The sequence below is a fragment of the Copidosoma floridanum genome, unplaced genomic scaffold (assembly GCF_036245765.1).
Source record: "Copidosoma floridanum isolate Cflo_tuat_1 unplaced genomic scaffold, Cflo_Japanese_pri ptg000013l, whole genome shotgun sequence".
Taxonomy (NCBI): domain Eukaryota; kingdom Metazoa; phylum Arthropoda; class Insecta; order Hymenoptera; family Encyrtidae; genus Copidosoma; species Copidosoma floridanum.
In genome coordinates, this window is record NW_028321890.1 from 23,607,026 (window position 1) to 24,130,893 (window position 523,868).

Here is a 523,868-nt window from a genome sequence, read left to right on the forward strand (position 1 = left end):
ATAAGTAATGTTATGGCTCCATTTACTTTAAGTAGTAATAATTATTTTGATCAGCGCCATCTAGCGGTATTTTTTTTTTCGCCAAAAGTGGCCTCTAAAATTCTGAAACCGAGCATTAGCGCTTAGAGCCATTTAGCCAGTTATAAGCCAGCCGCAACTCATATAATAGTTATAAAATGAAAAAATAACAGTATATGTGTTTTTGGCGGCAGGTTAACAATTTATTTTTACCAAAAAATTGACCTCCTATGTGTTTATACTTTGGAAGACAAATTTACGAGTATAAGATAAATTGTTAACCTGCCGCCAAAAACACATATATCGTTATTTTTTTATTTTATAACTACCAGATGAGTTGCGGCTGGTTTATAATTGGCTAAATGGCTCTAAGCGCTAATGCTGCGGGTCAAAAGTTTAGGGCCACTTTTTAGTTCAGAAAACCGCAACGCTAGATGGCGCTGATCCATATAATTATTACAACTTACAGTAGAGCCATGTAATTTAGTATAAACCAGCCGCAACTACTGCGGTAGGTAGAAGATAAAAAGATAAAATTTTCTATGCTATTTGCGGCAAGTTTACAATATATATTTTACTTGAAAATCGACCCATTAAAGTATAAATATTCTGCTTATCTCATATGGCTTATAAAATCAACGATTCTTACAAAATCACAATACTTTAGACCTTTTACCATTAACTCATTGAAGCACAGCCCTTTAACTTTATAGTTCCAATAAATAGTAAACTTATATAACATATGTCCAAAGCAAAATTTGTTTTACAGAAATCTTGAATAACGATCAAACATATTATACGTAAATTAATTAGTCTAAAAGAGACAACTGAAAAAAAGGCCTAATAAAGAATTACTGTCACGCGAAGAGTTTCCTAAAAATGGAGCATTGGATCTCACCTAATCAAATAAGGTTTTGTTCTTTGTTTATTTATAATACTTACAATTTACTTCTCTGTAATAAATGTATTTTTTATTTAGTGAGATCCAATGCTCCATTCTTAGGAGACTCTTCGTGTGACTGTGCTCCTTCCACACTTAGACCTTTTTTTCAGTTTTTTCTTTTAGAGTATTTAATTTACGTATATATTTGATCGTTATTCAAGATTTCTGTGACACAAATTTTGCTATGGACATATTATATAAGTTTACTGTTTATTGGAACCACAAGGATCTTTACGTTTTATTATTGATTCATCTTCTTTGAAGACGTAAGAATTTGCATAAAAATCTAAAATCGTGCAAAATAGAGTTGGCTACATTATGGAGTCAGAAAATAAGGAAAATTTGCTGGAGGAGCTTGTACTAGAAGATGAGGCAGATGAAGAGTTGGACTCAGTGTAAGTTATTAAAAAAAACAATTATTTGTTTAGATCGATACATAGTTGGAGATTACTTTTGCAGTATGAGAACACCTGAAGAATTGGAGAAGATACTTATGTTGGCAAATATTCCTAGTTCTGAAATAGCTACGATAATTCAAACCTTGTATTCTTCTATACCCTTGGACTCGCAAAATAGTGATTATTTGGTAATGGAAGTTGACAATAACGTTTTAAAGGCAATAAAAAATGGAGAAAGGTTTGTATTTCGTTCATTAAATTATTAAATTAAATGTTGAATGAAATTTTTTTTCTGAAAGATTTTTTAAATTAATGTTATTACGTTTAGTTTATCGTTTAGAGGAGAGGAAAATGAGCCAGCAGTTTTTTGTACTAATAACAGAACATATGAAGTCAAAGAAGCTGAAACATCAAACACGTGTTTAGTAGTGCCTGGTCTAAAATGCTTGGATCAAGTAAACATAGAAGGTGCGGAAACAAAAATTGTTGAAAAAAAAGAAATCACTCTTTCTTATCAGAAGTACTTAGAGGTATGTGCTTGATAATCAAATGATATTACAACATTAATGGACTATTAATTTCATCTTATGTTCAGTTAAAACAATGCAGCCCAAAATTGAATAAATTGCAAATCATTTTGGAACCGTCGTCATTCAAAGGATTAGAATATGAAAAGTTGTTAGATCCATCGTGTTTTTATGACTGGCAAAAACTGCGAAATGAAATACAAGCCAGTGATGAAGAAATAAAAGAATCACTTGCAGATTATTTAATAGCTGAGTTGGATGGTAACTATTCCTATGGTAAAATGTTATAAATAAAAATTTTTCAATTGCTTTTTTTATGATTTCACAGGTTATTACCGTTTGATATCTTTTGAATTTGAAGCCAGAGCTTTAGGATTTATGCTAGATTTAATAGAAGAAAATTCTTGGGAACCAGATGAAGTAGACAAAGACGCTTCCTACGAATCTTTGGACGAAATGATCCCTAAGCCGGTTTTTGAAGTTCTTTTTAAAAACTACGCAGAGCCAACTAAAACAAAAGAAGACGGAACCCAATTGTATCGGTATGTAATGACTCTTTAAAGTCTCATAATTTTTATTAAGCGTAAAGTAGACTTAACACGATATTTGGTACAGCTATAACGAAGCAAAGTCATGTAAGCTCTTGGCTCATGTGTTACTTTCCGCTTCTCGTGTGAACAAGTATGATGATTTTATGAAAGCTTGGAAGATAGGAGTTCCTGAAAATCTTGAGCCAAAAGAAGAATACTTGTATGGCGTGGCAATAGTGAGGTATAATAAACAAGCCATGAGAAAAGAAGTGGTTTTTTATCCTGAGTCGTCTTTGCCTGATGATCTTAATAAAAGATTAGACAAGTTATTCAACGTCAAAGAAAAATGGACGTTTCCGGAAATTGCTCCTTATTTATCGTTAGTTCATAAAACACAGTTGTATTTTCAGAAAAATTACTTTTATATTTACTTTTCATTTATTTTTCTATAGGAAATTCGAAACGAAAAATCAAAACGTCGATGCCATTTTAACGAAGTATACGAGGTCGTCTACATCCATGGGTGTTAAATATTACAGTGCTAAACACGGAAAATAAAAGAAAATATTAGCATTCTGGATATTGTTTTTATCAATAATGAAAATCCGTCCGTGTGACATGAATGGTAGCAAAATAAACGTGTCATCCAGTGGCTCTAGATTCGAGGTTTGATATACATTGTGTCATACATGTTAATCGATGCAAAGAAGGCTAAAACCCCTTGCATGGTAAAAATAATTATAATTTTAAGCAACCAAAATCTCCTATTTTATAAAGAATTTATATACATTTTGAACATAATAAGTAAGCAAAAATAAAAATTATTTAACTAGATATTTCAAACTTTGCAAGAAGACAATATTATTTACTTAAAAATGATTGAGAATTATTTGCAGAATGTAAAAGTTGTATAGGTAGTCATTCTCTTTAAGCTTTGGCAAATTGAGTCTGTAAAATTTAAAAAATTATAATATAGAAATTTCTTGGAATGGATGTTAATAACGGGTCGATGTACTTAAAATCATGATTTTAATTTATTTACCGATATATAATCATAATAAATGTCATAATAATACATCATTACATTTACACAAATTTACACATATCTTTAAATAAGGTGACGTTTAAGTTTGTAACAAAAATAAAAAAAAGGTAATTGATAGCAATAAACTATTTAAATTTTATAAATGACATATATTGTTTCCTGCAAGACATAAATCATACGAAATCTACAATTGCATATTACGATATCAACGCTAGCGTCTTGAATAGTTAGCAGCACATTGTACTTTACCGACTTATTTCTTTCGAAATTTCATAGTTTACTGCAATGCATAAGTAACTATAACTTTTTAGTATATTCAAGCATTATGTAGTTCATCATTTTTTTATCCACGTAAATTATTCTCATGTCTCTCTCGATATCGGCAAAAATATTGTTTTTCTTATAATTAGCCAGTGTAACAAAAAGCGTCTCGATAATTGCGTGTGAATTACACGTAGATAATAATACTATTACTTTCTCAAAATGGTAGGGGTCGATTGGGGGAAACTCGTAAAGAATGTATGCTGCTTTTATGTGCATATGAAAATGTGCGCGACTCGATAGGAACTGATGAAATATTGAATATCCACCAAATACACATGAGTGTATTAATTTATTTTTTAAAAACATCCACTTCATAGTTTGTAAAAAACATTCCGTATAAACGTCACAAGCCAGTATAAATTTTTTAACTTTTAGTCAAAGTAGAAAGAACATTCAGTATGTATGATTATACTTATATCTTTACACAGCATTTAATTGTTTTTCAATGTCATTTATCATTTATTTACGATCATACCCGTAAAGTAAAGACATTGGACTATCGCATCTAGAAACCTATCGTTTTTTAAAAACAGTATATTTGCTGCGTAACTATATATATATCATTGTCGATTCTATACGTAAACTTGCCGATAACCAAATGATGGAGTATGTGTCATCAAGACTATATGAATGTATACCAGTTGGCGTGCGGTAATAAATTATTTACGATACAAATGAACAATTTACATCTATAATGCAATATTAATATCGTCAAGCAAATGTATAAAAATCTAGTAAAGAAAATGATAATGAAATTTTGTTAATACCAAAATCAAGAGAAAATGAAGAATGTTTTTAAATTAAAAAAAAACATACAAATAACGCTCTTTAACTTCATAAATTGTCGTCTCACGTTACCGTCATCATATGTATATTTGTAATTTACGTAACAAATATCGTAATGGTAAATCTAAAGCTTTGGAGTCTTACGGTCGATATTAATAGTATATATATATATCCGTGACTTAAACTATATTTATCGACATGATATTCCTAAATTCCTATAATAGCTAGTGAATACTGTTTTATATATACATCGTACATATGTATATATAAGTATATACTTGCTACATTATTATTATTTTTTTTTATTAAAGAAAAAACACACTTGCCACTTTCGTAGCAAAGAGAAAGTTTATAAATTGATTAAAGAGCAAATACACATTTGCTTCTATAGCAAGGAAGAAAGGTGCGATGGGTAACTTTTCGCTCGAGTCCTAATTATATTATATGTACAATATTTCTTTAATGTTGTCCTGTTGCACTATTTTAACATTGAACGGACATTAAAGTGATATCGATTGTTTCCGGCGTAAAACTACAAATCAACAGAACATAACAAGAACAACAACAACAAAAAAAGAGGCCAACAAATAATTTTGACAATCGCCCTCAATTGATAAAGAAACAAAAAAAAATCTAACGCAAGTAAACACCTCATCGTTAGCTGTCGTTCGACTGGAGCTCTTTGCCAATTTTGTTGTTGAACATCGAGCTCTGAGTGATGTCCGTGGATAGAGAAGACTGGTGTTGATGGATGATCGGTGCCTTCGTCTGGACAATACTGCAGGTAACCGGCACTGGTGGCAAATTCATCAAGTTTCCACAGGGGCTACTCGAGAGCGAGGGTCGCTTCCGCTCGAGGCTGTTGGTCACCATTTGTCGTCTGGTCGTCGAATTGCGCTCGAGACTGTTAACCATGTGGTGCCGCCGCTCCAGGCTCGACATCCCGTTACCGTCAAGCTGTCCCTAATAACAAACAGAAAATACGTACATTCTCGCTTCGAATATACATACAAGTAAGAAGCAGGGGGAGGAGATAATTACACACTACACTCACCTGTGATCCACGATCAACGGATTGGCCCATTCGGTGCAGGAGGTCGCCGCTCTGGCTCTGCCGGAAACCAGGATTGCTCTGCCGTTCGCTGGAATGACTTCGCCTGAGCTGCTCGCCGGACTGGCTCGAGCGCATGCGGTACTCCTGTGCCAAGCCCCTCGAGTTTGTCATTTCGTTGTGCCTCTGGCATATTTGGCTATCTACGTAAGGGAAGCGGATCCTAATCGAATCTATCACGTCGAGCAAATTTTTCGCGTCCATCGCCAGGATATGAGCGGCAGATAGCATACCCCTGGAAGTAGAACAAAGGAAGATTTTGGGTACCCATACCGATTTTTTGGAGACACAATAAATAAATAAATAAATAAATAAATAAAAGTTGCATTCTTACTTGCGATACTCGGCGTCGAGAGTCGTGGCACTGTAGTTCTGGGCAAGCTTCATCGCGGTAACGAGCTCAGCCATGTCCTTGCTGAGCACCTTGTGCGCCATCTCTACCTCCCGGTGAGCATTGGCGGGCAGTATTTCCACGAGCGCGTCGACCGACGAGAGGAGCTCGCGTAGCTCGATACCCACGCGGCGCACCAGATCGAGGTACTGGTCGGCCCTGCTTTGCTGAACGCCCTGGGACAGTGCCATCACGGCACGTACTACGCTGGTCGTGCAGTCGTACACCTTGTCGTTCGTTCGATCGAGATCGGCAGTGGGCGTCGGCTCCATTTTCTGTCGGCATTATTGAGCAAACGAGCTATTCAATGCGGGTGATTGCCAAATAAATGTATGATTTACAATAGTACACAAGCCGAGGAGTTTACCTTGACTACGATGATTTTGTCGGAGCCCTTATCGGACCCCAGCGACCCCGTGCTCGTCGTGGTGTGAGTCTCGTGGTTCGGCGATTGTGTGATCGATCGCGGGATCGGCGGACTCGCGCTCTCGTCGCCGCTCGTTGCTATCGACAGGCGTTTCTGCAAAATGAGCGTATCAATCACGCTTTGTAAATCAAATACTTATTTAATAACACACGCGCAAACACTCACCTCTTCTCTGGCTAGCCACCGGCTGTCCTCTTCCGACTGACGCTGCTGTTCGAGCAAACGTTTTTCCAAAAACTGCTTCACGTCTTCGACTCGAGGATTGAAATCGGCAGTGGTCTCAAACATCTGGGACTGTGCGTTTCTCTGTTAATGGAAATAATGTACATTTGAAACAATCGATATATGTGAATCCTTATACGGTATATCGATTAAGTGTTTATATAGCGTGTGCAAAAATTCTATCGCTAGTAAAAAAAATATATATATATTTCGAAGTAAAATCAAACAAGGTACATAAATTATCTTACGATTGTGTTTTTGTGTATGTACAAACGTTGGTGTGATAATTGCGTACACGTTTTGTAAGATCATGTCCTAACTAAGTTTATTAATCAAACATTGGTGCATGCAAGTGTATAAACACGAAAATATGACGTGTTACTAAAAATAAAATACAGATAATCCTAATACGGTGCATCTATGATCCACTAGTATAAAAAAACTTCATGCGCTATGATGCGTGTCCAACGCTTTGATAATCAATCGTATATCCAAAACAAAAAAGAAAAATCATACACCTTTGTACAATGGTGGAGGTAAAATTTAAAAATCTCGATAACAAATTCATGAAAAATAACTAAAATTTCCAAAAAAGTCACACAAGCAAAGGCATGGTAAAATTTCAAACTTGAAAACAAAATAACGGTGCTCCAACTATAATTGCAATAAAAAAAAAAAACAACAACAATCAAATCTACGATATCCAGCTGCACAGTGAAGTGTTTGTATTGAAAAAAATATAAGTTAATAATGAACAGACAACCAAGTGCGACTGTTTCTTCCATATTTATCTAAAACGAGTAAATCGTCACTGATCATCTTCTCATCTGAATCAAAGACTCAATTCACCGATTTTAGACAAACACAGGGCGCAAGGCTATATCCCCAAAAGAAACCACAGCACAAAATACCTCGCGAACAAAGAGGCGGGGGGAAAAAAATTCCATCAAACAGCTAGTGCTACCACAAAAAAAAAAAAATAACCATCCGACTATTACAACAATCGGTAGATGCATGATCAAAGGATCTTCCAAACGATAAATATATAAAAAAAAAAAAAGGCTACAACACCACAGCGCAATAACAACAGCACATGTGTATAATAGAGAAGACGATCAGCGCAGAGTTCGCATTCTCGGGATTCGAGGCAAACCTGCTCGTGCAGCATAATCATCATAATCTCGTCGCCACCGACAGGCACATCCCCGCTGCTCGGCCCAATTAGACCAGTGCTCGCAGCGGCGGCGGCGGTATCCTCCACCAAATTCCCGTCACACAATCTTCCAGCACCCGCACCCCCAGGGACAATCGTTGCATTAACGGGTACGGCGTTGGCCGTGTATACCTTGCCCACCTGGGGCATCGCGACCTGCCTGGTCTGGGCCGCGTAGTGCGTCTGTACAGCCGGATGGTGATAGCTCGTGCACTGCTGCTGGGCCTGTTGGAGTTTCTGGGCCTGCACCACCGAGGTGGGCGTCGCGTGGACCGTGTAGATCGGCGCTGCCGGCGATGACGACATCGCCGAGGAGCTGCGCTGATAGTTTTGCGAGTAGTGCGAATAATTGCTCGGCGACGACGACACGTTCGAGTATATCTGTTGGTGCTGATGCTGGTAGTTTTGGGCGTAGATCACCTGAGCCTGGCTGCTGTTGTTGTTGTTGTTGCTGCTTATGACGGGAGCACAGTAGCCTGGAGCTATGACATTGGGGGCACGCATGGCTTGCATGTAAGAAGCGACACCGGCCGCCGGGGCGCTGAGCACCGGCTCGGCCATCGTAGCGGCCGTCTGAGCGCGGAACTTGAGCACGGGACCGTATATGTTTTCGGCACTGGTAATGGAGGACGTCATGACCGATGGATAGCCGGATGACTGATTGGCACCGACAGAGTTTTGGTTTGGGCCGATAAAGGAGGAAGCGCCATTCTGGGGAAACGAGCTCGAGGAGGAAGACTGGGCTACTGAGTCGGTGGGCGGTATGCTCGGTGGCCCGTAGTTCTGGAGTAGCAGTTCGGGGGCACAGGCCTCGGCAAAGTTGCCGACAAGACTGGGGCTCTGGCTTAGGTTGCCGACTATGACTGAGCTTTGGCTGAAGCCAGCCACAGGACCATAGATCTCGACACCCGCGGCTGACGAGGCGCAGGACGACGCTGCCGCGGAGGAAAACTTTTGCACCGGTGAGTAGAGATCCGCGATTTTCGCGCTAGATGAGTACAAGCTCTGCTGGGATTGTTTGCGAGTTACATTTGGGGACTGCATGGACTCGGACACGCTTAGGTTCGACAGGAAGGAGGATATGGTGTCGGACGACTCGATCGAGTCAAGGTTCGACTCAGACTGAGAGTTGGACTCGGAAGCCTGTTGATTAGAGTTGTTGGAGGAAGAAGCACTGGACTGTAGGCTCTCAATGGGGTCGGCAAAGGGGAGGTCCGCGACTACAGCGGTGGTCAAGGTCTTGTCCTCGTCTTGGAACTGTACAGCCAGGGAGTTGAAGGGGGTCGCGGGGGTCGTGTATACCGAGGGACATACCCCTCGTGCCTGGCTCTCCTTCATCAATTGGGCGAGCACCTCTGGATTCTGGGCGACGATGTAGGTGGAGACCGGAGCCGTCAGTTCGGACTGGTCAGGCGTCGTGTTGGAGCCCTGACGGCTCACAGGGGGCTTTGAAGCTGGTTGCACGTCGTCTCCTCCGACTGCGATTTTGAGAATTTTTTTGCCAATCATCCCGAATTAAGTATTTATTTTCGATAAAACAAATAAAAGTACTCTCACCCCACGACATGGCTTGAACTCTGCGAGTCTCTCGGCGTACGTTCTCCTGCTGCTGGTGCCTTTCTTCGATGAGAATTTCACTGGAGAATAAACGAAATGTATTATAGATAGACTGGAAATATAAATGACCCAGTAGCCCAACAATGTCTAGGACACTCACTGTAAATTTTCTCGAATATCCTTGAAAGTTGGCCTCTTGCTCGGCTCGTAGCTCCAGCACTGCGACATCAGCGAGTAAAGCCGAGGTGGGCAGTTGCTCGGCAGAGCCAATCTCTCTCCGTTTTCCAATTTACCGATGACCTCGTTGTTTTTCACCCCTTGGAAAGGTTTCACGCCGTACATCAATATTTCCCACATGCAAACACCTTTATTCGTAAAACAAAAGCAACGTCGTTGATCATTACTTTGTTCATTGCAACTTGGGCTGAAGAAAAATAAAAAAAAAAAAAAGGCGTACCAAACATCCACACGTCCGACGAAGTGGTAAACCTGCGGAAGTTGATGCTCTCGGGCGCCATCCATTTGATGGGCAGCTTACACTTGCTGGCCGTATAGTAGTTTTGGTCCTCGACCCATCGGCTCAAGCCAAAGTCCGCGAGCTTGACGCAATTGTTCGCCGAGACAAGGACGTTGCGCGCGGCTATGTCGCGATGCACGAATTTTTTGCTCTCGAGGTAGGACAGGGCAGTGCTTAGTTGGAACGTGTAGAGGATGAGGGCGGCGAGGTCGAGCTTGTGCTTGTTGGATTGCAGGTAGGCGCGCATCTCGCCCAATTTGGCGAGCTCCATGACCAGCCAGATCGGGGCCTCCGAGCACACGCCGATCAGACGGATTATGTGCGGGTGCTCGAACTGCTGCATTATATCTGCCAATGATTTCGGTATGATGTGTTTTAATGCTATCATTTAGAGCTTTGTTTTTTTTTTATTAATAATACATTTTAATGCTGGATATTTATGCATGTCCATTTTTTTAATAAGTTATTAGGCTGAGAAAGAGTAAAGGGACTACGAGTTAAAAATAAAAATGTTATATTAAAAAAAAACTACGTTATATTAAAAATAAAATGTTACTTTGTAATGCAAACGATAAAATACTTACATGCTTCTTCGAGAAATTTTTCAGAAGTTGCAAGATCTGCGTCGACTTTGCAAGTTTTTACAGCAACCGGTATTATCTGGCCATCTCGTGCCTTGTAGGAGCCTTTGTGGACGTTTCCAAACTGTCCTTCTCCAATGATTTCTCCTAGTTCTACTTGATTCCTGACTATTTCGTAATCACGCGCTGAAAGTTGATAAAACAATCACAAATTATTTTGCGATTCAATCGTTTGATAATTTTGATTCATTCAAAAAAAAAAAATAAATAAAAAAATAATACAAAAATATGAAAACTTACTAGCTGGAGTTGAATAATCTCCCTCTTCATCGACAATCTCCGCATAATCTTCAGACAACATAGTTCCAGTCTTTCCAGCGCCATTATTTTCTAGACTTTCTGTGTTTTCGTGCTTATTTTTTGGTTGATGAGCATCTGAAAAATATAACGAATTGTAAGAAAAAGAAGTATAAATCGGTAAATATAAATGTTACAAAAATCAAACTAAAAGGACTACAAACCTTTACAAGGACAGGGATAGTTTTTCCAAGAAGCAGCTTGAAGTGTAAATAATTGGTTTTAGTGGTGTTACGACGTATAAAGATTTTCGAGATTTTATTGGGAGGTATGAAGAATTAGTATGGATTTTAGATTGTCAAGTTAATTTTTTTAATCTAAAAAGCAAGTAAATTATTGGTTATTTCCAGGACGACGCAATATACGCTTCAGTGACGTTAAACGTAATTATGACTCATAGAAAGTAATAGCTTGTTTTTTCCAAGTTTTTTCGTGCAATAAAATAATAACCTTTTCTATTCCACAAGGAAGTATTGCTGTCAGTCGCCAGTCTGCAGTATCCGTCGATTAAATCTGCGAGACTTTCAGCCTGATCGAGACTCGAGCAAGTAATACTGAGGGTTTCGGTCGTGCCCGCCACTCGGAGTTTTATGCAAGCTTTCGCGTGCTCCTTGCAGTCCGACACGAGCGTCTGAATCGACTGGATTTGCGTGAATTCCGCCATCCTCGTCGGCTGGATGAATTTTGTTTTTTTTTTAAATAAATTGTTGCCCTTACGAATATCTTTGAAAGATTGAAACCACACTCACCACCGTCCCACCGCGATGAGCCATGTACGATATTCCGAGATCCGGGCCGATGACTAGTTCCACGGGAATAGACCAACTAGTCTGAAAAAAATAAAACAAAATAAAAACCACGCTTCAACAACAAGAGCACCAGTGACCGGACAATCGGAAAACCAATACTCACTCCCAAAGCGCATATGAACCTCTCCTGGTCGAACCTGTAGTGCGAGCGGAGCAGTTCGAAAAATTTGTACATACACTCGAGCTCCGAGAGAGCGGCCACCTTTTTGAAATGCTGTTGTATGAGCTTTCGCAGTGCTTTTGGCTTCATGCTGTTTAATATCGAGCGAGGCAAAAATTTGTGCAGACCAACCTGTGTCACATCGAGTTGTTTTTTTATTGTTACTATCTTTTTTTTCATAAAAAAAATAAATAAAAAAACACCCCTCACCTCTCTCTCCAAGTATTCTAAATTGCTCTTTTTGTCGAGAGCTATTTGGGGCATGTCTTTGAAAAAATATCTAATTTCGAGGCAGCACAGTTGCACGGCTACGTCTTGATCGAGCATCGAGTGATTTGCCGTCAGATAATCGTTCCTCACCTGCAGAGTGTCACACGTACAAAGTTTCCTCTCGATTGTCAAACGTTGAATTCAAACACGTACAATATGATGTGTAAAACCTTACCTGATCGTAGTAATAGTAAAACGTGACTTTGTCCTTTTCGTAAAGGTCGTTTAGATTCTGGGGTAAATATCGCACCCTCAACTCGTACCTCCATTCGCTGTGCGGGTGTTTCTTTTCGTATTTTTCTTGCACCTTGGAATTATGAAATAAAGCGCCATATATAATTGACGTAATAACACGTTAAGTGTTCTTTTCTGCCGTATATATTACCTGGTGCATCGTCGTGTCCTGGTGCAACCAGTAACTCTCGCTCGAGCTCGTGTGGTGTAATCTCATGGCGTAAAGATTCCTGTAATGCCTCGTCCCCGCCGCCAGTCGGCTCGTGACCAATGATATGATACCCTTGACGTCGATGGCATCGCCAAACTTGACCACGTTAAAACCACCTATTCATACGGTAACGCAACCATCGCTCGTTTTTACTTTATTATTACTTTTTGAAATCAGTGTTTCATCTTTAACGCAACGAAAGATTCAACAAAATAAAGTATCGAGTGCAAAAAAACACCCCTTTTCGTTGCCATGTGCCAAATTAGTCAGATTTCCAGACACCTTTATCAAAGAAAAATGAAAAAAAAAAAAAAAAAAAAAAAAAAAACTCGTACTGACCGTTCGGCAAATGGACCTTGAGGGTCGCTTTGTCCATTGGGGTGGGCGAGCCATGGGGTGGTGTATTCCTACCGCCCAGTACCCCACCGAGGCCGCCGCCGCTGCCATCGCTCCCAGCGCTCATTCCCTCATGGCTGTAACATCAACGCGTAAACAATGAATTAACGAGGAGCTTTTTTTTTTTTTTTCTTCTTATTTTATCATCATATAAACATATCATGTTGTACATTTGTACGAATAATCATCAGGTATTTGTACGAGTAAATTGAAATTTGATAATATCACGTGCCAATAACCATGAGGCTATATTTCACTTAAACCAATGTAATTTAATGTACAAAAAAAAACAAAAAAAAACGAACAGTCCAACGGTTCTCGATAAAGTGATGGGGAAGCGAACCGCCGCGTCGCAGCTGTCGGACTTGCTGTATTCCACCGAGTTTTTTCCCTCCTCCTCCTCTTCCACTCCATTACGGCGGAAAAAGTAAAACAAGTGCCAAAGTGCCCTCGAACAAAACCCACACACGTTTGCTCCGCGAAAGAAAAAAATTCATTCGAGAGAGGAAAAGAAGGAAGCCAAAATTCGCTCCTACCGTTCACTCGGCGGTAATCGTGACACTGGCGTTTTTTCTCTCGATGTACCCACATGTAAGACCAAGGACGTGGGTGTATGCATATATATGCACGAAACTTTGCGCGTGACGTCGGGCGCGATGATCTATACTCGTGAAATATATTATCAGTATATATACTTGTATGCAATATTGCAACGTACAAGACACGCGCTCGAAATCTCTTTAGACTGTATAGGTGAGAATATGTGTAAGCGTGACCGTTCGATCAAAGTCGCCTTGCCTTCCCTACGTATATACATAATATATACATGTATGTTCTTCGGTGCTTGGCTTATAAACCTCCTTCTCTCGAAGCTCGAGCACTTTGGCTGCTGAACAATGCAAAATTCACGACGACGAAGCAACATCAGGGTTAAGCAACGTTATACGGTGTAATTGTAATTGTTTCCATCACACACACGTACTCGTACAGCTGAGATTTTATTTATTTATTTTTTTCCTAGTATTTCTGGAATCGCAAATTGTGGGGGTCATTACACAACACGTAGTAAATACGCGGCGAGGACGAAGACAGCGATAATAGCAAAAACGCGGCTTACTGCATTTGTCTGTTACTACTTACTCGAAAAACTGGAGTAAGTAGTAACAGACAAGTGCAGTAAGACGCTAAAAATTGCTGTGTACGTAACTACTGAAGATTGAAAAAAATATTCGGAGCGTTCTCGACGACACAAAATTACGTTTCTTGGCTCGATGGGGAAACAAAAATGAAGCGATTCGGTGACTTGGGTTTATTTTGACCATGTGATTTGCGGATATCACGTAGACGTGATGATCCGCGCGTGAAAAAAATCAATATTTAAGCTGAAATTTTTTAAAAATATGTACAATGTTACCGTATCGGCGTCGAAAGACATTGAAGTGATGGATTACGTTCCTCATTGCACGACAAAGGTTCCGTCGGTTCTTTGTGAGTAAACGGATCAACGACTCTCTTTTGTTCGTAGCGCACGTAAGTATAAAGGATTTTATTAACGTCGTTGAAGTTGATTCGAGTTCAATTACAATATGAAGTTCACCGCTGGTATATTGATTACCGAAGCGAATCAAGAGATAAATAAGGATGATAGTGGACCTAATTACATTTTATAATCACTACAAAATTAGCATCGCCGTTTAATGTCAGTGAAATATGTGTATACCCATCAGTGGTGTTGCTCAATTAAATTTATGGATGTGAAGAAAAAGTTTTGGAATTATGTTAATCAATCGACAAGGTCCGTTCGATACGAGTGTGTAATTGAGAGGGGCATAAAAAAAAAAAAAAAAAAGAAAAGAAAAACAGAGATCGGACGAGTTTAAATGTCCAGCAAACGATGACACATCGGGGACACATGCTTCGCTCTCGGTTATCGAACCTGTATAACACAACTGACTCATGCGACTGCATTATTTCTCTTTCGCTCTCTTGATCCTCGCTCCTCAACTTGCATCAATTAAATGTGTTTTTTCATATATTTTATCAACATGTATATGCATTCCCTTATTGGTCCAATGTACACGTGTACCTATGTGAATCACGTGTTAAATAATAATACGACTTATTTGAGAAATGACATCACTTAAAGGTATTTCTTGGATTTTTCCATGTGTATCGTACGTAGATTTTAATGAAACAGGAATGTAACTCTACAAGTTTTACAAATGCCAGTAGTAAACGTAAATGGCACCTGTACTTTTTTCCACTTGTCAAAGTGTATACGGTAGAGTACATTAAATTCCCCCAAAAAAGTAAAATTCTTGTGATTTACGCAAAAACACGTATGGGTATGTCTTTCATAATTTATATTTGCGTAAACTCTCAAGTTTGCTAATAAAATTACGTACGGAAGCTCACTTTGTGCTTAAATTTATGTAGTAAGTATACAAAACTCTATAAACCGTAAAGATAAAAATCAAACGTAAAATGTGAGGCAATTTAAACGAATAATAACTTTAATTAATGGCTACCGTAAGATATAAATAGTAAAAAAAAAAAAAAATATTTATACTGCATAGTCAAATACCAGAAGCTTGTTCACATCATATCTGCGTACGCGACGCATGTTTGGAATCCGAGGAGGTGAAAGTTGGCTATATGTTTATATACACACACCAGAGTCATAACGAGGATTTCTTCGGTTATTACTCATCACTATTCATTAAAAATTGTAGACCTTTGGCTCACCTACGATCGCACAGTAAATAATGTAAAAAAAAAAAAAAAAAAAAAAAAAAAGAAATTGGTATATATGATTTATCCATGAAACTATTTACAACCAAATAAACTTTTTACGCATCAAATTAAGGTAATTGACGTGAGTTTATTCGATTGAAAAAATAAGAAATTTTAAATATACCTATGCAAAAAGCTGGAAACAGATGGGACTCTACGTTAGACAATGTGGGGTATATTTAAGAAAATACAGTTCACCCGCTTTATCCTTCTCTCTGGGCGCAGGCACGCATTAGCGTACAAGATAATGGAGTTACGTAGCGTTGTTTCAATACGAGTAGAGTATACATATAGGTGCTACTAATAAGGTGGGCGTTGAATTAACGCGCGTGAAGGGCATCGATCTCCGCGCGCCGTGTTTGCCGGCAAGAGGCCGGCGCGCGTTTAAATACAATTGCTTTTATACTCAAGTCTGCGAACAGTGCGTATATCTCTCTCGCGTGCATTTGCGTAATTAATACACGGAGCGAGCAGTGCTATGTGCGCTTGCGCGTATAGTACTTATAAATAAAGAGACCAATGTTTGTCCATTTATATACAAATGTGGTATAGTTTATCACTCCACGTGGCGTGGAGGCTAATTGGTTGCCATTTTTCGCAAGGAAGGGAGTAATTAATGTTCCGAAGGCTCGCTTCTACAGAGTGATTACAAGCGTGGGAATCGTGGGGTTCGTCTGATTTACAAAAATGTCAAACGATCTTACTTTGTGACTCGTTTCTATTGTTGGGGAATCGCATGATTATCCGTCATTTGTTTCGGAGGATGCTCGTGCTTTTCGACCGAAAAATCATTATTTTCGCATCCCTCGCAACTGATGATACAATATTTCTTAGAGTGCAAACCAAATCGATACGAATGGAGTACCTCATTAAACTTATATCATCCACACCACATTATTTGACCCTTAAAACAAATGAAACTCCATACATGCATTGGACACAATAAGCATAAGATCCAAGCAGTATTTTTAGCATCGGTTCAATAACTTTTGTCGTTTGCCGCGGCCTGAATTGAATCCATTGTCGTGCACATTTGTCAGCAAACCAGCTGGCGACACTTAACAAATTAATACATCAGCCCTGGCATGAAAAACACACTTTGTCCACACATCGATCACTTCTTATCTATGTTATAGATGAGACATCATCGAAACATCGAAAAAAGTCGACGCTAGGAAATTTTAATAGTGGAATGAAAAAAAAAAAAAAAAAAAAAAAAAAAGGTTTCTGCAACCAACATACACGTAGACGTATAAAAACAAAGTGAACAATGAAAATCAGCGCTACCTATTCAATGCGAACGCGCACATCTAATTTCTCAATAAAAATAAACCACATACGCTTGCACAAGCCAAACGACTACTTAAGCGACGACATCGAAGACGCCTGTGACGGCGCGCATTTACATTCATGCAGCTCCATTATACCACAGGTGTATATATATATGTATCATACATGCGTGGTATATGTATACCATCTTGGGGCCGATGCACCAACCGCTTGAGCATTGCATCTCGAATGCAAAGTACTGCGGATGGAATACCACTCGATCGTTACGTACACACACATGCTATCGTTGTAAGTATGCGCTTAACCATCGCTGCACGCGCGCGAGCTTTTTATTTTTCGCACCGGCACCACCACGCTTGTTCTTTCCGGTGGTGCTCGCACTCGCGCGAACCAAAGAGAGAAACGATACTGGTGCAGGATGTGGATAATAGAGGATATGCTCGATGGAAAAAAAAAACAACCTCAGGACTCCTCCTCGTCACCCTTTGGGGAAAACTATACATAAGGACGTCGTTTCGTTGTGTCTTTGTCATTGTGAGTATATAATTATACGCTGGATAATGACACTCCTTGAAAACGATTGCTTTTTTTTATTATTATTTCATCGGTAAAAGGGCTGATCGGGTTTGACCTTTAGAAAGCCGCGTTATTGTGCATCAGGTGTGCTTGAGAGAGAGAGAGAGGCTCAAAAGTAGGCGCAATGGTAAGTGTCGATTTGAAAAATGAATACGCTTTAGAAATCGATGGGCCGAGACTTATGGCCGCTTTCCTCTGCTGTTATTTTCAGCAAACGTTTTCAACACGTGTTTCGGCATTGTTCGCCGTACCTGCACCGTGTATGTACATACAATCGAAACACAAACTTTCTAAGTTTACGTATCTCTGTACGTCGATTTTTGACACAGTACTTACTGTATACGTTGCAGTTCACCTCGTCATTCGGTGTGTCATTTATTTTCATCCGATGATGAAAAAAAGGTTTTTACGTGAGTCACAGTGAACAAGGGGGCAGGTTTTAACGGAAGGAGTGAAATGAAATAATCAATCTCATGAAGAGGGTTCGGTGAGATAAATATATGGTCATATGTTGAGTCTCCGCTACCTCATACCTATATGGTACAAGCGTTTTGTTAATAGGATATGCGTGTATACAATTGTTCTTTCTCTTTGTTTCACGTACATGATTTGTTTTTTTTTTTTTTTTTTTTTTTTTTTTCATCTTACTGATAAAGGAAATATATGGAATGGATTTTAGGTCGGAAGTCTGGTGAACTTTGTCTTTTACAACATGAGAATTTATTTCATTTCTATCACCCTAACTTTGAAAAATCTCGCGTATACTTTCATGTGAGTAATTTAAAAAAAGTGGAAGTGTGTATGTAGCCAGTACAATGATACCAATACTTCGTTGCGCTCAGTATAGGTGTAGGAACCGCGTAACGTGAAAAATCGTCGTTCTTACCGATGTTTCGATCAATGATAAATACGCGTTTTCTAAACTTGTTCGAGGATACAGACAGATACGAGGATTCGGTAAGCGATATACTGCGTGCGTTAAGTATATACACGACTCAAAACTTTAATGAAAAAAAAAAGAAACTCCGTTTTTACTCGCTTGATGTGCGCAAATAAATAATAACACATTTAAATAAGTTTCCCATGCTGTAATTCTATATCTGTGCTACAGAAGTACTGTTGCAGCTGCTAATGGTGTAATTTTTCACCTCGGATTATATATACCAACAAGATTTCACTCCACGGAAGTGTATAACCTTAACAGCTTGTACGTATGTGTGTGTATAGATCCAGGAGTTTTAGTTCCAGTCGCATAAGTTATACTCTGCATGAAGATCATTATCGCGTAGCTTATAATTGCCTGGATCATCTATAGAAGCGCGAGAGCCGGAAAATTACTTTGTCTATTCCACGATTCTAGCTTATTTTTTTATTCATTTAATGCGCAAACTCGGCAAATCATACCTATAACCGATCAACCTTTTTTTTTTAATTTTTTTTTTTTTTTATCAAAGCATCACGTGGATTTTTTGCACCAATATACAATTACACGTTTCGAGATAATATAGCCTTCATCGACCCCCCATTAGAGATCCAATCGATCAATCAGTTGACTTTTAATTTAAAAAAAAAGCAGCCTTGCCTCCCTCAAATGGATGCCCATTAAAACGCCTCGATGCACTCATTGGACATATTTCCATACGTTACGTAAAAAAAAAACACACACACACAGCAACAAGTGTAGACAGGATACAAACCCCCCAACACAATTAAAACCGATAAATATACCGAAAAAAAAAGTTGGCCTATACCTCGAATTCAATTAGCCGCAGTACGAGCGGAGAGCCACGCAAGAGATGAAAAAAAAGAGAAAAAAAAAAGTATACACAGATAACGAGGATCACCGTTATAATGCCGCTATACTTACATGCTGCTACCCGTGTTCCTCGGAGCAGCGAAACACAATACATCCCGCGGAAGAAAAGCTGCAGTCCACTTAGGGACCAATTAGCGTATACCGTATTACATGCACACACACGTATAGGTATATACCTCACGGCTATATGCACGGCAAAAGAGAGAGGGTATATTAGGGCGCAGACATCGGCAGGGGGCCGAGGTTTAATTTAACGAGAAGACGACGCTCGTGAGGCACCGATCGTGGCGAAACGCGAATTTTTCCGAATAGCATTAAAGCCACACTGCGACACGTGTACGCACGAGTACCCAATACGTTGCACAAAAGACTCGCCAGCCAGGCATACACATCAACAGGGAAGCACCTGTGCACTAAACATATATACATATATATATATACATGCCTGATAATAAACGCTGTAATACCCTTTCACCGTGAGACTTTCTCTCTGTCCTCCCAATCTCTTCTTTTTGGTCTCGAGGCAAAAAAGAAAAAAGAAAAAAAAAGGCTCATCGGCATGTCGATCGGTAATACCGGCTAATCGGCGAACAAATGGCGTACACGACTACCGATGAACGACCGATCGTATGTAGTATAGGAACGCGTGGATAAATTTACAGACCTCCTCCTCCTCCTCCTCCTCCTCTTGGCGCGTATCTGCATGCGCGAGGATGTGGGCGCACGCGGCTCCTCCGGGGATTTCTTATCGATTCGCGCGTGTCGATTTGATGATATACACGGGCCTGTCTTGATGGGCCCTCGACTACGGTGCGCTGGGTGGTCGTAACGGAGTTACATTGTTGGGGAAATCATAATTAACGGCTGAGCCGAATTGTATCCCGATTTCTTGCCGATCAACGAGTGTGTATAAATTAAGCATTGGTGTTTGCTCGTCCCATCGTTTTTACATATTTTTTTTTTCTTTTTTCCTTCAAATCGTATATTTTAATGCGCCGTAAATTTTTATGACGGGCGAGCGAAAACGACTTGGGGGTTTTTCAACTTATTCCATCGACGTCGACGATATTTGTGAGCGATAAGCATGTGGACGAATTTGTAATACATCAAGCCTTGATGTCTCGAGCCTCACTTTGCCATCATATGATTATTCATGCGAGAGTCCTGGGCACGTTGATATTCATTCTAAGCTATTTTCTGGCCATACACGTTAATTTATCACCGAGTGGTTTCACAACATCTGACTTTGTGAATTTTAGGGAAATTCGTTTCGGTTCATTAAGGATTGATGTACTACTCTGGGATGGACTTTATCGGACGATAATGACGATGGCGATTGATTTTTTTCATCAGGGAGCCATGAAAATCAACGAGTCTCCGCTACTATAATTACTACTGCTAACGATGAATACAAATTAATGTCCAAACACCATTGTTTAAAAAAGAAAGAAAAAGAGAAAAAAGCCTTTCGTACCCATGGACAAATAACACATCGATCAAACAATCGAGGCCAATCGTTGACAAAAATAATCAATACACCCGACAACAATTTCTATCCGCGCACGAGGGAGAAAATCTCCGGCTTCGCACTCGATAAATCAAGGCACCTCTATATGTTATACATGAGAATATACATATACACCTGCGTATATCTATTCAGCTCGCGTGTGAAAGAGAAACGCCTAATCGATCCATCGGTACACGCGTACACAGGGTGTATATATATACCTGAGACGCCAGAAGCCAAACATCTTCTCCGATCCTTTTTTTTTTTTTTTTTTTTTTTTTTTTTTTTTTTTTTTCCTTCAAGACGGCGGGCGAGGGAGATGAAAAACGAAAAAATAAAGTACCTCGGAAGAGAGAGGAAGAAAGAACCGCGAAGGGGAGGGGGATCCGTGCACGAGTATACACGCGTGGATTACCTGGGGCGGGCAACCCGATGGAACTTCCAGGTGCCGAGCGTGTCGGCGCTGTAATAATCGTCGCAGCCGCCGAGGGAGCACAGGAGGCCCCTGCTGCTGCGAGCCCACTGCCAGCCCATCAGCTCACCTCCCGGCTTTTTGCCGCGCAACGACTCGGCTCGCTGCTGTTGCGGCTGCCGTGCCTTTTTCACGAAATTATCCCTATTTTGCTGCTGCTGATGCCGGGGTAGGGGCGGAGGCGACGCCGTGGGCCACGACATTCCGTTTGGCTTGCGCTCCACGAGCTCCAGCATCTTCTCCTCTGACTCTTTTTTCTCTTCCGTCTTCTCTCCGAATACAATGGGACAAAAAGAACGCGATGATGATTTGCTTTGGAGAATCGGGGCTCGTCTCCGCTGGGGTTTAACACTTCACTTTTCTTCGAGTTACGATCACTACACGCTATGCTCATTTAGCCTTGGCTTCGTTGTTTCGTTCGTCAATGTGTTTTACACCTCCTTGCCGGCACAGCCACGCGAAAGATGAGACGTTGCGAACTGCAATTGATCGCCGCGTTTTGGGTTTTTTGTTTGATGCGAATCAATGACAATTGACACGCAAAATTGATAAAAACGTATAGGGTGGTGGTGGTGTAAATCATTTAAGTCGCATCCCTCGAACGATCATCTTGATCCATTGAAAAACTACCGTGTGAGAGTTTGAAAGAGCCCAGGATCCCCGGGTAAAAAGTTCCGAGGGAAGGAGGGGTAGGAAAGCTCCTCTTGGGAGGCTTCGCGGAAGAGCCGTCGCGGTGGGCCTCTCGATTCACCCGAGGTTAAATTAGCTGCAATCTTCTCGTGCAGTGGGTGAAGGTACACGGTGAGAGAGAAAGAAAGAAACGGCGTACTTTCATCAGTTTCAGCTTAAAAGCTCAGCTGCCGGAGAAGGGGAGATTGGCGCTCTTTTCGGCGCCGAGATGCTGCTGTGCGATGCGATTCGTGCGAATGAGAGGAAGCTCCTTTATATTATACGGGCGTGCGTGCGCGGGGCCTTTTTTTTGCGGGAGCGGATTTCGATAGGCGCCGCTTTGGACCGAACCTTAAACGCCGATGCCGATCAAGAGATGCGGCGAATGAATTTTTTTTGTTGCAGCTCAATGGCACTTTCTTTTTTTTTTGTACCAATAGATTTTCGGAAAATAAAGTGTGAAATTGATAAAAAAAACGCATCAAAGTTAATTATCTGTCGTGCTAATTTTGTGCAACAGTACAATTCACGGCTGCACTGTCAAAGGCATCGAGGTGAGTTCACTCACCCTTCCGTCATCTGCGTAAATGCACCGTGGACGACTTCGTGGGGAAAAAAAATCAGAATGACGCGAACGAGTGTCGATAAAACACTTGCTTCGCGTACGTGCAACGTAAAAACGAGTCCCGGTCGAGTAGCCGCGATCATTCGACTCTTCTTCGCCCATTCCAGCCGAATCATCGCGCGAAAGAGCCAACTCCGTGAAAGCAAATTTTCCCTGATTCGTCACGGCTGGATCGTAAAGCACTGCGATTGTCATTCAAAGCGCGAGCCTCGAAATTACGACGGATGGAAGGAAAAAAAAAAAAAAAAAAAAAAAAAAAAAAAATAGAAGTCCGGCGCACGCACAACGCCTCGCGTTCATTAAGCCACGAGCCGCATCGACACACGGACTCGAAAAACAAACGCGCGTATTCTCCGATCGGTAAGACCCGGTTTCTCGGGCGTAAATCTCTCGCGCTGCACTGCATAAACGTCGCTACGTACGTGCATGTAAATCGAGAATGTATATAGGTGAATAAACCGCGGTTGCAGCGGGAACAGAGAGACAGCCGAAGGGAATCGAGAGACGCTTGGGAGCGATCTGAATTTGAAATGGGTGAATAGTGAATTTTTTTTTTTTTTCCATTTTCAACTATGGGAGATGAGCGCTTGTTTGTGAATCGATGAAACAAAGAGACACATACACGTGGTATTTATACCTACGCATTAATTTCAATCGATTTCAATCGCATACGATAAAACTTTTCATGAATTTCAAACGAATCGCAACGTAGGCAACTGCTTCAAGTCGAAGGTATCGTTGAAAAAGTTTCAACGAGATCGCGGACCCGTGAAATTTTAATTAAACCGGTCAAGGGCCATCCAAGGGAGCCAATGCCTATATAATTACACAGAAAAATGAAATTGCCGCAGCTGCAAGCAGTACTTTTTGTTATCGCGGGAATTTTCGAAACTTCGCGGGCGATGAACTTTTGAATACTCGACAAAGACATTCCACGGGGTGTATAATATAATATATGTTTTATGCGTCCCGCAATTTACAAGAGCATCTTATCTCTGTAGTGTCGAGCCACGTGCTGAGATTCTAAAACAAATGTTAAAACGCATATCCATGTAGGTACAGCCACTCGCTCCAGTAAGTGTCCGGATCGCAATGAGGTTGGTAAGTATTTTTTTACTCGTTGACATATTAATTGAAAAAAAAAAAAAAAAAAAAAAAAAAAACCACCCTTATCGTCATTACCGCGCGAACAACACGGCACAGCTTCCAAGCGCTATACAGTTGTATATGTTAGGGCGTATAAATAACCCCGTGCTATCTTTCTCCGCGAGCAAAGTGTGAGCTACGTGATTTATAGACGCGAGCGGCGAGATAAGGCGTTTGCATCCGTTACGGGAGACAATTTTTACGTACAGTTCCATTGTGTCGAGAGATTTCAGCTGAAAGAGCGCCGATAACCACGCGCGTTGCAAACGATGCTCTACTGTTGTTGTTGTTTTTCAAGGTTTCGTCTTTTACAATTTCACTTTCGATTCGATTGAGAATAAGAATGCTCGAGTCTACTTTAAACATATAGTTATAGACTCATCTGTTTTTATAAATTTTACTATTAATAAGGTAGGGGGGGGGTGGAGGCGGTTTCTTTTTTTTGTTATTACACACCAGGTATTTTAAGACGGTTAATCATGCCGGAGACAAAGCAGTAAAATATCGGACAGAGCCCCGAGACCGTCGCGGACTGCAGCTCATACTAAAATTTAATAATCGATATCGGCATATCTCGATCAATCAAACGATTCGCAACATCTCACCCATAAAAAACAAGTATAGATCAAGTTTCACGTTAAAATTCACCAAAAAACAATGCGATCCGTATACTTGCACTTTCACCAACTAAAACACCAATCGGCACTTTCAAAAAAAAAAAAAAAAAAAAGAAAAAAGAAAAAAAAAGAAAAAACTATTAAAATAAAAAGAATAAAATCGAAAATCGAAAGCACACAAGTAAGTATACTTAATATACGACAGCCCGGGAGCAGCTGCCGGCGGCTACGGCCGTCAGGACTGCACTGATCGGCTCGAGCCGCAGACAACCTGCTATTCTCTCGCCTGTACACTCGGTGCTTGTATATATGTATATACGTATGTTTAAGTTTATAAGCGCTCCTCTCGCGCATTCGTGTATGTCTAATATATATAGTAGCGGCGAGCGAGCGTGGCTGTTGTGTATTTATATATGTATATATAAAACACACGACGAGTAGCTCGTCAGACCATCGCCGCGTATCTTGGCAGCCTTATTTTTCGTCCCGTGCTCGCGTGATGCCTGCGCCCATTATAAATGTATATATTATAAGCAAACGCGTCTCTCTCGCGCTTCCCTCCCCCGCAACCGTAGCTCGTACATATATATATATGATACACATGTTTTAATAACGCGAGTGGGGTAAACGTACTCGCGTTTATACGAGCGAATGAGTATCCTACGTACACGCAACCACACATTATATACCTTTGCACACGAGTGCTGTGAATTTTGCAAATTTCGTCAGAGGTTCCATTGTCCTCGCTTCAACTACTATTCATATCCGCAGGTGGCAATAATCCTGGGATTTGGGCACACTTGCGGTGGGAATTAAGCTTTTTCAGGGGGGAGCAGAGCTTTTTTTTTGTTTGTTCGGCGCGAAACGAGGGTCTTTGTATTTATCAAGCAACTCACTCGACTTCATTGGAGCTTATCTACGCTCGCAGCCAACCAGATACACACATACATGTACAAGCTCTTATTGTTGAAAGCAATCGTTCGTTTGAACAAAGCTTTTTTTCGAGTGGTGTTCAAAGTTCATTACTTAATTTTCACAGATTAATTTACTATTTTAGATATGGCGAGAGAAAAAAAAAAAAAAAAAAAACAACGCTGCTCTTTCGAGCTATTGTTCTAGTGTTCTGTAATGAATATAATATTTATACCAATATGTATACCTAACCGAGGTCGAACTCGTTACCACCTCGGCAAAGAGTTTTATCACCTATTCTTTGAACGAAACTAAAGTGTGCACGCCAGAGTCGCTCGTTCATTTGTTTATTACACTGTCGCAAAATTACAAAACCTACGCATACCATATAGGTACAGGTACTTTACGACTTTTTGACAGGCGGATACCCAATACTCCTCATCCCTATCCCATGCTCGACTCAATATATATATATATATACGTTATAAATTGGATGCCAAAACCACAGCTTGGAATGACACAGCATCGCGATCTGTAGAGTTAGAAGTTATAGCCATGGCTTGCAAATTGAGACGACAAGGCAACTCTGTGTGTATGTGTGTGTATGTGTTGAAACGGAAACTTGCACAATCAATATACACAACATCGAGCGGTGAGTGAAACGAGTCGCGCCTCGTTTGATATAATGACATCGAGGCACTTAATGCTCGGGGAGTGCACATATTATACTTATGCACTATCGAATTCCTGCAGTTGCACTTATCGCTGGTTGTGATTTTTTGCCTTGCCCCCGTCCCCCCTTTTTATTTTCCCAAATGATTGCCGACTGGGAAACATGACGAATAGGTTGTACGTGCAACGCGAGAGGCATGCAGGTGCTATTTCTCGCGATCGTGAGCTTTTTTCGGAAAAACGTACGTAGAATCGCATCGGTGCCGAAATTTTCGTTATTACTATACTCTTGTTCCCTTCATTGATGGACGTATTTTATTTTTAGATTCGAAACTCGAAGAAACTCTAGGTATAGGTATATCTCTCACCCGACCCTACATAGGTACAGGGCACGCACGTAGATCAATCGGGCTTGACAATACACAGATGTACGCTACGTGTACATTGTATTTTTATCAACCCTCGCGATAGGCGGCAAGTAAAAATAGTTGCGTCCGAAGCCGAAACGCGCGAGTGAACACCTCGATATTGCTTTTTGCGCGCCGAGTTTCCAGCCTCTCTCTCGCGGAGCTCGATCGGCGCGCAGTCCATTCAGTCGAGAAGGCGAGGAAAAAGAAGTCGGAGCGGTCGTGCAAGGCAAGGGAGGCAATTGTACACACGCGGGGAGATGCTGCGACAGGCGGTAATTTTGGTCACGTACTGCGGGCCACTGGCGCTACTGTTGTCGGGGGACGGGACGTTGGCCGACCCGGTGATTTCCGAGCAGCCCAAGAGGCAGGAAAACGAGGCTTTTTGGCTGACGAAGGAGGAGCCGATGCGCGAGGACCTGCTCGCCGTGCAGGCGGTCATTGTCAAAGACGAGGAGATCGAAGCCGATGGCCACCACTGCCAGACCGGCCGGGACACGCGTTACTCGTGAGAGATCCAAATGCCTCTTTTTTTTTTTTTTGCGTCTTTTGTCGTTTCCGTTCTTTTACTCGTTGGTGCGCGTGTGCGACTGATCTTTTGTCACGTTTCCTCGGTTTCGATGATAATTCGCTTTGTGCCAGCCGTGTGAATGAAAAGTTGCGGGTTTTTTTGCACAAAAAAAGTCACGCAGCGAGCAAAGAAATATCTGGAAATACCAAAAGGCCGAGCATATATATATGTATATATATTATAAATAATTTATGTGTGTTTATGATAATCGCCAACAGAAGCAGCCGGTACCTCATGTGCTCGGGTTCCATACTGTCGAGCACCTTCATCCTGACTTCCGCCTCCTGCATTCACGAAATTACCTACGTCAGGTGGGTCAGTCTACGTTATACGTGTATAAGTTGCGCAACCCGTTACGGCCGATTTCCCGTAAACGTACAAAAGCCCCCCCTCCCCTCCACGTACACGATAATATCATTTCGTTTTTCCATGCGCAGCGCTGTCTCTTTTGTGGCACGTGCTTTTTTTCTCGCACTCCGTACGTGTATGTTATCTCTCGCGCCATCAGTTCCATTGGAACGCTATACTTTCGATCCGATGTTAATTTTCACTTTAGATCGCGGCTTTATATATATATACCTCCCGTAGACAATGACGGATGATTGTTCATGACGATAATATAGCGTATACACTTGTATTTAAAATGTGTATAATCTTACGTCATCGGGGACACAGACACAACATCCGAGCACCGCTGGCTGTGCTGATCGCGCCGTTCTCGGACGATTCGCAGGTCATCAAGATCGTCGACTACTACATCCATCCGAACCACGTGGTGGATCCCAGGAACGAGAGCCACCCGCGCCACAACCTCGTGGTGGCGAAGCTCGAGTGCAGGTCTGGACATCGTCAGAGATTTTTTAATTGTATCCAAGGAAGAAAAAAAATTATATTTTGAATACGTAAATTTTAGCATTTCGAGCGTGAATTTTAAGAAGATCGAGCTGCCGGACAAGCCCCTGGACAAGGAGTGCATCAACGACAACTGCCACATGGCCGTAATCAAGCGAAGGGGTCAGGTGAGACGCTTCGAAAAACTATACATACCGATCTTTGTGGAACGTGGTACACCTATCCTACCTAACGATCTTTCAGTCTTACTTCGCCATGTACCAGACCAGTGCGAAATTCACCCAAAACTCAAAGAGGAAACGCAAACGAGCCAGCATCGCGGGCGAAACAAAGAGAGCGTCGTCGTCGGGCTCTCCGGTTCTCGGAAGAAGAAGGGGATTGGGGACCAACACGGCTTTCAGGAGTGAGTGCGCCGAACAATGAACAGCAAGTAAGATAGCCCGACTTGTATGCGCCTCTTGGTTTCAGATCGCGGGAGGACCAAGTCGATCTCGGTGCGGGAGAGCACCGGAGTGCACGGCTGCGCCCAAACTGGCACGCCCGTCATATCCAACGGAACCGTCCAGGTGAGCTATTAGCTGCTCGTAGTTTGACCTTTGGTCTTCTCTGTATTGAACATCATTGATTCCAGGCAGCCCTGGTGGTGTCGGCCTGCGACGACCGGCACTCGGACACGCCGTGGCGTTACACCGACCTGTTCGACAACGTCGACTGGCTGACCGAGATGTCGGACACGACGGACACCACGAGCGCGACTCCACCGACCTCGACAGGCCCAGCCACGGGGTCTTGCAGCACCTGCATCTACAACATCATCATCGCGTACAACCCCAACGACAACGTCGACCACAACAACAACAGCGATAACAACAACTGCAGTAGCGGTAGCGCGTGCGTCAAGAGCATGCCGGACATCAACGTACCCGGACTCGACCTGGCCAAGTGCAAGAAGAACGACACGGCCGAGGAGCCCACCACCACGAGCCCCGGGCCACCCGAGCTCCCCCAGGCGTCCAAGGAGGCCTACTTCAAGGCCATCAACAAGATGTACCGCAACTCCAGCGACGACGACGTCAACGTGGACGTGGCAACGACGGAAGCCAGCTCGGAGGTGCCGGTGATGCAGTCCCAGTACTCCGCGTACACGCCCAAGCGAGAGAGCCCGAACTCGAGCTCACCGCTGACGAGCGACTACGTCGACCGAGTGGACGTGACCACCGAGTCGGCCTCGATGGGGAACAACGAAGGGGCCAAAAGTACGGAAAGGTCCACCGAGAGCACCGAGGCCTTCGAAGCACCAGATGGTCCCGACTTGGACGTGGGACTGGGCGGCCCGGCAGGGGACCAGTTCAACCACGGTCCCAGCGAGCACAGGGTCAGCATCGGGGAGTACTTCCACGACAACAGGTACGAGGAGGCGGGCCTGCCCGGCGAGTACGTCGAGCTCTACAAGAGATTCAAGGCCGAGAAGCGACGCTCGAATCGCCAGTGACCCAAAATGGCTTTATGATTGTAATGCTCTCGAATAAAAGATCCAAATCACACAAGTACACGTGGAGTCGTTTTTTTTTTTTTTTGTTGTTTTGTTTTGCTTGCATGAAAAGAAAATAAGCTTGCGGTGTAACGACAAGCGGCTCTTTTATCGAGAATCGGCGGGGATTGGTCAACAAAACAAACGAGCGTCATTCCGCGTGATTCAATCCAGCCGCGGTTGTACAATAACGCACTCGCCGGAGCTTTCATTTCCAGGGAGAGAGGGAAGGGGGGAAAGAAACGCAGAATCATTCGCGAGCCGCGCATTCGATTTCGTAAACATACCGGTCTTACTCACGCGTACTGAGCCGCGCTCGATCGAAAACACATCTCGGGCGCGCGGCACTCGAGTTTTCCTTTTTTTTTCTCTCTCTCCTTTCCCCTCTGCTGGAGCTCGTGGAGCGTGCAGCGATTAGCCGCAGATCCCAATTGAGCGAGCCGATAGCGGAAGCGCGCTAGGAGGTCTTTCGCGTGGTGCCCGGGCAGCCATGCGGACACTCGAGGTGCTGCTGTTGCTCGTCACCGGCTCGATTGGCAACTACCATGGAGAATCGGGTTCAAGGTCGAGGAGCGACTTCCGCCCGGTGGCGTCTGCTTGGGAGTACATTGCCGACCACGGGAGCGAGGCCCTCGTCTCCGGGGGGAGACGGAGGAGGGAGAGGCCCTGGGTGGACGGCGACGTCGACAGGTCGGACAACTTTCTGAAGATGCATGCCTTCCTCGTCAGGGACGAGGTCATACCCCCGTGCTTCGAGCAGGCCGACAAGTACTCGTAAGTCGTATTTATATATACGCGAGACGAGAAAATAATATACACACAATATGACCATTTGCAGAAAGAGGAGGTACTTTATGTGCAGCGGGATCGTACTGAATGAGCGACGCGTCCTAACGTCCGCGACGTGCATCAACCGAGCCCAAATATACGAGTGAGTATGGTCAAAAAGCCCTTCCCTCACTCTTTTTTTTTATCTCTCGTTTGACGACCCGGTCCATGTGCAGATACCACGTGAACGCGGAGCTGGCCGTGCTGATTGGATCGTTGGACGAAGCGAACAGCTACGTCATCAAGATCGAGGATTTCAGGATCCACCCGCGATACGTCCCTGATCCGTCATCGGCGAACCACGCCAAGAACAACATTGCCATTCTGATGCTCTCTTGCTCGTACGTGTCGTTGTTTTGTTGTTTTATCCTTCATTTGGACGGACCCACCAAATATGGGTTTGATCGAATCGATATTTCGTTTGACCAGGATACCAAGGAAATCCCTCTTCGTCCCGAGTCTCCCGAGCGACGTGTACGGCGACATTGGCCACGTGTGCTGTTCGATCGGGTGCAGGTTGTTCACGGTCGTCGAAAACATGAATGTACGTCTCGTAGCGATCAATTGTTGGGTGTCCCATTGATAACAGGTTAATGACCCCTGGTTTTATCCATCCGCAGAACGAGTTGACGGTGGAGCCGATGAACGTGAAGCACCTGCCGTCGCCTTCGCACGAAAAAAACGATGCCAACGCCAAGGAATTCTTCTCAAAGTACTTCCATAAAAAAATCGCGAACCCGCGAGTCGACAGAGCTGTTGCTCGGGGATCGTCACTTTTTGATGTGTCGTCCGAGACTGCCGTTGTGGGCCCTTCGGCAACGAAATTCGTGCACAAGCTGTACCCTCGGCAATTGGATGATGCAACCACTCAAGCTTCGGTGGACAGTCAGAATGATACAACGACCAAAGGGTCGGACTCGTCGGATGGCGCGACGACGACGAGAGTGGAGGAGCCCCAGAAGACGCAAGACGTGGCAGCGACGACGGTAGGAACGCACGTGGGGCAAAATTCGGAAGCAATGACCGAGGCGAGTTCGCATGATTCGAGCGTCGATCACCCGAAGAAGTCGATCGATTGGGACGAGATAAATCTAAACCTCAAGTATGGAAACATGACAGATCCGAATAAGGCGAAGCTCAGGAATCTGGTTAAGCACTCGATGATCGACATCATGTCCAAGATCTTGAACTCTATGACCGATCAGGTGACAAACATCCAGAGCACCTTTCAGGACATCAAGCGAATCGTCAAGAAAAACATCACCGCGAACAACGCGACCGAAATCATCTTGGGCTACTCGGCGAATCAAATATTAAAGAGTTCGCTAGAGGGATTGGACATTTCGAGCTTTGATTTCAAGGTGCCGTGTATAAGTGACAAAAAGTTTTTTTTATTTTTTTTTTTTATTTAGGTAGCAAGTGTTTCTTTTTTTTTCAGGATGCCCAAGTTATGCCTATCAGCGACGTTGACCCTGAATTCATAAAGAAGTACGTGTTTTGTCCTCCTCTGGGTTCACCGATAGTAGCCAATGACACAGTGGTGAGGATGTAAAATGTATATACTTGGATAAAAATAAACATTGTTCATTCCATCTTTTTATTTTCATAGGTTGGATTGGTCGCGTACACGTGCGATGATTTGCAACGTTGGGTTCAGTGGCAGTACGTCGATGTCAGTCGTAATCTAGATTTCATTCAAGCAGCGATGGAAAGTGATCTGCAGTAATGGACGGTTCGTCGTAGTTTATGGTAATTGAATTATTATTAAAAAAAAAAAAAATATCGTGCTGTATCCGTTTGATGTAGACATATTTTATTACAAACTTTGAAAGTACGTATACTTATTGATTGTTTTTAAATACGCATTAAAAACCCTTTTTATTTTAAAAAGAATAACAAACAATTGCGATGAATTTTTCATCGAAAATGAATTCGTACGAAATTCTGTGATCCGATAACTGCGTGTGTATACGTATATATAAATGGATGCTTTGTAAAACAATGAGGCAAGCAAGCGACGTCATTAATGGCTGTTGTCGCGCGCGCCCCTAGAGACACAAGAGCGATCGAAGCCAAACGCGTGCCGGTAGACGACAGCACTTATTATGTTCACCTACCTATACAAGTACACACGATATACTTATGGGTTCACCATGGAAACACCAGCACCTATCGACAAAACAATCCAATGGAATTCGCCAGGTATGTAAAATATACCATCATCGATCTGTTAATTTTTTTTTTCAAACCCCCCCCCAGCAGCGACTTAGCATGTATATATAAATACCCTTTTCGCAATAAATGCAATAATCGTAAATTTACCCAACGTTAAACAAAGATATACTCACTCGGTCTCGAGGTACTGGAACACCCGGTAGACGGGTCGGCGATACATGAAGAGGTGACCCTCGACGCGCTCCACCATCATCCTAATGGCACTTCATTCGCCTATATACTCAACACACGAGCACTAAACTCTTGATGACAAGAAAGTCATTGGATGAACAATAGTATGTGTACACCGTGACGATGTGTTGATAAATTTTTACGTACACGTAACGATATGCCCTTGTCAATGAAAGTTGTAATTTTCAATTGGCAACGCGAAACTTTGCCATTTTGTTGTACTAGCACGATAAACAAGATAAGGTATAATATATATATCCCGGGAAAACAGAAGAAGCAACCGACTACCTTTTCTCGAACGACACACACGCGCACCACACAAAGACAGAGAGGGATGCAGAGCGGTCACTGCTCCCCGCACTTCCGACGCTGTACCTCTGGCCTCCTCATCCGTGAAAAATCGTGCAGGTGTATGCAATATAATAATACACCCGTTCCTCTTCTGCTTGGCACCCTCTCTGCCGTGCGTATCGGCCGGTGCATTAGCCGGAAGATCGATCGATTGGAAACCCCTTGTCCTCCCCCTCGCGGAAAAACGGCGGCGGGCTATTTATTTCGGACCGCGGTCGGCCATTTTTCCCGGCACTATACGTGCCTTGAATTAAACTCGCGGTGTCTCCAGCTCTACTTACCTATACGAAAATAAAACAAGAGAGTAATGACAGGTAGGTACTTTTACATATGGTTCGACGATGGGTGAACTCCCATCCGCCCGCTTTCACTGCGTTGCTCACCGATGGAATTCAAAGCGCAAGAAGGCGATTGGTCTTTCAATGACTTTGCTCGTTAACTCATCGACATGCACGCTCTTAACCACACGAAAGTCTCGAAGGAGCACCCCCTCTGATCTCGGGGGCGCTTTGCTCTCGAAAGAGGCCGGAGACGCTGGCGCACGAGGAGCCCCTCGAGACGAGTGCGTTGGATAGTTAACGAGAGAAGAAAGCACGAGTTTCTGGCACACTCCCCGCGTGTCACTATAGTATCACCGTGGTATAGAAAATTACGTTTACGCGCTGCGCAGATGGTCCAGGGGTGGAGGTCAGAGACAAGGTCGGGGCCGCCCAAAACTATTGAGAAGTAACTACAAACGGACAGAGTGAGTGAGAGAGAGAGCAGGATGTTTGTCGCGGTGAGCTTGCGCTTCGCCGCGTTAGACGGACGCCGTGGACGGACTGTGGGGACGACGGGAGGTCGGGACGAAGGAGCAGCCGGCCGGTCTGGCTGGTGCTCCTTTTCCTCGGCCGGGGGTGCGATCTACCGCACGGGACAGAAAGAGAGGGAGCGCGCCCGCAGCCACCTGGCAACGCCGCTGGCGCACGCGCGTGCCGATATATTATACATATACACACACGGGGGTTGCTGGTGATGCAGCGACGACGCTTGCGCTGCTCTGGGCGCGGCATCCCCTCCGACCCACCCACCCCCAAATCCTGTGTACATGTATGTACATGCGGAATCTTTCTCTCCAAGTTATATTACGTGAGGGGGGAGGGGTTGGTACACGTTGCGCGGGTGTAGGTGTCTCGGTGGCGGTGAGAAAGCTCCGAGGGTGATTGCGGTGCAGGCTGCGACGAGATGGTTGTTTCGAAGTGTGTTGGTGGGTGGGTGGTTGTACGTATACGCTGGGTCGGCATCGATCGGCTGCGAGAGAGACTCGCCATGGGTATTCAGACGGTGATTTAATGGAAGCTGTTGTGCGCGTGGATGCACATCTGGAAGTTTCGATGAGACCTTATGTATACTTATTATACTGATAAAATGGTAAGGGTAGGGTAGAGGTAGGGGGAGAATATTTTTGCGGCTGAGATGAAAATTTTATGTGGTGCGAAATCGATGCCCTTTGTTGACTGTGTATGCATTTCACGGGTTGTGATGAAAGTTGGCGTGGCTACAAAATCAGTAGTAGTAAAGAATTTAGTCAGACGTGAGCTTTATTTAAAAAAAAAAAAAAAACTTTTCACAGCGCTTTCATTTAGTTTACGAGTTTTGAGAGCTTTCCTCGTTAAACGCGAAGCATCTGTCAAACGAGAGAGAAAGAATAATTTTATTGGCTCGACACGAGCTTGCGAACGTAGGGCGTTTGTTACCTCGTACTTTGAGCTTCCAACGTCGACGCAAAGACGAAAGGATGTTGTGTATAGCCTCGAGAACAACTTTTGCGCCTTAATTAAGAAAAAAAACAACTCCCACCACCAGTTAATTTTACTAAATTTTCAAACCGATATATCGTCACGAGGCAAGCTTCTTCCCAAGCGAACCAAAACTACGCTCGGGTTATTTTTTCGAGCGATTCAGAGGTAATTTGGAAAATTTGTGGAAAAATCTTTTTTTCGTCCCTTACGTTTTCCTCTTTAACGCTGTCCTAAATTTAACGAGGTCGGCCCAAAGCGATTTCATCGGGGCAGACGGTGACTCAAGCGAGATGAGAGCTTCCACAGTGGGGTCGGGGGATAACTAGGGCTGGCGGAGAGTTGTCGCGTGTGTGGTAGGTGCCTACAGTTCACATGTATTGTAAGAGAAAAGTCGAAACGCGTTACCAAGCTCGAAGGGAAAGGGGCGTATTGGCGAAAATTCGAGGCATTAGTATATTTAAGATCGACGAGTACTTACGCGTGTGACGTAAAACCACGAAATAAAATGGTGAGCTTTCGAAGGCCGCACTGTGTGCACTTTTTTCTCTCGAGGCGAACGAGAATGAGCTTTTGCGTTTGATAGCTCTCGTACAAAAGCGCACTTGACACACATTGTGCGGGATTTAGCGCGCACAACTGGCTACCCGCAAGAGAGCACTGCTTGTTTGCTTCGTTAAAATTGTTTAATCTACGGTAAATAAATACCAAAGGTTCGACAAACAAAAGTCTTACAGGTGTGTATGATATGAGGCTCGCTGGCAGGGGTATTCAAAAGGTGTTGGAGGGAAGAAACACCACACTCGCGAAGAATATTGCACAACTTCCGTGAAAGGTTGAGTCGTATATACCCACGAAAAGTCGCTCGACCACGTAACCCACAAACAAAAGAGAGACGCCCTTGCGCGGATACATACATATATAGAACCCAGGGAGAGAGAGAGAGAGAGAGAGAGAGCCCTTCATGTATATAGAATAAAGGCACATAACACAACACGCAGGCCAATGCGTGGACTCACTGGGAGAGAAAACGATTCCTCCCCCCACAGCCACATCCGTCTTTCCCGCTCTTTGTCCGAGACACACCGCGCGTCCTGCCCCCCCCCCCCCCAACCCCGACATCCAGCTCCTTTTTATGTATAATACATGTACACGCGTATAATTATATTATCAGCATGCGCGAGCTGTGCGCTTCCGGTCACTGCGTACACATGTGTACGTGTGGGTACAACACATACTCGGAGATAACGCGGATGAAAAAAAAAGCGCGTGTACGAGCGCTGGCGCACGACTTTTAATTGGGGTACTCTTTGGTGCACGCGCATGCACGCCTTGTATTTATGCACGCGATGGTAATTGTGTGCTGCCTTTTTTTTTTTCTTCTCGCGCGCTTCGTTTCGCTCCCTGGGCTTGCGATGCGTGCGTATAGGGTATTGTACAGGGTGTCCCTCTGTGCCCAAGATTCGCTAGGAGGAAAATATACGTACTCTAATCGGGGGACAACAACATTTTACGCAATCGATCACTGTGGGCATTCGTAAAGCTCTATGTTGTCGCCTCGTGTGACGATCGCCATTATCTTGTTAAGCGCGTGTACGTAATACATGCCACGACAAAGGAGATGAAGGAAAAAAGGAAGCCATGGAGATAACGAAGCGCGTGCCGAAGACAACGGAAGAGCCGAGCCGAATGTTAATATATCGCGCACCGCGTGCCCGCGTCAAAAAGAGAGAAAAAAAAAAGTAATACTACCATATAGCGGTGAGCCATCATCTGTCGCGCGTAAAAAAAAGTATGCGCATGATACTTCCACAGCTGTCGGTCGGCCGATAAAACTCGAGGGAAAAACATTGCGTTTAAAAAAGAACAGCGAAATTACTTACCAGCGCATACGAGTACACATTATAGTTTATACTTTCTTCGGAGTCGCAATTACTTACGACGCTATGTGTATATACATGTAAATATACCTGCATATGTAACGCACAGCTCGTGCATAACCGATGCGGCCAGCGTTGCAAACGTATTCAGCACACAGGACAGTCACGATGTCACGATACAGGCAGGACATCCGTCCTCCTCCTTCTCCTTTACCACCGTAATAGTTGGTGTGTTTAGTATAGCTATAGCTGCACTTGGTATATGGATCGCGTACGTTCATTGCAATGAAGTCAAATAGGCATATTGCGTTTGATTCGAAGCATCTCAATGATCATTAGGTGTCTTATTTTTTGCGACTGTAGCTGTGGTATTGTTTTTTTTTGCTTTGTACTGCAGGACACGATATCACATTTGCTTTTGCGATCACGAGCCCATGTCACGCATTGAATTTAATTCGACCAGGTGCGATGAAAAGTAAATTTCGCAACCTCCGGGCTCACAATTGTCTATTACGAGTACAAGGCACGTCATGTTTATTTATACACACGCGACGCAAATTTTATTAGTCCATGGAAACCCACAATTTTTCCGCATTCATTATCTCGGCAGGAAATACGTGTATAGGTATATATTATATCCGTATATGTATAGAGTAATTTTCTGAACACAAGTTTCGTTTGGTTGTTGGTTATGATTCATCGGCGGGCCGAATGGAAACAACAAAATAATAATTAAATTTTGATGCTCGGGGTGGTAAAATTTTACCATCTCCTTTTACGATTTTCCAGCTCGACGTATACAGGTACACGCGTACGGTTAACTGAAAATTCCTCTCCACGCAGATATAAGCTTTTCATTACGAGCAATTATACTCGAGAGAGCGAGTGAACGAGCGGTGCCCATCGGCCATTGGTTCGACAATAATTTATTACTTATTTCTCCCCTCGTATCGGCCTTTTGGTATATACATGTATATGTATTTTGGATCCAGGTGGTAAAAGGTGGTAGGTGTACGGTTAGTTACTCGTTAACTCCGTAGCGCTGTATATAATACGTGCACCTTTGCCATATCTCCCAAGTTTGATGGTCTTGTGCGCGTATATTATCTTTACACGGGCAAAGTGAATAATTTGATGCGTAAAGATTAAATATCATCGCGAGAAGAGCTGCGCGAGTTTTTACGCTGTATGCAGTTATTTCATGGCTGTATACTCTCGGATGGGCTGTGGAAATCGTTATATCACCCACTGAGTACGCACAATCGGGGTTTCGTTCGTACTGTGATCATCCCATTGAATTTGAGAAGCTCCAAAGATGAAAATCGACGGTCACGATGATTTTACAACGCATGCTATGTTACTTATACATCCAACAAAGGGATTCCCAAGACGAGACCGTTTGAAAGTTGTCCTTCACGTCCAACGAAGGATCGCACTCTCGACTTTCCACTCGAAAATAGCCCTTGGGATCTATTTTTATCCGTCGACTCTCCAAATGCTCTTAAATACACTTGTAAAATTACATTGGACATTGATCCACGAAAATCTCAGTTGCCTGTTACTTTGGACACGTATAGATGTGAAAGGATAGAGGTTTATGATGCAAAGGCGCAATGACGGATCACGCATAGTATTTTTTGTGAGTGAGATCGGCAATTCCGAGCCGGAAAGTAGTTTACATCGAGCGCACCAAGCAAGTGCTTAGCTAAGTGCTAATTATGCAGATGGAAGAGAACCTATGTACAAGGATGGTCGATCGGAACGCAGCCTCCATTCCTAAAGCGTTATCACCCATTTCCTCTGCCTCGCCGTATTCTCCTGTGGCTTTCCTCCATTGTCACTATACCATTCCCCCCTCGTGCAACCTCATTTGATCAATTGCGTGATTATACGAATGGACCATGCAACCATCCCGTCGTTCTCACATTTTCAAAAAATAATTATTGAATCATCGGACCACGACTCTCGTCTTCGTACTACTTACGTCAACGGCTTTTGTTAACGAAGAACCAAATATCATTAGTGCCCATGAAACTTGCCAGTACACGTAAATAACAAATTTTCCGCAACCACTAGTACGTAGGTACACCAACTCCTCGTCTCATTTGCTCGCATTTCAGCTTTGCACGGATGAAAGTACCACCAGATTATTCCGAGAGAAAAGAGAGAGAGAGAGAGAGAGATAATGGAAGGAATTTAAACCGATGCCGCTTGCGCGACGGCTCCACCTGCGAAATAGGATTCGCGCGTAATCTCTCGACTATGCCGAGCACGAAGTTAATTCCCACGCAGTCTGATCCCACTGCTTCTAGATGCCTCGGGACTCGGCGAAACATTTCCAAAATCCGTACAGCTAACCAATTGCCAAACTGTTTAACCAGAGCACGTGTCCGTGGATATCTTGATCAATGTCTTGGGTATGGACTGACTGTTGATTCAAGAATATGAGGTGGCAAAGTTTTTGTTTCCCGAAGACCAATTCGATTGGGATCGTGTCGGTCTCGTGATGCGCTTATCAGGGAGGAAACGTGGCGGAGGAGCCGTGATGTTTTCGAAACCACTGACGAGCCGCAGACGGGAAGGAAGGTTATTTCCTCCGAGCCGAGGGGGGAAAAGAAGAAGCCTTGGAGGAAAAAAACGTGGGCCCTTCCTGTCGACTTCTTCTCCTCCTCCTCGGTGCTTTTCTTCTGCTTCTGTATCCGCAGGATCCGTGCAAATGTAATAAGACCTATCTCGAAGTGTCGTGAAATTGAAGAAGAAGACAAAGTCCTCCTGATGAAGTTTACCAAAGAGGGTGTGTTTTTTTCCAAATGACGATTTTTGTTCTGTCGTTGATGAGCTTGAGGTCCTATTTGTGATAGTAGCTCGGGTGAGTGAGTTCTACAATTACTTTTGAAATTTTTATTGTACGAGTATATATTCGATGGTTCGTCTACACGAGGATTCGAGATAAGGCAAGAGTTCTGATTAGCTATGCGTTTGCGTATTCAATAAATTTTCTCACATCGATCGATAAAAACGTCGTAAATTCTCGACCTTATAAATTTATTTCGTATTTTGGTGATCGTAAAAAGCGTTCAATCAACTATTTGGAGTTATTGCTGCAATAACTTTTTTTTTATCTATCATACGGCAGTGCAATTAATTTGTTTTGTTTTTTTGGTAGCGTACATCGCGTTATATTGTTTCCGGCTGATAAATCACTGATATGCAAATGCGAAATGAAATAAAGGTACGAATAAAAAAACCAAATTTTTACATTTCAGGCACGACTGTTACGCGTTTTACTCCAGAGGATATATTATGCTTGGAAAACACATAGATTATAATATGGTGTTGCCATTTCTTTTTTTTTTCAACATCATTCCCTCGATGAAATACTTTTTATTGTCATTTACATTTTGACATTTTCGCTTCCAGGATACCTAAATTATTGTCCTTTCATCCGAAATTCGTCTTCGATCAAAGAAAACGAGCCTCAATAACTCAAGTGTCCCGTAAGAGAGAGAGAGAGAGACACTCATACACACGTTCGCAAAATTAACAGCCGGAAGAGCAAGCAACCTCGACTCCTCGTAAGCAGTCCGAAAAAGGACGCGCGGAACGGACGCTCCATCGCTCTCCCCCTCCGGCTCCTTATATTAATGCGGCTACGTCACGCGACCTCCAGCCACCACCTCTCTCTTCCTTCTGTCTTTTGCTCTCTCGCTCCTTAGTATTTCCTAACCGTTACATATTAAGATGATGTATAATATAAGAGCGCTTTAGATTTTCTATATGCGCAATAAAGCGGGTTCTCCGCTCGAGAGAGAGATTATTGAAAAAGGCGTGGCGCGTCCTGCGGCACTTTTCGGGTTTTATCGCGTTTATCCCCCTCCCTCCGCGCTAACTTGTCGATCACTTTGCACCAGGAATTTAATGTCTTTCATTTAGTATAGCCATACACACCCACGCGATATATACGGAATACGGATGCTGTTGGAACCTTGAGCCAAATTATTATTTTTGAGAAAACCAGTGCTGCGTGTTTGTAATTTTATCGCGTTTATAAAATGCCTATACGCAGCAAAGTTTTTAATTACCTAACGAGAAAGTACCCACGGGACAAAAAACAAGCGAAACAAGCAGTTGAAGCACCGTTTCTTGAAAGAAAAAAAAAAAAAGGGTCAAGAATAAGACAGTAGCATCAGTTATTGTTTTTTTTTTTTGTTCTGCTGGAAGAAGCCGCAAAAAAGGAGGAAGGCCGAGGGTGGAAGAAAAACACAGAGCTACACAGCTCGCTCGTATTTCGTCCGCGGTGCCCTTTACGCTTCATTACGCCTATTTTTTCTGCATACTAAAGTACTTATGATGTAAGAAAAAAAAAAAAAAAAAAAAAACGAGGCCACTCCGCTTGAAAAACTTTATTTTAGACGACGCGCTGTATAGAGTCTCGACGAGACAATGCTGCGATGAGGAAAAAAAAAAAAAAAAAAAAAAAAAAAAAAAAAAAAAAAAAAAAAAAACAGTTGGCTTTGTTGTCGTTTGTTTCCGCTTCGAGGGAAAAATCTTTCATAATCACAACACGTCACTCAGTGAAAAACAACTTGTCATTAAAACTCGGCTCTTTCTCCGGCCTCCAGATCATACAAGTATATCCACAGAGCAACGAGCCGACAGACAGAGAGGCGCGTTTGATCGACCAATCAATCACATCGCTTATCACCTCAATTTACACACGCTCTCTCTACATGTGCGGTCTGTCGGAGAAGGCGATAGAGAACGCAACTCTGCGGATATACAGTATCGCACTCGAGTGCCATTTCATAGAATCAACTCTTGCTCCCGAGCTCTGCTGCCGGGAGATTACCTTTAATCAATATAAATTGGACCGCTGTACGTATATATACATCGGACCCATAGCTTATATATTCTCTCGGAGATTGGAAATCAGTATGAGACTGTTGTTATATGTATACGTATACAGTTGGATTTGCAACTGTTTTCCGTGGTGGTAATGAGCAAAGATAATTAGCGCGCAGCCATGTATCATCATCATCATTAATATTCTCGACAGCTGTACAATGGCAAGTAAAAATATATATAAGCCACGATCAAAGGCACATCGTCGGGCAAATCAACGAAGAAGGAGCCGTTTTTCTCACACTCCAGGGCAGCCTAAGCACGGCTAATCGCGGAGAACGGGCTTCTTTTTGTCCCATCGTGGATTTTCTTGGGTATGAAGCTCGTGGGATGCGGTGAGGAGGAAATTGCGAGTCGTGGGAAGAGTTGAATGACACTCAATGCCACGCAGGCGATAACGAAGTAACCGAGAACTCTCTTTCGAGCTACAGTGGATATTAAAGGGCAAGAGTCACCAACAACTCATCCAATGAGGTGCCGTGAATATAATATTTAACCGCGATACCGTTCGTTTTATTGACAGCTAAAAATTACTCGGTTGTGATGTATTACACTCTTCATGTCGTATCAGCAGCGTGCCTTTTGTCTCGAGGCTACAGGGGATGGTGATAATGATGATTCATATGGCACGGGTCATCGAAATGAGTCTTTGAGCGAAGCGCGATGATGCAACCGACAAATTAATCACATTGTTGTTTTACAAGTATACGCGAAACGTAACGAATGCTCAAACAACATGTAAATACCTTGGCATACCGTCGATGTAGAGTTGGATCAGTTTTTTCGATCTGTTGAGGACACATAGGTGCGTGAATGACAGACCTCTTTCTACCATATTAATACGTCGAATAAAATGATTGATCCTCGAGCAGTGTTGGTTCAAATAACTGTACATACATACGACTCGCGAAAACTCGTAAAAGTAAGCGTTCAGTAGAACTAACAAAGTGGCGCGTCAAACTCAAGCGAGGCACATCGTCCATTAGAACCGATCGTGACTATAAATAGGTATAAGGTACACTACTGTAACACTATTGCACTCGCAGAACAATAGGCAAATACGGGTAAATAGACCTCTTAATGGTCATGAGCTGTACCCTCTTCTTTTTTTTTTTTTCTTTCTTACACGCTCAACTAATTAAATTTCATCGTTTCAAGGCCGTAGACACACACGATCCCTCCTTACATACCTACGGCTCATTCTCGCGAAAGAGGCACTTTTCGCGAAATACTTACAAGTCAGACTCGGCAGGTGTATATGAGCATAAAGTGTTGGTGAGCGTGTACGTGCTCAGTGAGAGAGACAAAGAGAGAGGGGAGGGGGAGAAAAATGCTACTTTGGATTCATGCGCATGCATCGCGTATACTGGTGTGCTCCTCCGCGATTGTTGGGTGATGTATATATACATTTTATACCATGCATCGCGCGCCCCGTTCAAACGGAAGACCCGATATGGCTCGATGTACACCGGAGACTCCCAGCTCTCGGGTTTTTTTTACCCTTCCACTTACTGTACCATTTTATAATGCATGAGTGTCCGTTCGCAGGGGTGATTTACAAGGATAATTTCCGCGCTAGACGACTTTAATATACGTGATACTTCAAAATTCGATTAGGTACCTTATACACACTGAAGGTACTGTACCATGGCTGTCTGTTTCAATATTACGTGTGAACGTATATAGAGGCAAGCGTGCACGCGAGAGAGTATAGGTCGTGCAAGTATTGGAAGTCGTGCACGAGGCGTTGAGCTCAACTCGTTCGACGGAAGGAATTTCCACGGCGCGCGTAGAAGTCTCCACCTACATATATATTATATTATTATATGCTTAAAAAAATGTGCATTCAGTAATGCATGTAGACGGGACATTTTATTTCGAGCGTGAAATTTAAGAATCAAAAGGGGGGTGGGAGAAATTAAAATAGAGCAACGATACTTGTACACAGCATCTCCCTGTTTTTTCTCGCGTCAGCTGGTTGATAAGTTCTTTGACACTCACTTTCTTTTTTTTTTTTTCTCTTTTATCGGAGTGACCTACATAACAAGCGACAGTGGACCATCAATGGCCTCGAGAGCAATAATCATTAAACGATAAAAACTAAGATTTCGATAAACAACATGCATTAAAAACGTGCAGTGTATGCACCTTTGAAATATTAGCAAATAAACAGTCCCACCAGTCGTTTGGCTGCAAGTGGGTGTGCAAAAACACCGACGACAGCACATCAGAGAGTAAGAGCACTCAGTCCATCGGGAAGAAGAATAAACTATATAGGAGCAAAGCCGCGAACGAGTTGAAAAGCAAGCGCGAGATAAAGAGCAAGGGATTTCAAGACAAAACGATTGCTCTGTGCTTCTGTTTGTTTACTGAGTTACTTGTGTACTTACAGAGCTGCGGTCGCACGAGTGCGCGTGTGGTAGGCGTATTCTTCCACGCGTGAAGGAAGGTTGAATTGCGGGTGGTTCGGAGCAAATGATCCGTGACCCAACGATGGTATTTTTTTTTCCTTCTCGTTTTTGATTTTTACGATGCTGACCTCGGAATTTCATCGATTGACAAACATACATATGTATACATTTGTATACCTCGAACGCGAAACACCCAAATTAAAGATTCAACCAAGAGAAAACATCTCCTTCTAGCCAAAGCGCCGATAAATAAAACATTTGAAGTTGGCGAAGTTTGATGGCGTATAAATATATACTCCGCGGGACGAGTGGATGACAACTCCCCGTGCACAGCTAATACGTGTGTATGAGCAGTAGAAGCGGTGCTTTTTATAAATGACGTGGTTGGGGGCACGACGAACAGCCTTCCGGGGGTACATGTACCCAAGAGCGTGAGAAAGCCCAGTCGGATTTGATGCTATACCTTGATGTATGTATAACAGTTTGGCTCGGGATGGGATCAAACGGCCATTTCGCGAATAACTGGGATTGTTTCGGGGGACGGTGGAGCAAAAAATTGGCGAGGATTAATTTTTTTTTTTTTACTTTCGTCAGAGGTCCATGGGAACTTTTGGTATTACAGGGGCATATGGTTGCGCGGATTTTCATGGGGGGGCCTTTGTATAGGTTGTACAAAAAACACATCGTTAACTATATCATAGAATTCGTAGTGAAAAAAAAAGTTGTCGAACCAATTTACAAGAGATTTTTAAACATTACTTTTAACTTGACGCACCGATTGAGTGGACAGTTTTCAGTGTCCTTTTGTCACACGAAAGTTTCAAGGTGAATGTCGATGGTTATGTATAAACTGGAAGTATTGAACCAAAGGGTAAGCATTTTTTATTGACAGCCCCTCATTTGACCGACTGCGTATATATTTATAATCAAACCTTGTATCATTTGAATATTGCGTTATACGGATGGTAATAGAATGGATCATTAGGACATACTAGATCTTAATTATTACAAATTTAAAACTCATTAGTATTATTAGTAAGTATTTTACTCGACATTTTTCAAAACGCCCACTCGTAAATTCGCAGTGAATGTTGTGCCCGTACGGTTTTTCCATTGAATTGAATAATTCATAACGCAATATCGATTGATCCGTCGTAGCCGATGTCTCCGATTCCAATGAATAAGCGTAAAAATATCGACGTTTTCGTACGAAACCCGGCCGTTTCCGTGCGTCTCTCTTTCCTACGACGATCCTTATACTACACGTTTTATGCTAATCTCACGCGTGGGTCCTTCAACAATGACACCAAAATGAAAAAGAAGGAAAGGAAGGAAAAAATTAATCGATTGTAGAATCAAATTTCATTTCCGTTTGCCGTTCGCAGAGTCGTAACTTGGATAAAAGATGTCGTGGCTCGTTTCTCCTCGAATCTTAATATATTATACATTAAATAGGAATAAATATCTCTTCCCCGCACCAATAGGAAGTAAATAGTAATAAATTTGGTCAAAAAATTTAACAACCTCATTATCGTATCATTCGTTGCCACGGAAAAACACAAGCAACGAGTCGAAAATAATAACCCAAACATATATATTATCAACGCCAGGTGGCCTCAACAAACTTGCAAGCTGTCACTTGTCATTCAACAAAACATTGTTAAAAACAATCTGTTCGAACTCCAATGCATAATATAATATATGGACGCCCATACATCATCAGCAGCAACCTCGCACCGGTAGGTCCAGCTTACGTAATAAGCCAGTAGGTATCTTCCACCCGTGCCCATAAGAGCATACATACGTATTCGCGTTCACATCGTGTATATAGAATCAATGATCGTGCCATCCGGTCGTGCCTCGGATTCCCGTTAGTTCGCGCGCGTCAATCAGCACTCGCGTGCACGTATGCGAGTATCTCGCAGCACGCAGCTGCAGACTCTCTCTCTTTCTTGACGCACGAGGAGCAATCACTATTTTCTCCTTTTACTTATACATTTGATCCCTCCCCCCCTGGGTAGGCTTATCTCTCGTATGGACGTGTCCTTCTTCTTTTCCATCGGGGGAGACGGCGGCAGATTACGCTCTTGGTATAGGTGCGATGAATTTTACGAGGCGTATGGGTATACTAGATCGCGTTGCACACGACGTCAAACTCGATTTGTCCGCGGTCCAAGAGGAGCATGGCAGAGTCGTTGCTTCGCGAAACCAGCTCCGATCTCCGATGCAATTATGCGGACTTTAAGCCGATTTTCCAAGCTATGACCGATTTTGTGGTCGCGTGGGTCCAGTTTGTGTATTATATATATTATGTGTAATGGTGATCGGCACGTGTTGCCGGAGATAAATTACAGCGCGTGTGAAGCGAGACTAGTCGACTGGATGATTTACAATCTGGTTACTAGTTTATTTGATTTTGAGAGTGTGAAAAGGGGGACATGTTGACGTTAACCGTTGTGTAAAATGCGTTCTCGTGAGAAAAACGTACATGAGCCTTTTTTTTCTGTTGAATGAGTGCAAAAATCCAAAAAGTCAACAAAACTATAATGAGATCGTAGGAGTTTTGTTGGCATTGGGTTCTCTACATCTATACGTGTATAAAAATACCCTCGAACGAAATCAATAATGCCGATCCTTGTATGACGAATGGCAATCAATTAATTTATGACTGTCGCTTCTTCAGCGGCACAAAAGAAATTTTTGTTTACCCTTCCCAAATGTAAGTCCACACACGACGATTACGTCAAGGATGCTGTGGACAATATACACAATACATCGTGTACGCAACAGTGTCGATGACTCGGCGCGATACATCTCTCCCTGCGCATATTGCACGCGTACAATTGACAATGGGTGCCCGTATACAATGTATAACCCTTTCATCATGTGCTCTCTCGTTGTGCAGGGATGTGTCAGGGATCTCTCTTATACAGTGGACCATCATCAGCTGCTTGGATGCATCAATAAGTATTATAGCGTGGCAACCTAAGAGCGAAAGAGTTCATTTTCCGCTCAAGAGAGACGAAAGCAAATGCGTTTTTATTCGTGAAATATATATTAATTATCCACGTGTCCCTAGTTCTACACGAACCACATATACTTTTATGGGCTAGTATATAATACGCGCATACGCGAACGCGGAAAGTTAATGTCGGACGTACGCTGGCCGGCTTTGGTGTGGAGTCGTTATATTACACAAAGTCGCGGCATATCGGCCAAGTTTGCGAGTATAGGTACCTATACCACGTGGAGAGCACCGGCATGTGCAGCGTCTATGTAATATGCCCCGCGTTGAAGAGAACGACATATATACATCCGATGAGAATCCCTCCACAACTGTCAACTAAATAAATCTGTACCTTACATCTCTTTCTGGTCACAGAAGCTATCCCACCAATTTGGCTCTCTACATTTTTCAACTTTTTGCTACACGGTAGGCAGTACTCACAAATGTTGCAAGCGAGATATCGTCGTGCGGCATCGACAGCTCGAGAGGCTGTATTTTTTTTTTTTTTTTTTTTTTTTTTCATATAGTAGGCAGTAGGAAAATTTCTCCGATTCGGACGATGCGAAAGGTTACGCTAACGAGGTCTCTGCGCGTCGAAGGAGAAACCGGGAGCGTGTTATCGTGCGGGGAAAATTTATTATTATATACACGCGACAAGTCCCGAGGACACGGTGGATGCGAGCGAGCCGATATCTCCGCGGTGACAGCTTTGCGTGACTATGGAGGGGAAAAAAGTGCGCGGGTGCGATTGGACGTGGTTTCTTGATTATATGAAAAGTAACGTAGCTACGTTGAAAGGAGGCAAAAAAAATGGGTTTTCCAAACGAGTAAAATGTACCTGTTGCGTGGGAAATCGGTAGCGTATGGACGCGAATTGAGAAAGGGAGAAAGATCGAACAAATGTACATCATTAAAGTATACGTATATTATTCCCGGCGGAAGGGGTAATAAAGATGTTAATTTATTTCAGTGGGTTGCCCAACGACATACATGATATTACGACCACGTCATGGCTGAGAGCGAAAAAAGCATCAGCAAAGCACACAACAGGGGGGAACATGGAAAAACCCACCGTGCCTCGTATACAACACGTACACGGTGGTGCTGAAGTTTGTAAGGTCAACGGCAGACCGAAAAAAAAAGAGTTATCAAATGGAGCATGGACCGTAAAAAAAAAAAAAAAAAGTGATACTAGATTGGCCCATTGAAACTTGCACACTCGAGCTCTGCGCTTGCAATATGTAACTTATGCGATTGTAAGCTGCACATCCAACCTACGCCACAACTTTCACAAATATACGTGTAGATGCGTTTGCGTATGGTGTACACAGGTGTATGTATGTATTATGCTCTTGAGAGATACGTACATGCATTTCCATATTCCAATATCGAGCGTATAGGTGACCTTATGTCACATATACGCAACTATGTACGTGATGGACATTAGCCATCCTACATTTCCGGCCGCGTATACATATAATTTGCCACTGTAAATAAAATAGACTAGTATCGCGGTACAGGTGGCAAATACCTCCGTGATTATTAGTGTGGATCAACGATGTGCTCATTATACGGCAAAGGCATGTATACGAAATACACTCTAGCGACAGTGTATATACCTATCATGCAGATGAGCTTCCTGGCTCGTTCGTCTGTATCAAAAACACGCCAAGTAGGTATACCTATAGCGACATGATTTACGGCGCATTAGCGATTGATACGAGGCTGACATGTACTTAAACGCGTGTAGCAAAATCAAAACTTAGCCTTATTAATTTTGCGTTCCCGCAACATACGTATATGCATCATCTAGTACTATATGTCTTGAAATCTCGACAATCGGGGAAAAAGAGTCGTTTAGCCTCACTGGAAAAAAATATTTCCCAACGGGGGATGAAGTCCCGCGACATTAAAATCCCAGACGGCGAGTCTGACCGCGGTGCGAGCGCTCATAAGAGAGTTGGGCTGCAATGTTTTCGGCGAAGGTAAAAATACCCCGAGTATTTTCGGAGAGCCCACGCCGGTACGATATGGTGTGTGTACATGCATGCGGATGGTCCCTCCCGTGCTTTGGCGCATTTTCTGTGTTGGGTGTATGCGCAGCTCTCGCACGGGACACTGCACCGATGAAACTTTGTTCGCCGCGCGCTTTGAATTCCATTTTTAGCCATACACGACTACGTTCAAGTCCTATAGGTGCTGTATGATTTTTCTCCCATTTTCGGATGCCATAAGCGAGTGTTTCCCCTATTATTTCGGCCGTCCTTCGAATTCCTCGGTCGCGGGGGAGGGGACGAGCATTATACGGTGATAATTTACAAGTCTACGTGTACCGCACCGAGTTGGATTTCGGAATGTCACTTTGGTGAGGTTTACGAGTTATTTCGGCCGAGCGAGTGCGACGACAATTTTATCACTCGCGTCTGTCTGTCCCGGTCAATTAAAATCTATAAGTAACAAGTATTTGTCCGCCTCTGGGCGCGGATTGCGCAATCCCGCGGGCTTTTATCGCCAAGTGGTTTTTCTCTCCTGCGATTTGGTCACTCAAGTGGTGCCATTATTACTACTAATCGGTCGACCGGTGATAAGAATTTACTGGGAGTACTTTTTCGCGCGCACTCGTCGGTTTTCTCAAGTGAAAAAAAAGTATTAAATATTGTGCCATATTTTATTAATTTTTTTTTTAACCCTCACAGATTATAATGTTGAACGTCATCCTTGAATCTTTGAATTGATAATCAGTATAGTGAACAATAGCACTCTCGTGAAGTGCGACATTGAGACGATTAGATAATACTTACATTTCAAACCGAGCATTTACAATTACTTTTTGCATCGAAGTATCCAAGAAACTTTCAATCAACGACCCACCGACGCTCGAAAATTTCAGCAGTCCTCGCGCTGTAGGTCCGCACCGATGACAGTCGGAGCCAATAATCCATATGTACCGACTGGCAACGCCATTATCGTTATGGAGACGACAATCGAATCGAATAAAAAGGGAAAAAATCGCTTATCGCTCCAAAAAGGACAAACAATTAAAAAGATCCGCGATGGAAACCACGCGTGTACATATTGTATGTGCAGTATACGTACGTCTCAAAACTAGAGGAGCACCTCTCGGATGATTGGTCGAACGAGCCGGCTCTCCTGTTCCTCTTCGTACACGGAGCTAGTACGAGATACATGTGAAACACCACTCCTGAGGCTCGAACATTTTTTGTACCTATTACCGGGTTGTCGCATTCATCGTCCCTTGCGTACGTATTATCCAGAACTGACCGCGAACACACGGTACAAGTATACAGGGAACACGCCGAGGTACCTTGCCCCACCGAGATTGTATGCGTGAATCGATTAAGAATCTAATATGTATAAAAAAATGTTGGGGAGGGGACAAGGAGTCCAATCGAGTGGACAGCGATGCGAGTTGGCTTGCGGCGAGTCGGCAACTGTCAGGGCTGGGAAGCTGCTCTGCTGTCGCTCGGTCTATCGTTCGTTCGTTCGTATATACCTACCTCCTATACATCCTCTGCGCAGACACAGTAGACCATCATAGCCGATATATACATATTATAACGATGTGGGCAGTCGCGCTCGCTCGCTCACGCGTTTTAAAACTCGACTCGCGCCCACTGACTCTATACTTCTTTTTTTCTAAATTTTATATGCAAGTGCAAGTACACGTACCTCATACTTTTGCTCATTTTTTCTTTTCTCAACTAGTTTTGTGTGTTATTAAATAACAATTGAAAAATGTACACCAAATCTCATAGCTCATTGTGGGTACGAAAAGAATATTAAATTCATCGACAATTGTGCTTTTGCTCTTTTAGTGTTGTTATCTACTCGAGAAAAGAAATCAGTTAAAACAGAAGCTTTAATTTACTTCTGGCGACAATAATTGTCAGAGGTTACGAGTGATACGAGTGACGATTTTATCAAAGATCAGATTCAGACTTGCAAACATGTTCACAGCATATCCATAGCCTTCGACTTGAACAATAGTTTTGTCTGTATACCCACTACTTGGATGGTGTAAACAGCAAATGGATTTTTCAAAATTCTATTTCCCTTGGGTTAATAATTGTTTAAATATTTCGTTGTACATAAATTCATATCAACACACGCCGCGGTGTACTTGAAGATCTCCTCCTCCCACGTACCATATCTCTGTTTCGTTGGACTCGGTACAGCAGTGTATGCATCTATACGTGGTGTCCCCCTGGGAGCGTCTATTATGGATGCGACACAGTATAATAATATATACACACAAATGTGTGCTACCAGCGTAAGTTATATCTCTATATCTTTGCCCCCGCCTATGACTGCACTCTCTCTCTCTGTCTCTCTCTCTATATCTCTTGCACGCTCTTGCATACTGCAGAATTCAACTAAAGAAACTGGTTGGCCCCTTTGCCTTCCTTGCAGTATCTTTACTATGACTTTTTTCCTCTTCTCTCCAACACTGATAGATGACGTTATTTAATTCATGCGAGTTTCGGATAAAAATATTTTATTGCGCTCGTGTTATGAAACGCGCATTGATAATGACGAATAAAATAGGTACTGGTTACGTATACATTCAATTGTGTTATCAGTGCACAGGATGGAAAGGAAAATATTTCCATGGAATACGAGTCTATAAGATGCTAAGATTGCGGGGGCCTGTTAATTATTATAATTAGTCGAGATCTGAAATAAATATGGGTGCTGTTATCGGAGTCGTATCCAACCGACACAAATGCATATATATCTTATCCGGGTCGTAAAACATTACTTTTGCCATTATACTTGCCGATTGATATAATTAGGGGAAGCATTTATGGACACTTTTCTAAAAAAAAAAAAAAAATGAAATACGTATAAAAATCGTTTTACGACTTATCAACGAGTCGCTCGAGAGATTTTATGCGCTACGTAAGATATTTAGGAAACAGTTTATTGCGTCGCGAGTTTGATAACTCGCCGGGACAACGTTGAATTGATTTTATTAACAGCTTCGGGAATTAATATGCCACATTAAATTCAATCAAGTGGAACTGAATCGGTGAAATTTTACTCCAAAGAGAAAATTCCGGAATATCATTTCGCAACAGCTCGTCCGACGAATAATACCCAAGTTCGCGCATAAACCCCACCGGACGCCACGGAACAACATCATTATCGCGCGAAAAGAAGTTGAATGAATTATCGTCACGATAGTGGGGGTATACATTTATGTATACCAGGAAACATCGTAAAGAGACAAAATGAGCTTTAAAACACTGACCAAGCTACTTCACGTGGTGTACATCAAGCACTCGGACTCGTTCTTATCTCGTTGCATGCACAGATTTCTAGAAAAACTAAAATCATATCACCCCATGAGCCAAGTGCTCCATCCGTTGACGCAAATAACAATATTGTCCCGAATTACGAGCTAACAATGTTTCAACTAATCCTAAAGTGGACAATTAGTTTTATCAGACCAAATATACATTCAGGGATTAAGCATATGTGTATGTGCATCGCATGAGAAAGAGACGTATGTAGGTACATATGCGCGCAAAATGCGCTTCATAATTCATCTTTCCTACCGATTTCGTCTTTTTGTTTGCATTGCGTTCCCAAGTGCTCTTTTAACCAATGGACTCGGTGATGGCCACGACGCACATGCTCGTATTATTACATTAGCTTTGTGCGATAATTGGCACATGTGCAAGGAATTAATCACTAATTTTTTTTTTTTTTTTTTTGAGGGGGGATGCAGTTCGAGGTACTGCAGCACATACATAATTTGAAGATATTCGTTGAAAAGTGCAATAGAAAAACCACCGCCAAAACGTATTAAACATGTCGCGCACGCAATGGCACTGATGTGCCATTTTTGGCCCTCCATCTGCAATTAGCAAAATTATACGACGATAAATAATAAATAATAAGTAGCAACTGTACTCAGCGAGAGGCCATTACTCTCGCCGTCTTTTTGTGTTTCTTTTATAAAACTTCGTGGGTGTCGACTCCCATGTTTATAAATATGACTCAAGGCACGGGTTAATATGTTGCCCCGAGATGAGCACTCGTGAGCCGCATATAACACAACACACAAGAAAGAGAGTAGAAAATATACCTACCAACGTAAAGGGACCACTTGTATGTGTCTGTGTGTTTGCGACGAGGGAGCGATTCCAAGCACGTAGCGATTGTCGTTGTAGCAGAGACGCTGCATATTACGAGGCGCAGAAAGTGAGAAGACAAAAAAAAAAAAAAAAAATGAGAGTCGGTCTCGGTGACAATGAGATGAAAGAGCTCTCTTTCTTATTCTCTCGTGGTGGCAGCAATGATTACCATCGTGGTATGTATAAGCCCCGCGCCATATACGGCTCGCATGATTCAATTAGACTTTGCTCTTTTGCCCCGTTATTGTTATTGTCTCTTTAGAATCGTTTTGGTTCTTTTTTCACGTCATCTCCTCACATCCCTTTCTTTCTGTGGTACTGTGTACCCCATTGACCTCACTTGTCTAATAATTATACATATTTTATGCACAGTGTGTATGTAGGCACATAGGCAGGGTTTTTCATTATTGTTCGTCATTGAATGATTGTATAGGTATGGAGGATGATGTTTGTTACATCTAGCTAAGAGACATTTGTTAATTTTATTTGTGCTCAAGGCACTGGTTCATCAATTTAAGATTTTTATGGAAAAAGTACCATATTTCATTTAGGCAGATATTACCATGATGGTACCTTGAACGAGGGACTAGCACTTTTTTCTAATCGTTTCTAACGTTTTAGAAAGAGCCACAGGCTCCGATATGCGCAAATATATTAGTAAACAATTATATCAACTTATGGATGAGACATAAAATGAGGAATCAAGTAAATTTGTCATATCTATACTCTCGATGTTAAAATTCATTGATGCACTTAATATTAATTTAAACTTACGTGTATACTTAAGGTTCTGCAAGGACACTCACCTGAAACAGAAAAAGAGGAAAACTTTTTATTTGTCGGTTCACTTGTTTTTAGTTCGAAAGTGCGGAACTTTAATCCATGTATTCATGACCCACCACCGCGCACTATTTTCTCCTCGGAGGAAAAAAAAAAATGTATTAATCAACCCAATGGTTCTATGAATAAAAATACGGCGACCCACTTATAAACATACAGGCTGAGCGTGCGACATCGCCATTCGCACTCATCCCAATAAACTGGAGGAAGAAGGAAAAAAAACTGGGTCATCGATCGTTATCGCTCATCTCTCATCCAGTACCGGACAAAAAAAAAAAAAAAAAAAGACCAGCTAGTTTGGCCTACTTCGGGGCCCATCGCACCTCGATAGGTACACCTCTTGACCGTGTCTCACACCCACACCAAACAAAACACCTTGTGATCTCCATATACGTACACACAAGTGCTTATACGTACTAAAATTGCGAGCAAGTAAGTACATCGAGGGGCATATTGTACGTACACACCCGGCTTTGCGGTCATTTACTCCCATTGCACCTTCTCCTCCCGCTCTTTGGCGTAGGTACATGCACCTGTTACACAGGGTGCACATTGGTAATACGTATACGTATGCCACGAAATATCGTACCCGCGTGTTTTCCCCTCGCACACGGGGTGTTGGGTTACACTCGTTATTCTACACCGTATATGCACACACGCACACGTGTTGCCTTTACGGTATGGACAGGGAGATTGGCCTTGGCTTTCTCGGGCGTGTGAGCAGACATATAGGGAGTACAGATGCGGCTACCATTTTTTTTGTTCGCGCTTACAATTTTTGTTACTTCTGTACTTAAGTACAGCTACTGCACGCATATACGAACATTACCCTATAGTCTCTCCTGCACTGGTCGCATACATATATGGGCACGTTTCATCGATCGTTCGCGGTTAGAGGTGCTGCAAGAGAATAAGATGAAGACATATTAATATACGTACAAGTATACTTTTTGTAACCCTTCGCGCAAGTGCTGTACGTGTGTATCTGTATTGCTCAGACCGAGAGCTTAATGTCTAATTGAGGGTCGTTGTAGTCTTCATTTGATTATACTATATTATGCTCGTTGAGCCGATAGTGACGTGAAATTTTTTTCGTCTCGTTGAGGACACTTTGTATGAAAATCATTAACTTATACCAAGAAAGTGCAAACAGTACAACTACAAGCAATTAAATTTAAAAATAAATAAAAAGTATTATCGATTTTTTTTTTTTTTTTCTGGAGTACATAATATTAAAATGACATTAAAAGATATTTTTTGATTTGAAATTCCAAAGATAACAATCTTAATTTAACTTTTAAATAAAAATATTTGTCATCATTTTTTTTCAATCACTCTTTTACAGTGACCAACTGTAATGATATATAAATATAGGTTGCTTCGGTTGCTAGATAATCAGTCTCTGAAAATAAGATGATGTTTGTCAGCCAAAAATGTTTGCAACTATTTTGATCCATTTAATATTAATGGTGACATGAAGTATGGCTCTTGATTAATTAAATCGGTTTTCACACCAACTAAACTAGCATCACCAGCTAGGTAATTTTTTAAGCGTATATCTACAAGAGCAAGAAGAAAAATTGAAAAGAACCCCAGTGATGTTTGTGAGAACCCTGCAGCTTTCTAGAATAAAAAAAAAAAAAAAAATGGCCCCATGTACTTATAATTCTTTATTTCTTTCTCCCTTTGTCAACGTATGTTTCATCGCCCATACGTCATCGAATCAATGATTCGTGCACCCACGTGTATATGAGCAATTCTACAAAATAAGTCCTGAAAAATGGTCCACAAAGATTGATAAATTTTTTGTTAAGGTTGACAATAATATGGTGTGTACCTTAATAATAAAAAAATTCAAGATAGACAAGCCATTAGCGCCATTAGAGAGGTAAGTATAAAAAATAAAAGTGACAAGAATAAATAAAATTTAATTTGTAAGTTGCATTTATATCCTCTATTATTTCCAAAAAAATTACTACATCGGACTAAATTTATTTTTGGTTCAGAAATTATTCTCGCATGCGTAAAGGCTCGTGTAAGATAGAAACGATCATCCTAAAGTTATCTTTAGAAAACAATTAAAAAAAAAAAAAAAGGAAAAAAAACTATAAACAAATGAAAATAAATGAATTCAAGTAATAAGAGAAAAATCGATTTCGTTTAGTCGTAACTAATGTACTACTACTGTTCAATTTCTCGACAGTGAGCCGCACACTAGCTCTCGTAGTTTTGTTGTACGAGTATAGGTATACACGTACAAAGCAGTCATAAAACGTAAAAGGGAATAGAAGAAGCGCACCAGTGTGAATGGACGCTCTTGGTACTTCTGACCTTTTCTTTCCCCTGTACACTTGTTTTTTCTTCCAGAACGTCGTTGTCCCCCTTGACATTGGCCTGCGGTGCGTCAGCAGAAAAGGCGAGAAAAGAATGCAAGCCCATATACCAGCGAGCTAGGGAACATGGGGGAAAAAGTCAGGAAGAGGCGGATGGAGAGAGAAAAGGGAAAGACGGACAGATAGACAAGAAGGTCAACTGCACAATGGATATGCGCATCAGCTCTCATCGCATGTGCACTTACTCGCTTTGCGTTACTTCTGTCTCAACGACTTCACGCACGCGGCGACCCGAAGGGAGGACAGACCTAATGCCGGAGAACCGATTTAACTCTGAGCCTCTCTGTTAACGTTTAGAGCGAGTTTGTGTATCATAGTATAAATATACTCGTGTGTATACAGAGGCAGAAACCTTATTGTGAACGAGGGGAACAAGTCGACTTTCACGATTCTCCGTTCCACTGATTATTGCAAATGGTCTGGAAAAAGAAGAATAGAAAGGTAAGGGTCTCCGCGGTCTTCGAGTTTTCAAGGTCGTTTCTCGGAATGTTACGGATGAGGGCATTTTATCCGGATTACCCGATCGTATCGGACGAGCATAATACGATTATCTCGCGTGAATCATCGAAAAAGAAAAACGTGTGTAGGTACGTTGCACACTTACCGCTGCTGATGAGTAACCGAACAAGAGTGACCATTGCACATCGCGCAAACTTTTGCGTCAACGGCATCCATTGATATAACGTTGGCTTGAGCCACGAGGAGTCAATTAGTCGATATATTGTCAGATCGGCACACCGATATTATAGTTTAGGTCCACAAGCGGTTCGTGTTCTAAAGTATACGTGTGTACTTATAATATGAGCGTAGCCCAAAGGGGACAGATCTCTCTTTCGGGAATGTTTTCGAGTATAATATATATTATATGCGCTAGAGCTATTGTACAGGTATATACTCAATTATACAATAGAGAGGGACACATTCCGGCGTATAGATTTACGATAAGAATAATGTAGAGATTCATGAGTTACGACGACGACCGGCAATTTGTCCTGTTTTCCATTTATAGTTGAAGACGACAGCGAGCGGGAGGGAGAAGTCATTTATTTTATCGCACCTGCCGTCGCCGTATATGAATATATACCTACGGACGCGATACGGGATCGGCAGTTCTTGGTTTTCAATTTACACGTTATACAGTCTATTGCAGGTTGCAGTCGAGGGATGACAAAAAAAAATTAAAGGCATATATACGTGGAACAAACAACAATAAGTGATGATATGTGTAAGAGTTCTTCTATATATACCGCACATACGGGCAATTACAAGTCTCTCGTTTCTATATCTCACGAGTAAGCATGTGCGCGGAGGTAAACGCCCAGCTTTAATTGCCGTGGTAAAACCGCTGATATCATCATAATCATTATGATCGTTCGTCCTGTGTAAAAGAATCAGCCGCGCGTTATAATAGACCGCCAAAGTGCACCTGTTTATTTTTTAGCGCACCGCAACCGGAAGAGTACCGATATTAAAGACTCCCGAGCCAAGTTGCAGCGCCAAAGAAAGGCAGCTAATACGATGGATCCAAAGTATCTATACGTGTAGAAAGACTTTGTGCTCTCCATTAGGGGAGGGGGGGGGGCGAATTAGTAAAAACGCTACTGTACAGTTATCAACGGGCCGGGAGCGCCGTCAATGGCTCACTCTTGCATGCCTTACTGTTATTAATCGCATTACTTACACGTGTAGCTTCGAGCTAGCCGTCGTTGAGAGCTTTCATCCTACTTTTATTGTTATTATCAATCGTGCGGAGAAAATTTGTCGGAGCTCCTCTATGGTTTGTGGTTAACTTGATTTTGCTCGTTAAATCGAATGGTCTCGATTTGTTAAAATAACTCTATTATCGCGAATGCGTTTGCTGTCCCGTGTCAATGGTGCTATGTATATTATTTTACTTTTCAACGTATACGTATGCATATATACCTATACCTTCATGATTTACGCGCAAGAATGACGTTTATCGCGGGTCTTAAAATTTATCTCGAAGAACCTTCGTGCAAATAATGAACAAGATACTTACGACAGATAATGACGGCCGCGGGTGCACTCCAGGGATGGACTTTTTCCCATTGGATTGTAACTCGAGGCACTTTAATGATGGACTAACGCGATACATCACCCGTAAGATCGACCATTGAAAGTATAATATACGTAGTGTGTATAATATATTATCGTTCACTTGCTAATTTGCATCGCCGCTCGAAACTAACTGTGTACAGTTACGATGTATAGATCAAATATATGAATATATATATCACGGATTGTCACTTTGAGATTGCGCTAGCGCGCGAGTGTATAGGTATTCCGGGAACTGGTTGGCTTAATTGAAATTTCTAATGGTGGTGTGCGCCACGAGTATACTATCGTTGATTGAAAATTCGATTTCTCGATTATTCTTAACTCGCGGATCTTTATTTTTGAATAGTTGAGAGATATACTTGTACACCGGCTGTTCAGGTGTCTCTTTCTTTTTCTTTTTTTTCTTTTTTTTTTTTTTTTTGATTCAACGAAGGTTGTGCGAAATTTATGGAAAATGTGCTACTTCGATGTGAATTTTAATTGGATCGAAGTACTTTATGTATCGATAACGTGATAAATTTTTTTTTCTTTTTTTTTTTATAGCCCGTGAGTGAATTTATTGCCCGATGTTTAGAAACTGGTGCTGAGAAATGTGCAACTTTTCTTTGAGAAACCGCAAATGGGAAGCAGCAACGATTTCATCGGTAATCCGATCAATCGATGTCGCGCTGTGATTTTATGAGCATAGAAAAAACTATCGAGCGATGTATGCGGTGTTCTCATGTTTCTTAGGGAAAATCACTCGGTGTAACGATAACACGTGCGAATTTTAATAATCAACGCCAAGCGTTGGATAAATGCTACATGAGCACAGTGGATTCGATGAAAAAGCCATCCATCAGATTTATCGATTCATTGACACTTCGATTCCAAGCGGGCGTAAAGTATATACAGTTGCGTATACTGATGGGTACACCATAAAAGTTTAATTTTCAACCGTACGAATATCTCGCTCGGTTGCACGCATGAAGTTGCTGTACAGATAATACGAGCATCATCAGGAAAGTGATAAGATAAGGGGAGTATCTACCGAGAGCAAACCATCGGAGGATCTCCTCCACTCGACGCTTCCTGCTCTCTTTGCGTGCTTCTATAATGCTTACTTCTCCTGCTCGCACTGCCTTTTTATCCCATCTTGTATAGCATACGCCACTGGTAAGAGTTGCGTCAAAAGGTCTCATCAAAATTACTCAAGTTTACTCGACTTTTTGAGAGGCCACGAGGGTACACCTTTATATTTAAAAGCCCTTACTGAATGGTTGCGTGCATTTTGTTTTTTTTTGCAGTTCAATGCTGTCAAACGGAAACTTGCACACCTAATTTTGTAAATTAGGTGACGAGGAAAAAAACAACACATATACACATAGGAATTGCAATTTACTTTGCGATTCTTCATGTCAAAATTAATAAAGTCATGTAACAGAGAAAAAGCGCAATTTTAATAAGAAGCGTTATTACGCTGTTATACGTTAAAAAAAAAAAAAAAAAAGATGTCTTTAGATTACACTTCCTCGTGTCGACGATATAAAAATAATAGACAATGCCACGGCCGTAATTTCACGTCGCGTCTGACAGTAAAAAAAATTCTACCGTGTTCTCTCAAGGATCGACAAATAAGCCGAGAGTCGCACCAAATGCTCGCTTCGTATCGGTTTTCATAAATCTAGACGCTCGTCGTGGGTGTACACCCCCCCCCCCCCAAATGAAGCAATTACGGCGGTCGCGTGAATTTTCACGGAAAACCATCATCTCCATTAGAAAGACTTTAATCAGCTACGGGATTGTCGCAGCCGGGAAATTACATTTATTAAGAAATTCCTTGCAAAGTACATGCACTGCGTTGCTGGAATAATGCATTCGCGTGAAGGCTCCTGGTTATCTTTCTCTATCTACCTATATGTCTGTTCCAAGACCTGCGCGCACAATAAGCACAGGTTCCTACATGTATATATACACACACGTAAGTAAGAGGGATTAAAATAAGCGCATGTACACGTACACCTGTCACGCGTTACGAGATCTATATACCGCAGCGTAGGAGCGAGAGTTCCGTCTTTGTATATGTATATATATACCTGCTCGTCCTTACGGTACACGTTACGAGGAGGAGGACGCGGAGACGTTCACGACACTTAATTAAAGCGAGCTCTCGCGTGACCGGAAACACCGTGCCCTGCGGCCTCGGAAGTGAAGGAGAGACATAATGTAAGAGCAAGTGGAGAAAAAAGGGAGAAAGAGCCACAGGAAGTATACAAGACGGCAATGCTACTTTGCGAGCTCGAGATCCTTTTTTTTTTTTTTTTTCACGCTATGGCAATGGTTGATGTGCGATTAAAAGTGCGCCTTTGATCTCGCGAAGATGTCCTCGAGTTCTAAGTGAGTTGTCGGGAACACTCGTCATTTTGGCGTTTAACTGCAGGCTTATTATGTCGAATGAGCTCTACCAGGTTGTACTAATCCAAGTACCACATGGCCCAAGTGCAAATATGTACACCTGCAGTTCAGCAGTTCTCAACAACATATAGGTATTACGTTATTGCAGATATGTAAACGAAAGGAGGGTATGGCCCATTGATAGCAAACAACAAATACTTTCTTTTATATGAGAAGCAATTTTTTTTTTTTTTCACTCCATTAGCATAGCTAGATACAACTTATTGGTAGAGCCTATGAGATACGGTTGATGCGCGCAAGGTTATACCGAATGATTGCCATATTATATATATACTAGGTCGCGCGTGACTGCTTACTTGTATATTTATCAAATTTCATCGCACGAATAATTCATATAAAGTATAAATCAACGCGTGGCTTAAGAATGAAAAATGCCTCACACGAGTTCCCTAATTCCATCTCGAGGCTTAGCTCACTCGTTTTTGTTGGAGTTGGGGGGGGGAGGTGTGCAGGGGACGCGGATCAAGGAGAAGATGACGAACAGGAAGGCTGACTCGCTGACGACTTACTTTGAATTTTGCATTAATTCGAGCTCGTGTGTTTTGTGGGTATCCATCATTCAATAGATAATACACTCACATAGTCGACGATGAGAGTAGGGAAGCCACTGCACGGATACATTCTCGCAATCACATAAAAATCAGTATAAAAGCTGACTCTTGAAAACATTATAGCATTTTGAAGAATACTTACCTTGACAAAACACTCGAGGATGACGCGCGAGGTCAGGAGAGATTCAAGCAGTTTGGCTAGCGTAAATATGTTTTATTTTTTTTTTTTTTTTTTTTTTTATATTATAGTGCTCTACGTCCGGCTCCTTTTTAATAAGGGCACTACTATGGGCACTTAGCACTTGGGAGAAGGAAGGGAAGAGGGATGGGAGGCCTCCCATCACTGGGAGGGGGGTAGGGGGAATTAGGCAAATTTGCTGCGAGAAGGTCGCCTAAACCCTCCTCGAGGAGCATTGCGTGGTGAAAAAGCACATGTGAAAGACACAGAGGTACTTTGCCCGTAAAAGTCGCACTGGCCGGGAATTGAACCACGGTCTCCCGCGTGCCAATCCACGACCTAGCCGACCGAGCCACCGCGCGCTCTTATATATGTTTTATCCTTAATAGCGAAGCGCAAAAATACCGCGCACTTGTCGCTTACATTTTCTCACAAGTCACGATGAAAAACAAAAAAAAAAACGCTGATCATCGCGCGCCACGAAGGAATGCCATTACCTCGGCGAAAAATCCAAGTTGGCCGAGACGAGCTTTCTGCGGTGGCGCGAAATTTTTCGCTACCCGAGGTATGCGTTTGCCGCGGGTGCAAGTTTTATGTACGAACTTGTTTTAAATACTTATCTTGCAAAAGAGGCGCTCTTTGAAAATATTTAGCCAATCGTATTAGCAAACACCTGGCGTTTCGTTAAGCCGGCCGGGGAAACGGGCTTCGTTTAGCTAATTACCGACGATGCTGCCTGAGGCTTGCACGGCTTTAAAAAAAAAAAAAGGAAAAAAGTTCGCAAATAGTTCTACATGATCCCGCATTAAATGACTACTTAATTTGATTTAAATTCGTTTGCCCTTCAATACGATGAGTTATAAACAAAGGAACGCCTGTTGTGCTTAAAGGGAAAATAAAAGAAAAAAGCTCGAAACACTTGCAAGGTTCGTCTTTGTAATTAGTCTTAGCAACACATATATATATATATTATATACCACGCCGGCCGTGTGCGAGACAAAAGACTCGGGGGCGGGAGCGATGCGTAAGCGCCTCTCCGTACTTACTCCTCAAGGGCCAAAAGTTTCTTTCTCTCCAACACGACGCATTCGTTGGTATATAGGTATACGTGTATTCATACGTAATACGTATAGCTTTTTGTTTTCTTTCTAAATGCAACGCGCAGTTCGGCTTTCGCGAGCAAAAGAGAGAGAGAGGAGATGCTATCGATTCCTCGACCGGCTCTCGGGGCTTATCCGGCGTATCGGGTTCCTCTTGGAGTCAATCGGCAGAGGTATCTCTTTCTCTTGCGCAGAGTGCGGCTCTCGCTCCCGGACTATCAATGACTCTTGGCTGGCTTTGTCGTTTGACAGGTGTTTTTGCCCGATATCCCATGGGACGTGATTGGAAATTTTCATTCGCACGTTCGCGGCTTGATTTTGGCACAAAAGTTGGATTATTGGTAACACCTACTTTTTTTTTTTTTTTTTTCAATTTGGCAATGGAAAAATTGTTTAAATGTATTTGACGTAAGGAAAACGTGTACATACCTGGTGTTTGTTCACGTGAAACGGCCTTGCATTCAACTGTATTCATACTATACATACAAATATAATAATCGCGAAACAATAGCCTTATCATTAGCGAGTACAGCAGAGATTGCGAATACGAGAAGATAAAAGCTTATCTCACGTATACGTCATGCCTATGATGGGCTTTTCGTGTGAGTTAAATATTGTCGAGCTCTACCTAATTGTGTCATTTTAATTTATCCTCTTATTTATATATTTCTTAGTGAAGAATTATATATATTGAAAACTAATCATGTATAATAACACAGAGCGTCGAGCCCCAAAGGGTATAAGTAGCTAGTTATCAAGCGCTACAAATAATTCACTTTTTCATTTGAATATTTATTAGGATGATCGCACATGTAGGTCATCTACATAAATAATAATCTCAATAAGAAAAAAACAAAAAAACCAAGTTCTTACAGCACTTTGTATAAAATCATATACTGGGTTGAAGGTTGATCCGACAAATTGTGTTTAGCAAGCTAATCAACGTCCAACTCGAATTCCGTACTTACTTGTAAAACAACAACTTGTGTGATAGTAAAAAAAAAAAAAAAAAGCATTCTACACAAACATCCAGCTGTACTATGAAAAAAAATCATCAATCATTCACGAGGCGTCTATGAGCTTATGAAACTCGCTTATCCCATTAATCAAGGCCCATCGTTTGGACAGAAAAAAAAATTCGCTAGCTAGGAGCAAACACTTAGAAAGGGAGAGAGAGGAAGCCGGACGGCGAATCGACCGAGTTTTCTCGCTTCCGAGCTCCCTTCGTTCCTACCTATATACTTTGCTGTCAAACTTACATATACATCAGTAGTGGCAGGCTCTCACAGAGATGCATGGAGCTGTGCGCTGATAGCAGACGCACAATGACGAGGGGGATGATACGGTTGAAGGGGGATGGAGGGGCCAAAAAGGTCTGATGCTGGGAGGGTGAAAGAGACCGGGTAGACACGCGCATGTGTATCAGATGCTGCTGCTAGAAAAGCGAGGGGCTATGCTGGGTATTGAGGTAGACGGAGAACGTGGTTTTTGTGCCGCCTTTCGTTTGAGTTTTCTGCTTTTCTCATTTTTTTTTTTTTTTTGTTTCATTTTAAGCGAAAAATATGCGCCGTTTTGATGAAAGCAGCTTGAAAACCCGCGAGTCTCGACTCTGCTACTTAGTAGTTGAAAGGAAATGTGGTATCTTTTTTATTATTTCAGGTCGTATTTTACCAGTGTATGATTATTAGATACTTTTCACATTTTTACATTTAGCCAATGAGATTTATTTTTCAAAGACGATCCAGACGATAACATCTAGGTGAAAAAAATCGCTAAAATTACACTGGTATTAAGTAACAAAAACAAAATTGCCAGATCTATCCGTCGTCCAATAATCAAGTCCACTCGAAAACCAACAGGGTGTCCACACCTCCCCTCCCCGGGCATGAAGTAGGGGATGCTGTATCAACCCTCCCCCTGCAAACATCCATCAGCAAACAGGGAGAGAACAAAGAGTGAATGCAAAACTCAGGAGGCTCATAAGATTATAGTATGCAAGCTCGCAAGATTAGCCTGCAACTGTACATTAAGTATTTGTACACCTACTCTGATAAAAAATAAAAATCGAGAAGCCGGCAGGCATATAATGTACATATGTACATACAGTACTCGGTGTACACGTAATAATACCTAGGTGTGCAAACGCTACAGAGGAGAGTCGGCCGATTCAACTTTCGCTCTCTTTCTATCTCCGTCTCGGGGCCGCTGTGTCTGCAGCTGATGCTGTGCGCCTCATCTCTCGCAACAGCGAGAGGCCGAGAACATGACACACCACACGCGCGAGAACCGTCTCACTCGCTCGTTTTGGCTCTACCAACTTATAAGTATATTTTATGTACAGAAGAAGACGTACGAAATGTAATGTGTATGTCTTTTGCTGTGTAACGCTCGCGAGTCAAAGGCTCGAGGCTATTAAATCAATCTCTCTAGCTTTGGAGCTGGGCTGTTTTTTTCCCAGGAAAAAATCAAAAGGAACACGAATATCGAGTGGACACTATACTTACGTTTTGCACGGCCGATCGGAGTCGAGTTTCTCTCAGCTATTGCCCTGGCTATAGCTCTTCTTCTTCTTTTGTCAATATTTTTTTCTCCAGGAACTCCGGCTATTTCTGCTCCTCCTCCTCTGTATAATATACACACAGCCACGCACACAGGTACACTCTATAACAATATATGTATGCACTTTACCACGATCGCGAGCTTTCGATTATCGGAGCACTTTGCCCCCGCACTCCGATCTGTATGATTTGCTGTTATCGTTATTGCAGAAGATAATTTAAGGAACGAGCAGTCAACCGGCTCTAAGGCAGCTGCATCTCATGCCAGTCCCCTCCGAATCCTCCGATATTAATTAGCACTCACTACATCTGTACGTATGTATGTGTTATAGGCGCATAAAAGGTACAAACGTGTGTATACGCAAGCAGGTACTTATAGCAAATACCATTGCACGGACTTCGATCTTCGATGGGAAGCTGGTGATCACCGCGATCAGTTGTAGTAAACACTACTGGGCGCCATGCTACTGCTGCGAGACCCCCCGGGCTCACACTCACATACACACCTACTTCTCTATAGCTCCACTGGCGTTTTGGAGCTCGGCAGTAGATATAGACATATAGACTGCTCATTTCTACACACAAACACACACATACTGCGCTGAAGTTCAAGATACCGATACGAGCGTGGGTGTCTATATCTGCTAACGTGTGGCCTAGCCCTATTTTGAATTTCGCGCGCTTGATTTGTTATACCGATTAGTTTCTGCATTACCATCGGGTGATACTCTGCATCGCGGAGTGTACCGACCGATTGAGTATAGTTTACAAATCGGCCGCAGGACTGGGGGGCAGCACTTATCAGTACCGGCATAGTCGCAATCTTCTTATCCATGTACACTAGCAGACAGATTTTTCACAAAATGACAACACAATCCGACAACGAAACGATCATGCTCGAAAGTAAATAAGAGTTTGTTTATTAAATATATCGTCTAAATAGACACTAAGGTAACCAAATAGTATTCATACTAAGTTAGCTTTCTATCGCAAAGTTAAACTATTGAATTGAATATTATCATTTTTGCATGTTTACCACTTGGATGATCATTTATATGTTAATTTAATTAGTTAATTTTACCTAGTTCATAATGACCCTACAATGGACTCGACCACTCCTCAGAAACTTGACAAGGAGACATTTTCACACAACAAAGGGCAGATATTTGTTTTACGAAACTTATGATAAGGATGGCTACAGCAAAAAGCCACAAGAACAGCTTGAATGGGAAAAATTGTCATGGATAGACAAAATTAAGTTTGAGTTATCTCTTCAAAAAGAATATGTCAAAGAATTTGTCACTGATTATAAACTGGAATTCAACGAAGGTCCAAGGATTATAATGCCAGAACATCATGTAGATGTTTTTTGGAGATTTACTGGAAAGAAGGATGAAATGAAGCATTGGCTTGTTAGTTGTGATAGTGACCACAAAGAGGGACATTCAACTGCAAAGTGAGTGCATTGACACATTTCACAAAAAAAAAATTACACTGCACACATGTTTGTCTCTCAAGAGACCTTACAAGTATGTGCCTAACTTTTTTCTATCAAATTTTTAATAACATTAAGATATTACATTTTTTAGATTAGAATACACCCGTGATAATAAAGGATTGTTTCACGGATTTATAGACACTAAAGTTCCACATGACGGATATCTTAAGCGCACAGGTTGGGCTAACATAAGAATGGCTCCAAAAAAAACTTTCCTTACAAGAAGTGAAGCACATGACTTTGATCCCTATACTCATATAGTATTTCGCGTACGTGGTGATGGAAGAGTATACGCCGTCAACCTACACTATAAAAATATATATGATGTCTGTATGTACGATACTTTTCATTATTTTATTTGGACCAGGGGTGGTCCATACTGGCAGTATGTGAAAATACCATTTTCTAGATTTGTCTTTGCTTACAAAGGCAGAGTTCAAGTGACACATAAACCTGTGCCAAAGGAGCTTATAAGCTCTGTTAGCTTAACGTTAGCTGATAACATTACTGGACCTTTTAAATTAGAAATTGACTACATTGGTGTACAGTATGATCCTAATCATGAAGAAGAATCAGCTTATGAAACGTACTCGTTTGATAATCACTTATTCTGGTGAATACATGCAGTAATAATGTAAATAAAAGTCATTCAATGAATCATACCTTTAAAACAAGTTTAATAAATATGTACATATAAAACTTTTTACAATTACTCACTCCTTTTCCTTAATTATATTAGCTGTGAGTGTTATGCTTTTTTGACAGCATTTTATATGTATTTTTTGATATAATGTAACTAACGCCACCAGCAATGGTAGTAAAAGCTGTAAGATAACACAGACCCTGCAAAAGTGGGTGATCCACAAAATTAAAAACAGGTGCAGCCAACGTCCCAGCAACTAGCATTAATTGGACTCCTGTGTTGATCTTACTTATCATTGTTGGGGCTAATTGCACTGTTGCATGTGTAGCATCAAAATATCTAGTCAAAGTTTTCTGAAAAATCAATAAAAATAATTAGCTCCATTTTTTAAGAAATTATCGTGCAGATTTATAAACAATATTTAGAGACATAAAAATTTTAAAAACCAAACTCACTGGTGGTGGCAAGGAGCGATATCTAATGTAAGAAGCAGCAGCTACCAAAGTAACATCTCTTACAATAACAAGACACGTTAGCCACACAGGTATGAGACCAACCCACGTTAAAGATAAAAACATTGTTCCAACTAAGAGTTTATCAGCCACTGGGTCAAGAAAACTACCAAGCTTAGAAGCTTGTGACGTCCATGTGCGTGCTATCCAACCATCAGCCAAATCAGACAGTCCAGCAAGTCCCAGTAGCCCTAAGGCTAACTTTAAATATTTTTAAAGTCATGAGAAAAGAGTAATAAAGCCAGATTTCATTTTGATTTAATTCGAAAAATTAAATTACTTGGTAGTCTTGAATTACTATGAGATAGCCTAGACCCGGCGTTGTCAGTATTCTCCCGATGCACAAAAAATTTGGTATCGTGTAGATGTTTTCCCTTTCGATGATTTCTTCCACCTTTTGCTTCGTCTGCTTGAAATCTTGAATCAGACGTGCCCTGATTTCTTTTCTCCTGGCTCTTTTTTGCCTTTTAATCTCTTGCCTCCTGTTGTACGCATCGTCATTATTTACACTGTATAGTCTTGGAACAATCTGTTGTACACATTTTTCCAACGTGTACCTATTAATTACTCTACACCTCGAGAGTTGCTGCAGCATAAAGTAACTCATAATTACACAATCCTGAAAACAAGTAGACGCTTGAATTTTTAGATTTTAGATTTATGATGACAATCGAATATAATTGATACAAATCAACATGGATGAAAATAACTTCAACGAGTGTGTGGGTCACGTGTAAATGTCACTCGCCTTTAAGAAAGAAAATGATAATTTGGCGTGATTGTTCAAAGGTCATCATTCACGAGAGGTTAATTTTCTTACACGCGTCAAAATATACTTACTAGATTGGAGGTTACGAGTAGCAGTACAAAAATTTAATAACAACTAATAAAACAATCAAGTCAAACAGGTCGATCCTTAATACTCTTGGTAGGATCATCTTTTTCACGAAACCTTCATTACTTTCTGTAAATACAACAAACTCGCACTTACGTACGAAAACATGCTTGCATATGTAAAAGTGTATACAAAAATATATATTCTGTAAAGGGTGGACTTATATATAGATATAGTCCTGTGGTAATTAATTAAAAGCATCAGTATAACTACGTCAGTATAACTAAGTATTACAGTTCCATTCGAGTATATTCATATTACTTATTGGTGGATTCCGTATTCGTTTCAGGCGACCAATAATTCCATGCCAGTGAAACGATATATATTATATACTTGGGCTGACCATTCGGTTGCTTATACTACTAGCATTGCAATTTTTAGCTTTTGATAAATCTTGTGTAAGGTAAGTATCTATTCTAGAACACAAAATTGAATTGCTAGATAGAGCGTCTTTGAAAAGGACACGGATAAACGTGCACTTGATCGATTAATTTAAATGGAAATACCGCGGTTAACGCTAGCACACAATAAATTATTCAATTAGTAAGTATAAGGTGTATAATTTCATTAATTGCTTGACGGTCGATGTTTGACACTCACACTTAACGTGTGTGCCGTAATTTGCACCGCTAATCATGATAATGGACCTTTGGTATGTACGTATTGTTATTGTATCATCGGCTAACGCGGAATGTCCTTTGCACGTGTATAAGGTGTGTACAGCGGGGGAGGAAAACCCACGCGTTTTATCAAATAAAAAATATGACTATTTTGACTTGGTTTACAAAAAAAAAAAAAAAAGTACATTGCGAAACGAGATGCATCACGCACCATAAAATGCATACATCGATCTCGAGGTGCACAAAACCCCATAAATGCTCCGAGTACATATTTATATTCATGTATACATTTAAATGCACAAACCAAAAAGTAAATAAAAAAAAGGTCCATAGCCTTGTGGAAAAAATACCTGCGGTTTTCCTGCATCAAAACGCACTCGCGGAGCACGGCATACCATCACCAGCAAGGGCATAAAGTCGCGGCTCTCTCCTTCACCCCTCGATATCCAAAGGCAACCCCGTCAAGGTAACGTGCGCGCACCCACGAAATGCATGGTAGTACCTACATATACAAGGGGAGGATGCGCACCGAGCAACGGTGACTGTGTCCATATTATATACCCATGTACACATTAGACACGCATATACGTGTATGTATGTATACGTGGCCACCCCCTCGGCTAGCCATTGAGAGGAGCAATAAGTACATGAGCTGCGACGACGCGCGCACGCAGTGCCCATCAAGCTGTGGGTCGCGTGGCCCACCGAGCCGAGAATTCCGACAGTTCGACTCCGCGATTGTTATCACGAGCTTATTTATCGTCGCGGACACGCGACAACGCTTAACTCGAAGATCCCTCCCTCCCTCCCTCTGTCTCTTTGTTGGTACTCGCGAGTGAAAATCAGAAAAATGCATCGTACGCGTGCGACCAAAAACTACACGAGTGCATCGGTGGGCAATTAAACAAGACGCGGAGGCGACAGGTGGAGGAGGAGTTGGATGCGATGCGCTCGGGGGCCAGCGAGGAGGAGGACGAGCTGGCGAGCCTCTAAGCTGCCTCCCGAAAGCCGGCCACGAGCATGACTCTTGCCGGATCAGACCATTCGCTTGCGGGTAAGTCCATTCGCTTCTTCCCTCCCTCCCCCCCTTCCTCGAGGGGCTTTTTTTCTACCCTCACCATCATCCTGGCTGACGGTGCTTATCACGTGGAGCTCCCATGGGGTGGTCACGATCATAATTATATGTTCGACAAAAAAGGGAACTCGGACAACGCACAGCGTCATTTCACGGTCACAAGGGGGCTATGGCTCGAATTTTCCAGAAGCGCGGATGCACCAGCCAAGGGGTGGCGCGGTCAAGGGGGTTGTCTTGTTTTCCCTCCATATCTTACCTCTCCCCCCCCTCTGTCTCTTTCTACGGATACGAGCTCTCCTCGTGGCGTATACATGTATGTACTTACGACTATCAAGCCGTACAAGTGTGTGTGTGTGTGTCTCTATGCACCTACCCCCGTTGCGTTGCGATAATACGCGTGACCTTAAACTCGTTCGGCGCGCATGTAGAACTTGTGGGGGTTATTTTTCCCTCCCCCCCTCCCTCTTTGGGTGGTGAGGGGAAGGGTTGTTGTCTGTCTTACTCTCCCTTTTTTTTTTTTTTTTTTTTTTTTTTTTCAATTACGTATGGCTGCGATAAAGTGTATACAAATAAGCGACAGACAGAGGCCACGACGCGAGTTGCATTACACGATACGAGGTATATATAGGTACATGTATATATGCACCCATGTACATACATCCACGTAGCGACGCCAGAACGAGCCGCATTGCGCAATACCTCGGCACACGCCGGATTGTGTTGTTGTTGTTGTTTTTTTTTCTTTTTTTTTCTTTCTCATCCTTCAGGTCTCGAGCGTGTCCGAGGGGGGTGGGTTGACCCGAACATGATTTTTTTAGTTTTTTATTTTTTCCTTGGAAAGTGTCCCTTGGTTTTTCCAGGGATTGCTCGTTTCGCCGAGTTATTGCAACATTCACGAAGCCACATGGAATAGCGCACTTTTACCAAAGTCTTGGTACTACGCGACTTTTGTGCTTTTTTAGCCTTGGGTATTGATTTATGTGATTAATCATTGAAAGCGTGATAAATTTGTTCAAGCACGAAGGGTCCATTGGGATTCAACGGATGTCACTGCGTGTAGAAATTATTCATCCAACGTGAGATGTATTTTGATGAATTTTTAATGGGAAAAAAAAAAAAGAAAAAAAAAATATATAGCGGTCGCGTTTGGAGCGTGTATCTTCGACGCGTCCGGTATAGAGTGGACTCGCGGTTTTCTCATTATTATTCCGACGAGGACGTTCGCGAAGGTGACATTGTTAGCGAATTTCATTCGTTTACTGGTATTATTATTTAACAATACTACATAAAAAAAAAAAAAAAAAAAAAAAAATGTTTGTCCAGGTTTTTATACTTTAGAAACTTGCTTTTACTCGCAAATTGATGTTTAAAACTCCTTTTTTTAAACGATAAATTGATCATCGATTGTTTGCAACGTAGTCATTGTTACAATCGAATGATAACAAAATCTATAGTCAGAGCTCCAATTTATTGGAACTTGGTTTTATATTATTTTGACGATCGATGAGTTGTTATTGTTACTTCGTAACCATAAAATAAACATCATCACGACACAGTTAAAAAAAAAAAAAAAAAAAAGTCCGTAAACAACTTCTACCATATACATATTATTAAAACAAACCCCCGTCAGATGTAAAAAGTATTGTGGCGTGTTGGAGCAATTGGGAGTACCTAATAATCCACGTGTTGTGTGCTTTTATTTATGGTTTCTGCGTTACGAATAAGTCAACGATCGAGTACAGCATAGAGCGGGTAAAAAACAATTATCTCGATATTTGTATCAACGCGTGGCCTAAGAAAAAAAAAAAAACAAGTTCGCGCATAAACCCGTAAAACTGTCTTTACAGTGGAAACGACAGCGTTTCTGGGTGCCTGCCTCGGCTTCGTCGTCCTACTTCTGGTCGTGGCACTGTACTTGTCCCGCAAGTGGTACTACACGCCGCCAGCTACGACGGCCACGCTCTTCGGTGGTGTCTGCGTGCCACTTTGCGAGTCCAGCAACGACGGTTCAGCCACCCACGGTCAGAACATTGGTAAGTCATTGCCGAGATTTTACTTTATTTGTTTGTCTATATTTTTTTTATTATTTGTTTTTTCTTCTTCTTTTTGACTGAATAATTGAAAATACGCGATGGTTCATCGACACAGGAAAGAACTATCCGTTTTCGGATCTAGAGACGAGCTCGGACTCGGAGGAGGACGCGTTGCGTCGGCTAAATTGCCGAAACCATCCGCCAGCGGATACTCTGACCATACAAGCCGAGGACGAGTTACCATCCAGTATTTCAGGTATATTTTATACCCTATAAGTACACGCTTTACGAAAATATTTACAATCACTCAACTAAGTGTATATGCGTGCGTGTGTGTGCGTGCGTGTGCGTGCGATACTAAATGAGTTACGCGAAAGACATTATTACACGGTGCCCAAATATTTGCTTATGTTGCTTACTGTCCCGACCCCTCAAACATACATACATCGGGAAAAATAATGTGGTTGATGTATCCACACGCAGATTCTGCATCAGTCAGTAACAACAATGCGATCAACAATGACAGCAACAATAACAACAGTGGTAGCAACACTCCCAACAGCCACCATTTCATCGAGGATCAAGCCACTGATGAACAACAGGTAACCGACGACAAGACCCTATATATTATGTATATGATGAAACGAGTCAATCGTTGTCGAATTGAACGTATTAACATGATATTTCAGTGCATAGTCGAGGTGGGCTCAACCACGGTGATCCTCGACAACCAAGAACATGAGGCGACGACAATCGACGAGAGCGCCGCCACGACACCGACGGACGCCATCACCTCGTTGGCGGTAGCGAGCGAGGAAACAGCCAGCCTCGAGGTCGCCTTCCTCTACGACGCGCCGATGCGAGAGATGACGGTACGTCCATACACGGACATCCCATGGAAAGAAAGAAAGAAAGAAAATAAAATAAAATTCGCTCCTCCACTTGTGCGCGCAGGTGCACGTACTCCAGGGCCGCAACTACCCAGCGGGCATAGGCGGTAGCCAAGTGCGCCTGGTGCTGTTGCCCTCGAAGAAGCAGCGCCGCAAGACCCGCTGCCGGCAGGGCGGCTCGCCCCAGTACATGGAGAGCTTCCTCCTGCCGCGCGTCAACCCCGAGGACGTGAACGCCATGGGGGTGCGAGTGCGGGTGTACATGTTCGGGGGCCGAATGCGCCGGGAGCGGCTACTGGGGGAGGCGCGCGTCTCCTTCGACCGGATCAACCTGCGGCTCGAGACGACCCTCTGGCTGAGCCTGCAACCACCGCCGTCTGCCTCCGACTGGGGTGGCACGACCGCGAGCCTGACGCGCAGCGACTCGACGGGCTCCCAGCAATCGGTCCAGTCGTACGCCCTGCCGACCACGCCGCCCTACGGTAGCAGCATGAAGGGCGGCAGCATTGCCGAGATCCTCGTCGGGCTGACTTACAACGGGGTCACGGGCCGACTGTCGGTCGAGATAATCAAGGGCTCGCACTTTCGCAGCGGCACCGGCACGGACGTCAAGCCGCCCGACACCTACGTCAAGCTCGCCCTCGTCGACACCAACAACCACGAGATGGGCCGGGCCAAGACGAGTCTCAGGCGCGCCCAGCCCAACCCCCTCTACAAGGAGACCTTTATCTTTCAGGTGACGATTATTTGATCACACACACTCTCCCCCCCCCCCCAAGTGTACGCTTATAATCCAACGACACGCCATCACGATATACCTACCTATACAACAATTTTCAAAGGGAGCATGTATTTTTGCTATTTACATCTAGTATGAAAATCCACGGGTATAACTATTTGGCTGATATATAATATAAATGAGTATAAATGTAACAATTCGAGGGTAATGAACAGTTGCTCGCGAATGTGTCGCTTTTTACACCTTGGCCCATCGGAATGGATGAAGCTCATCTACAACAACAAAAAACTATCCGTTGATATAAGGGGTATATAATATGTGACATGGTGTTTGTTGTCCAGGTGGCCCTGTTCCAGTTGGGCGAGGTCACGCTCTACCTGTCGGTGTACAACAGGAAGCGCACGGCCATGGGCAAGAAGGGCCGGGAGATGATAGGCTGGCTGTGCCTGGGCCTCCAGTGCTCCGGGGCCGAGGAGCTCCAGCACTGGAACGACATGCGCGCGGCCGGCCAGCCGACCCAGATCCAACGCTGGCACTCGCTGCTCCGGCCCTGAACGGAAGCCGGCGCGAGAAGGGCCTAGAGCTCCTTCGCTACCGGGACAGTCGAGAAGCAGTGCGACAACAACCAAATGGCGATGCACACGCGTAACACCAAATGGAAGTGGAAAAACAACCGATCCAGCCCTCGTGGAGTGCGCGAGGCGCCTCGACGATTCGCCACTCGATCCCAACAATTGGGTCTGACCTGGTGTTTTTTAGGGGGAGGCGACGACGAATGACTCCGTCGCACACCGACCCGGTGGATCATGACGGTGACGATGCGATCGCGGATGTTATCGTCCTCGCGACAGATTTTTCCTTCCCCCCACTCCCCTCGCGACTGACGATTTGGCGAACGAATATCATGTATGGTGCAACTTTACGCATAAAATATATATACATATAAACCCGTGCATGTATATATATATATATAAATTGCCAATAACTGCCCTGTGATCTGCATAATATATGTGAAGACGGTGGCTGTATCTACTACTATACCCATCATTTACAAGGTGGACGCGAACTGTACGGACCTGAATGAGATTCAGGGCTGATCATATATATATATTTTACACGTACATCATGCCGATCTCAACATTTGACTATACATACCGGCTGATGAATTTTTTTTAAAATTTATTTATTTTTTTTTTTATTGTCATGACTATACTCTACGAGTACCTCTCATTTATTACGTGATGTAAGGTGAATATGATGCACACGAACGAGAACCTTATCGTTTTCTTTGGTAAAACCACGTGTTGGGCGTATTTCATAACTTTTGGAAGCGAGCGAATTTTTTGTGTTTTTTTTTTTCGTAAGAGCGTCATGCGCTTTACGATTACATTATTATGATAACCGTGTGCACTCGTGTACATTTTGCACTTTACCTCAAAGGTGACGTGGGAGATGTTATTGTATTATTATACGGTATGCCTACTGCACTTGGAAAAAGAAGAGAGAGAGAGAGGGAGAGAAAGCGATTTTAGATCCTACGAATAATAAAAAGCGGAGGGTTCATCGGTTTGGACACGAGAGTCGCGTGTTTTTTTGTCAATGCGGTGCGAGCCTGAGGCGCGGCCGTTTTTTAACACATCTCTGCATGTATTGCGCATATTGTAGATATTATGCGCGTGGCCTCTTGGTCCGTTGTACCACGGACGAGGGGCCTTTTTTTTGCGAGACGTCGCTAAAAACAACAACAATTACCTTTGATACGCCGACAGTTAAGTAAATTATCGATGGTTTAGAAAAACAAAGAAAAAAAAAAAAAAATGAATGAAAACATCAATTCCTTGTCGGGGAGCGCGAAGCGACGCTATTTTTAATACGAGACGCGGCGCGCTCTTCACCTAAACTTATTATCAATAAGTAGGTTACACATAGAGTTGTAAGACGCAACCGAATTTTTTCGAAAGCACACGCATAGGTACACACAATTACAAAACAAACAACTTTTTTCGTCGACGCGAATTTTTCGCGAATAAACGTCGGGTTAGGTATTTGTTATACGATGGAGTTTAGAAGAGGGGACATAGGCATATTTATTTGTCGGCTAAACGAGTGGGGTTATATGTATTTAATGCGACTCGTTGGTAAAAATTTGTATGACGAAGAATAGGAGATGACAAGCGTTCAATGTGCGCTTGGTTTTTTTGAATATATTATTCTAATGATACTGAACGAAAAAAAAAAAATAAATAAATAAATAAAAAATTTGCGATCTCTTATGAGAGATGAGAGAAATAAATACAATACGTTGTCTAATCGACGTAATTTTTACCCATTTTCAGCTGTGTAACGTGCGATGTACCGTGTCTGCAACATAGACTATATTTCCTTAGGAGAAAAAAAAAAAACAACGCGGTCTTTCAACTATCCTCGATAATTATCATTACCATTGTTCGTTTATTAGAATATGCATACTTGCCGGCTCAAAGCCCTTTTTCACATATAGATTACGACACTCGATGACCCATTGCAGCTGAATTAGGCGTGTAGTTGTGATATACCGATTGAAAAAGTCTCTCATCATTTAATTATTTGTGCCTTTCGTCCCTCGAGCTGCAGACACGATGTGCCACACAAGAATATATTTGTTCATCACATTGTATGCAAAACATTTTTCAAAGAATAACTCGACTAAACGTTTTATGGCATGTGACGTTTTTTTCACAATCGGAACGGTTTGAGGCGTGGATGATGATCGTTTTGCCGATCCTTTTTACGACTCAAATGAGCATATAGGTGCAAAAGTGAGCACCCGAAATATGTATATAATTATATACAAATACCAGTGAGGAAGCTGGAGTAAGTTTATTGGAAACGATGAAACATGAAACAAACAAAAAGGAAATACATAAGATTTTTAGAGTAAGGATAAACGAAAAGGAGACGAAAAAAAAAAAAAAGAAAAACATGTAGATTTTACATTCCGATGACGCACAATACGAAACTTGCATGAGCACCTTGTAAATGCAGTTGTGATTTTAGAGGAGAAGAATATTCATAATATTAATAAATACAATAACGTCGTTGAGGTATACAAACTGTAAGGGATTAAATTAAAATTTTAAAGAGAACATATATGTAACGGAAATATTTAAAGAACAATGATACATAAGCATAAATTAAAACTGATAAGCAAACGTTGGTAGACAAAGTGAAAAAAAAAAAACAAAAAAAAAAAAACAAAAAAAAAAACATTAATATCAATATTGTATGACGATAGTTTTTGAAATTAAAAATTGTAACGGGGTGCAATGACTACACATATTTTTTACGTTTACGATTGGTTGATTCTTGTTTTCTGAATGAAAATTTTTTTGTTTACCATCTTAAAATCGCTTTTTTTAGTCGAAAGAAATGCATATTTATAAAAATTTACAACTTTCATATGCTACTAATGAAACTATTTAAGAAATTCCATTTTTGAATTAAAAACAAACTCGCAGCCTGTGGGAATGGGGAAGCGATTCAGAGGACGATGTCATTTTAATGTTAAATCGAGGGGCATCCTATTATACTATTGCGACGAACAAAAGAGCCTTGTAAAGTAATTTGTTATTTGATCAAAACCCAAACAGAGTTTAAGGAGTGACGTAGAGCATAGTCGTTTGATTAGAAAAACCAATTGAAGATTCATTACCGCCCCTGTTAGAGCCAATTTTTTCCAATCCACGATCAAACCGTTCCGTTTGTAATACTTTACGTACCTACATTTGTATTAAAATAAAAAAAAATGCTAATGATTTAAAAATCTCAATGTAAACAATTAGGTTTGAGAATAGTTCTATGTTGTTCACACGGATATTTTTTTCCTTTTATTCAATATCTTTTTAAGGGTTCTTACGGCACAAACAAACACACACACACACACCCACACCCACACACAAACTAACTTGGTGAAGTATTTTTTCGTGATTATGGGAATATGGGTAACATAAGAAGATACGCGAATGTTTTTTCCTAGTAAATTATCGAGTGAGAAAACTAAACACGCGCATGTGTTAAGTACATACACATTCATGTAATACTTTTCGACATATTTCGTCCATTCTATATTTTACGAAGTCTGTGTTTTCTATTACAGAAATAACGCGCACATAGGATCTTAAGAGGTTTACAATCAATTTGACTATTATGTAATGGTGCAAGCTATAAGTATACGGTGTTTTTTATTGCGTTGCTTTTAACACGCGATAGCCATTAATATTTACAATTTAAATTTTATTTCCACTGTTAAATCTTGAGATGTCATATTTTATATTCGTTGTTTTCAACTATATTATATATTCTTATGCGATAAGAGAAAAGAGAAACACTATATACATATATATTTGGAAAACTTTGACAATTTGTACAATGACGAATAGGAGAAGGATGCAGAAAGGAGTTAACGCAAAAGTTGGCGGAGAAACAAAAAAAAGTTACAACAAATGCATTCCGCTGGATTTGCTATTGTCACTTGGTGTGTGTACCTGTACTGGCCGGATTTTTTGTCCACGAGCGGTTTTATCTAACAAGCACCCACCCATCCCCACTTGCATTATCGGCAAAACACATCTCATTCAAGTTTGAACGTCTACTGCACAAAGTAGTTTAATCCTTTAAACAATGTTATTTCGTAATCTAAGTGAAAAAAAAAAAAAAAAAAAAAATTCAATAAAATATTCGTGGGTGGTGTTTTATAAAATATTACTGAATGACATAAAAATCTATGAATAGTTGTTACTACTTGCGCTAAATAAACACATGCTGATCAGTAAAAAAGAAAATTTTTTTGTTTTACCCTTTTCCATAATATTTTCAAATCATTTATAAACCATAGATTTCCGTATTAGAATAATTATTTATGAAACATATTATACAACTTATTTAAATATACCTAGATTTGTGTTTTTGACTCAATACACATATTTCTCCAAAAGTTCTTGTTTCTTTCTCATCAGTAACACCTCTTGGATCTCTTTTTGGCTGAGGACATGCATTTGATTTGTTTCCATTTCCTCGTCCACTTCTGGAACTTGTGTCTCTTTACCGTTCTTTTCACTTTTCCACTTTTCAATCAATATTTCACGATACTCCTGTTCAGCTTCCAGCTCTAGAGGCACAAGAATGCCGTCATCATCATCTCTGTACCCATAGTAATCTGCATCAATGTCTTTCATTAACTCTGCGCGAGTTTTTCTTGGTGGTGGTGGAGGTTCTTGCTCAAACAATTCTCTGACTCCAGGTAAATCTTTGGCAGCTCCAAAATATTTGTATCCTCTATTTCCTGGTACCTATTATACACAGTACATTTTAGTTGGCTATCATTCACTTCTTCAACTACGCTACTAAAAAGTTAGAATACATACTTCTCTTCCTTCGTGATCCAACATACGTGGACCAGTTCGTGAGTAATCTGGACCACCAAGCTCTTTAATCTGTACCTCCCAGTGTCGCTTTTCTCTGAGCAGTTTGTTGATTTCATCGTTCAAGTCTCTAATGCGAAACTCACCCAGACCAGCATTTTGTATCTGAGCCACTTTTTTGGCTATTTCTCTGATTATTTGGTTTCTCCACTTTTCAGCTCTCCTAAGATCTTTGCATTCCGAGGCTAGGTAAGGTCTCCTCTCTTGCTCTTTTTTCCCTTCGTTGCAGTGTGCAGCTCTCCATCGAGCCAAAGTGGTCCTGTAAAAAAATAATCAAACATTGATTGATCAACGTAACTGGAGTTTAATTGAAATAATACGCGGTACATAATGTTACACTTACATTGCCTTCTCTGCATTACGTGCCTATGGACAAAAAATGTTTATTAGAAACATATTTCATGTTTATACAAGAATAAGGTCTCAATTTTTGAATTAAAGGTATGTTTTTTATTAAAACTGTTTTTTCTTTCAATCGGCATAAACACGAAAATAACAGATAAGTTTGAGCATTAATAAGTTATTCAACTTACCATTTTGTATTAATTATTTTCTCAGCTAATTTAAAAAGTAAGCTTCACAACGTTTTCGTCCTGTACAGATTGTAAACACACTAACACGAACACTTATTTTCTTAAATACAGAGATTTACAAGTTTAACAGTAAAAAACTTAGGTTATAAATAATCTCCCCCCGTGCGCTGAGTCCTCGGTAAACCTATATCTATCACTCGTATATATATATCCCCTCATTTTTAATTTAGAAAGAAATTCCCTAGCATAGTAAGTTTTCATAGTGGAATTTCTTTTAAAAGAAATATGGTTCTTTTTTAGTTTGGAATCAGCCTCGCTAGATGGCGCTTATCGTAAATTAAAAATAAAAATAATAAAGATGTATTTTTTCAACTATACAGTTGTATTTTTATATAAATTAATTAAATAATTATTAAAATATCATCACGAATACAATATTCTTGAGATGTTATATAATAATAAAACATACAAAAGCGAGAGCCGCTGACTTTTGGTTGATTCCGTAGTGGGGGGCAGAGAGGGGTACGAACGCACGATGCGTCCATCTTCGAAGTAATAAGTAAACAAAAAAAACGTGAAGGTGAAAACACTCCTTTAGTTAGCTATCCCACTTCCAAAGCTTTTTAATTGCTGATGCATATACAGTGATTTATACGGGTTTTTGGCGCTGTCAGCTGTCATAGAGGCCAAATTGAGTTGTATACGTATATGTATAAAAATGAAACCCTCATGTCCCTCATGCACTCTTGATGCATTTTATCAAAAAGACACTGCGGAAGCGAAAAAACTAACAGCCGAATACTTAAAAGAGTAAAAGAGACGACATGAATAAACATATTAACAAGTTAAGGAATTAAAAAGGGAGAGAAAGAGAGATTAATCGAGTGAGTCGAAATGGAAGATGGAAGTGCATAAATATAGTGCATAGAGCATACACATGCGTGCAAACTGCAGAGGTATGAGTAAGTATATTACATTATTAGTACAGTGCGTGGAGGAGAGGGCGAGGGGACGTACCGTACTTCCGTACGTACCCCTAGCTGTAGTGTAGCTTATACATTACCTTATACACATTGCAGTATTTGATTTGCCCTTTTCCATATACCTAATGTACACGTACGTATATACTTATGTAGTGTACATGCATAGTTATGTACAAAGTCTATAAAGTACTGAAAGTACAAACAAAAGTGTGTGTTTATTAAGTACCTACTAATTAAGCCTACTACCTAGGTCTAGGTAGTCCAAGTACACATCCCGTTGGTATTACATGTATAAACCCAAGTCGTAGCAACGTAGCAAATCTGTACAGTATGTAGGTACATGGAACATTGTCTTCTAGGTACAACGAAGTAAAACAGTGTGGTCTGATGTGGTGTGCATAACGGGAAGCTGGATCTACTTAGATCTTTTGCCTCGCAGCCAAGGAAGTTGTTAAACTATCTCTGACCGGTGTCTTATTTTCCTTCTCTTACGTCGTTACGGACACATAATAAAATACCCATTCCTCGCACCGATTGCTTAGTGCATGCGAACTGACAGGTGTTGTGACAACGGCCTTGGTCGTCATCGTCGAATATTTTAACACAAACAACCTAAGTTAATAACTACAATAGTGTGAAATCTATAATAGATAAGCAGTATTTGTGTAGAGAGAGGACAAGACCCGACCCATCATCAATAACGTCGACGACGGCAACATAAACTCGTCGTCTCCGCCGCCGGATGTGGTATAGCAGAATAATAGCAGAAGTGAAGTAACGCTGAAGAGGAGGAGGAGGAGAGTAATTAAATAAAGAGCAGCAAACGAGCGAAGAAGAGCATTAATGTTAGACATCTCGACAGATCCCGAGGAAATAAGTTACGGAGCGTCACCGGCACGTCGCGATCCGGGTGTGCTATCCTTTTCGGAGCAGGTCTCCAAAGGGATCGTTTCTCTGTCGCCCCACGCTTCACAGGGTTAGGTGTGCTATTAAATTTTCTCTCACTATCTCTCCTCATTTATTTTATTCTATTTTTATTTACTTATTTTTTTAACAATATGAACAAATTATCAAATGACAAGTGTATAAAATAGAGTATGTGCTTTTAGTTGAGTGATGTGGTGTGGCACGACTTGACAATCATAATATAGTTACCAATCTCGAGGTGGTTTCTATTTGTTTATTTTTGTGAAATTCGGTTAATAATTTGCATAAGTAGATTGCTTTGCGTGATCGTAAATTAGTAACTGCGTAAGTAATATATGTTATAGAGAGAACGAAATGCGTGCAAGCATTATCAGCAATAGAGATGATTAGAGGCGTGTTTTTTTTTTTGGTGTTACTGTTGTCATCGGTGCTATTCGACCTTCTGCGCTTTTTCACATTAGACGATTAGACACTGCACATAAACAAAAATTCGCTCTGCATATTATATTTAACATGGTTGTTGCATGCGTGTCGATGGAAATCTTTTTCTATCTCACACTCCGTTTCGATGTTAGCGCGCGACATCGCATATTTTCTCGCACACATGATACTTACAATTATACGATTACATACGTATAAAGTATACACACGGTATGGCAGCGCTTAGATAGTAGCAAATAAAATTTCCGATAACTCTTTTTATCCTAATACTTACGTGTTGGGCCTGTGACTATGACGCTACCTTCTTTCTCTGTCACTCTATCTCTCGTTAGTCTTTAAGTATATATATTTGCTTCAAAGCTTATTTTTTAACGCGAGTGTAGATTTTTTTTTTTTGTTTTTTTCTTCGTTGGAACTACGTCAGCTGACACTTGTAAAAGCTTCACTATATATTATCTTCTTCAATTAATCAGTACTGGAATCACTTGCGTCTCTTTCTCTCTTTACTTTTCTGTATATCTGGTGTGCAATAGAGCTTTTTTTAAAGCTATGGTGCTTATAAGTTAGGTTAGATACTAATAAGTAATCTTTTTTTTTTTCTTTTTTTTTTAAGTATGACTCTGTAGTTTGTGAACATAATGTGTTTTATAAGTCCATCAGCTTTTGGCACGTCGTTATTTTATGATGGCCAATCGTTTTTAGTTTGCATGTTTTGATTAATGCTTTGGGCAGTGTAGATGCAGCATATAGTTTAAAAACACGCATGGCTTATCGGTAATGAAATAAATGGAAATTCATTTAGTTTTTATTATTACGCAAGTACTGGATGTTTGAGTAAAAAACTATTGCATTGCAAAATTTTTTCTAGCGTATGCCATTCAAGTATGTAGGAAAAACGATTCATACACTTTTCTTTCTAAAATGTAGTAACCAGAAAATATATTAATTACACATTAACTGCATTTATTAAATTTTTGTTACAATTGATGTAAGTTTTTTATCAAAATGTATGATTGTACTGAACCGATATTTTTTTACAGTATTACAGGTGATTCCCAAGAAATTGGAGTGTATCTGATGCACTCCTCAGTTACCTTACAGTGTGTAGTAAGATGGCTGCACAGGTGGATGGTGGAGGGAAGGATGATTTGAAAACACAGTTTATCACAAGGGAGGGCACTTACAAGCTCATGACCCTGTCGGAGTACTCAAGGCCAAATAGGGTAGGATATACCAACAGCCAGGGAAGCGCCTCCGTCAGGGTTTCTTTCGTCACGCTTCCCGATCCTGCTGATCCCACTGGTACCCAGGGATTTGGCGACCGAATGTGTTTCAATTTTGGCAAAGAACTTTATGTTTATGTCTATAGGGGAGTTAAAAAGGTATTGTTAATTATTTTTTTCTCTAGGATAGATCCTTAAAAACTCATCAATTAAAATTAAATTATCCGTTTAAGGCTGTGGATTTAAACAAACCAGTGGATAAAAAATTATACAAGGGATGTAATCCTACATGTCATAATTTTAATCAAACCACAGCAACTGCCGAAAGTGTACAATTATTAGTTGGATTTTCAACTGGACTAATACAGTTGATAGATCCCATTAAAAAAGAATGCGGTAAATTGTATAATGAAGAGGTAAGGCATGCATAACGAATGATTTTAATTTTCCTACGGCATGTATAGGAATCGATGATAGTTTATTTGAGTTGATCATTCAAAATACTTTTTTAATGTACGAATGTAATTGATTTAAAACAAACAATGTAAATTCATACGACATAAGTATTTGAAAGCCAACAGAATTAAGACTGCTCAAACTTTATAGATCTGAATTGAATGCAATTATAACTCAATTAAGCTTATTCAACAAGGTTACATAACAGACTAAATGGTCTGTCTGCACTAAGTGCTTGATTAATAAAATTCTTAGAACAGCAATGTCACTCTATTTTTAAAACGGTCATGTAGTTAAGAATTAAAATTTAATGAGCATCTCAAATTCGTATATGTATATTATCACAGTTGTTGAAAATTAAATTTTTCCGTGTGTTTCAGAGGCTAATCGACAAAACGAAAGTAACTTGTATAAAGTGGGTCCCAGGCTCGAGCAATTTGTTTTTAGTATCTCACAGCTCGGGACAGTTGTATCTTTATAATGAAGAGCTCATGTGTGGCACAACGCCGCCGCACTATCAGCCGTTCAAGTCCGGGGATAGTTACGCAATACACACCTGCAAAACTAAATCCACGAGAAATCCGCTGTACCGGTGGGTGATAGGAGCAGAAGGCTGCTGTATAAATGAATTCGCTTTTAGTCCGGATGGCTCGAACCTGGCGGTCGTCTCGCAAGACGGATTCCTACGAGTATTTCATTACGACACAATGGAACTGGCGGGTTTGGCGCGTAGCTACTTTGGTGGTTTCCTGTGCGTTTGCTGGTCACCCGACGGCAGGTACGTTGTCGTGGGCGGTGAGGATGATCTCGTGACAATCTGGAGCTATCACGAAAAACGAGTGGTTGCCCGAGGCCAAGGCCATCATAGCTGGGTGAGCGTCGTCGCCTTCGATCCATACACCACATCCTATAGCGAGCACGATCCCGACTTCAGTGGCTCCGACGACGAAATGTCCTTGCCGCACAACCACAATCACATACACGAGAGGCCCAAGAGGTTGTCGATGACCTCGCACTCGAATCGCAATTCCTGCAGCTCGGAGTTAAGGGTGTCCGGCGGCACGTGCTACAGGCTAGGCAGCGTCTCGCAGGACACCCAACTTTGTCTGTGGGACATTACGGAAGATGTGCTGCGGCAACCCGTGTGCCCAAAGAGCCGAGCTTCGGTGTCGGCGGCTGGTTCGGGCGTGTTTAGTTCGTCGGGGACGTTTAGTAGCGGTAACGGTGCCATGTCCAATCACCACATTGGCAACAGCAAGCATGCCAATTCGAACAACATCGGTTTAAAGGAAAACTCGAACAGCGGCAACGGTGGAAGTAATAACGAAAGCGGTGCCGGCAGCAATAGTTCGAGCGCTACTGTTTCGACGGTAAATTCGCTGACCCAGAGGCTAGCTGGCGGTCTTGGTTTTGGCGAGCGCAAGGGCGAAAACCACAAAAGGAACTTCAGCCTGACGATACGAAGCAGTGGAATGGTGGGTGGTGGTGGTGGTGGTGGTGGTAATAGCGGTAACGGTGGTAACAACAATACGAGTAACGCCGTACAAAACAGTGTTATGGACAAAAGTAACATGGGAAGTAGTAGTACGAACGGGAGTAACTTGAACAGTGTCGGTGGTAGTTTAAGCTCAAGTAAAAAAGTTGGTTCTGTATTGGACGATCCGATGAAGCTGATAGGGACGGCCTGGTGTCCTAGGTTTGACGAGTGTCCTGTGTTGGAGCCACTAGTGTGCAAAAAGCTTGCCCACGAAAGACTGACTGAATTAGTGTTTAGGGAAGATTGCTTTGTTACAGCGTGTCAGGATGGATACGTGTATACTTGGGCGCGACCCGGACACATGGTAGGTCACCTCACCATAAGCAATACCTTGCACAGACCACACAACCACAGTCACTCATCCTATCCCACTAGTTCGGTTAGGCTCAACGAACTCTGATGCATCGTCATAATCCTTCATGTTACCAGTTTATCATCACGTAGAATTTTTTTGTTTTTCTTGTCTTTTGTATCTTCACGAGATTCCGAACTTTTGATACTTTGAAATAGATATTTTACGTTTAATTATGCTTCATTATCTTTGTTATTGTGTTTGAATAATTTTTTTTTTTAGAAATGCCTTGCTTCAAAAGATATTTTACTGTAAGATTTATATGATACTCGGTTTTTCAACTGTCATCTGATAAAAAGTAATGTTTTCGAAAATTCTAGTTATTAATAATTAAAATGCATGTTAAGCTTCTGTTAGTACAAATCATTTTTTTTTTTTTTTGTTATGATATTATGGATATATTTTAATAAATTAAATTATTAAAATTATGTGCAATATGTATATTCATACTCTGACTATTATTATTTTTATTATTTTCATCAAAAGCATGACGAGTTTTGAATTTCTAAATTTTCTAAAATAAGTCACGAAAACTTTAAATAACTTCAAAAATCACGTTGTGATATCTTTGACGCTGATGACAATCCATCGGTATTATTTGATTTAATCGTAAGGTATTTAAATTCTTATGCAGTTATTGAATACAACTTTGTGACCTTTTTTAATTCTTATTAAAAAATACTTAAAACAATAAAAAATACACAATGAAAAAACAATTCATATGTCACACATGCAAAAAATTCATTTGTTTTACATATTTATATTTATGCACTCCTTAATTGTATTTAATATTACATTTTCCTTTAAAATTAAAAAAATAAAAATTCACAATTAGCTTGTTATTGTTTGCATTATTATTTTAAAGAACTTTTATTAACTGACGTAAGGCAAAAAAATTTATTTCAAAGTAGTAAAAGTAAATAATTTTATACACAAACTATAAAAATTGTAAATATTTAACTATGTAGGAATTGCGTTAGAGCGCTTGTATTCCTTATTAAAATATTGTAGAAATGATTGTATCAATTTAGCGATCTCTTTGTTATTGTTAGCACCAAAACTCTTGACGAGTTAATAAACTATTGCAAAATAAGAAAAAGAAATCCAGAAATTAATTAAGTTAAGTGAAAGAGAGTATTAATTTTATTATTTAAACAAAAATGTGTTTATAATGCTTTCATCAAATTATTATAGTTTGTTTTAGTAATGCTTCAGAAAGTTTATTTGCAATAAAACTTATTTTTATCGTAAAGCAAATTTTGAGGTATCGTTTTTGTGCCATTTAACTATGAATCAAATATTAATTAAGAGCGGACTTACTCTTTACAATATATTTTGACACTCAAACTGTTTTCGTATTGTATCTGCAAAGTCCTGTAACTGAAAAAGAATTACATACCAAATTAATTATATATAGATAAGATTTTTTTGTAGTTAAACTAGATTTCTTTATACAAAAGAATGACTATAGCGAAGTTTCATTTAATTCGTTTCTCTAGCGAATATTTGAAAACAATACATTTAGGACTCATTACTGTTCTACAATGGATTATGTCACGTAAAATTGTTTCTGTAAACAATCTTTATCCTTGGAAAAAAAAATTAAAAAACATTTTGAGACAATTAAAAAATAACAATGCATATGCATTTTATAAATACTAAAAAATTCTGTAGAATTGAAATAATAGGGCAGGCCCCTTGACGTTTTTTTTTCTTCATTACACCTTTGGTATAATCGATTGTAAAAAGAAAGCAATAAAATTATGATATGGTTTCAACTAAGATCAACAAGACACATAATCTTCTATTGCAAGCGATTATTTGTTTTTGTTTGTACAATAAAGTAATACATTGAATGAAAAACATTTTTGCTTGCTTCCTGCTTGAATTTTTAGTAAATGCGACGCACCTGATTGCCGCTCATATTTTTTATCATGTATGTTGACTATTATTTTTTAATTTCTATTATTAGCGACTTATTTTTTCCAAAACAATTTTTTTTTTTTTCGAATTAGGAATACTACATTTTGTGATTTCGAAATAATGCTTGTGCTTTTTATTACAAAAGCTAGTTCATACAAAAAAATTAAATGATTGCTTTGGCTGATGCAAGAGACTTTGGATGAAAACAAACCTCGTTGTGGCATGGTACGTATAATTTTTGATTTTTCACATCGACCCTTAGATGTGTAAAACACTCAAGTGTTGATTCCTAAAAGTTTTCAAATTTTATACATTTGCAAGACGCAATATATTTTCACAGTTTATCCTGATAGTTTTTTTTTTTTTTGCTTGATTTTTTATCAACAAACTTATAATTTTTCAAGTCTCTTGTAAGTTTGATGAGTACGAATGCACGCTGCAGTTGTTCGAAAAAACAAATCAACAAATTTGTATTTGTATTAGTTTAAAATTGTTTCAATTGTTTTATCACAAAGAGATATTCATGTACACACTCACTCATTCTCCATTACAATAAGATCCTACTTTAAAATATTGATAAAATTTTTCGTTTGATCAACAGCCCGGGATGAACCAAGTCGGTACTACCCTCCGCGTTGTAAGTCCGACCGAGAGCAGTAGCACCATAGTATAGCGGCGATCCTCCAGCTCCTCGACTTTGGTGCACTAGCGTGCGTCTCATCATCACCAATCGTTATTTGTACCATTTAAAAAAAAAAAAAAAAAAAAAAAAATCATACAAATGCAAAATATAAAATCGAGTTTGGGGGGAATTCGTTTCACTAGAGACACAGATGTTGTTAAAAAAAAAAAAAATTAAATAATAAAATAACGGATGACGACAACGATAAAAAGGTCGATCGTCCTATCGAGACTGATCAAACACTGGGGTAGAACCACGATGTTGAGATTTATTCTAAATGCTTTTATATCGAGTCATCGAAGGAAATAATAAGTGAAACATAAAAAAAAATGGTATTTCTCAATTTTATGTAAAAGTGCGAATGGCTCAGTGACGAGATTTACAGTAATACAAACGAAAAAGAAAAACTATTCCAAGGAGATTATTTGTTCTTCTAATGCGATTATGTCATTCCAATAAAGTTTATGCTGAGTAAATTATAATAATTTCAAACTAATAATTTCCACCTCACAAATTAATGATGATTGCACTTCGAATTTTTTCTTCTCGATTAATTTACGTTACATAAAATATATACCAGAGATGTTGACTCTACTTTTGTTCTTTTTTATTTTATATGTGTGTGTATTGCATTAAATACCAATATAATTTTTTAAAACGGCAGTACCATCAGTTTTTAAATAAAACGGTCCAAGAATCAGGAGCCTCCATTTATAGGATAGCTTTTTTCTCCATGAATATATATATATATTTTTTTTATCATGTTTGTGAGAGAATACATTCAAAGAGAGAAGCTTTCAAAATGACGGTGGCGGGAGAATGGTGTCGTGGTGTGTGCGAGTAACCGTCATCCGTCATTGCCGGCGTTCTCAACACTGACAGAAATAAAACAAAGATTCTTGCTCCGAAACACACGTTTCCAAACAAAAAAATCTGTCATAATGTAACAATTTAAAAATGAGTTTTTTTGAAAAAACGTGTAATATTTTATTTTTTACGAACTTTATTGTCACGATACATGCATCGTTGATTGGAGACGCTACTCTGAAAGATTTGGGAGAGAAGCAGTTTCTTACAGTTAAATGTAAGACAGGCATTTGTTTGCTTGCTTTATCGCTGATTTACAATTTGTTCATATATTTTTTATGAAATTTATTTTCGAAAGCTAAAGCAGTTCTTCCTTATCACGGATTATGTTGGCACAACGTATTGAAAGTGATTCAAAATAATTGCGACAAGTTGAATGACAATGAGCACTCGCTCTTGGCTTTAAGTTTAGCTAACTGTTTTTTAGAAGATTCTGGCCATGATACCTACACGTGTCACTTGAAAGATGATGAAGCAGAGAGAAGGTTGGTCAAAACTATTTATTTTTTTACTTATGTTCTCCAAATTATATAACAGTACAAATAAACAATGATGATCTGCAGAAAATGTATCAACGAAATGTCGGACAGGGCCTTCAGCGCATATAACAAATTTTATATTTATGCATCTCATATGTGTTTTTTTTTAAATCACGAAGTCTGGCAAGCAGAAACTCAGTCTACAATTAAACAGTTGGTGTATCATAATTAGTTTTTTATCAACTAATTTTCTCTCGATATTAATTTTCGACGAATGCTCTTATACAGTTTGTACGAAGCATCATCACTCATGAAAGAACAATTATCAGAAGCTTCGCAGATGCAAGGCGTTATGTTAGAGAGTCAAAAAGAAGGACTTAAAATACAAAACAAACTCTTGGACAATGGCAAGAAATTGGAAAATGTTATACAAAGTTCAACTGCATCAGTGACAAGTATGGTTTCAAACTTCAAGTAGGTTTTTTTTTTTTTTTTTTTTTTAACGTTATAGATTACAAAAACAAATAGAATGCCTTGATGTTTAATGCATTTTGCAGAGAATCTGTGAAAGACCAAAAAGAACTTCTTTTTCAAATATTTGCTTACTTGAAGACATTTCAAAATTGGATTATTAGTGAAGTCTCGTGGTTTCAGTCGATAATTTATTATACTGTCAGCTGCATAGTATCTGCGCTGTTTACAGCATCAAAAAAAACCACAAATGCACGCATAGTTTTATTTGTAACACTGAGCTTTAATGTAATCATAGAGAGAATCTTTGTACAGTATTACAACAACATTCCAGACATAATGAGCGATGATAAAATAGATTTAATATACAGTATTTGGTTTGTCAGAAAAATTTGTATATGTGTATGTATATTCAGTCTACTTTATAATTATTTTTCCTACAAGGACGAGCAGATTGAAAATTTTAAAGCTTTAAAAAGGATTGAAGATCGTTTGGACTCCTTGCATAATGTTTCACTTGTTACTGAAACTCCCGCAATCAGTAAGTTGCATCTGCCAAAACTAATTTGGGTTCATATGTAGTTTATGTGTATAATATATACATATTTCTATTTATTTGGTGCTTTTTTTCAGGATACTCTAAAAGAATAGCTTTGAAACGGTTGAAAAATAGTTTAGAAGTATCAACGGAATCCACGGAAAATTCGTTGGAACCTAAGTCTAAATAAACTATTTTTATTAAAAATTGTACATAAAATATATAGGCAATGTTAATAAAAATTTAACTTCATTTAAATTTCACATTTTATAACATATGTACAGTTTTATAAAAAAAAAACTGTTAGTACAAGTTAGTTTTACACCTGATTGGTAAAGTATTTTTTGATTTGGAATTTTACAAATAATAAAAATATTTCTTATTTTTAAAACAATAATATTAAAATACCATTTCTTCGGAATCTTGTTCTATAATTTTTTTATCACTTATTGTTTCATTATAACCACTCCTTTCACTGCTATCAAAACTTTTTTCTTGTTTATTATTATTTGCTGCTTCATGTAGCTTACCATAATCCACACCTTCGTCTTTATTTTCATGGTTTTGCTCTTGTTTTTCATGGTTTTTCTTATTACTTTCTTCGTTTTCATCATCCATTTTATCATCTCTTTCATCATCAAACCTGAGTTCCATTTCACAATCACTTTCACCAGAAAGCATATCAGGTGTTTCTTCATCTTCACCAATTTCAGATACCACGACTTTGCTTGATGCAATTGTACTAGTGTCTACTTGACATTTTTTTTCATTTACGTCTTGATTCGTGTTTTTCAATTCTTGAATGATCTCAATTTCTTTATTGCATCTATTCTGACTGATATCCATTTTATAACTTTCATTGGTAAAACTTATACTGTCTTTAACTTTTTCAGATTTATCATGATTAAGTGAGTCTTTTGTAGATTCAGTAACGTTAATGTTATCATTCTTCTCTATTACTATATCATTTTTCTGAATTTCTTCAGCTACTGTACAGTTTTTTTCATCATTTTCACGATTTTTCATTTCTTCCTCTTCAACATTGGTTGTACTTTTTGCTATAATTTTGGTTTCTTGTTTTTTTTTCGATGGTTTAAATGACGAGCGCACAATTGTATCACGTAATAATTTTTCACTGGGTTTTTTTACTACTGTAGACTGACTAGATAGATGATTTTTTGCGCTTTCCTCTTCATCACTTTCATCCGTAGTTACATCGAAGACTGTACCCTTACCAAGCATTTTTCTTAACTGATTATTTTCTATCCTAAGTTCTCGATTTTTAACTTTGATCTTATTAACTTTTTCCAAAAACATCATGTATAAACTTGTTTCCATTTGTTCTTTCAAAAGTATGCATTTATTCAATTGGTATTTAAGGTCTTCTGTCAACTTTTCCAGGCTTGCCACTCGTTTTACAACTTCAGATGTTTTTTTTCGTTCTTCTGTCGAACTGTCTATATAAATGAAAAATACGTCTAGGACGTAATCTTTGTCAGTACTTTGTTGAACATTTACTTCTCCACGCAACCACGCCTTTTTCTTCCACATAAACTTATTTTCTTTTAAATCAAAGTCTATGTTTTGCCTAGCACCTGACATGATTTCTTTTGTTTCATGTACATAATCTTCTAGTCTTTGGTTGAAACATTCCGCGTATGAACTGAGGTTACTCATGGCCATCTAAAATTATGATTAATTTCAAAAATGTTGAATAAATACACAAGAGAAAGTACAACATAGTACACAAAATAACAAGAAATACTTAGTTTTACCTCGCCAACCATAACAGACTTATCTTCTCTTATAATGAAAAATTGAATGCTGTGCTCGGTCCACTGCGTCAAAATCGTGAGCTTTTCCTCCTCCTTGGATTTATTCTTCGCTCTGAAAGCTCTGACGTCCAACATGCTGCTTTTATGTTAGTTTTTTTGGCACCAACAGTAAGTAAGACTCGAGCTGTTCCGTTAAATACAATTGGATATCAACTTTTACCAGGCATACTTAACACTTAGCACGTCGAAAAAACTTAAACCATAGAGATTTGTAAGCTCAATTGAGACTTTTTTTTTCAATATCAAGTAGGGTATCTGTCGTACCGGTGCTTGTCAAGACACGTTTTTATGGTTATGGGCATCATTTACAGTTCTGTTTAAAAACACCCTTGCGCAAGCCAAAAACAATACCTAAACCTAACGAATTGTATCGATTTCGAAGTTCACATTATACCGAACTTCGATCTAAGATGGCAACCAGCATGTGAACTTCGATATTTACACATTCATTGGACAACATAAGTTACGTTGGTCGTGGTAATGCCGCATGGTAAAAGATAAATTGTACACTTGCCGCAAATAGCACTGACAATGTCAACTTGTTATTTTCTATTTATACGATTAGTTGCGGCTGGTTTATAATTGACTAAATGGCTCTACTACAAGTATTAGTAGTAATTATTTGGATCAGCGCCATCTAGCGGTATTTTTTTTTTCGCCAAAAGTGGCCTCTAAAATTCTGAAACCGAGCATTAGCGCTTAGAGCCATTTAGGCAATTATAAACCAGCCGCAACTCATTATGTAGCTATGAAATACAAAAATAACGATATGTGTGTTTTTGGCGGCAAGTTAACAATTTATCTTATACTCGAAAATTTATCTTTGAAAGTATAAACACATAGAAGGTCAATTTTTTGGTGAAAAATAAATTGTTAACCTGCCGCCAAAAACACATGTATCGTTATTTTGTCATTTTATACCTACAAAATGAGTTGCGGCTGGTTTACAATTGGCTAAATGGCTCTAAGCGCTAATGCTCGGTTTCAGAATTTTAGAGGCCACTTTTGGCGAAAAAAAAAATACCGCTAGATGGCGCTGATCAAAATAATTATTACTACTTAAAGTAAATAGAGCCATATCATTACTTATAAACCAGCCGCAACTAATGTAATAGATGAAAAATAAAAAGTTGACATGATTGATGCTGTTTGCGGCAAGTTTACAATCTAATTTTTACCTGCGAATCGACCTCCAAAACCATAAATGTTTTACTTATCTTATTCGGCTTATAAAATCGACTACTTAGTAGTGATCACTACAAGTACTACTATTTTACTATACTACTATTAATGATTTTTGTTTATACAAGGGTGTCTTATGTAGGGGGGGGGAGCAAGGATCAAGATGACAATTGGATTGCACACACGTTTAATTGATTGACAAGAGATATCTTACGTTGTATTTAACCTGTTGTTATTATCTATAAGTAACGTGTTTGAATAAAGCAAATATAATATACAGTGTTTTTGCGTAGCTCTGAGAAAAATTATGTTGATGGGTATATCCCTGCATGCCATAGCAAACGTTTACTTCAAACTAAACATACTTATTTAAACACTATACTGTTGTGATGATAATTTGGAAATAAAAACATCACTAGGCACCACACACGAATTTATGTACTTGGAAAGAATGCAATGAAATTATATTAATAAAATTCAAGAATGTTTTTTTCCCGAAAAGTTCATGATTTCAAGTAGTGTATCTTAAGGAAGTTACTAAGTTTTAGTCGTATAAATGTGTGTCGAGGGAAATTACTGCTACTTAAGAAGCTACAAATTTAGTACAAATATTAAATTATCTTCCGATATTAGTAAGAATTACATTTATGACATGTACGTGTGTACACTTGATACTTACCAAAAAAAAAAATGCAAGAAACTTATACAAGCTTTGGATCATCATCCCTCAATATATTGTCTTTGATTTTTTTCTAGAATATGAAAAATCGTGCGTGTTATCATCGGGTATATTTAACTTCAATGAGTTGAACTTTTTTCCTTGTATTAATTCATGCAAATATACTAACGATTACATGGCTGTACTATAATTATTACAATTGACAGTAGAGCCATGTAATCGATTATAAACAAGCCGCAACTAATTGTATAAATATTAAATAAAAAATAAACGTTGTCTGTGCTGTTTGCGTTAAGTTTACAATTTGTCTTTCACCTAAAATGTACTTCCAAAAGTATAAATATATAGGTCAATTTTCGGGTCAAAGATATATTGTAAACTTGCCGCAAACAGCATTAATCATGTCAACTTTTTATTTTCTATCTACACAACTAGTTGCGGCTGGTTTTAGCGTTTCAGATTTCTAAACTAAAAAGTGGCCCTAAAATTCTGAAGGAAAGCTTTAGATATTTTAGGCCCTAGAGCCATGTTGTCAATTATAAACCAGCCGCAACTTATTTGACAGATACAAAATGAAAATTCAACATTTTCTGTGCTGTTTGCGGCAAGTTTACAATTTATCTATTACTCGAAAGTATACATATATAGGAGGTTAATATTCGTATAAAACATACACTGCAAACTTGCCGCAAGTAGCACAAACATCGTTAATTATTTATTTTGTATCTATTTCAAGAGTTGCGGCTGGTTTATAAGTGACTAAATGGCTCTAGGGCTAAGCTGCCTAAAGCTCTCCTTCAGAATTTCAGAAGCAATTTTTGGCCAAAAAAATCACGACCGCTAGATGGCGCTGATCCTAATGATTATAACTACTTATAGTAGAGCCATTTAATCAATTATAAACCAGCCGCAACTAATTTCGTTGATACAAAATAAATAGTTTAAGATAATTGTGCTACTTGCGGCAAGTTTGCAGTGTATGTTTTATACGAATATCAACCTCATGTATATTTATACTTTTGGGTAATAGATGAATTGTAAACTTGACGCAAACAGTGCAAACAACGTTAACTTTTTATTTTATATTTATGAAATTAGTTGCGGCTGGTTTATAAATGATTAAATGGCTCTAGTATAAGTATAGCAAAATAATTATTTGGATCAGCGCCATCTAGCGGTAGTGATTTTTTTGGCCAAAAATTGCTTCTGAAATTCTGATGGAGAGCTTTAGGCAGCTTAGCCCTAGAGCCGTTTAATCACTTATAAACCAGCCGCAACTATTGAAATAGATACAAAATAAATAATTAACGATGTTTGTGCTGTTTGCGGCAAGTTTACAATTTATTTATTACCCGAAAGTGTAAATATAAGGGAGGTCGATATTGGTGTAAAACATACATTGCAAACTTGCCGCAAATAGCACAAACATCGTTAATTATTTATTTTGTATCTATTTCAAGAGTTGCGGCTGGTTTATAAGTGATTAAACGGCTCTAGGGCTAAGCTGCCTAAAGCTCTCCATCAGAATTTCAGAAGCAATTTTTAGCCAAAAAAATCACTACCGCTAGATGGCGCTGATCCAAATGATTATTACTATACTTATACTAGAGCCATTTAATCATTTATAAACCAGCCGCAACTAATTTGATAAATACAAAATAAAAAGTGAACATTGTTTGCACTATTGGCGGCAAGTTTACAATTTATCTATTACCCGAAAGTGTAAATATAAGGGAGGTCGATATTGGTGTAAAACATACACTGCAAACTTGCCGCAAGTAGCATAAACAATGTTATCTTTCTATTTTGTATTTACTCAATTAGTTGCGGCTGGTTTATAATTGATCAAATGGCTCTACTACAAGCAGTAATAATCATTTGGATCAGCGCCATCTTGCGGTAGTGATTTTTTTGGCCAAAAATTGCTTCTGAAATTCTGAAAGAGAGCTTTAGGCAGCTTAGCCCTAGAGCCATTTAATTACTTATAAACCAGCCGCAACTAATTTCATAAATATAAAATAAAAAGTTAACGTTGTTTGCACTGTTTGCGTCAAGTTTACAATTCATCTATTACCCAAAAGTATAAATATACATGAGGTTGATATTCGTATAAAACATACACTGCAAACTTGCCGCAAGTAGCACAATTATCTTAAACTATTTATTTTGTATCTACGAAATTAGTTGCGGCTGGTTTATAATTGATTAAATGGCTCTACTATAAGTAGTTATAATCATTAGGATCAGCGCCATCTAGCGGTCGTGATTTTTTTGGCCAAAAATTGCTTCTGAAATTCTGAAGGAGAGCTTTAGGCAGCTTAGCCCTAGAGCCATTTAGTCACTTATAAACCAGCCGCAACTCTTGAAATAGATACAAAATAAATAATTAACGATGTTTGTGCTACTTGCGGCAAGTTTGCAGTGTATGTTTTATACGAATATTAACCTCCTATATATGTATACTTTTGAGTAATAGATAAATTGTAAACTTGCCGCAAACAGCACAGAAAATGTTGAATTTTCATTTTGTATCTGTCAAATAAGTTGCGGCTGGTTTATAATTGACAACATGGCTCTAGGGCCTAAAATATCTAAAGCTTTCCTTCAGAATTTTAGGGCCACTTTTTAGTTTAGAAATCTGAAACGCTAAAACCAGCCGCAACTAGTTGTGTAGATAGAAAATAAAAAGTTGACATTGGCTGTGCTGTTTACGGCAAGTTTACAAATAATCTTTTGCCTGAAAATCGACCTCCTATAAGAATATTAATACTTTTGTATGAATAATAATTTATCAATTGCATTGTAAAATTACGTGTGAAATGAAGAGTTAAAAGTAAAGTTTGAAATTATGTCATTGTTTACTGTCATTGAACATTTCGCATGTGTGCAATAAATTGATACAGGATTATACAGATACCTATTATTTTGCTGGGTGAGAAAGACGGATATTTGGTTTTGTTAGCATATTCCAGCGGTAATAATGCATATTTGGAATCTATGTTATATATTTATACAGCTTAAAATGTTTAAATATTAATCATGTGTGCCTATATTTACCAACTTATTTGTATAAATTGAACTTTATACAAAAACTCATGATACAATCATTGATTGTCTCAATCATTATTCTAAACGTTAGTGAAAAAGGCGGTTAAGGACGTATACTTAGCCTGCGGACTATGGGTGTATTCCGCAAATGCTGCCAGCAGTTAAGTTACGTAGGTCGTGGTAACGCCGCATGGTCGGGTAGCGCTAGCGTCAACCTGTACTAACTGTCGGTGGGTTCCGCATGTCAACAAACTCCGAAATATCAGATGGCATGGGAGAGAAAACAGTAAAAAATATCAAAGTTTGTTGACATGCGGAACCCACCGACAGTTAGTACAGGTTGACGCTAGCGCTGCCCGACCATGCGGCGTTACCACGACCTACGTAACTTAACTGCTGGCAGCATTTGCGGAATACACCCATAGTCACTTGGGGGAAAAATAACACAGGCCTTACGGGTGCAATTCTATTTTTATTTTTTTTGACACATTCAACGATTGTAATACGATAAAAGCATTTCAATAACATATTTTTGAGGAGATGGCAATATCTTAGCTATTTTTTCCCAACTCAATTAGTCTTTTGCAGCTTAAAACTTTCCTTTGAAAGTGCGAAAACGCACATTCAACCAAAATCCCGCTTGTTTCCTTATATGTATAGTCGGGAACGGGAGAACTTTGTACAAGTTAAATGTGCGTTTTCGCACTTTCAGAGGAAAGTTTCAAGCTGCAAAAGACTAATTGAGTTTTGGAAAAAAATAATAAAATTAAGGTATTTTCATCGCCTCAAAAATATGTAATTCAAAGGCTTTTATAGTATTACAATCGTTGAACGTGTGAAAAAAATAAAAATAGAATTGCACCCATAAGGCCTGTGTTATTTTGTCCCCCAAGAGTGACTATATATATCGCGAGTGTCACGTGACCTTTTGGAATCCCAAAATGCTAGGCGATATTTGTATAAGTAGAACAGAGGGAAACACATTTAAATGTCTTTTTTTCCACATTAAATAAAAACTTAAGTTTTAATTTGTACAAAACCTTATAGTTTCGTATTTTTCTTTTTGCATCTTCAATATGCAATAGTCCAATCCCTTCTGCCATTTATTTCCCATTTGTTTCTATTTCCTTCCATTAGACCACAACCGCACTGCACTTCAGGTCTATACTCTATACCCTAATTACAAACGCGCGTGCTCTCCGGATTTTGCATTCAAGTAATTTTCTAACTTTACACTACTAAGTAGTATCATAAATGCCCAGTTCTCTCGTAGCGTTCTCTCCAGATCTCGTGTCACGACGATCAAGTGCAAGTGCAGCTCTCTCACGCATAAGCCGTCCAAGCGGTTCTGGCTTCTGGCCCCACATACTTAAGTACCACACGTAATACTGGTCACTGTTAACTGTTGCTGTTGATAAAATTTGAACAAAAATTAGTGAGAGTGAGCAATGGGCGAAAACAATGAAGATGCTTCGGTAATCTCCCCGGACGAGGAGACCAAAGCCGAGGCGCAAAGGTTTAAAGAGAAGGCCAACGAATTTTATAAGAGTACGTACATTATTTTCGCCGCTTTTACTCTGATGACGTGAATGATGAGTTGGTCAATTTTTTATTCGTGACTCAGTCTAAATAGATACTTACCTATGCAACTGACGCTCGTTGCAAGGAGTCACTTGGATCACGTGCATCCATGACGGACGAGAAGTAACCCCACTTTTTATATCGAGCTCTCTTTGGACAAAATTATTCAATTTGATTCTCTCTATTTGTTCAATCAAATGATTCTTTTGTCACTGATATAGGCATCACTGCTTAGTTAAATAATCAACTCGTCATATCATACATTCATGTTCTTTGCTGGATAGATTTGTATTTTAGGTTACTAGATGTGTAATATTTAATCTTGGCTGTTTATTTAATAAAACGTGTTGTAATTACAGATGGTAACTATGATGAGGCAATCTCGTTATACACAAAAGCTATCGAACTACAACCTTGTGCTATTTTCTATGGGAATCGAAGTGCTGCCTACATTAGGACAGAATGTTTTGGCTACGCGTTATCGGACGCCGACAAAGCCCTCGAGCTTGATAAAAATTACATTAAAGGTTACTACAGGAGAGCTGATGCCTACATGTCTCTTGGCAAGTATAAGGATGCCCTCAAAAATTATCAATTGGTTACAAAGATCAGGCCAAATGATAAGGATGCTAAGTTGAAGTTCACAGAATGTCAAAAGATTGTCAAAAAGTTGGCATTTGAGAAAGCTATTGCTGTTGATGAAAACAAGAAGAGCGTTGCTGATTCCATCGATTTAAGTGCTATGAGTAAGACTTTGTCTACTTTGTCTTTGTCGATATTTGATTGAATGAGGATTTTTTTTTTATTGTTGACGTCTTTTTTTCATAGCAATTGAAGGTGAATATTCAGGACCAAAGTTAGAAGACGACAAGGTAACAGAAAAATTCATGACTGATCTCATAGAGTGGTACAGACAAGAAAAGAAATTGCACAGAAAGTATGCTTATAAAATTCTCCTAGACATCAAAGCTTATTTCATGTCACTTCCAAGTTTAGTTGACATCACAGTGCCAGATGACGCAAAGTTTACTATTTGTGGAGATATTCATGGTCAATACTATGATTTACTCAACATTTTCCAGTTAAATGGAATGCCATCAGAAAAAAACCCTTATGTATCCTTCTGACGTTGTTTTCATCTACTAAACGATTTCATACTTTGGTTTATTGACTGAATTTTTTTTTTTAATAATGTAACATACAGAATAATGTTTACCTTAAAAATAATTTAGTTATTCAACGGAGATTTTGTAGATAGAGGATCTTTTTCAGTTGAATGTATTTTTACGTTATTTGGATTTAAATTATTATATCCTAATCACTTCTTCATGTCAAGAGGTAAGTCTAGTTTGGTAATTTCATATCCAGATTTAAACAAAATTTTTTAAAAATATTTGTTTAGGTAACCATGAATCTGCCACGATGAACCATATGTATGGATTTGAAGGTGAAGTTAAATCAAAGTATACGCCACAAATGGCTGATTTATTTACAGAAGTTTATAATTGGTTGCCACTAGCTCATTGCCTTAATAAGAGAGTTCTTGTAACTATTTTTGCCTTATCGTGTTTGATGTGGTAAATAAAAGAAATGAAATTATTAATGACATTACTTTTAGGTCATGCATGGAGGCTTATTTTCTAAGGATGATGTGACATTAGATGACATTAGGAAAATTGATAGAAATAGGCAACCACCTGATGAGGGTATTATGTGCGAATTATTGTGGTCAGATCCTCAACCTCAAAACGGCAGGTCTCCCAGCAAACGAGGTGTAGGAGTTCAATTTGGACCTGATGTTACACAAAAGTTCCTTGAGCTTAATAACCTCGATTACATTGTTAGGAGTCACGAAGTTAAGCAGGAGGGTTTCGAGTATGGACACGATGGAAAATGCGTGACAGTTTTTTCAGCTCCAAATTATTGGTGAGTCTTCATGATGATTTCCCTTTAAATTTTTATTACAGTGAATTCATCATTAAAAGAGTAACAATGTAGTGTAACAGACCTACTAAGGTTTTAAAAAAAATAATTTCTTGCAGTGATTCAATGGGTAATCAAGGTGCCTTTATTACTCTGAATGGCAAGGATATGATACCGAAGTTTACTTCATATAACGCCGTGGTATGAACATATAAATTATTAATATGTACTAATTTACTCTTACGATTTCACTAAGTTTTGTTATTTTTTTTTTTAGCCACATCCTAACGTAATGCCTATGGCTTATGCAAGTTCATTCCTGAATTTCATGTCCTAGTGAGGAATATAGCCGTATGTGCGAGTGATTAAACACGAGTTTAATCAAATTTTGCATAATTTATTGAGATGAATCAGAGGAGTTAAGGCGCGCTTACAACTCTCTGAAAATAACTGTACTCACGACGATAATACATTAAGCGATCTATAATTTTAAGTATAAAAGTGACAGATTTGTTTTTATTCATATAAATAGTTTTCAAACTTGACTGTAAAGTTTGCTACCAAGTTTTAAAAGTTCTTTCTTTTCATGATGCTCTATTTTACTAAGGCACGTTTACAAAGTTGAAAAGGTCTTTACAGAACTTTATATAATGCGTCTTTTAAATAAAATTTGTACACTAAATAGATAAAAAAAAAAAAAAAAAAAAAAAAAAAAATTGCTTCCCCAGTAACCCAATCAATTTTATTGAAAAACTTGTTAATTTTTGTAGTATTTTATACATTAAATACATTGAAATGAAAATTTGTATCAAATGTAAATATCATATTAATAAATTTGTAGATACTGCTGAATTTTTTTTTATCTACTGCATACAATTGTTTAAAGTTGAGGAGAAACTTAACCATTACACTATCGTATTGTTTTATTTTATAAAATTTGTTGATAAGTGGGCTTATTACTATAAGAGGTATCCTAACTTCTCACACCAGGTCGGAAGTAGCTTGTTGCCGGATTCTTGTTAGTAACACTTTCTAGTAGTGTGTCTGAACTATAGACATATAAAGTGTAGGCCAAATATACCTAAATACTAAGTGCACCTTGCCAATACTTGTTCATGTTCGAGACCCGTTCCAACTTTTGTTTGCGAACAAATGGGCCTGGACATAGTCAGATACTCATATAGTATACAACAATAAGGTAGGATTTCACGATTTAAATCAAATGCATTTTCTTTTTCCAATGCCACTGCAATCAAAAGTTTTAAGGCCATTAAATTTTGTGACAGCGCTTTGACAATTAATTTGGTTTTATTAACAAAGGTTTTAATTGTTTAAACGTTAAGAAAATAAAATATTCTTCGTTTAAATCGTACGTTCCACGCATACATTGTTTGAGTAACAATAGCTGGCGGCATAGGTAAGGGTTAAAATTATAGGTATTCTGGTTTTTAGTAAAAAATTTTCAACGACTTATATTTGGTGAAAAGTAAAAGTCAGCTCAGATAATTTTCCAGTGATTTATTCAGAGGTTTTAACAATATCGGTTTTTTATTTTCTTCTATCCCACATAAAAATAATAGCATGATTAAAAAATATATCCATGTCTGATCCTACAAGTAGATAAATGTCTCATCGCGAAGTATATTTGTACGTTTGTTTATATCGATGAAAGGTAAACAAAACTATTTATCATCACAATAATTTTCCTATTAAGTGTACTTTTCATTTGTTGATTAAAATTTAAAATATGCTAATTTTGTCTTATTAATGGAAGTGGTACATTAAAGATATTATACTTTAATTCGTTTGGATTTTTTTCTCATACAAAAAAGTAATAAAAAAATTACATGAAGTTTAGGTACTAGAGTAGTTGTACAGTTATAACGGTGGCGGTTTTTCTGATAAAATTACAATATGTCATGTACATGTTATACTTGTTTGATTGATGTATATGTATACCATCATGAGTGTAGACATATTTTTTATCGTATATATATATGATTGTTTTTCGTATAATCTAAGCCTATACAATATTTCTCTTGACGAGACTCTGTATTATATTATGTACATTAACGTTTATTTTTCAAACAAATTTACAGAAAACAATTCATACGCGTTAGCCCCCTTTTTTGTACACAGTAAGTTGGCATTTAATTTAATTTAATGTTACTTCAAACGTTTCACATTTTTGTTGGGTTCCATTTGATATGATTTACTGGAATTCCACACGGTAAATATATGTTATAATATATCTTTTTTTTTTACCTTTCGAGCAAGTCCTTATACAATATACATGGTAACAAATAAATAAAGTACACTCTCATCTTTTCGATTCATAATTCTTCACATGTGCGACTTTTTTACAAATTATCCTTTTTTTTTGTTTTTTTTTTGCTGTTAAGACATTTATGTAATGAATTTTATGTTGGGAAGAGTGACGGGTAATTAAGTCAAACTCTATTTACTCCAAGAAATTAGGAGAAAAAAACACACCTTAACACCAAATTTTAAGAATTCTCGTGGACAGTATTCGTGTTTTTTTTTATAGCTCAAGATTGATACCCAAAACACAAACGCTTGGCAGTAATAGTTCGTTGAATTGAGCACTTGTATAATTTTTTAAACACTCGTACTACATGTTAATTTGAAAAACACGGTGACTGTTCGCACGTAGAGATGGCCAGAAAATTCGAAAAGCTGGTGGTTACATACGAAACATCGAATTAAATTAAACCATGTAATTTTAGTCCTGTTTTTCAAATTAATGTAAGAATATCAACTATATCCGTGTAAGGTGTAGGCCTACTTTTTCTAATACTTTTTTTATGATTAAATTCTTCACGAAATCATCCGAAAAATATAACTGAAATTTTCCGAACCAACACTCCTCCCTGCTATTATCATCATTTCATTTACGTAATAAATAATAAACCAATTGATTTTCGTACTGTGGTTTTATCTCGTACTTGGCACATGATGGTTGCGTATTTGCAATCACATCTCACGGACGTATATAACAAGTTTTCATTTTTGTACGCGCATAGGTATATCATTATTATACACAAACATATTTTTCGTAACTTTTGTTTGCTCACGCATTTACACTCAAAAAGATAAACATTTTTTTTTTGTAGTAGATAGAAAGGCTCGCCTCCGACACGATCATTTTCAGCCTCCCTCCTCTTTTTTTAACATTTTTATATTCTTTTTGTAAACCACTATGATTCTTCCTCTTTATTTTCCTCATCGCTCGTACATAAATATAGATATTTATTCTTGTCGGTTTGATATATTTAGTAAAAATAAAAATATATATGTGTATATATATTCATTCTTGAAATCTGAGTAAAAATGCACGTCGTGCTATTTTCCTGTCATCAGTGGGTTATTTATACTTTCAAACACATAATATATTATCCATTTTTAATTTATTTACAATGAGTTTCTTTGGATTTCTCGTGAATCGTGTTGAATGAATTATTCTATCACAGTCCAATGTTCAATAGCACGCAACGCTCGACCCTTTTGTCCTTCAAACGTATAAAAAAAAAGTATTTCAAAGTTCATGTCCTTAATACTGCTTCAACAGACTTGCGAAATATCATAGCATTCGTTTCTTACGGAAAGCTGCTTGTCAAGGAACAATATAATTTTCACGAATGACAAAAGTACAATGTAGCCAACAAAAAAATAGAAAGTAAAAAATTCGATAAAAATCAATCGAACGTATGGATCAATTTGTTACGTCATATTTCCAAAAAGTCACAAGAGAAAATAACAGTGTAAGTACCGGTTATCTGCGAAAGCAAAAAATTTCAAAAGCAAGTTAACGTTGAGCAGTGCCAGAACATATAATACTTTAACATTTTTAAAGATTAGTAAAATTGAGTGGAAAAAAACAGCCAGTAAGACACACACGATTCTTACAAACTCACACAACTCAAAAACAGAAATCCATCACATATCTGTACGCTTAAAAAAAAAAAAACTTTTAGCTTCGCTTCGTATTTTCATACCTTGAGCGCGCATTTATCCACAACAAAACACACCACCCCCACATCCCGAATGAGTATGAGATCAAACTTGAAGATACATGTACCTGTCGAACAAGAGTAATGCGCTTCATTAAAACAGCACGCCTATAGTACCCACGCGCGCCATCGTACGCACGTTTAACTCACCGTCTTATTCCTTGCCAAGCAACAATTTCACGTCCAACGCGCGAAATAGCGCATAAACGCTAATGCACACCCCGTCGGAGCCGCCACCGTTTTCTCTCGCTCATAAATCGCGTTACACCTCCTCCCTCTCTCTCTCTTTCTCCCTCGACTGCAAATACATAGGTATATCGGCACGAAGTAGGAGAGAAAGCTTTAAAAGTTTCCGGTTGCGGCTCCGCTGATGATCGAATCATTTCGAAGGTTAAATTCTCGTAAAGTTTATTTCATGGTATTGAAGGACCGATGGAATTTTTTGGAATTTTTAATTAATTTACAAGGAGCCCTTCGTTTGCGTTGCGATAATGTTGTGTATAGGCGTACAGTAGTACAAACTCGGTATGGTCAGACACGCGTGGATCCGCGTATTGTACCGTGACAGCCAATTTTTACAAACTCTGTACTCGGCGAGGGAACCAAATTGATAAATAATTAAACGAAAGATATAAAATTTGCCAAGAGTTATAAATTATTAGCCATAAAAACAATTGATAATAAAAAAAAAAAAAAAATTTCGAACTTGTATACATAATCTCAAGTTGGGAGAGAGATTTGAGAGTCAAAGTTTTTTTTCTTCTTAAAATTGAAGATTCAATTTTATTTTACCGTGTATGTATTATTCATTCGTTGTACGCACGCAAACTATTTTTCAAAGGCAAAAACCAAGGGGCGTCACACTTATTTTCAGAAAGGGAATAACTCGATTCTGAAATATCGTGAAAATTCTACGCCGACGACGTTTTACTTCAGCAGACGAAGAATAGGATTGGCTCGCGATTTCTCAGGTCCAAGCCACGGATCTACGGTATTATACGAACCAACCCACACGAAGAGCAGCGTCGGGGGGTAGGAGGGAAAAAAACAAGGCGAGGCGCGAGAAGTAAGAAATTTGTATGCATTGACTCGTCGAACGAGTGTTACAACCATACGCGTGGGCACATATGCACTAGGTATAGAATTCACGTCACGGTTGGCCTTGAATGCAACATTGATGAAGAGAGAGAGAGAGAGAGAGAGAGAGAGAGAGAGAGGGAGGAAAAACAGCCAAGTTCAGCTCGCGTCACACGCCGGCGTGCATTCAACCATTACACGTATTAATACCCCGTTTCGCCCTCCATAATACAAGCCGTCGGCATGGAAAATAATTGCCACGCGACGCGACGACCGAGCCTGGAAAGTAAACGAGCTTACGTAAATCAGGGTCTTTGACACGCGGAAGAGCTGGTCCGATCACGCAGATCTTTTTTTTTTTTTTTTTACTCTTTGTTGTGTTGGACGAAAAGTAATTACTACGAGGAGGATATTACGTGATATTGGGTGGTGTATTTGCTTTGCTTACACTTTCGGGGCGGCTCTTTGCTGATGTATAATTACGACCGACTCAACGTTAATCACGCGATGGATGAGTCGCGCTCGGAAAACCACAAACAACAGCGCCGCTGTGTACCGGACAATCTCTTTGCCGACTCACTCGTTTGGCAATGTCAAGCATCTACGATTAAAATTTGTTTCTTGTAACGCGAATATACCTACACACGTAGAGATCAATTAAATATACGTTTCATCGTTGCAAAAAAAAAAAAAAAAAAAAAAAGGTAAAGAGAATCGAACGTACTCCCCGTTTACTAACGAGTAAAAACAGTCTCCGCGACACAGGTGCGACCACAAAAAGTCAGACGCGTACGCCAAGGGGCGAGGGCTCGCCGGTCTTGAGCTCGGCGACGAGGGTCACGTCGAGGGTGGGCGTGCACTGGAGGAGCACGTCGTCCGTGGGCGTGGGGGTGGCCAGGGGCGCCAATCTCAGGCTGTTGCATCCACCGGCGACCACGAGCCTCGGCCTGCTCCGGTAGAGGCCATCGTCGAGCCTCAGTATGGCGCATACGCCCTCGGTCTGCTCCCCCCTGGACCGCAAAATCGACTCGGTCGACCTGCTCTGGAGCTCCAGCTGCACCCCACGGTGCACCCGCACCGGTCGTTTCACCAACAAACTGACGCTCGACGCCGAGCTCGTTGGGCCCTGTTTGCCGTGCCTCGTGGCCGATGCCTGCTGCTGGTGTCCGACCAGTGGCTCGGGAGTCGTCGTCACAGAGGACGACTCGTCACCGGCCACGGCAGCGTCGTCATCGTCGTCGAACGAGCAGGTAAAGGTGTCTTCGGAGTCGGGCATCGAGACAGCCCCACCAAAGAAGGACTCGCGCAGCGACGAGGTGAGCGCCGCGTCCGAGAATAAGAAGGGCTCGACGAGGCACCTGGACGAGGAGCTGAGGTGGTCAAAGTGGCTGACCGAGCACGAGGAGGGGAAGCGCCGGGCGAGCTGGGGCAACGGCTCCGTGGACGTGGCGCTACAAGAGAGCACCTCCTGGCTGCGCGAGGACTCGGACCAGCGCGAGTCGGAGGGCCGTCGCGAGCTGAACCTCGTCGCGCAGTCGTGCTCCCGGAAGGCCCGCTCGTACCCAATGTTGGTGCTCGGCTGCACCACCGCGGGCTCGACACCGGCCAGGCGCATCAGCAGCAGCTCCGACAGCTCCTTGGGACTGGTGGGCACGGTCGGCGAGCTGCTGTTATGGATGCTCGACCAACCGTCGTCCTCGATGTTCAGAAGAACCGAGGGCACCACCGGGTCGGAGTGCCTCGTCGGGCTGCCGAGCCAACGGCGGCCGGCTGCGTTGTTGTTGTTGTTGTTGTTGCCATCCTCCTCCTGCAGGGAGTCGAGGTTGCGCTGGAGAGACTCGATCGGACTGGGCGGCTCCGAGCGTATCGCCGGCACCTGTAGCCTGCAGTCCATCAGGCCCGAGGATGGTTCCAGGAGCGACGCCGAGGGGACGCAGTCGCGTTGCCGATGTACGAGACTCGCCAGCCGGTTCGGGGTTATCGTGAGCCGTGGGCTGCTCGGCGGGCACAGCTCGAGCGGGGAAGGTGTGGAGCGCGCGGGGAGTAGGTCGCGGCCCTTGATGGGCCCCAGGTAGCGCTGGCGCGCCCGTCGGGCCCAGGAAAAGGACCGCCTGACGCTGCGGGCGCGATGCTGCTCCGCCAAGTGGCTGGGCCGGTAATGATGATGGTGGCCCCTCTCGATCAGGCACGGGTGCTTGCGGGTCGTCTCGGCAGCCCTGGCTCCGCAGCTGATGTTCGAGTCGGACACCGAAGAAAGATTGGAAGGCTTGTGGCTCGTGCCACGGAGGTACTCCTGCAGGGACTGGCACCTGTGGCCGTAGACACCGTCTTCCTCGTCGTCCTCGTCGTTGTCGGCGTTGAGCGCCGGGTCGGACATGGCGTTCAGGTAGACCGTGGCCCGACGCTTGTTGCTCCTGCCGCCCATCTCGAGGTGCTGGTAGGAGACGTGGAATCGGGACGTGCCTCTCGCCTTATTGGTGGCTGGGGGGACGCGCTTGTGGCAATTGAGCCTACCGAGGTGCCGGATCCTGAGGAAGGTCGGGTCGAGCAGGTACTTGAGATTCCTGATTCTACTGGTGGCGTTGTCCACGGAGTGGCTCGGGTCCGCGACGAACCTGGGCTCGAGCATCTTGGTCAGGTCGTGGATGTCCTCGTCGAGGGCGACGGTTCGCCCGCAGCAGCCCGAGGACTGGTCGTCGTTGGGTCTGTCTGGTGTCGGGCGGTCGTCGTTTGGTAGCCGGCAGCTGTGGGTCGATAGCTCGAGGCCCCGTTTGCTCGTGTATATGGTGCCCCGTTGGAGGAGCAGCTGGTGGTGGAGGTGCTTAGCCGCGAAGCAGTCCTCGACAGCCGGGCGGCGCTCCTCGTTGCTGTTGACCTCGGCGAGTTCAAGGTTCGTGTGGGAGCCACGGCGCGTCGGCGAGCAGCCGTAGTAGTGGCTCGGCGTCACCCCGAACAGGGAGACCAGGTCCTCGGCTACCTTGCCCGCGGCAAGTCGGATCTCGCCGTGGTGGAACGCGTAGATCCAGGGGTTGGTGCCGCTGTGCGCGAGAATCGGCAGCCCCAGCCAGACCGTGCACTCCGACAGGATGTTCGTGCCGAAGAAGGTGTCGAGCAGCATGCACGTCTGAAATATATATGGTTACGCGCAACATTACTTTTTTTCTTCAATTAAACCAACCAGTTTTGCGTTTCAATCGAGAAAAGCTTCCAATTACAAAGTAACCCCCCCCTCAACGATCAGCATCGGAACCGTTCCTCGATAAAGCCCACAGTATGGCGTGACAATTTGCCAAGGTGAAAAAGCCCCGGCAATAATAGTTGGCGCGAACCAATGAGGAGCATTAAAATTGAACGACCGAGAGCGCGTGCACGTGTATACGCGGTGAGTGCAAAAGGAGACGGAGTACAAAGAGAGGAAAAAATGATTCATACAACGCGGAGGAAGCGCGATAAAGTGCGAGCTGCCTTTCTCACCCCACGCCCACCTGGCTCGATTAAGAAAGTCAGCCTTTTATTCCCCCCCTCGGTTGGCTCGACACTTGAAGCGCCTCTCTCTCTCTCTCTCTCTCGACTCCACGGTGGAAAAGAAGGAGGGGCGCGAGATGGCATAACGAAAAACAGCTCGAGAGGAGATCGATTGGGAAGGGGAAGAAAACTCCATTGTAGACGCGTTCGTAAAACGCTTATCATCTTCCTCCTTCTCTCTTTTGTTATGATCTTCGGAGTGGACGAATGATGGAGGTATGCCAATCTGATTTCGCAATAAACATCCGCGCCAGTGATCCAGAGTTCCGGGAGTTTGACGTTTCGATGACAAAATTAAACCGAGAACAATGGACGTCGGGATATACAGAGGAGGGTACGGAACAACTATCATACCCAATATAGAAACGTGTCGCGAATCGTAGGAGGGCCTGCAGTATCGTCGTTCCCTCGAGAACAGTGGAATTGCAGTGGCTCTTTGTAGCGAGTATATATACGTATAGGGGCCATTACGAATCGGAAATTGTTTTCGCGTTAAAACTCCCCACCGTCATCGGAATTTAAAGTTTCTCACGGATAGTTATACTCCGGGGTTTATTACATTCCGCGTGTACGTCACCGCATCATCTTGTTAAATGGTTCATGGATACAATAAAACTCTATACGAATGGCCACTTATTTTCTTCTTTGTCGCGAAGGAAATGAAAAAAAAAAAAAAAAAAAGAATGCATGTACACACAATGAATTTGGACCATTGTTTACCTGAAAGGGAAGCCAGAGTATGAAGAAAGCCCCGACGGTGACGGCGAGGGTCTGTCCGTACCGCGGCAGCGCCAGGGTCTGCGTCTGGTTGCGAAACGACAGCTCGACCGTGTATATGGCTCGGGCGTGGGCTCGTGCCACCAGGTACACGTACACGTAGCAACCTATCAGTATGAGGGCGCTTGGTGCCCACACAGCCAAGAACAGGAAGACTCGCACGGGCGGCTTTATCACTCCGTTGAAACGACAGCTGCCACTGAAATTTTTTCATTATTTTTCGTTTTTTCACGACAATCTTTATAAGTATAGATTATTTTGTAGATTTATTTATTTTTACCAAGGGGTGGGCTTGCAATGCAGGGATGCACTAAATTATAGGCAAAAAAACTTAAGCTTGATACAGTACATGATGCAATATTTACCATAAAATAATAATCATGTGTCGAAGTATGTATGTGTTATTTTCCCTTGACATTTTTCAATTTTCTTTCAATTTTCTTTCGAAAATAAAAATCATTTAATACAATCCCAAAATTAGTGTTACTCAGTTATTTTTCACCGTTTCAAACTTTCCCCCGTAGAAAATAAATTAGTTGCAATGGCTTCCTCAACTTTTTAAGACGCAAAAACTCACTGAAACGTATTTTTTCTGAAAACTGGAAAGAAAATTCCTAGCCGCGGTAATCAAGATAAATCATAACAGCAGAGAGGATAATTCAAACCTAATCTTTCAAGTAATACAGATCGCAGGAAGTGACTTTCAATTTCCAGGGCAGATAAAATATCATAATTACATTTTTTTTATCCTGCAATGAATCCATGTGACTCGTTGAAACAATCCAATGAAAAATACACTTGTCACTTTATTTTTAAAACAAGTTTACTAATTTTTAATTAAAAATGGATAAATAGCACTCCATTTATGCTATGACACTTGGTCAAAAAGTAACGGTACTTTACACGATAAATGACGCCAAAGACGAGTATTAGAGCGATGTTATTTTAACCTGACAAGTAAAACAAAATTAAAAAAAAAAAAAAAAAAAAAAACTAATGCAAGCTTAAAGTCGAAAAAACCAGGGAATTTAAAAAAAACGCAGTTCACACCCACGACACACTACGTGTGCGTGTGAAAAAGGAGGCGTGGATGTCGGAGTTCATGTTTATACATCGTACACACGAAAATAGAAAAAAAAGCGTGTGTCGACGCTGGGCATGCATGTACATTTCTCGTAGGTGTACACACATATGGATCAGCGTTTCGCAGTGACAGTCGCGGAAGATTTATCTCAACACTCCATACATTTGCGGGCCCATGAAAAACTCGTTGGAAGCTGGGAGACAACGCGAGGCGGGATGGGTTACGAAGACTTTATTTTTTTTGTGCTTCGAAGAAAAAAAAAAAAAAAAAAAAAAAAAAACATCTCCACGCCAATCTTGAACATAAAGTAAACACTTCATCTCTGGCAAAGCGAAGAAACAATCGTCCCGCAAAAAAGCTTTCAGTATAGCTCCCGGGTGTGCATCAGAAACCAACTCCCATTCGCATTGGCGGTAAAAAAAAAAAAAAATAGAGGAGCTGTAAATCAACTTCTCTTTCGCATCGTTGGATACGATGATAAGTAATTCATGGCGAGCACGTGTGCACGCCATATACGTACTGCGTGGTGTCGAAGTAAATAATTCTCCCGACAATCGTTTTCCCTGGGGTGCGTATATATTTGCCACACAACGGGCAGTACTCGATGTACCTATTCACGCCGTGTGGAGTTGCACCAAGTCACGAGCATACGGGTGATTGTAGCTGGAGTTAAGGGATGAATGGGTGTTTTGTTGGATCGACACTTGGACATGCATACGTAGATTCTGTAGCACGTGCTGTTGTATAATATATGCACGTGCTAACTTGGGGAGCTCTATTGAATTCAAAGACTCACTGAGTGACGCATAGGGACACGTATGGGTCGACCGTGTGGAACTTTAAAACTTGTTTTTTTGTCTTTATCGAGGAAGCATATAGGTATGCAGGAAGTATGATAATTTTCTCGATTTTTTTCCAAGTAAGAAATTAGATTCGTAGACGTATTTTTACGTGCGTATGAAAAATATTTAAAATATCAATTTTTTTATTTGAAAAAGTCCCCACGGCCAATTGTGTGGACACAAACTTATCAATATTTATCAATAGTCTAGGCATATCTTGTGCTTATTTTTTTTTTTTACACTTATGTTGAAGTACAAAATTTTTTTTAAACAATATAAAATTTTCCTTGGCTGTAAAATCATGGGCCTAGTTATACTCTCAATTAACAAGTAATTTTTGCGGTATCTTATAACTTTGAAACTCTCATACATAATTCATAAATATTATGTTGTAGAAAAAAAAAAATCGAGCAATCATTAATTGAGTAATTGTTTTCACCCTACCTCCAACGCAAAACTCGATTTTCTTATTATACCTATACTACTCATGTAACGTATTTCCAAAAGTCAATCGTACAACATATGCCCTGAAAAAAATAAGCAATTGATCGAGCCAAAAAACGTCGATACCTCTCATACACATTACGTAATCAGAAGTAACAAATAGGTGGTGCCTACAGTGAGCCAGTCTTAAATTTCTCTAAAATTACCAAAGGCTTCCCCAAAAGCCCCGAAACAAATAACTCATGACGGCTAAAGTAGCAAAAATTTTGCAATCTTGCGTCGATTGCCGATAAGTACTCTCGACACCCTGCAGCATCCCTCTGCAAAAATTTCATGCACGTACGCAGTCTCTGTACATTGTAGTATAAAAAATACTTTGAACGAAAATTTCACCCTCAAAAGCCCCTATACGTTTCACCAGAGGCTTACTTGAAGAAGGCGACACGTGATATAACACCGAGAATTTTCCTCCTCCCACGTTTGTTTGCATGCACCTCCCTCGCGTCGAAAATCTCTCACGTACGAGTGCGTGTGCACATAATGGCAACCCTCCACTGCTCTTTTATGTTACTACCACCCCGTCACCATCGCGACTCGATCGTCATGCGCGTACAAAACTCTCTCTCGAGTGTAATCGCGTGGCTTTTCCTTCGCGACGGGGTTATCGCTTTTTTTTTGCCGTTATCGCTCCGTGTTCCGCGATCGGTGCTCTCCGATGAGCTCCACAGTGTACGCGTATATCGTAGAAACGTGTACACCCGAGATTATAATTTCAGAGCTGAACGGTGCATTGTGCGCGAGTCGCTGCTCGTGATTTTAACGCGTCGTTGCTTCACTGGTTTCTCGTGTTGCCTGTTATAACCGGCTGCTTACCTATACCCAGTGACCCACATTCGATCTTTCAACTTTATTGGTTCGAAGTTGGCGAGAAGTTGATAAATACCAATGCCATTCGTTGATGGGGCAGCCGATGATATTTTCTCATTTTTGGTTTGTAAAGAAGGAGAAACCAGGGATCGATCGAAAATTGTATTTTATTTTGTAACTGAAAAAAAAAGTAGTGATTTTAAGATAAGAATATTAACCGATCGAAACTTTGTGATTGCGAGTTGAAAAAATGGCAAAAAGAGTGATTTCTATGATAAACATATCGGTGTATCTTATACACTACTGTTGAAAGTACACCTGTCTATTTGCAATTCATGGAATTCATTTTACACTTGGTGGGTGCGAAAAAAAAAAATCCAATCCACTCGATCCGAGAAATCCGTTTGAAAGGAATTTCAAAACTACCACCTCAAAGCGCCCCTGCGCTCGAGTTCTGTCGTAAGTTTCTTGCGGTGCTTCTGCGGATTTATTTTAGTTTGAGCTCCAGTTCCAACGAGAACTTTGTGGCTAAGTTTTCGTTGTACACATATGTGGGCACTAGAAGAATATATTTGTCACTGCGAAGGGATACTGCTGCGTCACAGTAGAACGAAAAAAAGCAACTAAAAGGAAAAATGACTTTTTCATATACGTGATAGCATTTCGCGTATTCTCTCGAATAAATAATTAATTTAAGTAACTGTTGTACAAAAAATCGCGCTAATGGCATCGGCGTCTCGTCTCCCAATGCGAGTAAAGGGGACGCAAAAGTCGTCCCGCACACCCCCGACGAGCCGAGCCAAACTTTTATTTCCGGGCCAAAAGTTCCCCGCCAACGAGTGATCCCTCCCATACGAGAGTTTCGTACAGCTACTCCTCACCCCCTCGCGAACACGATCGATCCCCAGCTCCTTCGATCGACAAACAACAATAATAAATTCACGACTCCCCCTCGGCCGAGTACATATAGGAGGAAGAAAAAAAAAAAAAAAAAAAAAAAGCCACAAAGTACCTGTAAGCCTGAGCGTCGGCGCCGGCGACCTTGGGATACATGAGCGGCGAGAGCCCAACGACTGTGGCGTAAGCCCAAAAAACGGCTATGTACTTCTCGATGCTGCTGTGGGTGATGATGTTCTTGTACCTGAGGGGCTGGGCCAGCGAGGTGAGCCTATCCACGGCTATGGCCACGGTCACCAGTACGCTCACGCTGCACAGGGTTATCAGGACGCAGTAGGGCACGACGCAGAGACCCGACGAGGGCCCACCGCTGCCGTCGGCCAGCTCGAGGTACGTGCCAAAGGGCATCACCACGCCGACCTGTAGAAACAACGGGTTGATGCTTGCGTTTAATCGGACATACCCTTGGGGCTCCTCCTCCCTTTTCTTCATCATCCGTCTTTCCTTTGTGTGTACTTTGTCGGCGCCGGATGGAATTTCAGTTTGATACATGGGAAGTTACTGTTGGCACTTCGGAGTGGCGAAATTGTACGCGCGCTGTATAGGTTTGTTTGACAAGTTTACGCTCGCAAGGGAGTTTCCTTTCAATTACAATCTCCATAGATACCTAGTAGAGCTTGTATATTGTTTTCGTTTAATTATGCACGCGTACTTTATCCAAAGAAATGGTAAATTCATCGTTGTCGTTTCGTTGCATACGATCCGACGTTTCGTTTTGCAAAGTAAGGATTTTGTTTGCCACGCGTCGTTAAAACCAGTGGTTTCATTGAAACAAAGCCCAAAAGGGTGTGTGTTTGTATTTTTATAGGCCATTTGCGCTACGTGCGTGTGTATGTAGAATATTAAAGTGTCAGCCTTGAATAAATCGTGCTCTCCCTCTCTCTTTTCCCAACTTTTGATACTAAAAATAATGGCAGTGCGCATTGATGCTTCCGATAACATTTTTCAATTAGAGAGCTATATCCGATGTGCCTTTTGTCGCGTGTGAACGATAACAAAAATTCGCTGGCCCGTCGAGACGCCTACACGTATAATCGTTCGAACACCAAAAGCTACGACGAATATTATACTCGTGTATCTATATGTTGAAATCTATGAAAAAAAAATTTAAAAAAAAGTGGTACAATCTAAATATCGTTGGTTTTAGCAAAGCTACAATCGTAGCTCGTTGTCAGCCCTCTCGATTTATCCGATATCGTTACTTCTCTCGGACTTCGCAATAGGTATACATACCACGGATCGAGTGATATACCATGAAAAACTCACCCCAAAGTCGCTAATCGCCAGAGACACGAGGAGGCAATTGGAGGCCGTTCTGAGGCGCTTGTATCGGTAAAAAGCAGCCAGTATGAAGGAATTGCCGCCGACGGTGAACAGCGCGAGGAAGAAGACCACGAAGGCTGCCAGGACGATGGTCACGGGAGCCAGCTGGAGACCGGCAGCTGCCGCGGCCACCACGTCCGACAGCCGAGTCACGCTCGGCAGCAAAACGGTACCGCCGCCCCCGGTTGTAGGCCCTTCACTCACCACTTCGCTCGACATCTTGGGTGCAGGCTGGACCCGCGGTTCTGTATACCGTGGGTGGTCAGAACATTTTCATTTTATCAGGTAACTTTGTCACACGTCCAAGGGGGGGGGATCTACGGCAGCGAGCTGGGCCGAGTCTAGGTAGGGTTCGACTCGCGCGGCTGCGACGGCATGTCAAAGGCCTCGCACTTAACGACTCAGCGTTCTAGGATTCATTGGATGATGAATGAATCGTGCCTCCATCGGCTAGTCTTGATCCGCTGTATCTAGAAAATTCAATTTTTTTTTTTTTTTTTTATTATGAAGAACACTTTTTTTTTTAAACTAAAATTTAATATGGTACAGGGGTTCGCGATGGTACATGGCGTATTATAATTCGAGACGCGTATATTGGTAAATGTTTAAATTTAGAAATAAATGTACCACGGAAGCCTGATTTTTTATTTACCAATTAGAAAATGAAAAAAGTTTCCCTTTGAGCGATAATTAGCGTTAGAGGCCGAGCAAATACTCAAGCTTGCTTTACCGAGAGGAAACACACGGAGGCATCCCGTATAGTTGCAGGCTTTTCCTTTGCCAATATGACCCACTTGGCGTTCCACGCGCATAAATAGTTCACACACGGTACACGTCGCATCTGAGGGAAAATCGAGTTACCCTCGACCGTCTCCCTCTCAACGGTCATCGTCGCTTTCGCTACCTAGCACGGGCTTTTAAGCCTCACCAACACGGACAAGCTTACGTGTATGTGTCTCAACTCACGTGACATGCCATAAGTGGGCTCCCAGCGGGTGGGCACCCGATGCTGCCACCGCTGTTTGCCCTACTCGTGTCGTCGAAAGCCATCGTTCGACTGCGGAGCTCACGAAAATCTCTCTCTCTCTCTCTTTCGACAATGGGATTAAGCCATTGACCTTGGCCTTCACTGTTGCGCATAGATTTAACTACGTGTCACTCTTGGATGAGTTATCCCGTGGTTCGTCGTTGCTGCCCTCGTCCATCACTACTTCCTGAGATCTGAAACAAAAAAGAAGAAAAAAATCAATCTTAACAACCATGCCCAATTATTTCTATTTGTTTCCTCCTGTATTCCTTTTTTTTTAAGTTACGAGCGATTGGTCGTAGAACAGTGTAACTGATTTACGCTCTATGCCTTCGATCAAGTGGTTTTTATTTTCATATCGAAGAAAATGATTGCTCGTCTGACCAAACTCGGACTATACTACTTGCAAATAGTTTCTACAGTTGATTTCATTTGAAAATTCATAAAAATTAACTTAATGATTGTAAGAAACGTCATCTTCTTCTTTCATGTTTTTGGTAATAAATCGGCATTTTTACATTGATTTTTATGATTAACGATTGTATGAAGCTCAACCAAACCCTTGTAGAGTATTTTTTAGTCACTTCTATCTTTCTTTGAATATTATTTTTTTGTCAGTTAATAAATGTTGTTCCTAACAACAATTTACAGATTTTCATGATTTTACCCACACTACCATTTCGATTGTATATTTATCCTTGTGAAAACGCATGTCTGACCAAACGAGGACTATACTACTTGCAAATAGTTTTACAGTTGATTTCGTTTGAAAATTCATAAAAATTAGCTTAATGTTTGTAAAAAACGTCATCTTCCTGTTTTATTTGTTGGTAATAAATTGGCATTTTTACATTGATTTTTATGATTAACGATTGTATGAAGCCTAACCAAACCCTTGAAGAGTATTTTTTAATCACTTCTATCTTTTTTTAAATTCTTTTTTTGTCAGTTAGTAAATATTGTTCCTAACAACAATGTACAGTTTTTCATGGTTTTACCCACACTATGATTTCGATTGTATATTTATCCTCATGAAAACGCATGTCTGACCAAACTCGGATTATACTACTGAAAGCATAAAAATAAAGTAAAAACATTAAGTCAAACTGTAAACCATGCAAAGGGATACTACGGAGAAAAAGTACCCGCGTGGGTATGTAAATTTCTGCATACATCAGCCCAAAATCTTTTGCTCAGCAGACACTTACTCAGCCCCACACGTGCATAAAAATAAGATGTAAAGCCTTGCACGTGAGCTCGCAAGTAAATTAGACTTTAGCCATAAAGTGTGTAATATATGCATAGGACTAAAGAGCCTGAAAAAAGAGAGATATGACACGAGTACATGTAACCCGCTGCACTAAATGCTACTTACAGTGAGATGAACCGATGAACAGTATTTCAAGTGCATTAGGACATGAGAATGGGAGAATTGAGATATGGATGAAATGGAAGGTAATGTCCGAGGTGTTTTAGTGGCGAATTTCTCGCTCTGATGGTTCGTCGAAATTAAATTAGACTTGGTAATTCTACTGTACGAGTGTTCCTGCTGGCCGGCAAATTACGAGCTCGTTTGAACGACATTTAACATTCCTTTTGTCACAAATAATCATGCGATGCAGAACGAACGGCGAGTCCACTTTGATGTGTTAAACTTTTATTGCATTTCTCCAGCGAAAAAACCCTTTTTCTTTCATTAGGTTTTTTTATTCATTTTTTTTTTTTTTTTTTTTATGGATTCGAACGGTGTTGTGGAAAGAATCGTGTGTTGTATGTACAATTTTTTTACTAAACTTGTTTCTTTTTATCTGTTCTTTGAAAAAAAATTTATTGAAGTAAAAAAAAAAAAAAAAAAAAAAAATGGTCAAGACCGTAACAGTGAGAATTCTTTGCATTTGATTTTTATATTTTCTTTTGATTGATAATATTGATTAACAATACAGTATTAAAATTACAAATAGAAGTGATGCCTATCCAAAAACACTCATTTAATTATTTATTCAACTGTAAAAATTAAAGAAAACAAAAAATACAGAATAGAAATAAAAAATACTCGCAACAGAAAATAACTCCTTGAAAATCCATTATCGTGTATCGTAATACTAAACTTTCGCGCTGCAATTAACGTGGATTTATGTTTGAATGTGTTGGCGAATGAAATTGAATATAAAACTCGTAGGGAGAAAATCAACAGACTAAATAAACGCGTGAAATTAAACATACATCGAGGTAGTGGATGATATTAGTTTAACAATGGCCCTGAACTGTTTTTATCGCAGCTGTTCGTAACATATATTTTTCTTTTTTAAATGTGTGCTTTTACTCGATTTTATTAGCGCAATACAATGCGTGCAAATGATAGCCAACGATCTCCCGCTGCAATGAGTGTTTTAGCCATATTTATGCTTTTACCACGTCAAAATTCTTCTTGTAATAAAAATGTTATTTTTTCACAGAAAATAACCAGTGCGACGGAAAATGAGATATGATCGAGAATGACATGATAACGAGCCGTTACATGTTGGAATATCAAAGTGTACGAACGGAAGCCTCGCATCGATTCCGATTACCATTTCAACTTCCTTGCAAACAACGATGCACGAGCTATCCTCCAATTCCACGGGATCTCGCAAAAAGATTTACAGTGCACCGGGAGGTCAAGATTTTTACAAGCCTTTCTCCGTAGCTCTCCCCCCGCAACTTTGCCGCGAAATTTTTGAGATGCCCCGCAAAACTTTTATTCCACACAGTGGGTATATAAAATCACACGCTAAGGAAGAGAAATGGCCCGCGAAAGGGAAAAAAAGTGCTCGAGTCCGAAGCGCATGTGTCCTGAGTGGGTCTGCCGACCCGAGGGGTAAAGCAAGCGTACTCCTGATCATTTTTCACCACAAAGAATCGTAGCTTTTTCATCTACACACTCTTTGTCCTGCGACGTGGGTATGGATGTCACTTACTGCTTCATCAGCGCGTTATATCCTTCACTCCGACTGCAGCCACCTGACGATCGAAGAAACCAAACTGGGATGGTGCTGTACGAAGCTGATGTCGATTTTTCTAAGGGATTCGCCCTCCTGGGTACGGAATTTAATTAAAAAATAATTAAATGCAAACATCTGCGCACCGGAATAAAGAGAATTAAGTGGCTCTTTCAGCTCTCAGCCGAGTGATGAGAGAAAAAGAGTAACTGCGACTCGAGAGTCGAGAGGCGCTTGGGCTGCTGTGTATAGTGTCGCTCCGTCCGTACTGGGTAAGGATTTCGCATAAAGTGCAGGCTCTTTTAATTTACTGCTGGATCATGTATCTGTACCATAATCTTGAGTTTTCATCGAGTCTGGGCTACAATCATGATAATAATTTCTCAAAGAGAGATAATCATAAAAAAATGTAATTTAGTAATGTCAATAAATGTCAAAAAGTTGGAGTAATCAAATGTTTTGGAAGAATGTATCTTTTGTTGCGTCATCTTTGTTTGACAGGATTTCAGGAGAGGCAAATACAAAGGCATTATATATTGAGATTGAATCGACCATCTGGTGAAACTGTTTCTTGAAACATTTAAGATCTCAAGAATAACGGCAAATATAAAACTATGTCAAAAATTTATTTTCAGCTAATCAAGTTTTGTTCTATACGAGTCAAAAAACTCATTACTCAAGACTGATAAGAAATACCAGCAAATATTACTATTTGAGCATCAAAAGTTTTTTTGATTTACGTGTGAAAATGCACGTACTACAAAATTTCGTAGAAGTCAGGAAATATTTTTTTATGATCAGCGCGAAAAATTTTAAAATAATGCATTAAAATAGTATTAAGATAATTATTTTAAACATTGATTTCTGACGACTTTTTAAAAACTTGTCAATGTTCTAAAATATAATAATCACCCAACTAAAATATATTAAATAATGAAATACACGCTAATGGAATGATAGAAGTAGATAAGTAAGGGTTCATTTAACCTGTGAAAACTTATGACTAACTGAAAGTATATATAATATACATTCGTGCACACACTCACATATTGCAAACATACACAGTAAGCTTTTGCGAAACAAATTGTCTTTTGAGAATTGAAACGAATGGGCTTGGAATAAAAATTTTTTTTTTTCAAAAGGTGGTTCAAATACTAGATGTGTGCTATTTATTTGCTAATGCTTTTTTTCCTACCTAATTCTATGCACATGTCAAATCAGCGCAACACCGCTTTATTGTGTACCGTCATTTAATTTTTGTAACTCACGTGATAGAATTGATATGATAGCAGAATTTTTATCATGTTTCCCAAAAAATTTTCTTGCTGAATCAATTACCCAGTGATTAGGCTGTGGCTGACAAAAGAAAAAGATAAAAAAAAGATATTGTTCTAATTATATTATATGATGTGAATTTGAATTTTTTTTACCTGTGATACGTGTCACACTGGAAACGACCAGAAGTCGTAATTCCTCTACATTTCTGACACTACTCAGTCGCGTAGTGGTAAGCAAAGCTCATGTGCGAAAAACCAGAATGAACAATATAAAAACTAGAACCAATACAAATCAAGTGTACCCAAGTGTTTAGAAAATGAAAAATTATTTTAAAGTGTTGCTACTTCAGCTCAAGTTGTGTTTTATTTTCTTTGCGAGCCCAGGTAAGTTAAGACACTTATGCATCATAACCGACAGTTGGTGACTTTTTACGATCATCTACATACGTTTCTTACGATTGCAAAAATCGCAAAGAGATACACACAGTTAAAAAAGAAAAAGTTAACGTTCCTTTTTGATGACAAAGCTGAAAGCATATTATGGCAACGTTGTGGTGTTGCACGATGTACTAAAAATGATATTCAAGAGTTACTTTGAGATTTCAAATTAAAGTTATTGAAGCTCAACAATCGATACTCTCTGTTCTAACCAAAACAATCATTCAGTCGTAGGTCTAAAGGGTGGCGACCTAGTGCGGGATGGTAACTTCAAGCATCAAGTCTCCATAAAATTGTGGAACACAATGAGCACGCATTGCGGTGGGAGCATAATTGACGAAGAATTCGTGCTCACGTCTGCCACATGTGCTATGCCACATGGTAAAAAAATAACTCTGCTAAAAGTAATTGCGAGGAGACAAGTGCAAAACGACATCGAGGTATTCGAGATAGACGTAGAAAAAATTTACGTACCCCGAGGATACTCCAGAGTCATGAGTGCGGATGGCATTTTCATCAAGGATGACATTGCCGTTTTAAAGGTAAAATATTTATCAAGTGCAATCACGTATCGAAGGGATAAACGTACTGTGAATTTTCTTTTATTTCATCCAGTTGAGTAATAGCTTGATGCTTGAGTGGAACACCCTACTGGGTAAAATCGACTTACCAGAAAGGAACAGTAATTATAACGAAGGTCCTGCAAAAATATCTGGTTACGGAGAGAGCCAGCAAAACAGGCGGATGCACAACACGCTCAACAGGAAACAAAAATTTCACCCTCAAAATACAGCCTCTAGGAATATTCTCAGCTCAACGTATTGGTTAAGATACGCTAATGTCACGGTCTTTCGAAACTCCCAGTGTACGAGAAACAGTAAGATGATAGTGAAGGTAACAAATCAAATGATCTGTGGACAAGTTGTACCACCGGGAGGAGTGTGCCGAGTAGGTTTATATAATTTTTGATGATAAACAATTGTAATAAACAAAGTGGATTAATTAATAGATATTTCACAGAATGACCGTGGAAATGGACTAATTTCTGGTAACACAATAATTGGAGTGCTAAGCCTCGAAGCCCAAGGATGCAACGAAGCTGATTCACATTCCGTGTACACCAAAGTACTTTCTTACCTAAAGTTTATTCACAGAGCCAAGACGCAAAGTAAAATTACCACTGGTATGCGCATTTATGACTTCAAGTCTGATCTGTACAAGTGTTTATAGTGTATTATCAACCTTCTGTATGTGATTATTAATTATATAGTTCCAACGAACGAGGTATAATAAAATTCACAAATTCTTTGGATACGAAAGCCTTTGTTGAGATTTAATGGCTTTTAAAGACATTGCAAATTAACTTTTTTAACTTTCTCAGTCAAGCATAATTAATTTTGTAAGAGTATGCGACTTTTTACTTTTTAGACATTGTCGTAATGATAAAACTGCAAGTCTGTGGTATTTTACATTTAAGTATGTTTTTACACTTGTTGTTGCCTCAGAAACGATAACTAAAATTTTAAAATTATTATCAGTCTCACGAGCACTGATTCTTCACGTCCCTCATTTTAACAGTCTAGCTTCGTCATTAAAACAATATTAACTAAATAGCGCCATAGACTTGGACAACGAATTCAAAAACCACCGGAATTTTGTTTGTTCTGCGTCACGTACGCATTTTTAAAAATATTTTACAACTATCTGTGGTATATATATATAAATACGCGTCCTATTTGGTTTTGCATTACTGTGTTACTGTGCATATGTATGCTATCGTTGTTGGCATAGAAAAAATGCCTCAGATTTATTGTGAATCAATTCACTTAAACAAAGCAATGGAAATAGCTCTGGAGCTATTAAAATCGTACCCTAAATTACTGTGCTACCGTGGCCGCATCCATTAATTATTGAGCTTTCCTAATGTTCATTTGTTACATTACTGCATTAAGCTGCTTTACAAACTATATTTTACAAAAAAATCACACGTAGCAATTATTAAAAGATGATTTTTTCAACGGCTGAAAAAATGTATCATCAACTTCATACTTTTGCTTCTACTCACCTACGACTTTGATCGATTTATTCAACTCTACAAGTCTAGTGACACTTCCGTAAACAACAGTCGAATGTAATGCGTTAACTAAAAATCATATTGCTACTAAAATTTTTTCCTAACTAAAAAATTGTGTATAAAAATGATCAAAACACAATTAATATTTTAATAAGAAATTTATATTGTATGCTTATTAAAAAGCAATAAATTAGTTGAAACAAATTCCGTTGGGTCGCACTTTTGAAACTATCAAACGACGGTACCCTCACAAGTTTTGGGATATTAAGTGACTTCAATACACTGTCTTTTACCACGAACAATCGTCATGTTTTGTCCAAAATAAATGTAACATGATTGAGTGTTACATTTTTTGGTGAAATAAAAAGTGGTGCAAGACGTTAGCCAAATAACTCTCACGTTATGGATATTACCTTCATTATCTTGAATACTAAAAGCTCAGATTACCGATTAACCACGTTTATAAACAGGTTCCTCCGACAACCCATTATTGTAAAATTATCGTAAAATTATTAACGCATGTTCCAGCAACGTTGATTTAGACGACATCTCAGTGCAGTGCGTGCAGCTACAGCTCAATGCAACGACTGTTCAATACATCGGTAGTCAATTACGAGGCGGTTCGCTTTGACTTTGTATTTTTACTGCTTTGTGATAATGTATAGTCGCTGCACTGCACTTTGGTGTCGCCGAAATAAACGTCATTAACATAAACATTCTAATAGCTTCACTACAAAATTGAAGTGCACACTTTGGATGTTTCGTACTCCCCTTCCTCTCCCGGTTTGTCGTACATCTGATAACTAAATGATGATTTGAAAAAAAAACATTTAAATGTGGGATTTAAAAAAAAAAAAAAAACGTAGATAAGATAAGGTATGTTACTAAGAACGAAAATTTTTAATTTTTTTATTGACTCATGCATGTTTTATCACACTCGAAATTTTAAAATGTAGTTCTTTCTCGTTTTTAAGAGCTACGTTTTGAGCATTCTGCTGTAAGCTAGCGATAAGCACAGTTCGTATACGACGTCATCGTGTATAGGTACCTATATCGAATTTTATACAATAATACCCAAAAGTTGCGTACATCCAAGTTTAAAAAAAAAAAAATGAAAAATTATTTCACAGTAGTGGTGTTTCTGTGTGTGATCTGCTTATTTTATCTTGTGAATCTAGGTAAGTCCTAATACATTACGGGTTATTTTGGATATTGTCTTTTTATTATAATGCAAGCATTTATGCAATCATTATGGAGATTTTTTGTGTCACTGCGTAAAATATTGTAAAAAGTTTTTATACGCCGTGTGATATGAAATCGTTAGTTAACGTATGACAGCTAAATGTAAAGAATCTTCAAATCGCGAAAATGATACTTCAACAACCTTCAGCTTTGGTATATAAAAACACTATCTATTTCAAGTTTATTTTACTACATACCACTCTAAAAATACTAATAGGTATTTTATTGCGAACATGGCATGAAAATTAGTTTTTTTTTTAAAGTTTAATAAAAGATATGAAAGCATACATTAATCTACCTCGTGCTTTCAAGAATCGAGGTTCCGTTATAAGACGAAAATCGCGCAAAAATGTGAGATATCATGAAATAATTAAAAGATTACCTTTCACTTTTGCGAAATTTTGTACTATGCCATTTTAAACATTGCGAGTCTCATCAACATTACACATATTGTCCAACGCAATCTTTGGCTTGTTAGTTTTGCCCAAGTGTATACTGCTTATCTAAGTTGTACAAGTGACGTGCACAACATTTTACTGCCTTTTTAATTTTGAAGATCAATTTTTTAAATTTTAACAAACGATACTCTCTGTACTAACCAAAACAATCATTCAGTCGTAGGTCTAAAAGGTGGCGATCTAGTGCGGGATGGTACTTTCAAGCATCAGGTCTTGATCAAATCGTTCAACCACATTGTTTGTGGTGGCAGTATAATTGACGAAGAATTCGTGCTCACGTCTGCTACCTGTGTTATGCCATATTATGGTGAAAAAAAAAAACCATTAAAAATAATTGCGGGGACGGAGTTGAAAGGTGGTATCGAGATCGACGTTGAAAGGGTTTACGTACCCCGAGGATACTCCAGAGTCATGAGTGCGGATGGCATTTTCATCAAGGATGACATTGCCGTTTTAAAGGTAAAATGTATGACCTGCAATCATGTATTTGAAGGGTGAACATTAGGTGAGTTTTTTTTAATTTTATCCAGCTGAGGGAAAAATTGATGATCGAATTAAACCCGCAACTAGGGAAAATCAGTTTACCGAAAAAAAAAAAAAATTACAAAGGGCATGCAAAAATATCTGGTTACGGAGAGAGTTACAATAAAATGATGCTGTCCAATAAATTCCATGAATCCTATGAAGATCATGACGAGTTGCAATTAAGATACGTTAATGTAACAACCCTTAACAACTTTAAATTCGTATCCATGAACATGATGAAGATAAAAGTAACAAAGAAAATTATTTATGGCCGTATCGAGACACGGGGAGCAGCGTGCCGAGTAAGTTTATAGAATTTTTAATGATAGCTAAACAATTATAATAAACAAAGTGGATTGATTTATTGACATTTCACAGAATGACCGCGGCAATGGACTAATTATTAGAAACACAATTATAGGAGTACTGAGTCACGTACCACAAAAGTGCTATCTAATGGATCAGAATGCGTTATACACCAAAGTGTCTTCTTACTTAAATTTTATTCGCCTGGTTAAGATGCACGACAAAATTTCTGCTGGCATAAATGTTTATTATTACCATAACAAGCGTAAGAATTCTTAGTTTATTTTTTACTATCTGTGTTCACTAGTTTGGTCTAGTTCTAACTTATACACGCGCGGGAACAAATTCTCGCGGGAAGCAATTAAAATTAGCAAATTATATTTATATAGAGAATTTTGATACCTTTTAATGATGCTTCAAGGTATGCATGAATTTTTGGGGTTTTTAAGCTCAGTTAATTTTTAGTGTATAAGCCATGAGTGTACTCCCACATGCAGTCTTTTGAAGTGTTAACTTCTCTCATGACAACACATTGCGATGTTGCAGCATCAATCGTACTGGATGCAATATTTTATGATGTGCTTGCTACTGCAGGCATTTAATTTTTTTTTACCAAGAGAGCGAATGATGGATTCACGTGGCCATTTTTAAATATTTTGTGTTGTCATAAACATAAATATTATGCATTGTGATACCTTTGGGAGACATTGGGGTGAATAACACAAACTCTCATTTTAAACAAAAAAAAAAAAGGATAATCTTTCCAAGGGCACCAATACCCAAACTTGGTTGTCAGAACAACCGTTAGACTTCTTATAAAAATAACCAAACTTCCATTCTCTGATCATTAATTTATTTCATTTTAATCGCTGTGAAGTGAAAAAATCGCTACACCGAAAAATCAAAACCGGGATTTCTGAAAGATGTAAGATATTTCTAAATTCTTGGAATTTGACAAACATTGCGAGAAGTCTGATGAGCTTTCTGGAATTGTTTGAAAATTTTGAGGATATGTGAATTCTACTCTAAAAAGGACTAAAATGTTGTGTGATTTTTATGATTTTTGTAATTTTGTAATTTTATGATAAAAAATTGTTTCACAAATGTCTGATTTTCATGCATCATTTACTATTTTTTTACAGATTGACTCCTATTCTTCCTATATTTTTTTTGAGCTAATATATATGTTCTAATTCAGAAAATTTGAGCTCAACCATGAAAAAAAAAAATTTGTTAAAATATTCATTTGCGATGGATAACAAAATTCTAGCGCTTTATCTCACTGCCCCTCCCGTATCCTTGTCCAAGCAGCTTAGCGAAACGAATGCACGAATAAATTATGTCGCCACGCGTCGCTATTACTCAAGCCAGCGCTATGTGCTTCACCGTACATTTGAATATTTAAGACAAAAAAATCTTCCTCGTGAAGTTATAACAAGCCCCTATTGGCTGCCTTCTCCAGCGCCTCGCATCCCCAACCCCCTCGAGTCTTTCATTACTCGGTAAAAATTTTTTTTTCCCTCTTCCCCTCGAAATCTTCCCCTACGAAAGCTGGCCTATCAACCTAAAAGTCCCAGTTGGATTCGCATGTGCGACCCAACGGAGAGCGCCAGCCAAGGGCGAAGAACGGTCGTACATTGCCATTGGTAATTCAAGTTTTGTTTCGCGCGCGCACAGCTCCGCTTTGTGCATCATTGAGGCGACCGGGGCCTCGGGAATTGCAAGCCAGAATGGAAAATTTTCTGCACCCCTTCCTCTGCGTGCGTGTTCCCCACGTGCCTGTGTACACGCTTTTAGATTCTTTTACGCGAAAAATACACAGTGTGACTTTTCCTCTGCTCGTCGTTGCGAGTTTCAGTGCTAGGTACAACACCGCCATTGTTTACTCGTCCATTCTACTGGTACAGAAAAGCTCTCGGTTTTTATATACTTTTTGTTCCGTCTTGACTCGTGTCCGTTCAAACGTGGGAGTAGGGAAAAATTGAAGCCCACTTGGCTCTAGCAAGAAATTCCTGATAATTTTACGAAGCTGCGTCTACGAGACGCTCGCCCGAGGCTTGGCATGCCCGCAGAAGCTCATGAAAATGTCATTACAAAACACGTGCCTTATATGTTAGCAATTTTTTGCATCATCTCGAAATGTCTTTAAAACAAAAGCTTCGTCCTAGTCCTAACGATGTTATATAGTTATCCCAACGAATATTCTTCTCAACATGTTATTCTTTGAAAAAAAAATGTTTTGCAAGGCCATACAACCTCCCGTACAATTAATTTCCTCGCTCGACGAGCAGCGGGTATAGTTACAGTTACATTCGCACAAAACATGTTATCATTAAATGCAATTTTAATTTTGTCTCGCTCACTAAAATACAGAAATGCAAAACCCCATTGTGCGAACGAAGCGTTTTCCGTATCTTGTATATTCGTTTCCTTCCTCTCTCGGAGTACAGACCGGCCATTATTTACTCATCGCTGGAGTTGCACAATAACCTATCACCGGAGCCAACCGACCGCGAGAACCAGTGATAACGAGAAGCCAAGTCGCATCGAAAATCACGAAATTCGGATAATCAGATGCATACGCGTCTATCCTCATTTGCACTTCGTCTTACGTGCACGTACAATAACCCTATACGCGTTATATGGGATTCCGATGTTACGGACGCATTGAAATTCATGATCTTTTGTGATTCACGATTAGCCCGACCCCCCATGAAATCCATCGGAGCTCCTGTTTCGCCGATTCCGCGTATTGCGTAATCTGCTCGTTGACTGAGCGTACGGTATAAGCAATGCCGCATTGGATGTCGAAGGGACTTTTCTTACCTGTTTCTCGCACGTGACGATTTAAAATAAACAGTCATTGCACGCGTGCACTCGTGTTGATCAGCCGGGATGGTGTAATGAAATGGCACCTAAACCACCCACTCTATACCCCAAAGTAACGCGTCAGTCCTTTCGAGGCTGGCCAATTTTTTTGCCATTTCCTCCCTTCATTCGCAATAATCCACCGCATACGTGCCCTGCTCTGCCGTACGGTCGCCTCTCCATCGATTTCCCATCATTCGGCTGCTTCTGAGGTAACCTATGGCCGACTTCCGCCTCCGTGCAAAAATATTTGCCCAGAAATTCATTTCCCCGGCGGGTTGATTTTGTTTTCTCCGCCTCCCCCCCATGCGTGTACTCATACGTGTGTAATTGAGACGCTGCATGATTCATCGAGGCGTGTATACGTCTACGTGTGATGCTGGTGAATTTATCATACAGCCCGCTTACGTACACGCTTGCCTTTTTGATATCGAGCGAGCGTTGGGGTAAGATTTTGTTGCCAAGTCGATGAATCGACACATTTGTTCTCGACAGGGAAAAAAGAGACGAGTTTCTTTCGCATAGCACATGGGCTCCGTCAGCGGTGCGAAAACGGGAGTTATGGCCGAGTGTTTATAGCACAAAGTCTTTCGTGTGGGGCGTTTGAGGGTAAAAACTTTCGTTTCCGACAAGCAGAGCAAGGGGAGACGGATTGGAAGAGGGAAAAGCGGGCTTTCATTGAATACATCCGTAAAATCGATTTGCAAGGGGAGCTTCGACATCCGGTGGCGCTGACCCAACGCGTAATACACTTCACCTCCTCGAGATGGATTAAATCGCGATAATTGAATACCGAAGCTGGGCGTGGGAGGGGAGCGAGAGAGAGAGCACGGGGCGTTCTTAGTTTTCCATTTCAAAGTTTCGCGAGGGATATAAATCAAATTATAACTCTTTGCTGTTGCGTTGGGGGAAAGTATATAGGAAACCGGCTGTTGATGGGAAGGTGTGAATGAAAATCGAAGTTGCTGCAATAAGTGCTCGGTAAACAGCGTGGGTGGCTATTAAAATCTTTGATGCTTCGAAACGGTGTCTGCTGCAATTTTCGAGTGTACGCGAGGGGGTGGGAAAAACTATTACGCGCATGACGCTGGAAGATAAGTAAAAATAAAATATACGTTGTCGTGCGTTTGCGTTTTATTATTTTTTTGTTGTTTTTTCCATCGGGACGTGAGTTAATTCATATATTTTTACACTGGACGACACTGTCAACTAGTATTGTTGACTAAACTAATAATTTTTATGTATAATGATTAAAAAAAAAAAAAAAACTCTTCCTGACAGTGACATCGGTATGTTGCTCTGAATAATTTCGGCACCTATAATTGTATTACAATTACATAGCAGCCAATGATTTAATATAATTTTTTAAATTATTACATCAGTAGCGTGTATCGATTGGGTAATTTTATTAAATATCCGGGCAACTTTGGACCTGTCTCGCGTGGAGTGGCTCGTTACAAAAATGTCCGATCCAGCGTCATTACAGTTTTCTCGGAAATTAATTATGTGCCCTTAGCCGTGTACTATACGCAGCGAGTAGCCATATATAATATCATGCATACCTTGCGTTTTCAAGCGAAATACAAAAACGTCAGTGTCCTTTGAGCTTTTGTCGTGCAGCGTTTTTCTTTTGCCTCCGTCGGCGTTTTATTGCGATTATTTTTTAATATTTTCCTGCGAACTACACACAAAGAAAAGGCAGCATTAATCAAACAAAAGGCAAATCCATTTTTTAATCAGCTTGCAATGTATTAACCTGAAGTACAAACAAATTCACTACCAATATCTATAATTCCTCTGCCAGTCCGCAAGTTCGAAGGGAAGCCCCAAAAAAAAAAAAAAAAAAAAAAAACCGTCAGAACCAGCTAACGTGTTATATCTCCTCGCACACCGAATCTACCGTCATAATTAACATATTTTCGGAATTAAGAAGCATTACGTTGCGCGAGCACGTTCCTGCGAGGCATACATATACGTATAATATAAAGATGTATGTATACCCTTGGGCTTCTTCGAAGAAAGTAAGTACACTCGGTGGGTATAACGAGTTTCTCACGTCTGCCCAAGGAATTTGAAACCCACACTCTCCGAGTCATCGGAGTTTCGCAAGCTCACGAGCGCGTCAGAGGCTATATCACACGGTCGCGTGTGTTTCGACCAAACGCGCCCTACACTCGCTGGTAGTTTGGTATTTGTCCAGTCAAGGTCGCCGTTCAAGTTCAAGACGTGCCCGCAGGATTTTGGAAATTCATCCGGAGGGTGTGTGTGTTTTGTTTGTTTTTTATTTTTTTTTTATTTTTTCCTTCACAGGAGGGAGCATGACAATTGCACATTTTTATTTTTTTAACGCAATTTTTCATTCCCCGACAAGGACACGGAGGACGAAGAGCTGGGTGTATTACAAGGAGGGCAAGGGGTGACAATTTATAGCCGGCTATCAGGGTCTTTCGATCGCGGATTTGCGAGCACTGTTTTTTCACGACGGACTAATTCGAGGAGAACGGCGCACTTGAAATGGAAGGGGTGGCGAGGGTCGCTGCGGCAACGATGCGCGAGGGATCCCCATTTATTAACGTACAGTGATTTATCTTCTATACAAATAAATGGTAAACGTGTAACTTTTTATGCAAAACTGCGAGAAAAATAATCATATCTATTTTGTCCTTAAATGGCAGGGGTGCAAATTCGTTTTTACCAAGAGCGCAATAGTGTCTTCTTACTTTTATGGAGAAGAAAGGAGAGCCCGCGACAGAGGAGTTACAGGCATCGGAGCTCAGCGAGCAGATTGGAAACGCGTGGAGCACAGAAATCGTTCAAGAAGAATACAAACGTGCACAAGGCGTCAATCGGTGTCGGATCTTTCTTTTCTTTTCCATTCTTTTTTCACTCGATACGACCTTACATTTACATATTTTCTGATTTTACAAGGGTTGAAGATTTTCTGGTCAACTAAATTGAAAAAAGATTGGAGATTCGCTTGCGTAATATTCCAATAGTATATTTACGAGGAAATCTCTCACGATAAATCGATTGTACCTTAAAATTAGGGTCAAACCGACTGTTTGAAAAAAAAAAAAAAATACAATTTCTACTTTGTTATTCTAAGGCGATGTTTATTATTTCACGTTTGTTCTGCGTTCGCCGCAATGAATTCACCGTGACGAGGAGAAGCGAGAAAAATGGAACTCGGGCAAGTAGTACGAGTCAGTATTCGTGCCGGCATGCACTACAATAAATCGTCGACGACGTTGTCATGCTGTTGTCGGGAACATCGTGAAGGAATTTTTCCGCTCCTGCAGTCCGCTGGCGAGTCTCATTGTTATCCAAAGTCGAAATTTTTTCAGCCGAGAAATTCCGTTTTCCCGATGATATACAGAGTATAAAATATACATCCAGATTTTATTTTCGCGATCAATACAGTTTGCGAGTATTACTCTTTGACACGACACTATTCTATATAGTCACGAGCTCCCGCTACTGCCTGTAGACAAATAGTTTCAGGCATCTGTGACCATTGCACTTTAAAACGCAATGCTCGGATCGTTACCTCTGAGAAACGAGAAACTGTAATACGAAATTGAGCTCATCAAGATGTGAAATTTTGCATTAAATTCTAATTCCGTTAATACTTACTGTCCAATCTGCTGTTAATTCCAAATCAATTGAGTTAATTGGAGAAATTGATTGGTAAACCATCGTAATGTACTCTTTTAAACTTTTAAACTTAATCTTAAATATTTTTTAGACAAGTAGTGTATACAGGATCGTTGAAAAGTTATTGACTATATATTTGCAACAATAAAAAAACACCTCTGTACAATCGCTAAATGAGCTTCATGACTGATTAAAAACGTTTGCAGAACAACGCCATATTCGTAAAAATTTTATCTCATCTTTACTTTTAGTTCTCAAATAAGTTGGGCTTTATTATGAAAACCTCCGTTTCGATTCGCAAGAACGCGTAAGGGAAGGGGGGGGGGATAAAATAAAAAATACAATCAAACAAAAGCCGAGGTTAGCTCACTTTTAAAAATCTTTTCGTAATAACTTGGCGAAAACTTTCTTGCACTGTTCTCCCAACTTTCGTACAGGATGAGATAACCCGTGCCACGATCGTCTCTTAATAAAGACCCTTTCTTTTCTCCCGAGAACGCGAACTGAAATAAAAAAGTGTGGAAGAATTTTTTGTACATGTTAAAACACAAAGTCTGACTTTTCGGTGAAAAAAGTCAGCCAAAACTTTAATAAAAACAGTAAAAACTATGTAGCCCTGTTAATTAACATTACGGAATTGTCGGGACTCTGAGGTAACTTTTCGCTGCCGACGGAAGAAAAATTGCCAGCCTCGTGTAGCGCACGCGAAAGTTTGAAAGGAGTATCCACAACATTTTTTTTTTTTTTTTTTTTTATCATACATCGAGGAACTACGTAATTTTCTGCATTATACAACAGAGAGTTTCTAATTACCACACACACTGCCTCCCGTGCGATTTTTGACAATTTTATTTATCATTTGACGTATCTCGAAGTTTTATTTTTTTAATTTTCATACAGTTGAGCGTAGAGAAACAAAGAAAGAAAAAACAAACAAACAAAGGACCAATTGTAAATAAAATAAGGACAATTTTATGAGTGTCCCGTGCAAGTAGTGCTCGACGCGTCCGAACGAGCGTTCACAAATGAAACGCAGCCTTTCACTCGTGCCAAAAGAAACAATGAAAGGAAACCGATGAGAAAGAATTGCAAAGAGAAAAATAAAGTGAGGGAAAGAGTGTACACATACTCGCGTTCAACGTATAGCTGGCGCCACTTTTCGTACCACACGTGACCTCCTCCATCCCTCGAGGAGTCACCCAACGCTCGGTCTCTTTCGTCCTTTTCCACCATCGTAAGTATACACACACACACACACACACACACACACGCATATACTTATCATGACAGTACAAGTTTGTTTTCGCAACCCAAGTATAAGTACGCGGATGTACACTTGAGCGTAACGGCTTATGCAATAAGCGTACAAGCATTTTGCTCCGCAACCTATATGTCGAGCGAGAGTATTAGAGGCAGGGGGGGACATGTGTTTGCGTTACGCAAGCCACGCGCGCTTGTGCAACCGTTGGATTGACTTTTTTTTTTTTCTCGTAATTTCAATACTCTCGTGACTTGCACACGTGTGCGTGATCCGTATGGGAGTGACCTTGAAAATTTTTCCAAAATAATCCTATCGGAGTCCAGACGGTAACACCCGTACTCTGTTTTCAGTAGAAAAGTCAGGATTTGGTCAGACACACCTGCAACTCATACGGTGTCAAAAAAAAGTTTCGTTTGTCCATTCAAGAGTCCAAATCTCATGCATGAAATTGAATGGAAAAAACCGAGTCCAGGAGCACGTGTGTTATTCTCAAAGCTTGAACTACTTGCTACGAACAGAGGCACATGGGATAAAACAAGACATGCTTGTGGCAGCTTGTACCCAACACTACCGTATCAAGGACAGATCCGTCTGCGTGTGTCCAATACACCCGTAGACTGTTACGCGGAGGAGGTATGTGGTACCAGGTAATTAAACAACACACGCACTCATTATCACAAAACAATACCATTATCGTGTCAGCCCAAGTAAGTGTACCGACGTGGGAGTAGAGTGCGTTGCCCTTTCTTTCTGCCATGTAATTACACATGTTACAAGGTCAAACCGCCCGCATGTGTGACTTTGCGCTGGCACCGTATCTAGTTTATTTATTTATTTTTTTTCCTAGCAGCTCTTTGCAATCATAGTTAGCCTTTGGGTTTAGTGCCCTCGTCGTAGCGGCGTCTAAATATACTCGCAGGGACCCGTAGATTGTTCTTGGACACATGTAAACGAGGCAAGCCGTTTGGAATAATGTTTGTTGACAAAAAATATAGCCACATACTCTCTCTTACCTCGTGACTATTATTCAAGAGAATAATTAAAATCATAGCTAAAACGAAACACCATCAGTACTACATGATAATAAACATACCCTCCATGATAAAACCAATTTGCTCGTATGTAGTTTCATTAACGCGAAAACCGTTAGTTTTGAAGTATGGGTGTACCGATAAACGCGCGTTAAACTGACTCCCAAATGTATGTACACGTGTATGACATCGTGTTTGCGGAACCAAAGGCTCGAGAGCTCGCTTATTCAGCAGCACACCGGATTTTGTCGCGTTTTCATTCATCGTGCAAATATTGCCTTAGCCGCCGCTGTTGCTGGGGATATCCTCCGCTGGCTCGAATTCGGTTGGCTAATAGCCCCCCTACCCCCGCTCCTCGTTGAACGTACATGTATACCTACACAGCCACGAGGCCTCGGGACCACCTCAAACGGATTATCGTAGCGTTTTAACGCTCTCTGGGCATTTCACGATTATTAGTCGCCCGTGGCGTTTAGTTTTACAATAACACGTGAGGGTTGTTGGTTTTCGGGTCTGTTGTAAAATGGACCAAATTAACGATTATTGGCAAAAGTGGATACCATCACCAGGTGTATCTATAGGCACATTAATGTCTTTGCGCTATACGTAGGATTCACTAAGGAAAAAAAAAGAGGCTCCTCGCGGACGCGTGCGTGCGCATGTAAAGTAGGTACATGCACGGCAAAAAAGAAGCTCCATCGGGGAAGAAACTCGGCAGCGCGTCGGACGGCGACGTTAAGCAGACATCGAGCGAGGAGGGGGTCGGGGGCGAGTAGTCGCGACGCCGACCTTGAACCTCGCGACGCATCGCATGCAAGCACTCACACACACACACACACATGTAAACGACAAAAGACGCGTACGGCAGATTTGTACGTGTGCACTTTGTGAAAAAATGGATAGAGGGTGGCAAGGATTTTTGCCGACCGCGAGGGATCGAAGGCCACGGTCAGTGGGGGCCTCGAACCCCACATCACCGTGGCGTCGTCTCTATCGATTGGCTATCGATCTCCCTTGCACTAGCGACATACCTGCTATATGTATACACGCGCGAGTATGTGTACAGCTGTAGGGGGCTTACAGTGACGCGACACGTAATAAGCCATTAGATTGTAGGTGGACAGGCGGATCGAAGCTCCATTAAGGACTGATGAAATTTTTAATCCGCTACCCCTGCGCTATACATGTCTTCTCCCCCCACCCCCCAATCCACATCACTTCTGAATTTTACTGCAGCCATAAATTACACTCGAGTTGGGATATCCTGTGCAAGCTCGGATGTTATTTATGGATGCAGTACAGGCAGCGGAGAATACTCGATGCATGCGTTATTTTTACCTTTTTTTATTTTTTTTTTACTTCTAACTTGGCCCTTTTTACGTACCTATTCCTTGGGGGTTTTGGATGCAAAGGTGCGTATCATTTCTACAATTGGCGTGTGAATTACGATTTCATTTGTATGTAAATTAATTTCTCGTGCAAACAGATCCCGAGTTTGAAAAAAAGTGCAACGGCTTAAGCGATAAAAATCGTTAAAAATGTGGCTGTTCTCGTGCGACAATCGAGCCAATATAATATTCGTGGGTCTATATACTCGTGCTGGCGTGACTCGTTTTTTCGAGAACGTTGGAGTTTCATACATATTTCTTCGTCAAAATTGCGTTTTCTTTTCATTTTCACGTTTCCGAATGCATTTTCCATATTTATGGATCACCCCCCCCCCTCCCTTCGCTACTCCAAGTCGCGGGTTGTATGAATAAGTCATGTCCGCGGATAAACTGAGCGACTTATTTCCGAGCGGTGCCTTAAAAATCGTAATAAATCGATTCCCAAGGCTTGTCTTGTCCAGCTATACGCGTGTGCGCCATCGCTGGGAATATTATATGAATCGCGATTTTGTGTACTCGCATGAATATAAGTACAAAAAAAAAAAAAAAGAAAAAAAAAAGAAAAAGGAAGAAATCAAGGGAATTACGAGAATCCGCCTTTCCGTAACATTAATGGGACTGTCCCTGCAGAGCGAAGAGACATTTTGCGTGCCCCATCGGTCGAGCGTCGCCTCGAGGCGCGGTGGTCCAACGACGGATGGAAGTTTCAATTTTCCAAACTCGAGTAAGTCATGTACAAAGCGAATGCGGCCACGCGCTCTGGACCAGAGAAGGGGGCGAAAGGTAAATTAAAATCATCGAGCCGGTGGAATTAAATTTGCAATCTTTTGCAATTATTAGTTTTGACATTGTTGTGGGTATACATCACGGAAAGTCGACGGAGTGCATGTCTGTTTTCCGCAAATTGCAACGACGATAGCCTTTGCTGCACCACCATAGCTACATCCAAACAATACATTTCAAATGAAATCGTTGATACTCGTTTTTTTTTTTTTTTTTTTTTTTTTTTATCGACAATACATCGTATAGTGTATATAGCGCTAATCTGAGGTTTCAAAATAACTAAATCGGCGTTTTGTCAGGTATCGAATAATTCTTTTTTTTTTGTTTCGACGTAAAGTGTGAAAAACTTGTACTGCAAGCAAATATTATTCAATTCGAAAATAGACCGTTTCGATCGTTCATCAACACTGCTGCTACATGTGTATTTTTTTTTTTTTTTTTTTTTTTCAAACGTGCAATAGAAAGCTTTTAACAGCATGTATGCTTGGGGAAAAGAGCGCAAAAACCGCACCCGATCAAACATTAAGCCCCACTTATCAACGCCGTTCACCACACGTAACAACCCCCACGTGCCTCTGAATCAAAAGCAGTTGAATTTTTCATTGGACGTCGGAATTCCCTCGATTCCGAAAGCTCAACGCCGCCACTCTGCACGTCGAAAGCCAGAGAGCTATGCTGTTAAACTATTTTTACCTTTTACTTTACGTCAACTGACAACCGTTCCATTATATACTTTTGTATGATTGTACTTACACTTTTGGTGGTAGTTGGCGAAAATCAATTTTCACTCTATCGCGTTGATCTCTTGCACGAACAATTACGAGTACGACAGTACACCCATCGATTGGACGCACACACATACACGAGCAAAACCCACGTCCAATTAGCCGAGGAGAGCCATCAATAATGCATCACCTCGGCAAACTCTTACACTCGAAATTCTGTGCAGCAAGTTCGGCTTCGCAGGTGGAATTTCCAATGGCCGGGGTGCAAAGAGCAAAGTCTGGCAAGACGAGCGTGCATGTGTAAGCGATGCCGAAACTTCTTTGGCAAATGTACAATGCGAACGGGCACGTATAGAGTTTGCGATCCGTGACGGCAAAGGGAGGAAGAGCGTCCCTGTACGTGTATATATTGTTGGCGAGTCGCCCGTTTAACCGACCTTGCACTTGTATACGGGTCGGGGAGGAACGAGAGTCACCGACGCCCGGGTATCATCATCCGGTTCAGGGTCACGGTCGATCCGCCGAGCCACTTGCCCGTTAAAGCAGCCGCATGCAACTGGTTTTGCTCTGGAGCTGCCGATAAATCAGATTTTTTTTTTTTTTTTTTTTTTTTTTTTTTTTCAGGAGCTTCCATGAAAAGGGGGTAACTGGATCGTTGTATGGTTCGGGGTGTGGGTGGGTGCTCGTTTTTGAGGATCCGGGGCTTTTAAAGTGCTAATGAGCAGATGTGGCTTTTTTTTCCTCGAGTGCCACTGGATCAGTGTTTTAATGACTCGTTTGTATAGCAATACAGGAATAAGTTTACGTTTTTACGAGTTGCTTCTGTTTACTCGTGGATTATGGTCACTCGAGGTAATTACTGCAAAATTTTTAACGCGTTGAAAAACCATTTTTGACGTAAAATGAACAACATTAACTCAACTGTTTGCACATGGGCGACCTACACGTACGAATCAGATGGGAAAACGATTAGAGCCTTCGAAGGAGGACTGTTACTTCTAAAAGTGGAATATTCGGGAAAAAAATGCATTAGAGCCGAGAACATTGTTGGAAGCTCGCGTGTGCCTCGCCATATTTATATAGTCGCAAATTCACCGTTGGAAGTTTCTGGCTATGTGCCATATACACGTGTCTATGATATAAAATGACATTGTTTTTTTTGCTTGATTTCATGGACTGCAGTTTAAGCCAGCAGCTGTTGTTTTAAAAGATTGGCAGTTCAGTTTAAACTACTCTGTACGTAATCATAGGGGACATACTTTTTTTTCATCATTCGAATGCACCTTTTTTTTATAGACCCGATGATTTATATTTACATATAATTTACCCTCAACTCCAGCATCGTATACGCAACAAAATTTTTTTACTTGGGCTCTCTGTGAGCTCATCGAACAGCATGAATCAAAGAGATGGAAGATACTGCCGCAAATGTTACAAATATATGACAACGCGACCCTATATATACGTATTGTACTACCTTGAGTGCCATTTTTGCCAAATGATTGAATACTCGCCCCTCTAACCTACACGATGAAACATTGGCTTTGGAAAAAAAAGATGGGTCAACACGACCAAAAAAAAAGTCATCATCTCTGTCGAATGTTGTAATGGCACTCTTCATTTCATGGATATAATGTGTAATGTACGGTGGAATCGTCGATCGGCCCCACGATCCACGACAGTTTCTAAAAATAGACACCACCACTGACCTGGATCCCCGAAAAGAATGAGTCGGCCAACCAAACGGGGACGCGCGTATCAGTATTCCCATCGGCCCCTCTTTTTTTCCTAAATTTCCCGTACACACGACTCTCCGTCTCGACGAGATACGCAAGAAAAAAAAAACAACTCCTCGTAACGTACCCTCTCACGTATCAGCCGTCTGATATCATTACGCACGGGTATCCAAACGTGTACGATATATCAGCAAGTCACCCGTGACACGAAAATGTGGACTCTGTTTTATTGCCGCCCGCCTGTTGATCCGGAAGTTGGTGGTGGACACCTCGGAAGGTCAAATGTTTGTATTTTGTCGTCTCACATTTCCGACGGATAGGCGGGGGGGCAATGGGGTTGAGCGGAAGAGAGAGAGAGAGAGAGACGGGGGACACTTTTATTGTACCGAAATGGGTGTCGGCGGATGCTCGAGCGCTTTTGTTCATCCATTGCGCGCAAAGAACATCATTTGCCGTGAAAGCCATTAGTCGGGACGTGGAAGCTCTCTCTCTCTCGAGTGGTTTGCACCGTTGCTCCGTGGAAAGATCTTGGAGGTGTTTTTTTTAAAGAAAAAAGGGCTCTCCAAGCGTGGGGGAAAAAAAAAGTTGGGTTTGACAGAGCGTACTGTGTGCCATCTGGGCGAAAAAAAATGCAAATTGGCTCATTAGCGGGCAAAGGGGGCACTCTGCTTCGGCAAGCACCGAAAGGGAGGCTCTCTCGAGTGTGCCTACGTTAATCGATGCGACCGCGGTTGTACGAGGAAATGGAGGAAGAGGAGCGTCGAGGTGACCTTTCGAGGGGCGTACAGCGACGGTTGCGTGTTGAGCTCAATTTTCCGACAACCCCAGACTGGCCTCTCTTCGGACTCATCTGCAGTTGGAAGGGGGACGAGTACACGCACTCGCGGTGGTGTTAATTGAGCGCGTGGGTGCTTCCTGATGGGTTCGTTGCTCGCAAGAAAAAGTAAACGCCCAAGGAATACGAGCTTCGTGATTTCACTGTTTGGCACCGGCTACTGTGCCGTTGTTACCAGTAACAATTAATTTTTTCATCCAGCGAAGCCGGATAGGGATACGATGATTCGGCGCTTCCTTCGGAAGAGACCACAGAGTGGGAGGATGGATCTGGCAAGTATTCCGGTGAGGGTCTTTGTGTATTTGTATCAGGAAAGTAAAGTATTTCTCGATTTAATTTTGACTGTTATTCTTGAAAGAAAGTAACATTTTTGGAAAATTGTAATTACAATTGGGAGTTTTTTTTCAGATTAATTAAAATTTTAAACCACAGATAACGGAGATACCAGTCATGAACATCTCATTTTTCAGCTGAAACCACGAATCCGTGGAAAAATTGTCATACTCGGTAATTAAAAAAAGCGTCATCTCGACCAGGCTTTGGACTGGAAAATTCTCGGTCGGAGGTGGCAATTTTTTAACACATTTGTGGTAGCTGAAAAATGAGACGCTCATGCTCAACGAAACATCAAAAAATAAATTAACACCCGTTCCATTATTTTCCACCGAATTATTTACAATAAAGCATTCAACTCATTTGCATTGGATAAATGTATTTGAGGAATACCTTCAACTGCTTTTATACTTGGAATGAAAAATTGTTGGAGTACTTCGTTTAAATTTTAAATTAAAAATAAATAAATTTTACTAAAACGTTTAAAATTGTATTTCAGGTTTTAATTTGGCAATCAACCTTTTACTTGGATGCGTATGACCTTTTGCCACGTCGAAGTGGATACACTAATTGGGAAGCTTATCCACCTCGTCAAAGGAATCATCTTAAAAACGCAAAGCTTCGGATATCTTGGACGGTATTGTTGCTCGAGCCTCATTGTGTGGGTAAACATTTTAATGTACCGAGCAAAAAAAGAGATACGAACGCCAAAGGCGATCTCAGGAATTGAATAAATAATCGTAGAAGAAGAAGACAATGGTTGGGGGAGAAAATCCTTTCGAGAAGGGGACAAAAAATCCGTACAAAGGACCCAGTACTTGCGGGACTGGGAGGAGATCCACCGAGTATTATTCGGAGAGCTTCATCATCACAATACGACAACGGCAAGGGGGACGTTTTTTCTTGCTCGGCTCAGCAAGAGCGGACTTTTGAGATTGTGGTATAAAGGAGACTGTGAGCGACTGTCGGTCTACTGCCGCGGGAGGCGGGGCGGAGACTTTCGAATCCTCTTAGCCAAGTATCCCGGAGGTTATCGACCAGCCGGCCCGACGGACTTTAGACCGTTGGAATTATTACTTGCTAAGGTACGTACTTGTTGCAATGTACAATCTTTAACTTTCCCACTACTTTTTTTTTTAATACCAATATCCATCAAAAGCACACAACGTTTTGAATCACTTGCGTAAATTTTTTTTTACTTGGCCACGAAAATTTCGAAGTGACTATATCCGGTAAAGTAAACATTTTCCAAACGCATTAATTTAATTGAAAAAAGAGTCAGAAAAAACCATACGCGGTTAAGGACGAAAGAGAGTAATGATTGTTTTTTTTTTTTTTTCACGGTAATCGTAAATTTTCAGTCGAAAAGACTTTTGCCCGAGATATGTTGGAAGCGTGAGACGTAATAGAAAGGAAAAAATGTCGCGTGATAAAAATTTTCGATATTAATAGCCAGCATTATCCTCCACAGTACTCCAAGCAGCCCCTTGATACAACGTGCAATTAATCTCGTTCATTCCGCGACAGATTTTTCCTTCTCCCTTTTCTTCTCGAAATTTTTTTTTTTTTTTTTTGTCTCTCAAGACAGATCGCTACGAGCAACGAAGGGAAAAAAAAAGTATAAATACACGCAGACAGATGACAGGATGATAATGGGCTTTCGTGAATAATGACGAGACGAGCTCGAATAAACGAGAGCGTCCCTCGAAAGGGGTACTACTTACCGTCGCCTCCCTTTCTCAGTTTTCATACTATTATTTCGGATAACTTCGCTGTATCCTTCACTATAGTTACCATCAATCACTCCTCGTACGCACCAATTTTCCATTTAAGGTCTCGTTCACTTTGTATCATCACCCACGCGTAACAAACAAAGTTTTAAAACAATAACATACTCATTTTCAAATTGACTGAAAATTTCGCAAGTACCCCTAAAATGGCCCCTACGATCGATCACGCCTACCGTTCACCCTATACGAGATTCGATGTAACGACGTGTACACACCCAAATACAGTGATCGATCAAACTGGAAAAAAAAGGTTACGCCTGCCAACCACGTAACAGCCATTAAAAGGCCACACGATAAGCTGAAAAAAAAAGAAGCAAAACGTCGCGACGGAACGAAATTACGACACGCATTACCATTTCCCCCTCCTCCCCCTTTCCGATTAAAAAAAGGGGAAAAACAGCTCACTTTGGCCACAAAAAAAAAAAAAAAAAAAAAAAAAAAAAAAAAAAAACTATCTCGGCGAGTGTACACACATATCAGTTTCAGCCCGCCAATCTTGATACAAAGAAATGAGATGACTGTATAGCCGAGAGGGAGGGGGTATGAACCAACTGGCCTCTGTTGTAACAGTGGACGGTCTATGTGCGATGGGGAAGGATGTCGCGAGCGAATAAGGCCGTCGAACTCGGACGAGAGAAGCGAGAGAGGATGAGCGTGTCTCGGCGATTAAAAGACCGGCTCGTCCATAATCAGGGGCGCGCGTCTACCAGGGTATCCCCCCTCCCCCGAAAGCTTATAGCTTCTCCCGTGGGGAGCTTCGTAGTAATGGCCAGCGGGAAAGCGAGGGCTCGCTGGAAGATTCAACCCAAATATAATCTGATGGCGGTGCCCGATGTGCCATACGCGACCTCTTTTCCTCCCTGTTAGGTAATACGTATATCCTTCGGCTCGATCGACTTCCTCTCGCATTTGGGGAAAAAAAAAAGAAAACACAGAAGCTTAACGGCTGGAACTTTGTTCTTTCGTATCGTGTGATGGTCCTCCATAAACAAAGAGACGCTCGGCTTGAAAACATCCGAGTCTCGTTTTTTTTTTTTTTTTTTTTTTTTTCACCCCCTTTCCGTAGCTATACTTCAACGACCGTCCCGAGGGTGCTCGAGTTTATATCAGCTTCTTGAGTGCGCAGTGAGAGAGGGAGCAAGTACGTATACGTTTACGCCTTCCAAGGTAATTTTACTGTGTCAGCTGAGATAGTTTACATCTCCTAGTGTGATCAATTAGTTTTTTTGGGATTATGCTGAGGTTGAAGTGGATAACTATTTTTTTTTCCTTTTTTTTTGTCGTTGTAGAATTCTTATGTATTTCCAAAGAGTTACCAGAGAAAATTTATCTTGCAATAGTCTCGATTGCTTCAACTGTAATGTTTACATCACAGAGAAATAGCATGACGTGAACTCATCAACGCGCGCGAGGAAAATTAAATTTAAACCTAAACAAATAAGCAATCGACCGGTCATTTAACATTCCACCCCTTGAAGATTCGCAACAAATAAATATTGTTAAAATATATAAACTTATGGGCACACATCAGAAACGAGTAGATAATATGTGAAATCCATTCCCAAAAACCGCACTTACCGCGTTGGCAAATCCTCCCCTCCGTGGAACCAAAAACCCTGTGTGCGAAAGAAAATCCCCTCTAACCGCTTTTCTCGCGAGGACAACAACAGTATACCATACCATCGCTTTAATTAACTTTCCAGCTTCCCGTTTTCCCTTTGCAATCGGGTTGGCCGATGCAACGCCGTTTCGAGTTTGCGGCTTCTTTGCCACACGAGGAAACGAAACTAAAGCGCTTGACGAAGGAAAATTTCGCGACAACTTAATGCCTTTGAGGCGATTGAGGAAGGCAAAGCGGTTTCCACCCTGTACTCCCTGAAATATACAATTAGGTATGGGTGACAGGGTATGTGTGACCCTTGTTTCCCATCCAGCAGCAGTAGGGAGGTGGCCGTGATTTGGCTATTCGCCAAACCAACCTGTGCTCGTATTTTTCTCACTCGCTCATTCGCTCTACATCGTCGCGTTTGATTTTTTTGCCGATTTCGAATTGCTTCTAGATTTTCAATGCACTCCCAGTTTGGGTGATCTTTGGTGCTATTTTTTTCTAAATCTAACATCCAAAGACTCGCTCGTTATACTTAGCCATGTCAATTATCATCGTTTCGCCAAGCTGCTCGCATCTCGGTGGCAAACATTAATGAATACACACATCGGAGATGTCCACACGGCACAGAGAGGATCGATCGATTGAATAATCATCGAGCAAATCCATGTCGACAAGAAAAACGAGGAGCCGATGGATAAATATATGTACAGGGTACACACCGGTATTCCCTATCTTCAATTCAATTAGTAGGTCGAGCCACACGCATGTATGTTCAAACGGCACGTGTCCGCAACAAACTTTAAGTGTCTCTCGCGTGTCTCGGCAATGGAAAACAGCATCGAATGCAATAAAAAAAAAAAAAAAATCCGTATGCAGTTGAAGGCTGCTGCAAACATCCGAGCCGAGCCGTGTATCGATGAATCGAAAAAAATGAAAAAAACAAGCACACGTGCGGTGAGAGAATCAAGAGTTGTTACTGATGCGTATGATATACGTGAATAAATATTTATTTGTACGCGTGTACAAGAGTATTTATATGGAAAATTGTGTATGTAAGGCAGGGGAAATTCCGAGTCAAGCCGATGATGGGTGGTCGAAGACAGGAAAATAGGTAGTTCAAGGACGAGAGACTATGTATAGGCATCGCAATGATAATACCTCGGAGGAACGAGTGACCGTCCGTGAGCACATTGTCATCTGTACAATTGTTGTTTATTTTATACAAATGTGTACATACGGTGCGAAAGAAACGAGGGAATTAACGAGCAGAGTACACACGAGCCACTTTTGAAGGATGTAAATATTGAAACGCTCGGACTTACGAGGCAGGGTTGTTCTTTCGTCGAGAAATTAAAGAAGGACATGATACCTAATGAGATAGTGTACACAGAGTACTAGATCCAACTGTCCGTCGTGTTTGTGGTTTTTTTTTTTTTTTTGTAAAATAAGAGTTTCGCGGAACCACGGGGTTGTTTGTAATTGCAGAAAAGTCGGAGGAGGTACGCTCGCGCGGGTGTATAATCAAGAGCTAATGGGCTGGAGAGGGGCTGTCCACGCTCGAGGAACCAGATGCCACGACGGGGCTGTAATTATTGTGCCCAGCTAATTTCAAGACGGGAGTGGCTTTTTTTCTTTTCCGTGTGTGAGTGTACTCGACTGCCAGGCAGTGTGTCGGCTTTTTACGGATACAATTACCTGCAAGCGAACATGCCATGTGGCGAGAGAGAAGCTACTTTTCTGAAAAACTGGTTCACTTGATGCGTTGTGATCGACACCGAGTTGCTGCTGCATCGAAGGTTACTGTTTGCTCGTTATCGACGTGGTTGCGTTATTTCGTCGACCTCGGCTGACTTGGTGTCTCTTGGGTTGGTTACTTTACTGTTTCGTGAGAATAATTGGGGGAGCAGGTGAATGTTGGCAAAAACGGCTCTTTTGAAGACTTACAAAAAAAAAAAAAAAAAATCCTCTCGACGACGATTGCAACGAGCTGCCACGAGTTTCATCGTTGCGGTGTTATCGAGAATGAAAAGAAAACTACTCGTGTATTCGAAAAAACTTTCAATTTTGAAAAGGCTTACAAGCCAGGCATGGCTTGTTGATCGAAGAATGTCAATTATCGGTTCGAAATCAAGATTTTTCCGAAAATGTGCAACCCCAACTATCAGACGACTCTTGGGATCAGAAAAAAAATCGCAACAGGGCCAATACTTCACCCATAAGATGCTCGAGTCGACGTGCGCCCAAACCTACCTCGTAGCGATCCGGGGAAAAAAACAGAGCGAAAGGGGGTGACGAAAGAGCATACGCATATACAAATTTTGCGAGCATATAACGCGGCATTCCTATAGTGGAAGGACCTATCCGAGCTAGGGTAAGGTGATAATTATCTACTATTGATACAAGTTTCATCTGCATTAGATTCCACGAGGCGATATGTTTCCTGTACAAACTAAGCCAGTGTATGCGTATCTCGAGGCGATCCGCGTGTCCTTAACAAAGCAACGGAGGTATAAACAATAATAATAATAATAATAATAATAATATTATCGACAGGCCGTAGCGCTCCAAGGTCGGCATTACGTTTTCCCTTCACTCCAGACAAGCACACCCTCGCACAGGGATATGTCTGTAAATAGCGCCAACGTCGTCGTTATCGAAGCCCCAAGCTGATGCTTACTTGTAAAAAGTGGCGCACGTATTGCTCGCACGGGTACGAAAAATATATACACATGATGTCACCCTCGATAGTTATTGTGCCCCTCGCCTCTCGTTCGCCTTTCTACCTATATGTGCACTACGTCAGGCGTCACGTATGGACACGCGTATTGCAAGTCATCGTGAACGACAGTCGTCCTACAACTGTAGTGTTCGACCGTTTGGCCAATCGAGCTCTATAGTATTAATTAACACGAGTGTGGTTACCACACCTGTATGTCGGTCAGGGGTACTGATTTATCTATACACCTGCGATTGACTGCTGTACGATTTTAGTGCTCGTGGCTTTTTTTACTTTCGTCACAACGATTTGCATTACTCTCACTGATAGAGCTTTATTGGCTCAATCTGTACGGAGTAGAAAACGACGACAGCCGGCTGGGGAATTCCGATGTTTTTGGTTCCTGCGAGACTCGATTGGCTTGATTAACGCCGGAAATGGTGTCTTTCCCCTCTTGTCGTTTTAATGGCACGACAATGGGTTTCTCCCAATTTAAACGTCAGGTGCTCAAAGCGCAACGAATCAAGATTCACCGATGAAAATTTATTCCTTTTTCGTGAAACGAGCTCGGTGCGAGTGTATATGTGTATTGGACGTATGCTCTTAAGCGGTGAAAGCTCCAGCGACTCGAGCTGGGTGTTTATGAAAAAAGTTCCAAGCTTCGTGCCTTGAAGTTCCGAAAACTCATTTAGAGGGAGGAAAGTCAATATTATATCTACGCAACTCTTTTTCCCTCTGGTCGACTTGGGGTGAGCTACTGGAGTAGATGTTTATGCATCCGATATCAGCATAAATATTTCAATATCTTTCTCGTCTCAAGCAAATTTTCGAGGCGTTAAAACTTTATTCAACAGTTCTGCTGCACTTTTTTTTCGCCCCACTCTTATATTTATATCGTAAACCTCGACCGAATCCAGTCGGCAGTTGTGGAATATTCCTTTTTTTTTTTTTTTTTTTTTTTTTTTTTTTTTCAATCTGAATTTATTAAGAAATAATCATTATTTCCTGCATATTTGCAAGATCTGTTGCAATCAACAACAAACTTAATAACTTTGTTGCCCCAAAAGAATCTAAACTAGGCTAAACGTGTATTAATAGATGAGCTTTAAAGTTTGGACGAAAAACCTCATTATGCGTTCAAAAAACTATCCTCATAACCCAAGTGACTGACAGTTTAAAAGTCTCGAACATTTAGAGGATTTTGAGAAATTCCATACACCTATATGGAGTGAGGTATAAAGCTCCAAATTTCCATAATGACTTCAGATAATATTTGCGTCCCCAGCGAAGACGTTTTTAATTAAATGACTCAATGCTGCTTCCTTTACATAAAGTCCATCAAAGTTGAACTTTGTGAGCAAGTAGCTGCTTCTTACACTCCCTTTCTGCCTTTCCCTTTAATTTACCACGAGTGATCCCATGGGTCCTGGCTTCCGAACACGCGTACCATCGCACCAACTTCCGACGAACTTTGGAATCCTAATTCAGATGGCTCTTCGTCATGAAAAGTATGTCTCGTGATGTTGCTTTTTACCGGCTTTTTAAGAACATTAACCATAGATGATACCACAAACCAAGTAATTTTTTACTTTCAGTACGGCAATTAAACACACGACCATTGAGATAACCGTTGGTTAATTGGGCCCACGCATCGATAAAACAACAGAAAGCACCGTCACAACGACGACAATTGACTCGAGGGTCTCGAGCAAGACGTTAACCATCCACCGAAGGAAGGAATAAACGTGAGCAGGAAGTAGACCAATCGATCTTTCGTCCAGAGACAAATTGACAGAAGTGCGAACCAAGATCTTGAAGACCTATATAACTGTCCACTCTCCCTCTCGAGTCTTACACAGCCGACACAACCGTACGCGTCGGTCAAAGGTCCCTGTGCTCACACCCTCGTCGGTTCACCCTTAAGCTTCTTTATTTTCGGGGAAAAAAATGAAAGCTCGCTTACTTATGTTCCAAGTGGTGTATTGTGTAGCAGGACTGCTCAAAACGACCCCATGCCACGAATTTTTTTCGAAAAGATTGCCAAGATTGCTAAGACCGAGAGCCACAGTAGAATAGGTCCGGGAATGGTCAGACGGCACTGGATCAGGCGGCGCGCGGCGCTCTAGTATTCCTTTTGAGGGAAAAAGGGGAAGCTGTGATGAATTCCTTTGCACCCGACAGCAAGGGAGGATCGGTGAATTGATTATTAGCGGGGCAGCGTGTAACGAAGGGGGTAACAGCTGCTGGACAATCAGGCCGGATTAGGCGAGCAGATGGGTTTTTGGGATTTTACGGGAAATTTCAAATTAAGCTCGATCGCCATGGGGAAATGGCTCGTCCTATTTTCCTCGTCCAAGTGACCTGAATATTTTGAGCTCCCGATCGATTGTACGTTTGAAAATTTTTTTTCCCCCTCCTTTCCCACGCGAAGCTGCCTCGACTGGCTGGGTTACAGCTAATGGGGAAAATATCTTTTTACGATCTCTTTTTCCTTCGTTCATCGAGAAAGCTTTTTTTTTTTTTTCTCTAGTTAGGTGAGTATTTATAGGACTGGAGATGGATATATTTACCTTTGAATGTAGGTGACACTTTCTTGGGATCCGACTCGCTCCTCAAATCTGAAAAGATACGAGGATAATTGTTATTTTTCGCTCGTAATGTTTTTTATTTTCATTCAACTTTTATCATGTTTGAACTAATTAAAAAAAAAATCTTGTTATTTTAGGGATCTGCTTATTTTTTATGTTTTTTTTTCCGAGACCTTTCCCCTACCGTTTCCAATACCGAGTGCCAATCGTAATGAGACGATAAATCATTTTTACGACCAAAATCAATCGAACGGATGAGTAAGATCTGACACCATATTTTCCGCATTGCAAACAAGGGTCCCCCTGAAGCACAAGCTCTGTCAGAAATCCAAGGTATAACAAACATCGCTCTTTACACGCACCCCCGTTACTCTTCATTAGCCTGGCATCAAAAACCGATCAGTCTTAAGCCGAAGATTAATCGAAACTTTTCGGCAGCCCCGCGAGCATCAATCAAACCGCTCCCGAGAATGACTGTCGGTGCAGAGAGGAGGTGTTACAGCGACCTTTTGATCCGCGGGGTGAGACTGGCCGAGCCGGCTCGTGTCACCGTGAGACAAATGAATAGTGTACCAGCATGCCCCTGGCACGGGGCGATAAGGTACGCCGCTTCCTGCCAATAATTGGCTTTTGGAAATCCCAGGGGATCCACATCGTTTCTAAAAATCTTGAAAACTTTCTCTCTCTCTCTCTTTTTCGTTGACATCTATACTACCAGTCGAGGCTGAACTTGCGAGCATGGCCAAGGCCGGTGGCCAAGCTCTGCCGACAAAGACCTTCAATCTCCTCAAGTTCGCTCGAATATGCTGTATACGTATTGTTTGCGGCTGCTGTGTCATGGTGAGGTATACATATGGAGAAGAGCGTTGCTGAAGGTTCGCACGATTTAGAGAAACGTATAATGTCGTTTTAATGCTGTACACTGTATTTCTTTCTCTCGTAAATGGCTCCAACTTCGTTATGTCACCTATGTTGCAGGTACAATTAATATTTCCTGCTGTACACTCTTTCAAGGTTTTCTCGTTCTACGCACTCTCTGCGGCTGCTGCTGCTTCCATTTGCCCTCTGAAGAATTTTTTTTCCGGGAATTTTATAAATTACCGAGAGCGTTGTGTGTACACTTTTTTTTTTTTTTTTTTTTTTTTTTTTCGTTAAATTCGAGACGAACATGGAATATACGTGCTGTTTTCGCGTACTGTGTTTCATTGCGTTGCTTTTATTTAATATTTTTAAATTTATAAGCTATCAAATTATCAAAAGTTCACGAAAAATTTAATTACAATTTTATACGGTATCACTCCAAATTTAATTAAATCGTGTAATTTTGAATATGTGACGTACGTGTCATTTATTACTACGTTGTTGGAAAAAAAAAATCTAAATTATTCAACTACTATAATTGAAAAATGTTAATTGTATACCTTTGATGGTTATTTATATATATGCAGTATACTCGTGACTTTAAGAAATGGTTATTTGAAGTTAAATATAGGATCCCTTGGAACTCTAGCCTTGATCAACAAATTAACTTTCCTAATTTCAACCTGATGTCAAAACGAGCATGTACACGACTTATCTGTCACTGACTACGGAAAAACCGGGCAAGCTAAATTTACGGTTTGTTTTTTAGGTCACGGGGCAACGCAACGTTTCCTCTGCTGATGTGCCTTGAATCGATCAACTTCCCTGTAGAAGCCAGGGGGTCACTTTAATCTAGTCAAATATTGAGGCGACCAATATTCAGCTTTGACTATCACTCCTAACGTCTTTGGTAAACATCGGAATATTTATGACTGTTAAAGAAGACAAGTAATAAAAAGAAAAGTCAATGATAGTCTACTGATACGTAAATAGTGCGTCTAAAATATTTATTTTACAAACAAGAATCGTTGACAATCATTTTTTAACTTTAGCTAATTACCTGCTTGTTTATTGACTCAACTACAACAACATGGGAATCATTTGTATTTAATAATAAAAAAATTAAAAATTACACGTTAGCTCTTCTTAACATTAATATTGAACAAAAAATTGTTGCTTACAAATATAATTCTTTACAAGATCGAATAAATACTTTTAAACGAATGTTTTTTGACATTCTCACTTGATAAAAAAAAATAGTAATAATAATAATAACAACAATTGATCTTGTCATAAAAACAATAATAACATGACATGCATGTTAAATATGGTAAATAAATAAAATAAAACTGTACGATGTTTAGTCGATACTTCTTCCTTTGGTAAAATTTGTTTTCGCTATTCACGAGTTAGAGACATCTCAGAATGGAAAATAATTCTGAGCCCTATCGAGTACTACGTGAAAAAAATTTAATATTACGTATATGGTTTTACATGAATTCAGACACCAACAACAAATTTTAATAAAACAAACAATTCTTTACTTTCGTAGGCCTTGAGACAAATAAAATTCATGATTACACGCACGACCCCTACCGTACTCTTCGCTTGAAATGCTCGTATGGATCAAATAATTTTTATTATCAATTTCGGTAAACTTTTATAGTCTTCTAGAGTCTGCTCTCTACCAAAGATAAAATGGATTAGTACGATATGACATCAGACAGTTTTTGTCTGCAAAAGGGGGAGATCAGTTCTAAATTTAGACGCTGTGCTCTTAGACCGATCCTTTTTTTCCCCCCTTTGCGCCGATAAAATTTTGCAACCCCCCCCCCATATCGCTGATTCAATAACTTTCGCGGCATACTTTTTTTTAACACGGGTAATCCTTGAAGTGTCATGCATTATCTCATTTCGATGATCAATTCATCGCCCAAGGACAAAATAAAAAAATTCTATGGAACAACGTAAAATATCCTATACGAAAAATTAATTAATCGATCGATAAACCCTAAAAAAATTTATATCCAGCACCGCTTTTTTTTTTTAATTAATAAGTTACTTATTCTTTTTCGTGCTCAATACAGTCGAATGGAGACAAAAATAACGCCGTCGATTTTTTAACGTAAAAAGAAAATGTTGGAGATTGGCTCGGTTATCCAATTACGAAAATCGAAAATGGGTCCACAAGAAGATAAAATTACCTCGAAACGTAGGCCAGCACATTCTCGCAAAATTACCTTTTGTCCCCTACAATTACGTAAGTATATCCTCTTGAACAGCCGAGCATGGCATCAGCTTGAGTTTAAAAAAGAGTGGGGCAGGGTGGGCATAAAATACCATGAAATTCTACACCCACGCATCGACATACATACACCCGAACATCTTACTATAGCAATAGATGTCTCTAGGGCATGATTCTGCACTTTTTGCAGTTTCAACTTCGCACCTACACGTATACGCGCGTGTGTGATTGTTGTCGAGGGTACTGGTGCCATTTGCTTTGATGCTGAGTGAAAGATAAAAGTGCCACCAATTTTTTTTCGTCCATCAGTGCGTCAAAGTGTGCCAAAAATGCCATCAGCCGGGCAGTCAAGACTCTACAGAAAATCCGAGGTGACGTGTCTGAACGCGCTCGCCCGAGGGTCGAGGATTTACCATTGTCGTACGGCCTTTAAAATTTAACAAAGTTTACTAACCGAGAGTGTGTATCGTGTCTGTTTTGTTTTTGTGTACATAAGTATACAAAGCGTTTTAATTACGTGCTGGTTAATTACGCGGGCTTGTACTGCTAATGTACGCTGCTCCGGGTATCAAGGGAGTTTAATATCGTACGCGGTGAATGTTTATCAAAAATGAGGAAAAAATACAGTGGTTTATTCTCTCATCGCATCAATTTGGCGGATAATCGCGTTACCCGTCCTACATATATTTATAATCTCGTTATCTTATACACAGTTCATCGGACAATATCACAAAATCCCTTAATAAACTCCGCGTACCTAAATAAACAAATACATACAACATACAACAATTGTAAAATTTGATACTTGGAGAAATGCTTGAAACTTTTGTTACTTCATTCTTATCGTTGCTTAAAGACTTGAATTTGTTTTAATCATTTAATATTTATCAGTGGTTTTTTTCGTTTTTTCTTTTGAAGTTAGTTGAAATAAGTATCTAATTCAATTTCAAATTATTTCAATGGGTTAAATGTTTTTTTTTTTCATCCAATTTTTTAAAGAATTTCTTGAGCTTGTACCCCTTTAATATTAAGGAAAATGACGGTTTTTATAACATTATGTGAATATTTATACATATAATTCTAATTAACAGCAACTTACAATTTCTAGTATTTGGACTCTCGTTATTTCTGAAGTACTGCACTTTTATTTTTTTCTTGCTTTCAATTAAAATATTTAATTTAAACAATCAACCTTTGAAATCCATTTTTTTGTTGTTACTCTGATACCTATACTGTTATTTACTGGTGTATAGTAATACGTTATTTATTTTTTATTCAAGGTGTAAAAAAGCAAACTCTCATATAAAAGTAAATAAGCACCTATCCTCGTACGTAAAGAGATTATGGGTTGAGTAAATAACGATTGAAAATGAAATTAAAAAAAAAAAATAAATAAATAAAAGGTATTTTCATGAAAAATAATTGAAAACTGGTGTTGCAATATTTTATAAAAGTTGCCGTCAAAAACAATTAAAATGTTTTTTAAAATAATTAGTGAGAAATCATTGCAACTGTATAAATAAAAAACTGTTTGAATATAACCATAAAACCTGTTTGTTGTTAAACATTTTCAGACTAACGAAGTCAAGGTCCCAGAAGTTTTGAATGAACATTCGAATAAAAAAAAGTTATTGACCGGTATCGAACGAAAAAAATTATAAAATTTTCTAGTCTCACAAGACTACAATGCAAAAAAGTACGCGACCCAAGGCTTTAGCCTTCTTTTTTTTTGCCTAAAGGTACAGAGTTCGAGTACAAAGCTAGCACCCACGCCTCTAAGAAGAGAAACAACACGGCAGACGCTGAAAATCACCGGCGAAAAGTGACAAGCGATAGGTCAACGCACGTATATCAAAGCGACAAGTACAAGCGAACGGAAGAGAGTCATTTTCCCTCTAGGCTCCGCAGCGCAATTATCGCGCGAGATCGCTCCTTTTGAGTGTCGTTCCGCGCCGCCGACTCGCCCGACAAAGACTGTACAACGAGGCTTTTCACCCGGAAAATGTCTCTTCTGTTTTGGGTTAACGAACTCCTGCCTGCCTACCTACCGCGTCACCTCGAAACTTTGGCAGAGTCGGAGCGAAGGGGTGGAAAGCTTTTTTTTTTTTTTTTTTCTTTGCAACTCAGCGTACCGCGATAGTTTCGGCGTTCGACAATTTCACGGTTGAACGATTTAATTTTACGGCATTAGGTCCGTGCACTGTCACGAAAAAAATTAAGAAATTTACATTTCATGTCCTATACATGTATACTTATGGACGGAGAGATGAAAATATTTCGACTGTCATTATGCACGAAACGCTATTAAACTTTTATGACTCTTGAAGAAAAAATTCTCAAGTCGAATGCCTGCCCAGAGGAGTTTTTTTCGGGGACGCGAACAACACATAAAAATTTTATTTTGCATCGAAAGCGGAAAATTTCCAACGCACAATAAATAAATTAATACACAAGTGGAAGAAAAAGAAAAAGAAAAAGAAAAAATGATAAAAGGGAAATATCTTACATTCAAATTCAAGCCTTTGATCGGAAAAAATTGTGCCCTGCGGAGGTTGGGTGAGACGCTATCGTACCCCTCGCTGCAAACGTACATCACGCTCATCAGAGACAGCGAAGAAAGAAAGGGATACTCTTTTCCCGTGCATGCATAAGGTACTAAATATTACTTACAGTCAAAGTACACCCTCGGACGAGTCCCGTGCGGCTGTGCTCGAATATCGCATAATTATTTCCGAAAAAAAAAAAAAAAAAAAAAAACACCTGCAGCGCGTATATTTATACCCATACCCCTCTGGAGCACGGGCAATCGCACGTGTTCGTCAGAGTAAGGTAAGCGAGTTTCCGTGTACATCAGTTGGCACGAGAAAAAAAAAAGAAAAAAGGAGGGGGAAAGGTAAAAAATCCTTTGACTCGACACTGAAATTTTAAAGAATGAAAAGAGCAGCGAAGACAAGCGTCATATGTATATATAAACGTACACGCACGCCTCTCTCGAGCGCGAGAGACAAGAGACGCGTATCGCTCGAGGACGATAATCTCGCTCGAGTGTTCCCGGGAACTGAATTATTTATCCCGGTGCGTTTCCCGAGAGCGCACCCCTGTAGGTACTGGCTTGCGTGTGTATATATGTATACCCATGATGTGTATACACAGGGGGTAGCAGAAGGAGGGCGCACCTACAGGTAGCGGGTCTCCCGAGGCTGGAAGCCCTGCTCGTACAGCGTCCCTCCCTCCGCTTTTCCCCCCATAGAGCGGGAAATATGGGTCAGGCCGTAACGGGGTCAACGGGCAACGGCGCGCCTGCACTTCGCTTCTTCTCTCTCCCTGCGTGGGTCTATTTCCACACCATACCCTGTACTTCCCGGCGCCGGGGCATGGGAATGTATACGCGGAGCTGACGATATTAGGACGTGTACACGTACAGGCTCTCTGGCCGATGGCGCTTTTGATGTTGCTCCCATACTGTCCCATATACCCGACAGCCTTCGCTCGAAGGTTGATGAGGCTCCGGGATATGTTTTTTTTTTTTTTTTTTTTTTTTTTCTTTCTACCCTTCATCCTTGTTATTTTACATTTATTTTTAGGACATGTATTTTCTTTTTCTTTCTTTTTTTTTTACGTAGCTGTAATTTTTTTTTTTTTGCAGCGGTCGAGAGAAAGAGGAGCGATGCTACATACCTTCCCCTCTTTTTTTTATACGAAAGGCTATGATTGGCTCATTTCGATTTTATCGCTAATTTCATTGTCTGACGATTTTGTTTATGCTCTTTTTCGTGAGTTAATTGTTGACGCTCCACGCTGTATGTTAAGAAAAAAAAGAGCTCATCCGAGTTCACGTCTGATGTTTCGATAAAAGGGAATCCCGTGTGACATATGAACCAGAGTTCGGTGAAAAAAAAAGAAACTTGATCGAAAGCGTCGAAAAAAAAAAAAAAAAATTGTATTTTATCCAGAGCCTAGTGTGAAACTCGATTTCCCAACGCTCCGTGGATCCCATGCGGGGAACAATAGGGTATTGTATACAGGTATACACGAGTATTGCGCTCATAAAACGCCCAAACGGCACATCAGCATTGGCAGAATTTCCCAAAGCAAATTGCAAGTTACAAGAATCGACGATTCGATTCGTTGCGTGTCCCAGTTTTCGGTTTTCTATAAGGTTCCTTTTTCTTTTCCTTCGCTCGACAGATGCGGAGAAGCAAAAGAAGCAGAATTAGGCAAATGAGCAAAAAAGAAAACAGGTTTAGTACCGTTTCCAACCCTAGTGAGAAAAAGCTAGTGGTTCGATTTAAGGGTTAATTGTCTTCTTCATAACTCGAATTTCGTGTAATTCGCCACGACAAGGGAGATACCTGCTCATACGCATTGCGTCGATCAAAATTTCGCTGGATTAATCGGGTCAGAAGTAGTTCGAGGGGCAATTAAACTTCGCCCTAGATTGACGTCACGTCGCAAGTTGGTCATTGAAATTTGAAACTTTATATAATACAGCCACTTACAATAATTAATTGCGTCTCGCTGGTAGTGATGATATCAACCGAATATCATAAACTGAGGTATAAATTTGAAATCGTAACTCGTGCTGATATCACGGATGCGTCGACAGCACACGACGTTCCCACGATAAACAAATAAACAGATAAGCGAATGAAAACAAAAAACAATCAACCCCTGCAACGACGATAAGGATAATTTCGTCAAGCCCTCGAATACTATCTCCGTATGTACCCTTTATAACAAGGGGTGAAAGCGGTAGCAGAGATAACACGGTATCATTTGGAACAATATGTGTATGAAGTATAACTATTTAGCAAAGAGAAGAAAAACAAAATGATGGAAAAATCGAACGAGCAAAGACGACCTTCGCGAGGATACACCTTCCCGTTTGAATATCGTGCGGAATACCATCGTCGGAAGCTCCCTCGGTTAATTGAGCTTTCTGCAGAGCGCGAATCGAGACTAATTGAATCGCGTGGATGAATTATTCCCTTCGACAACATCGCTGTCTCTTTGGGTGAAAAACACACCCCCAAGCCAACTTTCGCCGCTCAATAATTAAGAGTGGATATGGGAAAAAAATGAGGGGGCGGGGGGTGGGAATGAGATACGGCGTTTGTCTTTTTTTTTTTTTTTTTTTTTTTTTTTTTTTTTTTTTTTTTATGTAAGATATGATGTCGAGATCCCCGCGCGCCAGGGACATCACCGTAAGCGCCAGCTGGAAGGTCGAGCGTGAGCTGTCACGCGAAGAAAGGGACGCCCCCCACCTGGGCTTGTATAGGCAGTAGGACGCGACGACAATCGTGCGTACATATAGGCATACGCGGTCGAGGCTGTACAACCCGATGCTGAGTAACCATGGCGTGTTGTAAGCTCACGCCACCAAAAGGGGCCCCTCCCGAAGCGGAGCTTTTTTGGAAAGTAAATGGATTAGGGTCGGGGGGGGGGGGAGGACTATTGTTCTCGAGAACAAGAAAACTGAAAAATGAAAAAAAATAGGGGTATCCTCATCCATCTCATTTACAGCGTGACGCAACAGACGCGCTGAAACACGCGCCACGTAAAATGTATAATTTGGATAAGCGAGCCTCTTTAATAACCTATTAGCTGCCCTACAGCGCGGTGGAAGAGAAAAGCTTCGTAGTTGCTTTTTCTTTCTCCACCTTTTTTTTTTTTTTTTTTTTTTTTTTTTTAAAGCCTCTCCATAATCATCAGCTCTTCCATAAAAGCCCCCCGGCAAGTACTAGGACTCGAAAGGTGGTGCATAAAATAATAAGGGGCGAAGAGAGCTGAGGATTTAGTTTAGAGAGGGAGGCAGAGGTGAGCTTGAACTTGAAAAGCCCAAAAAGCTCTCAGAGCAGTAAGTTTAGATTCGGCAGGGAGACGAGTGGCAGAGTGGCCCCGATCGAATATTTACGAGGGGGTGCTTCATACGAAAGCGTCGAGAGTATAGCATATCGGTCCACGGTATCCATCTCGGTTCAAAGGATAGGCCGCCGGGGCAGCTGGAATCATGCAATTAAATATTTCGTGTGGATCTCCGACCGAAAGGAGGAGGAGGCTTTGGATGGGAGCACGTGCCGGAGTTGTTAATTATTAGTTTGCGTGCTTGTATTTCGTTATTGATCATTCGTGCCCCGAAGTGGACGAATGGTTATTAAGTGCGGGGAAAAGCCTGATGCGTGCCCGGAAACTTGGTTTAAGGTGCCAAAAATAGTTCTTCGCTGGATTACATTGAGGGTGGATTGAAAAATCTCGCGGGAGTATATTTTACTTCAGAGTAGAGAATTTCAAATGAATGACTATATGTTTGCTGCAACAACTAGCGATGCATAAAATATAGGTGTGTATGTTTTTTCGTTAACTTTAGGTTAAAATTAATACCTTTTTAACTACATCATCATGCGGGAAATTGATTTTTCGACTATCACCGAGTTATACCTGAATAATAATTTAAAGTGAAATTACAATGGTTGTGCGTTTTAATCCATCATTCGCTGTATTGGAGACGTTCAGTCAACTTATACACATGCCAGCAACGAGAGCGACCGCGAGCTTTACTTTTCTGGCTTGCGCTGCAGTACGTAACAAATGCAGTTAGCTTTGTACACATACATATACACAACAAGTTCCGTTAGTCGCTCCGTGCACAGTCGAGTGTGTGGGTATAGAGCGAAAAGTTACGAGTACTTTGCATGTACGTAGAGAAGCACGAGTGGACAGAGGCAACCTCATCCAAAAGTTGTATTGCCAACCCGATCGAGGATGTATACCCGTGAATACTGTCTGGTCCATTAACATCTGTACTCTCTCGAACAAAGTTATAATCCCCGTTTTAAGGACAATTCAACGCTATAGGTAGGCAACGTGGCGCTGATTCAAGTTGTTTTCAAATATATATGTATCGGATAGTGATATAGGGATGAAATATGCCATGGTAAGGAAAGTGATGAAAAACTACGATGATCAATGACAACATACTATGAGAAATGATAAGTGGTTACTAGTAAACTTTTGTACAAACAATGAGATGCACAAGTTGGGGATGAATTTAGCGTCTCATCGGTTGAACATGCGTTATTTTAAGGTCACCAAGAGGTCGCATCAAACACCAAACGGGACCTTGTTACTTGTACTTTGCATTCCAACTTGAAGAAAAGAAAAGAAAAATTCAATCCAACCGTTGAAGAAGAAAACTCGATTGACACACGTGCGCGAGTGGCGAATAAAAGTTTTTTCAAAGAAATGTCAGCTGTAATTCAATTCTTCCCCAAAAATGAAGAGGAAAAAGTATCGCACGGGCAACTCTTGGAAACCGGACCTCCACCAACCCCGTGAAATCGTGATCCTCAAAGTAATTCCGATTCGGGGTACGTATGCGCGTGCACAACGTCATCGCGCTCGGTACTTCTCTCTTGAGATTAAGTGCTGCGGTTATCGAAGAGAATAGCTCGTCTGGTCTCGGTCACGCTTTCAATTTGAACGCACGCCTGTTGGCCGAGGCGACAATTTTAAACCCAAGAAACACACAGTTTATTATTTTGACGGGTTAAACCTAGTAACAGTTTTGAACAAAGTAAAACCGTATTTTATACAAGAAAAAAATATCTCGTCGACCACGAGATTGCATGTATCAGAAATGCGAATATCAGAAAAAGCAAATAGTATCCAACCTGGAGTAGGCGAAGGTAAGAAAGCACCGAAAAGTACCTATGATCATCCCCCACAGCCGTAGACTTTTACACCCAAGTTCTGCAACCATTCGGTGAAGGAAAAGAGAAGTGGAGACTTTAATCAAGAGGGCACACGAAATTTCGTTATACCTCCGTCGCAGAGAAAAGAGATGAGCTTTAAAACAACGCAGAGACGCTGTAACAAAAAAAAAAAAAAAAAAAAAAAAAAACAGTGGGAGAAAGAGTCGCTTGACAATCGACTTTTGAGTCACTTTATCAAAGGAAGAGGACGTTCGTTGGGGTAATTGGACTTTTTCGGAACAATTTTTAAAGGTATGAGCTTTTTATTATATTTGTTGCACCATCTCCAGCTACTCCATAAAAGTGCGTAAAATAAGAATTCATACGAAAAAATACGTAGGGTGCGAAGTGCTCAATCAAACACATAAAGTACCGAGTCGAAAAAACACATCATTTATAGTTTGTGCGCGATATTCATCAAACTCGTGCTCGATTCACTTGTTCCAAGCACCTGTTACATGTAAGGCATACCATTTTCATTGTAATACTTTATGGTTTGAAAATCTCGCAAAACAAAGTTCCCCAGGATGGAATTGAGCAGTGCTCTGAACTCAAACTCATACACCTATGTGCCAAACAACGGCAACGCCCCTCCAGGCGTGCTTCCTCCGATGTATTACACTGCAAGCTCAAGCAGCAAGCAGGTACATCAGTGACAGGAAATAAGTGTGCTAGTGCGTACATATATATCCACATGGTTAAGAAATTCGCTTTCCAAAGTTCATTAAACGTGTACCTATACTCCACTTCCTCTTTGCTTCTCCATGCCAGCTCCTCAAACGAATCGAGTAGGTATGCACTCAACGAGCGTATCGACGCCGAGATTTTACGAGCTGCAAAAGGAATAAGACCGAGAGAGCGAAGTCGTTGGTAGGTACGCACATAATGTCGAAGAAGTGCGACGTGTATGGGTTGGTAGGTATCGCTTTACTGGGGGCTGGAGTGTCTGCTCTCGTCTTCTGAATGCAATTTGCGAGGCGACCGAGAAAGAGAAAATTCAAGAGACGACGAATGTCGGAGCGTCCTCTTTTGCAATAAGGACTCGGCCGAAATAGTTACATTTTTAAAAAATATTATTATGTACACTTGTGTCATTTATGCTGCATAATGTGTACCGGCTTATGACATTATTTCGAGATATTTTTCGTAGTGTGTGGAAATAAAAAAGCTTGTTAGTTTTTTTTTTTTTTTTTTTTTCAACAGGAAAAATAGGACGAAACAAACGCAAGAGGATGTAAGAATGCGAAAGAGCGAGTTTCTTATTTTCCTGACGCGGAAGCGAAAATTTTTTGTTTGTTTCCTAATGTGGTTTCTCCAGGGGGCTTCCATGCATATATCTTTTTTTGCAAATCATTTTTTACCATTAACTTGTACTACAGCATATTGTAATTTTGTAGTTGATTAATTTGTGATAAAATTCTGGTTTGCACAACGACTCTGTGCACAGCAGCTGCTATGCAAAAGTAGAACGATAAAGTGTCCGCTCCATAAACAGCAATACACTTGGCGAAGCCGTGCATACCTTTTCGAATTAAGGTAGACGTGCGGCCGAACGACAAATGTGAAGCACTCGATCTGGCTGACGGAGCAAACGAAATAAGAAGCACCGACTCGGTAGTGCACTGTGACAGCGGGTGAAAAAGAAAGAAGAGTGGAAAGCTCTGCACGGATAAATTGTCGCAATAAGCGTTGCTCGAGGGAGCGGTGTGGAAACGGATTTTTCTGCCAGCGGAGACCCTAGATCCAATGAGAGTTGAACTCCTTCCTTTACCACCCCCCACTGGCTTTGCAGAAACACACCATCGCGAGATATCTCTTCCCATGGATTTTGTCGCCACGACGCACGATTTTCACCTCATCGATGCGGACACAACCTCGTGTACAAATATTCTTGTATCGTGTGCACATCTCCTGTTTTACGCGATAATACATATCCGGTACACGAAATACCTCTCAGCGCTAAGATGCTCTATCTCCTTGATGTACGCCAGATAACGTGGGACATTGTATGGAAAACGAGGCAGTGTATACATATACATATCACTTAATGAGCACCACCGAAAATCTATTTGCCAATTTCGATTCAATCATCGCACCAGATCACTAAGTACAAACAGGAATCCCGCGCCACATGCGAGCGCTCTAATTGGAAGTGAAAGCTCCCCAGTGTGCTATTATCACCCTCCCTCACCCCTCCCCCTTTTCGTCATAATTGTACCCAAGTATCCACGGCGTGTGGCTAAACAGAGCGAAATTGCGGTCTATACGCGTCGACAGATCGATCCGTACAGGGGCGCAAGGGAAGTAATCGACGTTTGGTCAGCCGTAAAACTTCGTGACCAGAGTTATCGGTACGGGTATCCGAGTCCATAAGTGCCGAACGTGACTAGCCTCCAGTCGATTTCCCATTTGGGAGATATAACGTGGTGGGCCCGTCGCTTTAATTATAAACTAGTCGCACTTGTTAATTACTACTTCCCTACGTGGCCCACGACCGTGTGTATTTGTACCTACGGACTCGCGTTTCTCGCTTCAACGATTCGACAAACAGATAAACCTACACGCACCCGGGCCATTATCTCCACACGTGGATCTCGTACCTTATGCTGTTTCTTGCGTTTCACAAATTTCAAACTCAAGGAAAACACACGGAGAGAGGGTGTGCGTGGCTTCGATGACTGATTACCCCAGCAAGGGGCGGATGAACGAATAAAATTTTTCACTCACTGATCTCTCGGTGGTGGTGGTAAAACAAAACTCTTTATTCCCTTGCACGCATTTTTCCCCGTTGTCGGAGAATTTTTTTGTTTATTTACAGCGTAAGCTCAAATTCGATTGAATCCACCGAAGCCGCGTCTGACCTAAAATTGGCTGTACTACTGCCGAAGTAATCTCGCTTGGGATCAGCGCGTTATATCGTCTCGAGCTCTTTTTGTTTTGCGTAGGATACACAGGGTAAGTGGTAACGGTGAAATCGGACTTTACTTTTTTACGTTTTCTCCATAAAAGGATGGTAAGCGAGTGGGGAAAGGAGCCGGCGAACGATCGAGTGCAGCCGGTGTGCGCGGACAGACAGGTCTGGCTTGAGATTTCGCGCACGCTTGGGTTATGGGCTTGAAAGGGCTTTACTCTACTCGTGTGGGTGATTCAGCCGTGGTTTTGAAAGGGAAAAGCAAGTTTTAATTTTTCACGGTCGAGCATAGCTACATCGCAGACGTCTTGTTCCGATGTGAGTTTATACGTGCAGAGATGCGCTTCGGAAAAAAAAAAAAAAAAAAAATTAACGAAATATATTCATAAAACATACTTTCTCCGTTTGAATAAGCGAAAAATGATTGATGCAAGCAATAAATATAAATATGTTATGTTAACAATCATATTAAGCCAATGTAAATAATGTAACTGGTGATGAGCTGTCAAGCACTGATTCAAATTACTTACTTTTCTACGGGCACATGATTCATTTTGATTTTAAAATCAAGTCAAGTACCGTACCGTCAAGTAACTATTACTTACAACGGAAATAAAATTAAAAAAAAAAAACAAAAAACAATTCTTCAGGATTCCAGGTAAATGTGATTAGAAATCATGTATGACGTTTGATTGCAATATGTACAATCTACAAAGTCCATATAGTACACAGGATACTCCTGGCGGAAAAAAAAACGTGAAACGGAATCCCGAAATCAATCCATTTTGCACACATGACCACAAATACAATGTAACCAAGATCAACAAATACATACACCCGTGGTATGGTCAATTAGGGTGGCAAGGAGAGCAAACGTACACCACGCGGCCGCGGATTCGGTTTTCCAATTACAGTATTAGCGACAGGGACGGCTCCCCGTTATGCAAATTATTAATCAGACCCATCGCATCGGACATCAAAGTATCATCAGTTTTCGCGCGCGCGCGTCCCACCTCTAATTAAAATACGACCACCCCCTCCCCCTCCCGACCATCGACTTGTCACATGCAGCAGCCGCCCAAATGCCGATGTTATATAATTAGCCGTTCCACGCGTATCGTTACTCGCACTTTGGATTAACACGTACAGCTTTGATTATGGATTCGCTACATCATCGCCGAATAAACAGCACCAATGGGGGTAAACGAGAGAGAGAGATCCAGTGTCGAAACGGCTGATCGCAAATCCACCTTTCTTCGAAACGCGTAATCTATGGATAATCACATGAATTATCGATAACAAATAAAGATCAAAGTATTATAAGCAGCAATAAACGCCCGGCCAAACGCAAATCGTGCATAAACTAGTACAGCTGCTATAGTAAATTCGTGAAATGTTGAAATAATACGACTCGAATCCATGCACGAGGGAGATCATTAGACGCGTCATTGATACGCGGCGTCCCTGTGAATGTGGGGGATCACCCCCTTTTCCGACGTACAGCTTTTGTATATACATATATTACGGCGCGCCCTTGATTTTCCCAGCGCCTATTCATTAGGCGCCGTGCAAGAATAGCAACTTAATCCCCATTCATTGACAGTGCCATTGGCCAATTCAAACGCTCGTGGCACGCAAGCTATACACATAAAACATACATACCTACACAGGGGCATCGCACATAGAGGTGCACCTTATACACGCTATGTTAAATAATCCCTCGCAGTTGTAAAGCTTCGGCTGGTGTAGATATTCATTGTTTGTTTGTTTGGCGAGCGAGTATATTTTTCGTGTGGGTTATCGGAGGACGCTTGCCTGCGTTTTTGGGGTTGGGAAAAAAAAAAAAAAAAAAAAAAAAAATAGATCCTGGCTGTACACCGTTTGTTATCCTTGGAGGTTTTTGTTGTTTCGTCAACGTGGATGTATTTTTATCGAATTAGGGATGGTTACATGGAGGGTTCGCCGTGTAAGCAGCGGAACGAGCTTTCGAGAATAAATTAATTGGCCTCGAGCTCGTCGTCGAGCGTTTTCTTTCGTTTTTCGTATTTCCCTGGAAAATAATGATATCGCGCAACACGTTTACGCAGACAACTCGAAGGTGACAAGACGTTTATTCAAGTACATTGGCAACAGGTGACGCCGACATTTGTCCAATTTGTTGAACCAACTAAAAAGTACACCTAACTGTCACTTGAAACATGCCTAATGTATACACATGTACTTATCGACAACAAAAACTTGTGTTTTTTTTTTTTTTCCTCCTCATCCTCAACTCGAGAGCTCCTCTGGAGTAATCCCAGCTTACGAAACTCGTGCACCACCCTCCAGTATGGATGCGTATCGCGTGTACGTAAGTTTTCGTCCTTGCGTCCACCTGCATACCGATTATTGTATGCTTCGATGGAGACGAGCGTCTTTGGAAGGCAAAAGTTTTCACCGCCGTCGCCACAGCAGCTGTTGTTTTGAAGTTTGAATGCAAGTCGGTTGCGAGAAAACTAAAGTTTACCAACCGGTTCTCGGTGCCTTTTTGTTTTGTTTTTATTTCGCTTCTCCAAAGCCTTCGATTGCGTGAACACGTATACGAGTAATGTAATTCTTTACATACGCAGAATACGAGTAAGTTATGTTTTTTTTTTTTTTTTTTTTTTTCTGAAGCACACACCGTGAGCTTTAGTCCCACTCGAGTTTTGTAAGAAGTAAATGAACTTTTTTTTTGGATCGGTGTGAGCATAATTATGTTTGAAACTTTGTACACGTTGTTGATGCAAAGGACGCGTAGCACAAGGTTACATCTATTTCTGATTTGGAAATGGTGATAATAAACCACCAATTTGGTGCTATAAATATAAAGTTTTATCTGCACTTGAAGTTTAAACACCTTAGCAGCACCAGAATTGCTTTTTACATAATCGCCATCATCACGGGATGCCATATTTATTCATCAAATAAAATTAGAAATCCCATACTTTGTATTTCTCAGCATTCGTAGAGAGGGAGAGAGCTTGGAGTGCCAACATAAAAAAATGAAACGTATAAGGTAACAAAGTCATCAAGCTCACGTGCATCGCCACATAAAACTTTTTTCATTGGAAAAAGGCACCTTTACCTCACACCGGACTCTTGTAATGAAGGAAAGAAACGAGGGAAAACGAAAGCTCGCACGTGTGTCGGCTCTATACACATCTCCTACCGACCACAACAGCAGCACATGTATATATTATATGATCCATGGGTGTACGTAAACAGAGACCGCGTCAGATGTATTGATTAATGAGCCCTGTATATATTTATACATGCATATATGTACGTATTATAATGTACCAATGACAGAGCTGCTCGCAGCGTGTATACTTGGCTCTCTTACACACCACTGACAAAGGATCGATGAGAGGGAAAAAGAAAAAAGAGTCGACAAACGCACTGGACGTTTGCTTGGCGACACAGTGTGTCCATCCAACCCGTTGTTGTAGGAGTCGATCTTTTCAAGCGACGTTACTCACATTCTTTTCGTCGATACATATCAACGAGACTTGGAAAAAAGTTTCTGTCAATCATCACTTTGTGTTTTAGTTTTTTTTTCTTTACTGGTTGGATTGTTGTTAACAAAGAGAACGCGTTGAAAATGCAAGGAGAGTTACCTTGAAAATCCATTCAGTGGAAAAAGAAGATGAGGAGAAAAAGTAGAGCTTACGACGAGCCGGAAGATCAGGGGAATTAGAGGGAGCTCGACCGCCCCTTTGTCCCCGACGGGGATCCAATGCCGATAATTACAGCCCCACGCTGCGTCTGTCATTTCTCGAAATTCGCGCGCGAGCTTAAATTATACGCGTCGCGTCGTCCGACCTGAGCTTGCAAGCTCGTGCGAATAAAATCCAACGACGTGCCCGATTGATCATTTCGTGACCGTCTGTATTACTCCGTTGGAAAGAAGACAAAGGGTGTTGTGCGTGTCAACTACGATTTTTATCATCGTGAAAACGGTAGCTGCGTGTTTTGTACGGCTTTTCGAAGGATTGCCATATTCCAATGTTTCGTGATGTATGAATTGATTATTGTCACGGTACTTGTACGTGCTATTGTGTGTACATTCAGAGAACTGGAACGTAGATGAGGTTTCATACGTTGTCAAAAATTCATCTTCCAATTGGATCCTTTCTCGTAAAGGTTGTAAAAAGCAAAATTCTTTTTCTGCGAAAAATCCATAACCGTTTTTTTTTATGTAACGGGTTTTACAGCACAACGGACGGTTCATACAAGTAGATCAACTTTAATTCGTCCGTGTTGATGTAAAAATAGAAGTATATGTTGCTATAGAGTATGAAAAAAGAAAAGAGAGAAAGAAACTGTCAACAAACTCTAGGACAACGGTTTTCTTACTCTTTTTAGTTTTGAAAATAAATGTTATTGAATTGAACTCTGTACAAAAAAAAAAAAAAAACAAAAAAAAAAGTTAGCACAGTGCTTCTTGTAAATAATTTATTGCATCACGTTTTCATTGCGCAATGAGTAAACAGTACCTTTCATATTCCAATCGAGAAATTTTTCCAACAACTTTTTAATTGAAATCGCATGACGAATTTTATGATATGCTGGAGAGCATAATTTCATTACATCGACTTTAAATGATGGTAATATGTGAATCAATACATGGAAGATATAAATATGCATCATCGTTACTAGGCTACACTGCTATTTTTAATATTCACACTACCTATTTTTTACTGCAGTTGGGTCGACGAAGGACGTTAAGGCGCTCCGTTCTGATTTTTTGTTTACATCGAAATAAAAGCACCAGCACTTGACGAAGTTTGTATTATGTAGAACAGCTAGACAAAAGATTTTTAAAAGTTTTTTTAATCCTGTGTCTGACAAAAGCAAAAATCGCTGGTGTAGTAGCTCACGCTTAGCCGACCGATCGCGAGGTGGCGCCTACATCGAAAAAATAACTGTAGTTGCAGTTAATTCATTTTTTATTATTGAATTTTCGCCCCAAGTGTATGAAAATGTTTAAGGTAATAAGGTTAAAAGTATAAGATACAGTATTCTAACATTTAATTTGAAAAATGACGGGCTTTTAAGTAGATTCCAGCCCGTATTGTGTCATTTGAGTACTTTTCCGCAGGTGGCGAAAAAAAATCTGATTAGTATAAATAGGACAAAGTTGGGGTAACTATCGTAGCATACGAACAGGCTCATCAGTCTGTTATCGTGCTGTAGAGCAAATATCACAGAAGTTGGTGAATATGTACGAAGGGACAGTTGCTATAGTGATCACTCAAATTAATATCGAATACAGAGTGTACCTGGCATAGATGGAAATAGCAGCCTTTTTTTTCAGTTCAATGATATCGATTAGCTGTAGACTATTGTGAAGCTTCGTTACATTGTAAAAGACTCAAAAACATCCTGTAGACTCGATTCATGTTAAAAAATTTTTAAACTTTTTTTTCTCGGGCCCTTCGAGAGCCAGAAAAAGTCTTGCTGCTTTGCTGCTTAGTCAATTTATATTAGTCCACTAAAATTTTTTACCTGAATTCGATAACGTAGCTTTGTCACATGCATGTGGAACGTAATTAAAGAATAATTAATAATTTAATAAAAATTATAGTTATTAATTAAATAATTATGGTTTACCGTAACCGCAAAAACTTTTCCAGTAAAGCGATTTTTTTTTTCTTTATTTTCTTTTTTTATATAATTTTTTTTAGAAAATTTCGACAAACCACATCCAACTTGCTAAGCTATTGACCATATCTAGTTCTAATAAATAAAACCTACATATACATAACTAAGAAAAAAAAAAAAAAAAAACGTGCACGTGTGTTTTATGGCATGCAAATGCTACACCTCTCATTACACACGAGCTCATCAATAATATACCATTTACATGTACGTAGCTATATACGTGTTCAAGGAAAAGTATACCCATAACATAGATGAAAAAAAAGGAATAAATTATTAGGTGCTCTATTAGACAGTGTCGTTGTGAGTTGTTTACGATACTCCACAGTGCTACAACTTACCGAAAAAAGTCGTTATTAGCAGGTAAAAACATGTAAAAAAAAAAAAAAAAAAAAAAACATCATTACATCCAAGTGTTCAGGGATATCCAAGTCTTACTCTTTCGCCAAGTTCATAAGCACCATTAATGTATCCGACAGTACGCATACTTTATTCAAATGTTGGAATGCTAGATGGTGTCCTTACAAGATTTTCTACTTCCTACCACAAAAAAAGATGTTAATATCCTACTTTGTCTGAAGACCATCAGGAGGCGATGCCCCGCCACGATATACCGACAATTTATTCCAACCGATACTTGAAAACTCGCGTAAGTTGGTTTTTACGATGCTGCGAAGAGTATTACTTCCGACTTGTTACTTCCATTGAAAAAAACTTTGCTTATCCAAAGTTACCGTGGAACCCGCCGTAGCTCGCTTGAAAGTTTCCTAGATTAATCGTATCTACTGTCAGTAAATTTTACTTCTGAAAACTTTGGTTTATACAAAATTTCGATGTAAATCCAATTGCCATTTTTTCCACAAGCTTTCATTTTGATCAATACTGGTACTGCGAGTAAAATATTTCTTTTTCATCTGACAAAGTTTGCGTGCACTGTTTTTATTGGGGTGAAAATAGACTCTTTCCTCGGAATGTTTCCGGACCGTGCAAGTGCAACATAAACAGACCCGCAAACTTTTATTTTCTGGTCAGCCGCGCTGGAGTGCGATTTTCTGTCCAAGCGTGAAAGCCCGTGGTGTACCTATACTTTTCGTTTTCCTTTTTTTTTTTTTCCACCGCATATGCACTCGCACGATATATGCTCGTCCCCTAAAAGAAAAAAGATCGAGAACTCGGGAGATTTATCTTATCGATGAAAAAAGTCTCGTAATGGCGAGCCATAAAACCTATCGTGGTCGGGAAATTCCGGTCACTCGATCTACAGGTGCTCTCCGAGAGACTCCTTATAAGGATTTCCAGCTCTTTTTACGTGGTTTTTGTGGCTACGAGGAACAAATGACTGTCGAACCACTGGAATCTAGATACGATTGATGTAAAATCTTACAATATCCTTTGTTTTGTAGTGTTGCTTGTATTGTCCAAATAGGTGATTATTATAAAAGACGTAAGCTATGGAAAATCGAAAATGTTTTTTTAGGTCAAATAAGAGTAGCGCTGCTGCATTTAGCTTGTTCATTTGCCACCGAGCGGGCATTGAATATCGAAACCCGTCAATAGCACTCGTACACCCGGAAAAGAAGGAAAACAACTAAATAGAATTGTAATTGCTCGCTCCACCGAAAGAGCACAGTTTCTCCGTTCACGAAACAAGTTTGATGAATATTTTAATAGCATCTAATACTATTGGTATGAGAATCGGATGAAAAAAAAAAAAAAAAAAAAAATTTGTGTGCAACATGACACATATATAATGTACGATCAACCCTTTGACCTCCTTACGTCACGAGAGAAACACACATCCTCCTTATAATAGGGTAATCAAGTTGAGCCAGTAGGTGATGGGTGTGCGCATCGACCCGCAACGCACAAACTATGTTGGATTAATCGGTAGCCGCGTCACGTTTTCACAGCTGGGATTATTATGCAATACAACACAAGTAATCCTAATTTTATTCGAACACGTGCGCCGTGGATGATCCGACTGATAGCGCTGGAAGACCGAAATATTAAACGCAACTGTATACGGCTAACTTGTGCACGCAGAAGTGGGAGAGAGAAATCGATGCCAATTTTCCCGCGGCTTATCACTTATTCGGTACATTCCCTCTGGATATACATTGTACTTGCATATGCTGACGCGCATAAACATTAGTCGACCCACGATTCGATGCTCGATCACTTTTGTACGGTTGCTGAACGTGTGAGTCGTCAATTGATCGTGATTGTGCGAAAAGTTAAGGCCTTTTTTACGTTCACGTTGTGTACCATAATTTTTTTTTTTTTTTTTACTCGTTTATAGGACACGATATTACACTATATACTGGACGAGTTGTGACTTTTGGACAAACGGTGTATTTCCACGCTCGCATTCGACTTTATTTCATCTGCGCACAGAGTGACCAACGACTCCCACGGGATTACCGCACACTTGTCGATTGTCACTTTAACAATGTGCCGCGGTCGTAATTCATCTTTTTGCACCATGGAGCCACATTTATACGCGTAATTGCATTTGGGATCGTGAAACGCGCTTCGGTGCGTATGGTATATGGTGTGGAACTATAACAAAAGTCCAAATGATGATAAAATGCAACTCTAATGGTTTACTTTGCGAACGAGTTGGGGCGTTTGTTGGTATGGTATTGCTGGAAAAGAGAGTGAGATAGGTGTTTACTCATTGGTGATTCCCATACTTATTTAAAGTGGATTTTTCTGAGTGCATTTAGTCATTTTGTAAAATCATTTCTTTTGTTTTTTTTAATTTCATTGTTCGAGGTCAACTTGCGTTTTTAAACATTCGTGTTTAATAAAAGTGATGTCAATCCGTAAAAAAAAAAGTTTTTTTTTTTAAGTAGTGTAATTTACACGACATATACGTATAAAAAAAAGCGGTATATCGCGTTACGAAGGTCTAGAAAACTCAAAAATCTCACAAGGGTTCGCGCGTATTATATACTATTGTTTTAATTAAGCGGCAAAAGTAAGTGCTCGCAATTTCATATTAGTTCCTTATGCTCTCGTGGTCTCAGGAGAGTTGAGTCAAGTTCTTTCTTTCTTTTTTACTTTAATTTGCGAAAACTGCTGCAGCCACGAGATAAAAAAGTGTTACCAAACATTTTTTCCCCAGTTTTCCGTGTACTACGCGAAACTCAATTTATTTTTCAATAACTTTGTACTTAAACTATTTTCCTCGGAAATTTTTCCTCTGACATTTTATAAAATTAACTCTCTTACGTTCAATTGGTTTGAATGCTGCAGCAAAAAATGCTGTGTCAAATTGGCCCTCGTCATTCGTAAACCATCATTAGTACGCCTTGTTCGATGTATACATTTACTTTTACGTTTGAAATCATTATATTTCTACATGCAAATACAAAATAGCAGCAGTAGTCAATTTGTACGTATAATTAGAGAGTAAGAAAATGTTCCTGGAAAACAATACTACGATATTAGGCTTATAAGGTTTTAAAAAATCACACGAAAAATTTTAACCTAATGAAAATTAAAGAAGAAAGTTTTAAAAAATTCTTAAGATTGTTTTGTCTAGCGTGCGTTGTATTTAATCACGATGTATTACGAGTAAACACTGGGTTCAAATTTATCACGGTGTATTTCGATTATCTGGATGAGCTTAAAGCTCGTAGTATAATTTTCCAAGGGTAGTTTCATTTCTCTGGTGAATGAACCTATACACGCATTCATCGTCGTGTAAAAATACCTTTCGCCATTTTTACTTAGAATTTATCAAATTTTCCATTGCCCGTCAGTAATTTGCTCCAAAGTTTAAATTCTCCTTCGCAATAAGAGAGTGGACGTAATACAAAGTTGGACCGAACCCCAGCAATGTTTGTAACGCAAAAAGCTCACTCGGACGGAAAATTGATTTCTAAAAAAAAAAAAAAAAAAAAAAAAGAAAAAGTTTCCGTCTGTTGGGTACACAAAGATCGTTCGATCGCAAGTTTCTACAATTTTAACTTTTTAATCATGGCTCCAGCACCAGAAGCGATGGAGCAAAGCTCTCGAGATGGCGAAAGTTACACTTTGTTCCCGACTCTTTGATCGACGACAAGTGCAGCTGCGTACTCTTTCCTATATATAGGTACGCCCCATCAATAACTTGGTATGTAAGAGAGATGGATGGAATTTAATCAAAGTGCAGACTTCACGGCGCTTATTTAGTCATCGATGGTATTTTGCCGCGTGTAAAGTTACATCAGCATCACCAAAACGTGTACTGGCGTTTAAAACTTCTCACAGAGCTTTTTTCAACGGGGCACGTACAAGGCAATCGAATATTTCAGATTCCACGTGATTTCTGGACAATCAAGGGCAGTCATCGTGCAAGAGGTATTTCATTCCACGTTTTTCAATTCCATTATTAACTTTACTTTTAAATGCATAATTTTATACTAGAGTTGGTCTTGTACTCGATCATTTTATTAAAATTCCGCGAAGCAAAGAAAAATTTATCTATGGAAGGAAATATCGTCGTGGAATGGAGCCATTGATTGCGATTAATTTTTTCCATGATGGGTAATTGAAAAGTCTTCTAATAATATCAATATTTTCACTTCAAAATCAGTAAAACTAATAAAACACATGGATCTTGCAGTAAATTTTTACCATTGATCAGTTGAAATTGGATATTTACCGTTTTTTTTTTTTTTTTTTTTTTTTAGCACTTTATCACTGATTCACAGCGACTTAATTTTAATTATTACTTTTAGTTGACATTCACGGTAATTTATCCAGTATACAAGAGTGGCATTAACATTAAACGCATTGCAATGTACACTCCATCGTAAAAAAAAGGTGTGTGAGCGATAAAAGTTTGCTCGGAAAATTTAGTGTATGCAAAAACATTGCACGCGTACGTTCATAATTTAAGGTACGAAAACTCAAGTGTATGGTTTGCAGCGAAACGCGCGCTCTTACATAAGCCAAGCATGTACACCCACCCTCTCCGTGCTTTTCGAGCTTTAATTTTTCAAACGCGGGCTTTTGCCGCTTTTGTCGCTCCCTAGACCCGAAAGTGATATCCAAGCGAGTGAATCGCTTGCAATTAACGCCATATGTTGGGAGTCTGCATTTCAGATTTCGGGTGCAAACGAAGTGGGCTTGCGTTCGCAATTTTTTTTTGATTTTGCGCTCTGATAGTATAAAATGTGAGTATGAATATTAATAAAAAATGAAAAAGAACGGTAAAAAATTACGATTCTCGTGCAATCATGTTTGGTAAACTATATCAATTTCGTAGAATAAAATAAAGTCAAATTCAGTCACGCGAGACGGACGCGTGACGCTATAAATACACGAATTTAATGAAATGCACGGTACCCCCGTACGTATACTTCCACCCGAATACTCGAAGCCAACACGTAATTAATATTACCGGAGCAAGTAACAATTATTTCGGGCCGTTTGGTCCTCCCCTTCGAAATCGAGCCAGACAATAATTTAAATACACCGTTCCGCGACCGTCAATCAAACGCGCATGACGTATTAAAAACCAGCCAAAAATACAATTAATCACCAAAGTGCTCGTGTGTCCGCTCGATTTTCAGCGTCCACCTCGCATTACCAAATTAAAGCTTGCAATGGGAAAAAAAGGGTAAAAGCACACAAATACACGTCTCCAAAGTACAAAAATAAAAGGTTTCGGTCGTATAAATAGCGTGAAAAAAAAAAAACACACGCACAGCTTCGTTGCGCTGTCCAAAAATAGAAGCACAATCAATAGGCCTGTTAATTAAATGACTTTAATTCGCAGTACGTGCGAGCTTGAGGTATATACCATTGGCGAGTTAAAAGTAGGGATATACGACGATAACACGGCATTGTTTGTTTCGTCACGTGGGAGTCGACTTTGCGCTTTCCGATACACTATTCGTGACGCGTGAATTGATCGAATACCCGCGGTGCGGCAATTCAAATTGTTTACCGCGCGGGGATGCAACGGATTTTCGTATACGGAATAAGGGTTTGTGCCCGAAATAAGCACTATGTGCGCTAAGTATATCCATCTAACATAATATATAAAGAAAAAACAAATTGAGCTACCGGCCTTAAAAGTGAATCAAACGCCAACCAACTCACCCTCGAACTTTTCCTAAACGCGAGTCTTGACTATTGTCCTCTGGAGAGCGAGGGATCGGTTGGGACCAAAGAGCTTTCCTGGATGGTCCTTCCGCGAGATGATATCTGCTGCAACTGCACTGCGTTGTACCATAAGGGGGCAGCCGTCAAAGGTACGTATACTGTTGTTTCACAGGTGGTATAGGAGAAAAGAGCGCGTACAATACGAATAAAGCACGTGCCGCGTGGAGCACCGAGCGCGAAGCGTAGCGTCGCGACGCCGCGAGTCGACTGGTGGCGGCGCAAGCTCTCCCTGCTCTTCGGCGTGTGTACACGTGCTCGGTGCCACGTATACGAGGGAGGAGGGGCCGGCTCGGTGACTCGCGCGCTTATATACCATATGCGTGTACTTTGTACCCGTGCATCGATCCTGATAACACACGTTATATATATGTGTACACCCCCGAGTGCGCGCCACGGGGAGGCAGGTCTCCCTCGAGTCGTGATGCGCACGTCGTGCGTTACGAGGACTGACGGATCATCGAAATAGCCTCTCTTTTTATCGGGACGATGATTATTTAGTGTGGTTATCCGACACACCTCTTTTGATTTATCAAAACAATTACTACATACTTACGGCTGTTAGGATCGAATCTTAGGAGTCACTTTTAGGGGTGGCTCGTGCTCCCTCTCTTTTCTGCAATTTTCCAGACAAAACGCTGGAACGAGCTCTCTTGTTTCCCCGAAGGGATGAATGAGTAAAATTCGAGCTAGTCGTTCTTCGCAGTTGGTTTATCGGCAATTCGCCATGTTCGGCTCGGGGGGGGGATCCTTTTTAAGGATTTACATGGATACCGTCTTTTCTTTTTCTCCTCCCCCCCCCCCACAGAGCCGCTCTACTGTTATTTATTCCCAACGGTTATTTTTAAACTATTTAGGTAGCCCCCCGAAAATTACGTGGAGTTTATTTATTTGTGCACGTTTCGTAGCACGTGTAAAAAAAGTCGGCTTAAAGCGAAGGAGCTCGAGGGGAGCGAAAGGAGAAAATGGGACTTTACGCGCTCGATTATCGAATCACGAGGCGACGGAGCGAAGCAATAAAATGCACAGGTGTCCCGAGGGTGCCGCGTCTGTGTGTATCTACGAGCGACCGGCTCGTCGAGACGACAAAAGAGTACACAGCTGTAAAGACCAGTAGGGATGAAAGGCATTCGAGCGCGAGGGTAGAGCTTTGCGAGGAAAAAAAAAAAAGACCACCGGCGAGAGGGTGCGCGGAAAAAACAGGTCACTCACACCGCTGCACTCAAAGTGATCTTTTTACCAACGTTCGAGTTGTCACCTGTGAAAATGACTGCGGAGGGGCTCGGGTGCACGAGGACGTGCAAATTCGTCCGTGTGCCAAACAATGCTGGGTACACGTACACCCTTTTTTGAGGGAACGCGAGCACCGCAGTTTTTTTTCCGTAAAGTAAAAAAAAGGGTTCTTTTTCAAGCTTAATCGAGTTGTGCATTTGTGGGGCGATAAAAATACCGAGGCGTGCGCCATGGCGTTGTTTATGCTTTGATAAAGTCCCATAAAAGTGTCGGGAAATGTTTGCGAAAAAACCAGAGACAAAGTCATTCTTTACATGCGTGCTCCTAATTGTTGGGAGTATACGTGAAAACGCGTTGATATAAACAAACACCATCTCTTACTTAGGTGCTTTGACATTAGTATTTTTTGTTCATCGTTCGAGTCACCACTTGTCTTGTACAGGTCCCTTGATTTTTTTTTCTCGACGCTGGTCTTAATTTTCGAGTCGGTACCAATGTAAGTCGGTGACATACGTATGTATTATTATTCACGTGCATAATTAAATTCCAATTGTTTCACGAGGACGAGGTGTGGCATGAAAAAAAAAAAAAAAAGAAAAAAAAAAGAAAAAAAAACAACGGGTACCTCGTTTTTCAACTCCCCCTCAGAAATTGTAATTTTTATTTACGTGGAGGGATACTTTAATCAACCCCGAGGACGGCTGTTCATCACGTGGATTCCCCGCGTTTCATTAAAGCAGGTACGTCTCTGTTTTCCCTCGACTCTCGGCTTCTCGCCGCCAACTTTATAATTGTTCCCAAACAAAAGCTGCACCAGTCCTTCAATTTTCCCGTCAATATTGTCACTATCGTTTCAAATGTTGTTTTTTTTTTTTTTCAATTTTTCCTCACTCTTATACAACACGCACAAACGCGTAGGTTACAAGAGCGAGGCTGTTTAATTCACGGGACACGCGCGGGAGAGGATTTTTTTTTTCGCCACTCGTACAACCCCAGCTTAATGAAGCAATACGAGCTTTCGCGCGCATAAAGCCCCGTTAAAACGTAAAACCGGAAGAAAATCTCTCCGCGTTAACGCACCTCCTCGTTAGCTCTCCGTGCCCTTCTGGAATTTTCGTATACGCCTGATTTGCATAATAGTACATCACATAAAATTTCCTCTTTTTTTTTTTTTTTTTTTTTTTCTTTTTTGCAAATAAAACCACCAACAGCCGATAAATATAGAGGACACTTGTGTTTATTTATTCGTAAAGTTCATTGACAAAACGTGTATAAGAGAAAGAAGAACAAGCTTGCACAAACGGAGTAAGGATCACCGCGGACGGGGGTGGGGGAGCCGGTGGCTGGAGTTTACGCGATACAGTACATAGACTAGGACGAAGATGATGGGGGGTGGGTGGGGCGAAGTCTATCACACGAGGACATGATTACACTTGACGATGCACGAATGAGGCGGCGGGGGGGGGGGGTGACTCACAAAAAAGAATTTACATTAAATAAACGCTGAAAGGGTTGAGGGGGAGGGGGAAGCAAAGTTTCTTTCATGCCACCTCCACCTTGGAGGAAGGGGCGAAAACACGGGGGGGGGGCAGATGATCGTCGTATCTTGGTCATCTTGACTGGAGAGGAGAGAGAAAGGGTAGATTGTTCGCGGGGGTCACTTCTTGTCCTCGTAGTCGTCACCGTAGTCCTCGTCCCCATCATCCTCGTGCTTCTTCGAGTCCGTGGCGGCCGACTGGCTCGACTCCGAGCGCTTCACCGACTTGGAGCTCGTCGTCGACTTGACGCTCTTGGTGTCGTCGCTGTGGTTGTCGTCCAAGTCCCTACCATTGGATCCAGCCCCGTTGTTGGTCGTCTCCTCCATCGCGTCGTGGGGCGACTCCTCGCTCGCGTTGTTGTTCTGCTTGTTGGTGCGCTCCTCTCCGTCGGGATTGACGGACCGGCTGCGGCGCAAAAAAAAGATGAGGGAGGGTCAGGGCGAAAGGGGGAAAAAACCCCCGGGTGGTTTGGGTTACGTTGGCGAGGCGAACCTTAGGCATTGGGGATGAGGAGAAAGGGATGGATTACCTCCTGCCGGCGCGCCTCCTCGACCTGCGCTTACTGCGACTACGGCTGCGGCTGTGGCTACGGCCGCTACGCCTCCTACCGTGGCGTTTCGAGTGGCTGCTCCGCCGGCGCTTGCCGTGCGACTCCTCCACGTCCGTGGCGTCCTCGTCCCGGGGCTCTGGCTGCTGGTGGCGGTGGCCGGCGTTGCCCCTGCGTTGGCTCTGGCCTCCGACGGTCCGGGGCTCGTTGGGCGGGGAGTGCCCCTTGCTCGGCTTCACGCCCTTTATGGCGTCGGACATCTGCATGAGCTCGGACGACAGCACGAGGACCTTGCCCTTGGAGTCCTTGGGTGTGAGGTAGCCGGCGTTCATGCCGAACTCCAGGGCCTCGCATATGTAGCGCTGGGCCTTTTGCACGCCTGGAGGACAAAGAAAGGCCCGTCAAGGGTTTGGCGCATTGGAGGGGGTGGGTGGTTGGGACTTGCCGAGTTTCATGGGCAGGCTGGGGGGCTCCTTGCGCGATCTCGTCTTAGCGACGCGGCTGGTTTTCAGGGTCGGGGGCGCACGGGCGACGTAGTCCTCGTCGTCGCTGTACGACGAGGCGAGGTCCATGGCGTCGGTCACCGGGTGGTCGCACTCCTCGCCGCACAGGTTACCGATGCAGTTGAACAGATCCTCGGTGTTGCCGGGCCGCCTGCGTTGCTCTGACCAAGGGGGAACATTTTTTTTATTTTTTATTTACAGAACACCGGGGAGGGGGGGGGGCATGGCAACGTGTCCATTGGTTGTTCAAGAGAAAAAAAAAATATATGTTATCTTTCACAAGGATGATGCGCGCACTTTTTTCCTTTCTTGCCACGGAGGCTTGGGGACGTTTCGCGGGGGCCATTTCTCGAGCGGCTCGACTCCTCGATTCTCAGCGGCTTCGTCACCAGCAGCCTCGCTTCTCCAGACTTTCCGGGATGTTAAATTTCACTAGATTTATTTGTTTTCTACTTTTTCATTACCGAACTCAACGTTTTTGGTTTTTATGTCGAAAAAATGGGAAAAATAAAGTAAAAAAAAAAAAAAAAAATTAAAAGTTTAATCGGCGAGAGAGAAGGCGAGGTGACGACTGACACCCGACGACTGGCGATTTCGTTTGCTCGCGTTACTATGTCTACAACGGCGATCGCTAGGGGCCGATGCGCATTTGCTTCGCGATAACCGGGAGCTAGCTTCGCGCGGTCGGGAGTCGTTTGTTTTTCGTTCGATTAATTTTTATTTTTTTTTTTTTATTGTTTTTTTTTTTTTTAACACGTACAACAAGTACATGTTGATCAACGTTTATTGGTCGTTTCATGAAAATTGCGACAATTCGACAGTCTAAAAGAGAAATGGACAAATTCATATACGATTGTACGATTTAAATCTTTATAAACCATCATTTTATTGACCACAATTATAGTACAAAGGCTTCTGTACAAAAAAACGTAATTTTCCAAAGCACACTCTTGTAAAATTTTCACGATACAATGTGTGTGAAAAAAAAAAAAAAAAAATCACAGAGCTAATGCGCATGTATATCTTTACGCCTGCGAGGCTGGCCTGATCCTTTCGATGCAACAGTCGAGCATCACGGGCTTCCGATCAAAGTCGGCACTGCTCCCGCGCACCGCTTCCGGTACATCGTTAACGGGATCGCCTCGGCTGCTCGCCCTCGACGAGCTTCGACTGGCGATCTGGTTCGGGTTGTCCCTCGACTCCTCGCTTGACCTACGATTCGGTTGTATGAACAATTCATCAAATATTCCCGATTCCAATTGCGTTTATTGATTTTTCTTTTCTTTGTTTTTTTTTTTTTTTTTTTTTTTTTTTTCGATAGAAATGAAAATGATAAAAACACGAGCAATCCTCCGTCTTTTCCCGGGAGTGCGGCCGACCAGAGATTTCTCTCGAGGCCAACCGGAGTGGAAAAGTCGTTGAATGGCTTTGGCTGATGAAGCGCAAATACAATGAAAAACCGGCCGAGTCAAATTTTACGGTATTTCCCCCCACCCCGAAATAGTTAGTTTTAACGATTCGACGGTGAAAAGGCAAGGGCCGTGAATAAATAAAACAGACGCGCTATACGGATGGCGAAAAACAAAGCACAGAATTCTCAAAGTGCATGATTTGTTGATTTGACTGGAAAAACAAACGAGTGGGGCTCGGGTGCGTCCCCGCGAGGGCTACATGATAAACGATCCCCGCTAAAAGCCTTTGCCGACTCAAGGCACGAGGGGCCTCGAGATCGCGTAGCGCAACGGTATAATCGAGGGCAAGCGCGGTAATCGAGGCTGTGCCGCGAGGAAGGGCCATTCGTCAAATGGCACCGAAAACTTTTGCTTCCTTCGGGAACTTTTCGCGACGCGCAATAGCTCCACCGAGTCAGGGCCGACAGCTGTGGGGAGGTTTTTTTGTCACATTATAGTTGCAATATGCTCCTATCGTCGTTCCCTCGAGCAGCAGGTTTCGGGGTAGAAGGGGAGACTGGTTAGCATTTAATTAACTTTTCACGGTCGGGGGGAGCCAAGGCTTCCGAGGCACCCTCGTAATCCTCGTGTAAATTAAAAATATAAGGGATTAATCGCGACTCGGTTTTATTCACATGTTCACCCCCGTCTCTCGGGGGGGATACCGCGAGCGCGCGTGCGGCTAAACAAGGTCACCGGTGCCATTAGCTTAATTTGCAACGAAAATACAATGATAATATAATGCCACGGGAAATTTCTGAAAAACAGATAAAAAAGAAACCAACGTCTCTCCCTTTGGCCCGTCGGCGCTCCTCTCGGCCTCCTCGGCTCTGGGCTCGTCTCCCTCGAGGGCCCCGTCATCGTCCTCCCCGGGCGCTTCTTCCTCCGCGGCAGTGGTTTTCTTCCCTCTGGCCGCCCTTTTTGCTCCCCTCTTGGCTGTGGTCCTCCTCTTGGCCCTGCGCCGCGTCGCCGGCTTCTTCTCCGCTCGAGCCGCGCTTCTGACTTGGCCGACGAGGCTCGGCGAGACCCTCAGCAGCTTGCCCTCCTTGTCCGCCGGCACCAGGTAGCCCGTCTCCAGGGCGAAGGCCAGGGCCTTGCTGATGTACGCCTTGACCCGCTTCTTGCCTGCGGAAAGGGACGGCTCATCCCCGCTTTGCCATCGCAATGAGGAAGAAAAAAAAGAAAAAAAAGAACCAACCTTCGTCCAGGCCGGCCCTGATGTACCCGTTGATCTTCTCGAGGAGCGATCGGTCGTCGACGAGCTTGTGCTCGTTCATCGCGCTGGCGAGCGCCAAGCGGGTCTGGTAGGGTGATGCTCTGCCGCGCTTCTGGGGCGCCCTTTTGAGGCTCGACGGGAGGTACTCGGTGTCCTCCTCGTCGTCGCTCGCGTCTACGTCCATGGAGTGGTGGAGGGCATCGGCAGGCGAGCCGGCGTCCAGCCTGTCCCAGGAGTACGGCGTCGGGGAGCGGAATCGGCGCTTGCTGCTGGAGCTGCGCTTGCGCTCGCGCCTGTCGATGGGTCCTTTTTAATTTGTCCATTGACGGGGTGGTGGGAAATTGAAATCAACTTACCCTGGCCTTCCGAAGCTAATGGCAGGCTTGCGCTCTGCCAGGCGTTGCTTGACTGCTTCGATGGCGGCGAGGTTACCTGCGCGGTTGGGGTGCACCACTGGTCAGACCATGGTTGGATTGCGTTTGTGGGTCAATACGTACCGAGGAAACGGTAGACCCATTCCTCGACGACGGCTTTGTCGGTGTTGGTTTTGCGGCTTGTTTTGGTGATCCTTGGCTTACGGACGCGGTGGTGGCTGCACAAAGGGACCTGCCGATTTTTGGGAGATCGGCCATGGGTTTTTCGAGGGGGAGCCATTTCGGATGTACCTGTAACAAAGGGACACAGGTTTCACTGCCTTAGGAGGTGGAAAGGGTTTTTTTTACTCTTGGGTTGGGATGCAAGTCGAGCTGGACAAGAGGTACGGGGTCGATTATCGATTGTTGTTCCGGTGTTTTTGGAAATTCCATTCGTGGCCGCGTTCAGTCGGATGTGCCGAGAAATTACTGAATTTTTTTTTTGCAGTATACTATACTCCAAGTATTCTTTGATCAAAGTAGTGCAAAACATGATTTGTCACGTGTTGTACACTACAAAGAAATTTTTTGTTTTAAATATTTAGCCGATGTAAGGGAAATGAACGTTAATTGAATACAGTTATAGCACTCGCTTCATGGCACAGCAACAGTTTATTTTAAAATAAGGAAGATAGGTAGGTACAATGATGAAGAATTTTTTTCACTATGAAAATAGTTTGTTCCTCTATGCGTCTCCTCACATCGTTGCTCCAAAAAAGAACAAACAATACGGGCGCAATCGTTACAAAAAAAAAATCAATAGCATTGACACGTGTCTTCCACACACACACATCTGTAGTAGCCAACTATCGTCTCTGCTGATCATATTCATTATCGCACAGAGCGCTTGAAAAAAAAAAAAAAAAGTAATATGCGTTAGCACGCGTCGATGCGAGCCACACGCACGTGTCCTGGCTATACTTTTCCACCGTGCAGCTATACGTACAAGTGCGCTTCATTTTTTTACTGGACAATATATCTCTTTCTCTCTCCGGCAAACACTCATTTTTTAATACTATACCCCGTCCAACCTGAGGGAGAAAAAGAGATATATACACCGAAAAGCTCCGTCCTCGAGCTCCAAACATTTTTTTCCACGTATAATACCGCCGAGCAGCCGTACAGGGATAAGCTCCTGGTGATTCGACTTTTTCCACGGTCCAAGCGCACGTGTGCATCCGCAGGAGATAATGGCGCTTTCATAGCACCGTCAAACTTTCTTTCGTCCTTGGCAGGACTCTCAACTATATACGTTTGTCTCCGCGTGCGAATCTCTCGCGTAGTTGCTGCTTCCGTGAGGCAACTCACAAGGATTTACGATATTTTTTTCTCTCTCGATCCAAAACGGAGAGATTTTTCATGATTCAAACCCTTTGCGTAGTGCATGATTTCACTTACCTTACAACTGTAATAGTGTTTTACAAAAGTAAAGCCCGAGAATTGCATAACAAATGGGCATGTGTATGCAATTTGTGGTGTAACAGTAAGGAAATTGCAACGAAAAGACAATCAAACGAAACTCTAATAACATGGTTTGACGACTCGTCAAGTTGCGAAGCGTCTTAATTTAGTTATGAAACGTTTTCACTGAGGCGGGAAACTTTAAATTGGATTAGTTATATCTGCGCGTGCAACGTAATACAATAAGCGCAGTTTAGCCAAGGGGGCTTTAAAGCCGCCCTGATGAACACGCATCGTCTCAAACAAAAAGTATTTATAATGTGACGTAAACAAGAAAAAATAAACGAAAAGACAATGGCATCGAGAGCCAAAGCGCAATAGTGATGAAAAATATTTAAGTATGAAAAAAAAAACTGCCAACAGTTGCAATGCGCCAAATGTATTGTAATAGTCGCAAACTGGAGCAGTTAAAATGTATATATATTTTTGGGAAAGGTTAAGGAGAAAGAGGAAAAATGATTTACAATCCATCGGCGATTGTACTCAAGGATATGTGCAATATATATGTATTTGCATAATCGCTGGATGGAGCTTGCGGAAAACAAAAGTTTCGGAAGGGCAAGCAAGTTTATGCCCTGCCCCTCTAGAAATCGGCTCTTCGACCGATTCGAATTCGACGGGAGAAAGAAAAAAGAGTTTAGGCCCTCTTATTCGCGAGCAGTGCTGTTTATATGTTTTTAACGCTGCGAATAAGCTGCGAGAACAAAATTTACCGATGATCAAAGAGAGCTTTATTTTTAAGCTCGTGCGTGTACCTGCTAAGTATAGACTTGGGGGGTAAATGTTTTTATCCACCGCCTGGTACAGACACAGGTCGAAGATTTCGAAAGGAAATTTCATTTGCGCGCTTCAAGTACTTTCTTTCTTTTACCAGCGTCTTGGTGTAGTATAATTATTCGACTCTAATGAGATGATGTACATTGTTTGTACGTGCACTTGTAGCTGTTGCTGGCAAAAATAATCAAGTGATGTAAAAAACACGAACCGAAAGCAGTTCTAGAGCAACTGTTCAACTTGAAACCCACTGAAATACCATTGTTCGTGCAGCTGGTCGTATTTTTCCATATCAACTCAAACTATTTCCTAGCCTATATTGTACGAAACCACGGTCAGTGCAGTGGCAAGTAAAAACAGAGGCCCAACGCGAAACTACCCCACAAAACTCAGAAAGCGAGAGAACCAAAATCCCGGACATTCCAGAGTAAAGCATCGGTCTCCGAATTTCATCGAGGAACAACGGCCGGTTACTTTGCAACACTATTGTATGCGCCGTACCTACCTTCCCGTTATCCGATCATACGCTCAGAGTTTCAGGGAAGTGCTCACCAAGAAGTTATCCCCCGCTTAACCGTACATACATATATATATGTAGCCACCCTCTCCGGCTGATTTATCACTCGCTCCTCCGTCCGATGGAGCGCAAACTCGAGGATTCGATGTATACGCCCAAGTGCCGGGGCCTTGACGTATGGGGTCGAGTTCCGTTTTTCTTTTTTTTTTTTTTTTTCGTCCTTGCCTCCTCGAGCTTTCGACAGCCGCGGCGATAACGTTGGCTCGATACCTCCCCATGGACAAACTTTCGCCAGAGATTAGGACCGTGATTTGCGCGGGTGATTCATATTTATCGCTTTGCCGGCGTTTGAAAAATCCCCCCGGTGTCCTTGAAAAACTTTGGATCCGCGGAAGCATAATGTGCTCGATGACGAATTGGATCTCGTTAGTCGGTGTCGCCTCCTCGCAGCTTCGATCCAAATCGTTGTTCTTACGGGTTTCTCGAGGCATTTCCTCCTTCTCCTTCTGACACGTGGCTTGATTTAATTTCACACTTGGCTCATCCTCGCATTGGTCCATCCATCGGTGGCTGATTGCATTATCCGCAAAGTTACGTGCGACGGCGGTGGCAGTTTCGTGGGTGGATTGGCTCCTTGGCTTGGACGGTGACTTGATCTGCGGATGGAAGGGCAATTATATTTGAAAGAGGACCGCCGGCAGGAGCGAGGAAGTGATTGATAATAAGAAAATATGTCGAGAGGGTACCAGGAGCAAGAGGGAAATATCTTTAGTTGGACGTTGTGGAGAAAAGAAAAAAAACGTCTTTGACGCGTGTATCCTCGTGTGTTTATAACGTATAGCCACATGGTTTTTATGAGCTTTGCAACACAGTTTCATCATTTCCGCTGGAAAAGTGGATTTTCGAGGTCAAGTTGTTTTTTAAAATACAATTTTTCATTTTTTTTTTTTGAAAATTGCCAATACAAGTCCTGGTAAAAAAAAACAAAAAACAAAATTGTGCCTGCGTCACTCGTACAAAAGCGCGTAGATTCGACAATCCTCCCAAACTCAATTTCCACCAATTTTATGCATGATTATGCACGCAACGAGATGATTTTTACAACCAGATGGACGGAGCAACGCAATAAAGAGAGCCGTGCAAAAAATCCTTACGACTTATCTACTCGGTTACAGAGAAAAAACACTAATAATAGCCGTAAAGCTCGGGGCGTCGCGATAAAGCTTCCAGAAATAACTCCAGAAATTAAATACAGGGAGCTCGCGTATGTGGGTCTGGATTTTTTTCGGCTGAAGAAAAAAAAAAAAAAAAAAAAAAACTGGCTCTGGCTGGGTTAGTGTATATTTATACGGGCGTGAGATGAATAAAAAAGAAGGTCGAGCCGGATGGTGATTCTAGCCGATTGGAATGTGACTGGGAGGAGCTATACACGAGCAAACGAACGTATACAGACGGTATGGAAGCTTACGAGGCGAGCAATGTAATGAATGGATGCTCCTGAGATTGTTGACGCAAAATTTTTTTTTGAGCCCAACGGTATACTCGTATATAGGTACAGTGAGTTTGGAAAAGAAGAAGCGCATGCATCCACCTTACGTGTACTATCGTTTCGAGTGCGATTTCCTATTTCAAGATTCGGGGGGGGGGGGTGTTTAATTTCATTAGCGAACGAGCTTTTTCTGGCTGGTGCCCAAAGTTAGTTCCATGCACGAGCCCCGACTAGACATTTTTCTTATTTGCTCTTGCGAGCACAGAATGATGGTCCACGATTCGTACAACGGATGACATCAATCATCCGTATGACAATGGGTACGTGCATGATAGGGTCTAAGGTCCGAGGTATATATATATATACCGGGTCACCTGTGAATTTTATCACGCTAACGAATGCACGGGAAAGTTTATGGGGACAACAGTATACAGCCAGCAGCATTAAAATGCCAGTGTGCGTTTATACACGCGCTGCCTCGCAATAATTGAATTTCCGGGTCAACGGGTTTAAGGCCACTGTACCTCACTGCGCTGCTGTATCATCGTCTGCGTACCTATTTATATCCATACATGCGTATTGCTGTTCGGGATTATAATCACTTTTGGTTGTTAGAGTCAAATGCTCGAGTTTGTTCAATCACGCGTTTCGCCCGAGAAGAAAAACATTATTCGCGATGATGACGATGATTAAAAAGTTCGTAATGAGTATTATGAAGTTATGAAAATTTCCTCTCGTGACTTTTAACTTCATTCTGAAAAATAAACGCGACCAAGCGGGACTATTTTCGCTGCGACGAGTGTTCACGTATACCTTTAGCCGGAAGCGTTATTTTACAAGTCACATGGACTATTAATTTTTTAACTACAATATATACGTATACGATCCTGGCCGAAAAAAAAAAGAAAACATATTTTGACTTTTTATAATCGTAAATAATAAAAAAAGAAGTCATAATAATACTATAGGTAGTCATTACTACTGTACTGAGGTATTCTTTTAAAAACACGTAAAATTTAAAAGTTAGTTTCAAAAGACTATCATACAGATGGATTAAAAAAAAAAAAAAAATTTGATTTTTACTAATGATGTACAGATAAAAAATTATCAGGCCCATTTAGAACCGCAAAGAGACTGTGATGGTGTTAGTAACAAGCGCTTTAAGAAACTATCTAACTACTACACAGGCGATCGATACCCATTTTTGTAAAATGAATGTTCTTTGTTCGTGAAGAATTGCTTGATAGGTGTTTCCACGCGTTTTTAGTTTCACTCAGTCGACTGGGAGATGTGCGCAGTTTAAAGGCTAGAACCGATAGAAGTAAAACTTTATACAGCCGCAGTTGTTTTATTTATCTGCTCAAGGAAGACTCTTGGTTTTCCAAACTACTTCAGTAATAATGAAGTACATTGTAGTGCTACTACTTCAATTCCAATTATATTCTATTCTTTGCGTAAACCAAGGTAAGTTCATACAACCACGCAAAATATTTCTTACCTACTTGACACGAGTAATGAAAATTATAAGTGGCTAATACTAATTTCTTACCATGGGTGCAAAGTATGTCCATGGGCGCAAAAGTGTACTTTACGCCCTCGATAAGAAAAATAATACGCGCGTCTCGGGCACCAATATACAACCGCGTGACGTAATGTGCCATTTTTTTTACTTTGGGTATTTTTGAGAGTTAAATAATTAGCTGATTCGGAGAATTTTTTTTTCCTCTAATTCTACAGTGTCCGTACTGCTATTTTATTTATAAGCATTATTGAGACATACCTTTTTATTCTTAGGATTAACTTGAATTGGAGCTATAAAATATAAGAAAGGTTAATTAATATCACATTTAAAACGTAGATCATAATTAGTTTCAATTTATCTTATCTTAAAAATGTACGTTTTGTACGTGTGTACGCATTGGCTGATTCATTGTTATCTATTTAATTATTACTGAAATATATACAAAGCTTTTCAAGGCTCACAATATCACGAGTATATCGAATGTCTCTAAAATTTTATCATCAATCTCGTCTCTCACAGCTAGTCTAACTTTAAATGTTTATTACTTCGAGTATGAAATAAGCATTTTGATGTTTCAAAATTATATATAAATCGATCATTGATTGTTTGAGATGGATGTTGATATGAGGTTGAGGAAGTCAAAACACATAAATTCTTACGGATGGAAGAAAAAAAACTTACAATTTACAATGAAAAAAAATAAATAAATAAAAAAATTTACTCTTTCGAAGCAAAACCCCAATTGTTTCAAAATTTCTAAATTTCAGCGGCACATGCTTACTAGTTTAATGACATTCATCCAAAGTGTAGACCAAAGAAATAATTATTCCCCGATTGTTCAGTCGTAGGTATACTCGGCGCAGATGTAGCACACGAAGGCGACGTGAAATATCAAGTTTCCATCCAAGAAAAGGGTAAACACCGGTGTGGAGGTAGCATCATTGGTGACCGTTACGTTCTCACGACTCGAGGTTGCGTCAGCTCATACGGAGAGTGGAAAAAGGTACAATTTCAAGTCGTCGCTGGCAGAATGGACCTAAACTCGACGGAGGGTGTTGTAGTTGACGTCGAATCAATTTATTATCCACTCAACAAAGGCATAACTATATATTACAATAATATCGTTGTTTTAAAAGTAAGATATTAATGTACATGGACAATTTTTTTTTTTTTTTTTTTTCGTAACGAGTGTTTCTTGCAATTTATCAACGTTTTCCAGTTGAAAAAAAGTTTGGAACTCGAATCGAACCCACAATTAGGCAAACTCAATTTGCCACTGGAAAATCGCGAGTACGTGGGTTCCGCAATAATCTCTGGGTACGGAGCTTGTCAATGCGGTGCCGCAACCATTCGAAATGATACATCACTAAGATACGCCAATGTGACGCATCCCATTATTCCATGCACCCCAAATTACAGTCTGTTTTCGGTGACCCACAAACGAGTATTTTGCGGAAAAATGATGCCAAATAATTACACCGCCCGCGGAACTTGCACAGTGAGTCCACAAAAATTGCAAACTAACTAGTTAGTACTAAAAGCTCACAAAGCTTTTAATCGACTTTAATCCTCATTATTCGCAGGGTGACGAAGGTGGCGCCTTGGTGATGGGGGACACAGTTATCGGAGTATTGAGTCTCACATCGGGCAGATGCGACGAAGTTAAGTCCCATTCGATCTACACAAAAGTGTCGTCGTACTTGAATTTCATTAAAAATGCTATGCAAGACAATGTTCTTAGCACCATGGGTGTGGAGTCGGAGTTTTATTTTTAGTTTTATTTTTGTTTTTTTTTTGCACATGCCCGAGGTGGTGACGAGCTTGGCCCAGAATAAATACTAGACATCCCGGGGACATGAAAATATATATATGATACTATTACCTGCACATAAATAATGTGTGGCACAGTAAGCTACGATCATTCAAAGTCACCTGAAAGTTTTTTTAACTCACCGAAAGTCTCATAACACGACTAAAAAATTGTTTGAAGGTCCTTTTGTCATTTTTCTTACGTTAGCCATACTAAATATATTGTAAAAGACTATCGAAAAGCTTATGTATGCCCTAAAAGCACAAACTGATAAATAAACTTGCTGGTGTAGCCACAAAATACGTATCTTAACCATATCTTACTCTCAACAACAATCCCTACGTATACATAGTAGCATACGACGTTTTAAAAAATGTTGGGAAAACGTTTGTGTTTTCTTTCAATCAAAAAAATTACTTTTGGATCCTTTGTACAAAAGATAATGTGCTCTCTCTCTCTTTATTCTGATGTGTAGTACATAAACCCCGAGAGTAGATCTTTTTGCCGATTGCCAGTGCCCGCGTATCCTACCTTACCTCCCCGGATCATGTGCAGCATCCAGTAAATAACCATCCGTCCGACCACACGTCGATCTGCACTACTTTCGCCCCCCATCGACGCGAGAGATGGTACACCCCGATCAATAAAATCCTTGTCCCCTCCCGCCCTCCCAGTGGGTGCGCGAGCGCGAGAGATCCCAGTGTACACGGGGTACTGCCAGTGCCGCCGCTACCCCCGACCCGACTGGCAGCATCCCCTTTGCCCTTTCTTGTCCCTTCCATCCTCCCTCCTCGCGTCGAAAGCGCCGAGTGTACGCTGCTCCGGACGACAGGTCGGCGAGCCAAGTAGACGTCCATCCACGTCATGGGACCGAGCGAACTGTGGACGGGATCCGCGGAGGTGTTCGCCGCCGGGGACTAGAGCGTACGGCGGGCGATCGGACGCTGTTGCCGTTTCGCGAAAAGCGACAACTCCATCTACCAAAGAGGGGGGCGGGGGGTGGTGGTTGGCTCCGTTTTTTTTTGGTACAAGCGGGCACCCGAGGAGGGGAGAAGATGAAACGGCAGAACGTGAGGACCCTCGCCCTCGTGGTATGTACCTTCACGTACCTTTTGGTCGGGGCCGCCGTGTTCGACGCCCTCGAGTCCAACACCGAGCGCAAGCGATGGGACTTTCTCTCCGGTACGTATATATATACGTTATGTGTACGGATCGCGACAAAGTATAGATAAGTTCTCATCCCTCCCCCCACTTTTTTTTTTTTTTGTTTTCGTGGCAGAGGTGCGGCGGAACATGATGAGGAAGTACAACATCTCGTGGGAGGATTACCGGATGGTCGAGGTCGTTATAACGGAAAACAAGCCGCACAAGGCGGGCCCCCAGTGGAAGTTCACGGGGGCATTTTACTTCGCCACCGTCGTACTGGCGATGATTGGTGAGTTAAAAAAAAAAAACATCGATAGGCTTAAACTTGTATTACTGCATGTGTTATTTTTGTACAGCTAATGCGCTTATCCGAGTACAACGAGTCCTCGGGTCGAGTAAACGAAAATAAAAACAATGTTGGCCCACGTGCACCTGATACATACATGTATATTATAATTGTCTATACCTACGTTTAATTAGTACATCATACGTTACGGTTTCATTTTACAATTGTCTGGCAATCGATGACTTGGGTGTATTTTTGTACGTATTTATCCGCCTACTGTTGAAGTCTTGCACCTGAAATTTTAACCAGTTCTTTAAATCATAAATCCTCCGTAAAAGGGGGTACCTGTCGCTTTGGTCTGCACGTAGGTGTAGGTGTATCTCGCGCACGAAGAAAACAATCGTGGCCCTCGAATATTTATACCGCTCGCGTGACGCGATTCCAAAGTATAGAGTCTTTTTATATACCAAACGGCAGCACGTGCAAACGTTGTTTTAGTTTTAATATTTCACAAAACACTTACTTTCCCCCTTGGAGCGAAGCAATTTGAAAACGTGTAGCGCGAAAGAATACAAGAGACGATGCCCTAAAACGAGATAATGAAAATCAAGGCTCGTATGAATATATAGGTAGTGCATGAATATTCAAAATCCTCGAGCATAAATATGCAACAGCGCGGCTCGAGCGGGATAATACTTTTTATACTTCGAGCCTCTGACCCATCCTTCATCACCCGATCAATCGATGCAACCTCACGGTTGATGTAGTTGTAAAAAAAAAACAAAAAAAAAAAAAATTTAATCAACGAACGATGTAATGTAATGAAAAACAATTGTCCCAGGGTACGGTCACTCGACGCCGGTAACAAAAGCCGGCAAGGCCTTCTGCATGGGCTACGCGATGATCGGCATCCCCCTGGGCCTGATAATGTTCCAGAGCATCGGCGAGCGGCTAAACAAGTTCGCCTCGGTGGTGATACGCCGTATAAAAACGTACCTAAAGTGCCAGAGGCCCGAAGCAACGGAGATGAACCTCATGCTCGCCACCGGTTTGTTGTCCAGCATCATCATCACCACCGGGGCCGCCGTGTTCTCCCGTTACGAGGGCTGGAGCTACTTTGACAGCTTCTACTACTGCTTCGTCACCCTGACCACCATCGGCTTCGGGGATTACGTGGCCCTTCAGGTATAGTTACCATTTTTTTTCTTCTTCTTTTCTTCTCATTTTTCTAGGTATATTGATAAACTTGCAATCGATCCACCAGAACGACCAAGCTCTGTCGAAAAAGCCGGGCTACGTGGCCCTGAGCCTCGTCTTCATCCTCTTTGGGCTGGCCGTGGTGGCCGCCAGCATAAACCTGCTCGTCCTCCGGTTCATGACGATGTGAGTAATGCTTTTTTTTATTTTTTTTTTTACACACATATAAATACACCATACGAATGACAAACGAATAAATGTCGAAATGTTGCATCAGGCAACAAACCGAGGAGATTCGTCGGGACGACGAGCTGCAGTCTGCCTCGCACCACGTGCTCACTCTTGACGGCGAGGTGGTGGCGGTGAACGGAAAAATCCTGGCCGGTCACGTGCCCTCGGGCTGTAACGACGTGGACGACGATTGCGTGTCGGTGTGCTCGTGCACGTGCCTCGGGACGAACAACAGCGAGCTCCTGCAGGGGAGCAACGAGTGCCGCCACCCGTGCGGGAGCGGGAGTTATCGTTGCTACCAGCCCCACTCGATCGCCACGAGTTTTCACGTGAAGCGCGCGTCCGTCTGATGGAAGGAGTTCCGGCGAACGCGCAGCCTGCGCCGGCGGCTCTCCCGGGTGGGTGGCCGCGAGCTACTCGGCATCGACGTCTAGGAGCTTGTACCGGCTTCGCCACGGCGAGGGTTAACCCTCCCCCGCGATAACGAGGGTATATTTATGATGGCCGCATGTACAATGGGGTGCAGGTTATCGTGATGGTCGCACGTGTACAAGTGGAGGAGGGACACGGAAAACTTTTTTCGTTTTTTCATTGGTTTCCCGCGTTCGCGGCATCGGAACTTGGGAGGATTTTCTTTTTCTTTCCTGCATCGAGATCAATATAACTACGTGATTTCGCTCACATATATGATATAAATATATCTGTACGCTATATGAATACATAAGGATGTTGTGCGATTGTTTTTTTTTTTTTTTTTTTTTTTTTCTTTTTTTTTCATGATTATTGAATACATAATATGTATATTATTCAGGAAGGTTTTAGATACGTTTAAGAGTGTATTGTATATAATATTATCATACATAGGTTGTACTTACTTGTTGTTATATAGTACGGCGAAACTTTAAGGACAAATGGATATTTTCCCGCGAAATAGGTCTATAGAGAGAGCTCTGTTTAGTGCAGGTTGTCGTTGTTATATTGTTGTTATATGTCTTATAGATATTATCATATAGGACGACGGCGGCGTTTACACGTTTAATAAAATCATTAGCCGTGAATCCGCAGTGCGAGTAATAAGTAATAATTGATACACTATGTACATGTATCATGTGTAGTTAGATAATTAACGACCCAAAGTGTCTGACAGAGTTCGATCAATGTGCTAAATACATTATTATTATTATTATTATTATTATTATTATTATTATTATTATTGTTTAGGGCAAAACGAGCACGTTGTTGATTTTCCAACTATGTATTATATTGTTCGTAGTGTCGATGTAGTTGTTTGTATTTTCAATTAATTAAATTATTGCGTGTTTTAGTACCCATTATTAAGAAAACGAAGGGAACGTTTTGAAGGCAAAAATTATTTTATTTTAATCGACGAGTGCATCTTTTCGAAATAAAAATGACCAACATATATATTTTCTTAAAATTGGAGGTACGTAATTTTTAACCACCACTATAGTTGAAAATAGAGACAAAAGTTAGGAGAAAAGTTATAGCACGTATCGTATACATGAGGGAAATATGAATGTACAAATTAAAAAGTGTATAAAAATTAGAAACGACGCACAAAAAATGTCACAAAGAAGGTAAAGAACTTAGTATTACTTTGACATGTTATTTAAATTACTTGAACAAAGTATGAGAAGATAATTTATACGTGTACATTTTAATAAAGTTAGCGTTTTCTTTTTTTTTTTTTTTTTGAAGGAATTCAGTTTGTTTTTGCCCATATTTAAAGAAACATAATAGATTAAAAATACTAACTGTAATAGTAACATGATGATGATAATAAAATCAATGATAAATATATTGAACGTTTCTTAAAAAAAAAAAATAAATAAATTAAAAAAAAAAGTGATACAAAGTTTGATTATCCCATAATTGTAATATAAAGAGAATCTGTAATGAAAGTTTGAAAAGAACATTCAATATATAAAATAAAGGGTTACTTAGTTCAGATTAAGAGAAAAAAATAAGTACAGAAAGTCCAGTTTCGAACGAGTACATGTGATAGCTGTTTTAAAACTTTGGCAAGCACTTTTTTAAGGTGTTCGGAAACTTGGACTCACCACCTCGTTTGTATGCATGTAAAACACACTGTACACCCATTCCAATGCAAAAATATGTATTTATACCGATTAATGAATGTATACGAATCGCATGTGAAATAAAGGGGTTGATAAATCGAAAAGCTAAAATAAATGTAGTGGAAGACTGACAAAGAGTTGTTTGAAAAATATAGTCATTTAAATTTTTCAAATGTCGAATTTTTTTTTACAACTTTCTTATCGGTACATTACGGTACAATTGTTAAAGTCACAGTTGTAAAATTCATTTGTAAATTGAATTGTATGATTTATCAAAAACTCAACTAGATAATATGTATCCACGTATTATAAAAAAATAATTGTTAAAAAGTAAAATGACGTCGAAACCAATGATGTTAATATTGATACTGCAACAGTAATACTCCGTAACGAATGTCTTTCAAAATTTTTTAAAATTTTAAAACGGTGAATCAAAAACAACAAGAGGCGAATTTTTTATTGATTAATCAATAAAATCGCACACTTGATATTCAAAACGTAAAAATAGCAAATGTTTAAATGTTGGTTTGCATAAATGTGTTTTAAACGTCTGACAAATTTGTAAAAAAAAAAGATAATAAATAAAAATTGCATGTGCACAGTCAAATTTGCAAATTTTTTTACAAACGCATCTTATGAGACATCCAATGAGACCAATTCGAATTTTTATTCATCATTTTTATTGTCGATAAATGTTTTTATGAAAAAATACATTAACAGTTACATAAATGGTATATTTATGGCTTCTTTAGAATTCGTATCAAGTCTTCTTGTTTAAGAGCTGGAAGAAAAAAAAAATTTGAATAAATTAATTTTGCTATCTAAAAAACTAATGACCGTAATAATACATTATTTTCTAGTATAATTAACCTTTTGCATTTTATTACAATTGAATGTTAATTCTTCAATTTTGCGATTTTGCTGATGTAACTGTATTTCTAAATCACTAAGATTACTATTCTTCTTTTTTATTAGTTTTTTGCGGGCATTTCTACATGGATTACATCTATTAAGTCCTCTTAATTTTATAAACTCCGATTCGGTAGTGATAAATCCAAGACAATCACTAGAAAACCTATAAATTACAATTTACATTGATTTTAATTTTGTTTCAATTACCACTTACACACGTTTGTGTTTATAATTTTTTCATTTCTTTATCTTTGTACTTATAATACTTTAATATTAAATTAAAGACTGAAATGTTTTATATTTTTTAAAACACAAAATTAATTTACCTCTCATCAATACCCATTCCATCACAACATATTGTTCTTTGTAATTTTGTTAAGAAATTAATAAAATCTGTTTTTTTATTAATTTCTACATTTGCATCTTTAACGACTCTTTTGTCAGCAGTGGCTATCTACAATAAGAAATATAGGACATTAAACAAATTATATGCATTCAATACTACTAGCTGCTACTAATGGAAGGTAAGAATACCTTTATCTTCATCTGACAATCAACAATACAAAAACACTGTATTGAAAGTTTTAAAGGATGTATATAGACAAAGGTAACTACATCATCTTGAAAAACATGTGCCCAAGCACCTGATATATTTAAATTTTTTGTATCTAAGTCGTCTTTCAAGCGTGAAAAAGAATAATCTGCGGTACTTATTACATTAAAACTCAGATTGTGGTCAAAAACTTTACATTTTTCAGCTAAGAGATTTGATTTTGACGGTATTTCCACCTATAAATATGTAAATTCATTAAAAACAACCTTAAATGAACTCACAAAATAAACACATAAATTCATACACTTGTTTCATCTTGACTACTATTATCATTGTAAAATTCATTACTTTCTTCTAATTTCAGATCCAGACTTTCCTCATTCACCTAAGACAAATAAATATCAACAAAAATGTTATGAAAGTTAAAAAACATTTCTAATTATTAATTTGCTACTTGTATAACCTGTTCAATAATTTCCTTCTTTATAAATACTTCTTTGAACTGTGAATTTTGTAGAGGGTCCGTAACTTTTTCATTAACTTTGACATTCACCTGCAAAGTGCAATATAGACGTCATAATTTTTTTAAAATTCTTTTCAAAAAAATATTGCTACGGTATTGCACCTATTTGTATAAAAAGAATACTTTTACATTTTCTTTGGCTGTGTCGGTGCTGTACGTTTTTTTTATTATATTACGACTATTTCTTTGTGAAACTGCACATTTATTCTGAACCTGAAAAGATCCATTTTTCCTAAAAACCTAATTATTTTTACATGTATTTATGCATGGTGGTAATAAGAAACACAAACAATAACATTTAACAACATACTGATTGTTTTTCGTGCGTTTTTCTCCTTTTAGCATTGCTGACAGGAATTGCCTTAGGATCAAGTGTATATCGTTTTCTAGCTAACCTGTGAACACTTCCATCTTTCAGAATTGTTTCATCGTACTTGGTAATATTTTTTTCATTAAAATGAAGCTCGCAAACTTTGTCGTTGTTTTCCACAGTTTTTTCTGCATCCCCATAGAGTGTTTCCTTCCATATCTTCAATAAATTTTCATCCTGAAAAAAAATTTGATTCTTCAAGATCAATAACTGGGTCAAGTTATAATTATATTTGAGAAACTTCGTTACTTACTTTGGGAAACGAGAAAAAAGCAGCACTCCGCTGTCCTGTAGCTTTTCTTTGTCTCTCATCTTTAAAAGTACCACTAATGCAAGTAGTAATGCAACACCTTGGCATTTCAAATAAAAAAATATTGAACTGCACGACAAAGATTTTAATGCCTTACTGCTAACTGCTTGTCTGTTTTTGTTAACCAATACTTATCAGCTGTATCATTAATAAAGAAGTACATTCATACTATAAAATATGTATATTTTTATTGGAAAATGCTTCTAAATAACTGTATTGTAAACAATGTAAGCAAAAAAAAAAACACGCATGTTGACGTTTGACAATTCAAATCGTGGTTACCACATTTAATCATTAGGTCGCGTTTACATACATGCGTCATCAGTTCGGAGTCCCTCATACATCAAAAGAGCGCCTTAAAATTTGGAGAAGAGAGATGTGTATAATATTATTATATTATACTTATAGTTTATTTTAAATTTTATTTCTTTAATACATCAAATAACTTAAGTGTACATTAAAAATCTTACATGAAAATATTTTGATTTTAGATAAAAAGTGTATAGTTTCTTAAAATTTATGTATATATAACACTTCATGAAAAATATTTCTTCAATCACATAGATTTTATTAACATAATAAAATTTGGTAATAACCATATGTATTAATCATACCACTTATTTTATTTTTCTAGTAAGAGCATCGTGTTGAGAGCAGTCTTGTGTGAAAAGATCTTTACTTTTTAAGTCTTTGTAGAAATAGTTGTTACAAGTAAAAAAAAAGGAAAAAGTAAAAATTGTTTAAAACTTCAGCTTAAACTAGTTTCTTTCCATGTACAACAACTGCTTCAGCTTATTACTCATGTAGTAGGGCTTATCATCGCTTCCATCATTACGCTCTGAATCTTCAATAAACGACAAGAAGATGGTATTTGCAGCAACGCTTTGTACTGAGAATATAACTGATATTATAGCGTAAGTGCCTATAGTAGACATAATCGTAGCAGCCAAAAATGGACCCATGTCTTCTGATTCGCTGTGTGCAAGGCCATAGAAGATACCTAAACCTGTTACTGTTACTGCTGTTATCAAAATTTTCACCATTACAAACAGAAAATCGGCAACCTGGATCATTAAAACGTTTTGATTAGTTAATGGATTCAAGTGTCAAGTAATTACTCAACATACATCATTATCTTACCGTATTCACAACAACGACATTCACAATGTTCCTCATTATTAATTGGAACGCACTCTTTGCCGACTGAAGGAAACTCTTTCCATGAATTGCGCACATGATGTATGCGTTGTAATTTAAGAAAGTCAAGAAAGAATCGACCATATCGTAGATGGACCTACAACACATCATGAAGCCGCTTGCAACAGTATTATTACTTGTTGAGAGTTTTTGCTGTAATCCTTGCAAAAGCATTTTAATGATTTGCGAGATCGTTAGAATTAGAGAACCAATAGCTATGGTTCCCAAATGATATCTGAAATTTTTTTTTTGTAGTTAATGTATGAATAATTGAAAAATTTGTCAATAGTGTCAAATGTAATACCTGATTGTCCTAGAAATGCTTTCAAATAATGAAAAGTTACCGACATTGTCCTTGTTAAATGTCCAATACCAAGATGAAAATGTACCACCAAGAACCATGTACTCAAAGCCAGATACAAAGAACAACAGCCAATAAAATCCAACAAAATTAATTGTATGGAAAAATTTTACGTATCCTGGATTGACTCTTTCCTGCAGACGGCATTGCAAAAATAAGCAGGCATCTCCATTTGAAGTTTTACATTTGCTGTTAAATGTTTCAGGATCGCATGATGCACTGTCATTCAGTAAGGAGATGGGATAATCTCGACACTGGCACTGTTCTGAACTTCCACTATCTAGATTTTCAATTCCATAAACTGGTACAGTTATAGTTTGTAAAACAGCAAATACTCCGAGAGCAAGCATTATGATGATTATGTACAATACCCACGGAACAATTGGAAAAAGCAACGTTACTGGTAGGCGCTGCACAGCTCTGAAAAAAAGAAATTGTTTTGAAATTTACACAACTTGCTACTTAAAACGATATGGCATAGTGATACATACTTGCTGGATTCTTTAATCAACTGACATGCTAAATAGATCTTTTTACGGAAAAATATAACTGCTATAATTATTGCAACTAGCAGTATGACGCACAAAATAAGACCAAAGAGAACATCTCCTCTTTTGGCTTGAACATAAGTGACTGTTAGTTTGTATATTCCGTAAATTGTGATTCCACAGAACATACATATAGAGGAATAGAAGAAAGGTATAGCAAACCATCTCAACAAAACTACTGAAGCAAGGGCAATGATTCCACCACAGAATATAGTTATGAGCACTGGATTTCTAGAAAGTAATATAATTTTTTTCTGAAATACACGTTATTCAGAACATCAATGATTTAAATATATACATACATTACTTTATTGGCATCCTTGCCTACATCCTTTATCAAGTTCAAGCGTCCTTGAATAGCTTCCTTAATCTTTTTTAACTGCTCTGCATTGACTGTGTCTTTTTCATGCCCTGGCCATATGTCTTTGGGAATGCATTCCTGTCTTACAGATTCACTTTCCAAGTACCAGTTAGCGCATCTTCGATGTTTTATCAAAATATCTATTTGCTCGATAGTAGTGATGGATGTCATGTTAATGTCAGTGGTACAAATTAATTTTGCCTTCACTTCATTCAGTGGCTTATCCTTCATTTCTTTGAACAGAAAATTTTGCGAAGGACATTTTTCAACGCAAGCAGTTTTACTCACGCAAATGCCGACTTCATTGAGACAGTCCTTCAAGTTTAAATACATGAGATTTGATTTATTTTCAACTTCAGGATCGAAGCCGCAAATTCGGCCAGCACTGTCTGTAGGTGCTAGTGCTACTGAGATATCACCAGCCCTGAAGCCTGAAAATTAAGTATTTAGTTTGTGTGATATCAAATTGCACATGAAAAATAATGAGATGTATGTAACACGTTTTTGACTACTTACCGAAAATAGCAGTGAAAACATAAAGTAATACGAAGAGTACAAAAACAATTAGCCAAATCCTGTCTGTTGGCTGCCTCTTAACTTTCATCGGACCCTTCCACAGAGGGTCATATTCGATTTTCACACCTGTTGAGAAACATTATTTTGTTTAAATGTAAATGTGTTGCTTAAGTGTAAGTAGCAAACATCAGCAACAATATTATTGACAGATGAAAACTAGTTGTTACAAAATCTTTAATCAAGTATGTCGAGTATAACAGAATTCGCTGGAATTTCCATTATTACTCAGCATGACGAAAGAAAGGAGAACACGGCATAAAGTATGATATTAAAAATAATATTGCAAACTTGCAAAAGATAAAATAAAAAATATATACTTATGCTGTAAGAGCTCAAGATAAGTATTGTTGTACGTGCATAAAAAGCTCAATGACTCAGTAAAGGCATATGCCATTAAAAGCACACAGGGGTGAAAAGCACACATGAAAGTAAAAAAAAAAATTTTTCTTTGCTTACGTCAAAACTTCGAGTACATACATTTATAAAATAAAATATATATATATAATAAAAAGTACCCAAACTCTTTAGATCGACAATAAAAAAAAAAAAAAAACTGGCTATAGTCTATAAGAGTACGTACATTACGTAGGGTATAAGTACATATGCCCGGAACGCAAATAAATAATGAAAACTTATTATGCATCTAAGTATACATATAAAGTAGCATGTCGTAGCAAACTCAAGAATAGCGGCGAATTACTTACCGTACTTTTCTTCCGGGCTTAACATTTTTCCGAGCTTGTCGGTGATCCTTTCTACAGTGGATGTTGATATGCGTACTTATAACAATAACTAACTGAAAGTGAACAATAAATGCACGATCTTGCGGGAGCTTCTGGAGAATTCTCGAGAAAAGGTGGATCTTGCGTCTATATACGCACAGATCACAGCTCTAAAAAAAAATGTATACAAAAACTATCACTTCTTTGTTGGATGAACTCAAATCTGACGTATCTCCTAGAGATCAGTTCAATAAATAAGAGCTTACGTTATATATAAGTACTTGCTCGAATACTCTGTGTTTACGTTAATATGCAAATAATAAAGAGCGCCTTGTCGCGAAACTTGTCGGCTGTATGCTATGGCAATGGCATCTCTGGCATATATATATTCTATTTTTATACATATATTTCACACACAGGCTTAATTAACGGCATAAACCGCGTAAATGCATTCAATACACTGTGTATTACTATATATATTCGGACAAGTAAGATGGCGCTGATTGTGAATTTCTGCCGCACCAACGGCTGACTGCTCAAAACCTCACTGTTAACCGTCGGTATGGCAGGCTCCTCACTGCAAAATTTATACCGACTGTCAAGCTCTCTGACTTTGTATGTACCGGCCGACAATGAGAATTCAGCCGTTTTATATAGTAGTATACCTATAGGGTTATTGGTAGAATATCTATACTTCTGAAGGTCAATTTTCAGGTAAAAGATAACTTGCCGCAAATATCATTAATCACATAAAATTTTTATTTTCTATCTATTAAATCAGTTGCGGCTCGTTTATAATTGATTAAATGGCTCTACTACAAGTGTTAGTAGTAATTATTTGGATCAGCGCCATCTAGCGTTGGGGATTTTTGAACTAAAAAGTGGCTCTAAACTTTTGACCCACAGCATTAGCGATTAGAGCCATTTAGCTAATTATAAACCAGCCGCAACTTATTGTATAGCTATAAAATACAAAAATAACGATATGTGTGTTTTTGGCGGCAAGTTAACAATTTATCTTATACTCGACAATTTATCTTTGAAAGTATAAACACATAGGAGGTCAATTTTTTAATAGAAAATAGATTGTTAACTTGCCGCCAAAAACACATATATCGTTATTTTTTTATTTTATAGCTTCAAGATAAGTTGCGGCTGGTTTATAATTGGTTAAATGGCTCTAAGCGCTAACGCTCGGTTTCAGAATTTTAGAGGCCACTTTTGGCGAAAAAAAAAATACCGCTAGATGGCGCTGATAAAAATAATTATTACTACTTAAAGTCAATAGAGCCATTTTATTACTTATAAACCAGCCGCAACTAATGTACTAGATGAAAAATAAAAAGTTGACGTGATTAATGCTGTTTGCGGCAAGTTTACAATCTAATTTTTACCTGCGAATCTCCCTCCCAAACCATAAATGTTCTACTTATCTTATATAGCTTATAAAATCGACTACTTAGTAGTGATTACTACAAATACTACTATTTTACTATAACTACTATTAATGATTTTTGTTTATACAAGGGTGCCTTATGTAGGGGGGGGGGGTGCAAGGATCAAGATGACAATTGCATTGCACACACGTTTAATTGATTGACAAGAGATATCTTACATTGTATTTAACCTGTTGTTATTATCTATGAGTAACGTGTTTGAATAAAGCAAATATAATATACAATGTTTTTGCGTAGCTCTGAGAAAAATTATGTTGATGGGTATATCCCTGCATGCCATAGCAAACGTTTACTTCAAACTAAACATACTTATTTAAACACTATACTGTTGTGATGATAATTTGGAAATGAAAACATCACTAGGCACCACACACGAATTTATGTACTTGGAAAGAATGCAATGAAATTATATTAATAAAATTCAAGAATGTTTTTTTCCCGAAAAGTTCATGATTTCAAGTAGTGTATCTTAAGGAAGTTACTAAGTTTTAGTCGTATAAATGTGTGTCGAGGGAAATTACAGCTACTTAAGAAGCTATATATTATTTACTACAAATATTAAGTTATCTTTCGAAATTACTAAGAATTACATATACGACATGTACGTGTGTACACTTGTTACTAAAAAAAAAAAAAACTACAAGAAACTTATACAAACTTTGGATCGTCATCCATCAATATGTTTTCTGTGATTTTTTTCTAGAATATGAGAAATCGTGCGTGTTATCATCGGGTATATTTAACTTCAATGAGTTGAACTTTTTTCCTTGTATTAATTCATGCAAATATACTGACGATTACATGGCTATACTGTGATTATTACAATTTACAGTAAAGCCATGTAATCGATTATAAACAAGCCTCAACTAATTGTGTACGTATCAAATAAAATGTTAACGTTGTCGATGCTATTTGCGGCAAGTTTACAATTTATCTTTTACCTAAAATCTACTTCCAAAAGTACAAATATATAGGTAAATTTTTGGGTGAAAGATATATTAAAAACTTGCCGCAAACAGCATTAATCACGTCAATTTTTCATTTTTCATCTATTACATAAGTTGCGGCTGGTTTATAAGTAATAAAATGGCTCTATTGACTTTAAGTAGTAATAATTATTTTTATCAGCGCCATCTAGCGGTATTTTTTTTTTCGCCAAAAGTGGCCTCTAAAATTCTGAAACCGAGCGTTAGCGCTTAGAGCCATTTTACCAATTATAAACCAGCCGCAACTTATCTTGAAGCTATAAAATATAAAAATAACGATATATGTGTTTTTGGCGGCAAGTTAACAATCTATTTTTTATCAAAAATCGACCTCCTTTGTATTTATACTTTTGAAGATAAATTTTTGAGTATAAAATGTATTGTTTACTTGCCGCCAAAAACACATATATCGTTATTTTTATATTTTATAGCTTCAAGATGAGTTGCGGCTGGTTTATAATTGGCTAAATGGCTCTAAGCGCTAACGCTCGGTTTCAGAATTTTAGAGGCCACTTTTGGCGAAAAAAAAAATACCGCTAGATGGCGCTGATAAAAATAATTATTACTACTTAAAGTCAATAGAGCCATTTTATTACTTATAAACCAGCCGCAACTAATGTAATAGATGAAAAATGAAAAATTGACGTGATTAATGCTGTTTGCGGCAAGTTTTTAATATATCTTTCACCCAAAAATTTACCTATATATTTGTACTTTTGGAAGTAGATTTTAGGTAAAAGATAAATTGTAAACTTGCCGCAAATAGCATCGACAACGTTAACATTTTATTTGATACGTACACAATTAGTTGAGGCTTGTTTATAATCGATTACATGGCTTTACTGTAAATTGTAATAATCACAGTATAGCCATGTAATCGTCAGTATATTTGCATGAATTAATACAAGGAAAAAAGTTCAACTCATTGAAGTTAAATATACCCGATGATAACACGCACGATTTCTCATATTCTAGAAAAAAATCAAAGAAAACATATTGATGGATGACGATCCAAAGTTTGTATAAGTTTCTTGTAGTTTTTTTTTTTTTTAGTAACAAGTGTACACACGTACATGTCGTATATGTAATTCTTAGTAATTTCGAAAGATAACTTAATATTTGTAGTAAATAATATATAGCTTCTTAAGTAGCTGTAATTTCCCTCGACACACATTTATACGACTAAAACTTAGTAACTTCCCTAAGATATACTACTTGAAATCATGAACTTTTCGGAAAAAAAAACATTCTTGAATTTTATTAATATAATTTTATTGCATTCTTTTACAGTACATTAATTCGTGTGGTACCTTGTGATGTTTTTGATTTCCTAATTATCATCACAACAGTAGTGTTTAAATAAGTATTTTTAGTTTGAAGTAAACGTTTGCTATGGCATGCAGGGATATACCCATCAACATAATTTTTCTCAGAGCTACGCAAAAACATTGTATATTATATTTGCTTTATTCAAACACGTTACTCATAGATAATAACAACAGGTTAAATACAATGTAAGATATCTCTTGTCAATCAATTAAACGTGTGTGCAATGCAATTGTCATCTTGATCCTTGCACCCCCCCCCCTACATAAGGCACCCTTGTATAAACAAAAATCATTAATAGTAGTTATAGTAAAATAGTAGTATTTGTAGTAATCACTACTAAGTAGTCGATTTTATAAGCTATATAAGATAAGTAGAACATTTATGGTTTGGGAGGGAGATTCGCAGGTAAAAATTAGATTGTAAACTTGCCGCAAACAGCATTAATCACGTCAACTTTTTATTTTTCATCTAGTACATTAGTTGCGGCTGGTTTATAAGTAATAAAATGGCTCTATTGACTTTAAGTAGTAATAATTATTTTTATCAGCGCCATCTAGCGGTATTTTTTTTTTCGCCAAAAGTGGCCTCTAAAATTCTGAAACCGAGCGTTAGCGCTTAGAGCCATTTAACCAGTTATAAACCAGCCGCAACTTATCTTGAAGCTATAAAATAAAAAAATAACGATATATGTGTTTTTGGCGGCAAGTTAACAATCTATTTTCTATTAAAAAATTGACCTCCTATGTGTTTATACTTTCAAAGATAAATTGTCGAGTATAAGATAAAGTGTTAACTTGCCGCCAAAAACACACATATCGTTATTTTTGTATTTTATAGCTATACAATAAGTTGCGGCTGGTTTATAATTAGCTAAATGGCTTTAATCGCTAATGCTGTGGGTCAAAAGTTTAGAGCCACTTTTTAGTTCAAAAATCCCCAACGCTAGATGGCGCTGATCCAAATAATTACTACTAACACTTGTAGTAGAGCCATTTAATCAATTATAAACCAGCCGCAACTGATTTAATAGATAGAAAATAAAAATTTTATGTGATTAATGATATTTGCGGCAAGTATACTCATATTATTTTTATGTAAAAAAAAACAAACAAAAACGTCCATGCTGCCTGCAACGCATAACCTTAAAATCTCTCATTCTTTTTTGTTTCCTTCAAACTTCAAATTCTAACAATTTTTAAACGTTCATTTATAATTTACAGCAAGTAAGTTACGTCATAATTATTAACTGTGCATTTTGTATTGATCGATTTTTTATTGTTTAATTTGTTATTTCTCTAGCTATGCCAAAAAGAAAGAAATTTTCTCAAAAAGAGTCCATCATCAAGAAAACAAAACGAAAAGAAAAGTTTAATTACAGAACATCTTCTTACATTAAAGAACGTGAGGCTAGAGTCGAGGAAATAGAAAATCTTAGACAAAGATTTGAAGAAAAAAAGGCTAAGCAACAGCATTATAATAAGGAAAGTTCAGATGAAGAAGAAGAGGATGACAACCCTTTGAACCATCTTTTAAAAACGTTTGGAGACAAGATTGCTAAAGCCCCATTAGCTATTGACTCCGAAAATTCAGATAATGATAGTGAAAATGAAAATGGGGATAGTGAAGAAGAGGAAATAAGTGAAGAAGATGCAAGCAGCAAGGAAGAAGATTTAGAAGATATAGAGGATGATGACATTGAAGAGGATTTAGAAAGTGCAGATGATGACGAGTTTGATGATGAAGGATCAGAAGAGGTTGATAGCTTAAATGAACAACAGGACAAAAGCAGTGAGGATGGTGAATCTAGTGTTGAAGACGATATTTCAGATACAAAGAAATCTAAAAAAGTGAAGAAAAGTAATGACGAAGCAAAAGAAAAAGTTAAACTCTTGATGGCAGAAAAAGACGAGGAAGATGAAGAAACTGCACAAGAGGATGCTGGGGTCATAAACGATCCTTTTACTGTGCATTTAAAAAACGATTTTGATAGTGATATGTACACAGCCTTAACAAATTTACCTACAAGTTTGAAAACAGAGCAATTATCTTGGCCAACGTTAGGTAATGTTATTTGTCAAATACCTACAGGGGACAAAAAAATTGACGAGCCAGTGGACACAAAACCCAAAGCGTTACTTTTGGATGATGTTACTTATGCAGAACATGGTAAAGTACCCCAGCTGATAAAACACGTTGACTGGGATGAGTTGCATGTAAAATCAATGATCCAGAAAAACATATCCAAGGCAAATTATGATAACATAAAAGACGATTTGGATGTGGATTCGAGTCCATTAACTCCTTTCCAAAGGGAATTATTTTCTATTATAAACAACTATCAAGATCTACTCTATACACAAAGATCTTTTGACAATGAATCTCAGATACGATTGGTGTACTGTTTACATACAATCAATCATGTCTTAAAAACAAGAACCAAAGTGCTTCATCACAATGCAAAAATACAAAAATCAAAACTGCAGAGCCTTAGTGATATACCAGATGAATACAGAGATCAAGGGCTCACGCGGCCAAAAGTTTTGATCTTGGTACCTTTCAGACATTCTTGTTTTAAAGTTGTAGAGTTACTGATATCCATATTCATTGGTGAAGATAGGGGAGGCTCTGTGATAAACAAAAAAAGGTTCATGGAAGACTTTGGTAGTGGAAATGAGATTATAATGCCCAAAAGAAACCCAAAGCCAGAAGATTATGAAATGACGTTCAAAGGAAATACAGATGACACGTTCAAAATTGGTATCTCCATTACCAAGAAAGCCTTAAAATTATATTCAGAGTTTTATTCGTCGGATATAATTATTTCATCAGTTCTGGGACTGAGAATGCTCATCGGTGCCGAGGGAGAAGAAGAACGAGACTTTGATTTTCTCGCGTCTATAGAATTACTGATTCTCGACCAAACGGAAATATTCCATATGCAGAATTGGGATCACCTTCTGCACGTTTTTGACCATCTGCATTTACAGCTGAAAAAATCCCGCGGAACGGACTTCAGCAGAGTCCGTAGTTGGGTCGTCAACGGCTGGAGTAAATACTACAGGCAGACGTTGATTTTTTCTCAAATCCAACTACCAGAAATTCTTGGTATCTTCAACAAAAGATGCTTCAATTATGCCGGAAAATTGAAGGTAGTGAATCCAATGCCTGGTACGATCAGCCAAGTGATGGTTCAGATTCCACAAGTGTTCAATCGGTTCAATGCAAAGGATCACTTGACAGCGATCGAGGCTCGCTTCGATTTCTTCACCAAGAAGATCCTACCCCAGTACCGCGATAGCATCATGAATCACACCCTCATCTTCGTGCCTTCTTACCTCGATTACGTCAAGCTTCGCAACTACTTCCGCAAAGAAGAAATGAGCTTCGTACAAATTTGCGAGTACACAAAGGAAGCCAAGATAGCTCGTGCTCGGGACATGTTCTTCCACAGTGACGTCCACTTCCTCCTGTACACCGAGAGATTCCATTTCTACCGCAGGATCCGCGTCAAGGGCATCCGGCACATTATATTTTATGCACCGCCAGCCTTTGCCCACCTGTACAGCGAGATGTGCAACCTGATGCAAGAAGGCTATCAGAACCCCAAGTCCGGCTCCTCCAGCAATATGACCGTGACCATGATTTATTGTAAGTACGATATGTTACCTCTAGCGAGTATAGTAGGCACTGAAAGGGCAGGACAGATGATCATGTCGGATAAACACGTTCACATGATAATGACTGGAGCGTGAGAGGCTCGGGAAATGGGATTTTCCAAGTGTAATTAATTGATGGATGTTCCGCATCTGTTTGGATGGTAAACAATTTTTATTTTTTATAATGTTGTACAATGAAAACCGCACATTATCGCGTTTTTGTACGATCTCTAGGATAATTTAACATACGTTTGTACATATTATAATAGTGTAATATACCGATACTTTTACCATATTTGTATATATGTGTGTATTTATTTCGCAATACCGTACCTAAATTATTCATTTCTCTTGGAAGCCGATTGAATTAAAAACCCGCGAAAAAATCTGATTCATAATTACCTCTAAATCGGTAAGACCGATGAAGTACGTGTACAATACTCTTAGAATATTGTAAAATATACATCTTTGAAATGTATCAAGTTCGCTCTCGTGAGGCAGAAATGCGTATTTTCGAAAAATGAAAGTAAAATGCTCTAATATCAAGGACAAGAGTAAACAAGTTTTTGTTTCCCTCGTAATCGTTGACACGTCAGTTCTTCGAGTTTCAACAGAATCGAGGACAGCTCAACATATGATAAACTCTCGGGGCAATGACAATAAACGCCGATAAACTAAATAATTATGTACTCTGCAGGAGATGCGTGTCCCGTAAGTATAATACATATTTACGCATATAAAACAACATCCATATAAATATCTTTCTCGAGCATGCAGCAGTGGCACACACTCTGCGTCAATAATCTTTCAACTTCCTTCTTCTTCTTCTCCTCGTCGAGCTTTTCAAAAAATCCAAGGCCACGCGCCTGTGGCGCTGGTGATGTCGGCGCGAGGTCCAGGACTAGATGAACCGCGAGCGACCCCGTCTAACTGCCAAGCCGAGGGACGAGCGACGTCGGCGACGCCGGCGCCGAGCCTCGATCTCGTAGAGTCAGTCGTCGTCCTGCTGCTGCTTGTAGTCGTCGCTGTTGGCGGGCTGCTGTTGCATCAGGATCCCGGGAAACTGCTCGGGCTGGTCCGTGGAGCTCATCTGGGCCTCGAACTCCGAGTCGATCCTCCGACTCGGTGGTGTCGTCAGGGTCTTGTACAGGCTCCTGGTGGGGTAGGCCGCTGCTGGGTTTTGATTGTTGTTATGGTCGTCCAGCAATCGAGACGATGATGATGACTCTATCGTTGGGACCGGAGGCGTTGTTCCGTCCCGTGAAGTTTCTGTAGATGCGAGAAACAATTATCATTACAGTTAATTACATTGTCACGAACGCTATCGACGAGCATCATTTGGAGAGTTTATTTTTATGGTATAGATTGCCGCGAGTGCATTTTGTTTTTCAGTAGAAACAACTACGTTCGATCAGACACATAGACAAGACAATGACGATCTGTTCTCGGGAATCTCGAGAGAGATGATGTTTTTTCTCATTTATAGATCTGCATAGGGTTTCCATTTATCTTAAAAGTAGAAAAAAAGGACAGCCCAACATCCCTTGAAAGTCATATACATATTACCCTTGATGCCGAGGGCACTCGGTGGCTCGTTGGCCACAGCCTGGCCGATCTCCATGCAGAGAGTCTTCACAGCAGCCACCGTCACGTTGTTGGTCGCATTATTCCTGAGCTGCTGTTGTTTGTCCTTGTTGATGGCGTTTGGTTGTCCCGCGGGTTTCCATATGTACATGTAATACAGGGATAGCACGATAGCTGCCAGACTGACCGATATTATGTAAGCCACGACCGTTAGGACGCGTATGAGCTTTTGTTTGTGCTTCGGCTCGTAGAGCTTGTCCTTGCTCTCCTCGCCGGCGAACCTAACCTCGCTGCCGGTCAACGCGACCCCACCGCCGGCCGCCGCCAAAGATTTGCTGCAGTCGTTGCTGTAGATCCCGGACGATGCTGCGGCCACCGTGCCGTGGCGGTTCGTGCCCAGGGTGCGGCTTATGCTGGCCATCACGTTCTGCGCGCTCATCTTGCGTGGGATCTGCATGGTGTCAGCGTGGCCCGAGGCTTACCCCGACTCCTCTTTTCGTCTCTCTTTGGTTGTTTTATTCTAAATTATTTTTCATCGGATGACTATTTTGGGACTTATCTTTTATCCAATTATAAGTAAAAGTTTATGCACTTTTTGTGCATCCATACTTGTTCGTTGCGTCAAACAAGAGCAACTTTTTTGTCAGCTTTTTTTACTAAACATGTAAACAGGACACGACGATGATAAACAAGACTCCTCGATTGATTTTGCCCCACATGCATCCGATTTGCATCGTAAACAGCGTTACCCAATTAACTTTTTCAACTACGTACTACTATATATTTTTTTCCTTATTTTTAGTCATGCTCATCTTGATTTTTAGGGTCAACTAGATGCAAGCCCTCGGTTGTATGTATATTCAGTTAGTTTGTGACGTTATTGCAATTTTTTTTTTACCATATTAAGCCCGAAATTAAATTCATCCTATGTTGCGACTTGTATGTTGAACCAATTGCATAGAGCATGCTTTCTCGATAACAACTTTTAAAGAAAACAAATCATAAGTATAAAATGCTTATCGCGTTATTGCAACGAAAACGTTTACGTTATACGTACGTATACGCTGTTTTCATGCAAAGAAAGATATATTTTTGGCGACGATCCGTCGATCAGCCGATTGATGATGTTGACTACAGTTTACATAGGGTACTACTTATTATATCGTTTGCCTAAACTGATAGAGCTTGCGATCGTTACTAGTTTAATTTCCATCTAATACATGTTAATGAAACACGCTAATAAATTGAATTAAAAAAAAATTGTACCCCTTGTAAAATACTGTTTACCATGTAATTGTTTCGAACGATATCAATTAGCAAAATGAGAATTAAAAAGGGAAGAAAAAAAAGAAAATTACTTTACTTCCAACACGCGACTCTAGCGAAACAATCGTCTTAATTGAAATACCTCCACGACTCTGCTCCCGCACACAATCCGCCCGTATGGATTCTAATTTTAAACCAAAGGCCATTATTAGGCTGAACGATGTTCAGATGTGCAAGAGTACACGTAAGTGTATATAGGTACTATAGCGAACCAGCCATAATGGCATAATAATAATATGTTATCGCATCGGAAGTGACAATCCATTATAGAAACCGAGAACAAAACGGTTAGTAACTTTCGGCTGGACAGAATCAGTCGACCCTGTGAACGACGACTCGTCGCACGCGCGCCCGACACCCTCACACGAAGCTTCCGATTGAACGAAACTCTAGTACGCTATGTAAACTCAGCATCAATCACCGATGATATCCGTCGAACTGGGTGAGGTGGGGTGGGGGGAGAATAATCGAGGAGTCAACAAAGAGAGAGAAAACACCAAGGCTAAAGCTCTCTTACCCCCTACTGGTGGTATATACTCTTTCCCTTCGAGCCCCGAACGCGCTTCTCTTTGTCCCGTACCAACGGGACACCAAACACTACTCGGGCGTGCAAAGGGTTTTTGTTTCTCGCTGCAGCAGAGTCGTGTCCTCTTGGAGACCGAGTCGCCGCGATGCTGATAAAAAGCTCCGGGAGAAGAGAAGGAACGCGGGTACACAGCGGAGTCTCCTCCTGAGTCGAGAGTCCACTGAGACTGCCTCTACGTGTGCGTGTTCGTGTGCGTGTTTCGCGCGTACGAGGGGGGCCAGGACACGAGGAGTTGACGAGCATAGCGCCGCCTGTGCTGCACTAGGTGGGGGGGGGAAGGCAGAGCTTTTTTGCTCGAGGCGTGAGTGTGTGGGTGCGCCGGGCAGGGACGTAAGATCGCGGCGCGGGCGTGGATCTTGTTGAACTTGGCAGTATTTGATTTTGACTGGTGTGGCTCTTTTTTTTTTTTTTTACTAATGAAACGACCTTTTGCCATCAACGCGTTGTTTTTTTTGTTTTTTTTTTTCAGTTCAAAAATGTCACATGTATTTGTTTATAAAATTATTCCAGGTCATCCTCGGGTTGATAGCAGATAGGAACTTGCACGAATTCATATTACATTTAAAAAACTTTTTTCCTTTTTAACTATAAGAAAAAAAGAAAAAAATTCAAATTCTCATATTTTATCGCACCCCTTTATCAAAAAGGAGCGTAATTTATTGTAAAATGAGCAAAAACAAGAAAAATTTGTCGCGCTGTAACTTTGGCCCTTTGATAAATAAAGCTTGTACCGTACGTGTACACATGTATAGGTAAACTTACGCGTATGCATGGTAGGTGCTAAGGGGGGAGGAGAAATTTTTCACGTAACGAGGTCGGGCGTAAATAAAAATTTATGACGTATTAGGGACAAGGTAGGAACGCACACATCGCCATGGCATCGGGTGGTGCTGAGAGAGCGCAGGGCCCACCGGTGTCTAACTACACACAAGTCGCGGGGGTCGAGCTTGCGCGCAAGCATCGGTGGTGTATCGCGGGCCTTGACACGACCAGTACACACACACACACATTCACCAGCTGAGTGGTCGTACATAGGTGGTGTGGGTGTGTTGTTGCGTGACGCTGCAGACGATCGATACGCATTAGTCGGAGCACACGGGGGGTGATGGACAGCCGCTTGAGGGACGGAAAAAGGGCCGGGGTGAAAGCTCTGCCTGTCGGACGTATACCATTGCTCGGTTCCAATGTGCAAAATGAGAAAAGGGGGAGAGGATTTTTATTTGATACCACCAGTTTGCTTTTATACAGGCGCCCGATTGAAACGCGGGGAAGCAACGATCGGCTTCGCGCGATCCCAGGTGCGTCTGACCAAATCTCGACCCTATTCTACTGAATTTCGATAGTTAGAGAATAAATCGTGGCACGAATATCGGTAAAAAAACAAGTTTATGCTTATAAGATGTGAGATACCGAACGTCATTTTATTACTCGTATCGTGATGAATTCTATATGCTTGAATTAATATTATTATTATTATTATTATTATCGTTTTTCGTTCGGTCGACGTATAATTGTAAACGTTTCATTGAAACCGATTTTAACTCGCGCATAACGAAAAACATCTGCTTCCAGCAGGTAACGCAAATCGACATCGTCCTCCGAGGCAAAAAGTGTGCCAAGGGAAAACGTTGGCTTCACTCGGCGAGGATTCGATTTCGGCCGAACGGAAAAAAAGCTGCGGTCCTCGACTGTTATAGTACACAAATCGAAGGCGTTAAAAGTAATTCAATACTTCCGTCTTTGTTCGAAGCTTCGATTCGCGAGCGCAAAATGTTTTCTTCCTCCCGCAATCAAAGGACAAACAAAATCGCGGCGCGAAACTGGAACGCCGCTCGACCCCGAGTTCGCCGGGGCGCAGGTGTAATTTTTGAAATTGAGGGTCTCTGGCGCGTATACGCGATCGTTGCTCGTAACAACCACAGCAGCTCGAATCATTAAAACGATATTGTGCGGGCGCGCGTTTATTTTTACCTCAAGCTCTACCTATATATTCTTTCGTAATGGAAATATGCAACAAAAAAAAAAAAAAAAAAAAAATGTAGATCGCAATACCTGTGCAAACGTGCGCTCATTTGTATGCGTATGATTCATACCAGTGGGTTAAGATGGACAAGTTCAATGCAGTCGAGTTACAACCAACTACGTACGTTCTGACCACCAGTGAGAAAGTGAAAAGTGAAGCCCCAAAAGTACCTACCTGAATATTGAACGCTAATGTAACGCCAGCGATCCTATACACACCCCACGTCCATTACGTGAAAGATCTGTCGCGTAATTGGGTATACATCCGCCCTCGTCACTTCTATGGCTTTGGTATAGCAACGTTTTGGTCTTCTTTCTGCTTTTGCGTCCCTTCCCTTGCCCATTATTTTTTTTATTTTATTTTTTTTTTAAATTCACTTTTACCTATAGGTACATCACGCGAATCAGACTAATCTCGTTGACGACACATTTTCCTGACTAACCGATGGCCCTTTGCTGGCTTACTCTCTCATCCTCTCTGTAATCTCGGCATTGGCCAGAAAACTGGGCCATAGTTGTCTTTTGCGTTCATCCGAGGATTATCCCTTGGATCAACTTTCATTGACGACCATGTAGTTCTTTTTTTTTTTTTTTTATGTTTCATTTGATCGACAGACAATTTTAGAAACGAGATCGGCTGTCTTTTAAACGATATGCTCATGTATTCGTTTCAATACCTTCACGCGAAATAAAAATAATGATAATACACCTCAAATTCATATAATGGCAATAACATGTGTACTCACTCATCCTTGTACAAGTGTAAGATAGCGGCAAGGGAGGTCCAGTTTAAATTACACACTTTCAATTTCGCGCTCGAAAGCCCCCCCCCCCCCCCAAAAAACACAGAAATTCCTCTTCCCTGCTCTCGTAGGAGATAGCATTTGTCAAAACATTTGCATGATTTTTTTTTTTTTTCTTTTTCATATAGCTCGTCGGAGAAATTTTTCTTGGAAAAGCTGATAAGTATACCTCTCGCATCGTTGCGCTCGACGATGTATAGTTAGGGAGCTTTCATGCCGAGTTGTTATTGCCTCAAAAATCATGTCAACAGCGCTGACGTGATCAAAAATACACTTTCCAACGGAACTATGTTATTATTCTTACGAAGAAAAAAAAAAAAAAAAATAAAAAAAAAAATCCTCTCGAAGATGCTCATCGAAAGACAACGAACCAAAGTCAGAGGCATTACCTTGACCGTCCAAAGAAACAGGTGAACTCGTGGCTGTCGTCATCATAGTCTTCGTGGGCCTCTTCCTCAAGCCGTCAAACTTGATCGGCACCTCGAGGTGTTTCAGTGCAAAGGGCGTCTGGTGCTGTTTCTTTCCAAGGTTTTTGGTCCACTTGGTTGGCGCTGTCGTCGTGGTGATAATCACCGGCTCCGGTGACGCTTCGCCGCCAGTAGGGAGAAGGGCACTTATGAACTTTGTCACCTTGGTTACCCCTGTTGGTGATGCGCTATTGTCCACCGAACTGATGCTGTCCAGCAGGATCGAGGCGCTGGTACTGCTGTAGACAGAGCCGGGCAGAGAGACGCTATTACCTTGCTGCTTTTGGGACTTTTTATCTTTTGAGGGCACTGATTAATTTGTCATGTGTACTAACTTTGAAGCTAACAGTTTCGTAATACTCGAAAACACGTAAGATTACGCTTCTCTTAAAAGGCCCTAAAGAACGAGTCGAGTTGGTATCGTAAAGTCTCGCCGATTTTTTCATTTCTTGCTTTGCTTCAATTCTACATGATAATTTAAGGAAGGGAAAAAAAAATAGCTTACGTCAGCGCGTCGTCCGTTTCCACCGAGGAGGAGGAGGAGGAGGATGCCGGTTCGCCGGTGGGCCTGGCCCTCTCGAAGCTCGCCCGGAGGATCGCGTTGGCGTTCTCGACGATCTCCCTGCGGTGCTTCATGGTATCGGTATCGTTGAGCCCGGCGTCGAGCAGATCGATGGAGCCACCGGTAGGCAGGACCGGCCGCTCCTCAAACCTCCGGCTGAAGCTCGGCCCGTCGTCCGTGAGCTGCTCCGAGTGCGTGGCCAGCGCGTGGGCGTGCATGAGCCTCGGATTCGGCGGATTCCACAGGAATATGTAGTACGTGCTCAGGGTCATGCCGACGAACGACACGGATATCATGTATGCCGTCACCGTTATTATACGGATGATCTTTTTCGGCTCCCGGTCCTCGTACAGGGCGTCCTGTTTGTCCTTCTCGGCTTGATTGTCACCCATCGCTCCTCACCTCTGTCGCTTGCCAAGTTGCTAGTGATGATGCACTCGCTGTGCAAGGCTGGGACGGCGGTGCGCCCCTTCGTGTGTCCTGATTCGCCGGGGAAAATCGAAATTGAAAGTGCGTTCGAGCTTTTACGGCTCTCGTGACCTAGTTTACATCGCGGCTATAAGGAATTCGAGGAGAAGTTTCAGATGCGCGCTCTCTCTCTCTCTCTCTTTGCGCTGTAATATAGCCCCCCCCCCTTTTTTTTTGCACGTGTATTATAATTTATTAGTGCTCGGTTGCATGAAATGAAATAAAACTGCATAATTTAACGGACAAGTATATAGGTATTTTCAGTTATAGATGCACTTGAAATGCATAGATGACAAGGGGACCGACACTCTCCAAAGTGAAAGTAGGTTGGAGCGGATTAAATTTTCAATATCAAGTGCAGACAAAATCTGACGCGGCCGATCGAATTTATTCATCGCGTAACGAAACGAAAAACAAAAAAAAAAAAAACAAAAAGAAAAAATTAAATCTACTCACCAGATTGGAGTATCAGCCCCGACTGTCGAGTGCAAATCGGCTCACATTTTCCACTGCCCGCGGCTCGGCTCGGTTTATTTACTCGCGGCCGCTCGTCTCGCCGACACTTTCAAATTTTTCGGCTCAAGGCCTACACGCGGAGATTCGACAAATAAACTCGGACGAACCGCACCACCCTCTGGTCCCAAGGGTACTTGCAAAAAAAAAAAAAAAAACAAAAAAGAGAGAGAGAAAGGAAAAAAAAATCGAGCCGAGCGCCAAGTCGCGTAAGGCTCGCAGGACAGCAGCTCCAAGAAGTCGCGGCGAGCTTAAGGTATACTGTCGCGAGCTCGGCAAAGCTCTCCCGCTATGCACGTGGACGGCCAGTGCCACGGAGAGTAGGCACGCGCAGACGCTCTCTCACTTGTGTATATGTATGTGTTGCTTTCACCTCCGCCTCCTCCTTTTTGTACAGTCTGCACTGCTGCCGGCCGCCCGTTCATGTCTTTATCCTCTGGCCGCTAAACTACTTGGCGCCCAACCTCCCCATCGCTAATTCCAAATTGTTCTCGAGCGGGTAAATAATTACCGAGAGTCTCGAGTTTCGAGTGCTCTCTTGGTGTTGAAAGTTATTGGTGTAAGTATATACGGATTGTCCATTCGCTTGTATAGCTGAAATGGTCAAACTTTGGGAATTTCATACGAGTAATGCGGGTGAGCTTGCGACAACCAAAGTAGCCTATTCATCTACTGCCATAGTTCGTACAACGATTTTTGTCATCGTAATTAAGAGATGGACCGATCGAAAGCTCGTCACGCTTAAGAAACAAAGCTCGGTCGGAGTGGCGAGGATTGGGGGTTTATAAGCAGGGGGTTGGGTACACATGGTACGTCCATGGAAGGAATTCGCGTAGAAATTTGGATTAGTAGAGCAGAGGTAGATATATGATCGGTATACATGCGAGTATGTGGGACACGTCACCTGTATACTCTGCATGGTCGCCTTATCGTGCGAACGACTGTATACACGCGAGGGTCAGTTTTGTCAATTGTATCGAGTATTATTCAACCGGAGCAATTTGCATAATTAACGTTTTACTACCAGGTGAAACACGTAGTTGAATGGTTGGCAACGTTAGTTATTGATTGTCTCTTCGTGATGTATATCGTAAAATCGTTTTTTATGGGTCTCGAAAAGCTCATTGATGTGCACCCTAAAGAAATATTGCCAAACAACCTCGGACAACCCTGTATCTTACCAAGATAGTCGACATGTTGTCATTTTTGATGTTTTACTTGCGGACCTTTATCTTCATTCATCGACACGATTTGGTATATTTAAATTTTTAAATATCGAGATTTCTTTTTTCACATATAGGTATACAAGTGACGACATTTTCTCAAAAAAAAAAAAAAAAAAAAAAAAAAAAAAAAAAAAAAAAAAAAAAAAAAAAAAAAAAAAAAACTGATTACATGAGAAAAGAAGACGACGGAGAAATGGCACGGAAACTTTATCGGCGCTGTGTTTTTATCCTGCAGAGCTCTAGCCTATACAGTTCTACTATGTGCGTATGGATGAATACTCGTGTCTATAGAAAAAGCCCAAGAAAAGCAAGCATAACGTTAATAAATGTATACTCAGCCGCTCCCTTTTGCACTGACCCCGACCGATCGGTGCAATTGCTACTTTTTACCCGCACATCAACTCTCCGCCGTCGAAGCCAGAAGCGTTTTTTTTTTTTTTTTTTTTTTTTATGGTTCTTTTGCTCCCGGGATATTTTTCCCCTCCAATTACCGTCGACCTCTTCTACCCTTGTAAAATATATACAGTCGTTTGGTACACATTTTCGCGGTGCATCGTGCATTGAATTACCTAAACAAGTGTGTATACTTTTAGGGTAAAATTTTGTTTGAGCGGAGACTTACCTGTTTATTTTAGCCACGTGCACCTCAAAGTACAGTTGTAAATACACACGTGCCGATCTAACGCCTCCAAAACCGCGCGCGTGGCAAAATCGTGTACACAAAGTCAGATCAGACATTTGATGTTTGATTTTCCAGCAAATGATTTATTTTTCCCGGCTCATTTGGCGAGCGGTTTTAGAAGTGTGTTTACACGCCTTCGAGACTCTCCCGCGTTATCTCGAAAATATAATGAAAAGCGGCTGGATTTTTGTTGGAGCTTTTCTGGCCGATGGTTTTAACTCATGTAATACACAATATTCAATTGTATAGACTGTATTTCAACCACTTACTTTGGCTGAGCCCTTGTTTCATTCATTTTTAGTTAAAACATAAGAAAAGCAACTTTTTGTATTAGTTACAATAATTCTCAAATAATAATTTTGTTACGTACTGAAAAGCCAATGGAAAAAAATGTACAGCACACGTTTTTTACTTGATTTACTGGATTGAAACCATAAGAATCAAATTTTTTGTTGTTGTATTTTTCACTGTGTAAAACATAGTTGTGTCAAAGTAGTTCTTGTAGATTGTCCACAACATCATTGTACAACATTTTATCGAGTGTGTTTAAAGATTAATCGAATGATTTTCAAAATTTGGCGCCACTCTTGAGCTATGCGTAGAAAATGATGATACTAGCTGCTGGAAAACGCGCGACCTACCATATCTTCGTGCTGCGGAATTTAAACAAAGTATATATGTACATACATATTATGTATGCAATGAAATATTTATATTTTGCCCCCCTCTGCCTGTCCGTCACTCCGTCATGCCAATATTGCCAATCTCCTGTCACGCAACCCACTGTTAATTACGTATAGGTATATAGAATAATATACATATTTTTTGTACCACCGACGCATGTTTTGCAACTCTGCAGTCTGCATTTTGTATTGTAAAAGTGAATTTCGTATAGTGTCATTTTAGTTGTCATGCAGTGTTAACGACCGATCATGTGTTTGTCCAAATGTTTGTGTTTTTTAATCATCAAGTTCATTATAGTCGAGCATCTGGACTGAATATTTTTTATTGTCCGTAAGAATGACGTAGAGGAGATACAACAACAAAGTCCCGCGATTTTGAAGTTGGGATCTTGTTTCACTAATGCATTAACAATTGGTATAATAATATACTTATTCTCAACTCCAAGACAAGAAGAGAGTGATTCAGTCCACAGTGCCTACAAAGTGCCCTGCCCTGCGATCCGAAACGATTTTTCTTTCATCTATCCCTCGAGCGGGGAATGGTCAGTCTCTCGCGGAATTTACACAGTTCAGGCAGTGTGAGTCATCGGGAAATTAATTGCGTTTGCATTCAAGCTTTGATTTAATACGCATACCTACCTACTTATTTCTTTGAATGTAAAAGCAAACAATACCTACTGTGAAATTGGCTTTTTTTTACTATGCAGTATAACCTGTACGTCCGAGAGTATTAATAGCTTTTCAGATGCTGGATAATTATTTGCTGATTGAGAATTTAAAGTTATATAAAGTTTATAAAAAAAAACAAACCATTTACTCGTAGTTCCTTATAAGTGGTAATGTGTGGGTTCTTTGATAATAATAATACATAGGTGACACATTATTACTTCTGAGATAAGATTACCTTTTTTTTACACCTTTAATCCAATGTAACAAATTGATGACAACTAGTTTTTTTTTTTACTGCAGGCGTTATTGATACCAGCATGATTTTTATTTCAGTAGTGATAAGCTTATAACTTAGTAAACTCATCCATGTAGAATATTTATAGTTGTAATTAAAATGTTGGAACGACTGCAGAGTTTTAGATATTAAATCAATGCAAAAGCACATTATTTGTGAGTAAAGTTGTTGGGATTTTTACAGTTACAAGGTGCTGTGTTTTTTGATGCATCATTAAACATGGATGATGAAGAATATCTTCAGCCAGTCTTGGTTTCTCAGGAGCAGCAAGAAAGTTTTCAGAAGCTTGATACTATTCCAATAGTCAGCGTACCTTTGATATTAGGGGTAAGTTAATTATTCACAAGACTTTACCGTCAATCGTTTTGTAAATAAGATGATTAATCGTGGTTTGTTTTGACAGATAGCCTTAGAAATAACTGGAATCATATTTGTATCTATGTGGCCTGATGAGCAAAATAAATGCAATACCTACTTTGTCTTGCTTTACCTTCATTGTCTCTACTGGTTGATTATCCTAGTAGTAGATTATTATGTCAGAATGAGACATCATTTTCTCAGAATCAGTGGATACTTGGATTTTTACCAATCAACTTACCAGCACATTAGGACTCCACTGTTCATATCATCCCTATGGAATACAGTTTACTTGCTGCTGTCTGTTATCTTGCATCAAAGTCACAAGACAGATTATGAGAGATACTGTAGATCTTCCCAATGGTTCACACCAGTTAATTATATTTTACTTTTAACTTCTTTTGAGTTGACAATAATTGTGCCAGTTTATGTTAACTATATAAGTGAGTATACTTTGACAAACTTTTAATTGATCTTTTACTCATATGTTTGATAAAATGATGTGTAAATTGTATTGTTTGTTATGCAGAAAGAGTTATGAGATTCAACAGAACCAGGCCACCTCCAGACGTCATTAGAGAGGAATGGCTAACATCTTTTACCCAGGATTCTTACACAGGTGAAGTAGGTTTCCACCAGAGAGGACTGAGTCTGGCAGAATTACTTGAGAAACAAGCAGATCTGATTAGGTATTTGCGAGACCATAATGTTAAACTCAGTCACAAGATGATGCTTTTAGCGTCACAACGCAGAGCGATGCAATCCTAATTTCTTTCCATTTTCAATTTTAAAATTTAATTCATGACAATAGTGGAAAATATGTGATAAAAGTGATTGATGAACTTCTACTTGATTTTGTAGAAATGTGAGTGATTGTAATTTGTTGAAAATTTCTAAATCATTGTTCGCAAAAAAGATTTTATTAGGGATTTTTAATCAAGTTGAAATGAAATATTCGTTCTTTGGGAGATTTCAACTGAAATAATAACAAAGCATCAGCTAAATTTTGTTCAAAGTATACACAGTTAACAAAAATACATGTAAGCTTTTTTTAACGTTTAAGTTTTTGTATTTGAATGTAACAACTACAGTGTAGAATTGTAAATTAAACCTAGGCTGTATAAATATTTAATTGTCAAGATAAATTAATGATTGGTTACGAGTTTGTTGAGGTTTAAATACAATAAATTATCATGTTATAACCGAATCACGAGTTAAATATATTTCAATAAATAATACATTTAACATTGAATAATAACAAACAGTTAAACATACTCAGGACATCTTTGTCAATATTTTTTCGTCAAATACTCTCATAAAGATATCATAAGCTGTCTTTTAGGCCCAACCATTTTGGTCCGCGCATCGTAACATGTGTATATTATATATATTCGTATTTGCTAGAAAAGAGTCGTCGCATTCACAAACTATCAAAAAAATATATGTATGTATATTAATATATCTCGTGTACATGACAGAAGGAAAAAAAAATTCATCATTCACCTAAAGTACAATCAACAACGTAGCTAAATATCCAACGAGCGATGAACAAGTGAAAAAATGATAAAGAAAAAAAACAATCGAATCGAATTACAACAATAACATCTTATTCCCGATTATACAGCGCAAGATCTACTCGTCGTCTTCGCCCTCCTCATCGTGCACCGACTTCTCGGACCTGTCCTCGACCTGTGTCTCCTCCGTTACCTGCTCCTCCTCCACTTGCGCCTCCTCCTCGTAGACCTCTTCGATTTGTACTTGTTCGTCCTCCTCCTGCTTCTCCCCCGTTGGCGCCTCTTCGTCCTTCTCTTCCTGCTTCTCCTCCTCTTCCTCCTCAATCTGCCTCTCCTCCACCGTCTGATTTTCCATCTCCTCCTCTGCCTGTGTCTCTTCCCGTACATTCGTCTCTTCCTCCACGTGTGCCTCCTCCTCGACGTACGTGTCATCGACCACGTCCTGCCTGTAGGTGCTCATCCGTCTCCACGACGAGCTCGTCTCCTCGGTCACTCCCTCCCACACGTCGACGTCCTCCTCTACCTGGGGCTCCTCCGCCGCTTCGATCTCTTCCTCTTCCACGGTCTTCTCATTGTCGGCGACAGCTTCTTCTTCCTTCACCTCGGCTTCGAGAGCCTGCGCTTCCTCGTCTTTCTCCTCGACTTCAGGGGCCTGCTCCTCGTCACCCTTCTCCTCGACCTCGGGAGTTTGTGCCTCGACTTGGGCCTCCTCGACTCGGGTCTCTTCAAAGTCGGTCCAGTCGAAGCCACCCTCTTCACCGGCGCCACCGCCCGTTCGGACTGTCGGGGCTTCTTCGACGGGTTCGTCGGCCTGCACTACCGCTCCGGCCCCTTCGCCGTCGACGAAGGGATTCTCGAGCTCGGCGGGCTCTTCGGGCTCGTCTTCCTCGACCTGGAAGCGCAAAATTTGTTTTTCGTTTACTCGTCATGGGAAAACAAGTATATTTGGCCCTTCTTACCACTACATTGGGTGAAGGAAGGGAGGAAAAATTGGAAAACGCCAATAATCCAAAAGGGCGACCGACCTGAGTGTCTTCTTCGTGGTCGACGTCGTAGGGTTTCGCCTCGACCTCCTGGTCGGAAAGTAGAGAGTGGCCCTCGGAGAGGGGCTCCTCGGCAATCGCGATCTCGTTGAGCGCGTCGGTGGCGGACTCCACGTCCAGTTTTTCCTTATCCTCCTCGAGCTGCTTCTTGAGGAACTCTTCCTCCTCTTGAGCGACGCGCTCCTTTTCGTCGGCTATGGCCTGCGCGATAGCCACGTTGAAGAGTCTAAAACAGATGGATTCGTTAAATCCCCTCTTTTCAATGAAAAATATCTGTCAAACCAGCTATGAAAATACACGATAACGGATATTCGTTCCATATTGATGTGTTTTTAATTAAAATCGGTTAAATTTGTTTTATCCTTCCGAATGTCCACTTTTAGGGGAAAAATTATTCATCGATACCAATGATACTGCCGATATACTTACACTGTGTTTGCAACATAGCACGCGAGCTCGTGAATTTCCCATAAACAAACACCGTTCGGTTATCATTTCCATTTCTACTAAAATGTACGGTATTTGTACTGGATGCTCCCTCTCACAAATTTTTAATATAAAATAGCGCGTATGAATCGTTGATTTTATGACAAGAAATTTTAATTGATCGTATACTTGCACTTCCAAGGAAGATTTCCCTGTGAACGCGGATTTTCTAAATCTCCGATATCGCTTGTACACAGAGTAGTGTCCCTATAAATATATCACACAGGACAGGAAGGACGTGTATAGTAAGGCTTACTTCTCGTCCTCCTTGAGCCTCTCGGCCTCCTTCCTGAGCTCCTCGGCCCTGTCCAGTATGGCCCGCCTCTCCGCCTCGAGTCTCTCCTGCTCCTTCATCTCGGCGATGCGCCTGTCCTGCTCCTCCTTGATCTTGGCCAGCCTCGCAAGCTCCAGCTGCTCGGCGTGCTTCCTCGCCTCCTCGAGCTCCCAAGCTCGTCTCTCCTCCTCCATTCTGACGTCGCGGGCCACACATGCACACGAGTTATTTTAATCAACGCCTCCTCCCTCCCTCCCTCCCTCCGTTATACGCATAGGCCGCCAATTGTTCCGTGCGGGTTAGTAATGACTGCAGCGGGAAGTATATAAGTCCTTGGCTCGAGCCAGGCTTTCGGGGGCCCAAAAGCGGCTCGAGTATTTCTCGCCCCAAGGAGATGGTTTAATTTGTTATAGCGTGCACCTATGTGGTTGCTGCGTGTGCATGTTAATGGTTCGGTTACCAGGCGATGGGTGCGGTGTGCGGGGCTTGACTCAAACTGTTTGGAAAGTTATCATGAATCTCGATGCTATACTGTCGAACGGTCCTCGACAGGTGACGGTTCTCGTTAAAAAGGTGGCGTCGGAACTTTACGCGTTTTTAAAAAAGATAATAGTATGCATGGGCACGTTGTGCGCTTTGGATATTTTTTTTTTTTTTTTTTTTTTTTTTTTTTTTTTTTTCCATCACTCGAGCTGGTAAGCATATTTTACCTGAGTTGATTCAATTTCTTTCTGCGCATAAGTCGAATGAAGCCCAGCGTGTGTGTTATGCGGGAGTTGGGAATTTGCACGGCAATAGCGAGGTCCGAAAGGGGATAGAGGCTTAAAGACACCACCACGTCAAAATGTTAGATAAACGTTCACAGAGATTCATCATTATTATTATTATTATTAATTTTTTTTTTTTTCTATATTCTGATATAATAATACTCTCTTTCTCTGTCTGCATCCTCTTTGTTATCGTCGACAAATTTATGGTACTTTTGCGCGGATGAAAACTTCATAACGCGCGTGACTTGAGGTGCACACAAGAAAATGTTTTCGCTTTGATGTCGAGCGCAATTTGGAGCCCGACTACGTTTTTACGAGCTGAAATCAAAATACACGCGGCTACTCAAGTACAGCGTTTCAACGCGCCCTCAACTTTTCGTCACATCCCAAAACGACACCGACACGTGTATACACGCGAAAAATAGCTTTCGTGTCACGTCGTTAGTTCCGTCATCTGGTAAGACATTATATATCATACGCGCGTGTTTCTAAATTCAAATCATCGACTGACACGTTGAAATCAAGTCAGAAACTGTTTTTCATTACATACTTAACGTCAAAGAAGATGCAGATGATCTTACGTCCGAAAGAAAGAAAGAAAGAAAAAAAAGCCATATCGTGACGGTATAATAAACTGGGTAGTAAATTACTTCTTTTCGGTGGCCTTCTTTTCTATGTACTCCTGGACTCTCTTTATCGTATCCTCGTCCGGGGTTTTTTGCACTGCGAAATCACACAAAATAAAAATTAGATCACTTAGCTCCTCTCGAAACAAGTTGGCCTTTTCTCTGTATGATGTACATGTATATTTGTTGTAATGCTCCCCCCGAAATGTATGTTTTTTCGTCCTCGTACACATTCGCGATACATGGAATCACAGTTATTCACGAGGTACAGGTCAACAGTTGGAAACAAAATAATAAAAAAAAAAAAAACCATAGGTAACACGTACCGGTGACAATAAGGGGCATATGCATACGTACCGCCGTCCTCGTCACCAACGGGCTGAGCCTCGACGGCCTCTTTATCGACGCTCTGCTCCTCCTCGGCCTTGAGCTTCTTCTCCTTCTTTTTCTTCTTCTCGGGCTTGGCCTCGACTTCCGGCTCGATCAGCTGCTGGACCTCCTGCTCCACCGCGACCTCCTCTTTCGGCTCCTCCGCGACTGGAGCGATCGGTTCCTCGACGGGTGCGGCCGGTTCTTCGGCGATTTCTTCGTACGAACGCGAGGACGTATGTACACACGCAGGGAGAGGTGAGGGAGGAAAAAAAAAACAGCTCAAGGTGAACATGCTACTACTGCTACCGAGGAGAGTGGACCGTGGTGGTCTTTTTGGAGGAAGGAAATGGTGTTTTTCTTTTTTTTTTCTTTTCAAAAAGGGGTTTGGTTCTGCGTCGGATTATGCTTACCTTCTTCGTGGACGATCTCGTCGGCCCAGGTGATCGTGGTTGTGGCTCCAACTAAAATTTACAGAGACAGGGGGATAGTTGATGGCTCACCAGGGACAAACGGCACTTTTTGCATTGTTAGAAACGTTTAGTTGACGAATTTTAATTTTTTTTTTTTTTTTTTCATTTGCCCCTCTCTCTGATTAATGTACGTTTTTTTTTTTTTTGTTGCGCTTAATTATCAAGATGACTTATGCCACTTGAGAGGTGCTCATTTTTTTTTTGTTTTCTCGACAGCAAAAAGGTAAAAAAGAAAAAGCAAATCCGTAAGTAAGCCTGTTTTTTTTAATTTCAGCTTGATCGATTGAAAATTCATACTAACCATTGTGATCCTCGCTAATAGGTACGCTATGATGATGTATAATTAACGGAGCTGCGGAAAAAATACGAAAGAAAGTTTCATTTTACCATTTGTTTGGATTGACGTTATTTTGTAATTATGTACTCTCTCAACGCCAAAAGCATTAAAGTCACCCTGCGAATACAACCAAGACAATTTGCGTGAAATCCAGAGCTTTTGTTTTCATCAGCCACAAGCTTTTTTTTGTTTTGCCATGTTTATGCGCGTATGGTGTGTATGTGTTACGTGGCGACGAACAAGTTAGAGACATCAAATTTGAACAGACAAACAGAAAAAAAAAAAAAAAAAAAAAAAAAACTACAACAGATACTCATTATCCACGTAAGCCTTGAATTTCGATGAGATTATTATTGTGTATCACTAATATTTTTCACTATACGTGTAGTTTTAGACGTGGCTCGCCCTTGCGAGGAAAACATTCTGGCAAGCAAACAGAAAAACATACACATGTCCTTTTTCGGGATTGCCGTGAGATAGGACACTTGCACACACATGTAGCTATTGTCTTGTGTTCGCAAGAACGAGCACTTGAAATCTCGACTGAAAATGAATGTGCATCGTAAGGAGGACTGTTAGTCCAGGACCTAGTTGGATAACGTTTCGTCGATCACCAACGATCGCGCGATTAAAAAGGAAGAAATTCAAAAAAATTTCTATAATTTTGACTCAACTTAAAATTTATTAAATTTTTGGCCATTTTAATACTCGTATTTAGTCGCGCGTTCGTCAGGAGCAAACAGCACGACATCCGGTCCCTGAACTATGCGTAATGCAATACGACACGGACGACATGAATGACATGATGTGACTAGGACAGAGCGACGCAATAATTCTCCACATATTAACGTAAATATTGATTTGAGTAAAAAAAAAAAAAAAAAAAAAAAACTCGATGAATCGGGGTTAAAGAGCGCACCAAAGTTGCTTGGATATATTATAAACATGTGGTGCGATATTGGGTATTGGTATGTACACATATACAGTAATGGTATGTAGATAACGATGGAGCTTGGGTACAGCGCGTTATCTGCACACGTTAATCAAATATATTATTCAAGAGGGTGCGAATTATGCAAAATAGCTCGCTGTCAAGGGGTAGATGGTTGGGGGTTGGGTAGTCGGGAGGGTCTCGCTGTACACAGGCTTTGCGGTGCAGTGTGTTGGGTGATGATACCGAATCGCGGGTATGACGATGATGAGAGCACGCGCACAACAGATAATGAATGAATGACCGAACGCGCGATTCGATGAGTTTAGGCGGCTGAGATGGATGGGTGATGAATAAGAGAGAGAGGGAGAGGGAGAGAGAGGGCTTTGCGGTCGCGTTTATCTTTGCCTCATCGACCTCGCACAATGGCGCGGCTCGCATTGTTGTACGCTCTCCCCTCCTCCGTCTCTATTTATTTATCATTATACATTACTATTATGGCTGCATGAACGTGTGGGTGAGTATAGAGATGGGAGCGTAATGTGGGGGTGGGGGCTGGGGTTACCTTTTATTGCGGGCTGCTTTTATTAGGGATTATCTTCGCGCAGACTGCGAGTCCTCGAGTGCGGAGAAATGAGAGTAGAGTGCGGATTTCCCGTGCCCCGAGAGAAAGAAAAAAAAAAAAAAAAAAAAAGATAATACGGTCACCACCAAAGGGTTTCCAAAGAGAGAGAGAGAGAGGAAGATTTTACGCGATTTTCTCGCCCTGCCGTTGCTGACGACCTGCATTGCTGCAGTATCGCAAAGAGAGGATACATATAGGACTCTCGAAAGCTTTACTTTCTTTTCATTTAGCTCTCGTATACTTTGATTCGTTTGAAATTTCTTTTTTTTTTTTTTTTTTACTTTATTGGAACTTTAATATTGAGCTCAATGGAAGCTGTGGTTCGAAGGTTTTTCGAGATATTGCGTTGATTTGTTGATTTTTAATGGCCTCTCTCTTTGTTCAAAAGCTTTGATTTTTCACTCTGCTGAATCTGAAATGTGCAATATTTATTTTAATGAATTCCGAAACTGATAATTTGAAGTAAAATTTCAACGGGTCAAAGCCAAAGAGGTGTGTAATCGACGGTTCGCGCGGATCTATCCTTCACACTCGAGGAAAAAAAAACAGACAAGACGTTAGGGGTTTGAAGCGGCACGCATTTAATAATCTTACCTCGTACTGAATTGAGGACACGTGGACTCTATTTGTACATGATAAGTTTAATGGTGAATTATAGGAATTTCAGAGGGTAAAAAATTTCGATTTCTGTGTCGTATGGAATAAATAATTATCTTTATTTCATATTTATCAAGTGTTCGTTTGAAATCGTGTACAATGTGTGATGTCGTTCGATGGAAAAGATCCTTTTGATGCGTTTTGTCATTTGATTTAAAATGACACATTATATTTTTTAATTTTCATAGGAAGAAAGCTCTAGACGATGTTTATTTTCGTTATTTTCAGTGAGAGTTTTATTTTCCGATAAATCAAATGAAATGACAGAATTTTTAATAAAAATTGAAATGTCCATTTTTCCATTCAGTTGGTTCAAACTATACTTTAATTTGTAGTATATTTTCATTAGTTCAGTAGAGATGTCGATATTTATAAAGTAATAAAAAAATGTTTGGAATTTTTTTGTTTGAGTTTTATCGACAACAACGAAAAAGGTTCTTTTCCGACATAACGTTCGTGTCTGAGCCAATAAAAATGTAATTTCCGCATTAACTGTGCGTCGTTCGAATGAGAGTTTGTACAACAATAGCAATCATAATAGAAATAATGATAAAAGTTTTGCACTCCACCATTTCTCCCTTTTTTATAGTTTTTTTTTTTTATTTAATTTTTTTATCAACATGTGTACTTGTGAGTTAAACATTGTAATGTCTGTGTTGGAAGCCCGCAGCGATATACTCTAGCATTATAATGTACATCAGTTAATTTTTTAATGAGTAAAACAAATACTATGTACACATGTACAAACAAATGTTAGATCAACGAAAAAAGTAGAATATTAAGATTGAATAAAAAGTCTTGTCAACGTTAAGTCGTTTGGGTCGATGATTCGGTGATTGGGGGTTGTGGGGGTTGTCGGGGTTCTTGGGCGTGGGTCGTATTTATATGCAATGAGGGGTGGCGTTTGTTCATCATGGACTTTTTTTGTTTTGTTTTGTTTTTTTTTTTTTTTTTTGGTCAAATAAAAGTGGTCTCAGTCCTCCCACACGTCTTCTTCCTCTTCGTCAATTATTTTCTTTCTAGTGGGGTCCTCGTACAGCTCAGGGACGCGATCTCTCCAGCTGGTTGGCTTGGAGTATTGCTTGCCGCCTGAAACGTGGACAAAACATGCTGGGATCGTGTCGTTCGATTTTTTTTTCTTTTCTTTTCAGTTAGGCACCTATTGTTATTATTTTTTGTTTTTCTTTATTCATTGCTTACTGTTTCGATTTTTATTTATTTTTTTTATTTTCACACGCCTTGACGTACGGTTTGCAATGCCAGCCTCGCGACGAATTTTCCGTTCCTCGCTCTCTATATGTATAATGTTCACAATGGCTTACTTTTTTACTCCAGTGTCCACTTCTCTCTCTTTTTTTTTGTTTTGTTTTGTTTTTATCTTAAACTTTGATAAATCATCATAAACATTCTCAGATGGACGAAATCACGTCGTTACCATTCAAGAGGCTTAATTTTATTGTTACAGACAGGTGCCAGATAGAGACATAAGAGACACAAATAGAGATACAAACATAAGAGAGGTAGGAAAACTTGAAAACATTGAATAGTAATGCACGTTTCACATACACAAGAAAAAAACAATAAATATAAAAAACAAATTAAAGGATAGGAGGAAAAAAAAACTTCAATCACGTGTAAATTAAATGTTGAAAGGTAGATCTAGAATTAAATCAAAAAGGTAAAATTGTAAGAAAGACAAAAAAAGTGCATCACACGACGACGTCATGAGGCCGTCTTTATAATATCAATATATATTTATATTAAAAATACCTATGTGTGCGAGCTTGTGAAAAAACAGCAAAATGGACGTGTTTTGCATGTGATCAAAAAATATCGATGTAAAAACATTGTGTTTCTTCAAAAAATACATTTATTTATTCATTTGCGTGTGTCTGTGGTCCAATAAATTGTAGTATGATTTTGTATTTTTTACAATAATTTGTCTTTTTTTTTTTTTTGTGAAAATTCATTTCATTTATTAAACATTGTAACAACGAAACACGTCCATATTCAATAAATGCGAATTTTTCGGAAAACATTTTAAATTATAGTGTGTATTACAAAATACGCTATGCTTCAAGATTAAGTTACATAAAAAAATAAAAATAAAGAAAAGTTGGGTGTAGACCGGGGATTTTTCAAGTTTCGCGAAAAAAACGTTTTCGGGGGTAACACGAGCCAAGTAATTAATTACTCGATCAACCGAAAAATCTAAAAGAATGCAAATTCTATGAGACATGTGACTATGGCTTTCGAATAACTACGACCGACATTTAACTAAAAAAAATAAACGCAGCTTTTTATTTAAGTTACACGTCAGCAAGAAACACAAATCTCCTGCCCCGGTCCACCACATTGTCAAAACCTAAAAAAAAAAAAGGAAGCCGTGCCCCAGAAAGTACGAGACTGTAAAAGGTACTATCAAAATCGTATATTAGAAAAAAAAAAATAAATAAAAAAATTAATAAATACAAACAAAAAAAAAAATTTTCACGGGGCTCGAGTCGGTGACTACGACGCGGGAGGGTCGTTACTGATCGCAACAGAGGGCCGGCGTCTGTGCTCGCGGCGCTGCTCGCCGCTCGACTTACAGGCATCCTCGGCGGCCTTGCGGTTCTTCATGTAGTAGCTCATGAGTTTGACGTCGGACTTAACGTCGCCGGGCACGAGGTCGCCGACCGTGTAGTAGGAGCGCCGCTTCGACTGGGGCCTGCCCCCTGCGTATTTGATACACGCCAGGTGGCCCTCGCCTATCGAGCGCTTCTGCGGGCTCGAGTACCACGGCAGGCTCTCGATGTCCTTGCGCGCATTTTTCGCGTTGATTATGCGCCTCACGTAGTCGTCGCTGCGCAGACGCTCGGGTAGCGTGTGCTCGTCGTAATCGCTGCCGAAAGGCAATTGAGGAATGGATTTTTTTTTTTTTTTCTATTATTTCCTTCAAAAGTATTTTATAGTATTCTACTGAGGACTGTGAATTGAATTGCAAACACCCGTTTGAATTCATTATTTTTACGCGGCAATAGATAGTCAAAGGAATTTTATGCCACGTCTGACCATACCGGGATGTTTCTACTGATTTTTTTTTTTCCGTGTCAAAATATAATGTTAGCCAAATTGATGAGTTTTTGTTGACAAATAAAGTTTATTCTTACCTAATGGAGGGTCGTGGAACAAAGACGTGAATGTTGCGGAGGAGTTTAGCCGTCTTTGCGCGGATATCCTTTGCTTCGTCATCGAAATCCTAAATTAAACAACAATTGTACTAGTAGCTTGAACTGCCTTACCATTTGCTTCATTACATAAATTTTTATAAGCGTCGCAAAAATACAGTTGTACATAAAATACATGAAAGAATCAAGTGTACGGAGAGTAAAAAATATTTAGACAAAAATTGGCACATATGTTAAAAAAAACGACTAAAAATCACCATATTAAAAATTACCCGTTTACTCGAAAGTAATGCTTGCTCCGATCCGTATTCATTATTTACAGTGTTACCAAACATATAAAACCATACAGCGTAATAACTTTACTCTCAAAGCATTGTTATTATTTTTTTTTATACATGTATATAGATTATCTTGTCACAATCGTTTGTCGTAGGAACAAGTACAGGCTTTTACAGTCAAACCATTCTACCATCTAGCCAACAGATAACAACCAACTAATTACTTACTGGACAAAAAAAATTCACCTATTTAAGACCCATTAAAAAAAAAAAAAAACAAAAAAAACCATCACACTCTAATCTAACTTGTAATACTATGGTAATTAATCTACGAACAAATTTCTACGATCTACGTAAGAGGACTAAACGACAAGATCTAAAATAACTCAAAGACAGCTCATCAGCACAGCGAATAGTTACACGAGTCATCGCCTCAAAGGCTTGAGGAAGCACTTTCTCGTCTCTCAATTTCGACGTCTCGTCCCTTCCTTCTCCCCCCTGATTCTCGTCTTCGTTGTCGCTATAGTCGTCTTCTCTGTCGCGTCCCGATTGCTCACTGGCCGCCTGTACAAAGAAAGCTCAAAAAAAAAAAAAAAAAAAAAAAAAAAAGAGAAAAAAAAAAAGGAAACAAGCCAAAGAGAAGAACCAATATAAACCAATCAGCAAAATAAGGAAAGAAAAAAAAAAAGTAGCAGATAAGAGAGAAGCTAGAGGAGGCGGTGGCTGCACGTGCGTATTACAGGACTTACGGTGAACCCCTTGGAGTTAAGGTACTGCTCGACGTACGAGTTGAAGGAGGGCCTGGTGAGGTAGCGTATCCTGTTGAGCTCTGCCGCTATGATGCTGGGCCTGACTTTAGCGTGCAGCCTAATTGTCTTGACGACGGGCCAGTACGCGCCGGCGTGGTAAATCCGCACCGGCACCGTACGCACGATCGTTACGAGCTTCCGGTGCGCCGTATACGGCATGTGAGGCAACGACCTCACCTGTACACAACACACACACACATGAGGTAAACACGCACACCCACCCACGTGCGTATACATTAGCTATACATTGTTATCCTCGTTTCAGTTTATTGTTAAAACGTTTTTATTTTTTACACAATTGGCCTTTTTTTTTGTCTCATACCGATGGCGGTTTTAAGATGAATCGCGATGAAGATGGTGATGCTCGGTTATTTTCAATGATTAATATCATTATTTTGTTTTTTATTTTCTTTTTTTTTTTATTTCGTTTTTTGCTGGGTAGTCAAAAGCGGGGAATAATTAAGCTCAGCGAGGCGAAAGGCTGGCGGCGAGCGATAAAAGAGGCCGAGAGCTTTTGAGCGACGTTCCCTCGGCTTCGTCTACCCCCCTTTTTCACTTTCGCGGAATCGCGAGTGACGGGGCTTTTTTTTCAGTTCTTTCCTCGGCCCTGGGGAGCTCCGACGCGAGCTTAATTGTTTTCCTGGCCGAGTTTCTAAAACTGAAGAGATCCGCGCACCGACTCGTGTACACTTTTCGAGACTCAAAGTCGTTGAATTTCGTTCACGTACCACCGACGTCGGATCTAATGAAATCATAATCACGCGGATACGTGGAATTAAAAATTTATATAATATTCGAGAGCCCCGCGGGTAACTTGATAACCCAATGAACGCGAAAAAGAATAATGGCCGCTCTCAATTATCCAATAACGCGGAAAAGTTAAATTTAACAAATTGAGCGGTTAAAAGCACCGTTTATTAATCGACCTACGCACTGGGAGATGGTCGCGGTGGCGGCTCATTCATTACCACTGACCTAAAGACTTTCTGCCAGGGTGTGCAAAAATAACCGGTGAAGAGCCGTTCGGCCAAGAGAGCTTGCTCTTACGCAGCGACAACGAAAGGCTAATTGCGGCGTTGTTTTTTTTTTTTTTTTTTTTTTTTTCCAAGGCCCGCGAAGCACCGAAATAAATCATCCGGCGTCCCGATGTGCGCACGAAACAACGTTTCGTACACCGAAAATTTTCGTTGGTTTACCAAGCACTTTGATTAAACGTTGCTCCTATTTCAGCACTCGGCTAATCATGTATTGTTTCACGCGAAAGAGAGCGAGGGGTTGGTTATTCGCGGATTAATCGCGTTTGGATGAAAATGAAGAGAAACAGTGTCAAAAGCAGCAGGTTCAGCAGGATACGCAGCCTCTCTACAGCACTGAGGACAGTAAAAACGATGATCAGAATGACGAAGAAAAAAGAAAAAAGAAAAAAAAAAAGGACATTCGAGAGTAAATCGTGTAGGTGAGATGTATTATAGATGATGTTTAGCGGAGCTAAGAGGGTGAAGCACACACCGGCCCGACACTTCTGATCGCACGGTCGAATGAGAGTAGGTTTTTTTTGTTGATGCTGAGGAAACATTTCGAGGAGAGCAAACTCATTCGATCCGCGAGGTCGAGCCGGTAGGAGAGCGTCGCAATACTCACGTAGTATCGGAAGACGTAGGGGTCGTACAGGTAATATGGGACCCGCAGCAGCGGCTTTATTCGGTGCAATATTTATTTTCGTTTTGTATTTGTTTGCGTTGCGGTTTTATTGCAAGGGGGAAGATACACCAAGTCGTCGCAGCGGTGCCACGGTGTTGTTGTTGTTGTTGTTGTTGTTGACAAGTTGAGAGAAGAAGTGGTGGTGTGGATACAGAGGCGCGCAGAGAACAAGCGCACGGGACGCAGAACGAAGAGAAATGGAAAAAATAAAGATACTAGTTGTAATTGTGGTGTATTATTGTCAGGGGAAGGCGTGTTAGAGATGCTTTCGAGCGATGAGTGTGATTGTTATTATTTGATGCACGGGACGATACAATGAGAGGGTGGTTTTTTGATGTTCGATGTCCGGGTACTATGAAATGATATACTGTGCCCTTTAGTCCTATCTGTCGTTATCTTAAGTTTATTATTGTTATTATTATTATTATTCCGATGCTCTTTATGGATTTTTTATACATTACGAGGACTGAGGTCTAAGAGATATAAATCCGCTCTTTCTCACTCTCGAAAGGCCCAGTTCGACCTTATCTGGCGGAAGTTTAATTGGTGCCGTGCAATTTGGATTGTACAGTACTGCTGCTTCTGCTGACGATTCAACAACACGGCTCCGTTCACGTTTTCTTTTGTCCTCCGTACGAGTTCGATGTAGTTAAATATTGTTAGTGGGTGGTGACTGTGGTTTTCTTTTTTCACACTCGTACGGGTTTTGGAGGATTTTTCTCCCCCCATTGTATGTGTTACCATTATTTTTTTAAATTTACATAGGTGATGAAAAATGAAAAAAAAAAAACAAGTCGGTTTCTCGTTCTCTCACCTCAGAATTAGCAACAGATGAAAAAAAAAAAATAATAATAATAAAAAAGAAAAATTAGCGAGTACACCTCTCGAGTGTACAAAAGGACAAAGTAGAAAAAGAAAAAAAAATTTTCATAATGAAAAAAAATGAATGAGGACACATTAGAAGAAACAGGAAAATAAGTTATCGGTCTGGGAAAGGGCGGACAAAACAAACGATAGACGATATTCATAATTCGAGTACATGTATTTGAACATCGAAAAAAAATTATACATAAAAGCTCTCAATGATTATACTGCTGCTGCTGCTGCGTCACAATATTTTTCGTTTAACTTGAGCGTACAAAATGTGTACCGTGTACAGATGGACAAACGGATACCACATGCTCAAGTGAAAAATCGCCACTCGAAGCCAAAGCAATTTCGTCTCCCCCCCTCCCGAACAAGCTGATTACGCGCGCTTCTCTAAATTCTAAAACGACAGACGCCGAGTGATGGTGACAATCCTCTCATTGTCGCGCATTGCCCTTCCTCGTTAATCGCCCGATTACGCTTTCGGCTCGTGGAAATCAAAAGCCGCGCGCCGCCGAGAGCTGACGAGGAGAAGGAGGATGGGGCCGGTTATAATTGGATCGAGCGCGCGGAAGTTCAAGGTTCGACGCCTGTGTGCGTGCGATCGACGCTTTTTCATTGGCACGTTCCGAATCTAAAAGCCACCTTGTGCTTGTATGTTGTTGAAGCTTTTTTTTTTTTTTTTTTTGTTTTTTTTTGTTTATACAGTGAAAAAACAACGGGAAATAGTTATAAACTGCGCTGTACTAAATGCTTTGCGATTATTTTTTATTGTTATGGCTACTTTTTTTTTTTTTTTTTTCAACTAAAACAAAATTCTCTGCGCGTGCATAAGCCTTTTGAAAATTATGCGCGGTGTGGATGGAAAAGAAAAAGAGCAAGACGTTTCCTTTGAGCTCTGGAGCCTGCCCTCTCGACCCTTTGTTTTTTTTTTTTATTTTTTTTTTTAAGACAGCGCGTGCACTCGAGCTCTTTTTTGGGGAGATAAACGTGCCCCGTGGTCGCGTCAAAGGGGACCCTTTGGCGAGATTTTTGTAACGAGCGTTTACATTGGACTCGTGTTTCTGTGTATGTAGGTATTATTGGTTTATACTTAACATGTACACGTGGCTGGGCCATTAGTTATCGTGGAAACGCTTTGACATTCGAAAACCTCGATAAAGCGACGACGGTGGAGGAAATCGAATACCCAACGTACGCTCTCCGAGCTGTAGTTCTAGTTTCATCGGTATACCTATTTGTTGTTGGGACTCTTCCCACTTTATTTATCCGTCCGTACATTTACTCTCGTACTTTTGAGCCAATATAAAAGTAATTTCATTTTGGGACTTGCCAACAAAAGAACCCACTGATTCGTCGATGTGTTACTTTGAAATACAATAATAGATTACCAGCGGAGACGAAACATTGAAAGCGTTAAAATTTTCCTTTAGGGTCCAGGTTTGGGCTTAGCCAGTTGCGTATGAACGTAGCTTACGTGTATACAGATTCACTAATCGAGCATCGCGCGCAAAAAGGATCAACGAAAGGGAGCTGTAGAGATAGAAAAAAAAAAAAAAAAAAAAAAGAAAATTTCCATATCTTGCCACGTAGTTTTGCGCTAAAAGGTAAGCTTGCAAGCCGATGCGCGAGAGCTACGACGTGGTTATGCAACAAAAGAAAAGTGATGCGAGTAAAACAAGATTAACAGCTCTTGGGCAACACCGAGCGAAAAAACAGCGAATATCGGGGTAATCGTAGCGTCGAGTTAAACGCGGTACGAGTAGTGGCGGTAGGTGGTGCCATGGGGCAGTCTGCCGGTGGTGCGGGTCTCGTAGGACGAGTGGTAGCCCCCGGGTCCACCGGTCGAGCTACTTGTGCTGCGCTCGGTCGAGTAGGAGCCGTAGGGCCCATTGTCGCGCTTCGTCGTGCTCTCGGTGGTGTAGCTCTGGCGCTGGGTGCGCCCGTACGGGTTCCCGGCATTGGTGCTGCTGCTGTTGTTGGTGTACGAGTAGCTGTACTGCTCCTCGGCCGTTCTCAGTCCCGAGGACGGGTAGTCACGGACCACGTAGTGCCGGGGCGTCTAGACATATGGACAGAGCACACGCACACAGTTTACAAGACACGTCCTCTGCTCACCACTTTTTCTTTCTTTTTTTTTTTTTTTTTCATTCATCATCCTTCTCTCACTTATTTACATGTTTTTTTTTTTTTTTTTTTTTTTTTTTTTTTTTTTTTTTTTTCAAAGAAAGCGGGGAGTTGGGTTTTTTTTATATATACATCATGTGGTTTTGCTCTTCTTTTTTTTTTGCTCGGCTAAATTTTTGGGGCGCTCGCGTTACACGAAAGTAGGTATGCACCGTTGTCTTTTTTGCGTTTGTGAAAAAAATGCTTTGCTTGGGGGTGTGGTTGCTATTTAAGCGCTGCTAGCTCGATCGTTTTTCTTTTTCAGCTGACGCTGTTTTATACACTGTGCATTTTTTTTTTAGCTTTTGCGTTTGCTTCGTGTCTCCCCGTTGCCGTGTGCATGTTTTTTTTTTTTTTTTTTTTTTTCTCTCTTCTTGTTTTTCACATGATACATAAGTGTACGCGTGAGAGAATGTGCCCGCGTTTGTGATTTAACGGCGGGCTAAGCCATTGTTTTAGGTGTGGAATTTTTTATCTTTCCATCGCCAAGGAAGGTGTACGAAACGCGCACGCGAGAATTGTTTTTTTAAAATATTTTCCAACCGGGAGTACGGCCACTTTGATTGTTGAAAGAGACCAAGCAAACGCTTGTTTTCACATCGTAAATGCAAGCTCGTATCGTCTAATAGAGAGTGCACCGTTGCTTTCTGCAAATACTTTTTGTTTGTTTTTGTTTTAAAAGCGCGTAGATGTGTACGTGACGGCAAGCCCTCGCTCTCTTTCTCTTGTTTTAACCCAAAGGATCTGAATTTTGGATAATGTAGTTTTTTAGGATAAAAAGATTTTTCATCGGCAACTCAACCTGTGATGATCAATAAAAACTTTACCAGCAACATCTACGGATAATTGTCCATGATTATTCAAAACTCAAGTGTATATTTAAAAAAGACAGAAACGTGTACGCGCCGGAGCAAAAAAAAATAGTGGCATGTCTGACCAAACACGGCTTGTTCTACTTAATGCAGCAGAGGGGCCTTGATATTGCTCTGCGTTACAGTAGAATTGTCGCGAAATGATCCCTGTAGGTTATCTTACGTCTCAATCGACGGAAAAATACAAAACACCACACCTCAAACGGGATATCTCATAAAGTTACGTCAAGCACAAATCCCGCGATACACCGTACACGCAACCTCCGCCCGACCGTCCGCCTTCTCCTTCCCGCCAACTTATTACCCAAGCCAATCAAGTACTTGGTCATCCATTTCTTTTACGCACGTAACAAATAGAGCCCAAAGATGAAGAAGAAGAAGAAGAATAATAAGCATTCGAGTCACAATTGTTTCCTCAAACGGATAAATCCACTTGCGCTTATTCCGAAGCGAACAAAAACACCGCCCTCTTCCCGCATCTATATATGCTCATGGAGCTACGCGCTGTATCCATCTTTGGTATTAATATATAAAGATTCGACCCATTTAGTACAACTATGATAAGATATGCAAGACAGGGTAGCAAAAGATAGACACGTAAACGTTGGAAAAGAGGGTTCACGTAAATGCGGTTTATGCACGCACAAAACACGTAATACAAATAGAGAGATAAAAAGAGAGGAAATGGAGGACATGGTAAGGGAATGACGAGTATACGTATGCATGGAAGTGTGTACACGGAGCTATATATACTATCGAGAAAGAGAGTGAGAGAAAGAGGAACACGTATAATATATACTGCGTTGCAGTGGTGAGAAAACAAAGCGGAGCACAGCGTGGGGAGGAAATTAAGTGCTCTCCCTTTCATGATGCTTTGCGCACTGTGTGTGGACACAAAGTGTACCTACTTATATGAAGAGACCGCTCCGCATGGCATGAATAATCCGTTTAATGCAGTGGGCTCGGGATAACAGCCGCTGATGCATCGTTTGGCCAAGAAACAAAGTATGTGTCTACAGGTACGTGCGGGCACAAAACGCGTGGAAGCCAATATGCGAAGATATTATTAATGTCCATCTTATAGGTAGTGTTTGTATGGTATTTTATACATTACAGCATGCAATGTACTGTTGCGTGTGTGTGTGTGTATGTGCAAGTGTAAAAGCTCCCGAAGCCAATATTCTGCCAGCCAAGAGCAGAACTGTTTTCTCGCATGTATGTGTAATGTTCGACAAGGGTGACTTGCACCTACACGTAGACGCGTGCATTTCGACAACGTCCCTACACGATGCATTTATTATGCGATGTACATAATTATGCAATAATCGTTATCATCATCATTTTAATACGTTTTAATTACAGTCACAGCATTTCACACGCATATGATGTATATAAGTACATACCTACGTTCGTGCACGTAGCGCTCTATATCTGACGCTATACTCATATATACTCTCGGTGTCTCGTCCCTTTATTTATTATCATTATTAATGTTTATTGTTTATTTTAGTTGTTTGCTTTTGTGGATGTGCATGCGTACACATAGACCATGCTTTGATATTATTTACAACGGAAGGATGGTGCGCTGAGAACGATCTCGACTCCATACTAAACCGCGGCGTATCTTTTACAAAGAGTTTTTTTTTTTTTTTTTTAATGCTTTGTTTTTCTTCAAGTGCAACCAGTGGAACGATACTTGTTTCGTGTTTGAGCAGTGAATAGAAGTCACGAACACTCTTGTATCAGCGTGCGATTTTGGTGGTTGAGTCGGCAAGTTTTTTTGCGTCTCTCAACCGCCTGCAATATGAGCTTAAACAACTAGACGAATTTAGTACGAAAGTTCAGAGTGTGTTTAGCCGTACATTGTTTTTTGTTCCTCAAAAACATACCCTTTGAAAGAATTCGTCCTTGTGTTGAAAAAAATGGGATTGAAAAAATTTGGGGAAACTGCGGAAGATGGAGAAACAAGGCAGGACAGCTTTCGTCCGAGGAGTTGTAAATTCATAAACCCACGAGTAGCTGGTCGGCGTAAATGGCTTACGTGCAGCATCAGCTCTAGGCCACGGGTCTTTGATGTTTTGTTTGGCAATTTGTTGTTCGTGCATGCGGTACAGAGCGCGTCCCCACTATTGCAAGTACGGCAGGTATGCGGGGAGTTTCAAAGCACCGGGAAAGACAATTACAACGGTTGTTTGTATGGAGGACCAGACGGGACGTCGAGCTGATTGTGAGGACAGGCTGAGATTTTGCCGGACGACCATGGCTATTATTTTTTTTTGTTTGTTTGTTTTTTTTTTTTTTTTTTTTTTTTTTTTCAAACAGTTTTATGTAGGAGTGTGCATTTCATCTCAATTACAATGCGTTTTACCAACTGGATGACTCGTCGTGATGGATTTTAGTGGAGCCAGGGATCTAATTAAAACTTCCCAACAACCATGATGTGGGTATAGGAAAAAAATTTCCCCCGTGAAAATATATTTATAAATTATGCCGAGACAAAGGTATTACGTACGCGGGCCGGTAATTGGTAGAGCACGGAGTTCCGGCTCTGAAAACTCGCTTTTGTCGTCTGGCGTGGAATTTTACATTGGAGATGAAAAACAAAAGAAAAAAGAGAGAGAAACTCACTGTTATGGCCCTATTTAACTTTTTTTCTTTAATTAGCATTGAATTTACTGCAGAAAAAAAAGTGAATAAAGTTTGTATTGATACGGACGTTGTAGAGTAAAAATCTACATGCAATGGGTAGAACGAGTTTCAGAGTCGTTATACTATTCACTTGATACGGTGTAGTGATTATTGTAATTGAGATGAAATGAAAAAAAAAAAAAAAAGTTTACAGGTTGAAATAATAGTTGTGCTGCGTCACTGCGATGAAATGACTGAATGTTCGGAGATGAGGTTTGAGAAAAGACAAGAGGAATTTTTAAATAAACACTCCAAGTTCCATCCACGTTTTATTTGAGTTTGATTGTCTTACACGCAATGACAAATAACATTAATTTCAAAAGTGTGAGATTCATAATAGTATCAACTAAGCTATATTTACGTACGATCAGGGTGAGCAGTGTAAAAATTTTAAGGTATTTCACGACCTATATTATTATTATAAATTTACATTTTAGGTAAGCGCAAACGTTACACCGATGGAAAACGCGAGTTTTCTTTAAAGTGGGTTCCACTGCGGCGATGCTTTGCATATAAATAGACTTGCGAGAAAAATATGTTGAATATCTTCTTTTTCCCTCCAGCTTACTCAACGCAACCTTTGTTGTACTGTACTCGCATAATTATAGCAGCAAGAGCGAAAAAAAGCTATAACCGTGTACTTATAAAGTTGATTTCTAAAAAAAAAAGAAAAAAAAGAAAAAAAAATGGAATCAAGAGGCGTGGAAAAGTTACTCAGCCCGTTTTAATATAGAATGATTTATCGCTTGTTCAGTGGGTTACGACAAACTTGGCACTCGTGGCTTTACATTCGTGGAATCAGTCACAACATTCTCGTTTCTCTCTCTCACTTTTTGCGTTATCATACTGTACTTATTAAAAAAAAAACCATGTTTCGTTCAAACTCGCTATTTGTGCTTTAATTTTATTGCAACGTGATGTGGTAGTAGTTAAACTCGAGTAAAAATCACACGGTATTGACGATTAGAAAAAAAAAAGAAAAAAAAAAAGAGGAGCAATAGTAAAATCATTGCATTGGCACAAACACTCTATACATGTTGACGTTCGTAAAAATAGCGGAAGATGTTTCACAACAACTACGCGGAAGCCTTTTTTTATTTTTTTATTTTTAATATCAAATGACCCGTTCTTCCAAATAAACATAGCTTTTTCCCATACCCGTAGAGAAACAAATATTTTAAAACTAACTGGCACATGATGAAAAACAAAACTGGGCAATCAAAATCATTGGCGGAAGTTCGTTATGCGTTTTCACAAATATTCAATTTCACGTTGAAGCAAGGATGGAAAATAAATTTTTGGAAACGTAAAGAAAAAAAAAAAAAAAGTAAGAACCAAACCCATTGTTTCATACACATAAGTAATGAAGCTCTGTATTGTCAATAGTAAAGCAAATGTGTGTGTGTGTACATAGTGTAAGTATGTATATTACACGATATATACGGTTGAGACGCAGCATCAATTACGCAACGCACGAGGTATTATACCCTTAGGTAGACGGAAACGCGGATCATCACATGTTAGAAACGCGCGCGCACTCGATACATGTACTTCGCAACTCGTCCTCCTCCTCCTCCGTAAATGAACTATACAACTGCAGGTAGCGTCAGTCACCGCAACAACGACATGATAATATTAATAATGACACGGCCAGCCATAAAACTCCGCGGCTCTCCTTCCTCTTCCTTCGAAGCGGCAACTCTTCCTCCCCCACAAATTTAGAAGCGATACCAGCTGGGCGTGTGCAGAGCCATGAGTATCTTGGTCCTGCCGGTGGCGGGGGTGTGCGCGTGGCTCTGCTTGCCGGGTTTTCTGGCGAGCACGCCGCGCTCGTAGACGTGTCCACGTTGGGCGAGCTCCGCGGCCGCGTCCAGGCCAACCTTGCTTATGGCGCCGCCCTCGATGAGTTGCCTCGAATGGTCGTCCCTGGCGAGGTCGACGCCACGGGGCTTGCCCTTGCGCTCGGGTAGTGTGAAGTACTGGTAGAACTCCTTTTGGGGATCCTGGCGCTTGCGGCCCCACACGGTGAAGGGCTCGGCCACGAGGCTCGGCCGGGGCACAAGGGGCACCTTATCCCAGGGCACTGTGCTCTCGTGGTATTGGTGGTGCTTCTGGAACGACCGGTCGACCGGTTCCTGTTGACGCTGACCCGACATTTTCTCTCTCTCTCTCTCTCTCTCGGCTCGTTTGTTGTGACGTCCTCACCACTTCTACACCACTCCTCGACTACCGTATGAGCCACCGGTGCGTTAACGCGGCCTATCCACCGAGAGATGATCCAGAAACGGCGAGAGTGAGAGAAGCAGAAGAGCGAAATGGAGATATGACGAGAGAAGAGGAGGAGCGAGAGAGGGCCCGAGTGGGTATTCTTAGAGCTTGTGGCCTCGCGCCACTGGCGATTTCATAAAAGCGCGGACTGGATCGCCGGCCCCGCGAGCTGTATTAATATGCGTGTGTGCGTGTGCGTATAAGTATATATACACAAGAGCCGAACGAAGCGGACGGAAAAGCATACGCCTGCTCCGCTGGGAAGAGGGAAGTGTGTGATTCCCCTCCGATCGTTTGCTGTGTACCCCTTCCTTCCTTCCTTCCTTCCTTCTTTCTTTGGGCGTGAGCTCGTGCGCGCGTGTGAGAAGCTAAAATTACGTTTGGTGGAAAAAATAGCGAGCGAGTGTGGAATCTTGAGGCTTTTTTTCTGGTAAACGAGTTGGTTTTTTTGGCCGACACGGTTTCGAGATTTTTTCATTTTTTTTTTCAAGCTAACGACAGTGTGATATCAAATACTACACTCCAAGGAGACTCTTTGTCTCGGGAAGCGTAAAGTCCGAACTGCAAATATTGCCAGTAGTAATAGGCAAATTTGCTCTCTCAACAAAAAAAAAAAAACAATGTTGCCAGTAGTGTTTACAGATCATGGCCATCTAAATAAAAAATCTTGCCAGTAGTAATGATCCGATCATGGCCAGACTCTAAAAAATTTACGAGTAGTAACAGGCTGATCATGGTCAGGCGGCTGCGAAATTTTTTTACCAATAGTAATGAACCAATCATGGTCAGACGGTAGTGAAAATTTTTACCAGTAGTAACAGACCGATCATGGTCAGGCGTATATGGAATTTTTTTACCAGTAGTAAAGGATCAATTATGGTCAGACGGCTACGAATTTTTTGTTCACCAGTAGTAACGGACCAATCATGGTCAGGCACTTTAACGTAAGTAGAAGAATCTCCGTAGTAGTAATAGATGAATCATGGTCAGACGCTATAAATCACGAGTATTGAAATACGTGACGATCAAAAGCTCCAATTCCTTATAAAAATAGAAATGACTAACGGTTTGTCGTGAGAATTTGCGTATATAATACAAAACACGCAGCCCTCCTTTTTTCATTCATGACTCATGGAATTATTTCGATCGGATCGAACGGAGCGTGCGAAGTGCGGGCCAAGCGTGAAGGGCATCGCAAAAACTTGGCAGCGTTCAATGATTCTTCCCCCCCTTTCGATTCTATGAGACCAAAAAAGCTCTCTTGCCTCTCTATATCTCTCTGTTTTCCACCTCCATCCGTTTTATTCGAAAATGAAAAAATTTCTCCCCCACAAAGAACAGCGTCCGGTACACGTACACTGTCGGTCTATTCTTTTTTTTTTCTCTTTCAACAACTACGGGTATGTAAATCTCTTTTTTGGTCCATCATACGGGGCAAAACGATAGGTGCTGTTATTTTTCTTGATTAGTATGCACTGCAGCAGCCGAACATCGCTGAGAATATTTTCGACCAAAGAGCACTCAAGTGAGAGGAGGAATTTGGAAATAATAGGATCATGTGTTTGCACGCCATGCCTGTTCGTTTCTTTATTATTCTTATTGAGAGAAAAAAATGTGCAGATTTTCATTTTTCATTTTATTCTATTTTTTCACCCGACAGCTCGAGGGAAAACGAACTCGTGGTTTCACCGACGAGATCGAAGCAAAGCCCCTAAAACGGCGGTGGCACGTCGAAATCGTAAACAAAGAGCTAAATTTACGCATCCGCGCCAACAACAAGAGAGAGGGAATCGAAGCGCTCGGGCGTCCCCGTCTCTCGGTGCAAAAGAGAGGGAAATGAGCTCTTCTGGGTGGCGCCTTCCGCGCCCGCATAATAGAAAACGCCAACAATGCCCTCATCGCTCTTATTCCGCCTCTCTCTTTCTTATACAACTGGTATACCCTCAGGCGGCCGTCGAACGTCAGGCTCGCGCCATGGACTAATAAACTTTTGCACGTCTCTCACCCGAGAATAGCCGAGAGCGCATAATGTATATTATAGGTACGTGCACAATTCGCGCGCTTTTTCAAATTTATCCGTGTAATAAAGCACACGCACAACATACATATCCATATTACACTCGTGGACTGGGAAAACGAAGGAGAGAGAGAGAGAGAGAGAGCGCGATACACGCCATGCGTCTAAATTAGGATGGGGGTAACGTAACACCGACGCCCGACATTCCTATACCGAGCGTGTGCGCGGTACATGGCTCTCTCGCCTCGCCCTTTTCTCTCGTTCGTACCTATTATTATGTAGGTATACCCCACCGAGACGGCTCGCGTCGAATTTTCGGCTTTCCGCGCACGGCCAACTCGTATTTCGCGCTCCGCTATTCATGACGTTTCGTCGAGCTCGAGGACCTTGGGCTTTTTTTTTCTTTTTGGACTCCAGATGTTCCGAGGAATGAAGAATTTCCGGTGGATATATGGCTGTTGTGACGCTTTCTGGGGCGCAAAGAGACGACAATTTTGATTTCGTAGACAGCGAGTGTCGTAGATTTCTGTACTCCAAATGGTATAGGTAAGCGAAAAGTAGAACAGGGGAGAGGATTGTTCAAGGATCGAAAGGACGAAGCCAATCGAGATTTCCAGCGAGTCGTCAAAGTCGAGGTAGAACCACTGGCGCGTGCACAGAGAGACGAAAAACGATACAAAAACACTCGATGCTGCAGCAGCGCATCGATCACCTAAAAGGGAAATGTATCCGAGGCAATAAGGGACTCAAAGTGGATCGAAGAAGTTGCCAGTAGGCCTTTGACTCTGGCTTTGAAACTCATTCGCATCGATGACTGCCGTACTTTAACGAGTGAGAATGAACCGGTGCTCGTTTCATTCAAGCTCGACAGTACATCCCAAAAGTAGGTAATATACACACACGTGTGCTTTGGCTTGGAGCAAAGAGAGCCCGAGAATACGTGGCTATGGGAGGTCCGATGCGCGCGCGTACAGGTGTACCCATACGTGCACTTACATGAGTATCGCGCTGTGGTGGCTAGGAATAGCTCGGCTATTCGATCTCACGTATAGGTCCTATTAATATACCTACTTACGGAGCTACCGAATTTCTCGGGGAGCTTATGCGACCCATCGGCCCTTTTTCTTTAGTCCACCTTCCATTATCCAAGACGTTCGCGTAATTGCATCTCCCCGTGGTATTTGGAATGTTTTTCCTTTCCCAACTTGGCGTCGTATACATATCGTCGCTCTACAGCCCGGAATTTTCGTGCTCATGTACATTGGGGTAAACGCCTGGGTGGCGATGTAATTTTCCAGCTTATCGTGACGCTTCTCAGCGATAAAGTTCTTGGCTTTACGGCCGAGCGCGCCCGTCCTTTTTTCTCTTCTCTCGTCGCGGCCGAGCTTTTGCGGATCTCTCAGCGGTGGGTGTTTTTCGGGGCAAGCGCTAATGCGCGCGTGCGAGTTCCTTTTGTTGCAGGCGCTCAGAAAAATAACACGTAAAAATTACCGTCGCGGTGCACTGTAAACTCGTAAATTTTCACCGCGGTGAACAATAATTTTTATTGTCAAGTGGTACAATGATTTTTTTTACCCTTTGCACGGGAAGAATCAGGGTTTAATCAGACTGCTATTTTTAAATTTGTGATGCTGGCACTGGGATTTTTATCCTTTTTTTTCCCCCTTTGAGATTTCGCTATTTTGCTGAATCTCAATTGTTGTACACTACAGATAAGTCGAGGATACGCCCAACTCAGCGCAATCAAACGGTCAAAATCACAAAATACATGTAAAAGAGTAAAAATGTGCAGGCAATTGGGGAAAACCAGAAAACGTATGAAAATAAAAAAAAACTTGGATGTGTGAAATCAAGACAAGAGGGGGTATAGACACAACAGCAAGCAAATACCAAAAGTCAAGCTCGTCCATAAGAGGCTGATGTGTATTGGTGTACGCAGGTCCTGCACCGTACAATCATAAGAAAAAAAAAAAAAAAAATTGCGCATCCCACGGTATACGCGTGTGTGCAATAGGTGTAGGTCGTTTCTAATGTGACGTTGATGCCTCGGACGCAGGTGCGTAGAGGCGTATGTAAAATTGTAAACGCGATGACGAAACATTGCATAAATCAGCGAAAGAAGAGTATAAGTAAAGAGGCATGGTCGGTACCTGTATACATGGGTAAGAGCGTAGGCCGAGAATGAAGGTGAGTGATGGGTTGGACGCGCTTACTGTGGCACGGGGGGAGATAGTAAGAGAGAGGGAGAGGAGAAAGAGGGTAACGCATACATAACGCGGCTAGGCGGTGGACGGGTGTTTATTCAACGGTGAATTATACGCGCACGAAGGGGGTGGGGTGGGGGCTATACGGTGCAGGCGATTCCAGGCGAAATACCCGCGTGGTTTATGTAATGCGCGTTATAGCGGGCGCGTATTTATTATTAAGTGGCCGATCTGTTTTTACCGTGTCGGTACAGCTCGGGTGGCTATATACACCTCTGTTTAGCTGGGCTCTATCTCTATCTCTGGGCTGTACGACTCGACAATAGCAGCAGCAGCTCGTCGTCTAAGATGGGAAAAGTGACACACGCGGACGGACATTTACAACGCGACGCAAGTGTGTGTGTCTCTCTCTCGAAAAATCGCCGCCTGTTGGGTGTAAATTTAGACACTTCTCTCTGAAATGATGATGATTGGAGCATGTGTACATATAATGTATAGGTGTAAGTGTGTGTGTGTAAGTGTGTAAGTGTGTAAGTGTGTAAGTGTGAGTATTTTAAAAAAATGACTCGCGTCTTCTTTGTAAGGGTTGATGTCGTCTTCGTTGTCAAAACGCACCTTCTCGCAGGATAAAAAAAAAAATTCACGGGATGACGTGCATACAATTACGAAATGGTACACTTATGTTACATGCATGTTGAGAACGAGACACCGAGTGTACGCTTGTTTATATTGTAATTTTTTCTGACGTTCAATTACTTTTTCATTTTTTATTTTTTTTTTTTTTTTTTTTTTTTTTTTTTTTTTTTTTTTTTTATGTAGAGCACAATATTACAGATGACACATGTATAGATGGGGTGATGATGCTTACGATAGAGTTGGCAAAAAAAGTAGGTAAGTATGGACAGAAAAATAGAAAAGTACAGTGGTGGCACACATCAGTAGAGTAGTATTCGCAAAATCGGCTGTCGATTGACACAGACCTCCACGACGGCGAATGCAATGGTAAATATTTTATTATGTTTATTCGAAGGCATTTGACAGAGCACGTGGTAAAATATTGAAGGCGTCGGAAAGAGTTTCCGTGTCAATCGACGAGCCGATTCGAGAATCGCGAGAGTCAAATAACGTGTAGGCTCTGTTACTGTCAGTTACTCTTTGCAAGGATTGTCGGGCGTCGTGAGTTCCATCACAATCGTGTAGGTAAAAAAAATTTTCCATTTTATATATTTGGCACGTACCGTACATCTTGCTCCAAAAAAAAAAAAAAAAAAAAACATTTCAAAATCACAAATAAACCCAAAAAAGTGTTTCGGCATTTGTACGTTTAGCTACAATATTATACCGTGAGAAAAAATTTGATTTTTAAAAAAAGCATCCAATCTATCATTGGCATTCAAAAAAATAAAAATTTTCGGACGCATTGAGTTACTATGCAAAAAGAAAAAGGAAAAAAAAAATCAGCTGTTTGACTCAAGAAACTGTCAGCCCACAGTACCTAGCGTTATCTGAATTCCTTCGAGGTCCACCGCGCACGACACGCTACGCTTATATATAGAAAGGGAGAACGTGAAATATGCATGTACAAACACTCTGCCTTCGCGTACACGTATTACGTACCGATTGTGAAACAATTGATTTTCACTTTGCAGGTGGAGAGAGGAAAATCATGCTATCCGATTTCTTGCCGATTTTCGTGGCGTCTAGAAACCGATTCTCCAGTTTCAACCCATATAGAGACTCAGAGAGGGAGGGAAAAAAAATGTCAACAACGCGAGTGTACGGTAGTAAAAAAGTGACGAGCTCGAGGGGCGTCATCGAAATAGAAAGCCCGAAACGACATTGGTGTGACTTTGCCGGGGGGACCTCGAAAGAGCTAGAGCCACGAATGATAATTGAGAGATAGCGATCGTAAATAAATATATTTTTGCATAGTATTGTTATCAAAGTGGTGGTTGTATAGTAGCAGTACAAGAAGGAAAAGAAGTAGAAGAAAAGTCGTTACGATCGAGGTTGCGTATACACACACACACACACACACACAGGGTGTGATCGGGCGGAGGGGGTGGGCGGGTATGAAACAAACAGCGTCCGATCGGTATATCATTGTCTTCGGACGCAATAGCACACACACTTTGTAATATATATATATATATATATATATAATTATCATAATGACGTTGTGCATAATTGGGGCGTATTGTTGTGATTGTAATGTACCAACCGTAACTGAGTACGACGACACGTAGGGCCGGGACGACGACGAGTAGGGTCGTCGGGTTGTGTAGAAATCGCTCTCGTAAACCATCTTGTTGTTGGTCGAAGCTTAACTCACGGACTCGGTCGATCGTGTGCGTCTCTCTCCTGGTGCTTTGGCCAACTAGTGCTGATATTGGCAAAAGAAAATGCAAAATCATTGGTTTTGTTCTTTCTTTCTTTTCTATTTCTCAAAGCACTTATTTATACGTATACTGCCAAACGCGCGCTCTTGTACGCGAGTTAGCGACATGGGGTAGTGGTATATATATATATGTATGACGTACTTGCTTGCTCGGTTGAGTGCGCAACAGGCGTATCGTACGTGTATATACAGCGACGCAAAACAAAGAGAGAGAGAGATAATAGGTACAAACAACGCGCGTGAGTGAAATTGAAACAAACGAAGGAAAAAGAAAAACAAAAAAAACAAAAAAAAAAAACAAAAAAAAGGTAAAACAAAAATGTAAAAACGCTGGGCGACGCCGCTCGAGAGATGCGACCGCGGTAAAAGTTCGTACGGTTCTGCAAGCCGAGAGGCTCGCTGCCCGGGAAGTCGGCGAAACTTGGTCGTCTTCGTCGTAGCGATTTCAGATCTTATTCATGTCTCTCCTTCTCTCCCTTTGCTCGTAGATCTCGCTCGCTTCGTCTGGTCGACGATCATGACAACGAAAAAGACGACGATGGACGACGGGCATTGCGTCATTTTTAGACGCCCTCTCATTCTTCTTTTCTCTCTCTCTCTCTCCTACTCCATCTGTTTCACGCGCACGCATATATCTACTTGCAAGCTCCTCCTCCTCCCCCTTCCTCCACCTCCCGTCTCGATTTGATTTCTCTCTCGTCGTAAGGTATACCATCCGTGTGTATAACGTATACGCGATGCATCATCGTGAAGAAGAGGGAGGTCGAATCCGTGCTAAGGTTATACATGCAGCTGCATGCGTGGACCATCGAGTCGAGGTGGTTGTGGTAACACAAAAGTACACTTAAGCGCAACAAGTTATCGCGCGAGGGGGTGAATATTTTTAATATCAATATAATATTATACGGAACGATATTCCTTTACGCTCGGTTTGATCGTTGGCGAGATCGGCCATACGAATAGAATAACCGATGGCAATGAAAATCTGTGGTAGTTATTTTTGTTTTACCTTTATATGGTTTTGAGTCGTGTGACAACTTGTTGCTGTACAATATAACGAGCCCCGTTTGATCGGTATATTTTTTGCTTCCAGGGTAAATCTCAAGCACTTACCAGCCATCGAGTTCAATAGATCGAAAGATTAATATGACAAGCACATTCCGTGGCGAAGGATTTCGCGAATAATTCGAGACCGACCGAGAGAGAAGGAGTTTAAAAATACAAAAATCGCATCGATGGGAGTTAAAAAAGCGGGAGGGAAGCAGAGAGACCTGTCACCCGCTAAAATTACCGAAGATCGTTATTATTATTATAACTTCCCGCTCATCGAGACAGAGAGAGAGTGAGAGAGAGAGAGAGAAGGAGGAGGATAGTAGGGAATGAAAAAAAAAAAAAAAGAGCCGGTGGTGTAAGTGCGCGTTCGCTCGACCGATGGATGAGTAATAACCGTGGAAGGCCTCACAGCCGTGGTGCTAAATCAAGGACGCCACTGTGCAGTCAGTCCTCGGCTGCGAAAAATAAAAGAGCTTGCAAAGCTCGGTCGCGGCCATGCGCCCCTACTCCCGCCCCCCCGTTAGTATACGTATGCATACGAATAAAACCTCTCCAAACGGGCCAAGGTGCTCCGAAATTTTATAAATCGAGAGAGAAAGAGCGGAGGTGGTCAACATTGAGAGGTGGAAGGGGGGGGGCTATACGTGAGATGGTTTCGCAATGGATGGCTCCATGTCTCGAGCAAACAGCGACTTTATTTTTTGCTCCAGTAAAATCGTGTCGTTGCAAATAACTTGAACGAGTATTTCTATAATTGTAACCATCCCCACTTACCTGCTCGTCAAAGCACCCTGTAGCCCATACTCGGCGATCTCGATCCATTGATTCAAGTATTTGTACCATCCATGCAACCACAGACGCAAGCCTGTGTTTAATTAGTTGTAATCAGTATATTAAAAATAAAGAAAAAAATAATTTTGTTCATTAGTTTGTTGATGTCCAAGACGAGAGAGCGAGGGTCGGAAAAAAAATACATACGTACGTAAACTTTTTTCGTCGAGGCTAAACTTTCTCGGACGTATTTTTAGACGGACGTGGCGTTCGGTCATAACGAGCGGAAGGATGATTAACGTTTTATTTAGGGCCATTCGATCGCGTCATTCGTAAACACACTACATGCATGTCCATATTTATACATCCTGACCAGCTAGTGGTTTTTTTTTTTTTTTTTTTTTAAACCTTTGCAAAAGTATGGGTGTTTGAATGATTACTGTATAAACGTGCGTTTGCGTTAATCGTAGTTGTATGGGTACGTGCGTTGGGGCCATTGTATCGTTTCATCTTTTTTCCATCTGTGCAAACAGATGTATGATTTTTTGGGATATTCGTACGTATGATACAGGTTTTCTTTTTCGTTTTTACAGTATAAACAGCGCGAAAATGACTTAGAAATAAAGAAAGACGAACTGGGGCGTGTAGTGGTACACAGCCTCGGAAGTGCCATTCTTCAAAAATACACGCATCTGACAAAACTCTTCTCGGCCCTCGACTATTTGGTAAAACAAGGAAACCGAGCTATTTTTGCGTATCGTAATAATAGGGAACTTGAAAATGCAAACAAACGAGATCAAACACGTACAGCGTTTCCTCCATCTCGGACGTGAGGTGAAAAAACACTTGTTTCTCCCCGTGGCTTTGACGAAATTAATGGCCAAGCGATAACTCTTATTCGAGCCGAGTTCTTTCGGCCAACTTGACCGGAAATAGAAATCTACTTTCGATCGAGGTATGAGTGAAAAATGTTTCAATCAGAATTTCGTAATGAGTATTCCGCAACCGAAGAAACGATTTTTCCCAAGCACTGAAACACCAATGACTGCACAGCTGTTTGACAAACATTTCCCGTGCCATTGGTCGATGTTCGCGCGAGTGTAAATAAAATGAAGTACAAATGGCACTCTGAAACTAAAAAAAAAAAAAAAAGATAAATCTGCACTGGCACAGATGCTTTCGAGCGGAACAAACGAACAAACAAACCAACAAACTTTGCTCTATGTAACTATTAATAACGGTACGCATTAATGGAGTCTATAGGCGTAATGTGTGTATACGTAACGTATAGCAAAGCGGCTAAATTCCCGGGCAGCCGTCCAACGATTTTCATAATATTCAACAATCATTGGACAAACACCAGGGTCGAGAGCGCTTGCAAAACGTGACATTGCAGCTTCAGAAAGCATTAACCCCCCTGCTAATGTAACGGATTCGCTTTGAATCACGCGCGCGCGCCTACATTATACACGAAAGCACGAGCGCCCGATGGCAACGATATGGCCGGCGGCGGTGAAATAACGGATATATTTTTGTGCTTTTACGAAATTCGAAACGTGCCGTGTGCTCCTCTGCAGTGCGTGTATATATATACGTGTAATTTAATTTGTTCTTGATGAATCGGACTGCACTACACGTTTTAATGATCAAAGGTGTTATTCGAGCTTGCAAGCTCTGGGGGGAGTCGTGTTCCAAAGCTTACTACGATCTAGCCGACTAATGGTTGTTCACACGAAAAGATGTAGCTGCTTTGATTCGCATCCAGCATTAGAATTGGTCATGCATTTTTTTTCCTTTTTAAATTGTATTCCTTTATTTCAATAAATTAAATTAAATCCTATCGGGCTGTCCAAAAGTTGAGCATGTGACCTTGTAAAATAATGTTTAATTTATTTAAGATTGATAAAGTTTATGGTCACGGTTGAAACGTCGTGAACTAATTTTAAAATTTTTCAGGTAAACAAGTATGACATTTTAGATTTTATTTATTTATTTATTTTTTTTTTTCATTTCATGCCAACGTTTCTTATTTTTGGTTTTTAAAACGTTCCTTAAAATAACAATCAACGATATTTTAAAAAAAGTTAAGACACGAGTAATGAAATTTTCGTAAAATGATCCGTAAATATCTACTATTTTTTACAATGATGAGGAAATTACATACTTATAACTTTCGTTAAAATTAAGGCAAGACTTTTCAAATGCGCATAAAAAACTAAGAGCTTTTATTTTTATGAATATTTGTGCGTTATTGATTACTCATCCCATTGGTATAACATGTTTACAGAGCTTTAAGAATGATAAAAAGACGTTTTTTGAACGTTTGGTGCTACTAAGGTAAAATGTGATATAACAATAACGTGAAATCTCAACCACTTTACATTGTAATTGTAAATTTATTAGGAAATTATGGTAATGTTAATAATAAAGTACTTACCTGTGTATACTTACTAGTTAGTTCATATGTGTAAATGATAAATCAAACGTAAAACGTCACAATTCCGTTGTTCAATTGTCTAGTTTGCAACCCAAATAAATTGTTAAAGTCATGTTTATTATTTTTTAAAAAAAGAAGTTTTTACTGCAATATTTGCATTATTTTTTATTCCTACGAATAATGGCTGATGAAAACAATAAATTCGAAATCATATGGATCGACGATTCAACCGTGAGAAGAACAGTTTTGCAACTAGGCGAAAATGTTATTGGGAATATCATTGATTCGGACGTAAGTCATGGAAAAAACCTCGTTTTGCAGTTATATTTCAGAACAATATTTATATCGGTACTCCGATAGTATCATCTCTCTCATGTCACAAGATGCATTTTGTGAGTGAGAATAAATTGAGCATTTTAAATTTTGGCTCCATAACCTCATTTTACGGGCCCGGCTTGTCTGCTCGTTTACATTCAAATCAACCGTCACATTAGTGTTTATAGTTGTGCTTCTGGCAAACATTGCGTTTTACATAGTTTATCGTTTATTTTTAACTGAATCGGTTTGATTTTAACTACTTGAGCTTGTTTATTTACCTTGCTATTAATTATTTAATGTCATTCCATTCCAGTATGTGATGGTGTGTAATTTAAAACGTAAGATATACCTATTGCTCATTGTTGGGCAACAATTTTTTAAATGGTGTTACCTATGGCAGTTGTTGACTGTATTTTATTTATTTCCAGGATGATGGTCAACGCTTTGTTGAAGAGGCTGCTGTCATAAACCTGTCTCCTGATGATGAAATCACCATTTCACCAGTAAGTTTAGCTGACAATAATCTTGACGTGAATCCCATATTCATCAAGCAAATACAACTTGTAGTGTCAAGGAATATCTTGTTTTGTGAAAAATTTTGGAGCTCTACGGTGGAAATCCATAGGCCAAAATTGCGTAGCACCTCTTAACATCAGGGATACCTGCTTGTTGTTTCCAGTTAAAATTTGGCTCAGAGTAATATCTACAATGGATGATGACAGTGAAATTAGAAATTCTAAGAGAAAGGTTTGTGTACTTGAGTATAGGAAAAGATGGTTAATTGGTTTATGGTTATTATCAAAATAACTTTTCAGATGGAAGAAATAATAGAAGATGAGCCAATCGATAAAAGGTGCCGTTCAGAAGTTGGTTTGGAAATTGAGTCTGTGAAACCACTTTCGTACAACAACAATCACGAACCTTTGGATGAGGAAAATTTTTTGGAAGGTTCAAATTGTATAGAAGATAATGAGGAAGTCGATACTCTGACGAATCCAGATAACATTGATAATATGTATGGTTTGGTCTTATTTTTTCTTTAATGTTGGAATGTTTTGTTCCCTTTAAAACATAAACTATCTCTTTACAGTTCCGTACAGTCTTCTAATTTTAGTATTGCTGAAAATGATTCTGAAGTACAAGCAGACTCCTTGCCCTCTCAAAACCAAAATGAAGAAAATCAGAATTTGGCAGTAGATGATGAAAATGCCTCTGAAACAGATGCTAGCGCTTTGTTGTGTTCTGCTAGTCGAAATGATGCTAATCAGAATGGAGATAATGAAAATGACACACAACATTCCAATAATCGGAACTCTGACTCTGAACCAGCGCAACAAAATGAAAATACCGAAGAATCAACAAATGATGATGGTACTGTGAATACTAACAATCAGGCATCTACCAGCGATACTCAAAACACGCGACGAGAAAAATGCAAATACGGAGATAAATGTTACAGGTAAGTGTATTTTTAATTACAATTTTAAAATAATTTTTATGCTAAAATATTCACTTGTTTCTTTTTCATTTATTACAGGCGGAATCAAGAACACAAGCAAAAGTTTAGTCATCCTGGAGATGCTGATTATGACCAGCCTGATACTAGACCAGAATGCCCATATGGTCGCAGATGTTACCGCAAAAATCCACAGCACAAATTAGATTATAAACATCCTGAACCTAGGCAAAGACCAGCTCGTGCAAGATCAGGATCTCCCATAGATATGTCAGATTTAGATGATGAGTATATGGATGAGTCGGTGGATGAATCGGAATATGAAGCGTCATTCATAGATGATGATAGTGATATGGAAGAATGGGAAAGCGATTACGAAGATTAATTATATGAGAAAATGCAAAATGTCATAAAAGTAAAAACGAGTGATTGATTACAAAAATTCTTTGAGTGTATTTATTTTTCTAAGCAATATAAATATAAAAAAAAATTAAACAAAGTTTTATACTTAATACATCTGGTATCCTTCATCTTCTTCTACATTCATACCATCTGAGGTGGCAAAAGCCACATCAGCTAGCATGTGCTTTGGAATTTCAGAGCCTCTAACTTGGATCATGTAGCACACGTTTTCCATCTTCATCAAGCTTTGCTTTAGAGTATAAAGTTTCCTACCTACTTCCCTTCCAGACATACCAGCACTACCCAAGAAGCCTTTGTATATACTTCTGACAAAATTACATGTTTGGTAACAGCTTGAGATATCACCAATGGCCAAGTTACTAATACACTTTCTCATTAACTCTCCAGTAAGATCAGCTATTCCCAATACATACTCTACAGGTGCAACCAGAGTCTGTACCATTTTTGGATTATCGTTACTTTCATCTGTCTCCATTTTATCTGGATCCTCTAATGTGTAAATCATTGATTTTTCTAGATTGGTCCAGTGGTACAAGGTATTGTTTTGCAAAAACCAGTAGAACGTCATAGCTTCAACAAATTCTTGGAATCCAGCCCTGAATGCTCTCAAGTAAAGATAAGGATCTTGGTCTTCTAATTCTTGAGCAACTTTTTTGAACAAACCTTTTACAAGATTATTCAACCTTGTCTCCGCTTCTCCCAGTACAGCGGTCCTTTTGCTTTCCTTGTCAAGGGTGTGGAGCAAAAAAATAATTCTCTTGCTTTCAATAGTAATGTCTCGGCTTATCTTAATGATTCTTTCAAAACGATCGTGCTTAGTGTCTAACTCGACGGCATATGCTTGAAATTGCTTTATCACTGGGTTGTTTTCATCCAAATTTTCAAGCACTTCTCTACCTTTGTCACCAACATTGATTTTCTTGTTTCTTTGGTAAGAACCGCTATTGTTCCTTTTCCCCCTGTAGTGTCCTAAAGTAAATTAATATTTTAAAAACATACAGAACGAAGGAAAGCGCTTGAAAATAAAAGCTACTAGTTGTACCTCTGCCTTGCGACATTTTAGAGATGATATTTATATGTTCTAAACGTTAATAACGTAAAAAATGGCTCATCAATTGCACAATCAGAAAAATAAACAAGTCTTGATTACGTTGAAGTCATCTTTATATAAATGTATGAAATATACGATAAAACTATAATAAAGTAGGTAATGTATGCACAACAGTAGTTGTACTGATTGTTGTCAAATGAAAATTTGAGGTTACGATACATTACCACCCACCACCTCATCCTACACCCCCCCCCCGAATCACATGAATGAAAATAAGGTATTTTCTTTTTTAATAACCGATTTTATTGCAAGATGATGAAAATAAATTTAAAAAAAACATGTAAATGTTGTCGATTGTTTGAACGCAAACTATACTTAACATATTTGCCAGACAAACGCTTGTTTATAGTTTTAGCAAAAGCTCATATTTTCATATCAACGACTACTTACCGCCCCGCTCAACTCCACCAATCACTCGTGAGCTTCTACAACTTGCAAGCTACCGCGCTGCATTCAAAGTCTTCCATAACTGTCTGCAGGAGTGTTTTTTTTATAATTTATAGTTATATTTTGTTCCATACGTATTTTAAGAGAAACCCTAGAAAATATTATTTTGTAGGTATTTTCAAAACTGCATTTTGCTATAATCCGGGATTTCTTTTGAAAAACGCCAAGTATAAGCGTAAGTATGAAAAAATAAATGAAAACTAAAAAAAGTTTAGTACCTGTGATTAAACTTGGGTGATGAGGTACAGCAATAAACGTGAAACAGAATATATGTTTTTTTTTTTTTTGTATAAATTATTTATGTACAGTATTTACAAACACATGATCAGTCGAGTAGCTATAAATAGTTTGTTTAAAATTTTTTTTTCGGTTGTAAATTCGAATTTCCCCAACTCGGTGTTCACTCACGTGAAAATCCACAAAAGTCCTCGTATTTTTTTTTTTTTTTTTTTTTTTTGCAAACGCATTCAAATACAGCTTTCCTGGACGGTTGTGTGTCTGACTATTGTTTCCGGATAACGACTTGGTCTCTGCAAGCTGTAATACGTCTGAAACAACAAAAAAAAAAGCAACGGTTCGCTTTTTCTATCAGCCACTCGAGGGTGTTTCTTTTTTTACTCCTGAAAGTTTTGTTGCGCGAGAAAACACTGCCCCGTTAAGTAATTACATTTCACACAACAATATACGTACATTTGGCGCAGCTCGTGGGTAATCCATGTCTTGCATAATACTTTGGGGCAGCTCCTCCGCGTAGTTCGATCTTCTTGGCAGTGATCCATAAACAGAAAGTTTTCTCTCTGTAATTACACGTTAATTGTAATCAGTAAACGCAAATATTGTACCTCAAGCCTTTCGGGCTACCCACAAATAAAATATGCACGTTCAGCTCCATCCCAACGAGCTTTTCATCAAAATGTATATTTCGAATAATGGCGTGCACGGATTACGAACCGCGCGTAGTGTTTTATCAATGTTCGTTCCAAAGCTTATTACGCATTCGCCGTAATCCGGTGAGTACAACATGCGTGGATTTTTGCAGAAAAAAAAGTGAGCTTTCAACAAATAACAAATGAAACAGATTACTTTCGAAAAATTCCCATCACTTCGTAAATATAAAATATATCAAAGGGGATATCTATAAATGTTAAGTCTTAAAATTACATATTACGATATATTATGTACCTATAGATGTAAACTTCTAATAAACTGTAATGTTGTATGATAATATAACGGCGAAAAAAAAAAAAAAGAAAAAAGAAAAAAAAAAGAAAAAAGAGACGCATAGAAAAAAGAAGAAAAAAGAGGGCGAAATCATCAGTACATTATATACCTGTGTAGCTGTTGGTGAGTGCCGTCGTGGGTATGAGGTCGGGATTGCCGTCCTCCTCGTCGGCCTTGACCGCGAAGGTGGTGGCGATGCTCGGCGGCTGGTGGAGCGGCTTCGGCTTGGATGGCGTCGCCGATGCCGCGTCCTTGCGCCACAGGGCCATCAGTACCCCGGTCACGATGAGCCCCAACCCGGTCGCCGTACCACCCAGTCCTATCAGAATCGGCGATATGTCGATCGAGATGCCCGTCTCTCCTGCGCACAATCGAACGTCCAACTCATACATGGGATATTATATCATTTATTCTTTCCGAATAATCATACTCAGGCATTTCCGGCTTCGGTGTTTTTCTTTGCTTCCCAAATACAGGTACACGCGTGTACGTGTCGCGGCTCGATATCCGCACCCTCCAATCGGATGTAATGAAAATAACCGCATTTACATTTTAAACGAGGAATTTTCGCGGCGCAACGCGGGTCAGGGGGTTTTGAGATTATTGATTGCATAAATTAAACGATTCGCGTGTACATGCATACTACCAGAAAACGAACTTGTTTATGCGCGATGGTGCCAACTCGTTGTTACAAAACTTGAGAAAACAAATATCGACGCGTGCCGTGGGATTTTCTAAGGTTGGTCCATTGTTGGCGCTGCTCGAAAGGTCATGAAATGACATGACTTTTGATTATCCAAGTTAATTTTTCGGTTACTCGACCGAGAGAGAAATATCATACACACACTGAATATATACCCGTAGCGATTTTACCAACCACCGTACACGGAGCGGGTTGAATAATGGCCTCGGAAATCGAGCTTGCGCGTCAAAGCCATAAATCGAGGGCAACGATGGTGCATATAAAAAAAAAGCGACGCGTGTATGCGTCCACACAATTGTATGGCACACACACACACGTGTAAGGATGGGCGTCGAAACTCACCGGTCGACTCGCCCGTGAACTTGGCCACGTCCTTGAACAAGGCAATGTTATCCATGACGACGGGCGCGCTCGAGCCCTTGGCGTTTACGGCGTAGAGGTAAACGACGCTGCTCGGCTTGAGGATCTCGACGTCCCAGCTCGGGGTGGGTGACTCCCAGCGCTTGTCGCCCACTACGGCGACGAATTTTTGCGGCAAACCGCCGTCGAAGCCCTCCTGGCAGGATATCCGGATCCAACTGGAGCTCTGGTTCTGGGTCGTGCAGTTTTGCAGTGGCCGGGGACTCACTGGGTTTTTTTTTTTTTTTTTTTCATATTGCCAAACAATCATATATACATTTTTTATTTTACATTTTAAATGATATATAATGTTATTTACAGCGCGTAGTGCAATATTGCAGAAATACCACCCATTCCATTTGTCCGGTCCATGAATCCGTAACCACTACATGGTTTCCTTTGTTTCGCAAAGAGAAATTTACGTGAGAAACAATTTTATAATAATAACGGACATGTTTGCTAAAACAGTACCAAAGAAGAATTCTCTCTTGAATGAAGGTGAAGTTTTATTACGTCGGAAACAAACATTTTTTTCAAAGTAAGAAAACCTAGCTTCATCTCAAACGTACTGTTGTAGTGTGTATTTTTTTTATTTTTTTTTTTTTTTTTAATCCTAAAAAAGTTTCTCCCAGTGAAGCACCATCCCGAGCTTCGGAAAGTAATTGGAGAGGCAGTACCTGCACGCGTGGCATTAATTATTACACAAGAAACGCACTCACGTATATGTATAAAGGGCCCATTCGCGTTTTTCGCGAAATGAGTTACGCGTCCAATTAGAGCGAGGGCGGCACGTGCGCGGAAAAATTTTCGAGCAGACCCGACGAAATATCACAACTTGTCCCTCCTACTACTCCTTGCCGGGAGCTTAATGATATCGGCACCGCCGGCGACTGCTGCTCGGAAAAGTCGGGGCCGCTGTTACGCGCGCACATGTTTAATTATGAGTTTAATTAAATTCGACGGCGTCGTGCGCGCTGCCGGGGCCATTTTTATCGCGTTAAACAACCATCGAAGCGGGTGCTGGTTCCTTTTTTTTCCTTCCGCTCCTCCGTTCTCGTTATCGGGCGCTACTTTTCCGAATGAAAACTTGGAAAATTAGCTCTGCGGACGAATTCGTATCGAATGATCATCGGAAGCTCTAAATTTTCACGCATCATCTTTCCCCGCTAGTCGTACTTTTAATCACGCGAATGAAAATTAATTTATTCCACGGGTGCATAATATGTTACTCGCGGTGGCTGGCCATTCACAAAGGGGAATCGGGTGTGGAGAGTGTCCTGCACCGCGCAACAAAGGGCCCTCGCTGTGGAGGGCGAGAAAACAGCGTTGGGGAACACCCACGGAAGCCGCAAATATTTCATTTCGCTCGCAATAGCCAATAAACGCGGAACTGCGAATAAGCTCCCTCTACACGTATATTTGACACGGAATGCGCCCACCTGTACTAACAAAAAGACTTGCGTCTTTCACGCCTCTGCGCAGGAGTGGTTACTCGCGAGGGAGTTCATTTTCACACAAGTACCGCTACACATCTCGGAAGAGATCGCTGCGATGGTTAAATGGTCCCATCGTGAATCGACTCTTCATTTTCGCGACGCGGATGTTTCAAGTATCAACAATTAACGGTATATTTGCGTTTGAGCTCCACACATGGCTATACCATGGCCAGTTTGTACAATACGTGCTATACACAAGCTACCCTTGTCCTCCGGAGAAATATACACACTCCGGAAGGGAGAGCCCACAATACGAGGTGGGCCACGCGGATGTGGATACGTTTTGGGGGAAATTTCAATTATGAGCCCGAGCCAAGGTGCACAGAGTGGCTGCAGTGCGTGTACAACACAACGTGTCGGGGTGGACTAATTAATATTATAGGCGACGCGCGGATGTACACGCTAAAAGCGCCATAATTGTTTCATAGAGATAGTCGGGCCTTTATTGGTATTAGGCAGGGACGAGGGGGGTGGGGAGGGGGGAATAATAACGACAAGCTATACCAAATCGACGGAATGGCATTATAGAGCGATGTATCGAGAGGGGGGTCGCCCGCGTGGGGTTTAATTATATGAATAACGCGAAGCGTCGCGCTCGTGTACAAATGAACGAATCGTATATACGTATATATTTTCGACGATGGAGGGATTAATTTGGGATTATGGCATGTGCTTTGATTGTCGAAAAAGTTACGAGCGATCGATGAGCGCGTATCGGAGAATTGTGGCGTATCGCTAATGAAAACGGATCGATCGGAGTCGCAGCGGTACACTTTTTTCTTTTTTTTTTTTTTTTTCGTAAAATAATGGCCATCACTTGTGAATTTCTAAGCCGGTAATACCATGGGGCAAATATTTATACGAAAATTATAACTTTTCGAATTTTCCCCAACCTAAATTAAATTAAATTAAAAAAAAAAAAAAAAGAAAAAAATTTGCATCTCCATCAGTAAAAAAAGCAGTCAATGGGCACTCACCCGGGGGAGGTAGCCGAAAAAAACAAGGCTGCTTGGAGTGTCCGACGACGTTGCTCGCCCAGCAGCCAAAGGTCCCGTAGTCCCCGTCCGTATGCAACGAGTGCCTGAGCCGGCTGTGGGTCTCCTCGTTCGTGTACCGTGACTCGGGCAGGTCCAGAAGGGCGTTGCTGCCCGTGCCGTTGAAGGTCCAGTGGAACGTGACGTTGCTCGGGTGGGCCTCGACTTCGCACACGAGACTGACGCTCCTGTGCCTCGCGAGGCTACTGTTGCCGTCTCCGCCAAGATGTCCCGTTGCCGTCGTGGGTCTCCCAAAGGTGCCGTCGTCGTTTTCTTCCTCGTCCTCGTTTTCGCTGACCAGCGCCTCGTTGTTCTCGCCTCTCTCCTCCGAGGGCGGTCGGTGCACCCGATCCTCGGGATTTATCGGCCCAAGGTGCTTGCAGATCGGAGCGTCTGTGGGTTTAGAAGCGAGCTCATGTTTTGCAAGTACCCCGAAGAGGATGATAATGCCCGTGCACTCGAATAATTTACACCCTGAATTATTGTTTGCTCTCTATCGTAAACACCACAACGTTTATCGTCCTCCTGGTATTAATGATCGAGTGGTTTCTTGGCTACGGGAGGGTTTAACCCCAGTGCCCTCGATTGTGCCTACATTTACCAGTATTTCGTTAAAAGTTCAACCTCAGCGTTGCATATTTTTCTCTCTCGGTAATAATTTCTTTTAAAAAATCGCCATCCCCATCGTTAAAAAAGTTCTGCAAAAGCTTTTCTCCCCGTCCCCACCAATATCAACCTGGCGACTTGGTTTGAGTTTGTCGTTGATTGCCGGAAGAGTAGAATCGAGATAATATTATACAACAACAGTACAAGGGCTCAACTCACACATAACACGGAGGTAAACAACGTTGGATCTGTTGCTGCCCGCGGAGTTGGTTGCCAAGCAGCTGTAGTTCCCGGAACTTTCTCGGGTTATCCTCTGGAGGACGAGGGATTGATCCGTCAGTACCACACCGGCGCTGCCGTTGTGCCGCAACTCTTTGTCCTGGAACAAGAGATTTTTGACGCACACGCGCCACAGCTCGAAAATCGTGACGCCATACCACGTGTATATACTGTATTACTTGGTAAGTCTAATTATGTTTCCGCTTATATACATGGCACGTCTCCCGATTCGCAAACAGAGCCATAGCATTAAGGTCGCGGTTAACGAGATTCGTCGTAGTTATACGGCGCGTTGTTTGCCCATCGTTGAAACGTGTACACGTCCGCGGGACGCGATTAACGGGAAATTTTTTACGACCCTAAGGGCGACTAGATTCTCGAAGTGTACCCCCTAGTCGTTTTATGGCAGCCTGATTTTCACGAACGAGAGCAGTGACTGATTCGCGCCGAGCGAACGCACTTTATACGTTTCGGAGGTGAAATCATTTTGAATAAACGCGAGGGTAACAACCGGCTGATCGTAAATTTGCAATAACTTCGCGAGAACGCGTCTGCAGTGCCGTTAGCGTGGTATAGATATAAAAGACTGGTTCAGGGGGGTGGGAGGGTTGTACGCATCGCCGGCAGTAGCGCATACACGTCCAATATATTTCGCTCAATTGCGTTTGAGAGGGCGTGTTTTTTGAAAATGCAACTTTGGCCGCGCACTTTGGTTTTATGCGTTAATTATTCATTGCGCCATTGTTTCACCCTTCGCGTCCTACAGAAACACCCCTCGTTTCGTTTTGCGCCTTTAATGATGCGAGAAATAATTATACGCGAGGGGCCCATTTAACGCAACGAGGGGATTTCGATGTACGTACCATTTTTTATTTATTTTTTTTTTGTAATTTTCGTTTATTGTCGTTGAGGTAAAAGATTTAAATGTTTGACCAAATGACCAAACCAATTCGAAACTCGCGAAGAAGCTAATATATTGGCAAATTCACGCTCGCAGCATCAACTAATAAACGTTAAACCGATTCGTTCTCAAAGCTCATATTAATGTCAAGCTTAACGCACTTGATTGTTTGCATGTAGAAGTAGCGCAGGAGTAGAGACGAGAGAAGGAAGTAGAGCTTCGCGTCCGCGCGTGCTTCCCAAGGGGCGTTGGAGATAACACCTGGCAAAAGTAGATGAGCGGCTCTCTGGCGCGAGGGTTATAAAAATTAATCTTCCTTCATGTTTGTACGGCGATTACGACAAAGGGAATAAAAGAGGAGCTCGGTCCTTCTGGCTCGGCAAAGCATCGGCTCTTTTCCCGCTCGTGTCCCCATTTGTAGCCACCCGAGCTCGTATACGCGCGTGGGGAGAGACCCCGTGTGGCGGAGTACGGTATATACTCCAGTGATGGCTCGTGTAGTCGTAATAGAAGTAAGGGAGGCCGGGATCTATAAACAGGAGGCGTGATCCTCCTTGAGCGGCTTAACTACCCTCCCTCCCCGGCACTCCTACATACACTCTGGCGCTAAAAAGCTTTTTGCGCTCCGTGTTTTCGCATCGGCGCCCCCCTCCTATCGGCCTTTATTTCCCCCCCTGCCCCCTTCTCACGAATCTTTGCGTGTGCGAGAATTATTCACTCTCGATGTAGTACATTTGCTGGCAGGCGGAAAAGCTGCGCCGGAGCTTTTAGAGCGCCCGGCATCGCTTGCTGCCGTGTATAGGACTGAAAAATTGCAGGAAATAAAACTAAAGCTCATGCAAAACGCTGCTTTTCCCGTCTCTGCAGTTCCCTCCTTTTCTCGAGCTGGTACGCGGAGCTTTCGAAGATAGGGGGGGGGGCGAGGAAAGAGAGGGATGATGTTTGATCCCCCGAGGGATAATATTACCCGTAGGCTCCTTCCCTGTTTTCCGTGTACTCTGCAGTGATGTTTGACGTTGTGTGTTTATTTTCCCTCTCCCTCCCTCTTTCTCCGAGCTTATTGGGACCCTCTTTGACTATACTTCGACTTCCATTTGTCGTGTAGGTTCTTTATGATTCCGCTGAATCTCGAAATTATCATCGCGAAGTCGAGCACGTTTATCTTTTATTTGTCATTATCTTGCGAGCGGAATGTTTATAATTTCATTAAAAAAAAAGAACAAAAAAAAAAAAAAAATTAACGGTACAAAGGGTACAAAAGCGCGGTTTGTCGTGTGTGTTTTTGTTTGTTCATCTCGCTCCTCCCCCGCGCGGTTGCCAGATGCAAATTCGGAACTTCTCGTTTATCTTCGTCTGAACGGTTTCTCGTCGTCTTAGGGATCAAGTTGTTCGTGTAAACAGTTTATGTAACGAGCGGAGGAGGAGACTGGCTAATACATATTTACCCCGTGATGCCATGTTAGCTTGAAGTTTCGGGGATTGGATCTCACGTTGCACTCAAAGGAAACATCGTCGTTTTCCTTGATGTCCTTCGGATCCGAGGTTAGTCCCACTCGCAGCACAACGATGGGCGCGTCTGCAACGGTCGAAGCGAAAACGTTACTTTCATCATACTTACATTATGTTATTATTATTATTATTACTACAAAAAGAAATTATAATTTTGGTAACTACCTCCCCATAGGAATGTGGATAAATATTTTTCAAAGTCGCTACAGCACAATCTTAAAAACTAACGGTGTTTCTTTCGAGGGAAGATCAAGGTATTGTTCTCGCTATAAATATAATGGCTAAGAAAATCTTAATCGTCTAGTTGCTGGATGTTATAACGACGATCTATTGTGTAATTGTAATATGTTTTGCAGTCGTTTAATTTTAAAATTCAACTTGATGTTAATTAATATTATTTTGATCTCCAGCTATAGTACTTGGCGTAAAAAAAGTTATTTCTAGACGTGAAATGTTACCACAGCAGTTGTAGAACTACTTTTGTTACTACATTATGACTTGCCCAATTGTAATATAATTTTATGTATTGTAACTCGCAAGCTAATGCCCTTTTTTTATCTACTTTATAAAATTCATACGAATAAAATACACTTTAATTAAAAGTAAAATACATTGTATATTTTTTTCTTTGGAAGCAGACGTAATATAACATCCACTGACTACATTATTCAACAAAAAAAAAAAAAAAAAAAAAGAATCTTCAAATTCCAGGAAATGTCGAGAGAAAGAGAAAGAAAGAAAAAAACTCAAATTCAGAGTTGGGTGGTCCATTCCGCCGGTACGTATAATACGATCGCAAAAAAAGGGACAGTAATTTGGTGGTCCTTTCTCTCCCGGTACGAATGCATTCGGAGAAAATAGAACAGCCGAGGGAAGGGAAAAAAAAAAAAAAAAAAAAAAAAAAACCGACAATGTCGCACGCTAAAAGTTATGAACTCCTCAAAGTGGATCACGAAAGAAGAGGAATCGACTATCCTAACTTTTTAAGTTGTACGTTCTTCAACACTTTTCGCATTGGATCGAAAGAGAGAGAAAGAGAGAGTTGCTCTCGAAATACAGGGTTTACGCCAGTCAGAGAGAGAGAGAGAGAGAGGGGGAAACTTGTTCTTTTCTCTTAAGGGGAAGAGGTTTCCCAACTTCCCCCATATCCACCGCTCTGTATGTTTTTTCCCTTTTTTTTTTTTTTTTTTTTTTTTTTTTTTATACACATACATATAGACATCAAAGTTCGTGCGCGGGTAATGCGTCGGAGCCATTTCTTTATATTTTCCCTCTCCCCCTGCTCTCCCTTCTGCGCGCGTGTGTACACGTATACGCGTGCAGGGTCTACCTGAGAAGACGCCCGGCCGAGAAAACACACTTTATTGCATTCTTCGAAATTGCATTATTCGCTACTTCCGAGGGGACGGAGAAATAAAGCCGTATACCCCCCCGCAGCACAGGCCCCTCGTACCCTATACACACACCCCTTGAAAAACATCGCAAAACTCCTTTTTTCATTTTTTTCCTTCCTTCTTTCTTTCCCCGTATAACCGTGGGACCCACCCAAAGGCCGGCCTTGTTCTCCGAAAATTCGATAACACGCACTCGTACAGGTACTGCTGAGTATTTACAACGCGCCAAATAAATTTCGGCTACAATGGCGCTCCGCGAGACCTCCATTGTTTCCGCCGCTTCCTCCTATTGTACTTTCGCCCCGCGTTAATTGTTCGGCTCCTCGGCCCCACGGAAAAGAACAAACGGGCACAGGTGGAAAAGAGTGAGCTCGGTATTGTATGTATATATACTGCACGCACCCGCGACCCGGATACCAACTTTGGGATGCATGTGGGGTGATGCGTGTATTTTTTCACGGCTCTCCTTTGGTCACGGAGGGTCGGCAAGATGGAAAGATAGTTCACAGGGTTGCAGTGCGGGGGGGGGGGGGAATTTACGTATGCACGGCTCGGTTTACGGTTCCACGCGCCCCGGCTCGTGCCTTATTTATACACCGCGTCGGGGGGGTGGCTTGATTTCCATTATGCATGCACATCTTTCACGTAACGCGATACTGCGTAATGCACGCCCGAACCCCCGGCTTCCCGGGCGTCTGTTGTGCGGGCGTGTGTTGCATCGCAGCGGAAAGTCCGATTGCGGTGGGATCACCGGTGTATTAAGTATACGCGCGCACAGCGTGTGTGGAAGAGTATATGTAGGGTTGTTCGGGGACCAGGCGCTTGCTTATGCTCCGCTCGTGTGGCAACGGGAGGGATGATGACGTGCGAGTGCGCCCCGGCTAAAACATCCTACGTGACCCGCGCTTTTCTCCTCGACTGCGGGGCTTCGTTTTCCAGAGAAAAGCTAGGAGGGGGGCCCTTGTTGCGTAACAGGTCATCAGTGTTTTCTCGTGCGCGGCCGTTGCAGCGGCGGGAGGTTGTATTTTCTCCGGTCGTTCTTGCGCGGTCGTACAGCTCGGCTTGCAGTGTTTGCAAGTAGTAAAGTTTAAATCGAGTCAGACGCGTGTCTCGCTTTTTTTTCACTCTCCCCCTTTTTGACCTCTCTTTACGGTGGTTTGTGGGAGTGGATGCTGGTTGGCTTGCGCTAAATGTTACTCGGAGACTCACCTAAACATTTTCTCTCTCTCTTTCTTTCCCTTCCACATGGGGAATGGAACTACTGGTGTTTCCTTTGTCCATTTTTTACTTGTTCTTTTCACGTACCTATTTATTTTAGCAACTTTAATTAAAGATGTCTCGACGAGTTTCCCCGTCTCCTGGCTCAAGCACTTTTCTTCGGAAAATGTTTATGCTCGCACCGGTAGCTTTTCACATCGCTCTGTTCAACTATCGACGCGTAAAATATCCTTTGTTACTTTATTTTTACTTAAAGTTGATTATTGGTAAACTCGAATTTTGAGACTACGAGGATACCCCACGAGCTGGCACATGGTAAGTTAACGGACCATGTCGATGAAAAGTTGAAAAGCCAGAGAGGGAGAGCGTGGTGGAAATGATTAGTTTTCTCGGCAAATTTAATCCACTTTCATTATCCAAGCGAGTTGGCGCGGACAACGAAATCGCGATGCATCGGCCCTACGTCCCAACTTTGCTTCTTTCAAGCCACCGGCGCTCATTCGAACGCGATAATGAATCACACCCAGTTGAACTTATTATGCGAACTTAAGTCTCGTTCACGTGAACAGTTTCGCGTATATGCCGAGATGCCATTTGAATACACGTATTATATAACCGGATGCGATTTCATTGGTATTTACTTAACGATTGATTCCATTATATCGCGGATTTGCCGAAACGCCCGTTATAATCGATCAGTCCGACTTCAATTAATGTCCCTTCCACCCGTCAACGAGATTATAATTAATTACACCGCTATAGTTTGTTCGTATATATAATTAAATGTTAAAACTTGTTGGCACACATTGTGTCATTTTGATCGATGGCGTGTGCACGGTTCAGTAAATGTATACACGGGGTACTTGTGCACAGGTGCCGCGCTTTTGGTCCACCGCCGTAGGTAATTAAAGTTCCTGATTAATATGTTTATGTTGGAACTCTAAAGGCGGGGTAATAACATTTTGCACGTATAAAAGTAGGAGTTGGGTGGAAATAAAAAAAAAAAAATAATAAATAATTTTGAGTAAAAACCTCTCTTTTAATTTCGCTTCTTTTCAAACTGTTGCCTAAGAACTCTCATTAGGTCGTTTTGAGGGCCCGGATTGAAACTTTTGTCTGAATTTGAAGCTCTTGCTCGCCATTATTTTGAATAGTTTTTCAGTTTCCCTAGTAAAAACGTTACTACATAAACTCGCCAAAAACTCGTCAACGTGTTACAAACCCTTTTGATCATGTACGTTAACGAGTTTTCAGCCGGCAGATGTAGTAATTTTCTACCAGGATTGTGAAATATATAATACTTTGAACTTTGTAACAAGTAACGATGTACTTCTTTTCCCCTACGTTGGAGTACAATACGCAAGTTCACCGAAAACACGTTACAGCTCGCGCAAAGTGTCGATAGCACAAAAAGTAGGTACGAGATTTTTGTTTCTCATCGAAATTTCGAGAAACGTCTGTCCATTTGTGCGTCATTGGTTTATGGGGTCGCTCCGTCGCAAGGATTTTCTCCTTGCCCTTAAAAAAAGTTTGGCCACAACTTCTCTTACCCCCCCAAGTTTGTATACTCACAGTGAACTTTCAGCATCCATTTGTCTTCGATGGTTTCTTCTGGCAAGTGTCGGTTCTCGGCTCGACAGGTCAGATACTTCCCCTCGTCCTCGGCTCTCGGCACCCATTCGATGACACTTATGCTCATTCCGTCTCTCTGCAACTGATGAGAAAGTTTACCAACTTACGTGAAAACATAGCGTTACCCAGATTTTTTTCGCATCAATTCTTTGAATGAAAAAAGAAAAAAAGAAAGTTTCTTCGCCCCCATTCTGTCAAGTATTTTCTTGCAATTAAAAATAATTTAGTCAATCAAATTAGTCGAAAGAAAATATGTAACGAAACGGGGTTGGATGCATTTTTTTTGATTCAAAGAACCGGGTCACTTGGTTTCGTTATAAAAATCGTAAAAGATCCAAGTGTCCCGTTGTTTCCGTAAAAAACCGTTTCACCGCGTGATTCCCTCAATTTCGTGCCGCGGCAAACACTTTGGCCCATCGGAACATGAATTCATCGTCACCCCCGACGTATTACCGATTCAGTTTTCCGTATCGGAAGGAATTACCCGATATCCCACGCGAGACCGGATGGGTTTGCGCCCGCACCGGGTGAAATGATAAACGCACAATAAACTAATGATATGCAAATCACGAGGGCGTACACCGAATGTCATGAGCGACGGTCGGACCGATGCGTACGAGGGGATTAATTCCGCGGGAGCTCAACGAGGGGGGGCGTGTTACACGCGAGGCCTCGCTGCGAGAGATGGCGATTTCCATGATGATTGCGCGTGTGACGAACGAACGAGTATCCCTACCAAGTCGATATTGTCTGTTGGGGATTGTCTCTGGGTGTGCGGGCGTTTGCGCGCTTGAATAGATGATTCGTGGGATTTGGTTATCAGTCCCTTTGAAATTCACGGTGTAACTTTTTTTTTTCTTTTTTTATTCAGGATGCAGGTATTCGTTCGTTTTTTGATTAACATTTATAATAAATTGGGAACGAAATTTGGCTTGTATAAGTCCAGAAAAACACAAATATATATTTTTTTTCATTTCAAGTGCTTGGAATATTTGCATATGGTTTGAAAAAGAGTCGGATAAGTTGCTTGATGGAGTATTCAGAAGTTAAACCCTTTTCAATTAAAATCCATGTTGCATATACAAATTTTTTATGAAAGCAAATAACTTTATGTCGAAGAATAATTGAGTAAAGAATTATTTTATTTTTTTCAAAGCAAAGCTGGAAAATTAAAATATGTAGAGCTCGGAGTTTTAATAAAAAAATGTGTGTTTGCATAGATGGCTCAATGTAGACCGTGTGCTTTCGTTCAAAAAAAATTTCACAGGGCAATTCAATCAGCGCGTAAAAAGGAAATTTTCATAACTTACGTCCTTTGATGAGTTTCTGAGCTCCTTCGATCCTTTGTACCATTTTAATAATGCAGGCGGTCTGGAACCCGTACTCCGACACTCGATTTCATACTTTCGATTGGCTGACACGAATTTTTCCTTTCCCACGATTTCAACCTTCAGTGGTTTCACTGCAACGGAAAAAACAATATTCCGCTCGAATAAAGTAGCAAAAATTTCGTACGTAAATTATGAAGAGCAAATTTTCTCTCACAATTGGGTTTCACGAGGCAAAAAAAAAACAGCGTAAATTCGCTTGTTTGAAACTACAACTTTGCCAACTACGTATTTCCCTCCGATGCAGAGGTGCCCAGGTGAAAAAAAAAAAATCCAAGTAAAGCGTACATTCTTCAAACACCAAACAAGGTTTTTTTGTCCATTCCTCATCTTACGGAAGTTACATCGCGATCAGCTCCGCTTCTCGTAATCAGATATTGCTCATCAGCGGAGAGCTTTTGCGAAACTTTTCCCCATCGGGTGGAAAAACAGCAGCACGGACAAGGCGGCGCATTCAAAGCTAACTGGCGCAAATACCGAATCTCACGGGCAACTCTGCCTATACCCAACCTTTTTTTTCCCTCTTACTCTTTCTCTGCAAGTTAATTTCAACAAGCGTCTCCTCTTCTCCGAGATCTGCTTCCTTTTTTTCCCCCAAACTTGTTATCTTGATTAAAAAGTGCAACGGTCCAGTGAAGAAAATTGTAAGTTTCGAGACGCTACGTGAGAGAGAGGGTAGGTGAATGAAAAAAAAAAAAAAAAAAAAAAAAAAAGAGCACAAGGTTGCACAGCCGAGTGCTCGCATTAGCTCTCCCGCCCGAGCGTTGAGAATGTGCGAGCGGCGTCTCCGTCGTCGCGACATGATTTAATTTAAACTTGCCGCCTAAATTCTCCCTCTGCTCCACATCGCCGCTATTATCATCATTACTAATACTACTATACTACTGTCGATGTTATATATACATACGCTACTTTCTCTCTCCCTGGTAAATGCTGGGGCGCGTTTAAAATTGAGCTCGTCTCGGGTCTACCCTCCACCTCCATACACGAACAAAGCTCGTCTCTTTTCCCCACTGCTGGCGCTGATTACTTCTCCAACGGCTTTTTAAATTTTCGCAAGCTTTCTTCGGCCCCCCTCCCACCTCGTTGCCCCTCGTTCTACTTTGCTTCCGCGCTCGCGGCACACACCCACAAAAGGAAAGTTCGCGCTCGGTTTGGCCGAGCGATTTGTGCGGCTGTGTTTGAGTGTATACGTATATACATGCACAATAGATGTGGGTATGGGTATCGATGCGCCAGCATCGCTCGGTCATTTGCATGAAGCTCAAGCCGCCGCCGAGCCGTGGGTGTATCGGGGGAATCAGCGATTCAAATTTTGCTGATAGAGGAAAAATCCAGACGTAGTGCGTTGCTGGTGACTTTTTTTTTTTTCTCTCTTTTTTTATTGCCTCGGCCAAAGTTTATTACGTGGGTAAGCGCGCCTGCCCGGGTATGTGGGGCGATAGTGCTATCGCGCATAAATTTCTGGGAGCTTTAATCCCTTCGCACCGATTGACGAGTAATGAGGCCGTTCCGAATTAATACCAAGTGAGTGTTTTAATTTTTCATTTTTTGTGGGTCGAGTTGGTCGACCGGAATCTTACAAATTTTGTAATTTTGCAAATGTATAGCCCCGAAGGTACGTCATTACGTCTCACTCGATGCAGCTTATGGTAAAATGTAGGACAAGAGTTGAAACATTTGCAGCACCCACCGTTTGCATTGTACAATAGTTGCACGCGTATTTGCGAGCCGAAATATGGGGCGCGGAGGGTGCACCGCGTCTGCAATGAATAGGAACGTATTTTCGCGTGACTTGTTTTTCACAGGTATTAAGATTTTTCAAGTATTTTTTGACCCACCCCCGTTTAAGGGAAACGCGATGGTAAAAATACGGCTCATGTTTTACCGGAAAGGCGAGAACAAGCCGTAATTTTTCATCTTTCAAATTTAAAAATCAAAAAAGTGAACCAACTGTACCTTATTCCGTCTTCCATCAAAGTATCTTCCAAACTGCATCACCGCGGCGTATAGAGCCCCTTCCCCACCCCCGTGTCAAAACAAAACAAGTACAACAATGAGCGAAAATCCCGCGACAGAACGAGAGCCCCCGACTTCCTTCGTTCGCCCCAGCAGTGGAAGAGCCGAGCCCGATAATACGTCTGCTTTCCCTCGAAAACCTTCAACCGGAGGTTTCTCGCTACCTTTATCCACATACAGTCCACCCACCCATCCGCATGATGGATGTTCATCGCGGTTAAAGATCCCCATTCCCGTACATATGTGTGTGTCCTCGAGAAGACGGTGGGAGTAAGAAGGGAGGGGGTCTGCCGGCGCACAAATCAAAACAATAAATGTCGCCGAGGGCGCGGGGAGGGGAGGAATCGCGCCCAGTTCGCCCCATAAAACTTAATTTAATATTATTGCGCTACTTCTCCCTTTGCGGGGTTCGCGACGGCGATCGATAAGCCATTTACCGACTCCGCGAAATCCAAAGCTATTTCGGTGGGCTAGGCACTTTTATTAACGGCGTAGAGGTTGGCGCAGCTTGATTGGCTTTCGAGGCGCTTGTGTGTGTGTGTGTGTGTGTGTGTATATACGTGCAATGGTGTGCCCAGATGTTTCGAAACGGTTTTCGGTTCGCGCGACCTCTCCCCTTCCGCGTAATCGGTGAAAAATGTTTCAATTCCACAATTGGTTGGCTGTAGCGAGGGTACACCACCGACTTCCCGTACGTGTTTTTAGCTGCGGTGTGCACGGTCGCTATCTCTCTCGTCCTGTACCCGGCTCTCTCGTGTTTTTTTTTTTTTTTTTTTTCTTTCTTTCTTTTAGCCGAGATTTTTTCCCCCCTATTTCGCTCCGACCACTCGACGCTTGTAGGTGCCCAATTTGTTTGTCGATGGAGCCCGGGATTTTGGGTTACCGCTTTTCACCCGATTCGAGGGACTTGTTTGCCACACGCACTTGGATACCATGAAATTCGACCTTTGATTTTTCTTTTTTTTTTTTTTTTTTTTTTTTTTTTTTTTTTTTTTTTTATAATGATCATCGATTCTGGTGCCGAGAATGTTGCGCTTTTTTTAGCCCCACAAGTGACCACAACCGTAAAAGTCAATTTGAAAAAAAGTTGCATACAAACTAGAGAAATAAACTAAACATAAAAAAAAGGGGGAAAAAAAAAATCTACTCACTGTTGAGCTCTATGGTGACGGTGGTCGTTTGCGGGACGGCCAGGGGCGTGTTGCTGGCCCGGCAGGATATTTTCGCGTGGTGGTGGCTCCTCTTGAGGTTCTTTATCTTCACCCTGCTGATGATCATCGTGTACGGCCTGCGCATGCTGTTGCTGATACCACTGCCGTCAATACTGCCAGGCTGTATGCTCGTGCCGAAATCGTTGATCTTTACCTCCTCCTTCGTCGAATTGATTTGCTGCGACTCCAGGAACCACGTCACTCGGGGCTTGGGACTTCCTGGGTAAATTTACAAGAGTTTTCCGATAAAGCTAGTGAACCATGATTAAAAAAAAAAAAAAAAAACTATTAACCTTGCAACCGTTAATTGAATTTTAATTGAATTTTACAAAACATGCCTCGGATCAAAGTATCATGGCAAAAAAGTTCAAATTGCTTTGTTTTATGTAATCGTATGTGAGTGTATGAGTGTGTGTATATGGATCCGCTAAAACAGAGGCGCGAGAACTTGCACGTGACGCGCCAGTAATTGAAATTCGTCGGTGGAGCGACGACATCGTGAAAAATCTCATTTGCTCATAGGAGAGACGGGCACGAGGGTAGTTTCGCATTATACTAATGCAGCTCAACGAGTTTGAAGCTCGATCAATGGCCCCGTCACTCGTCATACGCTCTACATTAAAAGTAAAAATTTCCTAAACAGTCCTTCTCAGCTCACTTGAAGGTATAATCAAGTGTTCGAACGAGCTCTCACGCGTCTACCAGAATTGCACCTCTGCCATATATTCCTGAGCTACTGTTTCTTATGTCCTAGTTCATTTTGCAGAATCACCGAGGGAGCGATGGGGGTATTACAGTTCAAACAAGTAGGTGTAGTACCGCCAATTACTCGTTGAACCGTGGTCACGCATGAAAAGGTGCTTTTTAGTTTTTGCATCATAATCCTGACCCTCGACATCAATATCCTTTTGAGCTGGTGATTCCTGTATAATACGTGCATGTCCTTTAACGCCGTTGTTGCAAGGGACCCATAGGTGTGTATCCAGTCTCGAGGCCGCAAGCTCATCCCGATCGCAGTGCTGTTTGATGCTGGTCGGATCGGTATGTTCTGCCCTCTACGGATCGGTATAACCAGTATCCTGCCGATCTAGCTCGAGCTACGTATATACGTTTGCAAACGATAATTTGATTGTTCGGCGTGGGCACCGGTGGATGGACGGCATGGAAATGCGAGCGGCTGGCTCGATGACGACGATCGGGCTTGGGGTAGGCTTTTTGAGGAGCGTCTGTTGGCATCCCTGGCCTATATGCGCGCCGGCTAACTCGATTGTTTCTATGTCGGAGTTGCGAACGAGGCTACGTGTCGTGCAAGGGAGCTCCGAGTTCCGGGGATTAATATCGCAGCTTCGAACGAAAATTTTATTCTACCGTTTGTGCTACCGATCGTTACATATGTGTATATCTCCATGGGCCCGCACACGTGGAAGCCTAGATGTATATATATTTTATCCTTTTTGATTAGGTGCAGATTTGCTGGTAGCCTCTTGTAAATTTAAAGATTCCTTGTTTAATGATTGTGACGCATACACCTACTTTACGTTTGCCGGTGAAATAATTAGTCACCTCATAATTAAGTTCTTAGTTTCGTTTCATAATAAAGTCTCAAACTTGATTAAAAATTTATTAACCAACTTTAGAACGTGGGGTTGAAAAGCGGCGAAATTGTCTGACTAGTACCTACACTGGGCTCCAGTAAAGACGGATCGGATCTTAAGGCGGTAGTTAAGCTCTTTACAGTACGTGCCGAACTGCACTACATCATATATATCGGCCATTTGGTGGTCTTCGCTATGTTATACGTCGGCTCTACTCCTCCTCGAGTAGTGGCACAAAAGTTTTCATCAACTTTACCAAGCACCCATCAGCAAAATATACAACTCGATTTTTTGAAATTCTGCTGACTACTTGTTTATAACATCACTGGTGAAATACTCTATTTTTTTGTTATTGTTTTGTTACTTCTTTCCTGTATAAAACTTTAAGTATACCAACTCCCATGTCTCTGATACCAATATCAAAATTTTGGCCTATCGTGAACATCAATATCAAATAAGTCTAGAATTTTTTTGTAAACCTACAGTATGAAGCATCTCTACGTTTAATCTATCAGGTGTAACAGACAGTCATCTTTTACGTCTACCAACAAGAAATATCCTACCACTTTTGTATATTAGTTTCGTTCGAGTCATTGATTCATCGGGAGTATACACTTTTAAGAGTTTTTCCGGTGCTCTAAACACTTATTAAACGCTCCTGCTACTGGTTTTACAAGGAGTATTTTCAAACGTTAATTCAAATCCGTATTCCGTGCACTAGGATCACTTACGGATACTTTAACAGCTTTACCGTGGATGAAAAGGTAGGGGTAAAATGAGAAAAAAAAAAAAAGGAAAAAAAGGAAAAAAAGAAAAAAAAGAAGCTGCAGCACGAATCACTCGCTACTCGAGCGAGAGCTTCACCATCATGTACACACCCACGCGCACACGTGTGTGCTTTTAACGGAATAATCCGACTGCACGGGGCTTGTCCTTTTTTCCCACAGGTGGTAGGGGGTGCCTTTACGTTTCCGTGGCTCAAAGGGATTCTAGGCTTAATTAACGAGACTTTCCCTCTTCTTTTTCTTCTTCTCCACTGCAAACGTCACTACCAACCGGATAAGACGACTCCACTGCGCAAGTACTTACTCGCACGTGAAAAGATTAATCAAACGGCGAGTCTCGTCTTTTTTACTTTACACCCGTCTGACTCTGCTGTGGGACATCAGCCTCGGTTTGACAAAACGGTGATTCTCTTTACTTCCATGGCCTTGAGCGCTCGCTCGTATCACCGAACCGGAGTGGCACGTAGGCATCGCACAATGCAACTGGTATAAGCTAGCTTATGTCGAGGAGGCCTCGGTTTCTCCCTCTGCTCTTTGCATGTCAACTGCCATCCACAGGTACGCCAAGTCACATATAAATTAATTCGGCTGCGCCAGGAGTAGGAGAAGCACTACCGTATAGTTTGTATGGGTGGGGTGTAGGTGCGTTGCTGCGTCATATACGCCGTATAATGTACGAGTGGATGTACGAGCTCGAGAGGTCGCAGTCGACGGGAAGGGATGACGCGAAGCTCGAGAGACACTCGAAGCTCACGTACACGTGCCGTGTGTTTCTCTTTTTTTTTTCTTTGTTCTCTCGTTGTGTGGCTGCTGGTGTACGAGGGCCCGGACCGTTACTCGTGCTAAATTGATTTTTTATGAGCCCCGAACCCCTGTTACCCGGCCACTGTTACACGCGGACTCGAGAGAGAACACCCGAGAATGGAGAAAGATAGCCTCGAGGGCTCTGGAATTTTTATTGCGCTACATCCGCTATTGGGCTTTTTAATCATGGATGCCCCCCCCCTCAACCTTTTCCCTCTCGTTAAGCGCGTACATTACGAGAGAGCATATTGGATTGAGATTTCTTTTTTCTTCTCCCTTCGTGCTAGTGGCATGTAAACGCGTGGAAGTGTTTTTTTCCCCAAGTCGCTTCGTTGCTCCTTTTTTTTCTGGGACTTCCTGCACTCGAAAATACGCGTGTGCGACGTTTAAAGTTGGTTGGTTCGCTCTAGTGGGAACCAACGTCGCGCGCGCATGCGGAACTTTTTTTTACTTTAAATATTTGGACTCGGGAGTAAAGGGTGGTAGAACTTTCCGCGACACTGAAACGCTGGATGTAAAAGACTTTGAATGCAAATTACTCGCCCGCGGCTGCTTGGGTTTTTTTATTACCTTCGGCGTGTCAATCTCGTTAGTCACGCGTTTTGTGTTAGCCATCGTCGCGGAACTTGGATTTGTTTGGTTACGAGAGAGTTTCGCAGCATCAACGTGATTGCGTGCAATTTTTATGCTTTTGAGAACGATACTTTTTTCCATCGAGGCATAAAAAGTTATCGACATTTATTCAAAAATCCAACAACAAGTTTCTACCTGGTTTACAGTACGCCATTGGTTAAATTTGTTTGCCGTTTAATTGCCGTTAAATTGAAAAAATAGTAGCCTCCGGCTGAAGGATCACCTTTTTCATTTCCTACATTTTTTTTAGTTTTTAACGAGGTTGGTTTTAATTACGCCATACGTTTTTTTCATTTTAAAATAAGAGGAGTCCTGCAAGCCCAGGATCCTCATTGTCGTTGGAAACCGTATATACGTGTTTCGAGAGTAATCTGCCTTTTATTCAACGCAAAAAGTACGATACGCACAATGTACGGAGGAAACCATGCTGTTCTCTAGTTGGAAAAATTTAATAAAGGCACTTTGGATTTTTATATCCTCTGATTCTGATCTTCTATTCACTCTTTATTCGGTATTGGATCAGTCCCCTTATCGATTTTAATTTTAAACTCTAATGTTTCATCTGTAAGTAACTCATCTATAGTTAAAATGAAAATACTTGAAAGCTGTCGTCTAAGAAAAAAATTATGCGAGTGGATCCAAGTCACATGAAATGCTCGCAATAACAATTAAATAAATTGTTTCTTCAGAGTGGACAGTAGTAATAGTTGATGTATAGTCAGGTGCATTTACTTCTTTCAAGCGTAAATAGTGAGTAGATGAATGATCTTAATAAGTAGTAACAGCTGATGCACAGTTATTTACACAGGTTTGTTCCAAAAAGTAAGTAGTAACAGCCAACGTCTAGTCAGCCATGACATGAGATTTTACTCAGGAGTTGTAACAGTCAATGTAATGCCAGACTCATTGATTTCTTCAGCCTGCAAGTAGTAACAGTCGATCCATAGCCAGACATTCGGGTTTTCTAATGCAAGTTAGAACAGTGCACGTAAATAAGTAGTCAAGTCAAATCACTTTTGTCAGTATATAAGTTTGTTTTTGAATGTAAGTGGTAAAAGCCAATGAATAGTCAGACTTTCATCAGACGGTAAGCAGTAACATCTGGTGCATAAATCGCTTCGCATGTTATCATTAAGGTAAGTAGTAATTGTCAACGTATGGTCAGACACATTATTTTCTTCTTTACACAAGTAGTAATAATTAAGTGAAAGTTTAACTTCAACTATATTAGTTACTTTTAAGTGCAGTAACAGCAAATGTACAGTCAGTTATATTCGTTACACTCACTGCATCATAATATATGGTAATTAGAAATAGTTAGTATTTGGTAAGATACTTACGTTTTTTTTAAAAGTATAAGTAGTTACAGTCAATAGTTGGTCAAACATATTTCTGAATTTAAGTAGTAACAGTTGACATCCAGTCAGTCACGTTAGTTTGGTACAAACGTAAGTAGTAACAGTAAACGCATAGTCAGTCATGTTCATTTGTTCGGAATGTAAGTAGTAATGTATACGTTATGATTCGCAACAAACGTAGTGATAGTCAATGTAAAGTCAGGCATCTTTGTTTCTCCAGAACTTGAGTAATATTTGTCAATGCAAAGATACACTGGTTTTTCCGAACGATAGTAGTAACAGTCAACATACAGTCAGACACCGTATGTTGTCCGAGTATTATACGGTCTGTGGCCTCCTTGTTAAATCAAATGGGTAAAAATAGCCAACGTATAGTCAGCCACGTTAATTTATTTCACTTACCCCTCACGTTTAATCCCATTGATAGCAAATAAGATGTTTATAAGAAAAAAAGAGAGGTAGGAGTAGTCCAATGCCAGAAAGTACACCGAGCAATAGTTAGTATAGTGACTAAGTGATTCCTTTGCTTAATGCGCCAGCAATTTCAATTTGTTAGCCTCGCTTTTTATCGCACGACGCGAGAACCCATCCCATCGGTCTTGTACGCTCGAAACCTTGTCGGTTTGACTAGGCTTCGTAGTTATGTTTATAGGGAGAGGATAAAGAAAGAAAAAATACTGCACTTTGGGAAAAAAGCCGGGAGGCATAAAAAAACCCAATTTATTAATGAAATAAAAAACAAATACAATCCGGATTAAATGCAACTGAATTAAACTGAATATTACGAACGTTAAATGATACACTGAATAAACTAAGAATAAAATACAATACAAAGATGTGAGCCAACGTGTGTGTATGTGTGTGTGTGTGTGTGAATGCAACTCAGAGCTGCTCGTTGACGGCGCGTCGCTAACCTGGTGGTCGGCGCCTGGTCGTTCGCGCTGATGCGAGAGCGACGATGTCGTGGGTGGCTGGGCCACTGATCGCGTGCGGCACGGATCACTTCGGTGTGTCCACGAGGACGCTGGTGCGTCGCGATCGCGAACACGTGAATATACCGCGGCGTATCGATCAGAAGGCGGGATTGAGAAAAAGCACACAAGAAAGCACGGCGTTCGTTAAACGTAATCTACGTGAGAAAAACACGAGGTCACAGAAAAACTATAAGCAAGAATTACTACGGTGAGTCCCAAGAGAGCCGACGTAAGTATCTCAAGAGAGCCAGACGTAGAGTGACCTCATTACTTAAAACAAAAGGTTATTAGTTCTGATGCGTCGGCGCTGGTCAAGACTCTCCCCCCTCCCTCTCTCCACTCAGGCAGGAGGAGACTCGATCCTGTCTCGACTAATTGGTGTGAAAACTGTCTCTTTCTCTTTCCCTCCTCTTTTCTTGCTGTACATGTACAAGTGCGAATGTGTGTGCACGATTGCACGGAAGCAAAGTCTTTCTTCCTTGAATTATGAACCGACGCGGCTATTATAGAGGTATATTCCATACCGAACCGACGGAACATTCTCCCCGCGTTGCGAGTAACCGAGCAAAATTGATGTGTGTTGTGTGTGTGAGAATCTTCATGAGGGTTTTAGCAGATTCTCTTCTGTCGGCAATGGGCATAACAGTGTTACACTGCGTCGAACCGTGGAGGTTCCAGCCTTGACTGTAGCGACTCGAGTGACCTTGTCGTCGCCTGGATGCACCTCGAGTACTTTTCCCAGCTTCCATTGAGCACAAGGGATGTTTTTGTCGATGACGAGGACGATTGTGCCCGGTTTGAGTTCATCATCTCCCGTGTGCCATTTTTGCCGTTTTTGGAGTTCCGTGAGATACTCGACTTGCCATCTCTTCCAGAAATGTTGTCGGGCCTTCGAAATAAATCGCCAGATGGAAAGGCGATTGTCTGGAACAGAAAGCAAATTACATTCCGGCAGCATCGTCATAGGGCGACCGACTAGAAAATGCGCTGGTGTCAGTGCGCTCGGATCGTTTGGATCGGTGGAAAGAACGCATAAGGGTCTCGAATTCAGAAGAGCCTCGATTTCAATGGTAAAGGTGTTTAATTCTTCGAATGTAAGCAATTGATCCCCGATAACGCGCTTGAAGTGGTGTTTAAATGATTTTACGGCTGCTTCCCAAATACCACCAAAATGGGGAGCGAGAGGGGGGTTGAAGTGCCAGGTTATGCCCTTATGTGAAGCGAAGTGTTCCACGCTGTCTCGAAACTGTTCGGATTGCAAAAGCGCATATAATTCGCGAAGTTGGTTGCTTGCGCCGATAAAATTTGACCCATTGTCGGAATAAATATTAGATGGCCGGGCTCGTCGACCGATTAATCGTCGCAGAGCACCCAAAAACCCGTCGGTGGTCAGATCGCTTACGATTTCTATATGCACCGCCTTTGTAACCATACAAATGAAAACACACCCATATGTTTTGACTCGCGCGCGATTTCTGTGTTTCTTCTCTTTGATGAATAATGGACCGAAAAAATCAACCCCGACATGCTCGAATGGAAAAGCTTCGGTGACACGCGATTTAGGTAAATCTCCCATTTTCATTTGAAGAGGGGTTGGTTTGTATCGTATGCATGGAATGCAGCGCCGAATGATTTTTCGAACTTGGTTTTTTCCGTCTACCAGCCAATATCGTTGCCGAATGGCAGAAAGCGTGCTTTGAACTCCGGCGTGGTACGCGTTTATATGCATTTCACGAATTATAAGATTGGTCACGTGATGGCGAGAAGGTAAAAGTATTGGAAATTTGCGGTCGGAATCTATTGGCGCTTTACTTAATCGACCCCCGACGCGAAGTAATCCGTCTCCGTCAACAAAGGGATTGAGCTCCGATAGTCGAGTTTTCTTGGCTCCCTTAGCGCTTGTTAGAAGATTGATTTCGGATTTATATTGTTCGGATTGAATGAGTCGAAGAACTATTTTTTCCGTCGCGATTCTTTCTATCGGACTAATATTTTTACCGGTATGAGTGTTTGATTTTAGTAGCCGTAAACAATATGAAATGGAATTAATTAAAGTCGAATATGACGAAAATCGCGAAAAAACGTTTACAGTTGAGTGATTTAAAACAAGACACGTCAATTCTCTTAAGCCGGGTAATTGCGAGACAGCGGGGACCATGTTCGTTGGCCATGAATTTTCTGATGAACGAAGCCAAAGGGGCCCTTCAAACCACAGATCGTTTCGCAGAAATTCGCCTGGAAGCTGACCACGCGACAAAGCATCGGCTGGATTGTCAGCTGTTCTAACGTGGCGCCATTCTATCCTATCTCCGAGCGCTTGTATTTCAGCGACGCGATTGCCTTCAAATGGTTTGAGAAGTTGGGGTGGTTTTTTAAGCCAATGAAGCACGATAGTAGAATCGGACCAAAATACAATTCTGTCGACTGGTGGATTTATCGAGGGACTCATCTCCTTATACAAACGGGCAAGGACTCGCGCCCCGCACAGCTCAAGCCGAGGAATCGTGGCTTCCTTGATAGGAGCAACTCGAGATTTGGCACATGCTAGACGAATGAGTACGCGCCCGCGGCTGTCGCTCGTGCGAATGTAGATGCAAGCACCGTACCCCGTTTTACTGGCGTCGCAAAACCCATGAATTTCCATGCGCGTTGGATTGTCAATAATAAGTCGACGTGGTATACATAAACTAGAAATTGAAGAAAGCTGTTCCGCGAAAACTCCCCATCGTGAATTTAACTCTTGCGGTAAAGACTCATCCCAATTTAACTTTAATTTCCAACATTCCTGAATCATCGTTTTAGCATACAAAATTATGGGCCCAAGAAGCCCCAACGGATCAAATATAGCAGCGATTTTCGATAAAATTGAGCGCTTTGTGTGTTTTTCGACTGAATCACCGAGATGGACTGAATATAAAATTTTATCATCATGCGAGTTCCAAGCGATTCCTAACGTTTTTAGAACCGTATTTGTCTCGATCACGCAATCTAAATTGATTATTTGCTCCTCAAGATTTTTCAACGCGTTGTGATGATTTGAAGCCCAACGACGGATATCAAACCCTCCCCTTCGTAAAAGAGAAATTACCTCGTCGCGAATTTCGAGTACTTGTTCAATCGTATCAGCACCAGTCAAAAGGTCATCAACGTACAAATCGTTTTTGAGTACTTGGGCAGCCCGCGGAAAATGTGCGCCATCGTCATCAGCGAGTTGCTGAACCGTGCGTATAGCGAGATGAGGAGCAGAAGAGACGCCGAAGGTAACCGTATTGAGCTCGAAAGCTCTCACTTCGTCTTGGTGATACCACAAAATACGTTGAAACCGTCGGTGATCGGGGTGAATAAGTATTTGCCGATACATCTGCGCGATGTCGGCTGTGATTACATATCGATAGGTACGGAAACGTAAAAGATGATCAAACAGTTTAGACTGGATTGTGGGACCGACCATTAAAACTTCATTTAGCGAGAAGCCCTTACTGGCCTTAGCGGATGCATCGAAGACGATGCGCACCTTCGTGGTGCTGCTTGACTCTTTAATTACTGGATGATGAGGCATGTAATAGCCGCTCGGAGACTCGTCACGCACCAAGGACATATGACCTAACTCAATATATTCGTTCATTACCCTTTCGTAAGCTACTTTAAGTTCGGGAGTAGAATTAAGACGAGTTTGTAACGCGTTGAGGCGTCGGAGAGCTTGAGGCCTTGAATCGCCGAAATCCTCATTTTGTCGTTTGAATGGTAATTTGACAATGTAACGGCCGTCGTTATCGCGCGTAGTGTGTTCGACGTAATGAGCCTCGCACCGTGTCTCTTCGATTGATTTCGATGATTTTGATCCAATGTCCTCGATAACCCAAAATTTTTCCATTTGACGCGTGAGTTCGATTAAATTACAAGAAACCGCTGAGTCCCCGCTTATTTCTCCAATACCACCTCCAACTATCCATCCGAGCTGTGTCTTTTGCAAAATCAAATCGCCGTTACCACGAGATAAATTTAATTGACCCACACTAAAAAGCGATAAAGTCATCCCAGCTCCGAAAAGAACATCTACGGATCGCGGCAGATGGAATAGCGGATCGGCTAAGCGTACGTTGGCGGGAATTTTAATTAAGTCGCGAGGAAAAACTTCGTCTGGAACCAGTTCGGCGATTTTTGGTATGACTAAAAAGTTCGAAATTTTACTGAAAGTCTTATCTATTGCGCAAAAATAAATTTCGACTCGACCCTTTGACACGGTGCGCAGCTCATTGATGGCGCCTACAGGTACGTTGCATGGACGCGTTGGCAAATTTAAATGACGCGCGAAATCAGATGTTATGAAATTCGCGGTTGCGCAAGTGTCAAGAAGCGCGCGTGCTTGAATAAATTTCCCATCGGAGTTTCTCATTAGAATCATTGCGCTCATCATCAGCTGAGCTCGGGGCGCGTAGGAAACTAAACTAAAGCACTCCATATTCTGTAGTCATGCGGACTTTGTGTTGGACGATTCGGTCTTAGGAGCTTGCTTGGGATTCGTGTTACGAGTCGGGTTAGAGTGCAAAAGCGTGTTGTGATACCGCTTGCACTCTTTGCAATGGGAAAGCGTACAATTGCCAGTGTGCGGGCGAAGGCAGTTTCGGCACAACCCTTTGTCCTTGACTGCGTTCCACCGCTGTGAAACGGTCAATTTCAGAAAGTCGTCGCACTTGAAAATCGGATGGTTTGCCTTGCAATAGGAGCAAGCAGCTGTCGTTGCCGTGACAAGAGAGCGCGCGCCGGTTTCGGTTTTGCGAGCCTTCGAGGCTGCCGAGGTTCTGTCTGCCGGACGCTTATTAAACCCACCTCCTTGACGCGACGCTTCATTCGACAGGGTACTCAATCTAAACGCGGCGTCACTCACGAACTTACAAAATTTTTTTCAAAAGACGGGTACGTACTAAAATCGAGTGATTCCTCCCATTTAGACCGTACATCAACCGGCAGCTTTCTCTCGAGTAATCGGACCACGAGGCCATTTTCCAAGGTCACCTTCAGCGATTTTAACATGTTAAGATGTTGACGGGCGTCGTCTACGATTTTCATCAAGCCCTCGGAGGTCGCGTGCGTGAGCGCTGGAATATCGATGATCCCGTCGAAATGTTTGCCCATGAGTATACGCGGCTTTTCGTATTCACTAACGAGCATTTCCCACGCCGTTTTGTAACTCTCATGGCTAGCGTCGTACAGCGAGAGTTTGTTAAACGCCGGGCCCTCTAAGCAGTCTCTCAAGTACAAGAATTTGTTTAAATCGTCGATATCGGTACGCGAATCTATCATTGCCAAAAAGGTGTTTTTAAACGAAAGCCATCTATCGTGATCACCATTAAATCGCGGGAGATTTGCGACCGGTAGCTTGAGAGAGCGTTGTTTTTCGACGATGGTTGAATGCCCGAGTGGATTGCCGAGGCTTGTGTTGTGACTACCCCCGGGCGCAGGCGTACTTCTAATAAGGACCGCGAGTTCCATGTAACTATCCTCTAAGCCCGCCATATGCCCCAACTCAGCATGATCAGCATCAATCGTCGCAAGCTCGTCGTTGAGGGACTCGTATTCATTAAACGCGTTCGTAAGGCGCTCGAGACGAAGCAACGCGTTCGCTTTATCCAGCTTACCCGCCTCTACCGCGGTTTTCAAGACGGTTATTTTCCCTTTCAAAATCGGGCGTTTGCGTGTCAATAACGCTGCTTGTTCAGCCATAGCGAGTAAAGACAGAGGAAGAGAGAAAAAAAATATATAAAATAACACGAGGCCTAGGCAGAAAAAAGGACAAATTAATCAGCACGTGTAAGCAAGTCTCTGCGCAAAACGAGGCTTTGGCGGGAAAATGAAAAAATGTTACGCACGTGTGTAATTGATGCAAGCGCACGAGGCCTGCGCGGGAAAAAAAAAAGAGATCAACAGCACGTGTATATGTGGGAAAGTTTTATGCTAGAGATAATCGCTGATCAAGGAGACACCACATATAATTACCACGCACTTTTCACTTCTTATAACTAACAAGACGTAACGAGAAAACACCTATACACGAATGGCACACCTACGAGTGTACCACGCGTGGCGGATTGTGTGATATATACTTTCTTTTAATTTTAAGTCTACTGGCAGTAAAAATAAAATCGAAAGTACTTATCTTTGAGATGCGGCGAATCTTGACTGCGGCAGGTTAGCAGCAGCGCGGCAGCATCCGGATGAGCAGGCACTCCACGCTGATGGCCGTTCTTCTTTACATCCACGAGAGAGTGTGTACGATGGCTAACACCTCACTTATTGTTTTTGTTAAGAACGCGTGGCTCACATCCGGCTCGAAGGACCAAAAAATGTACGCTCGAAACCTTGTCGGTTTGACTAGGCTTCGTAGTTATGTTTATAGGGAGAGGATAAAGAAAGAAAAAATACTGCACTTTGGGAAAAAAGCCGGGAGGCATAAAAAAACCCAATTTATTAATGAAATAAAAAACAAATACAATCCGGATTAAATGCAACTGAATTAAACTGAATATTACGAACGTTAAATGATACACTGAATAAACTAAGAATAAAATACAATACAAAGATGTGAGCCAACGTGTGTGTATGTGTGTGTGTGTGTGTGAATGCAACTCAGAGCTGCTCGTTGACGGCGCGTCGCTAACCTGGTGGTCGGCGCCTGGTCGTTCGCGCTGATGCGAGAGCGACGATGTCGTGGGTGGCTGGGCCACTGATCGCGTGCGGCACGGATCACTTCGGTGTGTCCACGAGGACGCTGGTGCGTCGCGATCGCGAACACGTGAATATACCGCGGCGTATCGATCAGAAGGCGGGATTGAGAAAAAGCACACAAGAAAGCACGGCGTTCGTTAAACGTAATCTACGTGAGAAAAACACGAGGTCACAGAAAAACTATAAGCAAGAATTACTACGGTGAGTCCCAAGAGAGCCGACGTAAGTATCTCAAGAGAGCCAGACGTAGAGTGACCTCATTACTTAAAACAAAAGGTTATTAGTTCTGATGCGTCGGCGCTGGTCAAGACTCTCCCCCCTCCCTCTCTCCACTCAGGCAGGAGGAGACTCGATCCTGTCTCGACTAATTGGTGTGAAAACTGTCTCTTTCTCTTTCCCTCCTCTTTTCTTGCTGTACATGTACAAGTGCGAATGTGTGTGCACGATTGCACGGAAGCAAAGTCTTTCTTCCTTGAATTATGAACCGACGCGGCTATTATAGAGGTATATTCCATACCGAACCGACGGAACAGGTCTTAAGACTTGAAGATGCAGCCGCAGAGTATACGGCAACGGTAGCAAGTCGCGACGAATTACCACTAGCTTCCGTCCCGAGTTCCCGAGCCAAGGAGGACAAAGTTCTCCTCCCTTTCTTGCTCCTTGAAAAATTTAGATACTCGGCGCACGAAGTAAAAGTAAGACATCCGCAGTACAGCAGATCCACTCGCTGTTGCTGCTCGGCCGAGATAGCGTCAGTAGTGGTGGAGGCGCAGAAGGGGGGAAGAGGAGACTCCACGAGTGGAATGAAATATAAACAAGGAGGACGAGCCAGGACCCCGGAAAGGGTGCCAGCCGGGAATTAGCATCGCTTTGATAAGCCCCGGCTTTTTGCTGTGCGCGGGTCCCCTTCCACACCCCCTGCTCTCCTTCTCTCTCTCTCTCTCTTTTAAGAGAGAGAATCGAGAGATCTTAACGCAGAGCCTTGAAGCTTCCTCCCCGCATCCTACATAATATACCTAGCGATGCAACACAACAATGTCCTTCCTCTTCCCTCTACTCGCATACGTCCCGGTTAGGGAGCCAGAAGAGTCGCATACGGCGTTATTCACCTATAGCAAAGTAAGTGAGAGAGGAGAGACTCGCACCTCCTCTTCCGTATACTCCCGTTTTTGAATGAAAAATCCTATTTCCTTCCTAACCGTGGGGATTCGCTGGCACCCGGCCAATTCCATTTAAAAGCTCTCGCGAAGGCGGAGCCGCTGAGTCGCTCACCTAACTTTTTTCGCGCTCGCCCGCCTCGTGTGCACCGCGAAAAGCTTTTCCTCCGCTGTACAACGCGTATACGTACTTACGGTGCGCTTTGTACCGGCAGCAGCAGCGGGGAGGCTCGTCCCTGGACTTACGCCAGTTTGACGCTGCGACGCTAGAAAGAGAGGTGGCAAACTTTTTTAGAGCCAGCGCGTGGACTCGATCAGATGTAAAAAAAAACAAAAAAAAAAAAAAAAAAAAAAAAAAAAACAGGCAAAGATGAGGGTGGGAAAAAGAGTTAGAGAGGCAGAAAAGTACCGAGGCTCGCCCCTGCGCATATCAGCAGTAGAGAGAGAGAGTTCTGAACGGGGCGAGGAAAAAGTGCGCCCACTCGCGAGAGGAGTTTCTCCTCTCCCCTACGCTCTCTCGTAAAATTGCAATGTAAGGATCTCACTGCCCTCATCCCTTTTCCGCTCAGTTTCTCTCTCTCCCTTTTTTTTTCATCCGTACACGTGTGAGTGCACTTCCGCTGCGGATCTGCTTCCAATGCATCCCCACCTCTTAGTGATTTTTTTTTATTTTTTTTTTTTTTTACGTTTTACGCCAACCTTTTTTTCTCACTGGTGCAGCGTTACACGTGAGCGACTTGTGCGTGTGCATGTGTGCAGTGTACGAGTGAGTATACCCATATAAATTAAAAGCTGCGTGTGACATAATAGTTACGGCGCATCACTTACCCCCGTGCACCTCGCAGATGAGATCGAGATCGACGCCTTCCGGGTAAGCTTCCAAGTGCTTGCTCATGTCACGCCTCTTGGTGTCGTAGATTATCGGCTTTAACGGTGGAACTGAAACGAAAGGAGAAAAAGAAAGGATGAGAAGTGCACACGTATATCTCGAGACGTGTAAGCTGCAGAACAAAAGAGAAAGCTGTGAAAGTCAAAATCGAGCCTTCGGAAAATATTCGCTACTTAAGCGGGTATTATTTATCTTAATGCGGGAGAAAAGTTGCTTTTTTTTTGCTGCTCTCCCTCTCTCTTGGCTTTTTCCTTTTTTTTTATTTATTTTTTTTTTGTATTGCTCTTGAATGGAAAATATGTGGCTCACGTACATGCGGTAGGTGGTATTTTTTAAACTGCCACAGTATGCACTTTTGATGCACCTTTGAGTTTTATTTGTTTAATCTTTGAGGTAGTGCAATCGATGGATATTGTGAAACGTGAGCTTGAAATGAACAAGAAATTTTATCATTATTTTTATTGCAAATTGTAAATCATTCACCTGCAAGTGTATTAAATACATTAAATTTACGCTTTCTATCTAGATAGTTCATGAGCTACTAAAATATAATCAGATAAAATTGAAGAGTATTAGCAAAATTTCAAAAGCGTGCAACTAATTTTAGTAATTACATTAACAAGTGGAATCATTTATCATATTAGATTACTGCATTAACAAAATTGTAAGGTAATAATTATATAGAGATACAAAATGTCGGATGCAACGATTTGTTATAATCCATTTAAACTAAACGCAGCTCCTGAACACACTTTCGCTAATAAGAGTTATTAAATAGTTGGTTTCCAATTAAACTGATCTAGATGAAAAACTTTTCCCCTTTGACAAGGAAAGTTTGTGCATTAATTTCCGCGATTTCTACCCGGCAGTGCAAAGCAAAACGATGTTTGCCGAGACATCGCTCGGGAGCGCACCGGGGAACGAGAAAATTATTACCCTAACTGAATAAATATTTTCCAAACATAACGAGCAGGGTTGGCTGGTTGGTGGCGCACTTCAACGAAACGATGTCATACTTGTCGGACGCAACGTAAGTATTTTTTTTTATTTTTTTTTTTTTAGTTCATTTTCTTCTTTCGCAATTTTTAATTGATATTAAATTCCATCGAAACTTCTACAAGTCTACAATATAATATAAGATCATACACCAGGCATCGCAATTTACGTTAGCTTTGACGTTAATTTGTCGTGCCGTATATCTAGCGACACAATTTCGTGTATTTTCGTACAAGCCCAAATTGGGTTTTATTACGCAACATTCCTCTTCAAATTTCGTACTCAATGTTTCGCAATTGTTTCCCCAGTGTAGTAGTTGCACAATGCACCCTGGAACGGCCCAACGAGGGGGCATCCAATACTTTGCAAATTGAGCTTGAAAATCCACGGCTCGTAATTAGGGCTCTTAGCGCGATTGCCGGTCCTTCTATTATTACACCGATGTTATCTTCGACGGACTCCTCCAAGTCCAAAGGGGGTGGGGGATGCTAAAAACAATGAAATTGGATTCCCAGGGCGGATACACGGGCCGCTGTAAGTTTTAATGAACTTAAGAAACTACAGCCCGGAAGCCATTAGCGTACTTGGTGCCGGAGTTGGGGGGCGGCCGACAACTTTGTTCCACCGGCTAGTCGACAAGGCTCCGGATGTATTTTTCCAAACCCCTGAAACGTTTGCGTTACCGAGATTGCCCCATCTCTCTCTTTTTTTTCCATTCACAAGTGGGAATGCAAAGTATTTTCGAGGGAAACAACAACGTTGAAAACAAGGCTCGACGAGATAGGAGGGGACAGAGAGCCACGCGACGTTAGCAACAAAGAGGCCGGTGGAGATCCGAATAACGGGGGGAAGGGAATCTCTCGGTATCTCGTTGGTCCAGTTTTTAACGTGACAGCCCACTATCTTCACCGTACGCCATTCCTCGCGCGGTGGCTGTCGTCGGGCGACGCGCGTTTACGTCGGAGAAGATTGCCCGGGGGCTATTGTGTCGATGTCGGAGAGAGGGAGAAGAATAACACGCCGTGCGGGAAGTAGGCACACGGGGATGTGGGGGAGGAAAAAAAAACAACCACCAAAAGAAAAGAGGTCGCGCGCGTGTAGGTTTGTATTTTATTCACAGTCTCCGACGTCGAGCTGGCTCTTTTTTTTTTCCTCCCTACCTTCGTGTATACTCTTAGTATGATTTGCATACCGGCTTGTGGCGTTTAAAGCTCAGCCGTCCAAGTGCACGTCGAGGTAAATGATAAAACACACACACACACAAGCAGGGGATGAAAGGAGAAAGAAGCGCGCATGTACTACATGGAAAAAAGCGCAAAGGGGCTGGCGTTTTCTGGGGTAGAAAATCACACGCAAAAACAGAGGAGACAGACTCCTTTCTTTTTTATTTCGTCATACGTTTTTCGTAATAATTCACCAGTTGTGTTTCCCTTCATCGCTGAAAGCTCGTGAGCGTGACACCAGTCCAAGAGATGGATACGGTGCCAAAGAGAGAAAGAGATTGCCACGGATAGGTGCGGCAGCACTTAGTTTTTCATTGAAACACGTGTGCCCTCTCTCTCTGTCTCCTCCCTATACGTGTCCTCGCAATTTGACTGAATGCACTGGCACCGTTGCAGCTCCCGTCGAGGTGCCATTCAATCACGAGCTCTTCCTGCTGCTTCCCGCGTTTGAATGAAAAATTTTTATCACCGGCGCGCCAGGTAGTCGAAAAGAACCAAGGGAAAAATAGTAGTCGGAAAAAGCGCGCTTCGACGCAGAGATGAGCGCTTGTTTGCTGTTGCGCTTTTTTTAATCTTTCCTCACTTTACTCGGCCGCTGGATAAATACGTGCCTTTTGCCAAGAGTTGTTAATTTTTGGACAAGCGCGAATCGCAGAGGGCAAACAGTCAACGTTGGGATATCCAATATTTATACGCGGGAATTAAAATTGCACGGAACATTTCGAAATATTGAATCGTTCGATACCTCATTTAGAACGAAATTTCAGACGTTTACCTCGACTCTGATTAATTGAAGCCTCTCAGCTGTTGCATTTTTCACAAACTAATGGACTCGTAAGTGATTTTAGCTAATGAATTTGTAACATCGGTGAAAGTATCCCAATTCCCATACGAGACTCTAGCTTTCGTTTGCAACGATGTTTTTCCTATCCAACGATTCAATTTACAAAATCAACAAATATCTCGAGCGCCAGAGATCCAACTTTTCGAAGGTACGAGTTTGTTACAGAAATTCAAGCCTCATGCAAACTGGCTCGCGTAGTTCTGGGCACAAATTACATTACCAACTTTCCTCTTACATAACACGGACACTCGAACGCTTCGAGTTGTAATCAAACTGCGCTGCAACGACTCGATCTTGCAGCGAAAACCCGAGGTGTAATGATATTCACCTTCGAACTGCAAAATCCTTACGTTGGGGATTCGAAAAGAGAAAATTCGAGCGTAAATCCCTCCATTAGCGCTCAGGAAGAAAGTACCTCGTTTTCCTCCCAACATCCAGAGCCCCCGCGTTTCCCTTCCCTACCGAGCGACTGTACAATTCACGGCCCCTTGCTCTTTTTCCCAGGAACCAAGACCTCACAGCTATACGCTCCAAAACGACGAGAGACGTGTGGTTTCTCAGCTCGAAGGGGTGGGTTGGGAGTGAAGGTTTTTTCTTAGTCACGCCCGCGCGTAGTAGGCCGGAAAAAAAACTTTTGCAGAGGTAGAACCGCGTTTTTTCCACCCCCCTCCTTCTCGGGGCTGAACAATGAGGGGTTCGTGGAGGGAGTCTCGCACAAGGGGGTCAAGCGGAAAACAAATTAAAGATCGTACGAGCGGAAGAGCGCCGCGCTATGGTTATTCATCGCTTTCTCTCTCTACCCTTTGTTCGGAAGGACGAAGGTGCAGGGTCATGAATATGGGCGCGACGACGTTATGAAAATTAAATAAAAGCAACGCGAAAGAATACAAAAACGCGTTCGCATCGACGCGCTCGCGGGGGGGTGGGGTAGGTTTTTGTGTTTGTAAATCGTTTGTATTCATGGACGCGGGAACGTATACACATGCAGTGTCCTTGTTGTTTTATTCCCTTTCCACTCCCCGTCGATCCATTTTGATTTTTGAGCGAAGCCCTCCCTCGGTACGCGTCACTGAGGGGCGGTATCGCTCCAGCCTCGAAGAAAAATATTCCGGAATATCGATGCCGTGGCAGCGGCGCCGTAAACAATATTTCAATTTCAAACGGGGGCAAGCTGATGAAAGTGGGTGCCACAGGTGCCATTTTTTTTTACAGCTATCGCGTTCGAGGTACCTTCTACGTGTTGCGCGAGGGTATACAGACTGCCGAGAAGCCGACGCGTGGCGTTGGTATTGGATGCATTAAAAACAATGTGAAAAATGCACTTGCACGTCGCAGCAGTGGCATCAGCATCACTTACAGTTTGTATCAGATAGAGAGAGGGAGGAGGTAATTTGTAGATCCCCCCTTGAGCGAAGAAGGAGGGACCGGCCGAGAATCGCAAAGAAAGGAGTGAGAAATAGCGGGCGGGGAGAGTGGTTCTCGCTCGTATACGTAGGTGTATAGAACGAGAGAGTGAAAAAGATAAATAGGAGGGGGTAGCAATAGCAGCAGTGGAAAAGTAAGGTGGGAGTGGGGGAGGGGGGGTGAAACAAATAGTCGGAGAAAGTCTTGGGAAAAGGGGTTAAGAGAAAAGTCAAAGAGTAGTTTGGTGTTTTGGTGCGACCGTGGGGCTGTAGAGGTTGGGGAAAAGTAGGAGGAGTGCCGGAAAAACACGAGGGAAGCCGTGGAAAGAAAAATCGAAGGGGGAATAATAGGGAGAATAAAACGAGGTAGGGGGGGGGAGGTCCAGGATCGCGGTATAAATATGTACTTGCCGTGGCATTCGCACACGGTGTGGCTAACGGTGGGGGGAAAAAAGACTTTGAGACTTTGTGGAGCGAGAGGAAAGGATGTCGAGGGAGAAAAAGAAGGAAAACGAGGAAAGAGAAGCCGCTTCCGCGACGCGACACCTATTCTGGTGGCGTCGTGGTACAAAACCGTACACACGAGTACATGTACATATTATGTATGTACGCGTTGCTTGCCGTTCGGTCGCCAAAGAGAGCAAGAAAGAGGGAACAATCCTCTAGGTGCTGTACGTGACTCGCTGGTTTTTCCGTCTGCTTACGCGAAATGAGAACGACGCCTCCATCCCTCGCGCGTTTATGCATGTACGTGCACGTATGTGCTTATACATATACATGTATATAAATGCACGGCAACCAGGATGTATATAGAATCCCACGTTGGCGTGCACGTGGGTGCACACTCACACGCGAGTGCCGTAAACGGGAGTTCATATACAGAGCCGAGGTGACGGAGAACTCGCTTATGCGCGGTGGTGGCTCTCTTTTCTTTTTTTTTCTTTTTCTCCTTTTTCTTCTTTTTTTCCAACCACTCTACTTCTTTTTTGCCCCCTTTCGCCTCTTTTGATTGCATAACGCGCCGCTAGCTCCCCTTTTCTCTGTGCTCAAGATGTTGTTGCCATGATGCCCATGGTCTGCCACGGCCTTTTGCCGGCAGCCTCGGAATTTGAATATACCCGAGAGCCGTGAAAAAAATGCGGGTGCTCGCGAAGAAAAAAAGGAGAAATCCAGAGCAGCAACCCTGGAGCTCCCCCTTTTTTTTGGTTCCCCTTTGCTTATTTTTTTGCGAGCTCAAGAGTAGCAGAGCGTGACCGCGCGAGAGCCCTTTGCGATCGATTTTTCCTGCTGTTGGTGCGTACCCGCGACCCACGGGTTTTCGTTTGGAGTTGCCCACTTTTGCTCCCCCTCCCTCTCTTTTTATCATTTCGATGAATTTTAAACTCAACCCCTTTCGAAATCTCGCGCGCCCCGAAGGGTTTTCTTTCCACGAATTTTTTGGAGGAAGTAGGAAAAAGCTCTCTGCTCCAGCGTGTACCCTGGAGTCGACTGTCAAGTACTAGCGTCCTCAGGAAACACAATCGTGAAATCGCGAAATAGTCAGCCGTTCGTTGTCCCTAGCCTACAGGAACAAAGTCATCGGGACTCAATGTTGTCTTCCTACATAAGCGGATCCACCCAGCACTAGTCGCGCAAAGAGGAGCACCAAGTGGATCACTCATGACCCGATGCGAGACGCGGACGCTCGCTGCTTTTGTAAAAGGTACACGGGATCCGTGCGTCTCGTACCTACTTTGAAAACGGCCTGCTTCCTCTTCTTTCTCGCTGATCCCGGGGATCCATGCAAGCGTTGGAGGAGGAGGAAGCTGCGACGTTCGTGTACGGCTCATTGTAAGAGCGTCCCTGTACTAACCGACCCTTTTACCCTGCACCATTATTTCCCCACCAGTGACGCGCCGGAGAAAAGGACCGAGAGGAGGATGCAAGGACGAGACACCAGTGCTACGCGTGTGTGCACATACCCCCCACCCTCCTCCGAGTAATAAATGCGATAAGGGCCATGCGCGTGAATGCAGGCACACCGTACTCTATCTTCACCCAGCGGAAATTACACACCTTACCCTCCACCGTCGTCTTCGCCGTCCTTGAAAGCTCGGAGTGCGCCTGGGATTAACTCTCTCGTTGGGTACTACTGCTGCGCGTCTTCGCCGAGGGAACGCGAAATTAATAAAGTTTCGGCCCGGCTACGTCTGTGTTACGATACGCGCGTGTATGGTGCCGATGAACTTGCCGATGATGCACGGCCATTCGGCGCTCCTTTGTGGACTTTGACTATTGATGTGTCGAGTCAATTGTCGAATCAACTTTCAACTACATTTCGGTATAACGCATCTCTTAGGAGGGTGCATCGCGCGCAGAAATCAGAGCTCGAAATTGAATTATGAATAGCGTACGTGTGTGCCATTTGTGGGGTGAAAAAAAAACGCGCGGTGGTTTCCGTTGAAGCACGTGTATTTCACGTTCTCCGCCGCAATTCTTCTACCCCCGTATATCCGCTTCGAAAGACGTGGCCCAGCGTTGCCATGAATATGGAATTTTCATTATTTCTCCCCCCTTCACGAGTTTCAGACGGAAAGGGATGAAAGCTTCATTGCTCGCGATTCATCCTCCTGGGCCGCGCGATTCGAGTATTTAATGTTTAATTATGACGCAGGCGAGTCGGAGGGAGAATGATGATGCACTGTGGAGGCTGACGCTTCTTTGAGGAACGCGGAAAGAGGAGGAGCAACTAGCTCGAGTCTCGTGACTTTCCGTGTATCCGAGTTATGCGACAGCGTAGCGTCAGAGCCGAGTTATCCGTGTAATTAAATGTCTCTCTTTCGGGAAGGTCATATTTAACTCTTTTGGAGATTTTTTCCGGAAAAAAAAACGAACCGATCTTTTATTCGGTGGAAGGAAAGAGAATTTTTATAAGGACACTGGCGCCAGCTGGCGTTTACATCGACGCACTGCTTGTCGCTGGACGAGTGAGGTATCATTTCTAAGGGATAGAGAGAGGGAGGGGGCGAAGATTACAAGCTGGATAGGAAGTTCTTTTGGAAAGTGAGAGCGGGGCAAAGGGATGGCGCGAGAATTCCTTGTTTCTCCCGACCGGTGCAGCTGAGTTCGGCTTTTATTCATTTGCCCAGGCTCTCTCTGTCCGTGCGCGTCGAGAAGCTGGTGAGGGGGATGCTTGGATTTACGATTGCTTATTTAACCGTGGCAGGAGGGAGGGTGGATTTTAAGGATTCCGACAGGGCCCATTGTGAGTCTCGAGAGTCCTCTGCGTTTTCTTCTCTCCTTCTCCGGTTGGGCTGTACTGGGAGAAGACTTTACTCGGGTTTTATCGTGGCCTCGATTTGATTTATTGCGGGACGACTGGAAATCGATTTTTTTACCTCACAGCATCAGTTTTGTTGTTATTGTTGTTGTGTTTCGTGGTTGGTTTTACGAAGCGATTTTTTATTGTCTCCTAAAGTTTTTGTGAAGTGATAAAACGTGCGATTCGCGGTCTGCAGATCATTGTTTTTGAGTGAATTCTATTTGCAATCCTTCGTCAACATTCGGGTAACTTCATAAAAATATGACATAAATTTTGTTTTACAGCTTTCGTAATGCATATCATCTACATCCGATTTATCGTTCCTTCATTTTTTTTACTCCAGCAACATAAAAAATATACAATTTTTAGAGAATCTTATTGGTACGAAAAAAAAACTGGCGACAAATGATGTCAACGTTACTATGACTCATTTATCATCAGACGACTTATTACATGCGTTTTATTATCAATCACATGAGGGATGAATACATTTTTGCTGACATGCGTTAAAATCTGTGTTGAAATATGATCATGATTTCTGACTCTTCAACTACGATTTTATTATCAGAAAAACTCGTTTACATAATACATATTACAGCTATTTTACCAAATTCTGCACAACAGATAAAATAATTGAAATAAAATTGATAGGATTAAAAATGCACGCTGGAGCCAAAAGACACGTGTCAAGAGAAAGACAACATACACAAAAATCAACTTCTTGTCCATTGCACAGCTTCTTCCATTAAGACGAAGCAAAGTTCCCCCCCAAATTCTCTCGACAAAGACCATAAATCCCCAGTGCTCATTCAGCTCGATTATCGCCCCGCTTCCAATTTTCGAAGAAAAAACCCGAGAGATCATGAACGAAGAAATACCAAAAGAATGGAAGGGATGTATCCACCCGGCTAGAGCACACCTCGTGCAGTTATTAAAGCTGACCGACAGCTATTAGTTTCCCCCCAACCCCCCGTGGGCGAGTTGTCTAGCGGAACCCACCGCACCGAGAGGCCAAGCCGGAGAAGGTATGGGTTGGGAGAGGCGGGATGCATGAGATCGGGCCGCTGCTGCGGGAAAATATATTGCTAATAGGTTAGCTGCGGCACGGCCCGTTAGCCAAGAGTAATGCCTTACCACATCGACACGCATCGGGCTCATTTAACGAACTGCTGTTTCCCCCTACCCCTTACCTCCTCGCTCGTTCTTCCCCTCCTTTTTCGTATCTCTCTTGGCTCTTGTGTGTTTTTCTCTCGTGTACCTTAAACCCCCCTCCCCAAAAAGCTCAACAATACCACTGCAACTAACGCTATATACTTTGAGCGAACGAGCTAGAAAAAAAAAAAAAAAAAAAAAAAAAAAAAAAAAAAAGAGTTCGATTATAGCGTGGCTTTTGGTCGTTGTTGTTGTTCTCTATACACATTGTAGTGGGCACACGCGAGAGTCATAGGCGTTTGTCACGCTGCCAGTGTACTGCCGTTACAAGGCTTTTTGTTGCTCCTGCTTTTGATTTTGCACCTGTGCACACCGATACACGCGTACACATTTGTCTTGCCAGCGTTTAACTTTGGTAACGACGACAGGTTAAGCGAGGAGTTGGGAGGGGGGTGGGGGGCAATTTAATTACCGGTGAATGAACGGCTGCAGTGCACTTAATTAAAAGTGTCAGGGGGGGGGGGTAGTATTCACCCTCCTACACCGCAGCTACACTTACATGCAATCCCAGCTCTTCATCTACGTCGTTGAGCAGCTCTTTTGTTTTGCGCTGCTTCTTGTATGGATATCTCTCTCTCTTTATGTGCTATATTCCCGGGGGAGGACGATTGTTATTTTCTTGCGTTGTACTTTCGGGAGCTTGAAATCGAGGGGGCATAAACGCGCGTTTGCTCGTTCCTCTCGATAGTTGCTTCAATTAGGAGCCAATTAATTAGCCGCTGCCTGGAAATTTGGAAATTAATTTGCTGGCTGATATCGACGGGGTGAAATAACGAGCAAAAGAGAGAGAATAACACGGGTGGGCTAACAAACGCTGTTGCAGTAGTTACGTTTGCTCGTAAAATTAGGAAATACGCGAGCTCTTTTGCTTTTGTTTCGTTGCTTTGATTTTGTAATCTTTCGCGATAGTGGTAGGTACCGAAGATTTCGTGGTATACATCGAGTGGAAATAAAAAATTTGCATGTTCCTTAATTAGTTCCTCGACGGAACAGAGCCAATTGGTCATTTTATTAGCATCGTAGCCTGGCAAACGACAAATTCTTAGTCAATCAAACCGATCTCTAACAACTTTATTCATCAGGTCTATTTAATCGTACGATTTCGATCAGTTACACGATACAACGTACATTAGAAAATTTCTTGATAAACCCGTTATTTTGGTTGCATTTGACACGCACTCGATAACACTATTGCCCGTGTGACATGTCAGCACCTGCCCGCAATGAGGACTTTTATGTTGAGGGCTATTACCAGCTCAATTACTTGGAAGCATTGCAGTGACATCAATTACACCCAAATAAACCGAGACCCAAAACCGGCTCAAATATACGATAAACGGTCCCAAGGAGGATGGGAAGGAAAATAAAAACGAGGGGTAAGAGAGAGAGAAATGGATGGGAAAGAAGTCATAATGCCGAAACTCGAGAAACCAATTATAAAGTGGGTGGACGACGAGAAAGGGGGGAGGGTTGGGGGTAACGCAGTGTTTTACCCAACTCGACCATTACTTGTGCTATCACGGATTAATCTTTTTTAATTACGTAATTTCCTTGGTTTATGAAGTTAAGCGCGCGAGCGCCAGAGGTTCTCTTTCCTTCGCACACGCGGGACAAAATGAGCGTCAGCACGTGCTCAAAGTACAAGGGTGGGTCCCTGGGATTTGCAAAGGCGATAAACCGACAGCTCGAGAGGGTGCACACACGGGAAGCCACCACCAAGGGGGACATTTTGCTCCCGGCCAACTGCAGCTCTGTACATTCTTTTTCCGTCCCATCCTCTCTTTCCTGCTTAGCTTGCAGTCGAAGAGGAGGAGGAGCCGCGGTGGAAAACTTTCTCCCTCCCACCGTACTCGCGTCGGTTTCTTTTTTCTCGTGGCATACACGTATACAACGTCTGATCCGCAGGTAGCCTTAATTCGCGCTCGCCTCCGAGCTGTTTGGCTATTCTCTTCGCGCCGTCGTATCGGCTATACCGAGCAAAGCTACCCTCGTAGCTCGGAGAACTTGCAATTTTTTTTTCTCCCCCTTTTCCTCCCCCAACCTGTAGCCCGGGGAGCCAACTACGCTGGATGTTTTAAAATGTTTAGCCCCGCAGCTTTGTTGCCGATCTAACTTTGGCCCTAGACGTCCGTGAGGCGTCATTATCCCCCCGGTGGGAAAGAGAATAAAGTTGAAACTGTATTCCTCGGCTCGTCAATCGCTTCCTCGCTGCACCCCCGCGGTATCTTTATCCATGAGCTCGAAGTGTGAAAAAAAGATGCAGGAATTTTCCGAGTTTACGTTTCTTTCTTTCCTTTTTTTCCAAAACAGTTTTAGCGAGTGAATTGAGAAAAAAAAGTTCCAACCCTTGGCGCAGAAAAATCATGGGGCATTTTTTTTTTCCAACGAAGATCGAGCCTCGTTTGGTACAGATAATCACAACCCCTTCGGAGTATGTGAGTATGGGTACAACGTACAAGAGCCAATGCCGTCGTTTTCACTTCCCGATGGTAAAAAAAGAAAGAAGAAAAAAAAAGAAAGGAATTCATACGCTTCGAGCGTATGCGCGCACTTACCGCGGAAAATCCGACGGAACGAGCTTCGTACGGTGGGTGCGATGGCACCTCGCGATTTTCTCGAGTTACGAAAGATTCTTTTCCGGGTAAGCAACGCCTCCGCCACCCCGTCGAGGGAATCGAGTTCTTGCTCGTCTTTCCGCCCCTCCTGTTGCAGCCCCGGTCTTTTTATACATCGACACGCGAATTGGATTATACTTATATTTCCAGCATCATCCGGCAGTACAGCGCCCGAGAGCCGAAAGCCATGAGGGGCAAGAGAGAAAGGGGGTGAAATCGATAATATAACGGATTATCCACTATACGAGCCAGTATATGTATCGATTTCACCGTCAAAGATGGGTGCTACTTAATTCTCTCGCCTATCGGCTTGCCTGTCGCGGTAAGTATGGGTTTCGCGCTCACTTCCGTGCCCTTATCGATTAATGCTATCTCGAAGGGGAAGAAAAAAAAAGATGGGATTTTCGGTTTTTGAAAAATTCACGAGCTCTGCTGACACTGATTTTTGAAATGATATAATGTTCTTGACCCAATTTCAGGGGAAAATCTCTCTCCATTGTCCAAAAATCGGTAACGCTTTGCTTGACCGTTAATTTAATTTTTACCGTACCTCAAGATTTATGAATCAGAAAAAAACGCGTGGTAGAAATAGTGGAGGAACAAATCGTGGCGGCAATGGTGTAGGCCTCGAGCACGTGTGAAGAATGACCTATATTTTTTTTCTCTCTCCAAGAGACAACCGCTAGAGCAACGTATCGCGAAAGGAAAAATAATGAAAAAAAAAGGGGGAAAAGAAACGAGAAAAAGAAGGAGGAGGAGGAGGAGGATGGGGAAACCGATCCGCACGTCCATCAGCCGTGCAACCACGACCAGAGTCCTTCCAACCTCTTATTCGGACTCGATTTTTTATTTTCTTCTCGCGCATTTCTCTCCCACCTCCTTCTCCGTACCCTTGGAATAACCGAATTGACAGCGGCTAGAAGAAAACGCGGACCACCGAACAACAAAAGAAAATCGATCAAGTTGGCAAAAGCGTATATATATATACAGAATAGCGCGCGTGTAAACTTTCGCACGGCTGAACAGCAGAGGAACGTCCATTATACGTGTCGCGTGTGCTTATATGTGGGTCCCCGGCCTTCACCCCTCGGTATGGAAGAAAAATGAGCCGGGGAAACGCGTGAAAAATTAAACTTTTCGAGGCCCATCCATTTCTAGTGGCGGGGTGTGGCCGGAGCCGATAGTAGCGCGCGAAGGTGAATGGTAAGTGCTCGGGGAGAGCGAGAGAAGCACGAGGAAAGAGCTTTTTCCCCGGAAAAAAGTAACTGGATCTCTCTGTATGCGTGTGTGTGGGTGAAGGGAAGGAGTGGTGGTTTCCACTCGTCTCTGTCATAAGCTCTTGAGGAATTTTCACGAGCACAGGCGGGTGTTGGGATGTTTGGATAAAGGAAGTTTGTCCGGAAGTTTGTGGGTGCCGGTATCGCGCGTTTGTTTTGCGAATCACGCGACACGACGTGTCGTATACGGTTTGCCCGAGAAGAAGAAGCCAACTACATTCGGTGGGGATTTTTCCTTTATTCTCACTCGTTCGCTCGCTTTTGTCTAGTTTTTTTTTTTTTTTTTTTTTTTTTTTTTTTCCCACACGTTATCTTTTCCGAAGCAATCACTTGGAAATCGTAATAATTTTGCAACTAATTTAAAGTTGCATTGAAAGCCGTACGGAGGAAAATCATTTTTTCGAAGGGTAAAAATTACCCCGGCGCAGAAAGTTCCCAAATGACGGAAGGCCATCAGTTTACAGCGCTGGTTGCGTTTCTCGCGTGCAGAGGTACTTTGCCGAGTTGGAGATTAAAAAGTTTCTGCAGCGACGCCTAAACGGATTCTCAGTCCCAAGTGCCCCGATTCAAAATTCTCGCCTGGATTTTTCCGCTTACCATATTTTTCTCGCGCTCGGGAGACACGCCCCTCGGGAATGCAGGTGCGCGCTAATGCGCGGAGCATCGATCAACGGTGAGATTAAACAATTTCCAAGATTCAGCCTCCGAGACATCGACAACTACGCATGTAAGCGGTAAATCCATTTCGCCCCCACCGTAGCAGGGCAGGAAAAACTTTCTCGGTCCTTTCAACCTCGAGGCTCGTACGTAGGAAAAGCTTCGTCGATTCCCCCGTTGGGCTACGTCGCAAATCCCTCGAGGGAATTTCAAGTGCCGTGGCACACTCGGGCTGCACTTTAATCTCCCCGTTTCAGCCTCGATCCGACAAATGTCCGAAATACAACCTCCGCGTGTCCCGAGTTTTCTTCCGTCATTCGCCGAGGCGACACTTTTTCCCATCCGCTCATTTTCATCGTTTTTCCACTCTAGCCCATTTAATTCCCGGAGCGATCTGCAATCGGGTAAATTAATGCTTCCTCGTCGCAGTTGACGTTGTGTACTCGTTTCGCCGCCGAGTAAAAATTTCGCGTTTATAACGTTTGCTCTCGAGGGAGCTCATTAAGTGGAAATACACCGAGGGCATCGATTGGTTTACTTTCAGGCAAACTTGGAGTGGGGGCATATTTTCAATCGATACTTCCTCTTTGCAGCCTCGCAAGCTCCTTCCTCATTTTCAAACGACTGCGTCCGAAAAGCTCCGCAAACAAAATTAATATAAACACCCGCGCGCGAGAGAGTAACGTGGCTCAGCTCTGCTCTCCTGTGTACACACGTACAAAAGCCTCGAGGAAAAAACTCGCTCGCCTTCCCGGAGAGCCGCGAAATCAAATGAAAACCCGCGATATTTCCACCTCGCGCTCGTACTACACTCTCAAAAGTGTCACCCCCCCACCCCCAACCCCCCGAAAGTTAAATCCATCCGCGCTTAATTCCTTATTCAAAAGGCGCCCGCGCAAACATAATTCAATCCCCGAAACAACGTGATTTCCCATTTCCACGCGCAAACATAATTCTCCCGGCGCATAAATAAAAACACCCAACTCGCTCGAGAAGGGAGGAGGGAAAAAGAAGCAAAGTTCATCGCTCATAGCTCGTCAAAGGTAAAAAAGGATGCGATACGCAGATGGGTGCATTTTTCACGGCGCAAAAACAAGCGACGAGCCATCGACAGGCTTCGCCTACCCTTTTTTTTCTTCCCATCTCCCGTCGGATCTGGTTACGGCAGCGGGAGAGAAAAGGGGGTCGTAGACCCCTTCCGTCAGGCGCATCGGACGCGAGACGCCCATTAATCACCGAATCACAACCAACTTACTGCCCCGTCCGAGTTTCGGGGGGGTTGGGCGCGTGACACGCTCGGCTGCGCCTAATATAAGGTTCACGCGCTGCCCTCGAACGCTTTCCAGCCGAAAGCACACCGGGCCACGAGCCAATCTACCCCCGCCCCCTCCTACAGCCCCATTTTCGCCCGAGTCGTCGTCTTGCTACAACTCCCAACACCAGTGGCACTTGCTGCGACGAGGGCCGCTGCACCGGGAGTTTCGAGAGAGCAACGCGGTGACGTCAACGAGGGAAAAGACGCTCGTGGCCGCGGTGGTGGTTCTAGCGTCATTAACCCCCCTCGTAGGTTATACCTCGTAGATACCAGGGCTCGGCTCGTTAGAGCTCGGATGGCGCTCCCGAATTACCGTTGGGGGTGTTTCAATCAGCCCCCGCCGGTGCTTATCGATAAAGATCCCACCCCCGGCTGAAATCTTTGGGGCCGACTATCGTAGCTGGAGCGGTAGGGGGAAATATTTGGCGCGCAGCCAGCGATGATCGTTGACCCTGAGACCGAGAAAAGAGGAACGAACGGTTGGCTTTTACCGGGAAAGACGTTGCTCCCTATTCCGTACATCCGACTCGGGGACAATATCCCCCCCGGTTGGCTGCTCCCACCGCGCCATTCTTTTCCCTCCTCCCGCCTTATTCTATTTTCACTCGGCGCCTTTGCTTTTATCTCGCTTGCGCTCTTATTCCGCTCTTTCGCGACGATTTCGGCGCCGCAACCCTCCGAGGAAAAAAAAAAGTCGAGGTTGCAGCCGAGGCGCTTACGAATTTACAGCCTTGCGAATCGTCACGCGTCCAACGCCGATGCTCGATTAATCGGGGCCGTTTTGTTTCCCTTCGCTTGAACTCGCCTCGACCTCCGAGACTCACAGCTCGCGTTTGTAGTTCTCGGCGTTGCTCTTCCCCCTCGTCCACCTCTGATACTTTTACCCTCTGTGTGTATCTAGGTGATCCAAGTTTTCGTGGCCTGCTTACTTTACCATTCAAATTGTTTCGTACGCGGTGCAAGCGACGGAGGAGGGGCAGCTTTTGTCGAGCAGAAAGAAAGGAGAGGCTATCGAAAGGTTCTTTTACCTCAGAGCTCTGAAAGTGGCAGGGTAAGGAAGGAGTAGCTATACCCTTGTTCTTCTTCGTAGGTGGGTAGACCAACTCGGAGGGAAGGAGCTCGCAGTCGCTCCTAATTCAGTTTAATGGACGGTTAGAAGACAAACTGCGTTAGCGATGCCAATGCCGAAAGGACTTTGGTACAGCTGCAGTAAAGAGGAAAAGAGAACAGGAGGGCTCGAGACAAAGTGAGCCTGAGATAGTACTTACGAGCGGAGGAAGCCAACGGGGGGGAGGTCGCGTTTTCCCCAGGAGAAGCTGGTGCCGTCGGGCTCGAGAGCGAGAGGCGGCGATCGATCGCGCGTACACGGGATTCCCCCTTTTGTCCGACGGACAATAAATTACTTTTAAATCAAACTATCGATCCTCGCCAAAGGAGGTCCCCCCCGCTCGTCCTTGGCGTCTTGTATGGTTTGAGAGCGGAAGGAAGGGCTTAGCTGCGATATTTGTCTCGGCGAGCTGATCGCTCCGAAAGAATAATCACGCTCGTGGTGTGTACCGGGCGTGGATTTTTGCGTTGGTGCTCATGCAAAGTCCGAGAGAAGGAAGGGGTTACGATTAGCGGATAGTTTGAGAAATAGTTTGGCGATGCAGGTGTGACGATGGGTAGGAGGGAAAAATGAAATTTCGGGATACCTTAGGCGCCGTTGATCAATGTTTAGGGGGTGGGCTGTGTATACCATAGTGGGTCCAAAATAGTTGGCGAGTCCTTGATCCTGAGCGTTATCGGTGTGGTGGAAAAGTTTCATGGTGGTTTTTTAAAATTTGTTTTGGTGGGCTTTGTTTAACGTACACACTTTCTCAGGCTTAATACACTTTAACGATAGTAATTACTATTATTACTGTTGGGTGGATGGATTATATCAGAAACCTAATGAATCTTTGAAACGTTACTTTATGGAATTTTTGGTCAATTAATGGAAAAAGAGAAAAAAATCAATAGTTGGTTACGAACATGTTTTAATAAACTTTGTGGAAAATCCGTGGCACGTAAAAAAAAAATTGTTCAACTCGCGCAAGAGCGAACTCGACTTTTCATCCCGTATACCCTCGACAAACTTTCCTACCTTTGTAGGTAGAGTTGGTAATTAAAAAAAAAAAAAAAAAAAAAAGTAAAAGTCAACGTGCTCTTGTACGTACATACGTTTCCCGATTCTAAGTGAAAAGACGAGACCTTTCTGTTTTCATGATGTTACTAGCTACGCGTATGATGCGATGGTAGAGTGATTTTTTTTTTAAAACTTTTAAAACTCTGTAGAAAAATACGTTTAATCAATGAATGCGGTCTATTTGTTACTTGTGAGAGCTAATTACGAGTAAAGCGATTACGATTTCATTTTTGGTACACGCTGGTTGTTAATTGTTGTTAAATGCTTGCTGGTGTGGTCAGACGAAAACAAAATTAAAAACTTTTTTCATCATCACCACCTGCATAGACGATACTGTTTGATCATCATCGTGAACCCATAAATGGGCACTACCAAACTAAAAAAAATTTTTTTTTTTTCCCATCATCCTTATTAAGTACAGACACGTTGAATCATAAATGTTCTCACGAAATATCAAGGAGTAGCAAACAAACAATTTTACCTGATGAAAGACCACCCGGATTGAATAACCCGTGCATCATTTCGCGGACTTCCCTTCCGCATAACCAATTTTCGAGCTGCTCTGAATAATGTAACGCATTGCAAAACAAACGACAGAGCAACAACGGCTCTGTGGTGGTGGTGGTGGTGCGAGCGTGCACCGACCCGGAAAATATACTTCACCCCCCACGTCCCTTCAGAGAGCAGTAAAACTACTGCCGCAGTACCCATACACATGCTATGCCTGTAGGTTGATGCACAGCAGTTCTTTGCTCTCTCGATATTTTATTAATGAGCCGACGCGCCGTACACACCCCGTGATGTATCATAATATGCGCATAACAAAGCATCGAGGTACCCAGAGACTCACCAATGACGGTAAAGTTGACTTTGAAATTCTTGGTCTGGGAGTTGCGAAAGTCGACGCGGCACCTGTACTCCCCGGCGTCGCTCTCCTTCACGTGCTGGATGTCCAGGTGGCTGGGCGCCGTGGGGTAAAAAATTGCCCTGTTACCCCAGACCTTGTCCGAGCTCCAGATTTTCACTTTGCCGTACTTCAAGTTGCGCGCGTCGTAGCTGCAACACATAAAATCACCCGCGCGTTGGTTAAATGGGAAACGAGTTTATTATACGTGATTGGTTGGTCATTGATGGACGCACAGAAATTCAGAGAAATTAAACTATACATACTGGGGATGGGTACCTCTAATTTGCCGGGGAAAATATTGAGCTGGGAAGCAAAGGCAGCGGAGGAACTTTGGTGTAATCAGGCGAGTGCCGAAAATAAGTCGAATCACCGGAGATTCTTTCAAGGGTGTACTACCCCCGATCTTCCCTCGCTACAAAGGTATTCTAATTTTCTCCTTTCTTTCTTTCTTTCTTTCTTTCCTCCGCCACTTTGTTTCCTCCTTTTGGCATCGCCGCCACTCGCGGCAGCCGTTCTTTTGAGCCATTTAAAATCTCTCTCGTTCCTCTTTTCTTTTCTTTTTTTTCGCGACTGATTTCGCTTTTTCTCCTCGTTTCTCTGTTTGAGCTTGTTAGAGGAAAAATTTTCCAACTAGGGGCTACTTCTTTTGTTCAGTTTGAAATAACAAGCTAGGGATAATGAAACTGCGTCTTATCCCATCAAGGGATTCATGCAGTCTATTGTTGTATTCGGAATCAAGGGTTTGGATTTTCCACGGAAATATCAAATTTTCGTTTCTCTTTGGAATAATTCATGAATCGGAAGTTGCCCCGAATTGAGCATAATAACTCGTAAATGAAAAGCTCGAATTTTAAACGAAATCTATGAATTGTTCATCGTGACAGTGGCGACTTGCGACTTTATAACGCAATAGCACCTAAAGGTAAGCCATCATTGGAAAGCTGTCAAGACATTTATTTGCTACAACTTTATGCACATTTTCTTCTAAACACGATCTTCAAGAACATATTATTCCAATTGTTCTCAGGCATTTAGGTTTTTTATAATTTGTTGGACAATATATCGAACATGATCGTCCTACATGTCTCTCATACCTTCGAGCATTGACAAGTTAAAAAAAAAGCTACTTGAATCTGACAAGATCCAAACGATTCGCGAAACTCGTTGAAGCTAGGAAAAAAAGCCTAACTTCCGTGGTAGCGACTTTGTATGTTGTAAAAAAATGTAACATAAATGCACTGGTCGAGATAAGGCCCGGGGAGTACAAGTATCAACGCAGTCGAGCGGAAAGAGAGAGCTTCTTTACTGGCAGCCACGAAGTTTAATCGAGTTGGCCCAACTATTTGTTAATTATCGCCGACCATTATCGACTCTCGTATCCGCGCACCGCACCCCCGATCCCCCATTCGCCGGAATATCAAACGAGTGCCTCAAAAATATATTAATCCGCTTAGCCATACCTGCGGCCCGTAATCCTCTTTCCCGGAAATCCCACGCAACTTTCGCGCTTATATACATATGAATTAGCTCTTGGAGGAGGTGACTTGTGTGTAGAAAAAAAAAGTGTCTCCACTCCTTAATCGACTAGATCTTTGTCTGGATCGGCCAATCCTTTCTCCACGGAGCAAGCGGGTCTCCAATGCTCCAGAAAAGACTTTGTATCGAGAACGAGGAGATGACGGAGGTCGATGGGGGGTGGGGGATGGAAATATCAGGCCTCCGATTTAATTAAAAGACCCGTGGCTAAAACGTTTTGCTTGTAAGCGCCACTGCCGGCCTTTAGGATCTGGAAATCACTTAAACGCTTCTGCGCCGCGACCGCTGGAGGGGGGGGGTTGGAAAAATAAAGGGACGGTAGGGGTCGTGAACTCTGGACGTGCTACACGTACCTTCGGCTGATTTGAGTGCACCACCCTTTTTTTTATCGCTTTCGCTCCTCACCATCCCACCCTCTCTCTTATACTCTTTCTTTTTTTTTCTCCCTCATTCCCTTAGCGCTTGATACATCGCGAGGGGGATGCTCGGAAATTAGCCTCGGCACACGTACCGAGGCGGTCAATTCAATTAGGCAGCAGTGCGCGCTTTGTTGCGCGTTTCTCTCTTACCCGCGCGAGACGGGAGGAGCAAGGTGTGGCTGATATGCAATTGCGCGCACGCGATTCTTCTGCCTTTACTCGTCTGGACTCCCCCGGGGGAGGCTACACCCGTAGACACCCCCTGCAAATGTGAATAATTGGCACCCGCGAGAATTTTTACTTTGCAGAACGAGAAAACGTACGGCCGAAGCGTGCGCTGGATCCAAATGAGGCATGGGAACAATCACGCGGATGGCTACTGTATATAGGTTTCCTCTCGAGTTCTGTTTAGTTTTTTCTCCGGAGGAGGGTATGGTGCTTTAGAGCTGCCCTCGCGTGCTTTATTTGCGCGTTGGACAAAAGATGTATGCAAGTGCACGCTTTCTGGTATTGAGCTACGCTCACTTTGTGTATTACTTTGGCCAGGGTCCCAATGTATCTTTGGTGCATACGTTGTTCCGCCGTGTCTGGTCTACATATACCTTCGTACATTGCGCTTGGAAAGTTCCCTCAAAGATACATCGAATTTTCATTTTCATTTTCACCTGGTTTATTACTTTCGGCTCGTCGTTTTTCAAACAAATGAAACTCCCCTCCTCTCGTCTGAGCAAAAAATATCATCTGAAAATCATCGCGAATCCGTTTTGACGTAGAGCCAACTCCAGCTGGGATTTGATTTCGAAAAGCCAAAGTTGTTTTTTTCTCCCCTCCCCAGCGTAGCTCATCTCGTCAAGCATACTCGGTGTATATTTTTCAACCAAAGAAACAGATGCCGCGTCCGGAAGGTTTTGCAGGCCCCTTGCCAAATCCATAAGGTCCAAAAGGGATCTCCCATAAAATTTCGAAAATCCATTAGAGCAAGAAAATATCGATCTTGCAAGTCAGAGACCTTTGTTCTTTTTCATCTCGTTATTCTCTATTTTTCGCTCCTCCTGTTCGCGTACTCACGTCACATCCAATTATCCCACAGAAAGTGTTACAACTCGAGACATTTTATATAAAAGAGCACCGTCCACGTGGTTGGACCACAATGTGTTAGGTTTTTAGAATTTTTTTGTTTATTACTCCCAGCAGGCTGTATTTCAGAAAAGGGCACCTACATTGTACCGCTTCGACAGCACCCTGTATTGGCATACGTTAACCCGCGATGGTACGACGGCCAAGACGAAGAAGAGAAATGAGAAAATAAAGTCAGAGGGGCTGGGGGTTGCTAGTAAGTAATACGGTGAGCGAGCAGGAGCACGTGCTATGGTCTGTCACAAAAAACCACCCCCGCGACAACGGCTTACATACGTGACGCGTACGAGGGATGGAAGAGAGACGGAGGGAGAAAAAAAAACTATACACATATATGCGGGTGAGGACTGTAACGAAAGAACGGGAGGAATAAAAAAAAAAAAAAGGTGCGAAAGAGACGAATGGCAATGGACAGGGGGGAGTAAGGGCACTAATTTCGTTAACCATGCGACCGCACGCGCACGCACGTCCGTAATTTGACAATTTCGTCGTGCTTGCGTTCGCCGAAAGAAGAAGAAGAAGAGAGATAAATGGAGGGACGAATCGATGGAGGTCCGTCCTGCTCGTTTTTCTCTCCTCACCTTGATTGCCCACCCTCTAATCGGCCCCCACCCCTCCGCCCGAGCACCGTTAATTCGATCGAGTTCCATTGATGAATAATTACCGCCACCGTTTATTCGATTGGCCGAGCGATTCTTCCTTTTTTTTTTCTTTTTTTTCTACGCCACCGATGATTCTGGACTTTGCAGTCTCGACGATCGGTTGGTTGTTCCAAGCGACACGGCAATGAAAAATCAGACATAACGTGTGTAAAAAAAAAAAAAGCAAAGCTCATCCACGAGAGCTTACGAACAATTTCCCCATGCACTTAAAATTTAACGCGTCCTCGTTGTTCTCGGATGTTATCGAGCTCGTTGCTCCCGAATCCATTGTTTTTTTCGCCCTCGTGCACCGTAACGGCACGTTCCTTCGTTACTCTCGGTTTTTATTCTCGCGTCGTCCCAGATAACATTTCCCAGTTCTCGCGTTCCCTCGGAAGCCCTTCCCCATGCAATATCAAATGTATTGGAAGTAATTTTCGCCCCCACCCCTCATCGCTGGTACAAAGTATCTCAAGATTTTTTATTTTTTATCCTTGGTGATATCAGCCATCGTACCTACATGGCATCGTAGCTTCGACAATCCACTGTCCAGAAAAAAAACAAACAAACATTTGGGCTCGTGAAAATTGATCCCGAAATAGTTCACGTAAAGCGTAGCCACCCACAACTTCTTTCGCTGCCTCCACCCCCGAGCGGCCAACTCTCTTCTCTCCTCGCCCGAGTTGAAATTCATTTTACCGCGAATCGACGCCCCCGCTGCAGTTGGTTACCTGTACGAGCCAGCGAGAGGAAGTACAATAAGACCTCGCAAATATTCCCAACAAGAAAGTCTCGGAGCCCGTACAATATGATGGGGGGTTGGAGCGAAGCGATAGATCGTTAACTCGATTAACGCCCAAGTATGAGCTCGTCCCGTTGAATATACATAAAGTTTGGGGACTTTACGCGTAGGTCTGCGCGGCCCCGAACCTCTTGGGGGTTTTGCGTGAGGACGCTCATGAGGTGACAGTAGTCGAGCGGCCAACTTTTAAAAGGGCCGCTCGAACTTTGCGCATAAAATTAAAGAATCGCGGTTCCGTGGTCTTCCTCCCCCTCTGCGTTGGAGGGAGGGAGCAAAAAAAGAAATACAATTTACGGCTGCTAACTTTTGTTTCCCAGCAGAGCGGATTCCAATAGCTGGCAGGTGTCTCGGTCGCTGGGCTGGTTCGCGTCCCCGCCAATGGCTTTTCATTCCCAAGCGACGACGCGACGGTATGCTCCTTGGGATCGGAAAATTCCGGGTCGCGCGATCGTTGTTGTTTCGTGCCCCGGTGCTCCGGAACGCGAGACCTTTGTTTTTTCCTCCCACGTGTTTTCACGCGACGTGTAATCTCGTTAGGTCCACGAGGCACTTTGGGAGACGCTGTCTCGTTCACGGATGAAGGACTCCCCGGGTGTGCCGGTCTCTCGGGCTACGCCTGGATATTGGAGGTACGTATGAGCTTGAAGGATTGATTTAGGTGATTGATAGTTGGCGTTTATCTGCGTGAGGTTGTAAATTGTATGATTACTCAAGTTGGGACAAAAAAAAAAAAAAATGTCATCGATGCCAAAACTGGAGAGTATACTGTTGTGAAAAAAATTGTTGGTCCAAGAACATTTAATGTTTTACTACGCATTCAACCGAATGTCTACTTTTCTGAACGTGATGAGCATGCAAAGTGGCCGAAATTTGTTTTTACAACACCATCAGCGCGTACGGGGGAAACTTATTCAATAACGGGGAGGGAAATGTATACGCTGTAATAACCATTTCGTACGAGCAGTAAATACTTGGGAGGAATATGCAAATCCGTGTCTACTATTATATCATGTCACCACTTATAAACTCCGTGTGTGCGGCTTCTCTGGATATTAGTTTGCGGTGTTCGTGCCATACGCCAAGTGACGTCAACGCGTATAATAACTCTCTCTGTCTCTCTTCCCTTGTGGTATACGTATACGAGTGGCGCATGTGTAAGGAGTCACTGTTAATTGGAACATCTGATAACATCTGAGGGTTGATCATTTTTTTTTTTAATTTTATGTCTATCATTAAACATACTTACAAATACAAATTTGTTGCATCAATGTATCATGGTATTGAAAAAACTCGACATAATTTGTGTCGAGAGTTTTGTCTACTTTTAATGATACGCATATAAAATGTTTCATCGAAAATTAAATTTTTTCCCAATACGTGGTTAAAATGTCATCAAGAAAATAGGATTGCATTTAAAAGATTTCTCAAACTTGATCGACTCGTGCATCTTCAACTTTTTTTTCCATTTAAATTAAGATACATCGCGTGAATAGAGGATTCACATTCAAACGGTAATCAAAAAGCGACGTGGAAAAATTCCCCCCTGCTGAAACTTTCAATCGTCCCGTGGCATAAAATACGTCTATGTGATTTCATTGATTTTCATCAAGTTAAGTGAAATCTCGCGTTTTCATCTCTGACATCTTCCCCGGAGCTCCGTACGCGCATATTCGCGAGCATAAAAAGGAAGTTTAGTCTTTTCCCCGCGATACTCTTGCTCGATGGAGTATAGGAAAAAAAGAAATGAAAAAAAAAAGAAAAAAAAAAGGTATAAAATATACAACTTTAAAGGAGCTTGCGTTTCATCTCGGGTCTCGCTGGGAATTTATGACGTATGAATTACTCGGAAACGTACCTTTTCCCTACGCCCGCCGAATACGAAGGTGAATCGTAAAGAGAATGTAAAAAATGACTGAAATAAATTCCACCACCCAAAGCGTTAAATCGTCCGTACCGAAATATATACGTACGCCGGAGGATTTTATTTGGCTTAAAACTATACTTAGATCCGTGGGTTTTCTGTAACTAATATATATCTCCCATCCCCTCCTTTATACCACGAATTTATGGGTGGTTCCAAAAATCATGCATCAATTTTGCAACATTTGGATTTTCTTTCACCACTTAATCTGCATTGCACAATAATCGACGTGAGAGCCAAAGTTGTTGTTTTTTTTGTTCCACCCCCGAGAAAGAAGCAACAACAGGCACATACAAAAGCCCCGCGAAACCAACGGTATAAAACCAAACGACGAATCATTAGCGTCGCAAAAGTCCCCCAGGGGGTTGGGTCACTCGTTCCCGGGATTCTAGCTGTCACCCCCCCCCTCCTGATGTCTTATCAATGCGCGCGCCCGGCTTTTGTTCTTCCTTGTCGTTATTGCCCCGTAGCGTGCTGTTTATCATGCATAAATGCAGCCGCAGCTCTCCCGAGCACCCGAGGACGGCAAAAGGCAAAGACGAGCCCAGGAAAGGGGACACCACTTTTATGCATTCCCAAGTTGTATAAATGTAAATAAAAGGTAAGCAGATAGAATGGAACACACCTATACATGTATATTATGTGTTCTTGCGTTCCCTCCCGGGTTTCAGTGGCCGTCGACTAGCAGCCAAACTCCCCTACACCGGCGCACGGATTTCGAATACCGATTGTCAGCTTACCTAATGCCCACCCCCCCTGTCTCTTTCTCTTCTCTGTTTCCTCGAGCCCCCCCCCCTTATGAATAAAACAACCGCAGGCGTCTTGTAGTGGTATTTTCTCTTCTCCCCCCCGGGGGACGTATCTTGCGTTCTACCACCTCTTTCGCCGAGTTGGGGCTTCTTCGCGACGTGCCTGTGTATGTATATACGTACGTGTCCTGTCAATTCGCGTTGCGTTGGAAGCACCGGGCCAAAAGTTTCGCCGAGCTCCTCTAATGGGGGGAGCGGAATTTTGGAGAAATGGCGCCGTAGTTGCGTACCAAGTTTGGAGGAATGAGAGCGAGGGGGGGGGGGCAGGTTTAAGGAGTTGGGGGTTCAATTTTTTCAATTCCCCGGGCTGATGGACCATCGGTTCGGTGACCGAGTTGGACGCGCGATTTTGATGATCTCCGCGCGTGCCGCCCCTCTCCTTTTTTCCTACTGGCCGGGAGGGAACGTACGAAGGGGTGGTCTTTTTTTTTTTCTCTTGCCAACTTTTTCGGTTCCTCTCAACTTTGACCTTTCCCACCCCCTTCGAGCCTCGAGTCACGAGGGGCGCTAGAGCGCGGGCTGCTCATTAAGTTGCCGGCTGGGATTTTCAGCTTCATGAAAATTAATCCCCACCCATCGCGCCTTTTGCATTTAATTTTCGTGCCTACCAGTCGTCAAGGGATGTTGGAGTTGACAAAGTCGAACCTTTGACTTTGGATGGAAATTAAAAAATTTGGTGGGAGAACGTTTATGAATTCGAGTGGCGCGTCGTTAAAATTTTCCCCAATCTGCTCTTTGAAGTGTGCGTAAAAGTAAATTTAACTCTTTCTTTTCCACGTCCCACCTTGTTTGAAGTGATTTCGTCCCCGTGTGTTTGTGTATATGCTACTCTTTTCAAATTTGTGTCGATCCGAGGGTTGGTTATTGCTTTTTGAAACAAAAAATAAAAACGACACGGCCAACCAGGTGCGATAAACTCATTCCTCCGTGTTCCTCTGGCCCGTAAATTTTTACGGTACAAAATTTAATTTTTCAAAACACCCCTGAAAAAAAAGTGCGACACGCACAATTTTCCCAACCAGCCATCGATGACGAGGGCATATTTATTTTGCCCGCCCCATCCTCCCTCGGTGAGGGAAAAAACCGTGTTTAGCAAGATTACGTCGTGCACTTTACGCCCCATCGATCATCTCTCGCAGCATTCACAATTCACGTACCACCACCTGACTAATAGACAAAAAAAAAAAAAAAAAAAAAAACAATATCCGGCTGTCCTCTAAAATTGCTCGTTCAAAATGAAAAAAAAAAAAAAAATCCCATCCAATACCACGCTCAGACGCGCTCGCGTCAATGCGGTCTCCCGCACGCATTCAACTCTTCCCTCGCGCCTGATCCCCCACGCAATTGCGAAAGAGGAAGGGTATGCATGTACACGTACCGTGTAGCGATTGCAATTGGCTTTGCTCTCTAGCGTGGCTGTAGGGACAGGTAACAGGGTAGGGGGGGGAGGGTACATGTGGCATCTTTGCCGCGCACGCGAGCTATTTGCGCCGGACCGAACGTCACCCCGGGGACCCTCTTGCTCGTGCCCTCCTCATCCCTGGACTCTCGTTGCTCGGCATTAATTCAAGGGTGGCGGATACGTTTGCCCTGCACTGCTACAGTGCCCGTTGCCGGGAAAAATGTAAGCAGCCACTTAACCGAATGTGTCGTCTGTCGGGGATGCTCGAGGAATTGAATTTTATGCTCCTTGCTGCTTTTGCGGTCCTTATACAGCTAAAGTAGGAATACAAAATGAAAATGAAAATTAAAGTGAAAAGAAAATTTTTTTTTAACGAGAACCCCTTTTTGATCGATGCTAGCGAGCAATTTAAAAGGCAAAGGAATAACGATTCTCTCGCCGTAATGGGGGAAAAGTGCTTTTGAATGTCCTTGGAAAGTTTTAATTAATCCGCGGGAATAAAGACCGAGGGTTTGTCTTGCCTTTTTTTTTTTTTTTTTCTTTTCTTTTTCGAAAGTGCCGGGAAAAGGCGTTGAAAGAAGTCGCGACGAATCAGGTAAAACTAAAGTCCAAAGTTTACCCAAGTGCGGTATTCGCGCTAATCGTTAACTTGGTCGTCCATTACACTCAGGATTTCGTGGGAATATATTCAAGGGAAAAATTGTTTGCCAGTGTGCTCGGGTAGTTGGAAAAGCTCTCACCGGCTGAAGGACGCACCGGCGAGCGTGGAAGGGGGCGTTTAATTTGTCACGAGTGACTCGTGAAAATTTCATTCAATCGCGCCGGCAATGACATTCGATATTTACCACATTTTACTCGAAACGATTTTCATCAAGAAAATAAATCACTTTTATGAGACTTCTCCCCGGTTGATTTATGATCGCCAATATTTAGCGTGACAATAGAATCTTTATACTTTGCACACCAAATGGAATAAAAGGGTTTCCAGTGAAAAAATGAGGTTCAACGAGAGGCAGCTGATTTTTTGAAATACCAATTTTAGTCTCGAAAAAAGAGCGGAATGGCCCACGTATAATAGTACCTCGGCACGCACGGCCGTATACGGGGAAGGTAGTAGAGCTCGCATCATGTTTGTCGGCTCGCATAAGTAATAAGCCGAGACCATTAAGCGGCGCAGCAGGTGCTTCGCAGGGTATACGGTGCAGTTGGGCAGCAGGTGCGGTGTGAGGGGGAACGAGGTCAAAAGTCATAATAAGCGATAAATCCGAGCCTCGGCCCCCGCGCACTCTCAATGTAAAGCACCAGTGTTGTTTTTGTAGTAACACGCGCGCAACGGCCAGCTGACGTCGGTTTCATTAAGCGGCTTTGCCTTTCATTAGCGGGGGGCTGCGTTAAGAGCGCGTGATTTAGCGAACAACGAGATCTTTTTCGGATTTTTCCAGCCCTCGATTTGTCAATTGTCCCCAAAAAGCGCTTATCCATCGCGTGCGCTTGGCCGTTGCTTTTTGCCTTGCCGGTTATTCCTCCGAAGCTCCGATTTCGAGGGGCTAACGAGGTCCGTGGCACGCGCGAGGGAGGTCCACCGGTGGTGTGGGTACTTTAATGAGCTCTGTGTCGATTTAATGGGCCAGTGGCAGCTTGTGCGCCATTGTCTAATACCCCTGTGTCTCGGGGCGTGTGTGCCACGGGCTTGTATGATTACGCGTGCGCTCTGCGCGCAGTCTCTGGTTAGTTAGGCTCATTGTTTTACAAGCGTCTATGGCTTTGGGAAGTGATGACGCGCGCGCTTTGTGCTCGGCTGATTTTGGATGTTACCGAAAAGTTACCGACGATTCGGTTTGCCCGTGTGTGTTTGTTCGTGTAGTGCGTTTTCAAAGTTAACCCCTAGCTTGGTTCATGCAAATTATGCACTGGAAGGACCATCACTACGGTAGAGGTTGACGGCGCTGTTATTCGGATCCTTATTTGATACTTAACAATGTTATTATCGATGGTTTTTGTATTTTGTCATGATGTTTGACAGTAAAATTCTTCAGAATAATTTATTGTTTAGTAGTCATATTGTGAAAGCACTTACGTATATGATGTTAACTTCTGTAAATAATTTTTTCTGTTCCAGTGTGACAAAATATTGAGATTGTACCACTTTTTTTTTGTATCAAATGAAAACGTGTGCTTCTACGATGAAAATAAAGGACCATAATCGGTGACGACTGATACCATTATCACTCAAAAAAAAATTGTAAAATTCTGATGCGAAAAATCGGAAAATAGGATCTTAAAATATTTCGTAAGGTGAAGAAAAGCCATATCTTTCCGTAAAAAAGAAAGATCCACCGAGTCCTGTCACGTTCCATCTGTACCCTCGGAAAGTTATAGCCCGCAAAGTGCAGTCGAGAAAAGATTTTCGATTTTCTCATTTCCACCTAAAAAAGCCTCATCCCATGATTCTCGGGTCACTCCGACTCCCAAACGGAACTTGGCTGATTTTAAATTTCAGTATCCACGCCAAAGTTTTTCTGAAAGGAAAAAATAAAGCTATTGGCTCGATGGCAATCAGGACATCTACACCCTCGACCTAGTTTGTAATCTGTGAAAAGAAATCATAACAAAATCATAAAAATATTACTGCTGTAAAAAAAACGTGTCTTCGAGTCGTGTGACATTTATCTGCGCTCTTTTAACCGAAGCTATATATATATATATATATATATTTTTTTTTAAAGAAAGACAATACACATTCAGCCACTGATTACACCGTATTAACGAACATCTACTGCAGCCCATATAGGAAAATTATTGGCCCTTTGACAAACAAAAAATTACTACGTGGGGATATTTCCATGAGTCTCATTCAGTCTTGCAAAAACGTGAAAACACCCACCGTACGCGCGTCATGAAAATATTTGTATTCAGATTTTACACAATTTCCATATAAATCACCCGCGCTCGGGACGAAAAACACGTTGTCGAGTTCTTCATTTCCGGGCGGCCGTTCATTACTCTCCATTTGAAATTTGCTGATGATATTTATTCGTCCGAGCGCCCGCTCTTTTTTTTCCACCCCTGCACCGTCACTGCGAAGCGAAATTTAATTACAAGCGCAAAATGACGAAACAAGTGGGATTGAATTCGCTCGCGAGCTCTGCTTTACCTTTTTTTTTTTTTTTTTTTTAATCATTCCCTCGATCAGCTCGGCTGTATACCAACCCCTTCAGAGAGTAACTGTTTTCTCGTCCGACTACCTCGTACGGAGGTCCGTAGCCAGAGGCGAAACGTAGAATTGTTGAAAAACGTATACGTACGTCGCGGAGGAGATGAAGAAAAGGTTGGGAGAGAAAAAACGAAAACGTCCCCTGGCCGTGTCTCGATGGCCGGTGCTCATGTGTGTGCCACACGCATACACAGTGCTCAGAGACGTCCCACCCCCCACTGGCGGTACGACTCTTGTTCTCCAGCTGATTCGGATTTGACGCTCCCACCGTGTACACCTATACGGCCTTGTTACGTTGATGCTGTGCTCCATCTCTCCACTATAGTTGGCATCCCCGCCAAGAATATACGTGTACGCGTGCTTCCTACTTCCGCTCGTACCACAACGCATTTCCCATACACGCTCTTGGTTAGCGCACACCAGTGGTATCTCTATTCCATCTCCGAAGCAAACCCACCGATCAATATTTGCGAAACATTTCGTCGTGATTTTTTCAAACTGTAACATATACCAGCCATGTCGTTTGTTGTTCCGCTGAAGCAATTTGCATCCAATAAAACCCCAAGAAATAATTTGCACTGTCACTCTCAGCGACGTTGTTTTCGTTCATTACGTCAGAGGTGACGGAGTACAATTATCAATCATCCCCCATTAAGCGTACAGGGTACATCCAGAACCCAACGCCCTGTCTTTTGCAATTAATCACTGGGTTGGGTCCCCGGTTTTGTTGACAGTCACGCTGCTCCCCCTGATAATCCACCAGCTTTACCACCGCGCTTGATGATAATACCGACCTGTTTGCACTTTCTATGGCTGTCGTTTCCACACAGAGCATTTTTGATCTTGCGGGAGGATTACCACTTATTTTCACGAATTCGTTCCTCACCACTCCTGAAAATCCTCTCTCCTTTAAACAATGCAGCTCATGCAACATTGATTTTTCGACTCATCGCTGGGGTGCCAGCCCGCGCGAGATAATTTGAAATTTTATTTCAAACCGGCGCGCACACGGCCCTTATTTATTATCCCATGAATAAAGCACCTCGAACGAGGAGCGCACGAGTTACGGGCACGAAATGTTAAATTCAGACCGAAACTCCAGCCAACAGCTGCAGTCCCGCTGGCGCGAAACGCAAAACGAGTAGTACAACTCAACGTTTGGTCAGCTCTCTCCCCTCCGCCTCCACGCATTATCTCCCGGGGCGCTTGGTTTTTGATTCAACGCAGCTGCATGGCTTAAAATAAGCGTCAATCGTGACCTCCCTCTCCCAAAATTCAAAGCCGAGCATCCCCTTTAACTTTTACCACGGCCGTCCCCTGTATGACACCCAACGCGGGGCAAGAGAGTGTCCTTTCGCCTCCGTACCTAACGCTCCGATCGTCGGACTAAGGATCCAGCTTTGCGGCTACTTTAAGGCCAAATCCTGAGATAAAAAATCGAGCAGCTAAAAGAGCCCCGAGCTCGATTTTTCCCTGCCAGAGCTCGCCCCGTACGCATACATCAATCTCGGCGCTTCGCGTCGTTACTGCGTCCCGCGAACAATGGCACGGTAATTCGTGCTGCCAAGGCACATTAACGCGCCCAAAGTAGCAAATATACCTACGTAGCTGTCCCAGGGGGTAGAGAGAGCGCGTACACATTGTACACACTGCAGCTGCTTTCCTCTGCTCTGCGGTCACTACTCCCGGTCTCTCCTCCCCATCGCTGCGTCTCGTGTTTGCACGCATGTAAGTGACCAGTGTTGCGCGATCGTGTCGTAGATATCGGGTAAAGGAGGGACGTTGGCTACAGAGCGATGAATGTCGTCCGAGCCCGGTCGGGGGTGAGCTTAGGCTAAGGGAGGAGGCTGACGAACTCTGGTGGATGCGCGCGCAATGGGTGATAAGGGGTTGTGTCTCTTCGCAGCGTGACAATGCCACGAGAGATCGCTGGTCCGGGGGGACGTCGACATTTATTTCGTGGTGCGATTAATTTAATGGCGTTACAGTGGGAGGGTGACGGGGAAAAATGAGGCGAAGCCGAGTTCCATCCGATAGGGTGGCGAGGGAGAATCGTCGTAATTAGAGGGAAATGGGGTGAGATTCCAATGCTCGTCTCGGAAAAAAGGAGGAAAAGACGACTTGGCTGGGGTGCCTTTGGCAGGGCCGGCGCTCCTTATCCTCCGCGTTCTCGCTCGAAGCGAGCAACTTCCTCCTTCTCGCTTCCTCCGACGCGATAACGTCAGCGTTTCCGCGAGCCGAGAGCAGTGGCTTTGAAATCCTGCCCCCCCCCACCCCCTAACTGGACTTCTTTCCTAGCGCGCGTTGGACAAAGGAAAAGGGCCCGCCGGTGCATGTTTGTAGTTTTGTTCTCGGCGGTGGCTGTACGAGCGACGCTTTTGTACCCTCCCGGCTTTTGAAACCCGAGACTATACCGCGACCCACGTATATGCTCGCGTGTATCGTTACAATGGCACTGCTGCACCGCTATGGCTCTATCGTTCCAAGTATCGCGGATTATGGGAACTGCCGGCAAGATTGCGAATCGCCGACTGGAAAGGCTACATACGTATTGGATGTACAACCGTGTGCGAATCGGCGAGTGTACTTTGGGGGAAAGTTTTGAGAACTTTGATAACTGCGCGAGCGCAGTATGTCGAGTGACTGTACATGGTGCGGGAGAGATCTATCGAGCTTGAGCGGATGTAATAATGTTCGGAGGTGCTTGCGACGGCGAAAAGCGCATATCGACGCTTTGCAAAAAAGAGCCCGGGTGGCATGTCCTTTTTGAAGCTGGAGTAGGTTTTTCAGCTTTTTATCCCCTCGAGCTGTCAACGCCCATTAGAGCAATATTTGACGCCAGTACGGGTAAAAGTGCATTTTGTTGCCGACACCTTTTGTTTGTCCGAACAACGGTTCATTCGGCGCAGGGGTCAGTTGTAATAAAATCCACGCCAAACTTCATTAGGTCTAGAAGGAAAAAAGAACGTCATCCAAAAGGACGGAGCAAAATGTAAAATTAATTTCCGACCCACTGGACGAACGGAAAGGTTGACCAACCATCTTTTCCAGTTTTCCCGAGAAACCATGAAATTCCATTCGCCACTTCGTACTTCGAATATTGTGTTTCAGTCGTTGTACCGCGCGCTTTTATTTCCCAAAGGCACAAAAGTCACGCCCGGAGACCAAAAAACCCTTGATTGAATCCCCGCGCAATCAAACCCACGAGTCCACACAGCGAAGCCCCATTTCCGCGGCCAAATCGTATCCAGGCGGGCATTTCGCACCTATTATCCGAAATAAATTACGCACGCCGTGCCAGCCTCACCGCATGTAAATTGCACGGAGGCGAGGGAAAACGAGTGTTAGGCGCGGCAGCCAAGCCGCAGCCCTTATTAAACGACCCGCAGAACAGTACCATCAGCCCACGCGCGACCATTGATTAGGGGACCCGACAAAATATCCAACCAAGCCCCGGTACTCAGTGCCCATGCGTGTGATTTTGCCCAGAGAAGTCAGTGCTATACGTGCCCCCCGATCAATCATCGGATTGGCTCGGTCGTCCGAGTGAAACGCTATGCCGGTCAACCGGCTAACGGCTCCCTCCCTCTTTGTGCGCTCCTCGGAGCCTCCTGCAGTCACCCAATTACGAGACGTCCGTTTCACACGTGTCGTCGATGCGTCAGCTCCTCCCGGGCATAGCTCTGCGCTTGACTCTGGTTGCCCTCAATGATATTTGATTATAATTCATATCCAACGAATTGGAGAGGGATTTGGAACAAAATGTCGATCGTACGATTTTGAAAACGTTAAAATCGGGCGCTCGATATCATTTTTCAATCGGAGGGATTCAATTTCGTCCCCCGTCGAGTACCCGCCACTCGACGGGCCCTACACCCGGACGATCGAGCATCAATCGATTTTCGATTGGTTGCTGCGTAAAAGTTTCGAGGATAGCAACGCGTGGTGTTTCATTCCCGGTGCTCTGAATTTTGATTGTGGGGTTTTCACCACGTTTTCAAGGTAAATCTCCCCGGCGGCGCGTCATCTGTTACCGTTTGCAAATCTTCCCGGGGGGTGTAAGTTGTTCGGGGAAACGGTAGTTTGCTAGTTTTCCTGATAGTGCATCCCGAGGGAATATTTTCGGTCGTTTGGCTGAGGCTGACATCCAAATGACTTGCTGGCGGGGGGAAAACGAGCTGTCGACAATTTCATCGCTCGACATCTCTGTGAACACTGGTTTTTCTCGTACTTAAGACAAAAAAAAAGTGTGTTCCAGCATTCCTTTAGGAGGAAAAATTTTAAAAAATCTTGGTGGAAGGTTGTAAAAAAGAAAAAAAAAGAAACAAGCTAAATTACCTGTACACGTTCTCGTCGGTCGACTCTTGGAACCACAGGACCATCGTTATGGCGTCGTTTTTGTCTTGGGTCTGCGTGTCGCAGGGAAGGGACGCTGTTTGTCCCGCCACCCCTTGCACTGTAACGGTACTTACTGAAACAGAAAAAAAAAAACAAAAAAAAGAAAATGAAATTGGACATTTTCAAAGCTTTGAGTTGAATAACTGTTCAAAACACAATTCTGAGATAACCGTATTATCAGGTGCCATTTTATTGCCAAAACACAAAATAACACGCGGTACATGGCCAACACACGATGATAATTATTATCTTGTGAAAGGCAGAGAGCAGAGAGGGAGGAGTAATTTTGGAAATTAGTTGTGGGGGTAAAACAAGGCAAGGCTCGCGTGTTATCTCTGCGGAGCATTAATTTTGACGCGTGAGCTTGACGCCGGATATTATCTGTTATCCGGCGTAACGCGCAAAATATCACGTTCGACGCATTTAATCACGGAATAATAAACGCTGCCAACCACAACGCCGTTGAACAACAACAATTTATGCGCCGCGCAGATAAGAAGCATCAAAGTGCCATTCTTCCTCCCCTCGTTGTACCGCGAAACACGAGAGTCACGACGCGTAATTTATTTCGTTGAACTCATTAATTACGTTTGCCTCCCCTCGCGATCATTGTTCAATTCGTGCACTCGTGCATCGCGCAGTATTATAATATTAGTTCCCTTTCCCCCCCCCCTCTCTCCATGTGCTATTTATTTTCTTGTCAAAATCTCGAGCTTTTATAACTTTTTTAACTCTCCCTCTCTCGTACGCGTGTACATCGTGAAACTTCCTTGTATAGGCACGCCCGCGCGCAGCTGAAAACCACGCAAAATATACCGCACACCTGAATATTCAACAAAACTACGCTCCTAAGCACTTTGGCGAAGATAACGACATCCCAAAGTCAACATTTGCCAGCCGAATATCCGCTGAATAGTCAAAGCACGGCGATACCCCCTATCGCGCGCGCGTGCCCGCACAACTCGTGCGAAACGAAAAAAAAAAAAAAAAAGCGGGCCACGCTCTCGTGAGATGGAGTTTAACGTATGATCGCAACACGAGAGCGCGGAAAATTCCAAGCTCGTTGCGGAGGAGCCTCAGCCGCACACCATATTCATTATCCCAGTGGACCGAGGGCGCAGTGCGTCGTTCAATTAAACAGGAATGCCAGCGGAGTTTAATCGCTCATGCACGGGGGGGGGGGACTCCCTATTTTCCTCCTCTTTGTCCATTATGCCTGTAAGCGTGCCATTGTACGCGTACAGCTGAGTTAATAACTTCCAACTTATCCACTACGCACAGACTATTTTTTGCAATAAAAAAAAATTCCTTTTGATATTGTACGCGTTGCATATGTGAGCGCCTAAAAGTTTAACGAGACGCGCGTGAACGAGCGATGCCCCTTTGTGTAAACAGATGCGTGCGTGTGCGCCCGATACTTTCCTTGGAGTACTCGGGGATATATATCTATTTTTCACAGTTTAATGGCTCTCTTACCTCCGTATCGCCATTATTTATGACAAACGCGGGCGTTTTATGGTGCTTCGTTGAGGAATGACTCTGAGCGCGCACGTGAACTACTTTGAGTTTATCGCCTCTACGTGAGTGTGGATGCGCAATCGAATGCTGTGTAAATAGAAAAAAAAGAAAAAAAGTTTGTGCCCGTCAAACACACGAAAGTCGAGTTGCAGTATATTGTCTGTCGAGGATACGACCACCAGAGCGTCATGCCATTGTTACGTTTGAGAAAAATGCACTGAAGGACATTGATGCGGAGCCCCCGAATTGGGACTCAATGGCCGTTAACGGAAAGCAAACGGGTAATAAGCCCGACGCGCACCTCATTAACCACTGGCTGGTCAACGCGTAGGGAATAACAATACCCGCCACCGAAGGGTGACATACGCGCGTGGAACAAACGTCAGTTTGCGGGTGAACACGCAGCGGCGTATGTATTGATAATTATAGTGGCGAATGGCTAGTTATTGTGACGGCAACAACGGCGCATGCACCCAACATTGTTTTTCCACTGATCGATACATATCCCGGTCCCTGGAGCGCGAGGATGCTACACCCTTTTACATGATATCCGGGATCACGACGACGTTGTCACAACGGTGATTTAAAATATAGTTATTGGCAATCGCTCGGGTTGGCATCGAGCTTTTCGTTCGTCTGAAATAGCTCGTTGTACTGCAGTGGCCCTGATTTATCAGTAACATTTGTAAGCGCTGCGTGTTCGGGCCATTGTGATGTTGTTTACACGTGAAAAGCTGCTCGTTGGTGGTTAACAACTCCGAATGAATATATCGGGGTATAGGTATGGGAAACGATCAATTTCGCGAAACGTTGAGGATTATTTTTGTTATTGACGAATTGATCCACATGGGAAATAGAAGGGGTGACAGTTTAGAATTGACGTAACTTGGTCGAAAAACAACGAAAAGATTGTTTGTTGAAAAATTGCTTCAAATCATATCGGACAACATTGATCATTCTTTTTGGGTGCTTTTTTTAAAAAAACAAAGCCTACAAAGTTGCGTACGAAAAAAAAAAATTGTTTTTCGTGGATCGATCGATAAGAGTCGGTTCCGCATTTATTTCTCTACGAAAACACACACGCACGAACGTACGTGCAGACGCAAACAAGCAAGTATTTGCACTTGATATTCGTATACCGTCGAATGCAGCCTATTTACACTCGAGAATCCGTTCTCGCACGCCCCACGGAGAGAAAGAGAGAGGGAGAGAGTTTTCCACAGTGGCCTCGAGATAAATATGTCTTGCGCTTTATAAGCCCAGCCCCGAGCTCCAAACAAGTCCGGAATTGCTTTTGCTGTGTTTTCTCTACGAAGGGAAATACACTATTTTGGACACATGCACGCGAGCTCTACGTCAGGGTGTTGGTCCTTTTATCCTCTGATTCATCGCTCAAATTGGAGCTCATACTTTTGACAGAAGTCAGTGCCTATGCAGTTTTGCCTCGGCTATAGCAGCGAAAGAGAGAGAGAGAGAGAGAGAAGCTGAGCTCGCGAAGGTAGTTTTCGGTCGCGTGTATCACTCCCAGTTAATTAACTTTGCTCTGCTTGCACTCGCTTGTACACCGTAAGCAGTGGGTGTACTTTTTTTCCAAAACAAATTTCCAAGATTCGATTAAACCTTTTTTTTTTTTTTTTTTTTTTTTTTTACTACTATTTATTCATTAGTCGCGCTCAAAGTATGGCAAATAATCTCTCGCACGGTTACTTTTCATTAAGTTAGCGAAATAGTGATTTGTTTGAAAATAAAGCAAATTTAATTGAATGCACGGTACCTACGAACGACAACATTCTGCTCGACAACAAAGATCCGGCAGATTACACTGTATTATATACCTAAATTTAACGGATCATCGACCGGATTCCCGGAATAATCGTCAATTTTAATTACCACGGCCGTGTAATACAACGAGAGCCACCGCGAGAGATTAGACGTTATAATGCGCTCGCTCTCGGATACAAAATGAAAATTAAAATGGGGCCCAATATCGCTTTTAATTAATTTAACGACCATTACAGTGTAAGTACGTAAGCGTTATAATTCCCTGGCGCAGAAACAGAGAGAGTGCGGCCGATAATGTGGACTCGTAAATCAGAACGCGAGCCGTGTGGGCGGCTGTTAATTTTTATCCCTCGCGTAAAGCGAGCGGTACATGCCGGTTCGTTACTCGTAATTACCGGCATTTTTCAATATTTCAAGGGATACAACGTCAGCAGTATTTTATCGATGGTGGCTTTTTTCCTGCCCCTCATCCCCGTGCAACGGTCAACCGTTGGACACAAGAATTGGTATCTCGTTCTACTTACCCCCGAGTCCCGAGCTCGAGAAGGGAACAAACAATAATATATTACACCTCGATCCAGCAAGGACGAAGGGAGGGTACATACACACACAAAATCGAATCCTCTTACTCGATCTCCGGGCCTTGGAAACGCGTCTTACAGTGAACCTCGTATAGCTTGAAACTGGATGGATGACAATTGGTTATCGCGCTAATTGAGTAGAGAGAGAGAGCGCGTATTCAGAGAAGGGGCAGAATGGCAGTGGTTTCCCCTAATGAGAAGGATGATCGAGGCTTTGGTGGCTGATGGGGGAGGCGCGCGAGAAAATACGAAAACGGGATTTCCATCCAGACGCGGTGGAGATTCCTTTGGACCGACGGGGGATTTCTTACGCGTTTGTTTTGAGATTTCCCAGTTTGAGCTCCTTGCCGAACTTGCTCGCTCTCTCCCCGTCCGCCAACGATTGCGAGCAATCGCGCACCCACGGGCTAACCACTTTGGGGTGGATGTTTGCAGTGCCAACCCCCTCCCCCCCCTAGCGCACTTTCAGGGATTGCGGGCGTGTGTTTGTGCGCGAGAGCACTTCAAGGACTGACTCGAGGCTTAGGCGGCCGAGTGCGCTATAGGCAGGTTGGGATGAGCCTTTGGCGGAAGATATTCGGCTTTAAGGACGTTTTGACGATCGAGATGTACTATGGTTAAGGGATGATTGCGATTCCGATGAGTTTTCTTCTTCTTCGAGCTCAAGAATATGCACTTTCAGTTTCAAAATGCACTTTTCGGTGTGCGGCCACATTTCGTCAGAGGACGGCAAGGTAAAAACCATCCTTTGACACTTGACACCGTGTACTTGGAGTATTTGGAAACTATGTCAAATGAGAATGCTCATCATGCGTTGTATAAACGTATCATGTCCAGAATTTTTATCGACAAAAAAGTACAAATGGTTTCTTTCGTAAACAAAAGAGAATAAAACATCACATATTTCTGATACCTTCGTTAGATATAGCTCATCATTTAACGGGTCCGTTTGTACCTACTCCAATAGAGAGGTATACATGGTTTGGTATAAGATCCAAGAACCGATACACACAGTACGACCTCCTTATTTCCTTGTGGCATATAGCAGCCTCCCAAAAGGCACATATGTACTGGGTAACTTGCAATACACCAGCAACGTAGTCAGCCAGCTGGTAATTGATTATCGATACCAGAGATACGTACTCGCATTGCGGCATAGCGTGTGTTACACAATACGCGCATGTACACACAGGTGTGGTCTGGCCGACGAAGATATGCAAGCCAATTCAATGGCCAAGAGCAAGATAGGACGGACGCACATGTAGAGAGTAATGGAAGCTTATTGGCTGCAGCTACGTAACAGCTCCACCTGATGTATACACGTCCCATCCTTCGTCGAGGTGCCAGCAAGAACTTTTGAGTTCTCAACAAAGGGAAGATTGGCAAGGTCGGGAGGGACGAAGAAAGAGGGGGGTGGGAGGATGCTTATTATTTGCGCGTCTCCCGTGGCACGTATTTTTGCGTCCCGTTACGGTAATTTTACAAACGAGGCCTCCGAGGTTACACAGCCGAGCTCCAACGTCACGGGCCAGCAACACCGTTTGGCGGGCTGCTGATCATCTCGTAAATCGAATAAATTACACGGCCTCGCGGTTACTGTGTATATATGCTGCAGTACAACATCAAAGAAACCAGTGTATAGCCAGCCACTTGATTTATGATAATTTTCATCGGCACCCATCCACCGAAAGTGGGTACACAGTCGTTTTTATGGTCGTCCACGCGCCGGGGAGTCAATTTTCCCCCCCAACCGCCGCGCAACGTTCATAAAAAATTAATTAGATCCTCCAGAGGCAGCCGAGCACGCACACTGTCGGCATCGTATATACGCGTGATAACACACGATCGCGTCGGCCCTATTGACAAGCGCTCCGTGTCTATTAAACATTACACGAGGAGCAACAATGCACTACCCCCCACCCCACCACCTTTGACTATGTCCTCGTTTCGCGATGTAATGGTATTACCAGCGATGCGCTTCCACACGTGTTTTCTAACAGGCTGGGAAAAAAAGAGCTGGTGGACCGCTACCCCCTACCCTTCGTTCCGTCGAAAACAAGCCTCGCCGGGGCTGATGCGGGAATTCGCTGTTGTAGGAGCGTTTAAACACTCGTCCGTCGGCATCGATCGTGGGTACAAAAGCGGTAAAAAAAACTGCTCGGTCTGCCGGCCATCCCCCTCCCCTCTGGCCCTTATAACGAGATGCGAGGGTACACAGGCGGCGGGTATCATCGGCCCGTATGGTTGGAAATTCATCAGGTTATCCGCTCGCGCTGTCACCGTTGACAATCAACGCCGGCTCTTTGTTCTTTGTTCAATGGGGGGCCGAGGGAAAAAGAATCGACGAGCTAGTAAAAATTTACCTCCCGCACTGCTGCAGTGTGAATATAATGATGTTACTTGCACTTGCCAGTTGATAATATTTTCGTGATCGAGGAGAAAAAACAATTTTGCGAGTAGCGAAACTATCGTTTGACATCAGGGCACGGGGGTGGTTTTTTTTGTCTCCTCTGATGAATTCATTGTTCGCTACCTCACTCGGAAGCCAAAAGTATGGAGGTTCATTATAGTTGCCGAAAAATGGGAAAATCGTTCGCCGGACGAAAGCGGGGAGTTATCCCGAATCCCTGAATATTCATCCAAAAACGCCACCCCCACCATTTCGAAACGCGAAAAGGGAAAATTTGACGAAACAAACGCGGGTAAAATTCCAAATGCGTAAAATTAGAATACCTGCCACCCTACAATAGGACGGGGAGGGGGTGGGACGAGAGCAGCCGGGTAAGAAGTTGCGAGTGCCGCGGAAGTTTAGTTCCAGTGGGGCGGAGTACATGAATGGCCCTGTAATAAGGCTCGAGGGTAATTTTATGAGACGCACGACTTGACTCGTCTCTGTGTACCTTTTGCTCTCTTTCCGCTCCCGTTCGCGCGTTCCGGTAATCGGGCCCACAGTGTAATCTCACACCGAGAAATTTCTCAGTAGTTCCGACGTTTCGAGTTACGATGTATCTTTGCGACTTGCCGTTTCCTCGCCGTGTTACGAAAGTACACGTCTACTGGATTTAATTTGGTTCGTTGATTTTTCTCAAAAAATTTATTCGACGCTACAGCCACTATTTTTCCTCTTATATTCGGGAGGGGAATCACCAACAACCGAGAACTTATGTGCAAAACGCGAGACTAGCCGTGCACAAACAATATCGGTAATCGCGTTATTTCCATAACACGGGAAAAGCGTACGCCTATAAAAAGCCAGAGCGATTTAGCACGGGTATTTACGAGCTCGCGTTCTTACGCCCACAGAGTTAGAATTTCTAACGCGAACAAACACATACACAGTGGAGGGGGGGGGTGGTATATCTCACCCGGGGAATCCTCGAGCCGCGTTTCGGCGAATAATATTCGGACCGGATTTCGCAAGCTCCGCTCTTTCGCGCGTAAGATAAGGCGCGAGGGTGGAAGAAGATAGCGCCGGGCACACGGCTATACGTAACGTAAGGAGAGAGGGCCTTCGTCCCTATCGACGCGAAAGTCGAGCTAGCGCGAGAGTTGTGGGTGTTTGGTTACCGGCTCGCAAAGAGAGACGATGTATACCTGATACGCCATAACAACCATGCGTTTTCTAGTTTTCACTTATTCATCGTTGTAATGCAATTTTCGATTACCAAAGGACTTTTGCTCCTTTAGATGAATAATAGGTATACCAACGTTAGCTCGCGTCAAGCTCTGGAAAAACGTCACCCCCCCTCCCCGGTGTCAATAATAAATCGAGAGCCAGGGCGCATCTGAAACACACTCGGGAAGATAATCCCGTCCCATCGTTCATTCCCTTTCCTCTCGCGTCCCACGTTTGAGAATTATTAACGCCACCCGAGCAGAGGTGCTGATCCCCGGTGTACTCGGCCGAGCGGAAAGAAGAAGCGAGTCGCGGATAAATAAAAAAACACGAGGGCACGAGTCCCGAGTCGACAGAGTAGGTCCGTTGGGTCGCAACGAAATTAGGGAAGACAAGCGGCAAGCCGATGTTGATTCCCGCCCATCGGGCCAACAAAGTTATCGTTAATCCGGGGACCCGTGACGCCGCCGCAACCCCATTCTCAAACTCCGTCTTCTCCGTTGCAGTTTCGGATCAGCGGCTCCTCCTTGCCGGGAAGACCCACTCTCGACCACCCCCCGCCAACAACGAGGTTATCGCAAACCTGATAGTTAGCCCCCACCCCTTTAAAGCGATTTCACAGGTAGAGGGAGGCGTTGGGGGGGGGAATATCCCCTTTTCGTTTTCCGAGAGAGCAGGCCAGCTCGAGTCCCGAAACTGCGCGACTTGAGAGAGCTCACGGGGAAAGTTTGCGAGCGCGGTCGGCCAACTACCCTCTCTCGGTGAAGCCATTGTGCGTCTGCTGGGCCCCGGTGTGGTATATATATATACACGTGGAGGGGCTCGAGTGTCCCGCCGTTAGGCAGAGAGCGGGCTTCCTCTCGAGAGCCACTGCAAGCCTCCTCGACCATCTTTTTATCCCCCTTTCTCCCTCCCGATTTGTTTGGTGTACTCGAGACACAGCGAAGGGTAGCGTTTTGCGTCTTCGAGGGAAGGAGGGTCAGGTGCGCTCGATAATCTCCCCTCGAGAGCGGTAGCCTTTTCAATTATTCTTCCCCCCCCCCTTCCACCTTTATCTCTGTGATGTACAATATACTCCCCTTCCCACCCTATCTTTGGCTCCTTTGCGCGAAATTCCAGCTATCGGGATCGGCTTATTGTCACGTAGCAGTGTAAATCACCGATGGAGCCATTGGGTGACCCAGTTTTTGGGGCTGCAGGAAAAGGGATGGACGGATAGATAGACGCGCGGACCCATTGTCCGTGGTCGCGGCCCCGGGACGGAAGAAGAACTGACTTTTGTTTCTGAAGTTCGGCGCTGTTTGACCGCGCGGCGCTTTTCATTTAAAAGTACGGCCGTACGTCAAAGACGGCCGGGTGGGAAGCGGGAACTCTTTTTTTTTTTTTTTTTTTTAGTCCCTTTTCCCGTCCAGTCATGGAGGACCTGCCACGGGCGCCAGGGGGACAAAGTTTCGTTGGTCGCTCTGCGGCGGGAGCTGGTACGCGTGTGGGCAAAAGCCTCGCGGGTGCATTTGTACTCGATGAGAATAACTTGCGCTGTTCAGCTTTTCTCCCCAGTCTATGGACCCGTGTTTTGTTTATCACGGGGTGTCTTGAGGGAGAAGGATACTAATTGAGCTTACATTCGACGTTAAATACGAGATTCCAAACAACCACGAATGCACCCGCGGTTACTGCAGGAAGCGGAGGACACTTGGGACCAATTAAAGTTACTATTATGGGGGTGCATGTGTTTTGACTTAGTATGCGTACTGATGTCATTAGTAGTTGTAATAGCATAAATTAATTTTAATAATAATTTTTTAATCGTGTAGCTATAGATTTTCTCCCCATTAGCCCCCCCTTTATTGCCTTGTACATACCAGATAAAGTCGGGCTTTAGTACAACAATGAGTGTGTCGTGGAATACGTGCATTTTGTGCATTTTGTTCAACTCCATTAATGGATGTAATTTCTCACAATAGCGGTAACAATTGATACATTGTGTCACGTTATCTTAATGCATAAAAAAATTTTAATTACATTATGAGTTACAATGCGTGAAAGGAAAGTTATTTAATTAATAATGCAACGAAGGTATATATACGTACTGGGAATTTCCATTTCAGTCTTTTGCATGGGCTCCTTGTCCAAGCTATCGGAACTGCCCCGTTGTCCCACGGCAATGGTCAACAGCTCGACGCAAATCAAGACGAGGATGGTCGATGCCATTGTTGTCGATTGGTGCTCACCACGAACTCTTGATCATCATGTTCTTTCAGTTCAGCTGTCGCGCACTATATATCACACTTTTTTTTTCTGCCGTGTTTGCGTACAGTCACTTTACGTTTACCATGGTTACAGGGGCTCAATGTTACCACGTCATTTATTAACACATTGATTGTAAACTATTCGACGTCGAAATCTTCCACTGAAAAAATCAATCCAACTATGTATTCGCGAATTAAGGAAATCTAGAGCAACCTTTGCAACGTCAATTTACTCAAATATTAAATAAGAACAAACTTCGTTATTCGTTCTAATTTATTTTACATTATTTGCAATTTTTCGGTTACATCGTAGGAGCCTTCGTCGAGTGCTTTAATGCAATTAACATAAACTAAAGTTACTTGTGCTCAACGTTGCATAAGTTACGAAATTTAACAGAGTGAATGGTAAAAATTGTAAATTGAAAAAATTTGCATAATGTCGAAAAGTTTATGACGCTTCGTTAACCTTAGAATACTTCAAAATCTGAATAACCGTGCTATCGTTGGAGAGGAGCTTGTTACCATTTAAAGAGATTCAGTTTTTGAATGAATTATTATTTATTATAATCCCTTCGTCCAACATAGATCGCTGAAAGTTCATTTAACTTAAAGGGGAACTCACGAGCTGCAAATAAAAAAATATTAAAAAAAAAAAAAAAAAAAAAAAATCACCAAGGAACTGCAGCTGTAAATAGCTTTTACGATAAAAAGCTCGATTTCAGTCATTCAATCACGACGAAACCCAAGATAATGATTACAAACAAACCTAAAAATTATAACGACGCAATCACGCGACTATCTCGAGAGAACATCTCAGCTGAAATCGCTCCTCAGAGCGTATAGGGTGCGTCATCGTCCGTAAAAGAAGCCATACCGTCTCGTCCATAAATAACAGCGTCGGTAAAATTTAATACCAGACGCGATATTTATTACGTACTCAATTGTACGGGGGGACGAAAAAAGTCCATTACAGGTCTCTCTCGCTCTCGGAAAGGGAGAAAAAGGGCACTCGGCTATTCAATCTGTCAAAAACTTGAATTCCGTAGCGGATGGTTTTTGCACACCGACCGTCTTTTCTAACAAAAAAAATTAACTTTTACATTTCGCTGGGACGTCCACGTAGTTACAGCGCGAGACAGTGAAACGAGACAATTTTCCTCCACCGCAAGTCGAGTGTCGCCAGCAGTCCTCCCAGCCATTACACAACTCGACCATCTTCCACCGATGTCTGGGTCAGGGGAGACAAGCGCGTTCGTAACGTGCAGGAGTGATTGGATTCGCGCGAGCGAGCGTCTTGGTGGTAGTCCTCGTGTCGAAGAAGATTTAGCGCGGCTTGCGCGTCCGGGGGTGCGAATCTAATCACGCCGGCGACGGATCGAGTTTATTACGAGGCACCTTCTCCCTTTATCCGTTTGTTTCCCCGATGCTTTTTGCACTTGGAAATGAAAAGGAATTACGGGGCGAGCCGTGGGTCTCGGTTGCGGGGGTATATAGGCTCCGATTGGTGTGCGGTGGATGCACGAATGGATGAGCACTGAAATGGACGAACGAGGTGGATGTATACAGTGCGGAGGGGAGGCGAAAATAAAAAAAAAGAGCAGGGCTTGGGTTGCAAAAGGGCTTTGGTTCTTTTATTTTTGTTTTCTGATATTTACGAGGCCAAAAGTTTTGCACGCTTGTTTTTCATCAGCAGCGGATGTAAAAAATATAAAGCTGTCGACGGACCTCTTGAATTATGGATACTATCGCGAACGATGCCGTAACGTGCCATCCATACGTACACCTTCGAGCCGAGTGTCAAGAGTACATAGTATACTTTCTAGCTCGCGTCTGACCAAACTTGGGTTTTACTACTGAATCCGGCTTTACAATTGTTTTTTTACCTTTACGAGTATTTGGCCTTTGAAAAAAAAGTCTCCACCCGATTGTTTGAAACGGAACAGTATGTTACCCGTTAGTTTAATTAAAAAAGTACGCGTTTGTGCCCAGGGAGCCCTTCCGACGTCCGCAATCCTCGCAACTTTCTCTCTGAAACTCTAGACCGGCTCCTGGATTTTTTACTACTGCGCGGGGTATCCTTTGTACCCTAATAAGCAAACGTTACGACAAGTTAAACAAGACGTAGCCTAGCTAAGAATTGTTAGAATCTCGGGCGACGTGTAATTAAGACCCCGCTTGGCGCGTCGTGCTCGAGACATAAAAAAGAGGGCATATGCACGGCTTCCACAGAGGGAGAATGGATGGGGAAAAAAAGTAACTAGAGCGAACGTCAAGGAGGATAGGGGCATTAAACAGAGAGAGAGCAGAAATTTACGTCATCGTGGAGATATTATGGTTGTTTTCCTCTTCGCGAGGAAGTTTATTTTCTCGAAAAAAGGCATCAGCCAAACGAGGCATAGGTCACCAATTCTCTATGTATAGTATAGTTCCCGTGCGTATACTCGTGTGCGACTGTTAACCACAATGAGCTTCGCCTATGTGATTCGCCACCAGATGTAACTGTAGCTCGACTCGGCACGTAATTCGTAGCTGGACCCTCGCCATCGAGCAGATAATAAAGAGGAAGAGAGAGAGAGAGAGAGAGAGCGACGAAAGCAAGACTGGCTCGTGACGCGGTGGTAACTGCGAGCGCTCGCCTACCAACTCGACCGAGGGGATTTTTAATTGGTGCACCTACGCACCACCACGAGTAAGCTAATACGACAATGAAACGGCTCTTTTGCGGAGCGGTGAGTGAGAAAGACTGACCCCCAAAAATAGATAAGAGCACTGTCGTTGATTTCTGGTAGGGTTGGTTTTAACATTCACTCGTTAATAAGTAGATCATACAAATTTTGATTTATATAAACGGTACGATTATAATTAGGTGGCAGGGATTACGGGGCAGTAGAGAAAAATGCATAAAAAAGGTATTAGTTAGGGATCGTGGGCAAATAATATTTTTCTCGTTCAAGTGGAACTTCTCTATTAATTCAAAGAGGTTCAGTAATAATACTCTGTGCTTTCGAGGGATTTGTTTTCACGGGGAGCTTAATACAGCTAATCACGTGAATCGACATTTTACGAATCCCAGGGAACGATACTCGATCAAAGCTCGATCTGTTGGCAGTACAGTGCAAAGAGAAAACTCGACAAGCCGATTATACAGCGCTATGTAACTCCCCTTTGACCCTCGAACTCTTTAATCTAGAACGAGAAGCGAAAGGGGGGGGGGAGAAGACACACAGAGAGATAATACACGTACTCACACCAACTGGCAGGTATGTAGGTACAGGCGCCCCCCGTCGTATATGGCACACGATTGTCCGCCACGTTACCCTCTTACGTACGCTCGTCCTTCCTTCCGCGAGCGAATCTAAACGCGATTATGAATTCCACTTGGGGAAGCCGGTGCTGAATGAACGTAAGAGGATAAGGGGCGGCTCAGGCCGCTGCTACTCCATTGGGGGAAGAAGAAGGTGCATCGATTGTATGCGAGGAGGCGAAGATAGAAGTGGGATAAAACGAGCAAAGTTCGCCAACTATGGTAAGTGGGCACAAAAGAGGGTGGGATGACCCGAAAACTGATGTAACCGAGGCGTCCGCGCGAGGACACGTATGGCCGTACAGCCGATCATCCCCCCCCCCCTCCTATATGCTTCGAAGGAGATGAGGCGTGGTTATATCCCATTGCACGCGCTGCCGCTATCTACCTTTCCTTCGACTGCTCGTATGGGTACTGATTTATTATTCTTTGCTTGTTTTTTGTCGCTCGAGGCGTGAGCCCGCAGCCGTCGATCCCTTATTAGTTTTCACGCTCTCGTATTTATTATCTCGGCCGAGATCGCTGGTGACAGTCGGGGGGAGGGAAGTCTAATTAAAAGTTGCTTTTCGTTTGACTTGCAGCTTTGCAACCAGACCCCTTTTTTCTCCCTCCTTCGGTTCTTTCTTTTTTTTTTTTTTTTCAAGCTTGGGCGCGCCTCTCCGCAGTGTGTATATATATATAAGTATCGCGGGCGCTGCTCACGAGCTTTCCAAGGGGTTGCAGGGAACGCCACCGTGAATATATTGCCAATTTAAATTGATGATTACCAATTAAATTATCCAGCGTCACGGAGTAGCTTGTGCTTGCGAGTCTTGTTTTCTCTCGCTCTAACTTTTTTTTTGTTCTTGCACGTTTGCGGGCTTTTGACAAGTTCAATGATTGGTCGGGCGATCGAATAGCAACAAACGCTGATGGGTTTTTGCCAATCAGACGAGAGTTTTTTTTTTTTGTCAAAGCTGACGAATTTTTTTACTTTTTTTAAATTTTATTTTGATTTTTAATTAGAACGTATTTTTCCAATGGACAAAAGAGACATGTCAAATAAAAGCGAGTTTTCAGAGTGAGGAAAAAAATTGGCGTTGCTTACGTGATTTTTCCTAGTGCTTGGAATTGATAAGAATTTAAACAACTTGTCACTAGGTATGACAAACGTAGCGAGATCGGATGAGAAAACCTAGTACTTGCGTACCTTAATTTTTTTTACCATCTCTCGTAAAATTGTCGCTATAAACTGACATTATTTTCTTAATTTTATAACCAATAAATAGTGAATTGAAGCTGCATCATTTATGGACGTGAAAATATTACGTTTTCAAATTTATGTATTTAAAAGAAAAAATATTTTTTTCGTAGAAGAGTTACTGCTGGGCTTAAAAAAAGATTGTTAAAAGATAAAAAAGTTATCGACTCGGAATGAATAAAACCACACCACTATTCGGCATCCAAATTTCGTAGTCAATTGAAATTTCATGTTAGTACGTTTGTTTTCTGATTTGCATATCATTGAATCAGTCGAAATTTTTCGATCATTTGTCTTTCTCGGATTCAATGGGTGACTTGGTACGATCGATTGTTTGAATTGAATAATAAATTATCTTCTTTCAAATTTTTTGCTCAAGTACCGAAAGAAATCTGTATTGCTTATTATTTTAACATCAAGTCAAAAATATATCATCAATTGCAATGTTCAGACACCTGTTTTATTAAATAATTTTCCTAATACTTTTTGAATTTCACTGAAACAAAATAATAAAAAAAAAAAAAAAAAAAACTGAAGCTCATAACACTTATCAAGTGCTGTTGCCAGGCGTTGCCGTAAGTTTTTACATGCCATCTCATTTCAAGCCCAAGCATACTCATTTAGAATTTATTAACTAACGACCTTTCTACAACTACAAGGGACTAGGGTGAAATTTTGAACTCAAAATCGTAAGTAAAAAATTTTTTCAGCGATCCATATGGACATAAAAAAAAAAAACATCAGTAAAGCGTGTAATACAAATGATAAAATTAGATCGCAGATGAGGTAATGATTTGAAAAAAAGCTTACTCTCAAACCAACAACTATATCCACTACTTTGACTTTGAAACGCTTTGGTAACAACTTAAGGTGATAATCTTCAGCCTCTCGATAAAACTTTGAAAATTCACACCAAAAAACTTTTGGTGATGAAAAAAAAAACAAAAAAAAAAAAAAAAAAAAAACAAGAAATTAGGTAGATCAGTCGAGGGTATGCGCTAGTCAAACACTTTGCGCACAAATCGTTAAACGTCGCCCCTCTACGATTGACGCACTCGATCGCAATAAAACAATAATCTTCCTTTTGAGATACGCGTGATTCTCGGCGACTTTGGCGGTGGGGGTGTATGGGATCTCGGCGTGGCCCGCGAAACCTATATACACCCCCCTCGGTGCACTCGAGAAGCGAATAAACGTAGGCCCGTAGAACCGCGCGCGGCAAAATACGCGATCGCACTGAGCGCCACGCCACTCGCTCCTGGGCTCTCCCTCTCTCTCTTTCTCTTTCATGTCGTGGTGGTCGCGCGCGCGCTCTCAGCTCACGACCACCAGCTGCTTGCTCTACTACACCTACCCTGTCTGATTCTCTCTAGGCTAGATGTGCGTACGGGTGCCAAGATCTGACATGTACTTCTGTCCCCCTTGGCAAGTCGATTGTACATTTTAATGTTGTTTTTCTCAACCTAGTTAAATGTTTATCGCTGTTGATAATTTTCTCACCAAGTCAATAAGACCTTTGTTTCTCGAGTAACAGGAATATTGTCACAACTGTATGGATGATTAAAAATGTTGCAAGCTTCGTTCTTATTTTAATGAATATTTTTCCGTCTCATATCCAAGGATCCGTCCGTGTGCGCGTGCTCTTGTGCACGTACACAAGAGAAAGTCCCCTGACGAATGATTGATGGTCTCCCCTATAATAGTGTCTCCTGCCACGTTTCGCTCGCCCCTCATTCTTCTTTCTGCTCGCGGGAGAAAATTTTCAACAAAAGAAAGAAGAAAAACAAAAGGAAATAAAACTCGTGGTGTGCAGTGGCAGTATATACCGTTGAACATTTATTCATTACCGTGATTGCGTCGGGGGATCGATTAACGCGTCGCACACCGGCGAGCAAAAGACCATAGTCAGCTAAATTGGCTCGTGCAACAGTTTAGACGCGAGCGCAAAAAGCTGGCACGCTATTCCCTATCGTGTTGTCGCTCGTTGCTGCATTGGTGTATACGTACATGGAGTCTAATGTACATGGGGTCCGGCACATGCTTTGGAACTATTAAGACTGATTTCTGGAGGTGCAATAGGAGAAGAAAAACCCCGTTAAGCCTCACGCCATATCGTACGCTAGTCTTTCCTTCGACACACGTACGCATTAAATAGTATACGAGCAACACGTGTGCCGCAACAGAATTATCTTATCAGCTAATCTGCCTTCTTTGCTTTCATTATCTTAGTTTCTCCCTTACCTTGACAACAATTATCTATTTTTGTCGTTTTTGCACTTACTAACAGCGATATGGAAAATTTTGCGTGATATTTTTGTTCTGGTTATCAAGTAGAAATAACCATGGTATAGTCAGACATGACGAAATTAACATTTATTTATAAAATTTTAGTATCATGCTGATAAATATTAATGATTCTTAATAGTATATTACGTTACAAGGCCGTAAAGTGGCTGATGTACGGCCGTGTGGAGTGTGTCGCCCGAGGCAAAGCCGAGCATTGCATTTTCGAAAATTGGAGTATTGTAGGACCGCTAATAAGAAATAGCACAATATGGTCAGACATTAATAAATTACGATTTTTTTATTTGGTAAGTTCTCAGAGCCCTACAAAATTGTTATTTGTAACTTTAACTCATAGTTAATTATTAAAAAAAAAAAAAAATTAATGTCAGTAGAAATACTCAATTATAGTCAGACAACATGTAAATTTGGAATATTTGTACAAATAACGCTAATACAATAATAATAATATTAATATCCATAATGATAATAATAATAATAAAAATCGCTGTCATGATATAACAAAGAATTCATGTTTTGTTAGTAAATACATGTAAGTATAGCAAGAAACATGAAAACGTAAAAAAGATTTTAATTCTAATCAAGAGTTTATTTACAATGTAAACCTGATTTATTATGTATAATTTACCATCACTAACATAAAAATAATGCATACTCTTTGACAATAAGCAATTTATATCGTTCAATTAAATATATTGATATCAAGGTATGATCTGACAATTTAAAAATTAAAATTAACGATAATCAATACTTTAGCAGTTTAATTAAATACTTCATTATATTAACAGGTTGAAGCAAGTAAAAAAATCCTGATATGCTTCGACAATAGAAGCACAAACATTATTTATCAGTTATCGAGTTAAGATCATAACTTATCTTGTGCTTGAACCAAAAAAAAGTATAAATTATCGTATTAAGTAGAAAACTTGCGATACGGTCAGACATATATATACATTAACAATATAGTTTTCCAAAATTACGATGAGACGTTAGAAAGCAGCTTCCTTTACAAGAAATTCTACAAAGTTGAACTTTATAACACAAGAATGCCTCTTGTTCCTTCCACGGTCTCGTTCGATATTACGAAGACGTTTCGAACGATGGTTACGGCAAGTGGTAATATTGCGTAATGGTCTGACAGAAACGAAAACTGAGTTAGAATAATCTTGTATTTAAACAAAAAATAATTTTATATTGATTAAAAAAAGTACATAAATAGGTTAGGTAAGTTGAAACATATAAGTACAGTCAGGTAATACACAAATAAAAATCAATTAAATTTACAAACTTTCTACAGCAATGATAGTAAAATAATGGTAAATCCCAATTAATAACGCGTAATTAGTGGTAACTAGAGAATCATTGTTAGATTGTCAGACAATGTGACATAAGAAACTAATTTATATGATGGTAAATCCTGCACTACATCCAAAAATTAGTTATAAGTAGTATAGTCAAGTAGAAATATCGCAGTTTGGTCAGACAATAGGACTAAATTTTTTTATTCTTTTGGTGAGGCAGTTCAATGAGTGTATCTCATTGAATTTAGTTTAATAATACAAAAAAATAGTATAAAGATTATTTTGGCGTTTTAATCGAGAGTTATTCATGATAAATGATTATGGTAAAAAATACAGCCGTATCACGGGAGCCAATCATATGTATACATAATTTCTGGTACGATGACAAACATTTTCGAAGATGAATGCATAATTGTCATTGTTATTCGTGAGTAATAAAAAAAATCCATTTAATTAGACAACTTTAACGTAAAAAGCATTGTTAAAGCAATAGGAAAGGGAATCTCTAACATTCCTGTACCTTGATTGTTCAACAAAAAAGGTATCCCTAAACTTTGACAATACAATGAAGTGAATAAGAATTCGTGAAAAATTTAAATAAACTCAAACAATAATTTGCATACGACAGGTACACTTGTAATCATCCCCACGAGCGCACTCACGTACTTTCGCACGCAGATGCGTACAAATCGTGGCGATATATTCTTTATCGAGGATTACCGAACCGTGCAAACCTCGTTCCGCGAAGCGGGTGCGAACTTGTATTTACGCATGTTCGCTGAATACCTTGACTCTACAGAGCTTCGACACACGTACATGCTCTCACTAATGCGATCACGTGTACATTTGAACGTTTGCTTGACTAATTTCAATGGATTTCGCTTGAACGACATAATTGCAAGGTTCACGTTACTCTCACTGTGGGAAAGGGTATTACCTACCAATATACGTGTGGATCTTGTTTCATTTAATAATTAGGGAATGCCAAATGAGCGGATGTTAAATAAATCGTATGGACTTTTATTGCTGTTAAAAATGTATATTGTTCATTACAAAAGTTCATGATCTCAGTTTATTATTAATATTTACAAATGCATAGTATCCTCGCTTGACCAAGTGAAACCGATTGAGCATCGAGGTTTCGTTAGTTCGACTATTGGAGGAAAAAAAGATGTTTGCTTCGGATGCTCGGTCTGACGTATTGCTGACTTGTGGTTATCGAGTGAAATGCTCGCAGGACTTTCGAAGAAAGTTCAACGTAATCCTGTACGTTTGACCTGGTGGCTGATACTAACAATTCTGGTTTCTGATCGTCTCCGTTTATTCGCGTACATAAAATCGAAGCGATCCAGGCTGCTGTAAATCTCACGTCATCGGGCGTTTATAGGGAAAGTTTTGAATTCGTTTGTATATTCTCTCTTTTACTCCAGGCCCTTTAAACACACGTTCCTTACTGCGACCAAGTTTTAAATTTATTCCTACCGAAGCGTATTGGCGTTTAGAAAAATACTAGCGCTTTTTACAATGACACAACAAGAAATAACGTATCGCTTAAACTATACAATATTGTAAACAAAGCTTAATTATTACGTAATAATGATTTTTTTGTGCTTACATATAGACTATTGTTTACACTTACATGTACATAAAAAAAAAGAAAAAAAAGAAAGTTACAATATACTTTTGGTCTTGAGCTCAGGTGCGCACGATTATAAGTTACGATATTTCCTTAAAATTACGTGTAGTTAGGTACTCGTATGTCTTCATTCGTATAAAACAACGCGATAGGCATTTACTTATCCATAAGACTGTACATCATGTAGTAAGGCAATTTAAAAAAATTTTGATAACAAAAGTCTTAGTTCCTTTCGTCTCGTCCATGGAGGTCCAAATCGACTTGTTGCAGCAAATCTGGCTCTAAAACAAAAGAAAAAAAAAACAGTAAATACGCTGTGGCATACAAAAGGTTCATAAAAATTCGAGGCACACGCACATACGGTGTAGAACGAAGTCAATAATAAAACGCAGCCAGCGGAAGAGCAATCCCAGCAATATCTTTCCCCCCAAACAGACTATTTTAATTGATTTTGATTTTCGTTGGACGTCAGCGCTCGTGGGCGCCTTTCCACTCGAGCTGTCGAAAAAGGCCCCCCGAAAAATGGAGTTCCGCACTCTGGCCACGGCGCAATCGCTTCGAACTCTTCCGCTCTATTCCTCTCTCTATCTCTCTGGGAGATCTTGTCTATACATGTATATGTACGTCACTCCACGTTCAATCGGCCCTTTCCAGCTGCCCGAGCAGTCGCTACTACACACCACACTCTCGTGCACACGCGTTTTTTCTTTCACATCGACGACCGAATGTTTTTCGCGACATCAGCAGAGGGCGAGTACACAATTATTATTACGTGTTTTTCCCGTTGGATTGAAAAATCGGGCATAACGGTGCACAACGAGCTTTCACGGGTCAGCGAAGCACCGGGTGCGTCGCACCGAGTTATCTCCAGTCCGGATTTATTGCTCAATTTTCGAAAATATTCCGAGTGTATTCATTACCGGGTACGTTAGCGCGACTGAAACGTGTTTTCGAGCATTCGGTTCCACGGGAAAAAAAAAAAAAAAAACAATTTGAAACATTTTTACATTGCTCGAAAAATTTGTATTTACCGCCTGATGCACTTTAACGATTCGACACGATTACCCCCCCAGGTTGCTGTGTATATATTTGCCCGTTGAATCTCGTTGTTCCTTTTATGAGGGGAATTTGAAAAATAAAGTAATCGACTGATTCGAAAGAAAAAAAAGGAACCATAAGCCTTAAATATTTAAAGTGTCGATATACTACTTCCCGGTAGAGCATCGAATCGAGCCAAGGAGCTCCCGAAACGCCGAATTCTTTTCCAAGTTGCATCGCGTGGAAGAAAAAAAACGCACCTATGGACCAAGCATAGCTGACAAAGACAATGGCGGTCGAAAACTTGGAATAGCTCGGATAAGCCGAGAGAGGGTGGGCGAGCCGTCAAATTCCGGCAGAGGCGTCGCCGCGTCGCGAGAAGCAGATACCGCACGCACGGCCACATACTCTCTCGCGCCCCGACGCCCACTCGCGTGTGTGTGTATGTATACACGTGCAACTCGGAAGAATCGGTCACCTCGGCAGCCCGAATAGTTCTCGCCACAGCGGGAATTAGATCCCGAACTAGTTAACCCACCCCAAGGCTGCACGCGCGCCCACCGCATTCGCGGGCTCTTGTCGGGTGTTATCACCGCACAAACTTGCGACTGCAAAAGTTACTGCTCTCGGCACGCGGCGACACCAGCAATGAGGCTCTCTTCCACCCCCCCACCTCGTCTTACCACCCGCGTCCGGTCTCCTCTGTGTTGGACTAGATTCGCCGCCCAGGCCTGTTTCGTGGTACAATTTGTACGTTATACGTACGAATGTGTGTGCACGAGTTCGCATAAATACGTAAACAAGCATCATGCACGCAAGCCCAGGGGGAATGACTTCCCTCAGAGCGTGTCGTCGCGTAGCGCGTGCCAAGATATTAATCAAGTGCTAATCGAAATCGCGAACCCCTCGGGCTCGCCTCGAGTCTGCGTTCGATGTGGCTTGCCGTTGTGCTCACTACACGTGTGAGCTTTGTGCGGAGGGTTGAATTGAGGCTCACGTGGCGTCTTTGATGGCGTTTGCCATCCAATTGTCTTTGATGGTTTCACGGGGGTTCTTTTTTTTTCTAATTTCAAATATAATAACACATCCATTGTGTTATGACTTTGCGGGTATCGCGTGTCAGACCCACCGCTCGAGCTCAAGTCTCTATATGATGTAGAGGTATGGCACGTGTCTTTGACACTGAGCCGTCTAATCTGAGACCAAAGTTCATCGAGTGAAGCTGCGCGCTTCCATACCGTATAACATGGTATCCCGAGTGTTTCCTCCCAATTTGACGAAAATTGTATAGTTTATACCTTTCGGATCTTCTACGTGTATTATTCAACTGAATCTTCAGTATTGCAATGTAAATCCCCCTTCGTTTCTTACTAAATGACACCTGTATTTTACTTTTTTTACAACTCGACAGAACGAAATTCAATTTAAATTGTTTCCAAGGGGAGAGGGAAAACGCATTAGTTGTGTAAATGTAACCCCACTGCCGGCGAATCATTAAACTTTATGAAACCTCACGTGGGACCAAAGTCATACATTTCCCTTATATTAATAACAGTTCCCAGAGCAATTACTGGTTTTCGAATGCAGTCTCTGTACACAGGGTAACAGCAGTTACTTTGAATTTACCGAAGACGTATGTACACGCTCGAACTATAATAGACTTATACCAATACCGTCACGAGCCAACACACGACCCGTGTATCATTGATTTATAAAAATTTTTTTCCATCAAAGCCCCGATTCCTTTCTCAAGCGTGAACCAACTAAATAAACAAAAGTCGAAAATCCCCTTGCACGTACCGAAAAACAGGACGCCCGGTGGAGCTCAGGAATTTTCCCGGCGCACTCTAATTAACGATAGCCGCTGCAGGCAAAAGCTCTCTCTTTTGCGACATACTCCCGAGAGTTCCCACCCACTTTGGCCCGCTCGGGTTGTTCAGTCGAGAGAGGCACAGCCTTGCGCGGGTGTGGCATATACACGTACACAAAAGAAAGTAAGCTCGAAAACCACGAGCGCGGTCTGGGTGGCCGGTCGTTTCACGCGACGTTATCGCGCTTCGGGGCGACAAGTGCCCGCGCGTGTACCCTCTAAGCTCCGAAACGGCGCCGCCGTGGCCTGGCTTTAATTTTTCTTTGAAGAGGCGGACCAGCCGCGTAATGGCGATTAATTTGCTTAAAGAATCCGGTGCACCAAGCGTCCTGGAGGGAGCCTTTTGGCTCTTGCTTTTTCAACGGATCAAACGGCCTCTTCCTCCGAGCTTTTGTATATTATTCTTTTTTTTTTTTTTTTTTTTTTTCACTATTTCGTTCAAGTGCAGTGGATGACGAGGGAAATGCGCAAATCGCGTGAACTACGAATGCATAATTCATACGTACGTCGAATATCTGCATCACCGGAGAGCACCATGTAGTGGCCTTTTTCGCGCTAATGATAATCGTTCGGTGCGCGCGAAGCTCGATACACCCGCTGTTATTTTCCCTCTCACGTGCACCTTTTAATTTTCCAATTGTGAATCCTCCGTATTTACATATATCATCGCACGAACCGAATTTACCATTCAAAGAGGTAGTTTTTTTTTTCGGAAAATCTAATCAACTCGTATTGAACTCCGTGCTTTGATGATTTTATTTTATCAAATATATACGATACCTTTGAAACGTTTCTACCCCCATATTTCACTTTGATTATGATTCTTGCGTATTAATAATATTATAATTGATCGATTTTATTCCTTCAATCCGTTTGGAGTGCGATGTAGAGGTACGAGGTACAGGTATCCCAAAGTACCGACGCGATTTCGCGAGATGCGAACGTTCGTGATTAATCGATGTATTTTGGACTCGAGATAAACTTGTTTGGTAATTATATTGCAAATTAATTTAATCATACAAGTACAAAGTGACATTTTAATGCGTAGAAACTAATTTGATAATGAAAACGCAAAACCAAGCTTTAATGGTTTGATTGAGATTAATATAGATTCCTTTGTAACTAACAATTTCTCGCGTTTTTAAAAATAAATTGCAAAGCACGTACAGAAAGTTTCAAACGCCAAAAAGATATTGCTTTTCAATGTACATATGGGTTCAGTTTGATTTCGCGTTATCAGTATTTTTCGGGTCCATCGTGACGTGCGGGCAGCACACGTGCGTCATTAAAATGAAATATCGCACGACTCCCTTGAAAACAAATTTTTGATCAATGATAAATAACGATTCAAAATTGACTCTTGGTCAAGATAACATTATCATTCCACCAATAAATTTCGCTTGATTGAAAATCGACGATAAATCAGAATAAAAATTCTCGAAATTCGCGTACACGCTGTACTCGCAAGAGTAAAAGTTGTATTTGTATGAGATGAAAAAAAACAAAAAAAAAAAAAAAACTCAACTCTCGGATTATAAAACAATTTTTATCTCCGCGAGCCCCTTGGCTGTAAAATACGCCTCTACATCGCTGGCTCAACTCTATTGTACGCCCACACTCGCATACACCCCCACACGTACCGTTGCGACCCTCCTCCATGTAAAGACTGGTGCACTGGGATCGCCGCCTGTTCGTGCCGTATCTCATCCTCGGCTCGACCCTCTGGGCTGAAATGTAGGTTGGCATGGTAAAGTCGTCGAGGCTCTCTCGCGCCGGTGATGGGCTCGGCCGCCGACGACAGATCATCAGTCCAATCGCCACTCCGAGTCCCACCAACATTAACGATACGACGGCTGCAAACACACGTGGTACACAACGATTACTTTTTTTATTATATACAGTTGAAAAATGTTTGAAAGTGCGTGTTTCTCGTTTGAACCGTCACTTGATTGACTCGACCATTGCTGAGTCGCCCACTTACATACGCACGGAAAAAACGCACGATATATATTATACGGTGTGCATTAATTTTTTAGATCCACAAGCACGGGGCGATAATCGAACGAAACAACTTGGACGCGCACACACAGTCTTCGGGGCAAGTTTGATCGAGCTAGGGCGGGGGGCGCTCCGGGATGATTAATCGACCAGCGGCCGCAAACGAGCTACGATTGATGATGAAGCGGGAGCTGCGGCTCGTAAGTAACACCGCGACTACCGAATCGCCGATTATCGCTCGTGCACGTGATCAAAGTTTCTCGCGCCTGTTTGTTGGTTTCTTTGCTTTATTACTTGTACGCGCTGGAGGTGGAGGCAAAAAAAAAAAGAAAGCTCTCAACTTTGCAGTTTGCTCAAGCATCAGGATACGCCCAAAGGGAAGCACTTTGAATTGATCAAATGTGTATGCGACAGCAGCTGGGCTCGTAAATCTTTTCCACGCGTTGGGCACCACTCCGCGTAACGATTTCAATTACCGAAAAGAGCGTCGACGGCCAAAGATGGCTCGATCGCCCGCCAAAAGAGCACACGCCGCTGAAAAGAGCTTTCGATCGGCGCGTCGGGACGCCTTCAAAAGCTCGTTCGTACTTTTTCCCTCCCGCGTGTACGTCGTGCAGCCTCCCCGGCGATTAATCAATTCCATCCGGTGTCCCGCGCTTCTCCATACGCGCGTCCAATTATCATCGGCGCGACGCCGATACCGAGACGTTCCAATTACCGATATCCCCCCCCCTCGGAGCGCGGCATTGTTTTCCATTCGCGTGACGGATGAGACTGTACCTGCGATCGGACCGCTCGCCGATTGATTGACGCGCGTAGTTTACGCTTCTTCCGCGTTGGTGGACTTTACGTTGGCACTTCTCTCTTCCGATTAGATCGAATTTTTGGGATTTATACCTGTTGGCTGGTCCACCGAAAAAGGAGGGAGGACCACCACTCGCAACGCTAATCGCCACCCAGCGAGGGGACTTTTGATAGATAGGCTTTTATTCTTTCTACTTTTGTTTTGTTTTAGGAATTACAAAGCTACGTCGTTAGTGCTGTGTTTTCGCGAGGCGCGCACAGAGTCCTCGTTATCGGAGTGCAGAACGGTGAGGGGGGAAGAGCAACACACGGTCGTTTGCGATGTAACGAGTGGGTCGTTGGGGACGAGGGAAAGGAAGAAAGGGCGATCGGCTTTCCCTCTATTTTGACGAGACCGTCTGCGTGTGTGTTTGTGTGTGCAAGGAGGGCGAGGAAATTGCCAGATTCCGGGGAAGCAGAGAAATGGAGGGAAAAAAGGGGCCTTGGAGTGAAAAACGATTCGAGATGGCTGGACTAGGGTTACGGCGAGAGTAAAAAATCAAGAGCTCGAGGGTCATTCGGTGAGTTGGTACTTTGCGCGACGCAACCGGGGATCTTTTGATCTCGTGTAATGGGACGCCGGATAGGATTATGCATCTTCCTTAAGGCGCGTTTTATCAATGCAGATGAGTCGTTTAAGGCGCAAAATTAAAAGTGTCGTCAGGGTTACAACCTGAAACAGAAAAGCTCGAGGAAAGAAAAAAAGCTAGGGGAACCTTGAAGGGGATATTGAAAAATTTTATTAAAGACAACCGAGTGGCACGAGACGTCGTTATATCAACTTACGGGCTGTGTTATGAGATCTGTTATTGGATCGACGATTGAGAAGAAAAGTCCCAAAATCACTCTGGTCATTTTTGCACGGGGAAACTGAAACTACTGCTAAATACCGTCTCGTGTGATCGAGAAATAGCAGCAGTTGATGCAGATAAACAAAGCAAGCAAAATACAATTCCGGTCGAAAGTGGGAAAAGAATCACAATATAGACAAAAGAAAGAGAGAGAAACAGCACAGAGGTGTTGTTTGTATGCAGGAGGAAGGGGCGAATTCGTCAGGCGTGGGTGGATCGACTCGGCGTTTCGGCGCTCAGATTCGTCGTTTGCAAAAGCGTAACTCTTCTCCCTCTGACGTATAGCTTCGTCTTCACACGTTCACTTTCTCCAACGCCATTGCTCCCGTAGTTTTCTTCCTCCCCTTCGCGAGAGCCAGGGGGTTCATTCGAGTCGAGTGAAGCGTGATTTGGGCGAGATGGAATTCTATCAGAGCGCGAATATTCGTCATCGCTTCGAGCACAGAGGGACACTTGCAGATTTCTTCCTTTGCTTGGGCGTACATATTACTACAGGCACTGTAGCTTTTTTTTTTACGCTGCAAGCCATATGACGCAACGGGAGAAAGGATATTTGACTCTCTCCACGTGCTCTCGATGTCTCCATCCCGTCTCTTCCTTTCTTCCGAGGTAATCTCGCTTGCGCTCTCTGTTTCGCTCCGGCGCGGGGTTGAACCGGTTTCCCGGAAGGGCTCCGAGGTAGGGGGTGGAAAAAATTTTGTTGGCATGCATTATTCCGAGCAGTGCTCGCGCAACGATCCCTTTGTCAGACACTTTACTCCCGCTTCGTCACCCTTTTTTCCTCTCTTTTCCGCGTGTTTGGTAACTCGACTCAATTTATTTTTCTCGTGTACGGTCGTGTGAATCAATAATACCGCGTCCTATCAAGGTGTCTTTGAATGAAAATTGCATTTGTCAGAGCAAAGGAACAAAAGTGTGATTCCTTTGTGATACGAGAGAAAATAAAATGTCGATCCTTTGGTCGGTCGCATACACAGAGAGACCGTAGAAAATCTCGATTATCGCGTTTGGAATAGCAAAGACCATTGGACAGTAGGAATATGGCGAGGAGGAAAGAAATATGCGAGCAATGAGTTTGAAAAATTGATCCGATCAGTCGACAATGGGGAAGGGAACGACCGAGGTTGATCCAAACTTTTTATTCGAGGAGAAAAAAAAAGAAACTTTGCGCATTGCCGCGGGGGGCCCTCTGCTGTAGTGATCGGTTGCATTGAATTTTTAATTGTACCTCTCGCAGACTGTCGATCGCTCGTGGCTGATGTAAAAAAAAAAAAGAAAAAAAAAGAAAAAGAAAAAAAAGGAAGTGGTGGGAGAGGGAAACAGAGCGCCATTACTGCACGCAAGAGAGCTTTCGTAGCGAAATGTTTTAAAAGAGAACGGGAGAAAAAAAAAGGGTGATAAGAAAAAGGGAGAGAGAGTGCGCGCATATGGCCCAGATACTCCCGGTTCCCCGTGGAAAAGGTCCGAAGTGATTCCGTTCGAATTTATCGAGAAAAATCAAGTGGTATGGAAGGAGAGAAAATTTTCGATTTCCCGGGCTACGAAGACGACAACGATTCGCCGAGCTTCGCTGCGCTATAGCTGTGTAGTCATATACTGGAAGCACACGGTCGTCACTGCGTCGATTGATGGAAAAATTTGGAAAAATCACGGTATACATATATGTATGGATGCATCTCGCTTTCTGCCTCTTTTTTTCTACAAATATACCGTTTGGGTGTGTCGAAGAACTTTTTTTTTTATCTCTCCGTGTAATAGGTACTGCACTAGGATTATCGTTTTTGTTGGGGATAAGGTACTACATAAAATATCACCGAGGAAATTTTTAAGACCGGAAAGTGATAGGTTCGTAAAGTTATGGCTACGCAAAATGATGGAAGGCTTTCTGGCAAATTTTGCCACTAAAGTATGAATGCTTGGTACTTGGAGGCGGGGCTCAATGATTATCTTTCTAGGACTAAAAACTACCTTTCCTCTAAAATATTAGTTTTTTTTGTTGATTCATAATTTCTCTTGATTATTTTTGTTGAAAAACGTTCCTCACTCAGCAAGCTTCCCCTTCTTCCACGGATTTTTCGAGTGTTTACATTCAATGAGGCGAGATTTTTTTTCGTTAACTCGATCGAAACGGCCAGTTAAAATCTTCAGGCAAAAAAGTTTTCCAACAGAGCGGCCCTTTCATTAGAGCGAGCAAAAAACAAAGTTTTTCACGGCGGATGAGGTAAAACTCTTTAAGCCTCACGGGGCGGAGCTTTATTACACCCCAACTTTTTTTTTCCAAACAGGAACTCTCTGACGATCGGCTCGTTTTTCTTCAGCCGCTAAATCGCGGACTTTGCTTCATAAACGTGTATTTGTAATTGTTAGACAGCAAAAAAAGAAGAACTTTCCATGTGCATACTAACCAATAAGCCCCACGACGATAAAGGCACTTTCGAGGTTGGCACTGGTCGGCAGTGCCGCGGACAGGTTGTCGAGGAAGCGAGAGTCGGGCGGTCTCTTTTTCATCGGCTCGGCCACCCTGATGTTCTCGATGAGCACGGGCTGGCTCCGGCCCTGGCTGTTCTCCGCAAAAACCGCGATCGTATAGTCGTAGCCGGGTAACAGGCCGAACAGCTGAAAACTCGGCAGGTCGTTGCGGTCCTGGTAAACTGCGGCGGCGGGCGTGGCCTCGCCCACCCCTTGATCGCTCTGGGGTATCTGGTTCAGTAGACTCGAGTTTTCCAAGGTGCCCCTCACCTCCAGCAGGAAGTGCTGGGGTAGTCCGCCGCTCGCGCCGGGCTGGCATTTCACCTCCATTGCCCTCGTGTCGTTCCGGATGCTGCAGTCCAGGGGCTTCTGTGGTGGGCCTGGAGAATAAAAAAAGAATTTTTTTTTTCCTCTCGACCGACAATTTTAATTGAATTTTGAGGCATCGCTTGACTCTGAAGTGACGATAGTTATAAAACAAATTGTTTTTCCAACTACCAGTGTCTTGGGTAACTTTTCACGGGGAAGAATATGTGGGGTACTCTGATAACCATACCCGGAGAGATAATAAATTTCCATGAATGATTGTAGGCGTAAAATTTGCTGTGGGAGAGGGAGCGATTTTCAACTCGTTAATTCAGATTAAAATCGCTTCCTTCCTTCCTGGCTGGCTGGGCCCGTTTAAATCACGATTCAGCACGAAAATTTCTCCATTGTCGCGTCCCCCCCAACGATTTTCTCTCGTTCGCTGTAATGCTAATTCTACCCACCATTCGGATACGGGGGGTGGGAAATTTCGCTACATTTCTTTATTCGTCCCTCCTATCGTCCCCCTTTTCGATTCTAGGTACATTTTCGTTTAATCACCATTATTTCGTGGCGTTTTACCTTTTGATGGATTCGACCGACGGATTACCTCGCTGTACAATTTTCCTTTCCTTCTCTCTTTTTTTTTTTTTTTTTTTTTTCGTCACTTGTCATTGTTGTCATTTTATACCTACATTTCGAGGAATAAAAATTTCAGATTACTTTGCACAAAATCATCCCTTCGGACGGAAAGTTTTGTTCTTAAGCCAAAAAAAAAAAAAAAAAAAAAAAAAAACCATGCACCACGTAGCGAGTGTACGCACAAGATATCGAAAGCTACTCGGTAAAGACGTAAAGCTGCGTCGTATCCGTGGGGCGTCAGCTTGGATTTCTTTCAGTTTTATGTCTGGGGAGTATACATACATTTACGTGCACAATACATACTGCACGCGTGCAAGTACTTTATACATCTCGGGGAAGAAAAGAAGCGTAGGTATGTATAGGTATCCGTGATTCTGTATTACCGGACTTAATGGCGTGTAATACTCGGCAGGCATATAATTCGCGACGGGAAGATTTACTAGTGAAGTTTGCCCGGCTGGGTTGGACTCTCGAGTCTGCTGGAAAAGTCGTGGCTGCGAGGGTCTCGAGGCCGTAATGTCCGTATAATATAACGACGACCTGCTCGCGTCTAATATGAATGAGTGCTGTATCGCGAGGAATATTAGGTAGGAGTTTTTATCTTTTTTCTTTTTTCCCACCCCAAACCACCCTAGGAAACTTAATAATTGCCAGTTTGCTGGATAAGTATTTTTCATCTTTTCTGCTTTACGAGCCAGGAGAGTTTTGTGTTTAATCATGGCATTCAAATAAACGATTATACTTGGGGAAAAAATTTTACTATATCCCGTGATTGCAAAAGAGAGTTTTACGGTACTAGCACGATTGGAGGCGCAATAAGTGTACTCCGATATAAAGCTTTTACGTAACGTCGCGCAAGTTTCCACTGAAATATCAAATACATTGGCAAAAGCATCTAATGAAATTCTTAAATCCTTGCACTGGCAATTACGCGCTTCCATTTCGAGATGCAATCGTGGAGCAGCTCTCTTTCTTTCTCCCTTCTCGATCCTTTAAAATGCTAATTGTCAAAAGCGTACAGCTTTGAAATGAGTTCTTGTGCCAGGAGTTTTCGAAATCCTTGCTCGTTTGCAATGTGTACGCATGCAAGGCAAGTCACACGAGTCATGCCCAGTTGACCAAATTTTTCGAGGAGATAGAGAACCAGCGAATCTTACACCAACACGTAGTGGATCAGGATACTCGCCCCGATTGTTTGAGCCAGCAAGGACCCTCCCTTAGATGCGAGCGCTCCGTCATGTCTTGGCGGCAACAAGAGCAAGTGTATCTGAATTACGAGACGAACTTGACTAGTTGGGCCGTGTACTGCATGACGACCACAGAGAAGTCGTTAGCTGCGAGTAGTGTGTAACGTCAACAACAAAAGTTTAACGAGGCAAGGGGGTGAGGTGCCCGTGGGCAAAGAGCTGGTTTTAAATTATCCACGGTTCCATTAGAGGATAATCACATTAGGGCTGTTTGCCTCAAAGTGACACAACGGATGCTGCGCGCGCGACACTTGTATTGCTAAGAGTCGACGGTGCATCTGCATTGCGAGGGATGCGAGACTTCCGAGCTGATAACAACATTATTTTTTAGACATGTCAAACAGTGTTACTGTTATAAAACAAATTGTATCCTATGTAAGGTTTCTGCTATGGCTGAGAGAAAATCAAATAAACGTCAAAGATCGTTTAAAACCATAAGTTTGGTGACAAAGTTAGTTGACAACGCGAATGGAAATTATAAAAACTCTTCGAGCCATTACCGTGCGTGTCTTCATCGATCCACTTTGAGCTGCCGATGCATACATATTATAGATACATAAGGGAATCCATTCAGATGACTACAAAAAGTCACCCCCAAAATGACCGCAAAGGAATTGTATGTAAAAGAAAAATTAAACCAGCCAACCAGCCGAGGGGTCGTTCAACTTACTTGCGGGTAGGATATTGAACACGCAGGGCCTCTTCTGTCTGCCGACGTTGTTGCTCGCCCAGCAAGCCAGGGTCGAGTAGTCCTCGTCGGTCCTGGGCACGTACTCGAGAGTCGCGCTGAGCGGCCGTGGATGCGCCACCGCGAACACGTCCCCGAGACTGCTGTTGCGCGTCCACGAGAACCGCACACCGTCCCGTGGGTCTGCCTCGATCTCGCAGCGTAGCCTTAACGCTGTGCCCCGCGCCACGACCACCTCCTGCCACTCGTGCCCCGGCTTGCACCTCGGAGCGACTGACGGAGCAAATTAATATATATATATATATATATATATATATATATATATATATATATATATATATATATGAACGTCAACGGTTACGAGGGTTGTTGGCCGGTGTACTTACACTTCATGCGGATGTCGAGCGGTGGACTCTGGACTTCGCCGACGGCGTTTCTGACGACGCACGCGTAAGCCCCGGTGTGGCCGAGGCCCAGGACACGCAGAGTCAGGCTGCTCGAGGCGACCAGTACTCCGGCCTCGACGTTGTGCTGGAGCGGCTCGTTCTGCGAATAATCAATATGCCACGGTAAAATAAGATGCGTGACTTCTAGGTGGGTGTGGGGGTGGATCGAAGGGAACTGGTGCGAGGGTGCACTTGGGAAACAAGGTCTGCCACGCCGGAGGGAAGGGGATGACTGTGGGAACGCTTTGGAAGTGTTATGGTCGGGCTGTTTGTATTTATTTTCGGCCGGAAAAAAACCCCAGACTCGTGCCTTGGGGTGGAGAACTCATTTAAAGTTTCGCGCCAGCCGCGAAATGTGCTACTCGCGATCCTACGCGTTATAAACCCTCCTTCTCTCGGAAGGTTAATTAGCTTCGTCCTTTTGTGCGCTCGGACTTTTGGGTGCAACGTTATTTTTGAACGTACTACTTTTTTAAAATACCTGCACAGCTTTTTCTTCAAAAGGTATCAATATTTTTATGAAATAATTACGCGTATGTAGCAAAGAAAGTTGCATCGCAAAATGTTTGGAAAATTGTGATTTTGCGTATTAAAGTTTACGTAAAGTATTTCTCAACCTATCGTTATGAAACACGCAGCAATCATTATTCCTACCTTTGCGAGCTCTCGTATTTTCTCGCGAGAAAGTTTGATACTCAGCACAGATAGAAGGAGGGGGGAAAAAACTGGGCAATAAAAATTTTCTGATGTGCACTTTAAGCTGTATACCCTCGACGGCTGGAACACTAATTAATACGGATTACGTACTCGATACTCGTTACCGTCTCTCCATCAAAGACGCGAGCAGTAATTTTATTTGGATATCCATCGATGCGCATCTACAACGGATCGATCAGAACACTTATAACTCTCCCGGTGAGTTGTCGCAACAAAGTCAGGAAAAAGAAAAAGTCGAGGGAACAAGTTAATTTTTTACCCCGTGGGGCTGTGTACAGTGGCTGAATTAAACAGAAAAAAAAAAAAAAGAGGGAGGGCGAAGAAACGCGACCCACTTGGCTCTCATTATCGTCGAGTGAAAAGGTCTCCCTCGCGCGTACAATGGACCTTTTTTTCCCTCTTGGAGCAATCGACGCGATTTCCCCGCTTTGTACTCCAACTCAAACAGTTACTCGAGACCCTCTGAAGAATTCTTGATACTGCATACCTACTTTTCCGCTGTTAGATGTTTCGTGAAAAACCCCGGTATTTTATTTGCGTTTTTACCCCGTATACCTTGATAATTTGAAATACTTTTTCATACGGATGCTCCCCCTCCCCGTGCTCGGAACTGCTGAAAACGCTTGGAAAGAAGAAGAAGATCAATCGCGAGGAAAAAAAGTCGACAGAGCAAGCGTAGCGTATAGGCACGAAAGTGATTCGAAGCTCTTTCGCTCGAAATGTATAATATGAGGAGTAGTACGTGCGTTCCGATGTGTGCCATACATTCCTCACTTTCCGCGTGTACAGCATTCCCCGTATCTTGGGCATGACGTACAGGGCGCACAAGTTTTATTGTAGGCCACACTCGAGTGATAAATTTTTCCGCCATTAAATATACGAATTCCAAATGCGGATTCGTCCGAGGAAATTTTGCATTCAGCCGGCGTTTGAGCCCAGGTATACATCGGTAAAATATTCCATTTCAAGCGAAAGGCATGTCCGCTCGAGTTACGAGTAATCATAGCTCCGTATATGGGAGTGTCCCTCTTTGCGTATCCCCGACAAACAACGCGACCATTACCCGAAAGGATCATCCATCTCTGGTTAATTGTACCGTAAGGTTTGCCGTGACTGCTAGTTTTTAATTATATCATTTTTTGTTTGTTTTTTTGTTTTTTTGTTTCCAGAGCTCGCCATCATTAGTTATCATCAAGCGGGTCATAAATCTTCCGAAACGTCGATCCAAATGAGCATCAAGTTTGCACGTGGGGCTCGAGTCGCTCGAGCAGAGAGGAGAAAAATAAGCGCCCGGATGTTATCTTAATTTGCCAAATTAATTGTAATAATTTTTTTCTCCCTCTCTCGTTATTTTCTGCTTCCCCCCCCATCCTCCGAGAGGGTAACTTTCTCGGGAGTTGGGGCGAATAAAGAAGCGAGAGAAATGAATCCGAAAGCGAGGCAAAAAAAGTAGTTATAAAAGAATCGATAAACCAGATCGGGTTGCCCATTAGCGCGAATGTACGAGTTTTCCCGCTAATGAAGGAAACCGGTTCGTTAAAAAAATACGAAAGATACCGCCTCCTCTCTCTGCTCGTGCTCTCTCGCCAAAGTTTGCCGTACGATGCTGATGGGTGCATGTATATACATATCTACGTGCGCGAAGCGAAAGATCGATCGGTATGGTAACTCTTGGGAAGAGTCCCGGCGCGTCTTTGTAGCCTCGAATAATAAATATGCATGATCCCCACCCTCCCGGTATCAAGGGGAAGTTGAGGCTTTTCGTCGCTTTTGTCCGACTATCTTTCCGCCCGTGGAAATCCGGGCGATTTAATTTGAAAAGAAGTCCTTCCATTGGCTCTGATTACTTTTGTCAAGAGTTGGGGTTTTTCCAACCCGCGGTGAGACCTACTTTTTATTCAGCTTCGCGAGACAGGTAATTCAGCTTCGGCAGTCGCGATTATCATAAACACACACACTCGTATACGTGTACTCTGACACGAAGGATTATGAATGAGAGCATACAGACTTTTCGTGAGTGATATACTCGTTTGAATCGTATCGGTGAATTTGTTAATGACCATTTGTTGATCGACAAGTTGGGTGTGGGATACAATGGCCCTTGAAGTAAGTACGAAAATATATGTGAGATGTGCGGTATTAAAAACGTAAAAAATAGCTTACGATACAGGTTTTTCGTCATTATTTTAAAATCAAAGATGTAAATGTCGTAAAAAATATTTACAACCATTCATTTTTCTTTAGATCATGTTAAAAATTTCTACCAAAGTAAAATCATCCAATACGCTCAATTATCGGTGTAACTATTGTAATTTTCTATTCAGCTATTGAATGTCCGATTCGACATTTGAAATTCAACATTATACAAACAACGATGTACTTAATGCCCATTCAACGAATCTATTGTGTTACATTTAATGTGATACAATTCACGTAATGATGGATCTACCTGAAATCAATGTTGGCCAAACAATATACTGCTGTCCCCCTCAGTTATACATGATCAAACAGAATCATTTTCAGTTAGTTTCGTTTGATTCGCGAGAAAATATTGTAGTCGTAACGTTGCAACAAAGTTCGCGTCGCGGAAGCGGATACATCCCCGATTAAAGTTACTCCTCCCTCGCGTAAAGTCGCTTCCAGGAAATAAAAGAAAAAAAAAAAAGAAAAAAACCGTACGTCGCACCAGGCATCTCCAAAACGATGAATCTTCCGTTCCTCCTCCACATCCGTTCTCTCTTCTCTCTGGCTGCCTTCGCTCACAGGTACCCCGGGCAGTCCATTTTTGCCGACTATATTTCTTTTTTTCCTCCCACTATCCGCTTCCTATTTACGTCCCCTCGTCCCTCTCCTCCACACCACGCATATTTGCCTAAGTACATCTTCGTGGTGTTGTTATCTCTCACCCCCACCCCCTTCCTCCTCCATCCCTCTTGCACTCCGGTGCTCACGTAGTAGCTGTTGTTTTTTTTCCTCCTCTCTGCTCCCGTTGATGCATATCAATGCTTTTTTTCTCCACCCTTCCTCTATACCAAACACGGAAAAACGCGTCGTACCTCCTTTACGGGCCCTCGCAAAATTTCAGAGGTACATTTTTTTTCTTCGCTCTTACATTTTACTCTCTTTCATCTTCGGTCCTTCTCCTCCTCGGTTGTTTGCCGTTTTTTGACCGGCTATCGAGTCAAACGCCAAGCAGTTTTTCGGTGCTCTGAAGCGATTGATTGCACATTACGTTTCATACATACATATATAGGAGCTTTCCTTCTTTTTTTTGCGTCCAAAGACCCTGTGCACTCTATCCGATCACGTGATCCGTCAAAGCAGAGTTCAACTATCTAGTTCGTTCGCTCGCCGTGCTTTTATACGTATGAAACTACTTTTTCTTGCGTTTCAACAATAGTCCACGATGTTTCGTTGCTTACGATGCAAATGCAATATACGCGGTGTTGAAAAGCTCGCAGTAAATAGGACATTGAATTTCGTTGAGAATACCATCGTTAATCCGAGCAAATGATGAGGTAGTGGCTGCTCTCAATACCGATGCGAAATCGGTGGATGATGGCTAATGGCGAAAAAGTAAATGAAAATGCATAGTCAGATCGAAGAGTAGGGAGGTTGTAAAAAAAAAAAAAAAAAAAAAAAAGGAAAGGAATAATGGTTTTCATTCAATCACGCGATCCTCCCACGCTCGATCAATGGGCTTACACGTACAATATACTCGCTCGCGGGGGAAAAGCTTTTCGAGCGAGCTGTGTTTATTAAAGCTCGAAGAACGACCCATTTATCATGCAGACGTCGGAGGCGCTCGTGTTGCATTTGGACACTGCGACGCTGTCTTTTGTGAAGCCTCGAGTAATAGAGGTACGCGCATTAAGGATCGCGAATTCGGAGAGGCGAAACATTTTTTAATCCCTCAGCTCTGCCTTTCCCCCCTTGGCATCGTGAGTATACACATCCGTCGAAACGGAGAGAACCTTCGGAATCACCCTCGCCCGCGTCGTACCGGAAGCACCGAGGACGATAAATCACAAAAATTGAGCGTGATTATTCCGAGCTTTTCTCGGCGCAACTCACGCCCCGTCGCCTTTCAAATTCGTCGCGATTCATCAGCGTCGCGCTGATGGAAGAAAGGAGGAAAGGAAAAAAGAATAACAATGGGTACTCACGTTGTGCAGCCACTCGATGCTCGTTGGCTCGGGATTGCTCCGGTAATCGCAGACGAACTTGACGTCGTCGCCCTCTCTGAGGGTGTCCAGGTCGAAGCCACCGGCAAGCTTAACACTGGCGCTGGGCGGATCTGCCAAGCAAAGTCAAAGAACAGTCATTTCCGCGCTGTTCCCCTCACTTATTTACAATCGCGCCCCGTTGTCGTCGGCAACCGAGAACACCCGGGAAAGGAAGAAAACTTTCTTATTTATCTGTATATTTGCCGCGCGGGCCCATCTCCTCCTGGCACCGGCTGGAAAAATAAGTCGCCCTCGGGGCGTTTGCTCCGCGTTCTACCTTATACAGGCGCGCCTCCCCCTGTATCCGGTAAACAGAGAGCTTGCAAGCTCGGGGGCTTCCAAAACGGAAGCAAACACACGCCGGGGAAATAAATAATCGACCGCGTTATCAAGTCGAGACAGTAGTCGTTGCAGCGTAGGAAATGAGGATGCTTCGAGAGTTTTGTGCAAGCTCGTAGTCCGTACGAGTTTTGAAGAGGCAGAGAGTTTGAGGATAATCGCAAACGATGGCGGTGAGCTTGCGAGGAAGGAAGTGGCCGGCTATCGGAATGCAAACAGCGGGCCCGTCCGCAAGTTCAATCAGTTGGGGATCTTTGGGCTGGCTGCTCCCGCCGCAGTTCACAAGCTACACCTTGTTCTTCGGACCGAGTTGCAGCCCCATCCTCCCCCGTGCACACTTGCCTCGAGTGTCTTCTCTCTGCCTCTTCGGCACTTACATGCAAGCGCGACGAAAGTTTTCAGCCAGCAAGTTTCAATGGTCCTGTGTACACATATACATGCGCACTCCGTGCCGTTGCCCCGTCCTGTTTTCCACCCGCGCATGTGTATATATATACAGCGTGCAAGTGTACACGATGGGGTGATTTTGCTCGCTTGCTTGGCTGCGAGGCGAGTTTGCCGATGGGGTGCTTTCGAGAGCTCGACTTTTCGAGGACTTGAATCATCCCTAATTACTCGAAGGAAACGGAGTTGCCGCTGCTGCTTCGGCTTTTCTCTCGATCGCCGATTACTATCCGAGGTTTATTATACCGTGGCTCTATTTCTCTCTCTCTCTCTCTCCCCAAGATTGTGACCTGTTTTTCTTTTTTTTTTTTTCTTTTATTCGTTTGGCTACAGGATGATATTTAATTTTTGCACCGTTATAGGGATTTTAGAGCATTTCTGGACTCGAGCATTGTTTGGTGCTCCGATTGCTCGAGAGATTTGACGAAAAGTTAAGTTCATTGTGTGGATTTTTCCATGTAAGAGTTTGAAAAAAAATTAGATTTTTCACCAGCTCTATCGAGTCGTATGATTCTATATTAAAAGTTAACCATTTGATGAATGATTGGCTGGTATTTTGCTCAAATACTTATTTGTAGTACTATAAAATAAAAATAACAATTGCAATACTTCTAGGGTGATTGTACAAGCTCACGTCAGTATCGCAATTGCATTTAGAATTCAATGGATGGGCCGAAGAGAGGGAGAGTTGAACGCGAAAAACAGGAGCATCTTCAGCATATGATACTCACACAGAACCCGGAGTACGATGCTCTTCTCGAGGACTCCCCCGGGGAACCTTGGATTCTCCGCGCGGCAGGTGAGCTCCTTGCCGTCGTCGTCCCTGTCGAGCACGAGGGCCAGCCTGCTGAGGGTCGAGTTGCTGCGCAAGCTCGTGGTCAAGCTCGACTCGCTGCTGATGACGAGGCTGCCGAGGCGCCAGACTATCCGCGCTGGGGGCGAGCTGCCCCAGGCCTTGCAGCGCGCGGTCATCGGCCGGCCCGCGTGGATCTGATCCTCGGCCAAGTTGATGTTCACCACCGCTGGCTTCACTGCGGACCAAAACGTTACTTACAAAGTTGAGCTTGCGCTTGCCGCTCTTTGAGCTCCCCACGGCACGTGGCGTTTGCTCCGCGTATGCGTCTTTCGGCGCTTACGTGCCGTGTGTCTGTCTTCTTGCCTATTTCGTGGTGCTTGCACCGCTCGTGGGCACGCGTGCTTTGGGTTATGGAATTTTTTTTTTCAACGATGTGTTGATATACCAACCTACGCGACGTTTCACTTCTAGGGAACGAAAGCACTTTCGGATGGCTTTTACACAGAGAGCATACACGTATACCGAGTATTACTGATGGCAAAATTACATACGAATCCGAGTCTTTGTAAAACTTGCGACTTTTATGCAAGGGGTGCACGACGCGCTGATAAATCTTCCCAACGTTCCATTCCCCCCAGATATCAGTGGGGATGAGATTCAAACTTTTATCCTGAACTTGCAAATTTTTTTTTATTTTTGTCGTGTAACTTTTTTGATGAAATTTTTACTGCAATGAAAAATAAAACTATCTGCAATACCTGTCGTTCTATTAAAATTAATGAAGTAGCCGAGCTCTGGATGATTAAATACTCTAATGTCGTTTAACAAAATTTATTATTTTTCATAATTATTCAAAGGAAAAACTGAGCAAATACATCAGAGGCACTACAGTGCGGTTCAATAAAATAGAATCAAACATCGAAAAGCATAAAGAAAAGTCCCATTGCGCGATACATGGCAAAAAGTCGTCACCGGATCAAATTAAATTTCGTGCAGTGCAGCTCATGAATCCAGAGGCCCGGAGATTTTTGACGAAGTAAATCATCATTGTGCGCGTCCGTCACTCCGAAAAAATAACAAGCTGCTGCAAGCACAGAGGCGAGCGCGTCACGTGTCCACCATGCACCGGGAGTTTAGTATTTTTGCGCTTCCTCCTCCAAACTTTCTCAGAAAGCTTCAAAAAGGAAAGGGAGGGGGGCCTTTACGAGCGGTGCCCTTTTTCTCTCGAGCTCTCATTTTTTTTGTCGGCGAGGTTTAAAAATTTTTACGCACCGCAGCACTAGAATCCACTGTGAGCACGCGCTCGCGGAGGTCACTAGCGTTCTCCCGGTTATATTTAGGCTCTTTCTTCCTTTCTTTCTTTCTTTCGTATGACAGAGCGATACGAGATTTACATGCCTGGCTTTTACGGGTGCTCTGGTGAACTGTGAGCAAGCCAACGAGAGATTGGAAATCTGTTTTTTTTTCTCGGGCCCCGTGCCATTGTGTACAGATTTTTTTTTTAGCAAATCCTTTTTCACTCTAGCGTTATGTATTTTTCATTTTATTTTATTCCGTAAAAATAACGGTATCAAAAACTCGTGAGTTGCATCTGTTTTATTGTTCCATCAAGTAAATGGAGTTTTTTTGATTGACCAATGCTACGTGATTCTTTTAAATCTTACCAAAAAATAAAAAAAAAAAAAAACAAAAAAAAAAAATTTTACACTTTTCGTTCACGTAAATGAGCACAATGGATTTCATACGAGTTGTCAGTATTCATCCGAAGAGAGAGACATTTTTACAGATATTTTGATGAATTTCCATCGGAAAAGAGCTTCGTTGTTCCAATAAATTCATGTATACAAACGAAATGCAATTAACCTACGCATATAGCTTATTGGATTTCTCGGTGACGCAAAATTAAAACTTTATAGCCTCGCGACTCTTTTTTATTCCATGCAACGGTACGAGCCCAAAGAAAATACTTTTGAAAAACTTTTTCCGCGAAAAGGAGATATTGAGAAAAGCCCATCGTCAAATAATTAGTTTGCCGAAAAAAAGGCTCAATCACTAGTACCCAAAAGCTAAAAGTTACGTGACCCGCGTTCCGACCGAAAATTAAATCTCTAGGTACACGTATATACGTGTAACCCACGGGAGCCGAGCAGAGACGCCAAGTCAAACAACAAATTATTAAAAAAAAAAAAAAAAAAAAAAAAAAAAAAAGACTCACGATATATATCCAGCGGCACCTTCTTCACCGTGGACACCGACTTGCCCTGGGCCGTCGACTCGGCCCTGCACTCCAGCCTCGCCCCCTGCAGCGACCTCGTCACTTTCGGCACAAACAGCCGGTTCTCCGTGAACTTGCTCGCCGAGCCGATCACCGTTGGCGTGTCCACAACGCCGTTCATCATGGCGTCGTCCTGCCACCAGGTCACCACTGGCCTCGGCTTTCCTGTTGTCGGACAGAGAAATACCATTACCAGAGGGAACGGGATTGAATCCGACGAGCCGGACAATTTCCCAGAAGACCCGACTCGGTTTTTCCTCCTCTCGCTCCGAAAAACCATGCAAGTGGAAACGAACGAGGATGAAAAAAAAAAAAAAAAAAACGCGAAGGGGTTCTTTGATGAAAAAAAAGGAATAACTTTGCGTATGATTTAATCTCGCCTCCCTGCGAGCATTGCCCGACGTGTACCGTCTGTTTCCCTCGGTTAGTTTCCCATCAGTTATTTTCATCACTCGGGAGGGAGGACGAACGTATATTATACAGGAAAGAAACCGAGCCGAGCATGGGGGGAGGCTTCAAGGTGGTTGGCGATAAAACGAACGAGCCAACGGTCACTTTGAAAGCCAACATCCAGCCACCACCCTGTATCGTCCACTTGGAAGTAATTCCCATGCTAATCCATCTTTGTGAGCCGCGTGGACACGTAAAACGTCATCCTTGTCCTCGTCGTTGTTACGTGCACCGTACACAGTCTGAAATCCTTGCGTAGGCTGCGGAACGGGGATTAGCTCGCGTGCGCGTGGCATTCTTTGATCGCACAATGGCCCCCCTCCTCCTCTGTACGGGATATATAAGTACTCGGATGCCGCGAGGAGGAGCGCGCAGGAATGTAGGTAACGAGAATGCGGGATGAGGACAGGAGGAGACGACACACGCTCGCGTGCACTTGTTATTGGGCTAGCTGTATACAGGAGATGCTCTGGTGGAACGGGGCTGAAGGGTGGAGAGGAAGAAAATTGGCTAGGGGAAAAGAAGTCGGATGGGAGAATGCTCGGCCGGAAGGTGTTTATCTCGGCACAAAGGGTACTTGTTTACCCCCTTTTTTTTTTCTTTCTTTCTATACATCTACTTTGGTATCACTAAAAAATAATATACGCGGGCACTCCTGGGTTATGAGGGCGTGTAATCATTGAGCGTTTATCAAGTGTTTGTGGAATTATGCTTCCACATGAAGAACTGTTGTATGATGAGGAAGGATGAAATGTCAAGCAAGACCATGCAAGCTATTATACGCCTTAAATCACCTGCTGTGATTGATTATAATAACATTAAAGATCAAGAATTCATCACCAGCACTCGCGTACAGCTTTAATGGTCTATCATTGTAATGTGACCATACCTTGACGTACAGTTTGCTTCGAGGCACGTGCTCGTTGTAGCCATGCGTTTAGAAATAGGCACCAACGTATCATGAGAATTGTTTGAAAGAGAGAGTAATACGTAACTATGGAATTTATTGTTACGTCGAGATGATAAAATGTATGGAAAAGCCAAGAGTTTCGACGCTGATTTTTTAACTTGCTATTCCAGAGCTTGCATACCTGTATATGACTCTCCAACATCTCGCAACAAAGTGCTAAAAAGCTCGTATGTCCGGCACACGTCTTCCCACTAGCTACACGTGTATCCAACCGAGCATAGTCGTCCAGCTAAACTACTCTGTCTTGTACTCCGTTGGACCCCGCCTTTTTCTCTCTTCAATTCGCAACTAACGAGCAAACGCGCTCTCGGAATTAAAGGGCCGCGTGATCGACTGGGTGTGGGGAACAGGCGAGAGACACGCGAGAAGAGAGAGCCATTTTTCCGTCCGAGGCCGTTGAAAGGACCAGCTAGAAATTTCGGGTGGTTAGCGTATGTACAGTCGGCCGACACCGCGTGGCTTAATTATAACGTGTGCACGTTCGCCCGACCGCTCGTTTCGCGAATCACCTGATTGGGTTTTCATTTGGCTCGGGGCACAAAGGCCGATAGTTCGCACGAGAGAGGGAGGGGGTAGTTCTCCGTCCAGTTAATTGGGAACCGATGATTCGCTCATTACTTTTGTTCGGTCTTTTTTTTACGTGGATTCTAACGAGATGCCAAGTCCTTTATCTTTAAACATAGAGGAGATACTATCTAAGCTGATTAGTAGTAGCCTCGAGTTGGCCAGCAAGACAGGAGCGTTTTAAGGACTATTTATCCTTGTACGGAGGAAAATCGAGCAAAAAATATTATTTAGTATTCAAGCGATTAATCATCGTACACATGCATTCGATTAAAGTGACAGTATATTCAACGACAGTGTTAAGAATGGCTTTGTCAATTATTTACATAGCCTCGGCATCGGTTAACTTTGATGGGTATACATAATCAACTAATGGAGAAGTCGTGTGCTAATGATATGATAATTAATGTAGACGCCTATTGGTACGGTACACGGGCGTTAATTGGAGTGATACAGTGATACTTGGGTAACAATGAGCGTGCGTGCTTAGTCCTTAATGCATGAAATTGCATCGCCAATGAGCGTAGCACCTCTATGTAACCAATTTTGTCATCATAGTTTTTCGATGTTTCACGGTTTGGTAATTGAAAAAAAAAAAAAAAAAAAAAAAAAACTCGAGAAGATGAAATCATTTGCATTACAAAAATTATATTATGTCTGTCGTAAAAAGATAATAATAATCATAACAATGATTTACGATCATCTGCTTTTAAGCGAGGGTACCAGAGAGTCTGTACTTACCACCGGCCACTCGACACGTCAAGAGTAGGTCGTAACCTTCGAGAAATGGTCCGCCTGTCCCTTGAACTTCTCGACCCTGTGCATCGTAAATTACAGGCTTAGACGGTGGCTCTGAAAAAAAAGTAACATCCGTATATTTTCTTTTCAAGCTGACTACAATAGCGTATCATCAAAGAAATGGGTATTCATAAAAATTTGGAATTTGATTTCTTCCACCTCATGATGAAAAAAAAGTATTAGATATCTACAAAAATGTCCTATAGATTCCCACACTCAAAGTTATGAATTTTTTAAAAGTTACGACTTTTCATTGTAATATATTATAACTCCTGACGAGAAACACCATACTAAATTTATTTTTTTCCCCATCAAAAGGATCCTATCCAAAATCTCATTCAAGTTTAACCAAAACATCCTATAATCAACCGAAACATAGCAATAATATCGACCGTAATCGAAAAGTGCGATATTCTATGGTGGTATTCAAGAAATCAAATCAAAGTTTAATTAAAATTCGCATACACCAGGATGTACGCTGTTGGTAGCACCAACCAAATTATTGTGTTGACAAAAGACCACCGAGCACGTAGGTAATACGCCAGACGGAAATTTACCCCTTCTACCCCCGTCAAGTCCTCGCATCGGGAGTAGAATTAATTAATTTCCTTCTGGTGTGCAAAACAGAAAACCGAGAGTTGCAAAAGGAATAGAAGTTGGCCGACGCAACAAAGGGATGAAAAGCAAAGAGCCGCTGACCGAGTCGTAAACTTCAGAAATTTTCTTTTAACGCGTTTCCCGATACTCCTTAAAAAACTCGGAGAATAAGGACAGTGATGGTGACACTCGATCCTCTTTTCTTTTGTCTTTAGGTGCAAGATTATTACAACCGCCATGAAGCGAGAATATATGGCCTCTGAAAGCTTCCTTGAAACTGTGCGATATCTTTTTCCTCAGTCAAGAACGATCCAACTACAAATGCCATCTAAGGTCACAACCACGTCGAGTGCCAGTTGTTTCCCTTTTCCTTCCCTCTTCCAAGCTTGGCCAATAAAAAAAATGACGATTACTTTACGGGGACGCGATGAAGTTTACGGATCGAAAAACGTATATATACACCTGCGGTGCTCGCTCGCAATGGACACGGCGTCATATTTTTTTTCAAAGGCCCTTTGTCAGTTATGGCCAAAGGGAGGTCGCAGTGGGCCATTTTTCAAGACGCGTTGACACAGTATTGTGGGAGGGCAAAAGCTGATGCTTGTGAAAGCGATATACCCGCCCTCCCCCCCCCACCTCGCTCTTTTCGAGCTTTTATGTACCTACCTGGGAAAAGTTTTTCGAATTCTGATAAGTTATGGAAATGGAATTTCTGAATTGAAAACTTTGAGGTCCAGGGAATTTCCGAGTGGATTAAAATTGCATGTGGAGGACGATGCCCGCGGGGTACGCCAATTTTGAGGGAAAAGGCTGAGGAGCTATTTTACCTAGCATTAACGCAGTCCAAACAAGGTGAATTGGTATAAATTTCACTGAAAAGGGTCGAATGGTGGTCCGAATTCGTTATTACGCGTGAGTATACGAGTGAAACTTTTTGACAGCAAATTTATTATCTTTACCTTTTTTCTTCTTCAAGATATCTAAATCAACTTTCGAAGAAGGCATTATATAGATGCAATGGTTTATTTTGACTAATTTAATGTACAATCGATCGCAAAATAGGGATGCTCGTATTCTGAATTGGTTGTACATGGCCTGCGAATCTTTGAAAAGCCACTCTCGATTGAAACCTCCACCGCGGCTCCACACTCGCTTCTTCCTTCTCGCTCTCTGTACACACGAGCAGGTACACTAATGAAATCATGGATACATGCGAGCGACTCCCCGGCTGCTCTCTTGATTTAACTTACAAATCAGTTTATCAAATATGTTCGTGCGTTTCCAATTGAAAGTTCAAAACTCGATTCACGAGGGGAAAAAAAGGAAAGAGTAACCTTATCTGTATGTACGTTAATACGTGAATTGGGCCTCGAGAGTTTCAGAAAAACTACTTTCGCAAAAAAATCATATATATTATGAGAAAAACTGCTGTATCCCCGTGGATTTACCAATGAGAGTGAGGTTGACGCGGTAGTTGCTGGTGGGCGAGTTGGCAAAGTCGACGCGGCACCTAAACATCCCCTGGTCCTCGTAAGTGACGTTTTGGATTTTGAGCCGAGCCACGTCGCCTTGGCTGTCCACTCGGAAGTACATCCGGTTGCCCAGGTCGCCGCTCATCGTCCAGTGCACCGCCTTGTACAAGTCCCGCTCGCGCGCGTCCAGGCTGCAAAAGAAAGAAAACGGATTTAAAAAAGAAAAAAAAAATGGTGGGAGAGGATGAGTTTTTAATTAAACTTTCAAAGACTTTGCCCGTGGCGCTCTTTTGTGTCCTCGGTAAAATTTACGCTGCGCCGAGCGCACGGGATCGTCGATCGGATTACACTCGTGATGGTGGTCGAATTATTTTTTTAATGGACTCTCCCCTTGCGAGCGAGCTCTGGGTTTGCTTTAATATTTTTTACTTTTCGAATTTTTCGGGCATTGCTTCGAAATGAAAATCTCCCTATCTCTTTGGTACTGGTTTTTTTTTTTACCCTCAGAATGACATCGATTGCCTGTCATTGGTTATAACTTGGTTCTTTCAATGTTTTATTATTCGGCGTATATTACTTGGGTATATTTTATTTTTTAGCTTTGACGATCCGAGGTGGGATATGAGATTGTCTGTTGCTATTTTTTATTCTTTGCTCAATGTAAATTTCACATTCACAAATAAAAGTGTTTCATAAAAATCAGTGAGATTGTAGGATTAAAATGTAGTTAAACGAACCAAAAAATTTATAATACTCTTTCTGTAAAAACGCTGCAGATACAATACATTACGATTTTAAGTAACAGCTCTTTTAATAATTTACCAGGTACTATTCGTACGGTAATTTTCAAAGGATATTATTTTAGAGGATTCTATGGAGGAATGAATATACCTTGGAAAATATGTTGGATCAGCAGATAGTCGATGATCATATCTAAAAAACGATTCGTTGACCGAGTCTTGAGATAGAGTCGATCATCTGACGTTGAGTTTGTAATGTGCTCTTTATCGTAAGGTAAATTCAATGAATTAATTTTTATGATAATGCTAGCATTTTTTTCCTATATGTTGGACTGGTGAAGCCCAGTCCACGGAGGAAAAAAAGTAAGGCTCGCTCGTTTGTTGAGATAAGTATACGTTAAAACTCTATTATGCTCTCGAATGCGTGTACAACACATTTGGCTTGCGCAACGTGAACTGAATTTTGGTGCCAGTCTCTTGTACACTCTGAAATTATGCTTGGATTTACAATTCAATGTAACAAATCTACGTGAGACAATAAAGCTTTGACGTATGAATTTTACAATTGACTTTGGAGAGCAAGGCAAAAACTACCTCCGGGAAAAAAAATAAGAATGGATACAAAGCTTATACGTAAAAAATACATGAAAATACAATTCTCTCTGGAGGCAAAGTGGGGACCAACTCCGAGAGCAACAACAATTTCTATTTTGTATCCGTCTGCTTTGAATAAACTCCAAGTCGTTCTTTATATATTTATGAAAGAGGAAGGAAAAAAAAACAAAAAAAAAAAGAAAAAAAAGGACCCGCACTGTTGGGAAGAGCAAAAGTAGAGAGGCGCGCTCGCGAGCGCAAACACATTTTTCCCCTGAATATGAAACTTACGAGCAAATTGTGTGGCGTTGCGAAACTTTTGCAAAACTTCACGGACAAAGATTTTACGCTCTACTCTTATTTTCAAATGTCAAGGCAATTCGAGCCCCAGTTTATTATTTTTTTTCCCCCCTCCTCTTGCCCGCGTATACACGTGTGCTCTGTAATGCACAGCCGCACGCAGGGCTCCTTCCGCTGTTTACGCTCCAAAGATCCAAGAAAAGGTGAGGCACACACGAGTTCTCGTTTAAATTACACCAGCGATGAAGAGCCCCGGCACAGGAAGCAAGTAGAGTGCGACGAAATTCTTTTTTCCTCCCTCTGTTCTCCCTCGGTTTTTTCTCGGAAGGAAAAGTATGACGTTTGACCCGTTGTAATTGGTGCTGGTGAATCAAAGCTTTCAAACACGCTTTTATCGCGTTATTTACGACAACCGCCTAATTGATGCGAAAAAATTTCTCGATTAGTCCACGCGCTCCGGCAGCGGTAAAAATAGACGCACTTTGGACGAGCCGAGCGAAACAGAGGAAACGACGAAAAAAGAAAAAAAGAGGTCGCGTTACGAGATTGCAACGACACGAGACGATATTCACCCTCGACAGCAAACGAGAAAGCGAACGGGCGCTGGGGGGGGGGAGTAAAAAGTGTCCGGGGGAAATTAGGTCCAGGCGGACGCGTGATAAGATTTTTAAAAGCAGGTGTATCCTCGCAGGAGCTCGGTCTGATTGTTTGACCGTCGACGGTGCACGTGTACATAATACACCTGTGTCGGTGCTACAGGAAAATGGAATGGCCCGAGCCGTTCGCTCGACTCCCGGCGGACCGATCGAGCCAAGTATCGCCTTGCGAGGATTGCCCTGTCCTTCTCCACGTTGCACGTCAATGGGATTAAGAGCGCGAGTCTGTTGCCCATTGTTGTACGTATTGGCCTCGAAAATACAACAGCTCTTCTCCAACAAAGTGGCCGTTGCGTTGTTACTTCGAAACGTGCCAACCATCCTCACGGATGGTTCTTTTTTTTTTTTATGATTAATTTCAAAAGCTTTTATAAAAAGAGCTTTCGCGCGGACGATGAGGCGCGCTGAAAGCGCTTTTCGCGCGGAAATATTTTAACGCGATTCTCTCGTCGCTACACAGCACCCCCCGGATCGGCGTGCTTTTGTCGTTTCATTTAATACCAGATGAGTCGCGATCTTTGTATTTATACCCCGAAAACCGAATTGTTCTCTTTGAAGAAGATGACTCGGGATAGGAGGAGTTTTAGCGAGAAATACCGGCTTTCGGTGCAGAGATATTTCAATAGTGGCAAAACTGTGACGGAGGTACACACATCGGTGGATGAAAGTTTGAGACTATGTGTGGGTAACGAGATTTATTTCCGATATCGGTGCAGAGGCAAGGAATCGGCCAAAGTTTTGCTTGTCCGCCAGGAAGGATGGGTCGATGTATGTACGTATATGTATATATTGTGGGGTACAAGAATTGGCCGCTGTAACTCAACCAGCAATTCGTCCACGACGGCAGTTTCAATTGATTCTTGATTGTCCCGTGCAATTGCAGGTTTGCGTGCCAAAGACTGACAACACCATCCATCTTGTTATATACGTGTTTGTCGACAAACTTGCGGTGCCTTGCGCTTAGATTAGGGAATTGTTGTACCCTTACTTCCTCCTCCACATTTTTTTTTACTCGGTGGAAACAAGATAATCGCTTTCAAAGTACGAGACCTCCTGGCTTTCCCATGTTTTTCGGGTGGTCATCAAAGGGCCATTAACGACGTCGGGATGTTCTTCAGGTGACAATATTGGATCGAAATTAAGTTGAGGATCCTCAAAAGCTCTTTTGCCGGCGTGTCTGACAATTAAGAAGGGGGTATATACATGGAGGGAGCAAGATGTGGTTCGGCGTGGCTAATGCGTTAACCAATTTCGAGAAATATTCTCGCTCGTTGGTGTAAAAGTGAAGCTTGGATAGAAAAAAAAAAAAAAAAAAAAAAAAAAAAGAAACAACAACAGTAGAGAAGAATAACGGTTGGGGGAGAAAAAAAGGGGCTTGGGGGTGAAGGCTCTTATCGTTTCTTAAATTCTTGCCCGAGAGCACGGGCTGTGCACGGAATCGCAAAGTTCAATGGGCCATTATGAGCGCAGGGGGGGTGCTTTTATTATTCAAAATAATCGCATCGCCCTAAGAAAGTAATAGTCGGGCAGATGGCGGGCGAAGGAAGAAAGGAAGGGAGGGGGGGGGGGGAAAGGGGGAGAGCCGCCCTCTTCGTGAGTATGGAAAACACCATGAAAATTCAATTTGCCCGTGAAAAAGCGCCACCAGTGCGGCGGGCCTCTAAGCGCTTTCCATTATTTATTTTCCTACGCATCCTCCTCGCTCCCGTTTATCCAGGGTACACGCACGCATACATACAGGTATCTACACGATGATCACGATACACACACACATATGTATATATATACATAAGGCTCCGATCGCGCTATTATTCTCCCGGGAGCGTCGAGTCTTTGCGCAAATTATTTTCCATTTTCCCCTCTTTGCGGCTCGGCGCGTATACATAGGTACTGGGAGAAAAAGCTGCTCCTCCGCAGAAGTGGAAAAAAACCAAGCGGAGGAGCAAGCGCCTGCGAAATGAAAAATAAGCACAAAAGTCGGGTAATCGATGGGGATTCGGCGCCGAGAAGCTGAACCCCGAGTTTCCTTTCCCGAGCTTTTTCAGAGCTTATTTTATTATTACCACCCAGATGCACCTTGCGATATCTCGCTTACACAAAGTATCTGCTTTTCTTTTTCACAATCTTGACGCGACTTGTTTGGTTAATTTGATATACGAGAAAAAAAAAACTACTTTACAATCGTACCAGTGAGATTTATTTATCGAGTGGGGAGGAAACATTATTGGGCACATATAGTACATACAGTGTGCGCGCACTGCAGTCCCACTAGATATTTCCACTCCCGTCTCCTTGGTCACGCGGTATATAGTATATATCTTTTCGCAGGAGCTTTACGACCCAACTTTCGTCCTCCCCGTCTTTCTCCTTTCTAGGTCTATCATTCCGCTCGCTAATGGAGCCGGGCACAGACTTGATTGACGCGCGCCCTTTCATTTTCGCAAAGTACAAGAGCCGAGGAGGGGGCGGCACCCGAGGAAGTCGGGCGGCAAAAAATTGGGAAGAAATAGACGGAGGCTGGAAGCTTTTGGTTATTAAAAGCCGTCCTTTTTGTCCGTCAGCGGGACCATTATACGTTATATACACGCGTCTCTTGTCCACCCTCTTGTGCGTCTCTACCAGGGCCTTCTGGAGCGCGTATACGTACATGTATGCAAGACTATTGAAAAAAGTGAGCTCAGAGATACGTGTAGAGATTTTTGTTCCCGTTGTTATATGCAGTTGGACGTAAAAGTACGTAAATACGCGCTCGTAAGTTGTTGTTGTTGTTGTTTTTTTCTTTTTTTTCACGCACTGCGCTCGTGCAACAGCGAAAGGCACTTAAACGTCGGCTCGGCGAGCACCGAAAGCACCAGTGAGCCGAGATCGCGAGATATCACAGAGGGAGAAAAAAAAAAAAAAAAAAAAAAAAAAAGAGTTACCTACGCAGTGATGCGCGCGGAGAGACAAAGAGAAGCTAAACCAGATGGATCGGAAAATTGAATGGAAAAAGAAAAACAAAGACACCGATGCCGTATAGCACGTGTATGTGAGTGTATAAAGGGAACAACCGGAGAATAGAGAGAGAGAGAGTAGCGCCGTTGTATTATTTAGGAGCTCTGGCGCGTATCGGTACAAAGTCCGAGCAAGTCGCCCGTCACCCGCATCATTTCGCATTTAGAGTGCCGTGATTTTCTTTTGAACTCGCTTAAGCTTTCCACCCCCTACCCCTCCTCCAACGAGGGGGAGCGCGAGATGCGGGACTTGTTTTGCGAATCGAAAGTACCCGGGAAAGTGAATTTTCAATTTCCCTTTTTTCCTCCTCCTCTGGCTCCCGTGCAGGGGATGCCCACCGCTGCAGGGTACATTCATCGTGCCAAACGAAATCCGACCTAATTGAGTTTGCCTCGCGCTCTGGCGCCTTTACCGGACCTCCATAAAAAATGAACCAAGTTGGATGGAGCTGTTTGAGAAAACTACGCGCTCTACCTCCCCAATGAAAGTACAAGTTAATCGTCATTACCTCGGAGGAACCTTTAGGAGCTACGCTAATTGCTGAACTGTAATAAACAACTCAACGTAAAACGCAATTATTTAATAATAAAAAAAAAAAAAAAAAAAAAAAAAAATGCATGGAAGGACCCTCAACCTAAAATGCAGCCCAAGCATGTAGTGGTAACGACAAAGCAGTTGTAGAAATTTTTGCTGAGCCAACCACAAGGATTTCAGCTGCACTTGTACTCGTGTACTCATGGACTACACTTGTGCCAAGTGTATATAAGAGAGAGAGAGCATTTCGAAAATACACACACATCGCGTTTTCAACGCTGACGCGAGTGGTAGTGCCCTCGAGAGAGAGAGGTAATTTCCTGCTAACGTAGTCAGAGTCGATTCAACCGTGAGTATACTCTAATACCCTCGCATACTCGCGGTATACGGGCTCAGCCGGGGGTAAGGCGATTCTCGAGATACATACGTAGACGTGCAGGTGATTCTTCGCCTCTCGCGAGCTAAATAATAATAATAATAATAATATGATACACGCGGAGTCCGAGTAAATTAACAGACAGCGGTTCGCGAGTAGCAAGGCAGGACACGAGGATCTCTCTTGGTCTCGGGCACTCGCGTATATATATATATATATATTCTCCGAGCCGGGCTAACGAGGGTCCGCGTCCTCGGGGCACGTCGAGAAATTTCGAGATACAACTTTGGGAACAATGGCATCTCTCGGCGCGCTGCTTCTCTGTTTCTCTTCCTCTCTTCTCGCGTGACTCTCTCTTGGCAACGAGACGACGTGGAAAACTGCTAGAGATCCGCGCAAAGTCTTAGGATTTTGGAGTCGCGGCATGATATCGCACATAATTTCTTACAAAAGATTTTCTGGTTTTTGCCTACGATGGAGCGCAAAGCATCCCGAGGGTTGTATAAATACAGGTTACACTCGAGAGGGCGCCTTTGACATTGTTACCAAGAGAGCGTTACAACATTGGAAAAGGAGGTTTAGTTACTTGTACAGAGGAATTCCAGCGTCGTCTTTGAACCAAAGCACCATGCTGACTGTGTTGTTTGCTCGACCGTCCGGCCTCAGGTCGCAGGGGAGCTCGACGTCCTCGCCCTCCGTCGCCCAGATCTCTTGCACTGGAAACAATTTCGATATTAATTAGAATAAGCTAACAAACAATTTTTTTTTTTTTGTTTTCATTCTATACACATATACATGGCTCCACAAGTTGTTTGCGTATACTTTATTCCTCTACGTGTACAGAAACTTTGGGCTTTGGGTGGAGAGAAAAAAGCGCAACGGAGTTTCCCAAGCCCGCAAAAGTGGAGACCATCACGCGCCCGGAATTAGAATAGTGTGTATACCAGCGGAGCGACAAAACAACGTATGCGCGGTGGGAAATAAGGTCTAATGCATTTAGCTCTCCCGTCCGGCTTGCTCGCCGAGAGGAGCATTAGTTTCGTATTTCCTGAGGATACCGAGTGTATACTATATGTATGTATGGATGTGTACGTGCGTAACATGACAACCAGATTTTCGTCAACAGATTTTGCGAGGGATAGGTAAATCAAGTTTTACAATCATTTTACTCGCTATTGTCTAGTAATTTAAATGTCAAAAGTAAAAAGAGGAGCTTTTCTTTTTGTCCGTTTCCTGGAGTAAGAGGAAGCCAATCGACCGATCGGGAAACCATCGCGAGATCCAATCCTCTCTAAAAAAAAGAAAACTACCCAACGAGCGTGTAAATAAGCCAAACAACAACATCGTTTTCCCGACACAGGGACACCGATAGGTTGCAGGGCTCGTTGCTTTTTATAAGCGTAATTTTTAGTTGAGCGCAAATTACGCGCTTGTTTTCCCAACTCGACCCAATTCGCTTACCCACTCAAACGCAATTCGAGCCCAGACGTGCAATTAAAATTTCCCCAAACAAACGAGCTGCCCCTATTTTTCGACATCATTATGCATCAAAAACATCCTAGCTCGCGGGACGCGCCACTTCTTTACGCCCCGCTCTCCCCCACCCCATCCCGTGCACGGTTGTGGTGAAAAAGAATCTCGGCGAAATAATGGCGAGCGCTACACAATTACCCGAAATGTTTACGAAGTAATTAACGTTTCAGTTTCCGCTGAGCCCCCCTCCCAGAGTGGGGGTAGAGGTATAAAAGGGTGGCTGGAGAAAAAAAGCTGAGGTCACTCGGCACGGACCAACAGCAAAATTTATGCGTCTCTCGCAATGACAACGGCTTCAGCAAGAAGAGTCGCTTAGGGGGTGGTTGAGAGGAAGCTTGCAAGAGTTCGCCACCGCAAAGTCTTACTCCGGTGGCCTGCCATTGTGAGATTCTACGTTTTCCCTTTCTCTTTGCTCGTATTAAGTGGTGGGCGTGCAGAGCTTGCGGGAAGTAAATTTTGCTCCTGTGGTTTCGCAAGTAACCCCCCACCCCACGTGTCTTTTGGACGATACGAAAATTGGTAAAACGCGTGTTTTCCAAAAAACTACCGAGCTCGAGAAATAGGTTTTCCAACGCCTTGGTTGGGATTTTTTCCACCACCATCGCGTTGAAAATTCCAACAGAATCGTAAACTCAAAGGGCCCTCTAGGTAACGAGTGCCTCGGATTCAAGGTAAACGCGACACCGCGTCTTGCACGAGTCACGCTCCCTCGCTTTTCTCAAATGACGTCAAAGGTCGGGTATACTCGAGGTGGCTTTTTTTTTTTTTTTTTTTTTTTTGTTTACCCCCTTTGAGCATTAAATCCATCCTTTCCGTGTACCATCGTTAGGAAGGCAATGCTCAGCCTCGTCATCGTTACGCCAGCGATTTCGTAATTTAAACGCACGCAAAATAAATCGCGTCTCGAGGGGCAAGAGGGAGAGAAGAAGAGGCAAGAAAAGAAAACAAGCGAGAGCGGGAGGAAAATTAAGACGCTACCCCCCTTTTTTTGCCCTCCCCCTTCCTTGTAATACTTGGTCGAGTTTTCAAAGATAACGCCCGCGACCCGTTTCTTCCTCCCTCTCTGTATTTCGGGAGTCCCGGCTCGGGCTACGTGCACCGAATTCAATTGGCCGAAGGCTCGACTCCCCCTCCGTCCGCCGATCTCATTACATTTACTGCCTCCTCCTTCTCGTTGATGGAGGTAGCTAGATAAGCGCGAGATGGAAAGGAAGACCCTTGCGCGCGCGCGCTTACAGTCGTTGGACACAATTGATTTGTCTGCAGAATTGCTGCACCGGTTGCGGATTTTTTTCTCTCCCACTTTTTTCGGTCGGTCTTGGGATGCAGGTGTGCGTTGGGCTTGGCCTCAGTTTTATCGCTGGAATATCTCCATACGGATCGCTGCAGCTTTTACGTGAGTTTTTACTTTCAATGATTGGTTTTCATTTGCCTTCCTGATTAATGGCTTGAAGTCGTTCTGAAAGGGATTGGCCACCAAGACATGCCTTGGGACAAAAGAAACACTGGACAAATAAAAAACTTTTATTGCGTCCTGCAATCGTGTAGCCTTTGTGGTCGTAATAGTAACAGAGAACGAGCATGTAATGCGGTTAACTTTTTTTGAATGCTATCCCAATGGAACTGTGATTCTGGGTTCAGGATTACACGCAGGATTTCCAGAGCTCGTCTTATCTGACACGCACGTCGGTGGATCTCTAGCAATCGAAAATCCCTCAAAGTCGTATAAGATCTCTTTATATAAGCGAATATCCATAGATGTACGTAAAGGTAAGTGTGAGAAAATCGGCACTAGCATAATTCACTCGCGGCAGGAAGACGAGAAATTTCACCCCGCTGAAACGAACCCTTTGCTTCCCTCGTTCTCTCTTCTTTCATCGACCATTCGACTTTGAAGAATCACTTGTAGACACGTGCTGCTCGATACCATCATCTTTTACATAACTGCATAGCTCTTGGAACGCTTGTAAAATAACCAAACTCCTTTTTTCAAGAGTTCGGATGTGGGACGTATTTTTTTTACTATTTTTTGATGGTTTTTAATCTTCAACCATTTCAGTAAACTTTTTTAAAAGGCAAATTAAAGAAACAACAGCATTTTTCACTCAGATTCATGTCTTGTTCAAATAGTCACGTGAATTTCGTGCGTAAAAGTTCATATTTAAAAATCCATGACTTTGTCTGACTAAAGCGCGCTTGTACTACTTACGAGGGGGATTTTTTGTTCCTTCTCGCCGCGCGGCTCCTGTGTCCCAGCTCTAAGCGAAAATATCCGAGATATTCCAGCAAGGGGGGCACCGTTGGAGGCCACGAGGCCAGGTTTATTTGTTGAGCCCCCTCGGAGACGCGGATAAAGGGCTCAGCGCGATGCACACCTATATATGCATGTATGTACACCCCTATCTCCACACTGCAACAATAACGATTCTAATGCGCTGTCGTAGCCTGAACCGAATTAATTATGGCCGAGTGTACCCACGCAATGCACGCTCGTGTGGTAAACCGACGGACGGATGAATGGTCAGCTGTTATTACTGTTCTCGGTCGGTCCCCTCGCTCGATCCTTCATCGCTCGCGGGCAACATAATCGAGCCACGTTGCGTACACACGTCGTGCGCACACTCCCGTGTGTTGTTGTTGTTGAACGATCGAGCGTCGAAAAACTCCAAAGTAATTTATTCGCTTCTTTTTGTTTTTTTCGCAAAACTTCAATCTGCGGGAGAACAAAAAGAGCCCCGCGACTCTTGACGAACGGATCGATGTTTTACATCAGCCCCTGGGCATCGTCGCTCACAACAGGTCCACCCGCGCTCGAGCTGTTGATGGTCCAAACATTAATATCTTCTATGTGAAGACACAATAAACGCAATAACGAAACGCGAAAGATTTTTTTTTTTTTTTTTTCTTTCTCCAAAAACCATCGAGTCGACTATACACGCGAGGAGGAGAGCAGAGAAAAGAAAAATCCTTTCCCGTAGTACAAACAACGGCGTATATTGAAGAAAAATATAAAACCACCTGAGGCTAGTCGAGATTCATCGAGGGCTATCGCGGCACTTGAGGGATCGGTAAGCGGATGCGGCTCTCCCTACCGGTCGGATAACGATTCTCGATAACGGGCTCGTCCGCGGGCGATGGGCCCCCTATTTCGCGTAAAAGTAACGATCATTCCCGTAATAATGGCCCCGTGGCCGGGGATGGGGAGCACTTTGTATCATAGCGTGGGTATAAAGTGTACGGGGCACGAGGCGGGGATCGATATCCGTTCAAGCGCTCGTGACGATGAGTCCGGGTTAAGTTTCGCGGGATGGCGGGTGGAAAGAGAGTACGGAGGGTGTGTTTCGCGACAACTTTCCCCGTCGCCGATGAGACAGGGAATTAAACTTTCCGCTCCATCCGGACGACGTGGAAGCACTTGTTACGGGGCGCTATCGTTGCCGGACGCTCGGTCACCCGTCCACTTTGCTCCTGCCGATGTACACCAGCTTCATCGATCTCTTCCCAAACGAGATGCCCTGCCCTTTGAACTTTGCCGTCGTTTTTCTTGGAAAACCGATCCAATCGCTGATTGCGATACCAGGACAAGTTGATAAAATAAGAAGAAAAGAATCAAGGAGGTAAGTCCTTTTTGGTGTTTTTTAAATAGTAGGTGCAAAGGGGGATAAAAGTCCTCCGTGGCACGTTGGACATTAATTGCAAGCGTAAGGGTGAGATTTCGTTAGCTCGGCCCGCCCGATTGCTCAAGGAGATGGAACAGATGGGTGTGGGGAGGTGATCCTACCGGAGCGGGATACCATCCAATCTTGGAGTAATACCGCAAATGGGTTCTTGTACGCGTGCGGGGGAGTCTATTTTTATTTGCTACGATTTGCGATGTTGTCGGGTTGCGTCTTGACTGATGCTGCTTGGATTTAGTACAAATCCACTTTTTCTGGACTCCAGTCAGGTAAGTAATTTTAAACTCGTGCAATACATTGATTTTTCCTTAAAACACGTTTCATCGAATATATATAGGAAAGGTATTGTGGGAACAACGACTGAAATTCATAATTGATCCAGCGTTTGATGATGCCGTGGGTATCGTGTTTCGCTTTGATAATTAATTATTTCGTTAATTAACTCCACTGCGCTTTATTTCAGGTAATCTCGAGAGCATATACGTGCTAATGAAGTCACATGTCGGGTGCTTCAATCAATTGTATGTATTTTTTATATCCTCATTCATCATTTACTCGAGTCCAAAACGATGTTTTTCTCGAGTAATTTTTCATTTTTGATTCTCTTGAAGCACTGTACAGGCCGAATACTTGTTGGCCCCATTCTCAAAATCTGCGGAAAATCCAAAAGTCAAGGGGAGAGCAGTAGTATCCCCCGCGTAAGCTCCTTTTCCAAATCGCAGCGAGTAATTTATCCCCTCCGTGAGCAACGAACGAGAGAAGCTCTTCATCAGCTGCTCCTCTTTTCTCCTCCATCCCCTGCGCTACAAGGCTCACCGGCAAAAGGGAAATTTTCCGGGAAAAACTGGTAAAGAGAGGAGAGACCGAGAGGCGAGCGGGTCCCTTTTACTCGGCCATTTGTCAAAAAAGCTCGGGCCGCTGCTCTTTAATCCCTCGCCGTCTTTTGCCCGGGGACGCACGATCCACGAGGAAGGAACTTTTCTCCCGTCCGTCTCTTTAGGTTGACGTCCTCTACTTTTTTAACCACACGCACGCTTCGCTCCACCCTATATATTTCTACTTAAAGGAATTGCCTTTTTTTTTTTTTCTTACAAGATAATCCAGAGCTAGCCCCGCGTTTTCCTTTGGAGTAAAAAGTGCGACCGTGTATTTATTTCGATATTTCTACAACACCGGAATATTTGGTGATTCGCGCGGCAGGAAGACAATGGGGAAGAAAAAGGAAGATTAAACCGAGAAAGGGACGATCGTAGCCAATCCACGAAATGCGCAAAAAAACAACATATTTTACCGTCTCCAATTTCTGTTTCCTCCCCGCCGCAAGAATTAAATGCGTCGTTGAGCGAATTGCATTTGGGCTGCTACAAGGAAAAGTATTTTCCGACTATGGAGGTTCAGGAAGATGGCAATGCGAAACTGAAGTTACGTCATCTACGGGCCCTTTTTTTCTCCAGACCGGGCTAAAGTATGGATTTTACCATCGCAAGCTAATGCACGTGTATACGTGTATCGAGGTCTTTTGCTGCAACGCAAGGGAGAGAGGCTGCACGTTTGTTACGAAAAAACTGCCCACGGGGTTGCAGTGCTTGCAGCGCTAGGCTATGGGATGTGAAAAGCGGAAGTCAGAAGTTCAGGAATAGGAGTAGCAAAGCACGAGGACGGAAAGCAAAGAGGAAGAGATGCACGACGAGGCGAAGGAGGGAAGTTGGTCTAATTCTGCTCGAATATACATATGTATATATATACCAGCTTCTGCTTGCAGCGGATGCGAAAACTCTTTAACGAGAATTGTATTTCTGAATACGGTTCCTCTTGCAGATGGAAGGAATGAAGATTTTTAAACCTGATGTAAGAGTCAGTGGGAAATTTTTCGGTTATAACGCCAACGAAAGGTCATGCTGGAGATAATAAATACCGTTGAATCTGGTCTTTAAGAGTGTTGTGTATTGTTGAAAATCCAATCATCGAAGGACCCTTATTATTTGGCGGGTATTATTCATATTTTCCAACTAAGCTGTTTCTGTGATTACTGTAAATTCATACATTTTCGGTGATTCATACCCCACATAAATGAAATACTTCAACGAGTCCGTATTTCTCTTTTGCTTGTAAATATAATTTCAAGAGACAGCTAGAATCTATATAAATAGGTGTAGTAATGAGCTGGTCTAAATGGTTGCTCATTTCTGAGTTGGAGCTTATCTAAATCTGATGGGATGAAACAAAATCAAAGAAATCATTCTCATTGCCAGTCATTATCTATGGAAATCCAGTCCACTAGCCTTCAAGTTTTTCAGTCAAAGTGATTGACACGCTATGCTCTAAACCAGCAAAACTCTTTAATTATTTATCAAACGGTACTTTAAACGAGATCTTGACAAAAGAATAACCAACTCTATCAATTATTTATTCTTAAATTAATAAGTTACTATGGTAACTTGTTATCATGCAGTTCTTCGTCTTGTTACGATGATCAGGGCTACTGATCTACCGAAATTATCGATCCATCACTTGTCAAAATTAACTTTCTATTGAATTTGATAAAATAGTCAGATAAAATTTTAATGATGGTCATAAACATTGTATTATACACGAGACGTGGATACTTTCCTTCATTAATTCTCGTGATTCAATTCCACGATTAAAATTAAACGTGGATAATCCTGCAGTGCAACGGTAAACTTTAATGAGAAATTCAACTGTAATCTTGAGGATTGAATGTAACATGGAGAACGTCAAACAAAATGAATACGTATTAAAATTCTCCGAGTGCATGAAAAGAAGCGCACAATCGAGAAATTAAAAAGAGAGAAAACGGGGAGGAGCCAAAAAACAGAGAGGATGTAGTATATACGCGAACGAGCAACTACGCTTTAATGCACCTTCGCATATAATTTTCAGTTCCACGAGATATTACGTCCCAGGGCCACTGCCATGCCTCCCCGTCCCCCATCCATCTCCTCGCGCCGTCTCTCGGTACACGACTTTTTTCACGTCCACCCCCTACATCTTCCGCGTGGAGGATCGCGGCGTTAAATCGTGGGATCTAAAAAGTAGTGCGAGAGCTCGGGCTGATGTCGCGCAGTCGTCAAAGTGGATGGAAAAGGAAGAAAAGAGTGGACGGGAACGAAGGAGAGCTGGTTTGCGCGAGCGTTTTGTCTCCTCCCGGTCTGTAAAGCTCATCCGCGCAAGATAAATAAGTGCAAACGGGGCAGGTCAGGACGGCGAGTAAGGGCGCGAGAAAAGTGGGCTTGGATTTATCAGGCGACCACCCCAAGCAGAAAGCAATGTACCTAATGCGCACACCTGGGTGATACTTGTCTATACCGTACGACAACTCGGAGGGAAGATGTTGTTTTTTTTTTCATTTGGGTAATTAATTTACAACCTCGTTTCGTTTCGTTTATTTTAGCTATCGATGGCGTTCCATAAAAGGGATTAATCTCGTGTTTTTGTAAAGGGATTAAAAAAAAGTACAGCCAGCCAGACGAGATTTCATTTTAATAGAAGCCGAGCAATATGTCTATCTTCCTCTCGCCACCCAGGAAGATTTTGTCGCTCGGCTCTCGTTATCGGAAACGTGGATCCTTGCAGTTCATACGGATGATTTCAAAAAGTCTTGTTCTAGAGTATCGAGTTGAAACTCGTAATATTTTGTCAATTCATCCACTTTTGGACTAAAAGTGACATGTCAATATGAGAAAAAAGAAAAAAAAAAAAATTCCAAGCCCTTTTTTCCTCCGAATTCATAAATAAAACACCAGTTAGTCTCCGAGCAGGAAAAGAAGCTTCTTTCCTCGCACACGCGAAAAACCTCCCGCACATGTCTGTATTCCATTATCTTGCCTCATTCGAGAATCCGCAAAAGATGCACCACTCACCCAAGTTTTCGCGAAGCGCACGCACGCGCTCCTTGCCCTCGTCCACGATAAATCTGCCGGCACGTCCCAAAACGCGTTTCGGCTCCCGGTCAACTTGCATCGGAACTCCCCAAGTGTATAGCTCGTTCCTTACCAACAACCTGAAGACTTCCCTTCAAGCTGTGGGGAAAAAAAAGAATATCTCACGTATATACACGGGTGAGGTGTATCGTCCCGCGGTTTTGAGATATCGTCCAAGTTGCGTCGTTTTCCGCGTCGCGAAGAATAATACGAAGAAACGCAGCTCCGAAGGCCGCTATACTGCCGCTGTAACGCCCACGCTCTTCGACTCTATTGAATTCGCAATTTATGACTTTAATAGGATCCCGAGAGTCCCTCGGCCCTTTCTTCAACGGGAGGCGCAAGCTCGTAATTCACCGATGCGCTGGCTGCCAGCTATCTTTCTTTCACCCCGGCGATATCTGCGCGCGGCCTCGAGTATGGATACTCGACAGCGCTCCTCCTTTTTATTTGTTATCGAGACCCCGCTTCTCCCGTTGTACCCTCCGCGTGCGGTGTATCGAGCCGGCCTCTCGCATGTGTGCGCGCGTTCCTCGTCTCCGCTCTCTTTTCCAATATTTGCTCTAGCCGAGCTTCCCCGGGAGCCGAGATGGTCGCCGTGTACGCAAGAGAGGGAGCCCCGGAGAAAAGTAATCGAGTGCACTGAATAAGTAAATGAAAAAATCCAGCTCACGAGCTTTCTCGTTACGTCCGCCCGAGTTGAGCCTGTGTTTTTTGCCCTCCATTAGCTCGAGGGTTGTATTCTTGGTGGACCGAGCTTGGACGCCGATGCGAGGGATGGGTGTGTGCAGCTGCGGGGTGGATCCTTCGACAAGGCAGGTTTATTCATATCAAATTTAAAACAAAATTTGACCGAATAATGCAGCGTGTCAGTATTAGTTTGCAAGAAAATTGCAAATCTCTTGTAGCTGGTGCTTAATGATAAAGCAAGACCTCACCAATTTGGCGGACAGGGAGCTTAGAGGCGGATTGCGTTCCGAAACGGAGCCAAGCGGCTGGGACGTAAAAATAGACGCGTTCTCAAAATGAGCTCCGGAACGTCACGGTAGCTTTGACAAATACGAAAACACGGACCCGCGACTCCGGGGCGGGGCGAGAAAAATTCCATATCTCGTCACTCGCTCGTCTAATTTTACCCGAACTTAAAATTATTGGATGAAAAAAAAAAAAACTCTTTCTCTCTCTCCCTGTCGCTCGATCGATCGGAAAAACACGCGTCCGATCGGAAATCCCCTCGGCATCGGCCGTGTTTACCTGGTAAGCTCGATCAGGTAGAAAAAGCTCCTGAGTGGCCGTCGGGTTGATTAATGCCCTTTGTACGTGCTCGATCATTATTCATCACGAGCCGGTTGTAATCGGACCGTACTTCATTTTTCGCCAATAGACTCTCTCTCTCTCTCTCTCTCCTTTTGCTATTAAGAGAGCCAAATACCTCCCTTTCTGCGTATCCACCCGCGAGCTTCCATTAGAAGCTAATTTAATTATCCTGCCCTCTGCTGATTGAATTATCGCGCGTTGGGTAATACTCTTGGGTGCACGGGGATTCGCTGATATCCTTTCCCTGCCGTACACCGGGAGTGCATGGAAGCGATGATCCGGCAGCTAAGCCTACGTTCTGCATTGTCCGCACCGATGAAAAATCATTGAGCTTGAATGGAGCTGTTTGATCACCTATCTGTGCTGTGCGAAGGAGTAGCTTTGGTAAAAAATGTTAAAAAAGGATGCTCCTTTTGTTGTTTGATTACTGATTTTGAAATCGTATTTGCAAGTTAGAAAATTTATACAAATTGTGTAGAGTAGGGTCTAAGGTAAATACATACGGAGGACCAAGAAAAACATTGGAACGAGACGTCACAATGAAATATCGTTCCGTCCAAGCTCCGTGAAAAATGTCGTTTGCTCTTTAAACCTCGATGCAGTGATAATGGTATTACAAGAGAAAAATTTCATTTTAAATGAAAAATGTGCGCGTAGCGTCACGCATTTTTCAAAAACATTGGGTTCCAGCAAGCGAACCTTGTCTCGTTATTACACCAGTTTGCCGACGACTAGCGCAACACGTCGCGTTTAGCGGCCAACATCTGGCCTACGTGTTCACACATTAAAAAACTGCCGCCCCACTTTTGCAACTTGTTAAGAAAAGAGGGGTTGGAAAAATCCGCAAAAAAATCCCTTGCCATTTCACTCCGGCAAAACTGTAGAGCACCGAAGAAAGGACTCTCGCGTGAATTTAAAAAGGCATATAGAGCCCGGGCGGAAAAAAGATATAGAGCGAGAGGGAAAAAAGCTGCCCCTGCCAGCGCGTCGGGAGAGAGATATGGGGTGTCGCTTTAAATTTCACGGCACGTGCAGTCTCCCCGAAAAAAATGAGGTAGAGAGAGGGATGCGGGCTACGCGAGAGATAATTAGAACGTAAATGAAAGCGGATGGGCCGCCGGTGCGCTGCACGGGGTAGACGATGTTGACACGGTACAGTCGGTTTTTTAAATTCGGCTCCCGCGTGCGGGTCTGACGCGCCGAAGCCCCTCATACGCAGGATGCCGCAACGGAGGAGGGGACACGGGAATTTCAACCAAATCTTCTGCATGCGTGTAAAACAACAACAACAACAACAACAACAATAGCTCTCGTGTCGTTGTACGCGCACGTGCGACTGGCGTTTAATCCTTTCGGCCGAGCTTTCGAGCTTTTTCCCGTGTTATATATATTATGACGCTGTGGGTGCAATTAGCGACGCGTCCGTACTTATGTTTGATAATTTATCGAGAGAGAGAGAGGCGCTTGTTGTTTTCGTTTAATTGCCGTGCAACGACGGGACACGCTTTAACATTACACGCTCCTCTGTATAATCGAGCGCGTGATTATTTTTCCAGTGGAGATGGGAGGGACTATTTAAAACACCGTGGGATTAAAATGAAATATGGCAAGTTGTTTTTGATGGCTTTTCGGAGCACGGTGTTTTTTGCTCTCTTGGACGCCCACGCGTTTTTGAAAGGACGACGGGATGATTACTTTTAACGCGAGGAAGCGCGATGGCGTGAATTTTTTTGTGTCTCATTGTTTTTCTGAGATTTTTATCTGCACTGTTATACTGTAATAAACGTTAATTTTTTGTTTTATTATTCATGCAGTGAGTTGTTAGTTTTATTTTATGGCCAAAGTGAAACCACTATCGCAACTACTGGAGTAGTTGAGATTTTAGAGAAAAACTATTACAAAAAATTCAGACCAGTTATTAGCTAAAGAAATCCTTACAAGTCAAATAAGCATTTACAAGGTGATATGCAACGATAAATTATCCTGAGAAATCTTTCATTTATTTTATTACCAGCAGAAATGTAAAAGTTAAGGTCGGTTGATTTTTTGATTTTGCATCAAAAATTCAGTAAAAAAAAAAAAAAAAAATTCCCTTCATGTTTCCCACAAAACAATGCGCATCCTCATACATCCATTGTATCGGCGTATACACGAACAAACTAATTTATTTTTTCGTGCTGGCAGAATCCGATTACAATTTGCCAAATGCCATCAAATCCGGGTCGAGCTTTATCCATTCGTCGAGCGCGATAAGCAACAAACAGCTATATGTGCTTTAATCCATGCCCAAGCTGACATTATTTTCACGGCAATTTAATCGCCCCCCCCCCCCGTCATTATCGACCTTCCCCGAGCGGATTGTGGACCATCGACCAGCCCAACCATCTCGATTTTCATAGATCCGCCAAAGGATCTCTACTGCGAGCACATTAACCAAGGCACAGCAGCCCTTTGGACTCGTGTCCCTACACGCGCTTTGACCCAACGCTTGTAATGACGACGAAATCAAACTCTGTCGCGAGGGGGGATTTTCGCCGCCTCTGTTTGTAGTTTATACCCTACGTACCTTTCCCTCTCTCTCTCTCTCTCTCTGAAACTCGTTATCTCCTCTGTTGTACGACACTGATGTGTTCTCTCTTTGACTTTTGGGATCCGGATACCTATGACTATATGGCGTATGGTGGCTTGCCACTGTGGTTCTTGTCGAGTGGTATTTGACACTTTTTCACTCCACTTGAGAATTTTCATTGTGACGTTGATTCATTTCGTTTCCTTTCAATCATTACATTATCACGTACACAATTCATTGAGCCTCATGTGCGCACGTGTTTATAATTTTGTGTGGATTTGGCCTCGTGGTTCATGACTTTTAATTTTCCAGCAGCTATTGGATCGAATTTCGCTACTTTTTTCCTTTACTTTATTTCGTTCGAGAGCCGTGATCTCAATCCAGTTGCCAATTAAACGTTTTGCATCGACGACCTGCTTTGAAATCGTTTGAATATGCATGAGTCGGTGCGAATAACTTTTTTTGCAGTCGATAAGTCGCGAGGAAAAATGTGGATTAAGCTATCTTTACTGGTGCGCGATGAAATTGAAATAATATTTCGAGTACTCGTACAAACTTGTGAACCCAATTTTTTAGCGTTATTTTCGAATGTATTGCTCGGCATTGCCTGCACTGTGATCAAACCGTCTCGTGAAAGTGTCCTTTGATTCGCACCTCTGCCGAGTATCACTAATTGGATTGAATTCAATTTGTTCATTTGGGACTAAAGGGCTCATGGTCCAAAATACAATTTGAGCCCTTTTTTATTGAACTACGTATGAAAAAACCACGTGCTTGTTGCAATCGATCAAGTCAAAGTGACGATAAAGTACGTGATGTCGAAATCTTTTGACTCGTAAATGTGGCATATTAAATGTCACTCCTTTACCTGCCGAAACCTCGCGATATTCTTCAAAATAATCACGTGCAAGTACACTTTGCGTGTAAGCTCGAAATTGCCAGGTAAACAGAGTCTCCGTAAAACGTTTCTTCAACTGGATGCAATTAATTTCCTGAAAACCAACGCAGTGTTGGCGCGTCGTCACACGCGGGCACAAAGAGAACGTAGAAAGCTCTCACTACCACTTCCTTATGGCAATTAGTATCACGGTCGTGTTACTCTGGCTAAATTCAAAAGCAAATGTGATATTCAAACGCTTACGTTCGCGCTTCTTACTCTCTCTCTCTCTCTCTATCCCTGGGTTTACGTACACGCAAGCACTCATTTTGCTCCAGCTTGTACCTCGAGGGTGTACTAGTTCCTCTGAGCTATATGTTACTTCCTGCCTCTAGCTATTTTTTCCATCTCTCTCTCCTCCCTTTCGCTTTCCGTTTGACTGTGCATACATACGTGCACGAGAAACGGAGTGAGCAAGAGAGAGAGAGAGGCAGAGGCGTATTCATTTCGCGCATCTCACTTACGTAAGTCGGAAATTCAGCTTCTATACGCTACTGCTGCGTACCTACTGCCGAGTGGCAGGTAGGAAGCTCTTCGTTGCGTCAAGCTTGCACTCAAGAGGAATGTAAGCTCCGAGTCTATCAAATTCAAGATTACACATCAGCGTCTTATCGGATTTGTTGTTTTACTTCATCTTGGGTAATATACCTACTGCTCTACGCAAGTGTCACACACTCTTTTAAGAGAGAGAGAAAGAAAAAATGTAGATTCTTTATAATCGACTGGTTGTAGGATAAATAGGATTTAAATGGAAAACCACGTAGGTAAATAAACTTGCATACATTTTAATGAAATATTAGTCAAACAAGGAATTCATGACTTTTGACATCACCTTGCTGAGGCACAGAGCAAGTGCTGGTGGTGATAACCAACTTTTATATGAAAATGGAAATATTATCCCATGCGAGACTTAAAAATCTTGGGCGTACTGAAAGCAAAAAAAAAAAAAAAAAAAAAAAAGAATCCTCTTTCTCGTATGGGTAATAATCCAACCCCGTAGAGCTTGTACTCACGGACCGCACGTATTACCAAATCAGAGTAGGTACGATGAACATCGAGTGAAACCAAAGCTCGAGGTTTTATCGCGTGCAACGCTGTCATCGGACGAAATCTCGAGTTCGCGTGCGAGCCGGGATCATCACAATTATCGCGAGTGCGGGCAAAACACGAACCGCGCAATGCCCGTGTATACCTACACGTGGAAGGAAAGAGAGACAAAGGGTATCGGCTTTCAGCAACACAACAGCGGGCAGAATCCGTAGTTACACGATACCCGGCAAAATTGCAATTAGTATGAATCGACGTGCCCGCGCTAGGAAATAGAATCCTCGGGGAAGAGAATATAAGCTACCCCTCTTCTTCCCGGGAGATCCACAAAGGGGCGCGAGGTAGACACAATAGGGTAGTGGCTCTCCGTCTCCTCCTTCTCGAGGGGGGGAAGGGACGACCAAGTATACATAGACGCTGGGGCCAAAGTGACGGGCAGCCGAGAGGGTATAGGTGGAGAGCCATCTCCATTTCAATTCCGCAATCAGCATTAGCCCAAGAAGGGTGGCGAAGAGCACATTGCACCACTTGCAGGAAACAGTCGAGCTCCCTCTCTGTGTGGGGGTGTGTATGCGCGCACGCAAAGTGCAAAGCCTTGCCGTACATGTGCATTCACACACACACACGCGCGCGGGATGTACGTCGAAATCACACAGGTAATCGGGGAAATGGGGGTGGGGGGCTCCGAGCTTCTATACGTATGGCACAATGGGCCGCAGGGGCTCTCGATACCCCTGCTAATGCTGCCCCCAGGAAATGCAATGGAGATTAGAGAATTCCAAGTGGCTTACTCTCGAGCAAGTGGCTGATGGTGGACCCGAAATCCCGGCCTCGTTCAACTCCGTGAAATGAATGACGCCCGTCTCCCTGCGCCCGTGTATATATATATACAGTCCGTACGCAAACGAATGAGCTAATCCTACGTATACCCATTCTTCCCCCCCCTCTCTCTCTCTCTCTCTCTGTTCATCTGATTTGAGCGCGCGAGAGCGATCATCCGCGCCCGGACAAAGCCATACGTGCGAAAGAGTAGGCCGAGGGGGTGCGGGCTGGTGGGGATCAGGGAGTCCAAATTTGTGGCCGAGTATCCATTGTCTTGGGACAATATCGGCTCGGCAGATCGAGCCCCTGCTCCGGGGTGCGGGGAGCTTTATCGCGCGTTTTCTCTCTCCGGACAGCCACGCAACGAGGCCGCGATATTTTTCGGCCCTCGAGGGCGGGGCTGTTTCGATGGTCATCTCGTTGTTTTAGTGTCGGGGAGGTGTTGCCGGATCGGAAGTCGATCGCCGGCTTATCCGACGCCTTCGTATTTATTTTAAATTTAGGTGCACGTATACGGTACTGCACGGTACGAACGTCGGATCAATTAATGCGCATTAGGCAAATTCCGGGAAGAGAGCAATTATCTCGCGTTTGTTTATCCGCGGGAAATGATGACTGGCTATACGTATAGACAGCCAAAATTAACAGATTACCTCGGCTATTTGTTTTCTCTCGTTTGTTGGTATATATACCAGCCAGCCATTTAACGCTCGAGAGAACTTTGACATTGAAGTTGTAATGGAGCTTTCTACGTTTGATGGCTTTCGCTTTTCGAGTACAATTTGGCGCAAATTACGACATCGATCCATCCCCGATTTACACTTTGACCAAGATTTTGTTTTCTTATCATCTACTCTTTTATCATAATCATGAGACTTGTTAGCCCAACCCAACGAGCCAATACGTTGTTTGCTCGTGCAACCAGGGAGGGTTTTTTTTCCACGCCACCGATCCTTGCTGCCTTTTAAATCTGAAAGCAGCAGTCAACATATGTACCCAACCAAGAGAGTTATCGGGAGTCTTGTGTGTGTGTGTTTGAGTCTCGCGATTAATCAAACACGCCCGTAACCGACGTTCTTACGAGCTCAATTAAAAGCCCCTTAATGTAAAGCAAACCTCACCGCCGGCAGGGAGAAACGGAGCCAAGAGAGGACCCTCCGCGTATGGAGCCTAAGAGTGCAATATAACAGCAGCTGCTGCTTTTATACCGTGCGGTGGTATGGGTAGAGCAAAAGCACAGTAGAGAGGGAAACATCGTATACAGGGGGTTAATTGCGTCCCTATGCGAAACAAGTGTCACGCAGGGAAGGAAGGAAGGAAGGAAGGAAGGAAGCAAAGACCGAACGAAGCCATTGGCATTAAGGTATCTCCCTGGGACGCACGGAGGGGGGTAATGGACCCTCTCCGGGCAATAAGCCGAGAGTAAGCAAGACGCCGGGGAAAAGGGGAGAGAAGGCTGGAGCGGAAAAAATCATCGATAAAATTACCATAGAAAATGGTCATCCGGTCCCCCGGATCCCTTCACCTCCTTTTCAACCCCACCCTCATTGTATGCCCCGACTTCATCCCTCCACTCGCACGCGGGTTGGGGGAAAAGCTCGCTCTCCCAACCCAGAGCTTGCAAGCTCGCCAGCGCGGGTTACACGGGACACGCGTCTATTCTCTCTCCCTCCCGCAGACTCGCTGTCGGGGATCGAGATAACACGCACGCGTAACAACTCCATACGCACCACTTGGTGGGTGATAATGTCAATTCGTTCCTTATGCGTATAAAAACGGGCAGGACTCCCTTCGAGGGTAATTAATCATGAAAAATTATGTGCCCCGTTCTTTTTTACTTGTTGTTTGCTTCCTTGATTCTATTTAGTTCTTCGTTTTATTTTAATTGTAATTTCTGAGGGGGTTCATATAAAAACAAAAGATCACTCGAAGCTTTAATATTCCCCGTAGCCTAAAAATGAGGTTTTCTGAAAAAAAAAAAAAATAATAATAAAAAAAAATGTTTATCCCTCGGTAAAATAATTCGTTTGAAAAGCCCGGCCAAAATCAAGCGAGCTCTGAAAAAGCTTTCACCTAGTGCCAGTCGTTTTAATAATTCATCAAAGACACTTGCACGCGCGTGGAGAGACGGGGTCGAGCGATGGCTTTTTTTTCCCTGTTATTTGCTGTTTTTCGGTCGGATAATTCTGTATGCTAACTCGACAAAGTGTACGCCTATACATGTATCGCCCGCCCACAGTTATTCGCAGTCGTAGAGCGTTTAATGCGAACAACCGCGCATACCCGTCGCTTCGCGTGACACCGTGTGTTGAAAAAAAAAAAAAAAAAAGGCTGTGGGAGACTGCCAGAGTTTTTATCCCGAAAAATTTATGCATTTTAATTCGTATTTTAATGTGGTTACCGAAAAACAGGGTGTGCTGTTGTCGGCTCTTCGTGTCAATGGACTTTAAATACCAATCTCGTGTCGTTCCTTTGAACAATGCACCGTTCAAACAATTTTTTTTTTCCGAATGCTTTTATCCTGACATTATACATTATTTATTTGTTATTCGGATCACGTAACTATACGTGTGAAATAACTTATTAATTGGTCATTAAAACAAAAACTAAGCAGTATTCCAACAGTGTGCACAGTTGATAATACGCAAAGCTCCCGCGTGTGTTCCACAAATACGCACATAGTCCGAAAACAAGCCACATAAATCAATAAATACTTTTGAGGCTCGCTCCACAACAACCATCGAGCTTTTTTTTTAAAAAAGCTCTCTCTCTCAAAGCTGAAATTCCTGCAACTGGACTATACACGTCTCCGGCACAACTACAGTTTATCCAAAAGCATTAGTCTAGCGCAGTGGCGTACACTCTCTCCCTCCGGTACTGCATTTCCGTACAAGGGCCTCCTCACATCTGTAGAATCAGCGAGCCGTGCCAGAGGCTGAACAAAAGTCCAAAGCTCCAGCCAGAGAGGGAGGAGAAATAGGGCGCGATCCGCTCAGGAACTTTGATCAAAAGCTCCCTCTCCCCACCTTCCCATAGTCGGACTCATTTGCGCGTTTTCAAAACAAGAGCGCACACACACATTAAAGCGGATATTTCGAGCACGCGAGCGATGCATTCGCAAGACGAGGGCCATAAGATGCCGTGGCCCGAAAACATGAAACGCATACCTCCAACAGGGAGGGAGTCTCGCATAATGTCGTCCCTCGACGTTACGCCCCGGAGGAGGTGTACTTCTTAGAGGCAGGTATACGGATGCTCTTGCCCAGGCCAATGGCGCACCTTTATTGTCGTGTATATAAACAAGAGAGTTTTCATGGCTCGGCCGAGATAGCCGGCGCGAAAAAAGCTCCAAAGCACGAATTTATTAACCAGGAGGCTATACATTGGCCGTACTCTTTTTACGCCTCTGTCTCTCTGCGTGGGTGCGTACTTTTTTGTAAAAGAACTTGTCGATGTGTGTGTATACGTGGGACCCCTATTCTCGTGTATTTTTTTGCAAAACGGATGTTGTGCTTGCACGTTATTGGAAACGAGGGGTTACTCGTTCTCCGGAAAATTTTATGGTTTTCCCAATCTTTTCGAAATTATATGTTTTCGAGTCCACGGGACGGAAGCTGGACATTAGTAATACAAAGATTAAAAACAACAATAATTTGAAATTTGACAGTGGAGATTGGAAAATAAGTGGTTTTTGTCTCCAACTTGACGGATCCGCGCGTGTTTTGTATTCCCATGACTCTTTGGAAATCGACGAGTATCGAAAAAAAGGGTACGAGCTTGTGGATCGAAATAGAAGCTCGTAATCGTGTATTAATAACGCGATGGATGCCGTAATATATATATATTTCCACACCGAAATTTTTACAAGCTATACCGTTCCCTCGCTCATTTGCCACTTTATTTGTCCCCCTTTTCTCGCATCATCGATAAATCAGCGTCTTTGAGTATCATCACGTGACAAATGCCGCGTCAAACGTCCAAAAAGCGGGGGTGGGAAAATCGCGCGACCAAAATAGATCAAACGAAAGTAAGCCCCGCGCGTTACAATAAAAGCTCTCTCGACCCGCGTGCGGAGGCCTCTCAACATTCTTCCGTGATTGCGTTTATGGATACGTGTGTACAATATCCGTGAAACACGTTGGGAGAGAAATCGACCTTCGTCGAACAGCGTCCGGAGATCTTGCGTATATACGCGCTTCCTCCTCTTCTTCTCCCTCCCGCCGCTCGTCGTTTCTATAAATATACGCGGGCGCTCGTGAAATGGGACACATTTCGCTCCTCCTATTTCCAGCTCACGATTTTGGGCAGCGAGCGCGCTTATATAAATACACGTGTCTGCACTGCAAAGGACGGCGCCCCGACCCATTCATGCATCCGATCGTAGCTCTGTGTAATCCATAGCCGTGAATCATCGTAATTACAGTAATCTCGAGCAACCGGTTCCTCTGCTTTCTCGGAAATATTTTCGGGACGATTCGCTCGAAAGGCACTATTTGGTGTTTTTTACGCGATTCCGCTAATCGGCCATCCAAACGATTTTGGAAAATCGGCAAACGAGGAAAACAAAATATGCACGGACAATCGAGTACTCGGTTGATAAAACTTACGCACCACGAGGCAAGTAGATCGGCGTCATGCATCAGTGGCAAATAGCGTAAAGTTGGCATGGTTTCACGTGCAATTTGGGTACAGGTCGGGATCGAAGCAAGTCAATCAATATAGTCACCGCGACCATTAGATCCAACGTTTCCACGCATGCACGCACTCCGCGTCTAACCCCATTATAACACCCCTCGCGTATACCCATACACACACACAAGGGGTCATAGTCCTCAAACAGCTATGCTTCGAATTATAGATGACGTGAGGTTGGCGATTGACAGTCGTAAAGTGACAATTCTTGTCCTGTTTGACTATAGCAAGGCCTTTGACAGGATACCTCATGCTCGCTTGCTTGAAAAACTACGTGACCTAAACTGCAGTGACTCTGCGCTGAATTGGTTCTTCAGTTACCTGCATGGTCGCCGACAAGCAGTCAAAGGTGATGCAGAGGTCATGTCTGACTGGCGTCCCTCATTCACCGGCGTTCCTCAAGGCAGTGTGCTTGGTCCTTTGCTTTTTCTCACGTATGTGAACGATTTTTCACGAGTTCTAAAACCCATATGTCACATGCTGATGACTTCCAACTGTACCTCTCATGTTATCCTGAGGATATCCACCAGGCAGCTGAGCATGCGAGCAGGGACTCTCAGGCACTGGCTGATTGTGCAATTGAAAATGGGTTGGAACCTAACTACTTGAAAATGTCTGCTTTGCTTCTTGGTAGTGCGGCAAACATCTCTCGGCTGGAGTCAATGGGATTGCCACCCATAATGGTTGGTAATGGCTCATTACCCTACATGACTGAGGTCAAGGATCTTGGATTGTGGTTGAACTCTACGTTGGGCTGGGAGTGGCATGCTCGACACATCTCTGCCTGCGTCTTCCGCTCACTTTTGTACAATCAAACGTTGTAAACACGCCCTATCTTTCTCATTGAGGAAGTAGCTTATCGAGAGTCTTATTTTTCCTTTGTTTGATTATATGTCAGTCGCCTACCACGGCATTACTGCAACCTCAAGTCTTCAATTGCACAGAGCCCTAAACGGATGTGTCCGCTTCGTCCATGGGAACATTGGCTGGCAATCTAGAGTTACCCCTTATCGTATTCAGTTAAATTGGCTTTCCGTTTCTCGCCGCCGTGATTATTTTCTGGGCATCCAGTCATACTCGGTACTGGCTCATGAACGACCACACTATATTTGGTCCCTATATCAGTTAACTTCTAACTATACAGATCTTAGAAGGTCCACTCGCTTTCCCACTGGTCATCTCATTATACCTTACTCTAAAACTGAATGCATGAGACGATCCTTCTCTGTTCAATCACCTATATTAATAAATAATATGCACCAAAATGTATTTCAACCAACTAAAATCGACAACTTTCAAAGTTTCCTATTTGCGTGTCTCGTAAACCAAGACAAGAGTGAGTGGGATACTGAATACCGGATTTCTGCCTAGATTATAAACTACTAATTCTTATCATTGAATGAAATTGTTTAATTAATTTTTCTCTTTTGTTCTTTCTTTTTAAATACTAATTGTTAACTCAAATGTATCCACATTTTTGATGTATTTATCTATTCAATTGGGTACTTACTTGGATCAACTAATTGTTTATATTTTGTTTTAATACATACATTGTAATAATCCCTCGAAGCCATACGTGGTTGTACCCCCTGGCTGAAATAAAGACTTATACTATACTTATACTATACACTCCTATAAATCCGAGGGTCGACACGCGGAAATTATTTGTCTTGCACATCCCAACGGTGCTGCGTGAATCGGGCGCCCTTCCATCGGAGCGTGGGGAGTAAAAAAAAAAAAAAAAATCGACAAATCGCAGCAGCGAGCAAACGAGCTTTGGCGCGTGAAAAAGCTCACGCTGACCATTAATCAAACTAATGGTCATTCGACTCCCGCGCCACCTTCGCTCGCGCCCTTTTGTATATACGAATGCACAAGCGCCGGTAGCTCATCTGTATCGTTATACCCCCCCGTTCCATATCTCTTTCTCTCGTCACTGCACGCAGGATCTGCCGCACAGTTGTTGTCGCCACCTCGTCTCCGACACGTACACACGCGCATCCGAAACTTTGGCCATTCACGCCGATATGTTCCTCCTTCACGTGCAACCCCGCGGTATTGGTACGGCACTTTCCTTGATTACTCGACTCTCATAATCAATGCCTCTGTTCGATTTGATGAGCCAAGTTTCAGGGGCAGGGGGAGGGGTGAGAAAAGAGAGCCGTAAATAAAAGCGAAGCTCGCGCGCGCGGTGCTTTTTGCGCCCGGAACTTGTTTTTCAATCCCTCCCTCTCTGCCCCTCTCTCCCACTCTCTTTGTACATCTGCGGAGCTTTCAGCCTTTTTCAGTGGGGGCGAGGGAGAGCCAGTAGTATTTTTCACTGCTACACTGCTGCTCGCGGGAGTGAGTAATTGAGAAAACGTATTTCGCTTGTTTTAACGATTTACTACGTACGAGCTTGGTGGATGCAGCGTCAGTTTCCTCTCTCGATGTACTTATGGCTCGCGGTGTTTTGAGCTTGCGCTCGTAAACAGTTGTTAACGGTTTTTTTTTTTTTTATTTTTTTCTTTTCATGCCGATGATATAACTCGATGTTGTTTCTTCTTTTTTTCTTTGGCAGCGACGATGATTCAGGAAGTATTAATAAACTCTAAGGAAAATATTTTATTCTGGTCACGGGGAGAGTAGGCGGAGTCATTAAGGTTGTTAGTCATGGCTTTTGCACCCGCGAATAGGGTAATCTCATTTGTGTTACGAAGAAATCTTAAATCAGGGCCCTAGCAGGAAGATGCACCAGTGGCCCCGATTCGGTGAAGACATAAAAACCTCGCACACCCTCAGGGGAGCCCAGAGGGCAATCTTAATGACAAACATTTTTAACGACACCATGATTCATGGCACAACCCAACGGGTGACACTTTTTATCTACTTGAGCACGTGGTTCCGAGCTGACACGCACTAGCTGCTGAGTTTTTTTTTTTTTTTTTTTTTTTCCTTTCTTTTGTTCGTTTTCACACCCACGTGTCCGTGAAATGCGTAGCATTTGGTAGAGCACAGCCAACAAGGGCTCGAGTGATTGAGACGTTTTTTTTTTGGTCTCGACAAGGAAAGAACAAGATGAAACACGTAGGCGGTAGGACGATGATTTCTTAAATCATGTTTTTTGTCCTCCAGCTAGAGATGGTGGAGCCGAGGGAATTTCGAGTTTCACTACGACTCGACTAACTTGGTAACATGTGTGTCCAAACGACAATTACCTACAAGAATCTTTGGTAAATCGCATAACAAGCTGACGATAGGTCGCGATGAAAACTACTTCACAGAGCCCAGAATCTCCCTTATCCCACCCTTAAACCGTCCATCATTCATCCCCCGGATCTAGGCGCCCATCCTGCCCGTTGTTCGAGATAACAGCTGGCTCGCGAGCCGTCAGTCAGCCACGGTGCGCGTCAATCCGCCAAAGTGTCATCGACACCGTTGTCGCTCCCATTATCGACTCCTCCTTTTCTCCCAAGCAACAAAAGACCCCCCCTACCACCCAAGCTCGTACACAATAGGGCGAGGAGCGATGGGTTGGAAAAAAAAAACCAAAATTCTCGAAACAACACCCTCGCGCCGGCATTTCTGGAGCCACGGAGTTATACAGTACACCGCGGTGTGAATGGACTCACCTGCTTGGAGGTTGTCGTCGATCCAGCCGATGCTCCGGTCCGCCAGCAGCGTCAGCAGACTCGGGAGAAACACAAGCCACGACGTGCGTCGCATTTTTGCGCGTGTCCTTTGTGTACAACAACAACGTGTGGGTGGGTGTTGCTATGGATAAAACGGAGAAGCGTCAGGTGTCAGTGTCGATTCGCGGCCGGCTCCCACAGCTGCCGGCGTACGCGACTCGACCGCCAACTGCTTCTATTATTACCGGCGCCACCACCTCGACTGCCCCAGAGGCTCATCGGGACGCTCGACATCGGAAATTAAAGCCTCCTCTTGCCTTCTCTCTTTTTTTTCTTGTCCCCCTATTTGGATGATCTCTGTGTTGTGTGTTTGTCACCACGTGGTGTGCCCGTGTGGCTCGTTGGTTTCACAGTCGAGTGGCTTGGAAGATTTTTTACATCCTACGTTCACTTTGAAGTTCAACTTCACTGAAGTCACACTTCACTCGTCAAAATGCACCGATACTATCGATTCGGACGTATATACAGGTGGGTAAAAAAAAAGGTGGCCCAGCACTCTCGACTACGAATTTGATTCGCTTGAAACGAGATCCGCGATAGAGAGCACCCGAGGCAATATCGCGTGGCGATAAAAAAGGGGCAGTCGGTAGCCGCCCTTCACCGCCGCAACCGCCACGACAACGATCTCTGGCACTGCTGTGGGAGTGCTTTCGCCCTGAAGTTGTCGGGCGCGCGATATTAGTCCCTTTGAACGGATATTGAAGTGCGCCCGACGCATATAGCGGAGGTAGTTTCAGCACTTTTGTCGAGGTGGCCGATCGTTTGTTTCCTCCTGATGAACGCCCTCCAGTCAGCCCGACTCTCCTCCGTCCTCTTCTTTTTTACTATCACGAATCATGAAATTGGTCCCCTTCCTGCTCCACTTGTGATGAATATTGCCGCCGTCCTTCAAGTTGACGCTGCAGATGCGCCCGAGCACGTGCTCTTCGTTGGTACATCAAAACGGCGCGTCCCTGTGATCGAGCCGGCTGCTGCGGTGCCTTTTTTTTCTCTCTCTCGTGCTCGGGACCTCCCACGCGTCGCAGATGGACCCCGTCCCGAGCGGCGTTTCGCAGTACCCCCAGCCTCGTCCGCTATCCCGTCACCCGTACTCGTCCCCCTATCTTTTTATTCAGCTGGGACTTTTTCGTTTTTTTGGAGCCTTTTTTTACCAGCTCTCAACACCAAGGCCCTCTTTGACCGATAGCTGCGCCGAAAGAGCCTGATGACGAATATCCTTTTTCCTCCTCCGTAGCTGGCGTCGTTACTTTGCTCCGCTTGCTACAGCAAACTTGTCGCAAAAGTTACCTCGTGTGTACCTTCCGTGTAATCCGTCGACAAACTCGGTATCGATCATTAGCGCATACGTACACGGAGGAGGAGAAGCAGCGGCAAGACGTGCAGGACTTTCGCCGAGTTTTAAAACGTAAATCCAAGATCCTCTGGCACTTTGCTCCTATATCCTACTTACGAAACATCCCCACGTGCACGCACCCCCGGATGTGTGTATATATGTATAGGGGTTGCTCCGCGCGTGCCTATACATCACGTGCGCGTGCACGAAACCGAGGCGAAAACCGCGAGCTGTTCCAGCAGCAGTTTCCGCTTATTTTCCCGTCCACCGTCTGCGGGGATTCTCTCCCCTCCTCGCTCCGACTGCGTTAACTTTGCGCAGATTTTCGCAAATCCGAGCGGTATATAGGGCTACCAGCCGGCAAAGTTTTCCGTGGGCCAAGTCTTCGGGGGGACCCCACGAGAGAGTTCCGGGGGGGGGGGGCGATGAATCACTCGGTCTTCTTACGCTCCTCTGGAAATAAAAACGCGATTTTTCCCAGGCGTGCGTGTGCGCGCGGTTGCTCCCTCGGAACGAGTTGGAAATAAATAAAGTAGGCTCGTACCACGGCTGAGTTGCGTGAACGCGACTCTTCTACCGCGAGGCTAACGCTAAACTAAACCAATTCCCTTCGGCTCGAAAGCCCCGAAGATACGCGGCAAGTTTTCGTGCCCCCCCCCCCTCCTCTACATGGGTGCGTGAGTTAAACACGGTCTCCCCCTTCGTCACTTCTTTGCTCGCTCGCCGTGGCGCTTGCACGTAACGCCTACGCGCTGCGGAGGAGGTTGAAAACGCTGCTCTCGGTACATGTGTGTGTGTGTGTGTGTGTGTGTGCCTCTTCTTATTTCGATAGCCGGCTCTCTATACGTGCTACTGACCCCTTCTCCCACCGTCGTAGATCGTCATCACTGTTCTCTCTTTCTTTCTTTGCGCGTGACTCTTGTTTTTTTTTTTGTTTTTTTTTTTGCCTCCCTCCCCCCAGCCACCTATAGTTTCTAAAACGTAATGCTCGTGTTCCCCCCTTTTGGCGTGCTGCATATCTGCTTACCCCCTCTGTCTATTTCCCGACACGGGCGCACGTGTGCGTTTGGGGGGGGGGACTGCATTAGATCATTCAGGTTCTCTCTCTTTTTCTTGCAAACGCGTTTTTTTTTTTTTCCACATCAAGCTGTAGTTTTTTCTTTTTTTTTTTTTTTTGTTGTGAATCAGTTCCATGCGGGGTCAAACGATGCGTGTTTTTTCAGGTGATCTTTTCAGTGATTTCTAACAGTCATAGAGTGTATAGAGGTATAACGACGAGATGTCAGTTCAATGTTCGTTTAAACAACTCACAGAAAAAAAAAAAAAAATCCAATCTTAATCCATCCACTCGTCAACTGTCCAATACATGCTTGAAAAACCACCCCCAATCGTGATTTTATTTTTCCGCAACCCGATCGCAAGTCGAATTAATTTAATCCGCAAATCGTAATTTGAATATAAATATCCGAATAATCACGCGCAGCGGCAGAAGCAATCAGGACGCGAGGATTCGTTTCGCGAAAAGCACCCTCTCGACGCTGCGATGCTTTTTTTCGAAATACATTTTCCCAGCACCAGCAGCCCTGTATCCACACACACACACATGTCATGCAGAATGGGGGGGGGGGGTGCTGCAACTGGCGGCGCGTCGCGTGTATATTCATGAGCCACGAGAGAGAGAGAGAGAGAGAGAGAAAATGCCCGGGAGTGTCACGCGGTCGGGGGAGCACACAGCACGCTCGGGAAGAGGAAAAATGCTTTTGGCGTATCATCGCATCGGTTGGCGCCTACATCACACATGTGTACATGGAGATGTACGGCACGGCAGCGACGACGACGCGATAGCTTATCCGACACGCGTATACCCGGGGGGTGGGGAAACAACGACAACCGGTCGGGTGCGGCATACGGGCTAAGGGGTGGCAGGGTGGAGCAGCCAAATCAACCAAATCATTCCGTGGCGTGCGTATCTGTGCCATTAGAGAGATAATGTACACACGTATATGGATATATGTATACGTGCATAACTACGTGTACCTACATCGACGCGGAGAATGGGGTAACCAGGGGGTTGGGGGTGAGGAGGGACGACAGGGCGATGTGCCGCCTGGGTGCATCTTGAGCGACGTGAAAAAGTTTTTGCGGCGAGAATTTTGATGTTTTTTCGATTTGCCCGGCGCTTGACGCCAGCGACCCCTAAAAAGACTTTTTTCTTCCCCCCCCCATGCCCCTCTCTTTCTCTCGTTTATCTGGTTCTTTTGCCTTCGTTCTCTGTCATTTTGTCCCCATCCATCCGACTGTCGTTTTCTTCTAGGCGTCGTGTGCGCTCACCGAGAGACGACGTTGCTGTGGGCTTCATTTTTTGTTCGCTTCGCCGCCGTCGTCGTCTCGGACGTTTTCAGATGCTAAGTAGAGAGAAGGAGAGAAATTGATTCGGAATCTCATAGCCGTGCCAGGGGTTACCTTGGCACATCATTATGCAGACTTACCGATAAATTCCGTTTGCCTCCGACTGCGTTTCTCTTTTATTTTGTGACCCCCGGTATATGCACACCCGTACCATTTCTCCCTCCATTTTTCTCCTTTTTCAAACCCACGTCTGATGTCGTTTCTTTTTCTCTCTCTCTCTCTCTCTCTCTCTCTCTCTTCTCTTGGCAATACATTTTGTTTCCTCAAACAAAGACACTTTTCCTTTATTACTATACGTATGGACAAAAAGCGCGAGGTGATTGTCATTTCAGGACTGTATTTATTTTTTTTTCACGGAAAAGGAAAGACGTGCAGAGTCTCGAACATTATTATATAAAAGCAGTGTCCAACGAACCCCTGTTTGTTTGTTAGTTGTTGTCGGCAGGGAGCTCTTCTTGGGAAAGTTATCGAACTTTTTGACATGTAGTCGCTCTCCCTCCCTTTGCACGACTAAAGGATCTCGTCAAAAAGCAAAGTCTAAAGTTTTGTAACAAACTTGATTCCGTGGGTGACTTTTTTATCTTTCGCGTATACCGAGAGATAAACAACAGCTTCTTGCTAATTTTGTTTCATTAGGCCAGTCGGTGAAACGGCGCTAATCACAAAATAGATCAACCGTAAAAAAGTGAACAGCGCGTAAGTTGCAAAAGCAAATAACAAGTAAACCAAGTCGAGAAAACATATGCTTTATGAAGCAACATTCAAATAGGACATATTACAATATACTGTTTGTCGTTTCGTCGCTTTCAATACATGTCATATCCGATGACACCTCGACGTTGAATGACGGGCGTCTTTCCCAATCGTGTCGCCAATACCCAGTGACTTTGCGCCCCCTGAGAACTTGGCGTGGTAGTTAGCCGGCGATTCCAAGGGTCGTGCAAATACTCAGCGAAAGATTAGAGCACCAGGACGTGCCAGCCCACCTCTCCCCCTCCCCCCCATCTCCATCGCGAATCGGATTAGTCGAGCTTCCTTTGGCAGCCGGCTACGCACGCTGAAATATTCATAAGCCCTCATTCTTGTACACCAGCCCTCGGTGCTAATTATTATTCCCCGCATCTGGCTCCCGTGGACTCGCCCAACAGGTGTCTTCTCCCTCTTCCCCAGCTTGCTCGCGTATCCTTTCTCTCCGCGTAGCACCTTGTAATTCTAATGTGTGTATACCTACGTGCGTCGGTGGATTTTGAATTTCAATACCTCCGCTGATTTTCCTTTGTGTGTTGTATCCCTTTGTAACACGGTTCCGTTCTCTCTCTCTCTCCTTGAAACATCTACTGTTTACTCGGTTTCGTCTTTGCACTTCTTTATGCGTACAATCACTCGTACGAGGCACAACTCACAATGAACGGTATATACTTTTGACGCTTGATTATCAGTTTTACTCGTTTGAATGGATCATATACGGAGACACGAGAGCTATTGTGAAAAGTTCGTCAACAAACAGACAATGGGATGCATACCTCCAAGTTGAGCGTATATCGTTCGTCTCGCATCGAGTAAAGTCCTTGGAAAATCCGCTTTCGTCCTAATTTGAAAGCTAGCAAGGTATACCCATACTTACAAAAAAAAAAAAAAAAAAAAAAAAAAAAAAAAAAAAAAAAAAAAAAAAAAAAAAAAAAAAAAAAAAACGAGACACGTTTGCACGCCTGAACCGACTCTACGTACGTATGTCAAGCTATAATTTTTCACTCGACCCCCAACAGCTCCCAAACCACTGAGCCACGTTTGACGATAAACAAGAGAATAAGCCTTCCTCCTAATTTCTATCGTCCCAACAGCTCGTGCTCCATCTTCCACGCCGTCTGACCTCAATATTCTCCGAGTATCTCATCCCGTGCACGTGCTCACGATGCACGCCGGGCTGCCACCCCCCCCCCTCAAAGCTACACACAACACCGCAACGACGACGACGACGACGGCATTAGATTAAAACGTCTCAATATCGCTCCAGCGTCGAGACCTCGAGCACCTCCCGCGGAAGGCAATCTCGAGCCACCTCCCCGTCCCCACCCCCATCTCGTCCACATGTACAAACACGACCCGATTTATAATTGAGTATACACAGTCTGCGCCCTCGATATATCGCGGCCGCCCTGCTGCGAGCCATTAATTAGACCGGTTAATCGTGACGAGCTTTTCCCACCCCCTGCCCTCTTCATCATCATCAACGTCAATGGGGGGTTAAGTATGGAAACGCTCGCCTCTATTCGACTTACTCGCATTTATATACGTAAACCACCACCAATGTAGAAATCGATGCTTAATGTGATACGCCGTATGTGAATCATTGCCATGCGCTATAAAGAAAAAATAAACGCTTCAGTACCTGCTTCGCGAGCGCTGCCTTAGTTTCCTCGCTCGTGTGACTCATCAGCGCCCCGCCGATTCACCCCCTCCCATGGTGTGTTTCCATCGGCTGCGAAGGATCGCGTGTGGCGACTAGACGCCTTTCTTTCATTATTAGCTCTGTCATAGAGAGAGTTACTATACGTACTATACTACTCTAGCGATGCAGCCATTAAATGCGCTCCAAAGGGCACGGCAGTAGTGGCCAGGTGCGTACACATTGTACGCTGTGTGTATTAAGGGTGCAGCGTGTGCGCCGCGTGCCTATTTGCATAGATGTTTGCGGCGTGCGCGTTATGAGCGGCTGCATTGGATCGAAGAGCAATAAACACGTGGATGTTTGTCGGCGCGATGAATACATATCGCGGTGTCAATACCGCGTCATAGCGAGCGCATTTTAACGTGTGTCTCCGCAAAATGTGCCCCACCACCTGTACAGCCAAGACTTGTCTTTCCGATATCGTTTAGGTGTATTAGGTGTACGCCCATTGTGCGGAAGGCGAAAACGCGAGTGCCATCGACACGGAAATATTGTCATTTGATCGAGCTTGACGCTGCCGAGTGCGCGCGCGTGTGTACACGATTTCCATCGCGTGACGGGGATGATACCAAGGGTTCACGTGGCCTGATAAGAGGCCATCCAGCGATTTACGTGCATACAAGTCGTGTGTAATGAATTACGAGCCACCCCCACTCCCCTTTTACCTGTCTCTCTCTCTCTCTCGAGGGAGGTTTTTATTGTTGCGGCCATGTGTGTGTGTGTGTGCTTCTCTTCTGAGTCATCGCCCGAGTGGGTACTTGCGCGCGTGTATACCATTGGGCTTTTGCCTCAATGGGGGGGTAGATTGTGCCTCTCTAATGGACGGAGAAATTTCTTCGTCACTCCGTGTACCCGCTCGATAATACGAGTAATCGCCCCTGAGTCATTTCTATGCATATACTTCAGTATTTTTTTTCTTCCTCTTTTCCTTTTGGGATTGTCAATGACGAAAAGCAATCGGAGAGTGGTATGAAATAGTAATGACCGATTAATTGAAATTCACAAGATCACATCTCCATTAGTTTCAAATCGTCCTACTTGGGGGGTTTGAGAAGAAAAAAATAGTACCAATACGGATCACACGTACATCTCCGAAAATCAAAGGCGAATTTCTCGTCATCTCACTGACAGTCAATATCTGACGTCGCGCAGAGTGCCGATGTGCAGCATAACATGCGTAAGTATACGATTCCAAGGCAGTGTGTCGAAGCTTCAGCGCGAGATTGAAAATTCTTCCCCCAAGAGGAAAAAAAAAAAATGTAAGCATCGAGTATATAACCCCAGGGCCTGTATACACATTTGCCCGGTGGCGATGGATCCAAGTTTCTCCTTATAAATTGCGTGCATGTGCGATGCGTTAGAGCACGGGGGAAAAAAAGGGGGTGGCTCCAATGACATTTCATTCCGAGGAGTATTTGTCAGGGGGACGTCTCTTAACAGGCTCGTGGCTCACGGATCACTTGAAACATCGCAGACTCGACGGAGCGCGCGCGCGATTTATGTAACATGCTTGTATTTGCGCGAGTATGGGCAAAAGGAAGAAAAATCGCGGGGATGCACAACTATACATGGGTGTGTCTAATAACGCGTGTCATTGCGTGGCTCTCGGTTTTCTCCGATCCGGGAGCACAGTACCTCACAGCGAGTGATTTGTGCTGATCGAGGGTGCACGTAATTCATGGGGATGCGTGTAAAAAGGGACCAATGCTCTCTGGGAGCTAGAAGGAATAAATAATATTCTTGCTGGCGCAGCTTTTCCCTGCGAATTCCCGGGGGTGAGTTAGGGATGCAAAATTTTCGCAACTTTTGTAGACTCTCTGCGGTAAAAGTATGTAACGTAATTAAAAAAAAAAAAAAAAAAAAGAAAAAATAAAGACAGAAATGCAAAGTATTCAAAATCGCGTTATGTCACTTGGAATTAAATTACGCGAGCAAGAGTTTGACCCACATCTTGCGAGCGCAGCCCACCGGCCGTAGACGAAAATAAACCGTGACACCCGAGCCGATGCAAAAAGACACTGCCGTCAAAAATAGCCTTCGATCTTGTCCCCAAAGAAAAACAAAAACATAATCACCTGTAATACACAGCGGAAAAATTGCGCAGTCCCGTTTCTAAATACCGTATTTCGTGCCCACAACAATCGAGTTCGCACTTGAAACAAAAGTGGAAAAAAAAAGACTCGCGCTTGGCTCTGCAGCAAATGTAAACAGTATAGGCTCATCTCTCTGCCAAAAACAATGTGCAAATAACACACTCGGGCTCTGGCGTTCTGGCCAAACTGCATTCCAAACATTTCGCGAGGCTTTCAAAGCTCACCCGCTTCCTCCCTCCCTCCCTCTTTCTCTCGTAAACATAACACAAATATAGAGTCGAGAGCTATGGAGAGCTCCCTCGAACGTTGTAGGTGCGCCACGCGTGCACCTCTCCTCCCTTCTCTCTTCGAGGAGGGGGTGGTGCGTTTGTATGGAGTTGCTCGCTAACGGTGCTTCCTCCCCCCCCCTCCCCAACTCCCCTTCTATGAACTGCTTCTAATGTATACCTACTTTCGTGCCGGTGCCTATGTGCGCGATGGGGCAAATGGCTTCCGAAATGACTCTATAGGTCCGGGTTGAGCGCAGAAATCTCGAGTGCGCTGCGGTACTTCCGTCCCAGAAATACATCCTCGGCAAATCCTCTTCTATCTCACGGCTAACTCCCCCACCCCCCCGTGACTGTCGAATCGAAAGAGGAGAAGGATATAGCCGAGGAAAGACAGATAAAACGAAGGAGAGAGAGGAAGCTATACGAAGACGCGTTGGGTGTGACAGAGAGGGAGGGGGTAGAATATCGAGCTTTGCACGGGCCCAGGGCGAGTTTGCCTTCTATCTGCGCTCGAGCGCGTAAGGATCTTGATATTCCGGTGGCGCCTGCAGATTATGAAGGAACGAGGGGTCGCGTGTGCGCTTCATCGGTCGGGAGCTGAGAGCTCGATGAAAAATGCCCGGGTGTAGAGAGATGAGGATCGAGAGCGCGGATAAGGGCTTACTAATGATGACTCGCGTGCAGGGAAATCTCCGGGAGAGCTTTTTTCATCCCTTCTCTCTTTTGTGTGTGCATATTTTGCTTTTTTGACCCTCGAAGAATGCAAGTGCACGAGGAAGTGGGGGATGGAAAAATATAGAAAGAATTTTCATGCTAAAGTGTCATACGTGCGTTTCGGTGTTATCTGTTCTCCGATGGAGCGAATCGTCCTCCGCGTGCGTTTTTCCCCTTTTCCTGATCGGCGTACTTTGACGATTATTTTTTTTATTTCTTTCGCTCGTGACGATTTTGTTTCTGCATTTCGTAGTCCTCTCTCCCCGACGTGTGCACTTTAATCGCGTGCGAGGGGTTTAATATCGCGTATAACTACCATTTTCGCGAAAACAAGGAGATAGAGAGAGATGCCGCGGCAAATGTATCGGAAAATCTCGATACGTCGGCTTTTCGTTTTGCAATCTCGAGCGTTGGGTATAGAGGTTTCACGTGGAAAAGTCGAGTGTTACGTACACAAAATTTTCGTGTTACTCGCACGAATTCTCTCAACTAACCTGTTTGTTTTATGGGATGTAAAGATCTGAATATAATTTTCATGGATTTTTTTTTTGAGAGAAATATTACGTTTCATCGATACCGTAATAATGCATCGACTGTAGTTATACTTGAGAAGAGTTTATCAAAACATTTTGTTCCTCTTTTTATTACATCCGAAAACCCGTTGGATACATCTCCTATCACGTGCATACTCGAGAAACGTACACCACTCTGAGAGCTACAAATTGTGAAAGTATCGAGTAACGTACCACTTTAAATATACTACGTACAAAAAAAAAAAAAAAAAAAATACTATCGACTAGTGCATGAAAGTAAAGCTGTACAAATAATAGGCAGTGCTTACGACGTATTTGTAGAGTACGTGTGCATTAGGTACAAGTTACCATACGTTTTTTTTAAATGCTCGCCCTTGGAGTCTGTTGACACTTGGTGCTCGTCAGGCGACTGCTATTGAAAGGTTAAGGGGTGCGAGGAAAAAGGTTTAGCCGTACGGAATAACACTTTTCGATGTGTCCTCGCGTGTAAAGTAGATTGAAATAGAGTCATTGTTCTACGGCTCGTTGTTTGCATTAGGTGAGGAAATGTTTTTGTAAGAGAAAAAGTTGTTTTTTGATATTTTCTTTATTTCCACTTTATTTTGCTGATCATGAATTCTGTAGATTTCCATTTTTTCATTTAACGCGGATAAATGCTTCGTAAACGAGTTGATGTTCATAAATTACATTTTACCATTGATTTGTCAAATTGGCAGAAGCCCTTTTCTCGAGAAAATGTTAATAACGTTTAAGGGGAATCTATTATTGCGGAACTAATGATAAACTCACCCCTCCACATCCCATTTAAAGCGTATCCAAATACTCGGGGAGTGTCGCAAATCGCACCGACACACCAGATAACACCCTCAACCATCTCCGGGCTTAAACAAAGTTCGTCCTCTTTCCTCCAATGTGCTCGCGTCCCTTTTCCCCAGATAAGAAAACAATAGAATACAAGAGTAGGCGATGCACCCCCCCCTCCCCATCTCTCGCGTGCATGTACGTGTTTCGAGCGGGAGCGACGTCGTTAGACGTTTTACCAGAAAATCCCATCGCGTTACGGATGCAGTGTATAGCACGCGTCTCTCTTCCTTTGCCTTTTACTCTTTTAAACTCCCTCGAAATAAATAAATCCGTGAAATGGCTCTCCATGGACTCACTTCTTCTCTCCTTGGCTTTCGCTCCACCCACTCGATTTCCTTTCTTCTACCGCGAGGCGGGAGCTTTGGGCCTTGGGGCAGAAAAGGCAGTGCAGGCCTCGCCCTTCATAGGGACAAAAAAGCCTTTTGTTCTACCATGTTCCTCCCCACTGTTTTTTTTAGCCTTTAGTCTCAATCCTTAGTGTTAAAGACAACCAGCAGTTATTGAAAAGGCATCAAATGAAGTTTGAGCGTTCGATTGCGGCGACAAACTTGTTTGATTCCTGATAAAAATCTCTCCCATCTCATTATACTTTAGAGTATTTTTCTTCCCTGATATTATAATGTTACGTATATACATATACATATATTTATCTGTACATACCACTGGTCCTCGGTTAAGGGTTGTTCATCCCCTTTGGCCTTTAATGCAATAAATCACATCACCAGCGAACCAGTGGGGGAGGAAGACACATTGGTGAAATTCCTCGTCAGACAATTTATCTTGCAAGGGATGAAAAAAAGTGAGCACATGCATGTATCGAAAGACGGGCGAGAGAGAATCCGATAGAGAGAGGAGGTAGATAGCATTGGGGGGGGAGAAAAAAAGCACTGGGCAAGCAACACGCGAGTGTGTATACAAAATCTTGTAGATGTGTGGGTGGGGGGAGGATGCACATTTGAAACGCAGATTTTTCTCATGCATCCGAGTCGCACGCGCACGCACATCAGAGAAGAGAAGGGGAAGGGGGGGGGTGAAAAAAGAAGCTGACGCAAAAGAGGGAATAGAATAAAAATTGTATTGCTTTCTGAGAGTAAAGTCACGAGAGGAGGGGGCGTCGGAAAAGATCTTACACGCGAGACATTAAAGAAGAAAGGGGGAGGTGGAGTAGAAAAAAAAAAAAAAAAAAAAAAAGAAACAGTTAAAGGCGCACAGGGACAATAAGAAGCCGAGGAGGATTAAAAGGGCGAGGAGAGGAAGTATGGGCGAAGGAAGGGAGAGAGTGGAGGAACGCGCGACTAAATTTTCCTCGAGGCCGCCCAAGGGAAAGAAGCTGCTACGCTCGTAGGCGTACATATATATATACCAGGGGAAGAGTTATAAAGAGGGAAGGGGTAGGAGCACTGTATATGTATATAGAGAGAAAAACCGAAATAGAAGCCGTGCACCTGTCCTGGCCAAAAAAGGAAGATTGCGAGCTTGCACACATACGCGGACGTACGGCTCGTCTTCTTTCCTTTTTCCCATCTTCAAACACCGCGTCACGGAATCACGTATATTAGCAGTTTTGCGCGGAGCTCTCTTGATTTTCTCCCTTTGCTCTTCGTCTTCCGTTTTGTAGTGCGGCTCCCCTTGACCCATCGCTCATACGCACATCGCTAGCTCGCACAGCGGCAGCCCCAGCTTTTCAACTTTTTTTTTTTTTTTTTTTTTTTTGTTTTTGCTTCAGTTTGTGCTTCCTCTGCTCTCCCACACGCGTGTACACGCTCTCCGCTGAGCTACTCGGAAACATCGCCCCCTCTCTGCTCGTGAGTTCTCTTAATACGATGGTTGTTGCGTAAATTCATCTCCTCCTCGCGCTTTAGCTTGCTCTGATTACGGACACATTAAGTGCCACGAGGGCGCTATACGTTTATTTGCACACGTGGTCACTTGGATAAATAAATGTTTGACGAGGGTGGCCTTTTTTCTCTCTCGTGCTTGGTGTCTCGTGTGCATATGTACTTGCTTACATGATCCGTATCGCCGAGAAGATGTACGTACCGATTTTTTAACCTGTTTTCTACCTCTAAAGTTCAACAGCACCGATAAATAAAGTTTGGCATACACTTATGAAAAAGTTACCAGAGCATCAGCTCAATCAAAAAGCGGATGTAAAAAAAAATCGGCAAATGTGTGCAAATGCTGTTTCTGCTCAAACGTTCAAGCGGTGTTTGGGCAACAACTATGTCAACAGTCGTGTACCCGTTTATATCTTGATTCCAGGTAATTTTAATTTTCCTGGCACTGTTTGAAGTAGAACATTTATTATTAATCGCGCTTTTCTCATAACTCATTAAATCACGCGTGAGTAAACCTCATAAACTACGGACTGAATCACGGAATCGTAGCTAAGTAATGATAAAAAAAATAAAAAATGGTACAAACGAAATACCCACGTGATATAATGAAACGGCTAGTTGGTATTTTGAGGTCGAAGCACTTACGATTAGTAGAAGCGTATATGTACGGCTGTGCAGTCGAGTGGTGGCTCGTGCGTCCCCGACGACGACGAGCCAAGAAGCGGTTCTATATTTGTATGGCACCAGAGTTGGGAGAGCGTAGAGAATTCCGCTGGTTACGCATACACGAACGCGTCGCGCGCCTCGTGCCGCCACCGGATATGGCCAAATCAAAAGCACGAGAAGAGAATGAAGAGCGCGAAAAAGCGCTATTTCAAGGTTAAATACAGCGTCTTCCGGAATTCTTTTGGGGGGCTATATCGGTGCTTATTCTTGCAAGCTCTGGCTTTTGTTTGTTTGGAAGTAGCCGAGCTTCCTTTCGTTCGGCCGATTCGCAAAAAAGCTCTGTTTGCTTTTTTTGAAAAAGGGTTTTTGGAGTAAAATTATCCAAGAGTTAATCAGGCTGTTTGCTTCTTTGGCATTTTATCGACATTTTTGCGTTCGAGTGCCTTGTTTTTCGAGAATCTCTTTTGATTATTTTCACGGAAAACAATTTTACTGAAAAAAATGTCGATCTAACATTATTTCATAGCAAACTTCTTGCCCTTCGAATTTATCAGCAAAGTAAAAAAAAAATTATTACTCAAATATCCACAAATAAAATAGGGAAAAATAATACTTCTTCAGTGCCATTTCTCGCTTCTGGTGGGACTCGAAAAAATATTTACCTCGGCCTCTTCGATTTCGCATCGCAGCCAGAGTCGAGCCCTTTTTTGAGTCATTACACCCGTGGGAATCTACTTTTGGCGTGCCTTTGGATTTTCTAAAGCCTCGCCGTGCAGTTAAAGAAGCATACATCCGCGCAGTATACCTCCCATACGTCTCGCTGAAAAAATATTTAACTTTTGATCGGGCGATTGCCTCCTTCTCCCGAAGCTTATACGCCCGAGCTTTTCTCTTCCTACCCCCCACATCCTCTGCTTTAATGTTCAATTCGCTCGAAAGTTGAAAGACTTTGAGCTGGATATCCCGACCTGATTTTAAATCATAGGTACGAATAAGTTTTTCCAGACAGTTTTTCCGCGCGCGATAAGCCGATAGTATACTTTCTGGCAAAATAATCGCTTCGAGCACGAGGAATTCGAACACACAAGAGTAGATTACGATCGTGCGATGTTTTGCAAACTTACCAGTGGCGTTTACGATCAGTGAAAACATCAAAGCTCACTTTTACCATCTCAAACAATGAAATCCACTAAAATGTGGATACACCCTTGTCCAAACAAGGGTAAGGAAACGATGATGGACGATTCGATACCATTTTCCCGTTTGTAGACAGAGGGACAAAAACTACGGAGAAAAGCCTCGCGGGATCCACGAGAAAGAGCACTCGGTTTGTTGTTCCTCGATTTGTCCGCAGAGAAAAAAAACGAAGAGAGGCCGTCAATCAAGAAAGTCACTGGCAAGGTGGTCTCGAAAAAAATTGTCTTCTAACTGTACAGCAGCGATAACAAAAGTCCCCGCGCAGCTTCTCCAGGGAGTATGTATATATACACATCTCGCACTTCTTTCTTCTTCCATTCATTCTCTCGCACGTGCGTGTGTGAGCTCGTTCATAAGTATTTCACGTCCATGAGGGTGCTATAATCCATTTCGCCGCCGCGTGCGAGTGTTGCCGAAGAAAAAACGTGGAAGGGATTATGGAAGCCCAAGGACGATTTAGAGACTCGCGAGTGTTTATTCTCGTATATTCTCCCTTCCTTCCCAGCGTGTGCATTAATTTCGTGAATCTCGCGTGGGCCCACTAATTTATTTGTACACTGGTATATACTCTTGAACGTCTGAAATATTTCTCTGGGAACGAAGATTATTTTCGGCAAATTTTTTTGTTTTCCCCCGCATTTTGGATCACGACTGGTACACCTGTTGCATCGTGCATCACACGTATACACCGTAGCTCGCACAATACGTGTTTCGAAGAAATAAATAAAAAAAAAGAAAGCGGGTAAAATTAATTGGAATAACGATTTGACGGGGTCTACAAATACACCAAACGAACGAGCGCAAATAAAGACCAGATGCACCGAGGCACGGCCCCGTTTGAAAAATGTGCGAGGGATTATATGGCGTGCGTGGCTCTCTTTCTCTCGGTTTGGTCGTCTCCCTCTCCGGGGATGTAGCTCAAAACACGACCCGATCTCCCCTTTCATCGCATTAGTCCCGCATTTGGTACCATCCGATCTCTCGAGCTTCGGAGATGAAAAAAAAAAGAAAAAAAAGAAAACAAAGGCACCAAAGAGTCATGGCTTTCGGCTCGTATGCAACTGTCGCGGGCATTGATCACTCAGCTGTCTTGGTCCATTGACGTACGAGTGAAGGGATGACCGGTTTCTTCGTGATACGTACCGATCGGAGTTGTCGAGATTATTGTGATGGTCGATGTACGCTTACCGACGAAAATATAAGGATGGACGGTGCAGTGTTGATATTCGCGTCTGGGCGTTTACGACTTCACCGCGTACTCTGGCATGGCACAAAGGACACCGCGTTGGGCATAAAAACACGCGAAATGGACTCTCGTTTTCTACGTGTGCGTACGTGGTATGTGCGAATGGGTGGGTGGCCTCGCACGCGAGATGTCGGGGAGGAAGGAGCTTTTTCGCTCGGCGAAGATGGATGTTTGGAAAATTTTGTTGGACGAGAGTCTTTTGGGAACAAATTCGCTCCGGAAGTTCGAGGGGAGAGCCTTTTTTGCGCTGGTGTGGGTCTTGGAGGTCGTATTAATGGCTCCGTGGTTTCTTTGATTGCGTGCCATTAGAGCTCTCATTACTTGAGAAAAAAGAATCTTTGGTGAGACGTTTTTTTTCTATGAAAATCGCCACTTTGGTGCACAAATTGAAAAACCACATACGTGTGTGCACAAGAGTTGCATTCCAAACAAACTTTGTTAATTTTTTAATCGACAGAGAAACCATGAGATTGTCGTCTGTTTTTTTTTTTTTTTTTTTAATGTCGACAAAGTGATATTCTGTAATGTAAAATTGAATCAAATATTACTGTTACGCTTGAACCAACGAATCTATATGGATTCGGATCCTCTGTTTCCAATTAAATCTCTCCAACGGTTGGTGAAAAGCTCGAGCACTCGAAAGCGGCAATCAATCACCCGATCTCGTTCATCAATTTCCCCTCGAAATTTCTGAAAATTCATTAGGAAGACTAGACAAGACTTTGCGCGATAGGTCCGAAAATACCCCAGAGCTTACCTCCTCTTTGACAAAAAAAAAAAGAAAAAAAAAAAAGGGAGGTGGGGATTAGGAAATAATAAGAAAAAAAAATGAGCAAACGACAAGACGAATATCGCATACAAGCCGTGTCCCCGTCTGTCCCTCGAAATGAAGAAGACAGTGCCCATGCAGACCTGCTGGGAGTGCGCATCAGCGTTTCCATCTAGTCGTCCCTCGACTATAACTCGCCGTGCCCCGTTGTACACAGCATCGGTATCGCCACGACAACGAGACGTCGTCTCCCGGGAGGAGAGACAGGGGGGGGGGGAGGGCAAAACAGCCTGCCACTACTGCTGGCGCTGCAACAGCATCCTTACGCTGCCGGGACCTTTATTACGGCGCATTCATAATACATAGCCACCGGCGCGCCTTCCATGTAGCTTACCACGTAATTCATACCCTCGTCCCCGAGCACTTCTCGTCGAAATATTAAATGCTCGAGAGAGAGAGAGAGCGAAATTAGTGCAAGGGGTAGTTGGCCCAACAACCCCTATTGCGCAAACAATATACATATGTATACGAAGGTACCGCGGTGGTTATCAGTGCAATGACCCAATTGTACTCGCTCCTTTTGTTTTTACCCGTGTTTCGAATGACGAGGGTCCTACAAATTTTGCCTTTACCTCCATGAGGTATATATTATATACGTATCTCAGCCGCGTTTTTCATCCATTTTTGCGCGATGTGCGTAAAACAGAGAGATGGAACGAGCTGATTTGCGCAAACTGGTACAGATGCTCCGGGTCTTTCGACTCGTTTCTCCAGCGACTATGGGAGGAGGAGAGTGGATTTGTTTCTTAGCAACGCTTTCAGAGAGCGTCGGGCGCCAATTATACGTAAATATACGGATGCTCCTCGCCTTTGGATCATACGGGCTGTCGCTGCTTGGGCGAGAGAGCGCGGCTTTGAGTCGCCACGGCGATACCACTTGAGAGATAAGCATCTCGCCCCCTTCGTCTTCTTCTCCTTCTCGTGATGTCTCGGGGGAAGAGTTTAAGGCGTACCTATGTAATCTTTTATTGCGGCCCTCCGGGTTTTGCCATCAAGTGCTTTTGATTTATTATTGATTCTTTGGGGACTCCTGGTGTATACCGGCCATGGCGACTTGATGGCTCGTTTATTACCGTTTTCCTTACCTTTGACAAGGTGACTTTAGGAGATTTCACGGCTTGCTTTGAATTTCCTTAAAACCTGTGTACAGATACTTTGACAAAATGCATAAAATAATATACGTTTTTATATTTCATGCTTGAACATTTGTACATCATGTATATTTTGAATATTTTGTCGTTTTTTGTAGTTGTAAACACAAAAGTTTGGCACTACTCTTGTTAATTAGAATGTTAATTGAGATTTTAATGCATAGGGTGGATTGATGGTGATTAAATTTATACGAGTTTCAGAAATATTTTAAATCAAAAATAAGATAGCCCACACGTGTTATTACTATACATACATACATACGTATTGCTGTAAAAAAAGATTGCAAGATGAGATATGGCAAGAAAAACCATGTACAACAAACGATAAGAAATAAAGCGATGATAAAAGTCACGATAAATGGATATTAAGAGATGATAGCAAAAAACTAATAAAAAGCTGTTGCAAGAAATGAAGATAAATATTACGCGACGAATCATGGATCTCGACCTACTTTCAATGCCCTCGAATCGAGTGCTCACCATTATTATCGTTTCAAAGGGAATCCAATTGAACAACGACATCAAGCAGTTGTCTTTCCGTGGGATTTCAGCACCGAAATCGATTTTCCAGCCGGTTGCGATGCACGAGAGAGCCATAAAGCCTCCACGGAAACATAAACGATCGGGATTTATTGGAAGTAAATTAGATTTCATCGGGACAGACCCGCTGGGGACGCCGAGCTGCAGCCAACCCCCGTTACCGCAGTCGCGGAGCAAGAGCTTTTTCACGTCAGCCGAAGAGAGAGAGAAGGAGCGGGGGAAAAAAAAAACACAGGAAACTACGGAGTCGAGCTGTTGACTGAATGGAAACGTACGATCTCTGGGTGCTCCCATGCCCACCGAGCTGTAAGGAACACACGAATACCGAATGAGTTTTCCGAGACGTTTTCCGACGCAATGGCCTGCAATCCGATTCTGACGGGCCCGGCCTCGAAACGCACGACTAGTTGTTAAAGCCAATTGGAGAACCATCGTATTACCGAAGACACAAGAAGCGAGTTATCCTCGTTTTAGAGTAAATGCTACTTTCACGATGTTGAGGAAACATTTCCCTGCAAACTCCTCCCCCCCCTTTACGATTCAATTTGATTCTTCGAAAGCTCGGTCCACCGATCACATACGTTGTAGCATGCAAGCACCATAAGCTTCTTTTTACGTGGACACGGAATAAAAAAAAAAAAAAAAAAAAAAAAAAAAAAAAAAAAAAAGCGAAAAAAAATGCAACTGGAGCTCCGTGGTAGTAAACAGAAGTGCGGCTGGGGGCATTCATCTGGGGCTCAAGAAAACTGCTGAACAACCAAAAACCGATGCGGTACAACAGCGGCAGCATTCTGGCTGCCTATACTTACTTGTACCTATATACAGGCTCCTCTTTCTCTCCCCTCGGGCCATGTACGTAGGTACAGAGTCGGCAAGTCAATTTCCCTCGCGCCAGCGCAGCTAGTGGGACCAGGATCGGGAAGAGGGGAAGTACTGCGCTTGTTACGTGCAGTGCCCACCTCCTCTTTTTTTTTTTTTTTTTTTTTTTTTTTTTTTTTCGAGAGCTAAAGCTGGCTTGGGCGATGGACAGGGTCCATTGTGTTGTTTGCAAAGAAAAATTCAGGGGCTGCCGCTGTTTTGTCCCCAAAAACTGGAAATACCGCGCGACTTTGCATTTCGATTCGTAATCCATCGCCCCGAGAAAAGCTACGACCGAGCAACTTTACCGTAAGGTTTTTTGTTATCGCTACGAATTTAGCATCGTAGGGGTTCTTGGCGGATGTGTATATAAAATTACGGTGGTTTTCGGTCGAGTTGTTTGGCCCACGATTTATTGGGCTTGGAGTGGAAATAGCTGACGTAACCGCAAGATCAAAGTGGACGGTTTGTGTACACAGAAAACAAATTTGAACGTGAATTGCCTTTGAGTCTATATTTGAGACGTCGCATTGATGCTCCTTCGAAGGAAGAATATTTTTTGATTTAATTTTTTTTTTTTTTTTTTTTTAATATCAGCTTTCAGTAGAGAAAATTATTACCGCGAGAAAACTCTAGCATATTTTAACGTTGTTTCAAAAACTATTTTCTAAACTCAAAAATCCAATTTTACATAGCAGAATTTGCCAAATTCTCGAGGGTTGGAAGTTACCCCACATATCATTTTTGTTTCCCAAAAACAAAATCTCTCATCGAGGAAATTAAACGTTATTTTTATATGCTCAACAATTTTCACCAATGATAGCTACGACACTCTTACTTCACCCACGAGGCCACCGAGCTTGGATGTAAGCCATGTACAATGTACGAAGATCGTCGTGGACTGCGTGATTTGAATAAGACACATGACGGAACTTGCTGAACGACGTGCCCTTCAAAATTTAATTAACATGGGTAACGCAAGGGGGTAAATTCGATGGGATGCATCCCCACCGGGGAGCTCGGTGTTGGGGCAGAAAATCGATTGCTTACCGTTATATACGTACACCCTGGCACTACAACGGTGAGTCTTAATTATTGGAAAACGAACGCGATATTGCATATACCTCTTGGACTCGCGCGCCCACAAACTTGATGAAGACGAGCAGATGGAGAGCGGGGGAGGGCACCGCTCGCCGCGTCATCGGACGAGACGCGTACAACCTTTGGAAAAAAGGGGGCGGGGCAGGGGAAAATGGAAAGTAAGATGACGGGGGGGGGGAGGGGGCACGTTTAATCTTCGAAATGTAGCGGAGGGCCGTGCTCCAACTTTTCTAATTCCAAGGGACGTGGAGTCGTAAATCAGATTAGAAAAGAGATACGCGCCTCGTATCTTGGCTGATTATGAGACTGATTATCTCGTGCGAGTTGAAAGAAAAAAAAAAAAAAAAAAAAAAAAAAAAAACAGCTTGCGCGCTCAGACGGATTAGTTCCTCCTCCTCCTCTTATTGCTCTTCCCTCTTCGTCCCTTGTTCTCTCGTTCTCGTCGCGACAGATTAAACACTGATTGCCAGCGAGTTTTTAAAAGGGCCCAGCCCCACCGGAAAAATCCACTCCCCGTCTCCCGTGTATACCTGCTCTCATTTTCCGTTTTTACGAGCTCTTCTCCTTGTTTACTCTTTGTTCATGTCCTTCATCGAGACTGTCCGCGTGTATAGCTTCGGCATTATCGAGTCGAGACGACGATGGGGGAAAAAAGAGGGATAAGAAGGGGGGAGGGATGGGGCGAGCTCGGCGACACGTTCCGGTCCTTACTTACCTACGTCCAGGAAAGCCGAAGGATATTGTCTTAACTTAATTGCGAGCGAGCCCGGCGGATTGCGCGAAAGAACGTGACGCGCATTCGTACGCGTATACCTTCGGCTCGTTTATTCTCTCGGTCTGTTTTAATCCCACTCGATTGCGGGACCATTTGCATTCGGCACGACCTATATTGAATGAAAACAGCGGTCGTCGTTCTGTACGATTTTCGACTGTCTGGCCAAGGTTGCATTTGAATCTGTTTTTTTTTTTTTTGATTTCAAATAAATTTGTTGCAATTACTTTCACCCTTTTTTCAATTGATACACACGCAAACGATATCATACAGGTGTAGGGAAATTAAATGCAAAAAAGTCTTGTAAGGCATTGTTTCAATCACGAGGTTTTCCTAAAGTTAATAAACAAATAAACAATTAAATAAGGAAATAAACTGATGATTTTTTATACATTTTAAAAAGTGTTAAATCAATGTTGACCTGTACTTCCAAATCAGCAAACAATGGCACATAACAGAGCATTCTGACATTAATAATAAGTCCTACACGACTTTTTACTTAGCACCAATACTTTATCCGTCTGAAAAAAATGCACCAAAACCCCTACAGATAATAATAATTGTAGAACAACAGCAAACAAAAGCTAGAGAAAGTTTTTATATATTTGTTTTTTCCACACTGTTTTAATGTGCACGCTGCCCTCACCACTTAAATAAAACAAAACCACGAGCTGCCTCATTAAATTTCTTTTGTGTTTGGACACCAAGCCCCCAAGTCTGATCCACCTTGCACGGAAGCAATTAGTATTTATGGTCCTGCGCGTGATTAAAAATATACATGAAAGACAAACGCGTGTACTCGATTTCAATCAGCGTGAACGCTAGATGTATGATTTTGGATGGACTCCGAGTGGGAGAGGCAGGTGAAAATAAAAAAAAATAAAAAACGAATAAACAAACAAAAGAACAAAAGCAAACAGTGGGGGTGGGGCAACTAACGAAGATCACGCACACCACGTTTTTTCTCCAAAACTCGAGATAAAGCACGTAGGCTGTACACGGAAAAAAAGCTCGCAGCCAGTTAGGCTAAACAAGCTTTGCGAAAATACTGCGATAGCAAAAACAAAAAAAACAGAGAGAGACGGCTCGTAATCTGACTAAAAATCTCGGAGGCACCAAAGAGTGTCGCGCTGTGGATTCCAAGCGCGGCCAACAAATTTCGAGTCCCCGATCCGAAATGTATTGACTTAAAGTAGACGCATATGGGCTATGCGTGTAACGCACGGCCTGACACGAGACGAACCGACGAACCAAGTCGTCGAAAGTTTTCAAAATGGCCCTCGAAACGGCACCATCTACGTCTTGTACTTATACCCATAGATGTTTGGCTCCAGCAGCACTATATGCACACGTGCTTACGCGTATATAAAAGATACAGCAGAGCTAAAGGGCTGCTCGGGGGGAAATCGATGGCCCCGATTTGGACGCGCCCCGAGGGAGCGACTGCAAATGGCACATATTATGTATCTTTCACGCGCGTGCGAGCGCGTAAGGCTACTCGATATTGCATGTACGGCCGAAGTTTTGCCGATTTCTCGACTCCCGACTACCGTACATGTACTTTTTATTAATGGTAGTTTAGCCCGTCGCTTTCCCTACATGGTGCGTCGGTTCTGCACCTATATATTACACACGCTCGCTCTCGTAAATGGACCCTAGCTGGTGGAGGTGAAATATACGTACTTTCGAAGCAACAGGGATCGTCGTGCTCATGAATTTTCATGCATCGAGTTCCCCGAGAGGAGTTTGAGAAGAATCGGGGAAGTAGGTATATTGGCAGAAGTCGAGGCTGTGGAAGGGTAAAACGGTGTGCTGGGCCGTCTGTCGTTCAACAGCTGCTACGCGTATATACATGTATACGTACAGCAGGTTGACTTTCACGACCCAATTATTCAAAAGCTACGACCCGTTCGTTTGAACATTGTGATATATATTGTCAGGCTACTTGTCGCCCCCTTTCTCTGGTTGCGTGCACGCATATATTATATTGGAGAGAGATCTATATAATATCTCAAAGCTTATGATCAATTTTTTCCTTTTTTTTTCTACAAATTTACAAAAACCTTTGATGATGGACAAAGCAAACTCGATTATACGAGGTATCGTCGACGATACGCCCGACAAGCCAGCCGGAATCTTTCATACGGGCGAATTACGTATTCTCATTTAACTCGACCCATTTCTGCGGCTGCAGTGCGAATTGGTCGGTAGAATTTCGGTTCATCGATTCCCGTACACTGCACATCCGCGGATTCGCGGTCGGAGGATTAAGTGCATTATGCAATGCTAATAGAGACACTCGGTGTTGAGTATAGATGTTTGTACTACGTGTAGTTGAACATGGATTTTATACTAGAGAAAAAAAAGGATCAGAGGGAAAAATCGGTGGAAAAAAAAAAGAAATTGTTGGTACACCTATGGCTCGTAAAATAAAAATTCCACGGCAGCGATGGTTTTCATCAAAAACATATTTGCTCACTCATGCTTTGCAATGCCATTACTCTCTCTCTCTCTTTTCCTCTTCGTTCCTCCCGAGGATACCATTCGTTTATGCATATTGTATACACGCGGAGGCGAAGCTCGCGGCCCGTTATTCTTCGTAATTAAGTTATGAATACAAATATCGAACGCCAAGAGCATTAATCTCTTTGCGAAAATCATACATGCTCTTTTCCAATTACACTGCAATTTAGCATCACGAGTGTTTAATTGATGCATGGCGTTGAGCGCACCGGCCGAGGGAGGGAGAATCGTGGAACGTCAGCTTCAATTTCGCGCGCTTGTATAATGCGTATCGATTGCTGTATGCGTGTCGGTGCTCTCGGTAAATCTTTTTTTTTCTCTCCTCCTCCTCCTCCCCTGACAATTTTGCGGAGAGCTTTTTCATTTTCCTCAAAAATCTAAAACCTTGGTTGCACCAGCTAGTCACGCTGGTGTTGCTTTTTGCGCGGATAAAAATCGTTTTATTCGGGAAAAAAAGGGCAAAATTCTTTCATTAGTCCGTTGGTATATGTTTGCCAACGGAAAAACTGAAAATCGATCGAATAAACAAACGTTAAAAGGGGGTTGTATTAAAGTTGAATGTTTCAAAAAGTTATAAAAAAATTCCACGAGTTATAAATTACGCAAAAAATATAACGAGACCTCTACTCCTGAAATTTTAGATCATGGAAAAACACACAGTTTTCAAATAAAAGGAACACAAATTAAAAAATGTTTTCAATTATAATTTTCCAATTTGTTACCCTTTAAAGCTACAGTTATATGAGTAAAGGAGGAAAAAAAAAAGCCAGACTAAGGCCAGTCATTTGCACTTTTATGCGCGTACCAGCCGAAGAGCACATACGACTCCTAATCCTGAAACCAAACGACCTTTTAAAGCTCCAGGCGAACGGGAATTCACCACGAAATGGCAGGACTCTAGTTGGAGGATAAGGTGGCGAAGCAGGAAGCTAGTAGATAGAGTAAAAGAGGAGGGGGGGGGGTTAATCCAGGCAGAGCAGTTCTTCTTTGTCTCGACGTGCGGTCATGGTGAGGAGAATAAAGGAGAGTGATAGCAAGTCACCTCGAGGTGTGTAAGTGATGTGCGTGGGTCAGGCGTATCGCAATTCGTAAGGGTAGTTTATGTCCACGACCAGATCACCCTAAGATACAGATTTCTACTGTAAGACAAAGCTATGAAGCTGCAGGCTTATACATCCAAAGCGTTTAGATATTTTTTTTTACTTTTTTTTCCATACTAATGGCCCATAAAGATTATAAAGCATGAATACTTTTTTCATTTTAGAATGTATTTTTAAGTTCTTAGCAAATATTTTTAACCAGTCGTTTACTTTATCAGAATTGTAAATAATTTAACGATAACTTTTGAGCCTCGTTAACAAAAAGTGCAAATAAATAAGTAAAAAACATATATTATTAAAAGATGGTATTGTATAAGCAACTAATATATTAAATTTTGAGTAAGTTAGAAGCGAGAATAAAAGTAAGAAAATAAAATTACAGTTTGAGGTAGCCTTGTTTAATTGATAACTGCAATTTTTTTCGTATATAAAAAATTGCATTTTTTTACTCTGTAGATTGTATCATCAATTTCAATGAATAGTATACAAGCATGAACAAGTTAGGTGCATTTGCTTCATTTTTGAGTAAGCTTCTGCTCGAGCTCCAAAAAAAGTCTCAAATTACGTTTCGTTGTACAATCAAGAGCTACGTATCCCCAAACAATAGTTGGCTATAGAGCATCGCAATTGAACATTGTACACGCATCCAGAAATCAGCTGTGTTTTAAATTGTTTCGTGTACACTACGATGGTTTAATGACGTATAGAAAATCTTGACACTGAAAATAATCAAAATTAGTTTATACGTACGAATTAACGAGATGTTTATTGAAACATGCAATTCAGAGAAAATAAAAGGTAATTAAATGTTAACTAAAAGCATTTCTTAGTGTGCCTATCCCATTCAAAAAAGTCTGTGTTTTACAGTTTTAATTATGAAAGGATACGTTGTATAATTTTTATCATCATCGTAATCATGTGGGCAAAAGTGTGGCCACAAAAAAAAAAAAAAAAAAAAGAAAAAAAAACAAAAAAAAAAGCACCCAGACACGGAGACGAAAAGTGGCAAAGACGCAAAAAGTCGTGAAAAATTTGTAAATCCCTTCACTACAGCTGCGACTCGCGAGCAATGGCAAGGGGGAGAGGGGACAAAAGTTTATACGCGCGCAAGTTACGATACAAGCTTGCATAAACAGGCACGCCTGGTCCAGACGCGTGCATGTACATATAAACGGCGCTGTTAATGCAAGCGCACGAATGGAAAAGAGAAGAAGAACGAGGTTGGGAGAAGCGAAGCTTATATACAGCGACTGCGAGCGTCTTGTCGGTGGTCGCCAGCTGAGCTGATGTCTAGCCGCGTGTGTCGCGTCACTAATTATTTTCCGTAACGAGCGTGAAATATTCCTCGAGCGAGCTTGCAAGCTCTTTCGCACACGGGTACGCGTGACTTTCATTGAGGATGTTGCACTCGTTTTTTCCCTGGTTGGCTCCCCTCGTTTGTGATCCTCCTCTTACAGCTCTAGCTACGAGCAAGCTTGTGGAGCTTTCGCTGTAAAATAATTTTGTACGCTGTAAAGATGCGATTTTTGTTATCATCCCCTGGATTGCCGAATGATTTTCAAGCTGCCGTTTTTTGATGGGCTTACTTACTTTTTTTAAAGAGTGGAACAACACGTCGAAAATAATAAATACTTTTTGAATGAATCGATTTTTTTTACGTAATAGTGAGTAAATTAAATGTCAAACATTTTTTTAATGGCGTGATACCCTGACTATGATTATTGTATTTTTAAAAACAAAGTAGAGGTTGTTTTAAGTGTCATTATTAAAAATGTTGCATTGCATAAAAAAAAATCTACAAGTAGAAGAACAAGTATGACGTAAAGTTACATATCTATTTGGGAGAATACATATTTTAAGTACGCCACTCTCTTGTCTATTTATTTTCTTATCTCGCAAAAAATCTTCAAAAATCACTTTTTGGCTTCAGATTTTTTTTTTCACAGATAAGAGTAGAGGAGGAGAAGCCAAAAGGAGAAGAAGAAGAAGAAAAAAAAAAAAAAAAAAAAAGAAAGAATAAGAAAAGAGGTTTCACCCCTTGCTGATATCGCAGCTCGCACAATATGAATGTAATTACGTTGCTTTAATTGATCCGCTTTTCCACCTATTGCTTCCGCCCAGCCGTATCCCATCCACTTCTTTTTCCTTTTTGTCCCTCTCTCTCGAGGATCTTTCTTCTTATCTAATGCATTTTTGTTCCCCAGCTATCCTTGGGTTATTTTCTTTTTCTCTCTTGCTTAACCAGCCAAATTATAGATCTTTTTTCAATGACATTCTTCTCTCGTTGGATTGTTTTGAAAGCATTTCATTAAAATGCCAAACGAAAAAACCCCGAAAGGAGAACAGTATACAAAGCCAGAAGAAGGACGCCTTGATAAATCGCGCTATTTTTTAATCAACTCGTTGTACTCTCACAATTGACAAAAGTTTTATTAAATTTCACCTTTGCCTCATATTTCGCTGATCCTTTGACGTTCTCGCTTCAGCTATCTCCTTATTTCCTCTCATTTTAGAAGACCAGCAACTGCTGCCGCTCGCAAAGAGAGAGAGAGGGAGGATCCAGCCCCACTTCCTCGCTCGATGAAACGGAAATGAGTTACCTAACTTCCGCTTGTCGAAGATTTTACGGAGAATTTGCGCCTTCCTTTCATCCCCTTCCCCCTGTGCGTCTACTCCTCCTCCTTGCTCCTCTCTTTTTCTCCCCAGTTATCGGCTCGCTCTTCAGATTTTCTCCTCCCCCTTTTCCGCCACAGCTCGCTGACCTTCAACCTCAAAGCTGCACCTCGCTTTTTCTGAATTTCGCTCTTCCTCGCCACCGACGAGGGGAAAAACTCTGCTGGCTTCTCCGTGTGTCCGCGTATAAAGCTATCTCTTTCCTTCTGGGCTCTCTTTTCTCGCTCCAAGAGAGACCCCTCGGCCCTCGACGCGTGGAGCGTTAATTTTCACTATTCATAGGACAAGATAAAAATCTAGTTCGACTTTGTCGGTGTATAAGGATGAGAAAACGGAGGAGACGGAGGGAAAGAAAAAGGGGGTCACGACGAAATCCTGCCACTGGCGCTCCGCCCGCGCTCTTTTTTTTCGGTAATTCCTTCCGAGTTTGCTACCTACCTCCCTTGCTCTTGATAACTCCTAGTTTCCTCTATATTTCGACCCCCTTTATCTTTTTATAAATTGCGAGCGCAGCTTTTCGTACTTTAATTCCATACACCTTCTGCCGCTCGCTATCCCTCCCCCTCCCTCTATCTTTATCTTGAGCTCGTTTTCGCATTCAGGCAAATCCCGCCCGCTGAATGCGGCTCGAGACTTCCTTTCAGCTGCTTGTTTAACACTTTTTTCGCCCCTTCGCGGCGCTTGAACGTCATCGTTTTCCAGGTTTCGGTCTCTTCGTCCCTTTTCTGTTTTAAAGCACGTTAAAAAAAAAAGGTCGTAAATTACTTTTTACAAGTAATAAATAAAGCTCCCGGCGAAATGAGTGTACCTATACCAGATGCGCGTGAAACTCCATAAACATGAAATTGGCCAAATGTGTGACGATATGGTATTTTAAAAAGACGTATATAAAAGTGAATAAATAGATCGATTAGAGTCATGTAGTTATGGTATTGCAAGTCCAAATGATAACAATATTTTATGCAGTAAAAGAACAAATTCACATTTGATGGCTACAGTTAACTTGAACTTCCACAGTCGAGAGTCAATTGTACTCAAAAAGTGAAGTTTTTCTTTAACCGCATCAGTGAAAACTTTAACCACGGGACATTCGATACGTGAGAATTCATGGGTTTCCAATCGATAAAGTTACTCTACGTACAAAAAAGCAACTTTTTAATGATATTTAATTTCAAACACGTGGTCGGATGCAAACATAAAAATATAAAAATATTACGAATTCGTGCATTTCATGTTAATTAACGTCAACGAATCATTGCTCGCATATAGTTTTTACAGAGTAGTTTGATCGTTTCGAATAATTTTCAAAAATATCAATAATCACAACAATGCCTTTATATTGCAGGTAACGTATATTTTGGGAATTCATAATAATGACGCACGTATAAATTCATTTTTCAATGATACCCACTACCGTTCCACCATACTGCCCAATATTAACTGGGGAACAAAACGGACGTATAGTACCAGTCACTCACACCGGTTTTCATGTAATACTGTTGAAATCGGTCCTCGGCGAGTCATCATCTGCAAAACTAATCAAATTCTCGACCCGATCGTACGAATCTCGCCTATAGTCTTTTCACTCACACACACTTATAATCTTCATCCCTTCTTTGTTCTCCCATTCACGTGCATCAACGCGAGTGTGCTCGTACACGCGTACCTGCGCTCCATTACTTTACTCCACCCCGAGTGGAGCGTGTAGGGCCGGGAAGCCCGAAATTCATCGCGGAGCTGGCGTACGGCCACCGGTAAGGGTTTAATTAACCGTCCGTCGCCCGAATTTTGCGGTCCCCGAAAAAAAAGACGTGCCCCAGCTTGTGCACGGAGAAAAGAGAGGGATGAAGCCGGAACCCCGTAATTGAAAATTACACGCGCACCGCATCGTCCGTGGCCCATAGGAGAGAGTAATAACTCCCTCGTCTGTACCCTACATATATATTTATACATGCAGTTCGGCAAAGTCGAGTTTTCCACGTCAAATACCACAGCCCCGCGCGGTGGTTCGCCTCATCTTCCTCTGGCGAGGCCCGCGGCAAAAACGAGCGGCTGAAAGAAGATAGCGATTTCCGCGAAAGGAGCCCGGAGCAACAGCCCCCGCCGTCATCCGCTCTGACTTTGTGGTCTTTCCATTAAAATTTCGATTAAGGCATGGACGAGGAGCCCGAGAAATCTCGAACGGGAGATGTATAGCGATGCAGCCGGGGCTTGTATCGATTGGATGTATATGCACACACGAGGATACATATGCCAAACGATACATGTATATATTTCGTGATGGAAAGGGGAGGCTTGCGGTGGTGCAGGTCCTCTCTCGATAAATACTATTACCATGCAAAGTCACTCGCTATTGGGACCGACTCTCCTATACGCGACAGGGGGGGGGGCACACATGCTTCACCTTCCATCGTTCTCCCTCTCTATGATGTACATGCATAGGTATTGTGGCTGTACAGTACATGGCTGCTACTACTGTACTACCATACATACACAGCCGATCAAAGGAAACGATTAGTCACGAAATGCAGCTGTGCGTATACGTATATATGTACACGTGACCGCTAGTTAACGAGGTGATTGTTCCTTTGTCACGTTGTGCGGGTCAGAGTAGGGCATCAATGGTTTTGTGATCAAAAAGTAAGTACAGTGTTCCCGAGTGACAATTGATTGTTAATTACTACAGATTTACGCTTGAAATCGGTCATGGCGGAGTTATTGGAATTTTTGCTGCGTTCTTTTTGGGGATGATTGTGCCCTCGTTACAATGTGTCGTCACTCCGCGGTTATTGCGTGAAATGTTCATAAAATCTAGAAAATCGTCTCGGCAAGAGTTGCAACGGTTCTTCCTACTTGAAAACGCAATTTTATTTTACTGCCAAGTAAAGAATCGAGTTTTGATGTTGCATTGAAAGAAAAAAAAAAAAAAATTAATTTTTCACTTCATCCACCGCATAAAAGTTATCGCTGTAGGAGGCACGGAGAAAAAAAAGTGAAAAAAAAAGAGCGACTATAGTAAAGCTTTTCTTCTATCGTGGCTACATTGCTTGTGGATCTGATGCTGCGGAGGAAGCCGGCATTCATGCACCAAGTGTATGCGCATAAACTGTATGGTTATTATACGCGTATACACAAGCGTACAACGGGCCAGCCAGCGACAATGTCGTCCTCCCACGATGATAACGATAATGCCGCCCACCATCCCAAAGTGTAATGTAATTATACGCGAAACCACGATGCTGTTGCTCCTACTGTTGTTGTTGCTGCTGCTTCGCTCTGTCGTACTAGGTTCCCGCTTTCTGCGTGTAATCTACTATGTACAATATTATAATGTCACGCATGTAAATACCAACTATATACATTTTGGCCTTTATTCATCGTAATTGTTTATTAATCGGACTTTTGGTTGTGAAATACGCACATTGCGTTCAAAAGGGGGTGGGTCTCCGGTTAATAGTAAACGTGTTACGAAGGCCCTGTAATGATATGATCCAAGTAATTTTTTTTTTTTTTTTTTACCTTTTGATATGGAAATTCTCAAAAAATACATAGGCTTTTTCAACAATATGCATTTGTGTACGTATAAAAAGTATAGATTAGTATCTTTAGATTTCAATGGTTGGTTTTAATAACTTCATACTTGTTTATTTGGAACAATCATTTAAACATTTTTTCATTGCAGAATTACCATGTTAAAACATTATAACTACAGTGGTGCTAAAAATAATACATATAAATTAGAAACAATGGTGTTTTTACACCTAATTGGTAGTTATAATGTCAAATTAAGTGAGAAATATTCAAGTATCGATTTGTTTAAAAAAACGTATCCGCTTTTCCATCATAACTACCCCTACTTAATTTGGGCTCTTCTGCAGTCACAATAAATATTACATGGCCTAAATAAATAAATTATTTTAAAAGTGCTTTATTAAGATTTTTTTTTTTATACATCTGATAGCTTTAAAATTTTATGAAATAATATAATGGAAAACAAACATTTTCACTTTTTTAATTAAATTTTTGTGTACATTAATACTGTCTTACATACTTATAAATCTTTCAAAATAATAAAATATTTGTTTAAACATAAGCTTTTGTAGAAGAATGATGAGTAAATTATGTAAAGAAAAAAAAATTCTTTATTCTTATTTTTGTTGGGTTGAATTTAAGACCAGTTAATAAATGAGCTTGTTTACGTAAGTAAATTTTCGCTTTCTTCAGTTGATAAATATCAAGTAGAAAATGAGGAATTTGTCCTAACTTCAATTGACCATATTTTCAAATCAGTTATTTTTTGTATTACACAGCACTTAATACGTTTTTATTTGTGTGTAATGAATAAATACATTTTCAAAAGTTATTGATAGTCATGACTAAAAGTTAATTTACCGAATAACTAAATTTGTTACATGCCTGTGTAACAATTATTTACGTAGATTAAATATATATTGTATAAACAACAAAGTTTATCGTTAAATTTGTAGAAAAAATATTTAAATTTTGCAATTGATTTTTGTACTCTGCTCTTATCGATTTTTTTTTATGCACGAGCCTCAAATGAATTCGGTCGTAGGTACATCAGTCAAAAGTCTGCATTACCTGCAAGAGTGAGCTGCGTACGATAAATAGCAGCCGACTTTAGCAACAGCCCACAATACTTTGAAATTTCGATATTTCCTACTAAAAATTAAGTAGATAATTGTCTTACCCATCAATAGTAAAAATACTGTGATATTTTTGTAACTATTGTAATTGGAGTTTTAATTATGTTGATAGTTTATTGTACCTTTACTATTCTATTTTGTTTTTAATGGTTTACTTAAGAAAAAAATATTTCTCATGCACACGGATTCTGCTTTAATGCATGATTAAACTAAACTAAAATTAAATAAAATATGTAAATATAGCTTAAAATATAAAAGATAGGATGGAAAAAATGTACGCTGATAGAGCATCAAGATATTGATTTTTTAAAGTATTCGTCTTCTTTTACAAGTATGAAAACTATTCAGAGGGCGTGTCTGATGTGCACCATATTTTAAATAATGTCTACTCATTCAATTTTTTTGTTTGGATGAATAGTAATGATATTGAATTTTTACAAGACTTTGAACAACAATGTTCAAGTTTTTAGTTATTACAATTCCTTTATTTAAAAGTAATTATGAGACTATTCAAAAAAAGAAAGTCATTGGTTCCATACAATCATTTGATAAACTACTCATAGATAACATGTAACAAGATTTTTTCATATTCAATATAAGCGTGAAGATAAAATGTATTCTGAGTCTTATATTTAGCTCTTGTATTAATTAAAAATAACGTTTTAAAAGAAATTTTTGAAGTACTGTTTAATTTATCTGCACTGAAAATTTTTCAAAAGAGGACAATGTAGCGTTAGCTGAAACAATGTAAGAACCTTCTTGCTCACTTAATTTGCATAAAACAATTTACACAGATTTATTGAAATATTTGACGTAGCAGTGACTAAGTATGTTTTAATATGCTCTAAGAGTAATGAGTACAAAGATGTTAGGATAAAAACTAGAAAGAAGAAAAAAAAATTTGACCATTCAGATGTTGGTAAGAAGAAAGAGTTAAGGATTCTGTATGTACAAAAGCACTGCATTGTACTAAAGCGAGAGTATGTTGTATGTGGGTATTTTATTATTCCGTAAATGTTCTGGGTTTGATATAGATGCGCTGGAGTATTTTTTCATATTTGCGTTCTTCTTTTCGTCCTCCACGTCACTGCAAAACTTCCGGAGAATGTCCACAGTTGAGTTTGCATCTCAGTAAAGTGCGATTTGTCGCACTTTTTTTCAAGTAAATTGCAAATGACTCGTACTCTACTGCAGTTGCTAACCGTCAAAAGCCTTGGAAAAAAGCCTCAAGACGTGAGATCATTAATTCATTCGCGGAAGATATATTTGATGTTATTCTTTGACCTTTCAACGTTCTTTTCAATTGAACTCGATTCTCTTATTTTTATCTTTGTAGGTACTTTAACTGTCAATTATCGCAGTCCATAGATATAGAAATTTTCCTACAGAGAATTTGTATATTTTTATTTAAATGTTACGACTGAAAAAAGTATACAGAGCAAAGAAACAATCAATATGCCTTTTGTATCTATTGTTGTAATTTATGTAGTACTCGTAAAAATAAAAGATGGATCCATCATATTTTAATAACGACATAAGAAATTTTATTATTCATGAATATCGTAAGCAATAATGATAAAATAGAACATAAATTATTATAACCAAAGAAAAATCAAAGTTATTGCTAGTATTCTAATTTTTGTCTTCATGGTTGGTCAATAAAAACTCATTTGAATGTTACAAATTTTATCTTTTTTCCAATAAATTTTTTCTGCATAAAAGACATTGACAGTAAAATTGAATACACCACCGTCAATTTGTTATTATTGTTCTCGCCTTACGGTTTCTTATTTGATTTTTACTTTATGAGTACTCACATTACTCGCAGATTTTCGTTACGCTCGAGCTGATGTTATGATGTGATAAGCGTTATACGTGTCTCAGGAACAAGTTAATAATACTGAATTTATCAGTAATATTTTTTAAAAGAAATCGACATTTTTTAGTAATCTTTTGATAAAAATTTTCAAGTGAACAATTTTTATTTGGATTCAGTGGAAACGAGAGCTGTAATCTTTTTAGATTAAACTGCATAGATATTGATCATTTTTTTGTTCTCGTAATTTAGTGCCTGAAATAATTACTGTGAATTCTATATACTTCAGAATTCAATGATGATACATTATGCTTGTGAAGTAAAAGTACTCATTGTACAACAGAGGAGCATATTTTTAATTTTATAAAAGTATATAAAATAAGAATACAGTTTTACATTGTGAAAAGAAGTATTAGCCACAATGAAACAGGTAAAAAACGCTGACGAGTGTAATTAAAGAAAAAAAAATGCTTATTGGTAACTGGAGTGCTATTGCGTGGACGCTGCATTTACGTAAGAGTTAAAAAAAAAAAAAAAAAAAAAAAAAACTCTTGAAAGACCTCAATCTTATTTTTATGAGCTCTCAACTTATACGACCTTCAATTTAATATTAATCAATATAAAAGAAAAGTGATCTAAATAAATAAATAAGGACCATTTTTTTCATAGCTATTGGTAAAATACGTAGATTTTGAATAGAGTTATAGTAAAATCAATGCATTCGATGCACATTTGATTAACGTTTTCTACCACACACCATTGTAAAATACTTTCTCGTCTTGAGTCGTCTTGTAAAATCAAAAGAAAACGTCCCGTGGCATTTCATAAAATTTTCATCAAGATCAAACATCATGGACACCGTACGTGGTAGTACCACCATTGTAAGCTATATACTTTGCGGTATAGAAATAGATTGGTGTGTTTCTCATAGCGATGCGGCATATTCCTATACATAAATTCCTCTGCCCTTCCAAAGTAGCCGGCGCCTCTCGCTTTCAGCGTCTACACCAAGACGCGTCGCATGAGTCATTGTCGTCCAGTCGAAGTCGGATCGCCGCTGCTTAAAGAGAAGAAGCCCAATAAGTAGTCGGCCAGACCTCTCGCAGTCACGCGCGTGGCGTTACCATTTTCATTTGTTCACTTTCCTTACTTTCTCTTTGATCGATTTGAAGATGACGAGAGCAGTTCACTCGATTTTTGTTCTTTTGTCCGTGGTTGCTTTTATCAGTGCTACGAAAGTATCCAGGTGCAAGACCGGTAAGTGAGCGCTTCAAGTGCCGGTGTCTTTATTACCACGTATTTGGTATTCAAGAATAATTAGTGTTGAAATAAAGTTTGTGTTTGATTCTTGATAAAATTTTTTTTTTACTGCTTACGAAACGAATGTAGAGGCCACTTTATGCAGAGGTGGTCGATAATATCCGAGTTCTTTGATAAAATGTGTTACGTACAAAGCTTTATTTTTATATCTCATCTTCGTACTTCCAAAAGATACAACTGGTCACGCTGGTTTCAGAAATACTTTTTTTTTTTTTTATCTCGATACTCGTGCATGTGTTGAATATCAAATTATTTAGCACCTATTACTTTGTAGAATCGAGGCTTATCTATGAAAATATTTTTACGTAACTCTATCGTGCGATAAATTGATTATGCATTGAGTCATAAATTTAACAAAAATTCCCTAAAAGGTATGTCTTTTCCTGGAGAAAGTAATCATCGTTCAGACATCTAATGGTTTACGTAAGTTTCGTGCTTGTACGGCAACAATTTAATTTTCGCTCTAATAGAATTACACCAGCGTATAGTAATAACAAAATTTTGTCGAACAACGTGTGTGACGGTGCAATTTTTCAATTTTACGAACAAAATAATTTTCACGTTGAAAATTGGCTTGAAGTAATTTTAAAGACATGTTACGGACACTATTTGTATCTATTAACGTCAAAATTGTTAGAAAATTTCCTCAATTCGTATAAAGAATGTAATAAAACAGTAAAAAAAAAAAGAATTAGCTCCGACCATAACAATCTTTAACGCATTTGACCAAACAGCTATTATAAAATTAGTCGTTATTAGAAAATTGACTACATATTATAGCTTTAACGTGATAAATTTCTGCTCTATAACTTTTGAGAAAAAAACATAGCTTCAAGCTCTTGATAAAATTTTCTTTCCCGACGGCAGCGCAGAAGAGATCATGTCCACAGCGGCTTCTTACGAGCATCCGCAGTCATTAAAAATTACTTCTTCCCCGCAAGCTATCGCGTAAATCAATCTCCAGAATGACCTTTTCTTTCTCGGGCTGATTAGTAGAGCACGGAATGACGGAGAGTAAGATAAAAAGTCTAGAGTCGATGAGAAAAAAAGAAAGAAAAAAGAAAAAAAGAAAAAAAGAAATTATGTTTATGAGCGAGTGCTCGCAAGCACGTGACAATAGCTCCATCATGCAAAGTGGCACAATTTGGCGTACATCGCCGTACTGTTGCTCAACACTTGGGAGTTTGTGTGCGTGTGTGTGACCATATGAACGCATGTACGACTCTTTTGGTGGCATCGATGCGAATTAATTGTCCTTTCTATTCCCATCCAAGACGTGCCTCGGGACAGCCTGCTCGGCGTCAACATAACTGGCTGCGACACGCCTCCTTGCACCTTGAAGAAGGGCTCAACCGTCCACATAGTGCAAAAGTTCATCCCCTCCGAGGACATAAAGAACCTCACGACAATCGTGAGCGCCACGATATCAGGCATCGATCTGCCCTTCATCGGTGTCAATGGCGTTGAAGCCTGCACGAGAATCACGGGGGCCAACGGTGCTGGCGGCTGCCCACTGAAAAAGGGCGTCGAGTACATGTACAGCAACTCGTTCAACATTTTGGCGTTTTACCCACCGGTCAGTATATTGCCACTCGATGATCGGTTTAATCGAGTCTTGAGGCCATCGAATCGCCAAAGAGGTGACCTCTCGTTCGTGCATGCGCTCGTTTGATTATTCATGATTTCGGAGTGTACATCAGTGTACGCGGGAGCTCGTCGATTAGTAAGTCGAGTATAGGGGAAGCATTTAATTGCAAAATAAAGAATGCCGAGGCGGCGTGCATCGAAATCGAGAGGTCTCGGCTCGCAAAGTATCATTACTTCGGAATGTATATGTAGCAAATACCTATTTGGTCGTTTCAGTTGGAATTTTTACAATATTTCTTTCTTTTTCTTTTCTTTTTTTTTATTCAGGTTCCCTTGCGAGTTCACTGGGCTTTGAAGGAAGAGGACAAAAGCATTACGTGTTTCGAGGTTCCGGCAAGGATAGTCTAATCAACAGCAAACGAAGTTCATTTTTTATTACTTGGAAAAAGGTCGTATATTGCTACCCAATGTTTGCTATCAATCTCTCGGAGTGAAATTACCGAAAACAGTCTAATGCATATCGTGTGTGAAATTATGAAATAAAAAAAAACTTTTTTAGTTAAATTACATCTTATTGTATTTTTACAATCCTTATAGTTCTTGTATATTATGATAATTTTTAAAATTATTAGCTGGTATTTAATGTAGTACATTTATAATATCCAAGCTGGCTGTTTTAAATGCTCAGTGTTGCTACAGCAAATGTTATTTTTCCTTATTTACTATTAGTTTAGCATAATTTAAATTTGTTTACTTAAACATTCCACACAACTTGAAGTGGTGCTGACATCATTCCGGATTCTGTGAACTAAAAATATTGGTGAGTGAGAATAAGTCCGGTTGAGTCGGTATTCCATAAATTTTAAACAAACGTAAGTACTAAAGATAAAAAAAAAAAATTACAAACTATAATACATAAAGACACATCTTAAACAATAACATTGTTTGTTTTGTATCATGGAAAAATGTATTCTCATCGATATAACTTCTGTTGGTAAAATGTAGATGATTTAGGAGTATACCATAGATGGCAGACTGAGCAAACTCATGTAAAATTGATGCCCATTCCCATTTTATTGCAGTATTTAAAAAATCTCATTTTGAAAATGTTTTGACTAAAATTCACTTGCAGAGTAAAATGATAACTTTTTAGTGACTATTAGCTTTTTCGTAGAGAAGGCTTTGTGGTGGACGAAAATGACATATTCTAACACGATCTAAATACATTTTGCATAATTTTAACAATTGTAATTTTTTTATCATATGCTTATTGACGCTTTCAATAATTTTATCAATTTAACATGTAATCATTCGTTCTTCTAATAGTTATTGGTAATTATTATAAAATAAAATACCAGAGTTTCTAGAGAAAATATTTGGCATCACGAAAAAGACCAAAAATATATTAAAAAATAATGTAGAAAGTTCATGATTTACGTTACAATAAGAAAAAATATGTTGAAAATATGACAGTTTTTTCAAAATTATATCATATCCTCAAATCGGTACATGACTCATCATTATCTCTTTATAATTACATAAGCTTTATGAAGTAATATTTTTCGTACTATATTCATATTTAATTTAAAATGACGTATGAAAGGAAGCAAAATAAAAGTTGGGTATCTCATGAACAGCATTCAAAATTTTAATAGTTAATTGCGATGTTTTTTCAGAAAAAAATCACTTTGTGTGTTGACTACATTCAAGTTATTTATAATAAAACAATTTTTTAGAGAGCCACGTATTACAAACTAAATTATATGCCTTCATTAAATTTTTACTAGATTTTTCTGTATGTACATATTCATGCAAGATTTCGAATAATGGTACTAACAATTTTATAAAATTAATTATGTAATGCAGAAATTTCTTTTTAAATTCTGCCTTAATTATGTAATCCAAACTTTTCAAAACCTTTTTTTATTTCGACAAAAAATAAGAAATTACTTTTAAAATATAAATAATATGAACATGAAAAAGTAATAATACAAGTCAACGTTATAAAAGCTAGTTAATCTGCAAAATACAGGTTTTTTTTATTAGTTTAACCGCTAGTTTATTTTTGCTAGAAAAAACCCAACGTTTCAAATTTACTGTACGTAACAAAGTACACAAATTTTTTTTTTTCATTGTGAAGATCGGTTTGGCTGACATAGAGAGGGTAAAAAATGGTGTTTTTTAAACGTATAAATAAGGAAACATCTATTTTTATCAATAAAAATTTCTACTGTTTTAGACAAAATCTCTCTAGAATTAATAATACATATCTTTAGAAAACATATATTTCTTATTTTTAGATTTATTTAAAAGAAAAACTTTACCAAAAACAAAATTTTGGTTACAATTAATTCATCATTCTAATTAAATGATAAGGGGTGCATGAAGATGCTTATCATATTCTTCATGACATAGTATTTCTGTGTTATAAGTATTAAAAAAAATATAATTTATTGCCTAAAATGATAAAGATAGCTTTACAAAGGATAATTGACCGTCGTTTTTTTTTATTTAATCACAGAATAAATATTTCATCAAAAAAGGCCCTTTTAATACAGACTTCAAACGATTCATGGAAATCTATCGAGTAAAAATTATTATTAGAAATAATTTAGTTTTTCTGCATTATTACACCTTTTGAGTTGCTTCATCTAGTTGTTAATCTCTACAGTATTTACCACAAAAATCTTTAAAAGCCAAGAAATCATTATAAAAAAAACGTTGTTAATCGTACACAATGACGCATTATAATTGCCTTCATTGTGTTGGCAACTATGGATAAAATAATTTTTTTAAAGCATCAAACCAAGACCATTAACGTTAAACTACCGATTGTATCTACAATTGAATCGTACTGATACATCATAAACTTTTTTTCCTTCCGCTCAATCTACCCCCCATCGAATTCCCGTTTCCCCGTTGTCCATCGTTACCCGACTGCATCTACTATCGACGCACTTCATCAGCAGTCCAGGAAAACTCCTGCGTCCCTCCATCCCAGTCCCATTGAGGTCCTCTTGCGTTCTTTGCCACCGTCGTATCATAAACTCGGTCTAACGTTATCAATCATGCTGCCAGAGGGTAGGTTTTCCACGGGCGCGTAACCACCACCACGTCGCACATCATCGTCCCCGGGACAACCAAGCTCCTCTTACCCTCTGCGAGAAGGTGCGCGCGTATACACATCACCCCCGTACACGGGGTGGTTGGCCGTTCTTTCGCGCCCCCTCGGCTGGTGGGGCTCCCTCGCGTAGGGCGCCGGCGCCCCGCAGCGGCTAGAGCGGTCGGGCGCCAGTGTGCGGTCCGATCTTGGCGAAGGACCACGTGCGCGGGATGCCTGTCACTCCGCGAGACGGCCAATCAGTTCCGGGGTGAGATTTTGGTGTTTTAATGGACAGCAGCGGGATTTCATGATAAGCTCGTGGCGTGCAAAGTTACCGCGGATGCCTCGAGCGAGCGAGTCGAGATCTCGGTCCCGATGCTCGGTGGTGCGAGTCAGTGTAAACACGTGGTTCGGTCACGAGAATTAGTGTCACGTGATCGCTGGAATGACGATTTGAGGCAAAAATGAAGAGACGCGAGAGTTGGCCCAAGAGTGTGATCCTCGCGAAGGAGGCATGGCAACGATAGTGCGTATCGGTATACTTGGGGGAGCGCTCGTTCCATACGCGGGTGGTAGCTCTTTTTTTCCCCGATGTGCGCGTACGAGTTGAAACGTGCGGCAGAATGAGCGAGGCACAAATATTTGACGAGGGGCCTCCTACCCCCTTCCTTTCATTTTTCTCGTTGTTTATTTATGCCGCTCCACTCCTTACCGGTTGCTCTACTGTTGTTCCTTCCCTGGGTGTTTGCGAGCTCGGGCAAAGGGTTTGAGGCGACTGTTCGTTTACGAGCAACGTTAGCATCCGTCCCACGGTAATTGGGGAGCTCGAATGGCCGAGCCGGTTTGTTGTTTCGCGGTTCTGTCGCCTTGTGAATGACGTTGGCGCCGGTGATGCTGATGCTACTGCCACAGTTTACAAAAAGTTGGGCCATTGTACTAGCTTGTGCTCTCCTGTGACCTAGCTGTACAATCTATTAAAACTTACTTCCTTACCTTTACTTCTCTTTTTTACATGTGGGTGGGTAGTTGTAAAAAGAGGTGAAGATGTGGCGAATAGTGCTCTTGCTGGGACTGTCGGAAGCTGCTGGTCGTGCTGCTGGAGGCAACGGCAACGATGGGATCGACGTATCAGGTACGTTGAAACGAATGCCATTGTTCTTCCACTAGGCACAATTAGGGACATCTCCCCGGTGATATTGATGCTGGGCAGGGATCGTCGACTAAACGGTGTTCCGTGGTATTTGGGAAGCTCAAATGTCACAGCGTGTATTTGTAAGGGTGATAACGTTTTGATACAATTTTACGTTGATTTTTTATTACATCGACAACCAGTGCTTTTGCCCAATTGACAAGTTCATTACAAGATTCAATAAGCTTAAACATTTTTAATCACTACAATACTACATAAAGTTGGATTATTAAAACATTAATAAAAAAAAAAAAAGTATTTTGTATGAAATGTTGTGGTTTTTAAAGTTAAAAAGCTGAGTGTTTGATGCTTTGTTTGAAGAAGATTGTTACTATAGTTGGTCACTTTAGAAAATTATTTTTCTGCATTTTTTAACGGTTTTCTTTAGTAAGAGAAACAGTTGGTTTATACATTGGTCATAATATAATAAAATACCATAAAAAGTGTGTAACTTTTGAAGATTTAATATTCCTGTATTCGACTCTTTGTTATGGAACTGAGATATTTATCTTTTATGAAAAAAACGTTATTAAAAAAAAAAAAAGGAAAAAAAGTAGCACACCAAACCAGTCGTTCTGGCTTAAAGGTTGCGCTTTCCAGTAATACACATGTATCTAATACGTAGATGGTTCCAGGATACATGTATGTGATGAAAAAAAAAGTGCATGAGAGCGAGAAAAAAAGCATGAGAAGGGCGATGTTTCGCTGGGGGTTGAGGAGGAACGATGTTGGGGTGAGTGCGCGCACCTTCTGAAAAGGTGCAAACGCGTCGTATTCACGACTCAGCTCGGTGATCCCATAAAAATTCACGAGGGCTGGCTCTCTCTCGCTCCCATTCCACCCTCTTCCACTTGTTCGTTTTTTAGCTGTGTTGGCTTTTATTTTTACATCTCCTCTTTTTATCGTAGGTTACGTAGGGACATGTGCTTTCTACGGACAAGTTTAATATGTAAAATGCAGTTCTACCATTGCTGATACTGCCATCGCTATTGTTATGTGTTTTTCTTCTACTCAGTGAATTTCAATTGTCTCTTTTTTTACTCTGTTTATGCCTTACAAGATCACTTCAACCTGAAAAACAATTCAAGTAGTAGATTGTCCCGATTTTTAAGGTAAAGAATCCAGTTCAAGGATACAGCCAAAATTAGGACAATATTTGATCAGTTATCATATGTCTGAGAAAAAAGCTGCACACAACATAGTTAAAAAAAAAAATTTTTATTTTTTTGTAATTTTAAGGATGAAAAATAATTAAAAAATTACCTTTAGGTTCATGTATTGAGCATTTGACAAAATACTGTGTCTAGAATCACATACCCTTGTCAAAACCTGCAATCTTTGTAGTTTGATGATTTAAAAACTTACTACAAAAGATGACTATGCTGTTGAAATTACTTTTGCTTCTAAAAACATGTTTTTATACAGGAGACTGGCATCTAGAGAAAAAGTTATGTTTTTTTTTTCATCACGAATGCGTATACACATATTTTACTTCTAAAAATAACTTGTATTTCTTACTAAAAATAAGTCATCGATGTAAACGTGCTACGCACTCACACTGGTGAGTTGTGGAAAAAGTTACAGATTTGTAGAGGAGCTAATAATATTTAAAAGTCCTCAATCAATGCTTTTTTCTCTAATATTCAGAAACAGTATAAATAATAATAAATGAAGAAATATCAAACGGCTACATCCCTTGTTTGCCACAAATAGAGACAAGAGCACACAAATATCTGTTACTTGCATCACACTTTTTTTTGGGTTTTACATTATTTCTTTACAGAGAAATGAATTTACGAAATAAAAATACACAATATCAGTATGATTTATATCCATAAAAATCGTGACGCTTATAGAGAAAGATCTCCTTTTTTCATGCGGATAAAAGCAATATGCCGCTATAAATTATGTGCCAGTGCTGCTAATCGAGTCGACATAAACGTCAAATAAATTTCCCAGGCGTGCAAAGGGTGCTCACTGAGGCGGTGATGGAGACGCGTAGACGACATGCTGGCCCGTGATGAGAAATCGTCGCAGATTCGGGGTAACTGAAACAATGGCGAGGGGGCATATAAAAAAAAAGAAAAGGATGGTATGGTTATTGCTGGTATATTGTATTGGAGAAAGGGGAAGCTCCCCACCCTGGCATGGACAAAGTCTCGCGGGACCAGATGTCACACGCCAATGACAGTCATCGTTGCGCGACTTTCTCCCCCACATGCTTACTTATAGATAAACGTGCTAGGGGAATGATAATTCCAGCAAAGTGTCGGGGGTGCAAAGCAACCCTTGAAGCAGCACAGATTGTGGGAGTGAGAAACAAAATGGGTATATGTGCCGAGAGCAAAAGAGTCGTCGGAGCTCCTAATGAGGGGGTTGTAAGAGGGTATTGCTTTCACCGTCGGGGCTGCCTCGATCTTAAGCAGGTTAGGCTCAATTTCCTGTTGCTCCACTTGGGGGAGTAGAGAAATTCGATTTGGCTTTCTAGTTCATCCCTCGCGGCTCTGAGTTCTCTGACGGATATCTCCGTTGAGGTGGTTGTACCGGGTACACGAGGGTGTATGCCCCAGAACAGCTATATGCTTTTGTGGACTACCGAAGGTATGTTTTTTTTTCTATCGATACTGCGAAACTAGTATTCTTCTTCACATCCGCTGGCTCACTTTTCTCGGTGTTAGTCGATGCATCCCTTTTTTTTCCTGCTTGGCCTCGTTTTCCTGGTCCATCCCTTTTCCTTCTTTCTTTTAGTCCATGTAAGTCAGAAACAGATAACATATTTTACAGGCCCAGAAACGACAGCACTCGAAAGTTTTTGTATCAGTTTTCTATCGGTGCGGAACGCGATGTGTCGAATTACATTTTAGACTAGGTGAATCGGAAACTTTGCAATAAATCGATGTATTGTTGTGCAACTTATGGCCAATAACCCTTTCATTGATATAAATAATCGAGTTATAAAGTATAACTAACTTTAACTACTACATCCTTGGGTTGTTCTGACAGTATCTAAGCTCAAGTGGTATAAAATATATCTTACCACACCTGGTAATTTTATAAATAAACGTAAAAATTATTTTGTTAATACGAAATTGTTTTTACGCTGATTAAAAGAGATGCTTAGCAAAAGTTAATACAAAGTACCAATTCAAAAAACTTTATAGTAACGAGCAAAAAATGGCAACGGTTAAAATGTAATATCTGCTCTTTATCTAAAGTGAAAATGTCAATTGTGTAAATAAAATTTATAAATATATTAATTAAAGTTTAAACTCAAGAATGGCTTCATTCACATTAGGTTCTTTTATTTTTTAGTTACAGCTGTCTCAATAATTTTCAAACTACAATAAAAATAATCTTAAATCACAAAATAGTTGGCTGAAACCTGTCTAATGATTAAATTTTTTTACAGTCAAATCAAAATCTTCAGGATGTTGAGAGTGTAGGTAATAGATATTTCCACGACAACCGTATAAGAAATTACTTATTGACAGACATAAAAAACTTATTATTTTAAATGTGGCGGTAAGAAAATCAATATTCATTAAATCAATGAATGCGATACATGTATGCCCTTTAGTAGGTACTGAAAAACAACTAGAAAATAGTCGAAAACATCGATATTTAATCCTAAAGAAAGCAAAAATTCAATACCACGTAATAGTGGTATTTTATCAGTGACGTAATAACGCAAACGTCACGCACTATCACTTGATATATATCTTAACTTAGAAGATAATCACGCATATTGGTCGGTACCACTGGATGTATGTAGAAATTGAGAGAACCTCCGCTGCTCAACTGCAGCGCTGAAAGAAAAAGAGTCGACTCCTTTCCAAATATTCCAGCTGCGTATTGGTCCCACGATTGCCAGGGGCGAGAGTATACGTCTCCATCCCACATCATTCCCCGTCTCTTTTTTATCGAGATTTTTTCTTGACATATCGGGCCACCCCGTACATAGGGAACTGTAATACTTATGTGCTCTGAAAACGCCTGTGTACGCCTTATACATATCATATTTGAGGAATAAAAAGGCTATACGATATTGGATCTTTTGACATTCGAACATAAACCCTGGGAAATATCAAAATATTATAACATTCAACATGAGCTTAGTTCATCAATGTTATTGTTGGTGGAATTTTTTTATTTTTTATTTATTTTGTGCTACATTTTTTGTTGGTTAATTTATGTAATTCATGGGTCACCACCCCCATTCGAAAATTCCCCAAAAAATAGTAGGCTTAGAGAATTTTCCGTGAAACTCTTGAGGTTTCCATCAGCAAAATGAACGAGATCAAACAGGTATTCTCATTTTCCCTTCCTTTTCCCTATCAGCTTTAGAAATCCATTCGATCGGATACCTCTTGACATGGAACGCATATCACCGCAATGCGCATAAAATTTCGAGCTGCTGCACGTACCACCACGTGGATCTCATCCCAGCGGAGAAAAAGGTTCGTAGCAGGGGTGTAGTTTTCTGTATTCCTATCGCAGAGATTTCATCGATCTTACCTTTGCGTGGCTCTAGGAGCGTCAGCTTTCATCTTTATGTTAGTTTTACAAATTTATCTTGTACATATTTTATTCGATATGAGCATTAAAATAAATCAAATAAGTACAATGGAAAACTGCTATGAGTACAAAGCTTACAATGATTTGAATCATCTTAATGTAATCCACACTTTGTTTGCATCTCATCACCAAAATCATCAAGTTAATTTGCTGTTTAAGTTAGTTTTGGTAAGTAGACTTGTGATAGTCTTGTTACTAATGAATAATGTATAGGATTGTGAATGAAACTGCCAAACTGCCAAACTAAACAATCGAAAATGAAGAGTCCGTATTTTAAACTTTTACCTTGTATTTAGCAAACACAGGTGAAGAACCGTTGACCGAGTTGAAACACGTACCTAGTACTTGGCCTGCGGATCGAAAGTAAAAGTGAGCCGCAGTACGATGACGAGCGGAAAAAAAGAGAAAATTTCATTCTCGGCGTAGTACCATCTCTGGGGTATTATTCATGGGTATCACTTAGGAGACGGCGAACTTAAATACCAGTAACTTATTCATGACGGCTAAATTACGACGGCCGGAGAGCGGGTACGAATGGCCATCCCATGGGACCGGAGAGGCGGTCGAGGGGACACGCAGTAGAATAGCTTTCACGAGAATAGGAGAGTGTGCATGCCCGTGCATTCACTTATCATGGATGAGGCGATTCTTACGAAGACTACGGCTAATTGGTGATCAAATGAGATAACTATTGATTCACCATCATCAATTTTTCATGCCATCCGTTTTTTGTCTCTCTACCTTTTTCATTCTTTTGTGGTTTCTTGACATTACTTTTTGAATTTCTTAAATATTACTGTACGTATGATGCAAGATATGTAAATTTTTGAAAGATACGAAAAGTACCATTATTTACTTACTTTATTTTTATTACTGTTACTTTATTCTTGAATGTTTTAGACACTTGTACTTAATGTCACAAATGCGTACTACTTATATGCTGTATTTATATATATATAAGCTAGGAGTTCTCAGTCCCAATCAAAGGGCTCTGTCTTACTCTTTTAGTTATTATTCTCATCTCTAATTTGCTTTGCAAGTTTTGATTTGTCTTTGTAACTTTGTAATCGTCTCTAATTTTCAAACAAGACTTGAAATTGTTTCGCAATTAGATGTACACCTTCAAAAAACGTCAGCTCGTGCTTTTGCATTCCGAAACTTGACTATGTTATTTCAACTCAATTAAAACTGACTGCAAAGTCGTACAAAAAACTTGGATCGAACAATACCTTTCAATTAAATCGAACATTTGTAAAGCTCGTGTTTCTGCAAACCTGTAAAATCGTCCATCATTCACCGTAAGCCGTAGTAAAATTGACGAAGCAACGAAAAGTGGAATTAAAGAACCGACACGAGTGATCGAGCAATATCCCTCCATAAACTTGCTTCCTCTACCATGTACATAGCTATAAAACACGTTTGTAGGACCCGAATTCCGTTGGTTCTCCAAACAGGCTAATTGGCCTGGGCGTTTACATTCTTTGTTCGCGCTGGCGTTAACGAATAGCTTTCATGGAGAAAAAAATAGCAGGGCGGAGGAGGCGAGCCTATACGTGGCCATTAAAACTCGTTGATGAAGCACTCGTCAGCACACACACACGCACGGGAAAAATAAAGAGCCCAGCGAGCGCTCGTTGTTTCAAGCAAGTGGCCACTTACAAAGTTTTAATCACTGCCCCAACCCCACCGCTCGGTGAGCTCACCTCTCGTTAACCCCTCCTTGTGGCCGATCCCTCAAGTTCTCTAAGTTGTCCCAAGTCCATTTTACAGGCTCGTAGAGCTCAGCTCTGGGGCTAAAATTGACTCTGCGGTTTTCATCGAATGGATGGGCAGTCGCCGGTGCCGCTTCGATATTATTGTGACCCGTTGATTGCTTTTCGAGTTATAGATCGGTCTACATGTCGCTTTGAGAGATTTGCCTTTGAGCCAACTGTGGCGCGCTCGCTCGAGCTTTGCGGACCTGTTTTGTGTATATGCATGGTTTATTGCACATCCCTGTAGCGTAGAGATGGTGACTTTAATTTGCTCGAGGGATTAAACGTTGCGGTACCAGGAGACAGCTGCTTTGACGTTAAATATTGGGCGGTACTATCGAAGAGCGGAAGAACGACGATGGTGAAAACTACATTGGCCACGATAATATTGGTCAAACTGGAATTTTGAGGCGACAAATTTTTCTTATCAGTGGAGAGAAAGTTTATTGATGTGCGTGTTTGGTCCTTCGACCGTATAACACATAGGCAGACGCAGTTTTTAGAAAAATCTGGCTATTTCTCAGGAGTGCCATATATTATATTCGTACCGGAGCAAAATATGTGACCTACTCATAAATGTATGTCTACTAGTTAATACGTAGTACTGTAAAAGAAATTTCCGTCATAACACATTTTTCGACATGATTGATGACATTGTACTACAAGAAAATGGTTAACATTTGGTAAGGTTTCATTTAAAAAGAAATAGTTACCTAGAGTTCGTGATTTAACAATTTTGAATCGTGCTAAAAGACGTTTATTAATATGGTTTAACCAACTATTAGAAATATTCATGTAACATGACATTTTCTTTCGTTCGAGAATTTACTTTACTGTTTACCGTATTTGACTTTCCATCGTTTTCTTTACTATAACTGTTCAGAGAGCCAACGCTATTTGAACAAAGTTCCGCTCGTATGGTTTTGCGTTGTACGCTCTATTATTATGCTCTACTCTGCAAAGCAACGAATCAGTCGGTCAAAACAACTGCGTCCAAAGAGTAAACACGCCTGTCATAAAGAAGTTATTGCTCTGCTTGGTAGCCCCATGATCAATAAAATCTTTCGAAATTTTTCTAAAAATTATTAGATGTACATCTGCTATTTTTCCATCATTTTTCTCCCACTATTTCCTACACATACTTTAAAGAGCCCCAAAGAGATAATTCATTGGAGTAATATTTTCCCACAGCACCAATACTAGCGTTCAGGGCCAATCCATTTCAACCATCATAAAAGTAAATACCTGACACTCCAAAGGAACAAGTCATCTTTACTAAATCTTTATATAATCGTGTTAAAACATAACTTCTTCGTAATATCATAAGTTTTCTTCTAAGAAGTCAAAAAATAGTTGAATATAGCATTAAAAATTGGTTAAATACCAAAGTAGTTCAACGTCAACGTCACATATACGATGCATATCTTCCGACTCGCGTTGCTACGCTTATAGCCATCCCAGCCCAAATAGCCCAACTATTGTAACGAGAAACAAACAGTGAAAAAACAGATTTTAGAAATAAAAAGCAGGTAAGTCGTCCAAGCACCAGGTGGTGCGAAAGATCTCTTGGACGTTATTTTTTAGCAAAGTAAGAGTAGAGGCATGTCGAGAGAGGAGAGTCGATAAGAAAATATTATCACCGCAAGGGGAAGTGGGAAAAAGAGGACCCTCTATACACTCGTCTGTGCATAAACGAGGGCGATCTTTTGAGAGAAAGTGCGAAGAGAGCAGTTGCGCAGCTCACTCTTTGCGACCCTCCCTGCACGTACAAGTGTATGGGTGAGAGGGAAGTATAGCCCGTGCGCCCAGGGAGAAACGCACTGCTTGAGCAGGAGAAAAGCAGCCCCTCGTGATTCCAACTGGGACTTTGCTTCTTTTTTTTTTTATTTTCGTCTCCCAATGGGCAAACTCTCGCTACGACGAGGCCGACCACTTCCCGAAAAGAAGGTCAACTTGTACAGCCCCTCTTTCAAGGTTGTTGTACAGCTCTCCTCTGATCATTCTCGTTTTGCAATTCAACGTACGACCCCCAGGTCTCGCGTACATAAAAAAGATACACGCACGCTACTATCGAGGCTCTCCACCCCCATAAAATATTGAAAGAGCACTTTTAATCCCAAACACTCGTTTTCAATAAAAATAATTGCGCTGGAGCCCAACTGTCCGAAGGGTACTCTCGAGCCGGATGGAATTTTCAAAGTTAAAAACAACCCCCCCTCCGTCACGAAGATACCTTCACATATACCATGGGGGGAAGAAAAACAAACGAACTCTGAGGGCGCGGTGTTGTAAAAAACCTTTTCGCTGACGTCGTTGACCGACATTGCGTTTCCCTGTGTGTCCCTATACGCGGAGCACTTTGCGAGAGATCCCTCTCGATCCCTCAAAGCGGAAAAAGCTGTATACACGGTGTATGCACCAAAGCCAGTGCTGACGGGACCAAACGCTACGAGTAACGCTTCTCCTACGCCACACCCACACGCACTGCACTATCTCATGGACCACTATCGGAAGAGACACTCCAACAGAGATGGAATTGCCACGTTATACGCGCGTGTCTTTGAGCCGATGTCTATTGACTATCCTCGACTGCACCCTCCTGTGTTTTCTCACGCAACTTTGTAAGCTAACAGTGCGTAGGATCAGGGGTATATTGGCGGCCGTCACGGACGCACGAGCCGAATAGTAGCGGACCCGACTCGCCAGCCCATTGTTGGCATGGCTGGAGCCGGACCCACGGCTTGACTCATTATACTTCCCCCCTTTTCCCTCACAGGTGAGCCAGGGAGAGCTGCTGGCTGCACTCATCGTTTAGGTATCCGGTGTACAAAGCCACTGCTCGCTGTATATAGGGCTTCGGGAGAATCAGGACTCCCCCCCCCCCCGGCTGTCTCGTTGGCCGAGTTGCGCACCCGCGGATATCGAGTGCGTCGGATAAACAGATTATTCTACGTACGGGTGCGCATAAGCAGGCTGAGCTCTCTCTCTCTCTCTTGGGCGCTGTGTGCGTGTGTTGGGACTGAAATTGGGGTAACGAGGCGACTGACTGGGGATCCTCTTTCTCCTTTCTCAGCTTGGCACACGGAGAGATGACGGCTTCATCCCGCGCGTTTGAGGTCTTGAGCGCAGCCGATTATTTCGGTGTCGTTTGCGGCAAATAATACTTTTATTCTTCATTTTCCTCGATGAAATCTTTGTAGGTACACACACGGGTGGTTTGTAGCGATATTTTTGTTTTTTGCGCACGTGCTTCCACACGATGGCTCTCGACTTGTTTTCCCGCTGGATAAATCGATGATCCTCGGATGCGGGAGCGCACCTGCGCGAAATTCGTTCCCGTGATCTTTCACACCTTTCCTCTCGGCTCGTGCGATATTATAACACTGGAGGGCCATTAGCTCTCGTCTACTCACAAAAACATCGCTTAAGCGTAAAAAACGCGCTGTAATTACCTCATGTCTACTATGGAAAAATAAAACAACATCTGAATTACACTGACATACGCTTCTTCACTGTTATTCCAAGCGTGTTAAAGTACACGTTTAAAGTGTGTAGTTGAAATTTTTGTTTTTTATAAAACACATTGTTGGTAAAGTGGATAATAATTTTAAGGACAACCAAAGCTATGGTGCACCAAGTGGTTAACCAGTGTTCCATTAAATTGGATAATTTTTAATGGGAAAAATCAATGGAAGAAAGCTGTGGAGTTAAAAAACTTGGCTGTCACAGATTTCACATGTATAAAAGTATATAAAATCTGTGACAGAAACGTTTTACTCTCTACAGCCTTCTTATATCAATCGTTCAAGAAAAAAATTATTTAGTTTAATTAAGTAGGTGAACTAGTTTACGAAGCATCTATTTGGTTGTTCTTGAAACGTTTACCAAGACTACTATAAAGCATTATACAAAAAACGGAAATTTCGACTACACGCTTGAAACGCATACTTTAACACACTTGGATTTTACAGTGTTTTGGGTCTTTTTGACAATGTATTCACAATTTTGTCTTTTTCTGTTGCGTGAATTGTGCATCGTTTTAGAAACAACATAACAATAGTTTGCACAAAAAAAGGAAATAGATCGGTCATTTTAATTCTTGTGACTTATTATGTTATACTTTAGGTGAAAGTAAATAAATCTCGGTGCAACTGTTACATCTTGAAATTTTTGCACAAATGATTATCTTGAGATTGTGGTTTCGTAATCGCACGATTACATTAATCAATTTAACTACTTGTGGTCGAGTTATTACGTTGTTTGACCTTTACAACATCTTATTTTCCAATGACCTTTTAATTGCGGTGGTTGAAGTGAATAACCTTAAGAATTTTTAGACCGAAACTTTGATAGAGTGAACTTTGCGGGCAACGCGAGCCCCCGGCTCGAAATTCGAGATAACATTAGGCTTGGGGGATCAGGAGCACCAAGGCATGAGCTTGGCGCATAGTTTCATGCATAAACTTAGTTTTAAAGTTAGTAAGTAAAGTGTATACGTACGCGTCGCGTTGGTGACACAATTGAAAACTAGTACGGAATCCAATAGAATCTCTCTCGTCCTTTACTGTACAACTTTGACAAATTCTTATCTGATAATTTTTGCACACCTTCTGTGACGAAAGTGTTCACCAGCAAAAAGTTATTACTACGTGCACCGGCTCTCATTTACGTACCGTAGACTTGGGCACGTATATCGACCAAGCGCCAGAGGCTTTGTCTCTCCTCCCCTCTCTTTCTCTCTGCAGCCCTGATTAGTCTGTCAACGCGACTAACAATACAATGATGGATGGCAAGCACTAGCAGAATCAACCTATGCAAATTACAAAGGCTCGTTCGCATTTTTTAGTCAATCGTCGAGTTTCTTGTAGTACATCATGAGAAAAATCTTAGCAGCTGAAAAATTGCGTGTGTACACGCCTTTGTTTCGTGCAACTTATTCATCAAGTTAACGAGATTTCGGTACAAATCATACAGTAGAATACATCAGAAATCAGGCAGCTTTGACTATTTTTTTTTACCTCCAGTCTTTCCTAATAGATGAAATTCGGATACCAAAGTCCATTGCAACAGTTACTATACATGTCAGGTCCTTTTTCGACTAAACAGCTTGTATTACACATGTTGACTCCTCGTCGCAAAGACTTACACAAAGATTTTCAACTAAAAAAGGTATCTGCATGCAGCACAAAAGTGTTACTACTTATAAAAAAAAAAATATCATCAAAAAATGATGCACATAACGGTAAAGATGGTAGAGATGGAAATTGGGGGAAAAACCATTATCGATTGGTCGAACAACTCCGAAGTAGGTCAAAAACCAACAGAAGGGACTGTTGCCTGTTATTTCACAGAGCAGCGCGTCTGAATTAAAATACCGCTGATACCCAACAGCAGAGCTTATTCTTTCCCTCCGTCACAATCACAACTGACCAAGATATCGTGTATTGTAGGGCCATCCAGGTTTTAGCAGAGACTCCACTGGTCGGTTGTCGACCGCCTCTTTTCATTTGCAAACATCCTAGCCCAGCGACAGGTGACTGCCCCGTCCACCCTGCCGATCGATAAAGCACCTCAACCCTTTTCAGGCACGGGCTCTGGTGGTAATATTGGAGTTGGTACACACGACGTCGAGGGGCTGTGCCAGGGTTAATCAAAAATATCCGGTCGATCAGGCTTGTTCCTTGCGATTCGCGTAACGGGATTTTCGGTGTCGTTTGTTTTATTTAAATTCGTTTATTCGAAACTGTGGCTGCTGTCAGAGCTTTTTTTCGCGACGGAATTACTTATTTTCCATTTCTCATGGAGGAGTGTATAATGTATTCACGCAGGCGGACAATAAATGTAGTATTAGGGGTGTTTTCCATTGCTTCGAGGGGTCGGGGTAGTACAGAGAATCACCTCTGCGTGTTCGAACATTTCCACGCTCGCTCGCAAGTTTTTTCACGCCTTTCTCTTGTACATTGGTATTCCGATACTTTGTTGGCAATAGTTTATTTCCCGATCTGCCGGAAAGTCTTGTAACTTGCTTTCGAAGTTTGCGAGTGCAGTTTCGTAGCAATGCAACACAGAATCGATGAGTTTTTTCTCACGTAGCCAAGAGAGTTTTATTGAAAACGAAAAGAAACATGTTTTTTCCGTGAAAATATTTTTGGTTGACGAGTATAACTTTGTGTAGTTTTTCGTATGGTAAATGGTATTACTAAAATTTTATGTACGAATGGGGTAGCAAATATGATATTGGAACAAAAACAATTGTAATACAAATACCCATACCCCACAGATACAAGAAAATTCTTACATCTCTATATTAAATACAAACGTGAAACTTAATATCAAGTTTTTAAAATATGTAACTACAAGGGACATTATGTACATATTTGACTCTAAGGTATCGTACGCCAAGTTGCCTATAACGTGGTTTCTCGTACTCACTCAAATTGAACTGATTCTTGAACAAGACATACGCAGTTTAATGTGTTAATACCCAAAATCAGTAATGGCAATTTTTTTCGAAAAATCTTTAGAGAGTTCAAAGTCCAAATATGCAAATATTTCTAACTTAATACTCAAGCAATCTGTAACATATTAATCTTGTCTGATAATTTTTTAAAAGTAACAGCTCTATAAATAACAAAAAGTATGTCAAAAATGATCCATAGATCTATATATACTCATAACTGTAACAGTTAACAATCCAAGAAATTATTTCTGTGCACTCTAAGAATAAACAGTTAATCAGCGGATGTTGGAACAGATATTATTTCTCTGACAACAGCAGGTTCGGAGCAGCTTCCCGCAGTGACAATCACGTCTGTGTTTTTGATAATCAGTTTGCCGCTGCCGTCGCTGTCTATCGCTGTACGGACGGGCCGCATAGGTTAATTGAAAACGACGAAAGTCAATTATTCGCATCAATCAAACCAACGTTTGAATTATCATTATCAAATACACAATCCCTGATATCTCATTGTTGTTTGAGCATTTGAACGTAAATCAACTCCCGTGCATTTTCAATTTGAATCGCCCGGCAAACGTCCGTCTGACTAAATCCTGATATCATCTACTGAAATTCTTGCACTGTGAGCCATTTAGGGTAAAAAATTGATTATTTACCACCTAACCATTAAATCGTGTACTACAACTTCGTTTTGAACCATTGATGATCTATTTGAAGTATAAGACAATACGAGCTACAGTTGTTGAGAGGGTTGCCACGGGTACTATTGAGTTTTAATCTAAAATTACACAGATGCGCTTGTCGAAACACCGTATCAATCATTAGTCAAAAAATTATTTCATTCGAGTGTCTTTCGCTACAGTGGAGCCGTATAGCTCTTTAACCTATATAATATCAACATGTTTGTTGTACAATACTGTCGTAGAGGCGAAAACTAAATGAAACATTCGAAAAAAATTTCATCTAGATGAGACAAACGTAATTTTTTGTAAATCACTTTGTTCCTTCCAAAGTTTTATACAAGAGGTTTCACTTACAAAACAACAGAATCATTGCTTTTGTTATGCGTAGGTAATTTCAAAATACCAGCTACGATAATAAAAAGCAACGCCGAGAATTCCTCGCGTGCAAAAATAACGCATGTACAGTGAACGCTTTTATGGCTGGAGCGTTGACGATGCTGATGAAAAAGAATCGCCATGGGATACCCAGCTGAATCAAATTGACGCACAGCGTAGCGTCTTTGGTAATGCCCATGCTTCCAACGGTTCGCTCATCATGCAACGAACCACGTGAAAGACTCGTAAAGCTCAAAGGATAAAAGTGAGACGATACTTTGTGCACACATCGTTTCGTAATACCCATCCTCGTAGCCATCGTAAAATATATTTTCCAAGAGCTGCTCGTCGACCAGTTAACGAGTATCAAAGTGAGAAATATGTGCGCAACGTGAATGCTGGAAAAATGTAAGGAGCAATAATAACAAGAATACAATCAAAAATACATATTTCAAGCCTGAAGATCAATAGAATCGATCAAGTTGGTTGCATTAGCTTACGCATATATAAAAGAAGGAAAATGCCTCTAGGGTATTTCGAGCAACTTTCTTGTGTGCATTACTGGGGGTGCAATTGGCATGAGCTCAAGGTACATGTTAAAGCTTCGTGTACTATAAGCTCAGATAAATGAAAAGATGAGAGGAAATGAGAAACGCGTTTATTCGTCGTTTCCTCTATGCTTCTACTCCCTTTTCCTTTGTATCTGCTTATCATGGTGAGCGAAGCTTCTACAGCATAACTTGTGTGTCCTGCCATCGGTTCCCACGATCCTTTTGCTGTAAATACAAAGTGCTGGTCTAGGCTACTTGGTACCGTGCAGTCAAGCGTAAGTGTACCTGCACTGAGATGATGGTACGTGCCACATTGTTAGCACACGCTTCGACATCTAGCACGTGACTACTGCAATGCCAAACTAATTCCCATTGGCTTCCTCATCGGCAAATTAATGTTAGTAAAAACTGTATGTTACTTGTGCTCCCTTATTTTGTTTTTGTTTGACGAAACTTGGAAAATCAAAATTGGCGCAGGGCTCGCGTAAACAAATACACAGGCCAGAGAAACGTACTCCAAATAGATTTAGTCGAAACTTAAACTCGAGTAAGCTATTCTAGAAAAAAATGCACTTCAAGGGGCTCCCTCTCTTTCACTTCCCTGTTACGAATGCAGAAGTTTTAATTGAACGAATTTTTTTTTTCCTTCCTCGAGGATAAAAATAGTTAAAATGTTGTTGAGTCAATTTTGTCGTATTTGCATGATTTTAGTGTTTGCATTAAATTAAGCATCTATGCCGAAAAGCACGAAATATTTAATCCCCAACGATGATGCTCGTTTTATAAATAATTGTCCAATTGAACGAAACAACAAAGTTTAATAGGATGAATTAAAAAAATTTTGATTATTACCCTCAAAGTTGGCTCGCAAAACGTATTTACGAATCTGTGCACTGCAGCCATGAATCAGTTTCAAGCAGTAGCATCTGTTTCTCGAGAAAGAGGAAAGACAAAAAAGAAAGGAAACTCTCCTACGGAAAGTTGGAAGAAAACAAAACGGATCGGAAAGAAAAAACGAAAGCTCGAGCGCGCCAAAGGAGAAAGGGGATCAGCGACGAGCTACCCGAGCCGGTGTTTCGAGCGTGAAATTAGCAGAGCCAAAGGAGTCCTCGGAGTTCTCTTGCCATCGTAGGTCAGCCGTTGTTTTAGTTCCTCTCGACGACGATGCCTCTCTCTTCGTTGGCTTGATTTCCTACCTTATTTTCGCTCTTTTGATTATCTCGTCGTTTATTTCAATGAATTTTTTCTTCCTTCATTGACTCCAAAGTGCATGAATAAAACAAGGCAAATAAGCTTCAATGGTATTGAAATATGCATCGCAATTTCTAAGCTAAAGCTCAATAGAGCCAATTACACTGAGCTTCGCTGTTTACTGGATTTATTATTAAAGCATCGTCAGTTTCATTGCAAGAATCGAATGAATAATTGAGCTCTTCCTGAATAGGAATCCTGATTCGGTTACACGTGTATATTCCAGGTTCCATAGAGTGTATTAAGTTTTGTATAATTCGTGATTCTTTGAATCCAATGAGTTCATGCGTTACGATAAAAAATACCAATTTTCCATGTATTTTTTTTATATATATAAACCCACTCCCAAAATAAAAAAAAAAAACCTCCAGTATAGCACGACAATCCCGTGATCCCATTAGACCCCTGAATTTCCCAGCTCACCGCACAGCGGCTCATCCCCCATTTCCTCGTACGTTAAAAACTTTTCCGTCCGCCCGAAGCCGCATGCTAATACCAATGATAGCAACAGCAATAACGAAAAGCAGCGGCGTAATCACGACTATAATCATTACGGCAAACAGGAGAAAGGCGAGGGCGGAATCATGGGGAGACGCAATAATCCGGCCGCACGAGGGGGTGTGTTCATTAATTAAAAAGCCAAGCGGGGGCGCGAAAAATCTTCCTCTCCGCGTCCACGTCCTCGGTTGCATGTGTACATCTTTGCGCTTATTTTTTGCGCGCTCTCGTACGTTTTCCAACGGTTTTTATTAAAACGCGCGAGGAAGGGAGAGAAGCGAGGGATGCCGAATAAAAAAGTAAATTGCTGCCAAGGTCTGGGCAGGGCCTATACGTTACAGCCCTCGCAACCTGGTTTCCCAATTTTTTTTTTTTTTTTGGCACGTGCAACGCTATGAACTCGGATAATTGCTTTATTTTTCTTTTTAAGACTCGTACTCATCTGAATGTAGCATCGGCAGAGGCGAGAAGTCAAGTTGGCAAAAGTCATCGATCGGAGCTCTTCCGATGAGTAATTTAAAATGACTGGGTGAGTTCCTCCCCTCCATCACTTAGATGAAGTTCCACATATCAACTCATGTTTTTCACGGTTTAATGACTTAATTTTTACCGTCACAGTCAATAACAAAAAGTCTAGAAAAATATAACCAAATGTGTACGAAACTACTAGTCAGGGGTGTCGTTTCGCTGATTAAAATAAAGCTCTAAAACTGCACTTTGGTAGGACGAAGCGAAGCGCGTAGCGCCGCGCAAGCCACCCGCAAAACTTTCCACCCAATTTGTAACACACGTAGACATAAAATGAGCCCACCCCGCGGTATCGCCTCGACGAAACTTCTATACCCTTGCGCGCTCGACAAATCACAACAACAGCAGCAGCAGCAGAACCAGCAAACGGGACATGGGTAGGAGGGTGCGGGGGTGGCCAACATTTCGGACCATTTGGATCCCAATGATATCACATCCCACGGACGCGTCTTGCGAATCAGCGCATACACCTACCACGCACCGATGACTCCTGAAATAATCGCTTTCGACGCTACACAGCTCTCTCGCCGCAGTTTCTACCCTGTCACCCCCCACCCCCCGGATGATATCGCCGAGCTCGTGTATACACATTTGCACGCTTACGGACACTGGGCCGCTTGCTCCAATTAACTTTTCGCCACTAATTTATGCGGTAGTTCCGCGACATCCAGAGACAGAGGCTGCGGACCAGGCATCGCCTGCTGCCGGATTTCCGACTCCAGTGGCTCGTGCGAGGGCTGACAATGACCAGCCGTACGTGTTACGGCTTGGTGGATCATACGTGGATACCACGCCGGGGTGTCGCACTTTTTTATTTTGCTCATCACGCGAGTGTTGTGCAGTTGACGCCTGGCGAGTTTTGTGGCTGAACTTCCCTGGCACATGCGACTTGCGCTACAAAAGGACTTGCTTGCGAGTACATCTCGCTCTGTCCACACCTACCATTGTACAAGGTAGTCCTCGGTCCAAGACTGAGAATTCATTTGGTTTGGTGGACGCTTTCTTTACGTATCGCTGTTGGTTCTTCGAGCGAATAAAGTCGGGCGATGCAGAGTTTCCTCGACTGAGAAAAGTTGATGAATTTTTCCTCAATGCATACAAAAGCTCGACTCGCTTCGTGGGACACTTTCTTAGGCTATACTTTACTCATCTCAATGAAAAATTTATCATGTTTCATCCTCGAATAATAAAGGAGAATCCGCTCCGCAATATTATCCGTTTTATGTATTCCTGCGCGTGGACCGTATATTATTCACGATGAATAAATTTCTTTGTGTGGTAAAATTTGCTCCAGCAGTATATTTTTCCCGATTATCTTTGCAATTGGACGAGATGTAAGATCTAATTTTATATTTCACGATGAGTTGTTATTATTATATCCTTTTCTCTCGAGCAAAGTCTACGACTCAACGCTCGTGCCATAGAGGCCAGAAAGAAAGAGCGAGCAAACCGCATTGGGATCTAAATGACTGGAATCTTCAAGGACACCAGACACTTGGAACTCGAACGTAACGTATACCAACCAAGTATCTCCAGCGTCCGAACCCAAAATCCAATCAGAGAAGGTTTTCATTAAAATCATCGAATAAAGTAACACCTCCCGCACAACCGCGTCCACGACACCAGATGCACATACTTGTGGTATAGGAAAGCTATCTCCGGGTGGTCTTTTCCCCGGTAGCACACTTGGCACAAACTCCCCCAAGTTATAAGGAGCCACGGAGATGCTACAGATGCAGCGGAGAAAGCTTTTGGGCCCACCCCCTAACTGGCTCCCCTTTCCTTTTGACTCCTCATCTTGAATTCGCTTAAGCGTTTAAGTTTACGGTAATGGTGGCCCATCCCTTCCTACTCCTGGCATTGTAACATTCCGATACTCAGCCACTGCATCCTCATTAATATGCATGGCCTCGTCCCCTGTCCTCCCCCTCCCCGCAGACTCTCTCGCACAAACTCCCGTGAATGCTTGTACGTGTGGCATTGTAGACACGTGTGTTTGGCCCGTTATAGGGCCATGCAGCGTCGAACTTTGCCTAATAGGGAAAAGTGGGAGAAGAGGCGGGGAGTGCTACTGGCGCCAAATGTTGTTTCCTGTCGGGACAAATAAATTCACGGGGCCTCTCTTTGTGGTTTAGCCGCGTTCGAGGAGACGAGAGCCCTGGTGGTCGGGTGTAGGCTATTTGGGCTGCCCCGTGGCTGCTCGTTTAGTTTTCGTACAGCTATATTTACCCCCCAATGTATGCACGTGTGCCTCATCCTGTCTATCTGACGATGCTACGATCCAAACTTTGATCCCTGGTGCGAGCCACTTCCCACTGGTATGGATTATGGGTTATACATATTGGTAGAGGGTGATGGAGGAAGTTGGCTCGACAGATACTTTCGATTTCTCAATAAATTGGAGTTTTTCTTATGATTCCATATTAATTATTTATATATCCTTACGATGCAACGAAAAAATTTTCACTGCTTTTTGAGAGAAAAACTGTGTTGATACGTCTCTTTTCTTATTGCAAAATCGCTAGGATGACTAAAAATTAACTTGGAGCTTCGTTACATGCAGGTCTTTGGTAGAACTAACGAGCAGGGGCATTAAGAGCAGTCAAATTCTAATTTCACCTCGCAGCCAACTAACGTCAAATTAACAAATTAACACGTTCAGCTTTTCACACATGCATGCTATCGAGCTTTTAGTGGACATACGCGTGTCCATTGACTTGCTTCCACGATCATACACTTAGTGTCCACGTTCGTGTGTAAGTCTACGTTTGGTGTCCGCATGGAAAGTAAATTTTATCAATATAATTCATTTTTTCTTCCCCAATCCATTACTTTCTCTCTTTCACATGTACCTATACTTGAAAGACAATTTGTTTTCGCTATTCTATGACTTCCACCGCCTTTGTCGCTAAACGCATCCATTGAATCCATGAGCTACGTGCCACATTGTCCGGTGAATGCATGCACGTGTTTCTATATGTAATGCTGTTCGTAGGCTGATGTATTTCTCAGATAATGTATGAATTCCGTGTGTAAATTATGGGGACTGAACGCTTGCTCACGTTGTGCCTAATTGTTTGTACGTGCTAATAGTTTCAAGAGGGCCTGTTTAAATAGGCTGTTTACAAATGGTGCGGGAGGAAAGTGGGGAGAAAAGAACATGTAGTGTGAAGGGTCACCAGCGTCCTTTATCAGCAGCACTGCTCTACGTCGCTGAAACAGCCATTCATCGTGGGCAAGATCTATGGCCTTTAAAAATCTATGAAGTAGTGGAACTGAGATGTAAAAAAAAAGTGTGTGCGTGCATGTATATGTACCTGCCAAGATTGTTTCATCACAATAATCACACGTCTGTTTGACGACAAAGGGTGGGATGAGCTCTGCTGTTTGAATATGCATACAAAAGGATCAATTAGTATCGAGTGTACGTATTGTAAGCTATCGCTTCTTTATACGCTACCTTTACTTTTTTATACCCTCATTTTAATTATTAAATGCCGATGTATCAAGGAATCGATTGCTCTCAACCAAGTTATTTGTTGGTCGCTTCGTGTATGCATTTTTCAATATACTTCAATGTAATCGCTTATAAAGGGGTGGCAGCAGGGCAATCTTTAACAACTCGCTAATTGATTTGAATTTTTGTCACTTAGTATACTAAAGGCTGTCTCCTGATTTAAATACATTTGGTGATAATTACGACGGAAGGAAAACTAATAGTGTATTTGCATAGAACACCAAAGAGGAACTCCTTTATTGTTGCTTTTCTGATATGCGAGAAAGCCGATTCTATTTGCTTTGAAGTGAATTTACAGAGGCAACGACTGCCGGTAACTGCTACTTTCTCTGATGCTGAAGACTGTATTAATTGTTTTCTAAGAAGCGACTTGACACTAAACGGAACGATCGTCTCTCCGAAGTTTTGAGTTTGTTGCTGACTGCAGTAGTTCGATTTAATATATTTGCAGAGGAGCAAGCGGACTTGCCAAGTTTTCTAGTGGAAAAAAAATCTAGGTGATTGTTCGGGAGTTCCAAACATTAATGGGTTGGTATTGTTATTTTCCATTTTAATGATTTGTTTGTTTTTCAAGTGCTTCGTTTGGCGGAGATACAAATTAAAACTGAGCTATGAATAATTCACACTGAGCTTTTTTGTCACCTACGATTTAATCAACGCTAACAAGAACGAAAATTATTTTACACCTTAATTGTGCTGCATTCAAAAAAATTTTCTTAAAAAGTAGATTCTCAAGACGTCATTAGAGTCGTTAAATTGAACAAAAAAGTAGAAGAGGACTTGAGATCTCGATTCGTTCGAGGAAAAAAGAAAATTACTGTTTGCACAATTTTTTTCATCTCTGATAAAATTAATTAGCGAGTGTCTCGAGCTTTTTCATTGTGATTTAACTCAAAAGCTACGCTTTGATGGATGACGGCTTGTACGCTGGCACCGACCTCTTGCTTTTTTTTCAATCCTTTTTCCCTTAAAAAATGATAATTAGTTCTGGTGAAGCGTTAACTCTGATATTTACAGCGTACGCGTCCCGTCAAGCCAACTCGCCACACGGCAGATTCAGTGCGCAAGTGACGCATAGAGGGAAATAAGACTCCGAGCCAAAGTGAGTCGGTACAATGGCTGCGGCACTTTGTCTTCCGTAAGCGGACTCGTCTTTGTGCGTACATGTCGCGAAAGCGAAGATGGAGGCGTTTGATATTAAAACCGTAGGCAACCCCCAACGCGGGCTTTAATCTTTCTGCTCAAAGTCCGAGCTTGTGCTTTTTCCTCGGTTGTGGCTTTTTTCTCTATGTTTGCCGAATGAGGAGCAGAGAAACCACTCGGGTGATTTTGCAGTTAAACGCAAGCAAAGAAATTTCTTCGTTTGATGGGTTTACGTGCATGACCTTTTTTCCACGCGATTGTTTTCCAGTTGCTATGTTGTTTCACAACTTGTTAGGCCTTACGTGACGGGAAGCATATAAGTACAATGGACTCCCAGGGTAATTATTTTTGTTTTCAATTGGCTGAAATTGAAAAATTTTCTTTTCACAACTCTAATTGCATTTTAAACTCATGGAAATAAACGAATTTATTCATAAGTTTTCGACATGAATTTGCCTCATGAAAATGAGACTAAAGTCAAAGAAAAGTAATCAGCTCGTTCATTATTTATTAGACTTGAAAAATGGAATTTTTATAAGTCAGTTTGAGCAGTTTTAAATACACTTTTACGATGAATTTGTGAATGAATATACCTTACACAGTAGTGAGTAAGTAAACGATTGCTCTGAGGTTACTACCAATAAAAAAGTAAGCGACGTTTTCTCGGTAAACATGGACAGGCTGTTATTATATCTTGTGGGAAAAACCTCCTAACCGACTCGACAACTCCACCTCAGAGCCTATATATAACTCTACACGTGTCTCTAGAAACACAAGCAAGTGTGGATTTTTCTGTTTGCTCTCTGTCTCGTTTGTAAGCTTTATTTCGTTCTGCGTTTGCTCTGTACATCTTCGAGCACAATACCTTGGAAACTCGCTATGCGTAAAACGTTAATGTGCTTTGCTTCAACCCTTGTGTATTTTTAATGGCATAGTACTGTCATCGTGTCAGAAACACATGAGCTGCTGAGGTTGGGAAGAGGTATCTTGATAAATACATTTGATAGTATTATTTTGATCTCGGAGACAAATGAAATTAGTTTGCATTCGAACTTTCTCTTGTCACCAAGTCAAAAAATCCTCGTGTTTACTCGTGGAGCAGGTAACGGTGTTGGTCCTTTTTTTCCATCTCTCGAGGATCAATAAAATTGGTGAAAAATTGTTGGATAAATTTTACACGTACGAATAAATTTTTTCTCCTTTTTGTTTCATACAATTTTTTAATTTCACCTGCACGTATACCTAACTGATAACCACATCGTATGTTTACCTGGTAATGTTTATCGAGCGCCAATATTGACTCGCAAACATCTCTGATACATTATTTTCCGCAAACAACTTTGGCCCCAGCCATTTTCCGTGCAAACTCGTCCAAATGGACCACACCGATGCTCGTGTGTCGAGAGGCACTTTTTAATAAAAAATAAAACCGGCATATCGGTAGTAACACGCGGCCCGTATCCATAAATTCCGACCGTAAATAAACATCGTCATTCAGCTCGAATACCACCGCGTCCTCGACAACAGTAAAAGCTACTCGTATCCCACATGTGCGCTATAAATAGCCGAGTTTTCCTCCTCCACTTGAGGCGAAAATCGCGTTGTACATTTTTTTTCACTGCACGCCAGCGCTGCTGATACCACCGGTGTCGACTCCACCTCCTTTTTCTTCTTCTTCTCGTTCCACTGCAGGCAGCTCCGACTTTTTCCCAGGAAAGAAGCCTTTTGCCGCAGCAGCGGCTTACGGGTGTCTGCCGAAAAACGCGCCGAATATTACAGCGAAAGTTATGGGCCCAAGAGCTTCGTCGTCGGTGCTTCCTCCGTTTTTTTTTCCTCCCACAAGGTACTCTCTAAGCTGCAGAATCGATCAGCCCCCCTCACCCCTCCTCCAGCAAGGACTCGGTATCACTTGCAGGGGCTTCGGCAGTTCCCGCAATCTGCCCCCAAAAGTCTGATGAGATCGAGGCTGACGCCGTTTTGCGAAGAAGAGATAGACTTGCAGGGTGGAATTTCGCGAGTATAGGTACACACGGGGCAAGAAGGGCAGGGGGGTGGCTGCTGGCCTTTTTAGGCGGGCCAGATGAGTAAAGTTCCCTGACGCCCGGCGAATCACAGATTGTTAATCAGGGGGAGGGGGGCGCCCAGAAAAGAGCTGCGCGTGTATAAGTGTGTAAGTGAGCGAGGGAGGATCGGTGTGTCCCTCTTTGCATTATTAACGAGAGACGTGAGGCTGGAAATTTTTTCGATTCCACGGAAGATACGCAAGTGCACACGATGAATCGGGAGTGACTCGATCTAGTTAAAGTTGGGGGTGGGAAAAAAAGGTCGAAATCACCAGTAGTACTTGGTTTAGGGGTGAAATTGCGTGCGCTTGATTTTTTCTAATTTTATGCACGGTAAATTAATGAAATTAATGTGTACTCCATTATTTGGATATACAATGCGATCTTTCAATTCTTTCTATGGCAATCAAACAAATAGAATTTGTTTTGACAGATATCAGTGCTAGGCGAAAAATTTGATTAACCGAACAAATAGAAATCATTGCAAATACCTGAATTTTTTTTTTGATGCGAAAATAGGATTTTTCATCGAATACGTGGAACGTGATATTTGGCAACACAAGTCAAATACAGTACTGACAGTAGGTAACATTCGTTTGATCGATCTAGTGATTAAATGATAACGTTATACTATGCTACCGAGATCGTTTCAATAGTTTAAATCATCAATAATTTATGAGGAAACGAATTTTCAACTACTTATACAGTGGGGGGGGAGTATATTTTTTATTGTTCTCTAAATATTAAACATTTACCAAGGAAAATAAATTGAGGGATCGTGGAGAGTCCCAACTGTCATTCCTCGTTTTTTCGAGGCATCAGGAGGTAACTGCGAGTCAACAGAGAAAAAAGCGTAATCGCAAAAAGTTGTCACGCGTGATCTAAAAACGTCTCAAGCACTTTTCATTTTTCACCTCGAGCTGCTGCCGCTGTTCATGAATCACACGCCAGAACTACAATTCAATTCGATTTTCCTTCTTATTTCGCTTCGCTCCTCTTCCTCCGCCCCTTTTTTTTCTACTCTCCCCCGTAATACACTTTTTTTTTTTTTCACCCGGCAAGACGAAACTTCTCGCCCCCGCGTGATGCGATACAGCGTACCACTCTGCGGAAGAAAAAAAAGCTGGTGGGAGCCTGAGCTTAAAAAAGATGGACCGAGCAGTTAAGGGAGAAGGACGAGGAGAAAGTAGAGCCCAATTATCTTACGGAAGCTGGCGAGTAGAATCCTGTTTAACCTCACTTTACTCTCTATATGCACTGCTGCCCCCCCCTCTCTCTCTCTCTCTTTCAACGATTTACCTATCCCGTTATGTGTGGTGCACTCTACACACTTCCCCTTCCTTGATTTTTCTCTCTTATCTCTTTGAAGTATCGTGTCCTCTCCGTTCTACATTAAAAAGAAAAATAAAGTCTCCCCAGTCGAGGAGTTTTACTTTTTATTCTCGCCTCCGCAGCCTCGTGCAATATAATATGCTCCAATAAATATACCCGGGAGAGCGTATAATACGCGAGAGAACCCGAGTTCACGGGAAACTCGGGGGATAAAAAAAGTTGTCGTCCGCTCTGACTCCTACGGCTGTTGACGCTTTCCCAAATAATGAAATTAGACTTGACTGACTTTTCCAAAGCCGGGGGGGATTACAATTTCACGATGAAACGAGATGACATTAACCTTCGCCAACTGAGATTTGATTGACGTGTATAAAGTATGAACGGACGGTAAATCCATACCCCATACGCGGAATAAATTAACAAAATCGAAGTCAATCACGAGTAAACAGTGGATACACTTTTGATGTGGTTTTGAAACAGTATACAACAAATTCGGATGTACAAAGACTGGCAGGGTAGACCACCACCCATCCTAAGCGAAATAATTAAATTACCGGGAGTTTGTCCCCTCCCACCTCCTCGCGTATAACTGGATTACTCATGGTTTGTACGAGTACCCCACTCCACTGTATGCAAGGCTCCGGTGCATATATATACGTACATACCCCTAGAACTTGATCAGAGACGCTCTCTCCCCGAGCGTCGTTTAAAATAGCACCCCAAGGTAGAGGGTTCGTCGTGGTATACAGTTGACAACTCTCTCGTCCTGACGGATCGGGTCCTGCGAAACCGAAACTATAAATCCTTGCTAGGATTATCATCGAACTGTACAAGTCTACCCCCCCCCAACCCCTCTCTTTGTTCATTTACCGGGGACAGTGGCAACAACTCCCCTTCGTCGTTCAGGAGCCACAGCGAGGATAAACATAAATCCGCGCGTTTTGCCGAGGTACACGGGGCGTGTAATCGCTAATCGGCATAATTTAGGCGCGTGATTAACCGCACTCGTGCTTCGACGGGCGAGCGCGCCGGAATGACCGATTGCCCAAACAAATTTCATATTCACGAGCCGAGGTCTTGTATACGTGTACGGTGTTGTACATTTGTACGGGTGCGCGCAGGGGGTGATGAGCAGGAACGAGCGAGCAGGGGAGGCTTATTCAATTCCCCTGATTGCGATGAATTTACTTATCTGGGTCGGTATGTACGTATAATGTGGGCGAGAGTGGATTTTCTTCGGGTCGGTTGGGGTGCCCGTTTGGAGAAGCTTTCAAATAGTTTTCGTTTACGTTGGTGCATGCATTTTGTTCGCTAAAGCCCGGTTCGGAGGACGTTTTTCGTTTGAATTCTTTTATTGGGGTGGAACTTGTTTATGGGACATTTCTATGACTTTTCATTCATCACTATTTATACGTAGTTGAGAAAAAATAATCCTCTCTGAAGCTAATTTATCGTTTTCTCTACAATCCTGGTGGATCGCAGAGGATTCCATTAATTATTCTTCATTTGTATGCTTTTTTGAGACATCAGGTATAACTGTCAAAGACCTTTATGACAATTTTCGTTTTTTTTTTTTTTTTTCAACCATAGATTTTCTGTCCCAATGTTATACATTTGCGCAAGCTTATGTCGTATGGATACATCACCCAAACGGTATTCCCGCCAGAGCTGTATTATACTTTTTTTTTGAGGTCAGCTAATAGAGCATGTAAAAGAGAAAGCACAGTCAGCCACAAAAGCGGTGAGTATCGATGTTGGAGAAATCAATCGTCCAGTTGGCGCGTGTTTGTTGGTAAAAAAAAAAAAACACCAACGCCAGTAGGCCACTCTTCTGATCTATCGATGGTTACTCTGTATAAAAAAAAGGTCAGATCCCGACACTCTGACATATACATGTACATTCTCTTTTTCAAAGTATGCGTGTACGTATTGTAACTGTCCAGCCGTTCTCTTTTATTTCGAGGACTACGAGTACATGAGTACAAACACACAGCCCCCACTGCCACTGCCGTATCACGCCTGACCTACAATGCGTACAATACATAGGAATCAGTAGAGGTCTGAAAGAGAAAACATGTTGTAACATCAAATCGTCAACTTTACCTTCCTCTCGTCTCTTCCCTTTTATAGCTGTGCACTGGAAAAGTATCCTTGAGGTGCAAGTTAAGCAGAGGAGGAAAACAGAGGAATTATGGATACCAGTACAAGTAGGTTCCGTGGTTGTTTTGCGTCGAGTGGTTCGCCTTATCTGAGGCAAAGTTATTACGCAGTCGGAAACCATAAAGCGATTAGCCTCGTAAGTTTTGTGCAAAGGGGGGGAGGAGGAGGAGGAGGAGATAGGTCGGATATTTGGCTGAGCTTGAACTTTATTGATTTTGATGTTATGGCTTAAACCAATGGTTACTTATACTGGGGCGTGAGGGTAAATTATTTTTCTATGCTCAGTTATTTAGGCTTATGGTTCCATAAAATATAAATATCGATCTTTGCGGTTAATTTTTTTACTTTGGGTCGATCATGCGATTTCATCTTTTTTCTATCACCACGTAGTTTTTATCAGTTCGTAAACGTTATCTGGTGAGAATAAATAATCGATCAAGTAATATTTCTAATTATGTAGAAAAAAAAAAGTAACTTTACGAATTCAACATAATTTGTTCAAATAAAGTTACTCTGGAAGCAGAATATAATATATAATTTGTAGAAAAAAAACTTTAAATAAATTTATGCAAACTTCTAGAGGTATTTCAAATCAATGTTGATGTAAAAAAGTGTGATAGTCTATTAGATGTAACTTCTAGCAAATATCGAGACATCACTATCCATTGAAATATTTCACCAATTCTAATTGGTCCTGCCATCACCCTTGAAAATGATAGGTACCCAGGAGATGATAAGGTAAGAAAAAAGAAGAAACTCGAGATATGTCTAAAGGTAAAGCAAGTTGTCCTTCCCTTGGTAAACTTACTTATGTATTCGTTGATAAATTATTTTTCTTGCATACTCGTCTATTTGTACGGACGATGAAACGCCTGAAGAAAGAAACTAAGAGGGAAGCTCATAACAAAAGCTCCCTTTTAGATAAATTAGTCTAGATTTAATGACACAACAACAAAAAGTACGTTTGGCTTAGATTATGATTGCAAAAATCAATACAATAATATGTTTAATAGCATAGTTTACATTTTTTGGCATTCCTCGTGGAAAACAAGTTTACGTTGTTTGGAACATATTAGCATTCCAAAAGCATGTTCTATACACCTACCTCACGTATGGCATGGTGAATTTTGCGATAAATGATTACTTAAGATAAGATCCATCATAAATTTCAAACCTTACCATACAAATTTACAGACCTTTTTTCCACTGTAAAATAAAAAAAGGAAAAAAAAAGAGATTTCTCGAGGTACTTTTTCACCGTCACCCAGCTGACATGGAACTCCCCTGCTGCACGTGCATGCATACAATACATACGTACACCCACAGCTTGGCTGCAGAAAGAGGATGGAGAAAAGTAGAAAGACGAGTTAGGTGTGGAATACGAGGTAATCACGAGTTAATCAGTAGATACGGCACGAGTCAAGAGTATAGAAGGAGAGAGTTGGGTAAGAAGGAAACAAAAAGAGAAGAAGCAAACGAGCCAAAGAATAGTGCGACGGGGAAAGGAAGTAAGAGAGAGGAAAGCGAAAGGTACTGGTCGTGTGTGCCAGAGATCTACCGGTGGATCGGTGAATAAGGGGGTTGGGTCGTAGGTGGCAGTGCACGCCGGTGATATACGTCGCTCGGACATGCAATTAGTAGTAGGAGTTGGCTACCGTGATTACGGCTTAGCCTCCACTTCGTACGAAAAAAAAAAAAAAAAAAAAACAAGAGAAAACCATTCTCCTCCTTCTTTCGCCAATAATGTGTCCGTAGCCTAATTTTCGCAGTAAGTCGAATCGTTGAATGTTTACGATCCATTTCGCAGCTATCGTCCTTTTTTTCCTTTAACTGTTTTTTTTTTTTTTTTTTTTTTTCACTTGCACAGTAGTATTGCTTTTAAGCTCTGATAGTGCAGTATTCAGAGTCAATACTGGGGTTTATTGTGAAGTTCCATTTTTTTGAGGTTTCAACAGTAAGTTAACACAAAGCGTTCATTAATTTCGACAGAGATGCACTACTATTTGTGCAAAAAAAAAAAAAATACTGAAAAATAAAAAAGTTGAAACGGTAATTTTCTGGTGAAAGTGCACGTCGATAAAGGACGCAGTGAGTTCGATTAACAAAAATCCAATACTTACCTTATGTACTACGCTTTAGCAGTCAGCCGGCGTGAATTACGGTCACAGCATCAGTGGAGCAAAAGAGGGGTGGGGCACTCCTGCCTCTTGTGCTGCTGCTCTGGCTGTCTATGTACGTAGCAAGTAGGCAGACAGAAGAGACATGGCAGCAACGTTGGGCGTCTCTCTGGAAAAGCTGTGCACCCGGGAGAGAAGGGGGATGAGGAGGTGAATGAAATACGACGGCTGGAGGCCATTAAAAAGCTAACGATTGATCAAACAGGATATAAATATTTGATCAGTGAATCGCAGCGATACCAATCTTTGTTTTTGCCTCTACACGTGTTCAGTGCGCCAGTGTTGGTCTTCTACTGACCCCCTCGTATACACAATAATAATCATTTTCTCTCTCTGTATACATGTATACGTGCGCGTACACGTTATTTTTCTCCCTCTGTGTTTTCTCTCCGTCTGAGTTTCTGTGTACCATTGGAATTTGGCGCGTATATCTCGATTGTGCCAGTTTTTATACGCGAGTCAGCAGCGACAGAAAATTGAATGACTTCCCGATTTACCACAGAAAATAGAAATTTATTTGGTCTAGAAGCCCATCTGTAATGGGTATCCTTTACTTTGTACAATATCTGAAAAAAATACTATCATTTATTGTTGATACATAGCTTGGAGAAAAACTATTTTAATTTCTCAAGAAGAAAAATCGAAACTTCATAAAACGGTTTTGATACTTGACGAATAAGTCGAGGGAGACTTATGTGGCAGTAAAATAAGAAGATGGTTTTATCTTTACTGACAGTAATTTTCCTATAGATATTTTGAGAGAAATACTTGATCATATAGTTGGCAACTAAAAACCAACGCATCAAGTAAAAGTATTATTGAAATAAATAATAAACTGTTATCTAATAACCAATGTCGTCCTTGAATGATATAAGCTACCAATTGCTTTCTAGTTGAAAATTTTGCAAAACAGCCTCTGCAAGGAGATGCATAGAAAAAAGCCACCAGAGGAAATCGTACGTGTAGAAAACTTTACAAACTCAAACACCAACCCTCTCGATACGCCCATCTCCCTCTATATAAAAATTTTCCAGATTTCGATTCAATGGTCCCCCAGAAACGCTGGAACTCATTTCTAACTCCAACAAAATGGGGGAGGGGGAAGAAAAAAGAAAAGACGTTTCTAGGTATGGCTAAGGAAATACGACGAATGGAAGCCGAGGATGAGCAAAAAAAAGCTAACTGCCCTTTATCTCACGGAAGAGCTTATTACATACTCCAACGCCCTCGCAAATAAAGCCACTTGCTGCGAATCGCTCTGGTCGTACGTACCTACATCGACCACCGCTAACTTCCTTTTTCTCCCTAGGTGAGACAGCCGCCACGTCTTTTTAACGTCCGACAGCGCGTGAGATCGTCCGATATCGTGGAAGACCGCCCATTGCACCTTATTTCCGCGTATACGCCTCTTTTTCCACCCTCCATTGTCCTTTTTCCAAGTATATACGTATATTTTCTTATTGGTATCTAGGAGATGCTGCACTACACGTGAGTTGGGTATCGTCGTGTGTAGTCTATCGTGAAAGGAGGAGAATTTCTTTAAAGTATGCACTTTAAAGAAATTATAAATTCATCCATTTTTTGTCAAAGAGGACCATTAAATCTTGTTATTTTAACTAGTGTGAAAAACTTCAAAAATGTTTAAGTCCTTTTTGCATCTGGGGCTGGTATTTTTATTTTACACTCTTACTTCATCTGCAGTTTTCCGTTGCGTAGGAAAGCAACGAAAAAAGAGAAGAGAGAGAGAGAGAGAGAGAGAGAGAGGGTGGTAAAAGAGAAACAGCAATCAAAGTAATTGGCTCGGATTTTTTATTTTTCAACTAGACTGTTTGGATGCTAAATGTTTGACGTTTTAGATACGAAGGAGTAAATTTTCGACAAAAGCTGTAGGACCAAAGTTTTCCAAAGCTTTTGGTATGGAAGAAAAAGTTTTACAAGCAGTGGGATGAAGGGGAAAACGGAGAAGCAAGAATTTGAAGCACAACTTGTCCAAGTCATACTCTATACCGCTAACGGCATCTCAATATACCGTCTCTACCTTTCTGCTCCTGACATTTTGATGGGTCAAGAGGCATGATGGGATAAAAAAATATATACAGACACATACAGGGAGACTCAATCACTTTGACTCATAAATAAGCATAACACAGGGGTTTATGTTCCATCGCCCGATCGACCCTGGCAGTTATTATTCTTAAAAACTGCACAGCCAAGCTGGATTGGATGAGTAAGATGGAGAAGGCAAGTCATCTAACGAGCACTAGCGCGGACAATCAGAAAATAAAGCAGTGATCAACCTGTACTCTCACAAATATCTTCCTTTTCTTCTCTTGCTCAGCATCTGTATACTGATACGTGCACGGGGTCGTAGACCCGCATTACATCTCGTCGAGCTTTTTTTCACTCGACTAGCCCACAACTTCATCTCCGTTCTTTACTTCACCGCAAATCGGAACTGACGAGAGGCAGGGGAAAAAAGAAGCCGCCCGAGGTCTCATCGATTCCCCCGTGCGCATAATTTCTTCGCTGCTACAAATTTCCCTTATCCCTTGCACCTCCACCTCCCCCGTTCTTGGCTTGGACTGGTTTTTCTCGAACTCCTCGTGTTCGATCGTATAGTACAATCTGCCTGTAATTTTCATACATTCCGCTTTTCCCGTAAATCGAGTCGTATAAGACGGCATACCGGCCGTTCATTCTTACCCCTGCAACTGCAGCTCGCCGTGACTGCTTTCTGTCTATTTTTCTACCCCATCCTTCTTTTGTACCTATACCTTTTCCCTGACTACTTCTCAGCTGCGTATACTTTTTATCTTATAGAGAAAATGGCGTCAGAGCGCGCATTGAACGGGTGGCTGACCATATCCTGACTCGCACTACTTGTGCTCGTTTTTTACTTGCTTCTTCCTTCTCTCTCGCCCACCCTTTGTTCCAACGATGAAATTGATGTAGTCGTTGAGTTACAGACGCATTTGCGCCTTCACCTATTAAGCCTGTTGTGTTGCACGTTAATTACTTTTACTTTTTTTTTCTTTTTTCTTCCCTCACCCCTCGTCCACGTTATCTTGTAATTTGGATTGTTATGCAAATTTCTCACCACGCTTTCCGGATTCACTTGTATACCAGCTTTTTGCATAATGAATTTATTCAGCTATGCTTTTAGATTTTGGTTTTTTTTTTTTTTTTTTTTTTTTTTATCAACAAAGTTTTCCTGAATTAACACAGTTAATAATCGTGCGTCTATTTACCACAAGCTCAAGGTACCATTCCGTATTTTGATAGCAACAAATTTCAATTTTCTATTTAATATTTATTATTTACACACCCATTGCCATAGCACCAAATCAAATGCTACCGAAACAAAGGAAATAAAGGGGTAAATGTAGCATTTACTTTTTGGTCGACACATGAAAACTAGGTCACACGGAGATCCCATGATAATATGAAAAGCAAACGCGAGGCAGCCAACTTCGATGAGTCATGTAAAACCCCATGTTTTCAGTTCGTTTGTACAGGTACAGCAGATAATCAATAATTCACCAAATCCATCAATATTTCATTACATCGTACTACACGCCCCCGAAACTTCCTCGTGCTCGGTCGTGAAATCGTAAAAAGGCCATCTGAAGCTCGTTATATTTTATACGATTTTCAAACAGAAACTCGCCATCTCAAATCGTTACTTCATCTCTCGGGTCTCCTCACAATTTCCTCCCTCCACCTCTTTTTTCCCTTCACTCAAAGCAGCAGCGTTTGCCCTGCACGAGCTTCGGTAATTGCCAAGGCGGCCAATTTGCACTTATAGTGCGCCCAACCTTGTAGACGACCACCACCCCAGGCAAACCGAAACGAGGAAGCGAGTAGGTTCCCATACGCTCGCACGGCACAACAAAACGAGCAAGAAACCCCGAGGCTAAGCACCCTCCCATCCTCTCGTTGGAAAAGGAAAAAAAAATATGCTGTATCGGTGCCTCGAGAGTGTACCTACGTGTAATTACACAGAGCGGCGAAATCGACTATAACCAGGGCAGTTATCGAGCGTGTTCCCAAAAAAGGTATTTCCTTTTCGGGTGACCCCCTGCACTAACTCCACGTGTACCTCGTTATCACCGTCGTTCTACGTTGACTCAACGATACTGCGCACAACAGAGAGAAATGGCCATGTAGTACATACGTGACTAGTGGGATAATTACGCGTCTTGTACTCTATGGCCCAGCTGCGTTCTAGCTCGTTTATACCAACGTCTCCATTTTTTTCCTTCGCCCACTTCTCTTTCTACGATCACGCGTTCAAATAATCGACTCCAACGTATGACCCGATTGTTTTTTTTTTGGCCCGTGTATATTTACTCTCCTTCCATTGCGAAATGGGTGTACACGAGGGGTATGTCGAAAATTTTCTTCCCTCCCATGACTCGAAGCTCGAAATTACCATGATTCAAATGCTATCATTTTCTTCGAATTTTCCCCGTGTACACGCTCGCCCGGCCTTTATCCCCAACCACGTCGAAATAACGAATGGCCCGTCAATGGAAAATTAATGGCAGTCGTTTGGTTTTTCATTGCCGCCGTTACTTGCCACCGGGCGCCCCGTTTCGTTATCACGAGCCTCTCCCGTCTCACCGCTGGAGCTGTTAATGAAGTTGCCGCGGTAGAGCTGGTATTTTTTACCAAGGAACTTTCGATGGTAGTCATGAGTTAACGTCACGCGCGCCGAATCGATCTGACGTTCCGTTATTACCAGTATCGGCTGCAGGTGGGCCAGGATCTCGTTATTTTTTTTCACTTCACCTTTTCACATCGAGACACTGATGGTTGCTTCTAATTGAAAATCAATTTAATTTAATTGGAGGTCTTGCTTCGGAGGAAAATTCTCACTCTGATTTCATTTGCTTTGGTAATGCTCCTTTTTCAAGTTTGTTGAACCATTCGCTCGCCCACGCACGCGGAAATGTCTTTCTTTTATAAATATCGACTGCATGAATGAGAAATCATCAAATGATTTGATAACTATACGAATAACTACGTGAAATGTGTAATTTATTCAAAATGAATTATCGAGACTACGTGCTAACGCTAAAATTCAAATTTTCGATCAAAATTAACATCATGTTTAATCATTTTCTCAATGATTCTGAATAATTTATTGAGTATAACATGCAGCTTAACCTACGTATATTATTGATTTAAGCAAGAACTTTTACGGTGTACAATTGAAAATAAATGTCAGAATCGGCGATACTATTGAGTTATGAAAGTATAATCCCCACAAATGTAACATATGATTGTTACTGTTTGCGTATAGTCTTACTTGTATTAAAGTGATTGAGAAAATAAATCCAATTTGCATCATCTTCCAAAATGGTCATAAATTCATCCAACTAATATTCCACTAAGCATCCATGTACGAAACTTTCAACGCGATCGACCAACAAATAAATTGTACAATCTCGTGCACCTACCCAAATCAATGCGTCAAATCGCGACATGGTAATTGGCTAATAAATCAAGGAACAAAGGGGGGGGGGGCAACCTGCGTGGGTTAAAATTCTAAATCAAGGCATTACCATGCTGATTATGCGCGCATCGCTCACCCACCGTTTCTCCTGTTCTGGCCTGCTCTACTCCCTTGGCTTCACATTCACCGCCCTGCCTACCCCGTGAAATACATCTTAACCGCGACATGGACAGCTCAGTCGGTGCGATAAGGCCTATTATTTCTGGCCAAAGTCTCCACCCTGCAATTTCTGTGCTATACACAGCGCCCTGTCTTCGAGGGTTCAAGCAACGTTGAGAGCTGCGTGCCTCATGTAAGAAAATTATAAATTATTTTTCAACTTCAAGGGGCTTCTGCAGCATTTTGTGTGCACCAGGCTGTGTTAGGACTCTCCGATGTGTATATATTCAACCGAGTTGAGGATAATTGGGGGGAGGCACGTTCTTTGGTGCACTTTAGTGCCTACAACATCATATTTGTAATCGATAAAATTTATGATTTTCATTTCTTTCATCTTTTAGAAGTGATCGATGCATGACTGTTGCGTATAATCGATGTTTGTTGATCCTTACAGGAGAATATGCGCAAATGGATGGTTAATATTATGTTGATACATGATTTTTATGTAATCACGTGAAACTTTGTTACAATTGATTAATGTACCCTCTTTTTGTTTTATGTTTCAGGTAAATATCGATCAACCGTGCGATTATGAATGAGCATATTCGTGAGTATTTGCATTATCGTGAATTTATTTAACTGAATTTTTTCAGTGGAGCATCAGTAGTTAAATATTAACCCCTTGGTCCCTTGAAAGTCCCTAAATTAGCGATCAATAGACCATACCCCCCCATGCAACCCTAATCGAAATTTCATCTAGCCTCAATTACCGGCTATACCAACAACACAGAGGGGGCCATCAAGCGTAAATACCTCCGTGCTTATCTCGCGCTCCTTGCTCGGGAGCGACGATACCTCGTCTCAAATTTTAATGCCAACCCTCGCAATAACCGCATAAATCCCCCGTGCACCTGGACATACAGGTACCCTTCATTTTCCGCACGGCACGTATAGGAGGTATTCGTTACACACGGCCCCTCCACTTTTGACCAAAAGTGTAATGGCCCATGTGTACGTACACAAGTGGCTTGGCGTAAAAGAACACAAGCCGAAAAAGATAAGACCGACAGGCAAGCGAGCGAACCGGCAGATATGAACCGAGGGAGGGTAGATGAGCTCGGGGGGGATATGCCGAGGCCAGGTGAGTCCGAGGGTGGGCTTAACAAGCGATGCTATCTGCCCAGATGAATGCCATGCCTCGCTCGAGACCCACCCCCTGCCATGCTCTACGTCAACGGAACGATAGTATCTCACCGCACGGCGCCTTGGATTTCCCTCCCTCGTGACGCGCGCTCGTTCTCTTGGTGTACGTGTATCCATGCGCGTATACGCGGGTCTACGGGCGCAGCTCGCAATTACAGTTGATGCAGCTTGAGCTCCATATCCTTCTTCCAAGGTGTGAGCTTTCCCACCGCGTGGCATCGAACGGACGTCTTCTTCCCATCCACACACTTTTACCAACGTGAAGTGTGGGTGTGTGTGGAATCAAGGCCAACTCTCCGTGGGGGTCTTGCACACAGCCCGTCGTTTCTGGTTTCGTGAAATCTAAAGTACTCGCAAAAATGACTAGTGATTACTCTCGGGAGAGGCAAATCGCGTCGCTTTTGACAGCTCGCTGGATCCGAGCGGAATTTCCTATTTTCGAGGAAACGAGGTTAGAGAGCTAGGCATGGGGCTCCCTTTTCCTGGGCTGCGCTTTACCGAGTCAAGGGACTCTGAGGTTTGTGAATAGAGGAACTTGAGCGACGTGTGGTATACCAGTGTGCGCGCGGTTGCGGAGGTTAAAAATAAGAATATTGTAAATGTACTCACGTAATCTTCTCTAATGCTCAAGACGACGAGGGAGTTAGAAAATCGTGTATTGTCCTTAAAATGTTTTCCTTCCCGTACTTGTGAGCGCATCAAAGTCTAAGTGTCTCATCAAACAGCTTTTACTGTGCATTCAAGACTCTCGGCCTCAAAGTGTTCGATGCTATCGACACTCGTGTGCCATTGACGTGATTCGACTCACAAAAAACACGAGGCAAAACCAGGAGCCTCAGTGCCAGCTTGAAGTTGCTCGCCATCCCTTTTTTTGGCTTCGTCCCATTGTTATGGATATCCGAGTGAGAAATTATTACGCTACATCACCAAAAGGGACAGAAAGGGGGAGGAAGAATCAAGACTGGGGTTGACTAACGATCGGGTGGATTTTTTTTTTTCCCCCCGACACCGCAGCTGAGTTTTTGTCACCTACCTCGGCCTGCACAGCTTCCTACAGCACGGTATAGCTGCAGAGACCGGGGAGACAGGGGACGTGCAAGCTAGCCCATTAATTTCACTGCTCCCTTCCACCTGGAAGTTTCTCGCTTGCCACCACCGCATCACTGAGCGACCCGATTCTTTGAATCGAAGAAAATTTCTTTACCCTTATTCCGTTAAATATTTTCTTATGAGTAAAAAGCTATATAAGTTAATTGAAAATAATATTTTATTAAATTAAAATTTGCTTTTTTTAATTACAAATTTCTCATTTAGTTGTACGAAATGTTTTTTTGGATCGACTAAATTTGTTTCAATTAAAAGAAAATATTTAACGGAATGAGGGTAAAGAAATTTTCTTTGATTCAAAGAAATGGGTCGCTCAGTGATGTGCTAGCTCGTGTGTGGAGAGATGGCAGCGAGGACAAGGACGACGCGCAGAAAGAGCGAAAGGTAATTAAAGCTCGAATAAATGAGCCAGTGGTGCGCTAATCTACCTCTATACCGTCGGTGCCCAATAAAAACAATTAACAAATGGCTGTGTAACATGCTGTACATGCTATTATGTGCGCGAATGGTTGATTTGATGCCGCCATTGGGTGCGTGGCTCCGAGAGGAAAAATGCGATAGCTAGTTGCATTAAAGTAGCAGCTTCACCCCGAGAGTTTTAATATTCGCTCGGCACACGTGCTCCTTCTTCTTCTTCTTCTTCTTCCACCCACACTTTTCATTTTGGAAAAGGGAGATGCGGTGGTGGGCAGCTAATTAAAGGTCATGAAAATTCATGCGTTCGGCAGTGGCTGCGTAATGGCGCATAGGGACCCTCGTCCTCTGCACGGATAATGCAAATGTGGCTTCTTTCTTTCCTCCCCTCGGATGGCCCATTCAAAACGAGCCTCGTTTTTGTTTTGGCTCCTCCTTTTTTCCAGAAACTGTGGCATCCAGTGCGCTGTTTTTTCGTCCTGCGAAATTTCATTTTACCGCGCACGTGCTCACTGAAATTTTTAATTATTATTCCCTGCCTTCGAGGATTAAACATTTCCAGGATGGCCTTGGTTTTTAATTGTTACTGCTGAACTAATTACGCGGATTGGTTGGAAAAAAAGCAGTTTGAAAGTGCCCGGGGTTTTTTTTGTGCCTCAGTGGAAATTTGCAAAAATTCGGTTAATTAGCGGGACAGACCTCACTCGACTTTGCCGCGTTTGTAAATCTCTCGCGTAACGAGTGCGAGCTTATTTTACGCTTCCACCGCGAGCCTTTATACTTATCGTGGTCGAAAAACTTTTTTAAATCAGGCCGAGTGCTTTTTAATGTAGGACGCATTGTTTGCGAAAGCTCGGAAAAAAATACAATTTCACCTGATTTCGTTTACCTGAAAATTTTACAAATTTGTAACGCTAACTACAAGTAAATAAGGGTTATCGTACTTGTGAAAATCATGAACTTCGATAGGCTATAAACTCGATCATGAATCAAGGTTGTAGACTTTGCCATGAAAACCGTGCATCGGTGCAGCCTGAGCTAAAGCGCTGTTGGTAGGGCTCTACCTTGGAAAAGGGTCTGCAGGAAACGCGATTGATCCGAAGGTAGTGTCGATAATAGCAGTAGTCGCGGAAACAGGAAGAAGGGCAAGGCGCTCGAATTCAATCACGTGGAAGTGTGCCAAGCGGATGCGAGAGGCAAGGGAGCACGGGAGGAGAAAAAAAAAAGAGAATAATCGGACGAAGGACGCTTTAGGTGCTCCCCTCTGCCCCTGACTATTTGTCTTCTTTGGTCCTTCGGGGAACTTTTTTACCAGCCCTACCACCAGTGGGGGGGGGGACTCGACGATCAAGCTACAAAATCGCCGAGGTAAGATGGGCACGAGAACGCTGATGCCGGAAATTTTTGTTTCAGGCCAAGGATCGAGCTTTGTCCTCTCGTTTTTATTTTTTACTTTGGTACGGTGGCCGATAACAAGTTCAAGTGAGGAGTTATTACGAGACATTTTTGGAATAAAGTTTCATTAGTAAGTAAAAGATTGGCCCGAAGGTGGTAGTTTTGGAGTTTTTTTCTGAGGAAACAAATAAAAATTGATTGGCTCTGGGTGAAAGTTAATAGACAGCCTTCGAAATTTCAGCTCCACGATAGTTTGTAACCAAAAAGTTCCAAAGTTCGACATTTGATCAGAACAACAGCAAGTTGGTATAAAGTATACGTGACATCCAAAAGTGAAAAAAAAAAAGATTTTAGTCCCGGAGTTGAAAGAAATAAGGAAGCATTGGGGATAATGCGCACGAAAGTAAGTATAGCCGATTCCCCCTCGTGCGCTCTTCGGCCACTTTTCTCTTGTGAATTGGTTTTTCGTACACAGCAAGGAACCTACACGAGTGAAGGTGGGGAGGTTATGAAATTTATAAGATGTAAAGACTGCCGCTCGTTACTACCGCACGAGTGAGCCCACCGCTCGACCGTAAAAAAATTCCCTTCCCCCTTCAAGGAAATAGCTTTTCTCTTCATCAGGGTTTCCGCCACCCTCCCGCAACTTCTTGCCCCCCCCCCCCCTCCCCCGACTTACTCTTTTCTTTCTGTCTCACCGCTTTTTGTGTGCTCTTTTGTGCCCCTTTAACTCTCTCTCGCTGCTTCGCTGAAAGAACAGTGAAGGCCCTGAAAAATTCATCGAGTGGTAATGACGTTTTAGTATTGATTTCCTCACTCCTGTTACCGATACCCCTGGCTACCTGTCACGTGGGTGAACCATATTTTTAATTACATTGCCACACGATCAACAGCTTTCATTGACGTTGTTGACTCTTTGGCACTATTGATCGATCGGACGAATGCAGTCAAGTTCATCAAAGCGGAAATAAATACAAGTGTATGACGAAACGGTTACCTTTTCACGGTTTCATTTTTATGTTCACATTGTGGGGCACTTTTAATCGATCTAATGAATATAGTGACTTTAATAAAGAGAAAGTTCATACAAACTTATGACGAGAGAGTTATCTTCCTACGATTTCATTTTTGATGTTTACATTGTGCAAAAGTTAGGTTTTTCATACAATAATCACTTATGGAACTTGCAAATCAAGTAGATGATTATTAACCAACGAAAAATTAAAATCACGGTTGAATCACTCAAACATTTATAAATTCACATGAGTAGGTGTACTATATTATAATTTTTAGTCGTATACGATTTGTCAACCTTTTAAAAACTATTGAATAACATAAAGTTGAGTTACAACTGTATTATCAATTTTTTAAAGGGTTTTATCAAAAAAGTAATAAAAAAAATACCAAAAACTCTATCTTAAAAGCCTTAAAAAAAAAAAAAAAAAATTCTTTGATTTCACATGTTATTTTAATTGATAATCCTGATGCATTTGGCAGCATGTGTGAATCATTCGGATTTTATTATAGGCCAACACTGTAAAGATTTCAATAGCTACATGTAAAATAAAATTTAAGAAATAACAGACTACCCTGTGTGTACTTTCTGAAAACTTCCAGTAGCTCAATCATGTAATGGGAGAAAACAATAAACAAACAAAACTGACCCACGCGAGGGACCGGTCACAGTAATATTTTCCTAGAAGCCGGCAGTTAACGTATCAGACCTAATTCCACGACTACAGCCAATATATTTCACGAATGCATTCCGTTCTTGAAAATCGTCGTCGTCCTCGTTGTTATCGTTTCGTGCACGCGAGCTATGCAAACAATAAGCGTGAGAGCCGCACTTGTGTACTACACTATGATAATAATTACGCTCGAGCGTACTAGATCAGATGAGAGAGACACAGAAGGGGGAGGGAGAGGAATGGGGTACAGACCTCAATTGATTTAATTACACGTAATATAAACGGCGCGAGCTCTGTGTATTGCGTTGCTGAACTTTGATGGTACAATGATGAAAAAGGTTGCGAAATTTTTTGCACATCAAGTCGAGAAGAGCCACTTAGAAGTTTTGTGGTGAATTAATGAGGCAATGAGCTATTTTTTATTTAAATGCTTGTAATAAGCGTGACATAGTGGCATTGAGATGATTTTATCAACGTCGTTGTAGTATCCTTTTTTGTCCCTTTGTCACGCCATTTTTGAAGTGATGTACATAACATAAATATATGTTACTTAAAAATAGTTTTACAACCCGACCGTAGCCAAACCCCAAGTTTTTTTATTTTTTAAATCATTTTCATCAAACGGAGGATTCCTTTACGTGTTGAGTTTGGAGCTTACTAGCAGTGTTGTGTCTCCTCCATATAACACGTGTGAGCTATGCTATTGCATGCCTAGGTGGTAACCAATTCAGTCAGGCAAACTACAGATGCATCTGTTCACATATGTACCTAATATATGGTCGAATCAAGACTCGAGGGTACAATAACCACGAGCCAGATCACTAATGCGGGCATTTCGATCGATGTAGTGCAATATGTGTAGGTGTGATGTACACCAGTTAAGGTTAGCCCTTTCTGACTATCTCACTTTAGCCCAACATTATTAGAAAAGTAAAGTTTTCGATAGATGTAAAGGTGTGTGAATTTTATCAGCTTTTTCGTCATCACAGGCAGTGACACCATTTACAGTAAAAACTAACATCCAAATGTATAAGTGTGTCTAGAAGATGTGAGTAGAATAAGATTCGAGAAATATTTGTATAAACTATTTTACCTCTTTTGATTTTTTAAGCGAATTTTTCAAATTAATAATACGTTCTCGCTATAACAAAACAAGCTGCTGAAGTACGAATCGGTCGACTCAACGAGGAGTTACATGAAATCCGATGTTATAAATTAAGCATTGTTTGTTGTGGCTCAATTAGTTGGTGCACTTTGTTTAAGTTAGTTTATTCGCCAGTCGATCCATCATGAAAACACATCGACTTGTGTGATTTGTTAACAACGTAATTAAAATGAGAATCCAATTATTGGTACTTGTTTTAGTATTTCTCTCTGTTCCCGGTTTGGATGAAAGAGGAGAACGTATTAACATGCCATGTGTTATTTTGCTAATTTTGAAATCAAACAATTAAATTTTGGAATACGCTTACTTACACGGGAACACCAGTATTGATAGGAGGTGAAGTCACATAATTGTACCAACGAGTACTAATCAACGTTAATCAGCCATTGAAGCTGTAAGCATACAAAAGTTTATTTGATTTTTTCAATTTTTGAAAAGCAAATTGAAGCAAACAAATAAATTTATTTTAACTTTTAACTATAGTTTATGATCTAGATTATTCAGTAAATTCGTGAAATCGTAATGCAATATTTGCGTGGGCATTTTGAATCTCAATAAATGTCGACTAGCTTATTTCTACTGGATTTCACGCTAACACCTGACCTTTAATATTGTTCCCACGTATACATTGGAAAAAAGGGCAAGAGTCACGCACACGTGGCTTCGTGTGTATAAGTTACACGTGGTACAAGCTACGGCGACGATAATAATGTGTATTACACTTTCAAACGAAAAAAATGATACCCTCGAGTCTGCAAATCTATTTATCCAGAAGTGTGGGTGGGGTGAACGTAGGGGGTGCACGATATTTCGGAGCGTCAGCTTATTTTACTTATAAATTCAGCCTCGGTTGCTGCTCGCCGAAACGTGATGCCGTAAGGTATGAATTCACTCAATCGCGATGATTCGATTACGCTCGATGCTCGCCAACTTTAATACCACCTGCGATCCTTTTTTCCCCTCCGTTTCCTTTTTTTTCTTCGGCTGTCCTTTTTCCTAGAAACTTGTGATACTTTGTAAATTGAAATTTAATTTTGCCACAATTTACAGATTTCATGCAAAAATAAACTAATTTTTATATAAATTATTCATCTATATTTATTTTTTTACGTTATTCCAATTACTGGTGTACCTTGAATTGGGGTGTCAAGATATTAGGCCAATAAATATTTATCATTTTTATTCATAAGGTCTTTGTTGAACTTTTTTTTAACCCTTTTGAAAACACGGCATGTGATATTCACCAAAATTGCGTCAATAATGCATTTAAAAAATCGAAGCCTTTAAACCTATGTGGATTCAGCCATAAATTTTTATGGATAATAGTCGTGTCTGGAACACACATTACGCACATGTGTGCTTATATTAAAGAACGTAAATTGAAATCACGAAAGAGGAGTTACACTATCGACATGAAGTTTGAAACGGCGCACCGATTATCATGAGATAAGGCACGTATATGTACTGTGTATAGCACGATCGTTGTATTCACTGTTTTCGCGTCCCTTATACACTCTTTTATACGGTTTGCCGGCTGGTTCATCAATATGATTACTGATGGCTGATACAAGATTGTACTTAAACAATCAACTAGTTGGATCAATCCGTAAAATTTTGCCAATCTCTACAGACAATTATTTTTACTGGAAAGTCGTGTTTTACACTGATAAATAGATTTTTATAAAATAAATATTTGTTTTTCGTAGCTTTATATGCTATGACAATTTTCTATTCATGCTATACATATTTTGTTTATAAAGTCGGCATCTAATAATTTCAAGTGAATTTTGGCACATTTCTAACAATACGTTACATTTGTTATGATTCAATAACTTTATGTAGTTGCAAATGTTTGCGGTAAGTAAAGGTACCCCACACGTGAGTGAATTCCTACGGACGCAATTCTCAAAGGAGCGCTCACTTGCTCCCTGGGATACTTACCCTATCTCACGGCTATTATCAATTTATATATTCTCAGATCGTATCTTAACGCCATTATCATACGTAATGAGCGCCGTGAGTTGATTTAACGTTTGACAATTATTTGCTTCTATTACTCTGGTCAAAACGTTTAAAAGTGCATATTATATATTCTATTTCTTTCATTAGACAGTCATGTTTGCGTAATGAATGTATTACTTAAATGATTGTAAGTGGTAACAGATTTGTGGTAATAAAGATAATATAGTATAGATTATTTGAAATTTATTTTATATGAAATAATATAAACTTATCGATTACAATATAAAACTAAAAAATCTCAAGAAAAAGAAAATCAATGCTAGGTTTATCTCGGTCATATAAGTTACTATAGAAATTAAGCTCAAAAACATACTGCATACACCGGAAAAAACTATAAAATTTATCGTATCTAAGCTATTGCAATTACTACAAATTACAAAATTAGTCTAGTCTCGATAAAAAAAATGCAGAGAGCAGTAAAATTAGATTAAAATTAGAGGTGTAAGGAAAGTTTGCACGAGTAGCCTAATCGGCTGGAACCTCAACGTTACAGCTTGGAGAAAGAGAGGGAAAGAGTAGAACCAACGGAGAGTTATCGCCCTCAGGGTTTGTTATCACGTTTTAGCAAGCTTGCCGAGCAAAGTGTCTTACGTGGTGCCTTCCCCCCTCCCTCCTTTGCCCTTAACAACTCGCATTATTCCACGGTCGTCTGTACCTCCTCTCCTCAACCTCGTGCCTCTCTACCCAGCCTCTTATCTCTATCGAAAGTCTTACGTGCACAAATCGCCTTTTATCTAATGACCTATTTTACATGTGCACGAGACAAGTGGAGCAAACTTTCGCCACACTCGCGCCAACCCTGAGCTCCTCTTTCGTCCTTCTTTTCCTCCTTTTATCTCATTCTTCTTAATGCAATAAGGCGGGGGGAGACCTTTGTTGCTGCTGTTGAAAAAATGTCATAAAGCAGTGTAACCAATAGTAATTGTCTTCAGCAAGATTCCGAAAATCATCAGAAAAATTTTATTTTTCTCGAGCTTAATTCATAAGTTTTAAAAAAAAATCTTGTTACTATGAACAATATGTGTACGTTTTATAAATGCAACAAAAATTTATCAATTCAAACTTATAAATGAAGCAAACAACCTTCAGACTGATGTAATATCCTGTTTTTGATCATGATTGTTTGCCTCTGACAAAAGCATTCATCAGAAAACAATTTTACAAATCATAAAGCTGATATACTTGCAGCTTAAAAATATTCTGACAGTTAAGTTTTGATTACAGTGCTGCAAAAAATATTTTATTAGATAACATAAAAACATTTACAAAGCTATCGGTGAGCTCCCACAATTTTTCAAGAGCAATAGGAAGTATGTGCTGAGACCAAAATAACGTGAGCCCCTCCTCTTGCCTTTTATGCATTTATTCAGACTCTACGTAGACCCCTTAGGCCTCTGTCGTCTTCGTGACTTTAAATTGTACTCTGTTTCGCTCCCTGTCCCTCTTTTCCTCATGAAATTCAAAATAGCTGTTATACTGACTCCGCTGTTGGTTGATGTTTTACCGCTTGCTACGGATTGCTTCCTGCTAGATGTTCGATGTTGTATTTACCATTAAAAAAAAATTTACTCCCTATAAATAGAGTCATTTGTGCTTCTCCTTGCGTATTTTATGGCTATAACTATTTCGTACTGTTTTCTCCGTTAATATGAGTAATTTTAACATGATAGTTAATTTTAATGCTATAATATTTTTTAAATTATATACTTTAAATATTTTGTGAATATTATCGAGAAACACTAAACAAATTATTCATGAATTCATTATTATTTATGTTAATTCTCAAAAAAACTGCTTTAGCATTACAGGAAAACAAAGTCGTGATACAAAAAAACATTTAATTCATAGTTGATATGAAAATAAATCATTAATAACCATCAAGTCATATACTCGTTTCCAGATTTACATTTTTAAATAAATCGTAAACTATGAATGTATACCCTCTGGAGACATTGATTTATTTTAATTTCCTTAGAAAACTTCGGAGTTATCATAAAGTTAACATAGTACAAATACTTAAAATAAATTACAGAGTTACAAAAAATATTGAACGAATAAATTATTCAAAATATTTTTGAATATCAGTAAGGATGTAAAATTTTATAATAACTTATTGTCTGGAGGATGATCGGCCTTGATGAAATCAGCAGCTCGCTCGCCCAACATGGTTATAGTAGCCGATGGATTTCCAGAAACCATCTGCCAGTACCAAAATAGACATTACGACTCACAGCTTGTCACAAAACAAAAATCTAATGGATACATAAATATATACATACCACAGGTATGCTCGAGGCATCAACGACTCTGACTCCTTTTATGCCGTGAACCTTGAACTGCGGGTCGATCACGGCTAGCTCGTCGGTGCCCATTCTGCAGGAACCTGCCTGATGGTTCTCGGTACGGGTGTTCCACTTCATGGCACACTTCCAGTACTCGTCGCTCATGTATCTAAACTGCGAGCAGTGTGAGATCGGAGTGTTGACAAGTGTTAGGTTTAATTTTTTCATGGTTGGGGTGTTGGGCATGGACAGAGCGACCTGGAGACCCCACAGAATAACCTTTGCGTCGTCCTCATTTTGCAGATCGTTGCTTGTGATCAGAGGATAAATCAGCGGGTTGCTGCTCGCTAGTGTCAGTTCACCTGAAAAGTATCGACCAACACCATTTCGTTTATGATTACTAACAATAACCGTGGTGATTTGTACCTTATCAGCCCGTGTTATTTGTCTATTTTGAGATATGGCAAAACGGTCATGATAAAGAATATCGGCCGGAAATCTTTTCGAGATTTTATTGGTCACGGAAAAAAAAATGGAATCTTTTATCTGTTTGGAAAGCTGTATAAGCTTTACTTAGCCACGTCAACAGGTTCTTTGCTTACTACGATGATAATGTCAAATAACAATGAATTGAAAAAAAACCTGTTTTAACCTTTGAGAAGCTCAAAGTTTTTGAAATTGTTCTCCTATGTTTTCAAAATTCTAAAAAAAGGTTTTTCTTGTTCATTTCACACAGCATATCCTGCATTTTTGTGCTCAACAATCTTCAAGATGCCGTATCTACACATATCTACATGTAAATCAAGTTAGACCGGTTCATTCGTACCTCTGCTCTTGGCATGCAAGTTGACTGCTATGATCTGTATCTGCCTCTTTTTTGGCGTGTCACGATTCAAGCAAGTTGCCGTGTATCCGTAGAAAAACATCTGGACATCAGGATCGTCGGGGCTCGTGTAGTTAGATGCAAGTATCGCTGTGACCTGCGCCAATCCTGTAGAAGACATCGGGCCCGTTTGATTATCCAAGTAAGTATGCAATGGATCTGCAGTGTTGTTCTGTTGATCTTCTTCATCTTCGTCAACAGTAAAGTCCAATCCATACGACACGTGATTATGGAGATTCTTTCCAACACCTGGAAGGTCTTTGACTACTTTAATATCTAACGATTCAAGATGTTTTTTTGGTCCAATTCCTGACAGCAGCAGCAGCTGCGGTGAGTTGACAGCCCCACCTGATACTATCACTTCACGGCTCGCGTTTACTACATTCACAATACCGCCCTGTTAACAATCACAAACGGTACTTGAAAAAAAAATAATACGTACTTTCTAAATAAAATTGATAAAATTGTATACTTTTACCTTTATATATTCAACGGCAACGGCTGTCCCGTTGTTAAAAATGATTTTCGAGGCGTAAGCTTCCGTGAGTACATCCAAGTTGATTCTCTTTCTGTTGGGCCACAGGTAGGATCCTGCACTGCTCATCCTGACTCCTTTGTCACTTATGGTCTGTGCAACTGTAAATCCCGTTATTTTATCACCAACCATGTCTTCAGTAATACCATATCCCAGTTCATCGCCAGCCTTCAAGATATCCCAAGCAAATCGTGGCTGCCACGGAAATCTGTATAAGGAGTAGCCAATTGATCAGTAGAACTTATCATTTTAATATCTCAATTTACCGCTCTACAGGCAATGGTCCCCCAGTAGCGTGCTGTTTCGATCCCACTCGGTCAATTTCCCGATTATCTTCTGATCGTAAGAAATAGGGCAGCACCTGCATCGAACACCTAATTATATTTAATGAAATTGGTTTCGAGAAATTCTGAGTAGAAAAACAATTACCTCTTCCCAGGACCATCCTTTGCATCCCATATTCACCCACTTTTCGTAGTCTTTGCGATTTCCTCGATGGTAAGCCATTCCGTGATGAGAAGTCGTACCTCCGAGATTTTTCCCTCGAGGCCACGTGCATACTCCATCGCTCACTCCACAAGCAGAAGTCTCGTTGTGTGTTTTGTAGTTCCAGTCGTACATGGTTTCTGTAAACAATTGAATTGATTTACAGCGAAAGATTTATTCATCTCATTTAATCAAAATGCTCTACCTTTATAGATGAAATAGTTGCTGGGTACTTGGGCCGGGTAGGGCTCGTCTGGACCGGCTTCTATTAAAAGGACCTTGTAATCAGGAACTTCACTCAATCTTCCAGCAACCACCGCACCAGCATTTCCGGCTTGGAAAAGTTTTTTTGTTTTTTTTTTTCAATTTATTCATACTAAATTATTTTTAAAAAACGAAAATTTAATTTAGCTCACCACCAATCACGATAAAATCATAAGAAGATTTTGGTTGTTCGATAGGAGTGACGCGCTCGGAATCCCGACTGATTTTTTCATTATTGTCTATTATGCTGTTTAATAGCATTAAAAATATCGTACATTGCGATACTAGTTGACCACAAGCGTTGTTGATTACGGGACCATTCGTAAATGGATCTCCACATGAGTCGAATGCTCTCAGTGCTGACTGCAGAGTCAAATGGTATTTAGATAACATAAAATTATGTTGTCTCTGATTTTTATTTTTTCATATACAAACTTACCATGTCAATAAGGTTTTCTGTGCTTCGAAAACATAAGTCGTGCGATACTTTTTTAGGACTAACTAAAACTTTTATACTTCAGCTTTTTATACGAGCTTTTTTTTATCAGCTTTGTAAACCCCTTTTTGAAATATCGTGGCAATGTTCGCATTAGAATTGATTGCCACCAAAACCAGTTTTGTCATTGTTAAAAAACAATTTTAATTTAAAAATTTAGTAATTAGTTCACGTTCTTTTTATCAAGAAACTCTGCATAATGTTTATTCAGTTTTTGTAAGCAGACGGGAAAAATAACTAAAAAAATAGATTTCTAAAGAGAATGGATTTATTTACAACTCTTACAACGCATTGTATATTATTTGACGTTGTTAGTTTTTATTTTACTCTCGTTTTGAATATAAAAAAGTGCTAAGGTACATATAAACATATATATTTACACGTTTAAAAATTGCTATTGATAACAGAATTAAAATCTTAATAAATTTAAATATTACAAACATACACTGTTAAACATTTAAAAAAAAAAAATTTTTTTTCCCGAATACAGAACATCCCGAATACAATTTTTTATTTGTCACTATTTTAATGCTATATCAAATATTTTAATGCTTTTCCAAATACTTTGATGATTTTTTATCCTAACCTTTTTATTTCTTCAAATGATAATGCTTTTTTTTTCTGAAAATTTTTTTTTTGAGCACTGGGCTACAAGTTCTATTTTCAACAATTTTTTTAGCATAAATATTATCCTTTCGGCTAAAAAAATCTGCTACAAAAAAATGTTAAAAATATCGTTAAAAAAAAAAATCAAGTCTAATAATTAAACTTTTAATACAATTTACTACTCTTTGACTAAAGCTTACTACTATTGAATTGAGATATAATACATTGTCGTGTTGTTTTGATTACGAATGTGATAATGAAACTCAGTGTCACCGCGTGAGACTGTTTAAAAAAAAAGTTTCAGTGGTAAGTGGCACAGAACAGTACGCATGAATACAACCGAAGCTTATTGACCCTTGTATGAATAAGTGCCTCAAAACATTCAGGTTTCCTTAAAGTTATCGATAAAAGTGCAATTACTGTTTTTACATAAGTGCTACATTTTTACATTGTTTACAAACTTTTTGTGATTTTGATAAAGTGCCAAACTTTATTTTCAAAAGTTTAACCTGTAGACTGATTTTATACGAAATGCACTTATTAAACTAGTAATTAAAATATAGTTATGCTCCATTTTTTACATCCTACAACAGTATCAGCAATAGCTTGCAGGATGATTTCACTAGGTTGCTGCTGCAAAAAAAGTCTGTGAGAATCACCATATGTCTTCCTTTAGATTGAGATATTTGATGCCCCACCGGAGGAGATCCAGCGAATTGTCTTTTGAAAAGTAGGAACTAGAGGAAATTTAAGTTTTTCATGAAACTTTGAAGCAAAAATTTGTATGAAAGGGACTTGTAAAAATCTCAATACCATTGAGTGGCCTTGGTGCCCCAGTCTTTTTTAATAAAAGCGGCAGCTCTCTCTCCAATCATCATCGCTGGTGCTGCCGTATTGCCGGATGTAACCTTTGAAATATGTTTTTCTTTATCAAGTGAATCATTGTTTAAAAAGAAAAAAAGTTTACGAATGTAGAAAAAAATAACTAACCCTTGGCATGATGGACGTATCGGCCACTCGTAAGCCCTTGACGCCATAAACCCTCAGCTCGTGATCGACAACAGCCCATGAATCGGAAGGTGGTCCCATTTTGCACGAGCCTGCCTGATGATTTTCAGGGCCCGTGTCTTGCATGACGGCACAGCTCCAGTACTCGTTGCTTGCGTATGGATACCGCGAACAAGCAGGAATCGGTGGATTCGTAAGAGATATATTGTACCTCCTTAATACCGTCGTATTGGCCAAGGAAAGCGCAACTTGTATTCCTTGAACCAGAATGGCTATGTCTATCGGGTGGCTTAGGTAGTTTTGCGTGATTATTGGGTACACGAACGGATTGTTATTGGCTAGTCGAAGTGTACCTGAAATCAAAGGAATAGTAATTTTTTATAATCATCTGTTTCAATGTACGATGATTTGGTACATGTTCAAAATAAATAGACCAGTTCAATGACGCCTGGAATCATTGAAAAGTTGGTACTCTCGACATTTATCTGCTTGATGTGATTACGTGCAGCTTTGTTGTCTTGAAATTTACTCTGGCAACTTTATTAACCGCAATTTCAGGAATATTTTTTGTGGTACCATTTACTTTGAGATTTATGTTTAGAAAAATAGTTTCAAACTAACGCGAGTACCAAAAATTATGATAAAAGTAAAGTAAATCTCAAGTGTTTGCATGAAGATGTACAAGCTTTTGGTGAGGCCAACGTGGTGATTATTTTAATGTACTTTTCGAAACAAGTTTACCCCAATTTGATCACTCGTTACACGTGTAAGGGTAGCAATAGGTGTTCGTGTGGACAAATAATCAACTTATCGTGCAAACAAGTGATCGATCCTCACCTCGGCTCCTCGGGTGCAAGTTTGTCGGTGATATGCTAATGCTTCGTTTGTTGTTGTCCAGTAGAGCTCCAACTTCTCCTGTTGTGGCACAAGCCGCCTGGTAACCACCAAAGTACAGCTGAATGTCGGGATGATCGAAAGTGGTGAAGCTGGAGGGCAAGACACCCGTTATCTGCGAAAGGCCGGTCGAGGTCATAGGGCCCCGCTGAAAGGCTATGTACTCGGTGGCCACGGCCCAATTCAGATCGTACGCATTTGGCTCATTTATGGTAAACGATACGGTGTGGGACACGTGGTTCTGGAGGTTTTGCCCGACACCCGGTAGGTCCTTGACAACGTTCACGTTCTTTTCGCGCAGGTGCTCCTTGGGTCCGATGCCCGACAGCAACAGTAGATGCGGTGAGCCCACCGCTCCACCCGAGACTACGATTTCTCTGAAATGTTTTAAAGTTTACGAAAAATCAAATCATCGTTCTACCACAATGTACAGATTTGCGTTTGCTCGGAGATGTACTTATTTTTTCATGACTTTGAAACGTATGACGTAAAGCAGCCAACTATCACGGCTGGTATCTTTATAACTTATTCGAGATCATAGACCGTAGGTATTGTAACTCAACGTAGTTTCTTTCTAAATACGATCAGAACCACTTCCATTCATATTGAAATGGCTCACACAAAATATAAATTGTTTACAAACTTTTCATTACAACAGTTTTTTTTTTCTTGAACACTTCATAACTCTCTAATATATCACTAGGTGGTATTAATATCAAGAATCAACCAATTCCTCAATTTTCAATTCCATACTTTACGTGGCTGGTAATTAATACACTCACCGGAAAATTTCAAAGCCTCGTTTCACCGATAATTTCGTAAAAACCCCATACCTGGTGGCCCTGGCGAGGTGGAACTTGCCATTCTTGAAGTACTGCACGGCTGCGGCTCGCTGATTCTCAACGATGATTTTCGTGGCCGTGGCATTGAGCAGGACATGCAAATTGCCTCTCGTCCGTGCGGGCTGGAGAAAAGCCGAGGCACTGCTGGCTCGCACGCCATTGCGGTTCGTCATTTGGGCCACGGTGAAGCCAACGATCCGGTCGCCGTTCAGGTCCTCGCTGATGGGATAGCCGAGCTCGGCCGCCGCGTAGAGGATGTCCGCCGTGATGGCCGGCTGCCAGGGAAAACGCTCGACGTTCAAAGGCCCACCTTGGGTGTGGTGTTTTCGCCCGACTCGAGGTAACTCGGTATTGTTCTCGGAACAAAGGAAGTAGGGAAGTACCTGCAAAGAAAGGTATCATTATTTCGGAGTCAGATAATGTATAGCGAATAATCGGCTGATCGAGGCTTTCCATCCTCACTCCAGAATCATGATGCTTTATCGTGAATAATCCTACCAAAGGGTATAATAAATTACTCATTTAATTAATACTCATATGAGGAAATGACAGAAAGTTCCTTATTTGAAATGATTTTCTTTATTGGTATTGAGCATGTCTTTTTTTGTTAATAGTCAAGTTATTCTTGTAGTATCAATTTTACATATTCATGGAGCTTCAAAAGCTATCAACAATGACTCATGTGAATCTTTAAAACGTTACTTTTAAATTAAGCATTAATGAGTCCACGTGCAAAAGTATTCGTCAAGTCGTATCTCTAATGCATATTGATTTGAGTTTTTACTTGATTTTAATTGTTTCCTTATACAATGTTTCACTTTTTCGTGTTCAACCGTAATTAGCCAGTTGTAATGTTACTTTGAAGAATGGCTATCGACTTTTTACTCATACAAGTAATTTGTTCTCATCAGAGCTCCTTTTGCATCAGTGATTCTTACAATTATTATTTCTTTTCTGGAAATCCTGATCTTTTGATTAAATTATTATTATTACATCTGGGAATCGAAGAAAGAAAATTTAAAATAATTCATTTAGCGCATACAAATACGTTGCATCGATTTTTTTTGGACTGAATAACTACAATTTAACTAATTCAATCAATTTAATAATAAATTCTTTAAAAAATTGTGCATAATTTTTACAGAAAATATGAAATCGTCGCAAATGTACGCAAATGTTGGCATTACGACAGTACAATAAAATATGTTAAAAAATAAAAAAAATGTTGCATTAAAACATTTTTGGCTAGTATGATTTTATTATTAAATTGAAAAAAATCAGATCTCCTGATACGAAAAACCACTTAATGTTTCTTGGAAGCATTCGCCCCCATGTTCATTTAAAATATAGCTGGACTGATCCTAATAGAATACAAAGTCAATTACGAAAAATCCTTCCCTCCATCTTTCCCACATTATTCAATCAAGAAAAAAGAAAAGAAAAACGCGCTACCCAACAGCCAGAGGAAGCTTTGCGTCCAAACGAATTTACCACGGAAGGACTCCAAAGTACCAGGTGCCCCAGCGCGTGAAGCTCAAACGGCAAGAGCCACCCCTTTTTAATCCTCTTAGCGAGTCCACCCGCGCCTCTTCTCCCACGCACTTACCTCCTTCCAGGTCCAGCCAGGGTTGCCGAGGGCCGCCCAGTCGTCGTAATCCCTGGCGTGGCCTCTGATGTACATCATGCCATTGTGCGAGCTCGTGCCACCGAGATTTTTACCCCTGGGCCAGCTGCACGAGCCACCCGTCGACAGACACCCCGTGCGCTCGTTCACCGTCCGGTACTGCCAGTCGATCTCCGTGCCCAGGAACATCGCCACCATGCTCGGGACGTCCGTCCCCGGTGGCTCGTCTGGCCCCGCCTCCACCAGCAACACCTTCCACTCGGCCACTTCGCTCAGCCGCGACGCCACCACTGCCCCTGCGGTACCACCTGCGCATTTCACACACATATTTACCAATAAGTACCGGTATATTACAGGCGTTTCTGTTGTTTTAAACTCTCTCTCTCTCTCGTATACCTTGCCGTACATCGCGGATTCCTACAGTAAAGTGTCCTTATACCCATGCATTTGCAAACAAATTTCACGTGATAGCCACCGGAGAAATTACACTTGATCGTGCCCGAAATTGTTACCGTGTTCCAAGAAGAAAACCCTCCACCTATCATTAGTATTTACGGTGATCTATCAGCGCGACTATGTAACGGTGTACAGGAGAACGCGGTGGCGTGTTTCCGAGCAAAACACCCCAAGTATCGAGCCATTATACCCGATGGAAGTTTCGACTGTTAAGGTCACCGCAAGCTGCTTTTCTCCCAGCGATAGTTGCGCTAGTTATGGCCATTAGACGGCAAAGGTGGTAATTACAGTGCATTTTTTTTTGTGGCTGGACCCATCGGGTCTTTTGACTGATTGTACTGGGGACCCTATTGGGAATTGCTCGTGTTAAATTTCATTCTCATTTATCTTTGCCAAATGAAAAAAAACGGTTTTATATGAATTAATTGGGTACCACAATTGCTTTTTTTCCAACCCTCTTCGTCCAAACTTTTAGTGCAGTGATTTTTTACTGAGGTGTTTGTACAAACAACGGAATGTAAATCAATGGATGATCATACATTTTAATGAAAAATGGGGCAAAAACTGATTTACTGATACGACTGTATAAACTCTTACCCAATAGTTTTAAATTTCGTAAGAAATTCGTTACTTGTGTCGCAACTGAGACACTTATATTGCCCAAGATAAAATTTAATCAAAATTACGATACAACATGTTATGTCCATTAAAAACTAGCTGCTAATCTATAACCTTGCTCAACCTACCGCAAACGGCTTTCCCTAAATTGTACAAATATTAAAATTGAGAAATCACACGAGAAACTTGTCCAACGTGCGGCTTGATTATTCATGAAAAAGTTAAATCCACCCTCGTGCAATTTCATTTCATGCAGTATATATTTCGAAAGTATTTTTCCATCAAGAAGCGGAAGGCAGATGCTCAACCAAATTCAGTTATTTGCATGTCAACGGCACAGGCTACTGTCTTTGCGCTCATAAAGAGCTTATCTTGCGCAATGAAAAACCGAAAGGTGGAGTTATAAAAAACCACCTGTAACCTCAATTTATTTATACCTCCAGCGGTTCTTACAACAAAAATGCGCGAAGGAAACGCCGGTCGTCACTTACTCGCGCACGATTGCTCAATCATCAAATGGTACAATGACCGACTTGCTCATTGGCCAACGCAAAAATAACAAATAACCATATATATATATATATATATATATATATATATATATATATATATACATACAACACCCATTGGCCAGTAACATCAGCTCGTCGTTGCAGCTGGCTGCTCGCTAAAAGTTGCCGGCAATATTACCTACAACGGAGACTTCGCTCGTTAATAAAACTATTGTGGCCATTTTTCACGTATACTGTAATTATTAATAAATTAGTAATATTTAAAATTTAAAATATTAGTAAATTATGAATAAACGTTAATTTCTCTTCTTTGTATGCCACTGAACGGATGCGAGAGATGTAGTGCAGAAACTGATCTGCTAAACTACACCGTGGAAGGTATAGAAAGTAAAGCAAGCGTTAATTAGTCGTCCGACCAGTTCTCATCACTGCTGCTGCTGTAATGTGCACTGCAAGTGAGCTCGTTTATTTTATGGGCGATTTGCTGGTGACGTACATGCTTTTTATTTATACTAACGTGCCTTTGAAGTGTCGCTAAGGGATTCATTTATTTTTATTTATTTTTTTTCGATTCATTGGTACTAAAAGCTTTTCACGCTTGCCTTTTCCTTCGTGTTTATTTATGGCTAATTGACTTTTTTTTTTTTATTTTTTTTTTTTTTTAATGGAAGGAAAAATGTTTTTCGCAGTTTATTAAATGGCTGACATGGATGTGGCCTCGCAGAATTTTTTTTTTTGCTTTTAAATGAGTTATTTTATTTATTTTTTTTCATTTCAATTTAAATTGATGTTTTGAAAAACGTCCAAGTGGTTATTGGATTTTAATTATAAGCTGAATGCAATTTTACCATGCATGGAATTTTAATTGGCAACTATTTATTGAAAAAGTATATGTCTCGTATTTTGAAGCAGACGTATATGGCCATTATTTTTACATTATCATTTTAAGTGGAAAACGTCACTTTCAGCTGCTAAGGAAAATCAAAAAAATTCGAATAATTTGTATAAACACATATTGAACAGCACTATTTTTTGAGAAAATAGTAAATCAAATAAATCAAATGCTCTCGATTATAATACTGTTTCATTTTAAGAAAACATGCATACCATTAAAAGAGAAAAATACAACATAAAAATAATTAATTATAATAATTCGTGAAAAAACAATTTTTTTCCATTTGAATAGATATAAAACAAATTTTTGTACTGACTGACAATAAGGAAAAAAAAAAAAAAAAAATAGAAAACCCTCGTTACGCTTAAGTCTCCAGCAATGCATCCGACAACTCTTCCTGCACGAATCTCGAAATTTTATGTACACTCCCACTATACCCCTTTGTGTGAATCCATTAAATTCGCTAACGAGCTCGTCTTAAAATTCTCCCGAAAATATATAGTCCCTCATAAGGGCAAAACCCGTGAGTGACTACAAAAATCCAGCTCACTGTCAAAAATGAAGCACATATACATATAGTGAAGCCACTCATAACATTACCTACTTCTTCCGTCAACATACGACGTAACAATGGCCTATTATGCAAAAGAGTGCACTAGTTCAGGCATGTGAGAATTCGTTTTTTATGTATCAAAAAATGTTGTAGATTGCGGGAGGATACTACTGTCGAAATTCACCAATCGCTAAACCTTTTATAGCCATAATGGGCACACCTAACGCTATGTTAAATACTATCCACTATACCTGTTGAACTGGAGTCTCGCGCTCGTTTCGATTACCTCACGATTTTCGCAGATAAAAGAGATAGAGAGAGAGGGCGAGTGTATCCTTTGCACATAAATATCGAGTCGCTCAAAGTGAATGTTACGTGTAACCGGTGCCAGCGAGCTCAAGTAAAAATGCGCCGTACGTGCGCGTATATACCCACTGTAAACGGAGATGCAGTCCATTCGCCTCCTTTTTTCATGGTTGCTTTCTATTACGGAACGCTTGAACGCGAATCCTTCCGGATCATGCCGCCTCCATGGCTGGTCCGCAAAAAATTAAAATAACGTGCTCCACTCGCGCGTACGTACGTGTTTGTGCATCGGTAACAATTGCGAGACCCCGACGTGTGAGCCAGTTGCCACACATATGTATACTTGTATGTCAGCTGGTCTCACGACACGTGTAGTTGTGTGTACGTACGTGTGAATGTGTGAACAGTCGGATAGATCCGAGAGGGCGATAGGGGTTATCCTCGATGACATGGGCCTCGCCGTGACTTTGTTCTGTGATTTCTACCCGGTGTATACTGCTACGTTTGATCGTGCACCTCTGGAAAATAGAGGGGAGATGGCAAACAATGCCCGAAGTAACTAGAAAGGTATTGCATGTACTCGCTCTCAAGTTTACCGTAAAAATAATCCTTTCGACCTGACTTTCTTTATTTCTTTTTTATTTTATTTTATTCATTTATATATTTATTTTTATTTTTATAACACATTGCGCGTCAATTGTGCCTCTAGTCTGAGTCTGTATGTATTTTTTATTTGATTTAGCGAATGATTTTAACCAACACTTTGTATAAAGTTACTTTATCTTAAATGGCCAAATGGTCTTTCCGTAATTCCACCTCCTCAGTGCTTTTGCCCAAAGAGATTTCAACGCGTCAAGAATCATCTATTCAACGTAACTATATGATACAGCCTCTCTCGTGTGCACCAACAGTATATCAGAGAATGTGATTATTATTAGCGGGCTAATTACAGAATACGTGCTAATTAGTTATTCGCAGTGAACGTGGTGACCTCGTGCATCGCGATTCGTAAAACGATGCCACATACGCGCACACACTCGACAAAGAGGAGCCTATAAAGAAGGGACATCAGAGGAATTTCACTCTATGATTAGCAAATTGAAATTCAGGGGGATCCCTAGCCAATGATTTTTTTTATCCTTGCAAACTTCCCTTATGCTGACGTCGGGAGAGAAAAGCGGACTACACGCACGAGCCGATGTAATTTCCGGCCGCTGGGACACGACGAGAAAAAGTCGAGTATTGGTCAGACAACTGCTTCAGCGGAGTTCCCGAGGCACGGCATTCGATTTGTCGAATAAATATTTGCACCCTGGATTTTTTTTTCTCGTCCTCACAGAAAATCAAGCGCTTCAAGTGTTATTTTGAGTGATTGTGAATATTTGTTGGAATCATCCTTACTTTGAGGGATGATTGCATTGTTGCATGTATACTTTGTTTTAGAGATTATTGATAATTTAAATGATTCTACTCGTTTTACACTTATGTCATTAGGTAATTAAATGTCGAAATAAACTTGAAAGTGGAGTAAAAAAAATTTGACATAACTTGGAGTGAAAGGTATAGCCCCTTTACAGCTATCTAATGCAAGTAATCGCGTTAATCGAATGTTAATATTGATCGAGAAAGGGAAACATTGACTCGTTAGCTTCATTTGCTCTCTTTGAATATGGAATTATTAATCATAATGATATTTAATCACAGCAGACACAAAACTTTGTATGGTTTTAGAATGAAATAAAAATTGTGAAACGTCGATGAAAAGTAAAACTCACTTTGACAACTATCATTAGCCTAACACAACTCAATCACGGCACAGAGTCGAGTCGCAGACACCACTTACTTTTTAATGCTCTCCTGGTACGCCGACTTATAATCAATTCACCGAAATCCAATAAATCCTGCCGATTCAATGAATAACTCTATCCGTTGCTCCCAAACTCTCGACTCTGGTTAGCTCTACGGATGTACATGTATACGCGAATACTCGTAAATATAAGCGGCGTACAAATTAATAGCGATGGTATAGCCTTTGGGCAAACGCGAGGTCAGCTTCGATAACCTCGTCCCTGAGAAATGATTGCCGGAAAGTTCGATAAATTTTCCTCGGTTCTTTGCAAAGGGACGTTAATTACGTTGTGCCCCTCTTTGCCTGCACGGGAGAGTTCGCGGGTGAAACACAACAATAATAATGAACGATGAAAAGGATAATGGAGTAATAAATACGCGGGCGCAACAAATGAAATTCGATGGGAGATAATAAAACAATAGCAGCGTTTTTGGGTAAAGTGGACATCGCTACCGCTCGTTTCTGTTGCTCCGAAGTGGATGAAAAATTTTATCTGCCAGTAAATCGAGATGGGCTTTGATACGTGTACGTGGCTATTTTTTTTTTTTTTTTTTTTCTATACGTGAAGCGCTGTGCAAATTTATCCAGCTCAATCTGATGGAGAGGAGAATCGAGTCAGTGGGAGATTTTTTCAATTTCATGGTATAAAGCGCCTCTACTTTTTCATCCCGCCATCAATTTTTCATTAAACTAAGGTGATTGCAATTTCGCTACAACAACCTGTGTGTGCTTTGAACTTGTTTGGTGGGATTGGTTATTAATGTTTCAATAATCCGTTTTGTGGAGAAAAATTGTCCGTTATTAGTCTTCTTTTTTTTTAAATTTTATCTTTGATAGCGATAATCCAGAAATAGTTGGAAAAATTGATGAATCTCTTGGATACGGACCCTGTTTTTTTGAAAAATGCATAAAAAAATTATACAAAATGCATAGAAAAAACGTACAGTTTTATGAACCAAGTTTTTTAATCCAGTTACTTCGTGAAAGTTTTGGATCAAGTGCTTCTAACAAAAAAAATAAAACAAAAATTGCGTGCGTTAATTAGTATACACCTTAAATGTGAAAAAGCCATAAACAAAAGTAACGACAAACGAGCAGCTTGCAAGTCGTATTTACGTAATTCCCCATGTTGAGCTTGGTATCAATTCGTACAAACACGCGTCCACGAGCCCTTACACGCATAATCCAATTTTCGTTTCGCCCCACTGCGCGACTCCAACCATCACGTACACCCTATACACGAGAAAACCGCACGTTGGCTACACCCGCTCGTAAACAAATATTCGTGACTCGCGCCGTAGCAAACGTACGTTGTATCGCCGACCGCGTAAATCACGCCTAATACGCGTAATCAAACTTCTAATTGGAATGTGCAGAGCGGACTTTCCGTGTCCCTCCGCCGTGGAGGGAGATAACTTTCGATTTCCAAAGTCCCGCGACGACAACTCGCCGTACACGGCACGTGCTAAAGCCAAGTACACACGCGGTACGTGTACATATTCATGTGCACACACGTGGCTGCAAAGACAGCCCATAAACGTGTAGTTGAGAGAGCCCCGTGACTCGTGCACTCTCGGCGGTTGTCGTAGCGCAAAACACATTAACTCTCTCCGTGCACTTGTACTCACCGCCGACGACGATGAAGTCGTAATAGTAGTCCGCAGGATCCGTGGGCGCGACGCGTTCGCAGAGCCGTGAAACCTCGCGCTTCGCCCGGACGAGGCTGTCGAGGATGGTCATGAACACGAGAAACTGCGAGCCCACGCAGGTCTGCGCCAGGCTGGGGCCGAGGTACGGGTCCCGGCACTGCGGCTCGAACGACAGGTTGTACGACATCTTAATCCTCGCCCCCGGACAATATACTGTATACTGGGTATACAAATGTGCGCGGGGCACGGCTAATGGACCACCGTGTTACTGTGTACTTTTGTAGGGGTAATATTACACACCTACGCGGTGTTTCCTTTGGTGCAGGTCTCACCATACACTGAATGTCGCGTTAGAGATGAAAAGTCCTCCTCTGAATGTGCACGAGCTACGACTCCACGGAGACGAAATTTGCAACTTCAGCTATCGTTCTTTATTACTCTGTTATTGCTTTTTTTTTGCCTTTTCACGTCCACGCTCTGTTGGTTGGAGTCCAGGGACTCGGCGAGGGCAAGCACTCGACGCTTTAACACTCGTATAGAGTCGGAGTCACGACAGGATGCTGCGAACCTTGACTGCCATATCCTGGGGTACAACGGGCAATACTAGTTTTGCTCGGAGAATTGCAGATTCGCTGGTCGTGAATATTCCAAAAGGCTTTAGATTGCGGCTGGTCGAGGACTCTCTGCTCCTTTGGGCGATTTTAATTGGTTTGGAGGAATTGATGGTTCGTGATCTCCGTAGTTGGCAGCGTGCACGCTTGATGGTCGGTCTGAAAAATTAGAAAAGCAATTCGAGCAATTAGTATTTTTGGTCTCTCGGGTATGGTTGAAAAACAAAGTTGGCTAAAAAAGCTGGGAAAAGCTGTTTGGAAAGCAAAAGGGTAGCTTCCACCCTTTTTTCAACTACGATGGATGGGTTTGTCTACTTAAAAATTTTTTTCATATTTTTCATTCATTGTTGATTCCTTTTTTTTACAATTAATTTTATGACGGTAGTACACTTTAGTGCAATGACGTATAGCTTTTTCACGATTGTTCGCACAGGACATCGATTTCTCGCGGTATTTGTAGCAACGTATAGTTTAATTTATTTATCTTGGGGTAGATAATAGGCATTGGACGGACGCAACTTCACACAAATGAATATATACCTGGGCACGGTAGACACGTTCAACCAAAATGCATTAAACACCCACCATCTGGGATATCAACACCAGTCAATTGGCCCATGGAGCACTAAAATATACTTACGCGCCAGAGCAGCAGTCGTCCAAAGTGCCGGCGGAAAAACATCGTGTTTGAAGGTGGAAGAGTGCTTTTTCCGCGATGAATGTATCTCGATCGCCGCTACCGGCACCGCGGCACGTCCGTCCAATTAGAAAGTCGGTGGGGCTCAACAAATACGCGAATCCGAAGAGCCGGCCCCGCTTCTCGGGTATTTAATTGCATATCATTACACTCGCGCGAACAACAATACCACCGGGCGAGCGGACGAGCCGCGGAAGTATTAACCCTATAGCGAGGGGGCCGGGGCCAAGTCGTTAATCAAAACTTTTGGCCGGACCGCGAGTCGTAAAACATTTTGAAGCCGATCAAGGAGAAAGGGAGAGGGAGCCGAAACTACAATTCACATCCGCGCATTTCCTATTAGCCCGATCGATCCATTTCAACTGGCGAGCGCGGATTTTGCGTCCATGTGTACCGAGAAAGGACTGGCGCACGCGCCCGCGCGGGATAACTGCCAGGAACTTTGTACGCGCGTTGATTCGTTCGCTAGTCGAGTCGAGGAAACGGCGATTATTTAGAAGGACTTTGAGTGCTCATTGTGCCCCCCTCCCCGCCCCTTTCATTTGCCTCCTTCTCTTTTCTGTAAGTGTGTACACTTGCCCATTCATTTACTCACTCGCGAGTTGTATGGGTACACGATTGTACAAGAAGCAGAGTTGTAGAGGGCAGAGAGTGGCGGTGGTGGTGGTCTAGTTAACGGAGAGCGAAAGCAAATACAAGAGGAGGAGGAGGAGGTGGTGGCCGTTCGGGTGTACGGTACAGGAGAGCACGGCACCGCGAAACCTCTCACCGGAGCCGCGGTCGCTTTATAATTCATCTCCCACCTGGCTTTGGGTTGGCCGGTGCTCTTGCGACTACTTCTACACGTGAATCTCCCACAAGATCTATATTTACCCGTGTATAGTGTACAGGTGAAACGATGATAAACTATCACAAGACACGATAAGCTTTTTATCGATATAAATAGTGCAAATAATGAAATTAGTAGGAATAAACAAGTACATAATAAGCTTTGTCATGCAATCTTAAGTAATGGTAATTATGATGATAAGTATAGAGATAAGAATAATAATCTACGACAAACTCCAGTGGTCACCAGCGATGAACAATAACATAAATAATGATAGGCTATACTGAGCGATAATGGTCCGAAATAGGTAATCTTAAGTGTTTAACTGTGATTGGACGTACTAGAAACGGTTTCGATAACCATTCGAGAGTAATGAACTCATTACAAACAGCAATAATCAATGTTACATTATTTCCAATATTAGTTAATGAGTGACAGTTAACGAGCAATGATAATTGTATGATTAACATTCATGAGCTATAATTAACTTGTGATAAGCCACAATACTTTAATATCAGCAGTGATGAGTAATGATACGTTATCGTGAAAATTGTTGAGCATCAATGAGCAATTTAAAGTAAATTCGGGGTAATAAACGAAACTTTATCAAAATTAATGATAAGAAATAGTGACGATGCCAGCTAAGTAACGCTAAGCCGCAAAAATGAATTATTTTGTGATGATGATCTGTAATTAGTATAAATTTCTAAATTATTAGTGAATTTCTAAGAAATATTCAAGTTTTGACAAGAAGTATGGAAATAATTGAGTAAACAATGAACAGTGATTAGCGTTGAAAGCGATGATAAAAACGTGATGAGCAATAGTTTTTAAACTTTCAATAGCTTAAGATAAGATAAGAGTCATGAATAATTTATATTTACTTGAGGTACGTAGAAACGTTAGATACCGATTAAATAACTAATCTTTTGTACAAGTCAAACGATTCTCGGGATAACAGGTAGGAGTTTCAAGTTCCATTATTTCGAACATAAGAAAAAAAAAATCATCTTCATGACTGATTATCCTTTTAGGAATGATAAATAATCCTCCACCTGTCGTTGTCACGTATCGCTCCTAAACTCAGCGTACACATCTCAAGTAAAAATCTTCCTCTCTGGCGTGTGCACACGCAGACAACTCGTGACTTCGTAAATGTCTCTCGTTCCTGCTTCTCTAAAACGCTTGCGACAGGTGATTGATGTATTCTGTGAAAAAAAAACAGCCAGTCCGAGATCGACACGCCACGCCGACTCGCCTCGCTCGATTCAAGGTGCTCGATTTTTCCTTGCACCGTACACTGTTAAGTTAACAGCTGAATCGGCGTAACAGCCACCACCGCTGCGGGATCATTTCATCCGCGCGAGCAAAAAAGCACGCCCGCGTCTACCGATCCATCCTGGATATATACTGAAAATGCAGTCAGACGACAGCTTTCTAAGCAGAAAAACGACTCGAGTTTCTCGTCCAACTTTTTGCCGCACGTAACGCGTACAAGGTTGGCTTGCACTTGCAGCCCATCCGCGCTTGCACGGTGTCATGTACATACGCGCGAGAGCGCCAAAAAGCAACTTAATCACGTAAATAAACATGTTGGCTTGACCATGCAGATGTACGTGTGACGTGTTTGGCTGTCAGTGCTGTGGCAACTCGGTGTACCGCAGAATTCTTGCCCGAGTGCTTTTGACGAGAGCTGCTGCTGCTGTTGCGGCTCTGTGGCGCAGAGGATGGGAAGAGATGATGATGATGATGATGATGATGGAGCGACGTTTTGCTATCAATGCACGGCTGTGACGTGACCTGGCCGGGTGAGACCGTTACGATCTGGTGTAGCTGTCACTACTGCGTCGACCCCATATTATGCGTTGGTTGTTACTGTATTATGCGATACGTGGTTCTCCGTGACAATTAGAGCAGTGGTAGCAACAATAGGGCCTTGAACAACGATGCGCAACACGTGACAACTGCGAAGAAAAAAAAATGTACAAATTGAAGTGTACGATAGATTTGTGGTGGAGCTTTAGAAGAATTAGCCAAAACTAATCAAAATAGTTGTAACTTGGAGAAATAATAACATTTTTATTGATTATTATTATTATTTTTTTTTTTCTATCCAAGTTGGATTTTCATACAAGAATGGTAACATTTTCGTAACAAAACCTGCATTACCAATTATAGGGGAGAGTATAACTGCCTAAAGCATTTAATTTGCATACTGTGAATAAGTATATTAACCTCTTAGGTCATTATAGCAAATCAAACATCACGAATAGTCCTTTTGTATCCTATAATGAGGATGAGCTCGAAACATGCTGCAACTTATTTCGAATGAATATAATAATAATGTAATATTTCATATGAGGAACGTTTTGTAAAATTACCATGTTAATTCGTATACTGGCGTGCAAGAAGGATACAAATAAAAGAAGAATCCTGAAATCAGTGTAACCGCAAGTGCGTAATCTGATGAGAATAAATTTATATTTATGAAGAAGGGAAGGACGAAAAAGAAGCATATACATCTTGAGTAATACGATCTATCAAGTATAAACCCTTGTTTTTTCCAGTAGATGCGTATCATAAATGTGAGAAATTCGCTAAACAGATGAGTCCTGAGGGAACAGGTATAACCGTTTAGCTGGCAAAGGATGGCACGTAGACGGTCGGTTTGTTTTATGTGGGTAATTTTCTGAAGGAAACTTTAAACATATATTATATCGTGCTTAAAACGGGAGTCAGATAAATATGAACTCGATTCGATCTGGTTAAGTAAATAAAAGATCCCTTTGGGGCTGGTCCGTCGAAAAATGTTTCGGAAGAGCTGTAGCTGCTACTTTTTCTGCTCGTATTACTTTTTGGGTCAGGAAATTTTTTTTTTCTGGCGCAGTGCAGTGGAAATTTGAAAAATTCGCAACTACAGTCTCGTTTTTGCGAGTTTTTCTGTCCACGCAAATTTTGAAAAATTTTTACGTGAAACGTAACATGATACGTGCACGAATTTTTTATATTTGTAGAATGTAATTTGATGACTAAAGTAGTACTGGACAGCCTCTAAAAGCAACGGATACTTTTCAGCACAAACAGTGCACGTAAAATACACTTAAAAGAAATTTTTAATTATTTTGTAGTAAAAGTACCACGTAAGTATTTCTCTCTCTTTTTTTTTTTTTTTAAACAACGATGAAAATTCACTACTATTTACAAATTCTATTTTAAAACAGATTTTTTTTTTGTTATCTTTTAGGTTGATCTTGTTGAAACTTATGTGGTAATGTATCCCAACCTTATAAATAATTCCTGAAAGTTTTATCTAATCCTAAAAGCTTTAGATTGAGTCATAAATCACTTTAAATGACGATGCACTATTGAGCTGTATTATAATCACACGAAAGCAACTAAATTCCAAAAGATGTATTGCATGTAATACAATATCGCCTTTCAATAGGATACAAGCAATTTACATAGTATTTAATGTAATAATACTCCAATCTGATATTATCAAGTTACAGTAAAGAAAAAGAATTTCATTTTAAGAAAATACCAAATATAAGAGCACTGTAACAGAAACCTTGTAAAATTGTGATGCATGCCCTACGAGGTACCCACTAAGTTTTCAAACAGGAGTAATGCAAAAGTCCACTGTAATATCATTCAATACCTTTTTTAATAAACTTGGATGCACACGATTGTATAATTTTTCAAAATATCTTCATTATACACACAATGTGTTCTCGTTTAGTGAAACGTGCGTATCTTTGTACTTTGATTTCTAGAAAAATTTTAATTTTACTCTTATTGTTAAATAACGACCTATACTTCACGATTACTAAAAAAGTTTTTTGATAAAAATAATAAAAATTTCTCAGTATACTAAATAATAATGGCCATGAAAAAGTTATTAATTCGAAATGGCTGATGCAAGGTTAAAAACTTAAAAGTTATCGATCCAACGATCTAAGATTCAAAATTAACGATCCAACGCCACAATCATACCATGTAATGGCCTTAGTTATTATATCGCTTCAATGCTCTGCTGAGCTAAGATGGTTGGGTGGATAAAAAAACGCGTGGTTCGTAAAATTGAACTAGGCGATACTAATTGCACACAAGATCGTTACAGCGCGTAAAACCTTAGAAAATTGAAATATAATTCATGGTTTGTCCCAACCTTCGACGACGCGATGCCGTTAACTTGCGTGAATTTTATGTTTTCGACTGCCACGATCTCAAAAACGGTCGTAATTGATTGTATCTTTTTCTCTGAACCAAGAACAATAATGATAAACTTGTGAACTTTTACTCGAAAACAATAATACAAGAAAAAGTTCTACATTGCACACGTCACGTAAAGTAAATTTTGGAAACAATTTCACTTTGTAAACATGAATCCCAAAATCCCTCAAACTCTTTGATACTTGTAAACAGGACAAGCTACCTCTCAAAACATTGTCCATTAATCCTAGCATTATCACTCATCCCTTTTTGTACAAAAAAAAGTCGTCGATTTTCATTCGACACCGAAAAAAACAGTACTGAAATTCGAGCTCCACTACACGCGTCCGTCAAACAATAGTTCATATACATCCATCCAAATTTACTGCGCACTGCGTGTTGTTGCACCCGTGAATTTCGGGGTCACGGGACCGCACGGACTCACATTTCCTGGAGCAACGCACAAGCTCGCACTTCCGGTACTTTTGTTATTTTTTATTCCACTCTCGTCGCGTCCAAGTGTCGCACGACTGTTATGATACCGCGTGTGTTTCCACATTCAATACAGAATCTGTGATCCAGCAACGCTGTCCACAATATACACATGCACGGGCCATTCTCGCGTGCATCCGAGGCATCCGGGGAGAAAGCGCCGCAGCATAATAACAATCGGCGATAGCTTATACGCGTAGACGTGTAATTGATGAGCAGGTACCGGCCTCCGATACGTATTAGCTGCGCGTAATTATGCTTTTCACTTTTTATAGAGCAATGTTCTCTTGGGGGAACATCCAATGTGCAGGTGGTACCCTATATTTGATATGGAATAGTTTTTTTTTCTGCTGTGCTTTCCAAAGTAGTGTGTTTACACGACGTGACTCTCGAAGGAATTAACTTTACAAGGATTTTTTCCAAGTAACGATTATCATCCACACGTCTCACAAGGCGAAAACAGTTTTATTGGTCAACGGAAGTTTTTACGGGTTCTTTATCACCGAGTGAGGTACATCCAAGAAGTAATTTTAACGATTTATTTTATACAACTATTCTCGAACAGAGTATAGGTTTCAAAAAAAAACTAAACAAAGACGTCGTCAAAATGATGGAGGTTACGAGCTCAAGTTGGTGGACCGTGAAACTCTAATTCAAAGTGCCATTCAAAGAAAAAATTGAGTTCAAACGACAAATGGAGGTAAAAAAGTTGACGACACGCATAATTCCTAGCATCCTTTGGAGGGCATTCAGCGCGCGGTTCTGGCCGTCCTTTTCCCCCTTACTGCGTTTTCCAGTCCTTTCCACACAGCGTTTACCTCCCGGAGCTTTTCATCGCCCCGCTTTTACCTTTCAACGCGTCCCAAGCACGTTTGATTAAGTTTCACAGCAAAGCGCACACTTGCCTCTCCACGCGGGTGTGCGTCTGTACAATATTTTATAGGTACACGCGAGCGAGAGTACATTTATATACATGTACAGCAGCAAGTGCGTCGCCGAGCGGCGGATGTGACGAGCGTAATTACATTTGCACGCCGGTCCGTGTACGCGTGTTTCCTCGTAGCGAAAGTTTGCTCTGCTGAAAACAATGACGGAGCCGTTTGCGCGCGCGTGTCGGTAGCAGTGGGCGCCGAGTTTATTCGTAAAAGCGAGAGAGCCCCGCGTCCCCGTCATTAGGATTATAAGCGCGAATTCCTAATGGGAAAACATTATTAACTCCGTACTCTACACGTACACACGCGCGCCTCTCTTTGAGGACTTTTGTCCGCTCCCTTTGCTCTTTCGCTTTGACTGCACTGCCTTATGCAGCTGATATGCCGCCTCTTTTGCTCCCTTTTGAGATTTCATACATATATACATACGTGACTCACAAATGAGCTAGAGGTGCTTGCTTGGATGATCACAAGTTCCGTCTGATGGATCAATCCCACCCTGCTGAACTAGAAGTCAATTCTTCGTTGTCATTTTTATTCGACAGAGTATACGAATACCCAAGATGAAAAAAAAGAGCTCGTTTCACCGGCCGCGTGGCGCATGAATATGCAAACACACCCCTCGCGCCCCTACCTGACAAGACATAATTTACTTATCTTACGGAGGCTCGCCCGGTGTTAGCTTTTGCGTGCCGTGCGGGCATATTTTCGTCATTTTTCGAAACGTGTATAAATCAAGCCAACGATCATTCATTTGCGATGCAAAACACAACCAACCCCCCTCGAGTGGCACGTGGGAAGGGGATAGGTACATCCAGAGCCGTAGGATTTATTCGCGCTATTATCGCGTAACAGATTTAGACGGGGCTTTGATAGCGCAACAAAATCGCGGCCCGTCCATCGATCGCTGCGCGGGCAACTGCTACTAGTGTTCCGTTTGGTTAAATCCTTTGATCGACGTGATTGCGAAACAACAGTCGCGCTTTTATTGCCGGCAATCCTCGTAAATTACATCCACCTCGATGATCCAACGCCTTTCCTTCCCCCCTTTTTTTTCACCCCGCCCGTCCACGCGTAAACGCCCATACATCATCTAATCATCGTCGAAAGCGTTTACGCGGTGATGTATGTACCCCCACCCGCGTTGTCTCGTAAATCAACGGAAGCGTAAACGAGACCCGCAGAGCCACTTCGTTAAAAATGATAAAACGGTCACTCGGCGTATTGTGTTTCTTGGGTGTCGGCCGTACAAGTGCGACAATATCGTCCTTACCTCTACCCCTTACGCATACACTCCACTTTGGGGATCATAAAAATAAATCCACGTCGGTCGTTGCGCGAAACATAATGTACAGGCGTGGTACAGAACGTTTGGCGGCTCTCCGTTTTTTATTCCGTCAATTCCACCACTTCACTTCCCGACGGAAGAGAAAAAGTAAGGGTGAAAAAGAGAAACGACGACCGCATCAGGGACAATGAGCAGTTTTAAATTGCCCACTAATGGCCCCAAATCCGTTTGTGGCGAGAGGGAGCAAAATGGCCTGCGGAAAAGACATCTCGAGTCGTGCTCGTGTGACACGTGTTGTAAGCGCGAGAGGCTCGAGGATGGGGTAGAAGGAGAAGAGAGAGAGAGAGAGAAATAAAAAAGGAAAACGAGGAAACGGGAGCACACGCTCGGCTCGTATTTCCCTTTGTTTTTGCCCCTAACGCCCTCACGGGCGGTACTAAGGGTCGTGACGATGTATAAACCGCGTCTCCTCAGCCTTCCTGCTATTATGTGGCTGCCGCAATATCTTCACCCCTTTTCCTTGGGTCCTTTGTCTTTTTGCGCTTCCCATTATTTTATGTTCGCTCTTTAATGCTCGTTTCCAAGGTGTTACGGCGCTTAACGAGGTCTACGTCACCATGCGCATACGAGTTTTGAGATTTGATCTTTACGGTGGGAGCTCGGGTCGAGTTTGTACTCGATATACTCGTATTTTGAAGACGACGCTTCTGACCACTTGGCATTTTACGAAAGGGCAATCGCATCGTGGGGTTTGTTATTTTCGAGTCCCTGTTGACAAGATAAATCAGCGGAGGGACTATGGTTATAACCCAGTTATGGTTTGCCTATTTCGTCCTTCCAGAACTTTTGACTTTGTCTAAGAAGTAATGAAATTTTGATGGCTTGATTTCAGGATGTGTACACGTGCATTCATGTGGTTCTCATAGGGAGTTGCTAAAATTACGAGTGCGATATTTTACTAAACAATGGGTAATCATATAGTAATAAAGATTTATGTCCTCAGCTATTCTAAAAAACGAAAAAAGAAAAAAAAATCTTCCTCACTTCTATCCCGAATAATATCATCGACTTGTACACCCCCAAAAACTACAAGGCGTTCGTTGATTCGCCCAAATCCTCTCGAGAACTTTATGTATCCCTATCCTGATAATCATGTGCACGTACCGCTCACAACAGAGCACAGAGAGAAGAAAAGGTGCTACCTAATCAAGTGGCTGTAACCTTGCACGCGGTATCTCTCTGGTTTTTTACCAGTTTTTTCGTTTGTACGCCCAGTGTAATATAATCGTAAGGCCACAAGGATTTTACTACGGTGGCAAAAAAAAGCCTTGTCCTCGGAAATTACTGGCTTAAGATATGCTAATCGAGTGACCCATTTTCGGGGCAAAACGTACCCGTGCAAAAGGAAGCTCAAAAGAAACGTACGTATTACACATTTCACGTAGCACTTTTGTTTATCCAAATTAATAGTAGATATAGTTTAGGATTGAATTAACCAAAATTTCACCGTGAGATAAATGATATGCTCGTGTCGAGACTGTATCAAGTACAATACCAATAGTGTACAATTGAATTGCAACATCGTTAGCAAGATGCGACACCGACAAAGTTACAGCGTCGAATTTTCCAAGCCTCGTCTCTCCCGAATTCGCCGGGTGTTCGGGAGTTACAGGGATACGGTTCTAGTTCTCTACTTCCCTGTATACCCGCGGGCCCGAAGACGCGAATCAGCCTCGAGAGGCGTACCTATATACGTAAGGTAGATGGGCCACACTACACAGCATCGCTGTAAGTTTGTCTGTGCACACGCAGCCGTGGGCTACGAATATCCCTACGGCTCTCGTGGCAGTAATATGGAATATGGGACGGGGAAATGAGGACTACTTTGAGTGCACTCCTCAGTGTAGGTACATAGTATCTGTATGAGGTAAGAAATGGTAGAGACGGAAAGAGAGAAAGAGATAGATCGATCTGGCCACTAAAATGAGATCCTTTCTGTGGAGACGAAAGTGAAAAGTTCTGTGACTAGGACGTATTGTTGGGGGAGAAGTGGTATAAACTTGACTGGGAATTGTATGTTTGACCATTAGGATTATTGGTTTTGGATCTATTTCATACTCATACGTGACAGGTATGATTGAACAACCAAACTGTTAAAACTAATGTAATCTATTATTGTAAAATCACTAAATCTATGATCTACATGAAAATGCTATAGTTTTTAGCTTATTAGTGTCTGTGAAAATCCAGAAAACATATGCATTGGTTGCGAGGTATCAGAGTGATTTTCTAAAGAAAAAAGTAACTACGAAAGGAGGTGAGATTGAAAAGTACATTAATCAGATAAATGGTTGCTGCATACTGAAATATTCAGTGGACAAGCGGTATCGCGAGAGTAGGGGAAAAAAAAATTATAACTCAAGCCGAGTTATATCGCACTTGACTTCTCTCCTTTCACTTTTTTTCGTTCGTTCGCCGCTCTCTTGCTTTACTTTTTTTCCGCTAGAAACTGTACACGCCATCGATATCGGGAAGAAAAAAAAACTGGACGTAGTTTGACGTTAAAAGGATACGCGATACTCGGGTGTGTCTTTGCTTTTTAGCAGATGTGTCCTATTAAAATCTATGATTTCAGTCAGTCAGCTATTGAGTTTGAGAATTAGAAATGTAATTGTGTTTGTAATGTGTTTAGGAGATATCTATTGCTTTTTTAAAATATTGGATGAAATGAAATCAAAACAGTTTTAGGTACATTATCGCAAAAAGTTATATTCAAAAGCGTTTTTTTTTTTTTTTTTTTTTTGAGTAAACTATTTGGTAGAGAAATTGATAGATTTGAGAGGTGTTGCGTTTCTATGCGAATAATTAAAAAATTATCAATCTGTCTACAAAGTGAAAATTAAGTAATGCATTGACAACACGTTTCCAAGCGATAAGTTTTTCGAATTTCAATGTATCAATGTGTCTCCATACACTTAGCCTTTTATTGTCAATTTACGAGCCACATTTTCACCAGATTTTTACCTTTTGCTGGAATGAAACACATGCAATACATTGCAAAAACATCGCTTCTTCTTGAAATTTAAAGGTCAGGGCGTCTTTTTTATTCTTCAATAACATTAAATATTCTATATAAAATATAAATAATATAATCGAATTCGGGAAAGACCACCAATTGATTTTAATTATTCATTGAGACACGAGTGAATTGGAAAATTTTAATTCATAAATATATTCCATTAAGATTCAATAGAATTATACAGAATCCGGATATTGACTAACTTTCAAGAGCAAATTATAAAAATAAAAAATTTCAGCTCAAACATAAAGAACTCACTGTCCAACATTAAAAATTTCGCAAAAACATAAAACCGAAAGATCGAGGTTGTTTTCACATAGTGGTTGAAATTTTTATAAATCTCAACAGCCAAAACCTTTCTTCAGGCAGTTGGAATTCAAAACCTCCATTGAAAATTCAATTTCTCCCCAAAAAGGAGAGCTGCATACAATATTCAAATACCCACGAATTCCGCATCCACACAACACATACCTTTTAACTCTCGACGAAATTTTATTACAAGAGAGAGAGGACGTGTGCGTGTCTCTCTGGTGAGAACCTTCTCTTGAAGAATACGGCCGGAATGTATGTATATCCGCAGATGGTATAGGTATGTTCCTTTGTTTTCTCGCGCAATATTTAGATTGTAGCGGATTATGACGTGCGAGGGTATAGGAGCCTCGAGATATTGCAAGGATTTGCACATGGAGACGTTGTGTCTCCAAGATACGGAAAACAACGGCACGAGACGGAAGAGAAAAAAAAACGAGTAGCAAAAAGCATCGTATAGCCCGAGACAAAGGAGATACGGGTGTAAAATACATGGAGGAGGAGGACGAGGAAAGGGGTCCTGAGATTATGTAAAAATAGGCGCGATGCGATACAGAACGTATAACTTACCCGCGCATACGTAGGTACTTTCTAAGCTCACTTGATTATGCATGTATGCAGACGAAAACAAAGATTATACCAGCCTAGCAAATTACACGGTTGCCTCGCACTTTGCAACATTGTATCGCCAAAAGCCTCAAGATACGCGCTACTTGTGTACACACGCAATCTTATAAATACGTATGTATGACCATCGATTATGCGAGCATCTAACTTTGTTTTGGAGGGAATATAGGTGCAGCCCGAATTTGGTAAAAAATCGCTCGAAACACGTCTTTGCTCTTGTCTAACACTTCGTTGGCCGAAATTGGAAGTAAGTGCGAAGAGAAAGAGGAGAAAAAGTCGAAGGAGCCGGAAGAGGAGCCTAGACGGGAAGGAGGAAGAGACTATAAAGTTTCACCGGCGATGGTGCATGCGCTGCACGGCTACCGCAGCAGCGAAAGCAAAGTCCGAACTACTCCCCCCTCCCTCTCTCTCTCTCTCTCTCTCTGGGTTGCTACTCTAGCTGGTGGTATAGCAGCGCGGATCAATAAGGCCTTTGACCGCAGTCCTTGACGCGGAACCATCGACTTCCCAGCGAGAGTTTCGACAGCCCCGGCCGAGCTAGCCCACCTGTGCAGGGGCTACCCTTTTTTGGCTCTCCACTTCGTGCCACCCTCTCCTCTGTCTTGTGTTCTTCTACCCCTCTTTGCTCCTACACTTTGTGATGTGTTTTTATTTCTTTTTTTCAGAGCTTTTTCATGCTGCTGTAGCTGCCAAAAATATTTTCAAAAGCCCGATCGATACTCTCTCGTTGCTTGTGCCTCCACCTTCGAGTGATTTACGTAACGAGGAGGGATTGCGAGTGGGGTATTCCCAGGGAATACTAAAGTGTTTGGAAGTTCCATTGGACTCGTTAAAAATTAATGCTCTTGCGATTCGAAATCGGTAGAGGTGAAAAAAAGCTTAGAGAAGACTTGACTCGAAAACCATTTTCTCGAGGGGGCTATCCGTCATGCAATATTTCAGGTGGAATTCCTCTCTTCGTGCCCTTCCAGATGATTCGAGATCGTTTTCGCTAGCCGAAAGTTTATAGTATAAATTTATAATTTTTCCCTAAAGGCTCGAGAGAGGAACGAAAAAAGCAGTACGTGAGAGGGAGAAAACGAGAGCAGCGATGGTAAGGGAAAAAAAAAAAGAGAAAATATACCATAGAGTAGTATGTATACGAAGCAGGCAAGCGAGGGAGTAGAGAAGGAGAGAAAAAACACAAAGAGTGGGAGGGGAGAAGATCTCTCCTGTATACCTCCCTTTTTTTGCGGCTCGCAAAATAGCGCGCCAAGAAAAGAGGGTCCATCCTCCAGAAATAAGAAGAGGGTGGATTGAAGTTGGCGAGAAAAAGGGTACCATGTGTAAGGAGCTGGAGAGCAGACGAGGTACGGAATAATGGAAGAAAGGCTTAGCTCGAGCGAGCAATATTTTGGAAAATTACTTGGAGAAACGAGAGGGAGTCCGTGGCTGTAGTTTCTGCATCTCAAAAGCTGGAAACCGCGTAATTTTGATCGTTTCAGTCACAGATCTTTGCTCCATCCAAATAGAGGACACGCACCATTACAATAACAGGATACTCTGTAGCCTCCATCCCCCGTTACGAGCTATTATTACACTTAGTCGCTGAGTGAAAGTACCTAAGAGTTCTACATGCACTGTAATCGGCCAACTTTTTCTTTTTTTCGTCTCTACGTACAGCTGAACCGCACCACAGCATTGTTCTTTACTGCGTTTTGAACTAGCGTACTTGCGTTTTCACAGTAATTAATCGCGTTAAATTTTACAGCGTCGTCCGTGGCATTACGTAATTGTTACTCGATATTACGATCATCGGTAGCATTAAGAGCCTGTGTAGTATATCAGTGCTTGAAAATGTGATTTGAGAATTTAACGGGTGGTCGTTACATTTATTGGTGATTTGTTTTATAGCTCAAACGTATCAATAAAAACTGATTAGATTCTTCAACTCTTTCGGCCCCTACCGATAGTAGCAAGGGATATCTGGTTAATTGCTTGAAAGTTGGCTCGTTGCTTCCTCATCGAGTTATCAACTAGTCAAGAGTTAGGTTCTTCGAGGAGTTACGCTTATTATTGGAAGCGTGTCATTTCCAAATGAATGAAAACAGTAACGAAGTTTATGATGCGTATAGTCGAAGGAGCCATCGACAAATTAAAGAGCAGATAATTTTCTATCCCAGCCTGTGGGACATTCATTACGTAATTAGGGCTCACCAGTGGATCGTCAAATCTCTGTGTTACGGTGCTTTGAAGGGCTCTACTAATTTCCCTGTACAAATTACAAGGTAGCGAGTAAACGAGGATCCCCATTAACGAAGAAAGAGAATCTCTACTTGAAATTTCTCCTAAAAAATCAGAAAAGGTAGTGTGTTGATTTTAATCACAATTCAAGCACGAAAAAACATTTGAAGCGGAAGTATTATACGCTACCGATGGATTTCTCAAAACTTTATATTTATGAAAGCCTGAAAGCGATGAAAGTAAAGCAGCAGTATAATCAAGTTTCATCATTCACATAGACCCGAGCAATGAAGTGGAATCATCATACATCCGTAATTGGATTAGAGCAAAGGGAGAAAAAAAAAATACGCATTCGCTGTGATTTTCTTGGTCAGTCCAGTGAATAGCGAGGAGAAAAAAAAAAGGACAAAGGGATCAGAGTGCATCAGAAAAAAGGGGTGGAGGGGGGGAGAAAATCGTAAACTTCCTTTGACGCGAGAGTACGCTACGCGCGAAGCCCGTGTACAAGCGCGCAATTACCGAGAGCGTATAAAAAAGCTGTTTCCCTCGAAAGGGAAATCCAGTCGGCCGCAATGGCCATTGAGAGTCCGCGCGACCGGAAGAGAGTGAGCTGGAAAGGCGAAGGGCAAACGTGGGAGTAGAAGGAACAAAAAAAGAAAGGAGAAAAACACCCGTACTGGCGTATGAAACTTGTTGAGCCGTCTAATGGATCCACTGGCATCGGCGAAGTTTTCTCCCGCGATTTTTCACTCGGTCGAGTCTCTTCTCCCTTCCTGAAACTCCATTCGATTCCACGATTGCAAGACTTGTTCGAAGTTTGTCGCTGGGATTTTTTTTCCCATCACGTGTAAGTCGAACTTGTCCACGTACACCCACGCGTACACGTAGAGACACCAGTGCTGCACCTGATAGCCACTTTTTTCCGGTTCAGACGGTTGGTCACATCCATCGTGATACAGTAAGTTGCGAGGATATGTCCTCTTATGAAAACTTCACTGGAATACTATTTGTGGTGCCAAGTACAGCGGGATTTCAACCTTCGTTGTCTTCTTCCTTGTCCTTTTTTCTATTTACTGCTATCACTAGGTGAAAGACTGGAAAATTTGGACGAAAGTTAGCTGGTTGGATTAGGAAGGACATTTGAGAGATAGAAAGACATTGAAATTGAAATTTATTAATGATTTAGAGCCTTTGGCCATGTACAACGAGTTGCTTACACGTAACGAGAGTAATGAATTTACATATTCGTGATTACAGCGTTGAATGATATAAAATACCAAAACATGTCACTGGAGTAAAATATGCTCATCGTATATAGAAGACGGGGAGATAGAGGCAAAAAACAAGAGGGTACGAGAAACAACTGCACCTGACAAAGACCATTTACCGTCCTTTGCGTTGTTGCCATTGTATCCATTGGAATTATCTGATTGTTTTTAATAACCCATTCCTTGTTATTGCTTTGGCAATTGTAATTTTTTTTTTTTTTTTTTTTTTTTTTTTTATAGGTACTGGTTAATTGCTTCATGCAACAACCATTTTATTAGCATATTTCATGGTAGAAAATAGAAATATAAAGAAAAATAACAGCGAAAATTAAAGTTTTAAATTAAAAAACAATTATGTAAAAGCATCAGTGTGCAGCAGAAGCATTTATTTATTTTTATTTGTTTTTTCCCGTTCAACTTGATGTCTCATCTGTCACACTGCGACGTAGTTTCAATAAAAATTTCCAAACAACCATCAGCAGCGTCTTTAAATTCAATGTTAAATAATCGTAACGGCATTGAGATTGAAATTAGTATCAAACACACGTACGTGTCTCATCAGACGTAAGTCAAAAATAAATACGAAACAACGGGGCACGGAAGCTTCGAACGACCCCATCCAGACTAATGACGGAACGTGCGGGTACCGAGGCTAATGCCGGCTCGGCAATATCTTTTATTACGCTAACTGAATCGTCCACCCCCCACTTGGTATACTTCCTGCATTGGTTTTCCGCAGCGAAAAACCTCGAACCCGCTTTGTAGCAAGCCAAGTGACACGTGCTCCTACCGCCCCGCCCCCTCATCAGCCACTACCGAAGAGCCTAGAAACTGGCTGCCCCACACACCACCGCAATATCACCCGAAGCAAAACAGGCTGAAAATTTCCCTCAATCGCCGAGCAAATTAGAGCCAATCCTTCTTGGATTAGCCTATCGGGTTGGTCTCCGAACTACGTGCAAACTTCCTCCGTCCCCCACCCTCCACTTTGTTCGTCCCCAACATAATGACCCAGACGTGTAGGCACAGGAGGGATCATGCGTACGCGGTTGGTGAACAAAAAAGTGCCTACGACCCCGCTAATGACCCACTTTTATGCATTCATGAATCGATCGTTTGTGTTTCCTTGGACAGTTGGATTTCTTCCTCCGAGATGAAATAATTTGGAATATGAAATTCAACTTTCAAGGGCTCCATGGATAAGCGATTACCAACTGTATAAAAAATTTCATGCTGCTGTTGCTGCTTTTTCGTAGTTTTACTGCAGAGAACAGGAACTCGTTAGCTCGGTCCCGTTCAACATTCTCTCTTGGTTTAATTGCAATTAACTGACCAAGAGGAAATTTCGATTTCAAAATAATTAATGGAAAGCTTCGCCGATCGATCGAACTGTAGGATTGGTATGTCAGCGTTTTCGATTACCTGAAAACTTTCCAATCGAACGCGATCCTACAAGTACCAGCGAAAAATATTCGCATTTCCAACCATGGCAGTCATTCCCGGCGCATATGAAGGTCTCGGGCCGCGACAGCACCCAAAAGAGCTTACGGACACGAAAAAGGGATGGGGAGGGGAAGGAATTTCGCGTGAGCTCTCTGGAGCAGAAGCCACTTGACGAGGCGCTAGTTTTCCGCTCGATGGAAATTCGGCCGCTAGCGGTGCTTTCGCTGAAAAATTCGCGAGACGTCAAGTTTTTTTGACGAAATCCCTTTTAGCGCTGGGCCCCCGTTGCATGAGAATTTCGTTGTTGGAGGATGGAAAGGGGGCGGGCAAACAAGCTGGTTCTTATCGCTCAGACAGTGATGAAACCATGCGCTGGAAGGGCACGAGGAAACACGAGGATGCGATACTTTCCTGCCTTTCCATCTTGTTACCTTAAGTGCCTTTTCCCCCGCTTGCGCTTCCTCCTTCTTTTCCTCCTCCTCCTCTTCCGCCACCTCCTCTGTCAAATCCTCGTTTTGCTCTGCAAGATGCTGTACTAAACTCTCGAGCAGTACGGGGCTTCTCTCATGAAAATATTTTAAAATGCCAGGAATAAGTGTATTCCAATATTCACAAGTAGATACAGACAAGACTTGGTCAGACATCAATTACAAAGTAGGTCGTAAAAAAGCTCGCAATCCACAAGTTTAATATTGTTTCCATAGTATTCTTTAAAAGCGTTATTCAGTTACATGTTTACTTAATCATTAACTTAAATTTTAAAACAAAACAGTTGCCTCGCGGTGATGAGAAATGAAAAGGTTTGGATAAATTCAGTGCCTTATCTCTGTGAATGTGAATTAATGAAGTATGGATAATTTTGACCGATTATCATGTGCTATTTCATTGACCACCTACCTGAGAAATCACTGCTTGACTCCAATTTGCTGTGAACCACACTTTTTTCTCCTTCACGTTTGGCGTGCGTAAAAATACAATGTCCAAGTACGTGGATTCTCGATCTAAAATTAACGCTGCGCTTGGTGATCGAGAAAAAGGCCTTGAAAAAAGAAAAATAAAAGAAAAAAAATTTTTTAAAAGACCATGCGTGTAGAGCAAAGAGGGTTTGGTGTCGAAAAAACAGAAGAAAAACCGCAGTGGTGGCTGAGAGAACGCGGAAAAGTTGAGCGCAACGGGGCGTATTGGAGTGAGCCACTACTGCACTGGATGATGCTGGCGAAAAAAAGCGAGCGCTGAGAAAAAATGTAATTATACGAGCGTTCTAGTCGAGCGGACGAACAAAGCCGTAGGTGAAGCAGGTAATAATGCAAAAAACTGAGCCCAATAGGTGGGACATTGTACCCATTGCTGGTGTCCTCATATGAAGGTGACGGTGTACGCGCGCTGACATGCTGACGAATGAAATAAATCTGCCTATATTTGTGGCTCAATGGTAAAGCCGAGGATACATTAACTTGGAGAAAAGGGTTTCATCCGCGTGTGAAAAAATAAAGTTATCCGGTGGGACAACCATGCGGCGATGTTAATCAGATGTACTCAGTCACTTGAAAAGTGTGACACTGCAGGTAACTGACAAATCACTGTATATATCATTCAACTCGTGTGTACACTTATTGACACTGCATCATTCACGTGTCATTAAATTTGTTTACTCGAACGTATGAAAATTTATTAATTCGGAAAAGCAAATAAGAAAAATCCTGTTCGCGTCATGTAACATGCAACGAAACGAGCTTTTTGCGAGTGTTCTTCTGTCAAGCCACGATAGACCGAGATAGAAGCCACGATAGACCGAGGTAGAAAAGCTCATTGCAAACACTCGATATCTCCGTAAACTTATATATTTGTATTCAAACCTTCCACCCCCCCTCTAAATCGTGTGGGGCGATAATTCGCTCTATCGAGGCGCTGTACTTCCTTGAGAACTTCCGCACGATTTAGCGTGCAAGGTTTACACACCCGTTCAACGGCGCCTAGTCTGCTGGCAACCCGACAACGTTACGGAGTCGCTGATTGCATCCTAGCAATGCAATATCCGCCCAAGTCGAATTCACCTCGTCTGCAGCTTTGTATGTCCGTGATTGTGTGTGCGCAGGTGTAACTACTGCTCCGTTTTACATTCCAGTCTGTGCGCACACACTGGTCGATCAGCCGCGTTACCAATCGTATTTACGATGTTTACATGGAAAAGAGAGAGAGATTATCGCGTGAGATGATTAACAATAGGGTGCACCTCAGTGCTCTCCAAACGTCATTGATTGTCGTGTTTTGGATGAAAAAGAGGGAGGTAGTGGTGGCTTCCAAACTAGCTCGAAGTCTCATTTTTTCGTCGAATTTTCACGTAGAATAAAAATTAATCGAGGATCAATAGATTAGCACGAGACTGAGCGCAAGGGTTTAAGGGAAAAGTGAAAAATTTATTAGATACGCGATTATTAATATGTTTTCCAGTGTTGAAGTTTACTTCCCCTCCTCCCCAATTGTCCAACGCTTTTGGAATCGAGTTTATTTATTTTCTCTACTTTGCATTTAAAGTACAAACAGGAGTAACTTTGTTAATTTAGCTAAGCTCTGTTTAGTAAGGGAATTCGGGTACGTGGATAAAAGAAAAGTAAAGATAAGTACTCTCTTTTGGTAGGATTTTTGGGCTTATTGTTAGCTTGCTTGTGTTGGTTCTTACTAACGATAGTGACACAAGTCTAACATTGAGACTTTTTTTTAATTAGTCATGTTACAAGCTGTACATTGGGAGACACTCAGAGAGCGCTTTTTTCTTTTTTTTTACCGCACTAAGGTGAATTTCACGTAGAAAAGGCTGCAGGTGAAAATGAAAAGGCCGTTAATTTAAAAATAGCTCAACTGGAAAATTACATTTCCGGCACAATTCCAGCTTTCGAGTTGGCCTGGTTTTGAACACCACTTTTTTTTCTTTGCTCTTTTCGGTAGTCGAGTACTTTTTGATCGAAAGACAAAAATGGGTTTGCAAGTCAAGATGTAAGTGAAATTACTGGTGTTTTAATGACTTGCTACATAAGTTGGCTTCAAAGAACACTTCATTGGGTACCAATATGACGTCAGCTACATTTTTTTGGATTTTGGTTTTTTCTTTTGTAACTCCATCACACTTTTTTTATAGTGATAAAAGTGCGATACCGAATACGTTAAACAATGATTGAGATAATATTTGATAAATATTTCAATTAATCAAACGCGAAACAGATCCTCGATAAGATTATTTTAGCTAGACCTTTTTAAGCTTTTATTATTTTTATTATTACTTTTATTGTTATAATTATTACTCTACAACAAAGATTCCCTGTTCCCTTAAATCCCTGGAGAATCCAGATATCCAAGTACAAACAATAAATTTAAGCACGTTGTCTTCGCTTGTGCATGTATCGTTTTAAAAGTTCAAATTGGCAACACCGCTCCAATCAATATCACTATTATTATAAACTTTCAAGCCTAGCAGGGAAACACTAAGTTGTAAATAGTACATATACGATACTGGCAAAAGTGCCATGTATAGAGCTTGGCAGGTGGGCTCAGCGAATCATATTGCCTATAGTGCTAATCACATTTATCGTCGAAAATTGAGTCCGGGTGAACTATTGAAAATCGTAATCAGCTCTCTAACGGTGACAAAACATCAACAGTATCATCGACTTGACGCGTAACCTGATTCGGAATTTCCATCCGTTTCCATCAACGCCCTGCCACAAAAGCCTTGAATTTCGTCGAGTGCCCGATATTACCAATCAAAGTGACATACCACTTGTGCTGATGTTAACACGCATTTTCAAACATGCGTCTGCGGTACAATCAT

General features: G+C 41.9%; 29 protein-coding genes across 41 annotated transcripts; 15 read left to right on the forward strand and 14 right to left on the reverse strand.

The window, feature by feature from the left end:
* Positions 1 to 587: 587 nt before the first annotated feature.
* Positions 588 to 3,246, forward strand: LOC106641951 (sister chromatid cohesion protein DCC1). 3 transcript variants are annotated; one of them, XM_089591300.1, is made up of 8 exons: positions 588 to 616; positions 1,226 to 1,356; positions 1,421 to 1,597; positions 1,688 to 1,889; positions 1,955 to 2,147; positions 2,215 to 2,428; positions 2,502 to 2,795; positions 2,869 to 3,246. In XM_089591300.1, exons 2-8 carry the CDS (start codon positions 1,280 to 1,282, stop codon positions 2,972 to 2,974), a joined length of 1,263 nt encoding a protein of 420 aa, XP_089447426.1. In that variant the 5' UTR covers positions 588 to 616; positions 1,226 to 1,279; the 3' UTR covers positions 2,975 to 3,246. The 3 variants fall into 3 exon arrangements, with proteins under 3 accessions (XP_089447426.1, XP_089447425.1, XP_014212032.2); XM_089591299.1 differs by lacking the exon at positions 588 to 616 and adding an exon at positions 713 to 743 and having other exon boundaries at positions 1,188 to 1,356; XM_014356546.2 differs by lacking the exon at positions 588 to 616 and having other exon boundaries at positions 1,072 to 1,356.
* Positions 3,247 to 4,788: 1,542 nt separating this feature from the next.
* On the reverse strand, positions 4,789 to 65,854 carry Fak (protein tyrosine kinase 2 Fak). Of its 2 annotated transcripts, XM_089590867.1 has the most exons (21): positions 21,425 to 21,717; positions 12,971 to 13,104; positions 12,572 to 12,747; positions 12,362 to 12,493; positions 12,127 to 12,276; positions 11,860 to 12,048; positions 11,697 to 11,777; positions 11,398 to 11,620; positions 11,112 to 11,147; positions 10,891 to 11,025; positions 10,594 to 10,776; positions 9,950 to 10,357; positions 9,653 to 9,857; positions 9,493 to 9,572; positions 8,655 to 9,413; positions 7,876 to 8,567; positions 6,666 to 6,806; positions 6,441 to 6,593; positions 6,017 to 6,348; positions 5,617 to 5,917; positions 4,789 to 5,528 (listed from the first exon to the last, which is right to left on the reverse strand). In XM_089590867.1, the coding sequence occupies exons 1-21, from the start codon at positions 21,715 to 21,717 to the stop codon at positions 5,229 to 5,231; spliced, it is 5,103 nt and encodes a 1,700-aa protein (XP_089446993.1). In that variant the 3' UTR covers positions 4,789 to 5,228. The 2 variants fall into 2 exon arrangements, with proteins under 2 accessions (XP_089446993.1, XP_089446995.1); XM_089590869.1 differs by lacking the exon at positions 21,425 to 21,717 and adding an exon at positions 65,307 to 65,854 and having other exon boundaries at positions 4,789 to 5,534; positions 5,626 to 5,917; positions 8,068 to 9,413.
* Positions 26,736 to 29,455, forward strand: LOC149374965 (uncharacterized). Its single transcript, XM_089591617.1, has 7 exons — positions 26,736 to 27,037; positions 27,319 to 27,411; positions 27,776 to 27,937; positions 28,014 to 28,119; positions 28,196 to 28,355; positions 28,421 to 28,518; positions 28,584 to 29,455. Exons 1-7 carry the CDS (start codon positions 26,790 to 26,792, stop codon positions 29,442 to 29,444), a joined length of 1,728 nt encoding a protein of 575 aa, XP_089447743.1. The 5' UTR covers positions 26,736 to 26,789; the 3' UTR covers positions 29,445 to 29,455.
* On the forward strand, positions 29,974 to 32,037 carry LOC111643401 (uncharacterized). The gene is made up of 7 exons (XM_089591619.1): positions 29,974 to 30,257; positions 30,322 to 30,414; positions 30,488 to 30,652; positions 30,741 to 30,855; positions 30,932 to 31,672; positions 31,750 to 31,851; positions 31,921 to 32,037. Exons 1-7 carry the CDS (start codon positions 29,974 to 29,976, stop codon positions 32,035 to 32,037), a joined length of 1,617 nt encoding a protein of 538 aa, XP_089447745.1.
* Positions 65,855 to 66,225: 371 nt separating the features above from the next.
* CIA30 (complex I intermediate-associated protein 30) lies at positions 66,226 to 67,551 on the forward strand. The gene is made up of 3 exons (XM_014360810.2): positions 66,226 to 66,311; positions 66,446 to 66,816; positions 66,950 to 67,551. Exons 2-3 carry the CDS (start codon positions 66,452 to 66,454, stop codon positions 67,473 to 67,475), a joined length of 891 nt encoding a protein of 296 aa, XP_014216296.2. The 5' UTR covers positions 66,226 to 66,311; positions 66,446 to 66,451; the 3' UTR covers positions 67,476 to 67,551.
* On the reverse strand, positions 67,512 to 69,018 carry CLS (cardiolipin synthase). Of its 2 annotated transcripts, none has more exons than XM_014360811.2 (4): positions 68,854 to 69,018; positions 68,294 to 68,632; positions 67,957 to 68,214; positions 67,512 to 67,854 (listed from the first exon to the last, which is right to left on the reverse strand). In XM_014360811.2, the coding sequence occupies exons 2-4, from the start codon at positions 68,618 to 68,620 to the stop codon at positions 67,594 to 67,596; spliced, it is 846 nt and encodes a 281-aa protein (XP_014216297.2). In that variant the 5' UTR covers positions 68,621 to 68,632; positions 68,854 to 69,018; the 3' UTR covers positions 67,512 to 67,593. The 2 variants fall into 2 exon arrangements, with proteins under 2 accessions (XP_014216297.2, XP_089447182.1); XM_089591056.1 differs by having other exon boundaries at positions 68,294 to 68,761.
* A 1,312-nt stretch (positions 69,019 to 70,330) lies between these two features.
* Positions 70,331 to 75,126, forward strand: Syt14 (Synaptotagmin 14). Its single transcript, XM_089591219.1, has 8 exons — positions 70,331 to 70,582; positions 72,451 to 72,636; positions 72,752 to 72,892; positions 73,120 to 73,179; positions 73,222 to 73,238; positions 73,326 to 73,508; positions 73,591 to 74,262; positions 74,607 to 75,126. Exons 1-8 carry the CDS (start codon positions 70,549 to 70,551, stop codon positions 74,817 to 74,819), a joined length of 1,506 nt encoding a protein of 501 aa, XP_089447345.1. The 5' UTR covers positions 70,331 to 70,548; the 3' UTR covers positions 74,820 to 75,126.
* A 3,357-nt stretch (positions 75,127 to 78,483) lies between these two features.
* Positions 78,484 to 80,476, reverse strand: LOC106645058 (pre-mRNA-splicing factor ISY1 homolog). Of its 2 annotated transcripts, XM_089591220.1 has the most exons (5): positions 80,258 to 80,476; positions 80,068 to 80,090; positions 79,668 to 79,983; positions 79,196 to 79,592; positions 78,484 to 78,939 (listed from the first exon to the last, which is right to left on the reverse strand). In XM_089591220.1, exons 1-4 carry the CDS (start codon positions 80,258 to 80,260, stop codon positions 79,215 to 79,217), a joined length of 720 nt encoding a protein of 239 aa, XP_089447346.1. In that variant the 5' UTR covers positions 80,261 to 80,476; the 3' UTR covers positions 78,484 to 78,939; positions 79,196 to 79,214. The 2 variants fall into 2 exon arrangements, with proteins under 2 accessions (XP_089447346.1, XP_014216299.1); XM_014360813.2 differs by lacking the exon at positions 78,484 to 78,939 and having other exon boundaries at positions 79,095 to 79,592.
* A 782-nt stretch (positions 80,477 to 81,258) lies between these two features.
* LOC106645059 (WD repeat-containing protein 20) lies at positions 81,259 to 87,780 on the forward strand. 3 transcript variants are annotated; one of them, XM_089591447.1, is made up of 5 exons: positions 81,259 to 81,516; positions 81,600 to 82,221; positions 83,649 to 83,990; positions 84,065 to 84,247; positions 84,668 to 87,780. In XM_089591447.1, exons 3-5 carry the CDS (start codon positions 83,721 to 83,723, stop codon positions 86,222 to 86,224), a joined length of 2,010 nt encoding a protein of 669 aa, XP_089447573.1. In that variant the 5' UTR covers positions 81,259 to 81,516; positions 81,600 to 82,221; positions 83,649 to 83,720; the 3' UTR covers positions 86,225 to 87,780. The 3 variants fall into 3 exon arrangements, with proteins under 3 accessions (XP_089447573.1, XP_023247080.2, XP_014216300.2); XM_023391312.2 differs by having other exon boundaries at positions 81,259 to 82,221; XM_014360814.2 differs by having other exon boundaries at positions 81,259 to 82,216.
* A 1,898-nt stretch (positions 87,781 to 89,678) lies between these two features.
* LOC106645046 (uncharacterized) lies at positions 89,679 to 91,326 on the forward strand. The gene is made up of 6 exons (XM_023391317.2): positions 89,679 to 89,865; positions 89,947 to 90,133; positions 90,212 to 90,340; positions 90,416 to 90,601; positions 90,685 to 91,139; positions 91,232 to 91,326. Exons 1-6 carry the CDS (start codon positions 89,739 to 89,741, stop codon positions 91,324 to 91,326), a joined length of 1,179 nt encoding a protein of 392 aa, XP_023247085.2. The 5' UTR covers positions 89,679 to 89,738.
* A 141-nt stretch (positions 91,327 to 91,467) lies between these two features.
* Positions 91,468 to 93,297, reverse strand: LOC106645047 (uncharacterized). Its single transcript, XM_023391320.2, has 2 exons — positions 92,912 to 93,297; positions 91,468 to 92,819 (listed from the first exon to the last, which is right to left on the reverse strand). The coding sequence occupies exons 1-2, from the start codon at positions 93,044 to 93,046 to the stop codon at positions 91,536 to 91,538; spliced, it is 1,419 nt and encodes a 472-aa protein (XP_023247088.2). The 5' UTR covers positions 93,047 to 93,297; the 3' UTR covers positions 91,468 to 91,535.
* A 5,633-nt stretch (positions 93,298 to 98,930) lies between these two features.
* Positions 98,931 to 102,076, forward strand: PpD3 (protein phosphatase D3). Its single transcript, XM_014352868.2, has 8 exons — positions 98,931 to 99,428; positions 99,821 to 100,207; positions 100,290 to 100,576; positions 100,694 to 100,799; positions 100,864 to 101,006; positions 101,080 to 101,387; positions 101,504 to 101,585; positions 101,662 to 102,076. The coding sequence occupies exons 1-8, from the start codon at positions 99,329 to 99,331 to the stop codon at positions 101,719 to 101,721; spliced, it is 1,473 nt and encodes a 490-aa protein (XP_014208354.2). The 5' UTR covers positions 98,931 to 99,328; the 3' UTR covers positions 101,722 to 102,076.
* Positions 102,077 to 107,273: 5,197 nt separating this feature from the next.
* On the reverse strand, positions 107,274 to 116,530 carry LOC106639275 (uncharacterized). The gene is made up of 5 exons (XM_089590752.1): positions 116,255 to 116,530; positions 115,044 to 115,348; positions 110,738 to 110,993; positions 107,688 to 109,616; positions 107,274 to 107,618 (listed from the first exon to the last, which is right to left on the reverse strand). Exons 1-5 carry the CDS (start codon positions 116,528 to 116,530, stop codon positions 107,274 to 107,276), a joined length of 3,111 nt encoding a protein of 1,036 aa, XP_089446878.1.
* Positions 116,531 to 118,777: 2,247 nt separating this feature from the next.
* On the forward strand, positions 118,778 to 123,261 carry LOC106639276 (chymotrypsin-1). The gene is made up of 4 exons (XM_089590753.1): positions 118,778 to 118,793; positions 122,266 to 122,573; positions 122,647 to 122,979; positions 123,052 to 123,261. Exons 1-4 carry the CDS (start codon positions 118,778 to 118,780, stop codon positions 123,259 to 123,261), a joined length of 867 nt encoding a protein of 288 aa, XP_089446879.1.
* A 64,840-nt stretch (positions 123,262 to 188,101) lies between these two features.
* Positions 188,102 to 190,103, forward strand: LOC106639279 (trypsin-1). The gene is made up of 4 exons (XM_014352798.2): positions 188,102 to 188,165; positions 189,066 to 189,358; positions 189,443 to 189,721; positions 189,807 to 190,103. Exons 1-4 carry the CDS (start codon positions 188,102 to 188,104, stop codon positions 189,996 to 189,998), a joined length of 828 nt encoding a protein of 275 aa, XP_014208284.2. The 3' UTR covers positions 189,999 to 190,103.
* A 985-nt stretch (positions 190,104 to 191,088) lies between these two features.
* Positions 191,089 to 193,364, forward strand: Task7 (TWIK-related acid-sensitive K[+] channel 7). Its single transcript, XM_014352845.2, has 5 exons — positions 191,089 to 191,215; positions 191,313 to 191,468; positions 192,307 to 192,650; positions 192,730 to 192,848; positions 192,940 to 193,364. The coding sequence occupies exons 1-5, from the start codon at positions 191,089 to 191,091 to the stop codon at positions 193,241 to 193,243; spliced, it is 1,050 nt and encodes a 349-aa protein (XP_014208331.2). The 3' UTR covers positions 193,244 to 193,364.
* Positions 193,365 to 195,682: 2,318 nt separating this feature from the next.
* LOC106639316 (uncharacterized) lies at positions 195,683 to 197,783 on the reverse strand. 2 transcript variants are annotated; one of them, XM_089591621.1, is made up of 9 exons: positions 197,604 to 197,783; positions 197,291 to 197,527; positions 197,110 to 197,193; positions 196,921 to 197,010; positions 196,762 to 196,842; positions 196,439 to 196,693; positions 196,231 to 196,358; positions 195,863 to 196,067; positions 195,683 to 195,773 (listed from the first exon to the last, which is right to left on the reverse strand). In XM_089591621.1, exons 1-9 carry the CDS (start codon positions 197,706 to 197,708, stop codon positions 195,753 to 195,755), a joined length of 1,206 nt encoding a protein of 401 aa, XP_089447747.1. In that variant the 5' UTR covers positions 197,709 to 197,783; the 3' UTR covers positions 195,683 to 195,752. The 2 variants fall into 2 exon arrangements, with proteins under 2 accessions (XP_089447747.1, XP_089447746.1); XM_089591620.1 differs by having other exon boundaries at positions 197,110 to 197,220.
* A 312-nt stretch (positions 197,784 to 198,095) lies between these two features.
* On the reverse strand, positions 198,096 to 201,790 carry LOC106639309 (choline transporter-like 2). 2 transcript variants are annotated; one of them, XM_014352846.2, is made up of 8 exons: positions 201,692 to 201,790; positions 201,408 to 201,595; positions 200,644 to 200,769; positions 200,069 to 200,558; positions 199,710 to 199,997; positions 199,162 to 199,638; positions 198,801 to 199,092; positions 198,096 to 198,724 (listed from the first exon to the last, which is right to left on the reverse strand). In XM_014352846.2, the coding sequence occupies exons 2-8, from the start codon at positions 201,430 to 201,432 to the stop codon at positions 198,419 to 198,421; spliced, it is 2,004 nt and encodes a 667-aa protein (XP_014208332.2). In that variant the 5' UTR covers positions 201,433 to 201,595; positions 201,692 to 201,790; the 3' UTR covers positions 198,096 to 198,418. The 2 variants fall into 2 exon arrangements, with proteins under 2 accessions (XP_014208332.2, XP_089447748.1); XM_089591622.1 differs by lacking the exon at positions 201,692 to 201,790 and having other exon boundaries at positions 201,408 to 201,678.
* A 4,579-nt stretch (positions 201,791 to 206,369) lies between these two features.
* LOC106639298 (U3 small nucleolar RNA-associated protein 25 homolog) lies at positions 206,370 to 209,148 on the forward strand. Its single transcript, XM_089591623.1, has 2 exons — positions 206,370 to 206,420; positions 206,497 to 209,148. The coding sequence occupies exon 2, from the start codon at positions 206,499 to 206,501 to the stop codon at positions 208,947 to 208,949; it is 2,451 nt and encodes an 816-aa protein (XP_089447749.1). The 5' UTR covers positions 206,370 to 206,420; positions 206,497 to 206,498; the 3' UTR covers positions 208,950 to 209,148.
* A 99-nt stretch (positions 209,149 to 209,247) lies between these two features.
* LOC106639299 (uncharacterized) lies at positions 209,248 to 216,683 on the reverse strand. Its single transcript, XM_014352822.2, has 3 exons — positions 216,147 to 216,683; positions 215,564 to 215,880; positions 209,248 to 210,122 (listed from the first exon to the last, which is right to left on the reverse strand). The coding sequence occupies exons 1-3, from the start codon at positions 216,593 to 216,595 to the stop codon at positions 209,845 to 209,847; spliced, it is 1,044 nt and encodes a 347-aa protein (XP_014208308.2). The 5' UTR covers positions 216,596 to 216,683; the 3' UTR covers positions 209,248 to 209,844.
* A 3,150-nt stretch (positions 216,684 to 219,833) lies between these two features.
* LOC106639326 (transmembrane protein 192) lies at positions 219,834 to 222,303 on the forward strand. 4 transcript variants are annotated; one of them, XM_014352870.2, is made up of 4 exons: positions 219,834 to 219,892; positions 220,923 to 221,066; positions 221,143 to 221,539; positions 221,626 to 222,303. In XM_014352870.2, the coding sequence occupies exons 2-4, from the start codon at positions 220,959 to 220,961 to the stop codon at positions 221,862 to 221,864; spliced, it is 744 nt and encodes a 247-aa protein (XP_014208356.2). In that variant the 5' UTR covers positions 219,834 to 219,892; positions 220,923 to 220,958; the 3' UTR covers positions 221,865 to 222,303. The 4 variants fall into 4 exon arrangements, with proteins under 4 accessions (XP_014208356.2, XP_089447734.1, XP_014208355.2 ...); XM_089591608.1 differs by lacking the exon at positions 219,834 to 219,892 and adding an exon at positions 219,951 to 220,317; XM_014352869.2 differs by lacking the exon at positions 219,834 to 219,892 and adding an exon at positions 219,952 to 220,353.
* Positions 222,293 to 251,132, reverse strand: LOC106647390 (uncharacterized). Its single transcript, XM_089590754.1, has 13 exons — positions 250,782 to 251,132; positions 250,463 to 250,624; positions 235,100 to 235,153; positions 233,399 to 233,635; positions 232,354 to 232,442; positions 231,793 to 232,085; positions 226,953 to 227,003; positions 226,592 to 226,642; positions 226,163 to 226,394; positions 225,834 to 225,971; positions 224,396 to 224,608; positions 223,636 to 223,879; positions 222,293 to 223,502 (listed from the first exon to the last, which is right to left on the reverse strand). Exons 2-13 carry the CDS (start codon positions 250,544 to 250,546, stop codon positions 222,729 to 222,731), a joined length of 2,460 nt encoding a protein of 819 aa, XP_089446880.1. The 5' UTR covers positions 250,547 to 250,624; positions 250,782 to 251,132; the 3' UTR covers positions 222,293 to 222,728.
* Positions 251,133 to 255,652: 4,520 nt separating this feature from the next.
* LOC106647332 (uncharacterized) lies at positions 255,653 to 257,146 on the forward strand. The gene is made up of 5 exons (XM_014363666.2): positions 255,653 to 255,721; positions 255,786 to 255,965; positions 256,034 to 256,233; positions 256,309 to 256,677; positions 256,756 to 257,146. Exons 2-5 carry the CDS (start codon positions 255,927 to 255,929, stop codon positions 257,057 to 257,059), a joined length of 912 nt encoding a protein of 303 aa, XP_014219152.2. The 5' UTR covers positions 255,653 to 255,721; positions 255,786 to 255,926; the 3' UTR covers positions 257,060 to 257,146.
* On the reverse strand, positions 257,125 to 258,317 carry Trax (Translin associated factor X). Its single transcript, XM_014363667.2, has 2 exons — positions 258,140 to 258,317; positions 257,125 to 258,066 (listed from the first exon to the last, which is right to left on the reverse strand). The coding sequence occupies exons 1-2, from the start codon at positions 258,153 to 258,155 to the stop codon at positions 257,183 to 257,185; spliced, it is 900 nt and encodes a 299-aa protein (XP_014219153.2). The 5' UTR covers positions 258,156 to 258,317; the 3' UTR covers positions 257,125 to 257,182.
* A 655-nt stretch (positions 258,318 to 258,972) lies between these two features.
* Positions 258,973 to 340,285, reverse strand: LOC106647336 (nephrin). Its single transcript, XM_089591344.1, has 15 exons — positions 339,883 to 340,285; positions 334,370 to 334,689; positions 324,723 to 324,855; positions 308,447 to 308,652; positions 290,526 to 290,636; positions 275,606 to 275,884; positions 272,358 to 272,509; positions 270,988 to 271,129; positions 266,740 to 266,870; positions 264,334 to 264,493; positions 263,452 to 263,901; positions 260,934 to 261,206; positions 259,986 to 260,237; positions 259,346 to 259,452; positions 258,973 to 259,203 (listed from the first exon to the last, which is right to left on the reverse strand). Exons 2-15 carry the CDS (start codon positions 334,488 to 334,490, stop codon positions 259,123 to 259,125), a joined length of 2,598 nt encoding a protein of 865 aa, XP_089447470.1. The 5' UTR covers positions 334,491 to 334,689; positions 339,883 to 340,285; the 3' UTR covers positions 258,973 to 259,122.
* A 3,493-nt stretch (positions 340,286 to 343,778) lies between these two features.
* Positions 343,779 to 401,339, reverse strand: side (motor axon guidance molcule sidestep). The gene is made up of 12 exons (XM_014363558.2): positions 400,700 to 401,339; positions 377,140 to 377,269; positions 370,336 to 370,550; positions 368,234 to 368,344; positions 365,449 to 365,673; positions 363,169 to 363,468; positions 361,595 to 361,725; positions 356,652 to 356,811; positions 356,248 to 356,538; positions 353,319 to 353,762; positions 348,862 to 349,074; positions 343,779 to 344,594 (listed from the first exon to the last, which is right to left on the reverse strand). Exons 1-12 carry the CDS (start codon positions 400,791 to 400,793, stop codon positions 344,536 to 344,538), a joined length of 2,373 nt encoding a protein of 790 aa, XP_014219044.2. The 5' UTR covers positions 400,794 to 401,339; the 3' UTR covers positions 343,779 to 344,535.
* A 34,106-nt stretch (positions 401,340 to 435,445) lies between these two features.
* Npc2b (Niemann-Pick type C-2b) lies at positions 435,446 to 437,871 on the forward strand. Its single transcript, XM_014363695.2, has 3 exons — positions 435,446 to 435,657; positions 436,995 to 437,296; positions 437,635 to 437,871. The coding sequence occupies exons 1-3, from the start codon at positions 435,573 to 435,575 to the stop codon at positions 437,713 to 437,715; spliced, it is 468 nt and encodes a 155-aa protein (XP_014219181.2). The 5' UTR covers positions 435,446 to 435,572; the 3' UTR covers positions 437,716 to 437,871.
* A 49,336-nt stretch (positions 437,872 to 487,207) lies between these two features.
* LOC106647293 (glucose dehydrogenase [FAD, quinone]-like) lies at positions 487,208 to 490,348 on the reverse strand. Its single transcript, XM_089590756.1, has 9 exons — positions 490,283 to 490,348; positions 489,877 to 490,132; positions 489,666 to 489,794; positions 489,404 to 489,600; positions 489,241 to 489,335; positions 488,918 to 489,182; positions 488,383 to 488,836; positions 487,554 to 487,918; positions 487,208 to 487,473 (listed from the first exon to the last, which is right to left on the reverse strand). The coding sequence occupies exons 1-9, from the start codon at positions 490,346 to 490,348 to the stop codon at positions 487,375 to 487,377; spliced, it is 1,926 nt and encodes a 641-aa protein (XP_089446882.1). The 3' UTR covers positions 487,208 to 487,374.
* Positions 490,349 to 491,481: 1,133 nt separating this feature from the next.
* Positions 491,482 to 502,219, reverse strand: LOC106647294 (glucose dehydrogenase [FAD, quinone]). The gene is made up of 7 exons (XM_014363607.2): positions 502,012 to 502,219; positions 495,177 to 495,502; positions 493,562 to 493,953; positions 492,672 to 493,105; positions 491,817 to 492,187; positions 491,640 to 491,734; positions 491,482 to 491,563 (listed from the first exon to the last, which is right to left on the reverse strand). Exons 1-7 carry the CDS (start codon positions 502,217 to 502,219, stop codon positions 491,482 to 491,484), a joined length of 1,908 nt encoding a protein of 635 aa, XP_014219093.1.
* Between the last annotated feature and the right edge of the window lie 21,649 nt (positions 502,220 to 523,868).

Bases quoted from the DNA above. Each gene is read 5' to 3' on its own strand.
- LOC106641951 (XM_089591300.1), top strand. From the start codon at position 1,280: ATGGAGTCAGAAAATAAGGAAAATTTGCTGGAGGAGCTTGTACTAGAA. The intron at 1,598-1,687 runs GTTTGTATTTCG...TATTACGTTTAG, and splicing joins GCAATAAAAAATGGAGAAAG to TTTATCGTTTAGAGGAGAGG. The intron at 1,890-1,954 runs GTATGTGCTTGA...TCTTATGTTCAG, and splicing joins CTTATCAGAAGTACTTAGAG to TTAAAACAATGCAGCCCAAA.
- Fak (XM_089590867.1), bottom strand. From the start codon at position 21,717: ATGCTGGAGCTCGTGGAGCGCAAGCCAAACGGAATGTCGTGGCCCACG. The intron at 6,807-7,875 runs GTTTGCCTCGAA...TTCCATTAACAG, and splicing joins TGATTATGCTGCACGAGCAG to AGAAACGCACAGTCCCAGAT. The intron at 6,349-6,440 runs GTAAACTCCTCG...TAATGCCGACAG, and splicing joins ACAAAATCATCGTAGTCAAG to AAAATGGAGCCGACGCCCAC.
- LOC149374965 (XM_089591617.1), top strand. From the start codon at position 26,790: ATGCTGCGACAGGCGGTAATTTTGGTCACGTACTGCGGGCCACTGGCG. The intron at 27,412-27,775 runs GTGGGTCAGTCT...TCGGGGACACAG, and splicing joins CACGAAATTACCTACGTCAG to ACACAACATCCGAGCACCGC. The intron at 28,519-28,583 runs GTGAGCTATTAG...CATTGATTCCAG, and splicing joins TATCCAACGGAACCGTCCAG to GCAGCCCTGGTGGTGTCGGC.
- LOC111643401 (XM_089591619.1), top strand. From the start codon at position 29,974: ATGCGGACACTCGAGGTGCTGCTGTTGCTCGTCACCGGCTCGATTGGC. The intron at 31,673-31,749 runs GTGCCGTGTATA...TTTTTTTTTCAG, and splicing joins TTTCGAGCTTTGATTTCAAG to GATGCCCAAGTTATGCCTAT. The intron at 31,852-31,920 runs GTGAGGATGTAA...TTATTTTCATAG, and splicing joins TAGTAGCCAATGACACAGTG to GTTGGATTGGTCGCGTACAC.
- CIA30 (XM_014360810.2), top strand. From the start codon at position 66,452: ATGACCCTACAATGGACTCGACCACTCCTCAGAAACTTGACAAGGAGA. The intron at 66,817-66,949 runs GTGAGTGCATTG...TACATTTTTTAG, and splicing joins GAGGGACATTCAACTGCAAA to ATTAGAATACACCCGTGATA.
- CLS (XM_014360811.2), bottom strand. From the start codon at position 68,620: ATGAGTTACTTTATGCTGCAGCAACTCTCGAGGTGTAGAGTAATTAAT. The intron at 68,215-68,293 runs GTAATTTAATTT...AAATATTTAAAG, and splicing joins TAGTAATTCAAGACTACCAA to TTAGCCTTAGGGCTACTGGG. The intron at 67,855-67,956 runs GTGAGTTTGGTT...TTGATTTTTCAG, and splicing joins ATCGCTCCTTGCCACCACCA to AAAACTTTGACTAGATATTT.
- Syt14 (XM_089591219.1), top strand. From the start codon at position 70,549: ATGACTCTTGCCGGATCAGACCATTCGCTTGCGG. The intron at 70,583-72,450 runs GTAAGTCCATTC...CTGTCTTTACAG, and splicing joins ATCAGACCATTCGCTTGCGG to TGGAAACGACAGCGTTTCTG. The intron at 74,263-74,606 runs GTGACGATTATT...TTTGTTGTCCAG, and splicing joins AGGAGACCTTTATCTTTCAG to GTGGCCCTGTTCCAGTTGGG.
- LOC106645058 (XM_089591220.1), bottom strand. The intron at 79,984-80,067 runs GTAAGTGTAACA...ATTTTTTTACAG, and splicing joins CGTAATGCAGAGAAGGCAAT to GACCACTTTGGCTCGATGGA. The intron at 79,593-79,667 runs GTATGTATTCTA...TGTGTATAATAG, and splicing joins TGGATCACGAAGGAAGAGAA to GTACCAGGAAATAGAGGATA.
- LOC106645059 (XM_023391312.2), top strand. From the start codon at position 83,721: ATGGCTGCACAGGTGGATGGTGGAGGGAAGGATGATTTGAAAACACAG. The intron at 83,991-84,064 runs GTATTGTTAATT...TATCCGTTTAAG, and splicing joins TCTATAGGGGAGTTAAAAAG to GCTGTGGATTTAAACAAACC. The intron at 84,248-84,667 runs GTAAGGCATGCA...CGTGTGTTTCAG, and splicing joins GTAAATTGTATAATGAAGAG to AGGCTAATCGACAAAACGAA.
- LOC106645046 (XM_023391317.2), top strand. From the start codon at position 89,739: ATGAGTTTTTTTGAAAAAACGTGTAATATTTTATTTTTTACGAACTTT. The intron at 89,866-89,946 runs GTAAGACAGGCA...TATTTTCGAAAG, and splicing joins GCAGTTTCTTACAGTTAAAT to CTAAAGCAGTTCTTCCTTAT. The intron at 91,140-91,231 runs GTAAGTTGCATC...GCTTTTTTTCAG, and splicing joins TACTGAAACTCCCGCAATCA to GATACTCTAAAAGAATAGCT.
- LOC106645047 (XM_023391320.2), bottom strand. From the start codon at position 93,046: ATGTTGGACGTCAGAGCTTTCAGAGCGAAGAATAAATCCAAGGAGGAG. The intron at 92,820-92,911 runs GTAAAACTAAGT...TCATAATTTTAG, and splicing joins AGTCTGTTATGGTTGGCGAG to ATGGCCATGAGTAACCTCAG.
- PpD3 (XM_014352868.2), top strand. From the start codon at position 99,329: ATGGGCGAAAACAATGAAGATGCTTCGGTAATCTCCCCGGACGAGGAG. The intron at 101,388-101,503 runs GTGAGTCTTCAT...AATTTCTTGCAG, and splicing joins TTTTCAGCTCCAAATTATTG to TGATTCAATGGGTAATCAAG. The intron at 101,586-101,661 runs GTATGAACATAT...TTTTTTTTTTAG, and splicing joins TTACTTCATATAACGCCGTG to CCACATCCTAACGTAATGCC.
- LOC106639275 (XM_089590752.1), bottom strand. From the start codon at position 116,530: ATGTCGAGCGAAGTGGTGAGTGAAGGGCCTACAACCGGGGGCGGCGGT. The intron at 115,349-116,254 runs GTGAGTTTTTCA...TTGTTTCTACAG, and splicing joins TGGCGATTAGCGACTTTGGG to GTCGGCGTGGTGATGCCCTT. The intron at 110,994-115,043 runs GTACTTTGTGGC...AAAAAATTTCAG, and splicing joins GCCGACGCTCAGGCTTACAG to TGGCAGCTGTCGTTTCAACG.
- LOC106639276 (XM_089590753.1), top strand. The intron at 122,574-122,646 runs GTAAAATATTTA...TATTTCATCCAG, and splicing joins ATGACATTGCCGTTTTAAAG to TTGAGTAATAGCTTGATGCT. The intron at 122,980-123,051 runs GTAGGTTTATAT...GATATTTCACAG, and splicing joins CACCGGGAGGAGTGTGCCGA to AATGACCGTGGAAATGGACT.
- LOC106639279 (XM_014352798.2), top strand. From the start codon at position 188,102: ATGAAGTACATTGTAGTGCTACTACTTCAATTCCAATTATATTCTATT. The intron at 188,166-189,065 runs GTAAGTTCATAC...CCGATTGTTCAG, and splicing joins TATTCTTTGCGTAAACCAAG to TCGTAGGTATACTCGGCGCA. The intron at 189,722-189,806 runs GTGAGTCCACAA...CATTATTCGCAG, and splicing joins CCGCCCGCGGAACTTGCACA to GGTGACGAAGGTGGCGCCTT.
- Task7 (XM_014352845.2), top strand. From the start codon at position 191,089: ATGAAACGGCAGAACGTGAGGACCCTCGCCCTCGTGGTATGTACCTTC. The intron at 192,651-192,729 runs GTATAGTTACCA...TCGATCCACCAG, and splicing joins GGGATTACGTGGCCCTTCAG to AACGACCAAGCTCTGTCGAA. The intron at 192,849-192,939 runs GTGAGTAATGCT...ATGTTGCATCAG, and splicing joins GTCCTCCGGTTCATGACGAT to GCAACAAACCGAGGAGATTC.
- LOC106639316 (XM_089591620.1), bottom strand. From the start codon at position 197,708: ATGCCAAGGTGTTGCATTACTACTTGCATTAGTGGTACTTTTAAAGAT. The intron at 197,528-197,603 runs GTAAGTAACGAA...ATTTTTTTTCAG, and splicing joins CTTTTTTCTCGTTTCCCAAA to GATGAAAATTTATTGAAGAT. The intron at 195,774-195,862 runs GTTAATTATACT...TTTTTCTTCCAG, and splicing joins ATTGTAATAAAATGCAAAAG to CTCTTAAACAAGAAGACTTG.
- LOC106639309 (XM_014352846.2), bottom strand. From the start codon at position 201,432: ATGTTAAGCCCGGAAGAAAAGTACG. The intron at 199,998-200,068 runs GTATGTATATAT...ATTACTTTCTAG, and splicing joins AAGGATGCCAATAAAGTAAT to AAATCCAGTGCTCATAACTA. The intron at 199,093-199,161 runs GTATTACATTTG...AAAAAATTTCAG, and splicing joins AGCATTTCTAGGACAATCAG to ATATCATTTGGGAACCATAG.
- LOC106639298 (XM_089591623.1), top strand. From the start codon at position 206,499: ATGCCAAAAAGAAAGAAATTTTCTCAAAAAGAGTCCATCATCAAGAAA.
- LOC106639299 (XM_014352822.2), bottom strand. From the start codon at position 216,595: ATGGGTGACAATCAAGCCGAGAAGGACAAACAGGACGCCCTGTACGAG. The intron at 215,881-216,146 runs GTAAGCTATTTT...CTCTGTCTACAG, and splicing joins GAAACGGACGACGCGCTGAC to CAGTACCAGCGCCTCGATCC. The intron at 210,123-215,563 runs GTAATGCCTCTG...TCGCATCTACAG, and splicing joins TGTTTCTTTGGACGGTCAAG to AAACTTCACGGGACGGAACA.
- LOC106639326 (XM_014352869.2), top strand. From the start codon at position 220,315: ATGGTCAGTCTCTCGCGGAATTTACACAGTTCAGGCAGT. The intron at 220,354-220,922 runs GTGAGTCATCGG...GGATTTTTACAG, and splicing joins ATTTACACAGTTCAGGCAGT to TTACAAGGTGCTGTGTTTTT. The intron at 221,067-221,142 runs GTAAGTTAATTA...TTGTTTTGACAG, and splicing joins GCGTACCTTTGATATTAGGG to ATAGCCTTAGAAATAACTGG.
- LOC106647390 (XM_089590754.1), bottom strand. From the start codon at position 250,546: ATGGTTTACGAGAGCGATTTCTACACAACCCGACGACCCTACTCGTCG. The intron at 233,636-235,099 runs GTGAGTATTGCG...TGTTGTGTACAG, and splicing joins CCTACGTCTTCCGATACTAC to GTGAGGTCGTTGCCTCACAT. The intron at 226,395-226,591 runs GTAAGCATAATC...GTTCGTACGAAG, and splicing joins CGAGATCGTCCACGAAGAAG to AAATCGCCGAAGAACCGGCC.
- LOC106647332 (XM_014363666.2), top strand. From the start codon at position 255,927: ATGGATGATGACAGTGAAATTAGAAATTCTAAGAGAAAG. The intron at 256,234-256,308 runs GTATGGTTTGGT...ATCTCTTTACAG, and splicing joins CCAGATAACATTGATAATAT to TTCCGTACAGTCTTCTAATT. The intron at 256,678-256,755 runs GTAAGTGTATTT...CATTTATTACAG, and splicing joins TACGGAGATAAATGTTACAG to GCGGAATCAAGAACACAAGC.
- LOC106647336 (XM_089591344.1), bottom strand. From the start codon at position 334,490: ATGGCATCGACCATCCTCGTCTTGATTTGCGTCGAGCTGTTGACCATT. The intron at 261,207-263,451 runs GTGAGTGCCCAT...AAAAAAACCCAG, and splicing joins TTTTCGGCTACCTCCCCCGG to TGAGTCCCCGGCCACTGCAA. The intron at 260,238-260,933 runs GCGAGTCGACCG...GATTGTGCGCAG, and splicing joins GGACGTGGCCAAGTTCACGG to GAGAGACGGGCATCTCGATC.
- side (XM_014363558.2), bottom strand. From the start codon at position 400,793: ATGCGACGCACGTCGTGGCTTGTGTTTCTCCCGAGTCTGCTGACGCTG. The intron at 361,726-363,168 runs GTGAGTATCATA...TTTGCTTGGCAG, and splicing joins CATCGTACTCCGGGTTCTGT to ATCCGCCCAGCGCCAGTGTT. The intron at 353,763-356,247 runs GTAAGTTGAACG...TTTATTCTCCAG, and splicing joins GTTCAATATCCTACCCGCAA to GCCCACCACAGAAGCCCCTG.
- Npc2b (XM_014363695.2), top strand. From the start codon at position 435,573: ATGACGAGAGCAGTTCACTCGATTTTTGTTCTTTTGTCCGTGGTTGCT. The intron at 435,658-436,994 runs GTAAGTGAGCGC...TTCCCATCCAAG, and splicing joins AGTATCCAGGTGCAAGACCG to ACGTGCCTCGGGACAGCCTG. The intron at 437,297-437,634 runs GTCAGTATATTG...TTTTTTATTCAG, and splicing joins TTTTGGCGTTTTACCCACCG to GTTCCCTTGCGAGTTCACTG.
- LOC106647293 (XM_089590756.1), bottom strand. From the start codon at position 490,348: ATGACAAAACTGGTTTTGGTGGCAATCAATTCTAATGCGAACATTGCC. The intron at 489,183-489,240 runs GTAAATTGAGAT...CTCCTTATACAG, and splicing joins GGACCATTGCCTGTAGAGCG to ATTTCCGTGGCAGCCACGAT. The intron at 487,474-487,553 runs GTATGTATATAT...TGGTACTGGCAG, and splicing joins ATGCCTCGAGCATACCTGTG to ATGGTTTCTGGAAATCCATC.
- LOC106647294 (XM_014363607.2), bottom strand. From the start codon at position 502,219: ATGTCGTACAACCTGTCGTTCGAGCCGCAGTGCCGGGACCCGTACCTC. The intron at 495,503-502,011 runs GTGAGTACAAGT...TGAAATGCGCAG, and splicing joins CGACTTCATCGTCGTCGGCG to GTGGTACCGCAGGGGCAGTG. The intron at 491,564-491,639 runs GTATTGAGATTT...AATTTCCTCTAG, and splicing joins GGCACCAAGGCCACTCAATG to TTCCTACTTTTCAAAAGACA.